This window comes from Bolinopsis microptera, chromosome 5 (genome assembly GCF_026151205.1).
Source record: "Bolinopsis microptera isolate Bmic1 chromosome 5, MBARI_Bmic_1.0, whole genome shotgun sequence".
Lineage (NCBI taxonomy): Eukaryota > Metazoa > Ctenophora > Tentaculata > Lobata > Bolinopsidae > Bolinopsis > Bolinopsis microptera.
In genome coordinates this window covers 3,288,806-3,865,521 of record NC_087076.1, presented here as the reverse complement: position 1 = coordinate 3,865,521, position 576,716 = coordinate 3,288,806, and the positions used below count along the sequence as shown (strand labels likewise).

At 40.1% G+C, this 576,716-nt stretch overlaps 24 protein-coding genes, 3 long non-coding RNA genes and 2 other non-coding genes across 48 annotated transcripts in view; 8 read left to right on the top strand and 21 right to left on the bottom strand.

Moving 5' to 3' along the window:
* Window positions 1-20, bottom strand: part of LOC134814639 (uncharacterized) — a 461-nt gene extending 441 nt beyond the window's left edge. Inside the window, exon 1 of the long non-coding RNA XR_010160187.1 lies at window positions 1-20. This exon is cut by the window's left edge and continues 71 nt beyond it. This is a non-coding gene — a long non-coding RNA (uncharacterized LOC134814639).
* Window positions 1-7,988, top strand: part of LOC134814638 (uncharacterized) — a 9,077-nt gene extending 1,089 nt beyond the window's left edge. The window contains exons 2-11 of the mRNA XM_063822793.1: window positions 611-705; window positions 2,010-2,133; window positions 2,325-2,398; window positions 2,515-2,611; window positions 2,795-2,893; window positions 3,603-3,709; window positions 5,885-6,016; window positions 6,176-6,303; window positions 7,437-7,503; window positions 7,756-7,988. Coding sequence (XP_063678863.1) covers window positions 611-705; window positions 2,010-2,133; window positions 2,325-2,398; window positions 2,515-2,611; window positions 2,795-2,893; window positions 3,603-3,709; window positions 5,885-6,016; window positions 6,176-6,303; window positions 7,437-7,503; window positions 7,756-7,897 — 1,065 coding nt within the window. The 3' untranslated portion in view covers window positions 7,898-7,988. The remainder of the gene's footprint in view (window positions 1-610; window positions 706-2,009; window positions 2,134-2,324; window positions 2,399-2,514; window positions 2,612-2,794; window positions 2,894-3,602; window positions 3,710-5,884; window positions 6,017-6,175; window positions 6,304-7,436; window positions 7,504-7,755) is intronic.
* A 30,726-nt stretch (window positions 7,989-38,714) lies between these two features.
* Window positions 38,715-44,099, top strand: LOC134814916 (uncharacterized). Of its 2 annotated transcripts, XM_063823253.1 has the most exons (7): window positions 38,715-39,130; window positions 39,678-40,024; window positions 40,154-40,343; window positions 40,495-40,673; window positions 40,822-40,948; window positions 42,558-42,624; window positions 43,342-44,099. In XM_063823253.1, exons 1-4 carry the CDS (start codon window positions 38,736-38,738, stop codon window positions 40,619-40,621), a joined length of 1,059 nt encoding a protein of 352 aa, XP_063679323.1. In that variant the 5' UTR covers window positions 38,715-38,735; the 3' UTR covers window positions 40,622-40,673; window positions 40,822-40,948; window positions 42,558-42,624; window positions 43,342-44,099. The 2 variants fall into 2 exon arrangements, with proteins under 2 accessions (XP_063679323.1, XP_063679324.1); XM_063823254.1 differs by lacking the exon at window positions 42,558-42,624.
* A 210,026-nt stretch (window positions 44,100-254,125) lies between these two features.
* LOC134814860 (squamous cell carcinoma antigen recognized by T-cells 3-like) lies at window positions 254,126-270,346 on the bottom strand. Its single transcript, XM_063823158.1, is given in 14 exon segments — window positions 254,126-255,099; window positions 255,102-255,317; window positions 255,421-255,497; window positions 255,654-255,797; window positions 255,956-256,033; window positions 256,162-256,380; window positions 256,925-257,063; window positions 257,242-257,397; window positions 257,621-257,754; window positions 257,923-258,097; window positions 258,347-258,465; window positions 261,945-262,095; window positions 266,658-266,744; window positions 270,257-270,346. Coding segments are annotated over 14 exon segments (2,658 nt in total). The 3' UTR covers window positions 254,126-254,226.
* LOC134816039 (uncharacterized) lies at window positions 262,640-263,064 on the top strand. Its single transcript, XR_010160343.1, has 2 exons — window positions 262,640-262,731; window positions 262,876-263,064. It is a non-coding gene; the product is annotated as an uncharacterized LOC134816039 (long non-coding RNA).
* Window positions 266,958-270,128, top strand: LOC134814674 (FMRFamide-activated amiloride-sensitive sodium channel-like). Its single transcript, XM_063822841.1, has 3 exons — window positions 266,958-267,086; window positions 267,235-269,082; window positions 269,276-270,128. The coding sequence occupies exons 1-2, from the start codon at window positions 266,958-266,960 to the stop codon at window positions 269,053-269,055; spliced, it is 1,950 nt and encodes a 649-aa protein (XP_063678911.1). The 3' UTR covers window positions 269,056-269,082; window positions 269,276-270,128.
* Window positions 270,347-278,717: 8,371 nt separating the features above from the next.
* LOC134815718 (uncharacterized) lies at window positions 278,718-297,797 on the bottom strand. The gene is made up of 13 exons (XM_063824294.1): window positions 297,633-297,797; window positions 297,211-297,276; window positions 296,783-296,837; window positions 296,058-296,106; window positions 295,759-295,799; window positions 294,402-294,430; window positions 294,032-294,063; window positions 293,260-293,353; window positions 292,873-292,906; window positions 281,804-281,970; window positions 281,329-281,463; window positions 281,075-281,209; window positions 278,718-280,929 (listed from the first exon to the last, which is right to left on the bottom strand). The coding sequence occupies exons 1-13, from the start codon at window positions 297,750-297,752 to the stop codon at window positions 280,741-280,743; spliced, it is 1,146 nt and encodes a 381-aa protein (XP_063680364.1). The 5' UTR covers window positions 297,753-297,797; the 3' UTR covers window positions 278,718-280,740.
* A 7,094-nt stretch (window positions 297,798-304,891) lies between these two features.
* On the bottom strand, window positions 304,892-311,005 carry LOC134815614 (NRAMP-like transporter smf-3). The gene is made up of 10 exons (XM_063824164.1): window positions 310,839-311,005; window positions 309,189-309,270; window positions 308,800-308,959; window positions 308,476-308,584; window positions 308,172-308,299; window positions 307,910-308,024; window positions 306,960-307,188; window positions 306,663-306,840; window positions 306,388-306,516; window positions 304,892-305,888 (listed from the first exon to the last, which is right to left on the bottom strand). Exons 1-10 carry the CDS (start codon window positions 310,916-310,918, stop codon window positions 305,329-305,331), a joined length of 1,770 nt encoding a protein of 589 aa, XP_063680234.1. The 5' UTR covers window positions 310,919-311,005; the 3' UTR covers window positions 304,892-305,328.
* Window positions 311,006-311,070: 65 nt separating this feature from the next.
* Window positions 311,071-323,536, bottom strand: LOC134815612 (UBX domain-containing protein 4-like). The gene is made up of 14 exons (XM_063824162.1): window positions 323,363-323,536; window positions 323,120-323,213; window positions 316,476-316,614; window positions 315,682-315,824; window positions 315,441-315,539; window positions 315,259-315,313; window positions 314,994-315,142; window positions 314,789-314,884; window positions 314,548-314,656; window positions 314,266-314,421; window positions 313,949-314,129; window positions 313,362-313,507; window positions 313,042-313,250; window positions 311,071-312,177 (listed from the first exon to the last, which is right to left on the bottom strand). The coding sequence occupies exons 1-14, from the start codon at window positions 323,442-323,444 to the stop codon at window positions 312,054-312,056; spliced, it is 1,782 nt and encodes a 593-aa protein (XP_063680232.1). The 5' UTR covers window positions 323,445-323,536; the 3' UTR covers window positions 311,071-312,053.
* A 69-nt stretch (window positions 323,537-323,605) lies between these two features.
* Window positions 323,606-326,751, bottom strand: LOC134815613 (E3 ubiquitin-protein ligase NRDP1-like). Its single transcript, XM_063824163.1, has 6 exons — window positions 326,697-326,751; window positions 325,695-326,033; window positions 325,239-325,495; window positions 324,896-324,995; window positions 324,647-324,742; window positions 323,606-324,379 (listed from the first exon to the last, which is right to left on the bottom strand). Exons 2-6 carry the CDS (start codon window positions 326,031-326,033, stop codon window positions 324,230-324,232), a joined length of 942 nt encoding a protein of 313 aa, XP_063680233.1. The 5' UTR covers window positions 326,697-326,751; the 3' UTR covers window positions 323,606-324,229.
* An 861-nt stretch (window positions 326,752-327,612) lies between these two features.
* Window positions 327,613-359,941, top strand: LOC134814631 (actin nucleation-promoting factor WASL-like). 8 transcript variants are annotated; one of them, XM_063822780.1, is made up of 13 exons: window positions 327,613-327,632; window positions 348,656-348,755; window positions 349,252-349,389; window positions 350,002-350,088; window positions 351,215-351,311; window positions 355,726-355,964; window positions 356,680-356,845; window positions 356,951-357,096; window positions 358,008-358,149; window positions 358,345-358,520; window positions 358,627-358,725; window positions 358,828-358,884; window positions 359,249-359,941. In XM_063822780.1, the coding sequence occupies exons 2-13, from the start codon at window positions 348,663-348,665 to the stop codon at window positions 359,402-359,404; spliced, it is 1,596 nt and encodes a 531-aa protein (XP_063678850.1). In that variant the 5' UTR covers window positions 327,613-327,632; window positions 348,656-348,662; the 3' UTR covers window positions 359,405-359,941. The 8 variants fall into 8 exon arrangements, with proteins under 8 accessions (XP_063678850.1, XP_063678849.1, XP_063678852.1 ...); XM_063822779.1 differs by having other exon boundaries at window positions 356,942-357,096; window positions 359,249-359,504; XM_063822782.1 differs by lacking the exon at window positions 358,828-358,884.
* LOC134815649 (cell adhesion molecule DSCAM-like) lies at window positions 345,438-348,310 on the bottom strand. The gene is made up of 10 exons (XM_063824203.1): window positions 348,042-348,310; window positions 347,829-347,928; window positions 347,600-347,720; window positions 347,360-347,463; window positions 347,156-347,222; window positions 346,816-346,986; window positions 346,451-346,560; window positions 346,077-346,204; window positions 345,844-345,955; window positions 345,438-345,721 (listed from the first exon to the last, which is right to left on the bottom strand). Exons 1-10 carry the CDS (start codon window positions 348,133-348,135, stop codon window positions 345,595-345,597), a joined length of 1,134 nt encoding a protein of 377 aa, XP_063680273.1. The 5' UTR covers window positions 348,136-348,310; the 3' UTR covers window positions 345,438-345,594.
* A 40-nt stretch (window positions 359,942-359,981) lies between the features above and the next one.
* On the bottom strand, window positions 359,982-364,353 carry LOC134814634 (eukaryotic translation initiation factor 3 subunit L-like). The gene is made up of 10 exons (XM_063822786.1): window positions 364,293-364,353; window positions 364,009-364,140; window positions 363,660-363,810; window positions 363,278-363,428; window positions 362,896-363,100; window positions 362,384-362,579; window positions 362,076-362,238; window positions 361,801-361,940; window positions 361,480-361,666; window positions 359,982-360,241 (listed from the first exon to the last, which is right to left on the bottom strand). The coding sequence occupies exons 1-10, from the start codon at window positions 364,348-364,350 to the stop codon at window positions 360,044-360,046; spliced, it is 1,581 nt and encodes a 526-aa protein (XP_063678856.1). The 5' UTR covers window positions 364,351-364,353; the 3' UTR covers window positions 359,982-360,043.
* Window positions 364,354-364,561: 208 nt separating this feature from the next.
* On the bottom strand, window positions 364,562-369,026 carry LOC134814764 (protein timeless homolog). Its single transcript, XM_063822972.1, has one exon. The coding sequence runs from the start codon at window positions 368,981-368,983 to the stop codon at window positions 364,886-364,888; it is 4,098 nt and encodes a 1,365-aa protein (XP_063679042.1). The 5' UTR covers window positions 368,984-369,026; the 3' UTR covers window positions 364,562-364,885.
* A 3,235-nt stretch (window positions 369,027-372,261) lies between these two features.
* LOC134814633 (epsin-2-like) lies at window positions 372,262-387,117 on the bottom strand. Of its 2 annotated transcripts, XM_063822783.1 has the most exons (10): window positions 387,034-387,117; window positions 386,658-386,777; window positions 386,382-386,460; window positions 386,196-386,243; window positions 385,201-385,339; window positions 374,718-374,880; window positions 374,412-374,591; window positions 373,743-374,304; window positions 373,500-373,630; window positions 372,262-373,386 (listed from the first exon to the last, which is right to left on the bottom strand). In XM_063822783.1, the coding sequence occupies exons 1-10, from the start codon at window positions 387,054-387,056 to the stop codon at window positions 373,215-373,217; spliced, it is 1,617 nt and encodes a 538-aa protein (XP_063678853.1). In that variant the 5' UTR covers window positions 387,057-387,117; the 3' UTR covers window positions 372,262-373,214. The 2 variants fall into 2 exon arrangements, with proteins under 2 accessions (XP_063678853.1, XP_063678855.1); XM_063822785.1 differs by lacking the exon at window positions 386,196-386,243.
* LOC134816193 (U1 spliceosomal RNA) lies at window positions 376,192-376,352 on the bottom strand. Its single transcript, XR_010160379.1, has one exon. It is a non-coding gene; the product is annotated as a U1 spliceosomal RNA (small nuclear RNA).
* LOC134816192 (U1 spliceosomal RNA) lies at window positions 379,483-379,643 on the bottom strand. Its single transcript, XR_010160378.1, has one exon. It is a non-coding gene; the product is annotated as a U1 spliceosomal RNA (small nuclear RNA).
* A 22,816-nt stretch (window positions 387,118-409,933) lies between the features above and the next one.
* Window positions 409,934-411,781, bottom strand: LOC134815700 (deleted in malignant brain tumors 1 protein-like). Its single transcript, XM_063824279.1, has one exon. It carries the CDS (start codon window positions 411,765-411,767, stop codon window positions 410,187-410,189), a length of 1,581 nt encoding a protein of 526 aa, XP_063680349.1. The 5' UTR covers window positions 411,768-411,781; the 3' UTR covers window positions 409,934-410,186.
* Window positions 411,782-416,173: 4,392 nt separating this feature from the next.
* Window positions 416,174-418,977, top strand: LOC134814636 (uncharacterized). The gene is made up of 4 exons (XM_063822788.1): window positions 416,174-417,114; window positions 417,300-417,468; window positions 417,660-417,828; window positions 417,965-418,977. Exons 1-4 carry the CDS (start codon window positions 416,310-416,312, stop codon window positions 418,109-418,111), a joined length of 1,290 nt encoding a protein of 429 aa, XP_063678858.1. The 5' UTR covers window positions 416,174-416,309; the 3' UTR covers window positions 418,112-418,977.
* Window positions 418,978-419,039: 62 nt separating this feature from the next.
* Window positions 419,040-431,667, bottom strand: LOC134814637 (uncharacterized). Of its 3 annotated transcripts, XM_063822789.1 has the most exons (8): window positions 431,511-431,667; window positions 431,290-431,341; window positions 430,109-430,178; window positions 421,030-421,173; window positions 420,553-420,698; window positions 420,380-420,425; window positions 420,179-420,247; window positions 419,040-419,989 (listed from the first exon to the last, which is right to left on the bottom strand). In XM_063822789.1, the coding sequence occupies exons 1-8, from the start codon at window positions 431,573-431,575 to the stop codon at window positions 419,949-419,951; spliced, it is 633 nt and encodes a 210-aa protein (XP_063678859.1). In that variant the 5' UTR covers window positions 431,576-431,667; the 3' UTR covers window positions 419,040-419,948. The 3 variants fall into 3 exon arrangements, with proteins under 3 accessions (XP_063678859.1, XP_063678860.1, XP_063678861.1); XM_063822790.1 differs by lacking the exons at window positions 430,109-430,178; window positions 431,290-431,341; window positions 431,511-431,667 and adding an exon at window positions 424,521-424,626; XM_063822791.1 differs by lacking the exons at window positions 430,109-430,178; window positions 431,290-431,341; window positions 431,511-431,667 and adding an exon at window positions 421,653-421,733.
* A 2,413-nt stretch (window positions 431,668-434,080) lies between these two features.
* Window positions 434,081-438,761, bottom strand: LOC134814635 (cation channel sperm-associated protein 1-like). The gene is made up of 4 exons (XM_063822787.1): window positions 437,998-438,761; window positions 437,674-437,857; window positions 434,898-434,993; window positions 434,081-434,374 (listed from the first exon to the last, which is right to left on the bottom strand). The coding sequence occupies exons 1-4, from the start codon at window positions 438,758-438,760 to the stop codon at window positions 434,179-434,181; spliced, it is 1,239 nt and encodes a 412-aa protein (XP_063678857.1). The 5' UTR covers window position 438,761; the 3' UTR covers window positions 434,081-434,178.
* Window positions 438,762-441,912: 3,151 nt separating this feature from the next.
* On the bottom strand, window positions 441,913-448,490 carry LOC134815352 (uncharacterized). 4 transcript variants are annotated; one of them, XR_010160245.1, is made up of 7 exons: window positions 447,252-448,490; window positions 446,958-447,032; window positions 444,447-444,590; window positions 444,172-444,235; window positions 443,419-443,628; window positions 443,008-443,224; window positions 441,913-442,900 (listed from the first exon to the last, which is right to left on the bottom strand). It is a non-coding gene; the product is annotated as an uncharacterized LOC134815352 (long non-coding RNA). The 4 variants fall into 4 exon arrangements; XR_010160246.1 differs by having other exon boundaries at window positions 443,008-443,628; window positions 447,252-447,441; window positions 447,789-448,490; XR_010160244.1 differs by having other exon boundaries at window positions 443,008-443,628.
* Window positions 448,491-450,025: 1,535 nt separating this feature from the next.
* Window positions 450,026-531,184, bottom strand: LOC134814629 (staphylococcal nuclease domain-containing protein 1-like). The gene is made up of 19 exons (XM_063822773.1): window positions 531,156-531,184; window positions 459,946-459,997; window positions 459,682-459,822; window positions 459,313-459,430; window positions 459,030-459,114; window positions 458,513-458,670; window positions 456,772-456,911; window positions 455,097-455,154; window positions 454,644-454,705; window positions 454,233-454,380; window positions 453,658-454,103; window positions 453,334-453,545; window positions 453,042-453,184; window positions 452,748-452,868; window positions 452,515-452,641; window positions 452,212-452,399; window positions 451,844-452,060; window positions 450,586-450,747; window positions 450,026-450,380 (listed from the first exon to the last, which is right to left on the bottom strand). The coding sequence occupies exons 2-19, from the start codon at window positions 459,991-459,993 to the stop codon at window positions 450,270-450,272; spliced, it is 2,685 nt and encodes an 894-aa protein (XP_063678843.1). The 5' UTR covers window positions 459,994-459,997; window positions 531,156-531,184; the 3' UTR covers window positions 450,026-450,269.
* LOC134815698 (EF-hand calcium-binding domain-containing protein 9-like) lies at window positions 461,250-462,139 on the top strand. Its single transcript, XM_063824277.1, has one exon. The coding sequence runs from the start codon at window positions 461,330-461,332 to the stop codon at window positions 461,966-461,968; it is 639 nt and encodes a 212-aa protein (XP_063680347.1). The 5' UTR covers window positions 461,250-461,329; the 3' UTR covers window positions 461,969-462,139.
* LOC134814628 (anoctamin-7-like) lies at window positions 462,327-504,845 on the top strand. 6 transcript variants are annotated; one of them, XM_063822772.1, is made up of 21 exons: window positions 462,327-462,468; window positions 462,768-462,815; window positions 481,343-481,391; window positions 481,660-481,775; window positions 482,075-482,173; window positions 482,364-482,494; window positions 484,427-484,496; window positions 497,351-497,466; window positions 498,883-499,017; window positions 499,251-499,385; window positions 499,986-500,137; window positions 500,370-500,590; window positions 500,744-500,945; window positions 501,152-501,318; window positions 501,636-501,733; window positions 501,861-501,988; window positions 502,137-502,289; window positions 502,431-502,483; window positions 502,674-502,858; window positions 502,943-503,026; window positions 503,478-504,845. In XM_063822772.1, the coding sequence occupies exons 2-21, from the start codon at window positions 462,780-462,782 to the stop codon at window positions 503,827-503,829; spliced, it is 2,682 nt and encodes an 893-aa protein (XP_063678842.1). In that variant the 5' UTR covers window positions 462,327-462,468; window positions 462,768-462,779; the 3' UTR covers window positions 503,830-504,845. The 6 variants fall into 6 exon arrangements, with proteins under 6 accessions (XP_063678842.1, XP_063678841.1, XP_063678838.1 ...); XM_063822771.1 differs by lacking the exons at window positions 462,327-462,468; window positions 462,768-462,815 and adding an exon at window positions 467,706-467,720; XM_063822768.1 differs by lacking the exons at window positions 462,327-462,468; window positions 462,768-462,815; window positions 502,943-503,026 and adding exons at window positions 474,203-474,313; window positions 474,457-475,682.
* LOC134814630 (uncharacterized) lies at window positions 484,499-491,698 on the bottom strand. Its single transcript, XM_063822774.1, has 16 exons — window positions 491,533-491,698; window positions 491,034-491,102; window positions 490,799-490,855; window positions 490,265-490,432; window positions 489,987-490,080; window positions 489,709-489,819; window positions 489,087-489,190; window positions 488,731-488,823; window positions 488,396-488,502; window positions 487,890-488,041; window positions 487,548-487,684; window positions 486,999-487,119; window positions 486,659-486,829; window positions 486,282-486,545; window positions 485,866-486,029; window positions 484,499-485,507 (listed from the first exon to the last, which is right to left on the bottom strand). The coding sequence occupies exons 1-16, from the start codon at window positions 491,644-491,646 to the stop codon at window positions 485,193-485,195; spliced, it is 2,241 nt and encodes a 746-aa protein (XP_063678844.1). The 5' UTR covers window positions 491,647-491,698; the 3' UTR covers window positions 484,499-485,192.
* Window positions 507,915-512,845, bottom strand: LOC134814858 (uncharacterized). The gene is made up of 5 exons (XM_063823156.1): window positions 512,771-512,845; window positions 512,508-512,638; window positions 511,439-511,696; window positions 511,017-511,088; window positions 507,915-508,047 (listed from the first exon to the last, which is right to left on the bottom strand). The coding sequence occupies exons 1-5, from the start codon at window positions 512,843-512,845 to the stop codon at window positions 507,915-507,917; spliced, it is 669 nt and encodes a 222-aa protein (XP_063679226.1).
* A 4,817-nt stretch (window positions 531,185-536,001) lies between the features above and the next one.
* LOC134815996 (zinc finger RNA-binding protein-like) lies at window positions 536,002-549,143 on the bottom strand. The gene is made up of 16 exons (XM_063824648.1): window positions 549,057-549,143; window positions 548,760-548,908; window positions 548,444-548,641; window positions 548,081-548,266; window positions 547,049-547,115; window positions 546,360-546,403; window positions 545,935-545,985; window positions 545,656-545,779; window positions 545,315-545,418; window positions 545,010-545,187; window positions 538,448-538,644; window positions 537,921-538,062; window positions 537,510-537,713; window positions 537,021-537,326; window positions 536,592-536,937; window positions 536,002-536,429 (listed from the first exon to the last, which is right to left on the bottom strand). Exons 1-16 carry the CDS (start codon window positions 549,133-549,135, stop codon window positions 536,294-536,296), a joined length of 2,511 nt encoding a protein of 836 aa, XP_063680718.1. The 5' UTR covers window positions 549,136-549,143; the 3' UTR covers window positions 536,002-536,293.
* Window positions 549,144-563,587: 14,444 nt separating this feature from the next.
* Window positions 563,588-571,007, bottom strand: LOC134814856 (zinc finger RNA-binding protein-like). The gene is made up of 12 exons (XM_063823155.1): window positions 570,921-571,007; window positions 570,597-570,745; window positions 570,281-570,478; window positions 569,918-570,103; window positions 569,539-569,605; window positions 568,847-568,890; window positions 568,416-568,466; window positions 568,127-568,250; window positions 567,925-568,028; window positions 567,620-567,797; window positions 567,240-567,436; window positions 563,588-563,650 (listed from the first exon to the last, which is right to left on the bottom strand). The coding sequence occupies exons 1-12, from the start codon at window positions 570,997-570,999 to the stop codon at window positions 563,588-563,590; spliced, it is 1,440 nt and encodes a 479-aa protein (XP_063679225.1). The 5' UTR covers window positions 571,000-571,007.
* Between the last annotated feature and the right edge of the window lie 5,709 nt (window positions 571,008-576,716).

Sequence of the window (576,716 nt, the reverse complement as noted above, 5' to 3'; positions counted from 1 at the left end):
TTCGGTTGTTTAAAAGCTGCCATTTGGGCACACACAGCGTCTCCTGCCTGATCGAGACAGTCTTCTGCCAAAGCAATGCCAACAATAACTGCAACTATCAGGAACTTCATTTTGGGTTCTGTAACAAAACATTGGTAATTAGTTTACTAACCAATTAGAAATAATCAGCAATTATGCCACGTATATTTGTGGGAGATATTCATCATTGATATTACAAAGTAGACCATAGTTGTGGGTAGAAAAAACTTTATTATATTGTTATGAAAAAGTTGTTAAGATCACTTATTAAAAATCCTTTTAAAGATTACTGTACTTGCAAATCTTAGAATCAATGGCCGACGTTTGCCAAAATAAATAACTGAGTTACAAGCTTTCAAATACCAGTAACAGACCTATTAAATCGTTGCACAAATGCTGTGTGGTGACTTTATTACTATTCAAAGTTTTGGTGTTGAATGAGGGGCAATGACCTGACTAATCCCCCACTACAGCTACTCGTGATTGTGCACGTGACAGAGGTAAGTCACAACTCACACCGACAAACTTATGTTCAAATGTTGGCACAAGGAAATGATATCTGATAATAATTATTGATATTTCCTTGTTTTAGGTTGCAGACTTGCACCCGAAACAGAACAGTATAGCTCTGTGTCAGTTCTACGAGGACTGTGGACACGAACCTATAATCTCTATTCTACCAGTCTTGTAAGATCTATTTTTATTTATTTTTTATAAAATACCTTTCAAATTTTACAGAGTACTGCAATAAATAATCATTAAATAGAACCGTTTGAAAGTATTACCCCCATCTGTATACTCAATGTTCAATTCTTCAAAAGTAATACATATTTTGACACTGCTCCTGGAATCTGACAATTTAAGCCTTATCTCCCCACCACTTTTCAAATCTAAGATTGGTTGCTATTTAATACTCATGAGATAAAACTAAATTCAATTTAAAACTACGCCTTTTAAGGGGGGGGGGGGGCCAATGGGTATTTTTTTGTGAAACTTGATTTCGAGATAGCAGGAGGGAAACAAAATGCAGTTTTAAAACATTTAATTAATCTTTTTAAAATACTAATACTGAGCTTGCTCCATATTTATTAATATGATATATAAATTATATCACGTACATTATGTATACTAGTAATGTAATATGAACGATAAATAACAACATAGAAAATACTCCATTTAAACTGCTCTCCCGAGAAACTACGAAAATGTACAAAATTACGTTAAAAGAACGTGGTCTAATGTTAGTTTTTTAGGATGATTCTATCAATTTTGTTATTTGGACCAATGATTAGTCACATAAGATTATGCGAATATAATTATTTTCACTCAATTACTATACGGAAAACATAAATTTTTAGATGATCTGAATAAGATATGATAATAAAATTAAAGACGAAGTATCACTCAACAAACCAAACCGGGTTAAGTGAAATGTGAATAAGGAGTAGGATTGTTCAAACTGTGCCAGGATTATTTACAAAATAACGCCGCAACTTATTTTCTATCCCGTTCCTTAGCAGTATCCCAGAGAGGTTTATAGCAGCCTACAAAAACTACAATCAGACAGTAAGCTCAGCTACAATCAGGGGTTCCTACACCCCTGGCTACAACAACAACAAAACATGCCTTACCCTTTAATCGAAAGTTATAAACTGCAGTACGCAGTGAGTAGCCGAGGCGCCGTGCAGCTCTATCCGCATTATCTTCAACGATTAAAGGAATGTAAAATATAACTTATTGCTTCATTGAATTGTGTCGCAATAGAGGTCAGCTGAGGACCAACTTGTAGTGATCAATTGTCCCAATCAGCTCCTGTTAAGAATAAATTGCTTATCAAATGAAACGAAATATCAACCTGCCATTTCGACTGATATACAACTATTCGGAAAAGTTATGCAATTCACGTCGGTTATTAAAAATCGTGAACAATCTGTCGTTTCCTAGTGATGACTGCTAAAATAAAAGTGAACTTACTCTTCCATTTCCTACAGATTAAACAACAAAGAATGCAACAAAGAGTTTTTTATCGCAACGATTCGGGCTCTGCGTAATGTAAACGGTCTAAGAAAGTTGAGGACGGATCACTGGCAATCCCTACCTTATCAAGAAACCATGGTAACCATGGAAACCATACCACAATATCATGATATCATAGACGATAGTATGATAACTTAGTTTTACTTTTTAAAATCTTTCAGTCAAATTAGAAAACCAGTCGTGCAAATAGTAACGTCTAAACTAAATTGTTTTTAAAGGCTTGTTATTCTAAATTAGGTCACGTAGTAACAATTTTGGGAATGTTTCAGTTGTTACTGCTAACAGAAGGGCTCAGGTCTGATGATGAGTTGAAACAACTTTACTCTGCTGCTACACTAGCCGGGTAAGAAACAACCAGCTTTCCCCTCCTTGTAGTTAATAAGTCATTACTTTACTTTTTTGTAGTCTTACACTTATAGATATTTAAAGTAGAATACAATCAATAGTTTATTTGTACAGAGTGACGATGCACTACTCGGAGTTTACAAAGAATGATATTCCTGACCTTCTTATGAAGATGTACAGCTCGGACGATATCCAGGAGAAAATACACATGGTTCGTTAATCGTTCATCTAGGTACAATGTACAACGGACAATATACAATGTACAATGTACATACTTCATTTATTAGGCAAGTACTCTGAAGTTAGAAGTATTATACACATTGAGTACAATTATATACAACTATAAGGGACTTCAGAGTTCACACCCCAGTTCCCTCACCCTGTTGTTGTCCAGGCGACAGCTGCGGATGCTGACTACCTCCACCCTACCACAACGCGCGCCTCAGCAGCCCACACCATCATGAAGTTCTACCAGAGTAAAGTGTTCTACGAGGTTAGTCCTCCGCAAGCAGTCTCTTCCTCCGCAAGCAGTCTCATTAACAATTAGTGTTCTTACTTTTAAAAGTGCTAATAATATATGATTAATATTTTGTCTAATGGTCCTTATTTTTCTGATGGTTTATCACATGACTTGGTCAAATGAATGATCTGCTAATAAAATCTGATGTGGGTGTAGTCTAGGGAGTAGCTAAGAATCCATTGGATCTATGCGATCTCCTCGGTCGACTCAGCCGAATGATAGCAAACTTGATTGAGGGTTAAATGAGAAGGGGTACCCCTTCAGTACATACTGTAAACATAGTACTATTACTATTAACTATTAGCAACAACTTAACACATCATTACCCACTTGGTGCAGAAATATTATTAATCTATTATAATATAAACAACACAGATTTTCAACATTTGCTGATGATCTGACTCCAGCATCATAATATGCATCACATAAGTCGTTTAGGTGCTTCTTTAACATTTAATGTTTGTAATAACTCATTAACCAGTATTAGCTAAGTTTAGTATGTTTCGATGATTTGTGAGGTTAATTAAAGATGTCTACTTAAAACCACGTACATTTCTGGGATTTTAACCCAAATTCCTAAATGTATGAGAAATAGTCGTTATCTTGAAAAAATAACGACATTTTCTTTCTAAGGTATGAATAATGAATTATTTTCAAACTAATTATCGAAATTTAATTTCAGAGGATAGTGGAGTTAGGGTTTATCAGAAGAACAATGGAGATAGTAGCAAAGTACGAGCAATACGAAACTGACCTTCTCTTCTGTCTGATCAGATATTTCCTTTTCAGGTATGGTGAAGTAGTCCCCTCCTGGCCCCAACCAGCCCCCCCCCCCCCTCAAACAGTCAGAATAAGAAATAAAAAACTCTACCTTGAAACTTATTACCGGATCAATTTAATTTTGTTAAAACCGTCAAAATTACCGGAATTTATAAGGTCCGAAAGATTAAAGGTTCAAAATTTAAGAAGCCGGAATATTCGTTTCGCAAATCACGTAAAATAGAACAATTTAAAACGTGTTAAACGTGGCAACTAAATTACTCCTAAAGTTTGATCGCAATCAAACAGATTGAAATTGAGTCACTTTAGTCACGATTAGATATTATAGTTTGTAGTTTGCAGACTCTCCCAATCTACATTATAAGAAATTCCATGTGTGTAAATCTAGAACTATAGATCTGGAATTTTCAGGAAACTCCGTGTAAGAAACTGACCTCGTACGACATACATCCTTTGTTGTCTTAAACTCAGCAATCTGATGTTACAGCAACCTTGTATATGGACACGTTCATTTGAGTTTGAGGACATTGGTAAACAAAAATAATAGTGTTTTCGACGATAGTGGCTTAATTTTGGCATCTATTAACCTAGCACTGTATCATGTTCAGAAGTTCTGAGCATTAGCCACGTGACCCATACTCCCATATATGCACTGCTCAGAAATAAAATGTTTTTTTGTTAGGCACTAAAATGTTTAAAATGTCACATTTTTGTGACTTAGTTGACTGTAGCTGCCCAATTAACATTCCTTGGTCTTAAATATAGTAGATTAGGTCAATATAACAATTGTGATTTAACATTGGTTAAAGGGCACAGATCAAGTGGTTATACGGCAAAATCTGAATAACTTTGTCACACTCATAATACGATATCTTTTTTTTACTGTGAGGTGTCCTCAAAACCCTTTTAACTTATTATTTGATGGTTCTTCTATCGATTGCAGCCCTAAAATATGCTGTTTTTAATGGTTGCCTAGTACACGCACTTGGTTATTGGGAAATGAGGTTAATTCTGTCACATTTTATAGAATTTTCAATTTTGGGTGCATAACCGAAATCATTTATATCTGATTTTGGTTTGAAAAGCGAGAAAACTCCATATAAGGAGTATGGACGATACAGTTGATTCAAGAGAGTGCAGTTGATGTTAACATTGTCACAAACATTATGTGACGAAATTAACATTGCTTGCCCTATTTTAAAGTTCACCATACCTCTATTAGAACTTTAGAATTCAATATTCTTTCAGAAATAATTGGTAGATTATTTTCCAGCACATCAGAGCTTAAGTTTAACAATGTTAAGTTAAATTTTGCTAAGTCACTAAAATTGACTTAGCATGCTTATAGTGTGACAAAGTAACATTTCCGTGCCGGCCGTATTTAGGCGATATCTTATCACCTGATTAGGATATCGTTACGTGAAAAAGTTTGCCTAAAGCTCTAAAGGATGAGACGATTATCCTAACCATCAAGGGTTTAAATAATTCCATAGTGTGACAAAGTCAACTACGCCGTGCCTTTTAATAGGGCCATTAATATTTACCAATATCCTCAAACTCAAATGAACGTGTCCATATAAGGTTGCTGTAACATCAAGACTTGGCAAAGCAAGACTTGGCAAAACGTAACAAATGAAAAACTCCGCACTATTTAATTTAGGTAAGTTTGACTGCCCACCTATATCTTGCCTCCGCTACGTATAATAGACATGGAACACAGTGCCAGACGATTTGGGTACTCACCGGGCTCCAATGAGTACCCAGACCAAACTGTACCGGCTAACTTGCTGAGCACCCAGACTCATTGTTACCGGCCAACTTGCTTCTTTGTTCTGACCAGACGTACGTGAGAGCTCATTCCATTGTTTCGGCTGGTTTCAGAACTTCTTTAGTCGCTTTTATTCAACTTGTACATTAAACCTTTAGTCTAAGTTTCACATTCTGGAAATGTGTATTGTAATTTGTAGATCGATATCCAATAGTTGATACAGAGCGGCGCGGCGCGGGGGGGGGGGGGGGGGGGGGGCCGGGGGACAATTAGAGCGACTGAGCGAGACCACCCTAGGATTCCCTAAAATTTGTTGTCATAGGCTTAAGGCTTTTTTTAGTCGGTCAAATGCTATCTCGAAATCAAGTTACACAACCCATAATTGGCTAAAATTGTAAAATATTGCAATTTTCAAGTTGTCTGATACATTCCCGACCGGAGATGAAGAAAACGGAAAAGCAGCTGGAAGTGGATTTCTTCTCGAAGGTTCTTCCTGACATCAGTGAAAGTTTCGAGTGTATGAACCCTACGATGCAAGAAATTGTTAGGTCTGTTGTTCAACATTTTAATTTTCAACAATAATGGGCGTCATTTGAATATTATGTTAGTCTCTCGAACCACCCAACCTGATACTCCACATTAAGTTACCACTATTCACCCCCCCCCCCCCCGGCCCCCTCACCACCTCACCACCTTAACTCCCCCAGGAGCTCATGTAAAGTTGTCTCCACTCAAGCGCTACAATACGGGCACATGTTAACACCGGAAGCGGGAGCTACACAATGGATGGAGGAACACGAGGAGGAGGCTTGTGGGCTACTCCGCAAACCTCTAGGTAAGAATCTCCGGACCACACTGCGGACTAATTAGACTCCCCCTTTTTTTTTCTTTTTTTTTAATCTAGACACTTATTTTACTTCGGTGTATTCCAACAGCCACAATGTTACACAAGTGCAACCAGCCAATTACAGGAAGCCGAAGGATCTTTTTGGCCAGTGACGGTTAAGGTAGTGTGTACCATACTTTCTTCGTCCGAGACTTTGCTGCAATGTGCAGCTCCTCATTTAACCCTCACACCCGATTTCTCGAGTATTCGGCTGAGTAGACCGGGGGGCTGCATAGACCACTCATGATCCTTAGCTGAACGTCGACGACGCTCACCCCACGACCAGGCAGTCAGTGGGTTTCGAACTCGCAACCTAACGATTGTAAGACAGGCGTTCTAACCAACTGCGCTACCTGGCCGCTCCAACTGCGCTACCTGGCCGCTAAGTTAAATTATAACTTAATAAGTTAAATTATACTCTTATAGAATTTGACCAACTCAATTTTGGTGTGCCTGGCGGGACAACAGAATTAGTAGTTTTAGTCCATGGTTAGAAGTTTTGCTGAACTGTAGTCTATATTTATTGATCACTAATTAGTCTATAATTATTGATCACTGATTAGTCTATAATTATTGATCACTGATTAGTCTATAATTATTGATCACTAATTAGTCTATAATTATTGATCACTGATAAGTCTATAATGATTGATCACTAATTAGTCTATATTTATTGATCACTAATCAGTCTATAATTATCGATCACTAATTAGTCTATAATTATTGAGCACTAATTAGTCTATAATTATTTATCACTAATTAGTCTATAATTATTTATCACTAATTAGTCTATAATTATTGATCACTAATTAGTCTATACTTATTGAGCACTAATTAGTCTATAATTATTGATCACTAATCAGTCTATAATTATTGATCAATAATCAGTCTATAATTATTGGTCACTAATTAGTCTATAATTATTGATCACTTAATCCGGGTTTTACAATTTAGGGATTGCTACATACTTACTACAAGAATTATATTGCTTTCCTTAAATTTATGTTTTATTAACTGTGCAGTAAAATTATACTTTACATATTCGCCGTTTTATCCAAGTCATTAAAAGATCGTGTATTTAGATATCAAGAGAAAGTGTAGTAAAACGGACTGCAAGAATATCGAAAACGAAGTTGGAGAATTCGACAGGTAATAATTTAGAATCTTCACTAATCTATAGATCTATATCGTAGGAGGTAATAAAACATTTTGGAACCGATTTCACATTTAATTTTGAATTGAACAAGTTTTTAATGGTGACCTCTTTTAGTAACCTCTTAGTAACCTTTTAGTAACCTCTTAGTAACCTTTTAGTAACCTCTTAGTAACCTTTTAATAACCTCTTAGTAACCTTTTAATAACCCCTTAGTAACCCCTTAGTAACCTCTTGAATCCGCACAGATGCAGTGCGTGTAAAGTTACTGTGTACTGTTCACCAACCTGTCAGAAAGAGCACTGGACTGAGAAACACAAGAAACTGTGCAAGAGACTCAGAAAATGTTATCAAGTTAAGGTCGTAGAAGAAGTTGACGATTTGGATTAATACAAACTATATAGTGATACGTTTAAATCTATATATCGAAATTTAGCGTAGTGTTTAGGTGTTAGATCAGTTTGTTATGCAGTATTTGAAGCGTTCAGTTTATTGTCAATTTTGTCTTAAAGTTAGGTTTATTATATTTTTTCTGGTTTTTCTATTTTATACTTTGAGTAATATTGAGTGCCAATATCTCGAACACAATGTTATTCTTTGTATTTTTGAACGGTACCATCGTCCATCACATTCTGGTTAAACTTACTTTATAGTGACTTTAGAGACTTGAAATTAGTCCTCAGTAATTAATTAAATTAAGTTTTGTTATTTGTGTGGCCTCACTGATCTGTGATTTAAATGATATAAGAAACTGTAAAACTATAACAAGTGGTAGGAAGTGGAGATATGGTTTTTGCGGTAACTTTTTACTTTTTGCAGTAACTTTTTACTGAAATTGCTGAAATGAAAGTGTTTCTCTGAAAACTATCGAAGATGCGATACTGTCTCACCAGGTCAGGTGATATGTGGGCTGCTTTCAATTTCTAAAATGTTGGTACCCAGTTTAGTTTTATACGACATATTTCATGGCGATATTATGTAAGGCACATTGAAAATAAAACACTGATGTGAGATTTTTGGAAAATTTTTTAGTTTTTATTGTCATTTAAGAATTTGTAATATTAACATAGTAAATAATAATATACAATAAAAATGTGTGATTAGAAAAATGAGATACGATAATCAATACTACTGATCAATAATAATTTGTGCCGAAAGATAACATTTTCAAAATCTATTTTAGGAAAGTTTGATATCGGGAGCAATAGTTACTAACCAGACCGTCAACTCTAGAAGTAGTAAAAGTGTTCCTCCTCCTCCAGATCTTGACACATAAATAGTCCCTGAACTGGGGTCTGAACAGTATTTCCCAACTCAAGGTCCACCCAGGTGCCAGAATACAGGGGATCTGTGCTGGCGTCACGTTTAAGGGCCAACATGGGACGTAGTACTGCACTGTAGAGAAGTCGTTGATGGAGCTCACTGTTTTGATGAGAATGTTCTTTGTACCGTCCCCAAGTTTCCGTATTTCGCTAGCAAGATCCCCAAGTCTTTTTACGAGGCCTGCAGTAGCCGACCCATTATGTTGATTAAGTTGCTCTAGTTTGATCTGAGTTAAATGCAAATTAGATTGAACAAAATGGAGTTTGCTAACAATGAAAAGAATCCCCGCAAGATTGATAACAATTAGAATAATAACTGATAAAAATACACAAATTATAAAGGTTTCCAGGCTATTGTCCTGTGCCATATCCTTCTCAGTGGCCCTGGTCCCATACGGACCCTACTAGGATGAACAACCATACCAAAGCGAAATAAGACATTACTTCGTTTACTAATTATAATAATAATAAAATTTGGTAGCTTAAACACAAACTCTAAGCCCAGTGGATAAACCACAAAACTTATGCTCGATTGTGTGAAACAAAGATACTAGATCAAGATAACTATCAAGGAGTGTATGCATAGGACATAAAAAGTTTTGGAACGAAGATGACATGCTTATGAAGCGAGCTAACAGTCTAATTGCTAATAAGTTCAAAAAGATCATGACATTAGGTTGCATCCTAAACAGTTTAAGAAAATAACATAAAGTTATACTGTCAATTAATCGCTCATGCCATAACTTTTCTTAAACAGGTGAGTTTTTAATTTTTTTTATTGAAATCTTTCAAATCAGTCAATTACATACAAGTTTACACAATGAATTAGTTAAATATAATATTGTCCTCTAAGCATGGATTGTCAAAGTATATGTTTATTTTCTGTTCAAAATAATGTTTTGAACAGATCAACATCAGAACAAGTCTTAATTTCAATTGGTAGTTGGTTCCAGATTTTCGGAGCAACAGTCTGACACGCTCTTGGGTGCGATCTTGTAGATCCAACAGGTAGGTGTAAGGAGGAAGTTCTTCTGCTACTCGAACTAACAAATGTTACTAGATCACACAGATATGCAGGAGCAACACCATTGGCTGCTTTGAAAATCAGTAAACATAACTTAAACTCAATCCTCTCCTTCACCTCGAGCCAATGAAGGGATTTGAGCTTCTCCTCGACTGAGTCTCTCTTCTTTAATCCAAAAACCAGACGACATGCTCGGTTTTGAATGTTCTGCAGCTGCGCACCTTGACAAACTATTATAAACGAAATAAAACAAATATGATTGGCAAATGAAGGCTGGCCACTATACTTCATCTGTGTTGACTGTTGCTATGGGAACTGAACTTAGGCCTGCTCCTTTATAAAGATTGACAATGTTTAGTAGTAATTTTCGCACGATTATTGTCCGGATTTCAGTATCTATTAGACGGCTATGGTAAGCCATATTATTTGGATTTAAACTATATTATTGAAGAGTTTGTATTAGCTTCAAGGTTAAGACTTAGCAGCTCGTATTTATAAGATGGTCAATTAGTAATTATATGAAGCTTGTAAAATAACGATTGTTTTCTCCTAGACTAATGCCCCTTTAACTGTCCGTTTGAGTTTTCTGCTTTTAAAGGCGTACCACGTTTAAAGGCTTTACCTGTGTCTGCTTGAGGCTGGAGGAAATATCGTTGGGTCTTCAGGAGAACGTTTTTGGAAGGCGTGTCGTAAATATTTAACTATTCATAGCGCAAACCACGTACGTACGTATATTAATTATATCGATCGCACGTACTTTAATTTGTATTAATTATACTGAACGTAACGCGCGTTGCCAGCCTACTAGCTACGGCCTTATCGGACCTTATTTGAACGGACATTATATTACTTAAACGCTGGAGCATGGAGGCCCTAGTGTTCATCTTAATGTCCGTTCAAATAAAGTCCGTTCAATTAATGTCCGTCCAAGTTAAAGTCCGTTGAAATTGTTTCAAAAATGTTTCCATTTCGAACTTTTTACCCAGAATATGACAACTATGAGAACTTTATTGTGCCGTTGACAATTGACATACGTTGCATGCCACTTTTCGCGCGCGAAGCGCGCGCCGCCGAAGGCGGAAATATTATCTCTGATATTGGGATACGAAACATGTATCAATTGTGCCGTAAGTTAACGACGGAAAGGTTCTCCTTGGTCTGCCGGAGGCACAGAAAACTTTACTAGTATATGATGTTTTCAAGGGTCACTTGGCGGAAAAAGTCTAGTCAACGAAATCATGGCACTCAACAACATAGTTCATGAGCTAGTCATGACAAACTTGTTCCAGCCTCTAGATATTACGGTAAATCGTGTTGCCAAGGACATTGTCCGACGTTGTTATAGTTCATATTACTGAGGGGAGGTAATGAAACAGTGCTAGGAAAGCTCCACGTGATGTTAAGGTTAACCTAAAGTTGTCTAAGATAAAACCACTTTAGTTTTACGCCGAATGGCTTGTAAAAGTTAACACTGAAATGCAGGACCGGGGTAGTTTGATAAAAAAAAGGTTTCCACAAAGCTAGAAATCACTGATGCTTGTTTAAGCATGGACTATTTCATGCACGAACACCCATTTAATGAATATGATATGTGATATAAGACACTGATCATGTACACATATTTTAACATTTTTACTGCTTAATGACTGCTTTTCTTACTTACTGTATAAAAATGGATTAAAAAATCATTTGCTGAAATTAAAAAAACGTCAAAAAATTGAAAAAATTCAAATTTTTGATGGTTTTGAATACCTTCGAGCGTTCATATTAATGTCCGTTCACAATTATGTCCGTTCATGTAATGTCCGTCCAAATAAGGTCCGATGACCGATAAGGTATACCGATACGTACGTACAATATAATAATTAAGATTTAATTTATTATTCAATCATACAATGCCGGAAATGAATGTGATTTAAACGTTCATTAACTTAACATTTTTGTAAAGCCATCGGCTAAAAGTAGGCTACATGTGATCATTGCTGATAAAGCTGGCCCAGGATTTAGGTACCCTTATTTAGGAAGTAGATTCAGCTACAGCCGATTATAAAGAGAATAATCGATTATAATCACTTTATAGATCTGGGTGTATTCGAATACAAACTAGTTACTGGTATCAATAATAAACTTTATTAGATTCATAGAAAATAGAAGGAGCAATCAAGATAAAACACAATGTAGAACAGGGTGGAATATACACCATACACAGATCGGTTTAAAATCGGTCAAAATGCAGAAATAACGCGGTTAAACACGAGATTTTTTAATTAATTATTAAATCGTTGCTTTGTCCGTGTCGTTAGTAATTTAACTTAATTAAATCTAGTGCTTCTAGTTTAGTCCTCGTTCACTTCTGAAATCAATCACAATGCTGGCAAGCATAACCGTTGCCCTTATATTCACAACACTATTTAGTATTTACCCCCTATACTATTATTACCTGAGGACCCCAGGCTATTATGTTCATTAATAAAGATTTGGCGGAATGACAGGCTGAGCGCGGCCCAGTAATACTATTATATCCCCTTTATTGTTTTCCAGGCATTAAGACTCATCGAAAGTAGTTCAGCAGGTATATTTAAGTTCAAAACATTCTAATTCAATGTAAAAAATGACAGGAATAAGAAATAGTTATGTGGAGGTTTTTAAGAAATTTGCGCAAAATACGCGCCAGCATGATATACGAAATTAGGTAAAAAACCCAAAATCGCCATATTCAGGTGCCTTAAAAACCATGTTAAAATTGAGTTAGAGATCTGAAACTTTGCAGGGCGTCTAGACCTTGTCCACATCGAATGTAAAAAAAATTTCGTGTTTCAGGAGTATCGGAAAATGGGTTTTCTGGAACCCCTGTTTTACAACAGATTGTCGTGAAGCATATAATATATGTATAGACGCTTTTGGCAGTCAATTGTAGCCTACATTTAAGTGTCCGTAGATTCAAAAGTATAAAAGATACAGTCATTTCGAACCACAGGTTTTAAAGGTAATTGTTTATACTTTAGTTTACATTATATCGAAAAATAATTTAACGTCATCATCATCACTTGATGACGTCATCAATTTAAGTGTTTTTAAAACTTGATTTTTGACAAAATAACAACTTTTCAAATCGATTTTTCACCATTAAAAAGTAATTTTATTCAAAATCTGAGGACATTTTCACCTTAGATAATTGTTTAAGCATTCTGAAAATCGACCGGAAAATTTTCCTACCTTGCTCCTTCATAAAGATATTTGCTATTGAAGTTAGTGCTTTTTTGAAGAATAATATTTTTTAAACACAAAAGTTGTGAATTAGTATTCTCTGGTGTCGGGCCATCTCTTGGGTTGTGGAGCTCAATTTTGCTTCCTGAAGATCTAAATTGTGTAATAGGCTAGTTTTAAAGTTGAAAATCGAAAAGTTGCACACGTGGGGACACGCCCAAATTCATTTAAAATTGCTAAAATCACTGAAAATTGTTATTTTCACGATTTTTATCAACTTTGGAGTCCCGTTGTGATTAAAGTTCTTTTTGAAATCTTCTGAAACTTTGCATGCTTATTAAACTATATATTAATTACCACTATGCAAAAATTTACGGTGATTCAATATTGTATGCGCACGCAACGTCCGCTCAAAGTTTGCACGTGCGGAAGGTGAGAATTTTGCTCATTCGTGATTTCGAATATATTCTGCTTTCCCACGATATTTAAATGGCATTATTTATGAATTAAATGCCAACTTGAATGAGTAAAAAGTGCCATATTCAGTCTGTTATCGACAGATATACCTACCTAAACACAAGGAAATGTTTTCAAAAGTAAAATTTCGAAATCGTTGAAATTACCTCCTTATTAATGAAGTTTCGATTGTGTAAATTATCTTGACATTATAATCAAAAAGAGATGATATTTGACCAAAACCCATAATCATGGGTAGAGTGAACCGCTGCCAGTGTCTCTCTTTTCCAAACAAAAGGAAATGATATTAATTTGAGGAACCGTCCGCAAATGCAAATTGATACCGAGAATGAAATCGGTCGCTCGCTTTTACGAATTGTAATAAAGCTTATTGAATGGGAAAAGCGAGCGACCGATTTCATTCTCGGTATCAATTTGCATTTGCGGACGGTTCCTCAAATTAATATCATTTACTTTTGTTTGGAAAAGAGAGACACTGGCAGCGGTTCACTCTACCCATGATTATGGGTTTTGGTCAAATCCATCATAATAAACTATTGTTTCACATACAGTCCCGCAGAGACGCTATATATATTTTTAAAATTTCTGATCAAACCTCCATTTTTCTTTAGTTGTGTTACGCCGTGTTTAGCTTGAGAAGTGGCCTGACTGAAGTTTTGGAACTGTTCTTACTCTAAGTCTATTATAATACTCAGACAGAAGTTGTTGGACTGTTTCAAACATTAACCGGGCTCTTCTTTTTTGTACCTGGACTATTGTACTCTATTGTACTCTATTGTACTCATTGTACTCTATTGTACTCTATTGTACGCTGCACTTGGACTCTTGTACGTTACACCTGGACTCTTGTACGCTGCACTTGGACTCTTGTACGCTACACCTGGACTCTTGTACGCTGCACCTGGACTCTTGTGCACCGCACCTGGACTCTTGTGCACTGCACCTGGGCTCTTGTGCACTGCACCCGGACTTTGATTCTTCCTTGATTCGCTCTGGACTCGACTACTTAGCGACATTTGTACTCCGCGAGCTGAACAGTTGTCAGTTAGTGATTATATTTTTAGATTAATAGCCTCCGGCCGGAGTGCACGGCCGGAGTGGACGCTTCGCGTGCACGAGAGAGGCTTGCAACATGTATCAAAGCTCTAGTGCTTTTGATTTTCAACACTTATGCTTTTCGTAACAAAAAAGACCTCGTCTGATTAGCACCTCTAGATAAATGCTTAAAGTAAAATAAGGTTTATCCTGGAAGCTCATTTCATCGGGGGTCATATAAGTATGGTCGAAAAAGGGAAGAGTAGGAAACAGTTGATTGACGATGTCAACCGGCAACCCATCAAGATCGTTGCTCTGCCATATTTCATTTATTCTATAACCCCATCTATCTACCATTGTCAACTTTATTTCGGAACTATGTATGTTTAGGTTCAAATTTTGTTGAGTGTGAATTTACACTTTACAGTCGAAACAATGTTTTTACATATTGCATTCCCTTGTTAATAAGACGTTAATCTGTAATCATAGCATTGATCAAGTTTTTTCCTATTTCATTCCTGTTTTAGCCCCTGAAAAGCGAAAGCTTTGACCGAAATTAAGATTTCTGATGAAGTCAGCTTTAACCCTCCTAGCTACCTCCTCCCTTCTTCCTTTCTCCTCCGTCAGCATTTCCAAACCCTCTTCCCCTGCGACATGATCCAACCAAATGTTTGCGTATGAAGTAGAAAAAACATACCTGAATTGAAAACTCGGTCCTTTTTGGTAGCTAGAAAGGTCCTTACGTTGCCCATTCTAATGGAATACAGCCAGGGATTGAACATCGGGCCAAGGAAAACCAACAATCTCGCTACCATTATATAATACTGCGGTGATATCAATTATTTGAATCGTCAATTATATTATGCTAACTAAGAAGTGATATTATAAGATAAAGACCAAAGAAGCTACAACCAATCGTTAAGTCCAACAGGTGGTCATGTAGTTGCAAAATGAGCATATTCCTTCAAAATATCACAAGCAACAAAGCAAGGGCAGACATAAAACATAAAAGGGCGAGTTAGCTTCAGTTTTGGGAGAAATACAATTGAAACCTTTCTGTTGGCGTGGCGGGTTAGCCCCCCCCCCCCCCCCCCCCCCCCCTACTTACCACACTAAATACAGCACAAGAAGTACAGAGTCTGTCTTTTATCTGGTAACATCGAAGTGGGAGGCTTGAGGCTAAGATCAGAACTCCTTGGACCATGGAAATGGTACATGTCTTTCTAATACTCTTTACTACCCTGTAATGTGAGGTGTTAACGATTGCAAGTTTAAGATTGTAATCATAGGATGGATCGAATGTTTTTACTTAAGTCACAGAATTGTTTCCTAACAACATTGAACAAAAGTGTAGTGGTTCAAAAATAGTTCATTTCCTAGAGCAGCATTTTATCGGTGGGATAACCTGGCAGAATTGCTTTGCTGAAATTGAGCACTCCGAAGCAGCATTCTGATTATAACAGCGCAACTTCCAATCAGAGCAGCTACCGCTAGAAGTAGAACGAGAGGGTTCGAAACGTTTTCCCAAGTTTGGTAGAACTCCGAGTGTTTCCAGGGATAGACTGTTCCCAGTGATAGAGTGCAGCCTGATTGATTGGTTTGTGTCACGTGGTATAAATACTTTGCTCTGATTGATTGGTTTGTGTCACGTGGTGTGTTTCCAGTTGTCAACCAGTTATAGAATTATACAGAGCAGCCTGATTTTAAGATTTTGAAGTTCTCTTTGATCTTTCTATATCTGTATATATAGAACGAACAAAAATAACTTCAAAATCTTTAAGTATATAATATATATACTTTCTACTTGAATAAAAATGACATGACATAACAAGTGCCATGATTCAAAGAGAGGACTGATAGATTAAATAACTCTAAGATTATAAAATCTTCAGATAATTTTCTTACCCATGAAGACTTTAATGTTGGCCACGTGTTTTCCCTCCTTGTCATAAATCTCTGCGAGTGAACAAAGATATACAGCTTTTCCAGATATACCTCTACTCTCACTCTCCTGCATGGTGACTCGGGCAGCGATGATATACGGTAAGGTCAGCGTTAGAAAAGGAAAAGCAGGACTGATCAGAAGAATCAGAACCATCATATAGGGTTTGAGATAGTATGTGATTGGTCGACAGATATGCACAGCTCTATCAATACACAGCGCTGTGACCAAGAGGAGTTGGGTCCATACTATCACATCAAGCAAGGGATCAACTACACCTCTGCAAAGTTATAATCGTTACACTATACATTTTACATTGCATACAATATATATATACATGGGCCAAAAGTCAGTGTGCAAACGTTGGGTCTTATACCTCCGCTGAGTTTTATATTTGAGAGCTGTTGCTTTGCAGATGGCCGGTAAAAATGTAACATGGATTATATATACCAATATCATAATATAGGCCCGGCCTGATACTTGACTAATTACATGGTTAACACGTGAATTATCTTCATACCAAATACCAATATTACAAATATCATAATTATTTCCCGGGAATTTTATCCCCGAAAAGTCGTGAACACTGAGCACTGATAATTTACTTCGAGTGTTGTGAAAGTATTATAAACACAGAATACCAGTCGCCTAGATGAGCAGTGCCAGCGCAGAAATTAATCAAAACAATACCAGTTGCGCACGATACCTATATTACACACTATATTGTATGATGCGCGGAAATAATTGTAACAATTGATACCTTGGTTTAGAATCGCGTCGGGCAATATCGCTCCTGTAGTACTCAACAGCCAAGGTATTATTGTATCATATATATATATATATATATATGTATATTACAACATCCACTCGAACACTCAACAATGAACAAGCACACGAAACTAAATCTCCCATTACGTGACAATGACATGGCCAATGGAGGAATTGGTTAAAAGCATGACCACAGCTTCACGGATCGGTGACGAAGAATGGACAGTCTATTAAAACTAAAGCACATTCTTCTTGCTTACGATGCTCTACCGAGCTTGGTATTCATTTTCAAGAAAGGCAACTTTTTAATTTCTATGTTCAGAACTAATATTTTGGGGATAAATAGAATTAAAGTATAAGATATAAGTTTAAATGTGTGGTGGTGGTCAATTATTAGCCTTTCTTTATCGTGTCAAGTATTTATGTTTTTGTTAGATGATAGAGCCCGTAAAATTGATGACATAAAAGATTTTTTCGCATTCATACGAATTTTTGGGATGTTTGTTTTAAGACTGTTTTTGTTTTATACCTAAAAATGAGCCTAAACTTGATTTTATTCAGGAGGTTCTCTCAAGATGTTTTTTATATCGAAGATTTCCAAGGAGCCTAAACTGGTATGAATCCGCCTCTTAAACAAATCTAAAGAAACTTTAATTTATTGGAACTTAATAAACTAATTTAAATATCAACATTACATTTACAAATCTATTACATTTATTAATTATTGATTAATGGGATGGAAGTGCTTTAACCAGGTGTTTAGCAGTCCACATCGTAGCTCTGATAATATGAAGAATTTGTTTTAATTCTAAATATAAAAGCTCGAATAACATTCAATAATATTAATACAGAAATGAACCAAAGTTGTATTTTGCTTCTGTCTACGTTTTCTGATGTTGTCTCATTAGAGATGGGCAGGGACAACAATTCACTGAATAAGACTAAGAGGACACGTAAAATAGTCATACTACAACATAATACTTATATTCAAATTATGGACTAAACGATGATTCAATACTAGTACTACAAACAAACAGAAGATGTCTCCAATTTTCTTTTAAAATGACTTTCAAGTATGGTAATATTATGGCGAATGACTTGATGGCTGACGCAAATAAAAGAACGGAAGTTAACTGCTCGAAAGAAATTTAAACGAAGATGATCAATTTTACGTCTGCTGAATTTTGATTGTATAAAGCTGAAATAAAGGAAGATAAAAATAAAGTTTGGTTATTGGAGGGGTAAATTTAATAAAACATAGGGTCACATGCATTGTTTAACTTTGAGTCTCATTTATCATTAAAAGTTACTTTGCTGTCGACAAAGGACATATTAATATTTTTCTTTTATTTGTAATAAAATAATAATGTAGTTTGATAGTTTGGGACGAAGTGAGAGTCTCTACCCAGTGTTTCAAAACAATCAGTTGTCGATGTTGTTGATAAAGTTAATTAGTTGTCATAAACAGGACGTTACAATACAATTACTTAATTGACGATGTCAACCCTTCCAGATCGTTGCTCTGCGAATTAACAAAGCAACAATCTCGATGCAAAGTAATAAGAATGATAGTTTGCGCGGTGCGTTGAAGCGGAAAAGTCTTCCAATACAATTACCCTAACCCACTCATAAGAGCGAAGAAAGATTATCAAAACAATTATTTATTCGTTTTGATACAGTAACCATGGTAACTTAATCCGGTACAATATTTTTCACTACTAATATGTCAATGAATATGATCACAGGCAAATGAAAGAAATGTTGTACAGCACTAAAGAATTTGTTTCAACTCTCAATCAAATCTACAGCCCATTTGCGGGTCTTTAACCAGTGATGGGACGAGCGTACGAAATCGGGGGGGGGGGGGGGGTGGGCCACTCACGTCGATCTTCGAGATTGTCTAAATGGCCCCCGACAATTGAAACCAACGTCAATCATGTATTTTTCGGACGCATGATTCCGAATCACCCCCCATGACATAGGGGTAAATGCTCCCTGGCAGATATCGGCGAAAAACTGATCATCACGTGATATGACGTATAGGAAGGGTTCCGTACTGTAGTGCGACGACGTAAGCTAGTGCGACACGTCCCTAGTGCGAAACCTCCAAGATCGAACACAGCGAGTAGTGTAGCTAACCTGGATCGTAGTGCGACACGTACCCTAGTGCGACAGAGAATTTTCAAGGCCGACACTGTCCGCCCACCCACAAAAAAACTACAAATGCCGCTACCTGGGCTGTAGTGCGACCCGAACTAAAGTGCGACAAAAACTTTACACATTCAATAAAAATTTTACTTTCATTTTTAATGACAAGAGTGTAGTCGTGTATGAAGTAATGGGGTTTTAAAAATAAAATCAAAGATTGGCGATCACACTATTCAATTCAAAATCATTGTTCCAACACACTTCAACTAATCCATTCTGTCATAATCATCGTAGCTATCAATCACAGCGTTCAAGCGACGTCGTAATCATCCACTTGCTTCAGTCGGCGAGGAGGTATTGTCTGAGCATCTTCATTCTTCCTGGTTGATCTTCCATTGGGTTAGATCCTGCTCTTCTTCAAGACGTCGATAAATCGCCAATATTGGGTTAGGTGGCAGCCATCAAGGGGGAGAAGGAGGTTTGTGTTCCGACCCAGGTTACGTTCGTAGTTGGCAGCAAAGGAATTCCATCACTAGCGCAAAGGAATCCAACTTCGAGGAAGGGTTGCTTACAGCTGCGTCAGGTCACGAGTAGTGTTTGTTCGTCAACTGAGACGTCCGAGCAGGTCTTCTCAGTGCATCGCCATAGGTCTGTCGTCGCGATTGTTTTATCCAGGCAGTACGGTCATCCGTCCGTGGATAACGTTTCTTGAACCAGTAGTGCGTCCAGGTATGAAGGTGATTGAGAAGAAGAACATGTTGAGGTTGTTTCGATGCTTTGGTAGAATCATCGTGACCTTATTTAATGGCCGAAGCATATGAACTTGTATCCAATCGAGATATACCTTCAACTATTCATGTGATAGAATGAGGATTCATATGCTGCTTAAGAGTTTTACCCCAGTGGATCACACACGCATACGTGGCTTGAACTGACCCGAAGGAATTATGATCAGTGGATAACTTCGAAACACGTGATGTTGAACCGACGATCGTATTCGCAAGATCACTTCGAAATAAGAGACGTGAACCGACCCGACGACTCACTTTAATGGTCATAAAAGGATAGGATGTGATCCTGAACTTGGAAAAAAGTCATGATATTTTGTCGCACTAAGTAAGCTACCTGGATCTATGCGACAACACGAACTGTGGTGCGACAGAGGTGTTTATTGTCCGGACTTCGCACAGAGTTACGTGTCGCACTAGAGTACGTGTCGCACTACAGTACGATTACCATAAGGAAGTTATTCTAATTTCTCGTTAGGGTTAGGGTTTCAGCTTATGCATTTGTTAAGGAGTGTGTTGGTTAGGTTAGGGATCAAATACGAGGGTTAGGGTTTCGAAAAGTCCGTTCAGGTACCACTAGAGAACGGTTGAAAAAGTCCCGTGACAGTCGAGTGTAGAGTGATTAATTATCATCCGTGATGGGACGGACCCGCACGCGAAAAGAGGTATACAAAAAGTATATTACAACGTGTGTCAAGACCCGTGAGACAATATCATCATCACCGCTAGGCTTTACACAAAAAGAAGTGCAAAGAAAGTACCGATAATTTTAATTATAAAGCAGTGACTTATATTACCTGGGGACCCAAGGCTATCATGTTCATAGACATAGAGATTCGGCGAAATGACAGGCTGAGCGCCGCCCATTAATGACTAATAGTGTGAGTATAGTCTATAGATAAACTGAAACATTTTAAAACACAAAATCCTCTGGTTCGTCTGTCACATTCTATCTCCTTTAATGAATCTAGTTTAAGTTAATACCTTCACATTCGAAAAACACTCATGACTTTCTTCGAAGGATTACAAACATCACACCAAACGATCTCAAGAATTTTACTTTCTTCACAGCCTAGACGTCGAAGCTCTGTACACCAACATCGTGAACGTACAAACAACTAGAAGATGTCCTGTAATTTGTCAAAGAAAATAGACAGTCAATCAGCACTTACGGTCTCCATCTCTTGATATTCAAGAACTACTAGAGATAACCCTTGGCAGAGTTTTGTCTACAACAATCAATCTACTTACAGCTTTCTTGGAATATTGTTCATGGACCCAACCCTGCACCTTTAATACTAGCTACAGTCAAAATGTGGAAGACTGGAGTAACACTCTGTCTACGTCGACCTGATGAAACAGCCCAACCTACAGTAGGTTTTTACGAGATCTAAACGGAGCCCCTACCAACAGACCGAAAAGCTCACACCCTCATTGAACAACAAGATCCTGACAGACTTATCAATCTAACTGTGGACTACCCTGACAATCGGAACGACTTTGTCCCCTTCCTCAACACGGAAATAAAGAATAAAGATCGACTCAGATGGCCATGGATTAGTGCATTCTAGACTATAGAAAACTACAAAAAAAACCTCTCACCCTCTACTACAACTCTCATCATACAACACTACAAGAGAATTACTAACTGTTTCAGGTACAGTACCAACACCCGAAAAGGTAGTCTCTAACACCAAAGAAAAGAGAAGCAATCTGAAAAGATGATCGATCAACTTCTCATTAACAACGGCTACAGCGATAGAGTCGTAGATACCATAATGATAAAGAGCAAGAGAAAACGTAGAAATAGATCCAGTCAGAATGTACAGAACCAAGACCAAGACGGAGCAATTCTCAAACTACCATATGTCAACTAAGTTACTAGTTGCAAATACAGAGATGCTGTCAGACATAGATTTATTTTTCTTAATAGTAATCTTATTCTTAATAGTAATCTGAGAAATGAATAATTTTATTTGATCCGCGTATTTCTCCACTTCCCACTTTCACGATTTACCCTTTTTTAGTGAAGGAGTAGGACTTTGTTAGCGCCTTGCGACAGCACTGAGCACCGGCCCTGCTAGAGCTTGTATTACTATTGAGACAGCACCCCTGCAAAAATTCAATTTGGGTTCCGAGGTTCCTTCTTGACTACAAGCCTATACTTATAGACAATTGTCTTACAACGTTAACAATATGTACTAAGCTAATAAAAGACGATGGTTGAGCAAATTTATAATTATTAAGCATTTTTATTGTATTATTAAAAAATGTCTATATTTTCATCACTTATATCAAAAATTAAGTGGAAATGTCATTTGTCAAAAAAATTAGAGCCATTTACATTCCACACACTATTTTCAACTCACCCTGTATATAATGCAACATGGTCTCCAATTCCATTTGTGGAGTGCGCGTCTTCGGTATGATTCGTGTGGACACTTCATGAATATTAGCATAAACCTATTGAGAGATTTAGAAGTGGGCATCTTCACGGCCATCTCGTAATCTGCGGACCACCTCCTTGACTGCACCGTATATTATCGAGTTAAAATTTTCTGCACTGTATCCAGTTCCACTTCCAGGAGTAGGAGGCTTGTCTGGAAGGGTGTCTAGGAAGTTTCCAAAAGATGTCTTGAAGCCTGCCAAAGTTTTTTGAGTATTGACAATTTTGGGGAGAACATTCCCATAGTCTTCCTCTCACTACGACTGAGTGGTCCCGTAGGTGGTAGCGTGCATTTAACGCGACACGGGTGATACTCGTAAAATATTTGTTCCATATATCATGGCCTCAAGACCGCGTTTGTAGGTTTACAACCTACCAGGACGCGCGCCGGAGTTGACACGTCGACGGTCCTGTAATAATGGAACAGATAGTTTACGAGTATCTCCCGTACGTTAAGACCACGTCGAACGAGTCCAACTCGGCGCGCGTCCTGGTAGGTTATAAATATAAACCTACAAGCGTGCAGCGGCTGATGCTTTTTTCTGAGAAAAGGGAGACTTAGGGTTTGCAACCGATATTATCGGCGATAAAATTATCGGCGATAATTTGTGAAAAATAAAAATGCATTATCGGTTATCGGCGATAATTTTTATCCAATAAACCGATAATATCAAAATCGTTTCTTCAAAAATTATTTCCAAAAAGTTCGAAATTCCGTAAAAATAAAATCATCGGTAAAATTTATTGTTATTGGATCTCCGGTCCAACGATGATGGCAATACTTTATCAGCTTCCCAACAGATTCCGCTAGCAAAAGAGTTATCTTCATTGTTAACAAAGTCATAGACTCGTCCCCATCACGAAATGGACACGTGGACTAAAGAGGTCGCTCTCTTCATGTGCTATTTTTTTTTTCTGCGGCAAGAAGAACTACTTCGATAAGCGAGCTGACCAGCTGCATATCAACCATACCACCTACTTCCGTGAGGCCGAGAGAAATTTACGCCAGCGGGCTTTTTTCTCTCAAAACTAAATATATGCTCCTCGGACAAGTCTCTAAATAGGATGATATTCCTAAAATTCTATAATTTCGACAATAAACTCTAAGTAAAGTTAACTTGTTTTTTCCTCTGAACATCTGTAAATTTTAATTTGCACGCACTTGAATTGATTTATCTGATTGGAACTTTGGATACATTGGGAGAGATTCGTAGATTTCTCTACTGGGTCAACGAATGTTCGACCGCCCTTGAAGCATCCGCTGCTGCCTTATTCAAACTCCAGACCAGCAAAAAAATTTCCATTATGGCAGATGTAATTGCTCACAGGTGAGTTTATCTGGAAACAGTTTAAGAAATCTGATAGCTTTGCTTTGAACAGCAGTGTGTCCTTCAAGAGGTGAAGATCTGATGGAATATAACGAGTGCCCCATTACTGCAAAAGAACCATCATACAATGACTTGTGCCCTTGAGTAACAGCTTTCTCAATAAATTTACGATGCCGTTGTGGAATTTCGAATGTGTTTAGAATTCGTGTAACAATAACTAATAAACTCGTGAATTCTGTAATCCTCATTCACAGGTGACGCGACGAAGGTGTAATTGATTATGTCAGTCATAAAAATCAACAGAAACTTACTCACTTGCACATTGTTTTATGATCAAATTTTATCGCCGATAATTATCGGTAACGCCGATAAATGCAAAATATGTTATCGGTTATCGGTGATAAAAATCATTGGACCGATAATGCAAACCCTAAAGGGACTATAACTTTAACTCCCAGTCTGGCATTCTCACTGAACTTTACATCTAGGTCATTTGGATATTGGGCATATACCAAGGAGAACTTTCCACAGATGTATGATGGTGTCTTTGCAGGATGTAAGTTTCAGTTCCTTCAATTCAGTCTATTCCAATAGTCGGTGTCTTTGAGCCCTAGTCGGTGTCTTTGAGCCCTAGAATCCGTCTTAATATCATATTTTGTATTATAATATTTTTTACTAAACCCAAAGTTTGGTAAAGTGGTCGTGGACCGTTGCCATGAGTGTCTCCTTTTCCCAATTAACAAAAGAAAATGATATCAATTTGAATTACTGGTTTCAAATGCAGAATGATACCCGCGAGAATGAAATCGGTCGCTCGCTTTTCCCATTCATTCAGTCAGTTTTATAGCACCACTCACACTGGTCACCTTTCTAGACTAGGATTTCCTAATTTAGCAACTTCCTCGCATTTCTCGTCACATTTTAGTGGTCAAACTCTATAAAACTGTGTATTTCATTAACACCTCATTCATTCGTTATCACTTCCTAGCTTGAAGAGATAACCTCTACTTCCATGTTCTAATCAGTTCAGTGTTTGGCACCTTTTCTGTTTCATATTCACACTTGTGTCCTTACGTCAACCCTGATCTCAGATCTCAGATGTAACCTTGCTATGGAGATATTATGGGATTTGCAAAGAATGTTCGAGTCTCCTAACGACTAACTAATGTATCAAGGTACGAGTAGAGCTCTATACTTAACTAACTTCTCAATCATTAATATCGGTTTTTTGTACAATAGTTAACCTAGATTCGTAATTAAGTTCCCATTTTCGTAGTCACTTTCGGAGAGTCACAAAGCTGAACACTAACAGGAGCCAGGCGATGACATATTACTAAGTGGCAAATTACCGGGATGCTGAAATAATCAGCTTTTCGAGTTCTTGCAATATGATACTCTGGTTATTTCGAGGTATTTTAGCACTTTTTTAACAATATAATAACGAATGTCGAGTATTTCTAACTTAAATGGAGATCTTAAGTCTTTTTGTTGTTCGTATTCTTTCTTGAAAATGAGTGTAAACCACTATCATGGGACTAAACGGATTTATTCATTTTAATTAACACTTAGTCACGATCCGCAACGTTTTATTGAGATTTGAGAAAGATATTGACGATAAAAATGTTGGCAGCTGGTACATTCGTTTAGTTAATGTAACAACCCACACAAAATGAATTACAAAACCCTTTCGTCTCAGTTGATACGATCAAATCTCTTTTGAGCAGATTATAAATGGTGTTATACTTATAAATTAGCTCCGTGCTATTTGGTGCACTTCAGGGCATAATTATCAGTAATTCGAGAACCATCATCAGTAAGGTAAGTAATGTCTGCAGTGTTTTGGTATTGTCTGCAGTGTTTTGGTTAAGAGAATATTGTAAGTCAGGTTGTTTCGAACTTGAAGCGGAATTTTCGTTTTTAAATTAAAATGGAAAACGTGATTCAGATTTCGACTATCAGTATTACGGTTTTCCGTTTTGGGAATCTGAATAGCAAACATACTGGTTTTTTAGTTTTTGTTTTCGAAAGTTTAAAACGCCTGATGGTAATTGGTATTCTCCGACTACTTAAAGTTAATCACAGTTGTTCGTTGTAACTTCTAAACTCGTTTCTACTGGTGAAGTTGAACATTTGGAGGCTGACAATTGATATTATCAACAATAAAGTTACCGGTGGTCGCTGACAGACTGACAGAGCGCTGCTTCCTTGAATCAGTGTGCAGTGTGGCCTCAGAACCAGCCTGTCAGCACTGCTGAATTCACAATTAACGAGCAGCTACTTTTCCACTGGTAAATACCTGTAATACAGGTCCTGTGTTCTAGTAGGGTTAAGTGTTCGGCAGTCGGCTGTAGTTTTGTATACTAGTCTGACATTATTAGCTGTGGTTGAGTCAGGTGAGATTAGAGGGGTTCCCACAGTACGTCACTCACACCATTGACCTCATCTTCAGTGCTAATGGAGCTGCGAGACTGAGTTCCTTGGGTGGTTACTTTCGATCTTACCTTGATCTGAAGTCGTAGTTTCATAGTTTTGGTAATTTCGTGTTTCCTGTATCAGGGCAGTTGCTATTTGTCGACCACGCTCATTTGGTGCTTTTCTTGGTGCCCCCCCTACACATTTTCTGATGAGCTAAACATAGAAAGGTCGGGTCTTTTTTGGCGCCCCCTCACCTTGGTAGTGGCAACGTTAATTTGTACCCTAAAGTTAAAACACTAAATATTTTTCTTCGCATCAGTAATTTGAACGGGATATTGGAAATTTTGCTGACGAATCGTACCGTTGTTCGTACAACAATGCCGGCCTAAAATTCAGATGGTACCCCAATCCCTACCAAGGGGGTCAGCTGGGCCCTTTATTGTTAAAACTCTGTACTGTTATCACAATCTCGTACCTTTGGTCGGGATTTGACAACATTTCAATATTGTATTTTTGAGTACTATACGGTTTCTAGAAACGAGACAGATCGTGTTCACAGCTAGAATATTTTGACACTGTGAGATGGCGAGGTTGTTTTGGTTAGTCCTCTTTCACTTCCAAAGCTTCTCAGTTCCCTTCATAACATTAAGAATGTTACTAATATTACCACTTTACCAATAACGGAGTACATCAGACATAGCTCCCCCCCCACCCAATTTTAGTCTCATAATTAACATCGGGAATTGGTGTTTTAACATTGTTGTTAAAATTAAAAGGAGACGTGTGTAAGTACGATGGTAACCTGATAAGTATTGCTCATCTCCGCAACTTCATATTGATACGTTTTGACCGTGCGATCAGTTTGCCATATACAGTCGATGTGGTTTGCCCAGGTTGTGGAGACTCGCTGGACCACATTCAGAATCTCAGATGGCGTCCTTTATTAGGTTCCTGATGATTTAATATGATCAATCTGCACTTTGATGCGTTTGTAAATTAGCACTTGAAGTTGTTATCCTGTGACTCTGTGACCACTTTGACTCTAGGCTAGGTAATATAATCAAATTAAGGTGGTCAGCTGTTATGCTAGTAAGTCAATAAAGACACCGCAGTTATTGTCAGGAAAATGTAAAATACAAGCTTTTAAATTATTTGTTATATTATAATATGGTAATGTTGTGGGTTTATAACTTACAACCCGCACGTCGCCGAGTTGCTTCGAAATTCATCGACGATGTTAATATTTCAAATAAATATTGCTATATTGGCATTGCTGGTAGTGGTACAAGTGTGGTGAAATAGTTGCCAGAATCTAGTTAACACCATCAATCACACCGCATCATTGAGAGTCCATCGTTTGATGCTACGCTATAAAATACACCTGTTCTTGGTCATCCAGCCGTGACAATAGCTCAGATTTAAACGAGCCAAAAATTGAAAGCCAACTCAGCAGCAGATTTTGGGGTTAAGTAACGTGCTTAGACCAATCAAACACTGCCTAGATGTTCATGTGACAAATTTGGTCTGAATATCGTAGTTGCTGACGCTACATTGTACATGGTTACCCAGGTTTAATAGATCAGGGGTAGTACGTACCACGACAGGTATTTACTTTGTGCTGACGAGTTTCACTGTACGTTCACTCAATTTCAAACCATCAATCCTCTCAAATTAAAACGATCACTAGTACTTATTTCATTTCAAATAAGTTGATATCAGCTGTGACCACTTTGACTCTAGGCTCGGTAATTATAAATCAGATTAAGGCAGTTAGCTGTTATGCTAGTAAGTCAATAAAGACACCGCAGTTATTGTCAGGAAAATGAATAATACATATTCAAACAAATATTGTATCACTCGTTATAGTTAGGGAATAATATTAATGCAAAATGTCTGGGAAAAAAATTGCGACAAGCTGATTTTTACAGGAATGTGTTGTCCATAGTGTCAGGAACCACCCCAAAGAGTTTTCAATCTGGATCTGTTGAGCAAAAAAAGTTACAGCCAATTTTCTTCAGTACTTGAAAAACTCGTAACTATCGTAATAAAGACCCCCAGGAGCACCATAGGGGGTGCAAAATGACCGCAATAGTGACATTATGCGGGGCGAATCAGTGTTTTAGGGTCGTCAGATCTTTACTTATTGAGATAATTTCATTTTTATAGGCTAACCTCTCAAAAATTTACTAAAATTTTGAAATTTTACTTAAATTTGGAAATTTAGCAAAATTGTTGTACAATTAAAACATTGTCTAGTTATCAGTATTCAAATTCTAAAATTTACTTTCAATTGTCAATTGATCCTTATATTAGTATAGTAAATAGTATACATATCACATCAAATTCTGTAAAAAAAGGTCCTCAATTATTAGCATGGTGTCTTTGATTGGCAACTTTTAGGTCACTTCTGGCTATCCCATTTCCTCAGAGTTTTTTATTCTCCTGAATCGTCCTGTCTTTCGGGTGCATTAGTGCAACTTAATCCATGACATTGGCCACATGCAGGTAGACATTTAAAGCCATACTTCCGGCAGGAACACCTTAAGTACTTACAAGGGTCCTCAACCTCCACCGAGCAATTGCAGCAAATGAGGTTGATCATCCCTGCCGGGTCAATCGCAGCTTTGATCGGGATTGGCCGGTAGTATCCTTCAGAACTCATCTCCCATCCATAATGTAGTGGATTTAGACTTGCAGTGTCGAGTGTCACCCAGTTATGGTACTGAAGATATGATCTTAATATATGCTCAGTTGCAGAGGATGTAGACGGTCATGGTAGCCTTGATGGGTTGAGTTTTTTCTTTGCTATCATTCTACTGTAGCTGAGAAATCTGAGAGTTTCAAGTGCCTTGGTTTTATCTCCATAGATATGTTGAAACAAGGAGAGGCCAGCTTCAATTACTTCATTTGTTGAAACTCTCACAGAGAGTAATGATGCTTATAAATGACCCTCCTCATGAAAAGAAACATGTATACTGCTGATCGTGTCACATCATGAGAAACTGTGAACAAACAGTAATATGCGTTTTATGTTGGCATCAAGAGCATTTACTATTTTACTGATCGAGTGTGAGCCGTTTCTGGTCGTCATCACAATTTCATTGTGATTCTCAGTAAAATGATGAATAAGGAGGCAAAGTATATCAGTATCCTCTGCTTTTACCTCAACATCTTCGTAGAAGGACAAGTTTAAAGCTTTACTAGCTACTATAGTATCAGCATCATCAGTAGCTACATGTACTTCAATTCCATGTTCTGTAAAAACGTTCGACAGAAGCTTTATAAGCTCATGCTCGTTCTTTGAGTTGCTGAACAGTTTTTTCATCGGAACTGTGCACACAGTAGTACTTTTAATAGCTATATCAGAGCAGTATGCCTTGATTCTTCGCTGATGCTCATGATCTTTTGTTGATCGGACATAGCCATCAAACACAACAATCACTTTCCGCTGTTCGGTATTTCGGAACTAGCTTAAGGTATTCATTAGCTATGTCGCCGTATGTTTCAAAGCCTGTGAACGAGGTAACTTGATAGAGTAGCCATCCACCATCAATTATTAATGGGGAGGATGGGTTGCTAAATGTCACAGTACAATCAACAACATTCTTGAGGTATTGCCCAAGGGCTGCCTTGTTTGCCTTTCTCATCATCTGCTCATTGTTAAAAAGACTCATCGGCATTGCTGTGAGCTCATATTGGAAGCTTTCCTCCAGTGTAGACTCTCGTTCAGATGCGAAGCAGGTCGAGGTCAGTACTCCTCCAAAGCTCTACGGCTGTATCTTGAGCAGATTACCGTACTTGAGATTCAGTATGGGGCACTAGTCAAAACGTTCAAGGTCTAAAACGTTCTAAAGAGGACAGTGAGGGTGAACGAAAAAGACATTGTTATAGACTCATTGACAATTTTTAATCGGCTTGTCTTCGCATCTGAACGAGAGTCTACACTGGAGGAAAGCTTCCAATATGAGCTCACAGCAATGCCGATGAGTCTTTTTAACAATGAGCAGATGATGAGAAAGGCAAACAAGGCAGCCCTTGGGCAATACCTCAAGAATGTTGTTGATTGTACTGTGACATTTAGCAACCCATCCTCCCCATTAATAATCGATGGTGGATGGCTACTCTATCAAGTTACCGCGTTCACAGGCTTTGAAACATACGGCGACATAGCTAATGAATACCTTAAGCTAGTTCCGAAATACCGAACAGCGGAAAGTGATTGTTGTGTTTGATGGCTATGTCCGATCAACAAAAGATCATGAGCATCAGCGAAGAATCAAGGCATACTGCTCTGATATAGCTATTAAAAGTACTACTGTGTGCACAGTTCCGATGAAAAAACTGTTCAGCAACTCAAAGAACGAGCATGAGCTTATAAAGCTTCTGTCGAACGTTTTTACAGAACATGGAATTGAAGTACATGTAGCTACTGATGATGCTGATCCCATAGTAGCTAGTAAAGCTTTAAACTTGTCCTTCTACGAAGATGTTGAGGTAAAAGCAGAGGATACTGATATACTTTGCCTCCTTATTCATCATTTTACTGAGAATCACAATGAAATTGTGATGACGACCAGAAACGGCTCACACTCGATCAGTAAAATAGTAAATGCTCTTGATGCCAACATAAAACGCATATTACTGTTTGTTCACAGTTTCTCAGGATGTGACACGGTCAGCAGTATACATGGCTTTGGTAAGGTGAAGATATTGAAAAAGGCAGTTTCTTTTCATGAGGAGGGTCATTTAGCATCATTACTCTCTGTGAGAGTTTCAACAAATTCAGTAATTGAAGCTGGCCTCTCCTTGTTTCAACATATCTATGGAGATAAAACCAAGGCACTTGAAACTCTCAGATTTCTCAGCTACAGTAGAATGATAGCAAAGAAAAAACTCAACCCATCAAGGCTACCACCGTCTACATCCTCTGCAACTGAGCATATATTAAGATCATATCTTCAGTACCATAACTGGGTGACACTCGACACTGCAAGTCTAAATCCACTACATTATGGATAGGAGATGAGTTCTGAAGGATACTACCGGCCAATCCCGACTAAAGCTGCGATTGCCCCGGCAGGGATGCTCAACCTCATTTGCTGCAATTGCTCAGTGGAGGTTGAGAACCCTTGTAAGTACTTAAGGTGTTCCTGCCGGAAGTATGGCTTTAAATGTAAAATGTCTACCTGCATGTGGCCAATGTCATGGATTAAGTTGCACTAATGCACCCGAAAGACAAGACGATTCAGGAGAATAAAAAACTCTGAGGAAATGGGATAGCCAGAAGTGACCTAATAGTTGCCAATCAAAGACACCATGCTAATAATTCAGGACCTTTTTTAAAGAATTTGATGTGATATGTATATTATTTACTATACTAATATAAGAATCAATTGACAATTGAAAGTAAATTTTAGAATTTGAATACTGATAACTAGACAATGTTTTAATTGTACAACAATTTTGCTAAATTTCCAAATTTAAGTAAAATTTCAAAATTTTAGTAAATTTTTGAGAGGTTAGCCTATAAAAATGAAATTATCTCAATAAGTAAAGATCTGACGACCCTAAAACACTGATTCGCCCCGCATAATGTCACTATTGCGGTCATTTTGCACCCCCTATGGTGCTCCTGGGGGTCTTTATTACGATAGTTACGAGTTTTTCAAGTGCGGTCCTCAGGCTGACATACGCGCCTGAAGAAAATTGGCTGTAACTTTTTTTGCTCAACAGATCCAGATTGAAAACTCTTTGGGGTGGTTCCTGACACTATGGACAACACATTCCTGTAAAAATCAGCTTGTCGCAAATTTTTTCCCAGACATTTTGCATTATTCCCTAACTATTAAAATATAGTGATGTTAAAATATGGTTATTTTGCCCAGTATATGCTGCCAGTGGTAACTTGGCAGTTGGCACAGTCGCAAAATGTAAAATAGAAATGGAGGCTGACGCTTGGTGAGCGTTTTGAGACCTGACGATATACACCCAACACACAACACACAACACAATACAAAGGGTTAGTTACACACGTCGCGTTGTCGTGACGTCACGCGAATACTATGTGGACACGTTCATTTGAGTTTGAGGATATTGGTAAATATAAGTGACCCTATTAAAAGGCACAGTGTAGTTGACTTTGTCACACTATGAAATTACTTAAACCCTTGATGGTTAGGATAATCGTCTCATCCTCTAGGCTAACTTTGTCACATAACGATATCTTAATCAGGTGATAAGATATCGCTTAAATACGGCCGGCACAGAAATGGTTACATTGTCACACTATAAACATGTGACGGAGTAAATATGGACCCCTTGCTGCCGTTTTTGACCAAATTTTTGAGTGTCCAGTTGATTGGATGGGTACATATGACCATTACCTACATATTTGACGACTTTTTACGTTAGATGGTGCATTCAGGTTTACTCTGTCACACATTAAAGAAAATATGTGATGAATGTTTAGGGCACCCTGATAAGCAATGCTGAGTAGTGTAAGTTTATTTGATGGCCTGGAAGTGTTGGGAATTGTTATTATATCATATAGTCATAAGGAATTAAAACACAGAAGGCACAACCAAGCTTACTTTGTCACATAATCTTGATAATATCTGAACATGTGTGAAATTGAACAAATAATGATATACCAGCGCAAACCCCTTATATTATACGTACTATGGATCAAACAACACTGCTAGTACCATGCACCAGTCACATAAATCATTATCAGATGGTAATATGTTAACAGTGTCACAATTAAACTACCGCTACATGGTCAAAAATAGGGTAATTTCGTCACACAAAATTATTATAACTCTGTTAGCTCCTTGCTGGCAAAATAACTAGTTTATCGAAATTTTTTTGATGATAAAGTTACAAAGTATTCTAATAGAGGTATAGTTCTTCAAAATAGGGGCAAGACATATTTACTTTGTCACATCAGTTATTATAAGAGTTAGGTAATCGTCATCAGATTAAAAGATATTTTTCGTAGTTTGGATCGATTAATACTTTAATATACCTGTAATAAATCCTATGCCAATTTTAACACACTATCTTGATACTGTTGGGGCAGGGAAAGTTAATTTTGTCACATTTTCAATGTCTTTGACAAATTAATCTAAATTTTAAAAATTGAGTTCCTATGTTCTGGACAATATTCTTCCAATCGTTTCTGAAAGAATGTTGAATTCTAATAGAGTTATAGATCTTCAAAATAGGGGCAAGACATGTTTACTTTGTCACATCAGTTATTATAAGTGTTAGGTAATCGTCATCACATAAACATATATTTTTTGTAGTTTGGATTGATTTATATAGGTAATAAAGCAGCCCATGCTAATTTTTACACACTATCTTGAAATTGTTGGGGCATGAAAAGTTAATTTTGTCACATTTTTAGTGACTTTGACAAATTTAACCTAAAATTGTTAAACTTAAGCTCTGATGTTCTGGACAATATTCTAATAGAGGTATAGAATATAGATCTTCAAAATAGGGGCAAGACATGTTTACTTTGTCACATCAGTTATTATAAGAGTTATTATAAGAGACTATTTCATTCTATAATCATTGTTTTTAATCTATTTACGATTTCGTATAATTTTTTGTGGCAATGTAAACATCAACTGATCTTAACTTGCATCAACTACATTGTCATCATATAAAATTTTCCCGCCTTTCAAACCAAAATCAGATATAAATTATTCGCCCAAAATTTTAAATTTCATATATTGTGACAGACTTAACCTCATTTCCCAATAACCAAGTGCCTGTATTAGCTAACTATTCAAAATAACATATTTTAGGGCTATGCTTGGTAGAGCAACCATAAAATAATGAGTTGAAAGGGTATTTAGGACACCTCACAGTAGAATAGAGGTATGGTATCATGAGTGTGACAAAGTTACCCAAATATTGCCTCTTAACCTTTCGATCCGTGCCCATTAACCAATGTTGTATCATAATTGTTAGATTGACCTAATTTACTATATTTCAGACCAAGGAATGATAATTAGACAACTGCAGTTAACTAAGTCACACAAAATGTGACATTTGAAACATTATAGTGCCTAACAACAATAGATTTTCTTTCTGAGCGGTGCATATGGGAGTATGGGTTTCGTGGCTAATGTTCAGAACTTCTGAACGTGCTAGGTTAATAGATGTCAAAATTAAGCCACTATCGTCAAAAACGCTATTATTTTTGTTTACCAATATCCTCAAACTCAAATGAACGTGTCCATGTACAATGTAGCGACGCGCACACGTGCGTATTTGTTAACTTTGCCTCGTTCATGAGTGTATTGTCTGTCGCTAGCGCTGAAACGCTCACGTCCACATCTTGTTGAACATGAGCATTCGAAATTGTAGACAATTCGTTGTTCTGACCTTGTCCTGAAATCGTTAAATTAGATTTAATATTAACGGTATCACTTACAAGTTGCAATGTCAGGGAAATAATTTGTAACCGACCGGTCATTTGTAAACCGTACTCGATTATTGATGCTGAATTTAGATTTACAGATACACTGTTCGAGTGTTAGATCCGACCTGATTCTTGTTTATAGCATATCAACCGCCAAGAGTTTTTATGCTTGGTACTGAAGTGAAAACCTGTTGTTTAACATATTTAGTGACGGTAGGCGACGGTAAGTGTTAGTGTTTAAAAACACTGGCTTGTTTATGACGTATTTAGTTATTGCATTACCCATTAAACAATTTTGTTAGTAAGACAATTACATAAAGGCACTTTATTTATGATGTTATATTGCTGTTCTTTGATCTTTCACTACACAGAACTTTATTGTTTGTGTTTGTATCCTTTGTTTCACGTTATACCCGACCTTTGAATCTCAATGTTATGGTTTTCACACAGAATGTATATCTCTCTTGTAGAAAAGTACAAACTCAGCCAGCCTTGTAAGTGCTTTTGAATTCTGTTAATATCCTCAGTCTGCCATAAAATGCGAAAATTGTCCTGATCGCTATTAACGACGTTAGGGGTCGTTCACATATTACGTAATCAGCTGAGGGGGGGGGGTTTCCCAATGATTACGCTAGTGTAATTTTGACACAATAGCTATGTGTAAAACTGATTACGGAGGGGGGGGGGGGGGTAAAAATGTTCCAAAACATTATTACATAGTATGTGAACGACCCCTTATAATATATTTTATCAGACTTTTACTTAAGTATACATTACTTTATCATATTTTATTGATCTAAGGTGTAGTATTGCCAGATCCCAATTCAATTTGTAACGGAGTTTTATATTAATAGGAAACGATGTAACAGAGTCAATATATTTACATGTTGCCATGGGGTCAGGGGTGGCGTAGTCCGATAGTTTCACTGCGTCATAATATAACATTATCAAAACTCTGTGTCAACACGCTTAAAGTTCTTGACTAAGAGGTTGTCGACTTACTCCTAATAGTATATTCTTTTTAATTGGTGTCGTGTTTTTATATTGCTCCCCATTGGGGCTCACTTCTCCGTCTGCTCTAAAATCCTAGCCACGTGGCTGACGTATATTATACATATATTATACGTATATTATACGTATATTATACGTATATTATAGACTATATATACCCTGACCAAATTTCAAGCGACTAAAAGCACATAATAAATTTAACAGGAATTCAGTGACAAAAACTCAAGCTATTCCTCACATAGATAAAACACATCGTACAATATAAATATAATAATAAGATATTGTAATTCATCACTAAATTTCGTTTTGTACATAGTTTTTGGTCTGTACTAATTGCTTAGTGCTGACACGTCTGATTCGTTCGGGAAGCCACTCACTAACCAACTGGACCTAGGGTTCCAGTGAATGTGACTTGCTTTAGTCTTTCGGCAATGTTTTCCAGAAACTCCGTTATTTTGTGAATGCAACAAACTTAAGTATGTTTTGCTGGATTATGTCGTGTTTTTCTCTTAACTTCCTTGCCCGCAAATCTTTCTACAGTTTTAAAATTACCCACATTGACGTTCTTCATTACAATTATAATAACATAAACCCGCCACGCAAAGGGTTTATATAACAGATCATCCCGCGCTAGCGGGATGATCTGATAAACACATACGAGTGCGCGCAGCGCACGAGTTTTGTGTTAATATGTAATCCCGAAGCGCCAGCTGAGGGATTATATTTATTTAGCCCTGAGCGTGAAGTGTTTATGGATTATAATTATCTCCGGCGATTTCGACAAGGGATTTATACTTTAGAAGAGAGTGATAAATGTCAAACCGATCTGTCATAGTGGAGCAATAGCTTGAACGTTAGCAGGAACAAGAGCTGGAAGGAGAGCAAGCAAAACAATACTATTTTTAGGGCACGGACAAGGGTAGCTGGCTAGTCGCCAACTTCTCACGCCACGCGTTGGAGAAATTCCAAGAATTTAAATTAGCTGCTTTGGCAACGTTCCCAGGAATTTGCGTGTAAAAGAAGTGGACGGTTACGATGTTTCATATCACGTGGTGCGCTTTCGTGTCACGTGGTATAGACTCGGCGTATGCTATTGGTGGCACGTGGTACGCACGTGACGCGCCCACGTGATCGCGCGTCTAACTGTTCTACTATTATCGAGTTCTAATCAGCAGTATCATTGATTATTGTAAGTCGGAGAATTGAATGATAAACATCAGTTACGACTAAAAAGCGGGCCGGGTTTATACAAATTTCCGGGGCGGGATGATATCACCTTGAGATGTTTATCTAACAGCGGGCCGGGCTGAGTGATAATATGATCCCGCGTCGAAATCCCGGAGATATTTATAAGCTAATAAAAGTGAAGTTGAGGACTGAGAGACTGGGGAATACAGTAGTAACAGTAATACTTTATTAAACTTACAAGTAACGAATACAAATTACATTTCAGTTGTTGTATCAGCGCATAATAAACATTACAGTCTAACAACGCTAATAAGCCATAGTCGTTTAATATTGCATGTTTAATGATAGGAGTTAGATTTGACAGCGTACACCTTTAAGCTCCTGAGGATTGTGGAGAGCTGACAGTGTTCTAAATTCAGATTTTGAATAGTAACGTTAGTTAGTATGGTCAGGAATTTGAGACGCGTACATACAAAATGTCGGCTTTATTATATATCGTAATTCGTTGCTTAGTATTTGCGGCCAAATATGATCATCCATTAAAAGTGATATTCATTCTCCTTGTTTTGTGAAATTTTTTAGCTTTTTACGAAGGTAACTGGTAACGTTAAATGTTACGACACCGCTCAACTGTATGATCTCATGTTAACAGAAGCGTCACGGTGAGGCACTACATTGTCGTGATTATATTTCTGGATCCTTACAGAGTGTCTAGATATGGAGTAGTAGAAGGAGTAGAAGTGTCGGAGAGCGTGCCAACCCATCTGAGATAAAGTTGTCACTACCAGTGCCGAGTTATGCCGGCGCTAACTACCTTATATGGATGCCCTAGCTCGTTCTGCCTGGTATTACCTCCCCTCTTCCCTTTACAACTACTGCATTCTCCGATAAACATTCCTTTATATATATTGTTTCTGGGCTGATATCTCATATTTTCCCTTAATTTCCATTGAAGTGTAACTTATTATGTGTGCAATTTATTATATATCCCCCTTTCACGGCTTTAACTCTAGATTTGGCGAAGTCTTATTTCCGCACGTTTTACTCCATCCTGTGCCTGTTTGTCTCGTTTGAGATGAGTTTATTTTTATTTCCGTCCAAGCTTGTGGAACTTCAATTTTTTATTTAGTTTTCGAGTTCTACCATCTTTATACGTTTGGCCAGTTTTAGTCCGGACTTTGCCAGTCGCCCTGCCATGGCTCTCTTGCTTGGGCAGGCCAGACTTATAGTTGTATACAATCTGTGTACAAATAAGGTAGGTATACATAATACAGGCTAACTGACAGTGGTTACATTCGTAAGTGTAGCATTTACGTCAACCCACTCTTAACAGCTTAACCAGCTCAGAATGTGAAAACTGAGCTGGTTACAAATAACATCTTCAGAAATAATCAGTCTTATTATTGAGGATTCATCACTTCGTCGTATTTTATAATTTGAGTCTTAACTCGGTACTTCGAAAAAGCCGTTTACATCTTAATGATTTAAGCGATTACTTGTACATTTATCATGTTATTAAAGCAATTTAACTTCCGTATTATCGTCTATTCTAATTTTAGTGCTCTGGTTGTCATCGTTTTCTTTCTTTAACTATCTCGAGATCCCTCGTTTAAAAACTGTCCACTTCAAACCCCAACATTTACTTTGTCACCTCACCTTATTAAAACTTACTAAATGCAGTTTATTGCGGTTAGCTCAATGTCAGAACCAACCACCTACGCTGCAGTGACCCACGGTGCGTTAACTCACGGCAGCACCACTTACTATGCACTTAACTCCACTGGAGGAACAGTTGCTACTGTAGAAAAAGAAGCAGTGGAAACACACGACAACATATGGTCGGCACGAGAGTTGAATATCCTGGGTGGTTTCCTGTGGTTAGCAGTTATTATAACACTGGTCGGTAACCTCTCCTGCTTCTACGCGGTCTGGAAGAACCTTAAGAAGATTCTAGAACACCCGTTTTTCCAGTCAAATGTATTTTGTGTGTTATTGTCAGTGGTGGATGTGTTGCTGGTGTTACTGGTTGGAATACCTGCTGCTGTCTTCTTTACTGCTGAGTCAGAGTGGCTTGGTAACTCTTTCTATAACTTGTGAGTTTACATACTGAAAGTAAAACTTGTTAAGTGTTCAAACAAGGGTCGACCCGAGGGCAGGATTTGCGGCCGAGGCCGAGGCCGAGGAAATTTTGCTTTGTAAAACGAGGCGAGGACAACCGAGGTTCCTTTTGTTGGCCGAGACGAGGCCGAGGAAAAATCGCTTTTCCTCGGTAAAACCAAGTCCGAGGCCGAGCGAGACTCGGTCGACCCTTGCAAATGTGACAATTTCGCGAGGCGAGGAGAATAGCAACTTATTGTTTCCCGAGGCACGAGGCAACCGAGGAATAGTCCTCCTGAACGAGGCCGAGGCCGAGGAAAAAATCGCTATTCCTCGGTAAAACCGAGGCCGAGGGATGAGGATCGGTCGACCCTTGTGTTCAATAACTGTTCATTCTCTAGTTTAAGTACTAAAAGTAAATCTTGTTAAGTGTTTCTTCTCTATTTCATGTTTGACTGCAGATCTGTATTAAAACTGATAATGGTCCACATTCAGTTCTCAGCTTAACTCCAAGCACCAAGTAATGAGGGTAATACATTTCAGAGCGATGGTGGAGGCTATTCTTGACTACCTAGTGTGGTTACAGCTCCTGCTAGTAGTTGCTATCTGTCTGGACAGGGCTGGACACATCTGCAGACCACTTACGTACACCTTCTCTATAAAAGCCAGGAAAACAACTGCTGCGTGTTTGTTCTGTGTTATCATCCCCTTCCTCCTACTCACTGTGCCGTATATCATTGTACTTAACAAGAGCATGGCTATCGCTGCAGAAACTGTTAGCTCCCTTGACGATAGAGAAATAGCAAGGTCTTTTATCGAGAGATCGACCTTCAAATGCAAATCTTATGCTTACAATAACGGGACTGATGCAGACATCAACATATTCATGAGTAAGTTAATTTGAAGGTTAACAAAACCCCATGTAACACATTACAAGTATGTACATTGTGCAATGCGCTACGTATGTTACGTATGTTTGTACAGTGCAATGTAATGCTGATCTGATAAGAATGTTCCAGGTTGCACAGTGATGACTCCACCTAAAGATAAGTGGGAGGGTGGTAAACACTTCCTGAAGTGGGAGAATGTGGCACATCCCATGGTCCTCCTGGCTGCTATCCTGAGTCTGCTGGTTTCCAATGGGCTCATCATCCGCAAGTTGGTCGAGAGCGCTGCTTTCCAGAAAGACAACGCTAAACGACAAGAAGAGTTAGTATTAACAATTGTCTGTGATGTGATGAACGCTATCTTCTTATTCTATAAAATAATGAAACATCGCCAACAAATTGATTCGATAAACTTATTATTTTTGACAATACTTAATCGCTTGAAAAGTAAAATATCATATCCCCCCTGTTAGGGTAGCTAAAAGTATCCGCATGAGCTCCATAGTCTCCACACTACAAGCAGTGACACTGTTAGTGTGTACCTTACCTATGAGAGTCGCTCAGATGGAGAAGAGATTTGAGATTTGGGAAAGAGTGTGACACTTCAATTAAAGATAACGAATGTGTCTTTAATGCTACTAAATATTCCCATGTATATTGATATCTTTTCTTATAATAAATAACGTACAATAAATAGCTTATAATAAATAACATAGCTTAAGTGCTTTTTATTTGATACGTGGATGAATAGTTTATTTTCTCGTAATAGTGTTAAAACCGCTTAAAGTGATACTCTGCAGCATTACATAATGATAACTAAAGTGCTAGTGTTTCTGGGACCAATGGTGAATCCCTGGCTCTACCCTATCAGGATGGCGAGTATAAGATCCTTCCTCGCAACCAAGAAACGTTCAGTTGTTTCATCAGGTCAGTAAATATACCGTAATTTGGCAGCATCTGAAGCAAGGTCAAAAGGAAATCACGGCACGTGCGGAATCGCGATTTTTTCCCATTCCCATGTTTGAAACTGTTCCGATGTATCGTGAACAGTGAACACCCGGTACATTGTGAAGTTATGTACGTATAACTAAACATTTAGTATTATTGGAAAGTGTTGCCCTAGTTTGGCTTGTCGCGGCGCCCCGCGATTTTTGGCCTTATAACGCGATTTTCTTTTGACCTTGATCTGAAGTAAAGAGAGGGGGATGGGGGTATAAAGGGGGGGGGGGGGGCACTGATTTAGCCCAACCTGTCAGGTGAATTGTGAAGAGTGTGATTTGTTTGATTGTGACCGAGCAGAACTATATTTAATATCGGTAGGGTATGTGTAAAATAAGAGTATGCAACTCTCTATAAGTAGCCTAAAGAATGTCAGACAGCGAGAAATAATGGGAGGCATGCTGAGTGAGGCTGGGTGAAACAATAGTAGTTGCTCTGGATCTCACTACTTCTAGTACTTGTATTAACACCGCTCAGAGAAGTGTGCGTGTCTGAAGAATGAGGCCGGTATTTGTAATCTACTGTTACTACTACTACTACTAGTAATAGTACTTCTATTACTACACAATGACTGACGGATAAGCTAGTACGGATAAGTTTATATTACGGATAAATGTACTGTGCTCACGTTGTGTAACCGCAAGTGTGAACTGCTTCAATTTGAAGATGCTGTGAGAAGTGCGTGTGAACTGCTACAATGTGAAGATGCTGTGAGAAGTGAGTGTGAACTGCTTCAATGTGAAGTGCTGTGGGAAATTGCGTTGTGAACTGCTACAATGTAGAAGATTGCTGTGAGAAGTGCGTGGATGAAATGCTCCCAATGTGGAAGATGCTGTGAGAAGTGCGTGTGAACTGCTAACAATGTGAAGAATGCTGTGGGAGAAACGTGCGTGTGACTGCTTCAATGTGAAGATGATGTGAAAAGTGCGTGTGAACTCTACAATGTGTAGTTGCCTGTGAGAAGTGCGTGTGACTGTTCAAGTGAAGATGCTGTGAGAAATGGTGTGGAAACTTGATACAATGTGAAGATGCTGGAAGTGCGTGTGTAACTGCTACACTAAGAAGATGCTGTGAGGAAGTGCGTTGTGAACTTGCTACAATGTGAAGATGCTGTGAGAAATGCGTGTGTATGCTACAAAGTGAAGATGCTGTGGAGAAGTGCGTGGTGATTGTGAACTGCTCAATGTGAAGATGCTTGTGAGAAGTGCGTGTGAACTGCTTCAATGTGAAGATGCTGTGAAAAGTGCGTGTGAACTGCTACAATGTGAAGATGCTGTGAGAAGTGCGTGTGAACTGCTACAATGTGAAGATGCTGTGAGAAGTGCGTGTGAACTGCTACAATGTGAAGATGCTGTGAGAAGTGCGTATGAACTATGAACTGCTACAATGTGAAGATGCTGTGAGATGTGCGTGTGAACTGCTATAATGTGAAGATGCTGTGAGAAGTGCGTGTGGTTGGTGGTGGAACAGTAATCCTAAATCCAGCTGGAGAGATATTCTTATTGAACTAACAGATCTACAAACATCTGCTTTTCAGCAGTGAGACGCTTTACAGTAACCAGTAGGACTAGGAGTTCTGAGTATCGTTCAAAACACCACAAAACGTTTGTATTGCTGCTGTGCTGTTAACCGCATGTTGAATGTTTTGCTGTTGTTGCCATGGATTAAATGCTAATCATTCTAATTATCATATTACGTAATTGTAATAAGGATTAAAGTTTTCTTTTCAGACCTGAGTGGGGTTGTTGTACATTGTATTTGTAACACAATAATATGATTGTGTTTCTCCAAATTTGTCTGTTGTTCGTATTTTGAACGACGTGAAAATTTGTAGTTGGTTTATATTTAATTCGTCAAATCCATTGTTATCTGTTAATGTGTTTGCAAGTGCATGGTTGTTTTAATATTTACTGCTTCTGTTTCGGATAATCATCAACGGCTTGTAGTAACCAAATACATGTCTGATTTTCCACGTTCTCTTCAGAAATCAATTGGAAAATTTTGAAGAGAAACTCATTTAATAAGACTAAATACCAGTTTGCGGCTGCATCAAATACTTTTTGTTTACGTTTTTCAGTGAACTCGGATATATTTATTTCAACCTTATTCCCCATTTTATTATCGAAATAATCGTAGAGATGCAGATATTGATGAAAACTCAGTTTATCATAATATGACAATGTTCTTAAAAACTCTGATTCTCAACAATTCAAATGTCGTTTTTTAATGTCCGCCATGGTCTGGATGGTGGGATGATATCGTTTAATTAGATCTTTGACGAAAAACACCATATTTATATCTAAGAGAAACCTGTATTTCAGTGAATACGTCACTCTTGAGACTGAGGACCGGAGGAACCATGGTGAACCTCAATCTGTCGATGGCAAGTCAAAAGAATACGGTCGTGTCTGAGAGTACTAATGCTTGAGAAGCTTTCTGAGAGCTCTACTTTTACGAAGACTAAATAAAAAAGTGAAACATAAAGTCGTAGGACTCATCAAAATTAAATAACGATCGTTTTTTAACGCCTTATTGAATGGAATTCACAAAGATAATTATCGTGCTGACGCTTTTGATTTCGAATTTTATAATTATAGACAGCATAATAGTAATATATTACTATTATAATTTTGATGTATGAAATGTAAAACTTTACAAACCTCAACACATTATTATTAATCAATCATTCATCTTTTAATTAGTAGTGGATCGAATTGAATATGGTAAATAGTTCTTTATCGCAGTTGAGAGTTATACTAGAAATTTACTTTTATCAAAGAAAATACTTTTATATTCCGTTAGTAATTTTCACTGAAATTCTTTTAGTTGATTTGAAAGTGTTATTTAAATTATGGGTGACCGAGTTTGTAATAGCTTCTGAAACAAAAAGTAACAATATGTCATGTGTCAGCAGTGGGAAGAATGTCTATTTACTAATTAATTATGATCATTCCGTGTCTAACTAATTACCTATAACATATTAAAGGTACCGTTAGTAGACAAAACATTTGTTAAATAACAATTATATTTAAAGAAATTTCTGAATTCTTATTATTTAATTCTAATTTTTTAATTTAAATGTCGAGTGTCACTTTTTATCTTGAGACGCACGTTTTAATTGTCTGGTAGTGGTTCACGGATGATACCTTCGCCATAAATATAGCAAGTAACGGCAGCCAATTAATATAAGGTTTATGGTTAACAAACACCCAAATAACTATATGGGGAAGGTACATAATCTGATAGTAATGTATTGTAGGTTCTGGTTAATATTAATAAGTGTAACCTACCAATGGCAATACGCGCACCGAGTTGGACTCGTAGACGGTGATCTTGGACATTGGAACAAATATTTTACGAATATCATATCATTATCACCCGCTAAGTAATGAACAACTCTTCACTTAACTGGGGACCCCAGGCTATTATATTTATGTTCATAATAGAGATTAGACGGAAACAGAATGACAGGCTGAGCGCCGCCCAGTAACTCTTCACCTGTAAAACTAAATGTAAGCCCTACTGGGGGGGGGAGGTACCAATGGCATAAAATGGCATAAAATTGCATCAAATGGCATACATTTTTATGGCATAAATGGAAATTTTCATTGGCCAATTCTCCATTTATGCCAATTTATGCCATGAATTTAGGTCTTCATATTTCACCTTTAGGATGACTTTAAAGTTTAAATTCGCAAATTATTATTAGTACTTGAATAAGAGACATGTTTCATGCTTTATAACGCTTGGAATGTTCGTAAAAGATTCATATGACAAATAAAGAAAATAGAAATATATTATATCAAACATTTGACTATTCAAGAAAAGCAAATTGTGAGATGTTCAAAATGTACAGAATACAAACATTGACAACACAACGATTTTGAATGTCATCAAATAACAATGCATCTGATGTATTTGTCTTCGACGAGTAGCCAAATATTATACATTTATCACATGCCTTCTCATGCGATATCAAAACTTTCGCCCACGAGGCTTGCCGAGTTAGCGAAAGTTTCGATATTTCCCGAGGCTTGCCGAGGGTTATATCGACATTTTCAATCACGAGGCTTGCCGAGTTTTGAAAATGTTGATATCGCATGAGAAGGCATGTGATTAATGTTTTATCACACTTTCTTTGGAGCCAAATTTGGCCGGGAAAGCAGAATTTGATCAAACGTTAGTTATAAATCTCACCAAAGCAAAACTAGACATGTCGAACGTTTATAATGTCCAAGCTATATGTATAGCTCTCGATGAGTTAGTATTTCAGATATCGAAGATACAATACGTAAAATTAGGATCTCACGTTTTCACATTTATGACACAGTGAATGCTGTACGACGCGCCCAATTTGCTTTCTTATACTGATACGTAGTGCATGTAATATTAAATATATTCACGCCTATGGGTCTCGTACTTATTGCAGTCTAGAATATTCCACCACAAGCGCGTCTTTGAATCATAAATTATATCCTAGATATCAATCAATGTGAGGTGATTCTTATACTTTATTTCTATTAGATATATTTTGAGTCATTAAAACTGAAGATGTATAATGTATAGAACATCTGTTTTAGTGTTGATTACATCCTAGTCCTTATCATGTAATACTAATCTGCGATAAGGTGATAGTATTTCCTGGTTGTTATATTTGAATTGGGCTGTGGCGCCATGATTGTCTATTCATAAGTCCACATTATACACTGCACACCCTAATTTACACCAACAATATTATCGTCCGTCTTGATTCTTGATTGTCTGTTATTTCAGAATGATTTAATCAATGCAACTTGTAATCGTTGACTTAGAATTTTATCAAATATTCTGCTTAGATCTTAGTCAGTATACATCTTTACTTGCCATTATTTGCCATTATTTGGAGCCAAATTTGGCCTGGAAAGCAGAATTTGATCAAACGTTAGTTATAAATCTCACCAAAGCAAAACTGGACATGTCGAACTTATTTATGTTTATAATGTCCAAGCTATATATAGCTCTCGATAAGTTAGTATTTCAGATATTAAAGATACAATACGTGAAATTAGAATCTCGCGTTTCACATTTATGACACAGTGAATGCTGTGTGCCGCGCTGAATTTGCTTTGTACTGATACCTAGTGCATGCAATATTAATGTGTTTTCCGCCTATTGGTCTTGTACTTATGAGTCTAGAATATTCCGCCGCGAGCGCGTTTGATACGTAATTACATCATGCAAATCAATTGATGTGAGGTGATTCTAATACTTTATTTCTATTAGATATTTTTAGAGTCATTAAAACTGTAGATGCAGTATAATGTATAGAACATCCGTTTAAGTGTTGATTATACATCACAGTTCTTATCGTATAATCTGTATCTACGATGAGGTGAAAGAATTTCCTAGTTCTTGTATTTGAATAGAGCTGTGGGGTCATAATTAGTGTCTATTTATCAGTCCACATTATACACTACACTCCCTAATTTACATCAACAATATTATCGTCCGTCTTGATTCTTGATTGTCTGTTATTTCAGAATGATTTAATCAATGCAACTTGTAATCGTTGACTTAGAATTTTATCAAGTATTCTGCTTAGTTCTTAGTCAGTATTCATCTTTACTTGCCATTATTTGCCATTATCTGCTTCGAGCTAGAAATTATCTGAACTGGAAATTATCAGAACATTTGTAATATTCAAATGTATCTCTTCAACATTTTAGAACGCAGTACTCCACCAGCCTATAACCACCCTGGTCATGGCCAGGTAGTTCACCCGTACTGTTACCAATATTGAATTGGTCTAATGAATGGCAGCACATTAATCATCGGACCTGTTTGCCCCAGTGCCCAGACTAATTTATAACCAGATTAGCTGATTAAGTTACGTCATTCGTCCCTTGATATATTTATATAAATAATATATTTTATAGGATGTTTTTATTGCACTTATTTGCACTAACTAAAATTCAGTTAAAACTAGTCCTGGGATAGAATTTCCGCTCTTTATTGTACAGAATCTACATATAAGTCTCTTTATCAGTCTGTTTATAGATCAGCCACGAATTTCGCAAGCTAATCTAGGCGAAACCGGTTTGGAAAAGCCAAGCATAATTTCTGCACAATTTCTATATGGAATATGGCTCAAAGAAGGGATCAGAGGGGGTTAAAATTGAGGTCTGAAATGGCTGAAATCTGGCTTTGTTTTGTGTGTTTTCTTCGTTCGAATTAATCAAACATCGTCTAGTGTTTACTATTTTTTGTGAGGGTGACTGTAGTTTGTTCTGACACTTCCTTTTTAATTTCAAGTAAGCGATTAAGGAAATTAATTATCCTGACTGATTGTATCGCTGACAAGTACCAAAACTTTGTTAAACTTTCAAGTCTGCTTGTAAACTTTGATCTCGTTTTCAATAACCTTAAGTCACTTAAAGCTCGTACAAGCCAGGGAGTTTTTACTTTGTTTCATCATCCGAAGCCTAATTAAGCTTTGAACTATAAAGTGCAATAAAAAGGGAACAGCTTGAAAAAGTTTTACAACAAAAAATTTTATTTTGCTTGACGCATCTCAAACACAGGGAAATATTTTCAAAACCAGTTATAAATATAAATTTTTCCTTATCCTGGAAAGTTCATCTGATCATTGCATTAACGGTCATAGACTACTTCGGGTTGTTGATTTAAATCTTTATTTAAATCAGTACCTCACAGTAGTAGAACAGTTGTTGAGAGTGGGCTCCTTGTTCCTATGGGAATATCGGGCTCTCTCTGAGCAACTGATTGATATTTCATGCCCCCGGGTGAGAGCCAGTGCTCCCCATCGGGGCATGTAATATCAATTCTGCTTTCCTGCCAAATTTGGCTCGAAAGTGTGATAATAAGAGATCCATTGATTAGGCTATGCTCCTGGCAGTAGTACTTCATCGGGCATGACTTATAAGAAATAAATCTAACCACTCCTGTTGCAAAGTCCTGCTGAGATTTGAAGACTTTAAGAGTTTCTGTACTGCCAGCTTTCAAAACTGTTGAACATCCGCATTCAGGTTGATTGTATATGTAATGCGAACATCAGAATACACTCCAAACGCTTTCCCCTTGAATCTTGAAAGACGAGATTTTGTTGATAAAGTGCTTCTTCCTCCATTGAGCGTGAGTGTCTCAAAAGACCTATAGAAAACTGAGTTCATTGGTATTTAGTGTATGCTAGTCAAGCTCTAGTCACGTAGCACGAACGGCAGGGCGTACCGTATGGTAGAAAGGAAACAAGTAACTAAAATGGCGAAATAAATAGATAATTAATACAAAGTGAACGTCAACAAACAAAAACTTCTAAGTGTTCGCTCCAAACGATTGACGTGATTTATAGATCACACGATGTGTCTAATCACAACTGATACTGATAGTGCTCAGTAAGACTGGCTACCGTCAATACGAATTACGAATCCCTTAAAATGATTAAGGGGCAACTAAGAAGTGAGCTCTCCACTTCCGGCTCTCCGGGTATACTCTCAAAACTCGTCACGCCATACTGCGTGACGGCACAACGCATTAGCTTGCACCACGTGACACGCCGTCTCGCCAATGAGCAATCCACTAGCAGTCACCCTGCGGCCGCAAGGACCAACCACAGGCTTGGCTGACAGTCAGGTGCAAAAGTGAGCGGACGGCTCATTTCAGACAGTAGGTCTGACAGTAGGTCTGCCAGCTAACCGACTTACACTAAAAATGTGTAACTCCCAAATACGAACATATAAAAACATTGGTTATTATATACCCGGAAACACATACTAAATTCTACGTCCCTTAAACGTTATACTAAAACTGAGATATCCTAAAAGATATCTCTAAATACCATATTACAACAGACCGGAAGGAAAGTGTTCCATATTTATCTGTTGATATCGTTTCTCCATCATCACAATCATCAACTCCAGGTTCTACCTCATAAGCTAAGTCGTCCTCATCCTCGAGGCATCCAGCTTCATCATCTACAGCTTCCCAAGAAAGTACTTGGCCATGGACGATTGGCTTCCCACTCTGTTCTTCAGGATCTGCGACTGCGGCGAACACAAGGAAATTGTGTCTTTTCCCTTCTCGAATGCAGTCGGGCAGTCCCTCGATGCCCTGACCAGCGTTTTTGCCAACTTGCCTAGGCTTATCATACCACCAGTCCATTTCACTCGTTCTGCTTTCTGGCCTGTAGATTTAACCTTTTTGAGGTGAACTGTAGGATGCAAAACTGTACTTCCACGTGCATGTGCAATTGCAGATGTGTCTTCATATAATGATAAAGCACTGTACACATTCTTTCTCTCCATTCCATGGGCCATAGTTATCGCATCCATATTTCTTGAGCGACCAGATGAAAAAGAAACCCGAATAAATGCAAACAACACTTCGGTCATTTCCCAACATCTTCGCGAACCACCACCTTACATCTGCCGCATTTCCACTTGTTGCATGAGTATGTCTTGACATGTTTATCCTACAATGACTATACTAGATTATCGCTGTTATAGAAAACTAATTAAGGAGTGCTATGTTGCTATGCAGCAGTGAATATGAAGATATTTAAGCAATATATTATGTCATCATCATTTTTTATAATAGAGAGCAAGTCTTTCAGGTCATTTGGTGATGGGTTATGTAATACTAATATACAGGTTCATCGAGATATGATCAATGAATATTATTTTTAAGAGGCTACCCATTCGAAACATGTTTACAGATCATTATCAATCTTATGAAAATGTTTAAATTTCAAAACCTTCAACATGAACACGGTCCCGACACGATACATCTGTACACATCATTAACAAATAATATTTTAATCGAGTTGGTAATGTTACAGTTTTCCACTGTTAATTTGGATATCCGATTGACTGGGAGCATTCAGTCGACTGTCCTCTCTGTTATACGGTGTGTAGCGTGTACTATGCCATACTGCCCGGTCACTTGTCCACTATCAACCAAATTCTCATATCATATTGATATACATTGAACGTCATTATAATCAATAATGCCCATTGGTAGGGATATTTTGAGGAAATTAATGGGTGAAATAGATGTTATAGTACAATAAATAGAGATAAAGGTGGACAGTACTAGTGGGGTGCAGACAATTCGTTATTAAATTCTCAGTTCAAAGTTTTAAAATTTCATATTTCGAATGGCATAAAATGGCATAAAATGGCATAAAATGGCATAAAATGGCATAAAATGGCATAAAATTTCATGGAATAAATGAAAATTTTTTTGGCCAATTATCAATTATGCCATTTATAAAATTGAAGAGTTATCTTGGAAAGCAACGAGCAGATTTCCTCCAAATTTCACCGCGCAGCCTCATTTGTCTATATCTACTACTACTAGTACTACTACTAAAGTACTTAAAGTTTCAACTTCAAGGATTCACGTCAATAACTTTGATTGTATTTATCCTTCATAAAATGCATTAGCAAATGACCATTTTTCCTGTCCCTTAACGAAAACAAGGCCCTTGTAGAATAAAATTACGCAGTAAATCAGACTTATGAGCTTTAAATTATTCAAAGGTATATGTACACATATATTCCTTCAATAGGTTCGGTACGAGAGTGTATTGTGTGATGTTATGTATTGTATGGTATGTGGTGCCGAAACTAGTATTATCTGTAATAAATATACCTATAGTAACTCTGGGGCGTAAACTTGGAACGTAAAATTGGGGCGTAAACTTGGAACGTAAACAATTGGGACGGAAACTTTATTTTTCTTTTTTCAACTATTGAAATGGCAGTAACAATGCTGTACACATCAACTCTTTCCATTCTTACCATAAACTCATTACAAACAGCTACAATTACCACAAACTCTCGTATCACTTACATGTTTTAAGACTTCCCGTGCATTTTGCAAGTTAGTATGCATAATTGAATTACATATATTCATATGCGGAGCTTGGCTTACATAATGCAGCGATTTCATTGGACGAGAGCAACTTTTGGCAACGTTTGACTACACATGGCAGCGTTTGATCGAAAACCTGGTTTCAGCTCCCCCTGTGCGTGTCTTGTTTTAGATTTTAGTCAGCATTTCATGTAAAACTTGTAAACTTGTAAACTTGTAAACTTGTAAACTTGTAACCACATTTTGTCTACATAGATCTGCATCCATTTACAATTACAGATGATATCCGTAAATATCCGTTTCCACACAGCTCAGTGCGCGGCTCGTTGATTGACGATGTCAACCCTTCCAGATCGTTGCTCTGCGAAGCAAGAATGCTAGTTTGCGCGGCGCGTCGAAGCGGCGAAGTCAATCCAACGCGGCTCGGTGCGTTATGAACCTACACCGCATCCACCACTAAACAAAATGTATAATTATCCTCATATTATGCTGAATATCTTGACCACAACTCGTTAAACAAGACGTCGAAGAGTCATTAGGCAGTCTCGCCACTGCTCCATATTTTTCATGTGGTCAAGTTATGTGTTGTACTGTGTATATAAGCCCCATTGTTACTTTGTTAGTATGGAATTTTTTGAATTTGTCTGATAGACATGACACGTGGAGGAATTAAACTTTAAAACAGGAATTAAACATAATTCTTTTTGCATTCCTCGTTTCGTAAAACATTAATATAGGCAGAGTGACAGTCAACAAGATTCTAGAAGCTTACGGCATTCCAGTCAAAATCGTACAGCTTATACGGCTCATTACATGTACGAGAAGACAATGGTCAAAGTCCTAACTCCAGACGGAGAAACGGAATTGTTCGAGATACTTGCAGTACAGGTGTGTTACAGGGTGATACCTTAGCACCTTATCTCTTTGCAATAGTTATCGACTTCTATACTTTATGAGGCAAGCCATAGGCGATGATGCGGAGCGACTTCAACTCACTCTCGAATGTAGAAAAAGCAGAAGAGTTGGGCCCAAGCTAAGATCATCACCGATGTGGACTTTTCAGATGATATAGCACTTATATCTGAGGACATGGACAAGGCTAACGAGTTCCTGCTCAGAGTAGAATCGGCGACAGCAAGCGTGGGACTACACATTGACATAAACGAAGGCAAGACCAAGGTCATGACACTGAATATGGAGGATCGATCTAGCGACCTACAAATTCGATCCGGGGAAGCCATAGAAAATGGGGATGATTTCATCTACTTAGGCTCCTGGATTGAGAGCACAGATAGGAAGATAAGGGTTAGACAGGGAAAAGCGTGGGGTGCCCTACATAGACTGAAGGATATTATATATCTGGAAATCCAAACTTTCAAAGAGCCTCAAGATTAGATTGCTCATACTGCTCTACGGATCAGAAACCTGGGTACACTGACAAAGGCTCAAGAGAAAAGTTTGGACAGGACATACACAAAGATGTTGCGTATGGTGCTGGGTATCTCATGGAAGGACAAGGTCAGCAATATGACTTTGTATGGTAGCCTACCAAGGCTGTCAAACAAGTTACGAAGCAGGAGATTAAAAATTGCGGGACACTGCATCCGACATCCTGAGCTACTTGCCAGTGATTTAGTTTTATGGGAACCTACGCAAGGTAGAGCACAGCAAGGCCGACCAAGACAAAGCTACTTGTCTATGTTACTGAAGGAAGTTGGGACAAACTTTAAAGAGGAACTGCGAACCCTAATGCGGGACAGGGATATATGGAGGGGTTATCTGGCGTAGCTCGGACTTAGCTCGGTCATAGTAGTAGTAGTAGTAGTAGTAGACAGTCAACATGAAATTGCTTAAATCTTAAATTGCAATAATCTTAATAATGTTTAAATATGTAGGTCCCAAAAATGATCTCTTGAGATAATTAACATAACAGTTCGATATGTCAGAGGAGTTGTATTAAGCATTAAACAACAACAGAGTGAGTTGTTCTGGGTTTAACATATTATTCCAATCAGTACACATTTACCAATAGTTTTTATATCTTCATACATCACTGATGTGGACTTTGGCGAAGCATATTTTTGACACGTGACAGTTCGGACGCAACATTTTAGGTGCGGTAATATTTTGCAAATAGTGCGAATCCGCATCTGTCTAAACTCTAAATGTTTTTATGTGCGGCAAATTTTGAGACAAAAACACCGCAATTGAGCAGACCAATTCGTCAAATTTGCAACCTTTAGGTCGACTAAGTGTAATTTTGGAATTTTTCAAAAGACCCACCCATCCCCTTTGCAGTACCAACTGTTTTTTCAGATAATAATTTAGACACCCACCCCCTTAACTAAGTGTTCAGAAATCACGGTACTAACTGTGTCTTGGTATATAAAATAAGATATCCCCTAAGTACCATGTACTAACTGTTTTTTTGGGAAATGAGCAGCAGACCCACCACTTAGTACAAAAGTACTAACTGTGTTTTGGAAGAAAATATGACCCACCACCCCAACGTCACGTCCAGTACTAAGTGCATGATCCCCCTGTAAAGTCGAACTTAAGGGTTTTTTACAATACGTGTTGAACTAGGGGTACATTTCTGAAAATTTTAGATTTATAATTTTAGATTTACGATTTTATTTAATTTAATATATTAATATTTAATTTAATTCTAGAATTACCATCACAGAAGGTTTTACATTTAGATGGATAAATGGGGCTAATTGACGAGCATAATTTATGCAGAGTATTCAATAGTGTAACACATTGTGTGTAGAAGCTAAAACTATCTCAGCGACTCAAAGTGTTGAGATTGCCAGGCTGAAGCTGAGGGAACTGTAGCATTAAGTACCACTCAGATGCTACAGAAGACAACGAATAGTGTTCAAGTGGGCAAACAGAAGCTAGGCCCGATGCTTATCATGCAGCCAATGAGCACCTGTGGAGGGGGCAGGTCCGGGAACTGAGGAAGCAAGTTGGAGGGAGACATGCTACAAAGCTGGACCATGATCAACATGATACAGGAAAGCTCCCTCATATACTTGGCTAATTCAAGGAAACTCACCAACGGAAAGGGTGCAGATTGGGATGGACTATTTTTGCTACTCTTCTTCGGCTCACCACGACGGTAGAGAACGCGGAAAGGGATATTGTATCCCGTCCACCCACCTTGAATATCGGAACAGAACCGTTTAGTTGGATGAGTTACAGAAAATGCAAAGGCTCCAGCATAAAGGAAGGGGAGAAAGCATGGGGTGACGGACATATAGCCCAGAAGTCTTAAAACGATTGCGACCTTGAATCAAATTGTCTTAGACTTCTGTAACAATGCTCATATTGAAAGGTGAGAACCTGACCAATGGTCAACTGCCAACATCATTTTTACCAATTCAAAGAAGGCGACCTTAGCGATCACCATATGAACTATCGGGAGAATAAGCTTGTCTCCCTAGTTGCAAGTCTCTAAACAGTATAGGTTCTATACCCGGTTGATGCCAGAAATCGAGACATTCTGCGTTAGAAACCAGGAATGGATTCAGACCCAGGAGGTCAACAATCTCAACAGATATTGGTACTGAGACGTCTTATAGAGGGTGTCAATGTCGGTAACTGCAGCTGTTCTGAAATTTATAGACTTAAGAGGCTTTCGACAGTGTACATCGTGGGAAAATGCTAAGATTTAGAAGCTTACGGCATTCCATCAAAATCGTGAGCGTATACGGCTATGTAGAGAAGACAATGGCCAAGTCCTAACTCAGACGAGAAACTGAATTGTTCGAGATACTTGGCAGGTGTGTTACTGGGTGATACTTTAAGCACCTTATTTCTTTGCAATAGTCATCGAACTTACTGTATGAGGCAAGCCATAGGCGTTGATGCGGAGCGGACTTGGACTCACCTCGGAACGTAGATAAAGCAGAAGACGTGGGTGCCCAGTCACACCGATTGTGGACTTTGCAGAGATATAGCACTTATATCTGAGGACATGGACAGCTAAGAGTTCCTGTCAGGAGTAGAATCGGCGGCCAGCAAGCGTGGGACTACACATAAACCGAAAGGCAAAGACCATGGTCATGACACTGAATATGGAGGGATCGATCTAGCGACCTTACAAAGTCGATCCGGGGAATCCATAGGATAATGTAGATGATTTCATCTACTTAGCACCTGGATTGAGAGCACAGTTAGGGAGATAAGGGTTTGAAAGGGAAAGCGTGGGGTTGCCCTACATTGACTGAAGATATTGGTAATTCCTAAAAACTCTCAAGAGCCTAAAGATTAGATTGTTCATAGCGGCTTGTGAATCAGCTTACTGCTCTACGGATCAGAAAACCTGGACCTGACAAAGGCTTCAAGAGAAAAGTTTGGACTGGACCTACACAAAGTGTTGCGTTGGTGCTGGGTATCTCATGGAAGGACATGTGTCAGCAATATAACTTTGTATGGTAGCACCAAGGCTGTCAACAGTTAGAAGCAGAGATTAAAAAAATGCGGGACACAGCATCGACAATCTTGAGCTACTTGCAGGTTGAATTTAGTCTTATGGGACCTAAGAACGGTTAGAGCACAGCAAGGCGACAAGACAAAGCTACTTGTCTATGTTACTGAAGAAGTTGGGACAAACTCTAATGAGGAATTGCGAAACCCTGATGCGGGACAGGGATATATGGAGGGGGTTTTCTGGCGTAGATCGGATTAGCTCCGAATAGTGTAGTAGTTGGTTAGTAGGCAGATAACCTGATAACTGGTTGTTCAGAGGTAGTGGCTGCATAACCGGATAAATGGTTGTTCAGTGGTAAGTGACAGCATAACCTGATAAATGGTTAGTTCTGTGGTAGTGTCGATAACTATAAAGGGTTAGTTCAGTGGTAGTGGCGCGTAACTGATAATGTTTGTTCAGTGGTAGTGCGCATAACCTGATAAATGTTAGTCGTGGTAGTGGCGTTACTGATTACATGGGTGCAGTGTAGTTGGCGCGTAACTCGATAAATGTTTGTTCATGTGGTAGTGGGAGCGTAACATGATAAATGTTTAGTTCAGTGGTAGTGGGCATAACTGATAAATGTTAGTCAGTGGTAGTGGCGCATAACCTGATAAAGTTAGTTCTGTGGTGTGTTGCGTAACGATAAATGTTTGTAGTTCAGTGGTAGTGGGGGGGAGGGCCGCGCATAACCTGATATAAATGTTAGTTCAGTGGTGAGTGGGCGGTTAACCTGATTAATGTTTGTTCACAGTGGTAGTTGGCGCAGTAACCTGATAAATGTGAGTGTCGGTGGTAGTGGCGAATAACTGATAAATGTTAGTTCAGTGGTAGTTGGCGCCATGACTGATAAATGTTAGTTCAGTGGTAGTGGCGCATAACTGATAAATGGTTCGTTCAGTGGTAGTGGCCTGTGGCCGCCGTAACTGATAAATGGTAGTTCAGTGGTAGTGGCGTTATATGATAAATGTTAGTTCAGTGGTAGTGGCGCATAACTGATAAATGTAAGTTCAGTGGTAGTGGCGGTATAGACACCCTCCCTGTAACTGAATAAATGGTAGTCAGTGGTCTAGTGCGTGTAACTGATAAATGGTAGTTCAGTGTAGTGGCGCGTAACCTTGCATTAAATGTTATTTTTTTTCCCTGTGTAGTGGCGCATAACCTGATAATGTTTAGTTTCAGTGGTAGTAGGGACACTTCTCGACTTTTACTACCTGAAAAGGAGAAAAGAAAAGGATGTAAAATCTCAGCGACTCAAGTGTAGAGATTGCCAAGGTGGGAAGCTGAGGGAATGTAGCATAAAATACATCTCAGATTGCTACAGAAGACAAACCAATTCCGATTAAGCTGTTAAAGAGGGCAACAGAAGCTAGGCGATGCTTATCAAGCAGTCCTAGAGCACTGCTGGAGGGGCCAGTGTCCGGGAACTGGAGGAAGCAAGTTGCAGGGTGCGAATGCTAAAGCTGGACCTTGATCAACAAGATCAAGGGTAATGCTCCATCAGATACTGGCAAATCAAGGGGAAATCTCCATACGGATAGGGTTCAGAAATGGAAGGACTATTTTGCTTACTCTTCTCGGCTCACAACCGACGGTAGTGGATACGCGGAAGAGGATATTGATCCAGTCACCCACTCTGAATATCGAACAGAACCGTTTACGTTGGATGGAGTACAGTGAAAGCATAGTCCAGCTAAAGGAAGGGAAAAAGCATGGGGTGGACGACAACATAGCCCCTAGAAGTCTAAAAAGATGCGACTTGATCAAATTGTCTTAGACTTCTGTAACAATGCTCTATTGAAAGGTGAGAAACCAGACCAATGGTAATGCCAACATTCATACAATTCTAAAGAAAGGCGACACCTTAGCGAACCAATGAATATCGGGAGAATTAGCTTGTCATCCCTAGTTGCCAAGTAAGGTCTCTATACAGACTGTTCTAACCGGTTGAAGCCAGAAATCGAGACCAATTCTGCGTAGAAACCAGAATGGATTCAGACCAGGAAGGTCAACAATCACTCAAACAGATATTGGTACTGAGAGTCTTATAGTGGGTTGTCAAGCGTCGGAAACTGCCAGCTTGTTTGAATTTATAGACTTGAGTAGGCTTTCGACCGTGTACATTCGATGGGAAAATGCTATAAGATTCTAGAAGCTTACGCAACTTCCAGTCGCAAAATCGTGCAGCTTTTACGGCTCATGTTACGAGTAGGACAATGGCCATAGTCCTAACTCAGGTCGGAGAAACTGAATTGTTCGAGATACTTGCAGGTGTGTTACAGGTGATACCTTGCACCTTACCTCTTTGCCAATAGTTCATCGACTACTGTCTGAGGCAAGCCATGGCGATGATGCGGGCGACTTGGACTACCTCGAACGTAGGAAAAAGCAGAAGGTGGGGCCCAAGATCATCACGATTGTGGGACTTTTGCAGTGCTATTGCACTTAAACTGAGGACATGACAGGCTAACGATTTCCTGTCAGAGTAGAATCGGCGGCAGCAAGCGTGGGACTACACATACAACGAAGGCAAGACCAAGGTCTGGACACTGAATATGGGGAGGATCGATCTAGCGACCTACAGTCTCGATCGGGAAGCTAGAAAGGTAGATGATTTACATCTACTTTCGGCTCTGGTTTGAGAGCACAGAATAGGGACGATAAGGGTTATAGAAAATGGGAATGCGTGGGTGCCCTACATAGAACTGATGGATATCTGGAAATCTCAACTTTCAAGAGCCTAAGATTAGATGTTGTTCATAGCGCTTTGTGAATCATGTACTGCTATACGGATCAGGAAACCTAGGACGCCAATGACAAAGGGCTCAAGAGAAAAAGTTTGGACGGGACATACACAAAGATGTTGCGTATGGTGCTGGGTATCTCATGAAGGTCACAAGGTCAGCTATATAACCTATGTATGGTAGCCTCCAAGGTGTCAAAACATGTTACGATGCAGGAGATTAACAAATGCGCGGGACATGCGTTCGACATCCTGAGCTACTTGCAGTGATTTAGTCTAATGGAATACCTACGCACGGTTGAGCACAGCAAGGCCGACCAAGACAAAGTACTTGTCTATGTGACTGAAGAGAGTTGGGACAACTCCTAAAGAGGATACTGGCGACCCTGATGCGGGACAGGGATATATGGAGGGGGTTTTCTGGCGTAGATCGGACTTAGCACTCGATCATAGTTAGTAGTAGTGGTAGTGGCAGATAACCTGATAAATGGTAGTTCAGAGGTAGTGGCGATAACCTGATAAATGGTAGTTCAGTGGTGTGACTCATAACTGATAAATGTTAGTTCAGTGTAGAGTGTCGCATAACATGATAAATGTTTAGTTCAGTGGTAGTGGCGCGTACCTGATAATGTTGTTAGTGGAGTGGCGCATACTGTAAATGTTAGTTCAGTGGTAGTGGCGGATTACCTGATTTAAATGTTAGTTAAGTGGTAGTGGCGCGTAAATGATAAATGTTAGTCAGTGGTAGTGGCGGCGTAAACCGATAAATGTTAGTTCAGTGGTAGTGGGCATAACCTGATAAATGTTAGTTCAGTGGTAGTGGCGCATAACCTGATAAATGTTAGTTCAGTGGTAGTGGTTGCGTAACCTGATAAATGTTAAGTTCAGTGGTAGTGGCGATAACACCTGATAAAATGTTTGTTCAGTGGTAGTGGCGCGTAACCTGATTAATGTTAGTTAGTGGGTAGTGGCGCGTAACCCTGATAAATGTTAGTTCAGTGGTAGTGGCGCATAACTGATAAATGTTGTTCAGTGGTAGTGGCGCATAACCTGAAAATGGATAGTTCTGTGGTTTAGTGGCGATAACCTGATAAATGTTAGTTCAGTGGTAGTGGCCTGTGGCCGCGTAACCTGATAAATGGTTGTTCAGTGGTAGTGGAGCATAACCTGATAATTGTTAGTTCAGTGGTAGTGGCGCATAACCTGATAAATGTTAGTTCAAGTGTTAGTGGCGTTGTAACCTGATAAAAGGATAGTTCCAGTGGTAGTGGCGTGTAACTGATAAATGGTAGTTCTCAGTGGTAGTGGCGCGTAACTGATAAATGTTAGTTCAGTGGTAGTGGTCGCATAACCTGATAAATGTTAGTTTAGTGGTAGTTCGGACAACTTCTCGAACTTTTACTACCTGGAAAAGGAGGGAAAAAGAGATGATGTAAAATCTCAGCGCCTCACAAGTGTTGAGATTGCCAGGCTGAAGCTCGAGGGAATGTTGTAGCATAAAAATACCCACTCAGATGCTACAGAAGACAACGTAAGAGCTGTTCAATGAGGGCATAACAGAAGTAGGCGATGCTTATCAAGCAGCCAAAGAAGCACTGCTGGAAGGGGCAGGTCGGGAACTGGAGGGAAGTCAAGTTGGCAGGGCAGACATGCTAAAAGTGGACAGATCACTAGATCTACCGGTAAAGCAATCAAATAGGTATGGAGAAATCAAGGGAAAATCCCGCCAACGGAAAGGGTTCAGAAATGGAAGGACTATTTTGCTACTCTTCTTTCGCTCATCAACCGACGGTAGAGAACCCCAACACGGAAAAGAGGATATTGTCCAGTCCACACAACCTTGAAATATCGGAACAGAACCGTGTACGTTGGATGAGTACGGAAAGCAATGTCCGCTAAAGGATAAGGGAGCATGGGTGACGACATCATAGCCCCAGAAGTTCTTTATAACGATGCGACTTGATCAAATTGTCTTAGAATTCTGTACGTTGCTCTATGGTAAAAGGTGAGGAACCAGACCAATGGTCAAACTGCCAAACATCATACAATTGTCCAAAGAAGGGGCGACTTAGCGAACCAATATGAACTATGGGGAATAAGCTTGTCATCCCTAGTAGCCAGTCTCTAAACAAGATTTGGTTCTATACGGTTGAGCCGAATCGAGACAATTCTGGTAGAAACCAGAATGGGGGGAATTCAGACAGGAAGGTCAAACAACTCAAACAGTTATTGTACTGAGACGTCTTATAGAGGGTGTCTAAGAGTCGGTAACTGGCCAAGCTGTTCTGACTTTATAGACTTTAAGAGGCTTTCGACAGTGTAATCGTGGGGAAAAAATTGCTAAAGATTCTAGAAGCTTACGGCATTCCAGTCAAAATCGTTGCGCTTATACGGCTCCATTACGAGGAAGTACAATGGCCAAAGTCCTAACTCAGACGGAGAAACTGAATTGTCGAGATACTTGCAGGTGTTGTACAGGGTGATACATTAGCAACCTTATCTTTTGCAATAGTCATCGAGCTTGTATGAGGCATGCCATAGGCGATGTGCCGGAGCGACTTGGACTCACTCGGATCGTAGAAAAAGCAAGAAGAGTGGGGCCAAGTTCATCCACCGATGTGGATTTGCAGATGATATTATATGAACTTTATCCTGAAGGGACATGGACAAGGCTAACGAGTTCTGGCTCAGAGTAGATCGGACGGCAGCAAGCGTGGGGGACTCACATAAACGAAGCAAGACCAAGGTCATGACATGAATTGGAGGATCGGATCTAGCGGACCTACAAAGTCGATCGGGGAAGCCATAGAAAATGTAGATGATTTCATCTTTTAGGCGCCTGGATTGAGAGCACAGCTAGGGAGATAAGAGGTTTGAAAGGGAAAAAGCGTGGGGTGCCTACATAGATGAAGGATATCTGGAAATCATACTATCAAAGAGCCTAAAGATTAGATTGTCATAGCGGCTTGTGAATCGTACTGCTCTCGGGATCAGAAACCTGGACATGACAACGGCTCAAGAGAAAAGATTGGCGGGACATAACAAAGATGTTGGCGTATGGTGCTGGGTATCTCATGGGAAAGGACAAGGTCAGCAATATTAACTTTGTATGGTTGCTTCCAAGCTGTCAAAAGTTACGAAGCAGGTGATTATAAAATGGCGGGACACTGCATCCGACATCCCATGAGCTACTTGCCAGTGAAATTTAGTCTATTATGGGAACTAGCACGGTAGAAGGCACAGCAAGGCCGACTCAGACATAGCTACTTGTCTATGTTACTGGAAGGAAGTTGGGACAAACTCTAAAGAGGAATTTACGCGAACCTGAGCGGGACAGGGATATATGGAGGGGGTTTTCTGGCGTAGATCGGATTAGCTCCCGACATAGTAGTAGTAGTGGTTAGTGGCAGATTACTGATAATTGGTAGTTCAGAGTAGTGGCGCATAACCTGATAATGGTAGTTCAGTGGTAGGTCGCATTACTGATAGAATGTTAGTTCAGTGGTTGGTGTCGATACCCTGATAAATGTGTTAGCATCAGTGGTAGTGGCGCGTAACCTGTAAATGTTAGTTCAGTGGGTAGTGGCGCATAACTCCTGAATAAATGTTAGTTCTCTTGTTGGTAGTGGCGCATAACCTGATAAATGTTAGTTCAGTGGTAGTGGCGCGTAACCTGTGATAATTGTTAAGTTCAGTGGTAGTGGAGCGTAACCTGATATAATGTTAGTTCAGTGGTAGTGGGCATAACCTGATAAATGTTAGTTCAGTGGTAGTGGCGCATAACCCTGATAAATGTTAGTTCAGTGGTAGTGGTGTGTAACCTGATAATGTTAGTTCAGTGGTAGTGGCGATTAAACCTGATAAATGTTGTTCAGGTGGTAGTGGCGCGTAACACTCGATTATTGTTGTTCCAGTGGTAGTGGCGACGTAACCTGATAAAGTGTAAAAAGTTAGTTCAGTGGGAGTGGAGCCATAACCTGATAATGTTAGTTCAGTGGTAGTGGCGCATAACCTGATAAATGTTAGTTCAGTGGTTTAAGTGGCGATAACCTGATAAAAGTTTGTTCAGTGGTATGGCTCGTTGTGGGCGCTCGTACCTGATAATGGTATAGTTCCGTGTGAGTGGGAGCATAACTGATAAATGTTAGTTCAGTGTAGTGGCGCAAAACTGATAAATGGTAGTTCAGTGGTAGTGGCGTGTTACCTGATAAATGGTAGTTTCAGTGGGAGTGGGTGTAACTGTTATATGGTAGTTTCAGTGGTAGTGGCGCGTACCTGATAAAATGTTAGTTCCAGTGGTAGTGCGCTAAACTGATAAATGTTAGTTCCAGTGGTATTTGGCTCAACTTCATCGACTTTTACTACCTTGAAATGGAGAAGAAAAAAGAAAAGATTGTAAATTCTTTCAGCGACTCCAAGTGTTGAGATGCCAGGCTGTGATGCTGAGGGAATGTAGCATAAATACATAGATGCTACAGTAGACAACCGAATAGCTGTTCAAGAGGGGCAACTGAAGTAGAGGCGAGGGCTTATCAAGCAGCCATAGTGCACCTGCTGGGAGGGGCAGTCAGGGAAATGGTGGATGCAGTTGCAGGGCAGACAGCTGAAAAGCTGGACCTGATCAACAAGTCACAGGTAAAGCTCATCATTTTATGGCAAAATCAAGGCGAAATCACCAACGGAAAGGGTCGAGAAATGGAAGGATATTTTGCTACTCTTCTCGGCTCCACCCACGACGGGTAAGAGGAACGGGCATGAGGAGATTGATCCAGTCCTACACCTCTGAAAATCGGAAACAGAACGTTTACGTTGGATGAGTACTGGAAAGCAAAGTCAGCATTAAGAAGGGAAGCATGGGGTGACGACAACATAGCCCCAGAAGGTCTTTAAACGATGCGACCTTGGATTCAAATTGTCTTAGAATTCTGTTAACAATAGACTCTATTGAAAGGTTGAGATGTAATCACCAGACAATGGTCAACTGCCAAAATCATTACCAATTCCATAAGAAAGGGCGAATAGGAACCAATGAATCTATCGGGGAATAAGCTTGTCAGCCCTAGTTGCCTAAGTCTCTAAACAAGATGGTTCTAATACCGGTTGAAGCCAGAATTCGAGACAATTCTGCGTAGAATTACCAGAATGGATTCAGCACTGGAAGGTCAACAGTCAACAGATATTGGTTACTGAGACGTCTTATAGAGGGTGTCAAGAGTCGGGAAAAACTGCCAGCTGTTCTGATATTTATAGACTTTAAGAAGGCTTTGACAGTGTACATCGTGCGAAATGTAAAGATTCTAGAAGCTTACGGCATTACCAGTCAAAAATCGTGCCGCTATACGGCTTCATGTACGAGAAGACCAATGGCCAAAGTCCTAACTCCAGGACGGAGAACTGAATTGTTCGAGATACATGCAGGTGTGTTACAGGGTTGTTACTTAGTCACCTTAACTCTTTGCATTAGTCATCGCGTCATACTGTATGAGGCAAGCCATAGGCGATGATGCGGAGCGACTTGGACTCACCTCGAAACGTAGAGAAAAAGCATAGAGTGGGGTCTCCTTAGTTCATCACCGATTTGGACTTTGCAGATGTTTATAGCACTTATATACTGAGGACATGACAAGGCTTAACGACGAGTTCCTCGCTCAGAGTAGATTCGGCGGCAGACAAGCGTGGGACTACACATAAACCGAAGGCAAGGACCTAGTCCTTGAACTGAATATGGAAGGATCGATCTAGCGACCTACAAAGTCGATCCGGGGGAAGCCATAGAAAATGTAGATGATTTAATTCTATTAGGCTCCTGGATTGAGAGCACAGATAGGGAGATAAGGGTTAGAAAGGGAAAAGCGTGGGGTGCCCTACATAGAATGAAGGATATCTGGAAATCCAAAACTCTCAAAGAGCTACAAATTAGATTTGTTCATAGCGGTTGTGAATCACGTACTGCTCTAGGCATCAGGATACCTGGACATGACAAAGGTCAGAGAAAAGTTTGGAGGACATACACATAGAGTTGCGTTGGTGCTGGGTATCTCATTGGAAGTACATGGTCAAGCTATTATACACTTTTGTATGGTAGCCTCCAAGGCTGTTCAAACAAGTTACGAAGCAGGAGATTAAACAAGGAGGGGACAACTCATCCTCGACATCCTGAGCTTACTTGCAGTGATTTAGGTCTTTTGGAACCTACGCCACGGTGAGTCAGAAGGCCGACAAGGACAAAGTACTTGTCTATGTTACTGAAGGTAGTTGGGAAAAAACTCTAAAGAGGAGGGACTGCGAACCCTGATGCGGGGATTCAGGATATATGGAGTGGTTTTCTGGGTAGATCGGACTTAGCTCGACATAGTAGTAGTAGTGGTTTTGTGGGCAGTATAACTGATAAATCGGAGTTCAGAGGTCGTGGCGCATACCTGTAAATGGTAGTTCAGTGGTCAGTGACGCATATACCTTGATAAATGTTAGTTCAGTGGTAGTGTCGCATATCCTGATAAATGTTAGTTCAGTGGTAGTGGCGCGTACCTGATAAATGTTAGTTCAGTGGTAGTGGGCATAACCGATAAATGTTAGTTCAGTCGGTAGTGGCGATAACCTGATTAAATTGTTAGTTCTGTGGGTGTGGCGCGTAACCTGTGAAAATGTTTAGTTCTGTGGTAGTGGCGCGAAACCTGGATAAATGTTAGTTCAGTGGTTGTGGCGCATAAACCATGTTAAATGTTAGTTCAGTGGTAGTTGGCGCATAACTGATAAATGTTAGTTCAGTGGTAGTGGTGCGTGACCTGATAAAATGTTAGTTCAGTGGTAGTGGCGCATAACCTGATAAATGTTAGTTCAGTGGTAGTGGCCGTACCTGATTAATTGTTAGTCTCAGTCGGTAGTGGCGCGTACCTGTTAAATGTTTGTTCAGTGGTAGTGGCAAAACCTGTTATAATGTTTGTTTCAGTGGTTGTGGCGCTATAACCTGATTAATGTTTGTTCAGTGGTAGTGGCGCATACTGAGTAATGTTTAGTTAGTGGAAGGGGCTTGTGGCGCGTAACCTGATAATGTAGTTAGTGGTAGTGCGCATAAAACCTGTAATGTTTAGTTTCAGTGGTAGTGGGCGCAATAACCTGATAACTGTTAGTTCAGTGGTCGTGGCGTGTTACTGATAAATGGTAGTTTCAGTGGTTGCGTGGCGTGTAACCTGATAAATGTAGTTTCAGTGGTAGTGGCTGCGTAACCTTGTGTGACATGTAGTTCAGTGGTAGTGGCGCATAACATGATAACATGTTAGTTCAGTGGTAGTAGGACAACTTCTCGACTTTTACTACCTGAAAAGGAGGAGAAAGAAAGAAATGATGTAAAAAATCTCAGCGACTCTCAAGTGTTGAGATTGCAGGCTGAAGCTGAGGGAATTGTAGCATAAAATACCACTCAGATGCTAACAAAGACACCGAATAGCTGTTCAAAGAGGGCAAACAGAAGCTAGGCGATGCTTATCAAGCAGCCAAAGAGCACCTGCGTGGAGGGGCAGGTCCGGGAACTGTGAGGAGCAAGTTGGCAGGGCAGGGGACATGCTAAATGCTGGACCATGATCAACAGTACAGGTTAAGCTCCATCATATACTGGCAAAATCAAGGGAAATCACCCAACGGAAAGGGTTCAGAAATGGAGGGACTATTTTGCTACTCTTCTCGGCTCACCACGACGGTTAGAGAAAGCGGAGTGGATATTGATCAGTCCACCCACCTCTGAATTCGGAAACAGAACCGTTTACGTTGGGATGAGTACAGGAAAGCAAAGTCCAGCATAACGGAAGGGAAAGCATGGGGTGACGACAAACATAGCCCCGAAGTCTTTAAAACACGATGCGACCTTGATCAAATTGTCTTAGAATTCGTATCAATGCTCTAGTGAAAGGTGAGAAACCAGACAAATGGTCAACTGCTCCGACACATCATACCAATCTCCAAGAGGGAGAAGGGCGACTTAGCACGTAAACCAATGCTGTCGCGGGGGAATAAGATTGTCATCCTAGTTGCAAAGTCTCTAAACAAGATGTTTCTAAACCGGTTGAAGCCAGAAATCGCGGACAATTACGCGTAGAAAACCAGAATGGATTCAGACCAGGAAGGTCAACAAACTCCACAGATATTGGTACTGTGTCGTCTTATAGAGGGTGTCAAGGTAAGTCGGAAACTGTCCCATCTGTTTGACATTTATAGACTTTAGAAGAGCTTTCGACAGTGTAAATCGTGGGGGAAAATGCTATAATGATTCTTAGAAGCTTCGGCATTCCAGTCAAAATCGTGCAGCTTATACGGCTCATGTAAGAGAACGACCAATGGCCAAAGTCCTAACTCCAGACGGAAGAAACTGAAATTGTTCGAGATAATTGCAGGTGTGTTTCAGGGTGATACCTTAGCACCTTAACTCTTTGCAATAGTCATCTGACTACTGTATTGAGGCCAAGCCATAGGCTCGATGATGCGGAGCGACTTGGACTCACCCTCGACGTAGAAAAAGCAGAAGAGTGGGGCCCAAGATCATCACCGTTTGTGGACTTTGCAGATGATATAGCACTTATATCTGAGGAATGGACAAGGTAACGAGTTGCTCAGTGTAGAAATCGGCGGCAGCAAGCGTGGGTTACACATATAACGAGGCAAGACCAAGGTACTGACACTGAATATGGAGTCGATCTAGCGTCTACAAAGTCGATCCGGGGAGGAAGCCATAGAAAACTGTAGTGATTTTCATCTACTTAGGCTCTGGTTTGAGAGCACGAGAGGAGATAGGGTTAGAAAGGGAAACGCGCTGGGGTGGCCTATAGTCTGAAGGATATCTGGAAATGCCAAAACGCTCGAAAAGACCTAAGTTTAGAATTGTTCATAGCGGCTTGGAATCAGTATATGCTCTACGGATCAGAAACTGGACACTGACACAAGGCTCAAGAGAAAAGTTTGGACGGGTACACAAAGATGTTGCGTATGTATGGGTGAGGTATTCATGGAGGACAGGTCAGCAATAATAACTTTGTATGGTAGCCTCCCAAGGCTGTCAAACAATTACGAAGCATGGAGATTAAAAATGACGGGACAACTGCATCGCATCATGAGCTACTTGCAAGTGATTTTAGTTTATGGGAACTACGCACGTTAGGAGACAGCAAGGCCGACAAGACAAAAAGCTCCTTGGTCTATGTTATGAAGGAAGTTGGGACAAATATAAAGAGGAAACTGCGAACCCTGTTTTTAATGCTGTGGACAGGGATTATATGGAGGGGGTTTTCTGGCGTAGATCGGACTTAAGCTACCGACAGAGTGTAGGTAGTTAGTGGTAGTGGCAGAGAACCTGATAAAGGGTTAGTTCAGAGGTAGTGGCGTGGTTTATGAGCCTCGACGGGGATATGTAGTAGAGGTTTGAGCATGGGTAGTCTCAGTGTATGAGCATAAACCTGATAAAATGTTAGTTCAGTGGTTAGTGTCGCATAACTGATAAATGTTAGTCAGTGGTAGTGGCGCTGTCAACCTGATAAATGTTTGAGTTCAGGTGGTAGTGGCGCATAACCTGATAAAATGTTAGTTCAGTGGTAGTGGGGCATAACTGATAAATGTTTGTGTCAGTGGTAGTGGCGCGTTATCCTGATAAATGTTAGTTTCAGTGGTAGTGGCGAGTCAACTGATAAATGTTAGTTCAGTGGTAGTGGCGCATAACCTGATAAATGATGTTCAGTGGTAGATGGCGCATAACCTGATAAATGTTAGTTCAGTGGTAGTGGTGCGTAACCTGCTAAGTTAGTTCGTGGTAGTGGGCGCATAACCTGATAAATGTTAGTTCAGTGGTAGTGGCGCGTAACCTGATTAATGTTTTGTTCAGTGGTAGTGGCGAGTAAAACTGATAAATGTTAGTTCAGTGTAGTGGCGCATAACTGATAATTGTTAGTTCGGGGTTAGTGGCGCATACCTGATAAATGTTAGTGCTGTGTAGTGGCGCATAACCTGATAATGTAGTTCAGTTGGAAGTGGCCTGTGGCGCGTAACCTGATAAATGGTAGTTCAGTGGTAGTGCGCATAACGCCTGGGGTGCGATATATGATAGTTCAGTGGTAGGGAGCAATAAGCTCTGATAATGGGTAGTTCGAGCTGGTAGTGGGTGTAACCTGAAAATGGTAGTTCAGTGGTGTGCGTGTAACCCTTGGAATAAATGGTAGTTCAGTGGTAGTGGGCTGTAACCTGATAAATGTAAGTTCAGTGGTAGTGGCGCATAACCTGATAAATGTTTTGTTCAGTGGTAGTTAGACACTCTCGACTTTAATACCTGAAAAAGGAGAAAAAGAAAAAGGATGTAAATATCAGCGACTCCAAGTGTTGAGATTGCCAGGCTGAAGTGGAGGGATGTAGACATAAAATACCACTCAGATGCTACAGAAGACAACCGAATAGCTGTTTCAAGAGGGAAACAGATGCTAGCGATGCTTATCGCAAGCGGCCAAGAAGCACCATGCTGGAGGGCCGGTCCGGAAATGAGGGACGCAAGTTGGCAGGGCAGACATGCTAAAAGCTGGACCATGAATAACGCAAGATCACAGTAAGCTCCATCATATATGGCAAAATCAAGGGAAAACTACACCAACGGGAATAGGGTTCAGAAGAAATGGAAAGGAAATATTTGCTACTCTTCTCGGCTCACCACGACGGTAGAGATCGAGGAACGGAAGAGGATATTGATCCAGTCACCCACCTCTGGAATATGGGAACAGAAACCGGTTTACGTTGGTATGAGTCAGAAGCAAAGTCCAGCATAAAGGAAGGGAAAGCATGGGTGACGACAAACATAGCCCAGGAAGTCTTAACGATGCGACCTTGATCAAATTGTCTTAGACTTCTGTAAACAATGCCTCTATTGAAAGGGAGAAACCAGGACCAATGGTCAACCTGCAACATCATACCAATTCCAAGAAGGGCGACCTTAGCGAACCAAGAAATATCGGGGAATAAGCTTGTCATCCCTAGTTGCCTAAGTACTCTAAACAAGATGGAGTTATAACCCGGTTGAAAGCCAGAAATCAGAGGAAATTCTGCGAGAAAATCCAGAATGGATTCAGACCTGGAAGGTCAACAATCAACAGATATTGGTATGAGACGTCTTATAGAGGGAGTGTCAGAGTCGGAAAACTGCCAAGCTGTTCTGACTTTTAATAGCTTTAGAGGCTTTCGACAGTGTACATGTGGGAAAATGCTAAAGATTCTAGTGAGATTACGGGCAGTCCAGTCAAAAATCGTGCAGCTTAATAGGCTCATGTACGAGAAGACTATGGCCAAAGTCCTAAACTCCAGACGGAGAAACTGATTGTTCGAGATACTGGAGGTGTGTTACAGGGTCGATACCTTAGCACCTTACCTCTTTGCAATAGTCATCGACTACTGTATGAGGCAAAGCCATAGGCGATGATGCGGAGCGACTTGGACCTCACTCGAAGTAGAAAAGCGAGAGATTGTGGGGCCCCATATTCATCACCGATGTGGATTTGGCAGATGATATCGACATTCTTCTGAGGACATGGACAAGGCTAACGAGTTCCTGTTCAGAGTAGTATCGCGGCAAGCAAGCGGGGGACTACACATAAACGAAGGGCGCAAGACCCAAGGTCATGACACTGAATTATGGAGGATCGATCTAGCGACCTACAAAGTCGATCGGAGGAAGCCATTAGAAAATGTAGATGATTTCATCTACTTAGGCTCCTGTTTGAGTGCACAGATAGGGTGATAAGGGTTAGAAAGGAAAAGCGTGGGGTGCCCTTACATAGATTGAAGGATTCTGGAAATCCAACTCTCAAGAGCTAAAGATTAGATTGTTCATAGCGGCTGTGAATCAGTACTGCTCTACGGATCAGAAACCTGGACACTTGACAAAGGTCAAGAGAACATGTTTGGACGGGGACATACCAAAGATGTTGCGTTGGTGCTGGGTATCTAAGGGTAAGGAAAGCGTCAGCATATACTGTGTATGTAGCCTCCCTAGGCTGTAAACAAGTTACGATGCAGGAGATTTAAAATTGGCGGGACAAAATGCATCGACATTCCCTGATCTACTTGCAGTGATTTAGTCTTCATGGACTTCACGCATCTCGGTAGAGCACAGTAAGGCCGACACAAGACAAAGCAAACTTGTCTTTGTTACTGAAGGAAGTTGGGGACAAACTCTAAAGAGGAACTGCGAACCTGATGCGGGACTGGGTTATATGGAGGGGGTTGTCTGGCGTTAGATTAGGAACTTAGCCTTCCGACATAGTAGTAGTAGTGTGTTAGGGCGATAAACTGATAAATGGAGTTCGAGGTAGTGGCGCATAAACCTGATAAATGGTAGTTCAGTGGTAGTGACGCATAACCTGATAAATGTTAGTTCAGTGGAGTGTGCCATTACCTGATAAATGTTAGTTCAGTGGTTGTGGCTGCGTAACTGATAAATGTTTAGTTCTGTGGTAAAGTGGCGCATAACCTGATAAATGTTAGTTCAGTAGGTAGTGGGCATAACTGATAAATGTTAGTTCAGTGGTAGTGGCAGCGTAACCTGATAATGTTAGTTCCAGTGCGTTTGTGGGCGTAACCCTGATAAATGTTAGTTAGTGGTTGTGGCGCAAACCTGATATAATTGTTAGTTCAGTGGTAGTGCGCATACTGATAAATGTTTGTTCAGTGGTAGTGGTGCGTAACCTGATAAATGTTAGGTTCGCAGTGGTAGTTGCGCATACCTGATAAATGTTAGTTAAGTCGGTAAGTGGCGCGTAAACCTGATTAATTTAGTTTCAGTGGTAGTGGCGCGTACACTGATAAATGTTAGTTCAGTGGATAGTGGCGCTTAACCTGATAATGTAGTTCAGTGGTGTGGGCCATAAACCTGATAAATGTTAGTTCAGTAGGTAGTGGCGGCATAACCTGATAAATGTTAGTTCACGGGTTGTGGCTGTGGCGCGTCACCTGATAATTTGGTAGTTCAGTGGTAGTGGCGCCATACCCTGTATAAATGTTAGTGTTCAGTGGTGTGGCGCATAACTGATTAAATGTTAGTTCGTGGTTATGGAGTTGTACCTGATATATGGTAGTTCCTGTGGTAGTGCGCGTGTACCCTGAGAAATGGTAGTTCAGTGGTAGTGGCGCGTACCTGATAAATGTAGTTCTGGGTAGTGGGCGCATTAACCTGATAAATGTTAGTTCAGAGGTAGTAGGCAACTTCTCGACTTTTACTACCTGAAAAAGGAGATAAAGAAAAGATGTAAAATCTCCAGCGACTCCAAAGTGTTGATTTGCTAGGCTGAGAGCTGAGGGGAATGTAGCATATAAATACCACCAAGAGCTTCAGAAGGACAAAACCGATAAGCTGTTCAAGAGGGCAAACAGAAGCTAGGCGAATGCTTATCAAAGCAGCCAAAAGGAGCACCTGCGGAGGGGCAGGTCGGGAAATGGAGGAAGCAAGTTGGCAGGGCAGACAATGCTAAGCTGGACCATGATCAACAAATCACAGGTAAAGCTCCATCATATACATGGCAAAATCAAGGGAAACTCACCAAGGAAAGGGTTCAGAAATGGAAGGGGACTATTTTGCTACTCTTCTCTTTTGCTCACCACCGGACGGTAGAGAACGCGAAAGAGGAGGATATCTGATCCAGTCACCCACCTCTGATATCGGAACTAGAACCGATTTTAGTTAGGATGAGTTACAGGAAAGAAGCAGCATAAAGGAAGGGAAAGCATGGGTGACGACAACATTAGCCCAGAAGTCTTAAAAACGATGCGTCTTGATCAAAATTGTCTTAGATTCTGTAAAAAGCTCTATTGAAGGTGAGAAACCAGGACCAATGGTCAACATGCCAACATCATACAATTACAAAGAAGGGTCGACTTAGCGAACCAATGAAACTTATCGGGGAATAAGCTTGTCATCCCTACGTTGCCAAGTCGCTTACTACGATGGTTCTAAACGGTGTGAAGCAGAATCGAGAACAATCTGCGTAGGAAAACCAGAATGGATTCCAGACCTGGAAGGTCTACAACTCAACAGTATTTGGTAATGAGACGTCTTATCGAGGGTGTCAAGAGTCGGAAACTGCCAGCTGTTTGTCATTTATAGACTTTAAGAAGGCTTTCGACAGTGTACATCGTGGGAAAATGCTTAAGATTCTAGAAGCTTACGGCATTCAGTCAAAATCGTGCAGACTTATACGGCTCATTGTTCGAGAGACAATGGCCAAAGTCTAACCAGCTCAGACGGAGAAACTGAATTGTTCGAGATTCTTGCAGGGGTGGTTACAGGGTGATACTTAGCACTTACCTCCTTTGCATAGTCATGACTACTGTATGAGGCAAGCATTGGCGATGATGCGGAGCGACTTGGAACTCACCTCGAAACGCCCCCCCCATAGGAAAGCAAGAAGAGTGGGGCCCAGATCATCACCGATGTGGACTCTTTGCTAGATGATATACACTTATATCTGAGGACATGGACTCAAAGGCTAACGAGTTCCTGCTCAGAGTAGAATCGGCGGCTGCAAGCGTGGGACTCACATAAACGAAGCAAGACCAAGGTATGACACTGAATATGGGAGGTCGATCTAGCGAATACAAGTCGATCTCGGGGATGCCATAGGAAAATGTAGATGATTTCATCTACTTAGGCTCCTGGATTGATGAGCACAGATAGGGAGGCTAAGGTTAGAAAGGGAATAAGCGTGGGGTAGCCCTATATAGACTCCCAGAAGGATATCTGGATATCCCAAACTCTTCAAAGAGCCTAAAGATTAGATTGTTCATAGCGGTTGTGATAAGTCTGCTTACGGATCAGCAAACCTGGGACACTGCAAAGGCTTCAAGAGAAAAGTTTGGACGGTAATACACAAAGATGTTGCGTATGGTGATGGGTATCTCATGGAGGACAAGGTCAGCAATATTATTTGCTATGGAGTCTCCCAAGGCTGTCAAACAGTTACGAAGCAGGAGATTAAAAATGGCGGGACACTGCATTCCGACATCCTGAGCTTATTGCAGTGATTTAGTCTTGGGAATACGCACGGTAGAGCACAGCTAGCCGACCAAGACAAAGCTACTTGTTTTGTTACTGAAGGAAGTTGGGACTAACTCTAAAAGAGGAACTTGCGAACCTGATGGGAGACAGGGTATATGGAGGGGGTTTTTGGCCGTAGATCGGACTTAAAGCTCCGGACCATAGTAGTAGTTGTTGTAGTGGCGATAACTGATAAAATGGTTAGTTCAGAGGTAGTGGCGCATATATCCTGATAAATAGTAGTTCAGTGGTAGTGACGCATACTGATAAAATGTTTGTTCAGTGGTTAGTGTGGCATAACATGGATAAATCTGTTAGTTCAGGTGGTAGTGGCGCGTACCTGATAAATGTTTAGTTCGTGGTTGTGCACGGCGCATACCTGAGAAATGGTTAGTTCAGTTGATAGTGCGCATAACCTGATAATGTTTGTTCAGTGGTCAGTGGGCGAGTAAACCTGATAAAATGTTAGTTCAGGTGGTAGTGGCGCGGTAAACCTGATAAATGTTAGGTTCAGTGGTAGTGGCGCATAACCCTGATAAATGTCTAGTTCTGTGGTTAGTGGCGCATAACCTGATAATATGTTAGGCAGTGGTAGTGGGCGTACCGATAAATGTTAGTTCTACAGTGGTTAGTGGCGCATAACCTGATAAAATGTTAGTTCCAGTGGTAGTGGCGCGAATCCTGATTTAATGTTAGTTCAGTGGTAGTGGCGCGTAACCTGATAAATGTTAGTTCACGTGGTAGTGGCGCATAACTGATAAAGTTGTGTTCAGTGGTAGTGGCGCATAACCTGATAAATGTTAGTTCTGTGTAGTGGCGCATAACCTGATAAATGTTAGTTTCAGTGGTAGTGCCTGTGGTGCGTATACCTGATATATGGTTGTAGTTTCAGTGGTAGATGGCGCATAACCTGATAAATGTTAGTTCAGTGGTAGTGGGATAACTGATAAATGTTAGTTCGTGGTAGTGGGGGTGTACCCGGATAGAGGTAGTTTTCAGTGGTAGTGGGTGTAACCTGATAATGGTAGTTCAGTGGTAGTGGGCGGCGTAATACTGTTAATTGTTAGTTCTGGGTAGTGGCGCTTAACCTGTTAAAATGTTAGTTCAGTGGTAGGTAGGACAAACTTCTCGATTTTATAGACTTAAAAGGTAGTAAAAGAAAGAGTAAAATTCAGCTCGACTCCATAGTTGTTGAGATTGCCAGGCTGAAGCTGAGGGAATGTAGCTTAATATTCCACTCAGATGCTACAGAAGACAAACCGAATAGTGTTCAGAGGGCAACAGAAGCTAGGCGTGCTTATCAAGCAGCCAAGAGCACTGCTGGAGGGCAGGTCGACCGGGAAAATGTGAGGAAGCAAGTTGGCAGGGCTGGAACATGCATTAAGTGTGGACTGATCAACAAGATCAAGGTTAAAGCTCCTTCATAATATACTGGCAAATCAAGGGAAACTCACCAAGGAAAAGGGTTCAGAAATGGAAGGATATTTTGTACTTACTTCTCGGCTAACCACGACGGTAGGAGAACGCGGAAGAGGATATTGCTCCAGTCCACCCAACTCTGATATAGGACAGATACCGTTTAGTTGGATGAGTACAGGAAAGCTAAAGTCCAGCATAAAGGGAAGGAAAGCATGGTGTGCGTACAACATAGCCCAGAAGTCTTAAAACGAAGCGACCTTGATCTCAAATGTCTTAGACTTCTTGTAACAATGCTTATGAAGGTGAGAAACCAGACAATGGTCAACTGCCAACTCATATCCTTTCCAAAGAAGGGGCGACCTTAGCGATCAATGAACTATAGGGGATAAGCTTGTCATCCCTAGTTGCCCAGTCTCCTTAAAAAAGATGGTTTCTAAACCGGTTGAAGCCAGAAATCGAGGGACATTTCTGCGTAGAAACCAGATGGATTCTGACAGGAGGAAGGTCAAAAAATCAACAGATATTGGTACTGAGGGTCGTCTTATAGAGGTGGTCAAGAGTCGGAAACTGCCAGCTGTTTGACATTATAGACTTTAAGAAGGCTTTCGACCAGTGTACATCGTGGGAAAATTGCTACGATTCTCGAAGCTTACGGCATTCAGTCAAATCGTTGCGCTTATACGGCTCATGTACGAGAGGACAATGGCCAAAGTCCATAACTCCAGACGGAGAAACTGAAATGTTCCGAGATACTTGCGGTGATTGTTAAGGGTGATAACTTAGCACCGTTACCTTTTTTTGCAATTGTTCATCGGACTACTTGTATGAGGCAGTAAGCCATAGGCGATGATGCGGAGCGACTTGGATCACCATCGAACGTAGAAAAAGCAGAAGAGTGGTGGCCAAGATCATCACGATGTGGACTTGCAGAAGATATTAGCACTTATAATCTGAGGACATGGACAAGGCTAAGATGTTCCACTGTCAGAGTAGAATCGGCGGCAGCAAGCGTGGGTACTACACATAACGAGGCAAAAGGACCTCAAGGTCATGACACTGAATAAGGATGGATCGATCTAGCGTCCTACAAAGTCGATACGGGGGAAAAGCCATAGAAAATGTAGATGATTTCATCTACTTAGGCTCCTGGATTGAGAGCACAGATAGGGAGATAAGGGTTAGAAAGGGGAGAAAGCGTGGGGTGCCTACATGACTTGAAGGATTCTGGAAATCCAAACTCTCAAAGAGCCTAAAGATTAGATTGTTTCATTGCGGCTTTATGAATCAAGTATGCTCTACGGATCAGAAACCTGGTCACTGGACAAAGGCTCAAGAGAAAAGTTGGACGGGACATACACAAAGATGTTGCGTATGTGCTGGGTATCTCCATGGAAGGACAAGTGTCAAGCATATTAGTTTGTATGGTAGCCTCCCAGGCGGTCAAACAAGTACGAAGCAGGAGATTAAACTGGCGGGACACTCATCCGAACATCCTGAGCTAATTGCCAGTGATTTATTCTTATGGGAACCTAGCACGGTAGAGCACAGCAAGGCCAGACTCAAGGACAAAGCATACTTGTCTATGATACTGGAAGGAAGTTGGACAAACTCTAAAAGAGGAACTGCGAACCACTGATGACGGGTCAGGGATATATGGTTGGGGGTTTTCTGGCGTTGATTCGGACTTAGCTCGACATAGTAGTAGTAGTGGTAGTGGCAGATACACATGATAATGGTAGTTCGATGGTAGTGGCGCATAACTGATAAATGGTAGTTCAGTGGTAGTGTCGCATAACCTGAATAAATGTTAGTTCAGTGGTATGTGTCGCATAACCTGATAATTGTTCGTCTCAGTGGTAGTGGCGCGTAACTGATAATTGTTTTGTTTCAGTGGTGGTGGCGCATAACCTGTTATATGTTGAGTTCAGTGGTTGTGGCGCAGTAACCTGATAAATGTTTGTTCAGTGGTAGTGGCGCGTACCCCCCCCCCTGATAATAATGTTAGTACAGTGGGATAGTGGCGCGTAACCTGATAATGTTAGTTCAGTGTAAGTGGCGCATAACCTGATTAAATGTTTGTTCAGTGGTAGTGGCGCATAAACTGATAAATGTAGTTCAGTGGTAGTGGTGCGTAACCTGATAAAATGTTTGTCGTGGTAGTGGCGCATAACTGATAAATGTTAGTTCAGTGGGGTTTTTAGTTGGGCGGTAACTGATTAATGTTAGTTCAGTGGTAGTGGCGCGTAACCTGATAAATGGTTAGTTCAGTGGTTTGTGGCGCAATAACTGATAATGTTAGTTCAGTGGTAGTGGCTGCATAACCTGGATAAAAGGTAGTTCAGTGTAGTGGGGCATAACCTGATAAATGTTAGTTCAGTTGGTAATGCTGTGGTTCCGTAACCTGGCATAAATGGTAGTTCAGTTGGTAGTGGCGCAATAACTGATAAATGTTAGGTCAGTGGTAGTGGCGCATAACCTGATAAATGTAGTTCGCAGTGGTAGTGGCGGTAGTAACCTGTTAAATGGTAGTTCTGTGGTAGTGGCGTTGTAACCTGATTTAATGGTAGTTCAGTGGTTGTGGCGCGTACATGATAAATGTTAAGTCAGTGGGTAGTGGCGCATCATAACCTGATAAATGTAAGTTCAGGGTTAGTAGGACCAATTCTCGACTTTTATACTGAAAAGGAAGAAAAGAAAAGATGTTACAATCTTCAGCGACTCAAGTGTTAGAGATTGCCAGGCTGAAGTGAGGGATCATGTATGCATAAAATACCACTCAGATGCTACAGAAGACAACCGATAGCTGTTCAAGAGGGCAAACAGAAGCTAGGCGATGGCTTATCAAGAGCCAAGGCACTGACTGGAGGGGCAGGTCGGAACTGAGGAAGCAAGTTGGCAGGGCCAGGACATGCTAAAGCTGGACATGATCAAACATGATTCACAGGTTAAAGCTCCATCATATACTGGCAAAATCAAGGGGAAACTCGACCACGGAAAGGGTTAGAAATGGAAGACTATTTTTTTGCTACTCTTCTCGGCTCACCACCGACGGTAGAGATATCGCGGATGTGGATATTGATCCAGTCCACCACCACCTCTGAATATCGGAACAGAACCGTTTACGTTGGATGAGTAAAAACAGGAAAGCAAAGAAGTAGCATAAGGAAGGGAAAGATGGGGTGAACGACAACTTAGCCCCAGTACGTTTAAAACCGATGCGACCTTGATCCCAATTGTACCTTAGACGTCCTGTTAACAATGCATCTATTGGAAGGTGAGATACAGACCAATGGTTCAACTTGCAAATCTTACCTCAATTCAAAGAAGGGCGACCTTAGCGAAAACAATGAACTATCGGGGAATTAAGTTGTTCATCCATAGTTGCCAAGTCTCTAAACAAGTGGTTCTAACGGTTGGTGATGCAGAATCGAGACAATTTTCTGCGTAGGAAAACAGAATGGATTCAGACAAGGAAGGTCATAAACAACTCAACAGTATTGGTTCTGAGACGTCTTATAGAGGAGTGTCAAGTGTCGGAAACGGCAGCTGTTCTGTATTTATTGACTTTAAGAAGGACTTTTCGTCTAGTCGTAATCGTGGGAATAAATGCTAAAGATTCTATAAGCTTACGGCTTTCAGTCAAAATCGTTGCTGCTTATTCGGCTTCTTGTCGAGGAAGTCCAAATGGCCAAGTCCTAACTCCAGACGGAGAACTGAATTGTTCGAGATTTCATTGCAGGTGGTGTTAAGGGTGATACCTTAGCACCTTACTCTTGAATAGTTCATCGTACTGTATGAGGCAAGCCATAGGCGATGATTGCGGAGCGACTTGGACTCACCCTCGAACGTAGAAAAAGCAGAAGAGTGGGGCCAAGATCATCACCCGATGTGGACTTTGCAGATGATATAGCCACTTATATCTGCAGGAACAATGGACAAGGCTAACGGACGTCTGCATCAGAGTAGATTAGAATCGGAGGCAGCAAGGTGGGACTACACATAAACGAAGCAAGACCAAGGTCATGCACTGAATATGGAGGTTCGATCTAGCGACCTTACAAAGTCGAATCCGAGGGATAGCCCATTAGATAATATGTAGTTGATTTCATCTACTTAGGCTCCTGGATTGAGGAGCACAGATAGGGAGATAAGGGTTAGAAACGGGAAAAAAGCGTGGGGTTGCCCTACATTAAGACTGATGGATATCTGGAAATCCAAACTCTCAAAGAGCCTAAAGATTTGGATTGTTTCATACGCGGCTTCGTGAATCAGTACTGCTTACGGATCAGAAACCTGGACACTGAAAAAGGCTCAAGAGAAAAGTTTGGACGGGTCATACACAAAGATGTTGCTTATGGTGCTGGGTATCTCATGGAAGGGACAAGGGTCAGTCAATATATTTTGTATGGTAGCCTCCCAAGGCTGTCAAAAAAGTTACGAAGCAGGAGTATTAAAATGGGGGACACTGCATCGACATCCTGAGCATATTGCCAGTGATTAGTTTATGGGAACCTACGCCTCGGTAGAGCACAGCAAGGCTCGACCAAGACAAAGCTACTTGTTTGATACTGAAGGAAGTTGGACAAACTCTAAGAGGATACTGCGAACCTGATGCGGGGACAGGGATATTTGGAGGGGGTTTTTGCGCGTAGATCGGACTTAGCTCCGGACATTGTAGTAGAATGGTAGTGGCAGCTAACCTGATAAATGGTTGTTAGAGGTAGTGGGCATAACCTGATAAATGGGTTCAGTGGGTGTGACGCATACCTGATATATGTTATAAGTTCTCTGTGGTAGTGTCGCAATTAACCTTGTATTAAATGTTAGTTCAGTGGTAGGTGGCGCGTAACCTGGATAAATGTTAGTTCAAGTGTAGTGGCGCTAACCTGATACCAAGTTAGTTCGTGGTTAGAGGCGCAAATGATATAATGTTAGTTCAGTGGTAGTGGCGCGTATCTGATAAATGTTAGTTCAGTGGTAGTGGGCGTAACCTGTTAAATGTTAGTCAGTGGTAGTGGGCATAACCTGATAAATGATAGTTCAGTGGTAGTGGCGCATACACCTGATAAAATGTTAGTTCGTGGTTAGTGGTGCGTAAAACTGTTTAAATGGTAAGTTCCTGGTAGTGGCAGAACCAGATTAATGTTAGATACAGTGGTCAGTGGCGGTAACCTGAATAATGTTAGTTACAGTGGTAGAGGCGCGAGTAACATGATAAATGTTAGTTCAGTGGTAAGTGAGCGATACTGATAATGTATAGTTCTGTGGTAGTGGGCATAACCTGATAAATGTTAGTTCAGTGGTTGTGGCGCCTTTCCTGATTAAATGTTAGGTCAGTGGTAGTTGGCTGTGGCGCGTAACCTGATAATGGTAGTTCAGTGGTCGTGGCGCATACTGTTAAATGTTAGTCATTCAGTGGTAGTGGCGCATAACCTGATAATTGTAGTTCAGTGGTAGTGGCGAGTGGTAACCTGATAAATGGTAGTAAGTGGTAGTGGCGTGTTACTGATAAATGGTAGTTCAGTGGTTAGTGGCGCGTAACCTGAAAAATGTTAGTTTCAGTGGTATTGGCCGCATAACATGTAACATGTTAGTTCAGTCGGTAGTAGGACAACTTTCGACTTTTAATACCTGACAAAGGAGAAAAAGAAAAAGATGTAATTCAGCGACTCCAAGTGTTGAGATTGCCTGGCTGGGAAGCTGAGGGATAATGTAGCATTAATTACCCCTCAGATGCTACAGAAGACACGAATCGCTGTTCAAGAGGGCAAAAAGAAGCTAGGCGATGCTTATCAATGCAGCCAAAGAGCACCTGCTGGAGGGGCAGGTGGGAACTGGAGGAAGCAATGTTGGCAGGCAGACATGCTGAAAGTGGACCGATCAACATGATCACAGCGTAAACGCTCCATCATATACTGGCAAAATCAAGGGAAAACTCACAACGGAAAGGGTTCAGAAATGGAAGGATCTATTTGCTACTTTTCGTCACACGACGGTAGAAGAACGCGGAAGAGGATATTGATCCAGTCCACCCACTTGAAATATCGGTACTGAACGTTACGTTGTTGAGTACAGGAAAAGCGTAAGTCCAGCATAAAGGGAAGGGAAAGATGGTGGTGACGACAACATAGCCCAGAAGTCTTAAACGATGCGACCTTGATCACTTGTCTTAGATTCTGTAACAAAGCTCTATGATAGGTGAGGAAACGTCCAATAGTCAACTTCTGCCAAAATCATACCAATTCCAAAGATGGGCGACGCTTTAGCGAACAATGAACTATCGGGAAATAGCTTGTCATCCCTAGTTGCCAAGTCTCCTAAACAAGTTGGTTCTAAACCGGTTGAAGCAGAAAATCGAGAAATTCTGCGAGAACGCAGATTGGATCAGAACCAGGAAGGTTCAACAACTCAAAGATTTGGTAACTGAGACGTCTTTATAGTGGGTTCGTCAAGAGTCGGAAACTGCCAGCTGTTCTGACATTTATAGACTTTAAGAAGGGCTTTCGACAGTGTACATCGATGGGAAAATGGCTAAAGATTCTAGAAGCGTACGGCATTCTCACGTCAAAATCGTGCAGCTTATACGGCTATGTACGAGAGACAATGGCCAAAGTCCTAACTCCGACGGAGAAATGATTGTTCCGAAGATATTGCAGGTGTGTTACGTGTGATTACCTTAGCACCTTACCTTTTGCAATATTCATCGGACTATGTATGAGGAAGCATAGGCAGATGTTGCGTGAGCGACTTGGACTCACCCTCGAACGTAGTAGTGAAAAAGCAGAGAGTGGGGCCCAAGATCATCACCGATGCTGGACTTTTGCAGATGATTATAGACGTATATCTGAGGACATGGACAAGGCTTACGTGTTCCTGCCTCAGGTGTAGAAAGGCGCAGCAAGCGTGGACTACACATTCAACCGAAGGCAAGACCAGGTTCTGCATGACCGAATTGGAGGGATCGCTCTAGAGACCTACAAAGTCGATCCGGGGAAGCATAGAAAAGGTAGGGATTTATCTACTTAGGCTACTGGTTTGAGAGCACAGTTAGGGAGATTAAGGGCTAGAAAGGGAAAAGCGTGGGTTGCCCTACATTAGACTGAAGGATATCTGGAAATCCAAACTCTCAAAGAGCTAAAGATTTTAGATTGTTCATAGCGGCTTGTGGAATCAGTACTGCTCTACGGATCAGAAACCTGGACAGTGACAAAGGCTCAAGAGAAAAAGTTTGGACGGGACTAACAAAAGATGTTGCGTATGGTTGCTGGGTATCTCGCATGGATGGACAAGGTCAGCAATATAACTTTGTATGGTAGCTCCAAGGTGTCAAACTCAAGTTACGGTTGCAGGAGATTAAATATGGCGGGACACTGCATCGATCATCCTGAGCTACTTGCAGTGATTTAGTCTTATGGGAACCTACGCACGGTAGATGAGCACGCAAGGCCGACCAGACAAAGTACTTGTCTATGTTAATGAAGGCAAGTTGGGACATAACTCTAAAAGAGGAATGCTGAACTCTGATGCGGGACAGGGATTATGGGAGGGGGGTTTCTGGCAGTAGATCGGACTTAGCTCGACATAGTAGTAGTAGTTAGGTAGTGGCAGATACTGATTAATATGGTAGTTCAGAGGTAGTGGCCGCCATACCTGATCAATGGTTGTTCAGTGGGTAGTGACGATAACCTGATAGTAATGTTAGTTCTGTGGTAGTGTGCATACTGATATATGTTAGTTCAGTGGTAGTGGGCGCGTAACCTGATAAATTGTTTGTTCAGAGTGGTAGTGGCGATTACTGATAAATGTTAGTTAGAATTGGTAGTGGGCATAACCCTGATAAATGTTAGTTCAGTGGTGTGGCGCGTACCTGATAAATGCTTAGTTCAGTGGTAGTGGCGCGTAACCTGTTAAATGTTAGTTCTGTGGTTAGTGGCGCTTAACCTGATAAATGTTCGTTCAGTGGTAGTGGGCATAACCTGATAAAATGTTAGTCAGTTGGTAGTAGGTGGCGTAAAACTGATAATGTTAGTTCAGTTGGTTAGTGGCGCATAACCTGCTAAATGTTTAGTTCAGTGGTAGTGGCGCGTAACCTGAGTAATGTTAGTTTCAGTGGTCAGTGGCGCACGTAACCTGATAAATGTTAGTTCAGTGGTAGTGGCGCCATTAACTGATAAATGTTAGTTCAGTGGTTAAGTGGCGCATAACTCTGATAAATGTTAGTTCAGTGTTAGTGCGCTTACTGATAAATGTTAGTTCAGTGGTGTGGCCTGTTGGCGCGAAACTGATAAATGGTAGTTCAGTGTAGTGGCGCATAAACCTGTTAAATGTTAGTTCATTGTAGTGGCGCATAAACCTGATAAATGTTAGTTCAGTGGTAGTGGCGTTGTATCTGATAAATGAGTAGTTCAGGGTAGTGCGTGTAACCTGATAAATGGGTAAGTTCAGTGGTGTGGCGGTAACTGATAAATGTTAGTTCAGTGGTAGTGGCGCTAACCTGATTAAATGTTGTTCAGTGGTAGTAGTTAGGGACAACTCTCGACTTTTACTACTGAAAAGGAGAAAAAGAAAAGATTAGTAAAATCTCCAGCGACTCCAAGTGTTGAGTTGCCAGGCTGAAGCTGAGGAATGTAGCATAAAATACCACTCAGATTGCTACAGAAGACAACCGATATAGCTGTTCAAGAGGGCAAACAGAAGTAGGCGATGCTTATCCAAGCAGCCAAGAGCACCTGCTGGAGGGGCAAGGTCGGGAACTGGACGGAAAGCATGTTGGCAGGGCCGGGACATTGACTATTAAGCTGGACCAATGATCACTAGATCAAAGGTTAAAGCTCCATCTATACTGGCAAAAAGGGAAAACTCACCAACGAAAAGGGTTCAGATAATGGAAGGAATATTTTGTACTATTCTCGGCCTCACACCGACGGTAGAGAACGCGGAGAGGATATGATCCAAGTCCACCCACTCTGAATATCGGAAATAGAACCGTTAACGTTGGATGAGTAACAGGAAAGCAAGTCCAGCATTAATGGAGGGAAAGCATGGGGTGACGACAACATAGCCACAGAAGTTTAAAACGTGCGGTACCTTGATCCAAATTGTCTTAGATAATTCTGGTATCAATGCTCTATTGAAAGGTGAGAAACCAGCAATGGTCAACCTGCCAAATCATATCAATTCCAAAGAAGGGCGTCCTTAAGCGAAACAATGAAATCACTATCGGTGGAATAAGTTGTCAATCCCTAGTTGCCAAGATCTCTAAACAAGATGGTCTCTAACCGGTTGAAGCCAGAAATCGAGACTATTCTGCGTAGAAATCCAGAATGATTCCGACCAGGAAGGTCACTAACTCAACAGATATATGGTACTGAGACGTTTATAGTGAGTTGTCAAGAGTCGGAAACTGCCAGCTGTTCTGAATTTTTAGATCTTTAAGAAGCTTCGACAGTGTAATCGATGGGAAAATGCTTTTAAAGATTCTAGAAGCTTACGGCCATCAGTAATATCGCTGCAGTTATACGGCTCCTGTACGAGAAGACAATGGGCCAAGTTCCTAACTCCAGACGGAGAAACTGAATTGTTCGAGATACTTGCAGGGTGGTACAGGGGTGATACCGTAGCACTTACCTCTTTGCATATACGTTCATCGACTACTGTATGAGGAAGCCATAGGCGATGATGCGGAGCGACTTGGACTCACCCTCGAACGTAGAATAAAAGGCAGATAAGAGTGGGGCCAAGATCATCAAACGATGTGGATTGCAGATGATATAGCACTTATATCTGAGGGCATGGACAAGGCTAACGAGTTCTGATCAGAGTAGAATCGGCGGCAGCAAGTGTGGGTACTACACATAGAAACGAGGCAAGACCAAGGTCATGACACTGATATATGGAGGATCGATCTTGTCTAGCGATACAAAAGTCGATTCCGGGGAAGCCAATAGAAAATGTAGATGATTTCATCTACTTAGGCTCCTGGATTGAGAGCCAGTTAGGGAGTATGGTTTAGAAAGGGATAAAGCGTTGGGGTTGCCCTACATAGACTGAAGGATATCTGGAAATCAAACTCTCAAAGAGCCTAAAGATTAGATTGTTCATAGCGGCTTGTGAATCAGTCTGCTCTAGGTCAGAAACCTGGACACTGAACAAAGCTCAAGAGAAAAGTTTGGACGGGACATACGCAAAGATGTTTGGTATGTTGCTGGGTATCTCATGGAAAGGACAGGTCAGCAATATACTTTGTATGGTAGGCCTCCCAAGGCTGTCAACCAGTTACGTAAGCAGGAGATTAAAAATGGCGGGAACTGCATCCGAATCCTGAGCTACTTGCCAGTGATTTAGTCGTATGGGAAACCTAGCACGGGTTGAAGCAACCAGCAGGCCCGACAGACAAGCTATTGTTCTATGGTACTGAAGGGAAGTTGGGGACAAACTCTAAAGAGGAACTGCGAACCCTGATAGCGGGACAGGGGATATTTGGAGGGGGTTTTCTGGCGTAGATCGGATTAGCTCCCGACATAGTAGTAGTTGTGGTTATGGCAGATAACATGTTTAAATGAGTGTTCAGAGGTAGTGGCGCATAACAGATAAATGGTAGTCAGTGGTAGTGACGCATACCTGCGTAATGTTTAGTTCTGTGGTAGGGCTATACTGATAAAATGTTTAGTTCAGTGGTAGTGGCGCGTATACTGATAAATGTTAGTCAGTGGTTGTGGCGCATAACCTGATATATGTTAGTTCAGTGGTAGGTTGGCGATACACCTGATTAAATGTTAGTTCAGTGGTAGTGGCGCGTACCTGATAAATGTTAGTTCAGTGGTAGTGGCGCTTAAACCTGATAAAATGTTAGTTTCGTGTAGTGGCGCATATCCTGATAAATGTTAGTTCAGTGGTAGTGGCGCATTAACCTGAATAATTGTTATGTTTCAGTCGGTAGTGGTGCGTACCTGATAAATGTTAGTTCAGTGGTAGTGGCGCATAACCTGATAAATTGTTAGTTCAGTGGTAGTTGGCGCGTAACTGTTTTAATGTTAGTTCAGTGGTAGTGGCGCGTAACTGATTAATGTTAGTTTCAGTTGGTTAGATGGGAATAACCTGATAAATGTTAGTTCAGTGGTAGTGGCGCATAACCTGATATAATGGTTGTTCAGTGGTAGTGGCGCATAACCTGATAAAATGTTGTTTCAGTGTGTGGCTGTGGCGCGGAACCTGTATAAATGAGTAGTTCTGTGGTATAGTGGCGAATAACCTGATAAATGTTAGTCAGTGGTAGTGGCGATAATGATAAATGTTTCGTTCAGTGGTAGTGGCGTGTAACATGGATAATTGGTGTTCTTGGTAGGTGCGTGTAACCTGAATTAAATGGTTGTGTGTCAGTGTAGTGGCGCGTAACCTGATAAATGTTGTTCAGTGTATGTGGCGCATAACTATAAACTGTTAGATCAGTGGTGTAGTAGGACAACTTCATCGGCTTTTACTACGCTGAAAGTAGAAAAGAAAAGTGTATAAAATTCAGCGACTCCAAGATGTTGAGATTGCCAGGCTGAAAGCTGAGGGAATGTAGCATAAAATACACCTCAGATGCTACAGAGAACGAATAGCTGTTAAGAGGGCAACAGAAGCTAGGCGATGCTTATCAAGCCAGCAAGAGCACTGTGGAGGGGCAGGTCGAACTGGAGGGAAAGCAAGTTGGCTGGGCAGGACATGCTAAAAAGATTGGTCCATGATCAAAAGATCACAGGTAAAGCTCCATATATACTGGCAAAATCAAGGGAAATCACCAACGGAAAGGGTTCAGAAAATGGAAGGACTTTTTTGCTACCTCTTCTCGGTCACACCGACGTTAGAGAACGCGGAAGAGGATATTGATCCAGTCCACCCACTTCTGTAATATCGGGAACAGAACCTGGAACGTTGGATGGTACAGGAAGCAAAAGTCCAGCATTAAGTACAGGGAAAGCTGGGGTGACGACAACTTAGCCCCAGATGTCTTAAAACGATGCGTCCTTATTCAAATTGTCTTAGACTTCTGTAACAATGCTCTATTGAAGGTGAGAAACCAGACCAATGGTTCAACTGCCAACATCATACCAATTCCAAAGAAGGGCGACCTTTAGCGAACCATATGAACTATCCGGGGAATAAGCTTGTCATCCCTAGTTGCCAAAGTCTCTAAACAAGATGGTTCTAAACCGGTTTGAAGCCAGAAATCGAGGGACAATTCTGCGTAGAAACCAGAATGGATTCAGCCGAGGAAGGTCAGCAACTCACAGATATTGGTACTGAGAGTCTTAGTAGAGGGTGTCAAGAGTCGGAAGACTGCAGACTGTTCTGACATTTTAGACTTTAAGAAGGCTTTCGACAGTGTACATCGTGGGGAAAATGCTAAAGATTCTAGAAGCTTTCGGCATTCAGTCAAAATCGTGCAGGCCTTATACGGATCAGGTCCGAGATGACAATGGCAAAGTCTAACTCCAGACGGAGAAATGAATTGTTCGATGATACTTTCAGTGTGGTTACAGGGTGATACCTTAGCACTTACCTCTTGCAATATAGTCATCGACTACTGTTCATGAGGCAAGCCATAGGCGATGATGCGGAGCGACTTGGACTCCCTCGAAACGTAGAAAAAGCAGCAGAGTAGGGGCACCAGTCATCACCGATGTGGACTTGCAGATGTATAGCACTTATATATGAGGACATGGAAAAGGCTAAACGAGTTCCTGCTCCAGAGTGAATCGGCGGCAGCAAGCAGTGGGGACTTCACATAAACGAAGGCAGACAAGGTCAATGACACTGACTATGGCGGATCCGATTAGCGACTACTAAGTCGATCGGGGGATGCCATAGAAAATGTAGATGATTTCATCTACTTAGGCTCCTGGATTGTGAGCACAGATAGGGGGATAGGGTTAGAAAGGGAAAAGCGTTGGGTTGCCTACCTAGACTGAAGGATATCTGAAACCAAACTTCAAAGAGCATAAAGATTAGATTGTTTCATAGGCGGCTTGTGATCAGTACTGCTCTTACGCGGATCAATGAACCTGGACTCTGACAACAGGCTCAAGAGAAAGTTTGGAGGAATACACAAAGATTTTCGTTGGTGCTGGGTATCTATTGGAAGGACAAGGTCAGCATATATAACTTTGTAGGGATAGCTCCAAGGCTGTCAAACCCAAGTTACGAAGAGGTGATTAAAACATGGGCGGGACACTGCATCCGACATCTGAGCTACTTGCCAGTGATTTAGTCTTATGGAACCTTACGCACGGTAGAGCACAGCAGGCGACCAAGTAAAGCTACTTGTCTATGTTACTGAAGGAAGTTGGGACAAACTCTAAAGAGGAACTGCGAACCCTGATGCGGGAAGGATTATGGAGGGGGTTTCTTATGGCGTAGATCGGGACTTAGCTCAGACATAAGTAGTAGTAGTGGTAGTGGACAGATACCTGATAATTGGTAGTTCGAGGTAGTGGCGCCATTACTGATAAATGGTAGTTCAGGTGTAGTGACGCATAACTGATAATGTTAGTTCAGTGGTGTGTCGCATAACCTGATAAATGTTAGTTTGTGAAGTGGCGCTTAACTGATAATTGTTAGTTCTGTGGGTAGTGGATAACTGATAAATGGTTAGTCTGTGGTAGTGGCGCAATACCTGATAAATGTTAGTTCAGTGGTAGTGGCGCGTTAACCTGATAAATGTTAGTTCAGTGATTAGTGGCGTCGTAACATGTAAATGTTAGTTCAGTGGTAGTGCGCATAACTGATAAATGTTAGTTCAGATGGTAGTGGCGCATAACCTGATAATTGTTTAGTTCAGTGGTAGGGTTTTTGGTTTTTTGGGCGGTAACCTGATAAATGTTAGTTCAGTGGTCGTGGCGATACACATGATTAATGTTAGTTCAGTGGTAGTGGCGCGTACTGATTAATGTTAGGTCTTGGTAGTGGCGCTTAACTCCTGATAATGTTAGTTCAGTGGTAGTGGGCGCATAACTGATAAATGTTAGTTCGTGGTAGTGGCGCATTAACCTGATAAATGTTAGATCGTGGTAGTGGCGCTTAACCTTGATAAAGGTTAGTTTCAGGTGGTAGTTGGCCTGTTGGCGGGTAACCTGTAATGGTATGTAGTTCAGTGGTAGGTAGTGGCGCATAACCGATAAATGTTAGTTTCAGTGGTAGTGGGCCATAACCTGATAAATGTTAGTTTTGTGGTAGTGGCGTGTTACCTGATAAATGGTTAGTTTCAGTGTAGTGGCCGTGTAACTGATAAAATGGTAGTTCAGTGGATAGTGGCGGAACCTGATAAATGTTAGTTCAGTGGTAGTGGCGCATACTGTTTAATGTTAGTTCGGTGGTAGTAGGACAACTTCTCGACTTTTTACTACCTGAAAAGGAGAAAAAGAAAAGTTGTAAAATCTAGCGACTCCAAGTGTTGAGATTGCAGGATGAAGCTGAGGAATGTAGATAATATACCACTCAGATGCTACAAGAAGACAACGATAATAGCTGTTCATGAGGCAAAGAAGCTAGCGATGCTTATCAAGCAGCAAACGTGCAACCTGCTTGGAGGGGCAAGGTCGGGAAACTTGGAGGAAGCAGTTGGCAGGCAGACATGCTAAAAGCTGGACCTTGATAACAAGATCACAGTTAAAGCTCATCATATTATGGCTCAAAAATCAGGAAAACTCACCCAACGGAAAAAGGGTTCAGAATGGAAGGACTATTTGCTACTCTTCTCGGTCACCACCGACGGTTTATGAGTACGCGGAAGAGGATATTGATCCAGTCCACCCACCTCTGAATATCGGAAACAGAACCTTTACTTGGATGAGTACAGAAAGCAAAGTCCAGCATAATGGAAGGGAAAGCATGGGGTGACGACAAATAAGCCCAGAAGTCTTAAAACGGATGCGACCTTTGATCAAATTGTCTAGACTTCTGTAAACAATGCTCTAGTGAAAGTGTGAGACAGAAACCTAGGAACCAATGGTCAACTGCCAACATCATACCAATTCCAAGAAGGGCGACCTTAGCGGAACCAATGAAACTTTCGGGAATAAGATTGTCATCCCTAGTTGCAAGTCTCTATACAAGATGGTTCTAACGGTTTGAAGCCCAGAAATCAGAGACAATTCTGCGTAGAACCGAATGGATTCAGACCAGGAAGGAAGGTCAAAACTCAACAGATATTGGTACTGAGACGTCTTATAGAGGGTGTCAAGAGTCGGAAACTGCCAAGCTGTCTGACTTTTATAGACTTTAAGAAGGCTTTCGACTGTGTACTTCGTGGGAAATGCCTTAAGGTTTCTAGAAGCTTACGGCATTCCAGTCAAAAATTCGTGCAGCTTATACGGCTCATGTACGAGAAGTCTCACTGGCTAAGTCTCCTAATCAGACGGAGAAACTGATTTGTTCGTGATATCTTGCAGGTGTGTTACAGGGGGTGATACCCTTAGCACCTTTCCTCTTTGCAATGTCATTCGACTATGTATGAGGCAAGCCATAGGGCGATGATGCGGTGGAACTTGGACTCACCCTCGTAACGTTAGCAAAAGCAGAAGAGTGGGGCCCACACTGATCATCACCGATGTGGACTTTGCAGATGATATAGCATTCATATCTGAGGCATGGACAAGGTAACGAGTTTCCTGCTCAGAGTTGAATCGCGGCAGAAGCGTTGGGACTCACATATCGAAGGCAAGACCAGGTATGACACTGATTATGGAGGATCGATCTAGCGACCTACAAGTCGATCCGGGATCCATAGAAAATGTAGATGATTTCATTTCTTTGGCTCCTGGATTGAGAAGCACAGATAGGGAGTAAGGGTTTAGAAGGAAAAGCGTGGGGTGCCTCCTACATAGACTGAAGGTTATCTGAATCCAAACTCTCAAAGAGCCTAAAGATTAGATTGTTCATAGCGGCTTGTGAATCAGTACTGCTCTAGGTGCAGAAACCTGACACGACAAAGGCTCAAGAGAAGTTGGACGGGACATTCACCAAAGATGTTGCGTATGGTGCTGGGATATTCATGGAAGGACAAGGTCAGCATATAATTTGTATGGTAGCCTCCAAAGGACTTGTCATACAAGATTACGAAGCAAGGAGTTAAAAATGGCGGGACACAGGCATCCGACATCCTGAGGCTACTTGCCAGTGATTTAGTCTTATGGGCATACATACGCACGGTTGGCACAGCAAGGCGACCAAGAAAAGCTACTTGTCTATGTTTACTGGAAGGAAGTTGGGACAAAACTCTAAAGAGGAACTGCGAACCTGATGCGGGACTGGGAGATATGGGAGGGGGAATTTTCTGGCGTTAGATCGGACTTTAGCTACCGGACATAGTAGTAGTAGTGGTTAGTGGCAGATAACCTGTTAAATGGTAGTTCAGAGGTAGTGGGCTAAACATGATAAATGGTTGTCAGTGGTAGTGACGCATAAAACCTGATAAATGTTGTTCAGTGGTAGTGGTCGCATAACATGATAACATGTTAGTTCAGTGGTAGTGGCGCGTACCTGATAAATGTTAGTTCGTGGTAGTGCGCATAACCTGATAATATGTTAGTTCAGTGGTAGTGGCGCAAAACCTGATAATGTTAGTTCAGTGGTAGTGGCGCCGTATCTGATAAATGTTTGTTCAGTGGTAGTGTGCGGTAACCTGATAATTGTTAGTTCAGTGTAGTGGGCATAACCTGATTAAATGTTGGTTCAGTGGTAGTGGGCGCATAACCTGATAAATGTTAGTTTCTGTGTAGTAGGTGCGTAATCTGAAAATGTTAGTTCTCAGTGGTAGTGGCGATAACCTGATTAAATGTTAGTTCAGTGAGTAGTGGCGCGTAACCTGATTAATGTTAGTTCAGTGGTAGTGGCGCGTAACTGGTATATGTATTGTTCTGTGGTAGTGGCGCGGAACTGATAAATGTTAGTTCACGTGGTAGTGGCGCATAACCTGATTAAATGTTAGTTCTCAGTGGTAGTGGCGCAAACCTGATAAATGTTAGTTCAGTGGTAGTGGCCTGTGGGGCCCGTAATGAATAAATGGTAGTTCTGTGGTAGTGGCGCATAACCTGATTAATTGTTAGTTCAGGGGTAGTGGCTGCATAAACCTGTATAATGTTAGTTCAGTGGTAGGTAGTGGGCGGTAACCTGATAACTGGTTGTTCAGTGGTAGTGGGGTGTAACTGTAAATGGTAGTTCAGTGGTAGTGGCGCGTAACCTCCGCTGATATATGTTAGTTCAGTGGTGTGGCGATAACCTAGATAAATGTAGTTCAGTGGTAGTAGGACAACTCTCGACTTTTACTACTGGAAAGGAGAAAAAGAAAATGATGTAAAATCTACAGCGACTCCAAGTGTTGAGTTGCCAGGCTGAAGCTGAGGGAAATGTAGCATGAAATACACTCAGATGTTCAGTAGTCAACCGAATAGCTGATTCGCAAGAGGCGCAAACAGAAGCTAGGCGATGTTATCAACAGCCAAAGAGCACCTTGTGGAGGGGCAGGTCCGGCAACTGGAGGAGCATAGTTGGCAGGGCAGACTATGCTAAAAGTAGGACCATGGATCAACAAGATACAGGGTAATGCTCCATCATATACTGGCAAAATCAAGGGAAACTCACCAACGGAAAAGGTTCAGATATGGACAGACTATTTTGCTACTCTACTACGGTCACCACCGACTGTCATGAGTAACGCCGCGGAAGAGGATATTGATCCAGTCCACCCACCTTGAATTCGGAACAGATTCGTTTACGTGGATGGAGTACAGGAAAGCCAAGTCCAGCATAAAGGAAGGGAAAGCAGGGGGTGGGACGATACAAAATAGACCAGAAGTCTTTAAAACGATGCGCCTTGTCAAATTGTCTTAGACTTCTGTAAAAATGCTACTTTGATAAAGGTGAGAAAACCAGACAATGGTCAATTGCCCAACATTCTACCAATTCCAAAGAAGGGCGACCTTAGCGAACATGAACTCTATTCGGGGATAGCTTGTAATCCCTATTTGCCAAGTCTCTAATACAAGTTGGTTCTAAACCGTTGAAGCAGAAATCGAGACAATTCTGCGTAGAAACAAGATGGCTTCAGACCATGGAAGGTCATTACAACTCAACAGATATTGGTACTGTGACGTCTTCATAAGGTGTCAAGAGTCGGCAACTGCCAGCTGTTCTGACATTTATTAGACTTTAGAAGGCTTTCGACTGTGTACATCGTGGGAAAATGCTATGAGTCTAGAAGATTACGGTTCCAGTCAAATAAATTCGATGCTGCTTATAGGCTACCATGTTCGAGAAGACAATGCCAAAAGTCCTAACTCAGACGGAGAAGAAAACTGAATTGTTCGAGATACTTGCAGGTGTGTTACAGGGTGATACTTAGCACCTTACCTCTTTGCAATAGTCATCGACTACTGTATGAGGCCAGCCTAGGCGATGATGCGGAGCGATTGGACTTCACCCTCGAACGTAGAAAATGAGAAGAGTGGGGCCCAAGATCATCATGATGTGGACTTCTGCAGTTGATATAGCATCTTATATTGAGGACATGACAAGGCTACCGAGTTCCTGCTCAGAGTGAAATCGACGGCAGCAAGCGTGGGGATACATTAAACGAAGGCAAGGCCAAGGTCATGACACTGATATGGAGGATCGATCTAGCGCACCTACAAAGTCGATCGGGGAAGCCCATAGAAATTGTAGATGATCTTCATTACTTAGGCTCCTGATTGAGGAGCAAACAGATAGGGACGATAAGGGTTTAGAAAGGAAAAAAAGCGTGGGGTGCCCTTCAGTAGACTGAAGGATATCTGGAAATCCAAAACTCTCAAAGAGCTAAAGATTAGATGTTCATAGCGCTTGTGTAGCAGTACTTGCACTTAAGATCTGAAGGAAAACCTGGGACACTGACAAAGGAGTCAGAGAAAGAGTTTGGACGGGACATCACAAGATAGGTTGCGTATGGTGCTGGTTTCTCATGGAAAGGACAAGGTCTGCATATATTATAATTTGTATGGTAGCTCCCAAGGGCTGTCAAACAAGTTACGATGCGGGTGATTAAAAATGGCGGGACACTGCAGCCGGGACATCCTGAGCTATTGCCAGTTGATTTAGTCTATGGGAACTACGCACGGTAGAGCACAGCAATGGCGACCAGACAAAGTATCTTGTCTAGTTACTGAGAAGTGGGGACAAACTCTAAAGAGGAACTGCGAAACCCTGATGCGGGACAGGGATTATGGAGGGGGTTTTCTGGCGTAGATCGGACTTAGCTCGACATAAGTAGTAGTTAGTGGTGTGGCTGATACACCTTGATAAATGGTAAGTTCCGAAGGTAGTGGCGCATATACCTGTTAAATGGTGTTCAGTGGTAGTGACGCATAACCTGATAAATGTTAGTATCAGTTTGGTAGTGTCGCATATCCTGATTTAAATGTTAGTTCTGTGGTTAGTGGCGGTAACCTGATAAATGTTTGTTCAGTGGTAGGTGGCGCATAAACTGATAATGTTAGTTCAGTGGTAGTGGCGATACATAACCTGATAAATGTTTGTCAGTGGTTAGTGGCGCGTAACCTGATTAAATGTTAGTTCAGTGGTAGTGGCGCGTAACCTGTTAAATGTTAGATCAAGTGGTAGTGGCGGCATAACTGATAAATGTTAGTTCAGTGGTAGGTGGCGCATAAACCTGATAAATGTTAGTCAGTGGTAGTGGTGCGTAACCTGATAATGTTAGTTCAGTGGTAGTGGGCATTACCTGATAAATGTTAGTCAGAAAAACAAAAACTGTAGTGGCGCGTAAATGATTAATGTTAGTTCAGTGGTTGTGGGCGTAACCTGATAAAGGTTTGTTCAGTGGTAGTGGCGCATAACCTGATAAATGTTAGTTCATGTAGTGGCGCATAACCTGATAGTGTTTAGTTCGTGTTAGTGGCGCATATCCTGATAAATGTTAGTTCAGTAGGTGGTGGCCTGTGGCGCGTTAACTGATAAATGGTTGTTCAGTGGTAGTGGCATAACTGGATAATGTAGTTCTGTGGTAGTGGCGCATAACCTGATTAATGTTAGTTCAGTGGTAGTGGCGTGTAACTGTTAAATGTGTAGTTCAGTGGGTAGTGGCGTTGTAAACTGATAAATGGTACGTTCAGTGGTAGTGGGCGTATACCTGGAATATATGTTAGATCGTGGAGTGGCGCATAACTGGATAAATGTTAGTTCAGTGGTAGTAGTGGACAACTTCTCGACTTTTACTACCTGAAAAGGAGAAAAAGAAAGAAGTAAAAAATCTCAGCGCTCCAAGTGTTGAGATTGCACAGGCTGAAGCTGATGGGATAGGAATGTAGCATAAAAATACCACTCAAGTTGCTAAGAAGACAACCGAATAGCTGTTCAAGGAGGCAATCTGGAAGCTATGCGATGTTATCACAAGCAGCCAAAGAGCACTGCGGAGGGGCAGGTCCGGGAACTGGAGGAAGAAAGTTGGCAGGCGACATGCTAAAAGTGGAGACCATGATCAACAAGATCACACTCTCGGGTAAAGCTCCATCATATACTGGCAAAATCAAGGGAAACTCACCAACGGAAAAGGTTCAGAAATGGAAGACTATTTTGCTACTCTTTCTCGGCTCACCACGAGGTAGAGAAGCGGAAGGATATTTCCAGTCCTCCCACCTCTGAATATCGGAAATACAGAACCGTTTTACGTGGTTGAGTACAGGAATACGCAAGTCCACAGCAATAAGGAAGGGAAAAGCATGGGGGCTGACGACAACCATAGCCCCAGAAGTCTTAAAACGATGCACATTGATCAATTTGTCTTATATCTGTAACAATGCTCTATTGATAAGGTGAGTAACCAGACCCAAATTGGTCATTGCTACATCATCCAATCCAAGAAGGGCGACCATTAGCGAAACAATGAACATGGGGAATTAGCTTGTCATCCTAGTTGCCAAGGTCTTAACAAGATGGTTCTAATCGGTTTGAAGCCAGATATCGAGACAATTCTGGTAGAAACCAGAATGGATTCAGACCAGGAGGTCAACAACTAAACAGTTATTGGTTTACGGAGACGTCTTTTAGAGGGTGTCAAGAGTAGTCGGAATCTGCCAGCTGTTCTGACATTTATAGACTTTAGAAGGCTTTCGTCAGTGATACTATCGTGGGAAAATGCTAAAGATTCTAGAAGCTTACGGCATTCCAGTCAATATCGTGCAGCTTATACGGCTCATGTACGACGAAGGTCATGGCCAAAGTCACTAATCCAGACGGGAGAAATCTGAATTGTTCGAGATACTTGCAGGTGGTTACAGGGTGATACCTTAGCACTACCCTCTTTGCAAATAGTCATCGACTTCTGTATGAGGCAAGCAATAGGCGATGATGCGGTGGACGTGGGATCACCTCTCTCGATAAGTAGAAAGAAAGCAGAAGAAGTGGGGCCCAAGAAATTTCATCACCGATGTGGACTTTGCAGATGCTTATAGCACTTATTATGATGAGGACATGGACAATAGGCTCAACGAGTTCATGCGCAGAGTAGATCGGCCGGCAGCAAGGTGGGACTCCACAATAAACGGAAGGCAAGACCAAGTCTTGACAGCTGAATATGGAGGATACGTCTAGCGACCTACAAAGTCGATTCCGGGGAAGCCATAGAAAATGTAGATTGATTCATCTACTTAGGCTCTGGCATGAGCGCACAGATAGGGTGATAAGGGTTAGAAAGGGAAAAGCGTGGGGTGCCCTACATATATGAAGGTATCTGGAAATCCAAATCTCTCAAAGAGCCTAAATGATTTAGATTGTTCATAGCGGCTTCGTGATCAGTACTGCTTCTCGGATCAGAAACCTGGTCATGACTAAGGCTCAAGAGAAAAGTTTGGACGGACATACACAAAGTGTTGCGATATGTTGCTGGGTATCTCATGGAAGGACTAGGTCAGCAATTAACCTTTTTTGTATGGTTAGCCTCCCAAGGCTGTCAAAAGTTTCGTAGCAGGAGATGAAAAAATGGCGGACACTGCATCGACATCCTGAGGCTACCTTGCCCAGTGATTTAGTCTTATGGGAACCTAGCACGGTTATAGAGCACAGCAAGGCCGACCTAGACGAAGTACTTGTACTATGTTACTGAAGAAGTTGGAAAACTCATTAAAGAGGGGAACTGCGAACCTGATGGGGACGGGTTATATGGAGGGGGTTTTTCTGGGCGTAGATCGGATTAGCTCCGACATCGTAGTAGTTTTGGATTAGTGGCAGATAACTGATTAATGGTAGTTCGAGGTTGTGGCGCATAACCTGATAATGGTAGTTCAGTGGTAGTGACGCATAACCTGATAAATGTTAGTTCGGGGTAGTGTGCCATAACCTGATAAAAATGTTTGTTCAGTGGTAGTGGCGCGTAAACCTGATAAATGTTAGTTCAGTGGTAGTGGCGCATAACCTGTTAAATGTTAGTTCAGTGGTAGTGGCGCAAACCTGATTAATGTTAGTTCAGTGGTAGTGGCGCGCGTAACTGATAACATGTTAGTTCGTGGTAAGTGGCGCGTAACCTGATAAATGTTAGTTCAGTGGTAGGTGGGCGCATAACTATAAATGTTTAGTTCAGTGGATATAGTGGCGCCATAACCTGATAAATGTTAGGTCAGTGTTATGGTGAGTAACCTGATAATTGTTAGTTCAGTGTAGTGGCGCAGAACCTGTAAAATGTTAGTTCAGTGGTAGTGGCGCGTATACCTGATTAATGTTAGTTCAGTGGTAGTGGCGCGTACTGGATAAATGTTAGTTCCAGTGGTGTAGGCGTAACCTGATAAAATGTTAGTTCAGTGGTAGTTGTGGCGCATAACCTGTTAAATGTTAGTTCAGTGGTAGTGGCGCATAACCTGATAAATGTTAGTTCAGTGGTAGTGGCCTGTGGCGCGTAACCTGATAAATGGTAGTTCAGTGGTAGTGGCGCATATACATGATAAATGTTAGTTCAGTTGGTTAGTGGCGCATAACCTGATATATGTTAGTTCAGTGGTCAGTAGTGGCGTGTAACCTGTAAATGGTTGTTAGTTCAGTGGTAGTGGCGTGTAACTGATAAATGGTAGTTCAGTGTAGTGGCGCGTAACTGATAAATGTTTAGTTCTAATGGTGAGGGCGCATACGGATAAATGTTAGTTCAGTGGTAGTAGGACGACTCTCGACTTTTATCTACCTGAAAGGAAGAAAAGAAAAGTTGTAAAATCTCAGCGACTCCAAGTTTTGAGATTGCCCAGAGTGAAAGATGAGGGGAATGTAGCATTAAATACACTCAGATGAGATGCTTCAGAAGACAACCGAAATAGCTGTTCAGAGGGGCAAAACAGAAGCTAGCCGATGCTGATCAAGCAAGCCAAAGAGCACCTGCTGGAGGGGCAGGTCCGGGAACTGAGGAAGAACTTTGGGGGACAAGGGGCAGACATGCTAAAGCTGGACCATGATCAACATGATCACAGGTTAAAGCTCCATCATATACTGGCAAATATCAAGGGAAACTCACCAACGGAAAGGGTTCAGAAATGGGAAAGACTATTTTGATACTCTTTCGGCTCACCACGACGGTAGCGAACGACGGAAAGAGTATGATCCAGTCAACCACCTTGATATCGGAACAGAACCGGTTACGTGTGGATGCGTACAGGGAAAGCAAATGTCCCAGCATAAAGGAGGAAAGCATGAGTGGTGACGACAAATAGCCAGAAGTCTAAAACGATGCGACCTTGATCAAAATTGTCTTTGACTTCTGTAACAATTGCTCTATTGAATAGGTGAGAAACCAGACCAATGGTCAACTGCCAAACTTTCATACCAATTCCAAAGAAGGGCGACCTTAGCGAACCATGAACTATCGGGAAAAGCTTGTCATCCCTAGTTGCCAAGTCTCTAAACAAGATGGTTCCTAAACGGTTTGAAGCAGAAATCGAGCAATTCTCCGTGAAAAACCAGAATGGATTCAGACAGGAAGGTCAACAATCAACAGATATTGGTAATTGAGACGTCTTATAGAGGGTGTTCATGAGTCGGAAACTGCAGCTGTTCTGAAATTTATAGACTTTAAGACGGCTTTCGACAGTGTACATCGTGGGAATATGTAAGTTCTAGAGCTTCGGCATTTCCAGTCAAAATCGTGAGCTCCCTTTTCCTATAGGCTCATGTACGAGAAGACAATGGCCAAAGTCCTAATCCAAGTCGGAGTAACTGAATTGTTCGAGATACTGCAGGTGTGTTTCAGGGTGATAACTTAGAACCCTTACTCTTGCCTTTAGTCATCGACTACAGTAGAGGCAAGCCTAGGCCGGGGTGATGCGGAGCGACTTGGACTCACCTCGAACGTAGAAAAAGCAGAATGTGGGCCCAAAGATCATCACCGATGTGGACTTGCAGATGGGATATAAGCACTTATAATTTCTGAGGGACTATGGACAAGGCTATCAGTTCTGTCAGAGTTGAAGGCGGCAGCAAGCGTGGGACTACATAAACGAGGCAAGACCATGGTCATGACACTGAATATGGAGGATCGATCTAGCGACCTACAAAGTCGATCCGGGGAAGCCATAGGACAATGTAGATGATTTCAATTACTTAGGCTCCTGGATTGAGAGCACAGTTAGGGAGATAAGGGTTAGAAAGGGAAAAGAAAAGCGGGGGTGCCCTACATTGACTGTAGGATATCTGGAAAATCCAACACTCTCAAAGAGACTAAAGATTAGTTTGTTCATAGCGGCTTGTGGCGATCCTTTACTGCTCTACGGATCAGAAACTGGACATGACAAGGCTCAAGTAGGAAAAGTTTGGCCGGGACATACACAAAGTGTTGCGTCTGGTGTGGGTATTCATGGAAGGAACAAGGTCAGCAATTAAACTTTGTATGGTAGCCTCCATGGCTGTCAAACAAGTTCGAAGCAGGAGATTAAATATGCGGGACGCTGTATCAGGACATCCTGAGCTACTTGAGTGAATTTAGTCTTATGGGAAACCTACGCACGGTTAGTGCTGCAAGGGCAAGCAAAGCTATTGTCTATGTTACTGAAGGAAGTTGGACCAAACTCTAAGAGGAACTGCGAACCCTGATGCGGGCAGGGATAGTGGAGGGGGGTTTTTGGCGTTAAGATCGGACTTAGCTGGGAATAGTAGTCTGTAGTGGTAGTGGCAGATAACCTGATAAATGGTAGTTCAGAGTAGTGGCGGGCATACCTGATAAATGGTAGTTCAGTGGTCGTGACGCTAACTGATAAATGTTAGTTCAGTGGTAGGTGTCGCACTAACCGATAATGTTAGTTCAGTGGTTCAGTGGCGCTAACTGATAAATTTAGTTCAGTGGTAGTGGCGCGTACCTGATAAATGTTTGTTCTGTGGTAGTGGCCGCATAACCTGATAAATGTTAGTTCAGTGGTTAGTGGCGGTAACCTGATAAATGTTAGTTCAGTGGTAGTGGCGGTAACTGATAAAAAATGCTTAGTTCAGTGGTCGGGGCCGCAAAACCTGATTAAATGTTAGTTCAGTGGTGAGTGGGCTAACCTGATAAATGTTAGTTTCAGTGGTAGTGGTTGCGTAAACTGATAAATGTTAGTTCAGTGGTTGAGGCGCATAACTGATAAACTGTTAGTTTCAGTCGGTAGTGGCGCGTAACACTGTTAATGTTAGTTCAGTGGTAGTGGCGCGTAACCTGGTAAATGTTAGTTCAGTGGTATGGGCATAACATGATAAAATGTTAGTTCAGTGGTAGTGGCGCATAACCTGATAAATGTTAGTTCTGTGGTAGTGGCGCATAACCTGATAAATGTTAGTTCATTGGTAGTGGCCTGTGGCGCGTTAAACTGTAAATGGTAGTCAGTAGGTAGTGCGCATAACCTGTTAAATGTTAGTCCGTGGTAGTGTGCGATAACCTGATAAATGTTAGTTCTGTGGTCAGTGGGTTGTAACCTGTATAAATGGTAGTTCAGTGGTAGTGGCGTGTAACCTGTAAATGGTTTGATTCAGTGGTAGTGGCCGCGTAACCTGATAAATGTAAGTTCAGTGTTAGTGGCATACATGATAATTGTTAGTTAGTGGTAGTAGGACAACTTCTCGACTTTTTACTACCTGAAAAGGAGAAAAAGAAAAGATTGTAAATCTTCAGCGACTCCACGTGTTGAGATAGCCTCCAGGCTGAACTGAGGACTGTAGCATAAAATACCACTCAGGATGCTACAGAAGTCAACCGAATAGTGTTCAAGAGGGCAAACAGAAGCTAGGCGAATGCTTATCAAGCAGCCTCTAAAAGAGCACCTGCTGGCGGGGTGTTCGGGGAAACTGGAGGAAGCAAGTTGGCAGGAGGACATGCTAAAGCTGGACCTTGATCAACACAAGATCACAGGTTAAAGCTCCATCATATATGGCAAAATCAAGGGGAAATCACCACGGAAAGGTTCAGAAATGGGAAGGACTATTTGCTACTCTTTCTCGGCGCACCACGACGGTAGAGAACGCGGATGTGGATATTGATCCAGTCACCACCTTGAATATCGGAACAGAGCCGTTTACGGTTGGATGTGTACAGGAAACAAAGTCAGATAAAGAAGGGAAAAGCATGGGGTGACGACACATTAGCCCAGAAGTCTTTAAAACGATGCGGTCTTGATCAATTGTCTTTGACTTCTGTAACAATGCTCTATTGAAAGTGAGAAACACCCAGACCAATGGGTAATGCCAACCATTACCAATTCCAGAAGAAGGGCGACCTTAGCGAACCAATGGAACTAATCGGGGAATACGCTTGTCATCCCTTAGTTGCCAAGTCTCTAAACAAAGATGGTTCTAAACGGTGAAGGCCCAGAAATCGAGACCATTCTGCGTAGAAACCAGAATGGATTCAGACAGAGGTCGAACAACTCACAGATATTGGTACTGAGATATCTTATAGAGGGTGTCAAGAGTCGGAAAACTGCAGCTGTTTGACATTTATAGACTTTTAAGAAGGCTTTCGACAGTTGTACATCGTGGGGGACATATGCTAAAGATTCTAGAAGCTTACGGCATTTCCAGTCAAATCGTTGCAGCTGTATACGCTCATGTACGAGAAGACAATGGCCAAAAGTCTAACTCTCCAGACGGAGAAACTGAAATTGTTCGAGATACTTGCAGGTGTGTTACAGGTGATTACCTTAGCACCTTACCTCTTTGCAATAGTCATGACTACTGTATGAGGCAAGCCATATGGCGATGATGCGGAGGCGAATTGGACCTCACCCTCGAACGTAGAAAAGCAGAAGGAGTGGGGCCAAGATCATCACCGAGTGGACTTTTGAGATGATATTGCCATTATATCTGAGAGAATGGACAAGGTAACGAGTTCCTGCTCAGAGTAGAATCGGCGGCAGCAAGCGTGGGATAACATAAACGAAGGCAAGACCAAGGTCATGACACTGAATATGGAGGATAGGATCTCTAGCGACCTCACAAAGTCGATCCGGGGAAGCCATAGAAAATGTAGATGATTTAATCTACTTAGGCTCCTGGATTGAGAGCACAGATAGGGAGTTAGGGTTAGAAAGGGAAAAGGTGGGGTTGCCATACATAGACTGAAGGATATATGGAAATCCAAACTCTCAAAGAGCCTAAAGTTTAGATTGTTCATAGCGGCTTGTGAATCAGTACTGTTCTACGGATCAGAAACCTGGACACTGACAAAGGCTCAAGAGAAAAGTTTGACGGGACATACACAAAGATGTTGGTATGGTGCCTGGGTATCTGCAATGGAAGGAGCAGCGTCAGCATTATAACTTTGTATGGTAGCCTCCAAGGCTAGTCAAACCAAGTTACGAAGCAGGGTGATTAAAAATGCGGGGACACTTGCAATCCGGACATCTGGAGCTACTTGCCAAGTGATTTAGTCTTATGGAACATACGCAACGGTATGAGCCACAGCAAAGGCGACAAGACAAAGTACTTGTTATGTTACTGAGGAAGTTTGACAATCTCTTAAAGAGGAACTGGAAACCCTCGATGGGGACAGGGATATATGGATGGGGGTTTTTCTGGCGTTAGATCGGACTTGCTCGACATAGTAGTAGTTAGTGGTAGGGCAGAGAACCTGATAAAATGGTAGTTCAGAGTAGTGGCGCATAACCTGATAAATGGTAGTTCAGTGGTAGTGAGCATAACTGTAAATGTTAGTTCAGTGGTCGTGTCGCATAACCTGATATAATGTTAGTTCAGTGGTAAAGTGGCGCGTAACCTGATAAATGTTAGTCAGTTGGTAGTGGCGCATAACTGATAAATGTTAGTTCAGTGGTAGTGGGCCCCTTAAACCTCGTGATAAATGTTAGTTCAGTGGTAGTGGGCGTTAACCTGATATATGTTTAGTTCAGTGGTAGTGGCGCGTACCTGATATATGTTGTTCAGTGGTAGTGGCGCATAACTGATAAATGTTAGTTCAGTGGTTAGTGGCGCATAAACCTGATAAATGTTAGTTCAGTGGGTAGTGGTGCGTAACCTGAGAAATGTTCGTTCAGTGGTAGTGGCGCATAACCTGATAAATGTTAGTTCGTGGTGTGGCGCGTAACCTGATTATGTTAAAGTTTCAGTGGTAGTGGCGCGTACCTGATTAATGTTAGTTCCGTGGTAGTGGCGCATAACTGATAAATGTTAGTTCAGTGTAGTGGCGGCATAACCTGATAAATGTTAGTTCAGTGGGTAGTAGTGGCGATAACCTGATAAATGTTTGTTCAGTGGTTACGTGGCCTGGTGGCGCGTAAACCTGATAAGGTAGTTCAGTGGTAGTGGGCATAACCTGTTTAAATGTTAGTTCAGTGGTAGGTGGCGCATAACCTGATAATGTTAGTTCAGTGGTGTGGCGTGTGTAACCTGTTAAATGGTTAGTTCTGTGGTAGTGGCGTGTAACCGGATAAAATGTAGTTCAGTGGTAGTGGCGCGTAACCTGATTAGTATGTGTAGTTCAGTGGTAGTGGCGCATAACCGCTAAATGTTAGTTCTCAGTGGTTTTGTAGCGGACAACTTCTCGACTTTTACTACCTGAAAAGGAGAAAAAGAAAGATGTAAAATCTCAGCGACTCCAAGTGTTGAGATTGCCAGGTGAAGTGAGGGAATGTGCAAAAAAATACCCTAGATGCTACAGAGACAACCGAATAGCTGTTCAAGAGGGCATAACAGAAGCTAGGCGATGCTTATCAGCAGCCAAAGAGCACTGTTGAGGGGCAGGTCGGAACTGGAGGAAGCAAGTTGGCAGGGCAAGCTATGCTAAAAGGCTGGATCCAATGTCAACAGATCACATGGTAAAGCTCCATTTCATTTCTGCAAAATCAAAGGGAAACTCACCAACGGAAGGGTTTCAGAAATGGAAGGAATATTTTGCTACTCTTCTCGGCTCACCACCGAACGGTAGAAGAACGCGGTAAGAGGATATTGATCCAGTCCACCCCACCTCTGAATATCGGAACACGGAACCGTTTACGTTGGATGAGTACAGGAAAGCTAAAGTCCAGCATAAAGAAGGAGCATGGGGGTTACGACAACATAGCCCCAGAAGTTTAAAAACGATGCGACTTGATCAAATTGTCTTAGACTTCTGTAACAATGCTCTATTGAAGAGTGCGAATACAGACAAGGGTCAATGCCAACTTCAATACTCAATTCCAAAGACAGGGCGACCTTAGCGAACAATGTACTATCGGGGAATAAGTTGTCATCCTAGTTCCAAGTCTCTAAACAAGATGGTTACTAACCGGTTCGCAAGCCAGAAATCGAGTCAATTCTGCGTGCGTCTCACCAGAATGGATTCAGACCAGGAAGGTCAACATCAACAAGATATTGGTATGAGGACTTCCTTATAGAGGGTGTCAAGAGTGGAAATGCCAGCTGTTCTGACATTTATAGACTTTAAGAAGGCTTTCGACAGTGTACATCGTGGGAAAAATGCTAAAGATTCTAGAAGCTTACGGGCATTCCAGTCAAAAATCGTTGCAGTTATACGGCTCATGTACGAGAAGACAATGGCCAAAGTCTAACTCCAGGACGGAGAACTTGAAATTGTTCGAGATACTGCAGGTGTGTTACAGGGTGGATACCTTAGCACTTACCTCTTTGCAATAGTCATCGGACTATGTATGAAGGCAAGCCATAGGCGATGATGCGGAGCGACTTGGACTCACCCACGAACGTAGAAAAGCAGAAGCGTGGGGCCAAGATCTCTCACATGTGGACTTTGCAGATGATATAGATTATAATCTGAGGACATGGACAAGGCTAACGAGTTCCTTGCTCAGAGTAGATCGCGGGATGGCAAGCGTGGGACTACACTTAATCGAAGGCAAGGACCAAGGTCATTGAACTGAATATGGAGGATCGATCTAGCGACCTACAAAGTCGATCCGGGGGAAGAAGAAAAAATGTAGATGTTTTCATTCTACTTAGGCTCCATGGATTGAGAAGCTCAGATAGGGAGATAAGGGTTTGAGAAAGGGAAAAGGCGTTGGGGTGCACTACATAGACTGAAGGATACTGGAAATCCAACTATCCAAGAGCCTAAAGATTAGGTTTGTTCATAGCGGCTTGTGAATCAGTAATGCTCCTACGGGGATTTCAGAAACCTGGACCTGACAAAGGCTCAAGAGACAAAGTTTTGGACGGGGACATACACAAAGATGTTGGTTTGTGTGGGTATCTCATGGAAGGACAAGGTCAGCAATATAACTTTGTTTGGTAGCCTCCCAAGGCTGTCAAACAAGTTACGAAGCAGGAGATTAAAAATGGCGGGACACTGCATTCCGACATCCTGAGCTACTTGCAGTGTTTTAGTCTTATGGGACCTACGCACGGTAAGGCACCAGCAAGGCCCGACCAAAGACAAAAAGCTACTTGTCTTTGTTACTGAAGGAAGTTGGGACAAACTCTAAAGAGGAACTGCGAACTGATTGCGGGGGACAGGGATATATGGAGGGGGTTTTCTGGCGTTTGATCGGACTTAGATCCGACATAGTAGTAGTAGGTAGTCGGCTGATAACCTGATTGATGTAGTTCTGAGGTAGTGGCGCATAACCTGATAAATGGTAGTTACAGTGGTTAGTGACGATAACTGATAAAATGTTAGTTCAGTGGTAGTGTCGCATAACTGTTAAAATGTTAGTTCAGTGGTAGTGGAGGTCAGTTCGTAACTGATAAAGTTAGTTACTTGGTCGTGGCCGCATACACCTGATAATTGTTAGTTCAGTGGGTAGTGGGCATAACCATGTAGATGTTAGTTCAGTGGTAGTGAGCGCGTAACCTGTACATGTTAGTTCAGTGGTAGTGGCGTACCTGATAATGATAGTCAGTGTAGTGGCGCTTAACCTGATAAATGTTAGTTCAGTGGTAGTGGTCGCATAAACATGATAAAATGTTGTTCAGTAGTTAGTGGTGGCGTAACCGATAAATGTTAGTTCAGTGGTAGTGGCGCTAACCTGATAAATGTTAGTTCAGTGGGTATGTGTGCGCGTAAACCGGATTACATGTTTGTCAGTGGTAGTGGCGCCGTAACCTGATAAATATTTGTTCAGTGGGTAGTGGCGCATAACCTGATATATGTTAGTTCAGTGGTAGTTGGCGCATAACTCTGATAAAATGTTAGTTCAGTGGTAGTGCGATAACTGTTAAATGTTTTAGTTCAGTGGTAGTGGCTGTGGCGGCGTAACCTGATAATGGTATAGTTCAGTGGTAGTGGCGCATAACCTGATAAATGTTAGTTCAGTGGTTAGGGCGCATAACCTGATTAAATGTTGTTAGTGGTAAGTGGCAGTGTACCTGTTATATGGTAGTCAGTGGTAGTGGCGTTGTAACCTGATTAATGGGCAGTTCAGTGGTAGTGGCGGTAACCTGATAAATGTTAGTTAGGTGGTAGTGGCGCATAACCGATAAATGTTAGTTCAGTGGTAGTTAGGACAACTTCTCGACTGTAATACTGAAAAGGAGAACAAGAAAAAGATGTTAAAATCTCAGCGACGCCAAGTGTTGAGGATTGCAGGCATGAAGATGAGGGATTGTAGCATAAAATACCACTCAGATGCTACTGAAGAAAACGAATAGCTGTTCAAGAGGGCAAACAGAAGTAAAGGCGATGCTTATCAAGCATCCAAAGAGCACCTGCTGGAGGGGAGGTCGGGAAATGGAGGGAAGCAGTTGGCAGGGCAGCATGCTAAAAGTGCGACCATTGATCATCAAGATCACAGGTAAGCTCCATCATATACTGGACAAAAATCAAGGGAAAACTCACAACGGAAAGGTTCAGATAATGGGTAGGTCTATTTTGTTACTCTTCTCGGTCTCACCACCGTACGGTAGAGAACGCGGAAGAGGCGGAAGAGGATATTGATCAGTCACCCACTCTGAATATCGGAACAGAACCGTTTACGTTTGGAGAGTACAGAAAGCAAAGTCCAAGATTAAAGGAAGTGGAAAGCATGGGGGTGACGACAACATAGCCAGAAGTATTAAAACGATGCGACCTTGATCAAAAGTGTACTTAGACTTCTGTGCTCGCAATTGCTATGGAAAGGTGAGAAAACCAGACCAATGGTCACAACTGCAACATCATACCCATTCCAAAGAAGGCGACCTATTAGCGATCCAATGACTATCCCGGGAATAAGATTGTCATCACTAGTTGCCAAGTCTCTAAACAAGATGGTTCTAAACCGGTTTGAAGCCAGAAATCGAGGACAATTCTGCGTAGAAACCCAGAATGGATTCTGACAGGAGGTCAACAAATCAACAGATATTGTACTGAGACGTCTTATGAGGGTGTCAAGAGTCGGAAACTGCCAGCTGTTCTGAATTTATTGACTTTGAGAAGGCTTTCGGACAGTGTACATCGTGGGAAATTTGCTCTATAGATTCTAGAAGCTTACGGCATTCCAGTCAAAATCGTGCTGCTTATATACGGCTCATGTAGAGAAGACACTGGCCAAAGTCTAACTCCAGACGGAGAAATGATTTGTTCGAGATACTTGCAGGTGTGTTACAGGGTGATACTTAGCACCCTTACCTCTTTGCATAGTCATCGTACTGTATGAGGCAAGCCATAGGCGATGATGCGGAGCGACTTGGACTCCCTCAGAACGTAGAAAAAGCAGAAGAGTGGGGCCCAAGTCATCACCGATGTGGACTTTGCCGATGATATAGCACTTTTATCTGAGGACATGGACAAGGCTATCGAGTTCCTGTCAGAGTAGAATCGGCGGGGCAGCAAGCGTGGGACTACACATAAGAACGAGGTCAAGACACAAGGTCATGACAATGAATGTGGGATCGATCTAGCGACCCGACAAAGTCGATCGGGGAAAGCCATAGAAAATGTAGATGATTTCATCTACTTAGGCTCCTGGATTGAGAGCACAATGGGAGATAAGGGTTAGAAAGGGAAAGCGTGGGGTGCCCTATTAGATGAATGATATCGGAAATCCAAACTTAAAAGAGCCTAAAGATTAGATTGGTCATAGCGGGCTCTTGTGATTCAGTAAATGATCTACGGATCTGAAAACTGGAATGACAAAGGATCATTGAGAAAAGTTTGGAGGGACATACACAAAGATGTTGCGTATGTGCGGGTATTCAATGGAAGGACAAGGTCAGCAATATTATCTATGTATGGTAGCCTCCCAAGGCTGTCAAAATGTACGTTGCAGCGAGATTAAAATGGCGGGACACTGCCTCCGACATCTGAGCTACCTGCCGAGAATTTTGTCAATAAAAATTTCTTATGGGAACTACGCACGGTAGAGCACAGCAAGGACGACCAAGGACAAAGCTACTTGTTATGTTAATGAAGGAAGTTGGGAAAAACTCTAAAGAGGAACGCGAACCCTGATGCGGGACGGGATATATGGTGGGGGATTTCTGGTAGATCGGATGAGCTCCGACATAGTAGTAGTAGTGGTAGTGGCAGATAACTGATAATTGGTAGTTCAGAGGTTGTGGCGATACCTGTTAAATGGTAGTTCAGTGGTAGTGAGCATAACCTGGATATATGTTAGTTAAGTGGTCAGTGTGCATAACTGATAAATGTTCTAGGTTCAGTGTAGTGGGCGTACCTGATAAATGTTAGTTTCAGTGGTAGTGGCGCATAACCTGAATAATGTTAGTTCTGTGGTAGTGGCCGCATAACTGATAAATGTTAGTTATCTGTGGTAGTGGCGCGTAACCTGTATAAAAGTTGAGTTCGTAGTAGTGGCGCGTATCCTGATATATGTTAGTTCAGTGGTAGTGGGCATACTGAAAATGTTAGTCAGTGGTAGTGGGGGCATAAACCTGATAATTGGTAGTCAGTGGTTGTGGTGGTAATGGATAACTAGTTAGTTCAGTGGTAGTGGCGCATACTCTGATAAATGTTAGTTCAGTGGTAGTGGCGCGTACCTGATTATTGTTAGTTCAGTGGGTAGTGGCGCGTAACCTGATATATGTTAGTTCAGTGGAAGTGGCGCTTAACTGTCTAAATGGTTTATAGGTTCAGTGGTAGTGGCGCATAACCTGTTAAATGTTAGTTCAGTGGTGTGGCGCATATCTGATAAAATGTTAGTTCAGTAGTAGTGGCCTGTGGAGCGTTATACTGATAAATGGTGTTCAGTGGTAGTGGCGCTAAACCTGATAAATGTTTAGTTCAGTGGTCGTGCGCATAACCTGATAAATGTTAGTTCAGTGGTAGCGCAGTGCGTGAAACATGATAATATGGTAGTTCAGTGGTAGGGCGTGTAACCTGATTATGGTAGTTCTGTGGTAGTGGCGCGTAACCTGATAAATGTTATAGTTCAGTGGTTGTGGCGCATAACCTGATAAATGTTAGTTCAGTGGTAGTAGGACAACTTCTCGAACTTTTAGCTACTGGAAAAGGAGAAAAAGAAAAGATGGTAAATCTCAGCGGACTCCAAGTGTTGAGATTGCCAGCTGATAGCTGAGGGAATGTAGCATGATAATACCACTAGATTGCTACAGAAGACACCCGAATAGTGTTCAAGCGAGGGGCAAACAGGAAGCTAGGTGATGCTTATCAGCAGAAAACCAAAGAGCACCTGCTGGGGGGCAGGTTCGGGAACTGGAGGAAGCAAGTTGGGCAGGGCAGACATTCTAAAAGCTGGACATGATCAACATAAGATTTCAGGTAAAGCTCCATCATTATGGCAAAAATCAAGGGAAACTCACCAACGGAAAGGGTCTTCAGAAATGATAGACTATTTTGCTATCTTCTCGGCTTCACCACCGACGGTATGAGAAGACGCGGAAGAGGATATTGATCCTAGTCACCCCTTGAATATCGGAAAGAACCGTTTGACGTTGGATGAGTACGGATAAGCAAAGTCGCAGCATAAAGGACGGGAAAGCATGGGGTGACGTCAAATTAGCCCAGAAGTCTTTAAAACGATGCGAGCCTTGATCCAAATTGTCTTAGACTTCTGTAACAATTGCTCTATTGAAAGGTGAGAAACCAGCCAAATGGTCAACTGCAACTCATACAATTCCAAAGAAGGGCGACCTAGCGAAACGATTAATATCGGGAATAAGCTTGTCTTCCGCCTATTGCCAGTCTTAAAAACAGATTGGTTCTAAACCGGTTGGCAAGCCAGATCGAGACAATTCTGCGTAGAAACCAGATTGGATTCAGACAGGAAGCGGTCAACAACTCAACAGATATTGGTACTAGAGACAGCGTTTTTAGAGGGTGTCAGTGTCGGAAACTGCCAGCTGGTTCTGACATTTATAGACTTTAAGAAGGCTTTCGACAGTGTACATCGTGGGAAAATGCTAAAGATTCTAGAAGCTTACGCATTCCCAGTCAAAATCGTGGCTATACGGCTCATTGTACGAGAAGACAATGGCCATAAGTCTAACTCCCAGACGGGAAGAAACTGGAATTGTTCGAGATCCTTGCAGGTGTGTTACAGGGTGATACCTTAGCACCTTACCTTTTGCAATAGTCATCGACAATGTAGGAGGCAAGCATAGGCATGATGCCGGAGCGACTTGGACTCACCTCGAACGTAGAAAAAGCAGAAGAGTGGGGCCCAAGATCATCACCGATGTGGACATTTGCAGATGATATAGCACTTATATCTGAGTACATGGGACAAAGGCTAACGAGTTCCTGATCACGGTAGACTCGGCGGAGCAAGCGTGGGATACACATAAACGAAGGCAAGACCAATGTCCATGACATGAATTTGGAGGGATTCGATCTGGTCCTACAAAGTCGATCCGGGTAGCCATAGAAAATGTATATGATTTCATTTCTTAGGCTATCCTGGATTGAGAGCAAGCTAGGGAGATAAGGGTTAGAAAGGAAAAAAAGGTGGGTGCCCTACATAGACTGAAGGATATCTGGGAAATCCAAACTCTCAAAGAGCCTAAAGATTAGAGTGTTCATAGCGGCTTGTGATCAGTACTGCTCTACGGACTAGAAACCTGGACACTGAACAAAGGCTCAAGAGAAAAGTTTGGATCGGGACATACACAATGATGTTGGGTATGGTGCTGGGTTTCTCATGGGAAGGGACAGGGCAGCATATAACTTTGTATGGTAGCCTCCCAAGGCTGTACAAACAAGTTTCGAAGCAGGAGATTAAAAATGGCGTGACACTGCATCGACATCCTGGAGTACTTGCCAGTGTTTGTCTTTGGGAAACTACGCCGGTAGAGCACAGCAAGGCCGACAAAGACAAAGCTACTTGTCTATGTTACTGAGGAAGTGGGGACAAACTCTAAACGAGGAACTGCGAACCCGGTTGCGGGACAGGGGATATATGGAGGGGGTTTTCTGGGTAGATCGGACTTAGCTCCGACAAGTAGTAGTAGTGGTAGTGGCAGATTAACCTGTTAAATGGTAGTTCGAAGGTTAGTGGCGCATAACCTGATAAATGTAGTTCAGTGGTAGGTGACGCATAATGATAAATGTTATTCAGTGGTTGTGTCGCTAACCTGATAAATGTTAGTTCAGTGGTAGTGGCGCTCGTAACCTGATAAATGTTAGTTCAGTGGTTAGTGGCGCATAACCTGATTAAATGTTAGTTCTGTGGTAGTGGCGCATAACCTGATAAATGTTAGTTCCCAGTGGTAGATAGAGTGGCGCGTAACCTGATAAATGTTAGTCAGTGGTAGTGGCGCGTAACCTTGATAATTGTTTGTTCAGTTGGTAGTGGCGCATAAACTGATAATTTAGTTCAGTGGTAGTGAGCATATAACCTGCATAAATGTTAGTTCAGTGGTAGTGGTGCGTAACCTGATAGATGTTAGTTCAGTAGGTAGTGGGCATAAACCTGTAATGTTAGTTCAGTGGTTGTGGCGCGTAACCTGGATTATGTTAGTTCAGTGGTTAGTGCGCCGTAACCTGATAAATGTTAGGTCAGTGGTAGTGGTGGCATAATCTGATAAATGTTAGTTAGTGGTAGTGGCGCATATACCTGATAATTGTTAGTTCATGCTGGTAGTGGGAGCATATACCTGATAAATGTTAGTTCAGTTGGTGAGTGGCCTGTGCCGTAACCTGATAATATGGGTATAGGTTCCAGTGGTGAGTGGCGCTAACCTGCTAAAGTTAGTTCAAATGGTAGTGGCGCATAACATGATAAATGTTAGTTCAGTGGTTGTGGGTGTTGTAACCTGATAAATGGTAGTTCAGTGGTAGTGGCGTGTACCTGATAATGGTAGTTCAGTGGTAGTGGCGCGTAACTGGATTAAAATGTTAGTTCAGTGGTAGTGGCGCCATAACCTGATAAATGTTAGTTCATGTGGTAGTTGGACTAAACTTCTTCGACTTTTATACCTGAAAAGGAGAAAAAGAAAGATGTAAAATCTCAGCAGACTCCACTATGTGTTGAGATTGCCAGGCTGAGTGAGGGAATGTAGCATAAAACATACTCACTCAGGATGATACTGAAGACACCGAATAGTTGTTTTCAAAGAGGCAATCAGAAGCTAGGGCGATGCTTATCAAGCAGCCATTAGCGCACCTGCTGGAGGGGCAGTCCGGGAAACTTGGAGGAAGCAAGTTGCAGGGCAGAATGCTAAAGCTGGACTGAGCAACTAGATCACAGGTAAAGCTCCCCATAAATTATACTGGCAAAATCAAGGGAACTCACCAACAGGAAAGGGTTCAGAAATGGAAGGACTATTTTGCTACTCTTTCTCGGCTCACCACCGACGGTAGAGAACGCGGAAGAGGATATTGATCCAGTACACACCTCTGATTATCGGACAGAACCGTTTTTTTCGTTGATGAGTACAGGAAAAAAAGTCCAGCATAAAGGAGGGAATGATGGGTGACGACAACATAGCCCCAGAAGTCTTTTTAAAACGATGCGACCTTGATCAAATTGTCTTAGGCCTTCTGTAACTATTGCTCTATTGAAAGGGGTGGAAACCAGACCAATGGTCTCAGAACATGCCAAATCAATCATCACAATTCCAAGAAAAGGGAGACCTTAGCGAACAATGAACTATCGGGGAATAAAGCCTTGTCATCCTTAGTTGCCAAGTCTCTAAACAAGATGGTTCTTAACGGTTGAAGCCAGAAATACGGAGACATTCTGCGTAGAGACCAGATGGATTTAGACAGGGAAGGTCACAACGCAACAGATTTGTTACTTGAACGTCTTATAGAGGGTGTCAAGAGTCGGAAACTGCCAGCTGTATCTGACATTTATAGACTTTAAGAAGCTTGTCGACAGTATGTACATCGTGGGAAATGCTAAAGATTCTAGAAGCTTACGGCATTCCATCTAAATCGTGCAGCTTATACGGCTCATGTACGGAGAAGGACATTGGCTCCAGTCCTAATCACAGACGAGAAATGAATTGTTCAGGATACTTGAGGTGTGTTACAGGGTGAGATACCTTGCACCTTACTTTTGCAATTAGTCATCGACTACTGTATGAGGATAAGCCATAGGCGATGTTGCGGAGCGACTTGGGACTCCCTGAACGTAGAAAAAGAGAAGAGGGGCCCAAGTTCATCTCCTCGATGTGACTTTGCAGCATGGATAGCCACTTATATCTGAGGAACATGGGAAAGGCTAACGAGTTCCGGCTCAGTAGTAGAATCGGCGCAGCAAGCGTGGGACTAACATAACGAAGCAAGACTTGGTCATGACACTGAATATGGAGGATCGATCATAGCGACTACAAAGTCGATCGGGGGAAGCATAGAAAATGTAGATGATTTCGTCTACTTTGGCTCTGGATGATGAGCACAGATAGGGAGATAGGTGTTAGAAAGGAAAGCGTGGGGTGACCTACATAGACTGAAGGTATCTGAATCCAAACTCCTCAAAGAGCCTTAAGATTAGATTGTTCTATGCGGCTTGTGATCAGTACTGCTCTAGGATCAGAAATGGACACTGACAAAGGCCTATAAGAGAAAAGTTTGGACGCCCCGGACATTAACAAAGATGTTGCGTATGTGCGGGTATCTCATGGAAGGAAAGGTCAGCAATAATAACTTTGTACTGGTAGCTCCCAAGGGCTGTAACATTGTTACGACTGTAAAGGCAGGAGATTAAAAATGGCGGGAAACTGCATCCGAATTCCTGAGCTACTTGCCAGTGATTTAGTCTTATGGGAACCTACGCACGTTTTAGAGCACGCAAGGCCCGACAAGGACAAAGCTACTGTATTTGTTCTGAACGGGAAGTTGGGAAAACTTAATGAGGGAACTGCGAACCCTGATGCGGGACAACCTCCTGGTTTATATGGAGGGGGTTTTTGGCGTAGATCGGACTTCAGCTCCGACATAGTAGTAGTAGTGGTATGGCAGATAACCCTGATATTTGGTAGTTCAGAGGTGTGGCAGCATAACTGATAAATGTAGTTCAGTGGTTGTGACGCATAAACCACTGATAAATGTTAGTTCAGTGGTTGTCTCGCATAACCTGATAAATGTTAGTTCTCAGTGGTAGTGGTCGCGTAACCTGAATAAATGTTGTTCAGTGGTAGTGGCGCATAACTGATATAATGTTAGTTCAGTGGTTAGATGGCGCATAAACCTGTAAATGTAGTTCAGTGGTAGTGGCGCGTAACATGATAAATGTTAGTTCAGTGGTAGTGGCGCGTAACTGACAAAGATGTTAGTTTCAGTGGTTAGTGGCGCATAACTGATAAATGTTAGTTCAGTGTTAGTGGCGCATAACTGATAAAATGTTAGTTCAGTGGGAGTGTGTGGCGTAACATGATAAATGTTAGGTTTCAGAGGGTAGTGGCGATTAATGATTAATGTTAGTCTGTGGTAGTGGCGCGTAACTGATTAATGTTAGTTGTCAGTGGTAGTGGGCGTAACCTGATAAATGTTAGTTCAGAGGTTGTGGCATAACCTGATAAATGGTAGTTCATTGTAGTGGCGGCCATAAACTGAAATTGTTTAGTTCTGTGGTTAGGGGCGCATAACTGAAAATGTTTAGTTTCAGTGGTAGTGGCCTGTGCGCGTAACCTGATAAATGGTAGTTCAGTCGGTAGGGGCGCTATAACCTGTTAAATGTTGTTCAGTGGTAGTGGGCATACCTGATAAATGTTAGTTCAGTGGTAGTGGGTGTAACTGATAAATGGTGAGTTTCAGTGAGTGGTAGTGGCGTTTGTAACCGATAAATGGTAGTTCAGTGGGTAGTGGCGCGTACCCTGAGTAACATGTTAGTTCAGTGGTAGTGGCGTCCATAACCTGATAAATGTTAGTTCAGTGGTTAGTAGGACAACTTCTCGACTTTTTCTACCTGAAAGGTGAAAAAGGAAAAGATGTAAAATCTCACTGATCCAAAGTGTTGAGATTGCCAAGGCTGAAGCTGAGGGGGGTAATGTAGCATAAAAAATACCCCTCAGATGTAAGAAGACAACGTAATAGTGTTTCAAGGGGGCTAAACTGAAAGCTAGGCGAGTGCTTATCATCGCAGCCAAAGAGCACACTGTGGAGGAGGAGGTCCGTGGGAACTCGGAGGAAAGCAAGTTGCAGGGCAGACATCTAAAAGCTGGACCAAATGATAACAAGATCACAGGTAAAAGCTCCATCATATAATGGCAAAATCAAGGGAAACTCACCAAACGGAAGGGTTCAGAATGGATAGGACTATTTTGCTACTCTTCTCGGCTCACCACCGACGGTGAGAAACGCGGAAGAGTGATATTGATCCAGTCACCATCCTCTGAATATCGGAAACAGATACCGTTTACGTTGGATGAGTTCAGGTAAAGCAAAGTCCAGATTAAAGGAGGGAAAGCATGGGTTGACGACACATAGCCCCAGAAGTCTTTAACGATGCGACCTTGATAAATTTGACTTAGACTTCCTGTAACATTGCTCTATTGAAAGGTGAGAAACCAGACCAATGGTCAACTGCCAACATCCATAACAATTCCAAAGAAAGGGCGATACTTAGCGAACCAATGAACTATCGGGGAATAAGCTTGTCATCCCTAGTTGCCAAGTCTCTAACAAGATGGTTCTAAACGGTTGAAGCCAGAATCGAGACCAATTCTGCGTAGAAACCAGAATGGATTTCTAGACTAGGGTAAGGTTCAACAACTCAACAGATATGGTACTGAGACGTCTTTTTAGAGGGTGTCAAAGAGTCGGAAACGGCCTAGCTGTTCTGACATTTATAAGACTTTATGAAGGCCTTTCGACAGTTGTATCATCGTGGGAAATGCTAAAGATTCTCTAGAAAGATTACGGCATTCCAGTCAATATTCGTTGCGGCTTATACGGCCTTCATGTACGAGAAGACATGGCACAAAGTTCCTAACTCCAGACGGAGAAACTGAATTGTTCGTGATATTGCAGGTGTGTTAGGGTGATAACTTAGCACCTTACTCTTTGCAATAGTCATAGACTACTGTATTGAGGAAAGCCATAGGCGATGATGCGGAGCCGACTTGGACTCACCCTCCGAACGTAGAAAAAGCAGGTGTGGGGCCCAAGATCATCACGATGTGGACTTTGCAGAATGATATAGACTTATATCTGAGGACATGGACAGGCTAACGAGTTCCTGTCGGAGTAGAACGGCGGACAGCCAGCGTGGGACTACACATAAACGAAGGCAAGACAAGGTCATGACATGTATATGGAGGATCGATCTAGCGACCTTCAAAGTCGATCCGGGAACGCATAGAAAAAATGTAGATGATTTATAGACTTAGCGCTCCTGGATTGAGAGCACAGATAGGGAGATAAGGGTTGAAATGGGATAAGCGTGGGGTGCCCTACAATAGACTAGATGGATTATCTGGAAAATCCAAAGTCTCAAAGAAGAGCCTAAAGATTAGATTGTTCATAGCGGCTTGTGAATCAGTACTGCTTACGGATCAGAAACAACACTGGAACTGGACAAAGGTCAAGAAGAAAATAAGTTTGGGAGGGACATTACACAATGATGTTGCGTATGGTGCGGGTATCTCATGATGGACAGGTCAGCTATATAATTTGATATGGTAGCCTACCAAGGCTGTCAAACAAGTTACGATGCTGGTGATTAAAAAATGGCGAGGACACTGCATCCGACACCTGAGCTACTTGCCAGTGATTTAGTTCTTATGGGAACCTACGCACGGTAGAGCACGAAAGGCCGACCAAGACAAAGGCTACTTGTCTAGTTATGAAGGAGTTGGGATCAAAACTCTAAGAGGAAACTGCGAACCCTGATGCGGGACCAGGGATATATGGAGGGGGTTTTTCTGGCGTAGACGGACTTAGCTCCGACAATAGTAGAATAGTAGTGGTTGTGGCAGATAGCACTGAGAAATTTTGGGGTTTTTTTGTTCAGAGGTAGTGGCGCAATAAACCTGTTAACTGGTAGTTCAGGGTAGTGACGCATAACCTGATAAATGTTCGTTCAGTGTAGTGTCGCATAACCTGATAAATGTAGTTCAGTGGTAGGTGGGCGCGTAAATGATAATGTTAGTTCTGTGGTAGTGGAGCATAACCTGATATTGTTAGTTCAGTGGTAGTGGCGCATACCTGATATATGTTAGTCAGGGTCGTGGCGCGTAACCTGATAATGTTAGTCTGTGGTAGTGGCGCGTAACCTGATAAAATGTTATGGTTCAGTAGGTAGTGGCCAGCCATATACTGATAAAGGTTAGTTCAGTGGTGTGGCGCATAACCTGATAAAAAGTTAGTTACTAGTGGTAGTGGTGGGTAACCTGATAATAATGTTAGTTCAGTGGTAGTGGCGCATAATCCTGATAAATGTTAGTTCAGTAGGTAGTGGCGCGTAACCTGATTAATGTTTAGTTCAGTGGTAGTGGCTGCGTAACCTTGATAATATGTTTAGTTCAGTGGTAAGTGGCGCATAACTGATAAATGTTGTCTCAGTGAGTTAGTGGGACATAACTGATAAATGTTAGTTCAGTGGTATTAGTGGGCATAACCTGATAATTGTTAGTTCAGTGGTAGTGGGCCTGTGGCGCGCGTTAACCTGATAATTGGAGTTCAGTGGTATGGCGCATAACTGATAAATGTTAGTTTGCAGGTGGTAGTGGCGTAACTGATAAATGTTAGTTCAGTGGTTGTGGCGTGTAACCTGATAAATGGTAGTTTCGTGGTAGTGGCGTGTAACTGATAAATGGATAGTTCTGGTATGTGGGTCGTAAACTGATAAAATGTTAGTTCAGTGGTAGTGGCGCATAACCTGCTAAATGTTAGTTCAAGTGGTAGTAGGAAACTTCTCGACTTTTACTACCTGAAAAGGAGAAAAGAAAGATGTAAAATCTCACGACTCCAAGTGTTGAAGTTGCAGGATGAAGCTGAGGGAATGTAGATAAAATACCACTCCAGATGCTACAGGATGACAACCGAATAGCTGTTCATGAGGGCAATACAGATAGTAGGCGAGTTATCAAGCAGCCACAAAGAGCACCGCTGGTGGAGGGGCAGGTACGGGAATGGAGAGCAAGTTGGCAGGGCTGACATGCTAAAAAGCTGGACATGATCCACAAGATCAAGGTAAAGCTCCATCATATACTGGCAAAATCAAGGGAAAAACTCACCAACGAAAGGGATCAGACATGGAAGCTATTTTGCTAATCTTCTGGCTCACCAACCGACGGTAGTGAACGCGGAAGAGGGATATTTGTCCAGTCCACCCAAATCTGAATTTCGGAACAGAACCGTTTACGTTTGGATGGTACAGGAAAGGCAAGTCTGCATAAGGAAGGGAAAGCATGGGGTGACGACAACATAGCCTCCAGAAGTCTTAAAAGATGCGACCTTGAGTCAAATTGTCTTAGACTTCTGTAACAATGCTCTATTGAAAGGTGAGAAACCAGACCAATGGTCAACTGCCAACATCATACCAATTCCAAAGAAGGGCGTCCTTAGCGAAAACATATGAACTATTCGGGAATAGCTTGTCATCCCTAGTTGCAAGTCTCTAAAACAAGATGGTTCTAAACCGGTTGAAGCCAGAATATCGAGACCAATTCTGCGTAGAAACAGAATGGATTCAGACCAGGAGGGTCAACAAATCAACAGGTTTTGGTACTGGACGTCTTATAGAGGGTGTAGAGTTCGGATAAATGGCCAGCTGGTTCCTGACATTTATAGACTTTAAGAAGGCTTTTCGACAGTGTAAATCGTGGGGGAAAATGCTAACGATTCTAGAAGCTAACGGCATTTCCAGTCAAAATCGTGCAGCTTATACGGTCATGTACGAGAAGACAATGCCTAAGTCCTAAACTCCAGACGGAGAGAAGTAAAGACTGAATTGTCGAGATACTGGCAGGTGTGTTACAGGGTGATTACCTTAGCACCTTAACCTTCTGTGCAATAGTCTCGACTACTGTTGAGGCACAGCCATAGGGGATGATGCGGGGCGACTTGGATCCATCCCTCGAAACGTAGAATAAGAGAAGAAGTGGGGCCCAGTCATCACCGTTGTGGACTTGCAGATGATATAGCACTTATATTGAGGACATGGACAGGCTAACGAGTTTCCTGCTCAGAGAAGATTCGGCGGCAGCAAAGCGTGGGACTACACATTAAAGAAAGGCAAGACAAGGTCCTGGGACACTGAATATGGGAGATCGATCTAGCGACCTACAAAGTCGATCGGGGAAGCCATAGAAAATGTAGATGATTTCATCTACTTAGGTTCCTGGATTGAGATGCACAGATAGGGTGATAAGGGTTAGAAAGGAAAAGCGTCGGGGTGCCCTACATAGACTGAAGGGATATCTGGGAAATCCAACTCTCCAAGAGCCTCTAATGATTTGTTTGTTCATAGCGGTTGTGAATCAGTTACTTGCTCTACGGATCAGAAACCTGGGACACTGGACAATGGCTCAAGTAGAAAATGTTGGACGGGACATACACAAAGTGTTGCGTATGGTTGGCTGGGTATCTCATGGAAGGACAAGGTCTGCAATATAATTTGTATGGGAGACTCCCAAGTGCTGTCAAACAAGTTTACGAAGCAGGAGATATTAAAAATGGCGGGACACTGGCATCGACATCCTGAGCTACTTGCCAGTGATTTAGTCTTAGGGACCTACGCACGGATAGAAGCACTGCAAGGCCGACCAAGACAATGCTACTGTCATTTTACTGAAGGATGTTGGGACAATCTCATAATGTGGAACTTCGAACCCTGATGCGGGACAGGATATATGGAGGGGGTTTTCTGGCGTAGATCGGACTTAGCTCCGACATAGTTGGAGTAGTGGTAGTGCAGATAACCTGGATATAATGGTAGTTCAGAGGTTGTGGCCGCATAACCTGGATAAATGGTAGTTCAGTGGTAGTGACGCATAACCTGATAACTGTTAGTTCAGTGGTAGGGTCGCATAACCTGATAACAATGTTAGTTCAAGTCGGTAGTGGCGCGTAACCTATGATAAATGTTAGTTTCAGTGGTAGAAATTGAGAAAAAAAAAACTGGCGCATACCTGATAAATGTTAGTTCAGTGGTAGTGGCGCATAACCTGGATAAATGTTAGTTCAGTGGTTAGTGGCGCGTAACCTGTGATAAATGTTAGTGCAGTGGTAGTGGCGCGTAACTGAATTAAATGTTAGTTGCAGTGGTCGTGGCGCATAAACTGATAATGTAGTCTCAGTGGTAGATGGTAGCATTACTGGATTAAAATGTTAGTTCAGTGGGTAGTGTTGCGTAACGTGATAAATGTTAGGTTCAGTGGTAGTGGCGCATAAACCTGATAAATGTTAGTTCATGTGGTAGTGGCGCGTAACATGCCCTTGGATTAATGTTAGTTCAGTGGTAGTGGCGCCTCGTAAAACCTGATAAATGTTAGTTCAGTGTAAGTGGCCGCATACCTGTTAAATGTTAGTTCAGTGGTAGTGGCGCATAACCTGATAAATGTTAGTTGAGTGGTGTGGCATAACCTGATAAATGTTAGTTCAGTGTTAGTGGCACTGTGGCGCGTAACTGATAAATGGTAGTTCAGTGGTAGTGGCGCATATACTTGTAAATGTTAGTTCAGTGAGTTAGTGGCGCATAACCTGATAAATGTTAGTTCAGTGGTAGTGGCGTGTAACCATGATAAAATGGTAGTTCAGTTGGTAGTGGCGTGTAAACCTGTAAATGGTAGGTCAGTGGTAGTGGCGCGTTTAACATGATAAATGTTAGTCAGTGGGTAGGTGGCGCATAACTTGATAAATGTTAGTTCAAGTGGGTAGTAGGGGACAATTCTCGACTGTTACTACCTGTAAAGGGAAAAAGAAAAAGATGTAAAATGCTCAGGACTCCAAGTTGTTGAGATTGAGAGGCTCGAAGCTGAGGGAATGTAGATAAAATACACCATCAGTGCTACAGAAGGACAACCGATTAGCTGTTCAAGAGGGGCAAAAGAAGTAGGCACGTATGCTTATCAATCAGCCGCAAAGAGCCACTGCTGGAGGGGCAGGTTCGGGAACTGGAGAAGCAAGCTTGGGGGCAGACATGCTAAAAGCTGGACCCATGATCAAACAGAATCACAGGTAAAGTCCCATCATATACTGGCAAAATCAAGGGAAATCACATCGGAAAGGGTTCAGAATGGAAGGACTATTTTGCTACTCTTCTTGGCTCACCACCTGACGGTTAGAGAACGCGGAAAGAGGTTATTGATCCAGGTTCCAACAATCTGAATATCGGAACAGACCGTTTACGTTGTGAGTACAGAAAGCAAAGTCCAGCTAAGGAGGGAAGCATGGGGTGACGGCACAACATAGCCCAGAAGTTTAAAACGATGCGGACCTGATCATAATTGTCTTAGGACTTCTGAAAACCAATGCTCTATTGAAAGGTGAGAAAACCAGCATCCAATGGTCAACTGCCACAATTCATACCAATTCAAATGAAGGGCGACCTTACGCGAACCAATGATAATATCGGGGGAATAAGCTTGTCTCAGTTGCCAAGTCTCTAAACAAGATGGTTCTAAATCGGTTGAAAGCCAGAAGCGAGATAGTCTGCGTAGAATCCAGAATGGATTCAGACAGGAAGGTTCATACAACTCAACAGATATTGGTACTGAGGACGTCTTATAGAGGGTGTCAATGAGTGGAAAACTGCCAGTGTTCTGACCTTTATAGGACTTTAAGAGGGCTTTAGACAGTGTTGTACATCGTAGGGAAAAATGCTAAAGATTCTAGAAGCTTTACGGATTCCAGTCAATATGTGAGCTTATACGGGTCCATGTACGAGAAGACAATGGCCAAAGTCCTACACTCCAGACGGAGAAATGAATTGTTCGAGATTACTTGCAGGTGTGTTTTCAGGGTGATACCTTTAGCACCTTACCTCTTTGCAATAGTCATCGACTATGTATGAGGCAGCCATAGGCGATGTATGCGGGGAGCGACTTGGGATCACCCTCGGAACGTAGAAAAAGCAGAAGGTGGGCCCAAGATCATCACCGATGTGGACTTTGGTGATATAGCACTTATATCTGAGGACATGGTACAAGGCATAAAAACGCGAGTTCCTGCTCAGAGTAGGACTCGCGGCAGCAAGCGTGGACTACACATAAAACGAAGGCAAGGACCAAGGTAATGACACGAATATGGAGGAGTCGATCTAGCGACTACAAAGTCGATCCGGGGAAGCCATAGAAAATGTTAGATGATTTCATTACTTAGGCTCCTGGATGAGAGCACGATAGGGAGGATAAGGTTAGAAGGGAAAAGGTGGGGGTTGCCCTACATAGACTGAGGATATCTGGAAATCAAACTCTCAAAGAGCCTAAAGATTAGATTGTTCATCGCGGCTTTTTGTGAATCAGTACTGTCTAGGATCAGAAACCTGGACACTGACAAGGCTCAGAGAAAAAGTTTGGGACGGGGACTTACACAAAAGATGTTGCGTATATGGGTGCTGGGTTATCTATGGTAAGGACAAGGTCAGCAATATAACTTTTTGGTAGCTCCCATGGCTGTCAATACAAGTTACGAAGCAGGAGATTAAAAATGGCGGGGACACTGCATCCGACATCGAGCTACTTGCCAGTGATTTAGTCTAATGGGAACCTACGCACGGTAGAGCACAGCAAAGGGACCGACGCAAGACAAAGCTTCTTGTACTATGTTACTGAAAGGAGCGTTGGACAAACTCTAAGTGAACTGCGAGATCCCTGATGCGGGACAGGGATATATGGAGGGGGTTTTCTGGCGTAGATAGGACTTAGCTCCGGTCATAGTCGTAGTAGTGGTTAGTGGCAGTATCACTGATACATGGTAGTCAGAGGTAGGGGCGAATAACCTGTTAAATGGTAGTTCAGTGGTTGTGACGCATAACCTGTTAAATGTTAGTTCAGTGTTGTGTCGCATAACCTGATAAATGTTAGTTCTGTGGTAGTGGCGCGTAACTGATAAATGTTAGTTCAGTGGTAGTGGCGCATAACCTGATAAATGTTAGATCAGTGGGTAGTGGCGCATAATCCTGATAAAGTTAGTTCAGTGGTATTGGCGCGTACCTGATAAATGTAGTTCTGTGGTAGTGCGGTAACATGTTAAATGTTAGTTTTAGTGGCAGTGGCGCTTAATGATAAATGTTAGTTCATGGTAGGTGGCGTTAACCTGATAAATGTTAGTTCAGTGGTAGCTGGTGCGTAACCTGAGAAATGTTAGTTCAGTGGTAGTGGCGCAATAACTGATAAATGTTAGTTCAGTGTAGTGGCGCGTAACCAGATTATGTTAGTTCAGGTGGTAGTGGGCGTAACCTGATAAAGGTTAGTTCCAGTGGTAGTGGGCATAACCTGATAAATGTTTAGTTCAGTGGTAGTGGCGCCATAACCTGATAAATGTTATGTTCAGTGGTTAGTGGCGCATAACTGATAAAATGTTAGTTCAGTGGTAAGGCCTGTGGGCGCGTAACCTGTTAAAATGGTAGTTCTGTGGTAGTGGCGCATAACCTCCCCCTGATAAATGTATAGTTCAGTGGTTAGTGGCGATTACATGATAATGTTAGTTCAGTGGTGTGGCGTGTAAACCTGATAAATGGTAGTTCAGTTGGTAGTGGCGTTGTAACCTGATAAATGGTTGTTCAGTTGGTAGTGGGCGTAACCTGAGTAAATGTTAGTTCAGTGGTAGTGGCGATAACCTGATAAATGTTAGTTCAGTGGTAGTAGGGACAACTTTCGACTTTTTTATACCTGAAATGGGATAAGATAGAAAGATGTAAAAATTCAGCGGACTCCAAGTGTTGAGGATTGCCAGGCTGAAGCTGAGGGGAATGTAGCATAAAATACACTCAGATGTACAAGAGACAACCGACGAATAGCTGTTCAAGAGGCAAACAGAAGCTAGGCGATGCTTATCAAGCAGCAAGTGCACAATGTGGAGGGGCAGGTCCTGGAATGGGAGGAAGCAAGTTGGCAGGGCCAGACATGCTAAAAAGCTGGCATGATACAAGATCACAGGTAACTCCATCATATACTGGCGAAATCAAGGGAAACTACCAACAGGAAAGGGTTCAGAAATGGAAGGACTATTTTGCTACTCTTCTCGGGCTCTCCACCGACGGTAGAGAACGCGGAAGAGGTATTGATCAGTCCACCCACCTCTGAATATCGGAACAGAACGTTTACGTTGGATGAGTACAGGAAGCAAAGTCTCTAGCATAAAGGAAGGGAAAGCATGGGGTGTCGACAAAATAGACCCAGAAGTCTTAAAAACGATGCGACCTTGATCAAATTGTCTTAGACTTACTGTAACAATGCTCTATTGTAAGGTGTGAAACCAGACCTAAATGGCAACTTCCAACTTCATACCAATTCCAAAGAAGGGCGACCTTAGCGAACCATATGAAACTATGGGAATAAGCTTGTCATCCCTAGTTGCCAAGGTCTCTAAACAAGATGGTTCTAAACCGGTTGAAGCGAAATCGAGACAATTCTGAGTTAGAATCAGAATGGATTCTAGACCAGGAAGTCAATACAACCTCAACAGATATGGTAATGAGGGGAAGTTTTAGCGGGTGTTCAGAGTCGGGAATACTGCCAAGCTGTCTGACATTTATAGACTTTTAGAAGCTTTCGACAGTGTGTACTCGTGGGAAAATGCTAAAGTTTAGAGCTTACGGCAAGCAGTCAAATCGTGCAGCTTATACGGTCATGTACGAGAAGGACAATGGCACAAAACGTCCTCCATAATCCAGACGGAGTAACTGAATTGTTCGAGATAAAATGCAGGTGTGTTACGGGTGATACCTATAGCACTTACCTCTTTGCAATAGTCATCGACTACTGTATGAGGCAAGCAAAGGCGATGGATGCGAGCGACTTGTTGACTCACCCTCGAAATCGTAGAAAAGCAGAAAGAGTGGGGCCCAAGATCATCACGATGGGGACTTTGCTAGTTGATTATGCACTTATATCTGGGACATGGACAAGGGCTAACGAGTCCCTGTTGAGTTGAGTTTCGCGGCAGCACGCGTGGGGACTACCATTAAACGAAGGCAAGACAAGTCATGGACACTGAATATGGGAGGATGATTCTAGCGACACATGTCGATCAGGGGAAGCCATAGAAAATGTAGATGATCTTCTCTACTTAGGCTCTGGATTGAGAGCACAGATAGGGAGATAAGGGTTAGAAGGAAAAGCGTGGGGTGCCCTACATAGACTGAAGGATATTGGAAATCCAAACTCTCAAAGAGCCTTAAAAGATTAGATGTTCATAGCGGCTTGTGAATCAGTACTGTTCTCGGATCAGAAACCTGGACACTGACAAAGGCTCAGAGAAAAGTTTGGACGGGACATACACAAAGTGTTGCGTATGGTTTTGGGTTATCTCATGGAAGGACAAGGTCAGCATATAACTTTGTATGGTAGCCTCCCAAGGCTGTCAAACAAGTTACGAGAGGAGATTAAAAATGGCGGGACACTGCATCGACATCCTAGAGCTACTTTCCAGTGTTTAGTCTTATGGGATAAACCTAGCACGGTAGGAGCACGCAAGCGGACCAAGACAAAGTTACGTGGCTATTGTATGAAGTGAAGTTTGGGTAAAAATTCTAAGAGGTACTGCGAACCCTGATGCGGAACAGGGATATATGGAGGGGGTTTTTTCTGGCGTAGATCGGACTTAGCTCCGACATAGTAGAGTAGTAGTGGTAGTGGCAGGATAACTGATAAATGGGAGTCAGAGTATGTGGCGATAACTGATATAATGGTTTAGTTCAGTGGGTTTGTGACGCATAACCAGATATAAAATGTTAGTTCAGTGGTAGTGTCGTAACCTGATAAAATGTTAGTTCAGGTGGTAGTGGCGCGTCAACCTGAGAAATTGTTAGTCAGTGGTAGTAGGCGCATAACCTGTTAAATGTTAGTTCAGGTTGGGTATAGTGGCGCATAACCTGCTAAATGTTAGTTCAGTGGTAGTGGCGCGTAAACCTGATAAATGTTAGTTTCAGTGGTAGTGGAGCTGTAAACCTTGATAAATGGTAGTTCAGTGGTAATGGCGCATAACTGATAAATGTTTTGTTCAGTAGGTGTGGCGCATAACCTGATAAATGTTAGTTCAGTGGTAGTGGTGAGTTAACCTGATAATTGTTTAGTTCAGTGGTAGTGGCGTAACCTGATAAATGTTAGTTCAGTGGTCAGTGGCGCGTAAAAACCTGATTAATGTTAGTTCTGTGGTAGTGGCGGTAACCTGATAAATGTTAGTTTCAGTGGTGGTGGCCGCATAACCTGATATCATGTTTGGGTTCAGTGGTAGTGGCGCAATAACCTGATAACAATGTTTAGTTCAGTGGTAGTGGCTCGATAACCTGATAAATGTTCGTTCAGTGGTGGTGGCTGTGGGGGTAACCTGATAAATTGTAGTTCAGTGGTAGTGGCGTCCATAACCTGATAAATGTCTAGAGTTCAGAGGTAGTGGCGCATAACCTGCTAAATGTTAGTTCAGTGGTAGTGGCGTGTAACCTACCCTGATAATGGTAGTAGTTCTAGTGGTAGTGGCGTGTACCTGATAAATGGTAGTTCAGTGGTAGTGGCGCCGTACCCTGATAAATGTAGTTCTCAGTGGTAGTGGCGTCATTATCCTGATAATGTTAGTTCAGTGGTAGTAGGACAACTTCTCGCCACTTATACTACCTGAAAGGAGAAAAAAAGAAAAGATGTAAAATCTCAGGATCAAGTGTTGAGTTTGCCAGGCTGAAGCTGAGGGATATGTAGCATAAAATACACCTCGTTGCTACAGAAGACCAACGAGAAAATAGCTGTTCAAGAGGCAATCAGGAACGCCAGGCTCGTTGCTTATTCAAGCAGCCAAAGAGCACCTGCTGGAGGGGCGGTCGGGATACTGGAGGAAGCAAGTTGGCAGGGCAGACATGCTAAAAGTGGACCATGATCAACAAGATCACAGGTAAAGTCCATATTATACTGGCTAAATCAAGGGAAACTCACCATCGGAGTAAAGGGTTCAGAAATGGAAGGACTATTTGCTACTTTCTCGCTCACCACCGGACGGTAGAGAACGCGTGATGAGGATATTGATCCAGTCCACCCACCTCTGAATATCGGAACAGACACCGTTTACGTTGGGGGGGCATGAGTCTAGGAATGCAAAGTCCTGCATAAGGAAGGGAAAGCAGATTGGCGGTGACGATAACATAGCCCCAGAAGTCTTATAACGATGCGACGTGATCAAATTGTCTTAGACTCTGTATCAAATGCTCTATTGAAAGGTGAGAATACCAGACCAATGGTCAACTAGCCAACATCTTACCAATTCCAAAGAAGGGCGACCTTAGCGAACCAATGAACATCGGGATTAAGTTTCTTCCCTTGTTGCCAAGTCTACTAAACATGATGGGCTTCTACACGGTTGAAGCCAGAAAATCGAGACAATCTGCGTTAGAAGAAAACAGATGGATTCAGACCAGTAGGTCAACAACTCAACAGATATTGGTACTGAGACGTCTTATAGAGGGGTGTCATGAGTCGGAAACTGCCAGCTGTTCTGTAATTATAGAACTTTAAGATGGCGTTCGACAGTGTAATGTGGAAAATGCTAATGTTCTAGAAGGCTTTACGCATTCAGTCAAAATCGTGCAGCTTTTACGGCTCTTGTACGAGATGACTATGGCCATAGTTAACTCCAGACGGAAGAAATCTGTATTGTCGAGTTCTTGCAGGTGAGTGAAGGGTGATACTTAGCACCTTTCCTCTTTGCAATAGTCAATCGACTACTGTATGAGGCAAGCCATAGGCGATGATGCGGAGCGACTTGGAACTCACCTCGAAGTAAGAAAAAAGCTGAGAGGGGTTGGGTCCCAAGATCATCACCGATGTGGGACTTTGCAGATGTTTTAGACATTTATTTTGATCCTTTGAGGACATGGACAAGGCTAACGAGTTCCTGCTCAGGTTGGGAATCGGCGGGCAGCATGCGTGGGGATACTACACATAATCGAAAGGCAAAGACCAAGGTCAGGACATGAATATGGAGGATCGATCTAGCGACCTACAAAGTCGATCCCGGGGAAGCCATAGAAAATGTAGATGATTTCATCTTCTTAGGCTCCTGGATGAGAGAACAGATAGGGAATAAGGGTTAGAAAGAAATGCGTGGGTTGCCCTACATAGACTGAAGGTGATCTGGAAAATCCAAACTCGCAAAAGAGCCTAAAGATTTAGATTGTTCATAGCGCTTGTGAACAGTACTGCTTACGGATCAGAAACCTGGACACTGACCAAAGGTCAAGAGAAAAGTTTGGAACGGGACATACACAAAGATGTTGCGTTTTATAGGGTGCTGGGTATATCTCATGGAAGGACAAGGTCAGCAAAATAATTTTTTTGGTACGCCTCCCATGCCTAGTCAATAAATTGGTCTACGAAGCAGGAGAGTAAAAATGGCGGGACACTGCATCCGACATCCTGGCTATTGCCAGTGATTTAGTACTTATGGGACCTACGCTCGGATTAGAGCACAGCAAAGGCGACAAGACAAAGTATTGTCTATGTTATGAAGAGTTGGGGAGACAAACTCTAAAGAGGAACTGCGAACCTGATGCGGGACAGGGATTTTATGGAGGGGGTTTTCTGGGTAGATCGGACTTAGCTCCGACATTAGTAGTAGTAGTGGTAGTGGCAGATAACTGATAAATGGTAGTTCTAGAGTTGTGGCGGCAGAACCTGATAAATGGTAGTTCAGATGGTAGGTGAGCATAACCTGATAAATGTTAGTCAGTGGTTGTGTCGCCATAACTCTGATATAAACTGTTAGTTCAGATGGTAGTGGCGGTTAACCTGATAATGTTAGTTTCAGTGGTAGTGGGCGTCATAACCTGATAAATGTATAGTTAGTGGTAGTGGCGCTAACCTGATAATATGTTCGTTCAGTAGGTAGTGGCGCGAAACCTGATAAACATGTTAGTTCAGTGTAGTGGCGCAGTAACCTGTGTAAATGGTTAGTTCAGTGGTAGATGGCGCATAACTCCTGATAAATGTTAGTCTAGTGGTATGTGGGCATAACCCTGATAATGTTAGTTCAGTGGTAGTGGTGCGTAAGCATGTAATTGTTTGTCAGTGGTAGTTGGCGCATACCTGATAAATTCGTTAGTTCAGTGGTAGGGCGCGTAACCTGATTAATGTTAGTTTCAGTGGTTGTGGCGCGTAACTGATAAAATGTTTGTTCAGTGGTAGTGGCGCTACCTGATAAATGTTAGTTCAGTGGTTGTGGCGCATAACCATGATAAATGTTTGTACGTGGTAGTGGCGCATAAACCTGATAAATGTTTAGTTCTGTGGTAGTGGCCTGTGGCGCAGTAACTGATAACTGGTAGTTCATGTGTTAGTGGTCGCATAACCTGATAACAAATGTTAGTTCAGTGGTGAAGTGGCGCAGAACATGATAAATGGTAGTTCAGTGGTAGTGGCGGGTAACCTGATAAATGGTAGTTCAGTGGTAGTGGCGTTTAACCTGATAAATGGTTAGTTCAGTGGTAGTGGCGCGAGTAACTGATATATGATAGATCAGTGGTAGTGGCGCATAAACCTGATAAATGTTAGTTCAGTGGTGTAGGACAACTTCTCGACTTTTACTACATGGGAAAAGGAGAAAAAGAAAAAGATGTAAAAACTTTTCAGCGACTCCAAGTGTTGAGATTGCCAGGTGAAGACTGAGGGAATGTAGCATAAAATCCACTCAGATTGCTACCGAAGAAACCGATTTGCTGTTCTAGTGGGCAAACAGAAGCTAGGCGATGCTTATCAAGCGCCAAAGAGCACCTGTGGAGGGGCAGTCCGGGAATGGAGGAAGACACGTTGGCAGGGCTGACATGCTAAAAGCTGACCATGATCAACAAGATCACAGGTAAGCTCCATCATATATGGCAAAATCAAGGGGAAAATCACCAACGGAAAAGGGTCAGAAATGGAAGGGATCCTATTTTTGCTTCTTCTCGGTCACCACCGACGGTAGGAGAACGCGGAGAGGATAGTTGATCCAGATCCACCACCTCTGAATTCGGATACAGAACCGTTACGTTGGATGAGTACAGGGAAATGCAACAGTCCAGCATAAAGGAGGGAAGCCTGGAGGTGGGACGACAATACATAGCCCAGAAGTCTTAAAACGATTGCTGCGACCTTGATCAATTTGTCTTAGACTTCTGTAACAATGCTTATTGAAGCGTGAGAAACCAGACCAATGGTCAACTGCTACATCTTACCAATTCCAAGAAGGGCGACCTTAGCGAACAATGAAACTATGGGGGAATAAGCTTTGTCATCCCTAGTTGCCAAGTCTCTAAAAAGATGGTTCCGAAACGGTTTGAAGCCAGAAATCGGAGACTATTCGCGTTGAAACCTGAATGATTCAGACCAGGAAGGTCAACAATCAAAACAGATATTGGTACTGAGACGTTTATAACGAGGGTGTCAAGAGTCGGAAAATGCCAGCTGTTCTGACATTTATAGACTTTAAGAAGGCTTTCGACAGTTGTACATCGTGGAAAATGCTAAAGATTTAGAAGCTTACGGCATTCAGTCAAAATGTTGCCGCTTATACGGTCATGTTACGAGAAGACAATGGCCAAAGTCCTAAACTCCAGACGGAGAAACTGAATTGTTCGAGATATCTTTGCAGGTGGGTATACAGGGGATACATTAGAACTTAACCTCTTTGCAATAGTCTTCGACTACTGTTTGAGGCATGCATAGGCGATGATGCGGAGCGACTTGATCACCCACGAACGTAAAAAAAGCAGATAGAGTGGCCCCAAGATTCAACACCGATGTGGCCTTTGCAGATGATATAGCACATATAATCTGAGAAATGGACAAGGCTAAATCGAGTTCCTGCTCAGAGTAGAATCGGCGGCAGCAAGCGTGGGACTACACATAACGAGGCAAGACCATAGGTCATGACACTGAATAGGAGGATCGATCTAGCGACCTACAAAGTCGATCCGGGAAGCCATAGAAATGTAGATGAATTTCATCTACTTAGCTCTGGATTGAGAGCGCCACAGATAGGAGTTAAGGGGTTTGAAAGGGAAAACGCGTGGGGTGCCCCTACATAGACTGAAGGATATCAGGAATCCAAAACTCTCAAAGTGCATAAGATTAGATTGTCTAGCGGCTTGTGAATCGTACTGCTTACGGATCAGAAACCTGGACATACAAAGGCTTTCAAGAGAAAGTTTGGACCGGGACATACACAAAGTTGTTGCGTTATGTGCTGGGTATCTCTATGGAAGGACAAGGTCAGCATATATAACTTTGTATGGTAGCCTCCAAGGCTGTCAAACAAGTTACGAGCAGGAGATTAAAAATGGCCGGGACACTGCAATCCGCATATGAAGTTCTTGCAGTGAATTGTCTTATGGGAACCCTCGACGGTAGAGCCACAGCAAGGCCGACAAGAAAAGCTTCTTGTCTATGTTACTGAAGACAGTTGGGACAACTCTAAAGAGGAACTCGAACCCTGATTGCGGGACTGGGATATTGGAGGGGGTTTTCTGGCGTAGATCGAGCTTAGCTCCGTCATAGTAGTAGTAGGGTTGTGTCAGATTACCTGATTAAATGGTAGTTCAGAGAGTATGGCGCATAACTGATAAATGGAGTAAGTTCAGTGGTTGTGAGAATAACATGATAAATGTAGTTCAGTGGTAGTGTCGGCATTAACTGTATAAATGTTAGTTCTGTGGTAGTGGCGCGTACTGGATAAATGTTAGTTTCAGTGTAAGTGGCGCATAACCTGATAAAATGTTAGATTCAGGGTAGATGGCGATAACTGATAAATGTTAGTGCTGTGGTAGTGGCGCGTAAACCTGATAAATGTTAGTTCAGTGGTAGTGGCGCGTAACCTGATAAATGTTAGTTCAGTGGTAGTGGCGCTAACCTGATAAATGTTGTTCAGTGGTAGTGGCGCTAACCTGTGATAAATGTTAGAGTTTCAGTGGTAAGTGGTGCTGTAACTGATAAATGTTAGTTCAGTGGATCGTGGCGCTATAACCTGATTAAAATGTTAGTTCAGTGGTTAGTGGCGAGTTAACTGATTATTTTTAGTTCAGTGGTAGTGGCGCGTAACCTGATAAATGTTAGTTCAGCTGGTAGTGGCGGGCGATTCCTGGAAAATGTTAGTTCAGTGGTCGTGGCGCTCATACCTGTATAACTGTTCAGTTTCAGGTAGTGGCGCATAACTGATAAATGTTTGTTCAGTGGTAGTGGCCTGTGTGGCGGATAAGCTGATAAATGGTAAGTTCAGTGGTAATGGCGCATACCTGATAATGTGTAGTTCGTGGTAGGGGCGCCATAACCTGATAAATGTTAGTTCAGTGGTAGTGGCGGTAACTGATAAATGGTAGTTCAGTGGTAGTGGCGTGTAACCTGATAAATGGTTGTTCAGTAGGTAGTGCGCGGTAACCTGATAAATGTTTGTTCAGTGGTAGTGGGCATAACCTGATAAATGTTGTTCAGTGGTAGTCGTCAACTCTCGAACTTTTACTACCTGAAAAGGAGGAATAAAGAAAAGATGTAAAATCTCGCGACTCAAGTGTCTGAGATTGCCAGGTGAACTGAGGAATGTAGCATAAAAATTACCACTCAGAAGATACAGAAGATCAACCGTGAATAGCTGTTCAAGTGGGCAAAAAAAGAAGCTAGGCGTCTTATTCAAGCAGCCCAAGAGCTCCCTGCTGGAGGGGCAGGTCCGGAACTGGAGGAAGCAAGTGGGCAAGTGGCATGACATGCTTAAAAGCTGGACCATGGTCAACAAGCTCAAGGTTAAAGCTCCATCTATACTGGCAAAATCACGGAAAATCACAAACGGAAAGGGTTCAGAAAATGGAAGGACTTTTTGCTACTCTTCTGGTCACCACCGACGGTAGTGTAACGCGGAAGAGGATATTGTCCAGTCACCCACCTCTGAATTATCGGAACAGAACGTTTAGTTGGTATGAGTACAGGAAGCAAAAGTCCAGCATAAAGGAAGGGAATGCATGGGGTTTGACGAACACATAGCCCAGAAGTCTTAAAAATCGGATGCGACCTTGATCGAAATTGTCTTAGATGTCTGTAACAATGCTCTATTTGAAAGGTGAGAAGCCAGCCAATGGTTCAACTGCCATAACCTCATACCAATTCCAAGAAGGGCGACCTTAGCGAACCAATGAAACTATCGGGGATTAAGTGTCATCCATAGTTGCCAAGTCTTAAACAAGTGGTTTATAAAGCTCGGTTTGATAGCCAGAGAAATCGAGGACATTCTGGTAGAAACCAGAATGGGATTCAGCCCAGGTAGTGTCAACACACAAGATATGGTACTGAGAGTCTTATAGAGGGTGTCAAAGTGTCGGGAATGCCAGCTGTTCGCATTTATAGATTTAAGAAGGCTTTCGACAGTGTACATCGTGGGAAATTCTAAAGATTCTAGAAGCTTACGGCATTCCAGTCAAAATCGGGCAGCGCTTATTGGCTCATGTACGAGGAATGAAGACTTTGGCCAAAGTCTAACTCCAGAGGAGAATGAAATGAATTGTTCGAGATTAATTGCAGGTGTGTGTTACAGGGTGATACCTTAGCACCTTACCTCTTTGCATATAGTTCATCGGACTCGTATGAGGCAGCCTAGGCGGATGGAGGCTTGTGGCGACTTGGACTCACCCTCGGAACGCTAGAAAAGAGAAGAGTGGGGCCAAGATAATCACCGATGGGGGACTTTGCAGATGATATAAGCAATATATATTGAGGACTATGGCAAGGTAACGAGAATCCTGCTGAGAGTAGAATCGGCGGGCAGCAAGCGTGGGACTTACACATAACGAAGGCAAAGCCAAGGTCTTGACATGAATATGGAGGATCGATCTAGCGGACTACAAAGTTCGATACGGGGAAGCCATAGTAAATGTAGATGATTTCATCTACTTAGGCTCTGGATTGAGTGCACAGATAGGAGCTAAGGGTTAGAAAAGGAAAAAGGTGGGCGTGCCCCTCATTAGACTGAAGGATATTTGTGAAATCCAAACTCTCAAAGAGCCTAAAGATTAGATTGTTCATAAGGGCTGTGAATCAGTACTGCTATCGGATCAGAAACTTGGACACTGACATAATGCTCAAGAGAAAAGTTTGGCGGACATACAACAAAGAATGTTGCGTTATGGTGCTGGGTATCTCATGGTAGGACAAGGTCAGCTAATATAACTTTGATATGTAGCCTCCAAGGCTGTCAAACAAGTTACGAAGCTGGAGATAAAAATGGCGGGAACTTGCATCCGAACATCTGAGCTATGCCAGTGATTTAGTTACTTTATGGAACCTTCGCACGGTTTTAGAGCACAGCAAGGCCGACCCAAGACAAAGATAGATACATTGTCTTATGTTACTGCAGCGAAGTTGGGACAAATCTAAAGAGGGAACTGCGAAACCCTGATGCGGGACAGGGATATATGGTGGGGGTTTTCTGGCGATAGATCGGACTTAGCTCCGACCATAGTAGTAGTTGTGGTAGTGGCAGATAACCTGATAAATTGGTAGTTCAGAAGGTAGTGGCGCATAAATAATAAACTGATAATTGGTAGTTCCAGTGTTGTGACGCATACTGATAAATGTTTAGTTCAGTGGTAGTGTCGCATAACCGGAATAAAATGTTAGTTCAGTGGTTAGTGGCGCGTTACTGATAAATGTTAGTTCAGTGGTTGTGGCGTATACTGATAAATGTTAGTTCAGTGGTTGTGGCGCAAAACCTGATAAATGTTTGTTCAGTGTAGTGGCGCCGTAACCTGATAATTGTTATGTTCAGTGGTCGTGGCGCTCGTAACGGATAAATGTATGAGTTCAGTGGTAGTGGCGCATAACTGATAATGTTAGTTCAGTGGTTCGTGGCGAATAACCTGATAATTGTTAGTTCAGTGGTAAGTGGTGCCGTAACCTGATAATATGTTAGTTCAGTGGTAGTGGCGCAGTAACCTGATAATGTTAGTTCGTGGTAGTGGCTGCGATAACCTGATTAATGGTTAGTTCAGTGTAGTGGCGCGTAACCTGGATAATTGTTAGTTCAGGTTAGTGGCGCCTATCCTGATAAAATGTTAGTTCAGTGGGTAGTGGCGCATTAACCTGATAAATGTTAGTTCAGTGGTAGTGGCGCATAACTGTTAAATGTTAGTTCAGTGGTAGGTGGCCTGTGGCGCGTAACCTGATTAAATGGTAGTTCAGTGGTAGTGGCGCATAACCTGATAAATGTTTAGTTAAGTGGTTAGTGGGCGCATAATCTGATTTAATGTTAGTTCTGTGGTAGTGGCGTCGTACCCTGATAAATGGTAGTTAGTTCAGTGGTTAGTGGCGTGTACCTGATAAATGGTAGGTCAGTGGTAGTGGCGCGTAACTGACTAAATGATTAGTTCAGTGTTGTGGGCGCAGAACCTGATAAATGTTAGTTTTCAAGTGGTAGTAGGACAATTCTCGACTTTTACTACCTGAAAAGGAGAAAAAGAAAAGATGTAAAATTCAGCGGACTCCAAGTGTTGAGATTGCCAGGCTGAAAGCTGAGGGAATGTAGCATAAAATACCACTCAGATGCTACAGAAGTCAACCGTATAGCTGTTCAATGAGGCAAACAGTAAGCTAGGCGATCGCTTATCAAGCAGCCAAAGAGCACCTGCTGGAGGGGCAGGCCCGGGAACTGGAGGAAGCAAGTTGGCAGGGGGGAGACATGCTAAAAGCTGGCCATGATCAACAAGATCCAGTTTAAAGCTCATCATATTACTGGCTAATTCAAGGGAAACTCACCCACGGAAAGGGTTCAGAAATGGAAGGACGCGATGATTTTGCTACTTTCTCGGCTCACCACGACGGTAGAGAACGGGAAGAGGATATTGATCTCAGTCCACCACATTGAATATCGGAAGACCGTTTACGTTGGAGAGTAAGGAAAAGCAAAGTCCAGACATAAGGAAGGGAAAAGCATGGTGGTGACGACAACATAGCCCAGTAGGTTAAAACGATGCGACCTTGATCAAATTGTTTAGATTACTGTAACATTGCTTATTGAAAGGTGAGGAAACCAGACAATGGTCATACTGCCAACATCATACCCAATTCCAAAGAAGGGGACCTTAGCGAACCAATGAAACTATCGGGGAATAAGCTTGTCATCCTTAGTTGCCAAGTCTCTAAACAAGATGGTTCTAAACCGGTTGAAGCCAGAAGATCGGACAAATTCTGCGTAGAAACCAGATTGGATTCTGACCTGGAAAGGTCAACAAACTCAACAGATATTGGTACTGAGACGTCTTATAGAAGGGTGTCAAGAGTCGGAAACTGCCAGCTGTTCTGACATTTATAGACTTTAAGAAGGCTTTCGAAGTGTACATCGTGGGAAAATGCTAAAGATTCTAGAAGCTTACGGCATTCCAGTCAAAATGTGCAGCTTATAGGTCATGTACGAGACGACCAAGGCCTCCAATGTCCTAACTTCCCCCCCCCCAGACGGAGAAATGAATGTTTCGAGTATACTTGCAGGTGTGTTACAGGGTGATTACCTTAGCACCTTACTCTTTTGCAATAGGTCATCGACTACTGTATGAGGCAAAGCCATAGCGATGCATGGGAGCGACTTGGGACTTCCCCCTCGAACGTAGAAAAGCAGCAGAGTGGGGCCCAATGATCATCACCGATGTGGACTTTGCAGATTGATATAGCACTTATATCTGAGGACTGGACAAGGCTAACAGAGTTCCTGCTCAGAGTAGGAATCGGCGCAGCAAGCGTGGGGACTTCACATAAATTCGAAGGCAAGACCAAGTTCTGACACAGTAATATGGGGATCGATCTAGCGACCTACAAAGTCGATCCGGGGTAAAGCCATAGAAAATGTAGATTGATTTATCTACTTAGGCTCCTGGATGAGAGCACAGATAGGGAGATAAGGGTTAGAAAGGGAAAAGCGTGGGGTTGCCCTACATAGACTGAGGAATCTGGAAATCCAAAACTTCAAAGATAGCCTAAGATTAGATTGTCATAGCGGCTTGTGAATCTGTAATGCTTACCGGGTTCAGAAACCTGTTCGCGGACACTGACAAAGGCTGTCAAGAGAGAAAAGGTTTGGACGGGGACATACTCACTAAAGATGTTGGTATGGTGCTGGGTATTCATGGAAGGACAGGTCAGCAATAGAACTTGGTATTGGTAGCTCCCAAGGCTGTTCAAACAAAGTTACGAAGATGGAGATTAAAAAATGGCGGGACTCTGGTCCGACATCCTGAGCTACTTGCCAGTGATTTAGTCTTATGGAACCTACGCACGGTAGAGCACAGCAAGGCCGACCAAGATCAAGCACTTGTCTATGTTATGAAGGAAGTTGGGACAAACTCTAAAGCTGGAAACTGCGAACCCTGAAGCGGGACAGGGATGGGATTATGGAGGGGGGTTTTCTGAGTATGATCGGACTTAGTCCGGACATAGTTGTAGTAGTGGTAGTGCAGATAACCTGTATAAATGGTAGTTAGAGGTGTGGGCATAACCTGATAATGGTAGTTCAGTGGTAGTGAAGAATACCTGATAAATGTTAAGTTAAGTGTTAGTGTCGCTAACCTGATAAATGTTAGTTCAGTGGTAGTGGCGCGTACCTTGATAAATGTTAGTTCAGTGTGTGGCGCATAACCTGATAAATGTTAGTTCAGTGGTATGGGCATAACCTGATATATGTTAGTTCAGTGGTAGTGGGCGTAACTGATAAATGTTTGTTCGTGGTATAGTGGGCGTCACCTGTTAAATGTTAGTTCAGGGGTAGTGGCGCCATACCTGATAAATGTTAGTGTTCAGTGGTAGTGGCGCATATCCTGATAAATGTTAGTTCAGTGGTATGGTGCGTAACCTGTTAAATGTTAGTTCAGTTGGTAGTGCGCATAACTGATAAATGTTAAGTTCAGTGGTTGTGGCTGCGTTCTACATGATTAATGTTTTGTTCCAGTGGTAGGTGGCGCGAACTGATAAATGTTAGTTCTGTGGTCGTGGCGCATAACCTGATAAATGTTAGTTCAGTGGAGTGGCGGCATAACCCTGATAAAGGTTAGTTCAGTGGTAGTGGCGCATAACCTGATAAATGTTAGTTCAGTGGTAGTGCCTGTGGCGGAAACCTGATAAATGGTAGTTCAGTGGTAGTGGCGCATAACCTGATATATGTTTGGTCACGTGTAGTGGGCATAACATGATAAATGTTAGTTCCAGTGGTAGTGGGTGTAACTGATAAATGGTAGTTCAGTGGTAGTGGCGTGTAACCTGAAATGTTAGTTCAGTGGTAGTGGCGCGTAACCTGATAAATGTTAGTTCAGTGGTAGTGGGCATGACCTGATAAAATGTTAGTTCAGTGGTAGTTAGGACATTCTCGACTTTTTATACTGAAAAGGTGAAAAAGAAAAGATGTAAAATCTCAGCGGACTCCAAACGGGTTGAGATTGCCAGCTGAGCTGAGGGAAATGTAGCATAAAATACCAGTCAGATGCCTACAGAAGACACCGAGTATATAGCTGTTCAAGAGGGCCAAACAGAAGTAGCGTTGCTAACAAGCAGCCAAATGAGCACCTGCTGGTGGGGAAGGTCCGGGACTGGAGGAAGCAATTGGCAGGGCGGAACATGCTAAAAGCCTGGACCATGATCAACAACGATCACAGGTAAAGCTCCATATATATGGAAAATCAGGGGAAACTCCCACGGAAGGGTTCAGAAATGGAAGGACTATTTTGCTGACTCTTCTCGCTCACCCACGACGGTAGGGAACGCGGAAGAGGATATTGATCCAGTCCACCCACCTCTGAATATCGGAACAGGAACGTTTAGTTGGATGAGTACAGGAAAGCAAAGTCCGCATAAAGGTAAGGGAAAGCATGGGGTGAGACAACATAGCCCAGAAGTCTTAAAAACGTATGCGACCGTGATAAATTGTCCTCTAGACTCTGTAACAATGCTCTATTGAAAAGGTGAGAAACCAGACCAATGGGTCAACTGCCAACATATACCAATTCCAAGAAGGGGCGACCATAGCGAAAAATGAACTATCGGGGAAATAAGGATCTGTATCCATGTTGCCAAGTACTCTAAACAAGATGGTTCTAACCGGTTGAGCCAGAAATCGAGAAATTCTGCGTAGAAACCAGAATGGATTCAGACCAGGAAGGTCAACAACTCCAACAGATAATTGGTTACTGAGAGTCTTATTAGAGGGTGTCAAGAGGTCGGAAACTGCAGCTGTTTGACATTTATAGATTTTAAGAAGCTTTCGACAGTGTACATCGTGGAAAATGCTAAAGATTCTAGAGGTTACGGCATCCAGTCAAAATCGTTGCAGGCTTATTCGGCTCATGTACGAGAAGACAATGGCCAAAGTACTAATCCAGACGGGTAGAAACTGAAAAGTTCGAGATACTTGAGGTGTGTTACAGGGTGATACTTAGCACCTTACTCTTTGCATCAGTCATCGACTACTGTAGGGCAACCATAGCGATGATGCGGAGCGACTTGGACCTCTCCCTCGAACGTAGAAAAAGCAGAAGAGTGGGGCCCAAGGTCATCACCGATGTGGACTTTGGATGATATAGCACTTATAATTGAGGCATGGACAAGGCTAACGAGTTCTGCATCAGAGTTAGAATGGCGGCAGCACGGTGGGATTACACATAAACGAAGGCAAGCCAAGGTCATGACCCTGAATTTGGAGGATCGATCTAGCGACCTACAAGTCGATCCGGGTGAAGCCATGAAATGTAGATGATTTCATCTACTGTAGGCTCCTTAGATTGGAGCACGATAGGGAGGACTACGGGGTTGAAAGGGAAAAGCGTGGGTGCCTACATAGGACTGAAGGATTTCTGGAAATCCAAACTCTCAAAGAGCCTAATAGATTTAGATTGTTCATAGCGGCTTGTGAATCCAGTAATGCTTTAACGGATCAGAATACTGGACACTGACTCAAAGGTCAAGAGAAAAGTTTGGACGGGACATACACAAAGGATGTTGCGTATGGTTGCTGGGTATCTCATGGAAGGACAAGGTAGCAATATAACTTTGTTGGTAGCCTCCCAAGGTGCAAACAAGTTACGAAGCAGGAGATTAAAATGGCGGAACTGCATCCGTCATCTGAAGATATTGCCAGTGATGTTGTCTTATGGGAAACTACGCACGGTAGAGCTAAGCAGGCCGACCAAGACAAAGCTACTTGTCATGTTACTGAAGGAAGTTGGGACAAACTCGAAGAGGAACTGCGAACCTGATGGGGACAGGGGATATATGGAGGGGTTATCGGGCGTAGATCGGACTTAGCTCGAGCATAGTAAGTGAGTAGTGGTAGTGGCTGATAACCTGATAAAATGGTAGTCAGAGGTAGTGGCAGGTACCTGATACAATGGTAGTTCAGTGGTTAGTGACGCATAACCTGATAAATGTTTAGTTCAGTGGTAGTGTGCCATAACATGATAAATGTTAGTTCAGTGGTAGTGGCAGCGTAACTGTAATTGTTAGTTCAGTGTAGTGGCGCATATCTGATAAATGTTAGTTCAGTGGTAGTAGGCGCGATAAACTGATAATGTTAGTTCAGCTGGTAGTGGCGCGTAACTGATAAAATGTTAGTTCAGTGGTAGTGGCGCGTAACCTGTTAATTGTTAGTTCAGTGGAAGTGGCGCAATAAAACCTGATAAATGTTAGTTCAGTTGGTAGTGGCAGCATTACATGATAAATGTTAGTTCAGTGGTAGTGGTGCGTAACTGATAATGTTGCTTCAGTGGTATAGTGGCGCATAACCTGATAAATGTTTAGTTCAGTGGTAGTGGCGCGTACTGATTAATGTTAGTTCAGTGGTAGTGTGGCGCGGTAACTGATAAATGGTTAGTTTCAGTGGTAGTGGCGATATACCTGATAAATGTATAGTTCAAGTGGTATTGTGGAGCATATCCTGATTAATGTTAGTTCGCAGTGGTAGGTGGCGCATAAACCTGATAAATGTTAGTTCGTGGTAGTGGCCTGTGGCGCGTAACCTGTAAATGGTAGTTCAGTGGGTAGTGCGGCATAACCGATAAAGTTAGTTCTAGTGGTAGTGGCGCATAACTGCAAATGTTAGTTCAGTGGTAGTGGCGTGGTAAACCTGATAAATGTTAGTTCAGTGGTAGTGGCGTGTAACCTGATCAATTGGTAGTTCCAGTGGTAGTGGCGCGTAACTGATAAATGTTAGTTCAGTGGTAGTTGCGCATAACTGATAAATGTTGGTTCAGTGGTAGTAGGACACACTTCTCGGACTTTTACTAACTGAAATGGAGGAAATAGAAATGATGTAAATCTCAGCCGACTCCAAGTGTTGAGTTTGCCAGGTGAAGTGAGGGGAATGTAGCATAAAAATACCATCAGTTGCTAAAGTAGACAACCGAATAGCTGTTCAATGAGGGCAATACAGAAGCTAGGCGAGCTTATCAAGCAGCCAAAAGAGCACCTGCTTGGAGGCGGCAGGTCCGGGAAAACTGGCAGGAAGCAAGTGGGGCAGGCAGAACATGTAAAAGATGGACATGATCAACTAGATCACAGGTAAGCTCCATATATACTGGCAAAATCAAGGGAAACTCACCAAGGAAAGGGTTCAGAAATGGAAGGACTATTTTGTACTCTTCTCGGCTTCACCCACCGCGGTGGAGAACGCGGAAGAGGATATGATCCAGTCCACCCACTCTTCGTATTTCGGAATCAGAACCGTTTACGTTGGATGAGTACAGGAGTGAAAGCAAAGTCCTGCATAAAGAAGGGAAAGATGGGGTGACGGACATCATAGCCCCTTGAAGTCTTAAAACGATGCGAACCTTGATCAAATAGTTCTTAGACTTCTGGAACAATGCTCTATTGAAAGGTGAGTAGAAACCAGACAATGGTCAACTTGCCAACATTCATACCAATTCAAAGAAGGCGACACTTAGCGAACCAATGAACTATCGGGAATAAGCTTGTCATCCCTAGTGCCAGTCTCTAAACATGATGGTTCTAACCGGTTGAGCCAGAATATCGAGACAATTCTGCGTAGATAACCAGAATGGTTTCAGACCAGGAAGGCACAACTCACAGTATGGTACTGGAGACGTCTTATAGTGGGTGTCTAGAGTCGGAAACTGCCAGTGTTCTGACATTTATAGACTTTAGAAGCTTTCGAACAGTGTAACATCGTGGGAAAAATGCTAATAGATTCTAGAAGCTTACGCGGCATTCCATGTCAAAAATCGTGCAGCTTTACGGTCTCATGTACGAGAAGACAATGGCCAAAGTCCCTAACTCCAGCCGGGAAACTGAATTGTTCGAGATACTTGCAGGTGTGTTACAGGGTGATACCTTAGCACATTACCTCTTTGCACATAGTACATGACTACTGTATGAGGCAAGCCATGGCGATGACTGCTGGTGCGACTTGGATCTCACCCTTCGAACGTGGAAAATGCAGAAGAAGTGGGGGGCCCACAGCTCATCACCGATGTGGACTTTGACAAATGATAATATGACTTTATATCTGAGGACATGGACAAGGCTACGAGTTCTGTCAGAGTGATCGGAGGCAGCAAGCGTGGGGACTACACATAAACGAAGGCAAGGACAGGTCATGACACTGATTAATGGAGGAGTTTGGATCTAGCGACCTACAAAGTCGTTCGGGGAAGCCATAGAAAATGTTAGATGATTTCATCTACTTATGGCATCTTGGTGAGAGCCACAGATAGGAGATAAGGTTAGAAAGGAAAGCGTTGGGGTGCCCTACTTAGCTGAAGGATATTGGAAATCCAAATCTCAAAGAGCTAAAGATTAGATTGTTCATAGCTGGCTTGTGAATCAGTACTGCCTCTCGGATCAGAAACCTGGAACTTGGGGAACCCCCCCCCCCCCAAAAATAAAATAAGCTCAGAGGAAAGTTTGTCGGGACATACACAAAGGTATTGCGTATGGTGCTGGGTATTCATGGGAAGGAATGGTCTGCAATATAAATTTGTATGTAGCTCCCAAGCTGTCAAACAAGTTACGAAGCAGGAGATTAAAAATGGCGGGGACACTGCATCGACATCCTGAGGCTACTTGCCAGTGATTTATCTTTTGGGAACCTTAGCACGGTAGAGAACAGCATGGCCGACCAAGACAAAGCTACTTGTCGCTATGTTATGAAGGAAGTTGGGGACAAACTTAAAAGAGGAACTGCGAAACCTGATGGCGGGACAGGGATATATGGAGGGGGTGTTCGGCGTAGATCGGACTTAGCTCCGACATAGTAGTAGGGTAGTGGTTGTGGCAGATAACCTTGATAAATGGTAGTTCAGAGGTTAGTGGTGTAACATGATAAATGTGTTCAGTGGTACGTGCGCATAACTCTGAATAAATGTTAGTTCAGGTGAAGTGTCGCATAAACTGATAAATTTAGTTCAGTGGGTAGTGGCGGCGTAACTGATAAAATGTTAGTTCGCAGTGGTAGTGGCGCTTAACCTGATAAATGTTGGTTTGTTTCAGTGGTAGTGGCGCATAACCTGATAATGTTAGTTCAGTGGTTGTGGCGCGTAACCTGATAATGTTTAGTTCTGTGGTAGTGGCGCGTAACTGATTAAATGTTGTTCAGTGGTAGTGTGCGCATATACCTGAAATGTTAGTTCAGTGGTAGTGGCGCATTAACTGATAAAGGTTAGTTCATTGGTAGTTGGTTGCGTAACCTGATATAACTGTTAGTTCAGTGGTAGTGGAGATAACCTTGATAAATGTTAGTTCAGTGGTAGTGGCGCGTAACCTGATTAATGTTACGTTCAGTGGTGTGGCGCGGAACCTGATAAATGTTAGTTCAGTGGTAGTGGCGCATAACATGATAAAATGTTAGTTCCAGTGGTAGTGGCGCATAACTTGAATAGAATGTTAGTGCAGTGGTAGTGGCGATAACTGATAAATGTTTGTTCCAGTGTATTGGCCTGTGACGGCGTTACCTGATAATGGTAGTTCTCAGTGGGTAGTGGCGCATAACCTGATAAATGTTAGTTCGTCGGTAGTGGCGCATAACCTGATAAATGTTAGTTCAGTGGTAGTGGCGTGTAACATGATATATTGGTAGTAGTTCAGTGGTATTGGGCGTGTTGTAACAGATAAAATGTAGTTCAGTGGTAGTGGCGCCGTCACCTGATTAAATGTTAGTTCAGTGGTAGTGCGCATAACTGATAAAATGTTGTTCAGTGGATTAGTAGGACAACTCTCGACTTTTTCTACCTGAAAAGGAGGAGAAAAAAGAAAAGATGTACAAATCTCAGCGAACTCCAGTGTGTTGAGATTGCCAGGCTGAAAGCTGAGGAATGTAGCATAAATACCACTTCAGATGCTACAGTTAGACAACGAAATTTGCTGTTCAAGAGGGCAAAACAGATGCTTAGGCGTGACGTCTATCAAGCAGCAAGAGCACCTGCTGGAGGGGCGGTCCGGGAACTGGAGGAAGCAAAGTTGGCAGGCGCAGACATGCTATAGCTGGACCATGATCAACAAGATCACAGGTAATGCTCCATCATTAATGGCATAATCAAGGAAACTCGACCAACGGAAAGGGTTCAGAAATGGAGAAGGGACTATTTGTTTCTTTCTCGGCTCACCACCGCGGTTTAGAGAAGCGGAAGAGGGATATTGATTCAGTCCACCCCCTCGAATATCGGAACAGAAACCGTTTACGTTGGATGAGTACGGAAAGCAAATTCCGCATAAAGAAGGGAAGCATGGGGTGAACGACAACATAGCACCAGAAGTCTTAAAATCGATGCGACCTTGATCAAATTGTCTTAGACCTTCTGTAACAATGCTCTATTGAAAGGTGAGAAACCTGACCAATGGTCAACTCCAACATCATACCAATTCCAAAGAAGGGGACCTTAGCGAAACCAAATGACTACGGAGGATAATGCTTTGGTCATCCCTAGGTGCCAAGTTCTCTAAACAAGTAGGTTTCTAAATACCGGTTGAAGTCAGAATTCGAGACAATTCTGCGTAGAAACCAGTATGGATTCAGACCAGGAGCGTCAAACAACTAACAGATATTGGTACTGGACGTCTTATAGAGGGTTGTCAAGAGGTCGGAATAACTGCCAGACTGTTCTGACATTTATAGACTTTAAGAAGGGTTTCGACAGTGTACATCGTGGGAAATTGCTTAAGATTCTAGAAGCTTACGGCATTCCAGTCTAATATCGTGCAAGTTATACGGCTCATGTTCGAGAAGACATTGGCCTAAAGTCCTAAACTCAGACGGAGGAGTGAAACTGATTTGTTCGATATACTTGCAGTGTGTGTTACAGGTGATACCTTTGCACCTTACCTATTTGAAATAGTAATCGAACTACTGTATGAGGCAAGCAATAGGCGATGATGCGAGGCGATTGGGACTCACTCGAAACGTAGAAAGCAGGAAGAGTGGGGCCCAAGATTTCACGATGTGGACTTTGCAGAAGATATAGCATTATATCTGAGGGACATGACAAGGTAACGTGTACTGCTCGAGTAGTATCGGCGGCTGGCATAGCCGTGGACTACAACATAAATCGAAGGCAAGACAAGGTCATGACAACTGAATAGGAGGATCGATCTAGCGATACAAAAGTCGATCCGGGGAAGCCATACAAAATGTAGATGATTTCATCTATTAGGCTCATGGATTGAGAGCACAGTTAGGGGATAAGGGTTAGAAAGGGGAAAAGCGTGGGGTGCCCCTACTAGACTGAAGGATATCTGGCAATCCAAACTCTTCAAAGAGCCTAAAGATTTGATTGTTTAGCGGCTTGTGGATCAGTACTCTTACGGATCAGAAACCTGGACAATGACAAAGGATCAGAGAAAAGTTTTGAGGGACATACACAAAGATGTTACGTTGCGTATGGTGCTGGGTTCTCATGGAAGGACATGGTCCAGCTATATAACTTTGTATGGTAGCCTCCCAAGGCTGTCAAACAAGTTACGAAGCTTAGGAGATTAAAAATGGGGGGACACTGCATCCGAATCTGTGTAATTGCCAGTGATTTAGTCTTATATCGGGAACTCTACGATCGGTAGAGCACAGCAAGGCCGACCAAGACAAAGACTTAGTCTATGTTACTGAAGGAAGTTGGGACAAACTCTAAAGAGGAATGCGAACCCTGATGCGGGGACAGGGACTATATGGAGTGGGTTTTCTGCGTAGATCGGACTTATGCTCGACATATGTAAGTTAGTTATTGTGTAGTGGGCCAGATAAACTGTTAAATGGTATGTTTCAGAGGTAGTGGCGCATACCTTGATAAATGGTAGTTCAGTGGTAGTGTCGCATAACTGATAAATGTTAGTTCAGTGGTAGTGTCGCATTAACCATGATAAATGTAGTCAGTGTAGTGGCGCGTGCAGCGTAACTGATAAATGTTTAGTTCAGTGGTAGTGGCGGCTTAAACCTGATAATTGTTATGTTCAGTGTAGTTGGTACGTTAACCTGATAATATGGTTAGTTCAGGGGTAGTGGCGCGTAACCTGATAAACTGTTAGTTCAGTGGTCGTGGCGCGCTTAACCAACGATAATGTTAGTTCCAGTGGTAGTCGGCGATGAACTGATAGAAGGGTTAGTTCAGTGGTAGTGGCGCTATAACCTGATTATGTTAGTTCAGTGGTAGTGGTGCTTCGAAACTGATAAATGTTGTTCAGTGGTTAGTTGGCGCATACTGATAAAATGTTAGTCAGTGTAGTGTGGCGTAAACCTGATTAATTTAGTTCAGTGGTAGTGGGCGTAACCTGTTAATGTTAGTCAGTGGTAGTGGCGCATAACCTGATAAATGTTAGTTTCAGTGGTAGTGGGATAACTGATAAATGTTAGTGTTCTGTGGTAGTTGGCGCATAACCTGTTAAATGTGTTTGTTCAGTGGTTAGTTGGACTTGTGGCGCGTAACTGATACTAATGGTAAGGCTCAGTTGGGTTGTGCGTTAATGATAAAAATGTTAGTTCAGTGGTAGTGGGCATACCTGATAAATGTTAGTTCAGTGTGTAGTGGCGATGTAACTGGATTAAATGGAGTTCTCAGTTGTGGTAGTGGAGTTGTCAACCTGTAAATGGTAGTTCAGTGGTTGTGGGCGCGTAACCTGTTAAATGTTAGTTCAGTGGTTGTGGCGCATAACTGATAAATGTTAGTTCAGTGGTAGTAGGACAACTTCTCGACTTTACTACTGAAAAGGAGTAAAAGAAAAGATGTAAAATCTCACGCGACTCCAAGTGTTGAGATGCCAGGCTGAAGCTGAGGAATTGTAGATAAATACCCACTAGTTGCTACAGAAGTACAACCGATTAGCTGTTCAGAGGGTCAAACAGACGAAGCTAAGGCGATGCTTGTTCAAGCAGCCAAAGAGCCCCTGCTGGAGGGGCAGGTCCGGGAACTGGAGGAAGCAGTTGGCAGGGCAGACATGCTAAAAGCTGGAAATGAATCTACTAGATCACAGGTAAGGCTCCATCATATACTGCATAAATAACTGGAAATCACCAACGGAAAGGGTTCAGGAAATGGAAGGACTATTTTGCTACTCTTCTCGGGCTCACCACCGGAGGTTAGAGAACGCGGAAAGAGGATATTGATTCCAGTCCACCCCACCTCTGAATATCGGACAGACGTTTTACGTTGGATGAGTACGGAATGCAAGTCCGCATTAAGGAAGGGAAAGCATCTGGAGGTGATCACGACAAACGTAGCCCCAGAAGTCTTAAAACGATGCGACCTTGATCAAATTGTCTTGAGCTTCTGTAACAATGCTCTATTGACAGGTGAGAAACCAGACCTATGGCACTGCCAACATTCTTACAATTCCAAAGAGGGCCGACCTTAGCGAAAACAAATGAAACTAAACGGGGAATAAGTTGTCATCATAGTTGCCAAGTCTCACTAAACAAGATGGTTCGGAACGGTTGAAGCGGAAATCGAGACAATTTGCGTAGAAATACCAGAATGGATTCAGACCAGGAAGGTCAACAACTCAAACTGTATTGGTACTGAGGCGTCTCTATGAGGGTGTCAAGAGTCGGAAACTGCCAGCTGTTCTGACATTTAGATAGACGTTTAAGAAGGCATTCGACAGTGTACATCGTGGGAAGATGCTAAACAGATTTCTAGATGGCTTACTGGCATTCCAGTCAAAATTCGGTGTGCAGGTTATACGGTCATGGTCGAGAAGACAATGGCCCAATAGTCCTAACTCCAGACGGGAGAAACTTGAATTGTTCGAAGATACTTGCAGGTGGTTAAGGGTGAACCTTAGCACTTACTCTTTGCATTAGTCATCGTCTACTGTTATGAGGCAAGCCATGGCGATGTTGCGGAGCGATTGACCACCCTCGAACGTAGATAAAATGTCTGAAGAGTGGGGCCCAGTTCATCACCGTTGTGGACTTTGCTGGATGATATAGCATTATATTGAGGACATGGAAGGCTAACGAGTTCCTGCTAGAGTGAATCGGCGGGCAGCAAGAGGTGTGGGACTACACATAAAACGAAGCAATGACCAAGGTCATGACACTGTATAATTGGAGGATCGATCTAGCGGTCTAAATGGCGACGGGGATAAGCGCATAGGAATATGTAGATGATTTCATTCTACTTAGGCTCCTGGATGAGAGCACCAGATAGGGAGTTAAGGGTTGAAAGGGAAAAAGCGTTGGGGTGCCCTAATAGATGAATGGTTATCTGGAATCAAAATCTCAAGGCTCAAAAGATTAGATTGTTCATAGCGGCATGTGAAATCTGTAATGCGCTACGGTCAGAAACCTGGACATGACAATGTCAGGAATGTTTGGACGGGACATAACACAAAGTTGTTGAGTTTATGGTGACTGGGTATCTTCATGAAGGATCAAGGTCAGAATTTAACTGTTGTATGGTAGCTCCCAAGCTGTCAAACAAGTTTACGAAGCAGGAGATTGAAAAATGGCGGGACACTGCATCCGACATCCTGAGCTACTGCCAGTGATTTAGTCTTATGGGAACTACGCACGGTAGAGCACAGCATGGCCGACCAAGACAAAGTACTTGTCTATGGTATGTAAGGAAGTTGGGATCAAACTCTAAGGAGGAACTGGGAACCCTGATGCGGGACAGGTGTTATATGGTGGGGGTTTTCTGCGTTGATCGGACTAGCTCCGACATAGTAGTAGTAGTGGTAGTGCAGACAGATAACCTGATAAATGGTAGTTCAGAGGTAGTGGCGCATACCTATAAATGGTAGGTTCACGTGGTAGTGACGATTACCTGATAATGTTAGTTCAGTGGTAGGTGCTTACACTGATATGTTAGATTCAGTGGTAGTGGCGCGTACGTAACCTGATAACTGTTAGTTCAGGGTAGTGGCGCATAACCTGATAAATGATTTAGTTCAGTGGTAGTGGCGCAACCTGATAAATGTTAGTTCAGTGGTGTGGCGGACGTAAACTGATATTGTTAGATCAGGGTAGTGGGCGTAACCTGATAAATGTTTGTTCAGTGGTAGTGGCGCATAACCTGATAAATGTTGTTCAGTGGTAGTGGCGCATAAACTGATAATGTTAGTTCTGTGGTAGTGGTTGCGTTAACTGATAATGTTAGTTCAGTGGTAGCTGGGCATAACTGATAAATGTTAGTTCAGTGGTAGTGCGCGTAACCTGATTAATGATTTAGTTTCAGTGGTAGTGGCGCGTAACCTGATAAATGTTAGTTCAGTGTTAGTGGTCGCATAACCTGATAAAATGTTAGCTTCTGTTGGTAGTGGCGCATAACCTGAGAAAGGGTAGTTCAGTGGTAGTGCGGCGCATACCTGAGAAATGTTAGTTCAGTGGTAGTGGGGGGGGGGGGGGGGGGGGCCTGTCGGCGCGTAACCTGATGAAGATATGGTTGGTTCAGTGGTAGTGCGCTTTAACTGATAAATTGTGTAGTTCTGTGGTAGTGGGCATAAACTGATAAAATAGTTAGTTCTGTGGTAGTGGCGTGGAACCTGAATAACTTGGTAGTTCAGTGGTAGTGGCGTGTAACCTGATAAATGGTGTTCAGTGGTAGTGGCGGTAACAGTATATTGTTAGTCCGTGGTAGTGTGCTGCATAACTGATTAAATGTTAGTTTCAGTGGTTAGGTAGGACGAACTTCTCGACTCTTTTTCATTAACCTGGAATAGGAGGAAAAAAGAAAGATGTAAAATTCTCAGCGATCCAAGGTGTTGAGATTGCCGAGGTGATAGATGAGGAATGTAGCTAAGAATACCACTCAGTGCTACGAAAGACTCAACGAAAGTGTTCTAGAGGGCAAAAGAAGCTAGGCGTTGCTTATCAAGAGCATAGAGCACTGCTGGAGGGGCAGGTCGGGAACTGGAGGGAAGCAAGTTGGCAGGGCACCAGACATGCTAACAGCTGGACATGATCACAAGGATCACAGGTAAAGCTCGATCATTTTATGCAAAATCAAGGGAAAATCCCAAACGGAATGGGTTCAGAAATGGAAAGGATATTTTGCTACTCTTCTCGGCCACAACGACGGTAGAGAACGCGGCAAGAAGAGGATATTGATCCAGTCCAACCACCTTGAATAATCGGAACAGAACAGTTTAGTTGGATGAGTACAGGAAAGCAAGAAGTCCAGATAAAGGAAGGGAAAGCATGGGGTTGACGACTACATAGCCAGAAGTCTTAGAATAACGATGCGACCTTGATCATATTGTCTTAGACTTCTGTAACATGCTCTATTGATAAGGTGTGAGAAACGCAGTCCAATGGTCAACTGCCATACATCATACCAATTCCAAACGAAGGGCGTCCTTAGCGAACCAATGAACTACGGGGAATAAGTTGTCATCCCTAGTTGCCAAGTCTCTGAACAGGGATGGGTCTAAAACCGGTTGAAGCCAGAAATCGAGGACCAATTCTGCGTAGAAACCAGAATGGATTCAGACCAGGAAGGTCAACAACTCAAACAGATATTGTACTGAGACGTCTTATGAGGGGTCAAGTACGGAAAACTGCAGTGTTTGACCATATATGACTTTAAGAGGCTTTCGAAGTGTACCATCGTGGAAAAGCTAACGATTCTAGAAGTTACGGCATTCCAGTCAAAATCGTGCAGTTATACGGTCTCATGTACGAGAAGACAATGGCCAAAAAGTCCTAACGCCAGACGGTGAAACTGAATTGTTCGAATATATCTTGCAGGTGCTGTTAAGGGTGATACTTAGCTACTACCTTTACCTTTCTTTGCAATTGTCATCGACTTCGTATTGTGGCAAAGCCATAGGCGAATTGATGCGAGCGACTTGGACTCACCCTCGAACGTAGAAAAAGCAGAAGGTGGGGCCAAGTAGTTTCATCACCGATGTGGACTTTGCAGATGATATAGCATTATATCTGAGGACAGGGGGACAAGGCTAACGGGGTGGGGAGTTCCTGCTCAGAGTAGAATCGGCGGCAGCAAGCGTGGGACTACACATAAAACGAAGGCAAGACCAAGGTCCTGACATGAAATATGGAGGATCGATCTGCGTCCTACAAGTCGATCCGGGGTAAGCCATAGTAATGTAGATGATTTCATCTATTAGGGCTCCGGAATTGAGAAGACATGATAGGGAGATAAGGGTTAGAAAGGGAGAAAAGGTGGGTGTGCCTCATAGACTGATGGATATCTGGAAATCCAAACTCTAAGAGCCTAAAGATTAGATTGTCATAGCGGCTTAGTGAATCAGTATGCTTACGGATCAGAAAACCTGGACATGACAAAGGTCACATGAAGAAAAAGTTTGGAGGGACATACATACAAAGATGTTGCGTATGCGTGTTGGGTATTCATGGAAGGACAATGGTTCCAGCAATATAAATCTTGTATGGTGACCCGTCCCAGGCTGTCAACAAGTTACGAGCAGGAGATTAAAAATGGGGGACACTGCATCCGACCTCTGAGTACTTGCCGTGATTTAGTTTATGGGAACCTACGCGTAGAGCAAGCAGGCCGACAAGACCAAGCTACTTGTCTATGTTATGAAGGATGTTGGGACAAACTCTAAAGTGGAACTGCGAACCCTGATGCGGGACAGGGATATCATGGAGGGGGTTTTCTGCGTTAGATCGGACTTGCTTCGACCATGGTAGTCAGTTGTGGTAGTGGCAGATAAACTGATAAATGGTAGTCAGAGGTAGTGGTCGCCATAACTTGATAAATGGTAGTTCTCAGTGGTGTGACGCTATAACTCTGGACATGATAATGTTAGCTTCCAGTAGAAGTGGTAGTGTTGGCATAACCTGATAAAATGTTAGTTCAGTGGTCTGTGGCGGCCGTAACCCTGATAATGTTAGTTCAGTGGTAGTGGACGCTCTAACTGATAAATGTTAGTTCGTGGTGTGGCGCATCAAACTGATAAATGTTCGTTCAGTGGTAGTGGCGGTAACCTGTAAATGTATGTTCAGTGGTAGTGGCGCGTAACCTGATAAATGTTAGTTCAGTGGTTGTGGCGCAGACCTGTAAATGTCTAGTTCAGTGGTTAGTGGCGCATAACTGATCAATGTTAGTTCAGTGGTAGTGGTGCGTAACCTGATAAATGTAAGTTCAGTGGTAGTTGCGCATAACCTGATAAATGTTTGTTCAGTGGTAGTGGCGCGTTAACCTGTTTAATGTTAGTTCAGTGTTAGTGCGCGTAACCTGATAAATAGTTAGTGCAGGGGTGAGTGGGCATATACCTGATAAATGTTAGTTCTGTTGTAGTGGCGAAAAACTGCATAAATGTTAGTGCAGTGGTAGTGGCGCATAACTGATAATGTTAGTTCCAGTGTAGTGGCCTGTGGCGCGTAACCTGATAATGGTAGTTCAGTGGTTGGTGGCGCATAACCTGATAAATGTTTAGTTCGTGGTACGTGGCCCGCTAAGCTGATAAATCGGTAGTTCGCAGTGGGTAGTGGCGTTGTAACTGGATATAATGTAGTCCAGTGGTAGTGGCGTGTAACCTGATAAATGGTAGTTCAGTGGTAGTGGCGCGCCCGGTAACCTGATAAAATGTTAGTTCAGTGGTAGTGGCGCATAACCTGATAATTGTTAGTTCATGTGGTTATAGGACAAACTTCTCGACTTTTACCTACCTGAAAAGGAGGAAAAGAAAAAGTTGGTAAAATCTCAGCGAACTCAAACAGTGTTTGAGATTGCAGGTTGAAGCTGAGGGAATGTAGCTTTAATATACCACTCAGATGCTACTGAAGACAACAGAATAGTGTTTCAGGAGGGACAAACAAGAAAAGCTAGGCGTTGCTTATCAATCAGCCAAAGAGACGGCTGGAGGGGCAGGTCCGGGGAACTGGAGGAAGCAGTTGGCAGGCAGACTTGCTAAAAAGCTGGACCAATGATCAACAAAGATACAGGTATAAAGCATCCATCATATACTGGCAACATCAGGGAAATCACACAACTCGGAAAGTCAGAAATGGAAGGACTATTTTGCTACTTTCCGGCTTCACAACCGACGTATGAGAACGCTCGGTAAGAGGATATGATCAGTCCCCACCTTGAATATCGGAACTGAAGTTTACGTTGGATGAGTACAGGAAAGCAAAGTCAGCATAAGGAGGGAAGCATGGGTGACGACTAAACATAGCCCAGAAGTCTTAATAACGATGCGGACCTTGATCAAATTGTCTTAGACTTCTTAACACAATTGCCTATTGAAAAGGTGGAGGAAATCCAGGACCAATGGTCAAACCTTTGGGCAAACATTCATTACTCCTCAATTCCCAAAGAGGGCGACTTAGCGAAACAATGAACTATCGGGGAAATAGAATTAGCTTGTCATCCTTAGTTGCCAAGTCTATAAACAAAGATGGTTTCTTAAACGGTTGAAGCACGAAATCGAGACGTTATGATGTTCTGCGTAGAAACAGATATGGTTTCAGACAGGAGGTCAACAACTCAACAGATATTGGTTTGAGGGACGTCTTATAGAGGGTGTCAAGAGTCTGGAAAACTGCAGCTGAATGTTCACTGACATTTTATAGACTTTAAGAAGGCTTTTCGACAGTGTACATCGTGGGAAAATGCTCAAAAGATTTCTAGAGCTTACGGCATTCAGTCAAATCGTGCAGCTTATACGATCTAATTTACGACGAAGGACAATGGCCAAAGTCCTAACTCCAGACGGAGAAAACTTGAAATGTTCGAGAACTTGAGGGTGTGTTACAGGGTGATACCTTAGCACATTACTTTTGCAATAGTCATTCGACTACTGTATGAGGAAGCATAGGCGATGATGGGAGCGATTGACTACCCTCGACGTAGAAAAAGCAGAAGAGTGGGGCAAGATCATCACGATGTGTCTTTGAAGACTGATATAAGCACTTATATCTGAGGACATGGACAAGGCTAACGAGATTCTGCTAGAGTAGAATCGGCGGCAGCAAGCGTTGGGACTAACATAAACGAAGGGCTCAAGACCAAGGTATGACACTGAATATGGAGGCTCGATCTAGCAGTCTACAAAGTCGTATCGGGGAAGCCATTAGAAAATGTAGATGATTGCATTCTATTAGGCTCAGGATTGAGAGCACAGATAGGGAGATAAGGTTAGAAGGGAAAAGCGTGGGGTGCCTACATTAGATGAGGATATCTGGAAATCAATCTCAAAGTGCGCTAAAGATTAGATTGTTCATAGCGGCTGTGAATCAAGTATGCTCTACGGATCAGGAAACTGAGGACACTGACATCGGCTCAAGAGAAAAGTTTGGATCGGGACTTACACAAGATGTTGGTATGGTGTGGGTATCTATGGAAGGGACAAGGTCAGCAATATAACTTTGTATGGTAGCTCCCAAGGCTGTCAAACAAGTTACGAAGCTAGGAGATTAAAAATGGCGGGCCACTGATCGGACATCCTTGAGTACTTGCCAGTGATTTAGTTTATGGGAACTAACGACGGTAGGACAGCATGGCCGACCAAGACAAAGATACTTTCTATGTTACATGAAGGAAGTTGGACAAAACTCTAAAGAGGAATGGGAAAAACCCTTGATGCGGGCAGGGATATATGGCGGGGGTTTTTCTGGCGTATAGATCGGACTTTGCTCGACTTAGTAGTAGTAGTGGTAGTCGGCAGATAACCTGATAAATGTAGTTCAGAGGTAGTGGCGCATAAACCTGATAAATGTAGTTCAGTGGTTAATGAAGAATAATGATAAATGTTAGTCAGTGGTGGGTGCCATAACTGTAAATGTTAGTTCAGTGGTAGTGGCTGAGTTACTGATAAAGGTTAGTTTCAGTGGTAGTGGGCATATACCTGGATAAATGTTAGTTAAGTGCGTAGTGGCGCATAACCTGATAAATGTAGTTATGTGGTAGTGGCGCGTAACCTGATAAATGTTGAGTTCAGTGGTAGTGGCGCGTACCCTGATAAATGTTTGTCAGTGGTAGTGGCGCATACCCTGATAAATGTTAGTTCGTGGTAGTGGAGCATAACCTGATAAATGTTAGTTCAGTGGTTAGTGGTGCGTACTGGATAAATGTTAGTTCAGTGGTAGTGGCGCATAATTATTATAAACTAATTTAAAAATAAAAAACAAAAAAAAAAAAAATAAAAAAAAAAAAAATAAAAAAAAAAAAAAAAAAAAAAAAAAAATAAAAAAAAAAAGAAAAAAAAATAAAAAAGAAAAAAAAAAAAAAAAAAAAAAAAAAAAAACAAAAAAAAAAAAAAAAAAAAAAAAAAAAAAAAAAAAAAAAAAAAAAAGAAAAAAAAAAAATATAAAAAAAAAAAAAAAAAAAAAAAAAAAAAAAAAAAAAAAAAAAAAAAAAAAAAAAAAAAAAAAAAAAAAAAAAAAAAAAAATAAAAAAAAAAAAAAAAAAAAACCTGATAAATGTTAGTTCAGTGGTGGAAGCGGCCCGTAACCTGATTAATGTTATGTATCAGTGGTAGTGGCGCTGTAACCTGATAAATGTTAGTTCAGTGGGTGTGGCGCCATTAACCTGATAAATGTTAGTTCAGTGGTTAGTGCGCTATTACTGATAAATGTTAGTCAGTGGTAGTGGCGCATAACCTGGATAAATGTTTGTTCAAGTGGTAGTGCCCTCGTGGACGCGTTACCTGATAAATGGTAGTTCTGTTGGTAGTGGCGCATAACCTGATAAATGTTGTTCAGTGGTAGTGGCGCTAACCTGATAAATGTTAGTTCCAGTTGGTAGTGGCGTGTAACCTGATAAATGGTAGTTCAGTGTAGTGGGTGTAACCTGATACATGGTAGGTCTCAGTGGTAGTGGCGCGTAACTGATAGATGTTAGTTCAGTGGTAGTGGCGCTAACCTGATAAATGTTAGTTCAGTGGTAGGTAGGGACAACTTATCGACTTTTACTACCTGAAAGGAGAAAAGAAAAGATGTAAAATCTCAGCGACTCCAAGTGTTGAGATTGCCAGGCTGAGCTGAGGGATGTGTAGCATAAAATACCACTCAGATTGCTACAGAGACAACCGAATAGGGCTGTTCAAGAGGGCAAACAGAGCTAGGCGAATGTTTATCAAGCAGCCAAGAGCACCTGCTGGTGGGGCAGGTCGGAATATGAGGAAGCAAGTTGGCAGAGGCAGACATGCTTAAAAGCTGGCCCATGACAACCAAGATCACAGGTAAAGCTCCATATTACTGGCAAAATCAAGGGAACTCACCAACGGAAGGGTTCAGAAATGGAAGGACTATTTTGTACTCTTGTGGGCTTCACCACCGCCGTAGAGAAGCGGAAGAGGATTATTGATCATGTCCACCCACGCTCTGAATATCGGAAAGAACCGATTTACGTTGGATGTGTACAGGAAAGCAAAGTCCAGCTTAAAGGAGGGAAAGCAGGGGGTGACGACAACATTGCCCAGATGTCTTTATATAAAACGATGCGACACTTGATCAAATTGTCTTAGATCTTCTGTAACAATGCTCTATTGAAAGGTGAAAGAACCAGAAGCGACCAATGGTCAACTGCCAACATCATACCAATTCCAAGAGGGCGGACCTTGCGAACGACCAATGCAACTATCGGGGAATAAGCTGTCATCCTGAGTGCCAAGTTCTAATCAAGATGGTTACTAAACCGTTTGAAGCTCCAGAAATCGAGGACAATTCTGCGTAGAAACCAGAATGGATTACAGACACTGGAAGGTCAACAACTCAAACAGTTATTGGTACTGTGACGTCTTATAGTAGGGTTGTTCATCAGGAGTCGGTAAAACTGCCAGCTGTTCTGAATTTATTGACTATATGAAGGCTTTCGGACTTGGCAGTGGTTACTTCGTGGGGGAAAATATTGCTATAAGATTCTAGATGGCATTACAGGCATTCAGGTCAAAATCGATGCAGATTATACGGGTCATGTACGAGAAGACAAGTGGCCAAAAGCTCCTATACTCCGGACAGGTGAAACATGAATTGTTCGAGATACTTGCAGGTGAGTTACAGGGTGATACCTTAGCACCTTACCTCTTGCTATTGTCATCGAATACTGTATGAGGCAAGCCATAGGCGATGATGCGGTGCGACTTGGACTCCCTCGAAGTAGAAAAGCATGGAGAGTGGGCCATGATCATCACCGTTGTGGACTTTGCAGATGGATCTAGCACTTCATATCTGAGGCATGGAAAGGCTAAACCGAGTTCCTGCTCCGAGTAGGAATCGGCGGCATGCAAGCGTGGGACTACACATAAAACGTAGCAAGACCAAGGGTCATGACTCTGATATGGAGGATCGATCTAGGAACCTACAAGTCGATCCGGGGAAGCCGTAGAAAATGTAGATGATTTCATCACTTAGGCTCCTGGATTGAGGCAGATAGGGAGATAAGGGTTAGAAAGGGAAAGGCGATAGGGGTGCCCTACATATGATGAAGGATATCTGGAAATCCAGACTCTTCAAAGAGCCTAAGATAGATTGTTCATAGCGGCTTTGTGAATCAGTACTGCTTACGGATCAGTAACCTGGACACTGACAAAGCTCAAGATGAAAAGTTTGGCGGGACATACACAAAGATGTTGGTATGGTGCTCGGGTATCTCATGGAAGGACAAGGTCATGCAATATAACTTTGTATGGTAGCCTCCAGGCTGTCAAACAAGTTACGAAAGAGGAGATTTAAATAATGGCGGGAACTGCAGTCCGGACCTCCATGTGCTACTTGCCAGTGAATTAGTCTTATGGGAACCTACGCACGGTAGTGCACAGCAAGGACCGACAGACAAAGACTACTTGTCTTATTGATACTGAAGGAAGTTGGGACATACTCTAAAGAGGAACTGCTGAACCCTGATGGGGACAGGGATATATGGATGGGGGTTTTCTGGCGTCGATCGGACTTAAGCTCGACATAGTATGTAGTAGTGTAGTGGCAGATAACTGATAAATGGTAGTTCAGAGGTAGTGGCGCATAAACCTCGATAAATGGTAGTTCAGTGTTTGTGAAAGCATTTACTGATAGAAATGTTCGTTACTGTGTAGTGTCGCATAACTGATAAATGTTAGTTCAGTGGTAGTGGCGGTAACCTGCTAAATGTTAGTTCAAGTTGGTAGTGGCGCATAACCTGATTAATGTAGTGTGGTAGTGGCGCAATAACCCTGCTAAATGTTAGTTCAGTGGTAGTGGCGTATTTCCTGATAAATGTTAGTTCAGTGGTAGTGGGGCGTAAACATGATATAATGTTAGTTCAGTGGTAGTGGCGCATAACCTGATCAAATGTTAGTTAGTGGTAGTGGCGCATAACCTGATGTAAATGTTAGTTTCAGTGGTTAGTGGTGCGTAAAAACTGTAATTGTTAGTTCAAGTGGGTAGTGGCGCATAACTGATAAATGTTCGTTCAGTGGTAGGTGGCGCGTAACCTGATTAAGGTTAGTTCAGTGGTTAGTGGCGCGATAAACCTGATAATGTTTGTTCAGATAGGTAGTGGCGCATAACTGGATAAATGTTAGTTCAGTGGTAGTGGCGCTTAACCTGATAAATGTTAGTTCAGTGGTAGTGGCGCTAAACCTGATAAATGTTAGTTCAGTGGTAGTGGCTGTGGGCGCGTAAACTGATAAATGGTAGTTCAGTGGTATAGTGGCGCATAAACTGATAATTGTTAGTTCAGTGGTAGTGAGCATAAAAACCCTTATAAAATGTTAGTTCAGTGGTTGTGGCGTGTAACTGATAATATGGTAGTTCTGTGGGTTGTGGCGTGTACCGATAAATGGGTAGTTCAGTGTTAGTGGTGGTAACTGATAAATGTTAGTACAGTGGTTGTGGGAGCTAACCTGATAAATGTTAGTTCGTGGTAGTAGGCCAACTTCTCGACTTTTACTACCTGAAAAGGAGAAAATAGAAAAGATGTAAATTCTCAGCGACTCAAGTGTTGAGATTTGCCAGGCTGAAGTGAGGGAATGTAGCATAAAATACCACTCAGATGCTACAGAGACTAACCGAATTGCTGCTTCTAAGAGAGGCCAAACAGAAGCTAGGCGATGTTTATCAAAGCAGCCAAAAAGTGCACCTGATGGAGGGGCAGGTCCGGGAAAATGGTAGGAAGCAGAAATGTTGGCAGGGCAGACATGCTACAAAGGCTGGACCATGATACACACAAGCTCTTAGGTAAAGCTCCATCATATACTGCAAAATCAGGGAAATCACTCAACGGAAAGGGTTCAGAAATGGAAGGACTATTTTGCTACCTCTTCTCGGCTCACCACCGACGGTTTAGAGAACGCGGAAGAGGATATTGATCCAGTCCCACCTACCTCTGAATATCGGAACTGAACCGTTTCGTTTGGATGAGTACACGGAAAGCAAAGTCAGCATAAAGGGAAGTGAAGCATGGGGTGACGACAATCATAGCCAGAAGTCTTAAAAACGATGCGACCTTGATCAAATTGTCTAAGACTTCTGTAGCAATGCTCTATTGAAAGGTGTGAAAACAGACCAATGGTCAACTGCAAATCATATACCAATCCATAGGAAGGGCGGACCTTAAGCGAACCAATGAACTATCGGGGAATAAGCTTGTCTTCCGTTGCAAAGTCTCTAAAAAAAGATGGTTCTAAACGGTTGAAAGCCAGAAAGCGAGACAATTCTGCGTAGAAACCAGAATGGATTAGACCGGAGGTCAAAAATCAACAGACTATGGTACTGAGACGTCTCTATAAGGGTGTCAAGGTCGGTAAAATGCAGCTGTCTCTGACATTTATAGACTTTAAGAAGGCTTTCGACCAGTGACATCGTGGGAAAATGCTAAAGATTCTAGATAGCTTAGGCCAATTCCAGTCAAAATCGTGCAGCTTATACGGCTCATGTACGAGAAGACATATGGCCAAGCTCCTAATCCAGACTGTTGAATATGAATTGTTCGAGATACTTGCAGGTGTGTTACAGGGTGATACCTTAGCAACCTTACCTCTTTGCATAGTCATCGACTACTGGTATGAGGCCAAGCGTAGGCGTTGATGCGGAGCGACTTGGGACTCACCTCGAACGTAGAAAAAATGCAAGAAGAGTGGGGCCAAGATCATCACCGATGTGGACTTTGCTGATGATATAGCACTTATGTCTGAGGACATGGACAAGGCTAACGAGTTCCTGCTCAGAGTAGAATCGGCGGCAGCAAGCGTGGGGACTACACATAAACGAAGCAGACAAGGTCATGACCATGATTATGAGCGATGCGATCTGCGACCTACAAGTCGATCCGGGGAAGCCATAGAAAATGTAGATGATTTCATCTATTAGGCTCTGGTTTGAGAGCATAGATAGGGGGATAAGGGTTAGAATGGGAAAAAGCGTGGGGTGCCCTACATAGATGAAGATATCTGGAAAATTCAAACTTCAAAGAGCCTAAAAGATTAGATTGTTATAGCGGCTTGTGTTTCAGTACTGCTCTAAGGTATCAGAAACCTGGACACTGACCAAAGGTCAAGAGAAATGTTTGGACGGGACATACACAAAGATGTTGCGTTATGGTGCTGGGTATCTCATGGATGGCAGGTCAGCAATATACTTTGTATGGTCCTCCAAGGCTCGTCAAACAAGTTCGAAGCAGGAGATTAAAAATGGCGGGACACTGCATACGACATCCTGAGCTACTTGCCAGTGATTTAGTATTATGATACTACGCACGTAGAGCACAGCAAGGCCGGACAAGGGGGGGGGGGACAAAGCTACTTGTCTATGTTACTGAGGAAGTGGGGACAAACCTTCGTAAAGAGGAATGCGAACCCTGACTGCGGGACAGGGAGATATATGGAGGGGGTTTTCTGGCCGTAGATCTGGACTTAGCTCCGACATAGTAGTAGTAGTGGTAGTGCAGATACCATGATAAATGAGTAGTTCAAGAGGTAGTGGCGCATAACTCGCTGATAAATGGTAGTCAGTGGTAGTTGGGACGCATTAACCTAGATAAACTGTTAGTCAGTGGTAGTGTCGCATAGCCTGATAAATGTTAGTTCGTGGTAGTGTGCGCTGTAACCTTGTTAAATGTTAGTTCAGTGGTAGAGGCGCTAACGCTGATAAATGGTAGTTCAGTAGGTAGTGGCGCATTAACCTGATAAATGTTGTTCAGTGGTAGTGGCGCGTATACATGATAAATGTTAGTTCAGTAGGTAGTGGCGGTAACTGATAAATGTTAGTTTCAGTGGTAGTGGGATTACCTGAAAAATGTTATGTTCGCTGTGGTAGTGTGTGACGCCATAACCATGTAATGTTAGTTCATGGTGTGGTGCGTAAATCCTGAATAAATGTTAGTTCAGTGGTAGTGGCATAACCTGATAAATGTTAGTTCAGTGTAGTGGCGCGTAACTGATTAATGTTAGTTCAGTGGTAGTGGCGCGTAACCTGTTAAATGTTGTTCAGTGGTAGTGGAGCAGTACCTGATAAATGTTAGTTCAGTGGTAGTGCGCATAACATGATAAATTAGTTCAGTTTAGTGGCGCATATCAATGATAAATGTTTAGTTCGTGGTAGGGCCTGTGGCGGTAACCTGATAAATGGTAGTTCAGTGGTAGTGGCGCTTAACTGATAAATGTTAGTTCAGTGGTAGTGGCGCATAACCTGATATATGTTAGTTCCGTGGTAGTGGCGTGTAACTGATAAAGGGTAGTTCTGTGGTAGTGGCGTTGTAACCTGATATAATGGTAGTTCAAGTGGTCGTGGCGCGTAAACGATAAATGTTATTCAGTGGTAGTGGCGGCCATAACTGTATAAATGTTAGTTCAGTGGTAGGTAGGACAAACTTTCGACTGTTACTACCTGAAAGGAGAAAAGAAAAGATGTAAAATCTCAGCGCTCCACAGTGTTGAGATTGCCAGGCTGAAGCTGAGGGAATGTAGCATAAAATACCACTCAGATCGCTAAGAAGCAACGAATAGATGTCAAGAGGGCAAACAGGAAGTAGGCGATGCTTATCAAGCAGCAAAGAGCACGCTGGAGGGGCAGGTCGGGAACTGGAGGAAGCAAGATTGGCAGGGGCAGACATGCTAAAGCTGGACATGATCAACAGGATCACAGGTAAAGCTCCATCATATACTGGCAATTCAAGGGAAATCACAACGGATAAGGGTTCAGTAATGGACAGACTATTTTGCTACTCTTCTCGGTCACCCACGACGGTGAGACGCGGAAGAAGGATATTGATTCCAGTCACACCTCTGTAATATCGAGAACAGAACCGTTTACGTTGGAATGAGTACAGGGAAAGCACGTCAGCATAAGGAAGGGAAAGATGGGGTGACGACAACATAGCCCAGAAGTCTTAAAACGATGCGACCTTGTCAGATTGTTCTAGACTTCTTTAACAATGCTTATTGAAAGGTGTAGGAAATCCAGACCAATGGTCAACTGCCAACATCATACCATTCCAAAGAAGGCGACCTTAGCGAACCTAATGAATATCGGGAATAGCTTGTCATCTAGTTGCCAGTCTCTAACAAGATGGTTCTAAAACGGTTGAAGCCAGAAATCGTGACAAATTACTGCGTAGAAACCAGATGGATTCAGACCAGGAAGGTCAACAAATCTCAAAGATTATTGGCTGAGACGTTTATAGAGGGGTTGTCAAGAGTCGGAAAATGCAGCTGTTCTGAATTTATAGGATTTAAGAGGCTTTCGACAGTGTATCATCGTGGATAAATGCTTAAAGATTTCTAGAAGCTTACGGCATTCCAGTCAAAAATCGTGCAGCTTTACGGCTCTGTTACGAGAAGACAATGGCCAAGGTCCTAACTCCGACGGAGAAAGAAACTGAATGTTCGAGATACTTGCAGTTGTGTTACGGAGTGTTACCTTAGCACCTTACCTTTTGCAATTGTCATCGACTACTGTATGAAGGCACCATAGGCGATGATGCGGAGCGACTTGGATCACCCTCGAACGTAGAAAAAGCAGAAGAGTGGGGCCAAGATCATCACCGATGTGGACTTTGAGATGCATATAGACTTATATCTGAGGACATGGAAAGGGTAACGAGTTCCTGCTCTGAGTAGATCGGCGGCAGCAAGAGCAAGCGTGGACTTTACACATAAAACGAAGGCAAGACAAGGGTGCGGACACTGAATATGGAGGATCGTTCTAGGAATACTAAAGTCGATCCGGGGAAGCATAGAAAATGTAGATGATTTCATTCTACTTAGGCTCACTGGATTGCGAGACAGATAGGAGATAAGGGTTAGAAAGGGAAAAGCGTGTGGGGTGCCTACATAGGACTGAAGGATATCTGGAAATCCAAAAACTCTCAAAGAGCCTAAAAGATAGATGTTCATAGGGTTGTGACTCAGTACTGCTTCTACGGATCTGATACCTGGACACTGACAAAGGCTCAAGAGAAAAAGTTTGGAGGGACATACACTCAAAGATGTTGCGTATGTGACGGGGTATCTCATGGAAGGACAAAGGTCAGCAATACGAACCTTTGTTATGGTAGCCTCCCAAGGCTTGTCAACAAGTTACGATGCAGGAGATTAAAAATGGCGGGTACACTGCTTCCGACATCCTCTGAGTACTTGCCAGTGATTTAGTCTTATGGGAACCTACGCACGTAGAGCATAGCCAAGGCCCGACCAGACAAAGCTACTTGTATATGTTACTGAAGGAAGTTGGACAAACTCTAAAGAGGGAACTGCGAAACCCGATGCGGGACATGGATATATGGAGGGGTTTTCTGGCGTAGATCGGACTTAGATCCGGACATAGTTGTAGTGTGGTAGTGGCAGATAAACTGATGAAATGGTATAGTTCAGAGGTAGTGGCGCATAAACTGATAAATGGTAGTTCAGTGGTAGTGACGCATAACCTGATAAAATGTTAGTTCAGATGGTAAGTGTCGCACTAAACTGATAAATGGTTAGCTTCAGTGGTAGTGGCGCGCGTAACCGATATACAAGTTAGTTCAGTGGTTGTGGCGCATAACCTGAAAATGTTTTGTTCGGGGTAGTGGCGGCATAACATGGATAATGTTAGTGTTCAAGTTGGTAGTGGCGCGTACTGATAAATGTTAGTGCAGTGTAGTGGCGGTAACCGATAAATGTTAGTTCAGGTGGTTGATGGGCAGTAACCTGATAAATGTTAGTTCAGTGGTAGTGGCGCCATAACCTGTATAATGTTAGTTCAGGGTAGTGGTGCGTAACCTGATAAATGTTAGTTCAGTGGTAGTGGCGCGATAACCTGATAATGTTAGTTCAGTGGTAGTGGCGGTAACCTGATTAATGTCAATGTTCAGTGGTGTGGCGCGTGGTAACCTGATAATGTTTGTTCAGTGTAGTGGCGCCATAACCTGATAAATGTTAGTTCAGTCGGTAGTGGCGCATAGACTGATAAATGGTTTAGTTCAGTGGTAGTGGCGCATAACCTGAATAAATGTTAGTTCCGTGGTAGTGGCCTGTTGGGCGTAACTGATAAATGGTTAGTTCAGTGGTAGTGGCGCATTAACCTGATAAATGTTTGTTACAGTGTTGTGGCGCTTACTGATAAATGTTAGTTCAGTGGTAGTCGGCGTGTACCTGATAAATGGTAGTTCAGTGTAGTGGCGTTGTAACCTGATAAATGGTCGTTCAGTGGTAGTGGCGACGTGTAACCTGATAAATGTTAGTTCAGTGGTAGTGGCGCATACCTGTAAATGTTAGTTCAGTGGTAGAGGTGACCAATTCTCGACTTTTACTACCTGAAAAGGAGGAAAGAAGATGTAAAATCTCAGCGACTCCAGTGTTGAGATTCAGTGAAGCTGAGGGAATGTAGATAAAATACACTCAGATGCTACAGAAGAAAACGAAATAGCTGTTCAAGAGGGCAAACAGAGTAGGCGATGATTATAAGCAGCCAAAGAGCACTTGACTGAGGGGCAGGTCGGGAACTGGAGGAGCAAGTTGGAGGGCAGACATGCTAAAAAGCTGGCCCATGATCAACAGTTCACAGTTAAAGCTCCTTACATATGACTGGCATAATCAAGGGAAAACTCACCAACGGAAAGGGTTCTGTAATGGAAGGACTATTTGCTACTCTTCTCGGCTCAACAACGACGGTAGTGAACGCGAAGAGGATTATGATCCAGTCCCACCCCACCTCTGAATATCGGAACAGAACCGTTTACGTTGGATGAGTAAAGAGAAAGCAAGTCCAGAATGAAGGAAGTGGAAAAGAATGGGGTGACGACAACCATAGCCACCGAAGTCTTAATATCGATGCGACCTTGATCAAATTGTCTTAGACTTCTGTACAATGCTCTATTGAAGGTGAGATAACCAGACCTATGTCAACTGCAACATCATACCAATTCCAAAGAAGGGGACCTTAGCAGAAACAATGAACTATCGGGATAAGCTTGTCCATCCCTAGTTGCCAAGTCTTCATAAAACAAGATGGTTCTAAACCGGTGAAGCCAGGAAACGAGACAATTCTGCGTAGATAGAGAAACCAGAATGGATTCAGACCAGAAGGTAAACAACTCAACAGTATTGGTACTGAGACGTCTTATAGAGGGTGTCTAAGAGTTCAGGAAACTGCCAGCTGTTCTGACATTTATAGACTTTAAGAAGCTTTCGACAGTGTACATCGTGGGAAAATGCTAAAGTTTCTAGAAGCTTGTACGGCATTCCAGTCAATATCGTGCAGCTTATACGGCTCATGTACGAGAAGACAATGGCCAAAAGTCTAACTCAACGGAGAAACTGAATTGTTCGAGATACTTGCAGGTGTGTTCAGGTGATACTTAGACCTTACCTCTTGAATAGTCATCGACTACTGTATGAGGCAAGCATCGGCGATTGATGCGTGAGCGAATTGGACTCACCCTCGAAGTGAAAAAGCAGAAGAGTGGGTCCCAAGGATCATCTCCGAATGGGGAATTTGCAGATGATTAGCACTTATATCTGGTGACATGGACAAGGCTAACGAGTTCTGCTCAGAGTAGATCGGCGGGCAGCGCATAAGCGTGGGACTACACATTAAAACGAGGCAAGACCAAGGTTCATGCACTGAATATGGAGGATGTTCTAGCGACCTACAAAGTCGATCCGGGGACGCCTAGAAAATGTAGATGATTTCATCTACTTAGGCTCCTGGATTGAGAGCAAGATAGGGAGATAAGGGTTAGAAAGGGAAAAGCGTGGGGTGCCTACATAGATCTGAGGATGATTATCTGCGGAAATCCAACTTCAAAAGAGCCCTTAAAAGATTAGATTGTTATAGCGGCTTGTGAATCAGTTTACTGCTTACGGGATCAGAAACCTGGACACTGACAAAGGCTCAAGAGAAAGTTTGGGACGGGACATACACAAAAAGTGTTGCGATGGTGCTGGGTATCTCATGAAGGGACAAGGTCAGCAATATAAAACTTTGTATGTAGCCTCCCAGTGTCCAAACAAGTTACGATAGCAGGAGATTAAAGGCGGGACACCTGCATTCCGCATCTGAGCTACTTGCCAGTGATTTAGTCTTATGGGTACCTTCGCACGGTAAGAAGCCCAGCAAGGCCGACCAAGACAAGCTACTTGTCTATGTTACTGATGGATAGTTGGGACAACTTAAGAGGGAACTAGGAACCTGATGCGGTCAGGGATATATGGAGGGGGTTTTCTGGTCGTTAGATCTGGACTTAAGCTCCGACATAGTAGTAGTTAGTGGTAGTGGCAGATAACCTGATAAATGGTAGTCTGAGGTAGTGGCGCATAACCTGATAAATGTAGTTCAGTGGTAGTGACGCATAACCTGATAAATGTTAGTTCAGTGGTAGTGTGCATACATGATAAAAATGTTATTCGTGGTAGTAGGCGGTAACTGATAAAATGTTTGTCTGTGGTAGTGGGCTTAACCTGATAATGTTAGTTCAGTGGTAGTGGCGCCATAACCTGATAATGTTAGTTCAGTGGTAGTGGCGCCGTAACCTGTTTAAATGTTAGTTTCATGGTAGTGGCGGTAACCTGATAAATGTTAGTTCAGTGGTAGGGGCGCATAACCTGATAATGTTAGGTTCAGTGGTAGTGGCGCATAACCTGATAAATGTTAGTTCAGTGGTAGTGGTGCGTAATCCTGATATATGATAGTTCAGTGGTAGTGGCGCCATTACATGAGTAGTTTAGTTCAGTGGTAGTGGCGCGTAACCTGATTATTGTTGTTCAGTGGTAGTGGCGAGTAACCTGATAAATGTTGGTCAGTGGTAGTGGCGCATACCTGAGAATTGTTAGTTCCAGTGGTAGTGGCGCATTAACCTTGATAAATGTTTGTTCTGTGGTAGTGGCGCATAACTGATAAAGTTAGTTCAGTTGTTTGTGGCCTGTGGCGCGTACCTGAAAATGGTAGTTCAGATGGGTAGTGGGCATAACCTGATAAATGTTGTTCAGTGGTAGTGGCGCATACCATAACCTGATAAATGTTTGTTCAGTGGTAGTGGCGTGTACCTGATAAAAGGTAGTTCTAGTGGTAGTGGCGTGTATCCTGATAAATGGTACGATAGTTCAGTGTTGTGGCGCGTAACTGTAAATGTTAGTGTGGGTAGGGCGCATACCTGATAGAATTGGTTAGGTCGTGGTAGTAGGACAACTTCTCGTACTTTTTACTCCATGAAAAGGAGAAAAGAAAAGATGTAAATATCAGCGACTCAAGTGTTGAGATTGCAGGTGAAGCTGAGGGAATGGTAGCATAAAATACCACTCAGATGCTACAGAAGACACGAATTGCTGTTCAAGAGGGCAAACAGAAAGCTAGGCTCGATGATTATGTATGCAGCAAGAGCACTGCTGGAGGGGCAGGTCCGGGAAACTGGTGAGGAGCAAGTTGGCAGGGCAGTCATGCTAAAAGCTGGACAATGATTCAACAAGATCACAGGTAATGCTCCATCATATACTGGCAAAATTCCACGGGAAACTCACCAACGGAAAGGGTTTCAGAATGGAAGGGCTCTATTTTCGCTACCTCTTCTCGCCTCACACCGACGGTAGAGAACGCGGAGAGGATATTGATCCAGTCCACCCACCTTGGAATATCGGAAACAGAACAGTTTACGTTGGATGAGTACAGGAATAGCAAAGTCCAGCTTAAAGGAAGGGAAAAGCTGGGGGTTGACGACAACTTAGCCCCAGAAGTCTTCAAACGATGGACCTTGGATCAAATTGTTCTTAGACTTCGCATGGTATACCAATGCTCTATTGAAAGTTGAGAAACAGACCAATGGTTCAACTGCCCAAATCATACCAATTCCAAAGAAGGGCCGCCTTAGGAACCAATGAGCTATCGGGAATAGAGCTTGTCATTCCCTAGTTGCCAGAAAGTCTTATACAAGATGGTTCACTAAAAAACCCAGTTGAAGCCGCATGAAAGAAATCGCGACTCCAATTCTGCGTAGAAACCAGAATGGATTCAGGGACAGGAAGGTCAAACAAATCTAACAGATATTGGTACTGAGACGTCTTATAGAGGGTGTCAAGAGTCGGAAACTGCCAGTGTTCTGACATTTATAGACTTTAAGAAGGCTTTGACGTGATACATCGTGGGAAAATGCTAAAGATTCTAGAAGCTTACGGCATATTCCAGTCAAAATGTCGCTGCTTATAGGCTAATGTACGAGAAGGACCAATGGCCCAAAGCCTAATCACAGACGGAGAAACTGAATTGTTCGAGTTCTTGAGGATGTGTTACTGGGTGAACCTTAGCACCTTACCTCTTTGCAATAGTCTTCGACTACTGTATCGAGGCAAGCCATAGGCCGATGATGCGGTGCGACTTGAACTCCCCTCGAACGTAGGAAAAGCGTAGAAGAGTGGGGCCCCAAGATCATCACCGATGTGGACTTTGCTGATGATATATCACTTATAGATTGAGGACATGGACAAGGTAACGAGTTCCTGCTCGCAGAGTAGAATCGGCGGCAGCAAGGTGGGACGTACAATTAACGAAGGCAAGACCAAAGGTCAAGACACTGTATATGGAGGATGATCTAGCGACCTACAAAGTCGATCGGGGGAAGCCATTAGAAAATGTAGATGTTATTACATGCGTTCGTAGGCTCTTGATTGAGAGCAACAGATAGGGAGATAGGGTTAGGATAGGGAAAAAAAAGTGGGGTTGCCCTACATAGATGAAGGATATTCTGGGAATCCAAACTCTCAAAGAGCCAAAAGATTTAGATTGTTCATAGCTGGCATGTGGAATCTGTACTGCTCTACGGATCAGAAACATGGACACTGACAAAGGCCTCAGATGAAAAGTTTGGACGGGACATACACAAAGATGTTGCGTATGGTTGCTGGGGTATCTCATGGAAGGACAAGGTCAGCAATATAACTTTGTATGGTAGCTCCATGCGCTGTCATAACAAGAGAGTTACGAAGCAGGGTTTAAAAATGGCGGGACACTGCATCGACATCCTGAGCTTACTTGCTCCAGGCGATAGCTTAGTCTTATGGGAACCTACGCAACGGTGGAGAACCAGCAAGGCCGACCAAGACAAAGCTACTTGTCTATGTTATGAAGAAGTTGGACAAAACTCTAAAGAGGTACTGCGAAAACTTGATGAGGGACAGGGATATATGGGGGGGTTTTCTGGCGTAGTTCGGACTTAGTCCGACATAGTAGTAGTAGTGGTCGTGGCAGATCAACTGGATAAGGTAGTCAGAGGTTGTGGCGCATAAACCTGATAAATGGTAGTTTCAAGTGGAGTGGACGCATAACCTGATAAAATGTTAGTTCAGTGGTATGTCGCATAACCTGATAAAATGTTAGTTCAGTGGTAGTGCCGTCGTACCTGATAAATGTTAGTCTGTGGTAGTTGGCGCATAACCTGATAAATGTTTGTTCTAGTGGTAAGTGGCGGCATAAACTGGAATGTTAGTTCAGTGGTAGTTGGCGCGTAACCTGATACTTGTTAGTTCAGTGGTAGTTGGCGCGTAACCATGATAAAATGTTTAGATTCAGTGGTGTGGCGCATACCTGACTAAATGTTTGTTCTGTGGTAGTGGGCATAACCTGATAAATGTTAGTTCTGTTTGGTAGTGGTGCGTAACCTGATAAATGGTTAGTTCAGTTGGTGTGGCGCATAACCTGATAATAGGTTAGTTAAGTGGTAGGGCGCGTAATGATTAATGGTAGTTCAGTGGTATTGGCCGCGTAAACTGATAAATGTTAGTTCGTGGTAGTGCGATAACCTGATAATGTTAGTCTGTGGTAGTGGCGCTAAACCTGATAAATGTTAGTTCAGAGTGGTAGAGGCGCATAACATGATAAATGTTAGTTCAGTGGTAGTGGCTGTGGCGCGTAATTGCATAAATGGTAGTTCATGTAGGTAGTGGCGCATAACCTGATATATGTTAGTTTCAGTGGTAGTGGGCATAACCTGATAAATGTTAGTCAGTGGTAGTGGCCGTTTGTACCTGATAAATGGGTTAGTTCAGTGGTAGTGGCGTGTATGATAATGGTAGTTCCAGTGGTAGTGGGGCGCGTCGTAACTGATAAATGTTAGTTCAGTAGGTAGTGGCGCATACCTGATAAATGTTAGTTCAGTTGCGTAGGTAGGCTCTACTTCTCGCATTTTACTACCTGGAAAAGGAGAAAAAGAAAAGATGTAAAAATCTCAGGGACTCCAAGTGTGAGATTGCCAGGCTGAAGCGAGGAATGTAGCTATAAAATACTCACTCAGAATGTACAGAAGGGAGACAACCGAATGGTGTTCACGAGGGCAAACAGAGCTAGGCGATGCTTAATCAAGACAGCAATGTGCACTCCTGCTGGAGGGGCATGGTCCGGGAACTGGAGGGAAGCAATGTTGGAGGGCTGACATGCTTAAAAGAGTGGACCATTGATCAACAAGATCAAGGTAAAGCTCCATCATATTCTGCAAAATCAAGGTACTACTCACAACGGAAAGGGTTCAGAAATGGAAGACTATTTTGCATACTCTTCTGGCTCAAAACGACGGTAGAGAACGCGTGAAGAGGATATTGATCCAGTCCACGCACTCTGAATATCGGAAACAGAACGTTTACGTTGGCATTGAGTACAGGAAAGCGTCAAAGTCGGCATTAAAGGAAGGGGAAAGCAATGGGTGACGACAAATAGCCCCGAAGTTCTTAAAACGATGCGACCTTGATCAAATTGTCTTAGGACTTCTGTACAATGCTCTATTGAATTGTGAGAAAACCTGACCATTGGTCAACTTGCCTACATCTACCACTTCAAAGAAGGGCGACTTTAGCGGAACCAATGACCTATCGGGAATTAGCTTGTCATCAACTAGTTGCCAAGTCTCTAAAAAAGATGGTTCTAAAACGTTGAAGCCAGAAATCGAGACAATTCTGCGTAGAACGAATGGTTCAGACCAGGAGGTAACAATCAACAGATATTGGTACTGAGACGTCTTATAGAGAGGTGTCAAGAGTCGGGAAACTGCCAGCTGTTCCTGACTTCTATAGACTTTAAGAAGGCTTTCGACAGTGTTATACATCGTGGGAAAATGCTAAGATTCTAGAAGCTTTCGGCATTCCAGTCAAATCGTTGCAGCTTTATACGGCTCATGTACGAGAGGACAATGGCAAAGTCCTAAACTCAGACGCGAGGTAAGGAAACTGAATTGTTCGAGATACTTGCAGGTGTTTACAGGGTGATACTTAGCACCCTTACCTCTTGCAATTGTCATCGATAATGTATGAGGCAAGCATAGGCGATGATGCGGAGCGTCTTGGACTTCACCCTCGGATTAGTAGAAAACTGGCTGAAGAGTGGGCCATGCTCTTCACCGATGTGGGACTTTTGCGGAGTGAATAGTAACTTATTCTGATGGACTTGACAAGGCTAACGAGTTACCTGCTCAGAGTGAATCGGCGGCAGCAAGCGTGACTACACATAACGAGGCAAGACCAAGGTTCTATGACACTGAATTTGGTGGATCGATTCTAGCGACCTACAAGTCGATCCGGGATGCCATAGAAAATGTAGATGATTTCATCTTCTTAGGCTCCTGGGATTGAGAGCACAGAATAGGGAGATAAGGGTTAGAATGGATAAAGCGAGGGGTGCCATAATAGACTGGAAGGTATCTGGAAATCCAAACTTCAAGAGCTAAAGATTAGATGTTCATAGCGGCTTGTGAATCGTATGCTTTCGGATCAGAAAACCGGACCACTGACAAAGGCTCAGAGGAGAAAGAAGTTGGACGGACATACACAAAAGATGTGGTTATGGTGCTGGGTATCTCATGGAGGACAAGGTCAGCAATATAACTTTGTATGGTAGCTCCCAAGGCTGGCTAAACAAGTTACGAAGAGGAGATTAAAACTGGCGGGACACTGCATCCGACATCCTGAGCTACTATGCCACGTGATTTAGTCTTAGGGAACCTCGCCACGGTTGAGCTCAGCAGGCCCGACCAAGACCAAAGATACTTTGTCTATGTTATGATGAAGTTGGACAAACTCTAAAGAGGGAATTGCGAACCCTGATGGCGGGACAGGGATATATGGAGGGGGTTTTCTGGCGTAGATCGGACTTAGCTCCGACATAGTAGTAGTAGTGGTCGTGGCAGATAACTGATAATGTAGTTCAGAAGGTAGTTGGCTGCATACTGATAAATGGTGTACAGTGGTAGTGACGCATAAATGATAAATGTTAGTCAGTGGTAGTGCGCATAACCTGATAAATGTTAGTTCAGTAGGTAGTGGCGCGTAAACTGATTAAATGTTAGTACAGTGTAGTGGCGCATACCTGATAAATGTTAGTTCAGTGGTAGGGGATAACCTGAGAAATGTTAGTTCAGTGGTAGTGGCGAGTATCTGATAAATGTTTGTTCAGTGGTTTAGTGGCGCGTAACCTGATTAAATGTTAGTTCTGTTGTAGTGGAGCATAAACCTGATAAATGTTAGTTCCCGTAGGGTAGTGGCCGCATAAACCTGATAATGTTAGTCAGTGGTTAGTGGTAAGCGTAACTGATAAATGTTAGTTCAGGTGGTAGTGGCGCATAACCTGATAATGTTAGTTCAGTGGTAGTGGCGCGTAACCTGATTAATGTTAGTTCAGTGGTGTGGCGGCGTAACCTGATTAATTGTGAGTTCTCAGTGGTAGTGGCGCATAACCTGATAAATGTTAGTTCAGTGGGATTCGTGGCGCATAACTGTTAAATGTTAGTTCAGTGGTAGTGGCGCATAACTGATAAATGTTAGTTCAGTGGTAGTGGCTGTGGCGCGTAACCTGATAAATGGTAGATCAGTGTAGTGGCGCAATAACTGATAAATGTTAGTCTGTGGTAGTGGCGCATAACCTGAAAATGTTAGTTCAAGTGGTTGTGGCGTGTAACCTGATACAATGGTAGTTCAGTGGTAGTGGACGTGTTGTAACCTGAATATTGGTGTCAGTGGTAGTGGCGCGTAACTGATAAATGTTAGTTCAGTGTAGTGGGCGCAACCCTGATAAATGTATAGTTTCAGTGGTAGTAGGACAACTTCTCGAACGTTTTTACTACTGAAAATGGAGAAAAGAAAGAGGTAAATCTCAGCGACTCCCAAGTGTTGAGATTGCCAGGCTGAAGCTGAGGGAATGTAGCATAAAATACCACTCAGGATGCTACAGAAGACAACGAAATAGCCGTCATGAGGGCAAACAGAAAGCTAGGGATGCTTTTCAAGCAGCCAAAAGAGCACCTGCTGGAGGGGCAGGTCCGGGACTGGAGGAAGCAAGTTGGCAGGGCAGACAATGTAAAAGGCTGGACCATGATCACAAGATACAGGTAAAGCTCCATCATATACTGGAAAATCCAGGGAAATCTACAAGGAAAGGGTTCAGAAATGGAAGGACTATTTTGCTACTCTTCTCGGCTCACCACCGACGGTAGGAACCGGAAGAGGATATTGATCCAGTCCACCACCTCATGAATATCGGAACAGAACGTTTTCGTTTTGGTAATGAGTCAAGAAAAGCAAAGTCCAGCATAAAGGAAGGGGAAAGCATGGGGGTGTCGACAACATAGCCCCCGAAGTCTTATACGATGCGACTTGATCCAAATTGTCTTAGACTTTCTGCTGTAAACAATGCTCTATAGAAAGGTGAGAAAACCAGACCAATGGTCAACTGCCAACATCCATACCAATTCAAAGAGGGTCGACTTAGCGAACCAATGAACTTCGGGGAATAAGCTTGTCATCCCTCTAGTTGCCAAGTCTCTAAACAAGGGCGTTCTAACCGGTTTGAAGCCAGAAATCGAGACAATTCTGGTAGAAACCAGAATCGATTCAGGTCAGGAAGGTCAAAAACTCAACAGATATTGTACTGAGACAGTCTTATGGAGGGTGTCATGAGTCGGATAACTCTGCAGTGTTCTGACATTTATAGACTTTAAGACGGCTTTTTCGACAGTGTACTCGGTGGGAAAATGGCTAAAGATTCTAGAAGCGTACGGCATTCCAGGTCAAAATCGTGCTAGCTTATTCGGCTCTGTAGAGTAGCAATGGCCAAAGTCCTAACTCCTGACGGAGAAATGTATTGTTCGAGATACTTGCAGGTGTGTACAGGGTGATACCTTTGCACCTTACCTCTTTGCAATTAGTCTCGACTACTGTATGAGGCAAGCCATAGGCGATGATGCGTGAGCAGACTTGGACTCACCTCGAAGTAGAAAAGCTGAAGAGTGGGGCCAAAGATTCATCAACTCGATGGGACTTTGCAGATGATTTAGGCACTTTATCTGAGGACTTGGTCAAGGTAACGAGTTCCTGCTCTGAGTAGAATCGCGCAGAAGCGCTCCCCCCCCCCCCTAAGGGACTACTCATAATCGAAGGCTAAGACAAGGTCATGACACTGAATATGGAGGATCGATCTAGCGACCTAAAAAGTCGATCAAGGGGAAGCCATAAGAAAATGTTGATTGATTTATCTACTTAGGCTCCCTGGAATTGAGAGCACAGATAGGGAGCTTGTAAGGATGTTAGTAAAGGAAATGGCGTGGGGTTTGCCCTCCTACTTAGACTGAAGGATATCTGGAAATCAAACTCTCAAAAGAGCCTTAAGATTAGCTTGTTCATTTTTTTTTTTTTTTTTTTTTTTTTTTTTGTTAGCGGCTTGTGAATCTGTCTGCTTACGGTTCAGAAACCTGGGGGACACCTGACAAAAGGCTTCTAGAGAATAAGTTTGGACGGGATTACACAAGATGTTGGTTTGGGTGATGGGTATCTCATGGAAGGACTAGGTCAGCAATATATACCTTATGGTATGGTTGCCTCCAAAGGTGTCAGAAAAAGTACGAAAGCAGGAGATTATAAAAAATGGCGGACACTGCATCGACATCTGAAGCTTACTTGCCAGTGATTTTAGTTTTTATGGGAACCTACGCACGGTAGAGCACGAGCAAGGCGACAAAGACAAGCTATTGTCTATGTTAACTGAGGAAGTTGGGAAACAAACTCCAAAGAGGAACTGCGAACCCGATGCGGGACGGGATATATGGAGGGGGTTTTCTGGCGTGATCGGGATTTGCTCCTACATAGTTGTAGTAGTGTTATGGCAGATATCCTGATAAATGGTCGTTCTGAGGTAGTGGCGCATATCCTGATAAATGGTAGTTCAGTGGTAGTAGTGGACGCATAACCTGATTAATTGTTAGTTCAGTGGTTAGTGTCGCTTACCTGGAAAAATGGTTAGTTCAGTGGTTGTGGCGCGTAACCTGATTAAATGTTAGTTCAGTTGTAGTGGCGCATAACCGGATAAATGTTAGATCAGTGGTAGTGGTGCATAAACTGATAAAAGTTAGTTTAGTGGTTGTGGCTGCGTAAACCTGATAAATGTTAGTTCAGTGGTAGTGGCGCGTAACCTGATAAATGTTAGTCTGTCGGTAGTGGCGCATAACATGATTAATTGTTATGATCAGTGGTCGTTAGTGGGCTTAACTTGATATGTTAGTTCAGTGGTAGTGTGTGGTAACCTGATAAATGTAAGATCGTGGTAGTGCGCATACCTGATTAAATGTTAGTAGTTCAGTGGTTAGTGGCGCGTACCTGATTAATGTTAGTTCAGTGGTAGTGGCGGTAACCTGATAAATGTTAGTTCTGTTGGTAGTGGCGATAACCTGATAAATGTTAGTTCATTGGTAGTGGTCGCATAACATGATAAATGTTAGTTCGATGGTAGTGGCGCAATAACGATAAATGTTAGTTCGTGGTAGTGGCTGTGGCCGCGAAACCTGAAAATTGGTAGTTCGTGGTAGTGCGCATAAACCTGATAAAGGTTAGTTCAGTGGTAGTGGCGCATAACCCTGATAAAATGTTAGTTGCAAGTGGTAGTGGCGTGTATCTGATAAATGGTTAGTTCAGTGGTAGTGGCGTGTAACTGATTAAATGGTTAGTTCAGTGGTTAGTGGCGCGTAACCTGATAAATGTTAGTTCAGTGGTAGTGGCGCATAACCTGATAAATGTTAGTTCAGTGGTAGTAGGACAATCTTCTTCGAACTTTTACTACCTGAAAAAGGAGAAAAAAGAAAAGATGATTAAAATATCAGCGACTCGCAAGTGTGAGATTGCCAGGTGTAATGTGAGGGAATTGTAGCATAAAATACCACTCAGATGCTACTGAAGACATAACCGAATAGCTGTTCAGAGTGGCAACAGAAGTAGGCGATGCTTATCAAGCAGCCAAAGAGCACCTGCTGGAGGGGCAGGTCGGGAACTGCGAGGGAAGCAAGTTGGCAGGGCAGACATGCTTAAATGTGGACCATGATCAACAAATCACAGGTAAAGCTCCATCATAATACTGGCAAATCAAAGGGAACTCACCACGGAAAGGGTCAGAAATGGAAGGGATATTTTGCTACTCTTCTCGGCTCACCACCGACGGTAGAGTACGCGGAAGAGGTTATGATCCAGTCCACCACCTCTGATTATCGGAACAGAACCGTTTACGTTGGATGAGTACAGGAAAGCAAGATGTCCAGCATAAGAGGGAAAGCATGGGGTGTCGACAAACATAGCCCCAGAAGTCTTAAACGATGCGACTTGGATCAAATTGTCCTTAGACTTCTTGTTAACAATGTTTATTGAAAGGTGAGAACCAGATCAATGGTCAAATGCCAACTTCATACCAATTCCCAAAGAAGGGCGACTTAGCGAACCAGTGAAACTATCGGCGGTATAAGCTTGTCATCCCTAGTTGCCCAGTTCTAAACATGTGGTTCTAAACCGGTTGAAGCCAGAATTCGAGGACAATTCTGGTAGTAGAAACCTCAGAATGGTTTCAGACCAGGAGGTAACAACTCAACAGATATAGGTACTGCGAGGTCTTATAGAGGATGTCACGAGTCGGAAACTGCCAGCTGTTTGAATTTTATAGTCTTTAAGAAGGCTTTCGACAGTGTACAATCGTGGGGAAATGCTAAAGATTTCTAGAAGCTTACGGCATTCCAGTCAAAATTCGTGCAGGCTTATACGGCTCATGTACGAGATAGACAATGGCCATAGTCTAAACTCAGCGGAAGAAACTGAATTGTTCGAGTATACTGCAGGTGTTGGTGTTACAGGGGTGATTACCTTAGGCACCTTACCATCTTTGCAATAGTCATTCGACTTTTGTATGAGGAAAGCCATAGGCGATGATGCGGAGGACTTGGACTCTCCCTCGAAAGTAGAAAAAGAAAGAAGAGTGGGGCCCAAGATCATCACCGATTGTGGGACTTTTGCAGATGATATAGACTTATATCTGTAGGACATGGACAGCTAACGAGTTCCTGCTCAGAGTATAGAATCGCGGCAGCAAGGTGGGACTACACATAACGAAGGCAAGTCCAAGGTCATGACAACTGAATATGGAGGATCTGATCTAGCGACTACCAAAGTCGATCGGGGAAGCCATTCAGAAATGTAGATGATTTCATCCTACACTAGGCTCTGGTTTTGAGAGCACAGATAGGGAGTAGCTAGGGGTAGAAAGGGAAATGGGCGTGGGGTGCCCTACCATAGACTGAAGGTATTCTGGGAGATCCAAACTCTCAAAGAGCTACTAAGTTTAGATAGTTCATAGCGGCTTTGTGTTCAGTACTGCTCTACGGATCAGAACTCCTGGACACTGACAAAGGTCAAGAAGAAAAGTTTGGACGGACTTACACAAAGTTGTTGCGCGTATGGTGCTGGGTATCTCATGAAAGATGAATTGGTCAGCAATTTAACTTTGGATGGTAGCCTCCAGGTGTCAAACAAGTTTCCGAAGCAGTGAGATTAAAAATGGCGGGACACTTGCATCCGACTCCTGAGCTATTGCAGTGATTTATGTCTTATGGGACCCTACGCACGGTAGAGGCACAGCTAGGCCGACAGACTAAGCGGGGGAGGGTACTTGTCATGTGACTGTAGGAAGTTGGGACAAACTCTAAAGAGAATGCGAACCTTGATGCGGGACAGGGTTATATGGAGGGGGTTTTCTGCGTAGATCGGGATTAGCTCCGACTTAGTAGTAGTTGTGGTAGTGGCCGATAACCTGATAAATGGTAGTTCAGAGTTGAGTGGTCGGCATAACTGATTAATGGAGTTCAGTGGTAGTGAGCATAACCTGTTAAATGTTAGTTCAGTGGGTAGTGTCGCATACCTGATAAATGTTAGTTCAGTGTAGTGGCGCGTACCTGATAAATGTTAGTTCAGTGGTAGTGGCGCATAACCTGATTAATGTTTAGTCTCAGTTGGTAGTGGCGCATAACCTGATTAATGTTAGTTCTCAGTGGTTGTGGCGGTAACCTGATAATGTTAGTTCAGGGGTAGTGGCGCGTAACCTGATAAATGTTAGTTCAGTGGTAGTGGGCGCATAACCTGATAAATGTTTGTTCAGTGGTTGTGGGCCGCATAACATGATAATTGTTAGTTCAGTGGTAGTGGTGCTTAACACTGATAATGTTTAGTTCTGTGGTAGTGGCGACTAACCTGATTAATGTTAGTTCAGTTGGAAGTGGACGCGTACCTGATTAATGTTAGTTCATTGTAGTGGGCGCGTAACTGATAAATGTTAGTTCCTGTGTAGTGGCATAACCTGATAAATGTTAGTTCGTGGTAGTGGCGATAACTGATAATTGTTAGTTCAGTGGTCAGTGGCGCTAACTGATGAATGGTAGTTCAGTGGTAGTGGCTGTGGCGCAGTAACCTGATAAATGGTAGTTCAGTGGTAGTGGCGATAACCTGATAAATGTTAGTTCAGTGGTTTATATTGGCGCAATAACTGAATAAATGATATAGTTCAAGTGGTAGTGGCGTTTGTAACTGATAAATGGTAGTCAGTGGTAGTGGGTGTACCTGATAAATGGTAGTTCAGTGGTAGTGGCGGTAACCTGATAAATGTTAGTCAGATGGTAGTGGCGCATAACTGCTAAATGTTAGGTTCAGTGGTAGTTAGGATCAACTTCTCGACTTTTACTACCTGAAAAGGAGAAAAGAAAAGATGTTAAAATATCTCAGCGAATCCAAGTGTTGAGATTGCCAGGCTGAAGCTCGAGGGATTGTAGCTTAAAATACCCCTCAGATGCTACAGAAGACAACCGAATAGACTGTTCAAGAGGGCAAACAGAAGTTGGCGATGATTATCAAGCAGCCCAAAGAGCACCTGCTGGAAGGGTCAGGTCGGGACTGGAGGCGAGCATGTTGGCAGGGCAGACATGTAAAGCTGGACTTGCTCAACAGATCACAGGGAAAGCTTCATCATATACGGGCAAAATCAAGGGAAAACTCACCAACGGAAGGGTTCAGAAATGGAAGGCTATTTTGTAATCTTCGGCTCCCATCGACGGTAGTGAACGCGGAAGAGGATATTGATCAGTACACACCCCAGCTCTGAATTATCGAAACGACCGTTTACGTTGGATGAGTACAGGGAAAGCAAAGTCCGCATAAAGGAGGGAAAGCATGGCGGTGACGACAACATAGCCCCAGAGTCTTAAACGATGCGATCTTGAGTCAAATTGTTCGGACTTCTGTAACAATGCTCTAGTTGAAGAAATGTGAGAAACCTGCCAGGGTGTCAACTGCCTAACATCTATCCAATTCAAAGAAGGCGACCTTTAGCGAACCAAATGAACTATCGTGGGAATAGCTTGTCATCCTAGTTGCCTCAAGTCTCTAAACAAGATGGTTCTAACCGGTTTTGAAGCCAAGAAAGCGAGACGATTCTGCGTAGATCGAAAACAGAATGGATTCAGACGGAAGGTCAACAACTCAACAGATATAGGTACTGGAGTCTTATAGAGGGTGTCAAGAGTCGGAGAAACTGCAGCTAGATTGACATGTTTATAGACTGTTAAGAAAGGCTTGCGACAGTGTAATCGTGGAAATTGCTAAAGATTTCTAGAAGCTTACGGAATCCAGTCAATATCGTGCAGCTTATACGGCTCTTGTAATAGGAAGACAATGGCCAAAGTCTAACTCCGGACGGAGAAACTGAATTGTTCGAGATACTTGCAGGTGTGTTACAGGGTGATACTTAGCACCTTACCTTTTGAATAGTCATCGACTACTGTATGAGGAAGCCATAGGCGATGAGCGGGAGCGACTTGGACTCTCGAACGTAGAAATAGCAGATGAGTGGGGGCCCATGATCATCACGATGTGGACTTTGCAGATGATATAGCACTTATATCTGAGGACATGGACAAGGCTAACGGGAGTCCTGCTCAGAGTAGGAATCGGCGGCTGCAAGCGTGGGACTACACATAAACGAGGCAAGACCAAGGTCATGACACATGATATGGAGGATCGATCTAGCGTCCAACAAAGTCGATCCGGGGAAGCCATAGAAAATGTAGATGATTCATTCTACTTAGGCTCATGATTGGAGAGCACGATAGGGAGTTAAGGGGTTTAGAAATGCGGAAAAAGCGTGGGGGTGCCCTACATAGACTGAAGGTTATCTGGAGAATCCAAACTCTCAAAGAGCTAAAAGATTAGATTGTTCATTAAGCGGCTTAGTGAATCAGTACTGCTCTACGGTTCAGAACTGGACACTGACCAAAGCTCAAGAGAAAAGTTTGGACGGGGACATACACATAGATGTTCTTGCGTATGTTGGGGTATCTCAGGAAGGACTAGGTCAGATATAACTTTGTTTGGTAGCCTCCAAGGCTGTCAAACAAGTTACGAAGCAGGAGATTAAAAATGGGGGGAACATGCATCCGCATCTGAGCTACTTGACCAGTGATTAGTTCTTATGGGAAACCTACGCACGTAGAGACAAGCAAAGGCGAACAAGACAGAGCTACTTGTCTATGTTACTGAAGAAGTTGGGGGACATACTCTAAAGAGAACTGCGAAACCCCGATGCGGGTCAGGGATTTATGGAGGGGGGTTTTCTGGTAGATCGGACTTAGCTCCGACTCGTAGTAGTAGTGGTAGTGGCTGATAACTGATAAATGGTGTCAGAGGTAGTGGCGCATAACCTGATAAAATGGTTAGTTCAGGTAGAGAAGCATAAACCTGATAGATGTTAGTTCAGTGGTAGTGTCGCATAACTGATAAAATGTTAGTTAGTGGTAGTGGCGCGTTAACCTGTATTTGTTAGTTTCGTGGAGTGGCGCAAAACCTGATAAATGTTTGTCAGTGTAGTGGCGAATAACCTGATAAATTGGGTTTAGTTCAGTGTAGTGGCTGCGTAACTTGATAAATGTTAGTTCAGTTGGTAGTGGCGCGTACCTGATAAATGTAGTTCAGTGGTGTGGCGCATAACTGATAAAGGTTGTTCAGTGGTAGTGGCGCAGAACCTGAGAAATGTTAGTTCAGTGGGAGTGGTGCGTAACCTAGATAAATGTTAGTTCAGTGGTAGTGCGCTTAACACTGTAAATGTTAGTTCAGTGGTAGTGGCGCGTAACATGATTAATTTAGTTCATTGGTAGTGGCGCGTCGTTACCTGATTACATGTTGAGTCAGTGGTAGTGGCGCATAACCTGTTAAATGTTAGTTCAGTGGTAGTGGCGCATCGCAAAACCTGATAAATGTTTGCTTTTCAGTGGTTGTGGCGCAAAAACTGATTAATGTTAGTCCAGTGCTAGTGGCTGTGGCGTAACCTGATATATGGTAGTTCAGTGGTAGTGGCGATAACCTGATAAATGTTAGTTCAGTGGTAGTGGCGCATAACCTGATAAAATGTTAGTCAGTGGTTAGTGGAGTGTACATAGATATATGGTTTTTGTTCAGTGGTAGTGGCCGTTTTGTTTATCAGATAAATGGTGTTCAGTGGTAGTGGCGCGTAACCTGATAACATGTTAGTTCTCAGTGGTAGTGCGCAAAACTGATAATTGTTGTTCAGTGGTAGTAGGACAACTTCTCGATTCGGTTTACTACCTGAAAAGGAGGAAAAAGAAAAGATTGTAAAATCTCAGCGACCTACAAGTGTTGAGATTGCCAGGACTGAAGCTGAGGGAAGTAGCATTAACATACCACTCAGATGCTACAGAAGACAGCCGAATAGCTGTTCAGAGGGCAATAAGAAGCTAGGCCGATGCTTATCAAGCGCCAAAGAGCACCAGCTGAGGGGCAGGTCCGGGACTGGAGGAAGCAAGTGCAGGAGACATGCTAAAAGCTGAGACAGTTCATCAAGATCACAGGTAAAGCTCCATCAATATACTGGCAAAATCAAGGGAAACTCACCAACGGAAAGGTTCAGAAATGGGAAGGACTATTTTGCTACTCCTTCTCGTCCACCACCGACGGTAGAGACGCGGTTAAGAGGATATTGGAATCCAGTCCACCCACCTCTGAATATCGGAACAGAACGTTTACGTTGGAGAGTACGGAAAGCAAAGACGGGGGGGGGCCTTTTTTGTTAAAAAAAAAAAAAAAAAGAAGGGTAAGCATGGGGGTGGACGTAACATAGCCCCAGAAGTCTTAAAACGATGCGACCTTGATCAAATTGTCTAGATTTGTAACAATGCTTATTGAAAAGGTGTGAAACCAGACCATTGGTCCAAACTGCCTACACTTACCATCTAAGAAGGGCGACTTGCGAACCAATGAATATCGGGGATTAGATCTTGTCTTCCCGCTTGTTGCCAAGTCTCTAAACAATAGATGGTTCTAAACCGGTTGAAGCCAGAAATCGAGACAATTTTGCGTAGAACCAGAATGGATTCAGACCAGGAAGTGTTCAACAATCGTGTCTATCAAAGTTATTGGTACTGAGGACGTCCTTATAGAGAGGTGTCATGAGTCGGAAACTGCCAGCTGTCTCTGACTTTTATAGACTTTAGAAGGCTTTCGACAGTGTACTTGGGGGGAAAATGCTAAAGATTCTAGAAGCTTACGGCATTCCAGTCAAAATCTCGTGCAGCTTTAGGTCATTGTAGAAGAAGAACAATGGCCAAAGTCCTAACTCCAGAGGAGGAAATGAATGGTTCGAGATACTTGCAGGTGTGTTCAGGGTGATACCTTAGCACGTACCTCTTCTGCAATAGTCCATCGAACTACTGTATGAGGCATCCATAGGCGTTGATGCGGAGCGACTTGGACTCACCTCGAACGTTGAAAAAGCAGAAGAAGTGGGGCCCAGATCATCACCGATGTGGCTTTGCAGATGATATGCACTTATATTCTGAGGACATGGACCAAGGCAACGAGTTCCTGATCAGAGTTGAATCGGCGCTAGCAAGCGTCGGATGACATAAACGAAGGCAAGACCCGGTTCATGGACAGGAATATGGAGGATCGATCTAGCGACCTACAAAGTCGATCGGAAGCCATAGAAAATGTAGATGGATTTTATCTACTTAGGCTCCTGGATTGAGAGCACAGATAGGGAGATAAGGGTTAGAAAGGAAAAAAGGTGGGGTGCCCTACATAGACTGAAGGATATCTGGATACAAACTCTCAACAGAGCCTAAAAGTTAGATTGTTTTAGCGGCTTCTTGTGAATCAGTATGCTCTACGGATCAGAAAACTGGTCTTGAACAAAGGCTCTCAAGAGAAAAGGTGGACGGGTCATACACAAGATGTTGCGTATGGTGCTGGGTATTCAGGAAAGGACAAGGGTCAGCAATTATAACTTTGTATGGTAGGCCTTCCAAGGCTGTTTCAAACACGTTACGAAGGCAGGAGAGTAAATATGGAGGGACACCTGCATCCGAATCCTGAGTACTTGCCAGTGATTTAGTTCTTATGGGGAACTACGCAGGTAGAGCACAGCAAGGCGACCAAGCAAGCTACTTGTCTATGTTACTGAGGTAAGTTGGGGACAAGCACTAAAGTAGGAACTAGCACGTATCTCCCTCTGTTAGCGATGGACAGGGATATATGGAGGGGGTGTTTCTGGTTACGTGATAGATTCGCGGGTTAGCTACAGCCATTAGGTAGTAGTTGTGTATGTGGCCGATACCTGATAAATGGTAGTCAGAGGAGTGGCGCATAAACCTGATAAATGGTAGTTCAGTGGTAGTGGACGCATAACATGATAATATGTTAGTTAAAGTGGTTGTGTCGCATAAACCTGTAATGTTAGTTCAGTGGTGAGTGGCCCGTAACCTGATAAATGTTAGTTCGTGTAGGTGGCGCATATGAATAAGATGTTAGTTCTGTGGTGGGCGCTCATAACTGATAAATGTTAGTTCAGTGGTAGTGGCGCGTTAAACCTGATAAATGTTAGTTCAGTGGTAGTGGCGCTGTAATCCTGATAAATGTTAGTTCAGTGGTTGTGGGCATAACCTGATAGAATGTTAGTTCTGGTTGTAGTGGCGCATAAAACCTGATAAATTAGTGAGTTCCGTGGTAGTGGTGCGTACGTAACTGATAATGGTAGTTCTCAGTGGTAGTGGCGCCATAACCTGATAAATGTTTGTTCAGTTGGAGTGGCTGCGTAACCTGATTAATGTTAGTTAGTGGGGTTTAGGGGCGAGTAACTGATATATGTTAGTTCAAGTGGTAGTGGCGCATAAACCTGAGATAAAGTTAGTTCAGTGTAGTGGCGCCATCGTAACCTGATAAATGTTAGTTCAGTGGTAGTGGCGCATAACCTGAATAAATGTTAGTTCTGTGGTAGTGGCCTGTGGTAGCGCGTAACTGATGAATGGTAGTTCAGTGGTAGTGGCGATAACCTGATAAATGTGTTAGTTCAGTGGTAGTGGCGCAATAAAACCTGATAAATGTTAGTTCTGTGGTCGTGGCGTGTAACCTGATAATTGGTAGTTCAGTGGTAGTGGGTGTAACTGGATAAAATGTGTTGTTCAGTGGTATAAAGTGGCGCGTAACCTGATTAATGTTAGTTCAGTGGTTTAGTGGCGCATACTGATATAAGTTAGTTCAGTGGTAGTAGGACAACTTCTTCGATTTTATACCTGAAAATGAGAAAAAGAAAAGATGTAAAATTCAGCGACCAAGTGTTGAGATTGCAGGCTGAAGTGAGGGAATGTAGATAAATACCACTCAGATGCTTAAGATGAACAACCGAAAATGTGTTAAGAGGGCAAACAGAAGTAGCGATGCTTAACATAGAGCCAAAGAGCCTGCTGGAGGGGAGGTCCGGGACTGAGGAAGCAAGGTGGCAGGGCAGACATGCTAAATGCTGGGACCATGATCAACAGATCACAGGTAAAGACTCATCATATACTGGAAAATCAAGGAACTCACCAACGGAAAGGGTTCAGAAATGGAAGGACTAATTTTGCTACTCTTCTCGGTCACCACGGGACGGTTAGAGAACGCGGAAGAGGATATTGATCCAGGTCCACCCACCTCTGTATATCGGAACAGACCGTTTATCGTTGGCTTGTGTTTCAGGAAAGACAAAGTCAGCATTAAAGGAAGGGGAAAGAATGGGGTGAGAACAACATCGACCAGAAGTCTTTAAACGATGCGCCCTGATAAAATTGTCTTAGACTTCTGTTACCAATGCTCTATTGAAAGGTGAGGAACAGACCAATGGTCAAACTGCCAACATCATACCAATTCCAAAGAAGGGGCGACCTTAGCGAACCATGAACTATGGGGAATAAGCTTGTCTTCCCTAGTTGCCAAGTCTCTAAACAAGATGGTTCTAAACGGTTGAAGCCAGAAATCGAGACAATTCTGCGTAGAAAACCAGATATGGATTCAGACCAGGAAGGTCAACAACTCAACAGGATATTGGTACTGAGACGTCTTAAGAAGGGTGTCAGGTCTGGAAACTGCACAGCTGGTACTGACATTTATAGACTTTAAGAAGCTTTCGACATTGTACATCGTGGGATATGCTAAAGATTCTAGAAGGCTTACGGCATTCCAGTCAAAATCGTGCTGCTTATACGGTCTTGTACGAGAAAGACTATGGCCAAAGTCACTAACTCAGACGGAGAAATGAATTGTTCGTAGATACTTGCAGGTGTGTTACAGGGTGATACATTAGCACTTACCTCTTGCAATAGTCATCGAACTACTGTATGAGGCAAGCCTAGGCGATGATGCGGAGCGACGATTGGACTCACCCTCGAAACGTAGAAAAAGCAGATGTGTGGGGCCAGATCATCACCGATGTGGACTTTGCAGATGATATAGCACTTTTATTGAGGACATGGAACAAGGCTAACAGTTCCTGCCTCAGCGTAGAATCGGCGGAGCAAGCTCTGGGGGATCTAACACAGAAACGATAGCAAGACAAGGTCATGACACTGAATTTTGGATTGGCAGGATCGATCTAGGCGAGACTTTCACATACAAAGGGGGGGGGGGGGGGGGAGGGGGGGGGAGTGGCCTGTCAAATCGATCTGGCGGGATAAGCCATGATAGAAGGTAGGATGATTTCATTACTTGAGGTCTTAGATTGAAAGAGCACAGCTAGGGAGATAAAGGGTCTTAGAGTAAGGGTATAAGCGTGGGGTGCCCTACATAGATGAAGGATATCTGGGAAATCCGCAAAACTCTCGCAAAGTGCCTAAAGATTAGAATGTTCATTAGCGGCGTGTGAAATGCTTGTAGCTCTACGATCAAGAAAAACCTGGGCACTGTCAAGTCAAGAGAAAAGTTTGGACGGGAATACACAAAGATGTTGCGTATGGTGGTGGGTATCTCATGGAAGGACAAGGTCCGAGCAATATAAGCTTGTATGTTAGCCTCCAAGGCTGTCAAACAGTTACGGAGCAGGAGATTTAAATGTCGGAGGGACACTGCATCCTGAGACATCGCTGCCAGTCACTTGCCAGGGGTTTTCAGTTCTTATGGAACTACGCACGTGTAGTGGCAAGCAAGGCGACCAAGACTAAGCTACTTGTCTTTGTTACTGAAGGAAGGGTGGGACAAAACTCTATAAACGAGGAAATGCGAACCCAGATGCGGGACAGGGATATATGGTGGGGGTTTTCTGGCGTAGATCGGACTTAGATCGACTTAGTTAGTAGTAGTGGTTAGTGGCAGATACCTGATAATTGGTAGTTAAGAGGTTGTGGCGAATAACTGATAAATGGTAGTTCAGTGGTAGTGATCGCCTATACCTGATATAATGTTAGTTAGTGGTTGTGTGCATGTAACTGATAAATGTTAGTTCAGTGAGTGGCGCGTAAACTGATAAATGTTAGTTCAGTGGTTGTGGCGCATTAACCTGATATAAATGTTAGTTCAGTGGTAGTGGCGCTAACTGATAAATGTTAGTTCAGTGGTAGTGGCTGCGTAAACCTGATAAATGATAGTTCGTGGTCAGTGGCGGCGTAACCTGATAAATGTTATGTTCAGTGGTAGTGGCGCTTAACCTGATAAATGTTAGTTCAGTCGGTAGGTGGGATAACGCCTGTTAAATGTTAAGTCAGTGGCTAGGGGTTGCGTAACCTGATAAAATGTTAGTTCAGTGGTAGTGGCGCTACCTGCTGAATGTTAGTTCAGTGGTCCAGTGGTAGTGGCGCGTAACTGATTAATGTTAGTTGTTGTGGTAGTGGCGCGTAAGACCTGAATAAATGTTAGTTCTGGTGGTAGGGCGCTAACTGATTAATGTTAGTTCAGTGGTAGTGGCGCATAACATGATAAATGTTAGTTCGTGGTAGTGGCGCTTAACTGATAAATGTTAGTTCAGTGGTAGTGGCTGTGGGCGTAACTGATAAATGGTGAGTTCGTGGTAGTGGCGCATAACCTGTATAAATGTTAGTTCAGTGGTAGTGGCGATAACCTGATAATGTGTAGTTTCAGCTGTTGGTAAGGGGCGTGTACCTATATATTGGTAGGTCAGTGGTAGTGGGTGTAACCTGATAAAATGGTAGTTCATAGGGGTAGTGGCGCGTAACCTGATAAATGTTAGTTCAGTGTAGTGGCGCTAACCTGATACATGTTAGTTCAGTGGTAGTTGGACAACTTCTCGGACTTTTACTACCTGAAAAGGAGAAAAGAAAAGATGTAAAATCTCAGCGACTCCAAGTGTTGAGATTGCCAGCTGAAGTGCGGGAATGTAGCATAAATACCACTCAGGATGCTACAGAAGAACAACCGTTATAGCTGTTCAAAGAGGGGCAAACAGAAGCTAGGCGATGCTTATCAAGCAGCCAAAGTGCACTTGCTGGAGGGCAGGTCGGGAACTGGAGAAGGCCAAGGAAGCAATGGTTGGCAGGCAAGACATGCTAAAAGCTGGACCTTGATCAACAAGATCACAGTAGAAGCCCATATTATTATGGCAAAATCAAGGGAAACTCACCAACGGAAGGTTTCAGAAATGGATGGACTATTTTGCTACCTCTTCTCGGCTCACCACGACGTTAGAGAACGCGTGAGAGGATATTGATCAGTACACCCACTCTGAATGTCGGAACAGAACCGTTTACGTTGGATGAGTACAGGAAAAAAAATGCAAAGTCCAGCAAAAGGAAGGGAAAGCATGGGGTGAGCAAATAGCCACAGAAGTCTTTAAAACGATGCGACCTTGATCAAATTGTCTTAGACTTTGTAACTATGCTAGATTGAAAGGTGAGAAACCGACCAATGGTCAACTGACCAACATCATACCAATTACATAGAAGGGCGACCTCGTAGCGAACCAAATGAAACTTTCGGTGAATAAGCTTGTTTCCCTAGTTAGCCAAGTCTCTAAACAAGATGGTTCTAAACCGTTTGAAGACAGGAATCGAAAAATTCTGCGAGAAACAGAATGGATTCAGACTGGATGGTCAACAACTCACAGTATTGGCTCTGAGACGTCTTATAGAGGGTGTCAAGAGTCGGAATCTGCCCTAGCGCGGTTCTGACATTTATAGACTTTAAGAGGCTTTCGACAGTGTACATCGTGGGAAATGCTAAAGATTCTAGAAGCTTACGGCATTCAGTCAAATCGTGCGCTTATCGGCTCATGTACGAGAGATGGGACAAGGCCATAGTCCTAACGCCAGGACGGAGAAACTGAATTGTTCGACGATACTTGCAGGTGGTGTTACCTGGAGATACCTTAGCATCCTTACCTCTTTGCAATTGTCTCGACTACTGTATGAGGCATAAGCCATAGGCGATGATGGGAGCGACTTGGACTCACCCTCGAAAGTAGAAAAAGAGAAGAGTGGGGCCCTAGATCATCACCGATGTGGTCTTTGAAGATGATATAGCTACTTATTTGAAGGTCATGGAAAGGCTATACGAGTTCCAGCTCAGAGTAGAATCGGCGGCAGCAAGGTGGGACTACACATAAAACGAAGCCTAGACAAGGTCATGGACACTGAATATTGGTGATCGATTAGCGACCTACAAAGTCGTTCCGGGGAAGCCATAGAAAATGTTAGATGATTTCAGCTACTTAGGCTCCTGGATTGAGAGCACAGATAGGGAGATAAGGGTTAGAAAGGGAAAAGCGTGGGTGCCTACATATAGACTGAACGGAATCTGGTAATCCCCTAACTCCAAAGGCCTAAAGATTAGTTTGTTCATAGCGGTTGTGAATAGTACTGCTTCACGATCAGAAAACTTGGACACTGACAAAGGCTCAAGAGAAAAGTTTGGAGGGCCATTACACAAAGATGTTGGTATGGTGCTGGGTATCTCTGGGAAGGACAGGTCAGCAATATAACTTTGGTATGTATGGTTTGCCTCCAAGGCTGTCAAACAAGTTAGAAGCAGGAGATAATATGGTCGGGGGACACTGCATCCGAATCTCTGAGCATATCTTTGCAGTGATTTTAGTCTTATGGGAACTACGCACTCGGGTAGAAGCGCAGCAAGGGCCGACTGACCAAAGCTACTTGTCTAGTGTTACTGAAGGAAGTTGGGACAAGCTTAAGAGGAACTGCGAACCTCTGATGCGGGACAGGGATATATGGGAGTGGGGTTTTCTGGCGTAGATCGGACTCAGCTCTCTCGACATAGTAGTTGTAGGTGTAGTGGCAGATAACCTGATAAATGGATTTCAGAGTTAGTGGCGCATAACCTGTTAATGGTGTGCAGTGTAGTGACGCATAACCTGATAATGGTTAGTTCAAGTAGGTAGTGTCGCGCTATAACTGATAAATGTTAGTTCAGTGGTAGTGGGCGTAACCTGATAATGTTAGTTCAGTTGGTAGTGGGCATAACTCTGTTAAATTGTTAGTTCCAGTGGTAGTGGCGCATAATGATAATGTTAGTTCAGTGGTAGTGGCGCGTACCTGAATAATGTTAGTTCAGTGGTAGTGGCCGGTAACATGATAAATGTTAGTTCAGTGGGTAGTGGCGCATAACCTGATAAATGTTTGTTCAGTGTGTAGTGGCGCATAACCTGATAAATGATAGTTCAGTGGTAGTGGTGCGTAACTGTAATTGTGAGTTCATGTGGATAGTGGCGCGCAATAACGGCTGATGAATAGGTTTAGTTCAAGTGAGATAGAGTGCGCGTAAACCTGATTAAGTGTGTTAGTTCTGCAGTGGTAGTGGGCGTAACCTGATAAATGTTAGTTCAGTTGGTGTGGCGCATAACTGATAAATGTTAGTTCAGTGGTGTGGAGCTACCTAATAAATGTTAGTTCAGTGGTAGTGGAGCATACCTGATAAAATGTTAGTTCAGTGGTGTGGCCTGTGGCGCGTACCTGATAAATGGTAGTTCAGTGGTAGTGGCGCATTCCTGATAAATGATAGTTCAGTGGTAGTGCGCATACACTGATAAATGTTAAGTTCATTGGTTAGTGGCGTGTAACTGATATATCGGTAGTTCAGTGGTAGTGGCGTGTAACTGATAAAAAGGTAGTTCAGTGGTAGTGGCGGTAACCTGTTAATGTTAGGTAGTGGTAGTGGCGCCATAAACCTGATAAATGTTAGTTCAGTGGTAGTAGGGACAATTCTCGACTTTTACTACTGAAAAGGAGGAGAAAAAGAAAGATGTTAAATTCAGCGACTCAAGTGTGAAGATTGCCAGGCTGAAGCTGAGGGAATGTAGCATAAATACCACTCAGATGTACAGAAGACAACGAATAGTGTTCAAGAGGGCAAACAGAAGCTAGGCGTTGATTATCATAGCAGCAGAAGAGCACATGCTGGAGGGGCAGGTTCCGGGAACTGGAGGAAGCAAGTTGGCAGGGCAGAATGCTAAAAGCTGACCATGGGATCAACAAGATCACAGCGTAAAGATCTCATCATATACTGCAAAATCAAGGGAAATCACCAAACGGGAAAGGGTTTCAGAAATGGAAGGACAATTTTGTATCTTCTCGGGCTCACCACCTGACGGGAGAGAAACGCGGAAGAGGATGTTGTTCCAGTCCACCACTCTGGAATATCGGAACAGTAACCGTTTACGTTGGATGAAGTTACAGGGAAAAGCAAAGTCCAGCTATAAAAGGAAGGGGAAAGGCAATGGGGTTGTCGACGACATAGCCCCAGTAGTCTAAAACGAGTGCGACCTTGATTCAAAAAAATATTTGTCTTTAGACTTTCTGTAACAATGCTCTATGTAAGGTGAGAAACAGACCAATGGTCATGCCAAACATCATACCAATTCCATGAAGGGCGACCTTAGCGAACCAATGAACTATCGGGGAATAAGCTTGTCATCCTAGTTGCCAAGTCTCTAAACAAGATGGTTCTAAACGGTTGACTGCCGGCAATCGAGACAATTCTGCGTAGAATCCAGAATGGATTCTGACCAAGGAAGGTCAAAACAAACCTCAACAGATATTGTACTGTGAGTCTTATTAGAGGGTGTCATGAGTCGGAAAACTGCCAGCAGTTTGACAATTATAGACTTTAGAAGCTGTCGCAGTGACATCGGGGAAATGGCTACAAGATTCTAGAAGCTTACGGCATTCAGTCAAAATCGTGCAGCTTTTACGGCTCTATGTACGAGAAGTACAATGGCCAAAAGTCCTAATCCAGGACGGAGAAACTGAATTGTTTCGATGATACTTGCTGGTGTTTTACTGGGTGATACCTTAGCCTCTTACTCTTGACAATAGTCATCGATTACTTGTATGAGGCAAGACTATAGGCGATGATGCGGAAGCGACTTGGACTCACCCTCGAACGTAGAAAAGCAGAAGAGTGGGGCTGATCATCACGATGTGGACCTTTGCAGATGATATAGCACTTATTCTGTGGACAGGGACAAAGGTCTAACGACGTTCTGTAAGTGTAGAATCGGCTCGGCAGCAGCGTGGGGACTACACATAACGAACGGCAAGAACAAAGGTCATGACACTGAATATGGAGATCGAATCTAGCGACTACAAAGTCGATCGGGAAAGCATAGAAAATGTAGATGATTTCATTAAATTAGGCTCCCTGGATTGAGAGCAACAGATTGGGAGTGATTAAGGTTAGAGGTTTAGAAAGGAAAAGCGGTGGGGTGCCTACATAGATGAGGATATCTGGAAATCCAAACTCTCAAAGAGCCTAAAGATAGATTGTTCATAGCGGTTGTGAATCAGTACTGCTTACGGATCAGAAACCTGGACACTGACAAAGGCTCAGAGGGAAAAGATTGGACGGGAATACATCAAAGATGTTGGCGTATGGTGCTGGTTATCTCAGGAAGGACAAGGTCAGCAATATAACTTTGTATGGTAGCTCCCATGGCTGTCAAAAAAGTGTACGAAGAGGAGATTAAAAATGCGGGACACTGCATCCGACATCTGAGCTAATTGCCAGTGATTTAGTCTTATGGGAACCTATCGCACGGTAGAGCTCAGCAAGGCCTACCAAGACAAAGCTACTTGTCTATGTTTACTGATAGGAAGTTGGACAAAATCTAAAGAGGAAATGCGAAACCTGATGCGGGAAGGTATATGGAGGGGGTTTTCTGGAGTAGATCGGACTTAGGAGCTCCGGACGTCTCTAGTAGTAGTAGTGGTGTGGCAGATAAAAACTGAAAATGGTTGTTCAGAGGTTGTGGCGCATAACTGTAAATGGTTAGTTCAGTGGTAGTGGACGCATAACCTGATAAATGTTAGTTCAGTTTAGTCAGTGTAGCATTACCTGATTTACATGTTAGTTCAGTGGTAGTGGCGCGTAACCTGATAATTGTTAGTTCAGTGGTAGTGGCGCATAAACCTATAAATGTTTAGTTCAGTGTAGTGGCGCATAACTGATAAATGTTTTTCAGTGGTAGTGATGCGTAACTGATTAATGTTAGTTCAGTGGTAGTGGCGCGGTAACCTGATAAATGTTAGTTCAGTGGTTAGTAGTGCGCACTCCATAACTGATAAATGTTAGTTCAGTGGTAGTGGCGCATAACCTGACAAATGTTAGTTCATGTGGTAGTGGTTGCGTAACTCTTGATAAATGTTAGGTTCAGTGGTAGTGGCGTAACCTGAATTAAATTTAGTTCAGTGGTTTAGTGGCGCGTAACTGATTAATGTTAGTTCAGTGGTAGTGGCGCGTAACCTGATAAACTGTTTAGTTCAGTGGTGTGGGCGCATAACCTGTAAATGTTAGTTCTAAGTGGTAGTGGCTAGCATAACCTGAATAAATGTTAGTACAGTGGTAGTGGGCATAACTGATAAATGTTTGTATTCAGTGGTAGTGGCTGTGGCGCGTAATGATAATTGGTAGTTCAGTGGTCGTGGCGCATAACCTGATAGAAATGTTTGTCTGTGGTGTGGGCATAACCTGAAAAAGTTAGATCAGTGGTGTGGCGTGTAACCTGATAAATGGTAGTTTCCAGTGGTAGTGGCGTTTGTAACCTGAAATGGTAGTCAGGGTAGTGGCGCGTAACCTGTAAATGTTAGTTCTGTTGTGTGGCGCATAACCTGATAAATGTTAGTTCAGTGGTAGTTGGACAACTTCTTCGACTTTTACTACCTGAAAAGGAGAAAAGAAAAGATGTAAAATCCTGCGGGACTCCAAGTTTGAGATGTCCAGGCTGAAGCTCTGAGGGAATGTAGCATAAAATACCATCAGATTTGCATACAGAGACAACGAATAGCTGTTCAAGAGGGCGATTCAGAAGCTAGGCGATGTTATCAAGCAGCAAAAGATGCTCTGCTGGAGGGGCAGGTCCGGGAACTGGAGGAAGCAAAGTTGGCAGGGCAGACATGCTAAAGCTGGACCAGGATCACATTGATCCACAGGTAAAAGCTTCCCTATTACTGGCAAATCAAGGAAACTCAACCAACGAAAGGGTTTCAGAATGAAGGACTATTTTGCTACTCTGCTCGTCTCACCTCCGTCGGTCAGAGTACACGCGAAGAGGATATCTGATCCAGTCCCCCCACCTCTGAATATCGGAACAGAACGTTTACGTGGGATGTAGTAACAGGACAGAAAGCAGATAAAGGAATGGGAAAGCAGGGAGACGACAACATTAGCCCCAGGAAGTTCTTAAAACGATGCGGACCTTTGAATCAAAAATTGTCTTAGACTTCTGTAACCAATGCTCTCTATTGGAAAGGTGGAAAACCAGAAATGGGTCAACTGCAACATCATACAATTCCAAAGTAGGGCGACTTAGCGAACAATGAATATCGGGGAATAAGCTTGTCATCCTAGTTGACAAGTCTCTAAACAAGTTGTTCTAAACGGTTGAAGCCTGAAATCGAGACAATCTTTGCGTTAGAAAACCAGAAATGGATTCAGGACCTGGAAGGTCAACAATCAACAGATTATTGGGTACTGATACGTCTTTTAGAGGGTGTCAAGAGTCGGAACTGCCAGCTGTTCTGACCATGTATAGACTTTAAGAAGGCTTCGACTGTGTACATCGTGGGAAAATGCTAAAGATTATAGAAGCTTACCAGGCATTCCAGAGTCAAAATCGTTTCGCAGAGCTTTATACGGCTCTTGTTCGAGAAGACAAGGCCAAAGTCCTACTCCCAGACGGTAGAGAAACTGGAATTGTTCGAGATACTTGCAGGTGTGTTACAGGGTGATACCTTAGCTCCTTACCCTTTGCAATAGTCATTCGACTACTGTATGAGGCAAGCCATAGGCGATGATGCGGAGCGACTGGACTCCACCCTCGAACGTAGAAAAAAAAATCAGAAAGAGTGGGGCCAAGATCATCACGATGTGGATTTGCAGATGATGTAGCACTTATATCTGGGGACATGGACAAGGATATCGAGTTCCTGCTAGAGTAGAATCGCGGCGCAGCAAGAGTGGGACTACACATAAACGAAGGCAAGAACCAAGGTCAGGACACTGATTATGGAGGGTCGATCTAGCGACCTACAAAGTCGATCCGGGGATGGACATAGTAAATGTAGATGATTTCATCTTCTTAGGCTCCTGGATTGAGAGCACAGATAGGAGATAAGGGTTAGAAAGGGAAAAAGCGTGGGTGCCCAAATATGATGAAGGATATCTGGCATCCAAACTCTCAAAGAGCTTAAGATTTGATTGTTCATAGCGGTTGTGAATCGAGTATGCATTACGGCATCAGAAACCCTGGACCATGACAAAGGTCAAGAGATAAGTTTGGAGGGACATACACAAAGATGTTGCGTATGTGCTGGGGTATCTCATGGAAGACAAGGTCAGCAATAAAACTTTGTATGGTTAGCCTCCACGGCTGTCAAACCATGTTACGAAGCAGGGGAGATTAAAAAATGGCGGCCATGCATCCGACTATCCTGAGACTACTTGCCAGTGATTAGTCATTTTGGAACCTACGCACGGTAGATAGAGCCAGCATAGCCGTCCAGACAAAGACTTGTCTTATGTTACTGAAGAAGTTGGACAAACTCCTAAAAGAGGAATTGCGAACCCTGAGTCGGGACAGGAATTATATACGGGGGGGTTTCTGCGTAGATCGGACTTGCTACGACATAGTAGTAGTAGTGGTTAGTGGCAGGATACCTGATAAATGGAGTTCAGTGGTAAGTGGCGATAATACCTGATAAATGGTAGTTCAGTGGTAGTGACGCATTAACCTGATTAATGGTATAGTCAGTGGTAGTGTGCATAACCTGATAAGGTTAGTTCAGTGGTAGTGGCGCGTAAACCAGCTGATATATGTTAGTACAGTGGGTATTGGCGCATAACTGATAAATGTTAGAGTTCTGTGGTAGTGGCTGCATAACTGATAAATGTTAGTCAGTGTGAGTGGCGCGTAACCTGGATATAATGGTAGTTCAGTGGTTAGTGGCGTCGTAACCTGATAAAATGTTAGTTCTAGTGGTAGGGCGCTTAACTGATATATGTTAGTTCAGTAGGTAGTTGGCGCATAATGATTAAATGTTTGTTCAGTGGTAGTGGGGTCGTATACTGGATAAATGTTAGTTCAGTGGTTTGTGCGCATACCTGATAATTGTTAGATTCAGGTGGTAGTTGGCTGCGTAACCTGATTAATGTTTGTTGTAGGTAGTGGCGCGTAAAACCTGATACATGTTAGTTCAGGGTAGTGGCGCATAACCTCTGAAAATGTTAGTTCAGTGAGTAGTGGCGCCATAACCTGATAAATGTTAGTTCAGTGGTAGTGGCGCATAACCTGATAAATGCTTAGTTCAGTGGTAGTGCTGTGGCGCGTAAACTGTATAGGTTGTTCGTGGTAGTGGCGCACTATCCTGATAAATGTTAGTTCAGTGTAGTGGCGCATAACCTGATATATGTTAGTTCAGATGGTAGTGGCGTGTTGTAAACCTGATAAATGGTAGTATTCAGTGTAGTGGCGTGTAACTTGATAAAATGGTAGTTCAGTGGAGTGGTGGCGCGTAACTGATAAATGTGAGATCAGTGGTAGCTGGCGCATAACTGATAATGTTAGTTAGTGGTGTAGGACAAATCTCGTCTTTTACTACTGAAAGGAGGAAAAAGAAAGATGTAAAATTCAGCGACTCCATGGTTGAGATTGCCAGGCTGAAGTGAGGGGAATGTAGCATAAATATACCTCTAGATGCTACAGAAGACAACCCGAAAATAGCTGTTCAAGAGGGCAAACAGAAGCTAGGCGATGTCTTATCTAAAAGTCAGCAAAGTGCACATGCTGAGGGGCAGGTCCGGGAACTGGAGGAAGCCGATTGGCAGGGCAGACTTGCTAAAAGCTTGACCAGGATCAACAGATAAGGTAAAGCTCCTAATATACTGCACAAATAGGGAAAAACTTCACCAACGGAAAGGGTTCAGAAATGGAAGGACTATTTTTGCTACTCTTTCGGTCACCACGGACGGTAGAGAACGCGAGAGGATATTGATTCCAGTCTCCCACCTTAGAATATCGGTAACAGAACAGTTTACGTTGGATGAGTACAGGAAAGCAAAGTCCAGCATTAAAGGAAGGGAAAGCAAATGGGGTGACGACAACATAGCCCTAGAAGTGGCCTTTTAAACACGATTGCGACCTTGATCAAATTGTCTGAGACTTCTGTAACAATGTCTATTGAAAGGTGAGAAACCAGGACACAATGGGTCAACTGCCAACATCCATACCAATTCCAAGAAGGGCGACCTTAGCGAACCAATGAACTATGGGGGGGGAAAAGCTTGTATCCCTAGTTGCCATCGTCTCTAAACTAAACAAGATGGTTCTAACACGGTTGACTGCCAGAAATCGAGACAATTCTGCGTAGAATCCAGAATGGATTCAGACCAGGAAGGTCAAACACTCAACAGTTATTTGGTACTGAGACGTATTATAGAGGAGTGTCAAGAGTCGGAATAGGCCAGCTTTTCTGACATTTATAGTCTTAAGACGGGTTTCGACAGTGTACATCGTGGGAAAATGCTATAAAGATTCTAGAGCTTACGGCATTCCAGTCAAAATGTGCAGTGATACGGCTCATGTACGGGAAGGTCATGGCCAAAGTCCTAACTCCAGACGGAGAAAATGAATTGTTCGAGATACTTGCGGTGATGTTACAGAGGTGATACCTTAGCACCTTACCTCTATGCAATTAGTCATCGACTACTGTAGGAGGCTAGCCATAGGCGATGATGCAGGAGCGGAATTGGACTCACCCTCGAAGTAGAAAAAGCAGAAGAGTGGGGCCAAGATCATCACCGATGTGGACTTTGCTGAGGATATTAGCCACTTATTATCTGTGGACATGGACAAGGACTATGAGTTCCTGCTCAGAGTTTAGAATCTGGCGGCAGCAAGCGTGGGCTACTCATAACGAAGGCAAGACCAAGGTCATGACACTTGAAGATGGAGGAGGATCGATCATAGCGACTACAAAGTCGATCGGGGATTATAGAATTGTAGTTGATTTTCTCACTTAGGCTCTGGATTTGAGAGCACAGATAGGGAGATAAGGGTTAGAAAGGGAGAAAGCGTGGGGAGCCCTACATAGTTACTGAAGGATATTGGAAATCCTAACTCTAAATGAGCCTAAAGATTAGATTGTCATTAGCTGCTTGTGGATCTGTACTGTCTACTGGGCTCAGAAACCTGGACATGACAAAGGTCAAGAGATAAAGTTTGGACGGGACATAACACAAAGATGGTTGTTATGGTGGTGGGTATCTCATGGAAGGACAAGGTCAGCAATATAAATTTTGTTATGGTAGCCTCCCAGGCTGTTTCAAACAAGTTACGATGCGGAGATTAAAAATGGAGGGACCTGCATCCGACATCTGAGATTGCATGATTTGTCTTATGGGAAACTACGCACGGTAGTGCACAGCAAGGCCCGACCAACCAATGACAAAGCTATTGTCTATCGTTACTGAAAGGATGTTGGACAAACTCTAAGAGGAACTGCGAAACTGATGCGGGACAGGGCTATATATGGAGGGGGGTTCTGCACGTTGAGTATCGGAACTTAGCTCCGACATTTGTAGTAGTAAGTGCGTAGTGGCAGATGACTGATAAATGTAGTTCAGAGGGTAGTTGGCGCATAACCTGAATAAATGGTAGTCAAGTGGTTGTGACGACATAACTGATAAATGTTAGTTCAGTGGTAGTGTAGCATTAACCTGATAAATGTTAGTTCAGTGGTAGTGGCGCGTAATCCTGATAAATGTTGTTCAGTGGTAAGTGGCGATAACCTGATAAATGTTAGTTCATTTGTTAAATAGTGGCGCATTAACCTGTTAAATGTTAGTTCAGTGGTTGTGCGCGGTAACTGATAAATGTTAGTTCAGTGGTAGTGGCGCGTAAACTGATAAATGTTTGTTCAGTGGTAGTGGCGCATCATACCTGATAAATGTTAGTTTCGTGGTAGTGGCGAATAACCTGATATATGTTAGTCAGTGGTTAGTAGGTTGAGTTACTGATAAATGTTAGTTCAGTGGTAGTGGGTCATAACCGGATAAATGTTTGTCAGTGCGTAGTGGCGCGTAACCTGATTAATGTTAGTTCAGTGTAGTGCGCCGTAACTGATAAATGTTAGTTCAGTGGTAGTGGCGCATAACCTGATAAATGTTAGTTCAGTGGTTAGTGGAGATAACCTGATAAATGTTTGTTCAGTGGTAAGTGGCATACCTGATAATGTTAGTTTTAGTGGTAGTGGCCTTGGGCGCGTAATGACTATTTGGTTAGTTCAGTGGTAGTGGCGCATAAACCTGATAAATGTTAGTTCAGTCGGTTTAGGGGCATAAATGATAAATGTAGTTCAGGGTAGTGGCGTGTAAACTGATAATAGGTAGTTCAGTGGTAGTGGCGTGTATCCTGTTAAAGGGTAGTTCAGTGGTAGTGGGCGTACCCTGATACTGTTAGTCCAAGGGTAGGTGGCGCATAACCTGTAAATGTTAGTTCAGTGGTAGTAGGGACAACTTTCTCGACTTTTACTACTGAAATGAGAGAAAAGAAAAGTTGTAAAATCTCAGCGACTCCAAGTGTTGGAGATTGCAGGCTGAAGCTGAGCGGAATGTTTCATAAAATACACTCAGATGTACCAGAGACAACCGAATAAGCTGTCCAAGGAGGCAAAACAGAAGTTGGCGATGCTTATCAAGCAGGCCAATAGAGCACCTGCTGGGAGGGGCAGGACCGGGAACTGGAGAGAAGCAAGTTGGCTGGGCAGCAGACATGCATTAAAGCTGGGTCCATGATCAACAAGATCACAGTCAAGTCCATCATATACTGGCAAAATATCAAGGGGAAACTCACCAACGGAAAGGGTTCAGAATGAAGGACTATTTTGCTACTCTTCTCGGCTACTCACCCACCGACGGTAGGAACGCCCGAGATGAGGATATTGATCCAGTTCCACCTCCACCTCTAATATCGGAATCAGAACCGTTTACGTTGGTTGAGTACAGGAAATGGCCAAAGTCAGCATAAAGAAGGGAAAGCATGGGGTGGACGACAACATAGCCCCAGAAGTCTTAAAAAACGATGCGACATTGATAATATTGGTACTTAGACTTCTGTATCAATGCTTATTGAAAGGTGGAAACCAGTCCAATGGTCAACTGCCCAGCATCATACCAATTCCAAAGAAGGGGGCGACCTTAGCGAACTCAATGAACTATCGGGGAAGTAGAAGCTTGTCTTCCCTAGTGTGCCGAAGTCTCCTAAAACAAGAGGTTCGAATTTACAATCGTGGGTTGCTAGGAAGCAGAATCGAGACAATTCTGCGTGAAACCAGCGGAAATGATCAGACCTAGGAGGTCAACAACTCAACAGGCATATTGGTACTGGACGTCTTATAGAGGGTGTCAGAGTCGGAAACTGCCAGCTTGTTCTGACATTTATAGACTTAAGATGGCTTTCGGACAGTTGACATCGTGGAAATGCTAATCGATTTTAGTAGCTTACTCGGCGTGGATTCGCGCTCAGTCAAGAAATCGTGCAGCTTATACGGCTCATGTACGAGATGAAATGGCCAAGTCCTAACTCCAGACGGAGAGATAAAACTGAATTGTTCGATGATACTTGCAGGTGTGTTAAGGGTGGATACCTTAGCACACTTACCTCTTTCAATAGTCATCAGACTTACTGTATGAGCCAAGCCATAGGCGATGATGCGGAGCGATCTTGGACTCACCTTCCGAACGTGTAGAAAAAAGCAGAAGAGAGGGGCCCAAGATCATCACCGATTGTGGACTTTGCTGATGATATTAGCACTTTTATCTGAAGGGACATGGACAAGGCTATCGGAGTTCCTGACTACAGAGCTAGAATCGCGGCTGAAAGCGTGGGTGGGACTACACATTATCGAAGCAAGTCCATGTCATGACACTGAATATGAGGATCGATCTGGCGACCTACAAAGTCGATCCGGGAAGCCATAGAATAAGATGTAGATGATTTCATTGTATTAGGCTCCTGGATTGGAGCCAGATAGGGAGATAAGGTTAGAAAAGGGAAACGTGGGGTGCCCTACATAGAATGAAGGAGACTGTGAAATTCCATCTCGCAAAAGAGTAAAGATTAGATTGTTTTCATAGCGGCTTGTGATAATCAGTACTGCTCTATCGACGGCGATCAGAAACCTGGACACTGGACAACTAAGGGTCAAGAGGAAAAGTTTTGGATGGAGGAACATACAAATGATGTTGCGTATGGTGCTGGGGTATCTTATGGATGGCAAGGTCACAGCAATATATCTTTGTCTGGTAGCCTACTCGCATGGTTGTCAAACAAGTTACGAAGCAGGAGAGTAAAAATGGCGGGACACTGCATCCGACATCCTGAAGCTACATTGCAGTGATTTGTCTTAATGGGAAACTACGCCGGTAGTGCACAGCGAAGCAGTCAAGACCAATATTGCTTCTTGTCTATGTTACGAAGGAAGTTGGGACTCAAACTCTAAAGGAGGACTGCGAACCCTGATGGCGGACTGGGAATATATGGGAGGCGGGTTTTCTGGCGTAGATCGGACTTGGCTCGACATAGTTGTGTAGTGGTAGTGGCAGAAACATGATAAATGGTAGTTCAGAGGTAGTGGCGGTCATAACCTGATAAATGGTAGTTCAGTGGTGGTGACGCATAAAGCTGATAAATGTTTGGTTCAGTGGTTCGTGTGCATATCCTGATGTAAATTGTTGGTCAGTGGTAGTTGGCGCGTCATGTACTGATAAATGTTAGTTCAGTCGTTCGTGTGTAGTGGCGCATAACCTGTAAATGTAGTTCAGTGGTTAGTGGCGCAGTAACTGTTACTGTTAGTTCAGTATGGTAGTGGCGGTAACCTGTAAAGGTTAGTTTCAGGGGAGGAGGCGCGTAACCTGATATAATGTTAGTTCTAAAAGGGTGTTGGTAGTGGCGCATTAACCTGATAAATGTTGTTCAGTGGTTAATGGCGCATACCTGAAAGGTTAGTTCCAGTGGTAGTGGTGCGTAACCTGATAAATGTTAGTTCAGTGGTAGTGGCGCATAACCTGTTAATGTTAGTTCAGTGTTAGTGAGCGCGTATACCTGATTAATGTTAGTTCAGTGGTTTAGTGGCGCGTAACCTGATAATGTTAGTTCAGTGGTAGGTGGCGATAACCTGATAAATGTTAGTTTTTCACAGTGGTTAGTGGCGAATAACAGATAATATGTTAGTTCAGTGCGTAGTGGCGCATATAACCTGATAAATGTTAGTTATTGGTAGTGGCCTGTGGCGCGTAACTGATAAATGGTTAGTTTAGTTCAGTGGTAGTGGGCCATAAACCTGGATAAATGTTAGTTCCCAGTGTAGTGGGATAAACTGATAATGTTAGTTCAGTGTAGTGGAGTGTAACTGATAATTGGTAGTTCAGTGGTGATTGGCAGTGTAACCTGGATAATTTGGTAGTTCAGTGGTAGGGCGCGTACATGATATTAAATGTTAGTTTCAGTGGGTAGTGGCGCATAACCTGAGAAATGTTGTTCAGTGGTTAGTAGGGACAACTTCTCGACTTTTATACCTGAAAAGGAGAAAGAAAGATAAAAGATGTAAAATCTCTCAGCGCATCCAAGTGTTGAGATTGCCAGGCTGAAAGCTGGGGGGAATGTAGCATAAAAAATACCACTCAGATGTACAGAAGACAAAACGCGACGAATAGCTGTTCAAGGAGGGCAAACTAGAAGACTAGGCGATGCTTATCAAGCAGCCAAAGAGCACTGCTGGAGGGGCAGGTCGGGTATGGGGAAGCAAGTTGGCAGGGGCAGAATGCTAAAAGTGGACCATGATCCAACATGATCACAGTAAAAGCTCCATCATATACCTGGCAAATAAAGGGAAACTCACAACGGGAAAGGGTTCAGAAATGGAAGGACTATTTGCTACTCTTCTCGGTCACCACCGTCGGTAGAGAAGGGAGAGGATAATTGATACAGTCCACCCACCTTGAATATCGGAAAACAGAATACGTTTACGTTGGATGAGCACAGGAAAGCACGTCCAGCATAAGGATAGAGGAAAGCATGGGGTGTCGACAAACATAGCCCAGATGTTTTAAAACGATGCGACCTTGATCAAATTGTCTAAGACTGTTGTAACAATGCTCTATTGAAACGTGAGAAACCAGACCAATGGGCAATGAAACATCCATACAATTCCATAAGAAGGGGCGACCTTAGCGATCCTATGAACTATCGGGAATTAAGTCTTGTCATCCCTAGGTTGCCAAGTCTTAACCAAAATGGTTCTATACGGTTTGAAGCCAGAATTCGAGAACAATTTGCGTTAGGTAACCAGAATGGATTCAGACCAGGAAGGTACAACAACTCAACTAGATTATTGTTACTGAGACTTTTTATAGAGGGTGTCAAGAGTCGGAAAACGCAGCTGTTCTTGCATTTATAGACTTTTTATGATGGTTTCGACACGTGTAATCGTGGGAATATGCATAAAGATTCTAGAAGCTTACTGGCTATATCCAGTCAAAAATCGTGCAGCTTATACGGCTCTTGTACGAGAAGGGGGGGGAGGGGGAAAAATAAACATGGCAAACTAGTCCCTAACTCCAGACGGAGAAACTGAATTGTTCGAGATACTTGCAGGACTTTGTGTTACAGGGTGATACATTAGCCTCCTTACCTACTTTGCATTAGTCATGTTAATGTTGAGGCAAGCCATAGGCGATGATGCGGCGTGCGACTTGGACTACCTCGAAGTAGAAAAGCAGACGAGTGGGGCCCAAGATCATCACCGAGGTGGACTTTGCAGTAGATTATAGCACTTATTTCTGAGGGACATGGACTTAGGCTAAACGAGTTCCTGCTCAGAGTAGAAATCGGCGGCGTGCAGCGGTGGACTACACATAAGAAGGCAAGGAACAAGGTCATGACACTGAATATGGAAGGATCGATTCTAGCGACCTACAAAAGTCGCATCCGGGGAAGCCATAGAAAATGTAGATGATTTTCCATTTATTTAGCTCCTGTTTGAGGCCACAATAGGGAGTAGGTTAGAAAGGGTAAGGTTGGGTTGCCCCTACAAAGGATGAAGGATAATCTGGAAATCCAAAACTCTCATAGAGCCCTAATGATTAGATTGTTCTATAGCGGGCTTGTGATCAGTACTGCCTCTACGGATCCAGAAAAGCTGGATGACACTGACAATGCTCAAGAGAAAAGTTTGAACGGGACATACACATAAAGTGGTTGCGTATGTGCTGGGTATCTCATGAAGGAGCAAGGTCAGTCAATATATACTTTGTAGAATATGTAGCCCTCCCAAGGCTGTCAAACAAAGTTACGAGAGCAGGTGTATTAAAAATGGGGGGACCACTGCATCCTCGACATCCTGAGCTATTGCCAGTGAGTTCTTAGTTTATGGGAACCTACGCACGGAGAGCACAGCACTGGCGACCAAGACATATAGCTAACTTGTCTATGTTTACTGAAGGAAGTGGGGACAAACTCTAAAAGAGGAACTGCGAACCTGTTGCGGGGACGGGATAATGGAGGGGGTTTCTGTGTTCTGGCGTAGATTCGCGGACTTTTCTCCTAGCTCCGAAATAGTAGTTGTAGCGGTAGGGCAGATAACCTGATATTGTAGTTCAGTGGTAGTGGCGCATAACCTGATAAATATGGTTAGTTCCAGTGGTGAGTGGCATAAACTGATAATGTTAGTTCAGTGGGTAGTGTCGCATAACTGATAAATGTGTAGTGCAGTGGTAGTGGCGCCGTAACCTGATTAAGTTAGTTCAGTGGTAGTGGCGATAACCTGTAAATGTTAGTTCATGGAAGTGGCATACCTGATAATTGTTGTTCAGCGGTAGTGGCGAGTAACCTGATAAATGTTCAGTTCAGTGGTAGTGGCGCTGTACTGAATAAATGTTTTGTTCAGTGGAGTGGCGCATATCCTGATAAATGTTGTTCAGTGGTAGTGGCGCATATATCTGATAAATGTTAGTTTCAGTGGTTAGTGGTGCGTAACTGTAAATGTTAGTACAGTGGTAGTGGCGCCATAAACCTGATAAATGTTTGTTCATGTGGGTAGAAAAAATGGCGCGTAACTGATTAATGTTAGTTCAGTGGTAGTGAGCGCGTAACCTGATAATTGTTAGTTCAGTGGTAGTGGCGCATAACCTGATAATGTTTGAGTTTCCGTGGTTAGTGGCGCATAAACCTGTTAAATGTTAGTTCAGTGGTAGGTGGCGCCATAAACTGATAAATGTTAGTTTCAGGTGGTAGAGGCCTGTGGCGCCGTAACCTTTAAATGGTAGTTCAGTGGCTAGTGGCGCCGCAATAACCTGTAAATGTTAGTTCAGTGGAGTGGCGGAATAACCTGATAATGTTAGTTCAGTGGGGTAGTGGCGTGTAACCTGATAATGGTAGTTCAGTGGTAGTGGCGTGTAACCTGAAAATGTAGTTCAGTGGTGTGGGCGTAACCTGTTAAAAGGTTAGTTCAGTGGTAGTGGCGCATAACCTGATAAATGGTAGTTCGTGGTGTAGGACAACTTTCTCGACTTTACTACCTGAATAGGAGAAAACAGAAAAGATGTTAAAAATCTCAGCGACTCCAAGTTGTTGACATTGCCAGGCTGAAGTGAGGGAATTGTTAGCATAAAATACCACTCAGTGCTACGAAGACAACCGAATCAGTGTTCAGAGGGAAACAGAAAAGCTAGGCGATGCTTTTCAAGCAGCAAAGAGCAAACCTGCTTGGAGGGGCAGGTCGGGAACTGGATGGTAGCTAGTTGGCAGGTCAGGGCCATGATAAATGCTGGACATGATCAACAGATCACTGGTAATAGCTCCATCATATATGGGCAAAATCAAGGGAAACTCACAACGGAAAGGGTTCAGAAATGGATGGATATTTGCTACTTTCGTCGGCTCTCACGACTGGTTTAGAGAACGCGGTAAGAGGATATTGTCAGTCAGTCACCCACCTTGAATATCGGAACTGAACCGTTTACGTTGGATGGAGTTCAGGAAAGCAAAGTCCAGTATAGGAAGGAAAGCATGGGAGTGACGACAAACATAGACCAGATGTCTTAAACACGATGTCGACCTTGATCAAAATTGTTTAGACTTCTGTAAACTATGCTCTATTGAAAGGTGAGAAACCAGACAATGGTCTTCTGCAAATCATACCATTTCCAAGAAGGGACGACTTAGCGAACAATTAAAACTATCGGGAAAAGCTTGTCATCCTAGTTGCAAGTCTCCTAAACAAGATGGTTCTAACGGTTTTTGAGCAGAAATCGAGACAATTCTTGGTAGATATCCAGCAAGGATTCAGACCAGGAAGGTCAACAACCCTCAACAGATATTGGTACTGAGTCGTATTATAGAGGGTGTCAAGAGTCGGAAACTGCAGCTGTTCTGGACATTTATAGACTTTAAGGAAGGCTTTCGACAGTGTACATCGTGGATAAATGCTATAGATTCTAGATAGCTTACGGTCATTCCATGTCAAAATCGTGCAGCTTAACGGTCATTGTACGAGATGGACAATGGCCAAAGTCCTAACTCTCAGACGGGAGATACGGAAGTGTTCGAGATTACTTGCAGGTGTGTTACAGGGTGATACCTTAGCACTTACTCTTTGCAATAGTCATGACTACTGTTATGAGGCATGCAATTAGGCGATGATGCGGGCGTCTGTGGACTCACCCTTCGAACGTTGAAAAAGCAGAAGAGTGGGGCCAAGATCATCACGATGTGGCTTTGCAGATGATATAGCACTTATATTGATGGACATGGACCAAGGCTAACGAGTCCTGCTCAGTGTATGAATCGGCGGCAGCAAGACGTGGGACTACTCATAAACGAAGGAAGAGACCAAGGTCTTGACACTGAAATGGAGGTCGATCTAGCGACCTACAAAGTCGATCCGGGAAAGCCATAGAACATGTAGGATGATTTCATCTACTTGGGCTCCTGGATTGAGTGCACAAGATAGGGAGAAAGGTTAGAAAGGAAAAGCGCTGGGGTGGCCCCTACATAGACTGAAGGATATCTGGAATTCCAAATCTCAAAAGAGCCTAAAGATTAGATTGTTCATAGCGGCTTGTGAATCGTACTGCTCTACGGATCAGGAAACTGGACACTGACAAAGGCGCAAGAGAAAAGTTTGGACGGAAATACACAAAGTGTTGCGTATGTGCTAGGGAAATCTCATGGAGGACAAGGTCCGCAATATAACTTTGTTGGTGCTCCCAAGGCTGTCAAACAAGTTTCTCGAAGCAGGAGATTAAAAATGGCGGGACACTGCATCCGACATCTGAGCTACTTGCCAGTGATTTAGTCTTATGGGAACCTACGCACGGTAGAGACACAGCAAGGCCGACCAGACAAAGCTTCTTGCTTATGTTACTGAAAGGAGTTGGGACAAACTCTAAAAGAGGAACTGCGAACCGATGCGGGACGGGATTATGGAGGGGGTTTTCTGGGTAGATCGGACTTAGCTCGATAGTTTGTAGTAGTGGTAGTGCAGATAACTGATAAATGGTAGTTCGAGTTAGTGGCGCATATACCTGATAAATGGTGTAGTTCAGTGGTAGTGACGGCATAACCCTGATAAATGTTTAGTTCAGTGTAAGTGTCGACATAACCTGATTAATGTTGTTCAGTGTTAGTGGCGCGTAACATGTAAATGTTAGTTCAGGGTAGTGGCGCATACCTGATAAATGTTAGTTCTGTGTAGTGGCGCATAACCTGATAAATGTTAGTTCAGTGATAGTGGCGCGTAACTGATTTAATGTTAGTTCATTGGTTAGTGGCGCGTAACTGGCTATATAACTGTCTTGTTCAGTGGTAGTGGCGGCATAAATGATAAATGTTTGTTCAGGGGTAGTGGCGATAACCTGATAAATGTTAGTTCAGTGGTAGTGGTGCGTAACCTGATAAATGTTTGTTCAGTGGGTAGTGGCGCATAACCTGTTAAAATGTTAGTTCAGTGGTAGTGGCGCGGTTACCTGATTAATTTGTCTAGATCAGTGGTGAAGTTGTGCAGCGTAAACCTGATATAATGTTAGTTCTAGGGGTTAGTGGGCATTACTTGGATTATAACTGTTGTTTCTCGTGGTTGTGGCGCATAACTGATAAATGTTAGTTCAGTGGTAGTGCGCTTAGACTGATAATTGTTTAGTTCTTTGTGGGTAGTGGCCTGAGTGGCGTCGTTAACCTGATAAATGGTAGTTCAGTGGTTGTGGCGCATAAACCTGATAAATGTTTAGTTCAGTGTAGTGGCGCATAACCTGATAAATGTTTGGTTCAGTGGGTAGTGGCGTGTAAACCTGATAAAGGGTAGTTCAGTGGTAGTGGGTTAACCTGATAATGGTAGTTCAGTGGTAGTGGCGCGTAACCTGATAAATGTTTCGTTCAGTGGTAGTTGGTGCATAACCTGATAAATGTTTGTTCAGTGGTAGTAGGAAAACTTCTCGACTTTTACTACGCTGAAAAAGGAGAAAAGAAGAAGATGTAAAATCTCAGCGACTCCAAGTGTGAGATTGCCAGGCTGAAGTGAGGGAATGTGCATAAAATTACACTCAGATAGCTACAGAACGACAACCGAATAGCTTGTTCCATGAGGGCCTAACTGAATGTAGGCGATGCTTATCAAGCAGCCAAAGGAGCACCTGCTGGGAGGGGCAGGTCCGGGAAACTGGGAGGAAGCAAGTTGGCAGGGCCCTGAACATGCTAATTGCTGGGACCATGATCAACAAGATCACAGGTAAAGTCCATCTATATACTGGCAAACTCAAGGGAAAATCTCACCAACGGAAAGGGTTCAGATATGGAGAAACGGACATTTTGTTTAATCTTCTCGGCTCACCACCGCGACGGTAGAGAACGCGGGGAAGTGGATATTGATCGTCCCACCACCTTGAATATTCGATCAGAACGGTTTTACGTTGTGTAGAGTAGAGGGAAAGCAAAGTCCAGCATAAAGAAGGGGAAAGAGTGGGGGTGACGACAACATATAGCCCAGAAGTTCTTAACAACTCGATGCGACTTGACTCAAATTCGTCTTAGTCTTATGTAACAATGCTCTATTGATAAGGTGTGAATCCAGGGACCAATGGTCACTGCCAACCATCATACTCCATTCCAAAGAAGGGCGGGACCGTGGATCCAATGAACTATCGGGGATAAGCTTGTATCCCTAGTTGCCAAGTCTCTAACAAAGTGGTTCTAAACCGGTGAGCAGGAAATGAGACATTATGACGTAGAAGAAACAGAATGGGAGTTCAGGACAGAGGCAACAAACTCAACAGATATTGGTACTGAGACGTCTTATAGAGGGTGTCAGAGTCGTGAAATGCCAGCTGTTCTGACTTTATAGACTTTAGAAGGCTTTCGACGGTGTAACATGTGGGGAAAATGCTAAGATGTCTAGAAGCTTACGGTTTCCAGATCAATTCGTGCAGCTTATACGGCTCCTGTACGAGAAAGACAATGGCCAAAGTCCTAACTAGAGGAGAAACTGATTGTTCGGAGATAGCTTGCGGTGTGTTAAGGGTGATACTTAGCACCTTCACCTCTTTGCAATAGTCTTCGGACTACTGTATGAGGCAAAGCCATAGCGTATGATGCGGAGCGACTTGGACTCACCTCGAAGTTAGAAAAAGCAGAAAGAGTGGGGTCCCAAGATCTATCCCTCGATGTGGACTTTGCAGGATGATATAGCACTTTTTCTGAGGACATGGACAAGCTACGAGTTCCTGCTCAGTGTAAGAATCGGCACGGCAGCAGCGTGGGATACCATATAAACGAAGGCAAGACCAAGGTCATGACACTGAATCTGGGAGGAATCGATCTAAGCGACCCTACAAAGTCGCTTCCGGGGAGAAGCCATAGAAAATGTAGATGATTTCATTCTACTTAGGCTCTGGATTGAGAGAACAGATAGGGAGATAAGGGTTAGAAAGGAAAAGCGTGGGGGCTACATAGACTGAAGGATATCTGGAAAGATCCAAACTCTCAAGAGCCTAAGATTAGATTGTCTTGCGGCTTGTGAATCAGTACTGCTCTACGGATCAGAAATCCTGGACATGACAAAGGCTCAATGAGAAAAGGTTGGAACGGGAATACACAAGAATGTTGCGTATGGTGCTGGGTAAAAAATTCCCTCATGGGAGGGGGAAGGACAAGGTCAGCAATATAAACTGTATGGTAGCCTCCCAAGGCTGTCAAACAAGTTACGAAGCAGGAGCTTAAAAATGGGGGACATGCATCCGAACATCTGAAGTACTTGCCGTGATTTAGTCTTGATGGGAACTACGCACGGTGAGCACAGCAAGGCCGACAAGACAAAGCTATGTATATGTTACTGAAGGAGTTGGGACAATTCTAAAGAAGGAATGCAGAACCTGATGCGGGACAGGGATATATGGAGGGGGTTTTCTTGGCGTACGATCGGACTTAGCTCACGACTTAGTAGTAGTAGTGGTCTTAGTGGCAGATACCGATAAATGGTAGTTCATAGAGGTAGTGGCGCATACTGATATAGGGTAGTACAGTGGTAGTGAACATTAACCATGATAAATGGATAGTTCAGTGGTAGTGTCGCATTAACTGTTAAAATGTTAGTAGTTCAGTGGTAGTGGCGCGTAACCTGATAAATGTGTGTTCAGTGGTAGTGGCGCATAACCATTGATAAATGTTTGTTCAGTGGTAGCTGGCGCGATAACCTGATAAATGTTAGTTCAGTGGTATGTGGCGCGTAACCTGATAATGTTAGTTTCAGTGGTAGTGGCGAGTAACTGTTAAATGTTAGTCAGTGGTGTGGGCGCCATAATGATAAATGTTAGTTCAGTGTGGTAGTGGGCATAACCTGATAAATGTTTGCTTCAGTGGTAGTGGTGGCGTAAGACCTGATAAATGTTAGTTCAGTGGTAGTGGCGCATACCTGTTTAAATGTTAGTTTCAGTGGGTAGTGGCGCGTAGAACTGATTAGTGTTAGTTCAGTGGTTAGTGGGGCGGTTACATGTAAAGGTTAGTTCAGTGGTAGTGGAGCAGTAACTGATTAAATGTAGTTCAGTGGTTGTGGCGCATAACCTGATAATGTAGTTCAGTGGTAGTGGCGCATAACCTGATTAAATGTTCGTTCAGTGGGTAGTGCTGTGGCGCGTAAACCGATAAATGGTAGTTCATTGGTAGTGGCGCATAACCTGATAAATGTTAGGTTCAGTGGTTAGTGGGCATTAACTGATAAATGTTAGTTTCAGTGGTAGTGGCGTGTAACTGATAAATGGAAGTTCAGTGTAGTGGCGTGTACCTGATAATGGTTGTTCAGTTGGTAGTGGAGCTTAACCTGATAAAATGTTAGTTCAGTGGTAGGGGGCATAACTTGATATAATGTTTGTTCAGTGGTAGTAGGACAAACTTCTCGGACTTTTACTATCCTGAAAGGAGAAAAAGAATAGATGTAAATATAGTCGACTCCAAAGTGTGAGATTGCCAGGCTGAAGCTGAGGGAAGTAGTAAAATACCACTCAGATGCTACAAGAAGACAACTCGAATAGCTGTTCAAGAGGGCAAACTGAAGCTAGGCCACGATGCTTATCAAGCAGCCAAAGAGCACCTGTGGAGGGGCAGAGTCCGGGACTGGAAGGTAGCAAGTTGCAGGGCAGACATGCTAAAAGCTGGGAACATGAAAATCAACAGATCACTAGTAAAGCTCCATCAATATATGGCAAAAGTCAAGGGGAAACTCACCAACGGAAAGGGTTCAGAAATGGAAAGGGCTATTTTGCTACTCTTCTCGGCTCACCACGCGGTAGAGAACGCGGGAGAGGATATTGATCCAGTCCACCACCTCTGAATATCGGACAGAACCGTTTACGTGGATGAGTACGGGTAAGCAAAGTCCAGCATAAAGGAAGGGAAAGCATGGGGTGACGATCAAACATAGCCCAGAAGTCTTTATACGATGACGACCTTGATCATATGTCTTAGACTTCTGTAACAATGACTCTATTGAAAGGTGAGAAACCAGCCCAAAGGTCAACTGCCAAACAGCATAGCCATTCCAAAAGAAGGCGACCTTAAGCGAACCAATGAACTTTCGGGGGAATTTAGCTTGTCATCCTAGTTGCCAAGTCTCTAAACAAGATGGTTCTAAAACCGGTTGAAGCCAGAATATCGAGACAAATTTGCGTAGAGAAACCAGAATGGATTCAGACCAAGGAAGGTTCATCAACTCAAACAGATTTTGGTAATGGACGTCTTATAGTGGGTGTCAAAGAGTATCGGAAACTGCCAGCTGTCTGACATTTATAGACTTTAAGATAGGCTTTCGACTGTGTACTTCGTGGGAAAAATGCTTAAGATTCTAGTAGCTTACGGCATTCCTAGTCTATAATCGTGAGCTTATACGGCTTCAGTACGAGAGACAATGGCCAAATGTCCCGAACTCCAGAACTGAGAAAACTGAATTGTTCGAGATACTTGCAGGGGGTTACAGGTGTGATACCTTACACCTTACCTCTTTGACAATAGTCATCGGCTACTGTATGAGGCAAAGCATAGCGATGATGCGGAGACGACTTGGACTCACCCTGAAGTAGAAAAAGCAGAGAGAGTGGGGCCCAAGTCACACGATGGGGACTTTGCAGCTGATATAGACTTTATATCTGAGGCATGGACAAGGCGAACGAGTTCCTGCTCAGAGTTGAATCGGCTGGCAGCAAAGCGTGGACTACACATAACGAAGGCTAAGACCATGGTCATGACACTGAAATATGGTGGATCGATCTAGCGACCTACAAGTCGTCCGGGAAGCCTTAGAAAATGTAGATGATTTCATCTACTTAGGGACTCCTGGATTGAGGGCTTGATAGGGAGATAAGGGGTTTGTTAGAGAGGGAAAAAGCGTGGGGTGCCTCTACATAGACTGAAGGGATATCTGGAATTACAAACTCTCAAAGAGCCTCTGAAGATTTGATTGTTAATAGCGCTTAGTGGAATCAAGTATGCTCTCAGGATCAGAACTGGACACTGACAAAGGTAAGAGATAAGTTTGACGGGACATACACAAGATGTTGCGTTTGGTGCGGGTATCTCATGGAAGGACATGGGTCAGCAATTATAACTTTGTATGGTAGCTCTACCCAAGGCTGTTCAAACAGAAGTTACGAAGCAGGAGATTAAAATGGCGGGGGACAGACTGCATCGACTTCCTGAGCTACTTGCAGTGATTTAGTCTTATCGGGAACCTTACGCAGCGGTAGAGCACAGCACAAGGCCCGACCAAGACAAAGCTTCTTGTCTATGTTACTGAAGGACAGTAGTTGGGACAAATCTAAAGAGGAAACTGCGAACCCTGATGCGGGTCAGGGATTTATGGAGGGGTTTTTCTGGCGTTTAGATCGGACTTTCGCTACGACATAGTTGTAGTAGTGGTATAGTGCAGATTTCCTGATAAATGGTTAGGTCTGAGGTAGGTGGCGCATAACTGATCATAATTGGTAGTTCAGTGGTAGTGACGCATAACTCTCGATGATTTGTTAGTTCAGTGGTAGTGTCGCATAAACATGATAATTGTTAGTTCAGTGGTTGTGGCGCGTAACCTGATAAAATGTTAGTTCTGTGGTAGTGGCGGCCATAAACCTGATAAATGTTAGTTCAGTGGTAGTGGCGCATAACCTGATAAATGTTAGTAGTGTAGTGGCGCGTTACCTGATAAATGTTAGTTCAGTGGTAGTGGCGCCCGTAACCTGATAATTTGTTAGTCAGTGGTAGTGGCGCTTAACCTGATATTGTTAGTTCAGTGGTAGTGGCGATAACCTGATAAATGGGTTAGTTCAGTGGTAGTGGTGGTTACCTGTAAATTGTTAGTTCAGTGGTAGTGGCGCTCATAACTGATTAAATGTTAGTTCAGTGGTAGTGGCGCGTAACCTGATTAAGTTTGTTCGTGGTTATGTGGCGCGTAACCTGATAAATGTTAGTTCAAGTGGTAGTGCGAATACCTGATAAATGTTAGTTCTTGGTAGTGGCGCATAACCTGATAAATGTTGTTCAGTGTAGTGGCGCATAAACCTGATAAATTGTTAGTTCAGTGGTAGTGGCCTGGTGGCGCGTTAACCTGATAAATGGTAGTTCAGTTGGTAGTGGGCATAACCTGAATAAATGTTAGGTTCAGTGGTAGTGGCGCTATAACCTGATAATGTTAGTTTCGGTGGTAGTGGCGTGTAACCTGATAAATAGTTGTTCAGTGGTAGTGGCGTGTAACCTGATAAATGGTAGTTCACGTGTAGTGGCGCGTCGTAAAACATGATAAATGTTTGTTCAGTGGTAGTGGCGAAATAGTCTGATAAAATGTTTGTTCAGTGGTAGTAGGACAACTTCTCGACTTTTACTACTGGAAAGGAGATAAGAAAAGATTGTAAAATTCAGCGACTCCAAGTGTTGAGATTGCCAGGCTGAAGTGAGGGAATGTAGCATAAATACCACTCAGATGTACAGAAGACAACCGAATAGCTGTCCAGAGGCAAAACAGAAGATAGGCGATGCTTATCATGTGCCAAAGAGCCACTGCTGGAGGGGCAGGTCCGCGGAAACTGGAGGAAGCATGTTGCAGGAGCAGGACATGCTAAAAGCTGGACTGATCAACAAGATCCAGGTAAAGCTCCATCAATATACTGCAAATCAAGGGAAAACTCACCAACGGAAGGGTTCAGAAATGGAGGATATTTTGCTACTCTTCTCGGCTCACCCCGACGGTAGGAGACGCGGAAGAGGTATGATCCTGTCCACCCAACTCTGAATTATCGGTACAAGAACGTTTTACGTTGGATGAGTTACAGGAAAGCAAGTCCAGCATAGGAAGATGAAAGCATGGTGGTGAGGTGACGTAACATAGCCCAGGTAGTATTAAAACGAATGCGACCTTGTTCAAATTGTCTTAGGACTTCTGTAACAATGCTCTATTTGAAGGTGGAAACCAGACAATGGTCAACTCAAACTATCATACATTCCAAAGAAGGGCGACCTTAGCGAAACAATGAAACTATCGGGGGAAATAAGCTTGTCATCCCTAGTGCCAAGTCTCTAAAACAGGATTGTTCTAAACGGTTGAGCAGAAATCGAGAAATTCTGAGTTTAGAAACCAGAATTGGATTAAGAAGGAAGGTCAACAACTCAACAGAAATTGGTACTGATGCGTCTTTTAGAGGGTTGCAAGAGTCGGATAAACTGCAGCAGTTCTGACATTTATAGACTTTAAGATGGCTTTCGACAAGTGTACATCGTGGGAAAATTTGCTAAAGATTCTAGATGCTTACGCATTCAGTCAAAATCGTGCAGCTTTATACGGCTCATGTACGAGAAGACAATGGCCAAAGTCACTAACTCCAGACGGAGAAACTGAATTTGTTCGAGATTCTTGCAGGTGTGTCTACAGGTGATACCTTTAGCACCCTTTCCTCTTGCAATAGTCATCGACTCACTGTATGAGGCAAGCATAGGCGGTGATGCGAGCGACTTGGACGTCACTCGATCGTAGAAAAAGCAGAGAGTGGGGCAATGATCATCACGATGTGGAACTGTGCAGATGATATAGCATTATATCTCTGAGGACATGGACAAGGCTAACGAGTCCTGATAAGAGTAGAATCTCTCGCGGCAGCAAGCGTGGGACTACACATAAAACGAAGCAGACCAATGTCATGACACAGAATATGGAGGATCGATCTAGGACTACAAAGTCGGATCCGGGGAGCCATAGGAAAATGTAGATGATTTCATCTACTAGGCTCCTGGATTGAGAGCACAGATAGGGAGATAAGGGTTAAGAAATGGGAAAAGCGTGGGTGGCCCTCTTAGATGAAGGATATTCTGGAAATCAAAACTCTTCAAAGAGCCTAAAGATTTGATTGTCATAGCGGCTTGTGAATCAGTACTGCTCTCCGGAATCAGAAACCTGGACACTGACAAAAGGTCAAGAGAAAAGTTTGGGACGGGACATACACAAGATGTTGCGTATGGTGTGGGTATCTCATGGAAGGACAAGGTCGCAATTTTACTTTGTATGGTTAGCCTCCCAAGGCTGTCAAACAAGTTACGAAGGCTGGAGATTATAAATGGCGGGAAGGCATCCGACATTCCTGAGTACTGCCAAGTTGATTTAGTTCTTATGGGTACCTACGCACGGTAGAGTACAGCAAGGCCGACCATAGACAAGCTAATTGTCTATGTTATGAAGGAAGTTGGGGGACAAACTTCTAAAGAGGAATGCGAAACACTGATTGCGGGACCGGGATATATGGAGGGGTTTTATGGCACGTTAGATCGGACTTTAGCTCCGACATTGTAGTTGTAGTGGTAGTGGCAGATAAACCTGATAAATGGTAGTTCAGAGGTACGTGGCGCTACCTGATAAAATGTAGTTCAGTGGTTATTGACGCATATCATGATAATGTTAGTACAGTGGTAGTGTTCGCATAACACTGATAATGTTAGTTCAGTGGTAGTGGCGCGTAACTGTATAATGTTGTTTCAGTGGTAGTGGCGCTTAACCTGATAAAAGTTCGTTCTTGCGTAGTGGCGCATAAACTCCTGATAATGTTAGTTCTGTGGTAGTGGCGCGTAACTGTATAAATGTAGTTCAGTGTAGTGGCGCGTATACCTTGATAAATGTTAGTCAGTGGTAGTGGCGCATAACACTGATAAATGTTAGTTCAGCTGGTTAGTGGGCATAACCCTGATAAATGTTAGTTCTAGGTAGTGGTAGTGGGGAGTAACCTGATAAATGTTAGTTCAGGGTAGTGGCGCGTAACCTGATAAATGTTAGTTCCATTGGTAGTGGCGCGTAACCTGATTATTGTTAGTTCAGTGGTAGTGGCGCGTTAAACCTGTAAATGTTAGTTCAGTGGTAGTTGTGGCGCATTACTGATAAATAGTTTAGTTCTCAGTGGTAGTGGCGAATAACCTGATAAAATGTTAGTTCAGTGGTAGTGGTCGCCATAACCTGATAAATGTTAGTTCAGTGTAGTGGCCTGTGGCGCGTAACTGATAATATGGTAGTTCAGATGGTAGTGGCGATAACTGATACATGTTTAGTTTCAGTGGTTACGTGGGCAAACCTGTAAATGTTAGTTCAGTGGTTGTGGCGTGTACCTGATAAATGGTAGTTCAGTGGTAGTGGCGTGTAACCTGATAAATGGTAGTAGTTCAGTGGTAGTGGCGCGTAAACTGATAATGTTAGTTCAGTGGTAGTGTGCGCATAAACCTGATAAATGTTAGTTCAGTGGCTAGTTAGGGACAACTTCTCGACTTTTATTACTGAAAAAAGGAGGGAAAAAGAAAAGATTGCAAAATTAGCGCCTCAAAGTGTTTGAGATTGCCAGGATGAAGATGAGGGAATGTAGCATATAATACCACTCAGATGCTACAGAAGAACAACCGAAGAGCTGTTCAAAGAGGGCAAAACAGATGTAGGCGATGCTTATCAAGAGACAAGAGCACGCTGGAGGGGCAGGTCCGGGAACTGGAGGAAGCAAGTTGGGCAGGCAGACATGCTAAAAGCTGGACCATGATAAACATGATCACAGGGTACGCTCCATCATATACTGGCAAAATCAAGGTAATCACAACGGAAAGGGTTCAGAATGGAAGGCGACTATTTTGCTACTCTTCTCGGTCACCACGCGGTAGAGAACGCTGGAAGAGGATATTGATTCAGTCTCCACCGCCACCTCTGAATATTCGGAACAGAAACGTTTACGTTGGAGGGTTCAGGAAAGCAAAGTCCAGCATAAAGGAAGGGAAAGCATGGGGAGGGTGGACGACAACATAGACCCAGAATGTCTTAATAACGATGCGACACCCTTGATCAAATTGTCTTAAGACTTCTGTAACAATGCTCTATGAAAGGTGAGAAACCAGACCAAATGGTCGAATGCAACATCTTACCAATTCCAAGAAGGGCGACCTTTAGCGAACAATGAAACTATCGGGGAATAAGCTTGTATCCCTAGTTTGCCAAGTCTCTAAACAAGATGGTTCTAACCGGTTTTGAAGCCAGAAATCGTGACAATTCTGCGTAGGAAACCAGAATGGATTCAGACCAGGAAGTTCAACAACTCAACAGATATTGGTAATGAGACGTTTATAGAGGGTTGTCTAGTGTATCGGGGAATCTGCCAGCTGTTCTGGACATTTATAGACTGTAAGAAGCTTTCGACAGTTGTATCATCGTGGGAAAATGCTTATGATTCTGAGAAGGCTTACGGCTTCCAGTCAAAATCGTGCAGCTTATACGGCTCATGTACGGAGAAAGACTATGGCCAAAGTCCTAACTCCAGACGGAGATAACTGAAATTGTTCGAGAAGTCTGCAGGTGTGTTACAGGGTGATACCCTTACACCTTACTTCTTGCAAATAGTCATCGACTACATGTATGAGCATAAGCCATAGGCGATGATGCGGAGCGACTTGGACTCACCCTCGAACGTAGAAAAAGCAGAAGAGTGGGGCTCCACAAGATCATCACCGAGGTGGACTTGCAGGATGATATAGCACTTATTTCTGAGGACTAATGGAAAGGTTACGTGTTCATGCTCAGAGTAGAATCGGCGGCAGGCAAGCGTGGGACTACACATTAAGCGAAGGCAAGAACCAAGGTCATGACACTGAATAAGGAGGATCGATCTAGCGGACCTACAAAGTCGATCCGGGGAAGCCATAGAAAATGTAGATGATTTCATCTACTTAGGTCCTTGGATTGAGAGCACAGATAGGGAGATAAGGGTGAAAGGGAAAAAGCGTGGGGTGCCTACATCAGACTGTAAGGAATTTTGGAAAATCCAAACTCTCAAAGGTGCCATAAAAGATTAGATTGTTCAAAGCGGTTGTGAATCAGTACTGCTCTTCGGATCTGAAACTGGGACACTGACAAAGGACTCAAGATAAAACGTTTGGACGGGACATTCACAAAAGATGTTGAGTTATGGGTGGGTATCTCATTGGATGGACAAGGTCGCAATATAAATTTGTATAGTATAGCTCCCAGGCTGTCTAACAAGTTACGAAGCAGGAGATTAAAATGGCGGGACACTTGCAATCCGTCATCCTGAGTACTTGCAGTGAATTTAGTCTTATGGGAACTACGCACGGTGAGCACAGCTAACGGCAGACCTAAGACAATAGCTACTTGTTTGTTACTGAAGGAAGTTGGGACAAACTCTTAAAGAGGAACTGCGAAACATGATGCGGGGACAGGGTATATGGAGGGGGTTTTATGGCGTAGATGGACCTAGCTCCGTCAGAGTGTAGTAGTGGTATGTGGCAGATAACTGTAATGGTTGTTCGAGTAGTGGCGCATAACCTGGATAAATGGTAGTCAGTGTAGTGCGCATAAATATGTAAATGTTAGTTCAGTGGTAGTGTCGCATAAACCTGATAAATGTTTTGTTTCAGTGGTAGTGGCGCGTACCTGATAAAATGTTAGTTCAGTGGTAGTGGCCGATAAATGATAAATGTTAGTAGTGGTAGTGGCGCATAACCAGATAAAATGTTAGTTCAGTGGTAGTGGCGCGTAACTGATTAAATGTTAGTTCAGTGGGTAGTGGCGCGTAACCTGATATATGTTAGTCAGTGGTAGTGGCGCATAAACTGATGAGATGTTAGTTCAGTGGTAAAGTGGCGCATACACTGATATATGTTAGTCAGTGTAGGGTGCGTAACCTGATAAATGTCTGTTCATTGGTATGGCGATAACTGATAAATAATGTTAGTTCAGTGGCACTTAGTGGCGCCGAGCCATCGTACCTGATTAATGTTAGTTAGTGGTAGTGGCGCGTAACCTGATAAAATGTTAGTTCAGTGGTAGTGGCGCATAACCTGATAATTGTTAGTTCAGTGGTAGTGCGCATAACCCCCTGATAAAGTTAGTTCAGTGGTGTAGTGGCGCATAACCTGATAAAGTTAGTTCAGTGTAGTGGCCTGTGGCGGCGTAACCTGATAAATGGTAGTTCAGTGGTAGTGCGCATAACCTGATAAATGTTAGTTCAGTGGTTGTGGCGCATAACATGATCAATGTTACGTTCAGTGTAGTGGCCGTGTAAACCTGATTAATGGTCTTAGTTCAGTGGTAGTGGCGTGTAACCTTGATAAATGGGGGGTTCAGTGGTAGTGGCGCGTAACCTGAATAAATGTTAGTCAGTCGGTAGTGGCGCATAACTGATAAATGATTAGTTCAGTGGTAGTAGGACAACTTCCTCGACTTTTACTACCTGAAAGGAGAAAATAGAAAGATGTAAAATTCAGCGACTCAAGTGTTGAGGATTGCCAGGCTGAAGCTGAGGGAATGTAGCATTAAAATACACTCAGATGGCTACAGAAGACATCACCGAATAGCTGTTCAACCAGAGGGCAAACCAGAAGCTAGGCGATGCTTATCAAGCAGCCAAAGAGCACCTGCTGGAGGGGCAGGTCCGGGAATGGAGAAGCAAGTTGGCAGGGCAGAACATTGCACTAAAAGTGGGACCAGGATCAACAGGAATTCACAGTAAAGCTCCATCATATACTGGCAAAATCAAGGGAAACTCACACAATCGGAAAGGGTTCAGAAAATGGAAGGACTATTTTGTACTCATCTCGGCTCTCACCACCGACGTAGAGAACGCGGAATGAGATATTGATCCAGTCACCCACCTTGAATATCGGATCAGAACGTTTTCGTTGGATGAGTACTGGAAAGCTAAAGTCCAGCATAAAGGAAGGGAAAGCATGGGGTGACTCGAACTACATAGCCCCAGGAAGTCTTAAAAACGATTGCGACCTTGATCAAAATGTCTTAGCTTCTGTAACAATGCTCGATGAAAGGTGAGAACCAGACCTAATGGTCAACTGCCAACATCATACCAATTCTCAAGAAGGGCGCCTTAGCGAACAATGAACTATCGGGGAATAAGCTTGTCATCCCTAGTTGCCAAGTCTCTAAACAAGATGGTTCTAAGCCGGTTGAGTGATAGCCAGAAAATCGAGACATTTCTGCGTAGGAATCCAGAATGGATTCAGACCAGGTAGTCTCAACAACTCACGATATTGGTACTGAGACGTCTCTATAGCAGGGTGTCAACAAGAGTCGGAATCTGCTGCTGTTTGACATTTATAGACTTTAAGAAGGCTTTCGACAGTGTACATAGTTGGGAAAATGCCATAAGATTCTAGGAAGTTACGGCATTCCAGTCAAAAATTTGCAGCTTTTACGGCTCTTGTACAGAGAAGACAATGGCCAAAGTCCTAACTCCAGACGGAGAAACGGAATTGTTCGAGATATTGCTCTGGTGTGTTACAGGGTGATACTAGCACATACCTCTTTGTTTTTTTTTTTTTCAATAGTCAATCGATACTGTATGAGGGCAAGCCACTAGGCGATGATGCGGAGCGTACTTGGACTCACCCTCGAACGTAGATAAAGCAGAAGATGTGGGGCCCAAGATCTATCAACGATGTGACTTTGCAGATGATATAGCACTTATATCTGAGGACATGGACAAGGCTAACGTGTCATGCTCAGAGAATGTTGAATCGGGCAAGCCAGCAAGCGTGGGACTACCATAAACGAAGGCAAGACCAAGGTCTTGAACTGAATATTGGAGGATCGATTCTAGCGACCTACAAAGTCGATTGAGAGAGAGAGAGATATGATAGAAAATGTAGATGATTTCATCGACTTTAGGCTCCTGGATGAGAGCACAGTTAGGGAGATAGGGTTAGATAGAAGGGAAAAGCGTGGGGTGCCCTACATACGATGAAGGATATCTGAATCCAACTCTAAAGGAGCCTAAAGATCTAGATTGTTCATAGCGCTTGTGAATCAGTACTGCTTATGGATCAGAAACATGGACATGACAAGGCTCAAGAGAAAAGTTTGGACGGGACCATACACAAAGATGTTTCTGCAGTTATGGTGCTGGGTATCTCATGGAAGGACATAGGTAGCAATATAACTTGTATGGTAGCCTCCAAGGCTGTCAAACAAGTTACGGATGCAGGAGATTAAAAAGGCGGGGACACTGGCATCCGACATCCTGAGCTAATTTCAGTGATTTAGTCTTATGGGAACCTAGCACGTTTAGAGCACAGCAGGCCGACCAAGACAAAGCTACTTGTTAATGTTACTGAAGGAAATGTTGGGGACAAACTCTAAGAGGAAACTGCGAACACCTGATGCGGGTCAGGGATATATGAGAGGGGTTTTATGGCGTAGATCGGACTTAGCTCCGACATAGTAGTAGTAGTGGTAGTGGCAGATAACCTGATAAATGGTAGTTCAGTGGTAGTGCGCATATACCTGATAAATGGTAGTTTCAGTGGTTAGTGAGCATAACCTGAAAAATGTAGTTCAGTTTGTAGTGTCGCTTAACCTGATTAATGTTAGTTCAGTGGTAGTGGGCGCGAAACCTTGATTAAATGTTCGGTCAGGGGTAGTGGGCATAACCTGATAAATGTTAGTTCAGTGGTGGTGGGCATAACACTGATAAATGTTAGTTACAGTTGGTAGTGGCGCGTAACATGATAAATGTAGTTCAGTGGTAGTGGCGCGAAACGGATAAATGTTAGTTCAGTGGTAGTGGCGCATAACCTGATAAATGTAGTTCAGTGTAGTGGCGCATAACCATGATAATTGTTAGTTCTAGTGGTAGTGGTGCGTCCGTAAACACATGATAATGTTAGTTCAGTGTGGGAAAGGTGCGCATAACTGATAAATGTTAGTTCAGTGGTAGTGGCGAGTACCTGATTAAGGTTAGTAAGTGGTAGTGTGCCGCGTAACTGATTAAATGTTAGTTCAGATGGTAGTGGTTGGGGACGCATAACCTTGTAAATGTTAGTTCAGTGGTAGTGGCGAATAACCTGATAATTGGTAGCTTCTAGTGGTAGTGGGACATAACTGATAAATGTTAGTTCAGTGTAGTGGCCTGTGGCGGTAACACTGAAAAGGTAGTTTCAGTGGTAGTGGCGCATAACTGATAACATGCTTAGTTCAGTGGTAGTGGCGCATATCCTGTTAAATGTTAGTTCAGTGTAGTGGCGTGTAAACCTGATAAATGGTAGACAGTGGTAGTGGCGGTACCTGATAAATGGTAGTTCAGTTGGTAGTGGCGCGTAACCTGATTAAAAATGTTAGTTCAGTGGTTGTGGCGCATAACCTGATAAATGTTAGTTCGTGGTAGTAGTAGGAAACTTCTCGACTTTTTCTACCTGAAAAGGAGAAAAGAAAGATGTAAAATCTTCTGCGTCTCAAACGTGTTGAGATGCATGGCTGAAGTGAAGGGAATGTTGCATAAAATATACCACTCAGATGCTACAGAAGACAACACGAATAGCTGTTCAAGAGGGCAAACAGAAAAGCTAGGCGATGATTATCAAGCAGCCACATGAGCACACTGCTGGAGGGGCAGGTCCGGGAGAACTGAGGGAAGCAAGTTGCAGGCAGACATGCTAAAGCTGGACATGATCAAAAGATCACAGGTAAAGCTCATCATATACTGGCAAAATTCAAGGGAACTCCCAACGGGAAAGGGGTTCAGAAATGGAGAGACTATTTTGCATTCTCTTATCGCTCACCACCGACGGTATAGAGAAACGGGATGAGGATATTGATCCAGTCCACCCACCTTTGAATCTCGGAACAGACCGTTTTACGTTGGACTGAGTACAGGGAATGACAAGTCCAGCATAAGGAAGGGAAAGCATGGGTGACGACAACCATAGCCCAGAGGTCTAAAAACCGAGCGACCTTGATTCAAATTGTACTTAGACTTCTTGTAACAATGCTCTATTGAAAGGTGAGAAACCCAGACAATGGGCAACTAGCCAACTATACCAATTCCAAAGAAGGGCCGACTTAGCGAACCATGAAATATGGGAATAAGCTTGTCATCCCTAGTTGCAAAGTCACAAACAGATGGTTCCTACTAAAACGGTTGAAGCCAGAAACGAGACAATTTGCGTAGAACCAGTAGGATTAGAACAGAAGGTCAAACATCTCACAGATATGGTATCGAAGACGTCTTAGTGGAGGGTGTCATATAGAGTCGGATACTGCCAGCTGTTTGACCATTTATAGACTTTAAGAAGGCTTTCGTCATGTGTACATCGTGGGATAAATGCTAAAGATTCTAGAAAGCTTTCCGGCTTTCCTGTCAAAATCGTGCAGCTTATACGGCTCATGTACGAGAAGAAGACAATGCAAAGTCCTAACTCCCAGACGGAGATAGAATCTGAATTGTTCGAGTACTTGCAGGTGTGTACAGGGTGATACTTAGACCTTACCTCTTTGCCATAGTCATCGGACCTATGTTAGAGGCAAGCCATAGGCGTTTGATGCGGAGCGACTTGGATCACCCTCGAACGTAGAAAAAAGGCAGAAGAGTGGGCGCCCAAAGATCATCACCGATGGTGGACTTTGCAGATGATATAGGCTTTTATCTGAGGACATGGGACAAGGCTACGAGTTCCTGTCATGAGTAGAATCGGCGGCAGCAAGCGTGGACTACACATAAACCGAAGGCTAAGGACCCAAGGTCTTGACCAAATGTATAGGAGGAGCGTCTAGCGTCCTAACAATGTCGATCCGGGGAAGCCATAGAAAAATGTTGATGATTCTTCTACTTAGGCTCACGGATGAGAGCACAGATAGGAGATTAAGGGTTAGAAGGGAAAGGTGGGGTGACCCTACATAGACTGAAGGATATCTTGGAAATCCAAACTCTCAAAGAGCTAAAGATTAGATTGTTCATAGCGCGCTTTGAATCAGTACTGCTCTAGGATCAGAAACCTGGACACTGACAAAGGCTCAAGAGAAAAGTTGGAAGGGACATTACACAAAAGATTTGCCGTATGGTGTGGGTTCTCATGAAGACCAGTCAGCTCAATATAACTTTGTTTGGTTAGCTCCCAAGCCTGTCATAAAAGTTACGAAGCCGGAGATTAAAATGGCGGCCACTGCATCCGACATCCTGAGCTACATTGCAGTGTTTATAGTCTTATCGGGAACCTAGCACGGTTAGAGCACAGCAAGGCCGACCAAGACCAAAGTACTTGTCTATGTTACTGAGGAAGTTGGGCAACTCTATAGAGGAAGCTGCGATCCCTGATGCGGGACCAGGAATATATTGGAGGGGGTTTTTCTGGCGTAGATCGGACTTAGCTCGGACATAGTAGTAGTAGTGGTACGTGGCAGATAACCTGATAAATGGTTTCAGAGGTAGTCGGACGCATAACCTGATTAATGGTAGTTCTGTGGTAGTGAGCATAACCCTGATAAATGTTAGTTCTGTGGTAGTGTCGATAACCTGATGAAATGTTAGTTCAGTGGTAGTGGGCGCGTAACCTGATAAATTGTTAGTTCTGTGGTTAGTGGCGCATATCCTGATAATTGTAGTTCTAGTGGTAGTGGCGCATAACCTGATATATGTTAGTTCTGTGGTTAAGTGGCGGCGTAACCGGATACTGGTTTTGTTCAGTGTAGGTGGCGCGTAACCTGATAAATGTTGTTCAGTGGGTAGTGGCGCATAACCTGATAAATGTTAGTTCAGTGGTCGTGGAGAATAACTGTATAAATGTAGTTCAGTGGTAGTGGTGCGTACCTGTATTAAATGTTAGTTCAGTGGTAGTGGCGATAACCTGATAAGTTGTAAGTTCAGTGGTAGTGGCGCGTAACCTGATTAATGTTAGTTTCATGGTAGTGGCGCGTTTCCTGATAGATGTTAGTTCAGTGGTAATGTGGCGCATTACCTGATTTAATTGTTAGTTCAGTGTTAGGTGGCGCATAACCTGATAAATGTTAGTTCAGTGGTTAGTGGCGCATTACCTGTTTATGCTTAGTTCAGTGTAGTGGCCTGTGGGCGTAACCTGATAAATGGTAGTCAGTGGTAGTGGGCCATAAAACTGTTAAATGTTAGTTCTGTGGTTGTGGAGCATAACATGATAATTGTTAGTTCAGTGGTAGTGGGCGTGTAACCTGATAATGGTAGTTCATTGGTCGTGGCGTGGTAACCTGATTTATGGTAGTTCGTGGGTAGATGGCGCGTTACCTGTTAAATGTTAGTTCAGTGGTAGTGGCGCATAACCTGATAAATGTTCGTTCAGTGGTAGTAGGAAAATTTCGACTTTTACTACCTGAAAATGAGAAAATAGAAAAGATGTAAAATCTCAGCGACTCCAATGTGTTGGAGATTGCCAGTGAAGATGAGGGAATGTTGCATTAAAATCACTCAGATGCTACAGAAGAATACCGAAAATAGCTGTTCAAGAGGGCAAACAGAAGATAGGCAATGTTATCAAGCAGCCAAAGAGCAATGCTGGAGGGCAGGTCCGGGAAAATGGAGGAAGCAAGTTGGCAGGGCAGACATGCTAAAAGCTGGACATGATTCAACAAGATCACAGTAAAGCTCCATCATATACTGGCAAAATCAAGGGAAACTCACCAACGGAAAGGGTTCAGAAATGGAAGGACTATTTTGCTACTCTTCTCGGCTCACCACCGACGGTTAGAGAAAGCGGAAGAGGAAGTGATCCAGTCCACACACCTCTGAAAATCTGGGACCGTTTCGTTGGATGAGTACAGGAAAGCAAAAGTCCAGGCATAAAGGAAGGGAAAATGCCATGGGTGACGACAACATAGACCCCAGAAGCGCTTAAAACGATGCGACCTTGATCAATTGTCTTAGACTCTGTAAAATGCTCTATTGATAGGTGTGAATACCAGACCATTGGTAAACTGCCAACATCTTACCATTTCCAAAGAAGGGCGACCTTAGCGAACCAATGAAACTATCGGGGAATAAGCTTGTCATCCCTAGTTGCCAAGTTCTCTAAACAAGAATGGTTCTAAACAGGTTGATAGCACGAATTCGAGACAATTGCGTAGATTACAGAATGGATTCAGACCAGGTAGGTCACAACTCAACAGATATTGGTACTGAGACGTCTTATAGAGGGGTGTCAAGCGTCGGAAACTGCCAGCTGTTTGACATTTTATAGTCTTTAAGAAGGCTTTCGACAGTGTACATCGTGGGAAATTATGCTAAAGATTCTAGAAGATTACGGCATTACCAGTCAAAATCGTGCAGCTTATAGGTCATGTCGAGTAGACAATGCCAAAGTCCTAACTCCCGGACGGCGAACTGAATTGTTCGTGATCTTGCAGGTGTGTAACAGGGTGATACCTTAGCACCTTTCCTATTTTGCAATAGTCATCGACTACATGTATGAGGCATGCTTAGGCGATGATGCGGAGCGACTTGGACTCACCTCGAACGTAGAAAAAGAGGAGAGTGGGCCCAAGCTATCACGATGTGGACTTTGCGTGTATTCGCACTTATATCTGAGGACCATGGACAAGGCTAACGAGTTCTGCTCAGAGTAGATCGGCTGGAAGCAAGCGTGGGACTACACATAAAACGAAGGCAAGACCAAGGTCATGACACTGATATATGGAGGATACGATCTAGCGACCTACAAAGTCGATCCGGGGGAAAGCCATATGAAAATGTAGATGATTTCATCTACTTTAGGGCTCCTGGTTGAGAGCACAGATAGGGAGATAAGGGATAGAAAGGAAAGCGTGGGTGCCTACATAGGACTGAAGGATACTGGAAATCCAAAACTCTCAAAGAGCCTAAAGATTATGATTGTTCATAGCGCTTGTGAATCAGTACTGTCTTCGGTTCAGAAACCTGGGACTACTGACAAAGGGCTCAAGAGAAAAGTTTGGACGGTACCATACACAAAGATGTTGGTATGTTGCTGGGTATTTCATGGAAGGACAGAGCAGCAATATAACTTTGTGATGGTAGCTCCCATGCTGTCAAAACAGTTACGAAGCAGGAGATTAAATGGCGGGACACTGCATCGAATCCTGGAAGCTACTTGCCAGTGATTTAGTCTTATGGGAACCTAGCACGGTAGAGCACCAGCAAGGCCGACCAAGACCAAGGCTACTGTTAGTTACTGAAGGAAGTTGGGACAAACTCTAATGTGGAACTGCGAACCTGATGCGGACAGGGATATATGGGAGGGGGTTTTCTGGGCGTTAGTTCGGGATTAGCTCCGTCATTAGTAGTTGAGTAGTGTAGTGGCAGATAACTGATAAATGGTAGTTCGAGGTAGTGGCGCATAACCTGATAATGGTTCGCTCAGTGTAGTGACGCATAACCTGTTAAATGTTAGTTCAGTAGGTAGTGTCGCATAACCTCGATAATGTTAGTTTCAGTGGTAGTGGCGCGTACCTCGATAAATGATTAGATTCAGTGTAGTGGCGCATAAACCTGATAAATGTATAGTTCAGGTGGTACGTGGCGCCATATAACATGATAAATGTTAGTTCAGTGGTAGTGGCGCGTAACCTATAAATGGTTTTTTAGTTCGCAGTGGTAGGCGCGTTAAACTCCTGATAAATGGTTTAGTTCAGTGGTAGTGGCGAGAACCTTGTTAAATGTTGGTTCAGTGGTAGTGGCTCATAAACCTTGATAATAGTTAGGTTCAGTGGTAGTGGTGCGTAACCTGATAAAGGTTATTCAGTGGTAGTTAGTGGCGCATAACTGATAAATGTTTGTCAGTGGTAGTGGCGCGTAAACCTGATTAATGTTAGTTCAGTGGGAGTGGCGGTAACTGATAAATGTTAGTTCTGTGGTAGTGGCGCTTAACGAACCTGATAAATGTTAGTTCAGTGGTCGTGGCGCATAACCTGATAAATGTTAAGTTCAGTGGTAGTGGCGATAACCTGATAAATGGTTAGTTCAGGTGGTAGTGGCCAGTGTGGCGCCGTACCTGATATATGGTGTTCAGTGGTTGTGGCGCATAACCTGATAAATGTTAGTTCAGTGGTAGCGGGCTTAACCTGATAATTTGAATTCTCAGTGGTAGTGGCGTGTAACCCTGATAAATGGTAGTTCGGTGGTAGTGGAGTGTGTAACCTGATGAATGGTAGTTCAGTGGTTGTGGGCGCGTTAACCTGATAAATGTTAGTTCAGTGGTAGTGGCGCATAACTGATAATGTTAAATGTTTAGTTCGTGGTCTAGTTGGACAACTTCTCGACTTTTTATCTACCTGAAAAGGAGAAAAAGAAATGATGTAAAATTCAGCTGACTCAAGTGTTGAGATTGCCGGCTTGAAGCGAGGGAATGTTAGCATAAAATACCACTCAGATGCTACAGAAGACAACCGAATAGCTGTTCAAGAGGGCAACAGAAGCTAGGCGATGCTTATCATAGCATGCAATGAGCACCTGATGGAGGGGAGGTCCGGAAACTGGTGGAAGCAAGTTGGAGGGCGACATCTAAAAGCTGACCATCATCAACAGTCCACAGTAAAGCTCCATACTATATACTGGCAAAATCAAGGAAACTACCACGGAAAGGGTCAGTAATGGAAGCTATTTGCACTCTTCTCGGCTCACCACCGACGGCTAGGAGAAACGCGAGAGGATATTGATCCGTCCACCCACATCTGTATATCGGAACAGAAACCGTTTACGCTGGATGACGTACAGGAAAAGAAAGTGCAGCATAAAGGAAGGGAAAGCACTGGGGTGACGACTAATAAGCCCCAGAAGTCTTTAAAAAACGATGCGACTTGATCAAATTGTCTTAGACTTCTGTAACCAATGCTGCTATTGAAAGGTGAGAAACAGACAATGGTCAACTGCCAACTCATTACCAATTCCAAAGAAGGGCGGACCTTAGCGACCATTGAACTAGTCGGGGAATTAAGCTTGTCATCCTAGTTGCAAGTCTCTAACAAGATGTTCTAAACGGGTTGAAGCCAGAAAGCGAGACAAATTTGCTTAGAAACAGAATGGAGTCAGGACCAGGAAGGTCAACAACTCATTCAGATATGGTACTGAGACGTTCTTATAGAGGGTGTCAAGAGTCGGAAATCTGCCAGCTGTTCTGTCATTATGGACTTTAGAAGCTTTTCGACAGTGTAAATCGTGGGAAAATGTTATAGATTCTAGAAGCTTACGGCATTCCAAGTCAAAATCGTGCTGCTTTTACGTCATGTACGAGAAGACGAATGGCTCAAAGTCCTAACTCCAGACGGAAGAACTGAATTGTTCGAGATACGTGCCAGGTGTGTTACAGGGTGATACCTTAGCACCTTATCTTTGCAATATGTCATCGACTACTGTATGAGGCATGCCATAGGCGATGAAGCGCGGAGCGAACTTGGACTCACCTCGAAACGTAGAGAAAAGCAGAAGAGTGTGGGCCAAGATATCACCGATGTGGACTTTGCAGATGATATCAGACACTTATGATTGAGGACATGGACAAGGCTATCGAGTTCTGATCGAGTAGATTCGGCGGCAGCAAGCGTGGGGACTACACATTAACGAAGGCAAGACCAAGGTCATGACACTGTTATGTGAGGATCGTACTAGCGGACTACAAAGTCTGATCCCGGGGAAGCCATAGAAATTGTTAGATGATTTCATCTCTTAGGCTCCTGGATGAGAGCCACAGCAGATTAGGGAGATAAGGGTTAGAAAGGGAAATGCGTGGGGTGCCTACATAGCTGAAGGATATCTGGAAATCCAAATCTCAAAGAGCCTAAAGATTAGATTGTTAATAGCGGCTTGTGAATCAGTATGCTCTCGGATCTGAAACCTGGACACATGTCCAAAGGCTCAAGAGAAAAAGTTTGGAGGGACATACACATAGATGTTGCGTATGGTGCTGGGTACTCATGGCTAGGACAGGTCAGCAATATAACTTTGTTATGGTAGCCTCCCAAGGTGTCAAACAAGTACGAAGCAGGAGATTAAAAAGGGCGGGACACTGCATCCGACATCTGAGCTACTTGCCAGTGTTTTTAGTCTTAAGGGAAACCTACGCACGGAGTGCACAGCAAGGCCGACCAAGCCAAGCTACTTGTCATGTTATGAAGAAGTTGGGGATCAAACTCTATAGAGGGAACTGCGACCCTGAGCGGGACAGGGATAGGAGGTGGGTTTTTTCGGGCGTAGTTCGGAATAGCTCCGACATAGTAGTAGTTGTGGTAGTGCAGATATCCTGATAATTGGTAGTTCAGAGGTAGTGGGCATAACCTGATAAAATGGTAGTTCAGTGGAGTGACGCTTAAAACCTGATAAATGTTAGTTCAGTGGTAGTGTCGCATAACTGTATAAATGGTTAGTTCAGTGGTAGTGGCGCTGTAAATGATAAATTTAGTTTCTGTGGTTAGTGGCGTCTAACCTGATATATGTTAGTTCAGGGTAGTGGCGCATACCTGATAATGTTAGTTCAGTGGGTAGTGGCGCCGTTAACCTGATAAATGTTTGTTCAGTGGGTAGTGGCGGTAACCTGATAATTGTTAGTTCAGTGTAGTGGCATTACCTGATAAATGTTAGTTCTGTGGTAGTGGCGCTACACCTGATAAATGTTAGTTCAGTGGTAGTGGTGGACTGATAAATGTTAGTTCAGTGGTTTGTGGGGACGCATAAAACCTGATAAATGTTAGTTCAGTGGTGAGTGGCGCGTACCTGATTAATGTAGTTCAGTGGTATGGCGCCGTAACCTGATAAATGTTTAGTTCCAGTGGTAGTGGGCATAACCTGATTATGTTTGTTCAGTGGTAGTGGAGCATTACTGATAAAATGTTAGTTCAGTGGTAGTGGGCGCATAACCGGATAAATGTTTAGTTCAGTGGTTAGATGGGCCTGGTGTGGCGCGAATACCTGATAATGTTGTCTGTGGTAGTGGCGCAATAACCTGATTAAATGTGTAGTTCAGTGTAGTGGCGCATAACCTGATAAATGTTAGTTCAGTGGTTTTGGCGTTTGTAACCTGATAAATGGTAGTTCAGTGTAGTGGCGTGTAACTGATAACATTGGTAGTTCAGTGGTAGGGCGCGTAGATAACATGATAAAAGTTAGTTCGTGGTAGTGGCGCATAACCTGATAAAATGTTAGTTTCAGTAGGGTGTAGGACAACTTCTCGTCTTTTACTACCTGAAAAGGAGAAAAAGAACAGATGTAAAATCTCGCGACTCCAAGTGTTGAGATTGCCAGGCTGAAGCTGAGGGAAATGTAGCATAAAAATACCACTCAGTTGCAGAAGACAACGAATAGCTGATCACAAGAGGGCAATCAGAAGCTTGGCGATGCTTATCAAGCAGACCAAAGAGTCTACCTGCTGGTGGGGCAAGGTCCGGGAACTGGAGGGAAGCAAGTTGGCCTGGGCAGACTGCTAAAAGATGCGACCATGGATAACAAGATCACAGTAAAGGCTACTTCATTACTGGCAATAATTCTAGGGAAAACTCACCATCGGAAAGGGTTCTGAAAATGGAAGGATATTTTGCCTACTCTTCTCGGTCACCACGACGGTTAGAGAAGCGGAAGAGATATTGATCCTGTCCTCCAAACATCTGGAATATCGGAACAGAACCGTTTACGTTGGATGAGTACGAAAGGCAAAGACCAGCAAAAGGAAGGGAAAGCATGGGGTGACGACAACATAGCCTCCAGAAGTCTTTAAACGATGCGACCTTGATCAAATGTCTTTGAATTCTGTAACAATGCTCTATTGAAGGTGAGAAACCAAGACCAATGGTCAACTGCCACATCATTCCAATTGCCAAAAGAAGGGGCGTCCTTAGCGATACCAATGACTATCGGGGATAAGCTTGTCATCCACCTAGTTGCAAGTCCTCTAAACAAGATGGTTCCTAAACCGGTTGAAGCCAGAAATCGAGACATTTCTGCGTTAGTAACAGAATGGTTTCAGACCAGGAAGGTCAACAACTCAACAGATTATTGGTACTGAGACGTCTATAGTGGGTGTCACAAGAGTCGGAAACTGCCAGCTGTTCTGACATTTATAGATTAGAAGGCGTTCGGACAGTGTACATCGTGGGAAAATGCTAAAGATTCTAAGAAGATTACGGCATTCCAGTCAAAATCGTCAGCTTATACGGATCATGTACGAGAAGACAATGGCCTAAGTTCCTAACTCAGACGGGAGAAACTGATTGTTCGAGATTACTTGCAGGGGTGTTACAGGGTGGATTCCTTAGCACCTTACCTCTTTGCAATAGTCATTCGACTACTGTATGAGGCAGCCATAGGGCGATGATGCGGAGGCGACTTGGACTCACCCTCGTCGAACGTAGAAAAAGCAGAGAGTGGGCCCAAGTTCATCACCGATGTGGACTTTGAGATGATTTAGCACTTATATCTGAGGGACATGGTCAAGGCTACGAGTTCCTGCTCAGAGTAGAATCCGGCGGGGGGGGGGGTCAAGCAAGCGTGGGACTACACATAAATCGAAGGCAAGACAAGGTCATGACACAGGAATATGGAGGATCGATCTCAGCGACTACAAAGTCGATCGGGGAGCCAAGAAAAGTAGATGATTTCATCTACTAGGCTCTGGATTGAGAGCAAGATTAGGGAGATAAGGGTTAGAAAGGGACATGCGTTTGGGGTGCCCTACATAGGACTGCAAGGATATCTGGAAATCCAATTCTTCAAAGAGCATAAGTTTAGATTGTCATAGCGGCTGGGAATCAGTAGCTTCTCAGGATCAGAAACCTGGACTCACTGACAAAGTCAGAGAAAGGTTGGACGGGTCATACACAAGATGTTGCGTATTGGTGCTGGGTATTCATGGAAGGACAAGGGTCTGCCATATAACTATTGTTATGGTAGCCTCCCAAGGCTGTCAATAGACAAGTTACGAAGCAGGAGATTAAAAAATGGGGGACACTGCATCAGGACATCTGAGTACTTGCCTAGTGATTTAGTCTTTATGATGGGAACCTACGCACGGTAGTGCACCAGCAGGCCGACACAAGTCAAAGCTACTTGTCTATGATACTGAAGGAAGTATGGGAAAAAATCTAAAGAGGAACTCGCGAACCCTGATGCGGGACAGGGTTTATGGAGGGGGTTTTCTGGCGTAGATCGGTCTTAGCTCGACATGTAGTAGTTATTGGTAGTGGCAGATAACCTGATAAATGGTAGTCAGAGGTAGTGGCGGCTTGAAGAGTACTACAATGTACCTTGAAGTTAACTTGAAGAGTACTACAAGGTACCCTGAAGTTAACTTGAAGATTACCTCAATGTACCCTGAAGTTAACTTGAAGAGTACTACAATGTACCCTGAAGTTAACTTTAAGAGTACTACAATCAACAATGTAAGTTAACTTTAAGAGTACTACAAGGTATCATGAAGTTAACTCTTAAAGAGAACTACAAGTTATCATGTATCTACTTAATTTAACCCAAACAACCTCCATGTTGTTGTTGTTGTTGTAGCCTGCAGGCAACCGTGGATCAACTTGAGATAAAGCCATGATCTGATCCTGAAGTTAACTGACAGAAAGCATGAAGTTCCAACCTACAGTAAGATATGTGTCGTCTTCCAATTATATCGGTCCTGATATTTGAAATTGTATCGCCTCTCGGATTTGCTCTCGGATCCTTTAGGATTTGAGTATCTTATCGGGTCCGAGAGCAAATCCTATCGCCTCTCGGAACTTACACATCCTATCGCTGAGCGATAGGAATTCATCGGAGGTATTCTAGGGGAACCGGATTGGGGTAAGGATTGATAAAATCCAAGATATCTCGGAGGCGCTAGGATAAATCATAGACCCTAGGGTAATCCTATCTGATTAAAATCGCAGAAATCACCCTTCTGAACATGAACAGCCGTGTGACAATCTCTGTTGTGATCGTGATGGCAAGATTCCTCTCTCGGTGGTGATTTTGTAAGTAAGATTTGTTCGTTACTTTAAACAATTGATTTTGGTTCTTATAACAATCGAATATTCTGGTGCATTTCGCTTCTCGTCTGTTTAGCAAATGCGCGGAAATCCATCATTCTAGGCGGGAAATTTTCATTCTTTAGGCGGGAAATTTTATCACCTCGAGATAAATAAAATTCCTCGTGGACATGTTTTGTACGCGTAGGGCGCGAGGTGTTTTAAGTGTACGTTAACAAATCCACGGTGCGGCGCGTAGGTAGGTATTTGGAGGTTGTGTGAGCTTGCAGCGAGATCATAAGAGCTGGTCACCAGCTCATATGAGCTTGCAGCAAGATCTGGCTGCAAGATGATATTTTTGACAGGGAACACTGGAACTTCGATATATTCATAAGTTCGTCCCGTGAATTTTCAAGTACAGGCGGTAAAGTGAACTGTTTTTCGGTGGTTATTTCGCCGAAAATTTAATAAACACGAATGAAGGATGTTTACCGTTTAGAACACTTCGAATGTAGTATTAATAGTTTTAAGAGATCATATTATATATACAAATGACACGTGACATGGATCAATCAATATAGCCATACACTTGTATTGGTACAATCGCTAGATTGTAATCGGGGGGGGGGGGGGGGGGGAGGGGGATCATACACTTAGTACCGTAGGTGACATTGGGGTGGGTCATATTTTCTTCCAAAACACAGTTATTACATGGCACATTTCCTAGAAAAACAGGCACATGGTACTAAGCCCAAAAAACCCATTTCACCTCTAATTTCAATTTTGAGTATTTTTGGGATTTTGAGTTTATTCCTGTTTTTGTAACTTTTTATTTCATCTAATAAAATTAATTTTCCCACTGTTTAATGAGCTGTTTAAAGCTGTTTATATACTAAGACACAGTTAGTACCGTGATTTCTCAACATTTAATACCACAGAAGGGTCGGTGGGTGGGTTTTTGACTAAATTCCAAAATTACACTTAGTCGATGTCACGTACAGAACTTAGTACCTGATCTAATCGATGTTTTTACGCTAAACATATTATATAAACTAATAAAGAATGGCTATGCCATAAGACCAAACGTATGGGGTAATTTTTTACATCTCTTAAATATAGATTATATTTTTAGGAGGGGATCTACAATTTGCAAAGACGATTTATTTTCGGCCAGAAATTTACGGAGTTCATTCGTCTTCAGTCTTGGTGCAGTTGTTTCTCTCACTATCAGGTATTACTATTCACTATTCAACCATGCTGCCTGGCTTGAACCCTGTTTGTTAAAACCTTCATGTATATTGCATGTTCATTATTTATTGAAAAATAAATCAGATTTGTGAACATTTCTTTCCCTCAGTGACGGTTCGAGGAGACACTGCATCGCAATGCTCGGTGAAGATACGGGGATATGAGGCTGTTATCTCTCTCTCAAAGTCCACTGCACGTCGTCACAGAGCCTCAATCCGATCAGAGCAAGCAGCAAAGATCAAAAGAGACTTAACGTCCAATGTCAGACAGAAAAATTTCGACGGAAAACTCCTGGCAGACCTCGGAGGATTTAGGAAAGTAAACAGACTGGCTGTGGTCCTAGTACAAGATGAGGAGAACAAGATACTCGCAATCTGTAAGACGAGTGACTCTACAAGGACTATGACGAAGCAGACAAAGTGAAGAAGACTCTCGACGACCGGAGCCTAGCAGATAAAATGATAGCCGTTGGATTTGATACGACATCATCCAATACTGGCGGAGTTCACAAAAGGGCATGTACTATTCTTCAGCAGCTCCTCAATCGACAATCGACAGATACTCAGGATGGCCTACCCGCCTGGAGACATCACGTCCTGGAGGCGGAGCTTGTAAGAGGATCTGCCTCCAAGCAACTGTTCGGTGACACAACATCACTCGAAATAACCCTTTTCAAGATCAAGAAGACCTCCTGGGAAGATCTCGATCTGCAGAACATCGTCCTTCCCGATATCCTTACTTGCTACAGGAACGACGTAGGATTAGGAGACCTTCTATCCTTCATTAATCACATCCGCCAACTCAACAACCAGCCCAGGAGATTACAATGAATTCCTAGAGCTTGCTAAACTAATCGAGTGAGAAAGCATAGAGATGAAGAAAGGATTCCTCCAGATACAATGACCTGGAGCTGACCACCATCCACCATGCCATATACATTATGAAGACGGCTCTTCTTCATTAGCTACCATTTCACTGGACGAAGAAGAGAAACGTGTTCACTTTGTTGTCTTCGTTTACTTGAGAGCTTGGTTCAGCGCTTCTTTCCTTGAATCTGCAGCCTCCGACGACATCCGTTTGTTACATAGTCTTCAGAAGTACAAGAGTGTAGACAGAGTATCAGCCATCACCACGACAGTCCTCAACAGGCACACATGGTACCTAACTGAAGAGCAAATCCCACTATCCTTGTTTGATAAAGACCTACCTCTAGAGCTAAGAAGTCTCCTTGCAGCAAGAATAGGCCAAAAAACTCTTGGAGCAATTCAAGTTGAAACTTGAAAATTTGTTTGATTGTTATTGAGCGTTATGAACGTCAATTAAGTCTAATTGATCAAAAATTATTTAGATATGTTTTGGTTTTATGAACCTCTTTATAATGACCAGGTGGTATGACCAAATAGGGATGTTGGTATAATTTCTCGTACGGATTAGGGTTTTCAACATATGCTCTGCGCTCTAGTTTGGGTTTGGATTTTAAATAGTCAATAAGGACTACTTGAAGTACGTGTTAACTGTTAAAGTATATTATGCGTTAGTCGAGTGTTGAGTGATTAATCATCTTCGCATGTTCAGTATATAATAGACCTTGTTGTAGAAACTTACTCTTAGTACGGTGCTCCGCAGTTAATGTCATTCTGTATTATACGAAAAATGCATAGCTAGCAGTAGCATGAGGTATGATAACCTCTCGTATCGAAATCTTTGAAATATCTAATCTAGTATTATTACCTGGGGACCCTGTTTTTTAGGTTTTCATACACGTATCAATCAAGAATATTATTAAAATTAACTTAAGTCTCATATTAATATAACGACTGTTTGAGAACACAAAGCCCGGGGTTCCCGGGTAAATTCAAAGCTAGGAATCATGATTAGTGATTTGTGTATTTGGTACTGGCCATAGCACTCTCGTAAATCTATTTGTCAATAGTTTACGAATGTCTCCATCATTGATCATGTTCTGGACCCTGGTCATTAGGAAAGTTCGCACGAGATGGACCACGTTTTTTCCAATTTAACTTTAGAAGATTGTCACAGCAACAACTTTTAAGATAGGCATATGATATTTCACAAGTCTATATTTCAACTAATTGAGCTTCGATTAATAAAATTTGTGAAGCATTTAGTCGAGGGCAAATTGAGGCTAACGAGTTATTTTACATTTTGTATTCTAATGACAGCTTTCAAGTATGTAATAAAAGTTTAAACGTGTTCAATCGATTCGTCAGATCGAACTCTTTCAGAATCCGAAGTGAAGAGGGAAATTTTTCGCTAATTGAGAGGAAAATGAGGCTAACAAGTCATTACTAAGTTATGAATTATATTTGAATTATAACGTCTATCAGAGTATCCTCTGAACTAAAATTCATGAGATGGATGCTCTAGGTCGAAGGCTGGCCCAGCCGACCCCTTTTTTCCTTCTAGTTCTAATGGAGGGTAAAGTGAGGCTGACAAATCTTTTCTAATTTTTGAATTATGTTTGAGCAATAACGTCCTTTAAACTATCCTTTGCCCTGGTATACATTATATGGATACTTTAGGTCGATGGTAGACTCCACCTACCCTTTCTGTCTTTTGATGGAGGGTAAAATAAGGCTAACTATCAAGGTTTTGTTCATTTCTTGTTCTACTGCTTCTTCGGACTAGCCCTTCAAATTGTTTCTGTCTAACCTGTATTCATGATTAGTTGATAATCATATACTTACCTGACATGAGTTTTGAGAGGTGAGATTGAGGCTAACTCATGACACTCTTATTATAATATTTAATTTCTGAAATGTTGAGCTTGAAGAGGATGAATCAATCTTTATTGTTGACATATTAGATAGTCACAATACCGAACCTACTCAAAAATATACACAAAAATATGAAATGTTGAGCTTGAAGAGGATGAATCAATCTTTATTGTTGACATATTAGATAGTCACAATACCGAACCTACTCAAAAATATACACAAAAATATACTTGTTAGCCTCATTTCACCCTCTCAAAAGGTGGTTAAAGCCTCATTTTCACCTCGAATATTTGAAGCTTAGATACCGATTAAGTATAATCCCAAGGAATTTCATGTGCAACCTTGATATCAAGTAACTTGTGAGCTGTTAACCTGTTTCCGTAATTAAAGTTAAAATGCGGTCGAATTCTTTATTAGCCTCATTTCGGCATCCTACAAGTAGACTCTGCGATTTCTGAAATGTTGAGCTTGAAGAGGATAAATCAATCTTTGTTGTTGACATATTTAAGATAGTCACAATACCGAACCTACTCGAAAATATACACAAAAGTATACTTGTTAGCCTCATTTCACCCTCTCAAAAGGTGGTTAGCCTCATTTTCACCTCGAATAGATCTCGATCAAGTATAATCACAATGGATTATACTTGCAACTTGGATATCATGGACGTTACACGAGAAAATTATTTTTTGAAAGTGATGAGGCTAATTCGGGGGGGGGGGGGGTCCAAGGGGAACTTTGGGGAACTTTGGGAAAGTCCCCCAAGATTTCTGAAGTTCCCCTAAAAAAAGTTCCCCAAAACTCCCCAAAATTATTCAAAATTATTCAAAATTATTCAAAATTTCTCTAATATACATTAATACCCATTAATGTTAACATGTATGTTATTATAAGGTATAATCTTAACTTACTTGTTGATACTTGCAGCATGATCATTTTTTTGGCATGATAATTTTTTTGGGGAACTTTGGGGAACTTTGGGGAATTTTGGGGAACTTTCTGAAGTTCCCCAAAAAAAAGTTCCCCAAAATTCCCCAAAATTATTTGTTTCATTGATAATTTTTTGGGGAACTTTGGGAAAGTCCCCCAGGTTTCCTGAAGTTCCCCAAAAAAAAGTTCCCCAAAACTCCCCAAAGTTCCCCTTGGACCCCCCCCCCCCCCCCCTAATTCGTTAGCCTCAATTGTCCCTCGCAGTTAAATCACTCTTACTGAGTCTAGTGAGTAAGCTAAGAGGTCGCCGGACATCTCATTTTAAAGCCGTATCGATTTTCTATACGCATACCAAAAATCAAATGCGTAACTAAAACAGAAATGAAATTACAGAAGTTTTAAATTTTTTGTCAAAAAACGAACTTTTAGGGGTGTTTCTAATGACCAGGGTTACTGTTCTCTTTAAAGTATGTAATCAAATTATTCCCAATTATTAGAATATCTAAGTTAACATAGATTTTGTGATATGTCTACAACCTTTTTCCACTTGATTATATTTACCGGTGGACCTCGGGCTTTTGTAATCATTAACACGATTGATAGATATGGTGGAATTACATTGAATTGCATTGGTCACGTTTTTGCTGGGGAGTGCTCGGCTATAGTTTTACCTAATTCATCATGTTGTAATGGTAAAACCATGCAAGGACAGTCTGTTCTGTCAGGGTGCGCTAGATCGGAGAGTGAACAATTAACATCGTGATTCTTTTGCTTTTATTCCTTGCATTGCCGCATGAATACTGATACTTGCCGCACAATAATAGTAAATACTCTGTTAAGACACATGACACAGTATAATTAAGTTGGCCTAAGCTACCACTTGTATAAAGGAAACCTTTAACATGACAATGAACACTGATAACAAGTAAAGTTGCCATTCTGTCAAAAACTGCCTTCATGAACGTTTAAAAAGTTACCGAGATGAGATTAATAATTTGTTATTATTATAATGTATTGTACAAACTTGCGCAAGGTTAATGGTCCTGTTGTCTTAAGTGTACACCCTTGCTGAGGAAAAAGCATATCATGGGTCTGAACGAATCTATTATATTAGTTGTTTCTTTCGGTCGAATGTGATTACCGTCTTGAAAGTTTGCACGAAGTCGATCCTGTAAATGTATACTCCTTGTCTAGTAATTAAGTAATTTCTACAATCTCCATGTGTTTTTCCTTTTCAGACTATTATATATATATCACAGGTTACGCCAAATTATAATGACATCGGTGTGCTCAAAGAAATCATTGACATCACTGCACGAAGTCAATCCTGTGAAAGTATACTTCTTGCTTAGTAATTTCTACTATTACACGTGTGTCACGCCAAATTATAGTGATATCAGTGTGTAAAGTAATCGTTGACATCACTCCGCAACTGCGCGTCTTTTGGCGCGTATTTTGCTGGAATTCATCAATTCCTGGCTAGATCGGCGAGATGCGCTACTGTGCCGCGCCGAGCTGCCATGAATTGACATCGTCAATTAACTGAACGAGCACAGCCCCGATAGGAACCAGCACCATCGCAGCAAGGCTGTGAAGCCTGCGCAAGTGTGCCAATCCCACACGAGGCCAGCTCAGTCCAGCCTCCTCCACAGTGCGTGTTTTGTTTTAGATTTTAGTCAGCATTTCATGTAAAACTTTTAAACTTGTAACTTGTAAACTTGTAAACTTGTAAACTTGTAACCACATTTTGTCTCCATAGATCTGCATCCATTTACAATTACAGATGATATCCGTAAATATCCGTTTCCACACAGCTCAGTGCGCGGCTCGTTGATTGACGATGTCAACCCTTCCAGATCGTTGCTCTGCGAAGCAAGAATGCTATTTTGCGCGGCGCGTCGAAGCGGCGAAGTCTATCCAACGCGGCTCGGTGCGTTATAAACCTACACCGCATCCACCACTAAACAAAATGTATAATTATCCTCATATTATGCTGAATATCTTGACCACAACTCGTTAAACGAGACGTCGAAGAGTCATTAGGCAGTCTCGCCACTGCTCCATATTTCTCATGTGGTCAAGTTATGTGTTGTACTGTGTATATAAGCCCCATTGTTACTTTGTTAGTATGGAATTTTTTGAATTTGTCTGATAGACATGACACGTGGAGGAATTAAACTTTAAAACAGGAATTAAACATAATTCTTTTTGCATTCCTCGTTTCGTAAAACATTAATATAGGCAGAGTGACAGTCAACAAGATTCTAGAAGCTTACGGCATTCCAGTCAAAATCGTACAGCTTATACGGCTCATGTACGAGAAGACAATGGCCAAAGTCCTATAACTCCAGACGGAGAAACGGAATTGTTCGAGATACTTGCAGGTGTGTTACAGGGTGATACCTTAGCACCTTATCTCTTTGCAATAGTTATCGACTACTGTATGAGCTGGCAAGCCATAGGCGATGATGCGGAGCGACTTGAACTCACTCTCGAATGTAGAAAAAGCAGAAGAGTTGGGCCCAAGATCATCACCGATGTGGACTTTGCAGATGATATAGCACTTTTATCTGAGGACATGGACAAGGCTAACGAGTTCCTGCTCAGAGTAGAATCGGCGGCAGCAAGCGTGGGACTACACATAAACGAAGGCAAGACCAAGGTCATGACACTGAATATGGAGGATCGATCTAGCGACCTACAAAGTCGATCCGGGGAAGCCATAGAAAATGGGGATGATTTCATCTACTTAGGCTCCTGGATTGAGAGCACAGATAGGGAGATAAGGGTTAGACAGGGAAAAGCGTGGGGTGCCCTACATAGACTGAAGGATATCTGGAAATCCAAACTTTCAAAGAGCCTCAAGATTAGATTGCTCATACTGCTCTACGGAACAGAAACCTGGACACTGACAAAGGCTCAAGAGAAAAGTTTGGACAGGACATACACAAAGATGTTCCGTATGGTGCTGGGTATCTCATGGAAGGACAAGGTCAGCAATATAACTTTGTATGGTAGCCTACCAAGGCTGTCAAACAAGTTACGAAGCAGGAGATTAAAAATTGCGGGACACTGCATCCGACATCCTGAGCTACTTGCCAGTGATTTAGTTTTATGGGAACCTACGAAAGGTAGAGCACAGCAAGGCCGACCAAGACAAAGCTACTTGTCTATGTTACTGAAGGAAGTTGGGACAAACTCTAAAGAGGAACTACGAACCCTAATGCGGGACAGGGATATATGGAGGGGGTTATCTGGCGTAGCTCGGACTTAGCTCGGACACAATAGTAGTAGTAGTAGTACTAGTAGTAGACAGTCAACATGAAATTGCTTAAATCTTAAATTGCAATAATCTTAATAATGTTTAAATATTGAATATGTAGGTCCCAAAAATGATCTCTTGAGATAATTAACATAACAGTTCGATATGTCAGAGGAGTTGTATTAAGCATTTAACAACAACAGAGTGAGTTGATAATACTGTTCTGGGTTTAACTTACTGGGCCGCGCTCAGCCTGTCATTCCGCCTAATCTCTATTCTATTATGTTAATGAACATAATAGCCTGGTGTCCCCAGGTAAGGTTTAACATATTATTCCAATCAGTACACATTTACCAATAGTTTTTATATCTTCATATTTTACCAAAACCCATAATCATGGGTAGAGTGGACCGCTGCCAGTGTCTCTCTTTCCCAAACAAAAGGAAATGATATTAATTTGATTGACCGTTCTCAAATGCAAAATGATACCGAGAATGAAATCGGTCGCTCGCTTTTCCCCCACAGATGCCTTTGGGTAGTTCTTCTTAATCTATTACAATTGTAAATGAATGGGAAAAGCGAGGGACCGATTTCATTCTCGGTATCATTTTGCATTTGAGAACGGTCAATCAAATTAATATCATTTCCTTTTGTTTGGGAAAGAGAGACACTGGCAGCGGTCCACTCTACCCATGATTATGGGTTTTGGTAAAATATCATCTCTTTTTGATTATAATGTCAGGGTACTTTATAACGTCGAAATATAAACTGATATCTTCATTAATATTAATAAGGAGGAAGTTTCCACGATTTAGAAATTTTTCCTTTAAAAACATTTCCTTGTGTTTAGGTAAGCATATCGGTCGATCACTGACTGAATATGCCACTTTATACTCATTCAAGTTGGCATTAAATTCATATATAATGACATTAAAAAGCAGAATTTGTTGGAAATCACGAATGAGCAAAATTCTCACTTTTCGCACGTGCAAACTTTGAGCGGACGTTGCGTGCGCATCCAATATTGAATCGCCGTAAATTTTTGCGTGTAATTGTTTTATATATAGCTTGATAAGCATGCAAAGTTTCAAAGTATTTCAAGAAGAACAGTAATCACAACGGCACTCTAAAGTTGACAGAAAATGACGAAAACAGCAATTTTCAGTGATTTTAGCAATTTTCCATCAATTTGGGCGTGTCCCCACGTGTGCAACTTTTCGATTTTCAACTTTAAAACTAGCCTAATGCACAATTTATACCTATAGGAAGCAGAACTGAGCTCCACAACCCAAGGCATGGCCCAACATCAGAGAATACTAAATCGCAAAATTGACGTTTTTATAAAATAATTCTTCAAAAAAGCACAAACTTCAATCACGAATATCTTTATGAAGGAGCAAGCTAGAAAAACTTTCCGGTAGATTTTCAGAATGCTTGAACAATTATCTAAGATGAAAAATTCCTCAGATTTTGAATTCAATTACTTTTTAATGGTGTAAAATCATTTTTAAAAGTTATTACTTTGTCAAAAATCAAGTTTTAAAAACGGTTAACTTGATGACGTCATCAAGGGGTGTTCATGACGTCAAATAATTTGTTTATACAATGTAAACTAAAGTGTAAACAATTATTTTCAAGACCTGTGGTCGGAAATTGCTGTATCTTTTATACTTTTGAATCTATGGACAATTAAAAACAGGCTACATTTGACTGGCAAAGCGTCTATCCCTGAATATATGTATGTATGTATGTATCACGACAATCTATCGTAAAACAGGGGTTCTAGAAAACCCATTTCCCGATGATCCTGAGACCTGAAACTTTTTTTGCAGTCGATTTGGTCAACGTCTAGACGCTCTGAAAAATTTCAGATCTCTAACTCGATTTTAACATGGTTATTAAGGCTCCTGAATATGGCGATTTTGGGTTTTTTACCGAATTTCGTATAACAGTGCTGGCGAGTATTTTATGCAAATTTCTTAAAAATCTCAACATAACTATTTTTTATTCCTGTCATCTTTGACATCAAATTAGAATGTTTTGAACTAAAATTAAATCTGCTGAACGACTTCCGATGAGTCTTAATGCCTGAAAAACTCCTGCCGGAGGCGGCGGCCTTCGGCCGCCTCCTCCGGCCGGAGTGCACGCTTCGCGTGCACGAAAGAGGCTTGTAACGTGTACCAAAGGGGGTATAATAGTAAAGGGGGTATAATAGTAAAGGGGGTACATAGTATACCCACAATAAATGCACCGGTCGTGCTTGCCAGCACTGTGATTACATCACTGATGTGGACTTTGGCGAAGCATATTTTTGACACGTGACAGTTCGGACGCAACATTTTAGGTGCGGTAATATTTTGCAAATAGTGCGAATCCGCATCTGTCTAAACTCTAAATGTTTTTATGTGCGGCAAATTTTGAGACAAAAACACCGCAATTGAGCAGACCAATTCGTCAAATTTGCAACCTTTAGGTCGACTATCACTAAGTGTAATTTTAGAATTTTTCAAAAGACCCACCCATCCCCTTTGCAGTACCAACTGTATTTTTCAGATAATAATTTAGACACCCACCCCCTTAACTAAGTGTTCAGAAATCACGGTACTAACTGTGTCTTGGTATATAAAATAAGATATCCCCTAAGTACCATGTACTAACTGTTTTTCTGGGAAATGAGCAGCAGACCCACCACTTAGTACAAACGTACTAACTGTGTTGGAAGAAAATATGACCCACCACCCCAACGTCACGTCCAGTACTAAGTGCATGATCCCCCTGTAAAGTCGAACTTAAGGGTTTTTTACAATACGTGTTGAACTAGGGGTACATTTCTGAAAATTTAAGATTTATAATTTTAGATTTACGATTTTATTTAATTTAATATATTAATATTTAATTTAATTCTAGAATTACCATCACAGAAGGTTTTACATTTAGATGGATAAATGGGGCTAATTGACGAGCATAATTTATGCAGAGTATTCAATAGTGTAACACATTGTGTGTAGAAGCTAAAACTAAGTCCGGAAAACTATAATATTTTCTAACTACAAATATAATTAAATTATTATATAAGATCATTCGCCCTCTTTGCATTCTTTCCTCTTTTTGTTTCTTTATCAAATATCGATAATATTAAAAGTTGCATTAATTACGGTGGCTGCGGAATCCAACATTTATTATTAACTTGTCATCTGATTTGTAAAAGTAATCCTTATTTCCGATGTTACGTCATGAAAATCGTTTGACCCTAACCATAGTTGTAGGCATTTCGATCTTATCACATTGACATTATAAACAACGGTACCAATTACACAAACATAATGGAACGAATATCGGCCGATGGTGCGAAAAAGTGCGGTCAAATGTCAATAGTGCGATTCCGTATCCACCGCACATGTTTAATGTTGCTCAACAATATAGTCTATTTTTTATAGCCTTCATGTCTTAGAGGTCACATTCCACTCGTTATTTAGAAAACAAGCTTTGGAAAACATATCATTTACCCTCATTTTCTTCACTGACAAGTCTGTCTAAAACAATTTAAAAATTCCTCGCCAAGTTCTTTAGTATTTTAACATTTATCATAATTCAATCACTTTCAACATAGCTTCCGTTAAAACTTTAAAATGAGGTTAACTTGGTTAGCAGTGCCAACTTGGTAAGCAGTGCCAACTTGGTAAACAGTGCCAACTTGGTAAACAGTGCCAACTTGGTAAGCAGTGCCAACTTGGTTAGCAGTGACAACTTGGTTAGCAGTGACAACTTGGTAAGCAGTGCCAACTTGGTAAGCAGTGCCAACTTGGTAAACAGTGCCAACTTGGTAAACAGTGCCAACTTGGTAAGCAGTGCCAACTTGGTTAGCAGTGACAACTTGGTTAGCAGTGACAACTTGGTAAGCAGTGCCAACTTGGTAAGCAGTGCCAACTTGGTAAACAGTGCCAACTTGGTAAACAGTGCCAACTTGGTTAGCAGTGCCAACTTGGTTAGCAGTGCCAACTTGGTAAGCAGTGCCAACTTGGTAAGCAGTGCCAACTTGGTAAACAGTGCCAACTTGGTTAGCAGTGCCAACTTGGTTAGCAGTGCCAACTTGGTTAGCAGTGCCAACTTGGTTAGCAGTGCCAACTTGGTTAGCAGTGCCAACTTGGTTAGCAGTGCCAAGCAACTATACTTAGTACAGTTGCAGTAGATACCAGATAAGATGTGGAATGCTGATAGCCAGGTTTGCATGCTCGCTGTGGTGCATTTAGAAAACTAAAAATTCTTAAGAATTTCTTCAAGATCTTAATTTTGTGACCCATTGGCATCTATTTATGACTTAACCTATCATGTATCATGATTATGTAATAGTAATAGTATTGAGAATTTTCTCCATAAACCAATAAGTATTAGTATTACTAATACTTATTGGTTTATGGAGAAAATTCTCAATTTGTCGACATATTATAATTTTAAGTGTAAGACGCACAGATCTTTCTATGGAAAAAACCCTAACCATAGTTCTATTTAATTTCATAATTATGGAATGCTGGAATGCTAGATTTCTGCAGGAGACGTACAAAATACCGCCTTATCATTGGGCCTACGCCATACTTTACTCTTTCCATAAACCCGTCCCCAAACTCGTATTGAAAATGACTCAACTTAATACTGAGTGTAAATACGGGAGGAATTTACTTTCTCTACTTGCCCGTTTTCATTTTTTCTAATTTGATTTTTCGCATGTTGTTGGTTGGTTTAACGACCCTAAGATAGTGATATTTCATATTAATCTAGTCTCTAATATGTTTATGTTTTTTACATGAATTCCAATGATTATCTAACTCGAGTTGAGCTGCTTGTTAAAAATACTTTCGTGATAGCTACAATTTTGTTTGTTTACCAACGAGAACGGATTAAGTACCTATAATCTATATTAGTGCACGTGACAGTAGTAAGGAAATCAGCGGCTGATTATAGGGGGTATAATAAAACTCCTTAATCGCTGACACGTGTCAACATGTGCAGTGTGCACGTGTTAATTAGTTCCACCTCCGCACTGCACCCAATAAAGTTAATTTCACATTTTGATTTATTAAAGGTGGTCGAACATCATGAGGGGCATCAGTCATCCAACTTTGGAAGGCGCATTAACGATATTAACCCCAAAATCAATATAGAAACGTAAGATGGCTGAAAAAAGCGTGCCCGGATTGATTTTATCAGTTGTTGCGACTATCCTTCTCCTTATCCCTCTATGTCTGTGGAATGTTAAAGAATCTGTCGTCCTTGTGAGTTATTAAAAAAAGCAAAAATCAAATTGAGTTTTGAATTTCCTCCACGTCACATTGTACTAAACCATTTTTTGATGCCCTAAGAAGAGCGTGTTCATTGTTAAAAGATAATGAATTTCCTAATTTCTAAGGTCCTTTTAGCATTCCTGGCTGTTGGGCTGTGTTCTATCATTAGGCTTCTCGTCGTACTCAACGCAAATGGCAAGTACTCTTTTATAACATCAAGTATAAGATAGATTTAGACATGTCTTTCTATATTTAAAGTATAGCTTTAAGTTTACATACTAATTACGAACTGTTAGTGTTAACCTAATAAATTAACAACTTTTAACTAAGTAAATTGCAATGCTTATTTCCTGTCAGGAACGGAGATAGGACTAGGAGTCATCAATGACAGTGAGAACTTTTATAATATTATAATGATTAGAACTAAAATATAGCTCAGCCAGGAGTGGAACCGTTCTAGTCATACTAATTCCAATAGACTACAGCTCACGTTGTTCAAATATACGATGAATGAAAATAAATTAATAAATTATTGTTATTAATATTAATAATAATACATATTTGTTGCATGTTTGTTATTTCAGATAAGAAGATGGTTAACATGCTCGTCGTTGCAATCGCGGCAATTTCTGGTAAGTTAACCTGACTAAACAGTGTAAAAGTTTAAGGTAAAAATGAAAAAACAAGAATTGAAGTTTAACCAACTACTTGATCAGACCGATTCACCTAGCTACATGTGCATACGTCATCTGGTTGTAGGTTTACAACCTACCAGGACGCGCGCCGAGTTGGACTCGTCAATGACAATATATGGAACAGATATTTTACGAGTATCACCCGTTAAGTCATCTGGGAGCCGTCAGTTGAGCTTGCTCTCTGACTCGTGGGTTGAAAACATCGTGTAAAGTACTTCGTGAGTAGTACAGTACTTCACAACGATAATCCGCCTCCCCAACCAAATATCTTAGAATTGAACCACATACCTTCTGTTTTCTTTTTCACAATTACTAATTATTAGTATTTAAATTACTAATTATCAATTACTAATTACTAATACTAATTTCTGCTCATTCAATAGACATTGTAATTTTTAAGGAGTATCATTTCAGGTTTGTGTGCCTTTGTTGCCTTCATCTGGTTGACTGTTGAAATAGCGAAATACAATAGCCGCAAAAGCAACCCCAGCATCAGTGCGACATTCTATTTCGGATACGCGTGTGTAGTTGCCTCTGTTGTTGCAAGCATTGGTAACATTGGGCTAGGATTTCTTGATAATGATACGCGTGAATAGTACAATGCTTCTTGCGATTCCTGGAACACGTGATGGAACACGTGCTGGAAAACGTGCTGTGGAATCCTGTTCTATGCTCAATTTAACTTGTAATGATAGCATGGACAAACTCTTTACTTTTAGTTAGGATAGCATAGCCATAACTACTATGTAAATGTTATAATTCTATCACTAGTATCGTATTAAAATTACGTAGTGGGGAAGTGAAACATTACGTGGGGTTCTGTTTATATGTTTAATTGGGTAATAACAATAGAATTTTTAAACAGCATGTGTTTTTTAGGTTCAATGCTTTACTGAGTTTGTGTGGCAAAAGGATAATACATTTTGAATATATCTTGAATTTCTTAAATACATCTCTGTCGTGAATTCATAAATATTTGATTAAATATTGTGTGTTTATGTTTAGTATTAGAAGTATATTTACTGTTGAATTGTCCAGCCTTCGAGGACAATTCATATGTGCTATCATTGGGGTGGCAGGGGGTACCATTGGCATAAAATTGCATCAAATGGCATACATTTTTATGGCATAAATGGAAATTTTTATTGGCCAATTCTCCATTATGCCAATTTATGCCATGAATTTAGGTCTTCATATTTGACCTTTAGGATGACTTTAAATTCGCAAATTATTATTAGTACTTGAATAAGAGACATGTTTCATGCTTTATAACGCTTGGAATGATCGTTAAAGATTCATATGACAAATAAAGAAAATAGAAATGTATTATAATTATATCAAACATATACCAAACATTTGACTATTCAAGAAAAGCAAATTGTGAGATGTTCAAAATGTACAGAATACAAACATTGACAACACAACGATTTTGAATGTCATCAAAGAACAATGCATCTGATGTATTTGTCTTCGACGAATAGCCAAACATTAGGAGATCCATTAATTAGGCTATGCTCCTGGCAGTAGTACTTCATCGGGCATGACTTATAAGAAATAAATCTAACCACTCCTGTTGCAAAGTCCTGCTGAGATTTGAAGACTTTAAGAGTTTCTGTACTGCCAGCTTTCAAAACTGTTGAACATCCGCATTCAGGTTGATTGTATATGCGAACATCAGAAGACACTCCAAACGCGTCCCCCTTGAAGATTTTGTTGATAAAGTGCTTCTTCCTCCATTGAGCGTGAGTGTCTCAAAAGACCGGAAGGAAAGTGTTCCATATTTATCTGTTGATATCGTTTCTCCATCATCACAATCATCAACTCCAGGTTCGTCCTCATCCTCGAGGCATCCAGCTTCATCATCTACAGCTTCCCAAGGAAGTACTTGGCCATGGACGATTGGCTTCCCACTCTGTTCTTCAGGATCAGCGACTGCGGCGAACACAGGGAAATTGTTTCTTAATCTTTTCCCTTCTCGAATGCAGTCCCTCGATGCCCTGACCAGCGTTTTTGCCAACTTGCCTAGGCTTATCATACCACCAGTCCATTTCACTCGTTCTGCTTTCTGGCCTGTAGATTTAACCTTTTTGAGGTGAACTGTAGGATGCAAAACTGTACTTCCACGTGCATGTGCAATTGCAGATGTGTCTTCATGTAATGATAATCATAAAGCACTGTACACATTCTTTCTCTCCATTCTATGGGCCATAGTTATCGCATCCATATTTCTTGAGCAACCAGATGAAAAAGAAACCCGAATAAATGCAAACAACACTTCGGTCATTTCCCAACATCTTCGCGAACCACCACCTTACATCTGCCGCATTTCCACTTGTTGCATGAGTATGTCTTGACATGTTTATCCTACAATGATTATACTAGATTATCGTTAACTAATTAAGGAGTGCTATGTTGCTATGCAGCAGTGAATATGAAGATATTTAAGCAATATATTATGTCATCATCATTTTTTTATAATAGGAAGCAAGTCTTTCAGGTCATTTGGTGATGGGTTATGTAATACTAATATACAGGTTCATCGAGATATGATCAATGAATATTATTTTTAAGAGGCTACCCATTCGAAACATGTTTACAGATCATTATCAATCTTATGAAAATGTTCAAATTTCAAAACCTTCAACATGAACACGGTCCCGACACGATACATCTGTACACATCATTAACAAATAATATTTTAATCGAGTTGGTAATGTTACAGTTGTCCACTGTTAATTTGGATATCCGATTGACTGGGAGCATTCAGTCGACTGTCCTCTCTGTTATACGGTGTATAGCGTGTACTATGCCATACTGCCCGGTCACTTGTCCACTATCAACCAAATTCTCATATCATATTGATATATACATTGAACGTCATTATAATCAATAATGCCCATTGCTAGGGTATTTTGAGGAAATTAATGGGTGAAAATAGATGTTGTGGTACAATAAATAAAGATAAAGGTGGACAGTACTAGTGGGGTGCAGACAATTCGTTATTAAATTCTCAGTTCAAAGTTTTAAAATTTCATATTTCGAATGGCATAAGATGGCATAAAATTTCATGGCATTAATGGAAATTTTTTTGGCCAATTCTCCATTATGCCATTTATACCATTGGTACCCCCCGCCCTACTATAATTGAGTCAAGTAAAGAAGGGGAACAGTTTTGACAGACAACAGAGATGCTGGAATGGAGACATGAAAGTAGGAAAAAATTGGTACACAATTACAACGTGTAGCAATTAAGTTGTGTTTGAGATGATTGAATGGGTACTACCCTACTGGGTAGCAGGGTAGTGTTGCTCTAAGCATACTCTTCTCCGCATGATCCACATATTCTCATGATGCTCATTAGCTTAATTATTGATTGTGTTACAGCAAATTGAAATACATTATCTTTCGCCGCGATTTTGCCTATAATTTTTGACTTGTCGCATAGTAAAACTAAAATGTTCATTGTCCATTTTTTCAAAAATAAAACCCGAAATTTAGGAAGATGAATTATTCATCAACAACAATAAAAATATTATGTATTATTATTAAGATGTCACAAGTCACCGGTCGTATTTAGTAAAACAATTAACCGTTGACGTGAGACGTAATATTCAATAGAAACTAAAAATCTGTAACTCTGCAAGTTCAAAGTCTGCAAGTTTAAGCTTAAGAAAGAATTTCACTTCTCAGTCATGAAGCAGTTAATTTTGGCTTACCTTATCGTTATTAATAAGTTAAAAGACCCCGCTAACTGATAAATATATTGCAAAATCAATCGATGAGTGTCAATGACAATAAGTCTTCAGACTTAAATCGGAAATATCGCCTTTATTGGGAACATTACTAATTTTCCAATGCAGTAATCATTAGCCAGGTAATATTAATATTATTATAAATTACTTGTAAAAGAGTTTACTGAACTGAGAGTTCGATAACATTTGTTTAGGTGCTTCATCACGACTTATAGCTTTAGACCTGCTTTCTGAGAGGTTACCGAGTGTGCTATTACTATCAGTCAGGGAATTAGAAGCAGCCGCTTTATTTTCGGTCTTTACTTCGTCTGATTGTTTAGTCTTAGGTTTGCTGATAGCTCGCGGAATCATGAAGTTCATCTTCATTTTCCTCTTAGTGCCGTCTTCAGCTTTCTCAGAAATCAAAGAGGAATCAGAGTGTTTTGGTGCAGCTGATTTTCCCGGAGGGTTTGAAATAGCAACGCTCATTTTCCTATCTCCTATCATATTATCGTTTAGTTCAAGAATTGCTTTCTTAGCGGATTCGCTGTCCGAGTACTCAACGTAAGCAAATCCCTTGAACTTTCCACTCTTGGTAGTTACCATTCTAAGACTTTTGATATCGGAGATTTTACCGAACATGTCTCTCAACTGAGATTCAGTTGTTTCGTAGGGAAGGTTATTGATAAACAGTTTGTGACTTTCCATACCCATCTTATACTTGAACTCCGTTTTATCGTCAGCAGTCTTTTCTTTGCACTCGTTAACGTAACAAGGTCTGTTCAGCACAGGCACTCGGTCCATCTCCAGAGCAGCCATCACCTCTTCTCTTCTGTGGAACTCAACGTATCCGAACCCTCTAGACTTGTTGTTGACGCTCTTCACCAGTCTGATGTCCACGATACTGCCCACGTGCTTAAACGTGTTGTTCAGATCATCCTCTGTCGCATCGTACGACAAGTTACTGACGAATATAGTCAGAGGGTATTTGCTCTTGTCAATTTCTGTTGAGTCTGTGGCGGGCTTTTTAGGGAAAGACGTTTTCTCTGACTTTTGGTGTTTTGTTTCATAACTTTAGTGTCCTTCTGATTCTCGGGTTCTGATGAGATTTTTCTTTTCTTTGACGAGGCTGGTTTATTGTCGTGTTTGTTCTTTTGATCGTTTTTACTTTTACCAAAACCTTCTTTAGCGTTCGGCCTGCTCTTTCCTTTGTTTTCCGATGATCTCTTGTTTTGAAGAGCCAACTTTTCGGCTTCCTGAAAGTTATCTAAATTGACGATTATGGTCGAAAGTGTACACTGTACAAACGACACCTTTAAAGAACTGACTATATTCACTAAAATAGTGAAATAAACCAACCTTCGCTGATTTTTCGTCAATTTTCTTCTGCTGTCTCCGACACTTCACTGCTGTGTTATCGAACGTTTCTAGCGTACCTGTCAAAAATACTACATAAAACGGAAAGAAGTTGAGGAACAGGTTAATGAACTTGCTTTTTCTATAACGCTAATAAAAATATTATATTTATATTGTGTGAACCAAAAACAACTTGCGACAAAATAACAGATTTTATGGTTAAGTTGGACCCATACCATGAACACTCTCAAAGTTCAGGAATCTCTGAATAATCATCTGAGGATTGTCTGTGTTACATTGAACTGCTTTCTGGTATATCCTCCTAGCCTCTGTGATATCACCAAACCGTAGCTCCAGTGCGATATACTTCAGCCACAAACCTGACAAGCATAGGATGTAACCTTGAAAGCAATCGAGTAGAGTCGATAAAAAAATGCACGAATTTGCTTGTTCGTATTTTTTGTATTATTTTGTGAGAGAAATGTAAAATTGTAAGGTAATAAACTTGTAATTTTGTGATGTACAATTATCAACTCACTGGTTTGTTCTTTGTAAATCTTGGATTCAAAAAGTCCCGACATCAAAACTCGAAAGCTTTGTACGTCATCTCTCAATCCTCGCATTCAGCCATGAAGAACGTTAACTCACCTAAATTCACGTCGTTATAAAATCAACCCAAGAAAACATCAAACCCATAGTTTAAAAGAGCGAAGTATTTACATTTGAGACAATTACTGAACATACCTTGAGGGTCTCCTTCTTCTCCAAAGGTCTGGTTGATGAAATTAATACCCCGCTGAAAAGCTGCGTTCAGAGGGTTGTTATCTAGATGCTTCTCGGATCCGTTTGTATTGAGAGGCTGGAACCGTTCCTGTCTCCAGTGACACGACAGATAACACCTCCAGAGGGATAAGTGGCTGGCTGAGTCCTGGAAACCGTTCTTCAGTGCTTCTTCCAACGTCTCTGGGTATAAAGAGTATCATTGCTTTCATAGTTTTAGCTATTCTATTTTCATTATTTGACTTTTTGCTGATTGTGGTACATTCTATTTGTCATACAAAGGTCTTAAAATCGCATAAATACACATTGTTGCCACGATGGAACTCTAGACCGTTATATTTGAGGAACAAACAATTCTGAAAATCAGTTGATAATTATTACATTAATAATAATATGAAATCAATAAAATCAAATCAAATCATCAAAACTTCCAGCGATTTCTATAAAACTGAAGAAAGGTTGGATTTGTTGAAGAATAAATAAAAGGATTAATAACGACGTTTAACATCTCAAATATCTCCTCAAAAAGTGCCAATTTTGGGTGCAAACAAACACCAAGATACTAAAAAAGATGAACTAGAAATACCGGAACAATACTAATTATGAAAACAACGGCAACTGAAACTACAGTCACAGTGCTTTTGTTCCTCCGGATGAAGTTCCAGAATCTTCTTTTTCCAGGAGCACTTAAACCACTGAGACTATGAGATTATTTAATTGTACTAACCGTCAATGTGGGAGAAGTGAAGCTGGTAGCGTTGCTGAGCTAGCATGTATTGAGTCCACACTTCTACTATCCAGGGAACATTCCTTACTGCTCTACTGTACGCTAATAACACCACACTTTTCACTTTTAGGATTTGGTCCTGAAACATTTAAAGGGATCAGTTTTATGATCTCTTTGCTTGTTTTTATTATTTTCGTCCGTCAAAGATTTTGAATTGTTCCAAGCTTTCAAAATATCAAGTAAAACCAAAAATAAAACAATGAATTGTAATGGCTGTTCCGATCCCTGGAGGTAGGGCCCAGCGTCCCCAAACTCACCAAGTATCTGAGGTAGTCGACCCATCTGTTGGAGTTGAGAGGATTGTCTGTAATAGCTCTCTCCATTAAACAGATGACTCTAGCAGGGTCACCGTGTTTTCTCTCATGCTCGATATAGTAGAAATACTCCTCCTCGTGTGGAGGCGCAGTGTTATCCTGAGAAGAAGACACTGTAACACTGTGCAACACTGTACAACACTGTTACACAATTGTAACACTGTAGCACGAGTATAACACTGAATATAGGCAAACAATCAACGCAACGGTCCTTGAAGATGCAAAGTGCAATAGTAAATGTCAACAATGAAAACTTAGCTAAGTTGCAGATAAGTTTATACATTTCTTGATTGTAATTCTATAAACAAATGAAAGATCTTACCAGCGCTTGTTCGTAAGAGGTGACAGCTTGAAGTTTCTTGAGGGCTGTTTCGTATCTGTTTTGAAGGGCAATAGGAATGTCAGCATGAGCCCCTCCTAACCAAGTCTTATACTCTGACATTGCATACTCCAAACCTGAAGAGTAGAGAACACTAGTTTCTATCAGTTGTAATTGCTAACACGTCCTTACACAAAGTAGCCCAGTAGTAGATTAAAATATGAGGCCTGCACTTGTAACACCTATCATCATTCGGTCAACACACACCTTTAACTGCTACAACAGACAATGTATTTGAAACGAACCGTTGAGAGGAACAGCAAGTTGTCTTTGAAATAAGTTGTCCACCCTGCTTCTCTGTTTGTTATATAGGTCCTGTAGGAACTCCTTCTCAGTACAGTTGTCCTCCGCAAGCTTCTCTTTTATAGTTTGTAGGAGTGTGTCCTCATACTGCCTGTACTGATCCCACAGCTCGCTACCCTGGTAACACCAGTAAGTAGGTTATGTTTCTTTATGTATTAGCTAAATAAATCATCTATCCAAGACAATATGTAGTAGGAGGCCAGGGGTAGGAGGGGGTTAAGAGGGAAGGGGGGGGTTAAGAGGGGAGGAGGGGGTTAAGAGGGGGGTAGGGGGCCAGGGGTAGGAGGGGGTTAAGAGGGAAGAGGGGGTAAAGAGGGGAGGAGGGGGTTAAGAGGGAAGAGGACTGTATAATGATTCCACACAAACCTTTGTCACGTGAAGCCCAATGGCAGATAGAGCTTGCTCAAATATCTCTCTAATCCTGGTCTCTTCATAGTCCAGGACACTAGTTGCATCAGAACAGTACTGACACCACAACCTCACCGCTGGGAGAGAGGAGAGGTCAGAAAACATTAACAAACCCCTTTAGCTTTATTTTGCTCGCGTATTTTGGTATATTTGGATAGATCGTAAACTTTGGTTGCTTTCTAGCTAAAATTATCCGATAAGAATTCATTTCTCTGATACTAATTTGACCGATGGTTTGACATCCCATATTTTACTGATCATGATTTGCTGACCAGTCACAGCATGATTACAAACCAAGAAATAAGCCGATCAAATTAGTTTGTATCCGGGGCGAATAATTGAACACTTACTTTAGTAACTAGTGAGATAATTAGGGTGTGTAAATGGTGAGCAGGAGATCGCCCTATTTGCAGTTTCTACTTTGCACTCAAGTTAGTAGCGGATAGTATCTCTTTAAATATATTGTTTAAGCTTCTTTATACGGATATCAGGGGATATGAGGTTAGCTTCTTTATCTGATGACAAAGGAAATACAAAACAGTTTTCTTTTAATTTAACATGTTAATTTATAGAATCTTCATACCGTATAACAGTATGAATAAAGTGTAGATAACCGAGTACAGTTTAAATCTTCTTCCTTATTCATTTCACGTGCAATTATAAACTAACTCTGCATTATTCTGCAGGTCGAAATCTGGAAATAATGATAGAAATAACAACCTATCTGATAAAACTGCGCCCCTTTCAACGGAATTAGAGAATAATCTTAGTATTAGAGGTAAACTTAATTATCACATGGACACCATAATCCATATACATTATACATAATTAAACGTATCCAAATTTATTGACATTCGATTATCTGATACTAATAATAGACGACAATTGTTGAGATCAATAATCAATATTCATTTCTAGTTCATCCAATGCTTATATAAACTGTCAAAACGGATGTCGATCTAAAAATTCACACTCTTAATTTGCAATTACGGCTTTGGTGGCACATTAATTTAGTCACTAGATTATTTTTGACGCTTCCTTTGGCAATTGGCATGAGTGTTGTTTGTTGCCTGTTTGTTGAAATGATACCCTACGTAAATTCTTTTGTAGATGTCCTGCGTAAGCGGTCAAGTAAGACAGGATCCTACTCTAGCAACAGTTTGAGTATCACATCACAGAGCTCATATGATATCTTGACACCATCCAGTGGAAATACTTCACCCCCATCAACTGTTGTAAGTATTATGAAATAAGCTCTAAGTAGAGCCCCGAGATTCTTATTTCTTATCCTGACTTTCTGTTTCTTTATCCACGAGGAACTTTTCAATAAACTCTTTTTTAATTCCAGGACAGCGGGACACCTATTTTCAACACGCTCAGAAAAGATGACAGTTCGAGATCCGGGAGTTTATCAGGAGAATACCTTCTGTCTAACAAAATACCCAAATTTACTGCAGCTGAGCTGAACGAAACGAGGAAAGAATCTGTGGAATCCAAGGCCTCAGAAAAACATTCCAAGTCCCGTAATAAACCCCAGAAGTCATTGAACACAGAACACATTCCTGAGTATATTTCAATTGATGAACCAAAATCTAACGGGTCCCTATTATGTCGGACTGTTTCAATGTCCACCGTTAAAAGTTGCCCTTCCACTAAAAAGAGACCTCTAAGAATCTCCGAACTCTTAACCGACTATAATTCAGAACTATTGGAAGAGGTACCACTATCAGAGAAGAAGATAACAGTTCACTCAAAAAGCTACAAATCATTTAGACAGTCTTACAAAAACATAACGGAGCCTAAGATTTGTCAGAAACACGTGACAGGTGCTACCGGGGTTCGTGGAACAACTTCGTTCCAGTCGTCCTATGAGAAGTGGAAATCAACTACTTCTCATCGGCCATTCGGGAATGGTTTTGAGAGGAAACCGTTGAGTTTGTCTGGTGATTCGAGCGATAGCGGTGATGAGAACGGTTGTCAAAATTTTAATAAGGATATTAGGGACAATTATTTTGTAGCGAAGATCTCCTATAATGAATCAGAGACTGAATCAGAATCCGGTTTCAACAGTGAGGAGAGAAATAGTAAGGACTATTCCCTACAATCATTCGTTGCAGTGATCAATGCAGGTTCAGATAGTGAGGAAGATTCGTCAACCAGCGAGGACATCTCCCCTTCAAATCAGAGACACACTTCTTTAAACAGCCCCAAATCTCATGGTCTATTTATCAACTCTGGGATAAACTCAACTTTGTGTGCTCAAGTTGTACCAGCCAAGAAACTTTTCCACAACGTCAGAGAGCGACAGTTAAAACAGAACTCGCTGCTCAAGGAGAAAGTATTGGATCGGAGAAACAGTCAGATCAAAACACCACCAGCTAATTTAATTATAGATCAACCAAAGGAAGAGATGTCTCCTTCTGACCCGCATGTTGAAAAAGATGAAGAAAGTAAAAAGGGGTTCACCACACCACCAGTCAAGAGAACTTCAAATATTCCAAAACCTTGCAGTTCTACTCCTAGTCCGGCTACTCCTAGTCCGGCTACTCCTAGTCCGAATACACAAAAGAGGTTGAAGTTGAAACTTTATAAGCCCATTACAATAAAACCCTGTCCCATAGACAGTAACTCACCAGAGAGAAACAAGCCTCGGAAACATAGTAAATCAAGCAGAGAAAACACTCCTCAGACTTCAAGAAAAGAATCAAGCGGAGAGAACAATCCTCAGACTTCTAGAAAAGAATCAAGCGGAGAGAGCAATCCAAAAAAAGGGCGAGAGAAAACTCCTCAGACTTCTAAAAAAGAAAGAGACAGCACTCCTCAGACTTCTAAAAAAGGAGGAGATAACACTCCTCAAACTTCTAGAAAACAAGGTAAGACAGCTCCCCAGACTGGAAAAGAATGTCAGAGTTCTAAATCTTGTGGTCGTACAAAAACTGGGTCAATTCAGGAAAGAATAAGATCGATAGAAGAATCTCTGAAAACTCGGGGTAGAAAAGAAGTGCCGATTGGTGGAGCTGCAACCGACAAGAGAAGCTCGCTCGGATTACCTCCTAAAACACCAAACTCAGTCCGATTACCTCCTAAAACACCAAAATGTCGGCGAGTAAGGCATTCAGTGGACACCACAGGGACAGTTGACAAGGTTTTGCAGGGCACCGTCTTGTTCAATGATTGATCAAATGTGGGAACAAGTTCAAACTTGCTAGAAGGATAACTTGGTGCACAGACAGTCATGTTACACTAAGCCAAGTTGCACCCAAAAAGGACGATATTATTTGAAAATACTGATTTTAAAGTGCAGTTGGTAATATTGAACCTTTTTTTACGTGGCCCTTTGCCCGTGTCAGATAGATATTTATGTTTTGAATTCTAAATTTATATTTTTGTTTTGATCAAATTAGTGGTAGTGAATTATTTCTAAATGTCTATAAATTCTTCATAAGTTAATCTGTTTGGGAATTGTCGATTTGGTATCACTAAATAACTTCAATTTTGTTCATAATCATCACAAAGAAACTGTAAATTGAAAGTAAAAGAAACTAAAAAGACTCACATGAGTAGTCGTTGACAGCCCTGGAGTAGAGGTTCCTGAGGGTGTCCCTGACTCGGGTCGGATCCAGAGGGAGAAAGAGGCGTTCCTGCTTGATCCAGGCTAGCCACATCTCCGGAGTGAGGGGGAAAATACCACTCATCCGCTCTCGGACCTGAGAAATGAGATTATCAGTGATTTGTATTGCACAGAAACGTTTTTCCAGGGTCTCTGAATTTGATTTTATATCCGATATTTACAACACTTTACTTCTAAAACAGAGAGAGAGAGAGCGAGAGAGAGCGGTTTGAACAGTAATTGTCCCTCTTGCGCAACTTAGTACTTTGAACGGGATCGATAATTTGTTGTAACTAAACGTTTTAAAAATTAGTTAGAACCAAATTTTCCTAAATTTATTGAGAACGAATTTTGACCATCTGTTTTTGCTGGTTATACGCCAAGTTATACGATCAGACACAAAGGCCCCTAGCAGTCTAATCAACATCAGGCCAGGAGTTAGAAAGGTTATTGTTTTGAAAAAGAGAGACAGATGTGGAATTAATTTTAAAATAATTACCAGCACCACCTGCACCTGTCATAAAAACCAAGTTTCGCGACAAATCATTTATTTTCTAACTTTCTCAATTTTGAGCTAAGCTCCAGAGTTCCAGAATGATGCGAGGTTTGCTAGTAGTATGTTCTCTATTGGTGGCGTTGTCCCTGCAGCTACCCATGACTAAACGGGATGTTATCCTGATAGAGCGAGATCTGGGCTACTTCTGGGATATTATCTCTAAGTTCTACGAGTTAGGTAAGAGGTTCTCAGTATTACAAACTAGCGCTGCAATCATCCTGTAGCGTTTTCAAAGAATAGTAAACATACAATTTAAAATTCATTTGCGAGACAAATTCACTATGAGATGAATATAGCTCTATTCTAATTTCCAACAACCAGGAAAGGACACGGTCTGTCACAAGAGTCTGATTGAGATTTTGGAAATGCTCAGTTTGCCAGGTGCCATGCTACATGTAGTGAACGTTGCAAGACAGACATTCTGCGGAGGATACTACGACTGAAGCTAATCATGAAATTGTTAAATGTAATTAATTAATTAATTATTTTAATTGTAATTAATTATATTAATTACTTTGTAATTAATTACTTTGCATCACAATGTTAATACAAAGGCGACAAAATATTAAATACTCTTACAGGACCTGTCTGGTGTATCATATTTCACACTTGTGTCAATAAACGGAACAAATTTTCGAACAAAATTGGCATAGATTAGGCACCAGTGGTTTCGTAAAAGTTTGGCAAAGTGCCATAATTTGTTGGTTATTTCCCATCTTGTCATGAAGTTTTACAAAATATTCTTAATGATACGGAAGCCATTACCTCATGAACTAGATTTACTGTACCTATACCTATCTCAAGAAGTGTTCTGCAAGCCATAACAACAGCTCACACTTTTCCAACAATAAATCAAAGATATTAAATCAATATGATTATCAGGGTGCAATTGGATAGAGATATAAATCGGGTGCTAACTGTTTTCCAATTAACAATCACCTGGTATGACGTGATGATAACTGGCAGTGCTAATTACTATTGTTTTATTCAGTAGCAGACTTGGGGGAACCAAACTAATCCGGCCCCCAGAGAGATCGGATCATGTCATCCAATCAGTGACGATTAATTTTATTTGAAATTATTTTATTTTGTGCCTGGTCACCTGCTAGAGCTTGATCGGATATAAACCCGCCATTATTTGGTTCCAGTTTGAATAGTCATGGAAATTTTGTAAAATCGTCAACCAATGAAATGGTTGAACATTGAATTGATAGTATCAAATAGTTCTCAATTAGTCTTGTGTGGCTTCATGCAATGTGTCTAAATCAATTTGAAGCAGAATAGCTCCACCTCGGTAATCCGATAAAATCTTTTTTCAGATGTATTTTCAACAGATATCCGGCCAAATTTACAGCATTTTTGTATGCTGTCTTCTTCTGGTCACGTGTGCTCCAACATGAATCAGAAGTTACTGGTCATATAGTAGGTACTGTCAATTTCTGTTTACTTGTGCCAGCCCTTAAACCAGTCTCAGCATTTTCCCAGCTTAAACATTCTTTGTTGCCATTGTTTGATTTAATTTTATCCCTGTATCATTCTGTATTATTTAATAGAAGATTCAAATCAAATCACGTAGTGGGTCACTTATTTATATAGTTGCACTGTACTGTGTAGTATGGTAAGTTGTTTTTCCCTCAAATATCATCTTCTGTTTCAAGTAAACAGTTTCTCGTCATTACCCAGTTACAGTCGGGGAACCAGACACAAATTGGGGCCTACAAAGCCGCGCCCAGTTCAATAGTTATTTGCCGGTTTATATTTGATAGATACCAGATCTAGCTCATCTTGTGGTGCCCTCCATTAGTCTTTACAACCCAAGTCTACAGTGCCTAATCGTTAGAGATAACGGTCAAATCGGTACCTTGCTATGAAGTTGTAGAACAATAGGGGGTCTACAGGAATACAGCATCCACCAAATATAAACAATGACCATGTAGGTGCTTAGTACAACTCTATTTAAAAGGGTCACGCGACAACCGTGGCGACGTGGAATGTTGACAACATCAATGTTTCTACCCTTGTTGGCCAGGGTTGTTTAGATGGCTTGCTGTTGATTCCAGTATAGACACTTTAAGCAGTAAAGCTATCACTCTCACCACGAAGTTATCAAGGCATAACCACTGTGGTCATTATAACTTTCTACTCTATACTACTGTTTATGATATTAGCACGCACTAAGGGCTGCTCATCAGTCAACCAGCTACAATTTCTTTTGTAAATACCGCCTGTTTCAAAGCATGTTATCTATTCTATTTCACTTATTTATTTATTACAAATGTATAAATAAAAATATATACTTTGCTTACCTTCACAGGTCACAGCAATGGCTCCACTCATAGTTGCACCTATGGCCCGATGTAATGACCAGTTTACTCGTCATCAGCTAGTGTCCCTTATTTTGATTACACTTGGTCACTTCACACTTGTCAAGGCATTTTTATGGGTCTTCCGGAGAAATTTTTATTTTATTTCTGATAAAATGTTGTAAATTTGTGTAACAATTTGAAAGTTGATTAATTAACAAGAAATGCGGCCGCTTTTCTTTTGTGGATGGCCGCTCAATTTCCCGATCTGTGATGGCGTATTTATCATATTCCATACAACCTGGGGACGGCCCAGTCTTTACTGTTTATATAAACATGCAAATATGGCGAAGTGACATGCCGACTGCCGCCCAGTTAATATAATTCTATATTGAATTTGAAAATCGTGTATACTTCTATGTAACCATATGTTTATTGTTTATGCAACCTGTACCTGACACGGATCTGTGCAAAATAGTAATACTAACTCAAAATAATAATAATATGCTATTAATTAGTGCCTAGTGGGATACGTACATGATAAAATTAATAATGTACTTGGTTGGTTCAGCGCCGCGCGCCAACAATTATATAATTCAGATTGTCACGCAAAATAACTTTGCGCAGGTAGTCACGTGGGCGATAACAGTGCTCGCAGGCACGTACGGTCGCACACACGGTCGCAAAGCTACCATATTAAAAAAAACCTCGATCGCTAACCCTTGTCCTTGACTCTTTTGTGCCTTCGGCACTTTGAGTCATGGATCGGGAAAAAATAGCCCAAACGTTATAGTGAAGTACTTGTAACAAGGACTCAGGAATGTGGAAATTGACAATACTCCCTTCGCTCACAAAAAAGCATCAGCTGCTGCACGCAACTCATTTTCAGAGAGCTGGAAGACTCTGGAATGTTCTCCCAAAAATTTTCAATACTCTGGCAAGCATCAAGACATTTCTCCAAAACTTCCTGGACACCCTTCCAGACAAGCCCCCTATCTGTGCACAGATAATTAATCGCTTTGATCTGTGATCGTTGGTGTCTAATCGTTTTCTTTGAATATGGCTGGAGCCTTGCATACAACTGAGAATACAAAAACCACTAATTAAATCGTATATTATAACGTTTGCGTCCTCTTATTCTTACTCAAGCATTCCCTCTCACATTTCTTATTATCACCAATAATCTAACATATTGGTCTAACAAGAGCTTTATTTTGCCAGTATCATTGCAAGATTCCGTTGTCATCGCTTACAATTATAAGCCAACATTTCACATAACTGCGGTATTAGTGGGGATCAGCCTTTGACTCCCATAAAGTTGTTTCATGAATCTAAGCCTGGTAACCAGGCTTTTAGCAACCATCTTGCCAAATCTACAATCAAGAGAGGATCTGCACGTTCTGACAAGGGAACCCGCAAACTTCCTATCTATGCGAACTAAGCTGATTGTTTGTCAAGGCACTCATCAGATCTTTTGACCGTCCAAGAGCAAGGCTGCTTCTCGATTGTTATGTTGCTGCTCGTGGAATTGTCAAATTGCACAAATGCGCGCAAAAGACCGTACGTTACTTCTATAAATCTGTTTGGAGTTCGCGGTTAAGATTTTGCCTCTCGGACTGTGCCAGTTTGTGAATGGGGAATATATTTTCAGTAACCTTGTTGCCACTCTTTGGACATGTTCAATGCAGATTAAGTATGAATTCTAACATAACAAAATTGTAACTCAAATGTACTCCCTCATTTGTAGAGCATTTTGAAGAGCAATATTTTATTAAACTTAAGACTAAGAAAGTGTCTAACCTCTCTACATCGGTCCACATCGCCACCCTTATTGAGAAGGTTCAGTAGTTCAACATGTGTTCCATAGTCGTACGGGTTTGCTACAATCTGAAATAAATATCATATCATAATCTCATATAGAATTGTTATCAAAACTTTCAGAATATGAAATGTATTTGAAACTTAAATTAAAACGTGCTCCAGTTAAAACAGAGGACCAGTAATTCTTAGAGATAAAATCTGTAATACATTTAATTTATTCAACGAATATGAATTTTTGAGGCCGAGAATTAAACCACAATTAACTCGTGTAGGTGATATATGGTAGTGTTAACTGTTGAACCCTGGGAGCTGGAGGGGGAGAAGAATGTTGACACTGTCTCCGTCACCGCATCTCAACCTGCTCAGCTACTTTTTGGGTTCCAAGATCTCGCCAGCGACTATTTTCAGGTATGAGATTAATTCTAAATTTTAGGTGAGGTATGGTCCAATTTTATTGCTTATCAAAATTAAAGATATTTAACTGTCTGACCGTACCATAGATTTCTTTATTTTTAATTTCTTATTATTATTGATAATCTAATGCATCTCCCGGCAGGTACTACAACAGAAAAGCAGACCAAGATTTTGCCGAATCATATGGGCCATCCTGATTTTTACACTAGCTGGTTTCACCTGCTATCTATCCTACCGTCTCCTGACCAACTACTTCAAGTACGACTCTTTTAACAAGAGTGTAATTGAGTGGAGGTCTGGTGTAGTGCTACCAGCTATCTCAGTGTGTGGAACCAACTACCTCAACTACTCCAAACTCAAGACAGCATTGGCAGCTGACAATGAATCAGAGGAGCACAGAGAAGGGGAGACTCTTCAAGAGGAGTTTGATGCTCTCGTAACTGATTTCAGAAAGTATGAGAGTTACGGTGTCAACTTGACTGCAGAGGATTTGGAAAGAGCTGAAGATTTGAAGCATTGGGAGGATAAGAAGGGCTCCATTGCGGTTAGGTTTAGAAACGATATTCTAGACATGGTTGTAGGGCACTTTGAGTTTCTGTTCAGAGGAGTAGGCTACCACATCACAGAAGAAAACAGAGCGGAGATGACAAACCCAACCGAGCTAGGTATGTGTCTGGAGATTAATGATAAAGGCGAGCTGGTACAGGACGTGTTGGGAAAGAACGGCAGGTTAACTATCGATGTAGATGCCAAGGTTAATGACTATCTCTTCACGACATCCAGCAAAGGTTTCGTGGTGTTTATTAGAGACTACGACGAGACAGTTATGCTTAACCAGGGTGGGTACCTCGTAGCACCGGGTACAGAGACCTTTCTCAAACTCTCTGCTAAAAACGTAACCCGGCTGGGAAAACCGCATGGTACATGCCAGAATAAGTTGAGCAAGTATTCCAAGTATGGGAAGCGGTTTGAGGGAGTAAGAGAATGTCAGGAACGACAGCAGATAGAAGCTATGATTAATCACTGTCATTGTATCCCCTGGTATTTTGCAGAAAGAATGTACACCGAAAAAAGGTTAAATGTACTAGATGATGCAGTTGCGGAGGTTAAGAAGGCCCAGTCTGGTAAAAAACGTAGTACTTCAAGTGAAGCCGAGCACGAAACTCATACTGAAACTGGTACTGAAACTGAAACTGAAAATGAAACTGAAACTGATACTGAAACTGATAATCACGATAAAACTGAGAACAACATTCCACACAGTCCACACATCAACCATCGTGTTGTAGGTAAAGCTAAAGACTCCCCAGTATTTCACTCTAACTACACAGAGTATATCTGCACCTTTGTACAACAAAATCTGTGCAACGGTCTGATAAGTAACGAGATAAAGGAAGGAATTCTGCAAATGGAAGAATGTCATGAGCCATGCACGTACAACGAGTGGGATGTTGAGATGGACACAACTGTTTTCCCACCGACCAAGGAATATTTTGAGCATTTTGTCAAATTCGATGCTCATCTCAGAGATGAAGCTGATTTCAGCTATGCCCGAGAAAATATGGCAAGAATCCACATTTTCTACAAAGATCTAAAAGTGGACAAACTGTCACAGATGAAGGCTTATGATGAATCTAGTTTCATAGCAGAATTTGGGGGAACAGTTGATATCTTCATAGGATTCTCTTTCTTCACAGTAGCCCAGCTCATAGAGATTGCTATTGCAGGATTGATACGGAGGATCCAAGCAAGAAGAAATATAGCTCATCAAGAAAAAGCGACGAGCGGAACAGTGAATACTGAGATAGAAGCACAGACGCCAGAGAATGATGCAGATAAGAAAGATTTCAAGACTTACGGAAACCGCAGTGCACTTGAAGAAGGTAACGCTGTGAAGGAGCCAACAGTGGCAGCTGAAAGTACCATAAGTGAAGTGTTCGGGAGACTGGTTGGTGGTACATGACCCTGCTTTCTAATACCCTCCTTGGAAGTGAGTACAATAAAATAGTGAACATAGCATAGTTCTCTAAATAGTTCTCCTATTGTGACTCAATGAGACCTCGTGAAATGTAATATTTCTTACAGTTACAGTGTTAATTGTTGAAAAGTAACTGCTCTCAGGGTTATAAAAAGTGCAATTTGTTTTCTATGTTAGTTATCTTAAGATAATCACACTATTTCAGTGATCAACAATACAAGGGAAATTTATTCAGTAGCTGTAGGAACGGAAAAGCTCCCCAGCTAGACTCCACGTTATCGATTACGAGATGGAGTCTTCTGACATCTAGCTAAACGGCAGGTGCTGCGGACAGACTGCAGTACGTGATCCGGTCTGAGATCCTAGCTAGACGGCATAGCACGTAACGCGTTACGTGATATTAAACATTACTGAACATACATGTTCAGTAATGTTCTTGCAAAAACTCTTTTATGTTGATTCATTGTTGTTGCGAGGTAGATACTGTAATTGAACTCGATGATTTATTTGGCAATTGTTCAGTATTTATAGTTAGGCCTTGTCTTGCCGCTGACAAATCATCCGATCTCATTAATGCTGGCCCTGTTACTTACAACACTTGTAAATTTGAACAATCTTCTAGACACCTATATGCCCGGTTTATTTTAATGAGAAAGTTATTTTACCGTTCATCAACGTTAGTAGCTGCTTTCTCAGATATTTAGAAACTATGATTGCATACTTAGGAATATTAAAACTCAGATTAGTTTTTAGCCACATTTATTTATTAATGTGGAAATATAGAGGTTAAACTTTTATTTTTTTCCACTGTATTTAGTAAAAAGTTTCGTCGCGTTTATGAAACTTGGAATTGAGTATATTTCCAGTGTTCACTATGTCAGTCACACTGGATCAAAGAGTCCTCCTAGTTGGAAAGACCACTTTGGACACTATCTGAATACGATTTTAATGATCTTTACAGATAGCTGTATTGTTATTCATAACAGTAATCATAACCAGACTTTTAGCATTTCCGACTTGTAAATAATGTAGACAGCTGAATTATATTAGAAATTATCAAGGATTGTTTTACTGCCTTTTAAAACATAAATTAAAAATTATAATAACAGGTATCTCAATCATTTATACCACAAAACAATCATACAATCACATAGGCACTATAATGAAGACTATAAAACTTAATTACCTTGTTTTCCAATTCTTGTACTTTGGTTTCGTCTACAGATACCTCTTCATCTTCACTTGAGGAGCAACTGTCATCTTCACTTCGTGACATGGCTACATTCAAAGAGAGATAAATGATGGAGGATAAATCTTAAATGCCTCCTATTTGGCGCTAATGAGTAATGACCACCATTAAAAATGGCTGTAAATGGTATTTTTTGGCAATTTCTTCGTAAGATCTAAATTTGCTCATGCACTTATTTGTCCGGAAGTCTGATATTTTCCTAGCAAACATTTTTAAGATCTGCCCATTGTGCTAGCTGAACAATTGTTTTAGACGATTTTTGAATAGCAGAAGATGTAAGCTAGTTTTTAGCTTATTTAATTGACAAAATATCCGCAAATAAACAAAATATGAAACCTATACTTTTTATTTTGACACATTATTACTATCTATTCTGAAATATCTAATAATTCTGGAAATCTCGTCTAGATGAATTAATCACAAACTAGATTAAAACAACAGTTTGGATGCATTTGATCAAGTGGATCCTAAAAACAATGTTCTTCTGTCTTTGATGCAGCAAATAAATTAGGAAGTTATAAATGTACAAAACACAAAATCACGATAATATATTGTAGTACCTTACTAGAACTACATCGAATTTTCATATACTAAGGTCTTTCGTAAATAAACATTTGAGGTGTAAGATAGATAGATATCGTTTTAAAGGTCACAGGACATCTACAGTCACCAAATCAAAACTGTCATTACATTGATAAACTTCAAAAGTGTTTCACTAGTTTCAATTTTAATACCTAGCTAACAATATCACAGAGTGAAGTAAAATTACCTTACTTACTAGCTTATTATTCTCAATTTATTTCAAATATTCAGAAAATCATAACACTCCTGTACATATATCTGCGGCCACAGGTCATGTTTTGTATCAGTCAATTTTAACACTAAATGAGACCCCACAAGAACAACCTTCTTCTGCTTGGGGATTATCAACAACTCTAAATGCAGCCCTGATCAGCTCTTCATGATACTCAATAGTTGATCCTGTAAATTATGGAAGTTAAAAAACTGTAAATTTAAAATTATCTCTTTGGAATGGTCTCTGCTTCTTTTTAGTTTAGTGTGGTTTAAAATAAAAGATGTTTTAATTTTGTCTTAGCCTTATATTGAGTTATACTCTTGTTCATTTTTACACATTTGCTCACATCACTCACAGTCAGCCGCTCTGACATGGTTAACCACCTTCCTTGTGTTGTTGGTTAATCATATGAGCGGGATATAAATACCTCATTTCATTTCATTTCAATACAAAAATCACATATCATCTAGTTCAAATACATAAAATAGGTAAGCTAAATGGAACCTGTCATAAAGTCGAGGGAAATCTTGTCGGTTATTATCCGAATACCATCCTTTTCGAGTACAACATCCTCATCCCCTACAGCGTCATTTATTTCAAACTTGTACTGAAACCCGCTACATCCTCCTCCATCAACTGTTACTCGTAGACTCCTCTCCTCTGAGATATTCACTTGTTTTGGTGACCTTCATAGTATGATGGAATAGAATTAAAAAGTATCCCATAACAGCCAGTGCAGTAGAGTACAACCTTAATGAATAGCTCAGACATGTAAACTTTAGAGACAAAAACTTGTATGTATGATGTGTATTATACATGCAGTTGCTTTAAAAAGCTTTCTATATATAATGCTGTTTAGAATATCATAATACTTTATAAAGCATTCTGTTAAAGTTGGTTCTCATGGCTAGGCACATTGGCAACAGTTCTCTGTGTTATCGGTAATAATCACATTATTACGATAAAAATAAATAATAGTATGTCTTGCATGTAATACTTACCAATACTTTTAAGTTGCTGAACTGTAGATGGGTCGATGACGAGTTGGCTTAATTTTCGAAAGTGAGCATTAAATGCCTTCACAGCAAGTCTTCCAATGAGGGACATATCATCACAATGGCTAAACAGGAGTAAAAAATTCACATTTGCAACTAGTTAAATAACAGCAAAGTATATCATTCTAAATTGTAATTATTCAATATCTTACTTCTTTTTTTTTTTTTTTTTTTTTTTTTTTTTTTTTTTTTTTTTTTTTTTTTTAAATAAAATGCAACCTACTAAAACCAATGGGGCCCTCCCCGGGGTCATTACTCTCGCATTTGCGAGAGTCGTCCCTAAGGTGTGAAAGTAGGTCAAGATTTGTTCACACCAAGCCCTAGCATCGCTATTTGCTGACCATCTGCCTTCACTGAAGGTATGTTTTTAGAGAGTGGAGGCCGACCGTCAGCTTGGGATGCAGGGCCAAGTGGTCAACAACGTCAAGGCCCCCTTCCACATGGGCCATGTTGGTTTTAGCAGATACTGTGGTAATAAGATATGAAGTGAATGAGTGAAATGAAGTGATTGAAAAGGGTGTAAAAGAGGAAGAGCTTGTAAGGTAGTTTAGGAATGGAAGGAAGCAGGGCATGTACTACAAAAAAACAGTTAGTAGTACTGTAGGATAGTAACAATAACCATTGATAATAAATATCAAAGACAGCAATATAAATGGGGTGGACAATTTGCCCTAATCGGCCAAGATCGACACAATAGAACTTTTGTGGCCTATTTTGTCACCAGTAAGTGAAAGTTTAAGAAGTTTGATATATCCCTTACTATATCTTACTTCTTACTACTATCTTACTACTAGGTGACATTTATTATGATGTTTAAAAATAAAAGGCCATCCCTGTATAACCTCAAAATATCATCAAGGAGCTTTTTTCCCTCCTTCAAGATGCTGAATTTGTAGTCAACTTGGCTAAATTGCAGATTTACAGCCCTACTTGTCATGAAGCTTATACAAACTGTTGATTGAGATCATGCGTAATTACTGATAATATTATTGTTCCATTGTTGACAAATTTACATTTAACACAGTATGTTATTGCACTATTATTGATATTGTTGTAATCTCATGGCAATAGCTTTTCTATTTGAGCTGTTTAGTTCACAGAGAAGCAAATATAGTAGGCTGATTTAAATAGATATTTTGGAAACAGTTTGTTTCAGTAAACATTGAGAACCAGTACTCTTTGGTAACTGCATCTTCAACCTCAGTTTCATTTTGAAACATCAAGTGATCGACTGGTAAAGTCAAATATTATGTTCTATTCAAGTATTTTGAAGTGTAGTAGTTGTTAAGATCTTTAATTTTATACTAAATTATTGAGGTTTTATAACGTTTAATAGCGGGTATAATTTGTTATGTGGGTATTTAAAATTAGTCTGTGGGAATTTAAAGTTTTTGATCTCTTCTATTTATTGTTAATAAAATGCTCATTGTAGTGAATGATAATTAATCACTCTACAGTCGACTGTCACGTGACGAAAACGCTGCGATTTCATTGGTTAACCTGATATCGCGCCGCAGATCTCTTTAAACACAAATTATTCATCGCGCGTGCAGTAAACTCAAATTAAGTCTTAATTTATTACCGGAATTTGGCAACTATCAAACATCAGACGAGCTTTGAGGTCTCCTAGATTTGTTTATGTAAATTTCAAGATATTTGTACTATTCTATGTTGTATGTGCCCCAACGTTAATGTGGCTCTTGCTATGTGTTGGTTCAGCCGAATTAATTATTATGTAATCAAGTTTATTTTTCTCTTTTAGTTAGTTGTCATCCGGCCAAACATTAAGCAACTTATATTGCAGTTCCATTTATCAATTAGTATATCAAAATATGTCATTGTAATTTTGCATGGCTGAAATGTAACGCTTGATTTATATATATATAATAATTAATTGAATTTTCAAATAAAAAAAAATATAATTTTACGGACGAAATGATCCCAGGGGGGACTCCCAACCCACTGCTTCGGCGGGTAGTTGACGCACCTTTCACAAGCAAGAGCCACTTTGGTCTACTTGCTGTGAGGTGTCTCAGCTACATGGGTTGGGGTCCCCCCTTTTTTCTTTCTTTTTTTTTCTTATAGAGTCTACGGTACATGAATTCATGAAAGAATGTATGCAATAAGATTAAGAAATTACGGAAAATTGGTAGAACAACATCGTAAATGCTAATTAGTATTAACAGTGGTAAGTGTTTTTAAATAGATGACGTAAAAGAATGACGTAAAATGACGTAAATGAGTTTTTCACTTTTGGCAAATATTTTTGTGCATATTACGTTAACCTAGGCCTTGTATACTCTAATATGATCAAAGAACGGAATTTCTAGCTTACACATAAATAGAGATATCACGCACACTAAATTTCTCGCTGCACGCAAAATGTTCCTAGTTTGGGATGTTGTTCCCTCTCATATCAGTACAGTGTCTATGTGATATTTGTCTTCTTTTTTCCGTTCGTTAGAAGGCTCAATATTTCATTTTTGTAATTTTTGGATCGTTAAATTATTTGACCATTAACGGGTGATACTCGTAAAATATTTGTTCCGAATATTTTGTTCCCGGACCTGGGACCGTCGACGAGTCAAACTCGGCGCGCATCCTGGTAGGTTATAAACCTACAATAACGGCTTAGCTTTTTTGTTCACCGCACCCATTTCATCATCATCCGTGTTACCTGAGGACCCCAGGCTTTAATGTTGGTAAACAACGAATAGAGATTAGGCGGAATGACAGGCTGAGCGCGGCCCAGTAACATCGGCCGTGTCATATTCGTTGAAACCTACGATGCTTAGCCAGTTTGCAGTTATTTTAATATTTTCATCGTCATCATGTTATTGCACAAAACTGCATGAATTCAAAAGCAATCTAAGCATTTTAAATTGTCCAGCTATAAATAGTCTTTACAGCATCATGTGCATCATTGACGGAACCAATAACAATTGGTGCTCGATTTCTATCGTGGAATCAATTTTCATGCGGCCGGAGGACGACGCGCGAGTGCGCGGCGTTAAATTAACGATTCTGATAAAAGCTGAGTTAACAGTGCTGCACAGTGAATAATAATTATTTGATTGACGATGTCACCCTTCCAGATCGTTGCTCTGCGAATTAACAGATGCGAAGTAAGAATAAAAGTTTAATTGCGCGTTAACGGTTAATTGTAGCGCATAGCGTGATGATATGCGTTACTGGGCCGCGCACTCAATTGTGCTTCTCGCAACCACATTGTATCACGTCGTAACCCCCACGGTCGTTTCACAATACAGGGGGAGCCGCACACTTGACACTCGTGCGCGGCGGGTTGACAACAACCATATAGATCGGTGAAATGCGCTACTGTCATGTACCATGTATTGCTCTATCCAGAGCCCTAGCGCTTGCAGTAGCGCGCGCCCGCCTATTGGACCAGGTGAGCTTGCATGCTTGTGAATGTAGGTGTAAGTACAGCTGTACTGTCATGTAGTTTATACCTAATTAACCCCTATACACTGTCACTATCTACTGGGCCGCGCTCAGCCTGTCATTCCGCCAAATCTTTATGAACATAATAGCCTGGGGTCCCCAGGTAATGTCACTATGCACTATAGAAACCTGAAAAGTGGTTACTGCATATACTGGAGGGAGAAGTACCAAGACTACCTGCGCTACATAGACGCTGTTGTCAGCACTGCGCGCGCGCACGAACCTTCCAATCGGGGTTCGTGGATAGGTGCTTTTCTGTTTTCTGTTTTCTTGACTTGTGAATCAAGCGCGCGCGAAAGCACATGGTTAGGTGAATATACCATGTACTGTGTACTGGGCCTCGCCGAGCTGCGAAGAATTGACATCGTCAATTAAGTTAACGGGTGATACTCGTCAAATATTTGTTTCAAATATCAGGCCGATCATCGACGATCAGTCCAACTTTGAACTCAGCGCCCGTCTTGGTAGGTTATAAACTTACATGAAATTTGTTAACATCAAAAAATTTCTTTGCTCCCTATTTAATTTTACATTTTACCTGGCACGCCAATCCTTAAATGTGTAATGCGCAGCGCTGATCAGGCGCTTTTTTCAATATTCAAGCAATTCTCGTATAGCGAGCAATAGACTAGCAAGTAAAGTAATGCTAGTGGCTAGGTAAGCACCTCTTTACATATTAACATACACTTAATTATATATTACACATTGCCAATTGCATTCACATAGCCATGTGCCTACGCGTACTGCGTGACGCGCTTGTTTCACAAGTAGGATCGCGCGCTACTGCAAGCGAGAGGGCTCTGGTTAGAGCAACCAATTGCATGACACGACCATGCGACTATTACATATTGATATTACATATTAGGGCCTTTTCACATAAGAATTTTCTTAAAACTTGGCCTGGGCGAGCAATTTAGGGTCGCGAACCTAGTATTTCGGAATAAGGGTGGTAGTTAGTGTCCAATTAGCCGATGTTTATTGAATCTTTATTGCCGAGTACACTTACAGCTGCCTTCGGGTACTGGTAGTTCTTCTTAATATAATCTATTCACTATTACAATTGTAATGATTTAAATTTTAAGTGGGTTTTTGTCATATTTAACGTAATCACTAATAAATATGTTAGCAATTTTTACCCCCTTCGTAATCAACCATAATCAAGACCCCCCTCCCTCTCCTGACAGCAAAATTACGTAATCATGGCCTGACCCCCCCCCCTTAACGGGTGATACTCGTAAAATATCTGTTCCATATATTGGACCGTCGACGAGTCCAACTCGGCGCGCGTCCTGGTAGTTTGTAAACCTACAGGGTTTGTAGCGCGATGCACTACTGGGTCGCGCGCGCGCATCCAATAATGCTTCTCGCAACCACATGCAACCGTATGCAGATCGGCGAGATGCGAAGGATTGACATCGTGAATCAACTACAGGGTGTACCGTATAAAGTGTGACTTTTTTCCACTTTGATAGTTTTTGACAGAATTAAACTTCACGGTTATTTTTAACTAAATTTTGTCAGAAATATAGTTGAATTAATAACAATAATAAAAAATATGGTTAATAGTGAAGCACCTTCCAAAAAAAGCCACCCTTCCCAAAAATTAAATATTTGAGTCTGAAATTGACATTATTCATGGCTGAGGTCCAAGATTTTCAAAATATAATAAAAACGTTTTAAAGACCTTCCTCAAAATTCTGCCTGGACAATCTCTTCTAAATGATCCCTAACACATATTTTGAAAGTTTCAGGGTGATTAATCAAAAACAGTCGGAGAAAAAATATTTGATACATGTTTCTTAACGGGTGATACTTGTAAAATATCTGTTCCATATATACAGGACCGTCGACGAGTCCAACTCGGCGCGCGTCGGCCTGGTAGGTTGTAAACCTACAACATGTTTCGCGCGCGAAAAGTGGCATGCAACGTATGTAAAAAAAATATTTTTAGACTCGATTTTCACTACGCCAGATAAACTCGATTTTCACTACGCGTGATAGAAAATCGCTCGCACAATACAATTACTTATGAGCGCTGACCTTTGACCAGCGATAACTTCGGCTAGGAACAAAATTTTTTGATAGGAACAAAAGCAAATGATAGACATTACCCTTTTGCCTTTACTGTCAAAAATAGCTAAAATATTGATTTCGAACATTTTTTTCTTGAGACCCCTAAATTACAGCAAGCTTAAGTTCCTAAATTAGCATCATAACAAAATAGCAATTTGTGAGAAATCAAAAATTGATGGGGACTTGAAATTTGGAATGCATAAATTCGACACCTAGTGACACAATGTGATGAAGAGTTTTTAGCAACTGCTCCTTCATAATATTTTGTATCATTTCTCAAATAAGTCACACTTTCTATGGTACACCCTGTATTACCCCCCCCCCCCCTCCGACTTTTTTCCCTGTCTCTACGTTTCATGCTACATACTTATACCCTGATCATTACGAGCCAAAATCATTGTTATGATATCGGCCGGCCAAGCACCTTCCCAACTACTTACTTTTGACTTTACCACATAGTTTATTTGTAGCGCGATGCACTACTAACTGGGCCGCGCCGCGCATCTACTCGCAACCACTTCGGTAGATCGGAGAGATGCACCACTGGGCCTCGCCGAGCTACGAATGGTTGACATCGTGGATCAAATAGTTTATAGCAGCCGCATACCCGACCCGTTCCTTGTTCCTAAATGCTAAATTTTATCAATATCAGAGTTAAATTGAGTGGAATTTGAATTAAAATATTGTCAAATTGTTATAATTCTAGAGGGTAAAAAAGAAAATGTTGATTACGTAATCAATTGACGGATGTTACTCGTCTAAATTTCTTCGAAGTTTTTTCCTCGATGGCACGTGCTACGAAGTAGCGCGCGCCGGGCCAGATCATTAACAATGGTCACGTAATCAACAGCCAGTGCGTGCACCGTATTCAGGATTTTTTACCTGGAACGCCAGTCCCTGTGCGCGGCGCTCTTTTCAAGCTTCCTGAACAGAGAGAAGCGAGCAATAAACTAACAAGCTAGGTAATATTTTCTTGTTTTTTCTCGATTTCAGCAGAAATAACGCATGATAAGGGTAAAAGAATTGTATTATAAGAAAATAAACATTTAGTTACACATTCCTCCACTACTACAGGATAAATACCGGATTTAATCAAAGTCGGTCCAACCAACTTGCTACTGATATATTTTAATAACATTAAAATGTGTAACAAGCAAAGATTTGATCATTGATATGGTCAATGTTATATTTAATCAGCAATCTACGGATCAACACTCAACAGTCAATGAGCTGAGATGGAAACACCGTTTAAATTATATTACTGTTTTTTAATATACGAAGATACGGTGAGAGTTTTTGTAGATTTTTGTGGTACAATGATCAAACAATTGCATACCCACAATGATCAACCATTATAAAGGGGTCGGAGTTAGAAGTTGGTACAAAATAGTTGATAAGTTGGCTGGACTCTTTGAGGCTACAATAATTTAACTTAATTTTAAGTATTCATACGCTAAATTACGGAAAAACGTTTATCTTTTCAGCCGACATAATTATCGAAAATGCAGTAATTTGTGACCGTGATTTAACCAAAAATAGCTATTTTAATTAAATCGTGTCATGGAAGCGTCTAAAATTTTTAAAGCGCCGCCAAGAATAAACTTGTTGATGTTTTAATCAATTTTCAAACACTGTACGGCAGGCGATTTGGATTGATAAATTTGACAAAGGAGCCCAACCGAATAGTAGGGCAAATCTGATCGCCCAACAAAGAAAATTGAAGGGGGTCACAAAGTGAGCTTATTTTGGCAGAATATCACGGGTCACAACACGGTCAATAGCCTTGATAACAAATCTGGCTAATATCCGAGCCACGTATTTAACACGTGTGAGCTTTCCTTCGCCATATGCAGCACTATACAGTCAATATTATAAAACTCGGCCTAAAAACTTGTTCATTCGACCAACTTGCGTACATCCTACGATAGTTAAAACATGCGGTAGAAGTTGCTTACAGTACAAAAATATTACGAGTTAGTCCACTAAAAGATAGGTTCAAGTCGATAATTAATTTTACTAATTAATAAAACTAATTTTATTAATTGGTGCGATTTACTGTAAATCTTTGAACCTATCGAACATACTTTTAATGTTTGATACCTTGCCGGACCTTACTTTGGTCGGGATTTGCTTCAAATTCTATCGATAGAAAACAGAATAACTAAATTGTCCGGCAGCTCACAAGAATATGAAATCTCAAATAGAGCAAATTCTCATTTGGTAAGTAACACACTTCAAAATCAACCTTTTGACATCAAAATATTAAAGGCTTCGCAAAACCAAGCTTCACAACGTATGCATATGCAAAATTAAAATTTCCCTGCTAATTCTTGCAAATGCGTTTAGTGGAGGGTACCCACCGGTTTCTTAAAATCAATCTTCTTTAGAAAAATTAAGAATTCCTTTGAAGCATCAAAGGACGACTATCACATAGCTTTCAGGATATCCAGACAAGCGGTAAAAAAACCGCGAAATATCTGTCATATTCTTGACAGACCTCAGCTTCACAAACTACCCAACAAAAATGCGTGTATGTACAATTATAATACGCGTGGAATGTCATTACATACTGCTAACACATCTGATCTCATAAGTTAAACCTTTTATTAGCTCCCTCACTTTTAGATAAACGAACATAATAAGGCAGAGTATATGAATATTTTGAATCGTAAGTTATAAAACATCAAATCAGGGGAATGAAGGGTTTATGCGTGGGTTTCAAAATAGCAGCCCCGAGCAGGCGTGTAATCGGCCAATCAGAAGCCCCGAATCAAACCAATTGTCCAATCAAAAAGCATTTTAAAATTTTCATCGTGACTTCTATTTTGAACCCGTGTTTAAGGTAGTATATATATATAATTAATATATACATATCACGGAGACCCTGACCCTGAACCAATACTGTTTCACGGGATGTTTCTATATGATATGATATCTATATCTATCCTACCTACACACATTGACCATATTAACGCATATATTTTATATATATGTAGGGAGTGGACCTGCCCGAGTAGACCGAGGACCGATTATCAGGAGTAGGGATAGTTTTGGTAGCTAGTGCTAGGATACATGTCCAGAGAGCCCTGGACGTCCTCCCCCTGGAGAATTGAGTCGTGCTCGAAGTTCACGAAGTACTCGTTGAGGTCCATGCCCGCACCGCTCATCTCGTCGTCTGGAGGGTAGTACTGCGGCGACATGGCTTCCTCTGGTGCTTGTACCTGTGGGAGCACAGTCAGCTTCTACATTATATTCATCTCATTCTTAACATATATTCTCAAAATCAACTGCCATACTGGAGTTCATTAAGTTGCAATCATAATAAAACAGCTGTCCTAATAAAAGAATGAAGTGGCATATTATTACCTGTATCTTAGGTATGGAGGGGGGATTGCTGTAACTCTGCTGCTCATGAGGAGTGGGAGGCTGGCTCGGGTAATAGTTTATGTATTGTTGGTGTGCTGCTACCGAGTCGTCGATACTGGGCTTAATGTCGTACACCTGTCACCATATTCATCAGCACTAACTTTAATACACTAGCTAGAATATTTATTGGCTATCGACACACCATTAGAGTAAAAAACGCACCAGATATCTGCAAAAAAGGAATAGCGACTCACATCAGGGGAGGCTTGGCCGCTCCGACTGTGTGGCGAACAGTTTCCACTGTGCAGTATTTGACCGGTAGGCGAGTGAAGGTTGAATTCTTGCATCTGAGCTGTCATTCGCTGGTAATTGGTGTTCGGGGAACCAAACTGAGGGGAAATTAGCCGTTAGGTGGATGGAATGAAATAGTGTCTGTCTGGTTAGGAAATATTTGGTGGACCACAGGTCCTACGCCCACGCTGAAACAGTGTAGGACGAAGGAAGGATATAGAAAAGAATCTGAACTGTGGGAAACGGAGATATTCGCTGACACTTACTTCATCAGATGGTCGCTGTTGGAAGAATTAATTGTTCGCAACATAGCGATGTCGGATAGATGAAAGGAAGGCGAATATTTTACAACACTTCTAACTACAGTTAGCCCAGTCTGTCACACAATGTGATAGATCACATAGTACAACATAGTACAACACATCGCTCACTACTTACATTGTAAGACATGCTCTGAGGAGTGGCGGGAGGGGAGGGAGTGGGGCTGTACTGCCTCACTCGGTGCTTTAAATCTGTCCCTGTAGCTTCGTCTATTGACATGAAGTAACCACCCCCTTGATGGGGCGGAACTTGGTACTGGTGTTGTCCTCCCATCCGCAAGTTGTCTGAAAAGTTAATTGTCAAACTAACGTTTCCTAGAAGTCAGAAGACAGTTACTTTCGGGCTGAACGAATAAAACTGGTTACTGGATCGCCATTTCTTTGAAGCCTATAAAGTGACGTTGTGCATTAGATATGCACAAGATTTGGAGTATAAGTACATTGCAATGTTCTCCGTATATCATGCATTGGTTAGTGGGTCCAGGGACTGGTTCATATTCAAATCTGGCTATAAAATGGGGGGAGGGGCAAATCAAGATTACTTGGATTTGTATTTATTTATGGGAAATTTTCCAAAAATAACAAGAGATTGCTAACTACGGTATACCCTGTTATGACAAAGTATTTTCGCGCGCTGCGTAAGTTGCGCGCTACATAGTGTCTGCCGTAAATTCAAAATCATAGCCCGTACATAAAATCATAGTCCCGTACAGAACTACTGCCTACTTCTGCTTCCAGCCGACTTGTAAATTAATAACGTGGACACTTATCTAACTGTGTAAACACTGGCATCAAGCTGTCGTATACTGCATAATCTCTATTCCGAAAATGGTATGGTACAAAAGTATTGTGTTCTTTCGGCAAATCGGGAAAAAATTATTTCACCGAGGTCTAGAGTTTATTCTTAATCTAGACTTCAAACAGCACCCTGGACGTTTTTTGTGTCTAAAAAGCGAATAAATAAAAGCTAGCGCATGTGAAACATCTGACATGTGCTGTAAGATTGACTTTTCAAGTCAAAGTTAACTTTAAATATCAGCCAAATCGGGCAGCCACTCCCTCTTCTATATTTGATTCCACACCGAATCACAGACACACAACATTTCAAACCCAGTGTGAAAAGGCAATTAAAAAAAGAACAATTTTATTTTTCTGATTACGCCACGTTAACCTTAATATTTGATCCACACAACAGTTTAAGTAAATGATGTGAATAGAATATTATTGGTTATAAACAACAAGTAAATTCATAACTTATAGTATTGTGTCTTGAATTTAACTAGAGATAGAGGTCAACTGATTATTTGTTCACGAACTCCACGGATTAAAAATGGAACTTCTTCCTTACTTCATCATTTAGCACCTCTACACTGTTTTAACAGTACGCAGTTTGAATCGTCCAAGTTAATCTTCACTAACTTTGTAGTATTTTTATAACGTCAATATTTCTCTCCTTTCGAGTTTCGACGTGACTTTACAAAATACCAAGATCAAAATTCCAAAATGATAATGATCTATTTACATTATTGTTTTACAATCTCGCTAAACATCCTTTGAACTCTGTTTTCGAGCTCAATTGGTGAGATTTAAGCGGGTGGCGGGTGTTTTCACTCCACGCTAATTTCCTACAGTTAGGAATAAATAACAGAAGAACCGAAACGTTTACTCAACCATGTTATTTCACATCATAAAGCGTGTATTTAAGAGGTTGTGACATGCAACCTTAAAGTGGCACTCTCAGCCGTCGCAACGTTTAAAATGGCACTCAGCCCGCAGCCGTCTCGAGCACAATAATTAAACTACTACGCTAGTAGTAGGGAGACGACGCACTTTCAATCAAGCCACATTCTCACCCCCTCTTTAAAATGATTTCAGTTGTAATGCACTAGAGCTACATTGGTCACGTGACTATGAGGTATTTAAATACTGTCTAAAATGTGAGAAGGTTATTACATTAGAGTAAGTGGAAGCCTAGTATTTAATAGTCTACTAGAGCTCTAGTGTAACACACTGCTTACCTCTCCTAACTACTCTAACCCTGGTATGTCTGTAATTCCTGCCAAACTACAGACTGCAACACACTGTGTAGCGCGTGTGTTCTGTAGACTGTGGGGTATAATGTACTGTAAACTGTGCGGTGGACTATAAAGTATATTATACAATGGAATATATGGTGGACTATAGAGTAGGTCAGTATAGAGACTATAAAGTGGGCTGTAAAGTAGGTCAGTATAGAGACTATAAAGTGGGCTGTAAAGACTGAACAGGGCCGGGAATACAGGAGACTATTTTAAAGTGCTGTATGTGATGGGGATTGTACGTGACCATTAACATGACGATAATTTGGAACCGTAAAACTTCAATATCTATGATAATGGAGTGTTTCAATACAGGCTCCCAATTTTAACAGACTTCCAAAAAGCGAACTGGAATTTGGAGTAAATGTGTCGTGATTTTTAAAAGCTTGTGGTTACGGTTCGGGGAAAGCAAATTGGCATTAAATAGCATCGGAATTCTTGACCACAATTGGCCTAATAAGGTTTTTGACAAATTGTAAGTTCTCTACTTTTAACTTCTCTGTACATCTCAAACATTATAATCCCACTTAGATCTTGTGGGGCGTATTTTGTGGGATTTGTGAATCTGATATAATAAAAATAGAACACTACTTGTTCAGGACAGAAACAAGTTGCAACATTACTCTCTTGCCCTGAATGAGTTGAAGTAAATACCAACCATTGCATTATACACTTGTAAATGTTTATGACCGACTACATGATGTTATTGCACAATCCCACGTCTGATTGTAACATTTTCAGAACATAGAGCGTGTCCTGTACATATAGACCCAATAACAGGCATACTGACAAGCTCATTATCTGCTGATTATCTAAAGTGACTAATATTCACTTTCTACTTAACCTGGGTCTTCTCCTTCCCAATAGCCCTGCACTTTGGGTAAACCGTTTGACATGTCATGTGTGTGTGTAGTGTTTAAAAGTAGGTATAATTGCTGGCCAGCCAATCAGAGACCAGTCCTGTACATATTAGTGAAATATCAGCTGTATTTGTAGTCTCTTCTCCAACTGTGTGAGTTGAGTAGAGCCTGTGTGCTCCTTCATAATATAATTTATACACGAACTTATACAACAAATATAATCACACATCATTGTGTGCAACAAATTATTAAGAAATGTCATATTCACCACATAAATATGGCATATATTATTCCATCTCTTTTGTTGTCTATATTCTCCGTCAAACGCATGTTACACTGTATCGTTGTAACGCATGTTAGCACTGTATCGTTGTAACGCATGTAAGCACTGTATCGTTGTAACGCATGTTAGCACTGTATCGTTGTAACGCATGTAAGCACTGTATCGTTGTAACGCATGTTAGCACTGTATCGTTGTAACGCATGTTAGCACTGTATCGTTGTAACGCATGTTAGCACTGTATCGTTGTAACGCATGTTAGCACTGTATCGTTGTAACGCATATTAGCACTGTATCGTTGTAACGCATATTAGCACTGTATCGTTGTAACGCATGTTAGCACTGTATCGTTGTAACGCATGTAAGCACTATATCGTTGTAACGCATGTTAGCACTGTATCGTTGTAACGCATGTAAGCACTGTATCGTTGTAACGCATGTTAGCACTGTATCGTTGTAACGCATGTTAGCACTGTATCGTTGTAACGCATATTAGCACTGTATCGTTGTAACGCATATTAGCACTGTATCGTTGTAACGCATGTAAGCACTGTATCGTTGTAACGCATGTTAGCACTGTATCGTTGTAACGCAAGTAAGCACTGCACTGTATCGTTGTAACGCATATTAGCACTGTATCGTTGTAACGCATATTAGCACTGTATCGTTGTAACGCATATTAGCACTGTATCGTTGTAACGCATGTAAGCACTGTATCGTTGTAACGCATATTAGCACTGTATCGTTGTAACGCATGTTAGCACTGTATCGTTGTAACGCATGTTAGCACTGTATCGTTGTAACGCATGTTAGCACTGTATCGTTGTAACGCATGTTAGCACTGTATCGTTGTAACGCATGTTAGCACTGTATCGTTGTAACGCATGTTAGCACTGTATCGTTGTAACGCATGTTAGCACTGTATCGTTGTAACGCATGTTAGCACTGTATCGTTGTAACGCATGTTAGCACTGTATCGTTGTAACGCATGTTAGCACTGTATCGTTGTAACGCATGTTAGCACTGTATCGTTGTAACGCATGTTAGCACTGTATCGTTGTAACGCATGTTAGCACTGTATCGTTGTAACGCATGTTAGCACTGTATCGTTGTAACGCATGTTAGCACTGTATCGTTGTAACGCATGTTAGCACTGTATCGTTGTAACGCATGTTAGCACTGTATCGTTGTAACGCATGTTAGCACTGTATCGTTGTAACGCATGTTAGCACTGTATCGTTGTAACGCATGTTAGCACTGTATCGTTGTAACGCATGTTAGCACTGTATCGTTGTAACGCATGTTAGCACTGTATCGTTGTAACGCATGTTAGCACTGTATCGTTGTAACGCATGTTAGCACTGTATTGTTGTAACGCATGTTAGCACTGTATTGTTGTAACGCATGTTAGCACTGTATCGTTGTAACGCATATTAGCACTGTATCGTTGTAACGCATATTAGCACTGTATCGTTGGCGGCGATAGTGAATATTGTAAACCCAGGCCTGTAAGTGGTTACTGACTATTTATATGTAATTTAGAGAAATCCTCCTATTTATCATGTACAGTGCGCGGTGCCACAAGAGGTACATTTAACTGTAGATTCTGTAGTACTAAAATAGATACTGCTACTTCGATCCTACCTGCTTATTATACAATAACCGTTCAATAAAAGCTAATGTATTATAAACTAAATACGGTAATAATTGGATGTAGCGTAGGGGATGTTGTGTAGGGGAGGTTGTGTAGGGGAGGTTGTGTAGGGGAGGTTGTGTAGGGGAGGTTGTGTAGGGGAGGTTGTGTAGGGGAGGTTGTGTAGGGGAGGTTGTGTAGGGGAGGTTGTGTAGGGGAGGTTGTGTAGGGGACGTTGTGTAGGGGAGGTTGTGTAGGGGACGTTGTTTAGGGGAGGTTGTGTAGGGGACGTTGTGTAGGGGAGGTTGTGTAGGGGACGTTGTGTAGGGGAGGTTGTGTAGGGGAGGTTGTGTAGGGAGGCTGTGTAGGGGAGGTTGTGTAGGGGAGGTTGTGTAGGGGAGGTTGTGTAGGGGAGGCTGTGTAGGGGAGGTTGTGTAGGGGAGGCTGTGTAGTGTGTAGGGGAGGTTGTGTAGGGGACGTTGTGTTGGGGACGTTGTGTAGGGGAGGTTGTGTAGGGGAGGTTGTGTAGGGGAGGTTGTGTAGGGAAGGCTGTGTAGGGGAGGTTGTGTAGGGGAGGTTGTGTAGGGGAGGTTGTGTAGGGGAGGCTGTGTAGTGTGTAGGGGAGGTTGTGTGGAATAATATAGTAAGGGAGGCGGTCCACTTTGAGAGCAGGATAATATAAAGATCAGCATTGCTTCACAGTGTATGGTAGTGTAGTCATATTCACAACAAAATAGGGCATTATATAGTGTAGTCTGTAAATTATCTAACAATTAAAACATAAAAGTAGAAGTAATAAACAGCTGTATAGGAACATTGTCTACATTAACGGAGTGTTGTGAACTACAATAATATAACATGGTACTCTTGTTGTACACAGCAATGTGGGGAATTAGAAATAGAAATAGAAGGGACGCTGTTCTAGCCTCCTTTTCGATATCAAACTGTAATTAATAATGTACCACTACGCTACTAGTATTGTTACTTCTACTACTACTACAGAGGTATTAAAGAAAATGTATAGTTATTACAGGAGACTCATGTCATATATATTTATTAAATAAAATTAATTTCTAAATTCAATTCGAAGGGTTTTAAATAAAATCCGCGGATGAGTGCTCAAAATGATTTGTCGTTTCTCTCGAATGTGAGAAGATTATTTGATTTCCGGGAGATATGACACCTCTAATTTAACACTTTCAACACTACAAATATTATATAACATATTCATAACAAATAATTTGAGTAAGGGATGTAAGGTTACAAGAATGGGTCCCAATCCCCATTCTCCGTCTTTTGTAAAGCGTCTTTACAATAACCACAGTTTAGAATTAACTATTAGTAGAGATAATAAATACATTTTAAGTTGCATAAATTAAACTTAGTGGTCTCATCTGATGTTTAATTTACAGACGTTTCATGAACTGCATATTGTTGAAGAATCATACCATATCTAATGTAGGCGGTGGCGATAAACTAATGAGTTCCAACCATTCAGCATGGTATTAACTAATCAAAAATCTAATCATGATCAGTGTCAAACAAACATGGTACACTTTCCAACCAGTATTCAAATCTATTGATCTCTTAACCCAAGATAGCTCCAGTTGAAGGTAGATTGTCAATGGATAGAAGAAGAGACGCGAGTCGCAACTGAATGTGATGTTCAGGTCCCATTACATAATATATAATATGACATATTATATAGCTATTACTTACTTTGATTATGCATATCTATATATTATATATGGCTAACTTAACCATATAATATAATATATAATACATAATATACACATTAGATAGTTCAAATATTGGCTAATTCGTAACGTAGACTTGAGCTTGAAAACATATTTAGACAATGATTACTCCGTCATTCATTGAGCTTCAATAATTAAAGCTTAACAATACACCAACGTGTGTAATAGCATGCTGTTTTTAAAAACTCCGCACATTTTCACAGGAGCAGTATAAAAAGGATTGTGAGTTGGAGGGGAAATAATGTACAATTAATATGTACACCAGACATTAGGTATTGCAGGGAGGTCCTTATCACCAGATAACAGTGTATAATGAGCAACATATAAATATTATGTTACATAATCCCAGTACACAGGATACGTAATCTTGCATGTGTGACTTTTAAACTTTAGTTAAAATCCTCTGCCACACCGACCCGAATCGTTCAAATTCCATTTAGCTTATCGACCACAATTTTTTAGACTTGTTTAAATTCCACCGAATCTGCATGTAAACAAACAAAGATCAGCACGGTGGGTAGTCACGTGACCAATACGAGCATGGCACGTGACCTGTCCGGAGTACGCCCTGTGCACGTCGCCGTTACGTAACATGAGGTTTTACAGGTCATGTAAAATACTTGAGCACATTTTTTACCGGCTACTGATAGCTACTACATTGGTTACAATTATTACGTGATCTGTTCTAGACGATTGTGCGCTATTTTGCAACAACGAGGGCTGTGCAGTGAGGCTAGTACTTGTTATCGTCTACCGAGACGAAATGAGACTATTACTGCAGGTTAGGCTGAATAAATATTCATTGAGAATTCAGTTACTAAATCTTGGAAATGATCACAATGATCAATCAGTGAATACAAGTTTTCCTTTTGGTAAGGGTTTGTTGCCAGCAGCCAGATGCACCAGGTCCAGACTTGGTGAAGCATAGTATTGGAATTAGTGCGTACAAAGTTACAATAAGTAACAGTTATTATTGTCAACAGCTCAGTTTACTTAGCAACTCTGAACTAATAATCAAGTATACAGGATTATAATATACCAGATTAGCAAATATAGTACAGTCAAATCCGTCTTTTTGTCGGACAAAATTCGCAACAAAGCGATTTTAACGGGATATGGTCGGGACAGGTCCCAGGAATCATTCCAGAAAAGTCCCAAAAAATCTGACTTGAGCAAAATCCACAATTACCACTTTTTTACCACCTTTTTACCACTTTGGTTTTCCGCAAATAAGTCATGTTCTGAATATCTTAGAAGATTCTAGTTTAAAGCAGTGTGTTTAGGAAACAAAGGAGAACAACTTTTTCTTTAACAACTTTTTCAAAAATAAATTATTTAATTAATTAATTAAACAATTAATAAATTTTCAAATATTTAAAAAATATATTTTCATAAAAAATGTTCACAATTACATTACACGTACAATGAACTAATTTTCATAAAACTTTTGAAAATTTTCACTTTCAATATTTTGGACTTATAAAATTTTCGAAATTTGTAAAGAATAACCACTTTTTACCACATTGGATGTCCGCTAATAAAACGACTTCTGACTGTCGTAGAAGGTTGTAGATTGAACCGATGTGTTAATAACATAAGAGAGAACAACTTTTATTCGTCAACCTTTGGATTAGATAATTAATTAATCAGTTAATCAATTATTTAACAAATATTCAAAAATTATTTTCGATCAAAATATTTTAAAATTGCATAACACGAATAATTAACAATTAATAATAAACATACGTTGAGTCTTGTAATCAACATAATCGTGTTTGCGAACATGCTGTTAACTGCACATTGCAATAGGCCATTACATTCGGAATATGATCTGAATTCTGAAAAGATATTGGCGCGAAACAGACTGAAAATGACGAAGTCATCAAGCAATTCGTTTATCTCGTTAGCGAAATTGATTGGGTAATCAATGATTACCTAATCGCTAATCATGCGACAGGGTGCTACGATACCGTAATTGGGCTTTGTGCACGATCCCTATAGTGGGAATCTAGTGCACTAAGCTACGGAGAAACAATACCCTAGCGTATGCACTCCTTCTAAAGGCCCTTTATTATTACTTACTTACTTTGGTTGGGTTCCGAGCTAAAGTGCTACCAGGCCAAGAATGTCTTGCATATCCACCGCCAAGTAGTAGCGCGTCAGAGACACGTGCCACCGGCCCACTCCAGCATTGAGTTCCTCTTCTGTCCAGTGTACCCAGGTGTTGAATGGTGGAGTGTCAGGGAATTCATTGATGAAAGCATCAAGAGCAGGTTTGAAATCGGTCAAGGTTAGGAGGGACTTGATGCTAGGAGGGACCACGTTGTACAGTGCAGACTGCAGAGGCTCTAGAGGCAAAGGAGTTGAACCTCAGGTTATTGACACTAGTGTACTTGGAGGACCCTAGTGGTCGTATACACGTAGTTCCGTATCGTGAGGTCTCGCGGAAGTTGATGTTCATACTGTTTGGAGTAAGATTGTTATAGATCTTCCAAACTAGGATGATAGTGTATCTCTCACGACGCCTTTGAAGGGAGTACATAGACAGGCGACGGAGGCGTTCCCAGTAGTTGAGATTTCCAAGACCCTGGATTTTAGCAGTGAAGGATCGTTGAACTGCTTCGAGTTTAATAATTTCGCACTGCATGTGAGGAGACCACAGAGGACAGCAGTATTCCAGATGAGATCGTACGTAGGACTTGTACAGGAGCATCATGGTCGCTACATCTTGCTTGGGTCAGTGATAGAAGCCCAGTCTACTTCTACCAGTTCTGCATTAATGGCATCCCAGTCTGCTGTGTTGAAGTTAATGTCATCAAGGAGGCAGGAGGGGGTGAAGACTGGCCGTTCCGGAGTCTGCGAGGGGAGGAGGAGTTCAGGATTGAGGAGAGTGCAGCTCACAATGTCATGATCTGATAACTCTGTCTTGGTAACAGAGATACTATGGATAGAGTCAGAGTCGTTTGAGAAAACGAGATCTAAGATGTTGTTCTTGCGAGTTGGCTCGAGGACTTCTTGTTGGAGCAGGCATTCTTCATTGAAGTTCAGAAGTGCTAGGGCTGATTGTCGGTCTGAAAGGGAAATACTGCATCCTGAGTCGATAGAAGAATTCGTCCAGTTGATAAAGGGTAGGTTGAAGTCTCCTGTAATGTGCAGTACAGGGGTGTGTTGAATTCCGTTGATGAACTGTTGGAGGGTAGAGAGGCATTCATCAAACTTGTCAAAAGGAGCTGAAGGGGGCCGGTAAATGCCCGCTATCACGATGTTACTGTTAGCTTCTTTACTGTAGATGGCGACAAGTTCACAGTAGGAGTTTGAGAAGGACTTTGTTTCTTCTGCTGTGATGGAGTTGTGGAGATAGGTAGCGGCTCCGCTACAAGCTCGACTGGTACGCTCCGCTCAGTAGCCGGTATAACCTGGGATGTGAACCTCTGCATCTAAGTGATACGACTTGAGGTGGGTTTCCGTCAAGGTGAAGAAAGGAGTGTGGATCGGGTTGGAGCTGATAGACTCTTGGAGGGCTTTCACTTTCCATCGCTGGTTGGTGATGCCAGGATTCATTCCTTAAATTAAATATTGAAGCTTACGCTTCCAAACGAACCAGTTTAACAATCTAGTTTAAAAGCACAACACTAAGTCGAGAGATGATGTGTAAATAGTTATTATCTATAATATAATAGTATCGTACAAATTTGGATATTTTACCGTTTATTCCATTTATCTGCATCTCTTTTTATCTGTTATCTAATCTATGTGACGGTGTTTGTTCTATTATTCAAGTAAATTCATTTTACGTTTTACGTCACGGCAAAGATTTTTGGTAAAAATTATGAAATTTTTAAAAATTTACTTATCATCTAATTAATTAATCGATTAATTATCTAATCCAAAGGTTGGCGAATAAAAGTTGTTCTCTTTTATATTTTGAACACATCGGTTCAATCTAAAACCTTCTACGACATTCAGAAGTCGTTTTATTAGCGGAGATCCAATGTGGTAAAAAGTGGTAAATAGTGGTTTAGTTATTCTTTACAAATTTTACAAGTCCAAAATATTGAAAGTGAAAATTTTCAAATTTTTTATAAGAATTAGTTCAATATACGTGGAATTTGATTGTGAACATTTTTTATGAAAATATATTTTTTAAATATTTGAAAATTTATTAATTATTTAATTAATTAATTAAATAATTTATTTTTGAAAAAGTTGTTGAAGAAAAAGTTGTTCTCCTTTGTTTCCTAAACACACTGCTTTAAACTAGAATCTTCTAAGATATTCAGAACGTGACTTATTTGCGGAAAACCAAAGTGGTAAAAAGGTGGTAAAAAAGTGGTAATTGTGGATTTTGCTCAAGTCAGATTTTTTGGGACTTTTCTGGAATGATTCCTGGGACCTGTCCCGACCATATCCCGTTAAAATCGCTTTGTTGCGAATTTTGTCCGACAAAGGCTCAAATAAGGACGGATTTGACTGTACTAATAAGAAAGCTCTTTAGTAAACACTACTATACACTACTAGTAGTTACTTATATACTACTAGGTTAGTGTACTAGTGTACTAGGTTACTTATCTAAACTCACCCGGAATTCCGTCCAGATAATGCTGATGTAGGATCTGAAAATGAGAGTTGTAAAGTTGTTATATTTCTATAAATACATTAAATAACTGGTCAAGTTACTTGACAATTGTTTTATTATTAACCACAGTCAAGCTTATATGTTATGAACAACTTTACATGTATATTATACATACTATATTGTAATATTATTGTAATATTATATATGATATAATCTATTGAGCGTGTTGTTAAGCAATAAAACGAGCCTAACTGTATAGACTTAGTGGAGCTGTCATAAACAAATGATAATCCATCTAGTGAAGTTTAGAAAGGCGCCTCAAGACCAATACACTCAGTATTAATAAAATATAACGCATATAAGTATAAATCTATAAAAGTTTACACTAACATTTTGACTATAGCTCTCGTCCTGAACAGGAATGTAATTCTGCGACAGATCTGGCAAGGAACTAGTCTTGGTAGATATGCTGTTCTCATACGACCTGGAAACAAAAGACAATACATTAACAAAAAACATACATTAATTCCACACTAAACAGCTGTAGTTACAATTTAGCTGCGTTGTAGCAATATATAGCAATATATATTATATACTAGAAATATATAGAGGCTCGCTGTACAGTGTATAACATAGGCTCTATATATTGCTATATCAGAGAAGCTTGCTGTAACATATGTTAACTCCCTCCACAAATATAGTAATATACAGCAGCAGGCTTCTCTAGAAACAGAAGTCTGTCTGCGCCAGCTCAATTTGATGCAGTCTCATTTTAATAGTATCGGTAGAGTTTGATACTTGATATGGCATGATTTGATCAAGTCGGTGGCAGTTTACGTGATACTACACAGTGCAGCTGTGGTCAGTAAACATTTATAAAAATAATTGTAATGCCAATGAAGAGAAAATTGTGAAGAAGCGTTCTGACAATGATTAGCTCTGGTCTCTACATTGGATTCTACAGAAATGCTGCCATCCTTTTTGTGCTTTAAATAGAGCGGAATCAAGAAAAGTTGCAAGCATCGAATGAGAGATTGGTTTCAACTGGTTTCATTAGGGTGAGGGAAGGATTGTGTGGTTTGAACCAATATTAATCACTCACTCGTATTTAATTAATTATTTAAATTTACGATTAAATTAGTAAATACCTCTAAATACTTACTTGACGCTTAACGCTGACTTGGGCCTCGGTAACTGAAACACAACAGCTTTATTTCCTTGAAATTCTATCAAGTACTATACATTGTAACACGAGAGAAGCCCAAATATTGATTAAATATCTCGAGAAAAGCCCTACTTTACCATTTTATTTTACAATTTTACCGCCAACGAAATAAAGAAGGTCTTATTAGTTTCAATTCAAACATGACATTATCTAAAAAATGCGAACACGATTATAATAGTCTTTTTAATATAACCATATCCATATATAATGTCGTTTCATTTAATTAATCGTTCCATTAAACACTGGAGGTAGATGTGATTAAGGTGTCAAGTAAAACGCACGTTTACACGGTAAATTAAACACTTACCGAGTGGTTGTTCCATCCTTCTGATTCTCCTGTAAGAAAAAACATTGTCAATTTAAAAGGTGAACTCTCTGGGAACTACAGCGCCGGGTATATTAGAGCTAACTTTATCTAGCACCATATAAGGCAACACTGGACTCGTACATATTCAACTGATCCCGAATTGTCTTCTTGCGACTGAGGTTTTATATATAATGCTACATTTGCCTGCACATTCCAATATTATTATATAATAGTTGCAGTATGAGGTGGTCGATATTGCAGTGATGAGACATGTGTAAATATCATGACAAGTTTTACACAGTTTGAAGAGAATTTAGGGTTTGCCTTATTACTCTTCAAAAAGGGAGGGGTGGGGGCTGCGGATTTGGATACTGGTGAAAAGGTGAACTGATTACTGATTAGGGACTGTCCACAACCAACCAGCTTCCCGCAACCCCTGTCACGTGTATAAACGTGTGGTTTATTTCCCCACCAGTTTTCAGGTTTATGTACGCTAAATTAATTTTTAATATTCATTCAGGGCCGCCCTCCCAATTTGTGTTTCATCATTTGTAGAAAATAATAGTCATTAATTAATGTTCCTCAACTAATTGAGGTTAGGAATGAACAATGAACATACTGAATATCCTGGGGAACATATTCTTAATTTCATGCCTGCATGGCCATTCCTCTATTTTGAACGTGCACGATTAAATTATCGTTTTGAATTTTATTTAATAATCGAATCACTGCCTCAATATTGTTATCGATAAAACAGTGCTACAATTCTGCGTCAAACTTTGCAACGTCAATTTTAGGTGGTTACTCTTGGAGTTCATCGCGGAAATAAAGTTACTAAAACGACAAGTAGTTCTATAATGATAAAGGTATACGGGATATTTTAATGGCTGGTTGGCACAAGTAGTGAATGTCCTTGCTGTACGGCAAGTTAAACAAGGAACTGAAACTACTAGGTTCCGTACAGACTACAGGCTCAACTCTACACCCATGTCAATATGTTCATATGCAAGCCTCTTGATTATATAATGCTACTTCTGCAAAACACCAAGTTTTGCCCTTGTAATGTAGAGAAACATACTTGACGCAGTATTATGCGGTATCGTTCCTACCACAACAACATTCCAACAACAGATTATTTCCTTGATTACTTAAAGTCTATGGTTGGTTTATTTAAATAAGCATGTGTAAAGGAATGTACTATTATATGCAAACTAAAAAGTAAATATTTTACACATACATTTTCTTGTTTTACACTGGAAAACCTAAGCACTTAATCACACGCCTAAAAATGTATACATCAATACAAATTACAAAGTGTAATAAATTGGCAATATGCTGTAAGAAATACAAATATTACCTTTAACTCCTGTTTTATGAAGTTGAGAATCTGACAGCACCCTGAGAAAGATTGTTTGTTTTAAATGATCTGAATGTTCAGTAAGTAAGTAAGTAAAATGCTTAATTAGTGAGTATAATTACCAAGTCATGAGAAGTTGGTTTAGGGGATTAAATCGTGAGTTTCTATTTAATTCGAAAGAATTACGATGTAATATTACTTAGATTTGTTAAAATTATGATGTAATATTACTTAAATTTATTAATTAATACCATTCACATGTTCCGTGAATTGAGTGCAAAAATGATTCGCATAAAAACCTCCTTTGATGCGATTCAGGTAGTTGAAGGTTCAATCCGTGATGAATATCTGAAAATTAGATTATGAATACCTCAAATATTACAAGGGTGACCTCATGGGTTAACGACAAGGCCTGAACTTGACTAGAGACGATTTACTTAACGAAATAAGCTCACGAAATACACCCGAACTAGTACTAGTGAGAGGGTAATCTTAAAAATGCAAAACATATCAGTGACGTGAGAGGTTATGACGTTATGTTTTGCAATACCTCAGTATACTGAAATAGAAGGGGGGATCTTAAAGCACCTGTCAATTTATCAATTCGAAGCTCCGGATACCGGAAGTTAATATCAAAATGTGTATGATAGCACTTGTGTTATCAGGATTAAAGTAAGCCACGTGTTTTGGCGGCTTGTTGGTGTCGGTAATCTGCTAACTTTGTGTGACCTTTTGAACTTAGTCTGTATTGAAGCTTCAGTAATTAACTGTCAGCCAGACTATTACTCATTACTAATTAACTAACATCCGGGACAAACACCACGGCAACATGATCACAAACAATATCTGAGTACTTGAGTACTAGTATTTAAACAATAGACACGGATATGTAGACATAAAATAAGAGATAAATAAGAAATGAACTACAAGCCGACAGTAGAAACTAGTAACATACTCAGTAGTTCATACACTATCTCCAGTTTGACAACTGGTTATGAAGTTTAAATACATTTAGTTTAATTACCTGCGTTCCAGAACCCGTCTTGGTGGTTTACAGGAGCATTGAAGGCGGCCATGTTCTGAAGAAGAGTACATGTTAAAGCATGTTACAGCATGTCCTGCATGATAAAGCAGGACTGAGCAGGGCGGCTGGTTACCAAGCAGGAGGTATGCATGTTAATGAGAAATATATTCAATGCAATGATCAGTTAGTTAGTCAGGGTCTACATTCTACCCATTCTAGTTGCAGAATGTGACTTACATAGTGATGATAGCCTTGGTTTTAAAATCGGGAATTCAGATTATTATGGACAATTCTACACGATCAAATTCTCTAAATTACAGCTTTGTACATGTGCAGTTCTCAATACAGAACATACAGCACTCGCTTGCTCTAAAGTGACTTCTAAAGTAGACTAGAATGGATATGACGTGAGGAGATTGTATACTTACATACTGGTACATCCCGGGAGGAGGTCCATGAATGTTGGGCAGTGAACGGAACTGATTAGAGATGCACTGAAGAAATATATTGTTACATCACGAAATACCTTACTGTTCATGCCCATTTAAAGTATGACAATTATTTCCAAATTTGACAAAAACAATCCAAGTTAAGTAGAGCACTCCAGAATTAGAACTCAATAGTGATGCAAAACGTGATAGCCACTTTCATATTATGTATATATTTTAGATATATTTGTAGCAAAAATATGCTCTAAAATCCCAAGTTAAGGAGGTATTAGTTTTGTTGTGGAATTAAAGATGACCACCTCCTTGCCACTAGTAAGGAGGTGGAAGAGTTTATGTTTATTGTTTATAATATGTACACATGTATATTGTATTTATTGTATACTGTGTATAAATATTCCAACCTCATTGTCCCGGATGTTGCTGACATCTCGAATGATATCCTCAAACTGTTTGTCTTGTTCCGCTTGTTTCTGCTTGTTTAGTGCGATCTTCTCCTCGAACTTCCTTGGGTTGTGATTCATCCTGGTGACGTTGTCCTCGCATCTTTTAATGTCATTCCTATAAGCTGCAAAGTGTTTAATAATTCTGTGACAAAAAGTTTGAGGTACCAGTGCAGGCTGGAAAGGAATAAACTAGAAATGCCTGTCATTACACCAAGGGTTCTATCAATCTCCTTAAGGCCAGAGGGGGGGTAAGGGGTCAAAAAATTCTACCAAAATATTATTTTCTAAATCGATTTAATTTTTGATGACAAAAACATTGCTGCTATTCACATATTTGTAGCTGATTAACTTTATTTTATAATTGAGGTTAACCGATTTTCACAAAATTGACTATACAACATTGAGGTTAATAAAATTGAGGTTCATATTTTATTACACGCCATAATTTTTTGTTATTTCGGTCAGCAAATGTAAACTCTAAATTTTAGGTTCATAATTATCAGAAAAAGTAATATCCAAACGTGATTAAATGAGGTTAACCTCTTCTTTTAGATATAGCGAGAATAGATCAAATGATAGAGTTATTATTTTCGTGGTAAGTTTACGGTATACAAATTTCTAAATAGATGACGTGTTGATTGACTTTACTTTTATCTTGAGAAAATGAAAAAAATGAGGTTAACCATCACATTTTGGTACCGTAGGGAATATACATACGATTCTTACTTATGTAATGTACCACAATATCGAAGTGAGGTATCTATTGGTATCACAATGCCTACAACTATAATCACGTGACAAAGGTGATTTGAACTGACCATATTTTAGTAGAAGATTTTACCCGTAAATGGCTAAAAAATGAGGTTAACCTCTCATTTTTTGAATATCTGACCAGTTAATTACATGTTAACCTCAAAACCTTAATCGTTATACTGTGCAAATGTTTTACTACATATATAATAACATATTGATAAACCAATCCCAGTGTTATATGGTCTAAAGCGAGGTTAACAACCAAATTTTAAGCAGTTAGTGTTTACAGGAAGTCTTGGTTAACCTCATTTTTTACAATACAAGGACATTAACTACTGAAAGTGGCTAAAATCATTTAGGGGACGGCCAGGTCTGATCAAGCAAACGTTATTAAGTGTATAAAAAGTCCTAACTAACGAACTGTGATACATTCCAGTGAATATTCAAAATTTTGAAAACACTAAATTGCATCTACCTCAAAACACATTTTTTGACCTTTCGATTCCTTAGTTGAGAAAACCGGCCACTCCCTGATCTTGAGGTTTGGTACAGTGGTTCCTTAGACAATTGTCCTCATTTATTATGTGAGCGATTTTTTAAATTTGACTCGGTTCTCGAATTATGAGGTTAACCAGCTAAATTTTCCGAATTTTTGACATGGTTAACCTCATAATTCGAGAACCGAGTCAAATAAAAAAAATCGCTCACATAATAAATGAGGATAATTGTCTACGGAACCACTGTACCAAACCTCAAGATCAGGGAGTGGCCGGTTTTCTCAACTAAGGAATCGAAAGGTCAAAAAAGTTACAGCCGTTTAAAGATCCAGTTTAACATGTAATTACAGGTAAACCTCAAAATTTAGCGCGCGATATCTCAGGAACGCAAGGTCAGATTTTGATCCGGTTTTTTTCTTCTTGTTCGTCTCCAGCAGCTATTATCAAATATGTGAAAACTAGAAAAGTGCCATTTACCCCCCCCTCTGGCCTTAACTCAAAACAGCCAGATTATCCAAGCTGGGTGTCATACCAACAGTCATACTATGATTCACAATATAGAAGGAGATTAAACACAGTGAAATAGGAATCCATCATGGACTTCTTTGACAGCTTTTCCCCTGACCTCTTGAACAGGGGGGGATGCAACGACCATTAATGACCATTAATGACCATTAATGACCATTAATGACCATTAATGACCATTAATGACCATTAATGACAATGTCAGTTTTGTCAAAATTTCATCTACTGACATTAATGGTCATGTTTTTTCCGGCACTTCTTAGAGCGAAAAGGACGGACGCCTGCATCACTTAGACCCTACCTTAAGTTAACTAACTACAAGTATATGTTATTATTTTACATTTACAATTAGAGATTCGAAAGAGAAAACTTAGAATAGAATCTTCCGTGGTTAGGCAGACCTTCCAGAATATCACTTGAGTGGATTCCAGAGTGAGTTAGGGATTACATTTATTAAGTTCGAATGTAATGAAGAACAAATTTTGCGGCCACGGGATTTAAACCAGATAACAGTTGGTGACTTATAGTTATCAATAATAATAATTCAAAGGGCAATTTAGGAGTATCAGATCGTATCAATAGTAAAATAACAATCAATAATAAAATAATAATAACACGGGTATTAAAATTAAATACTTCGTTCCCGTTCTTATATCATATCAAGATTTATATTTTAGCCAAATCATTATGCTTGTCGATTATATAGTAATTACACAGTAGATGAACTTATTCAACTTTAGCACTTCATGAAATACATCGTCATCAGTCTGAATCGGACAACAAAAAAGCTGATCTTTTCCTAGGATTAGATAGAACAATTCGTTTACAGTTCAATACTCTGCCTTCGGCAGTTTTGACCCAAAATCGAGCACTGTCATCATGATAGGGACAAATTGATGCGGCAGGAATTCGTCTAGATCTGCAGTTGCCCTTTTTTGAAGCAGAGACACTCATTGATAAGATGGTACCGAGGCAACGAAGGGGACGTTTAGCCTTTTTTGGAACAAAGGTAGCACTTAATGAGTCGCCCTTTCGAATTGTTCGACGTCGACGTATACAAATAAGTAAAAGAAACTGATTCAGCATTCGCTTAAAATATTCTAATTACTATTAAAGTAAATCGTAACATCAAACCATTAGATTAAAAGCAGCCCTATACCAGAGTTGAGAAATACTTGCCATGGCAATGTTCGACGATGGCATAGAAGGTACTGTGAGGAGGTATTGAAAATCCAAATTATCAAAAGCAATCAACACAAATAAATCAATACAATTCAAATCCACGCAAACTGCAAACAAGCATGTATACTAAGTCAACTGCAAACAAGCATTTATACTAAGTCAACTGTAAACAAGCATTTAAATACTAAGTCAACTGCAAACAAGCATTTATACTAAGTCAAATGCAAACAAGCAAACAGACAAGACAAGTTACCAACGTATAACAGAATGGTGCTTGGCACTCATTCCGAAACCGAGGTCCGAGCCTCTATTAGGCGAATATTAATTCGTTTTCTCAAACGAGACTCTGGCAATCTATGTAGGGGGCTGTGAGAAACTTTATAGAAGTGATACAAAGTGATCATAATTGTAAATTTCTTGGACATGTTGCTTCCAAGATAGTTCAGAATTTCAATTATTTAATGACCATTAATGACCATTAATGACCATTAATGACCATTAATGACCATTAATGACCATTAATGACAATGTCAGTTTTGACAAAATTCCATCTACTGACATTAATGGTCGTTGCATCCCCCCCCCCCCCCCCCCCTTGAACAGCTGTGAGGACGCTCTGGAGTAGAGAGAAGCGAAGTCTCATTCTTATGAAACCTATCACGTGAGCATATTCCTCACCTCTTTAATCTGATATTTTGGTTGCTACCTATTTATGATCTTGGTGCAGCAACTTCTAAATTGTATCCTTTATTTAAAATCAAATAAAAAAATACAAATTATAAGCCCCCATCTTGCAATAGTTGTTTTTAAAGAAAAATTATCAAAATTTAATTCCTATTTCATAATTCTTGTTATATTACACCATTTGCGACTTGAACCGCACCTTTTAAAAAATTATCATTAACGAATGGTTTATGGATTATCTTTTTAAATGCTACAACAAATCTATGTTCTATCAGGTGGATTGTAAATATCTAAATTTGAGCAGGCATATGTTTAAATCATTTATCATTACTACGGGTATATGCCTCACAGAATGGCCAAAAAAGGAAGGTCTCTCAAAATCACAAAACACACTTTATTCCAGTTTTTATCTCATAAGAAGCTAAGTTGACACTCATATTTTTCTTCCCGGGGGTTGATTTAATCTCATAATCATTTTTTCTTTGAGAAAAATTGGCCGGAAAATCTTCCTCCAAAAAAACATGCCCCACAGAATGGCCAAATCTGAATTTCTAATATAATTTTTTGATGGAGATACTTTTTAAATTTCTATCACCACACGTTGTAAGAAAACCTATTAAGGAATGGGGTAATAACCTAAAACTCACGAAAAAACTGAGCTGTGAAAAATTATTTCACAAATTTAAAAAAATGGCCAAAAAAAATGAAAACGAGAAAATTTTATTTTTCTAAAACCTTTGGCTCTTGTTTCAGGCATTCTGCTGGTATAAATATGCCTCATTAACACCCCCATATAGGTGAAATTTCTTAGAACTGAATAAAAAGGGCATAATTTCCTACACCAAAAATGGCCATTTTGTGAGGAGTTGTTCATATTCCCTGATTTCATGATTTATAACCTTCATCTGGGGTGTTATTGTATGATAAATAGCTTGTGAATACTTTAGACTATCAAAACTAACATGTCTACATCAATAAAAGGAGTTTTAAATTTTGGCCATTATGTGAGGCATATTTTGGCCATTTTGTGAGGCTAGGCGTGTAGCCATTTTAGCATTTTTTTATGAGGCGTTGTTCATATTCCCTGATTTCATGATTTATAACCTTCATTCGGCTAGATTGGGGTGTTATTGTATGATAAATAGCTTGTGAATACTTTAGACCATCAAAACTAACATGTCTACATCAATAAAAGGAGTTTTAAATTTTTGCCATTTTGTGAGGCATATTTTGGCCATTTTGTGAGGCGTGTAACCATTTTAGCATTTTTTTCTTCCTATATTGAACAATGTTCGTTTTGTTTGATGAATACTATTCTTTAAACATCTTCTGTCATACTGGTGCCAGAAGTTCTCACCAAAATGCAAACTTAGTTCAAAAATTTCTACATAAACAGTCATATTTATGCCAGAAAATGTGGTCCTAGTTAATGATTTCACCACAGGAAGTGTTGCCAGAAGACTTTTGTTTCATATGGTATCCACAAAACCTACCAGTCTTATATAAAAAATTAGTTACAAAAACATTTACAAATTTGGCCATTCTGTGAGGCTAGCCATTCTGTGAGGCATATACTCGTATATATTTTCAATATACAATTTAATTCAGCACACACCACTCCCTCTGCAGTAATTTTGGTTTTGCGGCACAGCTTCACTCACATGCACACATGTATATGTGTATGCCTAGCTGGGAAGTCTAGTTCCTAAACTATGCAGTTAATGCTCATTGGTATATGTGGCCTTAGCCAAGCAATGAAGAGTCCCTCTTATCTTAGGACGACCAGTGCTTGACACTGGTTACTATTGGCTAATGGAAATCTACTTTACTCCTTAAATTAATGGAACCTTTCACATTACAAAACATGAACTACATCAGAGCTAGTTTGATGCGGACCTAAATGATATTAGTGCTAACTCTTACGCTGATTGTGTGAATCACATCCCAACCATTGTTTGGGCTTCGATCAAATCTAATTAGTTTTATCCATCAAAGTCCATTTCCATTGATATTTACGTAACTTGGAGAACATTTTTCTGTCAGATGTCTTTAATATATAAATTATTCAAACAATATACACATAATATAGCAATGACCCTATATAAAATCAACCCTTTAAGAATTCAAAAAATTCCCGTAACAATCAAAAATTTTTTACCCTTGGCCTTGTGGCTCCAAGTTAAGATCTAGACTGTTAATATCAACAATGTTTTTTCTCGCACCTCTGTCTCCACGGAGAGAAATCACTGATGTCTTTAATTGGATGTAAACTAATCTCATTCTTAATTGGGAATCTTTTTTATCAGTGTGGGGAAATTTTTACTCCATATAAGGACGTCATCGTAATGACTAAATTGACTGATCAAACGCCTTAATAGATTGCGTTTTTGATAAGTGTGCTTTGAGTAATGAACCAACTCTGCAACCTGGTACTGTGGCTGCTATGACTTTAAAATGAATTTGGGCCTGGCTTTTGCATAACCCTGAATCGCCTGAACTACAATAAAATCCGACTAGAGACTCAACAGTCAACATATGTGTTTTAAATAGTTAAGGGACACCAAAAAGCATTATACTAAGTTGATTGATGATACCATCCCTTCCATTATAGCAACGAAGCTCTGCATACATAGTAACGAATTACTGGGCAGCGCTCAGTCTGTCATTCCACCTAATCTCTATTCGGTGTCTACATGTTTATGAACATTATAGCCTGGGGTCCCCAGGTAAGCATAACTGATAACGATGCGGAATAAACAATTATGTTCATTGCCCTGCTATGTGCTACGAAACCTGAACATTAAGGTGGCTGACTTATCCACAACTATGAACTATAAACTAGGTCCAATCAAATGTTTACCTGGGGACCCCAGGCTATAATGTTCATAAACATTCACAGAAATTTCAGAGATTATAGATATTGATCAAACTTAGATTTCCTGAAAGTTTCATCAAATTTAATTGATTACAGTCACCCAATCATTGACCATTGTTAATGATCTGGCCCGGCGCGCGCTACTTCGTAGCTCATGCCGTCGGGCCATTTCGAGAAGAAAGCGGCGCGCGCTACTTCGAAGAAATTTAGACGAGTAACATCCGTCAAGTTGTGACAGGAACGAGTAATTTTGCAGTACAGAATTCAATTTATGCCATCATATTATTACTATATACTAGAAAGCCCGTGGTAACACTTAACAGGGAAGAAGCTAGTGGTATTCTTTGAAATAAAGTGTTAATCGCATACAAAGATATCCATCCCAACCGCGAACCGAAGATAGCCCATTGAAATGTAGCTCGCACTGATTAACACATCGTAATAAAAACCGATAACAATGCCCCTCGCAAATCCTTGATAACAAAATAAAATGCTTAATTTCTAAACTGGGAGTGGGACAGGTCACGACGAATTTGTCAATATAATTGAAAAGAAAAAATATTACTTTTCACACTACATCAGTCATGAGTCATCTGACCCTATCAACAATCAAAATTGGGTGAGATGACCCAGTTGTTGTATCACCAATCACGGATATTTTATTGATAGACAATTCTTTTGTATCATATTATATATATCATATATTATATGCGATCATGTGTGAGTTTAGAGTTCGACTTCAAACATACAATTTTACCAAAAATCAGGGGTTAACGTTGCTTCATTACATTTTATAACTCAAATTTACAGAAGATTAAATAATATAAAATTAAAACATAAAAGTAAAAATGGGACGGAAATTGCAGCTTAAAAGCACTGGCAAGCAGAGCACTTCCCTGTGAGCAAACTGATCATAATCAAAAAATAATCTGAGTTTAGTAAAAAATTCACTAAAATCATAACCGACAGAAAAATGAATCGTTTTTTAAATAATTTCAGCGGTATTACAGGCATCATTTTAATTTAAAACAGTCAAAATAAAGATCGTTGTTCAACCGAAACATAACCTCATCGATGTATGCTAGAGCCAAATCAGTAAATCGTGTTCAAATAAACCTAAATATTTTCAATTCTCTTTCTACCCTCCAAACACTTCATTCTCAATAATTCTATCACTCTCAGAAAACTGATGAGGTCCTGCATCGGCCACATTTCTCTTATTATCAGCCCTATTAGCGGGTGACGGGAACCACTTTTCTAGCAGAGGAACCCTTATCTTCAGTGCTTGCAGGAGAAAGTAGGCCACAATTACACTGTAGATAACATAGATCAGCACCACTAGGGCTATGTAGCCATGACTCAGCTTGAATCCTATCACAGAAGCAACAACCAGGTAAACGTTGATACCAAATATCAGGAAAGCTAGAATCCAGATGACAGCCAGAATGCTCTTTGGTGACTTGCACCAGCCCATGATGGCCTTGTCGCTGGAGAACTGGAGGATGGGGAGCAGAGCAAAAGGGAGCATCATGCTCTGGAGAATGTTCAGGATGTCGTTCAAGTTGGAGAGCTCGCCGATGTTGTTGTTGGAGACAACTGCTAGGATGACTGTCGGACAGATAGCAATACTCCGAGTGATCAGAACCCTTTTCCAGCGAGGGAGTTTCAGTTTTATGAAACCTTCCATCACAAACTGACCTGAAATAAGTAATATAAGTCACGCTCCTTTCACCAATAACACAAAGAATGCTGGAGAGAAACTACGATCAGGTTCTAATTTAAGCTCCATAAATTGTCGTTAGCCAGATTACGCTGACGACAAGAAATGCAGTTCTTTTGAGGGCGGCCGCTCAATGTCCCGATCTACATCCTTTCATATAACTTATTCCAACTCATTTAAATCACTCAGTCCTGTATGCAAGTTCTAATTATCGATTTTTGGTTCTGTTTAGCGCCGCGCATCTACGACAGTGCTTCATCCCGGAAGTTACGTAATATAAAATAACTTTGCGAATATTACCATAGCATCTTCAGAGATGGCGCATGCACTAGCTATAATAGTCGAGCGGACGGATGCGAATTCGGTCGTTATATAATATCATGAAATAATCTCGATTTCTAACCCTCGATAATGATTTTTTGAAGCGTTGCCTCAAAAGCCATAGATCGGGAAAATGGATAAAGAAACCGCCATTACCTGAGTAAGTGCCAGTCATAGTAGAACTCTGGCCAGCAGCCAAGATACCAATAGCCCAGATGTATTTTAGAGCAGATCCAAACTTACATTCTAGATACTCTCCGGCGCTATAGAGGTCCACTGAATCATCTGCACAGTTATGGTGATATTAGTGCTATTTACTAGTAGTCAATAGTCAATACCTTCTGGTGGTTAGTTTAAAATTAATGATTGGTGTAATACAATGAAGAAGACGGGATGTTCACTATGTTGGAAGGATGGGCGGGGATTGTTACCTGTGAGATTGAGAGTAGTTTTACAGTCCATATTAGGACCGTTGTTGAAGTACCACGCGTTAGCAAACACGCACACCACAAAGAAGTTTATTACAAATGAGCTGACAAGGGCCAGTCCTGACTCAATAGAGTTATATTTGTTAGCTTCTCTAACTGCTCCCTTGTTCGTTCTGTCGATCTGAAGATATGCCAAGTAAGGTAACTAGAACGGAGAACCCTTCCATCAAATACATTAAATGAAGTATTATTGAGTGAGATTATTGTATTAACAATTGACATGTGATGAAAATGACAAACCTCACGAGATCGCACGAGGGCAGAGTGAAGGTAGAAGTTATGTGGCATGATAACAGCGCCGATCATTCCCACAGCTTGAATAGTAACTGTGGTGTCCCAATGTCCTGAACCCCAGCCCGGGACGAACCCTTTAACGATCTCCACCTGGTCGGGGAGGTGCCAGAAGTACTCCATACCAAACATAACCGCCATTACTCCAATCAGGAAACAGAAGAACGCTTCCAACTTCCTGCCAGGCGAGATATGTTAGTACTTAGTACATTAATTACACAGTACATTAAGTATACATTATATTACATTAAGTACACAGTACATTAAGTACACAGTACATTAATTACACAGTACAGAAAAATTGGGATTTTTGCCTACCACCAAAGTTGTACATTTTACCACTCGCCCAGGTCATCAGATATCGCTTCAAAACTTCTTGTGAGTGTAGTTGATGATCATGGAAAGCTTTTTGGAACAGGATTTCTCTCAATTTTGAGTTTTAAGCTATGAAATGTGGCCTAAACGACTTAGTAAAATTCATCGTAAAAAAGGGCCAAACATGGCAGATTAAAATGCTTATTACTCAAAAAGTATCAGTTTTTTTGAAATAATTTTTACAGGATCGTAATCAGCTTGATCAGACGAATCTTTTAGTACCAAATAGGTGATTTTAGAAGACAAATTGTCTTAAATAATTTTCTAGCTCGAACACAAGGGTCCCCCCTTGTATAAATTTTGTACAAATTGTACACATTTTTTTACAAATTTTGTGTCTTTAACTATTATAAATTTGGTACTAAAAGATTCGTCTTACCAAGCTGATTACGATTCTGTAAAAATTATGTAACTTGGTCATAAGTACATAGTACACAGTATCAAATATAATTGAAAACAGGATTTAAATGTAACTGAGAAAAAAACTAGAGGAATGATATTCCATATAAGTGTATTTAACGAACCGTAGTCCATATTTGTCGAGGAAAAGGAAAGTGAAAGTGTCTATGATGGTGAGCAGAACCCCACCCCAGATAGGGATCTTCTTACTGGATATGATATACAGTGCTATTGCAGTACCTGTACACAGTCAGTCAGTATCAAATTAAACAACTTAATAACTTAAATAACTGAACATTAATCACTCTTTTATAAGAAAACAACAGAGTTTCAATTTTATCGTATATTTGTACGCAGCTAATGTTAAGGGTTAGTCATCATCTTTACCTATTACTTCCTGCATATCACTGCCAATAATTGCAATCTCTACCATGATCCAGAGAATGACACGTGGTACCACGTGGTACTGAGCGTGAGCCACCTCCGCCAAGTGGTTCCCAGTAACCACCCCCAACCTGGTGGAATAGCAGTCAGATACTTGGGAGGGGTGTGAATCTGATGGAGCAGCTTGATAGCAATAATAATTGGTATATTAAGAGTGTCTCTAAATGAACTCATTTATTAAATACATTATTATCAGTTTAAAAAACATAACTTCTAGAAAAATATATAAAATAATTAAAAAACGAACCTGATAGCAAGGCACTGGAGAAGGAACCCCATTACGTGAGCTAATAATAATAACCATAACAGATCAAACCCAGAAACAACACCGGCCTGAAGGTCTGACTCTATGTTGCCTGAAGAGAGAAGTAAACTTTAAACCTAGCTTTATTTTGAATCTGACAACCATTGAGCTGGTTCTATTGGAAAGACAGGCTTACACACCTCACAATGGCCGAGTGGTCTGTCTTTCTGTCTGAGCATTTAGTTTCAGAGTTAGTTAAAGATTTCAACGATAAATGAAACATATCCCATGGTGCTGGTAAAGATACAATAATACCCAAATTCCTACCTGGATCAAGATAAGCGATGCTCATGAGAAATCCCGGACCCATAAAAACGGCAAGTTTCTTCCAGCTGAAGTTCGTAGACTCATTTTCGTCGAAATGAACGAGGATTTTCTGATCTTCCTCCTCCACTCTCATTGAGGAGTTGTATAATTTATTGTTATCCTGTATCAATAAGTCGGAATTAGGTATATTATATACTAGTTTTAAAAAAACTTGCGCTGTTAAAAAGGTGCACAGGTATGAACCCGCTCAGTGAAAACCCGCAACAAAATTGTCAACTGTCTGGTAATCTCACGATAAAGAGATCACCGACTCGACCAAATTATTTTTGAGTCTTGGTAATCAGATTAAGATAAATCGTAACTAAAAGGTTAAGAAGATAGGGACTAACGTATAGCAGTTGATCATCTTCTTCAAGTCTTTCTGATCCCTCAGAATTCCCTTCTTCGGGGCTTTGAGACATGTCTCCTTCACTGAGATTTACAGAGTTACTTGAGAAAGTTGAGATATGTCAAAAGGGTCGTGGAATCAGCAATACTCGTAGTTCGTACACACAACAAGACAAAGAAATCATCATGATTCTGATAGGCGATCATTAAAAAACAGGAGTTAATCCTGCTATACCGATAATACCGATATTCTGAAGAAAAAAGAAAGACCCGGAAGGTAACAATGAGAATTGTATCAAATGTACTCAAGAAACTTATTTGTAATAGGATGCCAGACAGTCAACTATTTGACACTTGAAACTCAAGAATCTATTAACTTAGTAACAATTTCATGATTCACTAGAGGTAAGGGGGAAATACGAAATACGATCGCCAGAATTTGTTGAACGGTTTTTGCCTAGAAACTACTTCCAAGAATGGAGCTTATAAGCTAAAATGCCGGATATAATGGCAGCATTTGAGGAAGTAATGGACGCAAACTGTTAACTAAATTAGCTGACAAGCAAAAAAGTATTGGATTACAAGTCTTCATGTTGATAAGATAATGCTTGATACACCAGCAGGGGTATCAGCTGACATCGGCAAAATGAGGCCATGCAAATGGAACAAGAAGTGAGATAACGAGGAGAAGTGGTATCAAGATACTGGTTTAAAGTATATGATAAAACTTATCAGCAGGGAGTAAGAGAACATACAATATTCAGTGTTACTGAGTGTGGGGGGAGGGGAGGCTGACCATATTAAAGTATATTAAAATGCGGTTCTACAGTGTTACTGAGTGTTACAGTGTTACAGAGTGTTTCAGCACATTTAGAAAGACTGGACACGTAACGAAGGTCTATAATAAGAGGCTTAGGGGACACTGTGCAAAATATCTATGACAATGTACACAATTCTAAAGTTATAAGATAAACATGATTAGAGCATACACAACATAATATAAGATAAACATAATTAGATCATACATAACATAATATAAAACAAAGTAAAATATTTAATTTAAATCTACGGTGACTTTTTTTACAACAAATATGACCTAAATAGAAATGATATTAATGAGAAATTCAAATCAAATTAAGATGAGAACAGAAGAACGGGAAGGCACAAGTGAGAGAATGGCTGAGTTGGGGAACGAGATGGTAGCCTATGACGCAAGGCGAGGGGGTAGCCAAGAACAGATGACGCAACAGAGAGAGAATAGCTGAGTTTAGGATGCATGGTGAGGGGTAACCTAGGACGCATGACGCAACTGCCAAGTGCCATCTGGTGTCTAATCTGGTTACGGTCTCGCTGTGAAAGTTTCACATCGTTTCTCTGATAAGCAGAGGACAGACAGTGACGCTCGTGAAAACAATTAGCTCAGAATACAGATAACCAAACATGATAACATTGAATAGGATAGAGTTTCTGTTTATCATCATGTCATAAGTAGTCCGTGGGCTGGTGCACGAGCTGGTGCACGAACTGGTGCCAGGTGCACAAACTGGTCCGCGCTTCTCGGATAATGCCCAGATCACATTGAAGTCACAAACGATTTAGCATCAGACCAATTTTTAAAACAATTAAGTAAATTGTAAGTATTAATAAAGTACCTGGGATTATCAAACCGAACTGATAACGGTAGTTTTACAATCTGAACAGACACGCCCTCAGCTCCTGTCTCATCGAGCATAAATACCTCACACTACCCGGTCATCTTTAGTCATCTATGTCCTAATTTGGACATTTTCTTAGAAATGTTAGAATAGATACATTTTCTTGTTGAAAAGTTCAATTAAACATATTTTATTATCAATTTGTTTTCTATAACATGAAACTATGGGATGATTACATTAAACGTGATTCGAAGTCTAGAATATTCCATTTTTATAAATCAAATCGAATATGCCAGCAAGATTTGCAGTTTCGAATATGATTTGTTACAAAGATGAATTCTCTCTGGAAAACTCGGAGTGAGACGCTAAACAATTTGGATTAATAAATCAAGTCTGAAGTTCATTAAATAGATTAATTACAAATGCACGGACTCAAGTAAACTACACGGAATATCTAACCACTCCTTACCAAAGTTTATTTGAGATGGGAAAAACACGAAATTTTAATTTTAACAACTTCACAAAACTTCGCCACTTTTGCTGATTGCAATGAAAACTCTACAGATAAACCATAAATGCTTTCTGCTTGCTCATAAACCTGATAAAACCTACTTTAACTTCAAGATGGGTAATGTAGGTGATCAAATTACGAACCCCCTTGAAATTACATTTTACACCAATCTGAGCCGAAAATATACTGACAGTCATTACTTTGCAAAATCTCTTTGGATACAGCTAACAAATTAGAATTCATTTATTATGGAAATTTATATTTTTGTGGACAAATAGTCTTCATAACAAAGTGTTCAAAGTTGAGTTCTTAATACTAAACGAAAACTGTATAACTGAAATATCAGCAACTTAAAATTGACTGACTGTAATTGAAACTGAAATCTGATAAACATTAACAGTACTATGAAAATAAAGTTACTTTATTTTTTAAGAAGGCTAAACTAAAACGTGACTTTTAATTCTGAAACAAAGACCCAAAAGATATCAAGTCCCAAGTAAATTTATTTCAAGAACATTTCACATAAGTATGTTATATAATTATTTAATATTAATTATGCGATAGTATACCCTTATCTACACATTTTTAAACCACGTTTACATTCCAGTCACTACATAGGTACTAGGTAGTAAACACATCTGGAGTTGCGTACTGTTGCCATAGTTACGTTACTGGAGCTGCGTACTGTTTCCGTAGTTACGTTATTGGAGCTGCGTACTGTTGCCATTCCACGTGTTGGTATCGTCCTCACCGTTTGCACTATTATTACTTAGTCTGGTCACATTTCCGTCAAGTTTAGTTCGCTTTCTTAGTCCATCAGAATTACTGTGGAAAATATTGATATAATTAATAGTTCGTATCTTATCGGAAATAACTCAAACATGTTAATTATAATCTACATCTGGGTTTCAAATAAACCAACTTCAATTTTGTAATACCTAATAATATTTTACTTAATATTACCTAATAATATTATTTTATACAGGGTGGGCCAAAAGTCAGTGTGCAAACGTTGGCCTTAATAGCTCAGTCACTGAGTAATGAGTATCCAATTGAAATAATTCTTTCCGGTATGACCACTGGTTCGAGGAACTTGTCAAATCGAAAAATATTCGCGTTCATTTTTTTCAAATGAAGGTTCATTTTTGCATAGTTTGGATAGTCGGATCGAGCTAAATTTTATTGAATTGTATTTGGCCATTGGAATTACGTTTGTCCTGAAAAAATTAGAGTTGTAGCTTCTCAGGCGACCGGATACGAAGCATTAACGAGTTTATTCATTACGTGTGATCAGGTGATTGGTTTACCTAATCACGTGATTAGGTGACCCCGTTAACCACCCCGTTAAACATTACGGGAATCGTTAAGGCTGCCCAATTAAGGTGTTGTGTCACGGTGTCACATAATCAGTAGTCATCCAATCAATTTTGTTAACGAGATACACAAAATGCTTGATAACTTCGTCATTTCTAATTCGTTTTGCCTCATTTTTTCAGATCAGATGCAACATTTAATAATCTACCGTCTCTAAAAAATTAGGCGTCCAGCATGTTCAGAGAGAACAATTTACCCCATATAGGTGTTTTAATAATAATATTAGTTATCGCCGATATGTCATAAGATACGAACCCTTAGAAAATGTGGACCTTGAATAAAATTACACCATTACGATTCGTTTTCTAAACGCACCTGTCTGGCAAAGAATTAGTGTCGAGAGGGGTGGAGCCCCCGGAGCCCCCGTCAGTCTCTGACGGTGTGGGGGTGAGGGGAGGGGGCCGGGGCCGTGCTGAGGGTCTGGCTGGAAACAGGATGTTCTTTAAATACTGCAGAATGTTGATCGGCAGCTGTATCAGGGTCAAAAGTAGCTCGTAGAACATTCCGGTACTACCTGTCCCCACCTGATCATGAAGTTATGAGAGGAGGGAGGGAGGTGGGAGGGGGTCGTCATCTATTTGAATAGGTTGAGGTTAGTTTAAATATCTAAGGTGGGGAAGAGAAGACTCAGTAACCTGGTTAGTAGATGTTTGGTTGCTAGGTGGTAGCACGAATATCACTGCAGAAGGGCACATGTTGAGTTGCGCGAGGGTTTGCTGCACGTGGTCGTGTGTTATCTCGTATCTAGGATACAAGCTCCACAATACACTATCACCCAAATCTAAGGAGTTATTGTCATATTATTTGAATTCCACAGTATTATTTAACAGTTGCACCCAATGGAATCACGTGTGATTTGAATCTTTAGTTGAGTTAATATTTTCAAATATCGAACAATCTTACTTATAATTCAGAGAATTATTTTTGTACGTACACTGTACGACCGCCCACGTGCAAATAGATAAGAAATAGGTAGTTGCATAATAACCATAGTAACGAGGATTGTTTTAACGTCATTTTGATCGGTTTTGTGGTAATTACGTTGTGTTCAGTGCGAGCTACATTTTATTTGGCTGTATCTTCGGTGGGAATGAATACTTTTTGACACGATTAAAACTGACTTCCAAAGAATACTATTAGGTTCCTCCCTGTGACCACGGGTTTTCTAGTATCTGTATAAAATAGTTTCTAAAATGCGTACAAATCTCTACTAATTTTATACCTTCGCATTCATTCTGAAAGTGTTTGACAACATCAACAAGTAGAGTATCTTTATCAAATATATGTAACAGAGAAGTTCCGTCAGATTTCTTAAACTGTATTCTTGTTTGGGACAAGGGTTTGTCATTGGAGTTGCTAGAAAAGTTTCCAGCAGTGGAAGAGCAGGGTTGTTCCTCTGGTACCTGGATGAAATGCGAGGTTACTAAGACGCACAAACTCTTGTCTGTTCTCCTTTAGAGTTTAGAGTGGTACATTGTTTACCTACCCATCTGTAACTAATTACGTTTTCCACCCCTTAAAATATATTCCCTAACTTACTGGAGTGGGGGCGGGAGTGTATCCCTTGCCGCTCATTCCCAATAGAGAAACGCTCCCTTTCAGTCCCAGACTCTCTAGACTTTGGTTGAGGTCTGCTGATTTGAACTGTTTCCGTGGGAAGGTGTTCCAGAGAGTAAAGTTGTCCTTTTTAAGTTGCTGAAATTTATAATATGAGATTTGGGGATTATAAAACAAGTTCAACCAGGGAGATAACTCCTGTCTCCTGATTTCAAATAATAACCTATCAATCTGAATAACTACGGGTGTTTGATGATAATATACCTCTTTTGCATATTCAACAACAGTTACGAGAGAATCAGTTTCATCAAATGTCTTTGCCAAAGTGCTGTCAGTTGCTGGGAATTTGATCTGTACCCTGACCTTACCTTCCCTGGAATAATGTACAAATAATTACGTCAGTTTAAAACCTTTTCTGTTTTAAGCTAGGGATCTTTCGCATATTACGTAAGCCAAACAATATGGAAAGGAAATGGACAAATGTGGAAAAGAGGCGAGTACTAACGGGAGGGAGGGAGTTGAAGGAGCAGTTGAGGGCGCTGCAACAGGAGGCGTGTACTTCTCTCCCCTCCTCTCGGCTTTGTCACGTGCAATTTGTGCTCTGTAATAACAACCAGTTACAATTCTGCTATTTAAACTATTACCAATAAATCAAGTACTGACCTCAATCTAGGAGACCTAAAGCACAATCATATAAGAAGACAATTTACCGAATCTCCTCCATTTCAGCTTTTTGCGAAGCCTTATCTCGTCTGATAGACTCGGAATGTCGCTTCATTTCTTCGGATTCCTTTCTTTTCTTCTGTTCGGCGATCGCCTGACCCTCCAATCTTCGTTTTCGTTCTTTTTCCTTCAACTCCTGTGAAATGATACATTCCTCTCAAAATTTAATTTTTGTGGATTTTAGAAAAAATATGGTTTTACGTAATGAAATGTGTACGTGGTTCCGGAAACAAAATAATTCCTTTTACTAACTTCTGCAGCAGCAGCTTGGTCCTTCATTTGCTTCTCTTCTAATATCTGACGAGCCCTGAATCGGAAAAAGACTTCGTGTTATGACGTGCTCTTTATCATGCTTAACAGTCGATATTATGAAAAAATAAATCTTCAGAGAAATCATACCGCCAACTCTTGAATCAAAGGAAGATTGTCAGTACCTCTCTTTTTGTTCTTCGAGAGACTTCTGAGCATCAGTGATCCCGCTGGAGGTACTAGGAACACTACCATTAACCACAGTGGGGACATTACCACTACTCCTGCGAAATATTCAGGATAAAACGGAACACATAATTTTGGTTGTCAAGAAATGAAGCAATTCAGGGTTTGGTTTAATAATGGTACAAATTTTGCGACATGAGATTGTTGCATCAAACAAGTCTCATAATTTAACTTCCTAACCTATCGATCAAAGCTCCGATAGATTCAGGAGTAACAGTGGTGGAGATGTCGTGATCGGCTGGGGAGGTCTGTGGTGTTGTTGTAGGTACCACTGAGGGGGCGGCTTGTGGGGCGACTGCTGGAGCTGGTTGAAGAGATCTGCTCTGAAACGAAATGAAATGTATAACTTTCCAATAGGCGATAATTATTTAACATTAATTAAGGAAGATATGGTGAGCTTGTGAAGGACAGTGTAGCAAGCCTAAACTGAAACCCAGACTATGAAGCCGCCTTATTATTAAGGCATTAAGTCATCATTAAGGAATTAGTGCAGTGTTTGGTGACGTGACTAGGTACACGTTTTTTATCGACACAGTTTACTGAAAATATGCGCGCAGCAGCTAGCTAGCTAGATACGCCGCGCAATTACAACCATGAGGGCTTCATCCCTCTCAATAAAATTGTCGCTGCGCGTTACAAACACTACCCCGAAAACGGGGGCACATTTTCATATTTTCATGTGATCTATTTAAGGAAGCTCATTCGTTTTATAGTATTAGTCCGCAATAAGTGACTCACCAAAGAATAGCCTTGAAAGAAATTGAAGTGGTCCAATTTTAGATCACTAAAACGCATAATTATCAATACCCAAAATGATTTGTGAAATACGCTTACATGTTCAACTTCCAACTACAAGCCTAATGCCTATTGTATATTTGCCTCTTGTTCTTGTAACATTGCTCGCATGTTTTACTCTACATTTATTATGTAGGACTGTTAAATCAGCTTATTGGCAGCTGTAAATTAATTCTTACTTGAGTAACTTCACTAAGGATGTTGACAATCTTGTTCTTGTCAGCGATAACTGCAAGGTTGACTCCACTGCCGTCCACAATATAAATTGAGGGAACTATTAAGATAGGATAGTACACCGAGAACTGCTTGCACGTTGCCCTGAAAATAAAACACCGGATTAACATGGATATTCTCTCAGAGCTCCTCAAATTTTAGTAGCATAAAGCTGACATATCTTTATATAATCAGAAATATAAATTATTGCCACCCTTCCAACAGCGTGTTATGTCAGGATGTATTGGGCGGCTGTGGGGCCATCTGACGAGGGTCCGAAAACCTACATTCCTAAGTTATGATAGGCCAGTGTTTGAGCAGGTGTATGAATTCCTGGATTGTTGTAGTTGGGGGACTGGTATCATGATGGGAGCGGGAGTCTTCATGTACCTCCCTATCATCATCAAGTATATTATAGATGTGGATACTGGTGGGGAGGTGAAACACATTTGTTTACTTTAATAGTAAGCACATGTTCAGCGGGTTGAGGAGGTGAAACACATTTGTTTACATTTTTAGGGTAAGCACATGTTCAGCGGGTTGAAGAGATGATACACATTTTGTATTATAGAAGGCTTGTAACACTTGTAACGCTTTCTTGTTACCCCCCTTTGAAGGCCCCGAATTATTTTCTGAACGAAAGCTCAAAAATAACCGAGAAATCGACCTTCTTATTAACTCATTTTGATGACTGTTTCTGACCTAAAATTGCACGAAAAATCGATTTAGCTAGGTTTCAGAACCTATAAACACTTCCTTATCCCTCAAAATTGATGTTTTATAGTTGATACGAGCAACAAGCAACATATGTTTTGATCCTTTGGTTCTACTCATGACCTAGGCAGTTAAGCTGAACCCGACAGATCGAGGGCCGAGGTAATCCTCACCTTAACTGATCAAACTGGTACTAACACAATTTTCAGATATAAATGTTCTTTGCGATACGTTTATTGCAGCTTTGCAACTTGAGTGAAGACCAGAGTACGAAAACACACAGCAGGTAAGCAACTCACTTTTGGTGACTGTTCCTCACGAACATTCTGATCCTGTAACAATTTAGTATACGGTAGCTTAGAAGTGAAACCCACTTATTGTAGTACCAACTATGGTCATACGAGACTAAGGAATAATATACATAAATAAGTTACATAATAATTTACCATATATAACAAACATATGAACAGGGAGATCGTCTCCTTAACAAATCGAACAGGTACTATCACAATTTCCAGAGCAGGTACTATCACAATTTCCAGAGCGTAATTTTCACAATTTCCAGAGCATAAAAAATTTCTTGTTTCATTGTTTATTGCAGCTTTGCAACTTGAGTGAAGACCAGAGTTCGAAAACACACAGCAGGTAAGCAACTCACTTTTGGTGACTGTTCCTCACGAACATTCTGATCCTGCAACATATGAACAGCTAGGGAGATCGTCTCCTTAACAAATCGGACAGGTACTATCACAATTTCCAGAGCACAGCATGATAACAAAGTCAAAAGAAACACAACGAAGGTAGGTTACCAACACCACAATATAACAATTATACTAACAACTGAATTAAATTTATTCTGACGACGGGCAGCCCTGATGTGCTCCGTCATCCTCAACGAGCGACCACTTGTAATAGAGGTGTTATGTCATGTGACACCGATCCGTCCAATCACAAACAGGACGAGTCAGCAGATCGATACCGTGTGTTTACTTTCCTTATCTTTATTTGACCCTCTGTTCACATTGTTATCTCTACCACATCTCGGCTCGGCAAGGTCCACGTGCAATATCTGCACCGCAGGTAAACACGCCATGATTACGTCATGAACTTGAAATAGTGTGATTGTTGTACTTATATAACCGTGCCCATTGCCCACGTACAATACAAACTGTTGGGGGGGGATTGTAGGAACTTATCGTCCAGTCATGAACAGAATATTAACATAATTTTTTAGTTTTTTAAGCAGACCTGGTCATTTAAAAAAATCACTGTCCACTTCCCTCAAAAAAACAGGGTTCAAATTAACAAGTTGGGCACACACGAATGCGATGTCGCTCAGATAAGGCAACATCTTCGCCACAACTTTGTTTCCCAAAATCTTGTACCGCTTCAGATAGCCAATTGAGCGTTCCACGTGGATGCGGGCGATGCTGACTTTTCTGCTGGCTGCTACTTCTTCCGGCGTGAACTGAGTCTTGCCCCACATCCCCGCTGACTAACCGGACGTTGATTCATCACTCTACACTCAACTGTTACGTGACGTTTCAACACGTAATATGCTGAATACGCAATTGGACAACTAAACCGAAACATGCTATAACTAAACAATGTTATTGTTCCGTTCCTGATTGAACAGTTAGCATCACAATCAGTTGGAGGAGCGACCAACACACTATCAAGATCGGTTGTTTATCTTAGTCTAAACCCCCCCCCCCAACAGTTTGTATTGTACGTGGGCAATGGGCACGGTTATATAAGTACAACAATCACACTATTTTAAGTTCATGACGTAATCATGGCGTGTTTACCGCGGTGCAGATATTGCACGCGGACCTTGCCGAGCCAAGATGTGGTAGAGATAACAATGTGAACAGAGGGTCAAATAAAGATAAGGAAAGTAAACACACGATATCGATCTGCTGACTCGTTCTGTTTGTGATTGGACGGATCGGTGTCACATGACATAACACCTCTATTACAAGTGGTCGCTCGTTGAGGATGACGGAGCACATCAGGGCTGCCCGTCGTCAGAATGAATTTAATTCAGTTGTTAGTATAATTGTATTTGTTATATTGTGGTGTTGGTAACCTACCTTCGTTGTGTTTCTTTTGACTTTGTTATCATGCTGTGCTCTGGAAATTGTGATAGTACCTGTCCGATTTGTTAAGGAGACGATCTCCCTAGCTGTTCATATGTTGCAGGATCAGAATGTTCGTGAGGAACAGTCACCAAAAGTGAGTTGCTTACCTGCTGTGTGTTTTCGTACTCTGGTCTTCACTCAAGTTGCAAAGCTGCAATAAACGTATCGCAAAGAACATTTATATCTGAAAATTGTGTTAGTACCAGTTTGATCAGTTAAGGTGAGGATTGCCTCGGCCCTCGATCTGTCGGGTTCAGCTTAACTGCCTAGGTCATGAGTAGAACCGAAGGATCAAAACATATGTTGCTTGTTGCTCGTATCAACTATAAAACATCAATTTTGAGGGATAAGGAAGTGTTTATAGGTTCTGAAACCTAGCTAAATCGATTTTTCGTGCAATTTTAGGTCAGAAACAGTCATCAAAATGAGTTAATAAGAAGGTCGATTTCTCGGTTATTTTTGAGCTTTCGTTCAGAAAATAATTCGGGGCCTTCAAAGGGGGGTAACAAGAAAGCGTTACAAGTGTTACAAGCCTTCTATAATACAAAATGTGTATCATCTCTTCAACCCGCTGAACATGTGCTTACCCTAAAAATGTAAACAAATGTGTTTCACCTCCTCAACCCGCTGAACATGTGCTTACTATTAAAGTAAACAAATGTGTTTCACCTCCCCACCAGTATCCACATCTATTATCTTCCTACTTAATTTCTGTTTTATCTTATAATCCCAACAGTTCTTATCTGAATATATCTTACAATCTCCTCAGATCTTTTTCTGAACAATTAAACAACTTTACATTTCCCACCTTAAATTTCTACCAAGATTCTAACATCTCTAACCCCCACAGGTACATAGCCGGTCCCAGCACAGTGCTATCCTACATAGTAGGGGGTGCCATTGTATACACTTGCGTATTCAGCTTTGCAGAACTCTCCTCACGATACCCATACTGTGGTGGGACGTACGTTTACAACTACGCCATATTCGGGGAGTTTGTGGCGAGTGTTATGGGGATCAGTCTGCTGTTCCATCATCTTATTATTGCAGCTGATATGTGCATTTCTCTATCTGAACATATCGACTATTTCATATTTAAGAGGTATGTGCTCAGAGCCGTGTTATTAATATTATATAGGATTAATAAATTAAATAAGAAAATGATTACTTTTCATTGGATCCATTGGACCTGATAAAAACACAACTGGAAACTGTTCCTACGATGATGGCAATTAATTTTCCTAATTTATACTGTAATTTCAGGAGTTTAGAAGATTTTGAGGAGCGGGAGTTTGCGTACTCAGAGGACAGCTCAGTGGTGTTTGCTGCGTACCCGCGCTTCTTCGCCTCACTTATTATCGTACTGATATCAGCAATACTGACAACAAAATCAAAATACAACAACTTGATAGGAAGTTGTGCAAACTACGTGTCCTTCTTCATGGTCCTGCTAATTGTGTTTGTAGGGGCCTTCTACATTGACTTTGATAATTGGTTCAGTGTGGAGGGAGGGTTTGTACCGTACGGTTACACTTCAATCTTTAGAGGAGCTACTGTCATCCTCTCTACTTACCTAGGTAACACTTTCACATTTAACCAAATGAGCAAATAGGCAAATAGGCCACATAAACAATAGATGACCCCAACAGTTTACAGTATTATAATTTTATTAATGTTTCTCCACTGTATCCCCCAGGATTTGTTGAATTACCCTGCGTATCAGACGAGGCTATAAACCCAGTACAGGATGTAGGTAAAGCTGCTCACTCCAGTTTCTTTTTCGTTCTGTGTATCTACATCTCTGTGAGCACTGTGGTCAGCTTACTGGTCCCCTACGACTCTGTTAAAACCAACTTTGCTATGGCTAATGTCTTCATCGACATCGGTGTTGATTGGATGAAGTACTCAGTTGAAATAGGTAGGATAACACAGATAGGATAGGTGGGATAGGTAGGATAACACAGCTCTCTTTTATTGTGTCCAATATTTTCAATCCAAATATTATTTTCCAAGTAAGGATTCCTTAAATTTATTCTTCAGTTAAGATAACATTGAAACATCTGCAGGCTCAATAGCAGCTCTATTCTCAACAGCTATGTGTGTATTGCAAGCTGCCTCCCGGCTAGCGTTCTGTATGGGTAAAGATGGAGTCATATTACCTTGTTTTGGTCTTCTTCAACAGAGGAGCAAGGTAAATGACATAAACCCAAAACCAAAAGTGTTTTCTATCCATAGTGTTAGCTCATTTTCTAATTAGAAGATTATTCCTTACAATAACGTCTCACTTCGAACAGATTCCCTTCAACTCGGTGATGTGGTGTGGCTTTGCTGGAGCAATCATCCCTCTCTTTTTCGACCCGACCTACCTGATCAGACTAGCAGAGACTGGGTACATGTTCAACTGTATAATGGCCAATCTCGGCATTCTCATTCTCAGATACAGCTTCAAACCAGAACTTGAATCACCTACAGCTTCACTTCAACCAGAGACTACTACGGGGAGTCAAGAAGAGGGGCAAGAAGACGGGCAAGAAGGAGATGAGGCAAAGCCGAGAGAGTGTTGTGTCAAATACCCAGTGTCACTTCAGTCGGAGATAAAAGCAAAGTGGTGTATTGGCTTGTCATTAGTGTGGTTATCAGGCCTGATATTGAGTGTTAACTATGTTGAAAAGCTAATACACTCGTGGCTGGGAGAGACAGGGTATGTGTGTCTCTGTCTATCTTTTATCATTCTCATGCTCCTTCAGGTATTTGCTTTGTCTCTCCTCCCTCAGAACCCTAAAGACTGCGAGTACTTAACACCTTGGGTCAGTTAGAGACACTCTTTTATTTGTTAATCTAGGTCAACTCAGTAATACTAAATAATGATAAAATACAAAAATATAGGATTACGATAGACAAAGTTTATATTTCTAATCTCGTAAGATTTGCAATCTACTAAATTGTAAATTACCCCTAACCGTTACAGGTACCTTGGCTACCTATGGTATCTATCTATCTAACAGCTTTTGTTATCTTCCAGGAATCGCCTGCTTTCTTTTGGGAGGTAAAGTACATTTATTTACCTAAAATGGCAAATTAACATAAATTAAGCTGACCATGTACTTTATTGTAATAATTTGACAAATGATCTCTGTGAGTCACATGATCTCTCGGCAGACTGAAGCGGTGTTTTTGGGGATATCTCTGATGGTTTACACGTCCTACTCAATGTGGCACACGGTATACGAGGAAGAGAGTACTGACGAGGAGAAGGAAGTGCTCACTATTACACCTCACTCTCAGTACCATAGTAACCAGTCTACTTCTGGCATGTTGCCAACCAACTCAAATAGTTCAGGACATCAGCCTGGAAGCAATCATCAGATTCCTGGCCACGTGCAGGGAAATAACCACGCAAATTCCGAACATCATTCAGGTTTTGAGAATTCGTCGAACCAATCAAGTTCAGGGCAACAACCGAGCAACAATCAGCAATGGAATGCTAGGATGTATTGGGGAAAGTACCAGTCACATTCCGGACAAGTTTCAAGAGTGGCTGACTTGAGAGAAGAGAGAAATGATGCTGACCATTCGGACAGGACGGAGAATAAGGACTAAATGTAGGATAGCCCCCCCCCCCCCGGCCCCCCCCTCCCCCTCCTCATGGCATCCTAGGTTAGCAACTATTTATTACAGAGCTAACTAATCCCCGCATTAATTATCCCTTAGTGCCTGACACACTGGCACTCATAATCATAATAAGATTTACTCACGTGTCATACACTAGCTGTATAGAAGTGTGACCTTGGAACACGTGGGAGACTGCTGAGATAGCATCCGTCATCTCAGTACTGGCTTCTTTATCATCTGTTGAAATTTTGTACAATTCATGTAAATTTATAAGTTGAAATGTAAATTGGTAAATTGCTAATTTAACTCGAATCCATGATATTTATTGGTCAACTGATCGATATGTAATTAATAATTATTCATATTTATCAAATATTAGTAAGTACCTTTGATAAAAACGCACAAGAGAGAACTTGCTTCCCTGACTTGCTTTATAGCCTGTTCTATGGAGCCCTGAAACCATTCCATCCTGTGTGATCAAAAATAAATGTTAACAAATTCTTTAAACTTATCAACTATCTAGAATTTAAAATATTATACAATGGAGAGATCAATTAAAATTATTGGTTGGTTAATGTATTTAAACCAATTCATTGAATACTATTTATTCAGACATAAATAATTTGGGACTTGAGAGCAATGTTATGTATACTAAAAATTAGTACAATATGGGCTATTTTACTGATCAATAATTTCCGTTTTGAATTTGTAATAAACAAACAAGTTTCTAAAGTACCTAGCTAATATACCAGTCCAAAATCTTTTGAACAAGTCGGCTGAGACAAGATTGAGAAATAAGTAAGTACACAGCTGGACTTGTACAGTTCCAAACAGACAATGTGGTCAAAAGTAAATTGTTATATTTTATGATGGCAACAGTATACAGATTGTATTACTTGAATACGATGTCCCAATGGTTTCCCAATTGTCGCCAACATTACAAACATTTCATGTGGAGGTTACTTCAGTCAATTTCAATCAATCATATGCATATTTTTCACCACCACATTTTCAATAAACAAGCTCAAGAACACCCGGACATCACCTTTTTTTTCTTCATAGAACTGTTCCAAGACATACAACTATACATAAAGCACACAGTCACTTTTCTTTAAAGAAGATAAACATAAGATCTTATCTCCACTGAAATCCAACCGACTGTATTAACCAGACGAACTCTGATAAAATTACAGCAACATTTATAGTAAACTTGTCTCACAGTGCTAAATAATTTGTCATGAAAAGAGGAGAGTTTAGTCGATGCCGTGAGCGAAGATGAGGACCATGCCTGGATTGCGTATGAAGGGGGAGTCCATGTGCTGATTCTCCAGATACAATACTACTACTGCTTGTCTTCCGGGGACTCGCCTTGTTACGTACTGCTCGTAGCAAACTCTGTTCACCTGAACAAACAACAGGTTACATTGACAAAGCATTGCTATTTCTCACAGGTCTTGAGAAAAGAATGACTTGATAGTTAGTGTGGTCAGTTATGGACAATATGAGCTAATTCCCTGCATCTCATAATTGAGGGCTGAACATTGCTCCTAAAATTCTTGCTTGGATTCAAACCCTGAACCTTCTGCTCATAAGACAGATGCTCTAACCACCTAGCCCCTTGGCAAAAACTTATTACGTTCAATTCAATGTTCCTGTTAATGAAATATTACCTGTCTCATCTCGAGACTATTGAGACCTCCGGGCCACTTCCTTTCGTGGGAATAATTCATCAGCTCATTGAGTAATCTAGCAGGGCAGCCTGAGTCCTGGAGATTGTTTCTTATCGATTTTAAGAAAAGGAAATATTTATAGACTTGCACTTTAATGAATTATATTGAGTGCTGTGGTTGCCCACAGAATGAATGACCATTCAATCAACAACTGGTCTGCTTAAAAAGCCTATTGAAAGTAAGAAGTACCTGAAGTGATCTGCGAATGTGACCCTGCAATACGTTATCAGGAGTACTTATCATACCTCCCCATCTCCTAACTCTCCCTTCGTCTAGACTCTGACACCATCTAACACGTGATCAGATCAATGACAGATACAAAGTTAATCAGACCACGACAAAGAATCATGTCGGTTTGTCTGACACAAATAGCAATTCTAGTTGCATTGGGCGTCAAAAAATTAGTTCTTATCTTTATGTACTAGCTCATGTGATGGGTGTTAATTAACTTCTTAAATAGTATGAATATAACTTAATTGTTAATGAAACTAACGGTTTAAGGGTTTACCAAAAAATGCAGCTTCAAGCTGACCTGATCTCCTCATCGCTGAGATTGTGAGGTTTAGCACCACTCTCCCGCGCACTACTCGGTCCAGCCTGACTGTCCCCAGTTATTGGTGTCTGATTTCTAGCTTCTCTCAGACGCTCTATCTCCGCCTCACAAGCACTCAGCTTACTTTCCAAAGTGTATATGTGGGCCATCAAAGTGTTACGAAGCTGCTGAATACAATTGTGGTTTTGCATTTCATCTAACGGAACTTCCATTCCACATCCTTGACTGCAGGCTACCTGGAGGTCACATTATTCTCATCAAATCAAAACCATGCTTGCTTTAAATTATATTATGTTGGGTATGTTGCTAATTAATGGGGCGCAGGGCTGTCTTGGCATGGTGAATCACAGAAATTTGTTTCATAAAACCTCCTCTACTTTCTTGACTAACTAGAATCAAACTAGAGTAAGTGCAATTTTACAATTCTAAACCTACCGGTCGTTTTGGGTTATATGGACAATCATTCAAATGGTTGTGGAGTAATTCTAGTTTTATGGAAGTAGAGCAGCCAAAATCCACATTGTCACATTTGATGATGAGCTTCTTGTGTATGTTTCTTAATATCCGAGATGGTGGTTTGAGGTCAGACTGAGTAAGAGCTGTTCTATCAACCGGACAGGTTTGGTGCTCGTTCAGCCATCCCTGAATGCACTCAATACAAAAGGCATGCTCACATTCAGCTGCCTGTACTGGATCTCTTAACACTTCCCGACAGATGCAGCAGATCAGCTCCTCATCAATATCACCCTCAAATCTGCCCAAGTCGTATCCCATCTGTTGGTTCAATTGTGTTAACTCTTTGCTATTAAAAACAATCTTGGAGAATGTAAGTTAATTTTTCATTTCTAATGATAATGTTTGTTGTAATTGCAAGTTTCAACTGAATATCTTATTTTTTTAGTAAAAACAAAATTTTTATTTACCACAAAACAATCAATACATATTTAATATTATTATACATTTATAAATAAATTTAAATTTAAATTCAGCTATATACACAATACACAGACCGCCGCGCAGACAGCCATACATTGCTGAGAGATTCTCAGGTGCATATGTAAGCGCCGCGCGCGCGAGGTTTGTTATCTTACAATTACATGTCACGATATATTATTATTATTAATTATCAGAGAATTTTAGAAGCAAAATAATTATTGCATATTGGGAAATTTCGGTCGTTAACGCAGTACAGGGCGTGGACACTGCAATGCTAATAACGGAAAATTCTGAGGCACGAGTTTCATTCAGCTACCCAATTTATATGTGTCATGTACTTGTATTAAATTCAGATAAATGTTAGTAATAATCGACGTTAACATTTTGCAATTTACAATTGCACTTAAATCACATCTAGCAAGTTACTAATTCTTTGCATTATATATGTTACGTCACTATAGCATATTTCAAAACATATCTTGTAGATAACATATGACTTACGCTTTTTTTGTACTGATGTCAGCCCACCATTGTCTCACAGTCATACAAAGTACCTTGGAAATTTGACAAATTATAAAATATCACTGCTGGGCATTTCTTCGACATGATCAAAAAATCAAAGAAAGAAATGCATGGTACCATGTAAAAATAACTAATTTTGTGTTCTAAAGAATCTAAATTCTCAGTCTCGAGTTTTATTCCGGTTTATAATCTTTTGTCATAAAGATATGTTCATATTAGAAAGAGATAATTTTGAAATATCTAAAAAGAAATACATCTTTAAAAATAAAATGGTTATATCTCTGGTGTGTCATCTGAAGACATTATTGGCATGAATGACTAAACTTTTGAGAAACCAAGAGCTTAAAATCATGTCCCAATCCAATTTCTCTTAAAAAATAAGGGAGATAGATTCACTTCCTGCTAGAATGGGCGGTCCAAGCATTCCATACTTGATACTACAGCAGAGATGGAGAACTTCAACTCTGTCAATATTATTAAAATAACAGTTGACAGCAGAGGCAGTATTTTATCGGTATACTATTTTCCAACTTAAAGAAGAACAGCAGCAAAATATCATCAGTGATGTGAAACATTGTAAGGAAGAGCTCTTTATCATGTACAATGATTGTACACCAACACAGTACAATCATGATCTTGGATAGTGTGTCTTCATCTACAAAGAGACAATTATTAAGCGCCTTAGTAAAAAAATTAGCACCTGTCAGTGGCGTAACGAAGGGCCCCGCTGACCCTGCTGTGCGGGGGGGGGGGGGGGGGGGTGCATCTTAGGGGGGCGCAAAATCGTCGTTTGAATGTGGGACAATTTTGAAAAACTTAACGGAGGTACTAGCAAAATTGCACGTTTTACTCTAGAAACATGCTTTTTTAGAGATTTTAATACTTTCAACACTACTATATAACAAATAATTTGAGGTATGTGTAATGTTGAACGATAACGTGACAAGTGACATAGTGACATAGCACAGACCCGAGAAGTCCTGCTTCTCCTCTCCAGACCCGAGAAGTCCTGCTTCTCCTTCCCCTCTTCACAAATCTATTAAGGGAGTCAGACCCACAAGTTCTGAACCTTTCCGGTTGGTGATTAAGTTTGATTTTTTGATAGAAACAAACCTGTTCCAGACGTGTTCCAGCCTTCGTTTTTGGTACTACATACCTAAATAACTTCATCATGGTTGAAACAATCCCAAAACAAAACGTCAATAATGCTAACACTTCCTCTACCCCCCAGAAAAAAGCTAAGACCCCAACAATAGTTGCTGCTGGAATGCTACGACAACTAGACACCAACCTGCTGAAAGCTGTCCAAAGTTACTTTGCAATGGAGGCAGATAGTACTGGAAGTGGTGCATCTTGTACTGAAAGTGTCACAGGTATTTTAGGAGCTGCTAAAAATCTTAGTGGCTCTGGTTCTTCGGATTCTGAAATAACCTCTGACACTATCTGCTGCTTTAATGCCAGTGGGCAAATGTTATGTACCCTTTTATCTTTCGATGAGAATACCTATAAATTGTTACTACCAGCAGAACTGAAGTCTGATGCAACATATCTCTCTCCTGCTGAAAGGGTCAAACTACTTTCTCAGCTAACTTACTTCAAAGACCCTCAAAGCAACGAAATTGCTGAACTGGAGTGGATAGAACTGATCAGACCACAGATGTTAAGTGTCCTTTCTGACCATGGTATCACTCCTAATAATCAAGATACTGATCAGGATCTAAGACGCAGATTATATGGAAAGCAATCCTTTCGTAGCAGTCACGGTGCTGAGGATAAGGTGGCACTATTTGGTTTTACCTTTAGAGAACCTTTGATCTGTTTGTCCACTAGCTCCTTCCCAAAGGAGGACTACACCTACAAAACTAAACTTACAACTAGCTTCGTCACTGAAAAAGTTGAATCTGCTAAGACTCAAAGCTTAACACCTAAGCATGATATGCTAGAGTCTGGCAAAAATAACTCTGTTGAACCAGAATCGAAAGAACCTCCACAAAGATACAGGATGGAATCAAGTGAAAGGGGCACTCTATCATCAACATCATCTAGCTCACTTGTACTTGAAGGCAGTACACCTGACATCAACGAGACGGATCAAGAAGATGGGGATGCATTCACACCTCCCAACATAACATTTAACAACAATTTTGACTACAGAATTGAATCTAGAGCTGAGGAGGGTATCAATGATACTGGTGGCTCATGTACAATCTGTAACCAAGATGTTAGCGCTGATCAGCTTCTTACATGCTATCTATGCAAACTTTCAGTTCATTACACCTGTTACAAGGTGAAACAAGTAACAGCTCACAAACAAAAGATGCGTACCCTGAGCCACACAAATTTCACAGCACTTGGAATCTCCCAGAACAACAAATGGTTTTGCAATGGCTGCAACTCTATTTCCTTTGATGATATCCTGGAAAAGATATCTCTACATACTCAGGAGAAATTCATAGATGCTGCTGAGAAAAAAGTTAAACTGGTGAATGATACTACCTCAAGTTCCCTTGAAGGAGATTTTGATATCTCCCAATTTTCACTCCCTGACTACCAAGATACGAAGTCACAGCAATCAGAACATGAGATTACCAATATTCAGCAACTCAAAGACTCCATCACAATGGAACTAAGAGCTGCACTAAAAGAAGAAGTAAAAACGTTAATCTCCGCCATAACACTATCCCATAATCCAGCTCAGAGCAAGCCCTTTACAATGTCTGCAGAAAATGTATACAAACCACCTGCATCATATTCTGAAAAGGCAAGACCACCTCACTCTCATTTGAGCACCAACACTTTCATAGAACCCCCAGTGGTCAAAGAGTCTACAAAAAAATCAGCTAGTGCAGTGAGAACCGACTATTTAGTTGATCCCAAGATGTCTGTTATCATAAAGCAAGTCACAAACAAAAAGGTGGTGTCAAATGATACCTCACTTAAATCAGAGTTTAACAAACTGTTTAAGCAAATGAAGATAAAGTACATTAAAAAGACAAGATATGGCAACATCATTCTTCAACTAAACTCTGAGGATGATATCAAACAAGTACTAAATGGATGGCAATCCCACTATTTTAAAGACACCAGCGCAAAAATGGGCACAGCGATATTCAGAATGACTGACCAGCATCTGACAAAGCATGTAGGCATCATAAGGCATGTCCCCATAAACATTGATATGGGCTCTATCTCTGATGGACTTAATAATGCCAATTTGAATAGCACTCACGTAACTCGCTTGGGCAAATCATCAAACTCTGTTAAAGTCATCTTTAAGTCACATGAGGATCTTACACAAGCAATAAGCAAGGGATTCGGTCTTGAACACTTATGGCTAGAAGTTGCTCAATTCAAGTTCACCAAAAAACCAATGCAATGTCATGGCTGCAAAAGATTTGGACACCCTGTGAAATGGTGCCGCAGCAAAGCAGCATGTGGATTCTGTTCCTCAGAAAACCACACTGATAAAGAATGCCCGGAGAGAACCCATCCATCAAATTACTGCTGCCGCAACTGCAGAGGAAATCATACAGCCTTCTCAAACCAATGCCCACATTTCATAGAAAAAATGAATCTGATTAAACAAAGTAACCACCATGATTACTAAAAACAAAGGAAGTCTTCATATCTGTCAAATAAATGTCAGTGGGCTATCAAACAGGTCTATTACAGCAATTGATAGATTCAACTTTAAGTTCAAAAATGACATTGTGGCTCTACAAGAAACTCTACTGGATAACTCCAGACCCCACTTAAATACCTTTCATAATCTGGATACATTTTCGGTAAACAATAGCAGAGGAGTGTCCACCAGTGTTTCCCCCAGGCTTGTCCCACAACAAATCAGTGAACTTCAAGATACAACCACTGATGCACTCTGGGTCACTGTTAGGTACAATTCAACGGTAGTAATGATTGGTAATGTATATGTAAACCACTCCCTAACTTCTACAAACAACCTGAGCTCAGCACTTACCAACATCACGAAAGCTCTCCAATACTGCTCCAAGTTCAAAATCAAAGATGTAATAATAATTGGTGACTTCAACAGTAGGCACATCTCCTGGGGAGATATCATCACAACCGACCGTGGAAGACAGCTGGATTCATTCATCGCTCAGCATAATCTGACATGCATCACTCCGAACACCAATACATTCGTCTCCCATAATGGTGGGAGTATCATTGACCTTGCTTTGTTGAAGGGTAAAGTATGTAGGCTATACCAATCGTCCAGCATTGACAGTGAAAGTGAACTCTTCACAGGTGCTCCAAATAGAGGTCACTTACCAATCATCCACCAATTCTGTCACGCACAAACTGCTCAATCTGCATCTCCTCTTCTCTACTGGGACATTGATAAAACAGACTGGAATGCTTGGTGTGGATCACTTAACAGGGCCCTTCTCCTTGGCATAACTGGCAGGATCAACTCTTACATAGACCCTCTAAAGCTGTGGCAAGACTTTAAAAACATTTTATCTGCGATTGGTAATGAATGGATTCCTCTCAAGAAAGTCAGTACCCACTCAAAACCTTTCTGGAACTCTCTCCTTACAGACCTTTCACGAACTCTTCAAGCTGCGCAGGAAACCATGAAAACCAGCTACACACCGTATAACATCTCCCTCCACAAACAAGCAAAGGAGGAGTTTTCTAATACCTTGATATCCGAAAAAAACAAATGGATTCATCAGCAACTGGAAAATCTCAATGTTGCTCAGTCTCAAATATTCTGGAAAAATTATAAGAAGACATTGACCAATAAGCCTAACGAGTACATGGGAAATCTTATGGATGGTGGTATCCTCCACTCTGACAGAACTCAGAAAGAAAACATCTTGTACAAATCATTCTTCTCGGGTGAACACATGAATGGATGCAGTTTTGATCATGTCTTCGAACAAGAAATCAATAGCTGCTATGACAACATTATATCAACTCAGTTCCCTACCGACCAATTAGATCCAATCATTAATGATCATCTGAATGGGAAAATAGGTCTAGAGGAAGTTACTTTAGCACTGAAGGCTCAAAATAGCAATGCCAAAAGTTTTGACACTGATAATCTTCACCCAAAAATCCTGAAACATCTGCCTGTGTCAGCTCTTCAGATTCTAACAAAACTATATGACCTTGTCCTTGAGACTGGTGTATGGGTCTGGGAGGTATCCAATGTCACTTTCATCAAAAAGGATGGGAAGGATAACTACATGAACCCCTCTGCTTATAGACCAATATCGATATCATCATATGTTGGAAAGCTGCTAGAAAAGATCTTGGAACGAAGAATAAAGCTCCATTGCGAACTAGAGGGCTTACTCGACGAAGAGCAAGAAGGCTTTAGACCTCAAAGAAATACTGCAAGGTATCTTTATAAATTAGTAGCTACTCTAGATGAACGCAAGAGGAAAAAACTCACTACTTTCCTACTATGCATCGATTTTAGCAAAGCATTTGATAGTGTATGGGTGAAAGGCCTGATTTTCAAGCTCAGCAAATACCAAATACAAGGGAACATTTTGCGGATAATAAATAACTTCCTGTTATCCCGCAAAGTACGGCTGAGGGTTAACAACAGTCTCGGATTTCAACGCTCATGTGGATGGTTTGGGCTTCCCTAAGGCTCTGTCCTTGCACCCCTGCTATTTATCCTCTACATCTCGGATATGTTATGCAAGGACCAGCTCCCACTGGAATGTAGCTCTAACTCAAGCCTCTTCAAATATGCTGATGATGGAAGCATAGCAGTCTCTCACATAGATCCTATATGTGCTCATCGAATTATGCAGTTGATGTGCAAGTACCTTCATGTCTGGTGCAGTAAGTGGAAACTTATCCCAAACTGCGACAAAAACAAGACCGAGTGTATTATGATCACACCAACATCCTCATCTGCACCTGATGTCACAGCCTTTGGACCACTCATTATCGGCAGTAGACCCATAACATATACATGTCAATCAACTGTTCTTGGACTGAGGATAGACGACAAACTTACGTTCAAGAGTCACGCAAAATTTAAATTGAAACAATGCTGGTTTGCCTGGTACAGGATCACTCAAAACTCCACCCGCCACAGAGGCCTGAATGCAAGCTCACTCAAAATGCTCTTCAAAACAGTAGTACTCACAAAACTTCTATATGCTGCTCCAATATGGCTAAAAGATAACCTAGACACTTTCAAAGACTTCTATGCCAGGGTCCTCTTGAAAATAAGTGGATCCACTCACCATCCTCCCAAAGATTTGACATCTGTCGCGCTTGGAATTCCACCCCTTGAGATATCCTACAAGATGATCACTATAAAATTCATAATAAAAGCACTTACAAGTGATCAGGGTGAGAATCCTTGTCACGTTTTTGGTCAGTTTCGCCGGGGCTCATGTCTTCCCTCGAGGGAGCATTAGTGTCTACAGAAAAACTGACAAATCCTAGCGAAGTCCAATCCGAACCACATCTTCCATCAGAGGTGGTGCTGGGTCAGCTGGTTACTGAACGGATTGGCCTGGAGAATGGCATTGTCCTGTTACTCTCAAGTTAACCATAGAGGGGGACAGGCGCTGTTCGCTCACGGCTGGTTCTTGGAGCCAACACCCTCAGCCCCACAGTAGTGGGAGCACTGTCGGTGGTGGCTCACCCAGATAACGGACAGTGTCTCTCCTTCTTTCTTCTTGGACTTGTATTGTTGCTGGCGAGTCAGCCAGTACCAATGCAGCATCTCACTCACTCAATCACCTCAGCAGCTCGGTCCCTTTTTCACTTGCATTACTTTCGCTCATTCTCTGCTATCATATTGCCTTTCTTACCACGGTGTAACGCATGTTACACCTTGCGTCTCTCTCTAACACCATCACCATTTCAGCAACCTTGGAATTTGAACCCTACACAGGTACACAGCACTATGGATATCCACTCTCCACTCTACAGCGAACAAAAAGCTAGAGATCTAATTAGGATTCGAGTACCCCGGCTACCCTTGTGACATACATACGTGGAAACAAGTTTAAGCAGCAGTACATCAACATTTACAGGATGTTAACATCCTTCGTCACTTTCCGAACCCAGTAATGGATCTATATCACCACATTTCCTCGACACAAGAAAGAGTCTACTCACGACCAGATCGACACTATGAAATCTGATATCTGCATCATACTACTCCGATCCAGAAATCTTCGCTTACCATCACATGAGATGATTAACTACAAATTGCCGACTTGACACAGATCTTCAGCAGACAACCCAAACAAGGGACTCCCACTCTCCAAACCAGTAGTGATCCAACCACTGCCTCCACGGTACCCCTTCATCCGGAACTAGCAGTTCCTCCACCACCACCAGGTTAGAACACTCTCACTAATCACCCCTTTTAAAAAAAACAAAACGAACCTATCGCCTTGCTCCACCGAACACAACCACAATCAAATCCACTTTATCAAACCGGTCTAATCCATCCTTCAAATTTCCCGCATTAAACGTAACGCGCGAACGCCATACAATTCAAGGGCGTAGTGTCCCAACTGTAGTCATCTTTCTCATAGAAAATTTACCGCGCGCGCCGCGCGCTTGAGATTGCGCTTAACTTAACGTCGACTAATCCACATAACTAAACGTTCCATCACTCCAGGTTAATCAAGATTAGAAAACTCAAGGAAGATGATACCAGATCAGTCCCGAACTTCGCCTCAGCATCATACTCTGCCTAGTGTCGAAAAAGAGGATTCACAAACAATCGAGATTCCTTACAAATATTTACTATGATATCACTTTCTGCAATTGCAGCTCTCTCGTTGTTTTAATTATCTCCATCAAACTTGAATTTATCACTGCCTACGCTACATTCCCAAAATTATCCTAGCGTTCTTTTATTGTCAGTCCCCACAAGTTCACTTATACATACGCTAACCTATAAACCTCAATTAGGATGGTTAACACTAGTTCCAAACGGAGACTCAGTGTCTCTGCCAAAAAATCCGGACTGACCCCGTCACCGAAAACTGTGAAAGCAAGGAGACCGAAATCCCCGGCAAATCTGCTTGACCACTTCGGTTAGTACTCTACACCCCTTACCTTACTCTTTTTATCCACCACTACTAAAACTTGATTCCTAACTATATTATTCAAGCTAAAATAATCTCCCTCAATTCAGATCCAACTAAACTGCCACGCTTTAAACACAAGTCACACGAGTCTAAAGGTCCGCCAGATGTCGAGGTAGTTGAAACTTTTCACGCGACTGAGACACATACCCAAGCAGAAATTATCCCCGAACCAGGTATGTCCACTAAGTCATTAACTTCACACGCCAGTGACCTTCTCTCTTAAAATTACAACTCATGTTATTCTTTTTTCTTATAATTTTTAATCTCAAGCCGACCAAAACACAGCCGAAAATGTTGTAATCAAGGCAGCCTAACCTCCCATACAAATCAAAATTAGTCCTGATGGTTAAACACACACCAACGCATTTTTATCCTCAGAAACCAAGGGATCTGAACAAGTAACTCCTGCAGACATTCCTGCATCCCCCTGCGTTCAGGAAGACAACCTAGAACAAGCACCCACCACCTCGACGACTGCAGATCTCATGGGGGCTGCCCCACTCACGGAAACACCTCCTGATGCGGGACCTTCAACCACGAATCATCCGAACGAGATAGAGCTCTCAGACCAGCTGATACAAGACATGCTTGCTGAATCTATACCTCAACAACAGCAAGAACTAGAGAAATTGGAAAGTAATACTGACAAGAAACTATATCCTATATGGATCCACAAATCGGATTACCGCCCAATCTCTCAGAATGAAAGCGACGCCTTGAAATCTGACATGATGAAGAACTTTCTGACTCTTGCGAGAAATGGCGACCTCACAATTGATTTTCGATTCACCTCGAAATTCTCGGACCTTAAGTCCGGTAAGATGAAACTAACATCAGAAGTGCCTGAGGCTGCAGAGGCCATTAAGCGGGTCTTATCTAACATGCCTTTTTGGAAGGTCTTGACCACGGAGGACCTGAACACACAGGAAGGCAAAACTTTCTGGGTGTTTGTTCCCTCGGTGTGCCACGAATTCGTTGAAGACAACTCACTGAACGAGTTGATTCGTGCGCACACCGGGTGGTTCTTAGAACCAAACGATGTCCGAACTGCGTTACCCCCGAAGAAAATTAAGGAAACTAGGAATCACCTTTGCTACATATTCTTATCCTATAAAGCCCAGTGCTATTTCTTATACTTTGGATGGAACATATCCCTTCTGGGATGCACCCTGAAGTTACAGGAATACGGCGAACGAAGGGACACCACACCAACACTTACTACAGACAACTCTCCTCAAGATCTTGTAAATTCACTATCAACATCATCCCTGCAATAATTACTCGCCCTCAAACTGGAATGAATGAAACTTATTTATGTGTGCATCCCCCCATCAAGTGATGGATATATTTCACTGTTACTTGTTTTTACATAAAAATATAATAAACTGTTATGTGATAATTGGACTTTTTACAAGTTCTCTTGTAAAATTTTCGTTACAATTCAATCTTAACTTATCGACTTTATCGATCAACAAGTTGTATTATTCTCTGTCTCCTCTTCACTCCTTACCTCAATTCAGTTCAGTCTCCATCAATGCATTTATACATATTTAAACTAGCACAATCTATTTACATCTCCCGTATAACACTTATTCTCAACCTACCTTGCTTAGTTAAGGTAGTGATGGTGGTACACAGCCAGCTTCAGGTTAGTGGTCCTAATTCTTTAAATCCCAAAAAACGAACAAACACTAACCGAATCCCCGAATCAACCGTGAACTATATACCATGCTCACAGATCAACCTTCACCACTCCGCGATCCCTACGGCTCATTTTTATCAAAGCATAGAACAGAATGACGATCTTCCCTTCATCACGTTTGTGCAGGAACCATACTGCTATAAAGGTAAACCAAAACACACCCCTGGAAACGGCGTTACATTCTACCACTCAGCCCCTGATCTTGCAAATCCCAGAGCAACGCTGACAATTTCTAACAACCTTGCAAATCAATTTTTCTTCCAAAAACAATTCTCCGGGCGGGACATATCAACATGTTCTATTGAACTTCCCACATCAAAATTATATCTATCCAGCGTCTACATGGAGACCAACTCATCTAGTGAACCCCCCGAGAAATTTATCAAACTAGCTGAGCACTGTCTCACACACAAACATGGCCTTATAATCGGTACGGACAGCAATGCGCACCACACATTGTGGGGCAACAAAACCACCAACACGCGCGGTATTAAACTCCTTGATTGTCTGGCCCAAACCGGACTACTTTGGCTCAACAACGGCAAATTCACTTTCAAGCGAAACAACCAAGAAACAGCCATTGATCTCACGCTCCGAAACGACTTCGCCCCACCAGTCGAATTCTGGGATACCAACCCAAACTTTTCCGTATCTGACCACGTGCTCATTGAATTCGTCATAAACCTAGACAAAAACAATATTAAGACGCGCCCTATCCGTACTCTAAATAAAAAGAAATGCGACTGGTCTCAATTCAGATCGACCCTAAAAAGTGAAACAGATTCTGACCCTGTATTAGCAAGACTGAAAGCTCAACCATACAATTCAATTTACAACAAAGACTACCATTATCTCAACACCATAGTATACCGCCTCAACGATATACTTAATTCGTGCTTCAGAAAATCCTGCCCACCAACGTTCATTCGCAACCAGAAAAAGTTATCATGGTGGTCGAACGAACTTACTGAGGCCGAACAAAACCTTGTTCTAGCCAGAAACAACCACGAAAATGACCCCCTGAACACGGATCTTCATTCTTCATACAAAGAAGCACACAAAGCACTGGACTCGCTCATAACCAAAGAATCCAACGCTCACTGGCAAACCTTCTGCTCTGGTCTACAGAAAAACAAAAACGTCGCGAAAATATGCAAATCACTTATGGGAAATAAAACGACAAATCTCAGCTCTCTCCGCAAATACGACGGCTCTTACACTGAAAGCCCGAAAGAAACCTTAGAACTTCTTTCTTCAACTCTCTTCACTAACACGGCTCCTGACCGCTCCAAACTGAACCCTTGTAAGGACTACCTATCACCGGATGAACTGAACTCAATTATCTCGCTCTCACGCATGAACGATGCTATCAAAGAACTAAAAAACAACAAAGCTCCAGGCCATGACAGTATTACCAACGAAATCCTTAGCGAAGCATACGAGATTATCAGGGTACACCTTCTATATATCTTTAGACTCTCGCTATTTTGCGGGCGCCTACCCGAGGCCTGGCAAACCTCAAACTCTGCAATTTTATCTAAACCAGGTAAAGATGATTACTTCTCAGCAAAATCTTTCCGCGTCATCACACTCTCATCTTGCACTCTTAAACTAATGGAACGTCTCATTCTCTGGCACCTGCAAAGGGACCTCAAACTCGAAGTATCACTCTCCCCCAAACAATTCGGCTTCCGCAAAGGCTGCAGCACTGAATCAGCAATTCTGAAACTAGTATCACTGGTAGAAACCTCGTTAAAAGTAGGGAACTACTCACTGGGTATCTTTCTCGACATCCAAGGGGCTTTCGACAATATTCCATTCTCTGCCATCAAAGAAGCATTAGAAAAAACGAAAGCAAAGGGCAACGTGAGTAACTGGATTCTTCACTTCATAACTACTAGGAAAATGAAACTTAACCTCAAAGGGGTTGCCCTCATCATATGGATCCTTGCTGGTACACCCCAAGGAGGAGTTCTATCACCTCTTCTTTGGAACATAGTTCTCAACTCTCTAATCATTCTTCTAGACACCTTGAAGAACCTCTTAGCCTTCGCAGATGACCTAGCCATTATTCTCTCAGGGTTCTGTCTAAACACACTTAGAGACCTTGGCCAGCACTACATCACAACATGTAATAAGTGGTGCGAAAATAATGGACTCAAATTAAACGCAATAAAAACACAAGTTATTATCTTCAGCAGAAAATACAAAATCACCCTCCCACCCAAGATAAGATTAAAAGGCCTAGATATTGAATTCTGCAATACAGTAAAATACCTCGGTATTCACTTAGACAGTCGCTTAAACTGGCACGAACACGTCCACCAAACTGCCAGGAAATGCACTAACATCCTCTTTGCTACACGCAAAATGATCGGCGAACAGTGGGGGTTGAGCCCGGACAAGATTTGCTGGGTATTTAACTCTATCATCAAACCAATCATGACATATGCCTGCGTTACATGGGCTCCCAGATTACTAGATAACAAATCTCTGATGAAACGACTTGACCGTACAGGGAACCTAACACTACTAATGGCAACAGGTGCCAGGCGCACGTCGTCCAAGAATGTTCTACACACATTATTTTCACAACTCCCAGCCTCTCTCGAACTTGAGAAAACATCTCTTCTCCAAGCGATCCGCCTCAAAAGTCTTGATCACTGGCCGAACCTTCAAGTGGATAACACCGTGCGGAAATCTCTCGAGCCATGCTATATCATAATTGACCGCATTCTTAACACGATCTTCACAAACTACGACCACCAAAAAAATGACCTAACCAAACCAACAGACATCAGCCAGAAGAACTACACACTAGAAATAAATGGACATGACATGATTCCTCTCGAGCCACTAAACTACATAATCACAACTTACACAGATGGATCGAAACACGCAGATGAAACCACAGGTTACGGGGTAGCCATTTTTATGGATTCAGAAACATGGATGACCGAAAATTACACCATGGAACGGTATCACACTGTCTTCCAATGCGAAGCTCACGCTCTCCTAAGGGCAAGCTTCCTACTAAATGACATCTTGTCATCTCCCTCTCTCTCAGATCACAGAGTCATAATCTACTCAGACTCACAAGCACTTATCAAAGCACTCTCGAACCCATACTCGATCAATAAGACCATAATCGATCTTCACCATAGCTTAAACGACACAGCATCAACTCACCATATAATGATAGAGTGGGTCCCAGGACACAAAGACCACTACGGAAACGAACTAGCAGACAAGCTAGCAAACATTAGAGTTGTTGAACCTAACCCAACTCTCTCAACAAAACAGCCGCACATTCCTCACACTTTCTTCAAAAACAAGATACATAAACACATCAGAGACAAGACGAACAAGAACTGGCATAACTGCAACATAAGTAAAAACACTAAAGAGCTGGTCTCAGCAATCGTGAACCATAATCTCCAAGGTCAACATCTCTTCAAGTTAGGTTTTGACGTCCTCAGACCTTTTACTAGACTCATAACAGGTCACAACAACCTCAACCATTTTCAAAACAAAATTGATTATACAACTGCACCACAATGTAGTTTCTGCGAAGAAGACATACATGAAACAGCTATGCACCTCATATGCGACTGTGTATACTTCGCCAGGGTTCGCATGGAAAAATTCGGAGAAGACCCAATAACAATCGACCAACTAATGCGCTTCATTTCGCGTACCAAGAAAAAGGACCTAACGGTGCTACTAAATTTCATCGGCGATTATGAATTGTAAATCAATCCAAACTATGACTCACTGACTTCATCACCATGGAAACCAGTATCGTACGCGCGCGAGCGGGCATTACAAAACATGACATCCAAATGGACGCTTACATAATGAAAATAACGCGCGGCGAATGATCATAGGAAAGTCCCCCGCGATGCGGAGCAGGTAAGCTACCTGGATCGGAAACTTCCTAAACTCATTACCGACAAAACTGCTATTGCTATTCAAGATGCGTCACCCTCGTAGACAGATTTAGCACCGTATACGCTCGAATTTTGGTACAGCCCCCCGCGACGCGGAGCAGGTGGTTCCCTGGAACGGGCTGCCCAAAATTCGCAGCAACCAAAAAACGCCGCAAAAATCACTTAATTCGCATCTAAAACACAATCTCATAAATTTCCACACATACACAGGGCCGACTGTCTACTCCCTGCAAAAACACGAAGACACAAAACTCGAGGGGTCTATTACCCATCCGAGTTCTATTGTTACGCGCGCGTGTCAATTGTACAGTGCACCGGCCAGCGCTGTCCTCTTGGCATTGTTGTCGCCTTTATGACCCTCAAATCTAAAAGTAGGTTGAGGGCACTACATGGGGTCTAGCGCTGCCCCGTGTCAAAATACATACATACATACATACACTTACAAGTGACCCATTTATGCAAGGACTCATCTTACAGCTAGAGGAGGCAAAGGCCCATCGATATCAGCACCATATTGATGAGATACGTAAGTTCCTAACGTGGACAAGGGGGTCCAACGAGCTCAACAGAAGCAGAATAGACCTTCTGACTAGTGTCCACAACGGTGTTGTCAGCTATTCAAAAGACGAAATAACCCGCTTTATGGACTTCACTTGGAATAAACATCTCCTACTGAACCCTAGAATAAATCCGGGTGAGATACTGGATAACATCGATGAGAGGAGCAAAAAGTTGTTTCCTCGCTACTCAAGCAGGAGCACAGACACTAAAGTAATGTCTCTCTTGCATGGCCATGACATCACCTTCACAGCGTTCAAGGCAAGGGTTGCCAACAACTGCGACCCTCAGTGTCCGAATTGTCAGATGTTGGACAACAATTACCATCGAATCTTCTCTTGTCCACTGTACCGCTGTTCCTACAGAGAAACCATTCAAGAGCACTCCACTAGTGACCAACCATGCTGGTCTATCTTAAGAGATGGTAGTGATGGCAGCATCACTGCCTTCCGATCTTTAGCACAGATCGCCATCGATGAACTATCATAGAATTGATACTTATACTTATTAGTGCTCCTTCACCTCCATCCCCCTTCATGTCCTACATCTCCTTATGACATCACTCCCCCTTCAGCCTCTACTACTCCTTTACTACTCCATCTACTGCCTCATCTTCTGGACATCATTATCTTCTAGTTAAGTTGAGAATTCTCAACACCCACTTCCAAGTCGAGTACTCTCGACCCACTTAGTCCACATACCTTGCAAACTTACAGCAGGGTATTTGTAATGGTCTAAGTCCCTAATACACGCCAAAGATGGTTCCTCTATACTCAACCGTAGGAGAAGAGAATTAGGTGACTGTATTTTGTTCTAATGTTGATATTAATATAAGTATGTTCTAGTTGTTACTCCTTTTGTTTTAACGTTTTTATGGTACTCTCCTTAAATTATTTCAATGCAGTCACTCAGATGATTTTTAAATCAGGACACTTAAATAAAGACACATACTCTGCCCACAATAAGGGGCCATAATTTTTAAATTATGTAACAGTATAGAATTATTATTATTATTATAGAGATTTTACCGGCATATCCTCTAAAATCACCTAATTTGTTCAATTTTAGGGAGTGGCGCCAAAAGGGGAGGGGGCGCCAACAGGGGGGCGCGTTTCCGGCAGGGGGGGCACCAACAGGCAACGTTGCGCCACTGGCACCTGTATGGTTGTCCACACTCCCCCTAAAATTATATGGCTATGTCCTCAAGAAACAGAAGTTATTTGATCCTCTATCACTCAGATATAACTTAACTTTGTCGACTGAGAACAGAAGTCTTATATGTGTCTGTGGTAAACCAATCAATATCAACCATACCTTAACTTGCAAAAGTGGAGGTTGTGTTTTGATTAAACACAACTCACTCAGTTGCAGTTGCAGAACTCTCAAGCACTGTGTGAAAATATGTAAAAACAGAGCTGCAGTTACTCTGTGTACCACCAATACAACACTTCAGTTACCAAAGTTAATATGAGACATTTCTGGTCTCTGTTAGACAGGGGACAGATTACCTAGCACACAAAAACAACAACAAAAAAACTTAGAAAAATAAAGCGTGAATACAATCAAAGAGTACTCAATATTGAAAAAGCAATCTTCATCCAACTAGTTTTCAGTATAATGCAGGCCATAAAAATAACCATTTTCTGCGGCAGGTTCTAGACAATTTGGGTAAGTTTCTAAAAACTTATATATTTTTATTTTAAAATTGTATATAATGCATGCTGCATATATCTAATTTATTATAAATAATTGTATTTCCTGTAAAATAAGAAATTCAGTTTGCAGTAAAAAATTTTAAAAGAAAAATATAAATTAGCATGTTTTAGTTTATGTTTTTGTTTTCATTTCTACACGTTTCAGCAGTTACTCTTATGATCATAGTTCCAAAGTTATATATATGCTCACTTGTTAACTATATTGGTTCTTTCTGGCAAGCTTTAACTTAATTGACGATATCAATTCTTCACAGCTCGGCGAGGCCCAGTAGCGCATTTCGCCGATCTAGCGAGAAGTATAATTGAGTGCGCGGCGCAGCCCAGTAACGCATTGCGCTACATGACAAGCTTTATTAACGTATTCGTAATCTTTGACATCAAATTTAAAATCTGCAAAAGTTCGTCATTTTAGAAACAAAAATTATTGATTTTCCTTAAATTTCGATTTTAAACATTTGATTGTATACAATAAAATAATTTTCGAATACATTCTATTTTAAAATTTATATTAATCAAAAATAATTTAATTTTGATTTGAACGAAGTTTAAATTTTATCCGCGCCGCGCATATTTCCCTGATTTACACCGTAACGTTAAAATCGAGCGCTATAATATAATCGTGACAGAATGCTTTATTAGAACATCTTTTAACTGCTTTTAAGTGCTATCTTGCACGTAACGGCGTTGCATATACTTCCCCCAACGTCCATCCTTTTTTAATCGATAAGATGATGGGTCAAGCAGCGTTATTTTAGTTATTGACTGCATGACATGTTACTTGGCAATCAAGTAAAAGCACGTTTTTACCATGTCATCCTCCAACAAAATCATTCTTCCGGACGAATTGTCATTGTTGATTACTTCTCCATCCTTTTGCCATCCTTTTTTAATCGATAAGATGATGGGTCGGACAGCGTTATTTTTTGTTTGAGCTAACTTCTTATGTTGTTTCATCACAATCACATACCTCGATTGATTAAATGACCTTTTTTGGGTGACAGGACCTTTATAGTTCCCGCTACACATTTCCTCGTTTTGTGGGTTTTATGTAAACCCTGAGATAGTCAAAATTGCTTATGGAATATGTTAGGTTGCACAAATGAAAAAGAACTTTTAAATTTCTTGTCTGACATTTCCCCGAACTGGCCACTAAGGTTTTAGGTTGTGAACATTTTAAGTATTGTTGAGCGGAAATTTGATAATATGTCTATGTACCGTTTGGGTGCGGTTGGGGCACCAACTAAGTCTCAGTTTGGTCACAGTTTGGAACATTCTTTGATGTCTGTGTTACCCACTTTAACTCACCCACATATGACAAAAAAGATATGGAACAGATCTAGAAAGCTCATGAAATGAGGAAAATGAAAATGTACAACAACAGAATCATCCAGGTGGAAAAAGGCACCTTTACCCCACTTATATACTCAACAAATGGCGGATGGGGTCCACAAGCCACAAGATACCACAAGAGACTCGCTGAAAAACTATCCCAGAAGAGAGGAGAAGACTATGTGGCTATTATGTGTTACATGCGCACCAGGATTAGATTCTCAATCCTCAGGAGCACCCTGATAGCGGTCAGGGGTGAGAGAGGGAGACGGCAATCGTATACATTGCCAGTCAGTGTAACTTCGTTTAACTTGATACCTGCCACCATGGACTATGAATGTTTCTAGACACTATCCTTTTGATATTGAGATATTGGTATCTCAGATCACGTGTACATCGTTCCTTTTTTATGACACAGTAATTTATTGACACTCACAGCTTTAATTTTAATCATTGAATCAGTATTTTTATCTGTGCTCTGCGTAATGCATCACATGAATCAGTTTTTAATCTATTAACTTATTACACATTTGTGCTCTGCTTTAGCATCACTTGACTATTTTAAAAAATTGTTTGTTCAGGCCATGACCTTATAGTCAGCCAATTGGCCATTGCTGAAATTGAATGTAATTTATTCATTCTTTTTGTTGTTAGGTCACATGTCTGATGATGTGATGTCATAAATTTTAATTTACTTTACTTCACTTTACTGTCCTGGCCAAAGGCACAGTTCGGACAGAATTAGTTTGTACACATTTCAGGCACATTTTAATGTACAGTTGGTACATGGTTGGGTAGTTGGCAGAGTCGGGGTACTAATCAAGTATCAGTTGGGGCACAGTTCATGCAAATGAGAATAGTTAGGGTAGACTCCTTAACATTAAAGCAGAGCAAGTTAATCTACTCCAGGATTTGTAAAATAGTTATCTATTAATATATGGTTGATTACTAGCATAATCGTAAAAGGATAATGACTTTTTATTCTGTACAGCATCTGCACGCAAAAAGCCTCTTTATATCATTGTGCAGTAAAACCCTGATTTACTGCACCCAGATTTACTGCACCCTGATTTACCATAAACTCAGATTTACCATGGTTATTTCATTCTAGCAAATGAGGCTCAACATTCATATTTACTTATTGTGTACAACTTGGTTCTATTCATTTACCTAAATATTCATAGGGATGATAAATAATATTCTTTATTTCAGTATTCACAATTCAAATTTTTATTATAATACACTGAGATTAGGTTTAAAAGTCATTAATATTTCTTAATAATATTGAATCTGCATTCTACATTGTAAGTTAACTTGTATACGACTCAAGCTTAGCAAGCTATACATCAGCCATTAACCAACTACTCTCTTTCTATCCAATAGAATCTTCATCACAGATTATCAATCTTATACAAAAAGTATTAAAATATTTCCTCTAAAAGTGATTTAATTGAGTTTGTGTAGAGTTATTCAAAACATTGTCTCTTTCATTAGTATTCTTGACATTATTCTCCCAACTTATTCCATCTCATCATCTTCATCACAATAACCAGTTTGTACTTCATAGACAAAACCGTAGAGGTCAGAGCAACCATCAGCGATGCAAGTTCGGAATCTGTATTTCTTTCCAGCATTGTCACAGGAACTGAAAATAAAATTTATACTGAAATCTGACTGAAGCTATAAAACTTAAATTTGAAAACTTGTAATGGCTTGTTAAAGGCTCAGCTAATTTTACTTTTTGAAAAATAAAAAATATAATAATACCTCCACTGAGACCAGGGAGCAAAGTCACGTTCTTTTGTGGACTCTTCGACCACAAAGTTGAATGTCAATCCAGTTTCATAGTATTGCAGCTCAGCAACACAACGGTAAGCACCTGATGGTTGTTAATCGTTATCGTTTGGTAAGTTCTAAAGTTATTGACTGTACATGTGACTTGGCAATCAAGTAGTTCTTACAAAAATAAGCAAACTTAGTTTAATACTGAAAATTCTTGCCTGAATGTTCCTCAGAGTTAAGGTCATCAAATTCCAACGTTTTTACCATGTCATCCTCCAACAAAATCATTTTTCCGGACGAATCAGTTTCATTGTTGATTACTTCTCCATCCTTTTCCCAGCGGTAGCTACAGAAGGTTACAAAAATATCAATAATTTTAATGATGCTAAGTTTTGTCCTTACCATTCTGCCAAGGCCAAAAGTTCAGTAAGGAATAAGTAATTGTGTTCAGAATTCAAATTTACTAGCTAATATTTGACTTACTCACCTTCTGCCAAATTGACCTTAGGTAGAAAAAACCTGTTAAATAATTCGCTAAATGGAAGCGAGGCCAGGACCATGATATTCTGATGAAAATTCCTCAATGCCTTACCTTAGAACATTGGTAAGAGAACTGAGATCGCAAATAAGAGACTGTGTGTAGCGGTCTTCGTTCACAGTAACATTCCTTATTTGATCTGCAGGTCCCGTGAGGTCTTTTACCTGGTGTATTAAATTGTAATTAATTAATTAATAAATTAATTAATTGATTAATTAATTAGTGCATTTAATTGTACTCACTAAAAATTAATGTCTTTAACACATCAGCATCTAGTTTACAAATATATAACATTGTTTGAGTCTTGAACCTATTTTGAATCAAACTAAACTAAAAAACTAATTATGATGAAGTAGAATAATAGAACGAAGGATGAGCTTTAAAGAATAGTTAAAACTTTAAAAAAACTTAAAACCTACCAAAACATTGAACTTCATAGAAAAGATTTGTTTGTCCGGGTATTTGTAGTTGCACTTGTAGGCACCAGCAGCCTCGAGATCCAAGTTAGACAGAGCCAACCAATCTCTACCCTCTTCGTCGGTGTAGGCTCGGTAGTTAGCATTGGTCCCACTGTGTACAACATCACCCTCCTGCAGGAACATTGGAATGCTGGTTATTCGATTAAAATTACTATTTGAATTAGGGTTAAAAGTTTCTGTAGAATAATCCGACGAATAATTTGAAATGAGGTTAGAGGAGTTGTTATGAAATATTCAATATTTTGCGAGATTTTGAGACATAATTTCAAGATGAACTTACCGCGATCTTCTCGCCGTTATAAGTCCAGAAAAGCTTCAAGCCATATCGTTCCTTAGCTTGATGGTAGCTGAAAATATAATATGTCTCAGTTACTCAGTGACTGGTAGCTTTATTATTTCCAAAGAATTGATTTTTGCCATCAGGTTTTTCTTGGTTTCAATTTTCGTGGGATTTTAGAATTAGGAATAATAAATGTTCTCTTACTTGCAGTTGAGGTTTCCAGTTCCTCCCTCTGTCATTCTCACGTCCCTTGGTTCAGGCATTTCAGGGAGTCGTGCCTTGTCAACACTCACTACAAACTTTCCGTCCTGATAAATAATTTAAATTCGTCATGTGAGCCTATGAAATAATTAATAATTAGCTGTCGAATTCTTTACTCTCTAAAATTACATTCGCGTTCTAAACGGGGGAGGGGGGGAGGGGGGGGGCCGGGGGTCTACTTACACCGAGTAGTTGGTCAGTTCTCATTTTGGGGGAGCAGATGTAAGAGCCCTTGTCTTTCTTCTGGATATTCTTTATCAGAAGATTGTGAGTGTTTCCTTCGCTGCTGTATTGGTATCTCTTTCTGAAGTGTCATGCGTCAGTAAAACAAACTATTGTCAGTATTTGTTTGCAACCGTCAGTTTTATATAGTGAGCTACCGTCAGTTTATGTAAGTTTGAGAGGTACTCACCCTTCACGAAGACGTCGCCCTTTGAAAGTCCATTTTACCACTTGGATGTCTTCTGGGTTTTCTAGATCGTTCCATGTGCACTCAAGACTGGCATCAGTACCTGCGACAATGATATATTTTCATAAGTCTGATCTCAGATTAGTGTCACCCAAACAAACGTGCCCATTTTCTGTACAGATTAAAGATTGGAAATTATTTAACCCTGAAACTTACCGATGGCGAAGAACTTTGACTGAGTTTGTGCCTCTGAGGGCAGGATCAGAAGAGCAGTAAGCACTGCTAAGGTGAGCAAACAAAACTTCTCCATGTCGCAAAACAAAGTATGGGTGCAGAAAGAATAACGAGATTTGTAGAGGACGCAAGGTCCTTGCCTTAGTCACCCGTATTTGATTACCGCTTTGATAATCGCATTTCTTGCAAACGGTCTTCTGTTCACGATTAGGTTCTAATTAGACAAATCCTTTGTCTCAGGCTTTTATCACACTATATTTGCGTTTTCACCAGTCTTCTGATAATACTCTCTAGTGTTACCTTTCATCACGGCAAGCGAGCAGTCCCTTTCCAGATGATGAAATATTTTAATCTTGTTTAGCAATCAGGACTTCAGGAATTCCTCTGCGATTCCTGGAATGATAAGATTAAGCGTTATTTTCCTGCAAATAATGAATGTTTCCGTACCTGACTTCAGACTTACCTGCCACGTATCTGACTTTCATTCTTCTCTTTACCTGACTTACCTCCTTTTTACAATTATAATAACAATAAAACCGTATTAAACTCAACCTAAGAAGTTATCAGCCATTCTAACTTCTAAACCACTGTTCTAGCTGCAACATGGCAAAGCCGGAAGGAACGTATGCCAGATCGGAGCTCCTTTCGCCGGACGAGAACAGGATTGTAGAGCAGATGTACGCCCCAAAGAGAGAGGTTTGTAGATCTAGATATTGTTAAGGGTGGGAAGGTAGGGCACGCTCGATTTGGTGAAAAGTAAAGTAATGATTCCCAATCTTTAAGCAATTTTACGCCATTGAGAGCTGATTGGCTGAGAGCTTATGAGCTGGAAGCTGGTTGGTTGAGACCTGGAAGCTGATTGTATCCACCTAATTAGTCCCATATTCGTCGGATCCCTTTGTCTGACAGATTCTTATTCTAAATATTTTGAATTACTTTTCTGGAATGAAGATAGAAAATGTTTAGCAATGCTCATGATCGATTATTTATAATAACGGAATATTTATAATCTTGAATTTCACTACCGTCTGCTCGAACAGTTGTGAGCGTTCCGCAGAATAGCGCACTCCTTCATTGAAATAGCTCAAATTTCGAGCTAAGAAGAAAAAATAAACGTACTGATTTGTCATTCTTAGGCTACTTCTTTAATTATCCGCAATGAAAATGAAAGTGAAACTGAAACTGTTTGCAGGTGTTGGCTTGTTCGGTTGCTCAGTTATTTCACGCTGCCCCAAATCCCAGAGCGTGGGCTAAGCAGCAGACTGGTGTGATCGTTCTTATCAAGGACCACAATCAGAGATCGTACTTTCTTCAATTCGTTAACATCGATGTGAGTAACAGTGTAGAAAAATCTAAAATAGTGGTAGGAACAACATTAACAGCAGTAAACGTATTTATTGATGTTTCTAACGGATTTTTTATTGTTTGTTTCTAACAACGGATTTTTAACTATCTTTTTATTTCACCACCCCTCACTAACGTCTCACTAACCCCTCACTAACTCCGCACTAACGTCTCACTAACCCCTCACTAACCCCTCACTAACCCATCAGACTCACTTACCCCTCACTAACGTCTCACTAACGTCTCACTAACCCCTCACTAACTCCGCACTAACCCCTCAGACTGACTTACCCCTCACGAACGTCTCAGACTCACTAACCCCTTACTAACTCCGCACTAACCCCTCACTAACGTCTCACTAACCCCTCACTAACCCCTCACTAACGTCTCACTAACCCCTCACTAACTCCGCACTAACCCCTCACTAACTCCGCACTAACGTCTCACTAACCCCTCTCTAACTCCGCACTAACCCCTCACTAACGTCTCACTAACCCCTCACTAACCCCTCAGTCCTCACTAACCCCTCACTAACCCCTCAGACTCACTTACCCTTCAGACTCACTAACCCCTCACTAACGTCTCACTAACCCCTCAGACTCACACTGCAACATACTCGGAAGAACTATATTTGGAGATGGACTATAAAACTCCTTACCCTTACTTTCATACCTTTGCTGGGGAGGTAAGTTTAAACACACATACACGTACCGTCACAATAGTGACTTTAACATACATATCTCTTGTTCTGAAAGAATTCTGATTAAATTTTAGATCAGATCAGTTTTCACTATCAGCAAAGAATCTTCAGTCACGAAGTTCATGCAAGGCAATTATATCATGATTTTGATCAAATCTGAAGACTGCAATTTTATTATTTGTCGTATGAGTCTCCTCCAGAGCTCAGCTCAGTATTCTACTCACATTCTCTCACGTGCTGTAAGATTAGCCAGTGAAATGAGAAGAGGAATGTGGCTTGTAAAGTGTAAACCACTGACCAGTATTAGATTACACACTATTACACTATGCAGTACTGAGCTGCTACTAGGTATTTATAGCCCGCACAGTACTTCAAGCCTTCAAAACTCCGGCAAATCGATATTTTATTAGAATAATAAACTTAATACCACTAATTTGACATCAACCGAGACATTAACCACATGATGTAATAGTGATGGTAGTAGTGACACAATAACTAGTTACCGCAATGTATGAACTGAATTAATTAAATATCACTATTACGATTTTGGGGTTATCTAAAGATCGTTTCATTTATTCATTTATATTGAGATACACGCCACTTTTTACATAAAATAGTTAAATAGAGTATAATAAATGACAGTGCACAGTGCACAGCCATGACAACAGTACATTATTATACAATACTTACACTGTTTATAATGTATTATAGTGTAACACTATTATTAGGTTAGTTTTGTTAGTTTAAATAAGATCACATGATCGGGCATTTCCTTAACATTCCTGACAATTATAAACAGCCCAAATGTAGTGTTTAGTTGCAAGTAAAAATAAATAACATTAACAGTTAGCAAAACAGAACTATTAAGTTGGATGTAAGGTATCTGAAACTGTTAGTCAGAATATTGAAACCCGTTCAAATTCAGAATCATAGCTAAATCAGTAGGTAATATTGGCCGCAGGCCGCAGCCACGATTAGTTTTGAGCTAGCATTGAGCTGATTATACGATAGTTCCAAGTGTACTGTGGAATGTACACCATATTTATTGTTATGATCGCCTGTAAATGTAACCCTCGTATCAGCTTACAACCGTTTATAACCGTCATTTCAGAGATGTATAGTTGGACTGAACTACTGTAACGACGGAGAAGCTCAGAGATTCGGAGATGCTGTCAAGCAAATCATTCTTCGGAACAGGAAGCGAAAAGGTGCGTTATTTTACTTTGTTGGTTGCACGTGTCCTGGGTTACACGTAAGTTGCACGTGTCCTGGGTTACACGTAAGTTGCACGTGTCCTGGGTTACACGTGAGTAGCACGTGAGTTGCACGTCGCGTGTCGTGTATTACACGTCGGTTACACGTGGGGGCTAACTACTCATGTGTCCTACTCGTTTTTAACGTCACAATATTACCAATACCATGATTTTACACCCTGTCCAGAGTGACGGTTCTGATTATAGAGAATTATGGATGACAATTCATATTGTAATGTGAAGTAATCTCAAGTAACTAGGAGATGAGTAGGATCGAGGCGACAAACAGATATTTTGACAGGCATTTTACACATTTCGACTTCACAGTAGTTTTAATAGTAGTTATAGTAATAGTAATTATAGTAATAGTAATATTAGAAGTTGTTGTACTAGTCTCAAAAAGCAGCTGATTATTATTTTAAATATTTCCCTGTCACTGCTGTTAAAGTCGTCATCCACTTCTACGTGAGCCACTTCTAATTCCGAACACTTGACAAATTGTTAGATCTGTAGTAGCTCAGCTACTACAGCTCTTACCCTCACTCCAACTAAATTACTCTAGTAGCGTGGTTATATTAATTTAAAGATCTCGGTAAAATATCCTTTATCTTGACCCCCTTCCTCCCAATCCATTACAATCTTGATCGAACTTGACCCCACCATTTTGTCAGCTCTTGTCACTCTTCTAAATATATTTCCTACCTTGTATAATATCCTACAGTGTTATAATATATTGCTCCAATACATATTTTACAACATTTTACTCTGCACCGCGTGTGACGCTCTCTAAGTTCGACAGAGAGCTCTCTCAGTGCATTATAGAGGGCCATTATCCGCCGTTAACATGCTCAAGTGGCGGCGTGTGTATATTAGATACGTCACTGCTACCTTAACCCATTAAACTTAGCTCTCTATATTATAGCTTGCTGTTCTGTTATGTCTCTCACATCTTTCTGGCGGAGCAGTATTATATTGCAATAGTTTAGTCGTCCATTGGTTAACCGTTATTCAACTACTGTTAATTATAGTGGTTATCTATTGTGGAACCACATTGCTGAATCACATTATTGATGAGCGGCTGTTTACTGAATATTTCTAATTTTATAGATTGTGGCTCTCAGACAAGAGACGTGATGTAGGATCTATCTTAGTCACATTATTTCCAACGGATAATTAAAGTTTCCCTGAACTGGGGTTGTGCGATGAATAATGAGCATCTAATTAAATGATGAAATATCTGAAAACACAGAACAGTATCTTGATATAATCTGATGAGCGTCAGAAAGCAGAGCAAGAAGAAAGAAGAACCAACAATCCCTCCTCTCTCGAGCCGCTCAATCTGCATATCTGGTCAGATCCCTCCCACAGATAACACTCTTATAGATGTGCGACAGAGAACCTCCTCCTCTTCCTCCTCCTTCGACAGACTCTGGTGCACTCCCTACTCTTCACTAGAACAGATCTACGCTTCTTCACAATCCTCCCTTCTCAGCATCCCTTCCCTGGAGCGACTATCCCAGAACTCGCTAGATAGAGTTGAGAAGTTTGAGGATGCAGTAACTTTCCCCCGACCTCAACCTCGAGTTATAGCCCCAATAAGAACAGTGTCTCTGTGTAACAAAGTACCTTCGGAACGTTTAGTGTCTGGGCTGCAGCTGGGAGATTTACATTCTAATTTCCAAAGTCTGGATTCAGATGCTGGTGCTACTGTAACCCCTGCCGTTACCCCTGTTGCTCCTGTTGCTCCTGTTGCCCCAATCCGAACAACATCGAATAATCCCCTAAATCGAGGGAGTAGTTTCCAACCTGCCTCAAGTCGAATAAGCAGTTTCCAACCTCCTCTCAGTCGAATAAGTAGTTTCCACTCTTTGGATGATGATGTGTCCAGCCCAATTTCTACCACGACATTCTCTCACTTTACACTGGACCAATCTTGTGACACCACCCAGCTTCGCGTTCAACCTCAAGCTCCTCCAAGGAACGCGTCTCTCCATCCCAACTCAAAGTGGAGTAATGATAGAGAAGACAGGATAAGAGAAGATAGAGAAGTGATTGCTAATTTACTCTCTTTGCGAGGGGAGCCGACTCACAGTAAATGTAATCAGATGAGAGCTAGAGGGAGGAGGTCACCTGAAACGGACTCTCGAACAACTCTCCATTTAGGAGAGTGTACTATTCAGATCAATGTCACCAAGCCACCTTCCCGCTCTAGCTCTGGTAAGATATATGGTTCAACTGAGAAGATTGATACTATCAGTAACTAGTAACTAGTTACTAATTTAGTAATTATAAATTATGTAAATAAATAAAAAAGATACATCAGATACTTTTAATTTAGTACGTGTTAATCCTCCCTCACCGGTTCATTTATGCTGTCTGAAAAAACTAATGTCCTTTATTATTATATACACTTACGTGTAAACAGCTGAAATCTTAAACAACAATTCCATGTGGCCCGAAGAAATAGGACAGTTTTCAAAAATATATTTAAAGCGCATGCAGTGCATGCGCTTATATATTTTTGAAAACATGCAGGCCATGCACGTTATTTGTTTAGATTCTTAGGCAGAACAAATGCCATCACCCCCTCCCCTCCCATTCCCCATCAACCAAACCCTCCCCCCCCCCCACTCCCCAGCCCCCATCATATTCTGGTTCTAAATAGAATCCAGTTGAAAATGTGTCCAGATAAAGAACCATGATACAATACCATAAATGGGTTAATAACTTAAAGTTATTGCTTGTTTTTTTTGTTTGGGCCCGGACGGTGCCGGTGGTTCTAATGACCATTTACTAAAATACATAAATACAAAATACAATATAGTATAAATATTATAATCAGAAGTTTTATAAATCCTATCCGTCCAAGTTAAACTTGAAGGGCGCTACACGCACGACGAAAACTCCCTTTAATGTGAGCTGAAGTAGACTACTAGTAGTAGAGCTAGTAGCGCTTGAAATTGACAGAACTGAAAACGAAATCTGACAATTGTCGCGAAAACTGACAGTTTTGTGTGCTCGAAGTGTCGAGAAATACTGACAGTGCAAAACTGGGCACACAGGAGTGAGTTAAAACATCCTCCACACAACAAAAACTTGAATACACTAATAATAATCAATTATTAAAAACACTCAAGCTCATTCTGCAGTCTTAGTAGTCTTATCAGTACTCTTTATAGCACCGTTTCTGATAAAGTGTAGCTTATCAGGCTGCTCAGTTACCAGTCTTTTCATGTCACTGACGAGTTCTCTTTGCTTGGCTCTCTGTTCTGGAGATCGATCTGGGCTGATAAAAACAGTTTTAAACTTTTCCGTTGCTCGCAGGTTTCTCGATTTAGCGAGAATCTGATTAACAATTGTTGCACTTGCCGCAGTCACTTTAACTGGTCTCACAGCCTTGCCAGGGTTGAGCTTTCCGACTCTACTAGCTTCGATTCTGGGTTTCTCTCCGATTGCTGAGAACACTTCACTGACCACGGTGCTGAGCTCCTCATTGTCCTGCTCCGATAAACCAAAAATCATCAGATTTTTGTTTCGGTCTTCCTCCTGTACCACAGTTTTCACAGCTTTCTTGATCATTTCAGAACTGACAGGCTTCTGAGATTCTGGACAATTCGCCTGTAATACCGAGCTGAAGGATTGGAATTCAGCCTTGACAGACTCTCCGACTGACGATTTAACTGACGTCTGCAACGATTCCAACTGTTCATTTTTGCAGGCTAGTAGTTCTGACTGCAACTTAATGATGGTCTCCTGTGTCTCGAACATATGATGTTTAACTGAATTTGAGGCTATCTTGTAGTCCGTGGATACGACACCAGTGAACTCCTCCAAATATATTAATGCATCGTACAACAAGTCACACGCAGTGTCCTTGTTCATCTTCTTCACGCGCGAAGGGGATAGTTGCCCAATTGCTGTGATCTCCATCTCGTTCATAGCCTTGTTGAGAAGTTCAACTGAGTCACCCCTTAACATGTTGATCTCCTTTTCACCATACTCGCTGGGCGGGATGGTCATGGTCGTGTAACACGGTGATACACAAACCACTGTAGCTGCACGTTACAATCAACAGAGATAAGCACTAAGATAAGAGAGTAAGAAAAGAGCAACGTATGCAATTAGTGTAATACTGAGATGAACACTTATATCAATGCCCAAATATGAGTTACCCGGTATCTATATAGAACATGACATTTCATTAATTATATGATCAGACAAGCAGTAGGTAGGTCAGAAGTTCACCTGAATTATGGGGGAGTAACTGCGTGTTCTAGTGTGGTGTGGCTTAGCAGAGTGTAACTAGTTACATCAACGATGAGATTAGTTGTTGTCGTTTAGTAGGGTACTGACTCATCTTTACTTTCAGAGAAGATGGATGCCGCCTCACGGCCCCGTCCGTCGCCTCAAAGTCTGGCGCCGCCAATGCCGGCTCCTGCTCCAGTGCCGTCGCCGGAACCCGGCAAAAAGGACAAGAAGGATAAAAAGAAGGATAAGAAAGACAAGAAGGGAAAGAAGAAAGGTATCTCCAAGGCTGATATCTCTGGTCCTTCCAACTTTCAACACTTGTCTCATTTGGGTTGGGACAAGGACAAAAACCAATTCGATGTAAGTTAATGAGTTTAGAATTATGTTAAATTTATGAGTTTATTTGCATAATAAAGTGGTTTTAGAATAAAGGTTGTTTTTCCAGGTAAAAGTTGCTAAACGCTTTTATATTCCATGTTTTGTCGTCAAATTTTATCCTTATCTAAATTAGGATAAATCAAGAATTTTCATCGCAAAATATTTTTCAGAAAAATGAAATCATACACGTATACTATACATGGTAACCTTTCTAGTGACCCTATAAACTACATAATTGTGTCTTCAACGCTACATTTCGCACGTATCGAACTTTATATTCATGTACGGACTTTGCTTGGTAATGACTAAATACAACAACGCTAATTTTGACAAATATGATTTGATCTGAAGTTACATCAATACATCTATTCATACAGAATCTTGCACTCTTATTTAATACGTTGGTTGCCCCGTTGTCTGTACTATGAGTTGTAAGGTTGAGCAGCATTTGTCGAGGAGAATTAGTAAAACTCCTACCTGGCACAAGACATGTCATCATCTTTACAAGATGGGGTTCATGACTAAAGTAATTAATTAATTAAGTGATTAATTAATTAAGTGATTTTAAGTGATTTGTCCGCTTGTTAACATCGTATCGTGTGGTTCCCTGCACTGTTCTTGTGCAACATTTACAAGAAATGTACATAGTACATTAGTGTGTGGTGCATGTTCATTGTTCATGTCATGTCTTTCCCAGGAATCTCAAATTCACCCCGCGTTAAAAGACTTGTTAGAGACGGCCGGCATTAAAGCGACTGCACTGAAAGATGAGGGAACGGCTGAGTTTATCAAGACATTCGTAGAGAGTCATGGTGGTATGGACACCTTGGTGAAAGAGAAACAAAGACGAGCTACTATTAGAGGTAGGTTTCACTACGTAGTTTTAAGTACATTTTGAACTAATTTCGTATCAAATTATCAATATCAACCACAGATACGCACTCTAAAATTTAAATAAGATGTTTCAGCCCAAAGTCATGGTAGAGGACCGCCGCCAGCCCCTCCTTCAATGGGAGGACATAACGCGCCGCCCCCACCGCCCCCCTCAGGGGGTCACACCAGAGCCCCTCACGCCCCCTCACGAGGGGGCCCCCCTCCTCCTCCTGGCAGACAGGTACACACTTTGTTAAAATTTTAATAGTGATTGCTCATTTTATAATTACATACACAAAATTGATTTTGTGAAATGTTATCGACTTTTGATAGAAACTTCTGAGTTGCTGTTTTGAATATAACAAATCTCTTTATCGACCTGAAACGTCTCTCATCGCGAGTATTTTCGTACAAAAGCTTTAGAGTTTATATTATAATTTAGTTATATTCGAGTTTATGTTATATACAAAAGGGGGGATAAAGAAATATTTGAGATCTGTCTCCTAGAAAGTAAATGGGTGATCTGCCTGGAATGTGTGTTGATCTAGTAACACTCTAAACACAAGCCCCCTGAACCAATCGGTCACATCACATACTACATAAAATATGTAATAGTCCCGAGCATCGACATAAAACATTTCTTCAAAATGAGTACATTAATCAAAGTATTTTTAAACCCTCCTCAGTTTAAATACCAATATTTTGATAACACGAGGTTACTTACAGGCGCGTCTGTCGCAGCCCCCACCTGCTCCCCCAGTATCAAGAAAAAAAGTAAATGTGTCTTAGCCCTGGAAATGTCTACTGATAGACACTTTGCAAATTAACACTGATCAGCTGTGATTGACCTAAAATTTGATTAGAAACTCGGCATTTGATTTTATTCAAATTAGTTATTTTCGAGTGATATATTTATATTCAATAACATACAGTAAAGCTGAACACATTTCGAAGCCCCCTGAACCCCCTGAACTCCTGAACCAATCGAGTCTTTGATGGGTTTCCAATTGGTAACATCACAGGCTACATAAAATATAGCCACAAGCATCGACATAAAACCTTCCTTCAAAAGGGGAAGACCATTTGCCCCAGGATTTTTAAACCATCCTAAGTTCAAATATGAATATTTTGATAACACAAGTTTACTTACAGGCGCAGCCCCCACCCCCAGTATCAAGACAAGGACGGGGACCACCCCCTCCACCCTCGTCTCGAGGGGCTCCACCCCCACCATCACGAGTAGGAGGGGGACCACCCCCGCCCCCTCCTGCTGTTAGAGCTCCTCCTGCTCCAGGTAACAAATGGAACTTTCTTACTTGAAATATTGCCAGGGTAATATTGTACTAGAAGATTATTCTTATCTTGCAATAATTTTATTAGTTTCCGTGGAACGAAAACAATTTGGTTTATTAAATTTTAAATTAGTCTGGGTAAGTAACTCCGTCCCTGTGATTGGTGGACTCAAATTAAGCGATTATGTTATTTTCAGCTGCTCCGCCAGCACCCAGAGCACCCCCAGCACCCAGAGCCCCTGCTGCACCGAGAGCTCCTGCTGCACCGCAGGCTCCCTCTGTCAGAGCTGTGGCTCCTGGTGCACCGCCGCCCCAGTCTGGCAGAGGAGGGCTACTGGCCGAAATTCAATCGGGAAAAGCTCTTAAATCAGTGGTACGTTATATGAGTACAGTGAGTATCTCTCTGTTTATAAAGTCCTGTTGTATAATGTCAAAATCACCTCTATTGTGAATGATTTTTACCCAAAATGTGTTGTCAGGACTTGGTGTCTACTAAAAGTAGTGATGATGGTGGTGGTGGAAATGATCTGCTGTCAGCAATCAGGAACTTTGGTGGTGCTGCTGGTGGTCTTAAGTCGGTGAGTGATGTTAATATGTTTGCTATCCTTAATTTAGCTTTGATTCATATCGCTTAAATTTGTGATTCATCTCCAAAACAACCAAATAATGCCCTGTTAAAGGTCGGTGATTCAGCGGATTCTTCTAAGTCTAGCACTCCGAAAAGTGGTAGAAGCCGGGTAAGTTAGTGTGAAGACTGAATGGTGTGGGTTTGAGTTTACAAAGCCATTTTGGTCGTAAGACCACGATCATCTGACGATCATTATCATGCTATAATTAGCTTACACTTTGTTATAATAACAGATGTAAAGCTTGACCGGAAGAGCTTGAACTATTACAGCACGTAACGCGCGGTCTCCGAATTGAAAATTTGTAGGTTAAGTTACGCACATCATGTACGTACGTACGTACGTACGTACGTACAGTTATCTCAGCGCGCAGAAGTGGAATGCACGCATGCTGTTAAACTATATGTTCTCTCTAGTCTGCGAGCAATATACCCGGCTGCTATTAACTAGTATAATTAATAAAGCTTAACTACAGGCACAAAATGCGAGACCAGAGGCCGAGCCCGAACAAAATGACGAGTTAGAAGGAATGGCAGGAGCTTTGGCTAGAGCCCTGGCAGGGAGAAACAAAGCACTGGCCCAAGATTCTGACCAGGACAGCGAGGAAAGTGATGACGATTGGTCTGACTAAAGACGGACTGTTCCCGGCATGGACTAGACACAGTTCGTGTGTCCACAATTCTGTTTTATATTGGATGTGTATTATACAAGACGATTTTTGTCAGTGGGTCTAAAATTAAACATTTTGATAAAAAGATATTTTGTGATGGACAGTCCATGACAATTTTAGTCCATGCTCTATTCTATGTAAATATGTATCTTATCATTATTAAGCGATTTAAAAGTGAACTTTACTCACGAAAGCATGTTCCTACGGAGATGAATTTGAAGGGACCTGTGTCTATAAGGACAGTTCAAGGATTTAATTATCTAGATAGTAGATAACATTTTGATTCGTGAAGATCTTCACTAAATAAAAAGTAGACTCAGGTCTCTATTAATCGATATTCAGTAGAACAGTTTCTACAAAGGAGAGTTCTGACGTTTCATTTTTAAACCGACTGACTTCTTGCAATACAAGGAATAATGGACTGTAAATGTATTATTTTGAAGAGTATTTCTTGTCATGTAATGTAAACTTCCTGTTATGTATCATTTTGCTATTAAATCCGCGTTTCCTTCCTAATCATGACAAAATAAACACAAAATTCCACCAATAAATATCACATTTCTATAAGATAAAAGCAGTCAGAGTGGAGCTAAAAAAGAGTTAGGCAGTGTTTGCCGGGACTACTGGCGTCAACGCGGCACCCAGGATCAGTTTGTTGGATTCTTTCAATTTCAAGACTTGCTGAACGTAGTAATCTCCGTAATGACGAGCAATCTTGGTATCCGAGATATGTACCATGTTCTTATCAACGTAGAAATCTATATCCATCGTTGTTTGATCGGTACTATCGCCCTTCGCCTGAAATGTGGAACTGTGAGCCCGCTGCTCAGTGTATAATCTGATCAGTTAACTCGAAGAGTACTACAAGGTATCCTGAAGTTAACTAGAAGAGTACTACAAGGTATCCTGAAGTTAACTTGAAGAGTACTACAAGGTATCCTGAAGTTAACTTGAAGAGTACTACAAGGTATCCTGAAGTTAACTTGAAGAGTACTACAATGTATCCTGAAGTTAACTTGAAGAGTACTGCAAGGTATCCTGAAGTTAACTTGAAGAGTACTGCAAGGTATCCTGAAGTTAACTCTTAAAGAGAACTTCAAGTTATTCTTTATCTACTTCATTAAACCTAGAACAACCTCCATGTTGTTGTAGCCTGCAGGCAACCTTGGATCAACTTAAGATAAAGCTGATCTGATCCTGAAGTTAACTGACAGAAAGCATGAAGTTTACCTAACGTTAGATATGCGTCGACTTCCAATTATATCGGTCCCGATATTTGAAATTGTATCGCCTCTCAGATTTGCTCTCAGATCCTATAGGGTTTGAGTATCCTATAGGGTCCAAGAGCAAATCTTACCGGCACTCAGAATTGTTAAATCCTATATCAGCTAGGATTAGCGCTCGGATCCGATAGGTTTTTAATTTCCTATCGGGTCCGAGAGCGAATCCTATCGACTCTCGGAATTGACATATCCTATCGCCGCTCGGCGATAGGAATTCATCAGAGGTATCCTAGGCCCGATCGGCGTAAGGATTGACAAAATCAGAGATATCTTGGACCCGCTAGGATAAATCTTAGGGTAATCCTATCTGATTAAAATCGCAGAAATCGCCCTTCTGATTGAGCAGCCGTACGTGCAGCCTAGCCGGCCGCGCGTGCTGATATATCGATCTTAACTTTTCATATCGCAATACGAACTCACGTGGCACATATTTGAATGATAAAAACTAGTCGCGCGCTACAAATATACAAATTCTCAGGGTGACTGGCCGAATATAAGACCGCCGAGAGCTAAAATTGTCGCCTCATATGACGCTAACGGCTAAGCATCCTGAAAACTTCCTTAAACGATGGACGGTATGCTGGAATCACACGATTCCTTCATTAGAATGGAACTAGAAAAGGTATTAGTGAGTCATATGAATCCGCCGTACTGTCCACCTTTCTAGAAAAGTTTCGCCTTCCTGTCTAACGTCGCTGTAGAGATCAACCCCAAAGAAAAAGTTATTGATACATTCTTTTTAAAAGTACTTACGACTTCTTTTTTGTGTTTGAAGGCCATCAGGCAACACCTGACTTCATTTTCGTGCATGTCCAAGAACTTGGCAAGTTTTGAGATTGGAATTGAGGTATACAGCTTCAAGAAACTTCTCAATGTAGGAATGAGTCTCTGTTGCTCAACTTCAGCCTTGAATACTTGCAATTGCAACCCTCTTGGTCCACTGAAACATTTGTTACCAATTTGTTGATAATTTAACCCAGAAAGGCGAAAGCTAATAGAAGAATTGTGATCGCTAAATTACGATACATTTAAAATCTGTCATATGAATTAAATAGTCCCAGCACTGATCATTACCTGCTACCGAAAGGTGATGTGGGATTTTCAGAAACAACAGGTGAGAGGAATTTGGGGCATCCACTGAAAAAGAGATCATCATATACGGCCATATCACCGTGCTGAATTCGTGCCACCTTATCTCCTTGCTTCTCTTTTATCTGAAAAAGATAAGAGATTTAGTTGCACTGTACCATCTTGGTAGGCATCGAGCCATTTTATCATTATACTCTATTCTAGACTCAAATTGATCATACACTCTAACTTAATTTAATAAATAATGTGAGATTGCTAACCTGAATATTAACACTCTCATCTAATCTGAGTGGACAGAAAGTGCTAGCAATAGCGAGAAGAGCCAACATTTGCTCGTTCTTTTTGTTAATATCATCTGCTTGGAAAGATCGGTTCTGGAAGAATTGTTTGGTTCTCTGCATGTACCCCAGTATGTGTTGGTACCTGTACAAATACATATTTGTTGGAACATTCTAGAGGATCTATGTTCTAAATCTATTATAAAACGGAAAGAAATGTTAGAGATTAACTTGAAATCATAAGCTTAACACAATAGTTTTCATTGCTCAAATCTAAATACTAAACTTACAGCTGAATAGTGTTTCCGTATTTCCTGATCATGAGATAAGCGAACCCAGCATAATAATTAGCTGTTATCTGACAAGCAGGAACCAGAGCCATCATGTCCTTATCTTTAAACTGCACGTGTTCAATACATGAGAGTGCCATGTGGTAGTCACCCAGCAGGACGTACAGACGTAATAATCCTACCAAGCTGAAGAAACCTAGACAAAATATTTGTAGTTTTACAGAAAATATTTGTAGTTTTACAGTAAATGGTGACCCTCTTTTATGGTGACCCTCTTTTATTTTTATATGTGAGATTAACATCTGCATCATGCATTTGAATAACTATATATACTGTTTCCGTTAACCTCTAAGTAGCTGTTTAAAAAAGGTGGTTAATGTTTCACAGTTTCAAGGTTAAGAATATCATAGAAGAGTCATTCACTTTCTCTGTGATAACAAAATTAAAGTCAACAACTTCGAAAATAATATCAGTTTGTTTATGGGCATTCCCAAGTTTCACAATTCACATACCAGTCATAGTATAGATTGGTTTCATTCCAAACTCTCCAACTATTTCCTCGGTGATAGCTTCACCTTTCTCCATAGCAATAAGCTGTTGGTTAATATTACACTTCTCGGTGAGCTGCAGTAGGATGTTCAGGACTGCTGTAACTTTCCAGACATTATCCTCGTCATCTCTCAGCATACTCTTCTCTTCATCATTTATCTTACCTGCCTAAAGGGAGTAATTAATTATTTAATTAATTAAGTAATTAATTACTTCTTTACTTAATTAATTAATTGATCCCATATTGAAAGATATATTCGTATTTTGAGGTGTACTTCTAACCGACTTTTAGTTTAATAAAATTATAACTTATAAACTTATCAGCTACAATATTGGTCTCCTAACCTTGCTTTTAAATTGCTGGAAGTTCTGGAACTGGTAAACAAACTCTTCAATGATATCCCACAGCCATTTGTTAGGGAGCTCTATCTTTACGGGCTCTTCAGCTGTTAGCAGATAAGAGAACAGTTCACAGTAGTTTGCGTACGAGTCAAACCTGGGGCCGGTCAAACGTTAAACGCATTATTATATTATGTAAACATGTAAATATTACATGTTTATATATTAGTAAATGTTATCTAAGAATAGGTAGTAGTAGGTAAATAAGATGTTTTAATATTCACTGTTAAAAACATTTGATATTCAATTAATGAATTTAGCGACTCAAAATAAAATACAAGATTTTTTTAAATTTTCTAACAGTTAAAAGTTAGAAACGTTTGGAAACCTGTGTTCGAGAGTGGGCTTGAGGCGAGCGTAAATGTGCCTGTAGTAAAGCTCTCTGTAAAGAATCATGAATATTGAGGCTTCGTCCTTTTCCTCGACAATTCCCTGCACAACGTCTGGAGCAGGCCATGTCTTGTCTTTGAAGTAGAAATCTGAAAATAGGCATGTTTTAATTGTAGACTTCTACCTGAGGTAAAACAAACATGATGAAGTAAAATGGTACTGTTAATGAGAACTTAAACATACTGATATTTACCAATTCTTCATAAAACTTGAATTGGCATAAAAGTAGAACCATGATACAATACTATAAATTTAAATGTGCAAACTGTGGAGCTATTTGTGTAAACCTGATATTTTGTAGTAACCGTCCTCGTACATATTCTCCACATGGTAGATCTCTCTCTTCTCAATAAAATGGTAGAACCACTTCAGAAAGTTAACCACAGGTTCAGCTACTTCGCCTTGTTGAGATGAAGGTCCTAAAATAGAAAAGTCTCAATTATAAGCAAAGTTGATAAGATTGATATAGATTCAAAATAACTGGTATGGAAAGTAATGACACATGTAAAATGTACATCATGCAAGATATATGTAATTTTCGATAAATTTTAATAACTAAAATGTCTGTAACCTGTGTAATACATCTGCATCTGTACTGGCATAGCAGCCACATTTCCTTGCCACGCCATAACTGGAATAACGTTACAAGGGTGATTATTGGGTAAAATATAAGGGTTATTGTAATTATTACCGGGATTAAATTAAATCAGTAACTAACAATTTCCTTCGACACCCCTTTCCATTGAATGCATGACCAATTGTAATCAATATACAATTATATATCATTTTTATAAAATTTAAGGAATATGATAATTTAGTGGCACAAATAATGAGAAGATATTAGATTTGGTAAATAAACATAAATTGATAATAATTACAAGCAATTCATACAATAAATTGAAATAAATAAAGTATAAACATCATGTCTTTAAAATGGCACCTTGTCTTGAAGGTTGTCCTTGATTAAGTGTATTTTGGTAAATCTGAGCGAGTCTGGGTTGATCGAGTTCTCAGCTAAGTGGGTCTCATATCATTTAATGATAGGAATGATATTATACCGTAACTACACATTGTCAAGGAGATGGAATTGTTAAATAGTCAAATCACGCTTAACAAAAATTTAAAAGGGAGTTAAAAAGATTCTGAATACCACAAGTATATTATTCAATCATCTGAGTCACTAAAATTAATAACAGCACTCTTCTTCTTCTTAGCCGAAACCAGCCCCTGAGCATCTGAATCGGAACCAGAGTCACTGATCAGACCCTGCTTACGTTTAGCTGAAGAATTTGCAGACTTGGGGCTGTTTTCCTTGTCACTCGTGTCATTATCTTCATTATCATCAAACTTTGGAAGCTCATCATCTGAACCACTCAATTTCCTGGACGTGTTAGTGGATTTCGGAGCAGAGCTTGACATTTCATCACCAGAAGACGACCTTTTTTTAGATTTTGAAGGTTGGTTTTGACTCCTCATCTTATTAAAGAATGCATCCATATCATCTTCATCAGAACTATCATCTTTGTGAGAGAAGTTCAACTGTGACTTGTTTTGTGGCTTGATTTCATGAAGGCTATCATTGGATTGGTCACTGTCAGAATAGTCAACATCTCCCTGTAACAAAGACACTGCCCTTCTCAATATATTGTCACTGACATCACTGGTTATCTTCCAGTATGTTTCATAGGAGCTCAGTGGAGGTACAGCCCCCAAACATTTCAACATGTCTTGGAAGGAATTGTTCTTCATTGCCTCATGATGATCTTCCTCTCTTGGGATTATGAAAACAGTATCGTAATCCAACAAGTCTTCTCGGTTATCCATAACACTTTGACAAATACCAGCTATCCACTTTAATGGCATTTCAGGTTGTAGATTCTTTACATATCTGGGAAATTCGAAGAAGTCAAACTCCTCTTCTATTTCTTCTTCAGACTCTTCGCCCTCCTCATCTGAGTACATGTCGTCGATCTCAATGTAAAGATCAGCACCCTCCACAGTCCCTATTTTCTTCATTCTTACTAGTTGTTGAATTATAGAACTTGTATCTATGTGTGGCAATTCTGATTTGATTTTCAGAATCATATCCTTTTTAGAACTCAGAGAATCATGTTTGGTTAGAACATTAATCTCAGCTTTAGTCCAGAAATGATCAGAACTGTTTTCATCTCTTCGTAATCTCAATCTGACAAGCGCATCCTTGATTTCTTTTATTGTCCTATGCTTTGGGATGTTATCTTGGATAACTTCCAAAAGTGCATCTCCAGTATGACCTTCACTTTTGTGCTCATACAAGATCTTCAACTCTTCATCATCATCCTTTGTCCAGATGCTGCGATTGACATCGAGGCTAGATTTCTTGATGCCTAATAAGGATTCTAGTTCTTTAATGATCTTTTTCCTAGATTTTGTGTCCAGCTTTTCTTGAATCAAAGCTACAGGATCTCTTTCATATTTATATTCTTCGTATAACTTTGTCAATGCTTCTTTTTCGTCAGGCAACCATTCTACCTTATTCTTTGGCTTCTTCTTTAATATGTCAGAATTTTCTTCACCTACCAACCCTAATTCGATGATTTTCTTTTTAACATCCATCCTCTGTTTGTCTGTACTGGTAGTCATGTCTTGAGCAATCATATCACAAAGATCAATAGCTCTGGCCTTATCAAGCCACTTCTCAAATAATGATTTCACTTCTTCCTCTTCCTGTGCGCTCCATACAACTTTTTGTTGTGGCATAAGTTTCTCTGGGTTGTAGCCGCTGTCAATGGCAAGTACATCATCTGGTGTTTTCCAAAATACTGCATCCAGACAGATCAATGGAGACTCCTTCAAAGCTTGCACATATTTCCGAATTAGAAAAGTTGCAAACTTCTGAAGATCTTTGTAGCTGTCGATCTTGGGTGCAGATAAGATTTTTTTCAGGGTAACGAAAAACGAAATCTGATACATTAGAGAGCCCATAGCAATTTTGCTGGCCATACGATAGAGCATTTTTACAGTGGCATGATTAGCTGACGGTGGGTTGGTTTCAAAGAACTGGAGCAAATAACAGTAACACTTCACTATCTGAGGACGTGCATACAGCATCAAATAATCATTATTCTGAAATTTGTGTTCACTCACATGATGTAACTCAGTAGCATGCATTTCAGTTTCCTTAGGATCATCATTATCTTTAGAAAATGTGTCTGCAGACATCATTTCAGGTATTTCCTCTTTAGACAAAAAGATAGATTTTACAACATTAACCTCATCAATGATGGCCATATCTGGCATCCCAAAGGAAGGAGAACTTGGCCAAACTTCTTGAGCTGCTTTATAGAGGGCAACTGCTTCATCAAATGAACCTGACTTCAGGAGGTCCTGAATGTTGTGTTTACACAACACTCTTTGCTGCTCCATAGAGTGATCAGAAGACGCATCAAATGGTCGGACATTGCTGGTAGAGATGCTGGCTGACGACATGATTTTAAGAACCTCATTTTCAATGTCTCCATCCCACATTTCTTGCATTTCCCTGTCGGAAAGTAAATTCTTCTTCTTCTTTGCTGGTTTCTTTTTCTTTTTGGCAGCTTTTTTGGTTTGTTGCACAATCAGTGTATTGCTTTTAGTGTATGCATCAAGCATTCTGATATAGAGATGGGTGCATTCAATAAGATCAGTGAGATATGATTTAGTAAAAAAGGACCTCTGAAATTGCTTTAATAGCATTGTTGGCAATTCCCTATATTCTTGCTGATAGAATATTATGTTTTGAATCACACCTGAGATGTTCTTGATTTTTGAGTCTTTAGACACTTGCATGAGACTCAAATTTTCAAGCATTTCCCTGTATGCCTTAACGGCAAAATGAAGTCGCTTTGCCCAAAGTTTCATTTTATGAGCCATTCTAGAGCTGTAACCTTTTATTTCTTCATGAAACTTAAAAATGATTTGCAAAATATAGGAAAAGGTGTCTGAACTCAAAGTTTCTGCCACCAGTTCCAACTTGAAACCCACAATTCTGTTGAACTCCATAAAGAAACAACAGGCCCAAAGGTAAAACGATTCATCACAATCTGCAGTGCTCTGGCCTCTACAGAGGAATGATTTTGCTTTCTTCATCAGAGGATTATAGCAGACATCCAAGAATTTTTTGGCAAGTTCCTTCAAACAGTTTCTAGTTTGAGCAGTTGAAAGTCTTTTACTTACAGTATCTTCAGCTATAGCATCAAGTCGAGTGTGTCTTCTAATAGTTTTCTCATCATCAAATGATAAATCTTTGATCTTCTTTATATTCTTGTGGTAGATCAAGTCCTTTTCAGTTATCGATTTCTTACCTTGAACCACAAATGTACCACCAAAACGAGAATGCCGAGAGTTTTTCATAGTCAGTTTTTTCTGCTTTTGTAGGTCTTCCTTCATTTTTAGTTGTTCCAATTCTTTGTCAATCTTGAAACTATCAAAATTGGTATTTTGGCTAGCTAAAGTGGCTGCATCAAAATCACGGAAGATTAGTGATATTATCTCCATGGAGAGAAGGCAGTGTTGCTCCTCATCCCTGTTTCCACAGAGATAAAATAGAAGGTCTGCTACACCATACTCAACAATAGACAAAACAAGCTTGTCGTGAACTGACAGTGAATTTTGAAGTTGCTCATCCTCGTATGAATCTGCAGGAACATGAAGAATGTTCCTGATAATAATCAAAAGTCTTTCCAACATCAAATCGTCATCATCTGTTCTGTTGGCTTTTCCGAGTTCTAACAAATTACCTAACTGGCTGCTAAAAACCTTCATAGCATTGGACATAACAAACTGAGCTTTATAAGATCTCAGATAGTTGTTGACTTCTAAATGAAGTTTTTCAATAAGCTTGTCCTTTTTAGGTTTGTCTTCTTTTTCAAAACAGAGTAATACAGGCATTGTTAAGTTGACTAATAGACGCATCATGACCTCAACAATATCCTGATCCTCAAAATACGTTGTCAATATAGGTAGGAGGTCTTTCTCCATAACCATTGTTTGAGCAAGCTGACGTCTTACATCACAGGTTTTTCTATCCTCAATCCTTAGAAACTTAATGAGGTCACTGATACAAATAGCACATTCTTCTCCTTTGATATACTGTTTGCCCTCATATGAACCTAAAGCAGCTATTGTTGCAATTATGTCAGGATCAATGAATTCACTGTGAGATGATTCAAAGGGAATGTCATCAGGCTCTTCAGTTGCATCACCAGGGTCATTCAGTGCTTCTTCATAACCTTCTTCATCCATTTCGACAGATCATTAATCCTGAAACATGTCTTTGTTGAGATTCTTTTTCCAGAATAAATGTTAATGTATAAGTTATTGAGTTACATCAAAAAAGGGCATAAAAGTTGCATCCAAAAAAGGGGATTGGATGGAGAAATCACAGTATTGTAAGAGCATTATTTGGAATTAACACAACATTAACACACAAATATTTACCAATAAAATGCTGTATACAAAATTGACTTAATTAAGAATTATTTATTATCTGTTATTTCTTTTAACAGAAGGAACGGCTTCCAGGTGAATTGAGATCCATAGACTTTTAGAAGAATCCTCTACTTTCGAATCAAATTTACACAGCGATACAAAAATGTATTGAATAATTTAAAGAAGCGTCAATCTGCTCCACAAGACATTCAAATCAATCCAAAAACGCTTGATAGAATGTCCTACTCAGGACAGTAGCGTAACGAAGGGCCCCGCTGACCCCACTGTGCAGGGGGCATCATCTTAGGGGGCACAAAATCGTCGTTTGAATGTGGGACAATTTACAAAAACTTACCTGGGGACCCCAGCTCAGGCTATAATGTTCATAAACATATTTCGCCGAATCTCTAATAACAGGCTGAGCGCCACCCAGTAAAAAAAACTTAACTGAGGTACTAGCAAAACTGCGTTTTGCTCTAGAAACACACTTTTTTAGAGATTTCACCAGCATATCCTCTAAAATCACCTAATTTGTTCAATTTTAGGGAGGGGCGCTAAAAGGGGAAGGGGCGCCAACATGGGGGCTCATTTTCAGCGGAGGGGGCACCAACAGGCAACGTTACACCACTGACTCAGCTGACATAAACTCAAAACATATCTCACATACACATACAAGAATACTTGATTATAAAAGTTATAAGGGGTCGTTCACACATTACATAATCAGCCGAGGGGGAGGAGGGTTTCTAAATGATTAAGCTAGTGTTATTTTGACACAATAGCTATGTATAAAACTGAGTACGGAGGCAGAGGGGGTTAAAGATGGGCCAAAAAGTGATTACGTAATATAATGTGAACGACCCCTATAATGTATAAGTAATACGTTAATGAATATGGTAAAGTGGGTGATAACGTAAAACGGTGGATATAAAGGTAACTATTACACTGTTACGAAAATTATATAAATGCTTTCTTTGACATCTCAGATATAAACATTTATTTACAAAGTCATCATGATCAATGTTAGTCTCTAGATCCATAAGCAAATTTACTTATGATGAAGGTACACACTCATAAATAATTTTATTGTTTATACATATAGAAGTTGTTCACATATTATGTAATCACTTTTCGACGCGGTCTCTAATGTATAATATTTGGAACAAATATTTTACGAGTATTACCCGATTAAACATGCAATCAATATTTTTGTCAGAATTCGGAATTTCGAAATTAAAATTTATACTTTTTACAACATTTTTTGTAACTACCAACTTTTTATTATTTAGCTGGTTTGGATGATCAGACGTAGCTGCTTCGACGCGCCGCGCGCATTGTCGTATTTGATTTGCTTGGATATTCCATGTTTCGCGTTATTATGGAATTCGGAAATAAATAGACGCGCACAAATATGAATAGCTGCGAGCGTGGTAAGCCATTAAGATTGTAGGTTAATTTACAACCTACCGGGACGCGCGCCGAGTTGGACTCGTCGACGGTCTGTCAATATGTGGAACAGATATTTTACGAGTATCACCCGTTAACATTAATGATTAAGATTTTTAAAATTAAAGAGGGCCCTGGCCCTTGACGGATATCAACAAAAAAAGGGCCCCCGACAACTTTAAACCAACTTTATTCGTTGTATTTTCGGACGCTGATTCCGAATCACCCCCATGACATTGGGTTGAAATGCTCCCCTGACGAGAAATTGTTGTCATACGTTTTGATTGACGATGTCAATCCATCGAGAACGTTGCTCTGCGAACACAGGGGGAGCTGAAACCAGGTTTTCGATCAAACGCTGCCATGTGTAGTCAAACGTCGCCAAAAGTTGCTCTCGTCCAATGAAATCGCTGCATTATGTAAGCCAAGCTCCGCATATGAATATATGTAATTCAATTATGCATACTAACTTGCAAAATGTAGCGATTTCATTGGACGAGAGCAACTGTTGGCGACGTTTGACTACAAATGGCAGCATTTGATCGAAAACCTGGTTTCAGACCCCCCTGTGCGAAGCAGAGCAACGATCGACGAGCTTCTATTTCGTTGTAGCGCGATGCACTACTGGGTCGCGCGCGCGCATCCAATAATGCTTCTCGCAACCACATGCAGATCGGTGAGATGCGAAGGATTGACATCGTGAATCAAGGCTAGGGTGGGATCAGTGCAGAATAGAGCCAGAGAGCCTAGAGGGTTAAAGTTTCGAATAGTCGTTCAGGACCAGCTAGAGAACGGCCGGTTGAAAAAGTTACGTGACTGTCGAGTGTTAATGTAGAGTGATTAATTTATAATCATCATCCGCGAAGGTCTACGTCTAGCTAGGTACCTGTTGATCAGAAGGCCAGGATGGTTTATATTAGGGGTCGTTTATGCATAATATTGACCATTGTTAATGATCTGGCCCGGCGCGCGCTAACATTTCGAGAAGAAAGCGGCGCGCGCTACTTCGAAGAAATTTAGACGAGTAACATCCGTCAATTTGGTCACGTGACAGGCTAGTAAAACGTGAATTCGATTATTTAGGGCTCGGGTTAGGGTTGTGGTTAAGATTATGGATAGCTTCGGGGTTATGGTTAGGGTTGGGATTAGGGTTTATGTAAAACCGTTTTGTACGGCTGCAAAACCAAAAAAACCAAAGTCACGTGAAATTTTTGGGCGAGCGATTTAGTAAGAGTCTTTACAGATAGCTCATAGCTATTGCATCAAAATGACACTATATGAACAACAAACAAGTGTAATCATTTGTGATTTGGAAACCTCCCTCCCCTCGGCTGGTTACGTAATAATATTAATAATATGTCATGTGAATGACCCTTAAGAGGGACAGGGGTGGAGATAGTTGGGGACATGGCAATGTGATGATATCATGTTGATTGACGCGCGCTGTCATGAATCCTTCACAGCTCGGTGCGGCCCAGTTGTCAGTGGTGCATCGCCAACCCCAGTTCAGTTATAGGTTTATAACCTACCAAGACGCGCGCCGAGTTGGACTCGACGATGGTCTGATATTTGAAACAAATATTTTACGAGTTAACAACTCCAGTAAATGGTTTAAATGACCCTCACATTGACAATATACAAAGATATTTGTAGTACGCAAAAAGATTCGGTTTAACAAATTCATACAATAATTTGTAAGAATTGAAATGGTAAAGAACAGTTCTCTCATCATTGACTGACAGACTTGCTATTTTGGGTAGACAAAAAAAGTCACATCTCTAAGCATATCAAATTCAAAGAGGCCATTTTAACCTTGTACACCTATTAACTATCCACTAAATTGGAACATAAAACTTCTTCATCAAGATTCTATATATTTACAATAATATGGCTTAGAAAATTGTGCATTGCTCTCTGAGATTGAAGGCAATTTTGTATTTATATGTACTATGCATCAATATTACAATGATTAGATATATATATATATATATATATATATATATATATACAGATCAGGGCTAACATATTGACTCTAATAAATTCATAATTTTGCAGAATAAATACCACGGCCGACGATTCAATAGATCCTAATCTCGAATCCTTAACAACTACTAGTAAAATCAGAAAATTAAATTTGTATTTTAACTCTAAATTTTCATTTCTCATAGCGTAATGCTAACCTCTATTTAAATTCAATAAATCTATGTACTATGCATAAACATAACAATAGATCAATAGTTATAAAATTTAACCCGAATAGAATAAACTAATCCACAGTTAAACAAAATATTATACAATTATTTTCGTATAAAATCTAGTTTAATAAGGAACACATGACGAAAGTAATACAAAGCCGGAAAAAGGGGCGGATCGATACAAAAGGCTGAGAAATCCCAGGAGGAGGACATTAAGCTCACAAACCGGCGTCAAACTCAAATTAGAGCTTTGATAAAAACACTGCAGAGAGTCAAACGACAAACAGTTCCACACCAAGTGTCCCAACTTTTGGGTTGACAAAAGTCGAAGAATCAGGTTTCACATTCACTCTCAGAATGGCAAAACTTTTAGTATTAGGAGAGAGGATAAGATAGGAAAAAGTTCAGGCAAAAGGGTTGGTATTGGCAGTTGTTCCCGTAGGAGGCGGACTTCTAAGCTCATTGAGCGACAAGTTGGGCGAGTTGTTCACGTTTGCTAGGAAGGGGTTGGTACTCTCTCCACTGAACACAGATCCAGGTGACGGTCGAGGAGTCCCGAACGGGTTGGTTTGTCCACTGCGGGATACCCAGATAAGTCAGATCTCTTAGAATCTCGAACAATTAATTTGAAATGGATTACGATAATTAACATTTCATTCAAAAGTCAATCAATAAAACAGTAGTATTACCTATTAGGTGTTTGCGTCGAGATGAGGTTATCAATATTAACGAGATGTTTGGTTCGATTGTCTAGTATAGTGCCCATCTTGGAACTGGGCTGCAAAGTTGTTGAGCTACTCATTGGAACGTGGGGTGGGATCTGAAGATTGTTTGAAAAGTCAAGATTTGGGAGATCTGTAAATCTTTAAAATAAATAATTTGGGTAAAAATAATAAGAAAAGGTTCTTTTAACCATTTATAGTTAATCTCACCTGAGGGGTAGACATGGGAGGAGTGGAGGACAACATACTGGATCCGAAAGGATCAAGGTCGCCCAGCAAGTTAGTGGTGGCAGGTTGCATGGTAGAAGAATGGGGTTGGAGTATGCCACTACTAGTCGGCTGCAGAGTGTTGAAATTGCTTACTGCTACCGGTCCGCCCCAGGGGTCTATAAGGTGAGACGGCGAAGGCTCAGGAGCCTTGACGGAAGTGTTTATTATCGCATAGTTACTTGGCTGAGAAAATTGAGCGTCCAGCGAAGTGTCGAGCAATGATTGCCCACTAGATTGAGGTGCTGGAGCCCAAGGATCGTTAGCAGGAAGGGATGAAGCCTGTATTTGAGGGGAGGATTCTCCTGTTGGAGAACCAGGCATCAGTGGCAAACCCCAGGGGTCGAGAGGGGTAGAGGGGGGTCTTGGGGGCGGTTGTTTGGAGATTGAGAGGAGTGTTTGTCTCGGGGGTTCAGGACTGGCAGCAGCTGCTGTGTACTCTATACGTGTCTCTGTCTTACTGCGTTCTAAAGTAGCTTTCAAAGCATCATCCGCTTCCTTATCCCTGGACAATATAATTTATTACACACAAAAAAGTGAACAAAGCCTACTTTGCAATACTGGAGAACAGGGTCAATAATAACGTTTAGATTTAAAAACGAGCTTGCTTACTTCTCCGCTTCCTCCTTTGAAATGGCCAGGGCCAGTTCAAGCTGCAAGTCTTCTTCGTCCCTGTCACTTGGCCTGGCCTGCTCTAATGCGGAGCTGATCGAGGGATCAGTTACAGCTGCAGCTCCAGCTGGTGGAGGGTTGGAGGATCGAGAGCTGTCGCCTCCTCCACGACTCATAAACCTGCAAATTTAATAATCACCATCAGGATCATAATTTATACGTTAGGTAGTCCTAACTGAGCAATGGAAACATCGGGAAGTAATGAGCTCACTGGGCAGATTCACATCCAGGGAATAGAAAACTTACCCTCCCAAAGTGCCTGAAGTTTTAGGAATCTTGCTGTTAGTTGACCCGATTCCCGTACTGTTTTGAGCGAATCTTTCCTTTGCTTGTAAGGCCTTCTTCCTCTCTGATTTGAGCCTGTCATCGTCCTTAAGAAGAGTTACAAGCTGTCTCGCTTTCTCACGCACTGAAAAATGTTGTCATAAATATCACATACCACTACTACTACACTCTGCTAGTAGAGTAATTACTGTGAAACTATACGTTGTATAGTTTACACATCGCCCAAACATCAAGCTTGTGAGGTTACCGGGATATATTTAAAACTAATACACTTCTGTAAGAAATGATGGATCAATCCACCAAATGATAGATCTCAGTCGATGCTGCAGGCAGCTGCATGCACTGCAGAAGTTGCATGAGTATATCCAATTTGATCGATCGAAATATATGATAAATTAAATTATTGTGGCGACTAACAGTTGAGTAGTTTTTACCGATAGCGGGAAAATTTCTATAAAGGACACCGATGTTACTGTATTGAATTGACGCGCGCATATATATGCGCGTTCAGGGCAATAGTCTCGCGGTTGTCGCACTTGTGTGGCAAGGAGATAATTGTATTATTCGGTCAATTATTTTGACATTAGTCATACCACCGCCTTGATCCAGAAAGTTACTTTTAGCAACCGGTGTGAATTTGACACACAGCAATAAGTGAACTCAGATTAACTTAATTCACAATCAGTTCGATGCCACAAACCGACCAAGAACCATCTTTTCACCTCTTTTATTGGAAATTGTAAGCTCTTCAGTTCCAAAGAATCCTTTACATGTTAAATAACATAAACTGAACCGAGCTTATTGCTTCACATAATAGAAATAACGTCAATACTTTTAAGTGACAACTTTATTAGTAATTGTAATTGATAGTGAAGGCAGACAGAGGGTGGCAAGGAGAGTAAAAGTGGTAAAACTACAAGTTGCTGTCACTTAAAAATGCCCTCATAAAAAAGCGCTCATAATTACTGTAAGCGCTGAGTTACCTGCCAGAATCATTAATCACTGATGGTAAAATTTTGCACAAAATTTTAAAAACAATAGTCCAAGCTGTTCAGTGCAAGTCTAAACTTCTTAACCTATAGGATCGATATTATGGATGTGTAACATCATGTGTAGCGTGAAGCGTCGTGTTTTTAAATCTGTAGTTCATAGTACTTCATGATCACAGTGTACTTTTTGATAACAGTGTGCAGTGCCCTTTCCAGAGGGTTTGTTTTTAAAAGAATTCTTTAACATTACTATTTTCTATCTATTACTGTTTGTATTATAATTTTGAGTAAACATTAATCGAGTAAACCGCTCGATTCCCAATCAAAATCCCTAATTAATTGTAATAATTGGTTGCGAGTGATGCATCGTTAGTAGTCGAGTTCTATATGTATATATAAGAACCGAGGGAGGTGGTTACCCGTTTTGTCTTATTCATTTCGAAAGAAGGGTGCCGCGTTTCCGCAGCACCCGCTACCACAAATTATATGCCCAGAGTAGGACGATTTGTCCTAACTGCAGATTTCATCTAACCGCTGTGCAATGGAAAGACTCCGCCCGGAGGAAAACCCAAGAAGATCGGTTTTAACCTCGACATCAGGTAAGTATGATTATAAGAGTGCGATGTGGTGGTATATATTCGATTCAAAATATTTCCTTGTGTTTGAAGTTTTGTATCTATATGGCCATGTTTTTTCGCCGTAAAACCGCTAAACCGTTCTCACAGGAAATGAGAAGTTATGTTAACATTTGACTGATCACACGGTTACATTTTTTTAAATCACGTTTTCCCCATGCGTGCATCATGACGATTACGTTTCATTAGAAACAAGGTCATATGAGTCAATAACGTGGTGACTTGTTGTACGAACTTGGCTTCACTTCACATGTTTATATCCAATATTGTACATTGTACAATGTACGAATATAACAACTGGTTTAAACCCCTTATACGGAGCAGGACTGTCAAAGTGTACATTATTAACATGTTAAGTAGTACTAACGTCCCCCAGAAATATGGCTTGTAGGGTGTTTTCTAGTTTCTGCAACATTCTTTCAGACATATCACAAGTGCTCTTTAAAATTTAAAATCTTAATCGTCTTACTAATCCACAGCGCGATCATTAAATACTTGGACTAGAGTCAATAAAGAAGGTTCTAGTTTAAGGGGGCAGGGGGTCTTTATGAAATTTCTCTCGAAATTGATTTTATAGTTGTTTATGATAAAGGGGAGTGATATCTATCTGCTGCTTTTGGTCCCATGGAAAAAATATTGTTCCTAGCCGAAGTTATTGCCGGTCAAAGGTCAGCACTCATGTGTAATTGTATTGCACGAGCGATTTTCAATCGCGCGCCCTGAAAATCGAGTCTAAAAATCTATCTTCTCCTACATTTTTTGAGCAATCACCTTGAAACTTTCAGGATATATGTTTCAATAATATGTTCTAAGGACCATTTAAAAGATTCCACTCTATCAGAATTTTAAGATAGGCCTTAGAATTTTTTAAATTCCATTCGAAGTTTTAGCTGTTTTTAAGGCTTTGCCCATCTTTGCTCATTTGACGAAAAGTTGGGGAATAAATTTTCACGGGGTTGCCCCCTCCTCCATATTTCCCTTTCGTAAGCGTCAATTATCTTCGAACATGTAAATTTTTTGAATTAATTAAGAGACAACTCCATAATATCGTAGCCTAGGGATGCTATTATTATATACGCTAATCTAACTGCGTACAATTCGATTACACTATTAATTGCACGAGGCGCAGCCGAGTGAAAATTGATACAGTTTAATCGCACGAGGCGAAGCCGAGTTCGATCATTGCCGCTATTTCACGAGGCGCAGCTAAGTGAAATAACTGGTGTAATCGTATTATACATGCAGTCAGATAAGCGTATAACTCCACGCTTTTGGTGTTATGAACAGTGCAATTAGTTTATAATCGCACCGACTATTCGAGCTTTTCGTTTAGAATTAAGTCCTTCATATTATGGAGCCAGAGTGTGAACTATTCACACTGTTTTGAGATCAACTGAAAAAAACAGTGCGATTAGTTTATAATTAGTTTATAATCGCACTACCTGTCAACTGTCAAGTCACAAGTTTCAAAACTTACTGAAAACTGTCGCATGATTTACACCCCTAAAACAGTATTAATATTCTTGACACCAATTATGGTATCATAGTCACAACCTATAATTATATTTACGTCTTTGACATAGACAACTTCAACTTCAAGTTACAGATCAAATAAACTTAATCGTAATATTTTGTATGAGTATTACGGCATTGTCTTATCTTATCTTTAAAAATACAGAAATACTATTAGTATGTATTATCTCTTATCAATTGCTGTGAAACGCTCAGTCGTCCATTATCAGGTCGATTTGATTCTTGGGACGATATTTCCATTCAACACAACATGGCAAAAAACAATCAACTGCCATACCGGCCCTGTAACAAAAGCAAAAGCGGTTGGTCACACTAAGCCTCATGGCTCATAGGATCTCAGAGCAGTGAATACGTTGGCACGTCAAGATGATTCGTTCTTCTATTGTGACTCGCACGCGGTGGTCACGCGAACTAACATTTCAACATTTCAACGGATAACAGCCCTCGTAGCCTCAGCGTGTGGCTCTTTATTTACATTACACTATTCAGCTATATTATTAACATATTATTCAGCTATATTATTAACATATGATTACGCTAATGCAACTAATATAATGTAAATTTATGTTAGCGTATGGACAGGAAATTGCGGAACACGATATTACAGTATCTTTCAGAAAATCAGTGCGATTAGTTTTGTTATCGCACTGAATATGTTTTCGATCTTTCTCAAAACAGTGCGATAAGTTTTGCAATCGCACTCCCTGAAAAAAAAACCGGTGCGATTATGAAAAAAAAGTGGCCGTCAAATAGGTCAAAAGTGGAGTTATATCCTTAAACGATGTGGAATGTAAATACAAGATCTCATCATCATAGAGATTGGTTGATACAATTTGTTCAATGTACGAACACCGTGCACTTTAACAGCGATAAAGTAATTTTGATTACGTAATTTAAGCCCGCAAATGGGTTAAATGTGTATACATTTCTAGATTTGATTAATTAATTCATACGAAAAATAACCTTGAGTAGGGAACTGTAAAGTGTAAATCCATGTGTAAGGGTCTAAAGGAAACACAGTATCTTTCTTTGTATTATTTAGAGTCCTAAAATGAGAATAAATTATCTTTCTTACATTGGAATTTTACCATGTATCCAGGTTCAGAGCGGGGCATTGTTCAGCTAAAGAAACATAATAAGGGTAACTACTACCTGACTAGTGACTACCATGCCACTCAAAAAAGAGTCGCTCAAAGCTAAATGACATATTATAATATATATTATCATATTAGAAAAGTATTAATTGTTTGTGGTGGCCGAAATATTTTGACCACTTTTGAAATTGATTATTAGAAATCCCGAGTGAAGTATTTTACATACAACAAGGAGATTTTTACAAGAAATAATTTAATTTACCTCAAATAGTGTTGCAATTAGAAAAATCCTCGCATACTAATTACTGCAATCAAGCATTAACATATCCAACTACAGCATGTGATCGTTCCAAATGCCACCAGTTTAATGATGCTCAGTATTTTTATAGAGCTACCGAATATTATACTGATACTCAAGGACAACAGTCTGATAAAGTTAGGATACCCATGTTCTATTACCAAGTTTAGGAAATGAAGGGTGCCGCGTTTCCGCAGCACCCGCTACCACAAATTATATGCCCAGAGTAGGACGATTTGTCCTAACTGCAGATTTCATCTAACCGCTGTGCAATGGAAAGACTCCGCCCGGAGGAAAACCCAAGAAGATCGGTTTTAACCTCGACATCAGGTAAGTATGATTGTAGGCCTGCAAAGTGAGGGTATGTTTTCGGCACAAAATATTTCCTTGTGTCTGAAATGTGTTATTAAGATGACAAAATATTTTTGTGGTTCAATCACGGTAACTGTCTACACGTAAAATGGGAACTTCCTTTAAAAACCAATAGCTGATGCGTCAAATAAATTCTAATGTTTTCGACATGAATGACCATGTATTCATTATACATTATAACAAGATTACGTATTAGAATACATGTTGCAGTGTACACGTCTTGATTACGTTTACATACTCAAATGATCACATTTCTCACCAACACTGCCAAATTAAATGAGCTTTATTCTGAGAATATTTTGAAAAGTTTAGCATGATTAACTTATACCATGAAAATGGACAAAGTGCCAACATAGGGCCTTGTTAGCATCACAAATAACACACGATGCTATCATTATTCATGATTAGAGGCAATCCTATCACACTGACATACAATACAATTGCCATTGTTGACTTTATCATCAAGGAAATAGGCATTAATTGTGTTGTAGAGAGATCAGTACTTGTTGTACACTGTACACTGTACACTGTACATACAGTATAATACAATTCGTATACATTCAGCCGGGTGTGAATGGTGAACTTTCTGCCAAGCTTTCATTATCTATAACTCACCCTTGTATCACTGTTGAAAGTGTGTGGCGGTTCCTCCGCCCTGCCGGATGCGCCAAGTGATAGCTTGTTATTATATGATTTACGTCCTTAGTTTTTGCTAGTTGGCCCTTTTTATGATATTATTACCCCCTTTTACACAGTTCTTCAGGAGTGTTTCCCTTCATGTTTTCTGTTCCTTAGACCAAACAGGGGCGTGAGCTGCCCGCCCTAGCTACGGTACGAGAAGCAGCGGCAGTGTGTGATCCGGTTATAAAGAGTGTTCTTGGAACAACAGCACTCTGCTTGGCTGCACTGTGACAGTGGGAGAACATTAGTTCATGTCACCTAACGCCCGCTTAACCTTGGCAGCCCCAAGGCATCTGGTTGGTGATGGTTCCCAGGGCTTTTTCAGTTGGAGTCGGCTGTTAAGTTTGTCCTGTAAATTCTTGACTTAAGAAAGGAAATAAAATATATAACATCACATCCAACACTTGGATTCATCCCAACAGTATTATTTCCCCTGATATAACACCGTGTAATAAGTCAAGATGTCTCACCTGTAAACCATTCAGGTCAAGTAATATTTTCACCAGTTACGTTACTAATAATTCTTTCATGTTAACTCACTCTGAATCCTTTTCTTGTAAATCTTCTTCTATTATCTATCTCCTCACTTGTTCTTGTGGTATTCAATATGTTGGGCTCACAGAACAGCGCCTTAATGAACGCATGAATGGACACCGTGCTTCGGTTAAAGCCGGCAAATCCTCCTTTGTCCATGACCACTTTAATACTCCCGGTCATAATTTTCATGACGCCTCCATTCAAATTATTGATTTTATTGACCCTTCCTCTACTGAAGACCCTCGTCTGGCCTTAGCTGACAGGGAACTTCTTTGGATTAATCTCCTGAGCACTGCTCACCCTCTAGGTCTCAATGACAACATAAAAGGTTCTGGTAATATTTCTAAAAGCAACTTTAACGATATTTATTTTAAAAGTAAAATAAAAAGATATAAAAGAGGACATGGCAGAAAAAAGAAAAACAAAAGCCATGAAGATAGAATATACAAAAGGACTCTCACTTTAAGAGAGATTGACAATAAATATGAAAGTTTAAAAAGAAAAATGCCTGAAAGCAAATACAGCTTTTATAAAGATATAAGTAGCCTTCAAAAAGGCGAGCTCAAGCAACTTAGCTCTCATTCCCTCTGCAAATCTGGAGCCATTTTCCTTGTTATACAATCTTTTGCTGGCCAAGACAGCACTTCTTCTCCTAATATCACCTCTGTTAATAGCGAGTTTATCACTTTTCACTATTGTTCTAAAATATTTGATAAACTCCGAATAGAATCAGTCATTCGTGACTCTAGGATCTTGACTCTTCTCCCTCCAAACCTTACGCCTTTCCTTCCCTTAAAAGTTTACTATAAGTACGATATTCCTGTCGGGCGTAAGCTTTTTAATTATAATAGATTCCTTAAATCACTTGATAATACTACTATTTCCTCCATCCTGGAAGGTGATTGCCCCTGTTCCAGTAACCCTTATTGCTATCAGCCTCGAGGCCACATCATCACCGGTGACCTTGCTTTCATTGAGCACGAGGATTTAAGAGGCATCATGAGTTACGGTACCAAATTTAGGGAACCTGTGTCTGTTCCTCCTGAGCAAATCTTGGAGAGCCTCAACGAGTGTTCAGCCAACTTCGCCACCCGTATGGCTAGGAAACATGGACTTTCATGTTTGGAATTCCAGGATTGGAAAGATGAGGTCTCCCGGATCTTCACCAATCGCCTTAACTTCCTCTCCTCCTCCCCTAATAACTTCACTCCCTACAATTCCATTCTACAAAGGGATGATGTTAAATCTTATCTCGACAGTCTTTCTTCTTCTTTTATTATTTGCTCCGTAGATAAAGCTTCAAATAATTATGTTTTTGTCTGCAAGAAGTTTTATCTTTTAACCCTTCTCAACGAACTTGGCTACGATCTCACTTCTCTAGAGTGTCGTGGCAATTCTACTTATCATCCGGTTAACTCTGTAGAGGATGATATTATTCAGGAACATGTGAACTTCATTAAAGATAACTTTAATATTCGTGTTTCTGAGGACAACCTTTGTCTACCGAGAATCTTTTGGATTCCTAAACTTCACAAGAATCCTTATAAGTCTAGATTTATAGCTGGGGCCAGTAAATGTACCACTAAGCAGATATCAGTTGTAGTCAACAAAGCTTTAAAAGTTTTAAAAGAATACTTTTCCAAATACTGCAACTCTATCTACAACAATACTGGAATTAACTGCGACTGGAGCATTAACAGCTCTAAACAGTTCCTGGAAAGGCTGCCTAGACTAGAGATTTTTAATATGCAGGTATACGACTTTACCACTCTGTATACCAATCTAGACCTTCAGGTTGTACAGTCACTGCTTTTCGAGCTAATAGATCTCCTCTTTAGTAATACGAATAAATTTATTTGTGTTTCTCTGTATAAGAACAACAATTTTTTCTCTAAAAAGGAATATAACGGATACTTATGTTTTTCTGCTGATAAACTCAAAACAGCTATTACATTTATTCTGTTTAACACTTTTGTTTGTTTTGGGGATCAGATTTTAAGACAAACGAAAGGCATTCCCATGGGAGGGAATTCTAGTAGCCAGTTCGCTGATCTTTCGCTAGGGAAGTGTGAATTCAACTACATGACACGCCTAATCAAAGAAAAGAAGTTCGGTCTCGCTAAGCTCCTCTCAAGAAACTGCAGATATGTCGACGACCTCAACACCATGAACTATTTGCATTTCTCTAACCTAATCAGGTCCATTTATCCACCTGACCTGCTTATGGAGAGGAGTGGTGACGACAATAAGTCCGTAAACTATCTCGACATCAACATCTCGATGAATAACTCCGGACACGTCGCCACCAAGCTTTACAACAAACTTGATGACTTCAACTTTCCTGTGGTCATGTACACCTTTCCTAACAGTAATATTTCCTCTTCTGTTGGTTATAATGTTTTTTACGGTCAGGTCCTTCGTTACTCTTCCATTATCTCTGACCTTGATTCTTTTCTGTGTTCTACCAACACCCTTTATAGGACACTTCTTTCAAGATGTTATAATGACAGACTCCTGAAGAGTAAATTCAGAAAGCTTCTGAAAGACCGACCTAGTATTCTGTACAAATACAGTATACTTGATGTCAGCGACATCCTTGACATCACATTTAACGTGAACAGGTGATCACTGACGAGTGATTGCTAGGGGGTCTTGGCACATTAAACCGGTACAGGTATTAAACCCCCGAAACCGGTGTGCCAAGTCATCTGCTGATGATGTTCACATAACATTATTTCCTCTCTCCTTTATTCCTTCCGTCTTTTCTTAAACTTACAGTTCAGTTACTTTATTTCACCAGGTCTACCTAAGGATCAATTATTCTTTGGTGGGGTTTCACTTCTGGTATTGGCTTCATTCCCGTTCCTTTTCCTTATTCTTTATACTTATTTTTTATATAGTTTAATGAGACTAGCCTTTGGCCGAGTTTTAATTTACACTCTCATAAATGTTGGGTTTATTATTATATACAAATACTTCTACTTGATTGACCGAGTAAAGAATCCAGGCTCATTTACCAAGACCCTAGATTTACCATGTAATTTTGTTTTCAAGCAGATGCAGGATGCAATGCTGAAATTGTTTTGCATTTGTGTGGTCCGCTCGATACGCTATAGTATTTTGAAAAGCCAGATAAATTCCAACGAACCCAGTCAATAAGTTTATACTATCCAAGTTACTCATGATCACGGGTTGAGAGCCAACATTGTGCTGCATAATAGATTTCACGTGAGTAGAATTGGACAATGTTCAAAATGAACAGTTCAAGTAAGACTAGGAGGTGTGTTGTGATGACAATACAGAACTATTGTCCCTGCATTAATGGATGCCATACTCCTCCACTCCCATACGAGGCATATTGCATTGTCTCCTCTTTCTTTGATTAAGATACTGACATTAACAAACACGATCTTCAAGAATTGATCTTTCGTAAGAAAATATAAGCTGAGTCACGAGCCATGCCAGACACCAGTCTAATAATTTCGCGATTCTAATCATATTGTGATCGTTTAGGTAGTACAGAAAATTCTAGAAGGTCCGGCAATTCGGTAATCTGTCGATGAACATATAACGCACGGTTAAGGCACAGCTTGTTTTACTTTTGTTGAAATTTACACATTTGCTCACATCACTCACAGTCAGCCGCCCTCACATGGTGAACCAGGGACCACCCTTCTTGTTTTGGTTGGTTAATCATATGAGCAGGATATAAATACCTCATTTCTGATTTCGTTACATTTCATTTCAAATAGGCACTAGGCAGAAACACATGAAATTTAGGCGAGTTCAAATGGTACTGCAGAGACCGTGTACATTCCACACATTCCATACATACATAATAATATGTACATAATATGTAACATGACAATATTATGTACTCTGTGCAGTAGCCAGTAGGTATGATCAAATATCTCGTCCCTAAACGAAGTGACAGTGTACCGCTCATTAATGACGCAAATGAGAAGTGACACATTATTAATGACGCACTGTGTATTTAACACTAGAACAGGTGGTCCTCCTAGATATTGTACCTCATCATACTTAGCATATGTGTTGGAATATAAGAGTTTAACAAAAGAAAGGCAAGTTAAGCTTTGTATAATAATATATGACTTAGTTTCGGTTCAGTTAGGGTTAAATGGAAATTTGTAGTGACTTGTAGTGTGTAGTTCTTTGTGTTTCATCATGTACGTAATTAAGGTTAACACATAACTTGATTAAAACTGTTTTGTAATACGTCCAATTAAAAAACCGACGACGAACGTTGAAAATTGCAAAACAAAAACAGACGTTATATGAACGTACCACTAGCTCCTTGATCTTTACCATCCTTATCGACAAATCTAAAGTCCTGCAAAGTCAGTAGAGAGTAAATCTGTTCTTTACACTGTTGGGCAACTCTCTCCGACCCACGCTTTATTATGTAGTCCAGAACTAGTAGTGCCTGGAACAAAATTATATAATTAGATAATTAACCAAACATATATTTATTAAATTAGTTCATTGTTCTCGGATCTTATATGTGTAGTTGTAATGTAGGCTGGAATATGGGACATTTTCCACTCAAAATCAGGAAATTACTTATTGTAACTCAGTCTATTAATACGATCATGTTATATTGTAGAATTGTTATACATATATCAAGTTTCCTGTATTGATGTTACAGGGCACCATATAATAAACAGGAGTAAAGTATGTACTGACCTACTGTCAAGTTTCAGGTTCTTATTACATACTCTCAGACTAAGCAAACAGAAAAGAAGGCTCAGTATTTGAAATTTAAGAAGTGCTTTAGTTCAGAGATGAAACCATATAATACACACGTGAGAAAAAACTGAACGGAGCTCAGATAACTCACATACCTCTTCAAACTAGCACGCATTACCATTCTTACCAAAATGCAGATTTTTTTCCAAAGTTTATATGTGAGATTTTCAAGACGGCCACGAATAGGCCAGGATAGTTAATAATTATCTCAATCAGATTTAGAGGCTGCCACATTTATTTAATACATATTAAATTGTACAAATCTCCGGACTGTGTATAATCCAAGAAGAACTTTTTCAAATCTAAAGACTATAAACAACGGACACTATCTTGAGGTTGTACATAACTTGCACACTTGTTTAATAGATGAGATGATTTAAGAAAATAATTAAAGGTCACGTCAAAAGTAAACTCGAGAGGATGTTATCAGGAATGATTTAGTAAATTGGTAGAACTAAATGATTTTCCGAGAAAGGAAAGTAGAATAGGCACTCTGAAGGGTGGAAAGTCTGAGATGTTGATACTAATGTTACCTTGAAGGAGTGGTGGAACTCGGAGCGTCTTATCAACGGTTTACCGGGCTAGTAATTTATTTGTATAGGTGTGATAATTAATCTACTACTAGTAATAATATTCCGATGATCAATTCAATCCGATCATTCTCAGATAGTTTTCTAAATATTTAAATACGAGGGAAGATATTCAATATAATTACTAACCTTGTAAACATGCCGCCAATTTTTGCCGTGATCGTTTAATCTCTTCCATAAAATGGTCATAATCTCAGCAAACTCAACTCTGAAGGGTAAAACGAGAATAGACAATGGTGATACACAACAAACACAAAGCCAATGAAATTAAAATCACGCCTCCTAGTATGAACCAGTCCATATTCTATGATTGACTAAAAACTAAACACACAGTTTTTCAACTTAAAGAACCATTGCAATAATATCTAAATACATTGTAAAACAGTTTGAAAATAAATCACTTACACTGAGTAGGTAGCATCAGCAATCTCGGTCATAACGGTTGTGGCAGGACCCCATGGTTCATTACAGGTTGCCTCTCTGACCTTACATTGTATGTCAGTATAGTTGTTTACTGTGTTTTTTCTGAAATAAGTTCCATAGAAAGATCACATTCATCTGACTCAACTGTATAGCAAAACAAAATACATACAATTCATGTTATCATATGAACAACACAATTATCACTATCGAAAAACTTATACTTTTAGATGGAGTGTTACATCGCTTGAACAGCCCATGTAAGAATCTATTACTTCAGTCCCCTCTGCCATTAAGGTATATTCTAGTAGATATAAGTAAGTTAATTCACGTTGATTCATGTGAAATTATTATTACTCACAGATTTCTGCGTAAAGTGGTCATGTCTGGGCGTGGTTTTGTTCATTACCTCACATCGTCCAATTCATCCATGTTAACTTAATAATTTTTCTATTATTAGAAGATGAGGAAGATGAAAAAATCTGATCTCAAATAATCCTAATGGATCAAACATGAACATAACAAATTGATACTAGACTGTAATCTTAACATAAGAAATCTTGTGATCAGACAAACAATGAAACATATTGATGAGGCACGCCAAACACCTTTCATCCTGTACAACAATGAGTGTATTTCAATAAGTTAATTATAAAGCGATTTCTGTTTAACTAATAAACAATTATATTTCAACCTTATTGTTGAATAACTTCAATATCTTTAATCCTACCCATCTCATTTAACCTTTGAATAATTGCATCATGTTTAAGAGCATCTCTAGTGAGCTTCTTATCATACTTTAAGGTTTTGAGAGTCTTGAAATCATTAATCAATTCCAGGCCTTGAATACTAATTGAAGTTCCTGCAATATCAAGGTGCTGTAATGAATGCCAACAATTCCTACAGATGACTCTGAAACCACTATCATCAATATTGACACAATTACGTAGATTAAGGTATTTCAGATGTTTAATTTCGTCAAAGTGCTTGCAGCCTCCTGATGTAATGTCAATATCAACTGCCTCAATGTCGGTAAGCTTGAAACGACCCCCGTAGCAAGACGAGAGACCATTATAATCTTTAACCCAAGCAGTTTGCCCTGCACCTCTAACCCAACCTTCATTCTTAACAATCCACTCAGCAGCAGCAGTGTCAGGGCCAACTGATTTCACCCGCGTATTGTCGTACTGATTAAAAGCTAGGTTGATAAACCCATAGAACAGTCTGGAGCGTTTGAAGAATTTAGAAATCGACATCAAGTTCACATACTACATGGTGAGAAAGTGATTTTCAGATGTTCAACTTGTCATGTAGAGTGCAGACATTTATTTATATCTTGATAAAATAGATAGCACTCAACATCAAAGCACAAATAAATTTTACTTAAAAATCTTACTGGTTTGCTCTGTAAAACCAATGACGAATAAAACGATTAACTTAACATTATACCTACAACACTATTGACTATAACAACTATACTAATGCCCATATAATATAATAAATGAGAAGAGGATTCTTATAGGAAGAATCCTGCAACACAATACAAATACCATTGTAACTATATCTTTATTATTGAATTTTTAACCGTGTTGCAGCACTATATAATTGAATTGAACATTGCAATAAGTACATACTATTGTAGATCATACTGTAACAGGTCTTAATTTAGCACACTTAAAGAAAACAACAATTTGAAGAAAACAACAAAATAATACGAGGACCAAAACTTCCCAATATTAGTACACAAAATTTGTTTCCAATATGTTGTAAAACTATGATATGATAGCAACAACAAACACAATCAGACGAGGTTGAGAATGTAGAGGAAGAGGTTGCAGAAGAGTGAGCTGAAAAGAAGACTAGATTCTATTCTAATTTATTGATTATCATATTTATTGAAATAAACATATAATATCCATTACTCCAGGAGTGATGCGGGATAACACAATCAGACATATCATAAAGATTTCAATTCTAAATACCACAAATACACTTCCATAATATATATATAAGATGTACCTTCACGATCTGCTTTTAACCATTTAAATGTAAAGCTGGTGATGTAGTTAAACCTGATCAGTCAGGATAGACAAATCTGGAGAGCAGTAACCTGGTTTCCATATCGTGGCGTAGCTTTTTAAAAATGCCAAGAGTTTTCATGAGAATATTATAAAAATCACGTCATGTACCTTAACATATGCTAAAGCAAGTACGTACATACACTCTACTGAAAGTACATTATTGATTATGAGAGGAATGTTCAATGTTGGAAAGTACTGTCCAGTCTCAATGAAAATGGCGATCAGTTATTTTATTTCGATCAACTATTTGATGTTGATTTCTATGCCAATTTCGAACAAAAATTAAGTATTGCGACGTAAAAACAATGTAATAGCCTTATAATATCAATATACTTATCAAATTCAATTTACTAACTAGCTGGACCTTGTCAGACATTTAATAATTTTAAAAAATTCCTTCAAAGATACGGTTTGTCTTCAAATAATTTTAATTATTCTGTTTCTGAAATGTTGGCTTTAGTAATTAATTGTAGCGCGATGCACTACTGGGTCGCGCCGCGCATCAAATAATTCTTCTCGCAACCACACTTCGGTTCACATAGCCATGTGTATACGCGTACTGCGTGACGCGCTTGTTTCACAAGTTCGGCGGTCGCGCGCTACTGCAAGTGAGAGGGCTCTGGTTAGAGCAAACACTTCGGTAGATCGGCAAGATGCACCACTGTGCCTTTACCGAGCTGCGAAGGATTGACATCGTGAATCAAATAATTAATAAATGTGACATGTAATTGTAAAATAAAATTGAATAGGTCCTGCGGCGCTTACAGCCGCACCCAAGGATTTCTCAACAATGTGTGGCTGTGTGCGCGGCGGGCTATATATATATATATATATATCTATATGGTTGAAATTCAAATTTGAATTTATTTATGAACATAACATTATGTATTGATTGTTTTGTGGTAATTACAATTTTTGTATTTCTTTTCTTATAAGGTGCAATAATTCTGTCATACGTTGTATGACCCGCCGCGCACGGGTGCGCGGCTCCCCTGTATCGTTGAAACTCTACACTATAGTAAAGCGACAGTGGGGGTCATCACGTGATACAACAATTATTGCAATAATTAGTTTTTGAGCTCCTTGTGAGAGAAGCGAGCAATAAACTTATCAAACTTTACCTGAGGACCCCAGGCTATTATGTTCATTAACATATAAAGATTTGGCGGAATGACAGGCTGAGCGGGGCCCAGTAAATCAAACTTGTCAAACATTGTAGACCTGCTGCGCGCACGTGTGAGTGGCTGTATCGTGGCTTTCACTACGATACTACTTAGTGAAACGATAATGAAGGTCACAATTTCAAGAGTAGTGGTCCACAGGGGTCCGAAAAAGCCGTACAGGCACTTGGGTCATTATCCTTGTCACTAATCTCAATTGGATTCGGTTTACACAAAACATGAACATTTTATTTAGACGTACACATTGACACGATATTTATTAGAAAGCAAAAAGTATAAAATAATACTTACTGGGCGGCGCTCAGCCTGTCATTCCGCCGAATCTCTATTCTATTATGTTAATGAACATGATAGCCTGAGGTCCCCAGGTAAAATAAAACGTGCGTGCGCGGCTTGGGCCGCGCCGCATAAAAACGGATGCGTGCAGGGGCTGGAGTACGCTTGTATGTAGATTAATGAAATGTTGCATTGTAAATATTGAGAATTGACGATATATTATGATCTAATAGTAAATTTTACAAAGCTGGCTTTGGATTTAGGTAAAATTATAATTTATTAAAAAAAAAACCACGGATAGTTTAAATTTATTTCTATTTGTCGTATAATCATAATAAACAATTTAATCCTGTTTTCAAGAATGCGCGGCTTTGGCGGCCAGTTATTGACTTATACATTAAATTGAATTTTAAATAGAAATGTGAATATATTAAAATTTAAAACTTTCAAAACGAAGGCTTATAAATATTATTATATTATGATTGTAAAATAAAGGATAAAATTTTAAATTTGTTTCACTAAAAATTTGTTTCACTAATATGGTACAATAAACTTATAGGTTACCAAGCTAAGAAGCGCGCCTCGCCGTCAACTGTCTCAGTGCAATAATTGGAATAATTATTCAATACGAGTAACACCCGTTACGCGATACACTAACAAAAAAGTACTGCAAAATAACGCGCGCCAGGTCATGGGTAAGTTCATTAAAAAAATCAACTTTTTAAAGACTATATGTTTTTAATCAAAACATTGACGAAAGATTGATAATTTTAAAACTTTGTAGCACTTGCTTCGGCCATAATATTTTGAAAAGAAAGCGGTGTCGTCCGTCAAATTTTTACTGGGCGTCACTCAGCCTGTCATTCCGCCGAATCTCTATATGTTTATGAACACATGCCTTGGAATAACTTACCTGAGGACCCCAGGCTTTAATGTTGGTAAACAACATAATAGAGATTAGGCGGAATGACAGGCTGAGCGCGGCCCAGTAACGAAAAATACTGCTATCTTGGCATTATATTCCACAGAAATGGATCTTTCACAGCAGCAAATACTGAACTGAGGGCCAAGGCTCTCCGTGCTCTCTATGGCCTCAAAGGCAATATCGTCAAAGATGCCCTCTCTCACCGTTCCCTAAACATTCTATTTGACTCTCTAATAAAACCGATACTGCTCTATGGCTGCCAAATCTTATGTCCTCACTCAAAAACCATGAGATACCTCTCCAAAACAGATAGCAAAGCCAACCCCCAGCATACTCTCAGGTACATCTCACAAGACCACTATGAAAGATTCCACCTGAAGTTTATCAAGTGGTCCTTGTCTGTCCATTCAAAAGCATCAAATATAGGCTGCTGGGGTGAAAGTGGGCGCCACCCCCTCTTCTTTGAAGCCTGCAAACTTGCAATAGATTTCTATAGTCGCCTTGAAAGCACTGAAAATGATCTTCTCTCCGCTGCATTTCACGAGCAGATTATGCTGGGCCTTCCTTGGTACACCAACATCTCTAATATTCTCACCAAATATAACTTCCCCCACTCATCCTCTTCAAAATCCAAGCTCTCTACCCAAATCAGTCACAACATGAGGGAAGAATTTGTGGATACCTGGAAATCTGCCAAGGCATCCTCACCTAAATTAGAATTCTACAATCAAATTAAACATGATTTTGAACCAGAAACATACTTAGGAGTGGTTAAGATCCCCGATGCTCGGAAAAGCTTAACAAGGTTTCGTATTAGCTGCCACAATCTTTACATTGAGAGGGGCCGTTACGAAACCCCCCTAGTACCAAGAGAACATCGATGGTGCACTTTTTGCTTCTTCAGCAAGGGGCTTAAGCCTATTGAGGACGAAATTCATGTTCTAACAAAAAAAAAAAAAAAAAAAAAAAGGAAGCAACTCACGGTATCACTCTCATAAGAGACATGTTTCATCATTTACCGGAGTTGCAACCAAATATACACAATAAGGTTTGGTACTTTATCTGTACCTCCCCTTTCATAGAAATAATAGCAAAAATATACACCTATCTTTAAGAAATCAACATCTGTATAAAACATTCGCTCAACCAAAATTAAAACAATTTTCCTGTTAATAATTTAACGGCACTCATAAGAGGTCATACTAGGTATAAGTCCAAATGCTGTGTCAGCAACCGTTTTTGTTACTTTCTTTTCTTCTTGACTCCTCACACCATGAACTGATACCACTATGCTTTTAAGCATAGCAAAGCATATCTTGGTCCTGATGTAGTTGATAACATCTGTGTAGCTCTCCTTTCTCTTCTTTGATATCAATCTAGCAAGACGTTTGTGAAATCTGTCACATTCTGGTGCTGTAGTCCCTGCTGTAGAAAATACTAGAGGAATGAAAGACGCTCTTTCAGTGTTGATGACTCGTGAGTTATACTTAGTTTTTTTTTCTTCCTCATTTCTCTTGTACAACTTGTCCAGGGGAACATTAAGGTTTGATGGTGCATTTGGGTGTGTTATTCTTACATCCATGAAAGTCCTGGCATTCCTGCCATATAATCCAGTTGCAACAATATCTAGCCTTGCTCTGCTGTCAGTAGTAGTTCCTTTGGGATGAAGTTCTGGAGACGTTGGTAAGAGAGCTGGCTCAGTATAAACGTTTCTACATTTAGCCTCACGTAGTAGATCTGCTTCGGTTTCTACAAGCACTGTATGTCTAAAGGAAACATACCCTCCTTTTTTACAAGAAAGGGCATGATCGACGGAGTTTCTTTCTCCACACGCACAGTGTTTAGCAATATCTTGTATAGGCCAGCCATATCGTAAACATATACCATCTCTAAAGTCCTTCTTTTTTTTGATTGAAATAAATTTTCGTGCACATACAGAATGAATGGTTAATAATTTAATATATATGTAGACCAAGGTCTGTGCACGGGATGCTTCCTGGAAGAATCCAGTTCTTTTAGCGGGGCACCCTACCTAAAGCCAAATTGAGATATAATAATCATATTCCTAAGAAATAATCAGAAATCGAATACCAATCAAATAATATGATATACGTATAGGAGTAGTAACCATATTTACTATGCAAAATGCCCCAACCACATAGTGTAAATTTATATAGAATTCAAATTCCATATCATCATTAAACCTCAATAGTCAATATAATAGCCCAAGCAAAATTAAATAACTTCTTATATACCTTACTGTCATACTACAAATTGATTAAACATTTGAAATCTGTTAACCAGAGAATAAATTTCTAAACCTAATGCAAGTGAAATAATTTAGATGCAATAATGAATGCCTAATGTGAGTATCATCTGTCAATGTCCTTGTAAAACAGTCTGTACAAGACTTGTTCAAGCAGTAACCATAAGACTGCATTGGGAGGGCTGACAGCCAAGATGAACTGCCTTTTTGTGTAGCCAGTGAAAACGATCTTTTCTTTGCTGGAGAACTTATTGCGTTTTCTATTCTGAGTCTCTCTGCTGCAAAATCTTTTTCTTTTTCAGCTTTCAGTGCTGCTTTGGTGTTTGCAATAGCTGTGAGGTCAAGTTTGCCTAGATCATGATCTTGGTTATAGATAAGATTAGCCAGAGGTTTTGTGATTTTCTGTGACGCTTCATATTCTCTGTCTGCTGTATGAACAGGATTTTGAATTCCTAAGCCACCGTGTCTAAGAGGTAGTGCGACCATGTCTCTCTCTAGGTCTGTTACTGGGCGATTGAATATAGAAGGAAGAAGTATTGTTCTAATTGATTCTTCAAGGGGTCTAAACAGCTCTGATATCCCTCCAATTGTTCTTTGAACAAAAGACCATCTATGACTCAACCCTTTAGTGTAAGCAGAATATGCTATTTGAGGTTCTTCTTTGGCAATCTCAGCCAGTTGTTTAACATCTTCAATCCAGGATGAAACTTTATTTTTCATATAAAGGTCTCTGTAGTTTTCTGATCCAATAACAGCCCCAAGGTGTCTCTCTCCGTCCCTCTTTATGTGAACCCCTGAATCTTTGAAGATAGCATTAGCTGCAGGAAGATTTACTAGGTCCTTGACTATTAACACAGTCTTTGTAGCATTTGGGAAATAACCATACTTTGGTCCTAACTGTTGTAAGGTGTCCCAGAGCTTCTTAAGCTGAAGAAGTTTTCCCCCTGCTGTTCCATCATCTGCAAACCAGGCTTGTTTTGCTAAGGGTAACACATGGTCTTGGTTTCTGGTGATGTCATCCATTAATGGTCTTATTGATATTGCATATTTAGCCATGGCTGCTGGGTCGCCTTGGGTTGAACCATCTTCTCATGTTCTAACTGACTGTTTACTCTACTCCTCAGTTAGAGAAAAATTTAACTTCCATCCCAAAAATATTACTGACCTAGCCGGTTTGCTATCCGATAAAACACTAGACCCTACAAAATTTACTGCCACAGCAAGAGCAATCCATTCAATTCTCTCTGTGAACGAAAATTTTACAGCCTACTATAAGAGCCCAGATTTCCACTCAAATACTGGCCAATGCATAATGCTATAGGACCTCAAAAATAGTATTATAAAACATTTCTATTTTATCCCTACACATTTGTAAATAACTAGAATTGTGTAACCTTAAATTATTTCAGAATTATAACTATTGTGAATTCAATAAAATAATTATCACTTTTGTATCCTTGTATCCTTGTATCCTTGTATCCTTGTATCCTTGTATCCTAATAGCCTGAGGTCCCCAGGTAATCAAATTTTTGCTCTAACCAGAGTCCTCTCGCTTGCAGTAGCGCGTGTCACGCAGTACGCGTAGACACATGGCTATGTGAAGTCAAATTTGATAACAGGAGACTAAATTTAAATTGTATATCCATTATATATATTATTTAAATTTGTTAAGTCAGTTGCCACACATGTTGATGGTTTAGTTATCGTTTTACTGTATATAAGATTGGTCTAACCAGAGCCTTCTTACTTGCAGTGAAACAAGCGTGTCACGCAGTACGCGTAGACTCATGGCTATGTGAATATAAAACGATATGTTGATATTATCATAAACTCCTTAGTTCTAATGATAAAGTAAAAAAGTAAATTTTTAATTGTTCTAGCATTTCGAGCTTTCATGTTTCATTTTCAACTTTGTTACAATTTTTTGACGTTTTTCACTTTAGAATTTGATCAGGTGTCAAAAATATTCATCTTCTCTACTTTTTTAAAAATCCTCTGAGCTTGGAAAACACTTTTTTGAAATAACGATAACTGTGAACGTGTCCTATAAAGGTTTAACCTACCTGTTTCTTTTGCTACTAAGTTTACTGAATTTACTCCTGGCTTCTACCTTATACCTTATATTACAGCTGCCTTATTCTTTTTCAATTCTTTATCATTCTGTCTTTCTAGATAATCGTAATTTTTACGAAACGATCCCTGGGGGGACTCCCAACCCACCGCTTCTGTGGGTAGTTGATTCACCTTCCACAAGCAAGAGCTTCATTGGTCTATTTGCTGTTAGTTGTCTCAGTTCAGTGGTGTAACGTTGCATGTTGCCCTCTCCCCAAAAGAACTCCCCCTCAGCTTCCCTGTTATGTCAGCAACCCTCACTAAAATTAGACAAATTAGGTGATTTTAGAGGATATGCTGGCAAAATCTTTTTAAAAATGTGTTTTTAGATTAAAAAGTGCAGTTTTGCTAGTAAAATCTAATCGAATGGCACCCCTCCCGCACAGCAAGGTCAGTGGGGCCATTCGTTAAGAAAAACAAAATTTAAATACTGGTGTGAATACTGGTTGCATGATGCTAGTAAAAGCACCGTTAGTATAGTTTAGTATGGTGCTATTATGGTCCCAGTGGAATAAATTTTAAATATGACTAGGAATCCATTTTGGGAAGAAAAAAAGGCTATATATTTTTCGGCCGCTTTGCGGCCGACTTGTCACTGGTCAGCTCTTCTCCCAGGTCAAGATTAGTTTGAAATGCTTAGCGTATCCATTAGAATAATTACCGGATGAATATGCAATTGCAAATTTTGAAATTAAATAAAAAATTTCTGAGAATTCTTTAATTTATTTGAAACGCAAGGAAATATTTTTTAAAAGAACTCTACAGGCTAGCCCACAGACATTTTCATACTATTCTTCATACTAATTCGGAAGATTGAATTCTAAGATTGGACTATCATCAGCATGATGAATGATTCGCTACTCTGAAAATGGCTTCGACCTTGTGTCGATATTTATGGCCTGACTTTGGATCTGAAGCTTGCTTCTGCCAGGTTAGATACAATATTGGATAATAAACAATGATAAACTTCGGACTTAAAGCGGGATAGGGATGTATAATGGAGGGGGTTGCACTGTACTCTAGATGATCTAGGATGTGAAACTTGCTTAAGCCTAGAACACACGAGTTCCCCTGATATAGTAGCAATGGCTAGATTCACTTCCTTCCCACTTGCACTGTTGTTGACTTGTAGCTACAATATTAAATTGATTCGTGGAAATCGGTCTCGGATGTGAAGCTTCCTTAAGCGCCAAACCCTGAGAATACTGTATTACTCGAACTTCGAGAATTTTCTAAATGAATCTAGACTAAAGGAGCCAACTTGAATCCATAAAATTTAGAATGCTACATTTTAAAATACCGCTCTATATTTACACCGTTCACCAGTTAATATGGCTGGGAGGATTGGGAGGATTCATATTAGATTGTCGATTGTTTAAGATTAACTTGATATTTTAGCGTATCAGAGCTGAAATTTTGCATGACTATTTCAAATGACTATTTTACATGACTATTTTTTCATATTCCGGGTTGTTGAGGAAGGAGGAATGGATAGCTCGCGTTTTCTGCGCGTTTTTTGGTGTCTGAATGCGCAAAAAATAGTCAAGCAATCTTATAGGTAAGAAATAGTCATGGAATCTAGGAATGCGCTCGATTCGAACTTCGAGTCGATAAAATGATGTAACATCGCGTTAGCCCTGAGAGCGACCAATTTTGATTTAATTTTAAATTAATGTGAATATTTTTTCCACAAGAATCTTTTTTTACCGGTTATCAACAAATTTTGACTAGGTGTTAAATTCCTGGACGCCTGACTATTTGCCACTGGGATTATGGTTTACAGCAACACATAACACCCACCGTTTGTTACATCTAAAGTATTGAATATCCATTCCGTCATGTGTCTGATGAAGAACTAGTAAGCATCATAAAGAATATGTCTAACAAATTCTGTGATCTTGACCCCATACCTACAAAGATTCTCATCAAGTGTCTCCCAGAACTCCTTCCTCTGATCTCATTTATAGTCAATGAATCATTAGTTAAAGGTGAGTTTCCTATAAAACTTAAGGAGGCTCTCATTCGTCCAAGTTTGAAGAAACGTGGCCTTGACGGTGAATCTCTATCTAACTATAGGCCTATTAGCAATCTCTCATTCTCGTCAAAAATCATTGAGAAGTGTGTATCTATACAGCTCACCAGTTATCTTGAGGATAACAACTTGCTTTCTAAAGTTCAGTCCCGCTATAGGAAGTTTCATAGCTGTGAAACTGCAACAACCAGAATCCATAACGACATCTTGATAACTATTGACAAGAAAACTAAAGTTGTTCTTTTACTTCTAGATTTGAGTGCTGCCTTTGATACTGTCAATCACCCAAGATTAATCAAGAAGCTAAGATCTGCTTATGGCATTACAGGCATTGCTCTTACATGGATCAGGTCCTACTTGGCTAACCGTTCATTTTGTGTCAAAGTCAAGGATTCGTCTTCCTCAGCAACTGTTCTTGAGATAGGTGTGCCACAAGGTTCAATCCTTGGCCCCTGCTATTCATATTGTACACCAAAGATCTTGAGAACATTGCAAGTATGCATGGGTGCTGTATTCATTTGTATGCTGATGACACCCAGCTGTATTTCACTCTTGATTCTGATGACCCATCACAGCTAGAGCACAATATGGAACACTGTATGTCTGATATAAAGAAATGGATGACAAACAATTTCCTTCAACTGAATTCTTCTAAGACTGAAGTCATCGTTATATCCTCTAAATTTGACTCAACAAATATTCCAGCCTCTCTACAGATTGTTAAGGATCAAGAGCCACATGTTGTTAGTGGAACTGTGAAGAGTCTTGGGCTGTATTTGGACAGTTATCTTTCAATGAGTGATCAGATTACGTCAGTGGTTCAAGCATGTAATATTCAGATCAGAAATTTGTGGTTTATTGCATCAAAACTGTCTTTTAACCTTAAGATTCAGCTTGTTCATGCTCTAGTACTCTCTAGAATTGATTATTGCAATAGCGTATATTTTGGACTGAGCTCTTATGATTTAAGTCGTTTACAGAAGGTGCAAAATTCTGCTGTAAGATTTATTTTCGGGAGAGGAAGAAAGGCACACTACTCCACTACTTAAGAAAGTTCATTTTCTACCAGTTAGATTTAGAATAGATTTTAAGATTGCCCTACTTGCCTACAAGTGTTTAAATAATATAGCTCCTCCTTACTTAAAAGAGTTGATATCTCCTAGGCAGCAAAGTTTTAAAAATGTACGTCTTGATAATGATTATTTTTACCTTAGTTTTCCGCCCTCTCCTAACTATGTAAACACAGAGAAAGCTTTTAGTCACTGTGCAGTTAAAGTATTTAATTCCTTGCCATACGACATAAGATCAGCTGAGTCAGTTACATCTTTCAAGACCAAACTTAAAACATACTTCTTTTCTCTAGCATTTGATTGATTTTGCATTTACATAGGTAAAATGAACTTGTCATGTCTAATTTTCAATTAAACTAAGCTCAGTTAATGTAAGAGCCGCTTTAGAAAGCACTGGAGTTTATCTCCAGGATTAAATTATATCGAGTTATATGATTTAGCTATAAGGCGGTTTATAAATGTTGTATTTATTTTATTATTATTTGTGTTGTGAAATTTTATAATTCGATCCAATTCAAACAGTACATTACTATGTAGATGTACTAATGCAACAGAGGTGGCTGTTGAGGGTGTATTATCAGGAAATAGTATTCGAAATAGTATTCAGAAATATCGCGTTATAACTATATAAGGCTTATTATTTTGCTCAACCAGCAGATGTGGGAACTCCCACAAAAGACCAAAACAGATCTAAAGAGACAATTAAGTAAAACAAAATTTTTTAAGTAAAACAAAATTTAAATTTTATTGCCATTACAATGAATTATGATATCATAATAAATATAAGTAGACATCCGATAATAAACTTGTTACATCCAGTACAACCCAAGATGTCAGCCGACGCGACTTACAAAAATAAAGAAAGCTAGCATGTTATGTTCATTGATCATAGTTTTTCTAACGAGCATGCTTAGCACTTAGGCTGTACGGAAATAGCTTTAATTCTACGTCATATTAAAAACTTTACATCATTTTTGAGATACAAAAATAAATTTTAAAATAAATAACTCTTTTGCTGTTTAGGCGCGGCACCGCGCTTGACCCACATGCTATACAGTGTGTAGCAACACAGCGCTGAAAACAGAAGCTGAATGAGCTTAACATATAAGCGGTGCGTGCGCCGCGCCTAAACCTAAAACCATAAACTTTAAATATTGTCAAGATATTAAACGAGTTTTGCAAAATAATATAGCATGCTGACTTCGTAGGATATTACAATTATACCAGTGCCATTTCCAAATGTGAGTCAGCGCTTAAACCAAAAGCAGCTGGCAAAAGGAGCCAGTTGCCTGCAAGAGCTTTACTAGCACCCGATTTACCACTTTTGGAGCACAAACTCAAACCTAAAACCGGCCAAGCACAAAAATATGTTATCGCCACGATTGGGTGGATTGATTCCCAGAATATTTATCAGCACGCGGCACTAATAATATATGAAGTTCATTATCGAATTTTAGATATGCCCTGGATCGTTTAACACATATATAAAAGGTTATTAAAGAATAATTAATGTTTGGTTCGTATATAAATCGATATTAATCAATTATTTAAAATAGTATTTGTGTTTGTTATTATTAACTATTGAGTTGCTTTCGATTTAAATATTAAAACACTACTACAATACATTTCACAAAACAAAACGACGGGGACACAGAAAGGAGAAGGACAACACATCACACGTAAGGAAACTGCTGCTGTTGACAAGTATCTGATTATATTAATTATGGGTCTTTTGTTCATTAAAATAAGTGTGATCATACTTCTAGAGTATATTGGGCTGACACAGTTGCTGCAAGGTTAACATTGGGGTCCAAAACCGGGAGTGTGATACCGGGAGTGTGATTAGCAAACTCGGAAAAATATACTCAAATTTGTTTATATAATTCAAAGCGTATGTTATTGCCCACGTTAAGGGGCCTGTTAATAATTAATTAAATTAATAACTATTTTAGATTTAATAATAATAATAATATAAGACTCTTTAGCGACAGTCAGTTCAAAGTTCTCAACAAAGAAAAGGTTAAAAAGGTTGTTTTACTAACTGGTACTAACTGTGTTGATCCAATTGACCTCAACACAATGAACTTCAACAGTGCCACCAATGACATGGAAGAATTTGTTCAAAAATTGTGGGCAGAATTTAATCGTGCAAAAATATATATCTTAAATATTCTGCCTAGAGCTGTCACTAGTAAGAACATCATAGTGCAGGGACTTAATCGATACTTAGAGAATATGTGTTATAAGCATGGGCACAGTGGGCTACCATGCTAGCATAGGCCTAAAATCGACTTTCTTAAATTTCTTTGAAAATAAGCTTTCCTTATTGTAAAACGCTAGCCCGATTTCATGCAAGAAACCGGAATTAAAAACTTTGCAAGATGCCAAAATGGCGTCGCGTGAAAAAATAGCATTTTTCACTGTCAAGAAATTTTGCCTTTTTTAGCCAAAAATTGCCTAATATTTATTATTTCGGGCTAAAATGCCTGATCAAGGCAGTTTTTAATAATTGAAATATAGTATAGTACTTAAGAATACTCAGCCATCTAAAAAAAACTGTGTGACTTTAACATTTTCACCTGATTTTTGACCGCGCCTTTTTTATGGCGTGTATTTTAGGCAATTTTTGGGGTATTTAACGACAGAAATCGTTGTTGGTTTGCAATAGTTCGGTATAATGCATGGTATCATCAGAAAGCTTAGACAATTCCCTATCAGATGCAATAAGAATCACTTTGGGCACTTTTGGGCAACTCTGTTTACAAAATTAAGAAACTCAAAAATTGGGTAAAATTTGCTGCATTTTTAGATAATTTATGAGCTCAATTTTGCTATTAAATTGACATATTTTAGTTATTCTCCATGTTTGTGGCATTTTTTGCATCCTAGACCAGATGCATATGGATGAAAAATCAAAATATCACAATTGTTATAGTTAAAATTGATAAAAATCCAAAAAATCGTGATTTTAAACGAAATTTTTGAAAATAACAGGAACAATTTTGGTGTTTCAGAAAATTTTGGTCATATAAATGGGCACAACTTTTGTTCTGATCAATATTTTTTCATAATTCAAAAAGATTCGAGTTCCTAAGATAGCTGTCCTTCGTTTACAGTTCATAAAAGAGCTTTAAAATTGATTAAACCTCTTAAAAAAAACTTTTCCTGGGATCAGCCTCCTATTTTTGGACTACAAGATTGCTCAAAATCGGCCCAAAAATTTTTTCTGAGACATTTTCGGCCCTGTAAATGATTGGAATCGTATTTTTGTACCCAAATTACCTTAAAAACAAAGTTAGGGGCATGTGTGGTGGTCTAAAATACCCTATGCTAGCATGACCCCCACTCACAGCCCACTGTGATGGGCTAATATACATTAACACAGAACATGAAAATAATCTCTTTACTTTAAATTATAATAGAAAGGACAAGTATTTTGGCAGGGGCCATGACAATGAGGATGTTTTAAGAAGGGCATCAATAACTGCCCTTGCTGACATAATAACAACAAAACGGCTGCGTTGGTTTGGACATGTCAGTAGAATGCCTGAAGATCGGTTGCCCAACTATTTACTTGAATGGAAACCCAAGCATGGGAAGAGATCAAGAGGCAGGCCTAGGAAGAGCTTAAATGATGTATTCATTGAGGATACTGAGCAGAGATTGGATTGTAATGGACTCACGATTGATTGTATGAGAAGATTAGCTGCAGACCGAAAGGGATGGAGAAATGTTACCCGCCGAAGTTGTATAATACAAAGTAATGACGCAGTCAACGCAGACTAATCCTTTTGGATGGAGATCTCGCCATGTAACATGTATGTAACATTTTTTTTTTTTTTTTTGGTCGAGGGCGCTCACTCTACCTCCCCGGATTAGCAAGGAGGCTACGTCCGCCTTGTGGCTAACGTCTGATGGAGCTCCTTTGGACTGCAGGCTTTGTACCTTTTGCTCTGCTTGGCTTTGGGTTCGCAGAGCCCGGTACGTCCAAAAGACATAACATAGTTATGACCCGGTGGATCGGCGATGACCCTAAGGTTATCTGCCATAATGATCCGTCATCGAGAGACTCCATAGAACCCGTCTGGAGTCAGGTGTCGAAACACCCTCCCGGAAAAGGTAGTGCGTTACTTCGAGGAACTACCACCGCATTATGCTAGCGGGCCTGCCCTGGTGATCCTCGAGGTTGTGTCGTGCTTTTAGTATTTAGGAGGATCGAGTTGAGATGATATTAAACTCGAACCCTGGTGTGATGTTCCTTTGGTTTATCTTTGGTTTCACGTATTTAACTTTTGACGTCCCCTTGTTTCAGATTGTTTTGTTATGCTGCGCGCGGCTGTCTCGCGCTCTCGTGGAGTGCTGATTTTGGTCCTTTCTATACTGGTTTGCCTTGGCGCTTTCCAGATTCTTCCTGTTGTAGAGAGCTCGCTTTGGAGTTTTAGTGATATTCCGTGGTTTAACATGGTTTTGCGGCTGGTTCAATAATGTCATTTTTCCATGACTGGATGGGTTATTTTTGTCAACTTTCCGTGGCGGAGTAGAGAGTGCCAGTCTCTGTGTTTGAACTGCTTCAATGTGATTGAGTGAGTGAGATGCTGCATTGCTAATGGCTGACTCACCAGCAGCAATGCAGGTCCAAGAAGAAAGAAGGAGAGACACTGTCCGTTTTCTGGGTGTGCCACCACCGACAGTGCTCCCACTTCTATGGGGCTGAGGGTGTTGGCTCCAAGAACCAGCCGTGAGCGTACAGTGCCTGACCCCCTCTATGGTTAACTTGAGAATAATAGGACTATGCCATTCTCCAGGCCAATCCGTTCAGTAACCAGCTGACCCAGCACCACCTCTGATGGAAGATGTGGTTCGGATTGGACTTCGCTAGGATTTGTCAGTTTTTCTGTAGACACTAATGCTCCCTCGAGGAAGGACATGAGCTCCGGCGAAATTGACCAAAAACGTGACAAGGATTCTCACCCTATCATGTATGTAACATGACAATGTGCACCTTAATAAGTTAGGAATTGCCAGGCTTGGTAAGCATCTCAAATATGTAACTCACTTGTGTTAAACTTCATTAAAATTCTATAATCCAAGGGTATCAACATGAATAATAACAGGATTACTGTTTTATCTGGTTTAAAATGTTAGATCAGCACAAATTTCTAATAACTTAACGTTTTTATATCTCTCAAGCTATATTTATCACAAACAGAAGTGAGTTACTATTTTATGCTGTTAAATTTTATGATTTAAACTGCAGTATGATTGCTGATCCGAAATCCAATTTAAATCATATGTATGACATGATTTGAAACTTAGTCTACTTGAGGAGACTGCATGTGGATTTGTTCCCCATTAGCTTTGGTTTAACCTTATTCGTACCTCAATAAACGATAATCTCTCTCTTGGTCTATGTAATATACAGGGTGGCCTTCGACTAATCTGGCAAAAACTCTCGAACTACAGGAGCTAATATTTCGCGAAAAGCTTGACATAATTGGAATTAATGAGACAAACCTTAAATCTGATATAATAGACACTAGTACACTTAACTTCCCCTGGGGGTGATGCAACGTCAATTAATGTCAGTATTCCATAAAAACCCCAAACTGACATTGACATCAATTGACATTAATTGACATTAATTGACATTAATTGACATTACTTGACATTAATTGACATTAATTGACATTAATTTGTCTTGAAATTTGAGATTATCATTATTCGATAAATATTCAAGATATTCACGTCTATGTAAGTTAGACCGGTTCAAAAAACAAAATGTCCTTGAATAATTATGAGTATGTTCTTATCTGTTGATCCTTATATTAGGTTCAAAGACCACCAAAAAAAATTTCAGCTTCCAACTCTTCCATCTTCGGTCTCCACCGGCCACGCCCATATTTTATTGGTTTCTTATACAGGTAAAATATCTAGAATCGGATTTTTTAGTATGAAGGAGTAATGTAAGCTGTTTAAGATTCGTTATTCAAATATAAATGTCATGAAGGCATTTCGTTTAATGTGGGTTTTAAGTTCTGATGATGTTGAGAACCACGCCTTTGGATGGCCACGCCCATTTAAGAAAATTAAATTTCGGAAAACCGCATTATTTTAGTTTTATTGTTTAATGATCTGAATTTTTTCACATTTCACATTTCCATATGTGATAGTAGTGAATAAATTGATGATATAAACGTTCTAAAGTGCTAAAAATATGGTAGAACTACATAATCTCTGGTCGAAAAATATCGTGTCAATTAATGTCAGTATTCCAAAATTTTGCAAAACTGACATTGACATTAATTGACATTAATTGACATTAATTGACATTAATTGACATTAATAGACATTAATTGACGTTGCATCACCCCCCTTCCCCTTAAACTTGGATTTTATAAGGTGTGATTGACCTAACGATAGAGGAAGAGGAGGGTGTGGTATATTGATCAACCAAAATGTTAACCACAAATTACTCAATTTAGATATAACCTACTCTGATATTTCTAAAATTGAAGCTATATGGATACAACTCAAGGACGCCAATCTTTACATTTGCTGCTTCTACAGATCACAAAACTTTTGTCATCTAGATACTTTCCTTGATTATATGACTGAATGTATGATGAAACTTCAAGGTAAGAAAGTAATATGGATTGGCGATGTTAATGTTAACCAAAACTCTTTATCTGATCTAGATTATAAAAAGTTAGATATAACAATGAAGCTCTTTGGAATGATACAGACTGTTACAGGAATTACTAGAGTTGCAAACTTAGATGGTAGAATAACGCAGAGCACAATAGATGTTGTAATGACTAACTGTTACTCTAATTTCATAGAGTGTAAAGTACTTGATGATAGAATAGGAGATCACCAAGCTCTTAAATGTGTTCTCGACTTTAAAGTAAATAAAGCTAGTAAGTTCCAGAAGGTCCTTATCAGAGACCACTCCTTAAACAATCTAAAAGCCTTAAGCTATTTTCTGGGATCCTGCAGTAACTACAGTAATATTCTAAGCTGTACTAATGTAGACCATGCGCTAGATGGACTTAATCATCACATCCAGGAATCGTATGATAATTACTGTCCACCTAAACAGATTAAATGTAATAGTAACTTTCTTTGTAATCCCTCTAAAGTACTGTTGGCAGAAATACGGAAGAAGAAGATGCTTTTCAGAAAGTATAAAAAGTGTTTAGGACAATTAAACAAATTCAAGTGTAAGTGTATTAATGGAATATGTAACTGCAGAAAAAGTGAACTACATAAGAAATGCTCTACTTCGTGGGATAACTATCGTCCCCAAAGAAACTATGTGACAAAATTATCCAAAGAAAACAGACGTACAAATATTGTTCAGGACCTTACTGTGAAAAGTGCAAAAAACGATTTGAAAGGTATTTGGAAAACTATCAAACATGCTTCAAACTTACCTGGAAAAATAAGTAGTTCTTCCCCAAGCAACTTAAATGTTAACGGAGTTAACCTGCATTTTGCCAAAGTTGGTACAATATTACAAGAATCAATTAAGGAAAAGGATTCAGACGACTTTCTAGAATATATGCCGCCTCCACCAGAGTGTAAACTCTCTGTATTCGAAGAGGTGACTGTTGAACAAGTAAAAGAATATATACTCAGTATACCATCAGATAAATCTATTAACGATATCATGCCTATTAAAGTATATAAGTATATTATTCCCCAAATCATCGATCCAGTAGCTCATATTATAAACCTTAGTATGAAAAGTGGAACAATGCCGTTGGCATGTAAAATTGCATCAGTCACTCCAATTCTTAAAACTGGTGACCCTAATGATCCAAATAACTACCGGCCAATATCCATACTCCCCCTACTTGGAAAATGCATAGAATATTTTGTTAACCAACAGCTCACAGAGTATGTTGAAACAAATAAACTACTTACCAACAATCAGTATGGATTTAGAAAAGATCATTCCACCACTTTTCTAATGCTTAATCTATTTGATAAAATATTTACGTCTAAGGAATCACAGAAGAAACCTGCAATTGTATTCTTAGATATTAAAAAGGCCTTTGACACAGTAAGCCATAATATTTTATTGAAAAAACTTAAGTATTATGGAGTTGATGGCTTTGTCATAAAGTGGTTCAAAAGCTACCTTGGGGACAGAAAGCAGCACACCAAAATACGTGGTAATGTAAGCACATCACTCCCTGTTAAAACAGGTGTGCCACAGGGTAGCATATTAGGACCAATTCTATTTAGTTTATTCATAAATGATCTCAGTAGAAATTGCACACAATCTACTGTTTACTTATTTGCAGATGACAGAGCACTATATTTTGATAACATTTCCCGAAGCATATATGAAAATGTAATTAAGGATATAAAAATTGTGTATGAATGGCTTAGAAACAACAAGCTGAGACTAAATGCTGCAAAATCTTCATTCATTGTATTTGATAGATATCCTAATCTGGACACGTTGTCAATCCCTCTGGATTTGGAAAAAGAATGCCTTTTTATAGAAGAAACTAAATCTCAAAAATATTTAGGTCTCATGATAGACAATTTATTGAACTTTCAAGACCATATTGATTATATGAAATCAAAAATTGCTAAAAGAATAGGGGCATTATACAGGTCGAAAAATCTTCTTCCACTGAAATATAGAAAAATGTTTGTAAATGCTCTTATGCTCCCCCAATTTGACTACCTGGATATAATATGGTCTAGGGCTGCCAAAACCAGACTTAATTCTCTTGATATATTATACAAGAAAGTAGCAAAAATTGCACTGGATGTTCATTGGCAGGAACCATCAGTAAATGTATATCGAAATATGAAGTGGTTACCCTTACACTTAAGACGACAACTCCATCTATCAACGTATATGTATAAAATTCTTAATGAGGCTGCACCATCATCATTCACCGGTAAATTTTCTTATGTATCCGGAGGATCACGTGATGCTGAGAGGTGCAACCTTTATATTCACAAATCCAGAACACACAAAACCTTTACATATTTAGGTGCAAAATGTTGGAATACAATTCCAGAGAACATAAGGACTATAGAATGTAGTGTAAATTTCTCACAATGTATGAAATCTAAATTTATGTCAGATGTAATTCAAGGAGTCTCATCCTATGAAATAAACAATAGTTTCGACTATTTCTACACTCTAGCTATGTGACAACTGAAACAATTTTTAAGGTGCTGGAGTTTTTGTCGGGTGGAAAGGCCCCCTGCGTTATATGACCTATTTTCAGAAGTATAGAACTTTAAACATCTCCTTTATTCGTTCCCATTTGTTATCATTGCCATTCTAATGTTGTTCTATACTTCTCTGTGTATAACTGTAAATAATATTACTTACGAAATTCCAAAGTGGGCATCTATGTAATTTTCAACATTAATTGTTACCTTCATGCCCACAGTTCACTGTTAAATCATATCTTATTTTACCACTCATTAATTTATTACTTATTTTGTTTTACAATTTACTTGCTATATCCTTATGTCCCTAGAAGGGTGTTCTGCTAACAGTTTTTGACTGACTTGAATGTCCTGCACAGCAGATTGAAGCTTCTTAAATTATTTTTTATTCTTATTGTATTGCTGTGTAAATTTGATTCTAATTCTAATTCTAATTCTAATTTTGCTCAAACGTATGAATGTAAGCGCACGCATGATCTTTGTGAAATCATGTTGTGAGGCATCCAATCCTTGTCTGGACGCCTCAGCCGCGCAGTATCAACACAGTTACTTGCAAATGCTACAAAGCACATCATTGTATCAACATACTGGAAATTTAAACGATCAGGACCCTTGGGCAACCACCACCTCGGCTGAGATCATACACGTGTGGTGTCCTATTTCAGTCATTTTAAAAGTTTTTGTTTGTTTTCGGCTTTCGCCTGTTACACATTACATACAGGCCCTGGCCCTGTGTGTAATGTGTAAAACATGTGGGCGTGTGTTAGTATATGCATGGTAAGTTCTAGCTTCAATGTAATATTTGAAATCCTGCCTTTATTACGTTACAATAATTTAATTAAATTAATTAGCTTTCTGCTGTGATATTGTATGCAGTCATCGGCGAATAGCCTCTATTACAGTAATAGACTAGTATAAGGCACACCTCAAAGTATTCAATTTAAGTTTTAATCATTATTATTAAAAGCCTAGAATTATTTTGTTATTGTAAGAACTGATTTTTTGATGAAAATAATCTTTCATAGATGATGATGCGATTTAAAGAGAAGGAGAACATTGACCCATCAATGGTAAGTATTTTTGTAATCCATGTGTCTTGAACAATAAACCCCAATTTAACTCAAAGTTTGGGAAAAGGAAGAGTGTGGTTTGCAATCAATCAATCAGGATTTTGTTTTAACAAATTAAGCATGTTAAATCCCATTAGAGGGATAGGAAATAGATAAATTAGGAAATCAATTTCTTGAGTAATCCTGTAAAATTTGAACATGCAATTTGAAAATTTCTGAGATTTACTGCATAGATTATAAGTACTGAGCTCAGAGCTGGTATATCAATTTAGTGATACTTATTTATATTTATTTTCAGTGCTCTACTCCAATCATAAACAAGAAGACAATGAAAAAATCTTTTTCAAGGTCAGTAGAGCTAAATGATAACCACAGAAATGGAGGATACATTTTCACTGCTGGACGCTTACTCTATTTTGTTCGATTAGTAGTTAATTATTGGCAACTAAATTCCATTCCCGTTTTATTCAGCTCATAGCAATGAATGCTAACTGATCGAATTTATTCAATAATAAGTCCATTATTTTAGGGCGCCTTTAACACCCTTGGACATCAACATAAAAGTACGACGTTCAAAGCCAGCGGAAGTGGAAGTGTTGAAAACTTTCATCAAGGACATGCACACCTCCTACAATGCCCAACTGTAAGTAAAATATTTACATTTAACCAAATTATGCTTTTTGCAGAATTTATACTGCCAGGCAACAATGATGTACCTACTCATACTTGTTGAAACAATTTTACCAGCTGCTGATTCAATGTGGTCAACCATTGACACTCTTAAAACCGGGGAAAGTTAAAAAAGCGATAGGTTTTAAAAAACAACTTGTAATTACTTTCCGAGAAATACAAATATGATGCAGCGTTTCTTCATCTAATCTGCTATCAAGTATCAATCATAAACTTTTTTTCATTAACTTCAATCTACATGTCCCTAATGAACTGTGAGATTAGGTTTTCACTTAAAATTTTACGTCTGCAACGAAAATTGTATTTTTTGTATATATTCTAATACCTCACCAAACACAAAAATACACTTAGATTGATATTATTAATTATATAATGGAGGGTTGATAGGATTTAATCAATTAACTACAAATATTCAATAGATACTCATTTCCCATTCGAAAATTCAAAACGTTAGATAAAGTACAAATTAGGGCACATACTTTTCATAAAATAACTTTTTTTCTAACACAATAATTCAAATAACTTTTGGATGAAATAATAATGATAGTCCGTAGTCCAGATAATATGTCTGTTTGGTTACATGGTGTCCGTGTTCTTGTACCCCAGTCTAAGCATGGCATGTGAGCAGGATGTCCTCTCCGTGATTGCAGTTGTGTGTGGTAGAGTAATGACATCGGCTCCAGGTTCTGGAAGTACATCTCACGTTATCCATCCTGATCGTCTTCCTTGTCTGCATAGCCCCGTACGCAAGCCCGTTCCTGTACCTGGTGGCGGACCTGAATCCCAGGGTTCTGCAGATTGCATGAGCTGCGTTCATATTGAAGTAGTCATCGCAGACAGTGCCGCCATTCCATAGCAATAGACCCTCACATCCACGTGCAGCAGTTGCTCCTCTCCAGTCCACAAGTCTGAAGCCGTGAGCATGTGAGGTGCCAGGTCTGCAGGTCAGGAAGATGTCCTCACTGTGTACACAGTTGTGGGCAGATCTGTAGGAGCAGTAGTTCCAGTAACTGGATCGGCACCTCACATCATCCATGGTAATGGCCCTGTGGCTCTGCTGGGTTCCGTATCTCAGACCGTGTCTATAACGGGCGGCAGAGGAGTAACCCATGACCCTGCAGATGGCGTGAGCAGAATTCCAGTTGAAGTAATCATCGCAGACAGTGCCGTGCTGGTAGGTGAGGAGACCTTCTCTTTGTCCAGTCACAACATGTCCTGCTCTGTTGAGCAACTTGAAGCCGGTTCCGTGGCAGGTCAGCAAGATGTCCTCACTGTGTACACAGTTGTGTCTAGTAGTCGACCTGCATGAAGCCCAGTGGTGAGAAGAACAGATCACATCGTCTAGACCAATTCTTTTGCGGCTCTGAAAGGTTCCATAGACGAGGCCATGTCTGAAACGAGTTGCACTCCTGTAGCCCATTGTCCTGCAGACCGCATTTGCAGAGTTGGTTGAGAAGCCGTCGTCACAAACAGTTCCACCATTGAACAGCAGGAGACCCTCCCTCTCGCCATTAATCCTTCGACCTCTGCGATCCACGAGAGTGAAACGAGCCTGAACTGTTCTTGCCTCAAGATCTTCTACATCAGAAACCTCACTATCAGAAGCCGGTGTGTCCTCACGTTTTTCTTCGACTGTCTTTTCTGTCTGAACATCTTCAGTTTCACGCTTTTCTTCCTTTTCCTCCTCTTCTTGGTATTCCGGATCACGCTTTTCCATTTCTTCTTCCTCTTCTTCTTGATTTTCTGGATCACGCTTTTCCATTTCTTCTTCCTCTTCTTGGTTTTCCGGATCACGCTTTTCCATTTCTTCTTCCTCTTCTTGATTTTCTGGATCACGCTCTTCCATTTCTTCTTGATTTTCTGGTTCCCGCTTTTCCATTTCTTCTTCTTCTTCGTCTTGATTGTCTGGATCGCGCTTTTCCATCTCTTCTTCCTCTTCTTCCTCTTCTTCTTGATTTTCTGGATCACGCTTTTCCATTTCTTCTTCCTCTTCTTCTTGATTTTCTGGTTCCCGTTTTGTCACGACTTCCTCTTCTTCATCGTTTGCCTCTTGAGCAACGTTAACAGCCTCATCTCGTTTTTCTATCGTCAACACTTCATTGTCTGCTTCAAATGCTTTGGCATCAGCGAGATTCCACGATAGGACTGCTAGGACAGCAAGGAGCTGAAGAAACACTGATTTCTGCATCTTTAGTCGAAGGAACTGGTAGTTGTAGAGTATTCTTCAGCTGCTTATAAAGGATGCTGTTCAATCGTAGTTACTGACCCCGATATTTCATGAGGCGATTGTAACTTTCATCATCTCGCGAGAACAAACGTTGGGCAGAATTCAAAAGCCCGTAAATTCTGCTGAAAGTGTAGTGATTTTTTTTCAAGAAAACTCACAAGAATTAAGGTATGTTATAGTATTTCAGAATGAAATCATCTCACATTTACAGTCGCAGGTTGCGAGGTTGAGTCACAGTCAAATGGTAACACGGAGCATAACTATTAATAATTAGCGTGTCTCTTGCAAATAATGCCATTCGTATATACGATACTTTGTTACGAATATATCTTAGAAAAACTTGAAAACATAAGAATTGAGATAATGTCACAGCATCTAAATCTGGAAAAATTGTCCACTGAAACATTAGAGTTTTTGACAAATCATCTCTCGTATTAATCCTATTACTCTATTACTAGAATATAATCGTAATATAGAGGCTCGGAGCGTCGTCTCTGGTCATAGATGTGATATATAATTATACTGGACACATATTATTATCATTTTAAAATGGAGACATTTCAGTGGCGTTAGTATTTTGTACGGCCAAGTCTCAAATAAACTCTAATTAAGTGATACAAATTGAACGCATATCAACTTGTGTTTCATAGCAAGGATCTGGGTATCACCAAATTAATCTTATAATGATGGCCGACAACTGATAATTATTTCAATATGGCACACTCGCCATCTCAATAATATTAATACAAAGAACTGTGCTATTTTTCTGCACAGAAAAATAAATTTAATAGAATAGAACCCAGATCACAGATGCTGTGGTTCAACTAATTGAACGTGCACAATCTCCAACTCCCGGATTTTGTTGTTCGTCAGTTGGAGCCGGGTACAAGCCAGACGGTTGTCCGCTCTCATGGCCCCCACCAAGATGATGACCAGGCCCAGCACTTCCTAGCATGAGGATGAATATCACAATGATCAGGAGGGTCGAGCCTTCCATTCTTCAAGATATGGATTTCGTTGAACTGTCTAGTTTGCTGCGGGCTAATGGCCACCCTCATCGACTCAATCCTGTATGGTTTTTGGGGTAATTTTATACTGAAATTTCTGAAATGAAAGTGTGGCCAGTTTCTCAAACTCTTGACGATGCAACACTTCCTCACCAGATTGAATCGAGTAACTTGTAGCGTGCTTTCAATTTCTAAAATTTTGATACCCAGTTGAGTTTTATACGACATAGTTCATTGCGATATGGCACATTGAAAATAAAACACTGAAGTGAGATTTTTGGAAAATTTTTTAGTTTTTTTAGAATTTTTCATAATAACATAATAAATAACAATATACAATGTATAATATACTAATGTATGATTAGAAAAATAAGATACGATAATCAATGCTACTGCAAAAGCACAGTTAAACAACAACACACGTGATAATATTAATATTGATGATGCAATAGTCCTTGACATTTAAAATAATTGTCCACAATAAAACAGCTGATCTGATAAGTGTATTCTATTATTCAGTTTATATCATCTGTTCTCCTCTACAGTCTACATGTTCGCTCAAGGTTATCTGAAATCAATTCCTGCAGTATCAAAAGATCTCAATAATCGAAAGTTATTACAAATTTGGTCAACTGTTTTGCCTTGAAAAATAGTAAGTTGTTAGGAAAATTTAGATGTCAATTTAGCCTGGAGCAGTGGTAACCAACCATTCAGATATTTTGTTTGGGTAAATAATTGGGCTGGACATAAATTTGAGGTTTGTTCAAGCTCCTAGCCAGTGATGACCAATCAATCATAATTTATCTCGAAAAGTAGAAAGTTGTTAGGAAAATTTAGATGTCAATTTAGCCTGGAGCAGTGGTAACCAACCATTCAGATATTTTGTTTGGGTAAATAATTGGGCTGGACATAAATTTGAGGTTTGTTCAAGCTCCTAGCCAGTGATGACCAATCAATCATAATTTATCTCGAAAAGTAGAAAGTTGTTAGGAAAATTTAGATGTCAATTTAGCCTGGAGCAGTGGTAACCAACCATTCAGATATTTTGTTTGGGTAAATAATTGGGCTGGACATAAATTTGAGGTTTGTTCAAGCTCCTAGCCAGTGATGACCAATCAATCATAATTTATCTCGAAAAGTAGAAAGTTGTTAGGAAAAATAAATAATTGGGCTGGACATAAATTTGAGGTTTGTTCAAGCTCCTAGCCAGTGATGACCAATCAATCATAATTTATCTCGAAAAGTAGAAAGTTGTTAAGAAAATTTAGATGTCAATTTAGCCTGGAGCAGTGGTAACCAACCATTCAGATATTTTGTTTGGGTAAATAATTGGGCTGGACATAAATTTGAGGTTTGTTCAAGCTCCTAGCCAGTGATGACCAATCAATCATAATTTATCTCGAAAAGTAGAAAGTTGTTAGGAAAAATAAATAATTGGGCTGGACATAAATTTGAGGTTTGTTCAAGCTCCTAGCCAGTGATGACCAATCAATCATAATTTATCTCGAAAAGTAGAAAGTTGTTAAGAAAATTTAGATGTCAATTTAGCCTGGAGCAGTGGTAACCAACCATTCAGATATTTTGTTTGGGTAAATAATTGGGCTGGACATAAATTTGGGGTTTGTTTAAGCTCTTAGCCAGTGATGACCAATCAATCATAATTTATCTCGAAAAGTAGAAAGTTGTTAGGAAAAATAAATAATTGGGCTGGACATAAATTTGAGGTTTGTTCAAGCTCCTAGCCAGTGATGACCAATCAATCATAATTTATCTCGAAAAGTAGAAAGTTGTTAGGAAAATTTAGATGTCAATTTAGCCTGGAGCAGTGGTAACCAACCATTCAGATATTTTGTTTGGGTAAATAATTGGGCTGAATATAAATTTGAGGTTTGTTCAAGCTCTTAGCCAGTGATGACCAATCAATCATAATTTATCTCGAAAAGTAGAAAGTTGTTAGGAAAATTTAGATGTCAATTTAGCCTTGAGCAGTGGTAACCAACCATTCATATATTTTGTTTGGGTAAATAACTGGGCTGAATATAAATTTGAGGTTTGTTCAAGCTCCTAGCCAGTGATGACCAGTCAATCATAATTTGTGCCGAAAAATAAAGTTTTCAAAATCTATTTTTGGAAAGTTTGATATTGGGAGCAATTGTTACTAACCAGACCGTCAACCCTAGAAGTAGTAAAAGTGTTCCTCCTCCTCCAGATCCTGACACATAAATTGTCCCTGAACTGGGGTCTGAACAGAACTTCCCAACTCAAGGTCCACCCAGGTGTCAGAATACAGGGGATCTGTGCTGGCGTCACGTTTAAGGGCCAAGATAGGACGTAGAACTGTAGAGAACTCGTTGATGGAGCTCACTGTTTTGATGAGAATGTTCTTTGTACCGTCCACAAGTTTCCTTATTTCGTTGGCAAAATCCCCAAGTCTTTTTGCGAGGCCTTCAAACGCCGACCCATGATGGTGATTAAGTTGCTCTAATTTGATCTGAGTTAAATACAAATTAGATTGAACAAAATGAAGTTTGCTCACAATAAAAAGGATCCCCGCAAGATTGATAACAATTAGAATAATAACTGATAAAAAGACAAAAATTATAAAGGTTTCCTGGCTCTTGTCCTGTGCCATATCCTCGTCAGTGGCCGATACGGACCCTACTAGGATGAACAACCATACCAAAGCGAAATAAGACATTACTACGTTTACTAATACACCTTGACAAACTATTATAAACGAAACAAAGTAAAGATGAGTGGCAAATGAAGGCTGGCCACTGTATACTTCATCTGTGTTGCTATGGGAACTAAAATTTGGCCTACTCCTTTATAAAGATTGACAATGTTTAGTAGCAATTTTCGCACGATTATTGTTCGGATTTCAGTATATATTTGACGGCTCGTATTTATAAGGTGGTGAATTAATGATTACATAGCTTGTAAGATAAATATTGTTTTAGAGGGTGAGTCCTTTTAGAAATAAGATCTAAAACGGCGAGCTGATGAGTGTAAATATGCGAGAATGAGCATTAAAGTAGAATCCTGGTAGAATTATAATGCGAGGAGAATAAAAGTAGTAATTGAATAAATTGAATTTATTCAAAACAATGTTCAGAAGGGCCGAATTGACGGTCATGTCTGTCCTAGTGTCATGTGTTCAATAAATATTATCGATATAGCTCAATAACAACAAGTTGTGCGGGCGCGAACTCCGAACGTTTTGAAAATGAGCAAACGAAAGCTATTTTCGCGCAAGCTTCTTTCAAATTTTACCGCCAAATAATTCCTGTAAATAAATGTCAGGAATGCACTAAATTACGTCTTCCATAATTAAATCAAACTGATACGAATACTGATCTGTATACATTTCAGGAAAGAACAAAAAGATGAACTGGAAGAATCATTCCGGTCCAAGGTGTCGTCTGACCAGGAAAATCAAATTGAACTGGACGGCCTCAGCGAGAAGACTCAAGTTCAAATTCTTAGGAAAAAGTTAATGAGATCCAATATCGACCGGGACAAACACGAATGTTCGGCTCGAAATTTAAAGAAAGCTCTTGATCTGCTGGCCGCTGAGAGAGAGACATTTCAAGTAGAGAACGAAGAGCTGAAGGAAGAGCTGACTGTGTCTAGAGAATCTAAAGTTTGTACTGGAGAAAACTGCACTTCCCGCGAGCATCTGCTGTCGGAAAAACAAAACTACGACATTTTATCGAACTCACACAAGGAATTGGAGATGCAAATATGTCACTTGTCCACAGCCCTCGACCGAAAGAACAACAAAATGACTGAACAAACCGAACAGAGAATACAATTAGAAGATCGGCTGGACGATGCCAACAAAAGATGCTCCATGTACGAAACTAAAATCTCCAGACTTGAAGAAGAACTCTCAAAACTCAGTTCGAGTACTACCGATCTAGAGACACTAAAAAAAGACTTCGAAGAGCTGAGGCACAATAAAAGCAAAATTCGAACGGAAATGGAATTTCTGATCGACGAACGGGACAGCCGAGAAGTTACCCTTGACGAAATCTACAAGCAACTGACTGAAACAAGAAAAGAGTTTGCTGCGTTGAGAGAAGCAGATGAGGAGCTCCAAGAGAAGTACTCCTCCCTGCTGGAGAAGAGTGAGACTATAGCCAAACAGTACAACACCTGTAACGAACTGATTCAGGATACCTCCGAGATGTGCGATTTTCTCCGCAAGAAATTGGTGCCTTTACTGCCGTCGTTATGTAACAAACACAATGTGGACTACACGGAGTATCAAATACAGCCTTCTTGTCCTCCCCTTATTGGTGAGACAACACGTTATTTTAATGGGATAATTCTCCGTAAACTAATAGACCTTTCGCTATTTTTAATTGGAAGGGCCCCCTCCATTAAAACCTTACATGGATGCCACTGACAATGTCTATGTGTGTGTATGGTATTTACAAATGACTTATTCAATTCTGAGTTTATTGACCGCCTAACCTTTCAGGAAATGTGCTTTACATAATTACTGCAGTGGAGATTCTCGAGGATCTGGCTGGTTCAGTTTCCATCAACAGGGAAACGAGGAAACAAATATCCTCTCTTAGGGATGACAAGGCTATGTTGGAGCGAACTATCACTGAGTTAAAAGCATCCTTGGTAGATCAAAATGAGAGGTGAGAAACTCACTAAGAACGTAAAATGGGCTAAATTTATGTTTGGTTCCATATGCAAGAATTTTTGGTGTTAGATCCGAAAGATAAGATAGGCAGTCAAATTGTTAAAAAAAATGCGATTTCTAATGACGAAAACACCGTACCCGGTACCGCTATTGGTACAGCTTTTTCATGAAGAATTTTCCATTTAGAGCAAAAAGCAGAGACAGACAAGCCAAGTTGCTGACAAACACGATAGTTGAGTACACGCAGCAGTTAGAGTCAAATGAGTACTGTCTGGGGGAGCTGACCGAGCAACTGAGAGAGGGAAAGAAAAATTACGAAAAACTGGAGATCGACAGCGAGCGAAACCTCCTCCAGGTAAGCATATTTTCCCTCTTTTTTAGAAGATCCTCTCTCGACTCTCTGTGATGTACACATTTGACAGGAATGCTGATAATTTCCAGCCAGCTTGTTGGAAATACTTTTATGTACGCTAATATAATGTTCCCGTCAGTTGAATCGACAAAAAGAGGACCTAGCAGAGTGCCGAGAGCAACTCCAACTTTATGATGAAGTTCTGCACACAGTAAAGACGAAGATGATGTCGCTGGGTAGCTCCCTTCCTTCTACTCTCAAGATAGTTCTTAAGCAGCTTGTCTGATTATGCTTCAGCTTTCTTAACGGAAACATGATGATATTCTTGACATCAACGACATTTTTGTTTGACATTTAATCTGACGTCTGAAGAAAATCAGTATCTATCAGTGCAGTGGCGAACCTGCGTCCGTGGCTGACTAAAGATCTACGTTTTTGCCATGTGTAATCATAATGTGTTTATGATTACACATTATTAATCTATCTGAATTTATTCCGTTAATAAGTTATTTTTACCGAAATACCAAAAACTCAGAGACACAAATAATCAGAATTTCGATGTGATCAGTATTCAGTTATTGTTATTTTTCTGAAGTTTAATTTTCCGAAAACAGATTTGTTTACGTTTATCATTCTATTCCTATTTGATAGCATAATTAGCTTAGCTTTAGCAACTAGTTAGTAGACACAGATATAACGAATTTTGTGAATTTTCATAAACATTCTTCTTGTCCGAAGTTTTCAAGTAGGGGATCATAGTTTTTATATTTGATGTAAATACGTTCTAACTTATATCGAATGGGTCAAACCTGAGCTTCGAGACTATTTATGCGGTATTATTTTGGTATTTCAGGCTTGTTGTAAAGTAATTACTAGGTGAAGGTCAGGGTTATAACCTGGATATCGCTAAATAGTCCAGAGCCTTTATACTGTAAAGGGTGAAACCTTGATAAGGGCCGCTAGATAAGCTAGCAATGACAGACGAGTAAATTAAATTGTTGATGTCAATACTTAAAATAAGTAATTAGTTTCCTGAATTCAAGGGATATAATATTGCCAGAGCTGATTGATTGCTTAAGTGCATGATGATTATTAATTGTATTTCGTTACTTCCTTAATAAAATTATCAATTTCCTCACAAATGTAACATTATATGGTTGTTTTTCTTGGTGCTTTATTTTCCACTTAAGAGAAATTAAAATGCTCGCTTCATTAGTTTAGAAAACAAATTGGTTCTACATAAATATGTAAACAAACTAAATACAAGCAAAGGTCAATTTATTATAATATAATAATAATTTAAATTCTCATATTATAAATGAATGTTATCATCACGACTAAAGTCAAACTGAAACACGGCCTACGCTATAAAATAGTAAAATATGGATATGGTGTGCTTCCCTCGAAACATCTATAGAACAAACATCAAATTTAAAGAGAAACATTATGTACATTTATAGCACTGATACAAATTGAGCAACGGGTCGATAAATTCAAGTTATTTGGGCGGCATCGAGTGCAGACATTATTTTGGGTGGATGCAAACATTTCTCTGCACGTACATGGTTGCCGGACTTTAATTTGGTCGGACATTATGCTATGCAAACGCAGAGGTCTCCAGCGCTCACGTAATGTCCGACCAAATAATGTTCGGTAAGCAAATTTTTGATAAAAACAGCAAATTAATAAAATCATTTAAATTAGTTTGCGAGTCAAATGTGGTATAGCATTTTTAAAGGTTTCTTCGGATATTTTAATTGTCAAGCTATCCGTGAATATTTTAACATGTTAACAGAACGGTCTCAAGATTCTTAAATAACGTCCTCACTCTCAGTGGTCCAGTATATAATAATTATCTAATCACAAGCATCTTGCTGAAATTTACATTACTATAATATCTTGTTTTAAGTTAAACTCGTCAGTTGTAGCGCGATGCACTACTACAGTTGTAGCGCGATGCACTACTGGCCGCACCGCACATGAAATAAAGCTTCTCGCACGACGAAATTGTATTAGTAGCATTGCATCGTCAATCGACTCGTCAGTGGTAAAATCGGATCCATGTTCAAATATACTTAAAGCTACTTGACGTCTGGTTTAGTCACATATTCGTTGACTCAGTCTCAAGCAGTGAAGCCAACATCTTCGAGTAACAGTTGGAAATCTGATAAAATTAAATGTATAAACTAATTAATGATTATTTATTATTTGTTATTCAAATTGTTCCCGACGATGGTAAAAACGTATCAAATTTTTCAACCGTAAATCTGGATTTGTCGGGATGAACCTCCACCCAATAAAGAATTAAGAATCACAGTAGTTCAGATGGTAATGAAATTGAACAATAACGCACCTCTAAAAGATATCATAGCGTCTTTTGATTTGCGTGCCTTCTTGCAAGCTAGCTTCATCATCGTTTCAACTGAAGAAACATAAGTAGTTACAATAGTAGAAATACCAATGCCTTGCGAGCTGCGCATGCAACATTGCATTCGCGATTCTACAATCAGTAAAGTCTAACTTAAAAAGCAAAAATACAACAAAAATTACAAACTTTCATTCGCTGAGATAGAGTCTTGTAACACTTCTTTTATCGCAAACTGAAAAATTAAAATTAACACTTGTTAATAGTAATACTATGTCTACAGTCCAGTCTCCAAGTGCTTTACACTGGCGAGTACTCAAATAGCACAAAAATATTGATGTTAAAAGTAGGGAAAGTAGCACCTGTAGCTCCTGTTGGGAAATAAAACCATCTTTATCTGAGTCAAAGAAGTCAAATAGATCTCTAACGTCGAGGGTCTCTTCTTTTTCTGAGTCCAAATAATCGGACATTACTTTCATGAAATCGTCCTCTTCGATCTTCCCGCTGCCTGTTTATTTCGTGGGAGTAATTGATTAACGATTTTGCTATTTTGTAAGGTTTATGACTGTGCAGTGTGCCTATAAATCATTGCTCCCCAAAATCAAGCAATTGACGATCACTGTTTGCGGATATATTATTATACTTATACTTGGCACATGCATAAAATAAGGTTACCTAGCCTGGCCTCAGAAATTCATCGTTTATATAAAAATATAAACGCTTAATTTACGTTGACGGACTAATCAGTTATGCACTGCAATCCTAATTCCTAAACTATAAAGTTGGAAATGGAAATCCTTTAATTTATAGTATTAAGGGTTAACAGGGGTGCACATTACCGTTAATATCGGCATGCTGCATCATTAACGATATCTCTTCATCGCTGTGTTTCATCCCCAGGTTCTTCATGACCATCTTCAGCTCTTCGGCGTCTATAAACCCATCTTTGTTGAGATCCACTATCCTAAATTGTTCCTCTAACTCTGAAATTATAAATGGAATTGCGCAATCTTGTAGATTATTTCTCATGTGGTTGTAACTAACATGAACAGTGAACACACGGAAACATTCTTCATTGAAGAACGAGGCAAAATCTCGATGTATCCAAATTTATATTTCCTCAAGAAAAAGTCCCGTTAAAAATTAAATATAAATAATTAATGACACTGTCATTGACAGTAACCGATATCAGAAGAATCCATCATTTATAGATACTGATTACTGACGTTGGTACCACACGAAATACGAATGTCACAAAATGTCTAAAAATATGACCGAATAAAATTTGATGCGAGAAATTGTCATGTTAATATACCGATACGTGTAATATCAATTAAAGGAGTCGGCCTGCTATGTTATAAAAAACTACTAAGTACACAATTAGACAATTCATATCAACGTCACGGGCTATCTTAAGATTCTTAACGTTGATAAAGATAACATCTCCACCGATTTAACCCACCTGTCACTGTCATGCCCATATATGGTAACAACAAAGCAGTCTCGGAGTTGGGATATTTTGACAAGCTATGGAAGTAGAAAATAAGATACTAACTATAGAAAGTCAAAGTAAGGACTAAAGGTTCGTGACTGTGCGGCTAAATTTTATTTAATGTTACAGCACTGAGGGGCTTCATTCTCTAATGGCATTATTTCTCATGTCAGCGAAGCAAACCGAAGTATTTTCAAATCGTTTTCACGCTATTTGTAGCATGACCTGAGAAATTTTGCGCATTAAATATTTCGGAACATCAAGCGGTCAACATTATACATCAGTACTTAATTAAAGATAAATATTGAATATGTATTATGCAGATCTTGATTTCAAATTCACTTACATTAGATCAAAATCAAGATATTAGCATGTAGCTATGAATAACACGATATAATCAAAATGTGAAAGTAATCTAACACGTGAGAATTATGGTTGGATTGATCAAAATATCACTTTATACTTATATTTATTCGTTATAAAAATTTGATAATTATTTCTCTAACTGACAATATATACTATGCAACGTGTTCGAAAGCTCTCTTAAATTCATGTACTAACTTACTACTGTAGGAGTACATACTAACGACCAGATGACAACTTCAGGATCCCAACACCACTAGGAAGCCATGAGCAAAAGTAGGCTCTATACTCTATAGTATGTTGGAATTAAGATTACAAATAAACCATCCGAACTCACCATATTCAGTAGATGGTGGTGACATGATGGAACGTATGAAGTGAATTCCAAAGAGTACAAAAAGAACATTCACAATTCAGTTAGTTAAGAGGAAAACTTGCAAACAAAGCGTGAGAAATACGTTGTCACCGTTCTGCCCAGTTAAAATTGCTAATTTTCTACAAAGATAATTACTATTAATTTGTAAACTTGGAAACGGTGAGAAATACAGGCTAAGTAAGCCCATCTGAAGAGCCTGATTATGAATATAGAACCAGTCACGAAGTATATTTACTACTACGAATCAGAATAGTGCCAAGTTTGTCCCACAAGGATTTACAGGTCCAAGTCACGGTAGCAGCTGTCCAACCAGCAGCCACCACGCGAAACGAGAGCCTATCAGGAAAGAGAAAATAGCCACGTGATGAGCAGTTTCCAGATTTAGATATAATCACACAGAGGAGGAGGCAGGCGGGACCGGGGAAAGTATTTATAGAACGCCCTGCTGCAGTAGACAGTACAATCATATGTTGTGGAGGCAGTGGGCACGTGACTTCGCGCGTCAGTGTCATTAGGGTATTACTTCAGCTCCAAGTATCTTAACTATATACCAGGGTCACATTTGATCAGTTGGGCTGACCGTAAACATTGAAACCTGCTTTGTTATATAAAGCAGCCATAAAAATTGAAGCTCGAGCCGGTCAATTGCAGCGGAACAAAGAGTTTCCGTAATGACATATATACTATAGTACTATAAGTATACAGTGATATAGTGATCTGTTAAATGTAATATTTTAAAAGAGTAATGAGGGAGTTTTGTACGTCATACCCAAAAGTACTTATTCTGAGGAAAACGTGACCAACAACTCAATCAGAGTAGTCGGACCATATTTCTAACACTATACTGCCACCACAACGTATTGCGTAAATAAGAAAACTGCTGCACTGGCTCAAGAAAATCATTACTCTTATTGTGTATTGACTTGAGCATGGTTTAATTTCGAAGATTGGCCCTTATGTGATTACTATTATATGGCCTGTATGTAATTACTATGGCCATGACTAGAATTAGATGCTTATAAATGGTAGCGAAATTTATGAAGGATGAATATATCCTGTCATTATGCATGTAATACAAAAAATATTACGATTGCGTGCGGAGGAATTCAACAGAGTCAGAGTGCCAATCGAAAAGTATATTAAAAATCCACAGTGGTCGAGAAAAAGAAGTGGAGATAATAGCCTGGTGTGATGTAGCTTTGTCTGGAAATTATATCCAGGAAACAAGGCAATCTGAGTTCACATCTTGTTAATAATTGCATCTTCGAGCGCAATTATGTATCTAAATTACTAGAACAAAGACAGCTCAATTAAGTCGAGACAAGCCCACAAGTAATTGCTGGAGAATTGTGACGTATATGATATCACGGTTCACTGTTAGATCTAAATCTGTCTAGCTGACTAGCTGACTAGTGAATCAAGCAAACATAATTTACCATTTATCATTATTCATTATGGGATTTCGATTAGACAAGGATTAATGTTCACAAAGCCAATGACAAGCATTCATTTACACTTTTAATGAAAAGAAGTTTCTGCAGGAGCCAACCATGCTGATCACGCGACGGGTGTCACAACACTACTAAATAGTGAAATCCAAATGACCTTACAATTTTGAAATACTTTCTATTGTAATTTACAATAGAAAGTATTTCAAAATATTTGGGACCGTTGGAATTTTTGAGCAAGTTGTGATAGTAGCGATCTGATTATCCTTAATACAACAGCCAAATGAATGAGGATCTTGGTACTGAAGCTCAACAGAGCGTTAGCTGTGATAAAGCAATTGATCTACCCAATAATATTCGATATTAGTAATACAGAGCATCACGCTACCGTAACGCTACTGAATATGACAAATCAGCCCTAGATTCAAGCTAATTAACTATAAATTAACTCCAGGACACCGTGAAGATTAATTAACTATTGATATGGTTATTAAGATGTGTCAAACTTCTAACCAATCGTGACGACCACGTGGTATTTGATGATTTATCTTTGTAGCGAGTTCTTGAACGGCAAGAATCAATAAATCTTAACAAGTTACTAATGATGCCTTGTAAAACTTAAGGTGCGATCATAAAAATATGCAAGAATACCTTGATGAATATAAGTGTCGGCACAATCTTTCTCCATTAAACTCTCCCGATCTTCAAGTACAATCATGATCCGAATTCTAGGATTTTAGAAAAAAAAGGTATAAAATTCTATATTCCAAGTTGGAGACGTTACGAAACTGCTATTGGACAATATTAGACTCGGTGAAATGGTTCCTGGCAAAAAAACATGACGTCGCGTTACATTTTAATATTAGGAAATTGACTCGTCCGTTATTCGCGGAGAATGACGTAGTTTATTGTGCAGGGCTCTTATTCGTCCAATATAAGGGGACCCTAGCCAAATATCGTATATAATAATCTCTGCTAATTGGCGATGTTGTCAATGATACCCTTGTCAAGAATGATATTTATAGATAACTATTACACAGAGTACACGAGAGCGTACACATTCAGGACAATGAACTGTCGACCTAACAAATTATGTTCCTACACTATTCTCCCTGGTCAACGTGTTTGATTTGATGTTCATACCACGTGATCTAATGTTCATACCATGTAAACTTCTCATCTGAAGAGTTTCATTAATAAGCACACGAAACAGCGAACTTTTTGAGTGGTACAGATAAATGAACATGTTATTTCTGGGAGAGAAGGAAACCTTGTATTGGGACAGATATGAGATAACAAGTAAATTAATTGCTAGCAAAGGTGTCGATTAATGTTGGGATATGATATCTAACAAGACGTGTTCTTCTCAATGAAAAAATGAATACCATTGACTATCATGAAAACTCCAGTTCAGAGAACTGTAGTATCTTATTGCAAATGATTGAAGCAGCCTTGTACAATACGTCATTCGGATCATGATTTAAACACGTTGAGAGGCCAAACATCGTGCTGTTTTTTTTGCGATTTTGAAGTTTAAACCAAATAGCAAAGATCTTGAAAACCGATCTGGTGGATAAATTGTTTTCATTTACAAAGAAACTTTCAGAGTATACAAGGTTTGTAAGGTTTACTCGCATATAGTCAATATTTACATTCGCAGACAATTTATTGATTAATCTAAATGATCCTGTAGCTGCAACTGTCAGAATATTGCATTGGATTGCACTCCAAAATCATTTTATTCGAGTAAATCGTCAGAAAAAGGCGTCACTAAAGCACTAAGTCTGGAGAGTTCTCTCAGTTTTCACAACCTCAATATTGAATAATAATAAGAAGGAGACGCACCGTACAAGCGCCACATAACTCATGAGAAGTTTCACCATGCACACGTCAAACCATGAAATGAAGCGGCACAACTCTGACTAAGAACACCACAAAACAAGTGACAGACAATCTAATCAGACATTAGCAGCCACCCCACATTAGCAGCCAGTAATCATATAATCCCCCGTATTAGTTCACTGCAAACTAATGCCTCTCCGTAATGCCCTTTAAATTACTTCCGCAGCAGTTCGGAGCACGTCCCGAGCCCTTGTGTAACGTGTAATGTCATGATCCGCTGCATGATCCGTCAACATATTAATCATCTTTATATATTAGTATTACTATTAGCTCACTGCGTACTTCATCACCAGATCACGGTTAGCGGGTTAAATATAGACTGCAGCTTACCTTTGCTTATGTCACAAGATCTTAGCCACGTTGTGAAAGCAGAACTGGTATAGCAACAGAACAGATCGTACAGCAAACTAAAACAGCCCATAATCTCGCGTGAAAAGTGAAGTACAATGCAAACAGTTGTGTAACCGGAGGACTTGGCGAGGATTTACGTATAAGATTAAGAACTACATGTTAAAATAGCTTGATTTAGCACAGTCGTCCTAATGTTCATCCGATTGGGTCAATGGTGCTAAAATGTTTTGCAGTCCACATGGGTAGGGGGACCGGGGGGGGGGGGGGGGGGGGGGGGGGGGGGCATTGTAGTCCAGCAATTTGGGAGAATGCGATTTTAAACAAAATTATCTATTCTGATTAAGGCACAAATGTACGAGAATAAGTAATGACTTGTGGAAATAAATGTCATCTATTAGTAGTTTAATACTTGAAAACTGTTTTGACTTTTTCCATGTTGAATACCAAAGAAAGTTTTGATAAACAGAAAATTATCAAAATAAAAAAAGATATTTTGGATTATCTTTGAAGAGAAGCTTTTCTGCCGTTTCCTTGATATGACCGAAATTTCGCTGTTTGAATCAAACAGCGAAATTTCGGTCATATCGAGGAAACGGCAGAAAAGCTTCTCTTTGATTCAATTGTTTTTTTGGCTGTTATAGTTGTTATATTACAATTGTTAAAAAATTATTAAATTAGATTAAATCTGACTCAATGTTTCATTTTAGAAAATCAAATTCAATTAATGATAATAGCTACATTGTTATGTCATTTTCTAACTATATAATGATGATGTTACAATGTAACGTAGAGTATAATATATAGGAGCAAAATTCAAGTATGCAGAGTGCATACAAAAATATTACTTCAATTATATTGCCAAATTCATGGCCGATAACCGATATTATCGCGATAATTTTGAAAAAATTATCGATCATCGCGATACAAAATTTTGTACCGATAATGGCAACCCTAGTATAATAGTATAAAATGTATAAAAGCCACGGTCGTGCTTGCCAGCACTGTGATTAAGAGTCAATTTTTTAAAGCACAATACTTTTACTGGTTCTAAATAAAAACGAGAGGCTAGGGGGGAGGGGCTCTTACCTTCAGAAGACATGTTCCTAGTTCTCGGCATCAGTCTAGCGTTGTAACAGGGACTTAAAATTGATCTTAAATTTCTTTAAAAAGTGATGCAAGATTGAGGAATCTAATAAAAGCAAAATACTTTTACTGGTTCCAGATAAAAACGAGGTATAGGTTTAAAACGATCACAATGTACACGACACTCATAAACTTGTTGATGACAATCTCAACTGTCAAATACAATCTCTACTAATGATCCCAAAAAATCTGTGGGTCTGTTTCGGTATAGTGCCGAAAAAACTCTGATGAAGCTAAATGAATAAGGTTTTTCAAATCGGTCGGTGGTAAATGGTTTAAATTTAGTTGATAATTTTGTGACACAAATGTGATACTAAAGTGTCTCACTTAATCTCCCTCTCTCCCACTCTCGCTCTCTCTCCCCTTATAACAGATTTGCTATATAATTAGGTAATTTGGCAGGGGACCTCAAGATTGCCTATCAAGTATTATCATTAGATACGTGACGGGCATTCAGAATTAAATTGCGGTGTGTTTGGACTGAGTGAGTTCATACTTTCGCATCGTTTTAACTACGAAAATGTAAAGCGTTTTTTAGAATATAATAGGCGGGTTTATACTTTTGCATTTCAACTGCGATAGTAAAGTCCCGGCCGTAGGCACGGGTTACACTAGTAGGTCTATACACTAATTTAGAATTGGCGGTTTTTTAGTAGTAGGTCAGACAATAGAAATACGCATAGAAATTAATCCAATCTCTACCGGATCACTTTTTAATCGATTCTAAGGTCAAAAATACATTTAGTGAAGTTAAGTATGATCTAAGTTCCTAGCGTTTCGAGTAAAATAACCGTAATAAGGCCTTCTAGTTCTATTATTATTATCAGAGATCTCTACCGCCAATTCTAAATGGTTGTACTGTAAGTGTAAGCGATAGGTAGTTTATGAATAAACAACAATACTGTCTAGTATAACTAAAAAACAGAATAAATCTTACAGCAAAACATTATAAAACAAGATCTTCCTGAACTTATATTAAGGGTGTTTACGAGGATGGAAATCTAAAACTCCGAAACTATTGTGGAGTTTTGATCGATAAAGTTTATAAACATAACAACTTTTACAAGAAAAAAAGGAAAATATTGGACAACATAAAACATATTTTCCAAGCTTAAACCTTCAGAGCTACACATACAACATTTAGAAGGGAGAAGACTTAACGATCTAGTAAAAGCCTGCGACGAAATTCTTTGTCATACGAATGACACCCATATGTCTGCTTCTAGTACTCGACATGGACATACCATTAGACTAAATAGTTTTACGCCGGCTAGTGCTAAAATACACACCCGTTCAGTGTTGGCCACCACTTCGCTAAAATTAGGTTTTGCGTTCAGAGGAATATGACAAATCAAATAAAGGGACAAAAGCAGATTTACAAATCACTACAATATACTTCATAAGATGCTTTAAATTTGCTAAGAAAAGAACTATTTATTCAGGCATCATAATCATATAAAACAAACCATAGACAACCAAGTTTTGAACTAACAAGTGATAGTGATTGTATTAAGATATTTTGATTAGTCTTATCGCAGCGGACAAAAAGCTTTGATAAAATATCGAGTGAATTATTTGATTAAAATAAATGAGCCACTTTAAATTGCAGAAGGAGTAGTCCAGCGGTAAAGTTGACATTTTGATTTACAGTTTGAGGTCTTGTTTTGAATAGCTTGAAGAAATTGTGAGTGTGGACAGTCTTTGACATTTTTCAAAGGACCGCAGCTCAGATTGATCGAACTAATATTTTTTTATAAATTAGTGTGACCATGGAAACACTGTAGTTCAGAATGTTCACTGCATTTCAACTGAAACTTGAAGTTAGAAATATGACTTTTATTGGGTGCAATTCTGCAATCAGCAATACTGCCATTCATTTATGAAACGCAGTATTGCACACAATGTAAAATTATAATCAATCATACACCGTTTTGCCGTTTTCAAAGACGAGATGATCTCTCAAGAAAAGACTAAAACATGGAAGTTTTTATTAATATGCACGATCCGAAGTACCTGACCACAAATCAATATAAATATTTCATGTACGAGTGTGGTCTTAAGGGAGGTCTCAAGAAACTGTACAGTAATCAGACCAAGAACGAGAGGGTCTCCGTCTATAGCTTATAAGTGTATCGATAATACTGTGGTTATATTTATCTTAAATACTTGAACCGTTTCACTGTCACCATTTATAAATTATTACGTACGCTCCAAATGACTGAAAATACAAACTTTTGATTCTGGTCAATTTCGGGCCGCGTGAACCAGCATAATTAGGATTAAATAACAGAACTGCATTTTGATGTAGAATGGACGCAAGCTATTTAACTGAATGATGGTTGAATCGATTATAAATCCAATGAGTAATGATATCAGGCATGACAGCTTAATTAATTGCTTTTCTCTCGCTATTGTACCATTCGTAGAATTTACACCAAATATTTTGGCCTGACGTAAACATACGTAAACAGACGTTTATCAATCTGAACTAAGAAGGCACACGGATGTGACAGAAACTTCTTTAGAACACCGATTAACTGAATCGCCAACCGGAACTTTCGATAGTAAATTATGAAATAGCACAAAAAATGGTGACCATAGCAAACTAGTGGACGAGGTGTCGATCTCCGTGTCTTGTGGCGGTAGGATCCTTTTGGTACAATGGTACACACTCCCCGGCAGCATAATGGCAACCGTAAGCAATTAAGCATATGCAAATTATGCATGCATGTGCACTCGTGTCATTTTCGCAGCTCTAATTAAAGACACTGCCATTCACAGTCACACCATGGTTTGCAATTGCACAGGACGTTAACAAAATCGATTAAAAGTCAAAGACTTACCAGATTTTTCCATTTTAAGAGCAGCCTCATTTTGGTAAACTTTGAGGACAGTGGTTCCATTAACATTGTGCTGAAAAATTGTTGACTTCAAATCAAGTTTTTATTTAAAATTGTCAATAATTTGCCGGATTGTTGATTACTATTTTATATTTTTTGTTTTTTGGAGAAGATCTTCAGGCAAGTTTTCATAAACGATATTTTATGATCGGCGCCGATAATCGCTTATTGAGCGCTTTCTCGGCGCTTTTTTTTTAAAAACCGTTTATAATCGATTTTTTTACGATTATAAACGGTTCAAAAAAAATCGCTTATAATCGACTATAATTGATGTCATAATTCAAAAAAGCGCTTTTTTTAATTTAAAAGCGCTTATAAGCGCTTTTAAGCGCTTATAAGCGTCGCTGAGCGATTTGAAAGCGGTTTTCCAGTAGGATTGGCGCCAAAAACAGGTGGATAAGCGGTTGGCCGGATAAGCGATTCGTAGGCGCTTTTTTGAACCATTTATAAGCGATTATAAGCGCTTATAATTGGGGTGCAATTTAGCTGTTTGTAAAGCGCAAATAAAGCGCTTATAAGCGCTTTTTAATTCCTGCTCACCTGGCCATGGATGATAGGAAAAGCGGTAAAAGCGGTAAAATAGCGATGAATTAGCCGTTATAAGCGATTTCTAAAAAGCGATTATAATCGATTATAAGCGGTTATAAGATGTAATATAGCGTTTTCCTGACTCAATTTTAAAAGCGCTTATAAGCGCTTTATTTGCGCTTTACAAACAGCTAAATTGCACCCCAATTATAAGCGCTTATAATCGCTTATAAATGGTTCAAAAAAGCGCCTACGAATCGCTTATCCGGCCAACCGCTTATCCACCCGTTTTTGGCGCCAATCCTACTGGAAAACCGCTTTCAAATCGCTCAGCGACGCTTATAAGCGCTTAAAAGCGCTTATAAGCGCTTTTAAATTCAAAAAAGCGCTTTTTTGAATTATGACATCAATTATAGTCGATTATAAGCGATTTTTTTTGAACCGTTTATAATCGTAAAAAAATCGATTATAAACGGTTTTTTAAAAAAAACGCCGAGAAAGCGCTCAATAAGCGATTATCGGCGCCGATCATAAAATATCGTTTATGGAAACTTGCCGATCTTCAAACTACTGACATTCTAAATTGACTTATTTACCTTATCTGAGGTATCAGTTTCGTAAGGCTTTATACTATTTCGTCGCACTAATCTGAAATGTTTATCAAGTTGCCGGGATTCGAAATGTTAATGGAGCAGATTCTACATCTTCAGTTACTTAGTCGTATGTTAAACTTAAAGTTAAACAGAAAACTTGTCTTAAACAATAGAGCAGCATGAAAACCGGGTAAATTTGAAAACGAAACAGCAACAAAACGAACCTTGAAAGAGTATTTGTGAAGCGAGTGCAGGAGAAGCAACTCGTGGGAGGATTGTCTTGAGACATGAGGACGGCAACAGCTTCAGTCTGCTCTCATAACTCAACATCAGCGTCCTGACCAGCTCTCTATCCAGTTCTACTTCGAGCGATCAGATAAAATCTGTTTTATTCCATAAAATCTATATAAAGACGAAAGTAGATTAAACAAACGATAACATCAATAAACCATATAACAATTAAATTATGATCGGAAAAGTGGATTACATGACTGTCGAGCCCCTTACTAGCAACATGAACAATGCGAAGCCTTGACCATGACCAAAAGGCGGCGTTTAAACCTAATAAGTACATAAGTTATAACTTTGAGTCGCTGAAAGTTGTTAAGAACTCCTCTATAGTATAGAGTCTATGACTGTATATGTCAAAGTAATTGGATTTTATTAAGCACTATATGCACGAAATTTTCACGAAATGACACAGCTTCTTCATATTATATATATCAGAAAACTTCGAATACAAGCAGATAAACTATACAACCAACACAATTGATATCAAAGATATGTATCTTCACTCTATCTTAACATATAGAAATTGATATATATGCACAGCGGGTGGGCAAAACTTTTCAAGAAGTCAGCCAAGAATTCATTACACGGTCATCTCTACACGGAGCAACATATTTGCTCCTTCATCAATATAATATAGGTTTGTCAAGATATTAATTATGTTTAAACAACAGAGATCGCTGTAGCTTGATAGCGTTAATAGTGATTGCTAATTAAGTATAAATATCACAGTTTAATTTTATCACATATTGACAATTCTTCGTTGTGGGCGTGGCTAAAATTAACGAGCCCATTTGTTGACGGTACAAAATATAAAATTGTCAGCCTAAACAACATACGTCACCCATGAAGAAATTCAAAAACGAGATTTACAGTGAGCAGAGCATTTGTCCATGCTGTTACGTCAATTTGAATCCGTTGAAAAAAGTGATGACAGAATACAATATCGGATAATTCGGATTAATTATAAAAGATCAGAGAAGAGAGCCACTCATTCATTCCGGATATTTCTCATAACATTCAATACAAATTCTTCAAGCAAAGTGGTTGAAAGTTGAATACAAATTCACAAAATAAAGCTGCTAACTTCTCAAATGTTAAAATGAGCACGGTAACTCTGCCAGTCAATTCCAAAGAGAATAATTCGAATGATAATATTATATTACTGGTCACGTACTGTCAATCCCAATTAGCCTGCCACATACACTCAAGTCTCAACACAGATAAATGGATATGGTTGACTGAATAATGCTCTGCAAAACACAAGAGGCAACAATATAAAGTTATGGAATTATAAAAATATGAAATAAGATATTATTTATTTTATTTATATGATCATGAAAAAAACCTCGATTAACATGTAATGTGCTTTTATTGTCTCTATCAGGTGAGAGGAAATTAGAAAAGTGGGAAGAACCAGGACCTTACATAATTTAGGTGAGCAATGATATTCATATTGAATGTATTGGATGATCGTAAAATACATAACCATTGACCACTGCATTGTTACTTAAATATAGATTCAGTTTAGGAGTATTAAACGGTGATTTTCATTGTCTCATACTCTTTTGATATTACACAGCTCAGTATAGCCTGAATAATAATTTGCTAGCTACTAAGCAATATACGACTACGTTCAATGTAAGGAGCAGATATCGAACATGACTAAAACAAATGTAGAAATACATATCACAAATAATATCTTATGATTGTAAGAATTATATCTGGCTGCTGATGACAACATTTACAGTTCAGTATTGTAGCTTCGATCAAACGTAACTCTTGTTATAAGCAGAACAGTGAATTCGTACAAGTGAACTGACTCATGTGAAGAACGCTAAAAGTTGATATGTGTTGAAACTCTTATAAAACTACCATACTACATGCTACATTCTGGATCAAGCAACATGAACACTGACAAAAAGTAATATTATTCTCTAAAAAGTGTGACTGATATAAATATCTAAGATATTCATTGTGAAGAAGTCCGAGTTATAATAATGAGGGACTGAAGCAAAGAGAAATCAGAGGTATTTATTTACGATAGCCAACTTTGGGGAATATCAAATCTGTCTAACAATGACTCATTTTCAGCAGCTGCATAACATATGTATTGTTAATGTCATTATTATTTCTTCCGAGGTGAATCGTGTGCCAAATAAACAAAATGAGAAATTCACACACAATTTTGACCATGTTTTGACAAAAAAGTAGGGAAAATTTAAAACATCGCAATGTCATCATGTATATGACAAACATATAAATTTGTGACCTAACACCATGGAATTGTAAGTTATCATGAGGGCGATCATTTCAAAAACGTTACGAACTCCATAAAACTCCATCCGAACTTTTAAGGGATTTAAGTTGAATAAGATCGGCAAACAGGCGCTAACCTTGACACGGTAACTTGAATCTAACACTTGTGCAATAGAATACGATATAGTCCGTCCTATGAACCTAGAAATGTGTGTGAACAGTAGGAGTAATAACATGATAACATAAATTACACAATGACCGCACTGTGTCACACTGTGTCGCACTTTGTCGCACTGTGTCGCACTGTGTCGCATTGTGTCGCACAGATCTTTATATTATAGAGTGTCAATGACTTGACCGTTTAGCTAGTTCGAGGAGTTTGTTAAGGTTTCTGGTGTGACTCTGACTGCGCTCTATGTAGAATTCGAGGGTTGCCATGAGTTCAGTGTAACGGGCGATATGTTTGGTAACGTTGTCTCTCCGGCCCTCGTAGTAGAATTCCACTGTACCCGAGGGGGGCACTTCGTCGAATATCTTATCTCTAAAAGTTTCGTGTGATTTGGTGTGAAATGTAAGTTTGCGTGAAAAAAAGTTTGCTGAGAAAAAACAGAATGTTCCTGAAATAAAATGAAGGTTGAAATTGTGGCGTTTGATCTGCTCGTGCACGTGACAGTTGGACGGACTACCCGTCCATCAAATAGTCCGATAAAATGTTTAGTCAACGGACACACAACCGATCCGAATAAGTGAAATGCGAGATTGTATTTCAAAACATTGGTTCAAATTGAAATTGGAATCATCGAGAAAGTTATTGATTCGATTCACTCATCCAGATCCTGCATGAATTGTACCAAAAACATGAAACCAATCTTTCGATCAATAAGACGTGAAATAAACGTGCAATATTTGACTGAAAGAGAGATTCTGGTGTACTTTAGAAAACATTATATGCTGAGCAGCTGAATATTTCTAACAGTGAAGCAACAACCTACCTACCTAACAAGCTGCAAATCAAATCAAGTTAATTGAGTCGGTTGTTCAACAGAAATATATCTTAAACTTACTCATCGAGAGCCATGGCTGTGACCACCTCGTTCGAGTCCATCGACTCTACACTAGCCGACACCTGCAACGATTCTTCTCTGGCAGCAGCGTGAGCTCTGAAATGTGGTGTGGTGCAGTGGGGTTAAGTGTGACGTGTTGTGTTGTGTTGTGTTGTGTTGTGTTGTGTTGTGTTGTGTTGTGTTGTGTTGTGTTGTGTTGTGTTGTGTGGTGTGGTGTGGTGTGGTGTGGTGTGGTGTGGTGTGGTGTGGTGTGGTGTGGTGTGGTGTGGTGTGGTGTGGTGTGGTGTGGTGTGGTGTGGTGTGGTGTGGTGTGGTGTGGTGTGGTGTGGTGTGGTGTGGTGTGGTGTGGTGTGGTGTGGTGTGGTGTGGTGTGGTGTGGTGTGGTGTGGTGTGGTGTGGTGTGGTGTGGTGTGGTGTGGTGTGGTGTGGTGTGGTGTGGTGTGGTGTGGTGTGGTGTGGTGTGGTGTGGTGTGGTGTGGTGTGGTGTGGTGTGGTGTGGTGTGGTGTGGTGTGGTGGAAATTAGAAACAGAAAAGATGACTAACTTTACAACGCTTCAATGAAGTGTAAATTCTGATTGCAGTTTAACCGCAAGTTTAAATCAGACTATTTTGTCAAAGTCAAGAGAGAAGTAGGGAGGAAATAGAGACAGCTCATTAACCTTCTAGAATCTGGAGACAACAATTACAAACACAAATCAATTTCTAACTCATTAAACCGTAATGATATGTTACAATATCTCATTAAAGGTTACTATTAAAAAAATGTCTTTGATCATAGACCATCAAAGAGAACTTCAACAACGATAGTTAGAGGTTAAGTGCTACAGTCGACTGTGGCACACCATGAAGAAGTTTAGAGTATGAATACTCCCTGCGATGAAATGATTAGGTGAATATTGGATTTTGGAACGAAGTAGAAAGCTGGCAGGTATGGGATAGAACCAGGCGAAAATTGAATAATAATTAATGTGTGAAGGAGGTGGTGGTTTCCACCAGGTACCAACAAACACTAAAACACCGAGCACAAACCACACGTTAAACCGGACAAGGTGTTAGAAGCTCAGAGCTGGACACTGTGTGGAACCATAGTGGTAATATAGTGGTGTATATCCCACTTATCACACGTATAGCTACACGTACGGGGAAGGAGCTCCTGACATGATATCGGGCTGATAGTACGGGAGGGAGTACCAGGGAGTAGGGGTAGTTTTAGCAATCTTCTGGTTTTATTCCGTGTTTCCAGGACCACAGATTCAATTTAGATTCGAGAAATTAAATAATTGAAGGGCATGTAGATGCGTTAAGGTAACGAGTAGGAATGCTTAATTAAGTGGTAGATAATGTGCCGATGATTTAATTATCGCCATCCGTTCATTCATAAATGTGGCTCAATTAAGGTGAAATTCACACAATTTCGAAACACGAGTCGAAACATGGTGGTGTTTCTATTGATAATGGATAATGCTTTTCGAGAATAAAAAGTCGACAGAAATATTTTACAGCGAGTACTGAAGCAGTAGTATGAGTAAACACAACGGGGCCTTTTTGTTAAGCATGGGCGAGAGAAATGAGAATTCCTTAATCTACCGGCCCTCAGACATGATCAACATTAAATCTAAACAAAGTAACAAGACATTATGTCAAATTGTGGACAGTGTGAAGAATGCTGTGAATGATAACAAGCATTGAGGCATTTTCATTAATGAGACTTGCAACTATTGCAAAGTTTTAAGAACACATGATCGATCTTTATAACATGAAGCTGGAACAGCCAGAGCTAGATGTTCAGTTATCCTGAATAGAAATAAAATTACGATGCTATCGAAACGGTTACATTTTAATCGTACTTTATAATCGAAATAGTTTTAAGGAAAGCAAATAATGCATATAATGATCGTTACAAAGCAAAGTGAGTTGCCATTATGCCAAGATACTACTTCACAGTGCAGCTGCCTTGGTTTTATGTCTGTATGTGACTAAAAGATGTTGTACTATAGTACTATAGCTTAGTAATAGAGTCTCAATTACAAAACAAGCTGGTCCTAAAGTTTGTACATATGTACCTAGATCTCCTACTCCTACTCCTAATTATAAATATGCAACAAACAGCTTGCCTCGAGCAATCAATTAATCAATTGAAAAGAATCAGGCTAATTTCAAGTGAACTATTCAGCAGAAGGCCAAGTACAATCCCACGTACAAGCTTGCAATAAGTCAGCTGGCAACATGTGAATACGTCCTTTTCACGACGGAGGGAAATTAAAGGCAGTCTGTAGATATTAGAGAAATTAGAGAAACACACACATTATTTACAGATATGTATGATGTAGCTCGATGGTCCAACTCTTGCCTCCTGATTTTAAAAAGTGATCCGTTCCAGTATTTTTAACCATGCAACACGATTGACGTCACATGGCTCTGTATAAGACATATTGATGTATCTACTGTGTGAAGGAACATTGGGTGAACATTTAACAACAGTAGTTTGGTGATAGTTTCTGGGCACAGCAGATCAGGAGAAGTTTCATTTGTGTAACCTCCCCTACAGTTTTCAAGTCCAGAAAGTCCACAGAAAGCTTAAAATATTTTAAAAGCTCAGGTAGTCCCGTAAGGGGTCGCGGCTCCGCTCAAAGTAAAGTCACACTATTAGTTTTGACACATGTCAGTTGTAAACTGTTGCGGTACATATGATTATTCCTCTCTACTCCATCTTTTCTGGTTTTACAAAACTATCCAAATAAGAATGGCAAATGTAAAAAACGGTGTTCTGCAAACCTTTCCAGGTTATCAACGATAACGGCGATGAAGAGGTTGATGAAGATAAAGTTCTCCAAGACAATGAAAGTAACAAGATAGATGAGGATGTGCCAGTAGTCAGGGTGCTTCTGTTGAACTTCCGAGTACATCAGGAACCAGTCGTCTAGTGTAATCAGTTGGAACAGACTAAACGCAGCAAACCCTGCAGATTTTAGGTCGTTGTGAAACCTTTTTAAAGTTCACAATCTTCAGATTTTAATTGATTATTACTATAAAATTATTTACATAATCGTAAAATGATTGTTTTATTATACAATTTTAGTAATCTATAATTTCTCTAACCTATATTTCCAAAACGTATGGGATCGACGTCTTTATACAGTCCTTTCCCGATAATAGCGAATATGTACAGAACCAGTCCAATAAGCATAATGATGCTTCCCAGAGCAGGAATGGATTGGATTATCGCGTTCACCGTGATCTGAAGATTTTTCAGGAACTGAATTGTGCGGATTACCCGCAATGCTCGCAGTGCCCTGAAACTTTTCAGGAGTCTGAAAATCTTGAAAAGGTCGGTGTCGAGAGATAAGTTTTGGTCCTCCATGATCATGGGCCATACGAAATCAATTAGCGAGGTTATAACGATGAAGAAATCAAACACGTTCCATCTGTCTTTAAAATAACTGAAATGGATAGCACCAAGCTTGAGGATACACTCGACAAAATACACTGCAAGGTAAAACACATCCAGTTGATTGAGATACCACCCAATCTTGTTATGAACTGAAGGGACGGTCTGAAGACCAATCAAGGCGGTGTTAGTCAGGATAATAAACAACATGGAGGAATGGAACCGCTTATCCTCCACAACGTCATATAGAAACTGTCGTATTTTCCCCTTGTTGAAGAGTGGGTGTATTGGAATGAGAGTGTCGCCCCGAGATCGACCCCGAGGTCGAATGCTGCCTTGAATGCGACTCTCCCTCATTGCTCCCCCATTGCTTATACGTTGGCTTCCAGCTGGAATGACTGGACTGTAGTAGGTTCCAGTCGCTTCTACTCTTAGAGTACTCCGCCGGCGTCGGTCATTCTTGTCATCGCCCATCTTTTCTATGAAAATTGTCTCATTAGTTTGGTTTTATGATATAGTATATACGTCATGATGAAAATGTGGAAATATTGCATACTTAATTTTTTTAAATAATAACCGGTTATTGGCATTGCGCCAAAAACGAAATCCTGGAATCGATGACGATATATGGAATCGATATGACTTCAGTGAAAGAGCTGGTGATCTAGTGAAAGTGCTGGTCATGGTGACGATGAGATTCGAGAAAGACCATAAACGAAACCAGGGATTCCTTCGGGAGCATGTAAGATTATATCCAAAGTTTGTTCGCCGATAGGGTGTGTCTGGGTGTCAAGGATCTTCATTCGTTAAGGTGGTTGCTACTTGTGATGAACTCTAGAAGGCTGGGATGAGAAGCCTCCTTAAAGTTTATTTGGGTTAGAAACGACATCTGGGTCCCTACCCTCGCACAAGATTATTTTCAATTTTCTTGTTGTATGTTCCACAACTGACAACTAAATCAGAAACTGGCGATCTTGTTGTAAATAAACTATAATTTTTTGCTGTTGTCTTGTTACAAACCATAACTCAGTTTATTTCAAGGCTTAACTTGTTTATGATGGCTATCCTAGATGCGACCATTATACCTTTCTTAAAGCTGAATATTCACACAGTTCGCAAATGTTCGTGGCCAGGCTCCCCTGCAAAATAAAATTAAAACGACAGATGATCGATAAAATTGTTTGTTTGTGATGCTCTTAGTCTTAAGGAGAATAAAGCTTAAAAGTTCCAACGAATCCCGTTGCATAAGCATAATTTTGCTCTCGGTTTTCAGAAATTTGGCTGTTTCCAAATTTACGACCTTTACTTAATGCAGCTTGATTCTGAACCTCATGTGTTCAAGAAAACAAAATGTTCAACTCCAAGAGTATCGAAAATAAATAAATCAAAAACCGACGCAAGCAGCAACAAGCAAGCCGTAGCCTATAAATCGAAACAAAAGCTGGATCATGTGCATGGATGAACAATGTAGCAATTTTCATGCGCACGTGTGAATGTATAGATTGCGCGCAAATCTTGATAGCGCTTGCCTCAGCACTCAAATTGACCATTGTTAATGGTCTGGCCCGGCGCGCGCTACTTCGTAGCACGTGCCATCGGGCCTTGTAGCGCGATGCGTTATTACTGGGCCGCGCTCAGCCTGTCATTCCGCCAAATCTTTATTCTTAATGTTAATTTGACCAAAACCCATAATCATGGGTAGAGTGGACCGCTGCCAGTGTCTCTCTTTCCCAAACAAAAGGAAATGATATTAATTTGATTGACCGTTTTCAAATGCAAAATGATACCGAGAATGAAATCGGTCGCTCGCTTTTCCCATTCATTCACGGCTTATACGAATTGCAATAGGTTTCGATAAATTACATCGATCACATGCTGTAATAATCTCTTTGGGTTGCGTTCGGGTCGATACCTAGTATTTCGGGATAAGGGTGGTAGTTAGTGAATTAGCTGAAGTTTATTGAATCTTTATTGCCGAGTACAGCTGTCTTCGGGTATGGTAGTTCTTCTTAATCTATTACATTTGTAAATGACTGGGAAAAGCGAGCGACCGATTTCATTCTCGGTATCATTTTGCATTTGAAAACGGTCAATCAAATTAATATCATTTCCTTTTGTTTGGGAAAGAGAGACACTGGCAGCGGTCCACTCTACCCATGATTATGGGTTTTGGTCAAATATCATCGCTTTTTGATTAATGTCAGGGTACTTTATAAAGTCGAAATATAAACTGATATCTTCATTAATAAGGAGGAAGTTTCAACGATTTCAAAATTTTTCCTTTGAAAACATTTCCTTGTGTTTGGGTAAGCATATCGGTCGATCACTGACTGAATTTGCCACTTTATACTCATTCAAGTTGGCATTAAATTTATATATAATGACATTGAACTGTCGTGGTAAAGCAGAATTTGTTCGAAATCACGAATGAGCAAAATTATCACCTTTCGCACGTGCAAACTATGAGCGGACGTTGCGTCCAATCACAACGGCACACCGACGTTTACAGAAAATGGTAAAAACAGCAATTTTCAGTGATTTTAGCAATTTTTAATCAAGTTGGGCGTGTCCCCACGTGTGCAACTTTTAGATTTTTAACTTTAAAACTAGCCTAATACACAATTTATACCTATAGAAAGCAGAACTGAGCTCCACAACCCAAGGGATAGCCCAACACCAGAGAATACTAAATCGCAAAATTGACGTTTTTATAAAATAATTTTTCAAAAAAGCACTAACTTCAATGGCAAATATCTTTATGAAGGAGCAAGGTAGGGAAACTTTCCGGTAGATTTTCAGAATGCTTGAACAATTATCTAAGGTAAAAATGTCCTCAGATTTTGAATAAAATTACTCCTTAATGGTGTAAAATCAGTTTGAAAAGTTGTTATTTTGTCAAAAATCAAGTTTTAAAAACACTTAATTTGATGACGTCATCAAGTGGTGATGATTACGTTAAATTATTTTTTGATATAATTGAAACTGAAGTGTAAACAATTATCTTTAAGACCTGTGGTCGGAAATTGCTGTATCTTTTATACTTTTGAATCTCCGGACACTTAAATTCAGGCTACAATTGACTACATTTGACTGGCAAAGAGTCTATCCCTGAATATATGTATCACGACAAATACAATCTATCGTAAAACAGGGGTACCAGAAAACCCATTTCCCGATACTCCTGAAACACGAAATTTTTTTTACAGTTGATTTGGTCAACGTCTAGACGCCCTGCAAAGTTTCAGATCTCTAACTCAATTTTAACATGGTTTTTAAGGCACCTGAATATGGCAATTTTGGGTTTTTTACCGAATTTCGTATAATAGTAGAGGCTCTTACGGGCAAATATCGCACTTCTCTGCTCGAGCTCTGGGACTTCTTTTAGGGTTCTTATATGATAGAATGGAGTGTACTGAACACTCTGACGGTATCGGGAACCTTCTAGAGCCTTCAGAAGCTGTGTTGTGAGCACTTTACTGCCAAAACTTCGGACATCTACAGACACCGGAATATCGACTAAAAATTTTTTCTGAGTTGTTCCCCTAATTTCTCTTAGGTTGCTTAAGCCCCAGAAAGTGTCAGATCGTCTAAATATTGCTCTATTCCGGAGTTAGAGACCTCGAAAATTTCGACCTCGTAGAACGTGTTGCGCGTCGTATGTAGTGTTTACAATGAAAAAAGTGCACTTAAATCTGATTCGGTTGCGGCGCGTGACGTATATTGCTCAAAAGCGCATTACTGCGCCAGAAACCTCGTGGTACCGTAACACTGTAGAAATAGATAATCACAAGAGACACAATAAAAGTATCATCACTATGCAAAGTTAATGTTAAAATGATACAATAGCCCTGCTTTAACAGATTAATCCACATAAACACTATATTTCTACAGATGCCACCGATCAGTAAATCGAACATAGCTGATAGAATTCGTTTCTACATTGAAAGATTTCTTTTCTGATCTCCTTTATATTATGAGTGCTGTCTTTGTTAAAGTGTTATCATCTCTATCCGCATCTATTGTTGCGGCAAGATTAGATACGATTCTGCTGTCGAAACAAACTCGTCTTACCGACATTGTCTTTCTGAAAACTGATGTGATCAGATTAAACATTGCTGGAGTTTGCAGCGTTCTCAGATAAATTAGACGTCACATAGTCATTGTACTTAAGCTTCGGGTCAGACACGAGGTACAGTTCTGGTAAAACATTCTCCTGCTCCAGTTAAAAGGTCCGTACAGCGTCAATACCTGCACTCATTAATGCAGCATTGGTGTTGTCGTGCGTGGACACGTGTCTTTCCATTTTAAAACCTGCCTTAGAGACAGGTTTTAAACTTACAGCTTCAGATAATTTACCCTTCAATTGTTTCACCCTCGAGTTGCTGTACCTCAAACGACATGTTTTGTGATATCTACCTAGCTTGCTATAGAGATATTTTCCGAGACTCTCAGGGTTAAGAACAGGGCACTTGTTCATGTGCGAATCAGGATTAAGATCGATGTTGCACAGATCCTGACGATTTCTGTAGATGTCCACAGATAGTATGTTGCGAAATCGACGAAGAAACTTTTATCTTTTCCTTGAATCATACTATCCTTTTTCGTTTCTAACGTCTAGGGAAATTCGTATTGTTAAAGAAGAATAACCTCTCATACTCTTAAAATTAAATCGAGATAATATGTATAATAATTATATTTGCGAGCAAAATTTTCACACAAACCTGTTCAACCTGGCATATGAAACACAAGTCTCAGTCCATTTCAAACAAATCAACATCTGGTCCACTTGATTGGGAACTAAATGAAGATAGTCTCCACATTTTCTTAGTTCTATTCGAGGAGGGTGACAAAGGCGGGACTTTTTCCACTTGGATGGCAATAGCTTCTTCAATCTTCATCACAAGAGGATTCGTCAATTTCAGAAACAGCACTGTACACCTGCAAATACTTTATTACTTCCCACATTTATATCAACAGTATCATATCACATAAGTTTGAGATCGTACAAGTGTTATATCATTTTAAAAGTTTGCAAATCCGATAGAAATGGATTAAAAATTACTACTCGCTGTCTATTTACCTTTGAATAATAATGTTTTTAAATGTTAGTAAAACAGGAGGAAACCACTCACCCTGTTATAGTTGTCTTTTACATAGTTAAGACACTGAATACACAAAAAAGAGGTTTGCTTTGGTGAGCACAACCCAGGATTGATCTTCTACAGCAGGGCGAGGAATTCTCTAGACTGTTTTGTCATTCGTTCACTTTCAGAGCGGAAGAAAACTGTTTCATTAAAATTTTTATTTTATCTTTATTTCTATTCGGGTACAGATACAGCACTCTGAAAATTGATGAATGGTCACATTTTTGTATACCCTACGGCAAAGTCTTATGTCTGTGGTAAAAGAATGATATTCTTTAAATAGTTTTTCATTAAAGCCTAAACTTAACTTCTACCAATTCAAAATTGTTTACGTCGGTCTCCCCTCCTTGAGCCACTTTTCACATAGCTATTGAGTATAAATCACTCTAGCACAAGCGATTTCAAACCCCCTCCCCTAGGGTGGATTAGGTTATATGTGAACTGTGCTCTAGTGCATGACTGAGTTTACATTATGCAGAGCATGCAAAGTTTTGATGTTTCATAAACTTATGAATAAAGTTTTAAAAATCGTGACATAAAAGGCAGTGGTCGACCGGTGCCCCGGCCAAAATCACAACCCTTAGCCCTTCCCGGCCCCGGCCAAAAATTGGCAATTCGCCGGGGGTAAACCCCGGCCCCGGCCAATTCTCAGTGGTCAGCCCCGGCCCCGGCTATATTGGGGCTCCCCGGCCCCGGTCAGAATCCTGCCCCCGGTCGACCACTGATAAAAAGTTAACTCACTGGATTTGTCCAAAAGCGAGAGAAAGAACTGAGAAAGCACTTATATACGTCACCACCAGAGGGCCTAGAGAGGTTATCTTTGTCTGTTTAATTGAATATTGAGTATATAATATATGAGATTTAAGATGAACATGATAGATATAACGTCCAAATTCTAAAGTTCCACCAAAATTGAGTCACATTAAACTTGGTTAACACAACAATTTTAGTTCTTCATTATAGTAGGTGATTTGACATAATGAAGTGTAGACTAAATTATTATTTATAATAATTACCTGTCGGAGGGATTTAAGTGTTCCTTTGAAAAGTACTTTTCTGGAAGGTTGAGAGCTTTCCATACATCCAGAAAGCCAAATTGGATTTGTCCTTCTTTCGGGCATATGCAATCTTTGATATGATGCCTTGTACATTTTGAAACCCTGCAGTTATCATTATTCAATGCTTATAGAGCCTATAAGGGGTTAGGGGTCGTTCACATAATATTGTGTAATTGCAATATAGTAAGGTTACTGTACATTTCCAACCCTTTGTCATGTATATCACAACAGATGATGTTAAAAGCATCATAATATTATGATACAGTTTTACAGTTTTTGTTACGTGTTGATAATCTAGCTCTTATCTCTATTTTATCGCTACATAACAACTGCCATTTTGCTGGTACTGTGTTTTTACTTTATACAAGTACAAGTAAACGATGGAGGAAATGGATACTCTTCAAAGATTGTCAGTTTATTCTACCTACATTACTGAAGAGTATGAGGTCTATAACGGTTGGATCACTGAACTCGCGGAAGCTACGAACTGTTAGTGACAATAAATCTGAGTTTTCAGTGAAGTCAGTTTCAGTAAAACATTTGTAATTTGTATTCTGCGTATCAGACTACCGATAATCATGTAAGTACGTTTCTTGATAACAAGAAAGATATGGAGGAGTTGAAGAGCGATCTTATCCGATCGCAAAGTACTGTTATCAAGCTGCAGGCTGAACTTCTGGAAACTAAATCGAAGCAGTTGGAATCCGTGCACTCCACCGTCAAGACCGCCGTTCAAGACACTGTCCAAGCTGAGATGAAGTCATACAGTCAAGCTGTGACTAAAAATGCACCTGTGCTTGCAGAAGAGAGTTTAAAAAAGGTTGTACAGAATGCTGTATCGGAAGAGGATCGCAGTAGGAATGTGCTCATATTTGGTTTGAAGGAGACTGATGAAGAGGAACTGTGCAATAAAGTTACCGTGATTTTTCAGCAGATTGAAGAAAAACCACGTTTTGAAGCTATCTGGGTTGGGAGAAAATCAGCCAACAAGACGAGACCAGTCAAAGTTTCGCTAGGTAATTCTAACTTACCGTTCATCAGATATTAGTAAATGCCAAAAAGCTGAGACTGTGTGAAGATCATAAGACTGTTTTCATCTCTCCAGATCGATCACCTGAAGATCGAGCTATCCATCAGCGGTTGGTCTTGGAAATGAAACAGATAGCCAAAGCAGGCATGGCTCCACCGTGTAGGTTCGGGTCACAGGAGGGGCTAAGTGCAAAGAAACTGCTGCTCACTGCTGCTCACTGCTGCTCAGTGCAAAGAAACTGCTGCTCACTGCTGCTCACTGCTGCTCACTGCTGCTCACTGCTACTAACTGCTACTAACTGCTGCTCACTGCTGCTCACTGCTGCTGTCAGTGAGCAGCAGTGAGCAGCAGTGAGCAGCAGTTAGTAGCAGTGAGCAGCAGTGAGCAGCAGTGAGCAGCAGTTAGCAGCAGTTATATGCGTGTCTTTACTGCACAACGCACGCCGCGCGCAACTGCTACTCACTGCTGCTCACTGCTGTTGTGAGCAGCAGTTAGTAGCAGTGAGCAGCAGTGAGCAGCAGTGAGCAGCAGTTAGCAGCAGTTATATGCGTGTCTTTACTGCACAACGCACGCCGCGCGCAACTGCTACTCACTGCTGCTCACTGCTGCTCACTGCTGCTCACTGCTGCTATGGGAACGCGCGCGACATCAGCAGTGAGCAGCAGTGAGCAGCCGTGAGCAGCAGTGAGCAGCAGTGAGCAGCAGTTAGTAGCAGTGAGCAGCAGTGAGCAGCAGTTAGCAGCAGTTTCTTTGCACTTAGCCCCTCCTGTTGCACCCACCCAAACGATTTGAAAATCTTCACACAAAAATTGTCAAATTTTGTATAAACTAAGGGTCAATTGACTTCTGTAATCAATTGAGACTGTTTTGGAGATATTAAAATACCGTTAGGAGAGTAAAATTCCAAAATTAGGGCCCCCCCCCCCCCCCCCCCCCCCGTGCGCCAAGCTGCACCCACCCAAAGATTTTGAGCTGGAGCCATGCCTGAGCCAAAGAAGACACAAAAAAACATTATTATATCAGAAGTGGTAATATTTGTAGTGAGGACAAGATGTTAGAGAGTGATACATAATAATGAGTGACATACGTCCATAAGTATCTCATGGAAGGACAAAGTCAGCAATATAACTTTGTATGGTAGTCTACCAAGGCTGTCAAACAAGTTACGAAGCAGGAGACTAAAAATGGCAGGACACTGCATCAGACATCCTGAGCTACTTGCCAGTGATTTAGTCTTATGGAAACCTATGCATGGTAGAGCACAGCAAGGCCGACCAAGACAAAGCTACTTGTCTATGTTACTGAAGCAAATTGGGACAAACTCAAAAGAGGAACTGTGAACCCTGATGCGGGACAGGGATATATGGAGGGGGTTATCTGGCGTAGATCGGACTTAGTTCCGACAAAGTAGTAGTATTTCATTTCATTTCATTAATAACCTGCATAGTTTAAAAGTTGATTGATGAAGTTTCAATAAACAGGGCGTCGTTCAACTCCACTCATTTCGTTCCAAGCTGGAATGTAGTATTGTTTAGTGTAGGTTTGTTCATGTACCTCTCATCATCAAAAGGTTTCAACTTATACAGCATCGATAACATCATCTAAAAAAGCTGTTTGAACAGCTTAAGATTCAGTTAAAATTACATTATTCAGATACAGTTTGCGAAATGAAACATTGTCAGCCTGTATTTAATTAATTATAATAATTATGGTAATTTAGCTAAAAATCAAACCATTTGAGTTTTCATTGTTATCAAAATAATGTCGATCTAAATTCTTCTTAATCTGCATGGCTGTGAGCGGATCGAAGTCTTTTAACAAACCACGCAAGCTTCTTTCATCAGGAAGATTCTTGAAGTGATCCGCATGTACACAGAGAACTGTCTTAGCTAGTTCTGGGTCCATAAACATGTCACCTTCTTTCTAATGGTGATTGTCAAGTTTGTTCAGCAACATAATTCAGAATTACAGAAATTATTTGAATCTACTAGAGATGAAATGGCTTAAATAACTTGGCAATAGATGTAACTAAACAATACATATTGTAGTATGACTACTTCTTTGAAACAATCAAAGAACGGGGGAGCTAAGGGAATGATTGCTCAAAACGAATGATATCTTCATGAATTCAATGCAGCATCTATACATTTATTCGAAATTAGTGATGGCTGAGGGGGTTTAAGTCAGGCATTCCTGCCATTTACTCTACTACTATTTATAAATTCAAAATCATGTTAAGAAGATAGCAGCAACTAATCTATATTATTTACCGTGCTCTATTTTATGTGTACTGAAGAGTGCCTTTACAATATTCCACTTTGTGGTGTAGATTTCCTCCATATCCAACAGGCAACACTGAATGAGTGATGGATGAGGGGGTTTAAGTCAGGTGTTCCTGACATGTATTCAAAATTGCATTGAGAAGATAGCAGTAACTAATCTATATTATTTACAGTGCTCTATTTATGTACTGAAGGGTACCTTTACAATATTTCAGTTTGTGGTAGGGGTCCTCCACATCCAACAGGTAACACGGAATGAGTGATGGATGATGGGGTTTAAGTCAGGCATTCTTGTCAAAAGATCTTCAATTAATCTTGTAAGGGTACCACACAGTAGACATTATATTGTTGATTGTGAACCAAAAGTTTATTCATACCCACAATCGATAAATTATAAATCCAAATAGTCATATAAGCAATGCAATACTAAATTTGTGAAATTGTATTAACAAAAGGTAATCAGTCAAGTAAAGGTATCTCAACAATGTAACATTGAAGTATTAGAAATGGCACTCTACTATTATAAAACACTTTACTGTACTGTATTAAACAATATTAAATGAAATTAAGCCAGAGAAGGCATGAACTTCAGAAAAGGACAAAACACTAACGGTACAAAAACTTAAATGAGTTTCAGGGAAGGGTTACTAAAATTTTACGGTAGCGCTCGATTTTATTCAAAAATTTTCAAAGTGCTCAGCGCCACGAAAAATATAATTTTTTCTTCCGTTTTCAAAACTTGTTTTGACGCTGAAAAACTATCAAATACTATTATTGAACAGTATTAAAACACTTTGTGGGCAAAAATATTTCATTGTGGATGTATAAAGAGCCGAAAAAATTTAGCGCGCAAAAAAACATTTTTTTGGGAGGTTTTTTAAAATTTTGACCGGGTAAACTCTTAGGTGTGCTTATTATATTGGTATTAGCTAGTGCGGCAAATAAAAATGTACAAGAAACCAAAATATCTAAGCTTTTTCATTGAATTAACCTGTCGAAATTTCTAAAAAACCTCAAAAAATGGCCATTTTTGGGGCCAAAAAACGGTTTTTTCAAAATAAAACCAGGTAACCCCCATTTTAAACACTTCTAACCACTTTTAATCGATTCTACGGTCAAAAATACGTCTTTTAAGATGGGTCTGGTGATTTTAGTGTATCGAGCAGACAAAGCCCGTAAGAGCCTCTACTATAAGTATAACATGCTGGCGCGTATTTTGCGCAAATTTCTTAAAAACCTCCACATAACTATTTTTTGTTCCTGTCATCTTTAACATTGAATTAGAATGATTTGAACTTAAATATACCTGCTGAACTACTTTCGATGAGTCTTAATGCCCGAAAAACAATAAAGGGTTATAAAAGTAAAGGGGGTAAATAGTAAAGAAGGTAAATAGTATTGTGAATATAAGAGGCACGGTCATGCTTGCCAGCATTGTGATGAACATAATAGCCTGGGGTCCTCAGGTAAGATGCGTTACTGTGCCGCGCCACGCACTCAATGAGGCGTTTCACAGTCACAGCGACATCGGCAATCGGCAAGCTAAGATCTCGCTAGATCGGCGAAATGCGCTACTGTGCCTCGCCGAGCTGCGATGAATTGACATCGTCAATTAACATCGGGCCATCATTTCGAGAAGAAAGCGGCGCGCGCTACTTCTAAAACATTTAAAAAAATTTAGATGAGTAACATCCGTCAACACGCAACACTAAAATTATAACACGTAACGTATATTTTGTATTTTACGTACTTTTATGTTTTAGCTTTTTGCGCGCCACCCCGCCACACGATAAAATTTCAATTTAACTACCATTAAAAATTGACAACATAAACTTTGCTTCTGTCGTTGACGGATGTTATTGTTACTCCAAACTCGTCTAAATTTCTTCGAACATTCGAAGTTGCGCGCGCCGGGCCAGACCATTAACAATGGTCAAATTCTGTCGTAGCTTATGGTTGTGACATTGCATAAATAAAAAGTCAGGTCAGCTGTTTTAATTGAGAAATGTGATTGTGACCAGTTAGTCACTTGTCTCAAGTCGCAATTTCATTTCATTTACTACTTGATCATTGATACACGTTTTTCGTAAAATAAACCAACAATTCGGAAACTAAGTGTGACAAGGACAATTGTTAGTTTTCGAGCTAAGTTGTTGTTAACTAGTTTTTCATTGCCTCCAGTCCTGACATTCGTTCTATACCGCTCAAACAAAGTGAAAATCGAATTTTGGAAATATCTAAATCTTAAATTTTAACAAATCAATACTATATACCTCAAGTCAAATTTGTATCATACAGAAAACATCATGTCATCAACAGGACAGAAAGGGGCCATCATCAAATTGGTGTTTGGCTGGATAAATTTAAAAAGGTCGCCAGTAAAAATCAAAATTACCCACAATTAAATAAATATGTATGTCCGTAAAACTGATGAATTTTAAAACAAGTTTGTTCCTGATGTAAGTTAACTTATTTAGCGTATCCAAATTCTTTGGCGTCATCTTGGGTAAAGTCACCGTACTGGAAACGGTTTCTTCGGTTTTTCCTGGCTTCTGCCATTGCAGTTTCGTACGTGGACATCTGAAATGAAAAGTCTTATAAATGTCGATGCACAAATAGACTCAAAACAACGATTAGAATCAATTTATTTGTTTGGGAATGGATCCAGTGCAGTGGAGTAGAATTAAATAAATCATATAGTACACACTACATACAGTATAGAATGTAACAGGATTCAGTAAATATCACGTGATCAGAGTAGCATGAAAGATTGAGCTGAACTCACCAGAGTTCCATATTTGTTTCTGTTTCTCTGTTTCTCGTACTCTACAAGACCATTAGAAAGAAGATGAGTAGCTATGTCAGTTCCATTGGATGTTAGACTGACTAGATCCGCACTTCCGTTCTTACCGACTACTGTCATTACCAGCTTAGTTTGGGTCAGCATCTGAAAATGAGGAAAGTAATGATATGATAAAATATTTAAATTCAACCTAGTATAGAACGTGAGAGGATTTAAAATAACGTCAAAAGTTGAGCAAATTGATCACAACGATTAAACTGCAATCAAGATTAAACGACAAAATAGTGGATGACCTTGCTGTACGGCAAGTTAAACAAGGATCTGAAACTACTAGGTTCCGTACAGACTCAACTCTGCACCCGTGTCAATATGTTCATTATATGCAAGCCTCTTGATTTATAAGGAAGTGATGACGTCAATCTATAAATCGGCTTGAAATCCTTTTATAACTGGTCGGGGAAGTTGCACCGATGACATTTACAAACAATTCGCTTTCATAATTCCGCAACTCATTTTCATAATTCCAATTCTTTGTAAGGTACAACTCCATAGTTGATAAAACAGATAATATACATGAATGATTTCATAATATAAGGGGTCGTTCACATATTACGTAATCAACCGAGGGGGAGGGGGGGGGGGTTTCCAAATGCTTACGCGTACGGTTGATTACGGGGGGGGGGGGGGGGGGGGGGGGGTGGGGGGGGATGGGTTTGATGGTTGATTACGTAATAAACATTTTCTTTTTTATCCTCTAGAATAATAACAATTTACAATATGTTAATTCAAATTCCACTCAATTTCATTATGATAGTGATAAAATTTAGAAATTGATCGGATATCCATTATAGCAAGTAGTTTGAAAGGTGCTTGGCCGGATATCATAACAATGATTTCGGCTCATCATGATCAGGGTAGCATGAAACGTAAAGAAGAATGATTTCCAGGGAAAAAAGTCAATGGGGGGGGGGGGGGGGGGGGGGGGTCAGGCCATGATTCGTAATATTGCTGTCAGGGGGGGGGGGGGTTGGGTCTTGATTACGGTTGATTACGGAGGGGGGAGGGGGGTAAAAATTGATATATTGATTACGTAATATGTGAACGACCCCTAACTATCTGAACGCCCCAGTCCCCCAGACCACCCTACCCCATTCTCTCACTGACCTGAACTTCTCTCACTGACCTGAACTTCTCTCACTGACCTGAACTTCTCTCACTGACCTGAACTACTCTCACTGACCTGAACTTCTCTGAGACTCTCTTCTTTCCAATCCTCGTCCTCAGGAGGGACTATGAAAGCCAGCTGACACTCGGCCGCGGCTCCGGGAACACTGGAGAACTGTGGAGTGAGCTGCGCTGCACCAGTTGAGGACACTGTAGCTTGGTTACCGTAGTCAATAAATAAAACATCTATTAAGTCTGAATCTTTGTGAACTTTCAGTACTTTAGCTCTATACCTGAGGTGTGGTTGAGTTTGTTACACTTTGAATGAAAATGGAGGTAAAATACACAATTTTATTGAGCAATGTGCATACAGACTCCAGGAAAACAGTCTCGCAGGTCTAGATACCATTACCCAGACTCCAGAGGAAAAGGTATATAACTTACCAGTTACTGTCTTCACTAAAGATAGCAGCGCACAACATTCCGTTGCGAGGAGTAAAACTGCCAGCTAGTGGAGGATCGCTGATCAGATCTGCTCTCATTTGGTTCATTAGTGATATTAAACCGGGTCCGTCCGCGCACTTCTGTACCCAAAGTTTGCTGCAATCTTCTAAATGCGTTACAACTACCTCCTGTAAATATAGATCTGTGAGGAATAACACATGTTAAAGTGTCTATTTAAAAATGAAAGGTAATTTCAGTAAATTTTCGCCACTCTCCGAAGACCACATTGTCAAGCAAACTAACCTTTAATGCTGGAGTAGATTCTGCTTTATTGCTGTCTGAGATTTCTGTTAATTCTTCTTTCTCTACGACTGTCTCAACGTAGTCTTTCCACATTCTCTTTCCGTCTGCTTTAGCGTCTGCTTCAGCTCTGTAGGGTTGACATGATTAAGTAAGGAATGAAGAAATATTAACGAACAATTAAAAGGCATTGATTGACTTTGAAAATTGAGCGAAATGACAAAATGACCTCCCACCTGGAAAGATGATCGAAGTATTTTCCGCGTTCTGCTGTGAAGTGCATTTTGGCCAAGCCTTCTTTCACAAGTTCAACAGACATGTTCTTATCTTCCGCAAACAGATAACCGATGAAATTACCTGCAAATAATCAGCTCAAAGTCACAAAAATATTTTGTGCAAAAAAAAACAATTTCTTTTTGTTTTTATTAGACTCAGTTATAATAAAGGGAGGTAGACGGTCCTATTCAGTATTCATGATAAGAAACTGTACCAATTTAATTCAAACAACCAAGATCAAATCTACTGCAAACCTGCTTTGTCGCAGCTCTCAACTTCAATTTCGACTTCTCTCTGCATAATTTGATCTTTGATAAACTCAAGAGCTTCATCGCCGAAGGGTTCGGCAGGTGTAGCCGGCTGTCCTTTGATAGATGGTCGGCCTGCTCTCGGACAACTAAGAAGTAAACATTCAAAACTCTTTGTATTGAGAGTTCAGACATGAATTGGACAAATTGTGGACGCACTGATAAACATCTTAGCGTGATAGTTGGTGAGACATTAATGCTCTCAAAATCATCATCTCTAGAGAGAAACTACACAGACCTGATGCCACTGAGAAGGAATGTAGCTAGACACGTGTCACGAGGAATGTAAACACGGATGCGACTGCCACTGGCGACGAACTCCACATTGGCGTGAAGTCGACCGATTCTCTGTAAGAAAGGCAGAAACTGTTTGCTCTTGGCAGCGTTTCCAGCGAGGTCAGCTACTTTGTGAATAGGTGGCTCTCCGCCGTAGTGGACGCCAACTTTGTTCTAAAAATTATAGGTTGAAAGATCTGAAGAAAAATGTCTGTAGATTCAAATCGGAAAAAATTTGATGGTCAGAAGAAAATTTCAATACAAAATTATATCGACAATCTAATACCTTCTTAGCCTTTTCTTGTGCAAGTAAAAGAGCATCGTAGTTAGCAGCTCTCTCATCGTCGTCTTGTTTGTGCCACGCAACTGTAGCAAGACCTTTGCTAACGGTTGCTTCTTGAATGTTCTGATTACCAAGGAAGATAGAAGCACACACTCGCTCAGGATACCCATTAGCAGCTGGCCTCACGTAATCAACTGTGGCATTCACTTTCTTTCCTACCAGTCGTTTTCTGAGAAATTCTCTAGCTTCAAAAAGATATGGTACTTCGTAGAGAGCCCTGCTCGGGGGACCAGCGTCAGTGCCTTCAGCTGGACGAGGTTGTCTGATGGACGACATTGTCACTCTTTTGTAGACACTTCCTACCTTGATCACTAATACTTCACCATTCACAATCTCAGTTACTCTACCAGAGAATTCTTTCTGATCTTTCGGCACAGTGCATACAGGTCCTGAAAATAACAAACACATTACACATGGATAAATAAGTTCAGTAAATCATGACACAACGAAATTATTTACTCGACCTACACAGTACTGAGTAAAACTTCAGAAATTGGAAATCTGCACAAATTGTGTACCTTCATAGTTCTTCCACAGTCTTTTCTTATCCGCCTTAGCTTGTTTAGTTGCAGCACGATATGACTCTGGATCAGCTGTGAGTAGTTTCATGCTCCAATCCACACATTTGGCAAGACCCTCCTTAAGCAGGAACAAAGAAATGTTTCCCTGAAAGAAGCATGGTATAAAAGTGTACGCCGTACATGGCTGATAGCAATACTATCCATGCTGGAGAATGTACGTCATGTATGATAATTCAGAATCTTAAGGCATTACGCGCGCGAAATTTTCGTCACGACTTTGGCTGACTGTAAGGTCTGTTACTTACGAGGAACGATTCGCGCGCGACGTCTACCACACCTACAGGGCGCTACTTTGTGACTGTTGTTGCTCTGTGGCACTAATTTGATAGGACGGAAATGGGAACTTACTGGTGTGACAACACTTCCGACAAAGTTCTGATTCCTGGCGTTACCCATACCTCCAGATGTACCTGCAATGGTTTGTTGTCATAAATCAGTTTTAAGTGATTGTTTATAACACAAATATTTTTACAGGGCCATGTGGTTGCAGTTTTTGCACGTTTTTGTGTTTTGGAATCCCATTTAAGATATTAACAACACGTTTTTGTGTTTTGGAATCCCATTTAAGATATTAACAATACTTTTAACAGAATTGACATAAAACTATATTTTAATTCGATTGTCTAATCCTGTATGTACTGTTGGGAAAGATTTTCGATTAAAAAGTCTCGTCTTAAGATGGACTAGTACACGTGCCGTATCTACCAAATCTATTTGATAGTCGCTATGGACAAGTATAGAAGGATTCTGAATGAAATTGCCAACGATAATAAATTTAACATATTGTAATAACATTGTTACCTTCCAGTAAAATCTCGATGTCTTTGTTAAGTAATCGAGTTTCAACAGCGTATCGTGCCTGAAATTTAGGAAAATTGAGATACTTCTTTAACATGCAACATCAATAAGAGGTAAACTATAACATGAAGACTTTGTTGTAACTTTGTATGAAAAGCATTAATACAAATTCTTAAAATAGTTACAAATTTAAATCGCATTTACTTTGCTTCAGTTAAGTTGTTCTAGCATTCCAACAGAACTAAAGAGCATTCCTGCATACCCCGCCCATATACACTGTACATTAGCAACCACAAGGTGACAGGTGCTTTAAATTCGGGGACCCAAGCCCAATAACCTATAGCTCGAGGTCAATTAAAACCCAGAGAGCTCTCAAACAACAACTCTTGGCCTTCCTGTGGGATTAGTAAAATATGCACAGCGGCAAGAATATCTGGTGGGTCTACATAATGTACAAATGTTACGCAATCAGTGAACCACTGCTGATGATGACTATTTCGCAATCTCGCAGCTCAGTAGCTACAACTATCTTGTGAATGATGCACAGCTGTAAGGCGTAAGCTCTCAATATGGTCAAATCTGAATTTGGGCTCTATATTTCACAGGACAAACCTTACACCTTTACTTCTTGACGATCAAAATTTTCTATAACTACAGTCATCAAAGGCTGGCATCCTATATTTTGATTATCAATAGAAAATATCGAATATAAATATCATTCTATTCATTTAAGTTTTACCACTTGTAAGTAAGAACCACTTGTGAGACTCTTTCCATTAAACAACCCTAAGGACGGTGTGTAATGTGTTGCAACCGTGTCAAAGCAAGCTTACAACGTTGATTTATTCAGGATGAAAACAGCGAGTTAACAACCTCAAACTGAGCTCGATCACCACTATGGAAGCATGATAAAGTTTTGTCGGCTTTGTTATCGCTCTGTTCCCAGATAAACTACAAGTTAAACCATCTCAATATCACTAACTCACTGCTCAACTGGGATGCTATAGGGGGTGTGTTAGACGCAAATCCAATTTCAGTTCCTACTAACAAGCCAGAAGTGAACTGTTTTATAACGTTATCTTGCTACCATTCAGTTCTGTTAGCCTGTAACCTGTTAACCATTACCCAAAGCGAGAGCCGAAAATGTTCAATAAAATTTGCACTAATATGGTTTAACCTGTAGTCATCCTTTTTATTTGTATGGGAAGATTGGGAAACATCTAAATAGTAAGAGCACAGTCTCGCTGATGTAAATTATATTTGGAGTTAACGAATAATCATCAATCATCTTGTAACATATTCAGTATTCATGATGCAGTTTTAAATTTTATCAAGATAACGACAAATCTTGGCTCCATGTGGTCCAAATAATAAAACTAATGATCACACAACCACTCCATGTAGGCCGCAAAATCAAAAGTACTTTAGCCTAACTATCGGGAGAAATCTGTTCTTAGGAAAAAGTAAAATCATTCCTGCTTCAGAAATTATGTTGTAGTTTTAAACTAATTACAACACTACAAATCTATTACATTTATTGAGGACGTTACAGAAGGAAATAATTTAATGTAGTTTGAGGAGTCCTCACTCTCCTCACGTCTCCAACAATGGCGTTTCTCTTGTCGCTAATATAAAAAAGCAGTTTCTTAATTTCTAAATGTAAAAATGTTAATCTCACCTCGTCAGCATGGTCCTCAGAACCACCATCAGGTTTAAAAGAAGGACATCTGATTCCAGTCAACATGAGGGTGATGTAGTTCATGGTGGGTACCAGCATCAGACGCAGGGTTCCTCCGTCCCTTACTGACTCGACAACAGCTGTAAACCAATATCAGTCAGTCAGTAATATATATTACGATAAACAAGCATTTTCAGAGTAACATAAGTAAGAGATGATCAAATTTCGTAGTATTCTTCCACGAATGATATTATTCTAGATTATATATGCGGCTCTAAGAAGTTTCGTGAAACTTGTAAAGAAAGTAGACCTTCTCATTTGTGATACGCTCATCTATTTTACAAACCTTAAGATGTCCTCTAAAGAAATTTGTGTTTGTCTAAACTATGTTTATATAAGATTGTGTAGCTGTCCTTTGTACTTTTTGTAACAAAGGGAATTTAACATTAACGGAAGTACAATGTTTGTGTTGTGTAATATCGCTAACTGTGAGAAGAGGCCCAATGTATATTGTATAAACAGCTGTTAAAACTGGGTCGTGTTTTTCATTTATATGAAACTTTAGAGGAATTAGAAATCAGATACTGCCCCACCTTGTTCATATTCAGAGAATCGCCAATAAAGTTTGTTAATATGTAGCTATGAAGTACCCATAAAAATATTCAGAGAAGTACACGACACATACGTTATGTTCCAGTAGTAACAATAAGCTGTAATTTGAGCCTCTAACGAGGCTTTGTACTAACAGCGTTGCCTCAGTCTATTATATTCAGAGTGGAATCTATTCGACACGTGGAAGCTTGAGGGCTAAACTTTCAAAGAAGCGTTCTCTCAGATAACCGGGCAGAGTGTTATCTTTATCATAACAATTTCAGTGTAATACGAGAGGAGAGGGTAACATACCCAACATTATAGGGGCCCTCCTGTATGAACAATACACGTGTACCCTACCCAATTATCTACATGTAACATATGCAAATTTCATACATAATATGTGAAATATGCGGCCCAGGTGACACACGATAGTCTACCGTGGCAGTGTGCACGTTCTGACAGATCAGCAGCGCATTTTAACACACATACCACGTCACAGTCGCAGTATATTTACTGTATAATATTAGCCGTGCAAAACAAAGCTGTTTAATGCGGTGGCGGTGTAGTGGTCGCTATTGAAGCATATTATGGCATTGAAAAAGTAAAATTACACTTATTGTTTTATTGCAGCTACCACGGTGTCACTATCGCGCATGTAAAACGTATTCAAGTTACACTGTGCCATGTAGAGAATGAGAACCCAATCTTGCATAGCACAGATACATATTTAGAGAGAGAAGAGTTTTAACTCTTCTCTCTCTAAAAACAAGTTTAAAAACAAGTTTTGTAAGGAAGAGGAAGAGAGCTGTATTTACAGTTCGGGCGAGGGGTTTATGTATACATGAGTACACTCTGTTGCCTGTTGGTGCGGTTCAATCTGTGTAGTTCCTGCCATGCTGATGTATAACGTTGAGTGGAAATGCGCCAATTACGACGAAGCAAGATATTATATTCCATACATTTGTACGTGAAGTTAAAATGGTGTACCACTGTAACACTCGGTGTCAATTAAATTTCCGCTGGATAACTGTTTGCATGAATTTGTTCTAAACTTAATGTCAACTTGTTATTACTTCTCTCACAATATAAGTATGCAGAACCACACAATTTAATTACAAATCAATGATAATCAGTTGTAGAAACAAACCTTTGAGTGGTTTCCCCTTGAGCTCGTCGAATAACATCCTGGGGTCCTCAATAACCCATTTAACATCCCTGATGGCGGCAGATTTACCATCCTCGTTGTGAACTCCGATCCCAGAGGTCTGAGCTTCTATCATCCACATCGAGTACTTTGCTACCTCTCTGATGAATTAATTAATTAATTAATCAATGTACCTACTAGTTTGACAAAAGAGCGAAAAAAAAAGAAAGCCTGTGCTATAAAACGTAAGTTATCTTTCTTCTCATAGAAATGTCTTAACGTACGTACGCGTAGGCGGGGCACAAAGTTAATTGTAAACTGTAAATATTGACAACTAGCGACCAGTTCTAATCTAGGTAAGTCTAGGTAAGAGAGGCCAAATAACCAGTTAACTGTAAATTAGGGTTAGTTATCATAACTTAAATCATGGTTTCTGAGGATAGGACGTTATTTAAAGCGCATGAGTAGATCGTACTTTTCGAAATATATTCAAAGTCTAAATAGGAATAAGAAATATTACTCGTTTTGTTTGTTGTTGTTTCTAGTGATAGCCCAGCCGTCTTTAACCATAAGTTCATTGACACATTCTGAGTTCTCTCCAGTTCCTGGAATTCAATGCGTCAAGACAAAAATACCACAGATTTCAGTGGAATTTAATGTAACTTACAAAATAATAGAATCTACCATAACTTAAACTTCTTCTGTGTTACAGGATGCTTCCTAAACTGAGCAACCTTACAACATAAATTTGTCAGAATCAGTTCTAATCAGTCAACTGCTACTACAAACACTAAAATACATACCGATGTAAACAAGGGCACACTCTCTGCCGCTGATGGGAATGGTATGCTCCACCATGAAGCTTACTTCCTTGCCAACCAACAGTTTCCTCAGATACTCCCGAGCTTCCCAAGCATACGGCTGAAAAGCAGAGAATTTAGTTTTAGGTTGTGAGTCTATTACAAAATAATGTAGGTAATTGGTAGGCTATGTTAGACTGCCAAACTGCGAAATTTAACTTGGTCTGCCGTAAATAACAGAATGAAATAACTCTTGCAGGTACCACCCGTATTCACACTCAGAACTGAGTTAAGTCATTTTCCGATACGAGATTGGGGACGGGTTCTATAAACTAACAAACAATAACAGAATGAAAGTTTTCCAATTCTCACCTCATCAATAGTAGCTTCTTCATTACCGATGGGTCTGCGTCCGAGTTTGGGTGCGCTAATGTACGCCAGACTGACGTTTCTCTCGGGAGGGGGTCCGCCTCTTGGCCGCCCCTTCAACACTATTGTGTCTCCAGAGTTGACCTGTGATTATACCGATATAAATAGATCCAAGTCTCATACAATTTTACACCTAATCTTAGTTAAACTTATGGAAAACTAAAAGAATATCAGGGATTTGACGAAACAAGTTGTTATGCTAGTTACCTGTTTGACAACCCATCCTCTGTGAAGAGTCTTAGGAGCTGTGTCCATGGCTAGATAAAGTCAATTTAGTTGGGGGAAATCAAGCAACTAAATGGGCTACTTTAACAGGTTATAAATAACTCCAATGTACATATGAAAGCGGGGAAAAGGACAAAACAAGTTATTTCAAAATTTTCAACGTAAATAACGATGAATGAAGTGTGATCGTTGACTGCAGGTTACTTACTAAAGATACTGGCATGATTCACCACTTGTGATACATGGCAGCCTCCATGGAAAGTCAGGTTATGGCACATTATGAGAATGGGAAAATGTGTAAAGTATTGCAAAATATGGGCACGATGTCTACAGTTTTGGATGCTGTTGTTTAGCTCAGAAGAAAGGACAAATGAAGCAGGCTATGTTCAGCATGACTGGACCGTCAACTGAACGCAATGACAGCACCTGGAATGTCTAGTAGCAGAAAATGTGTCAAGTTATTCTGTGAAACTGACACGACAGCAAGAGCCGAACAGATGGTATCAAGATGAGTGCGCGCGTGGCGTACAAATCATTATTTAGCCAAACGTTTGCGGAGTAAAATCTGCTCGGTGAGTTGTCATGTCCCATTGCGCGGCTCAAATATTTAATTTAGCCCTTTAAATTTGATGGTTTTCAACGATTTAATGAGCGAAAGTTGCCTTGGACAAACCCATCATGTGTAACAGTATAACTCATTTGTGAACTAATTCCAGTATAAATATTAAAATTACTAAAATCCATTCGGTATATACCAATGCTTGCTCCTAGCTTTGCTCCACACTTCACGCTCTACGCTCGTTGCAAAATCATTTCACGTGCATTTAATTTGTACGTGACACAATACAATACAAGTTTTGCGCCACTCACGTGCAACATTCTTTTCATTTCGCAGCTCAGCTTACTTGGGCTTTTGTGTCTCGCTTCCCCATTGCTAGTTGGGTTTTCAAATTTCAATTAATTGTTGTAAATGATACATTTAACCAGGTTAATTTATAGTGTCTGTTTTCAAAAACAGTCTTACGGTTCATTAGTTATTGTTTTATTATTATTGGTTACGGTTTTCTAAATATGAATTATGACCAGAGCCACAGTTAAAATACGCCTAATCCTGGTTTAAGATAAAGTTATGTCATGAATTGACCGATACTATGCAATGATCGCGGTTTGTACTTGTATGTGCTCTATTAGATTTTTGAATATTTTTCTGATTTTATACGAATTCAAATTTCAATCATCGCAGTGATCTGATCGTCATGGTCAATTAGTAGTACTGTTAGTGTTACTATCATACAAAATGAAAATGAATAAATTGAATATTATAGTACTGTATACTTTGTACTTGAAGATGATTCATTATTTCTAGATGAAGGTCAAGTCAAAGATACTAAACTTTATGCACCTTGATCGTGAGTACAGTCTGCTCAGTGGTAGAAATGCTTGCATTGTTTACACATATTTCAGCCTCCTTGATATACACAGAACAGGGGCCCTCAACGACGTTCAGTTTTACGTTTTCATGAAAAAAGCCACAGACTTAAACCGAAAAGAGATATACCGTGTGTTTGATATGTTGGATGTTGACGGTTCGTCCTCCATCGAGTACAATGAGTTTTATCTGATGGTTTGCATCCTAGTTTCAATCCAGGACCACGAGGAAAAGAAGTTTATCTACCACCACTCCCGCACTGTCTTCGATCTGATGGACAAGGACGGCTCAGCCACCATTGATGTCGAGGAGTTTGAAATATTTGGCCTCCTTTTCAACTTAGGACTTAAAGCGATTCGAGATATCTTCAATGATTTCGACGTGAGTGGTGATCAACAGCTTGATTACGGAGAGTTTAAATTGTTTGCGATGGCCTGTATCGATAGAGGGAAAACCCTGTTAAAGAAAGACAAATCAAACGCTGGTAAAGGGGACATAGCTGGACCTAGTTTGAAAAACGCGACTTCAGATTGTTCAACTTCTTCGCAAGACCAAGATAGTTGTGTCATCATGTAAACCATAAACTTATTGGGAAGTTTCCGATAACTTTATATTTTCGGAATCAATTTGACAATTAATGTTAATGATTCGAATAGAAATATGTTGTTAATTCTATTGTAGCCAATTTATACACGCTATGTCATGTATACGTTATGTTCAATTTCAACTTAAATGCTTCAACTTAAACCTTGTGTCAGTTGTCTTTTAGATAACTGGTCATATTCAATCTAATTTCATTTTCAAATTTCAATGATTTGTTAACTAACTCATTTTTGTTATACCAGCTAAAAGTATCACTACTTCTAAAGTTAATTTGAATAACCGACAATAATATTTAGAATGTCTGATAAATGAGTGAGCAGCAACTGTCCAGTCCGCCCGCTCCGGCGGCAAAGCTAAAGATCCATGCCTTTGCGCATGCTCATGTTGTCGCGGCAAAGCTAAATAAAAAGAAGAAGCTAAATAAAAAATCCTGGAAGAAACGTCTTTCTCTGGTATTTTTGAAAAAAGAAGAGGTGAGATTTTTCATGATAATTTGAAAAATTTGAACAGCATTTCTATTAATGTAATAAATTGGATAGGCAGTAAAACACCACAGTTCGGATGAAATATTCGTTGTTCTTCTACATCTTATGTCCTATGAAAGTTACATGTGTATAATGGTGTAAATATGTCAGTTAAACAGCTTTTTAAAAATATAAAAAAATATGTTTTTTCTATTAATTTCGATAGTTTCAGATTCTTTTTAGAACAGGAATTTTTTACAGAACATATTATACTAATATAACTGAAAACTGCACGGATTTTGTTTCAGTTCCAAATTGACATGGCAAAATACCCTGCGCCGACGTTTTGCTCTGACGTAAGTTGATTTTATTGAGATTAGATATGAAGATTGAAGATATATTGCTTTGTTTACGTGGTAGTAATCGGTCCGGTAAAAATGCGTTGCATGTATGTGTATGATTACAATGATTACAATAGTTATAATGATTACAATGATTACAATGATTACCATTATTACAGTTGTTACAAATTATTGATATACTGCCAGGGTAATTTATACTTTGGATCCTTGAGTTAAGGATTTTTCAACTCGAATATATACGGATATGGGTTAAGGCTTAACCCATATCCGTATATTTTCGAGTTGAAAATAAGCTGTGGTTGTCATAGCAACTACTGCAACTGGTCCCTTGAGATGAGATATGAAACCTCGGGTATAATTGTAAAAAGTTTATTTCATCCTCTACTCCTATTTTGATAAATAGGAGATTAACTAGAAATTTCAATTCCATCATTCCCTGTTTCGACATATCTCTCGTTACGATCAGTCCGTTTTTATCAAAAAGTTTAGAAACATTTTTCTATCTAGTCTGGCAGACTGAAGATGTTCTCATGTTCTAGAAAAGGGGAGAAGAGTTAACAGGCAGCTTGCCAAACAGCAGAGTTGTTAGTCAATTTGCCAACCCCCTTACTCTCTAGTCCGTTTCAGGAGGTGAAATCTTTCGATGAGGTCGGTTGTGAAGTCTGTTAAGTTGAACATGGAATTAATGAGGTTTTCACCCAAGCTTGCCATGTTTTCTTCCAAAGAGCGCACATCCATGTAATATAAGTAAAACGTGATAATTAATTAGCGTACAAGAGTTTTTATCGACAGTTAAGTATAACTCGATGGAAAGCATTTCTACAACATTTCGACGGAGACTGTATTCGATGGAGACTGCGTACCGATAGTAGGAATAGTTTCAGCTTGTGAATCATGAATATTGAATTGCAAATTCTTTTTCTAATCCAATATCATTACTCATAATCTTACTACATAATAATCATGACGAACTACGACTGCACAAACCATAACATAATGTCTGGAAAATCGAGAAATGGAAGTCTGGAAAATCAATTCTAAGTTATACTCCTCAAATGAACTCAATCTTAGTTCTGCACAATAACTAGCCCTGACGTTTAAGTATAATCTATGGAAATGGTCGTAATGTGTGCCATAAGATCGGCACATCCGGTAAAGGCTATATTTGCATGTATTTTAGCATCGTACTGTGCGACCTATAATTGACCCTTGTAGCGCAAACCGGTTTCTTGAATCGCTAGAACTAAGCTATGACGTTTTAGCTAACGGTCCTTGGAATTTGTAGGAAACTTGTCTTCAACTTTGCAAATCGGTTGGACATCCTTGTTCCTTAGTGCTACAGCCCACTAGCCAGGGAATAATGATATACAAGAGAGCTGTTCAATCGTTGTGGGTTAATGTCTATTAGGGACGTCTTTCTTTTTTAATATGGCTCTTACATCTGGTTTTAGAAGACTCGTAATTTAGTTAGAATTATTAAATGATATCCATCCTTATTATTTTTTTTCTCTTCATTATCGCTTTCTCTGACCACAGTAAAATCCTTATTTGCCGGCAACCTTTATTTGCCAGACTTTTTCGTTTCCCTCAATTGTTTCCCTCAAACAAGTGTTTAGTGTGAATGGAAATCCCGATTTATCGAGATTTACTGTTTACGGAGAAATTTAAATATGATTTCCGTCGAGACTAAATCTGGGTTATACCATGTCTGTTGGTGGGCATTCCCCGCTGTACGTCTAACTTCCAATTAAAGTGGTCTTACAATAAAGAGAATCTATCCGGGTATCTAATTATTTAAACAGTTTCATGCAGTCTGTACTCTCGTATAGCGAGTATCTCTGTAGACTTAACCATTATAATTTAGATGTGTCGATACTCGACCAGAGCTTTTGTTTGCTCTACAGTTATCCGTCTTGTTGAAACTGATTACCAGTCACATGTGCAGAAGAGTTTCGATGGCGGAGTATATTAAGTAATAAGAAACCTAGCAATTCTCTTTACAAAGCGTCTACGTAACCGCAGAATGGTGTTTCCTAATTCCTTTATTTTGTTTTAAATCGATCCCTTTTTATATGACTATGAGGGGTTACGTGTGCTCGTTTAGGTTTTGTTGCATTGACCCCTAGGTATGTTATATCACAATGATGGGGTAACCTGTTAGTGTTACAGGAACGTATGTGACATTAATACCACTGTAATTTTGAAGGTTAAACCCTCGCCCCTCTTTTATGCAACAAGTCTCCTCAATTTATGCTAAACCAGATCCTCCTGGATATTACCCTCTGTGATTCTAGTCGTGAACCCTGCAGATCCATTGTTATCCCGGTTACTAGAAGACAGATTAAGCCATTTGCTCTCGAACATAGTACCGAGTGTCAAGTAAAAACAATGCCTGTGTAGCGAATGTACCTCTGCTCCAGTAGCAGGCACTGAGTGCTCCACGATTCCAAGGGTAATCGTCGAATGTTTGTTAAATGACCCTGGTATTATTAGTGTAGCAATGATACACAACATCCTGGGGCCATGACTGGGGCCTCAAACGGAAAATTAGGCCGGCAGCGGGCAACCGCTTAAATAAAAATCTATAAATATAATGAAGTACTGTTACACAAGGGTACAATATAAAGAAATTATACCATAACAAATCAGACCTCTTATTTCTCTTCTCTGTTATTCTTAAATCTTAGCACAAACTCGTGAACCTGTTTTCAAATCTCCTGTGTCTCTGTGTCTCTGTATCTCTGTGTCTCTGTATCTCTGTGTATTTGTGTCTCTGTGTCTCTGTGTCTCTGTGTCTCTTTGTCTCTGTGTCTCTGTGTCTCTGTGTCTCTGTGTCTCTGTGTCTCTGTGTCTCTGTGTCTCTGTGTCTCTGTATCTCTGTGTCTCTGTGTCTCTGTGTCTCTGTATCTCTGTGTCTCTGTATCTCTGTGTCTCTGTGCTTGTTTCAGCGGCTACGTTTCGTACCCGTCTTCACATTGCGCCTCTCAAAATAATCGTTACTCTCGGAAACAGTTTACGTAGGAGCTTACCCTCCACTCCTGGTACGTGAGGTTACTAAAAGCCCGTAACACACTGTGTTATATATTAATATATATACCTGGTTATAGTAAAATAATATTCCAGCATCGAACTCGGTGCCGAATTATACGAATAGGTTAATTCTGGCCAATTTTCTGCGAGTGGACTTGTAACCGGCCTATTTTTGGTCCACAGCATCTTGTTTTGAAGGCTACGTTAATTTGAACTTGGTAGCCATACATCAATTTAAAGTCTGTCATCCAACAGGTTATACGTCATGTTCATTAAAATATGTCATATGATATGCCCTAGTTTTTACAACTGATCGCAGATCTTTTAAAAGCGATTTCAAGCATAACAGAATACAATATTTTTTGTTAGATGGTGAGTAGCTTTGCAGTTTGAATTTATCGTTATTCGTTACGGACAGCCGCTTTTTGCATATGTTAATTGTTAGTGGGCATCCGAATCGAAACATTTGACATTGCATCAGTACAGCTACTTGAACGTAACGATTGTACACGGTACCAGTTCAAATTGGTGACCAGTTTTTGTTTTTACTTTCCGAAAACTAACTCTCTATCTGCTGCATTGCATTGAAGAAGATTTGTTTCTAGAATTGAGAAGTTAAAGGAACAATAATATCACTTTTTCAAAACGCAGATTAACGAATAATGTCAAGAAGCTCAATTTACCACTTCACTGTTGAACATGAAAGGTTACTGGCCAATGATTATAAAAATGTAAATAATATATTCATTTATTTTAATGTCATTTGCTTCAGAATATGTATACAAAAATGGGGTAATCTGGTCTGTGCTTTCGTTCACTCCTTTACTATTATGTTATACAATTTGAAACTTCAGTTGGAAATTTACGGCTCCAATTTATTTAATGAGTGTGTCAGTCATGTCTTTGTAAATGTATCTTAATTATAAAATTGTTCATAGTAAACTCCCTACTTTCATTTAGACACAGTGCTACTAACAGGGTGAAGGAAGATTACATTATCCCTCTGGCTCATAGTAGGACATAGTGCTAAACATTCGGAAGCTTCTTTGAATAATGTAACTACTTCACAATGTGTTGTGTATGATTTATTCTTATGCTAATTTTAATTCTACTCTGCAAAACCGTTCTCTTGACGGTTCGTCTCAGGACCCTAGCACTCCAAAAAGTCTGCAACCCCTCTAAGCAAGTAATGGTACTGTTCAATGAATGTATCGTTTAAAGCTTTGTCGGCATATAGCGCTCGCATACCTGTATTTCATAGTACAGATTTCTTTGTCTCAACTCTAAAGTTCAACCTTTTGTGATTCTTTGTATTGAACCGCTTTCATAGTCGAAGATGACATGTAGCAGTTGCATTTTCTTTCGAGTATTCGTACCCGTCTTATTTTAGCTTTAACAAATAAAAAGCTTAACGTCAGCGCAATACGAGGAATGTCTTTGAAAAAAAGATTGGTCGTATTGGATGTTCAGCTTTAAATTCGAATTGTAACCTGGAAAGTGGAATTACAAGGACCTGCCACTTAACGTTCCGCCGTACTTCCTAGTCCTGTTTCATTCTCATTAGTACTCTGTATCTTATTACTTCTATAGAGCTCAAGATTACTTTGGAGAGCTCAAGATTTTGTAATCAAGTCCTTTTAATGTATATTTGTTCTGTTTGATTTTACCACAGTAACTAATTATTCCCTTTATTCTAGCTGCCACATTATGAAGATAATACCCTCGAGCACGGTGCAGGACTCTCGTTTTCTGCTCATCTGATAAATGTCGACAGACAGTTTCTTCGACGAGCTAGTACACAGGTTCAAGCAGAAACGATACTGGAGGAAACTTAACGCTGCTAACAACGCCAACAAGAAAAAAAGCGGGGTGAGTCTTCAGGCATTCAACAAATTGTACTCTCAACTTATTCAAATTAGCAAGTTCAACACTCAACTCACTAAGTTCAACACTCAACTCACTAAGTTCAACACTCAACTCACTAAGTTCAACACTCAACTCACTAAGTTCAACACTCAACTCACTAAGTTCAACACTCAACTCACTAAGTTCAACACTCAACTCACTAAGTTCAACACTCAACTCACCTCGTATCGACTTCTCGCCTCAAAATCTATCACTCAAAACAGCGACATCTGTTTGTATACGCTACGTTGAGCGTGTAGTGTGTACCTGTACCGTTATAACCATTTCATTGAGTTGCATCGAGTTGTGGTGAGCTAGCTGGTGAGCTAGCTGGTGAGCTAGCTGGTGTTTTGTCTCTTTTTAAATCTGGTACCGTTGAACCTCGCCTACCAGAAGATTCGAGTAATGTAGCGCTCACAAGGCTTGATTACCAAATAACCTAATTAGCGAAACAAAATTTTCACGAAATTGGCCAATTTGCGTGGAGTAGTAATCTCATGCTGGGTTGATTGGTGGACTATTATATTTGAACTGATTCCCACACAGTTTCACTGCGTTTTTTTTTTGCGATATGACGGTAAATTTTGCAATATGACGGTAAATTAAAGATTAATTTGTCGCTGAGTTTGTGAAATTTATCTCTGGAAGTCTTTCAATGACACGCCCTGATTCAAGCGTCGCAAATTCATCGGAGCAAACCGCTATTACATTTTACTCAGATACCGCTTCTCCATTTCATGTGTTTTTGCCTATTCCGAATGCATGGTCGTCACTCGAAAGCATTGTACTTAACTCAGGGTTTTGCTGAATCGCTCACTGATTTAATAATAGCAAGATTTGCTTGAGTTTGTCTTCTTTCTTCCCGTCCCGGTGAGGCAGACAACATGCAATTTAATTATATCCCAATTTTAGACGAATTTGTACCTTAAACTGAATCTTAACCCTCACAATAATCCATATCCTAACCTGCAGTTTAAAATGCAATTTTGAGCAATCGTTACGTAAAATGTGGAGGGTTGAGATAATGATTAGGGATAACAAAAGCAAAGATAAGGTGAGATAAAGTGATAGTGATACGGTTAACTCGGTCGACGCTTATTAGCTGTCCAGAGGTCACGCACGATTTCCTTGCTCTTCGTTGGCGACAGATATAGGCAGTCACTTGTTATCTTTCTCGATGCTGATTGGCTGATAGAGATCACGTGTCCGAGCTGCGAACCAATCAGAGAGTCCCGGGTGATTCGAGCGGACTAATCAGAGCTGAGAGCGATCTGCGTTAAACTTCCCGCCTTAACTTAATGTGTCTTGTTACTTCATGATCTTGTTGATTTCTCTTTCTCTGATTTTGAGATAAGAACTCGTTTCCAATAGCACTTACAGTCTAGCTAAGGAATACTGGTAGGAAGGGGCCACTTTGGATTCAGTTATCAGCCTTGATTTTTAACTCTGACAATTTCAAGACAATGACGTTAAATTATACTCCTCAAAGATGGAGGAGTCATAAATTTACCATTGCCCAACCTAAACATAGGCACAAATATTTTTCAGTCCTTTTACTTAAAACAAATCGTATAAGACGAGGTTATTGATAGTAGACGGATGAAGTTCTACCATAGAATTTTAAAATGGAAGCTGATTCGTTTGGCTTACTAGATGATTGTTTGTATGATTCGTTGTTATCTGCAATTCATCATTGAGCAATTAACTCATATACCAGTTGCAGTCCTATACAACACCATATATCCGGATCCCCTCTTCCTCTCCCTCTCCTTCTCTAATTTTGTTGTTCCGTTAAATATATACCGAGTTTATAGGCTATGTGCTTAGTTCCCATTTGCGCCAATTCGTTGAAATCTCGGTTGCTTTGGTTCTAAGGCGACTTTCAAAACCTACCATGTCAGTAGGAAAGCTAAAAAAACTTGAAATGAAATGAATTGAAACAGTGCTTATATTCCACTTACATCGACATAAAGGGAAAATAACTGGCCGATGTCAGAGCGGCACTCAACCCAACATTTTTAACAGAGAAAATACCTCGGTTCTGTTTTAAAACAGCAAAGTTTCAATTTGTATTAATTAGTAAATGGCAAACATCTTTGAGCAGGAGACTAACATTCATTTAATTTCGATATCAAACGGAAAATTTGCAACAATCCCATTGTTTAGAGTCATGAGTAGTTGCTCTTATCATAAGTCCTGACGATATACCATTGTGACTACTAGTATTCCTCTTATCATCTTCTTGTTTTGTCCTGACTAAGTAAAACAATCTAACCGTTTAAACCCTGATAATAGCTGAAGTAACGCCACTATTAGTCTAACCTATAATACATGTTGATCTGTTAAAATGTTAATGTAACAAAAGACGGTGCTCTCTCCACTACTCGTACTGGTAAGTGTAAGGACTTGGCTCCTTGGATCATTCCCGGTTTAGTAGGGTAAACTAACCTTGGTCTCTTATATAGCTGGCTCTTGTTTGACTACCATTCATTTTTCTATTGTTCAATCCTGCACCAGAGGTCCCGCGGCATGTGCCCCTGATTATGATAATGCATAAATCCCTCTAGATTTGCATGTAGATTGTAGCTATTGTAGTGGTAAGGGAGAGTGGGGCGAATGCTCCAAGGTGGTTAGGTAAGCAATGTGATGTGTTTGTGGTTAGGCAAATCACCCGGCTTCATCTGCAAGGCAATGACACCATATGTCTTGCTTTTGTTCTCTTGCTCCGCGGCTAGCTGTTCTAAACCAAGTGATTATGTATTTTCAATCAATCTGCTGGTGTGTGTCTATTAACCGCTTGGCTCTTGTGTAGGGGTATAACTTTATGTGTCTCCGTTTATCTGACCTGATTGATTTGATATTTGTGCGGAGTTTAATTGGTAAATGTTGGCGACTAACGTACGGGAGTATGTGTGAAGTGACCGTGTTTCGCTTTACGATTAACGTGACCGCAACTGTCAATTAACTCTTAAATTAACAGACAGCTCAACCCGACGGAGAGAGGTGGTCACTCTCTGGTCATATGAATAATCAGTCAGTGATATGGCCGGTCGGCTCATGAGTTGGATCTAACCTGAGTATGCAATTAGTTTAGGCCCCTACATTCGATATAATTTGCTGGCCCTGCGGCTACTATGACAACTTGACAGCTTAGATCTTCTCTGAACTGTTTGAGACAAGTCACTACCAAGTCTTTATTTTCTGAAAAATAACATTTTCTTTTTGGGTCGAGCTCATTGTTTTTTTTCGAGAACACAATTACAAAGCTGTAAAGTGTGCTGGGCGTTACACACGAAGGTGGGGGTTACACACGGAGGTGGGCGTTACACACGAAGGTGGGCGTTACACACGAAGGTGGGCGTTACACACGGAGGTGGGCGTTACACACGAAGGTGGGCGTTACACACGAAACCATGATCTCCTAATTATGTACTGAATATCAGAGTGTTATGTATAACGAGCTCATTAAGCCATTGAAGCCTAATCAGAAAGCGCCTAATGAGGCACAAGGTCTTCTGTGGAAGTTCTAATCCCTCACTGATGATTCTTGCTTAGGATGAATGTTGATTCTAGATTTCTCTCACGATCTTGTCAGAGATTTGTAAGCTTGTGACCGACTTTCCTTTTGTCTGCATCTTAGTTATTAGTAGTAATTTAGTTCATCGAGTTTTCAAGTAGAATTTATACCAAAAGAAAATAATGTCATGATCTGAAAAGGCTTACTTTACAGATCATGACAGACTTAAGTTTTAGCTTTCGGATCGGAACTGGGACCATTCTAATATTAATCTATCTGTCATCTACTCACGTTAATTGATAAATAGTTTTCTAATCTTTATTATTTACCTGCACTTATTTTGGACCTCCTACCGAGGAATACCTTTGACAATTATCGAACTTGTGCATTTCTTAAACATTTCAAGTTCTCTCTCAAATACATTTTAATATTGATCATTACAGGACTGTCAATATGCAAATTGCCGATATTATCAAAATTTTCTTTGATGTATGTTCTTCGGCTATGATTAGGTCGGCTAAAACTGCGATAAGTTACAATTTTTGCTCGGCTACAAGTATTGGTACAAAAGGCCTGCCGGATCCATCATTTTTATGCGATATTTTTTGACAAATTTTTTGACCTTTAATTTGCATTCAATCTAATTGAAGAAGAGAAAACACGGAGAAGGGAAATTAATTCATTGAAAAGGTGATGCGTTGAAATAATGGCATTTAATATTAAAATCTGAATTAAATTTGTATAACATTAATTCAGCGAGATGAATTACCTTTGACTTATAATCAAAAGATAGTGCTATTTTGGGCATCTCCATTGATTTCTATGAGTATAAGTATAGATTGATTATGATTAAACCATAAACCATGAATAACATTCCCATCTCCTTGTGTTCCATCTCCTTGCACATTCCTTTCGTTTCACTAAAAAGCTTTTATCAATGTTTGCAGTGAGCATTTTGAGAGTAATCTGGTGGATTCGTGTAGTGTTATAGAGTCTCATGATTTGATAGATCTTTCATTCAAATTTCTGATTGTTTCTGTATAGACTCAGTGAAGACAGATTCTAATGGAAATAAATAGCTGAATAACGTATCGACATTTCTACGTCATACTCATATTCTGAAATAGTATTAATTAATTCAATTATAACGATCAATATTTACATTACAAATTTGACGACGAAATTTATTTCAAACAAAATATATAACTGTAAAATAGTTATCCACTGTAAAATAGTTTTTACGGTGAATAACTCGGCAGGGAATCTTTTGCTGCATTAACAATCTACGATTTAAGGTAATTTTCTTTAACCCTCAAAATTATCTTTGAACTCAACAAACTCGTTTGATCATATCGTGACTCTCAAAATTGAACAAGATCAAAAATAATTCCTGATCATGACAATTTCCGTCGATGCAAGTGGCTGGCAAGGTAGTCATCATTCCGTAGGAACAGCCATTCCTAGACATGCCTTTGTCATATGTCTAGTTTCACGAGCAAGATAATACCCCATTAATGATTAATTTATGCTAATTATCAGAATACTCCAGGACATCACGACAATCTCCTGCCAATTATCATTGAGTCGTGTACTGACTATACCACATCTTGCCACGTCACTATCTAATGTCGGGTACATATACTATACCTTGTATTCGTGATTACCAAGGTACATACTCTGGGCCTTTACATTTACTCATTTACTTGTACTTAGCTAGTCTGATCACGTTGTTGCTAATACACCAAGTTAGGGCTCAACACCGTTTTGAATAATTCACATGCAGCGTGTAGTACATCCCATCAGTGCACGTGTGCGCGCAATTACACGTGTACAGTGAGCAATAACCAGGCAACTGATTACCGGACACGTGATTACAAGATCGTGTCAACTGTCACCCAAAGTGTCCATCAGGTCCAATACTCGAGCACGCTCAGTAGATGTTAGTGTAACCGCTCTCTCTCTCTCTCTCTCTCTCTCCCTCTCTTTACACCCTATTCATTGTACACAGGCCAGGGTCGGTCCACCCTGCCTAATGGCCCAAGTTTTGCAGGTCCTGCGCAGAATACTAGTACAAGTACACACTTATACTATAACGTTTTATATTAGTACAGTGCACTGCCTCGCCTGCCGCCAAGTGCTAGATCAGATGTGTTTCCCTGGTGCTTAACTGTCGTCTTCCTGGATCAGATCCCCGACTAATATCAGTACTCAAGAATCAAGACAATCTCCAGCCATTCTCCTGCTCTCCCGTACAGATCCACTTCTCGGAGGTTACTCCGGCTATCTAGCACACATACCTTATCATATATGCTGCCTCTCTTTTGGTATCTCGCGTTTAATCGTCACCTCGTTAAGATATCGACCCCAGTAAGATTCACTTTGCTTGAAGTTATATAGCATAGTTTGTACATAATATTTATTTTAATTTTTATTAAGTATGATCATATCATTAGTGATCCCAGCACGTTTTACTTACTTGAACTTAATTAAGATTAAATTACTCAAGGTAATGATCTAAGATTATTCTACCAGCGTTTCTTATTCTTTAATTGGCGTTCGAGGACTTAACTTCCCGGACTTTCACTGAATTAAAATAATTATGATTAATCGTAAATTCAATGCTTGCTTGTACTTGATGCTATCTACATAATTATAGGCACTAGGCACATCAGTAATGATTTTCGGGATTTTATATCGCATTATAAGATTATATCTCGTCGTGACGTATCTGATTTTTCCAGGATGCTAATGATTTTCCTCGTACATGCTAATGAGGGCTGATCAATGATTATTGTATTATCTTGTACTTGTTATCCGTGTGACCACCTTGAGTCACAAAACCACGAGGGTGATTATAAGAATTACAAAATTGTTCAAGAGCCTGCTAGAGATTAAGTTTAACCCAACGCATTTATCCCAATTTATGCGTAGGTTCAACCCTGAGTAGACAGGAGATCATGGTCGTGTTACACTGACAGCCATCTGAGCGCTCCGTCACAGGATTTAGGATAATCGCTACAGCACGCACAATCTAGTCATCGTACGTCTTTACCAACTTTGTTACCGGCTTACAAGATTACTTTTTGTGTTTTGCTCTGTGTGTGTAATGTTGCCAATTCTTGCACTGCACCTGTCGTGCACTGCACAGGGACAGTTTCCCGAATTCTAACGCTAGATTTGCAGGCTAGGTAGACGGAAGTGAGGATAATGACCGATTACATGGCTAGGTTCTGTTTAGTACTGTAGAGCTGCCACATGTGTACTGCCGTGCGAGATACCCAGAGTCGGGAGCCCTTACTCTCGACCTCTCTCAGTCCCGGCCACCACCGGAGGAAGTTGGAGCAGGAGGAGGATGACGAGGACATCGTGTCTCCAGCTCAGGACAGCATCATCTCCTGCACTACCCGGTCACAGTCAGAATTCACCTCCTACACAGACTCCTACACACAGAACACAAGCGACAGAGCTACCTCCGCCCCCAGTTACACAGACGACACGGAATATGAGAAGGACTCTGTTGCAAACAACCACCACAATGACCATGATGACGACTATGACCTCTCTCAGACCCCCGCACCTTTAGATCCCAACTGGACGATGAGTAGCGGCTCCAGTTTCTCCGACTACACAGACAGTTCCGTGACCCTGCCCAGTCTTCATGAGAACGGGGATATGGAGGAGAGGGATGCCAGCAACAAGCTCCTTCCTGCCAATACCGTCAGTAAACTCTCAAGTGCTAATATCGGATCTGCTCCTCCATCCAGTGGCGGGTTCATGGGTAAACTCAAGGGTTTCGCTGTGACATTCGTTGACAAGATCCTAGTTGATGATAGGAACGGAGTCTCTACTACAGATACCGAGGCTGGATCTCAGACTGCTGCATCGACCAATCCACCAACATCTTTTAAACAGGGCATAGGAAGTATGTTCAGTAGGAAATCCTCGGCAAGTTCAATTCCGAGGCCACCCCCACGAGAACCTGTCCACGCCACAAAGTTCCCCCGAAACCAATAGACACAAGCACTCTTCTGGGCATGGTGAAACAGTATGAGGTGGACAAGAAGAACGACGGCGGCTTACAGCCGGAACAGAACATCCCTCAGCTGATCCGTGTGGAAGAGGGAGCTATATTATTTAGACGTGACTCCCCCGGGGCACGCTCAGCACGCAGCGGAAAGATTGGTCACGGTTTTCGGCGGCAGAAGGTCAACGCAGACGACAGTTCGGCCTTTAGTGCGTACTCTCAGATCTCACACGTCAGCAGCATGGGCATTGTGAGCCTGGAGGAGGAAATGGAACTTGATTCGAAACCCAGCGGCACCCGACCTTCTCCCCTCGGGGGAAGAGATAAAGATGAGTCTGATGTCACCACTCGGCCAGCTGGAGAGAACCTCTCTGATACCCTAGACGTGAGTGTTTGTGTGTTTGTTTGTCTGTTAGCGTCTTTGTTTGGGTGATCGCTGAGTGGTCTATTTTTAGAGACTTCAATTACATGATCATTGGCTATTATTTGCATGATCTTAGTAAAATTATAAGCGTAAAAACATCATCTGAAATGATTTCATGATTTCGTGAGTAACACAAAATGTATTATAAGCCGAAACATTCCTTTAATCGTCGTTCTTGTAGGCTGTTATAAGTGGCGAGGGTCATCTTCAATTGGCAATTATCGTATTAAACCGATTACTGACCGGACTCGCCCTAAGACAATAAAACAAGCCTAAGCGAGAAACAATATCTCTGCTTGGTTAATTTTGTCGGTAAACTTTTTATAGCGATCTATCTCTCCTGCACCAGATATCAATCTCATTGATAGAGGGATGCCAAACACTTATATTTGATGTTTTAGTAAGCATCTAGTAAATCCAATTCAGAAAATGTTAACTTTAAAATCATAGACATAACCTGTCTTTATTTCGCGATGTAGATAGTTAAGGGGACATACACCAAAACCTTTTTTGCCGGGATTCGGGATTTGACTTCATATTATGAAAGTATAGATAACATCAATAAGATTTGATACATTGAAACATTTTTTTGAGAGTACGCACTTTCGAAAAAAAATGTTTTTCTTTTTGGAAATATTTTTCAATTTTGAGAAGTCTGTCACTGTAATGCCGATATTTCAGTCATTTTAAAAGCTTTTTGGCTGATTGTTTCATTGAACATTATTGACAATCCGTACAAGAAGCTCTCCAAAGGATTTTATAATTCACCAATAAATGACGAAGTTACAGACCAAACAAGGTCGAGAGAAGCAAAATTGAAATTTTTGCCTACTAACAAAGTTGTATATTTTACCAATCACCCAGCTCATAAGATATCGCTTCAAAAATTCTTGTGAGTGTAGCTGATAATCATATCCAACTTTTTGGAACAGTATTCCTCTCAATTTTGAGTTTTAAGGTATGAAATCTGGCCTCGAAGGTCTTAGAAGAATTCATACATAGAAAAGGGCCAAAAATGGCAAATTTATGGCTTAAAATGCCTATAACTCAAAAACTTTAAAATTGAACATTAACCAGTACTACCAGTTGAAAAATTTATTTCAGCCCATCATTTTCCTGATTCTGGATAATTATCGAATAAACTATAAAATATTCTGTACTTAAGTCCTCTTTCACTGTGAAGTTAATTTAATTAACTAATGACAAAATAGAATAAACGCAATGTACAAAACAATGAACCATATGTTACACTCAAGACTAATCACGATGTACAAGGTGTTTGCTAACAACAGCAATAAAAGCATATTACGAGATTGAACACTCGTGCAGTTCGTTGATAAGTTTTTTTTTCAGCTGATCGCAAAATTATAATGAGAAAACGTAGTTGCAATCGCAACTCATCGCATGTTACAGAATCTACAGCTTGAGTCATCACCTGTATCTACTTGTCGTACAGATCCTTACTTTTCAAACCGATTCGTACTTCATATTGAATTATGCATAACACGACCTTACGTTCGGTCCAGCTATAGTTCAATAGTCGATATCAACTCTAATGATTGCCAATATCATGATTATCAAAATAGCAAATAGGTCACGTGACTATTCTTCTAACCTGGGTGCAAATGAAAGTGCTCATCTTATAAAGGAACAAGGTGTGAAGATGGAGGTGTTGCACAGGGGTACGTGCTGTACCCGCTAAAATGCAATTATCACCACCTGATCTACCGACCTATAAAACAAATTAATTGCGACGTTATCAGCTCGTTGCTACTAGGCGCTACTACTCGTTGCATTAGATTTGTAGCTTATAGCTCGGAGAGGCATTGTTCTGAGGAACACGTCCCTGCACTCACCTTCACCTCATTTAGGTTATTAAAGGGAGTACTGGTGCAGTGTACATTTGTATGCCAGTCACCGTCCACCGATACAATTTGTAGTAGACTTACAGTATCTGACATAAATGTGGGTTTTCTATTTACTCCTGTCAGGATATTATCCCGTGCTCTTTGTATGCTAGTTTTTGGTTTGCTTGTTTGGATGATGAAGAGCCAGCAGCGGAGATACACCGAGTCAGTGGTTATTGTTTCCAACGTGGCAGAACCTGCAGATGAGCTCCAATCAGAAGCTGAGGTATCTTTTGTTGTCGAGTGCTGGCCCTGACTGTACAAATTTGATGTTATATAAATACCGTTAAACCGTCTTTTGTTGGCACAGAGTCACATCATCTCGCACCACCTGCCCCCTCACTCCATGATCTGTGTTTTCTCTTGCTGTGTGCGTGTCTGAGCTTACTTCCTCTAGCTCATGTCTATTGAGCCTGTTCCCGCATCTTGTACCGAAATAGTAAGTCATTTAATCGTTTCACCAATGAAAGTATTATCATATTACTGTTTCGCCAAATGTAATAGTTAACATATATAATACAAACTATACATCAATCGTACCCTAATTACTAATTATGTCGTTTATTCGCGGAAGTAAGGAGCCTTTACCGTCCAATTTACTAATTTATTGTAGACTGAGGAAATATAAAATCGATAATTGTTCAAACTGTTAAACTTCGGTTTTTTTTCTAACCGAAAATCACAATATCAGATAAAATAGGAAACATGGTGTACTACTACTAGGGAGATGCTGGTTAACAGTAGGTTTCACATTTATCAAAACACCCTTATTTCTATGAGGCTATAGAACAGGTGTGTATAAGGTGTAGGAGTATTTCCAGGAGAAATGAGCGAACAGACTTTATAAAGAGTTTCTCTCTGCTCGTAACATGGATTAGGAGACTAAGAATCAATTCCCCATGCAAATAGTGCGGTCAAGCTTGAGCTCGTCACATAACACTGCTCCAAACGACTGCTCCATATCTTCACTGTCCATATGACACACGCAAAACTGGTGATCAGGTAAAGAAATATGACGTTATGACTCTTTGCTCTACCCACAAATTTTCATGTTGCTAAGCACGAGTGTAGTGGCTAGGTGATGAATTAGTTCGAGTCGCACGATACTTGATACGTAACCTGGGTATATCAAGATTCATATCTTGGTGTTTTTACAGTTGAAAAGCAACGTGTGTGTTACAGCTCAGTCTGTGAAATTATTCGTGTCGTCAAGATTTTGTAGTTGAGTGCGTGAATGAAATATATCTGGTGGGTCACATTGTGATCTTTTCCGCTCTTTTTGTTCTCTTGTGTATTGATAAACTAACCTCTTCAAATATAGAAATAACTGTGTACACTTTGTTACCGTCAATGTCCACCTTCATGGGTCACCACATGTGGCGCGTTATCGACACTTCACTTCATTTTGTTGATTTTTGTTCTATTTTGGAAAACTTGCGCGATTTTCTTAAGCAAAGAAATCTCCAATCGATTAGTCCCCAAACGGCGGTACTTTAACTTCATGAACGCCCATATTTCTCGAGGTCCTTAGCTCTTTAGTAGCCTATATATATATAGAACTATAATAAATATTAGAGTTGGTGTTGTTATTATTTGGCGCCATTTCTGTAATTAAAACACTGCGGTGTTAGATAAACTCATAATCTTTCTCCCTCTTAAACATATCCTTTTCTAGTGTTTCAAAGCACTGATATTCGAGCTTGTGCTTAGCCCGCCCTCTACCCCGTCTTGATCCACAGCTGCTCGTACAGACACTGGACCGTCTTTAGTTGTACAGTGTACTATACAGTTTGACTACATGTGAGTCTCAGCGTGGGCTTATAGGTTTATCAATGACTAGATAATAGCTTCGTGCGTGACCTTGATAACTTCATAACCAGTGCAGTGGTTATTGCATAATCGAAGGATTTTCCTGTTGCGGTTTGTGAGCGTTTTGAGTGGAGCATGAGCAGTAATTTCACTTTCGGTTTGCAATATATCACAGCGTACAAGTGGCCAGTTCTGCTGGTTTGCAATATATCACAGCGTACAAGTGGCCAGTTCTGCTGGTTTGCAATATATCACAGCGTACAAGTGGCCAGTTCTGCTGGTTATTAGACTTCAATTGCTTCGAAAAAGCGACACTTTGTTTCGATCAGCAACTTTATATCCTTATGCTGTTTTGTTAGTTTTTCCGGTGTCGCAGATGTTAGTCTAGATCATTATGGGAAAAAAGGTTATAGATGTGTTGGAGTTCCATCAGACGCCCTATTATAGAATCAGAAAGATTGGCACTGCAAAGGTTCCACTCAGTTCTCTTAACATTTTTGCTCTCCCGGCTGTCTTGCAATAAAGTATTGTAATCTGTCGAAGCCTACTTATTGTTTCGCTGAAATTGAGATACTGTCCATGTCATGAGAAATCATCTTGAGATCGTTGACTTTGAGATGTTTTACTTGTCTTTCAAGTCAAAAATGTATGAATATTTTATCTTTCCCCCTCCACCAGTCACCACTATCAGACCGTTTATTGAGGAAGTACTTTACAGTCAGTAAGAATAAAGATGCTCGATCAGTCAATCTGTTGAAAATGTCTGAGTAATTCCCAAGTCAGGTAGAATACAGACTATGAGAGATAAAGATGGGCAGGGTATTGAGCAGACAGAATATTACAGAATAAAAATTGTCAGACCTGAGGCACGTTTGAAGCTGTCATGCATGGCATGTCAACTAAAAACATTCACGCATGATCTTTTATTGCATGTTTTTTAATACTTTTAAAGTATTTCCGCCAATTTCAGTGTCTTATACGTGGCGGTATTATCAACAATATTTCGATGTTCACCGTTTTTCAATTTTAAACGTGACTAAATCAATGTAATATTATACTGTTTATTGTTTAAGTACTGTGTAAGTACTGTGTAAGTGTATAATAATAATAATAATAATGACCATACACGCAGATCGGTACGGAGAACGTGTAATTTTGAATTTTTGCATATGAAAAATGTAAGTTCCAGAGGTTAGGGTTAGGATTAAAGTAAAAAAATATGGGACGAGGTGAACCATTTAATATAGCGAGGGTTGAAGTCAGATATGTGGTCTTCGTTATCATTGTTACATGTTTGCACCATTTCCATTTATAGAAGTCCCTTAACACCTTATAAATATCTCACCTTATAACATCTTATAAATATCTCACAATTTAAAATATCCCCGAAGATGTCACACTTTTGTGTTTAGTAATTTTGTTGCCACGTTTACAATCCCGCTTAACGTATATTGTGCTACATTTCTAGCCCATATCTACAAGAATGTAGATACGGGCTAGAAAACCTGTAAAGTAGAACAAGCAGCTGAGTGTCCAGGTTTAGTGGAACTAGTGAGTGTTACTATAAATGATGGGAGAGTAGAGCACGAGCATTGTCCGCTCGGTAGAGGTGAACAATGAGCGAGGGGGGTTCATTGTTCTCTACCTCTGTGAAATTAAATGTGGAGAATTTGGAAAATGGAGATTAGAATAGGAGGGTTATAGTTATATATATTTTATACTATATACCTTAATATAGAAAAGGTAGAGAGGAGTAGAACTAGACTCTCGACTCTCTAGCTTATGAATACTGTCTAACTTGCAGGACGCAGGTGTGTAATTTGGAATGCGGCTGCTTGGCTTGGTAGAATAGAAATGTTACTGCTCATTTACCTGGTGATGTTTTTAACGACCATCCCATTTCAGAAAGCACCTCTTAATAGCTGCTACTTTCGAGATGGACAGCGACAAATTGGTGGGTAAAATTTCTTGACATTCTCTTTTTTATTCTCCTAGTCTAGAATGACCATGTTTTGTTTTCTGGCTTTAAGAGTAAGTTATGTTTAATAAGGCACGCTAAATTTAAATAAGACTGACGGCTCACATTTCACGCAAACTGCATTTACAACAGTAAATACTATGACGAAAATGCATTCTTCAATAATTATTTTGCATTTATAATCGTTCCATAAACCATTTATTAGAATCAAAATTAGCCTTTCTTAACAATATATTTTCCGCAGATTTTATACTGGCGTACAGACTAGATTGCAGCGGTGGTCAAGCGGAGTCTAAGAGGCGGATATACGAGTCAAACCTCCGGGATAGAGGTCTCGAGCTGGAACATGAGTCTGCTGAGGTAATATGTTTGACTATAAGCACTTACCAGTTTCAGTGTCACCATACTGTATGGTAGGGTAGAATTACCATCCTACCATACTACCAAAGGGCAAAGGCTCCGATCTATGTTATAATATATGTATTATATAAGCATGTTTTTGACCATGTGGTTAGCAATGAGCATCAGCAATTCATCTACAATGATGCTGCTGAAGTTTGTGACCAGTACTTTAGCTGTGCTTGATAAGATGTATATTGAGATCATGTCTTACAAAGAGTAGGGGGTAATATGAAAGAGTAATTTCACATTTATTTCAGCATTCATCTGACAACAACACTTACTTCGTCAAAGTGCACTGCCCATTTGATGTTCTGTGCGACGGAGCCGAGTTTATGAACCTCAAAATGCCCTTCAAGGTAAACGGCAATAACACAAAAAATGATCAAGAAAGCGACCGATTTGTTTTCATTTTTTAAATTTAATTTCTAAAATCAAAAAAAATAATTGTTGGATAATTAAAGTAATAATTAAAGTAATAATTCGTGATAATTAGTGATAATTAGTGATAATTAGTGATAATTAGTGATAATTAATGATAATTAACAGGAAGAAGAGCGAACACACTCCAGCTGGTTAGACCACTTGGTACCGACCTGCGTCAGAAACAGTTTCGCTTCACCTCTAGATCCCCTTCCGCAAGTCTACACTACTACTTTCGACAAAAACAAACTCCACAAGTGAGCATTTCCGTCCCCTCGACATGTAATGTGTAAGCACGTACGCTCAGATTGATTTAAGTATCGTGACAGTGATTGAGTATAGAGATATGTAAGATTAGGTAGTTGTTGCCCTCGTATGACTATGAATGTTGAAATACTTTGTTGCCAAATTAATCCTACTGTTCCTTACATAGCCCCACTCCATTAATTCATTTCGCTCTGTTTTTAAATTCAGTTTATGTCAAGAATTCATTTCATCTGTGATCATTATTTTCTTCCACTCATTCATACCACTGCAGGATCAAATTTATGAAAATCAAAACCTACCTCGATTTGCGCGGGTAAGTTCAAAAATATCTTCATTCATTCATTTTGTGGTTCACTTTAAAATTCACTTTAGTTACCGCTAGTTTTAAACATAATTTTCATGAAAATGGTTGGAAGTGGCTCCATATACCATATTATAAACTACGTGGGTGCTATTTATTTGTACATGGAATTATTGACATAATTATTCAATATCTACATAATTATTATTATTTAACTAACACCTGTCACCACTTGATTAAGCCTATGATTTAGCTCTATCCTTTTTAGGGCTCTCAGCTTCTTTCACCTGCATTAACAGTGATTCTGGGGCCGTTAAACAGTTTCAGCACCCTGAAACCCTACAGTCAGTTTCAATTGCTTTGCGATACCAACTGCAAACTATAATCTCGCTTTATTTTTGGCCCTCCGAAAATTTCACGTTTAACGTCAAAAATGTCTGCTTATAGTGTGGTGTTAACTGAATAAGTAGGACAAGTAACGAACAGCAGTCTATACAGGAACCACCTAACAAACCCCTAATTAATTATATCTCTAGTGTTGACTAAGGAGCTCTAACTCTGGGAAGCGGCATGGCTTTTGTGAACCGACTATCGAAACTAAGATTGGATTAGGCTCAATATCTACGATTTATTCGGCATAACTGTGTCTAGTTGTTGATGATATCCCCCCATTCATCACGAATATCACTAAGATTTAAGATCATTATCACAAAAGCAGACCATGCCTTAACTGCATCTATTTACCCTATTATATTTCGCTTGGCTGCCAGAAAAGACTTTATAAGTTTATGTGCGTTAGACCTCACATAATTGAAAATGCATACAAATATGTTTTTTTAGCTCAAATGTTTGAGTGAATCGAAAAGAGAGAGCCAAAAATTCGGGAAAATTTTATTTGAGTAAAGATTTGAGTGAAAATTTGGCCATGGAACTAGAGGGTAATCCAGACGCGTTCGCTACCTCTAGACTGATAGTGATATGACTTATTGTTAACCCGTACCACCCCTCTCTTTATAGGGCTGATACTGTGATATACAGAATGTTGTGGTAGCAGATAAGTGATACATCACCTATTATCTTGTGTTTAACCTATTATCTTGTGTTTATTAGGTGTACCATCCTAGCTACAGTTTATCGTGACTATATAGTATATACTTATATATAGATCATTATTCATCACATAAGTGCCATTAAAATGTGACAGTATCAATTCTGTAAGTATTGCTGATCAAGCACTAGATTGCACTGGAAGCACTATATTGCAGCTCACTGCAGAACAAGCAGATCACTATACACATCTGTGTAGCTAGCTATCATTTAATCTGTAGCGTGTTGGTAGCGTTGTAAGGGGTGCTCAGCGGTGCGGTGTTCGTTAATCTATTAATAAAGCGTCCAACCAAAGTCCAGGTCCGGAAGGATAAAATTAGGTTTCAGGGTTTGGGTTTGGGCCAGAAATAGGGTTAGGGCAAGGTATGGCACCTACCTGAAATTGCCGTTTGCTTGAAACCATGAAATAGACATTAGACAATTACGATCTAAGATATTTACACACATTACTGCAACCATTCCGATTACGGCAAGGAATTCAAGTTTTACTGAAATCTTAAACTCTTCCTTTCAGGATGGAACACTATTACGTAGGAGGCTCCAATCATGAAACCCTCTTCAATTCTTCGCAGAGAATACAAATCGTAAGTTTCTTTTAAATAAAATTCAAATAAAAGATTCACAATCATTATTTAAACTTCTTCACGAGAATATATTTAATGCTGTCGATATGTCAAAACATATGGCAATCGTTTTATCAACCACCATTCACGAAATTGTTAAGTTCAAAATCACTGCAAATATAAGTGTTCTAAACATAAATTATCATTTCTTTACGTCCTAAGTCCTATTAATTGCAAAATAACGTATTTTTAAGATTCTGAGCACATACAAGAATCTTCCTAATTAAAAAATGTGTCTTGCATTGATAACACAATCATTACATTTAACGACCAATCTCGAAATCTAATGAATTAGTTTCAAAATAATACTATATTTATTAGACGGGAATCCTATGGTTCTGAGTTCTGACTCAATCTCATCGACGCAAAATTAAATTTTCATAATTGTCGTAAAAAACAGGAAATCATTCAATCTCTAGATTTGGCAAAATAACTTTTCTTACTTTCTTACGCACCATTTTATCACGTGACACAGCCGGATTCGCTTTTTTGTCACCAATACGATTAGAGGATCAAACTCTGTGGCAAAACGTTTCACTTAATACTGGATATCCGGGTGTTAGCCTGGTTGTTAGAGCTGGATGATGAGGTTTCTTTTGTCTTGATATTCATTGCCGGCAACAAATAATCTTTCTGTGGGGCAGAGTGGGCGCAGCTTCATTGCTCGCTTAACCGCACTATTTTGACTTCACCCGGCCCGGGTATGTTTGCAATTGTAATGTCTCGGGAAATAGCGTCGGAGTGGACGAGCGATCCACCTCCTCCTCCGCCCTTGTGGGCCGTTCCTTTTCCAGTCCTTGAACATTTTCCGGCGCCGCCTGAATAGCCGCCACCGCCGCCTGGACACCAGGTTCCGCGACCTCCGCCGCCAAACCCTCCAAACGCTGATCGTCCGTGGTTGTGAATGTTTGCTGCATCTGTGCCTTCACCGCCACGCAAATCTGGCCACGAGCGTCCTCCAGTTCCTTGTATCTGAGATTAGTTGGAGAATGATTATAATATGTTGTTAATGTTATGCTCGATAGTAAGAGAGACTGCAGATGTAGACTGTCATGTTGACGGTCTACACATTCTAGACCGTTCGGTAGTCTACAGCCATAGCCACTTGGTCTAAGAACACTTCCTATAACGCGACTAAGATTGCCTGGTGGAAGGGATGACATAGCTCTTTTTCTAAACGCTATTAGAGCTACTTCTGACACTGCATCTAAACAGCGTTTATTGTATTAATTACTACTATCTAAGTACGGCAACAGATTGAAGAAGGGGCTAAAGAAGGTAAAACTCTTATCAAATAAAGTAATCAAGATATTCAGCTTTAAGCTCTCACCTGTTGACCACTGCTGAATCCATCTTCTCCGTTTGTCACAAAGCCAGCTCCTCCGGCTCCTCCAAAATTAGGACAAGACTTTCCTCCGTCTCCAAGTCGTCCTCCAAATACGTTGCTGTTCGGCATGTGATACGTACCTTCTATCGTCTTGCTGGCATTGATACCTGGGAGTCAACATCACAAAACGTGTACCCATTTGTTTTTATTTGTTTGAACTCACCGGCTATAAGCTATGTACGATGTTATCAGTTGTAAATATTCCTTAGCAGATAAGAATTAAACAGATATGATCATAAGATTGAATGGACAATGAGCTTATAAGCGTTCTGCAACACGTATGCTACACCACGCAGGACGTGTTCTACACCACGTGTTCTACACCACGTGTTCTACACCACGTGTTCTGCACCACTAACCGGGTCCGTTGTCTCCGGCACCGCCGCCACCTCCCGCTATGAGCAGGGGCTCATTGTCGCTCACAACAAACGTCCCGCCGCCTCCTCCGCAAACAACACTTTTACTCTTCTTCCCGTTCAGATCGTTAAACTTATAACATTCTCCTTGCTGGCCTACTGCTACCTTAATAAAGCCGGGTCCTAGTCGGAAGTTTCCCCTGATAATGGCAGGATAGCCCCCGAGTTGATTGAATCCCCAGCTGCTCCCCCCGCTCGCTCCTCTGGCTGAAACAATGCACCATTAAATAAATAGAGTGACCTACAATATCTTCCTATGGATTTACTTTTGACAAAGTTCTTTGAGAATGCGACTTCTTATAATGACTTGTTAAAAGTACCTGTTATCTGGTAGACGCCACTCTCAGCGATGAACACACTCTGGATCCCAGACACCACGTTGACTTGCAGCTGTTGTGAGAGTGTGATGCCGTAGTGAGAGGAGCAGGCCTCGTCGTCAGGACCTGTCGGACCCTGTACTCCGCAAGTTGTTAGCTCGTATAATATCTGGTCTGAAATGGTACAGTTTTATCTCAGGAAATAGTTCGAAATATGAGAACCATGGTAGTTTTATTGCCAGCATCGTGTCACTTTAATCAACGTTTTTTTAGATTCGTTTCTAAACCCCAGTCCTTTTAAAACTTATGAACCTGAGTTAACAACACCGTTTTTGTTTCTTACCTTCACAAAACTGGCCCTCGAAACTCTCCATACACTTGCATCTGTAGCCTTGTTCGTTATTTGTGGGGAGGCAGTCTGCTCCATTCTGGCACACGTGACCCTCACATGCCTCTGCTAAACCCTGGTCGTTTTGAAATTATTAAAATTTCCTGGTTTTTATTTATTGAATCCGTGAGCTCAGATAACTCTGCATACAAGTAGTAATTGAATAAAGAGCAGGGCATGCAACTTTTAAATGTTCGGGCTCGTTACTATAAATAGCATCACTAGTAATTATTTTAATTTTCATATTTAAGAATTAAAGTTTGGCCAGAGACTTGTTAATAAAACTAGCGAGTTTCTAATTACTTACTTTAGGTACTTTAATTGAATAAAGGCTTAAACCCAGACCCTAGGCCTGGTGCTTTCAGAATAAATTTATAAATCGCAGTAAAAGTTACTATAAATAGGCCTACTATAAATCTATTTTAGCACTCTGATTGAGAATTTGACATATCAATCAAGCTGAGACTAGCTGCTAATGGTGTAACGTCAGTCAATAAACCGTACCTCGCAATGAGTGCCAGCAAAACCGTCTCTACATTGGCAAGTGTAGGTCCTCCCATCACCCGAATCACAAGTTCCTCCGTTGAGGCAGGTCACTCTGTCACACACTGCTTCCTCTTCACAGTACTGTCCTTTGAAACCTACCAGGGTGGCATTGTTAGTCGAGAGGTTTGAAATGATATGCAAAAATCATAACTACAAATCATAGAAGTACAAATCATTGAAAAACAAATCATGCGGGTCGACCCGTCATTTTCCGGTGTACGTAAGGAACTGAAATTTAATTAATGAGATAATGATTCAGTCTATCCTCACAAACTACTTTTCGTGACCTCTAAAAGTTACCTGGCATGCAGTGACATCTGTAGGGGCCTGTAGATAGTCCCTGGTGTTCCTCACAACGAGCCCCGTTTCTGCAGGGTTGTTTCGAGCACCAGCCCGTGGCTCGGGTTCCACATGTTGGACCGGTCCAGCCCTCCTCACACTCACAAGTGTACCTGCCAGGCAAAATTCCAGATTGGCAGAATATTTGGTAGATACAATACTATTTATAGCTATTTATATGAGCTGTCTATAAGATCTGATTAAGAAATGCTGTACTTTCTGTACCTCTGACTCAACACAATGTCGAATAAAGGATTATGTCATTATCGGAGATGTATCATTGCAAATGCCGACTACATGCCGACTACGGCAGTGCAATGCAACATGCCGACTACCTTTTCAAAAGGGCGCCTGGAGGCGTATTTTCAGGTGTCTGTTGCGGCATGTATCTATATTGAATCGATATAAAACAATAAACAATAGATGAACGAGCTCTGATTACATTTTGGTGAGTTATGATGACGTACCCGATATTAAGGTCCACACACTGGCCGTTATAACAAGGATCAGAGGAGCAGTCTGCTATCTCTATACAACCTCCTTCTCTCATCTTACCAGACCCGAAATATCCTGACTGAAAAGTGGACTAGTTCATTTCTTATATCGAAAACATTGTAAGTAATAATACCCTAAAAAAGTACGCCTTACACAGGGACAGCTCCAAATTAACTGTACGTTTTCTTGTTTCGTGTCGGATATGGAATCCTAAATAATGATACAGATATCTGACCCGGAAGTCAGGTGATTGTTCGTATCACCTGACCCGGAAGTGATAAGAACTTTACGCAAAGATAGTACGCACCGGACACGTGCATTCGTACGAGCCCTGAGTGTTATCACAGTCCGTCGCCATCTCGTCACAATACAGGTGGATCTCTTCGCATTCGTTTATGTCCTGTAAAAATCCGGAATAATTTTTCTTGTCGACTTGCATTATGTTTGGAGGCTAATGAGTTGGATGTTGGGTTTATTGTCGCGATGGACCAAGGCATCGTCACATACTAGAATATTGACTTGAAAAGGCTGTCACATACAATTTGAAACAGCCTTTCCGCTCATTATTCTGGTGATCCAACCCTGAAATCAGTTACAGAGAGGAGCAATTATAAGTTAAGATAAGATAAGGATAGATAACAGGTATAAGAAAGGGAAGGTAACCTTGGAGCAAGAGTAGTCGTCTTCAGGGAACTCCCAACCTGCGTTGCAGATGCACTGGAAGTGGGGCACTCCTTCTGCTCTCCGACCTGGTGAAAAACACAGACCTGCCGGAATGGTTGAGGTCAACATGGCGTTGAATCCGGTTAACTTTGTGCTCAATTCTGGTGAACTTGGTGCTCAATTCTGGTGACCTTGGTGCTCAATTCTGGTGAACTTGATGCTCAATTCTGGTCAAGATGTTGTTACACGTCGAACAACTTAGTATTGAATGTGTAACTTGGTTTGTAACAATTGCCTTCGGTTAAAATATGTGCTGAATGTTATATCCTTGTGATCTGGACAATATGACATAAACCAATATGGAACACTTGGTGGCAGATCCTGACAACTGATGTTAACCTGAGCTGGAGCTGGAAGTGGTAGCTCCGTGGCGAGATGTGTTTCGGCTAAAGAACTACATTTAAATCTGGTTTATGCAGCATCGAAAAACGGTGGACCAGGTCGTTGTTTACTAAAAATCCTCAATGAACCTAAATTTGGTTTTACAGCCAGTTTAAGAAAACTGGAGAGATAAGGTGGAATGAATGGAGTTGAGGAGCGTGGTGTCGACCCAGGTACCTACCATTTCCACACGGATTGGGACTACAGTCGTCGTGAAGTTGCTCACATCTCGCTCCGTAGTAGTCTATCGGGCAGTTACACTTGTAGGACCCATATGTGTTCTTACAACGCCCTGACAATATTTCACGTTACCTTGCTGGTGATACTTCATGTTATTCTTCAACGAGTTTACTCTGACTAGTGACTTTTGTCAGGATTCCTTTTGCTAAATTACCCAACTCCTTTTTATATCCTGACAAACATGCTCTAGTGCAGGATTCAGACTGACTTGAAACTTACCACCGTTTAAGCAGGGGCTGCTACTTTCACACTCGTTAACATCTGTTTCACAGTGATCACCCGTGAAGCCTTGCCGGCACAGGCACTCTCCTTCCTGGGTGAAGAACGTCGTTTAATCTTAGTCACGAAATGAACTTACATGCCTTAAATAACTTAAAATAGTCAGGTAAAGAGACTCTAGGTAAATAGTTAGGTAGAAAAGAGACGCCGTTCTTTTCTAGACTGTGCCTCTAGCCGTGGACTAGCCTATCAAGTAAGAAATGTCTGCTAGAACTCACTGATATGAGGGAACCCCCATTCATACATGTGGAAGGGCTGCAACTCTCTCTTCGGCCCATGACGCAGTCCATCTCCGCTTCCAACGAGCTTACTTTGCTCTCTAACGATTCTTTGGCGCTTTGAAGGTCGTTTACCTTTATTGTAAGGGATCTTACTTCACTGTTCATCTGAGACGGGAAGTGGTTCAGATTTAGAATTCTACTCCATATAAATTCTGTGAAAGCTGCAAACTCTGATTGTTCTGCTGAGGGGTGATTTAATTCCCGGGCCTCGCAAACAGTTTAGGAGTAAATGCTTTGAACTTCCCATTTTGAGATTAAGTTTTGCTACTGTTGAGGATTTTGGGGCGGGACTTACGTGAAAAAATGTGGATTTAGTGACGACTGATAACGTGTCTATTAACTCCTGCTACGTGAAGAGATTCGTGCAAAGAATTGTAAGAAGTCCCAGTGAAAAAGAAATGAATAATTTGAAGTTATAATCAACAATGAACGATAGAAAATTAAGAGAAGATTATGAGAAGTCTAGTCTACCTGATTAATAATGGTGGAGTGGTCGCTGTTTTTTATTTCGTAGAGGGTACTTTGCATCTGAAATGTCTGGTTTCTTATCAACGTTTATGTAATCCATGCTTTTTCATTGAAAAATAAATAAAGGTTCGGTCTTAATGCATTGTCGTTTCTAGTTTGGATATATATAATAGGGGTAAACAAATTGAAGGTTTAAAAAATTATGTTATAGGATGGAGAATGGGGATACCATTGTTACCTCTGATAGGGTTTCACTAAGGCTTCTGTGTAGGTCTTCAAGGTCGGAATACTCGTCTCCTAGGTCTATCTAAAAATATCATTATCAGTGAGATTATTTAATTATTAATTGTTTAAGGTTCAGAGCCGATTATATGTTGCTGGCCAGTATCTAGTAAATTGAGTGCCGTTTCTGTTTCAGCCCTGTGTCAAGCACAGCTCCTAATCAATGGTTATTGTCACAGCGAGTGGCATGTTGACGACTCATCAGCATATTGATCTCATGAAATAGCACGAACATTCTCCACCTCAAATGTAATTGTACAAAACGTACGTGTATCCTAAACGTTGACCTACATTTTCCATATTGCTATTTTGGTCAGGAATTGAAATTATTTGCTTGGCGGCAATACAATGGCATTACAGATAATGTTATTTTGCGGGTCGCAATAATCGGATGAGTAAGACTCTGTTCATTATATATGTACAAGAAAGGAATTAGTATACGTAGAATAATGTACCTGATGTGATCGGGTGCTACACCTTGCTGCTTTGAATAGAATTGTCGTCAAAAATATCGTCCTAAGGATCATCGTCGTCGTGGATATGGTCGTGGGTGTGGTCCTGATTATCATGCCCTGCTTCACGTGTCCTATGTTATTTTCATCTTCATCTAGTGCCTAACCTGTAGGTATACACACTCAATAATGACACTCGTCTTTAGTGCTTTATTGGGCAATATCGGAAAGAATATGACTCATAAACATCACACTCCTTGATATTTGAACTATGCATACGGGAAATAGTTTGCAAGATATCAAACCAGCGAATAGTCTCACTACACGGGCAGTTGGCAAAAACGACACAAAATTCTATTATCGAAGCTACACGCAGTTTTGGTATGCAACAGACAGGCAAAACGGAAAATCTAAATTAGAAAGCAGTTTTTTCGAGTAAAAATTAAGAGAATGTAGATTAGCCCAAACGCAGATGTAATCTGGCCTGAACTGTACAAAACAAAGATTGAAGCACTCCCCTCCGGCACCACAAGCTTATTGTGAATTAATTTTGTGGGGCAGCGTTGCATATTTTTGAATTAGTGAATTAAAAGCAAATTTAGGCACACAGAAAGGCAGGAAAGATGCGAAGTACAGCTGAAAACCGCTGTCTTGACTACAGTACTGTTACCATTGGTAGTCACATGAGTCACCTGACCTTGTTAATTCATGTTGTAATCCAAATGTATATTTGCTGCAGACGGCTCCGGACCTGATGCACGGTTTGATTGTAGCTAGCTGCCCTGCTAATTGCCGCTGTATGGGCATTGGTAATTAGCAGTGGTAATTAGCAGTAATTAGTGGTAATTGGGACGTGTTATCGGGAAACTGACTGACAATTAGCTGGAGATGTATAGTGACATAATGGAGCAGATTGTGACAATTTAGGGCATGCTGGAGTAGAGTTACTGATGGATTTAGACACCGCAATGTGACAAGTCCGTGACTTAAACATTGGGTAACCGTAAGTCAATTCAAACCAAGACGAGTCTGCAAATGTGGACAATGAAAATTTGTTGTTTGCTTTGTGATCATTATCGGCACGCACACTCGCCAAAATATTTCACCAAATGATTGCAGAGTCTGAGGATCATTTCGATTTCTCTGTACCGACTGCGTAGGTAACATAAATATAATTCAAATCAAATTAGAAGGGGGCCCGTTCTACGTCAAACATTTTGGAAATGGAAGGGTTGGGATGGTCAGCTGGTAGCAAGTGTCTTTCTAGTACCGAGCTTACTATTAGACTGCATTACAGTGTAACACAGTTAGTGTTGCAGTCTCAATAACTTACTAACCAGGGTTATGTTCATCGTCAATATCCGCACTAAATTAGTGTACCAACAAATTATGTTGTCAATTTTCGTGGCGAGTCGATTTTCGTACAATCTATTATTCAGGATTTTGCCGACTAGACAAGAGTTACCAGCTCTGTCAAAGTAACGAATTTAGGAGGGTCCTAAGACGTTTTCCACGAATTTCGAAGAAACTTTAAGTCTAATAGAAGCCGATTATCAAAAGAAAGTCATCGTTTTCACCACAAGTGCTCTCTATATGCGGAGTATCAGATATATATATTTACAGGAAAAGTCTGTGCCCAGAAAGGGTCTATGCCCTGCAGTGAGAGAGGAATCTAATAGTCTCTGTAACTTCAGCGGCTGGGCTGGGTCGTGGTAACCAAACAACAACAAGCACAAACAACCAGCAAAGTGTGTATACGCAAGAAATATCCAAGATACGTGCCTTTCCCAATTCGATTGAAACAAGCAAAAAATCCACCTAAAATATCCCGCCTCTAGTAGATCGTTTGCAACTCATGATTCGGACTCTCCGTTCTGAGCTGGCTAAAAGTTGTATTTCGAAAAGCAGCTGTTACTGTACAGAATCAAGACAAAAGAGAATGAAAAGGAGGAATAATAGCAGCCAATTAGTAAGCACGATTCCAGAGTACGCAACATTATTTCTTTTTAAGCAGTTACGAGAGTACACAAGTTGTTGGCAATCATTCCCGCTACATTCTTCAAACTACTGTCTTAAACTTATTAGATCTAAGTGAGTAAGAGTGTCCTAAAAACTTAAACAAGTAAAGTGGGCTTACTAGCACTAACACGCACGGTGTACTCAGATTAAAGTTAATTAAGTTGGGAAGAACAAGTGCGCCACAAGGCAAGCAAACACAGCATTAGAGCAAGGTGGCTGTTTGTGTCACGTGACACACAGCCCCAATGACACCGGGACAGCAATTAATTTTAATAACAGGGACAAAACTGCTGGTTAAGCTGCACACTTTCACGGTAAACCCCGCTACACGGGCACGGGTATGGCTTGTAGCCCACAGTTAATTGCCAAGTGACGGACGATATGCGAGTCTGAAGACCGTGACAGCCCTGTATCATTAGTGACACCAGCAGGTCATCACTCGGATGCCGGTTTCTTTACCAGAACCTCTTCCCAAAAAGTAGAGTAACGGAAGATAAGAGGTGAGGGCGTGACTCGAGGTCCCGGACTGGCCGAACAAGTGTTAGGTTATTGAGGAGTGAACCCTTAACGATTAACACTTACGAAGTGAGGCGGATTAGCGAGATAGAAACAGTTAAAGGCAGGCAGGCCAGGCTCGCTGTAAAGATCCTACAACTCCTTGTTCACAAGACTTACACTGCCTTTCACGGACTCATTCTACTAACAGAATTTTAAGTATTGTTTGGGATATCGGGCTTTATGTTCTCTTGGTGATGTGGCTGGGGTAGCCAGCAGTTGGCGAGCTTTGCAAAACTCAGTTCAGGGCTCCGTCCGTCCGCACGGTCCGGGCTCCGCTTCCTGTGGGGAGCAAGTACACATGATGCCTTCTTACCAGATGATATCACTTTGTTTCCCTATATTTCCGATCGTTGAGAAGGACTAATGACCGAGATAAGGAGGCAGAACAATGACCTCCCCGCATATTGGGCATATCTTCCTGAGAATTACCGTGACAAAATGTGCAGGTCAACTATCCGCCACCTCTTGTTCCGATCCGTCTACTCCCTGTCCCTGAGCCCCGCCTGCTGTCTACCTCTCCTCCTACAACCAGAGCCCTGCCCGCCCTATTTTCGTATGTGACGTCTCAGTGCAGCTCCACATAGCGAGATGATGATGAAACAAGACGATCACAGCATACTGAGATGGATAATTAAAAAGGGGCAGTGGACTAGTATTGTTAGGTATCGGTGAGGTGATGTGCCTGGATCCGTGGGACCGTGGCACTTAGCGCTGAGTGGTGCTCACTTCCCTCCAGACTCCATCATAACCACAAGCTAAACCCAGCACAATGACGAAATGTTGTGTAATTTGAACCAAGCTCTACGACCAGGGCTATGAAAAAGAAACAATCAAGGGAGACGGAGAATGAAATAATTCAGCATCCATACAGCTGCAGTTATACCGGGGCGATAAATTAAAACATGTTTACGGGGTGAAGGATTATTTATACCAAACTGTCCGTCCAGTTGAACTGGAGTCCTGACAAGGCAATTTAGCTTGGCCACACTGTCGCGGTGTGGTACCAGCTGGCGACCAGTGTCACGTTGGGGCTCACTGATCAGCCGATCGAAAGGGAACAACACACCGCACAAAACACGTGGCAGGTGCCCAAATTGTGTCTGTTTGGGCCTGACTTTCTGATCTGACTGACGGGTTAGAGGGATTCGGCTAGCAGCTTAACAACTCCAACAAATTGAGTTCTCGTGACCACGGTGCTAGCTTGAGCTACCTTCAACTTGACAAGACACCCAGGTGACCGGGACAATCGTCTCACTCTTCGAACAAATTCCACTGACATACTACGACGGCGTGTTTAAACATGGTGAATTCATAATGGTGCCCTGCAAAAGTTGCACAAATGAGGAAAGTAACAAAATATGCGACTGTCTTCAGGAAAGCAAACAACGAGCGTAATTTCTTTATGCCGTATTAAAAATACGAATGAAATTGGTAATTAGGTTTGCCCTAAATATCAGGGGATCAATTCCTTCAGGATTTGGGAACGTGTTCAAAGCTGTATAAAAGTAACGAGTATAAAGTAGGGTATAATTCCTGGTGCGGCAAATACAACGCGTGGTAACAATATTTAATATACCAACACCGTCCTATGCTTCTGCAGATAACTCCCCACACGTAGAAATGCTTGCGGTTAACAGAAATCGTTATCCAATCAGGCTGGCGGACAGAACTCCGCAGCCAGTGAAAGGGCTGTGTTATCATCACGTGATCTATTTAGATACTATCAGAAGCCGCCTAACAGTAGAACGGAAGCGGAGTTAATGCAGACTTTTCGACGATGCAGACTCTAAGTAGACTCGTGGTGAAAACCACTCAAAACTAGAGAAAACTGCACCCTTATAAGCAGAACAGTTAATTGTTTTATATGACAGTGCCGTGTCCACTGTCCTTCATCCAGATCTCCTCACAAACTTTTAAAAAGTCATTCAACCGCAGCCATGACATAACAAAGTGTAAGTTAAGCAGAAGAGCATGCAGGCTAACTAAAGGGCTCGCTTCTAATCTAATAGCAGGATAATAACAGGCCCACCAACTGGAGGGGATATATGTCATTGTCCAAGTAATTCTGTTATTTTCAAGGCACCCAGCTGTCAATAAAGGCCGGCATTCCCTGCAACCATGTGATACATTCCATCATTAAATTATTACGTTTCGTACTCAGCAGTGCGAAACGAGGGCCGCGGAATGATAACTGACCTAGTTATCACCTCCTTCTACAGCCCCGGCCCTTCTCCGGGACCTTGGATTAACCTGAAAGTATGGCGAAAGTAGAACCGGATCCGTTTAAAGAACTTTCAAGAAGAACCTGTACTTTTCCAGGGTAACAGGGACTCGCAGCTGAAGCGTCAGTAACTTAAAACATAGATATATACCTACTATATAGCCTGCCGTATCTCAAACTTAAGATTAACTTCTAGCTGAATATGGTCTTTACCTGAGTTAAGTTTCCTCTACTAATTGTTTTCAACTTCTTTTAATCTAACCTTAATACACACGACTCTTACTAGAGACCAACACATTGCTCTCTGGGGAGATATGGGAGCACAATATTTTCAGAGTTCTCCGCTCTTGCTATTATTACCTCCTCTATAATTACTGTTAACCTTTAAACAAAATTTAACATCACAGCGACAAAGGTTGTCTTACTGAAGATTCTGTGAGACAGACAACGGTGATCTAATATCCTGCAAATAAACTTCCACTTTTTACTAAGTGGCGTTGATTTACTAGGGTTTCTTCAGATTCGGATTTAGAACTAGAAGCTCTTTCAAAAAATGGTTAAGTAGTTAAGCATCAGAAAACTCAGTCTGGTCACTGCAGAAAAGCTTAAAGCACAATAACTGTTAAGATCGACTACTCTCAACTTTTAAATTGTCGATCGGTAAATGTTTTTTATTTCTCAATGGCATCAAATTGCTTCTTTATTATAACAGAAAGCTTTTTTCGGCAGAAAGTGATATTTTTAGTCACTAAAAGCCGCACTCTATTTACATATAACGGCTAAAGTAAAAGTCCTCAAAATATTTTAAAATGAATCTCGTTGCCCATAAAATCCTTCATATTCTATTAGTACACTACTCTTACGCTCACGCCCCTCGCTATGTTATTGTTAATGCAATAAAGTTCACTACACATCCATAAATTTTCCTACGATCGCACAAAAATATTCTACATTGGTTAATCATTTAATGAATGAATTGATTTAAAACTGATGATCAATTTACTTAATAATTATTAATTTCAGGTGAGCGGGATCCTGTTGAGAACGCCACACACTCCCCCTGACGAACGTGTTAAAATAGGAATACAGCGACTCCTGGACACGGACGTTTACATCAGCGCCTTTCCGCTTCACGATAGGTGACTGCTTATTGTGTAATCAATTATTTTACTGCGGGATCTGCCACAAAACGGGAAATATTGTCACATTTCTATATTAGTCTGTGAGATACTTGAATATTTTAACAGTTACACGATGTGTGAGATGTCATCCGCTAATAATTATAATTCCGTAATAAGTAATTGCAAACTTTCCAGAGCAAAATTCTGTAATACTAAAATGCACACTCATGACATAGTTAAACGTTGAGCATGAGGTCCTCATTCAAGTGTCTAAACACTCCTTTGACTTCTGTCATTGACAGCAAAGGGGAAATACGATTACTTTCTAAACTCGATATATTTTACGACTGTAAATTTGAGAACTAAATTGTTTATCAGAATATCAAAAATAAGTGTAATTATACTTTTAAATCTGTTTTAAACAAAAGATTTAAAATACAGTTAGTCTCTACAATACAAAGAAATCACCAATAATAAGTATGAAAATTTGTATAACTATAATTTATGTTAAATTCGTAAATCCCGTAGATCCGATTTTCTAGATTTGTAAGTTAAGGTACGGGCACCAAGACTTCCACATTCTTGCTGGCCAAATGAAATAGGGCAAATAACGAGTAAGAACGAGTAAATAAAATAGTACAACTGACGTTTCCGCACTTTTTGTAGTATTAGTAAGGCAATTAACCTTAGTAAAAAGCCAACAAGTGGCATTTTGTCTGCTTTAACAAGAATTATCGAGAGCCGTGATGCCCCATCCTATAAGTATAACTTACAATGTTTAAATTTTTGGCAAGTATCCAGACTTAACTTTTGTGACAAAACGGCTGTTATTTTTGTCAGCACGTTTATTATAATTCCCTAGGGTCGTCTTAAAATAAAGATGTTTGGGTCCAGTTTCCGAGCAGTTCGTGATCCTGTATCATATACGTGACTCTAGGCCGACAATTACAAAAATGCACCCTGAAATATCCTGCGAGAAGGAGCAACCCTCGTCAACACTAATTTCTCAAATATTTTGACCCGATAAGGGCCGACTAAGCGAGGAATTTATATCAAGCCTATTACACTACCAGTAATTGGGCGTGTTCAGATAGAGATATTCGGTCGCAATTACGCAATTAAGGAAGTTTTTTTCCTCCGTTTATTTAACGTCACTCGGGATAGTCCCCACATTACGGACCACCTCGATGACAGTTAAAATGATAGCAATTGTTTGTCCGTAACCCAGGTATTGCTCGAAACAATTATTTTGAAAAATCCCTCAACCAACTGCTCAATTTGTGCGTCAAACATTTTCTACAAAACAAACTATTATACGGCGTAGTTTAATGCTAAGAATTGGCAAACCCTCTGAAAAGTAGCAATCGTCGCGTGATACTAATCATCGGGGAATTAGCTAGGTTTTCACTCATGATTAACGGTTAATTATTTCAGCACCCTGGTGGAGCCCGAGGAGGAAGAGGATGATCTGGACCCCGAACCCAGACCAGAGAGTGACCGTCAGAAGCTGTACCGAGGCTGGGGCCGATTTGCTATGTGGAAAAACGCTCAACCTCTCGACCATATCAGGTTCTTAAAATGTCTCCGCAAACCAAGCGCACTTAAAGTATATTAACATGAATTACATGTGTTAAAGATTTTCTAGACGTTTGTTAAAAATTTGTCCGATCGAATGTCAGCGTTTTTGTCATTCGCTGTCAACTTCAAAACTTGCATACTTTTAGTTTATTTTTCATCTAAACTCATAACACCCTTGATACTCCCTCGTACGCCCGCACTTTTTGTATACTGCTTCTTTTCAGACGGTATTTTGGCGAAAAGGTGAGCTTGTATTTCTGCTGGTTAGGATTCTACACCGCTTGGCTCATTGTTCCGAGTATTGTTGGGGTCGTGTGTTTTTTGTACGGGATTATCACCTACAATCAGAACGAGATCGCGTGAGTATTACTTCCTTCTACGGGTTCACCAACTTCAATTTGCGGAGGTTTGTGACGCGATCATGCAGTTGTGTGCGTCAAATTTACGTGATAGTTTACGAAGATTATTGTCCGATAAAAAAATGAATTCTTGATAGTGATTGGATGAAATCTTTCCGAAACATCACGTGATAACGTCTCGAAGTTTCCTCGCCGACCCTTTAAATCTTCACGATTTTTAAGGATTTTTATTTTGAGGACCGGTTCATTCGGGGTCCATTAGCTCGTGAAGTTTTATTTTTCAATGCTTTGCAAATGCCATTAGCTTTTCACTTTTCATTATGCGCAGTAATCAGCATGTGAAACTGCACTTCTGAAGTGTTGGTATCGGATGTTTGCACATATCTATTCTTATACTAAATCTGCTGCCTGGTCCAATACTTGAAATGTGGAGGGAGGGGCAAAATTTGCGTCACACTTTGGAATCGGCCTGTAGTGGAAAATCTGTGCTGGGTTGTACTGAATGTTTCCGCCCAAATATGGAATTCTATTAGAATGTTTGGGCGGACACATCTTAATTTGAAAATAGCATCTGAATTTTTAGATATAATAATCCCGCAGGGACGGAATTTGCGCAAACAAAAAAGATTTCCTGATGTGTCCGCGGTGCGACTCGTGCCACTTTGAGATTCTGGACTGTAAGGGAGTGAGAGTGTCCCACTTGTTCGATAATAACTTCACAGTAGCTTTCTCTGTCTTCATGTCAATTTGGGGTATGTATTTGTAGTTATACAAATATACAACTTGAACACATTTAAACGATCCAAAAGGTTTACATCCTGTAAAACAGCCTTCACTCTAAGGTTGCAGCTGGGTATAAAAAACTCAGATAATATTCTTACAACAATAATCATTGTCACTAGGGTATTATTTCAAGACTACCCCGGGTTTAAGTGAGCTTCAAATCGTGATATTCAAAGCCCTAATAAACATTTTAATCTTCAGCTCGTCTTTTCCTTGAATTCTGGAAGCGAGAGCAGTCGAGCAAAGCGTTCGAATGGGACACCCTGGGTTTTGAGGGCCAGGACGAACCACCAAGGCCTCAATACGAACAGAAGGCAACAGAAACAGAAGTCAACCCTGTGACTATGAAGACAGAACCAAGTATTCCCAACACTGCGAGATACCCCCGACTTGCCTCTGCTTTCATGGTCTCACTATTCATGGTGAGTTGAAATTACTATTTAACAATTAACATACACGGAACACATAGACGTTACGTTAATTCCACCATGTATTTAATTGAATTCTTTAAAAGCCCGTTTAACTAATTGAACGAACGCTCAAATTCTCCCATAACACCAACTTTACTTCTCCAGATATCCCTAGTGATCGCCGCTGTGATCGGAGTTATCGTGTATCGTCTTGCTATTAGAGGTATCCTGGCCAAGACCTCACTCTCAGATGACATAGCTGTCAGCAGCATCATCGTCAGTGGGGCTGGTGCTCTTGCTAACTTCCTCTTCATACTGTTCATGTCAACTGTCTATTACAAACTGGCTCATTTTCTTACTGATTGGGGTAAGTCGGAGTATTTTCTTATGTTTGTTATCCTAATTGTCTCGTTATTTTGTTATTTTCCAACTTTAAAGAGTTAATTTGTGTTCATCTTTAATCATTTAGAATTGTCACTAGGGAAAATTTTCTTGGAGCGCAATCGCGGATTGTGGATGTGTCAGTGTATACCGTGAATTAATGATATCCACTAAAGGTTACCCTCCTTTCAGAGATGCACCGAACACAAACTGAATACGAAGATGCACTCTCCTTCAAGATGTACATGTTCCAGTTCGTCAACTTCTACAGCTCCATATTCTACATCGCTTTTGTGCAGGGCCGTTTCAACGGTACCCCTCCCAACTACAACCGGCTCTTGGGATACCGACAGGAGGAGGTAATTTTGTAATCTTCATTCTTCTAGCATTTAGCTCCTTTTTGTTTCAAGGTAGAGTTGTACCCATAACTATGTGTTGACAGTAAGAAGAAGCGGAAATAGTTCAAAACATGGTAAAAGCGCAGAAACAGTTGCTGAGTTCATTTTACTACGAAGCAATATTAATTATTAAAGCCTTGCTCCATTTATATACTTAAAATATACAAAATTTAATAAAATATAAATCTGGATGAGTATACAGGTGGGAGGTAAACTGTATTTTAAAACTCCCACCACTTCCAGTCCACTTTCCATTTTTAACTGGTGCCTGTTCTCAGTGTGGCTCGTACGGATGTTTGCTGGATTTGTGTATTCAACTGTTCGTCATCATGGTTGGTAAACAGACCATTGGCAACTTCCTCGAGCTAGGAGTACCGTAAGTTCTAACATTTACCGTACTAATTCATCGTTTCTATTTCGCTATTTTTAATTGTGAACAAATTCTGAACACGCTACGTAATTGATTAATATTTAGCAATATCATTTTTAATATGTACATTCAGGAGGTTGAAAGTGTGGCTGAAGAGTAAATCTGGTGATGATGATATGAATAATTTTCCTAACTGGGATCAGGAATTTCAACTTGAACCATGGCCAGAGGATGGGTTATTTGACGAGTACCTGGAAATGGGTAAATTTCTCATTACAACTATTTTCCTAATTATACACATATTTTACTAGTTTTACTGAACGTATCTGTGTTAACGAATTTACAAAGAAACTGTATTTTATTTTGAAAAAGATTTTTCCAATTATTTCTCACTCCCCTCCCTCCACAGTAATCCAGTACGGTTTTATCACGATATTCGTTGCTTGTTTTCCCCTCGCTCCAGTGTTTGCTCTCGTGAACAACATCATTGAAATCAGACTCGATGGTAACAAGATTCTCTGTTCCACTCGACGATGTGTCCCTGACAGGGCTGAAGATATAGGTTCTTATTCTTTTAGCAGAATATTTGTTATTATTTTACGTTCTGAGAAAAAAAATTAAATTTGTATCTATTTTTGAGTGATAAACAAGATTTTAACGTTCATATTTCAAGATGATCTGATTTTGAATACTATTTTTTCAGGTATCTGGTACGATATTCTAGAAAGGGTCTCAACTCTTGCCGTTATATGTAACGTAAGTATGTCGCGCATGTTTTATTAAAATGTTCACAGTCCACAGTGCACGTTAGTAACCCTTACCGGATCTTGTTGAATTTGACGAGTTTATTGACCAATTACTTTTCATAACTGAAGTTTGGTGTGGAAAGGGCCACCTTGACTCTCTGAATTATTGTAATCTCCAACTGTTAAACAATACCCCTCAGGCGTGTATCATTGCCTTCACCTCGGAGTTCATACCTCGGCTGGTCTACATGTACACCATAAACTCAGACCTTACCAACTACGCTAACTACACTCTAGGAACCTGTGATATAGATCTTCTGAACTTAACAAAGACGGTCCTAGACTCTCGTACTGCTATAGAGATGGGTAATGCGACACATTGCAGGTAAGCAACTGTCTCCTCTCCTCCCCTCAACAAGCTATTCTTTGTCTTCTTTTTGTCTTCAGATTTTATGATATCGTGCCTCAGGATTCCACGAAACACTTATATGATGTGGGTAGATTCCCCGATGGACGGGTCTTGTAGGAATACTACATGGGACACATGGGACGGGTAATTTTAGCCACTCGGCTAACTATTGGTTAAATCTGGCACCCAGCTTTCTGACGCTAATTTGCAAATCATGGGGGTTAGGATAGGAACCGACTGTCACTATCAGACCGGTCAGATACTGGACTGGGGCGAATCGCCGGTCGGTTCCTTCAGGGTTGTTGCCAGTTTATGCTCGCTGATATTTAATGCGATATGTAGCAAACAGTTATGAAATTGCAAATGAATAAAAGGAAAATGCATTTTACATTTAAAAGAAATTTTCGCATCCTATAATGCACTTTATTTCGTATATATATATAGATATCGCATGCAATCTTTTAGACTCTAAGTTGCATAATGCATATCCAATATCGGGAAAGATAATGTTAATATTAGTCAGTCAGAGTAGGAATTGTCAGAGTTTCTCCGAATTCCTATTTTTCTAAAATACCCAAACAAATGTTTTGTTCAGGTACCGGATGCACTTCAGTACAGACCCCGCCAACCCTGCTATCTGGATGCAAGTTACTGCCGCTCGACTTGGATTCATCATCGTGTTCGAGCACTTTGTTTTCTTCATCACTGGCTTGGTTGACTTTATGATTCCCGATATTCCTGATCATGTACAAACTGCAATAGAAAGAGAGAAATATCTTGGTAAAGAAGCACTAAGGGCTCGTGAAGCCAGTCCACTACCCTTCCGAGAAGAAACAATAGACTGGGCAAATACTCAGCTTCAGTTCTCTACCGGAAGAGTTTACATCGGTGACAGATTGTTCCAGCTCATTAAGTTATTCCGTCGTTCCACCGGGAAGAAAGAGTAGACTACGCCTCTCCAAAACACTCAGCTTCAGATTCTGATTAATTTTCCCAGATAAATAGTCTCCCCCTCACACTTGCCATTTTTTATAATCTTCCGAAAATAATCTCCAGCCGCCAGAGCCAGTTCAGTTACACTCTCGGCAGGCTACCAAAATTTCCGCTTCACTCGCGAACCAGTGCCAGTCCGACTACACAAACATCGCTGGTAACATCAGATAATATTTCAGCTGTGGTGCCGGGACAGCACAGGAACTGGATTCAACAGAATTTCATCTGATAGGAACAGTAGGGACAACTTTGAATTGTCAGAGATTTCTCGAAATTCCAGACCTAGTGGCAACCATAATGTGTAGATAAAAAAGAAATTCCAATATCACTATCAGCTGTTTATCATTTTCTTTAAAAATTATCGCTGCACAATTCTTGTATCATTGTCATTAGTGTAGGAAAGGTTTAAATATTTTCCTGAATTTGGATATTTTGTTACGTAAATTGTTAAATTATTTATGAATGTTTGATCACTTGCCAGTTATATACACCTCGACATTTTAAATTAGTTTTTTAGTTCTAGGTTAGTTACCGGAAAAGTAATAGTTTTTGGTTAGGCAATCGAATAGGATTGGTTTACATTTTACTCATACTGTCGAGCAGTGGAAAGGCATGAGATCAAATGTCGAGGAGTAATTAAGTACACCAACGTGAGATTTCTCAAATTCTCAACTTTGACGTTCGCTTTAATAGCTATCATTTTTTATCAGCTTCTCCGTTACAATATACTTACACGTGACCCCAGCTTTTCTTTATGGACATGTGAATTTGGGATCCTCAGCTTTAACCTTTTCCAAAAACTGAAGTAGCTCCGATATCATCATAATGTGAACATAATATAAGGTCAAGTAGTGCCGAGTGCCGACGTTTTACCAATAACAATAAGATGATCGATTAATTGATAATATTTGTCAAGTATTTCGAACATGAAATTGAATTTATAAATTAATTTGTTGGGACACCAGATACAGATATATTGTTTCCTTGTTCCCTTGTTATACTCACAGGTTAATGTGATGTGATTACCTAGCTTTCTAGTCTCTCGCTCGGTTCCCTTCACAATACAATTAGCTGTATCGGCATAGGGACAGCACTTGGTAAGAAATTACGCAGATTAATTTAAGCGGAAATTCTATCTTTCAATTCTCCCATTCCCAATAAATATCTTGGTATAATTTCAAAAGGGATTCACTTTATTATTAATATTCGCATGACTCTTTTTATTTGGCCTCGAGAGTGTCTAAATCTATATATAGTTATACACTCGTAAATATATATATACAGTCGTAAATGTAATATTGGGGTCACGTATTCATTATTTGAAGTGTTTTTGGTTGCCCTAACCAGAGCGGCAGCTTATGGTAGCGGCAGCTCATGGTAGTCGGGTGCCGTGCAATACATTCGATAGTAAATTTTTTTTTTTAGTTGGTTTAAATTGTCGGGGGCCCTTTTAGAAAAATCTCGAGGATCGATTGTACTTGTAGAGACAAAGCACGCTCGAATCATTCCAAAAAAGGATGACAAAGGTATTGTGAAGAATCTCTCATTCTCAATAAGAAACAATGGTACAAAAATTGGATGATGTTTCTTCTTCTCCGTAGGCAGTAGGGGGCTGTGGTCATTATCAGTATCTCTACAGGATAATGATTGTAGGTTATAACCTACCAGGACGCGCGCCGAAGTTGGACTCGTCGACGGTCAATATATGGAAACATATATTGTACGGAATCACCCTTAGATAATTGTAATGATCATGACCACTGTTGCTCTAATAATAACTCCAGAGGCATACCTCTCCGCTTCACGCTTGCAGTGAAACAAGGTGTCACCGCAGTACGCGTAGACACATGGCTATGTGAAATGACACTGTATGTGTCGAGCGTGATGTGCCAATGGACGTACATTATTGTGTTGATGCGATGCACTATTGGGTTCGCGCCGCGCATCAAATAATTCTTCTCGCAACCTTCGGTAGAATCGGCGGATCACCACGTGCCTCACCGAGCTTGCAAAGGAATTGAACGTGAATCCAATGGAGCCATGTACAAATATTTATTTATGGAAAAAAAGTTATAGTTTGTTTAACTCGTAATACATCCATTCAAGTTGGTTTCACATTTCAACTGTCCGGGGCTCTTTAACAAAATTTTTGAAGATCGAGCGTAGAGTGGTTTAGCTTACTGGGCCGCGCTCAGCCTGTCATTCTTTATTAAATTTAATGAACACGATAGCCTGAGGTCCCCAGGTAAGGTTTAGCGCGCTCGTAACCTCTATTCGATTGATTCGATTGATTATGAGCACAAATATAATAGCCTGGGTTCCCCATATGTTATAAATTATGCATTATGGTACGGCACCAGTTTGTCGTGGTCACCGAGTCACGAGGTACAGTCAGTTGATAAATAACGTGACCAATATTAGCCAGCGAGAAGTACTGGATTTTATGCTTAAACAAAATTAGTTTCACTGCAGACTGGTTTTATTTTTTAATATGCAGCGCAATTGTTACAGGTTGTAGGCTGATATTGATATATGCTTCAATCGTATTTGAGCTCCCGTCTCTTAGTCTTACGTTGGGAAACTGGAGAGAGCTGCCTGCGAGCCTGTACGTGAGTGCCTTGTAACATCACGTGATCTCATCTCTCTCTTCTGTTTTGGTCAACGGTTTCTGGCCTCCTAGTGAAGAGGGAGGCCTTCTCGCCGTGCCCACAGATCAGTGTGACTCCTGCTAGCCACACTCCAGGACTCCCTAAGTTAAGCAAGGTTGTTAAATATGTATTAGGAGGGACGGCGTTAATCACGGCATTAAAAACACGTGATAGCGCGCTGGCGAGTGAATTAGTAAAATCCATAGGATTTTACTAATTCACTCGCCAGCGCGCTATCACGTGTTTTTAATGCCGTGATTTCATTGGTCACCTCTATAACGCGCATTGTTTGTGACAGGACAGTTTTTTCACATAATTTGTCAACCGCGCGTGCAATAAACTCAATTTAAGCTCCGCTTTGTGACCGAAATGGGCCCTAATATGGAATTTATGCAACGCATGGCCGGTAATTAGCTAATTGAATTTTCGGCACAAGGACCAGGTTGCATATTACATATACTTAAATACAGTGTAACATATTTTATTATTTTATTATGTCAATTAATTATATTAATTACGTCGCAAGAATGTTATCTGGTTCTTGTACCAGCTACCTGCATGTTTGAAGAATTAAAACAACATTTTATGACGACTCGTCAATGAGCTGTTAGAATTATAATAACAACATGTAAAGATGTAAAGATGTAAAGATCGGTAATCTTTAATATAAACGCTACAGTTGATAAAATAAATGAAGGCAAAAAAATCATTGCATTAACAAAATATATCGCTGATCGCCTTATAAAAGTGATAAAATAACTGCAGTTGTTAAATAGAACTCAAAGAGTCTGAATGAAATTAACAATATCGGGAGCAATTAACAGTAACTGACCAATACCACTAATCAATCATTATATTTTGATACTTCAGATTCTGTAATTATACGATTTTCCTCAAACCTATATAATACCGACCATGATCGATATTTAAGTATAAGATAGCTTTATTAAAACTTTTAATCTGTGCAAGTGTGGGTAAACTCCTATGTGACAACTTTAATATCACTGATATCTAAAAATCTCAAAATTACTCTAAATGAAATTATCCATCGCATCATATTATTATTATATTAGTGCAACTATAAGTGCCTAATTCAGTGAGGATTTCTCTATTGCAGTTGGATTGCAAAATAAAACACGTGGCAGAAGCATGAACTCGCTCATCAAAACCGGCCGAATTATATAGTCAATTTAATTCTGAGCGCCAAACACGTATCCGATAGTAAACAACAAATTAATTCTCTGTCTTCTCTGTTCTCTTTACCAAATCAAACGAGGAAAAAGCGGAATCGCAAATCTTAAAGTTTCAAAATTATAGATATTTTTTGTGCTCAATATAACAGTGCATCATGGATATAATATTAATTATAAAGGCAGAATGGTCATAAATTTTTACTCGAAATCACTGTCGCTGTGTTGACCAGTGTATTTCGGAAATAGTTTCCGCTTTTTCTTCGTTGGCTTTGGTAAAGTGGCTGCAAAATCGTCTCGGCGGATTTGGGCATTTTCTCCTAGCTTCCGAACCCTGAAAGAAATTGATATCTTTAAATTTATTCAATAGATTGATTTAAAATCTTTGGATATGCCGGTTTCGTTTATACCAGTTTATTAGTATAATTGTGTGCTGTGACTAGTGAGTGACTACATGCGTTGGTAATATTGTTACTATTTGTTACTATATTCTCACTCATTCGCTTGCCTTAACATTATCACGTGAATTTGGTTTTAATGGTTTTGCAGTCGAACAAAACGGTTTCAAAATTTACATTAACCCTAATCCAAATCCTAACCATAACCCTGAAGCTATATCCGTGACCCTAACTATAGACCTAAACCTATAACCCGAGCCCTAAACATTCGAATTCGTGTTTAACTATAATGGGGGTGGGGGGGGGGGGGGGTGACATGTCTCCAATGTCTCCCGCACCTTATCTTTTCGAAAAAGACAAAGACATTGGAGACATTGGGGACATTGGAGACACAGCTTTTGGAGACATTGGAGACATTAGGGACATTGGGGACATTGGAGACACAGCTTTTGGAGACATTGGAGACATTGGGGACATTGAAGACATTGGAGACATTGGGGACATTAGGGACATAAAATGGATATTAGGGGCATTGGAGACATTAGAGACACAGCTCCTCCTCCTCCTCCTCCTCCTCCTCCTCCTCCTCCTCCTCCTCCTCCTCCTCCTCCTCCTCCTCCTCCTCCTCCTCCTCCTCCTCCTCCTCCTCCTCCTCCTCCTCCTCCTCCTCCTCCTCCTCCTCCTCCTCCTCCTCCTCCTCCTCCTCCTCCTCCTCCTCCTCCTCCTCCTCCTCCTCCTCCTCCTCCTCCTCCTCCTCCTCCTCCTCCTCCTCCTCCTCCTCCTCCTCCTCCTCCTCCTCCTCCTCCTCCTCCTCCTCCTCCTCCTCCTCCTCCTCCTCCTCCTCCTCCTCCTCCTCCTCCTCCTCCTCCTCCTCCTCCTCCTCCTCCTCCTCCTCCTCCTCCTCCTCCTCCTCCTCCTCCTCCTCCTCCTCCTCCTCCTCCTCCTCCTCCTCCTCCTCCTCTTCCACCTCCTCCTCCTCTTCCACCTCCTCCTCAGTCCTCCTCAGTCGTTCTCCTCCTCCTGGGTCCTCCTCCTGGGTCCTCCTCCTCCTGGGTCCTCCTCCTCCTCTTCATCCTCCTCCTCTTCCTCCTCAATCATCAGTCCTCCTCTTCAGTCCTCCTCCTCATCCTTCTCGTCAGTCCTCCTCCTCCTCAGTCCTCCCCAAGTCCCCCTCCTCCTCAGTCCTCCCCCAGTCCCCCTCCTCCTCCTATTCAGTCCTCCTCCTCCTCCTCCTCAGTTCTCCTCAGTCCTCCTCCTTCTCAGTCCTCCTCCTGAGTTCTCTTCCTGAGTCCTCCTCCTGAGTCCTCCTCCTCCTCCTCCTCCTCCTCATCAGCCCTTCTCCTCCTCCTCCTCCTCCTCCTCCCTCTCAGTCATCCTCCTCAGTCATCCTCCTCAGCCATCCTCCTCAGCCATCCTCCTCAGTACTCCTCAGTCCTCCTCCTCAGTCCTCATCCTCCTCCTCAGTCCTCCTCCTCATCCTCCTCCTTAGTCCTCCTCCTCCTCCTGAGTCTTCCTCCTGGGTCCTCCTCCTCCTAGGTCCTCCTCCTTCTCCTCCTTCTCCTCAGTCCTCCTCCTCAGTCCTCCTCCTCCTCCTCAGTCCTCATCCTCATCCTCCTCTTCAGTCCTCCTCCTCCTGGGTCCTCTTCATCCTCCTCCTCTTCCTCCTCAGTCCTCCTCCTCATCCTTCTCGTCAGTCCTCCTCCTCCTCAGTCCTCCCCCAGTCCCCCTCCTCCTCCTCCTATTCAGTCCTCCTCCTCCTCCTCCTCAGTTCTCCTCAGTCCTCCTCCTTCTCATTCCTCCTAAGTCCTCCTCCTGAGTCCTCCTCCTCTTCCTCCTGAGTCCTCCTCCTGGGTCCTCCTCCTCCTAGTTCCTACACCTTCTCCTTCTCCTCCTCAGTCCTTCTCCTCCTCCTCCTCCTCCTCCTCAGTCATCCTCCTCAGTCATCCTCCTCAGTCATCCTCCTCAGCCATCCTCCTCAGTACTCCTCAGTCCTCCTCCTTCTCAGTCCTCCTCAGTCCTCTTCCTGAGTTCTCCTCCTCCTCCTCCTGAGTCCTCCTCCTGGGTCCTCCTCCTCCTAGGTCCTCATCCTTCTCCTCCTCAGTCCTACTCCTCCTCCTCAGTCCTCTTCCTCCTCCTCCTCCTCCTCCTCCTCCTCCTCCTCCCTCTCAGTCATCCTCCTCAGCCATCCTCCTCAGCCATCCTCCTCAGTTCTCCTCAGTCCTCATCCTCCTCCTCAGTCCTCCTCCTCCTGGGTCTTCCTCCTCTTCATCCTCCTCAGTCATCAGTCCTCCTCCTGAGTCCTCCTCCTCATCCTTCTCGTCAGTCTTCTTCATCCTCAGTCCTCCCCCAGTCCCCCTCCTCCTCCTCCTATTCAGTCCTCCTCCTCCTCAGTTCTCCTCAGTCCTCTTCCTTTTCAGTCCTCCTGAGTCCTCCTCCTCCTCCTCCTCCTGAGTCCTCCTCCTGGGTCATCCTCCTCCTAGATCCTCCTCCTTCTCCAATCATACATCTACGTCTCCAGTGTCTCCAATGTCTCCAATGTCTCCAAAAGCTTTGTCTCCAATGTCTCCAATGTCTCCAAAAGCTTTGTCTCCAATGTCTCCAATGTCTCCAGGACATGTCTCTGCACCCTATCTTTTCAAAAAAGACAAGAGACATTGGAGACATTGGAGACATGTCACCCCCCCCCCCCTATAATGTCACGTGACCAAAACAGGTTTTTGCCTATCAATTTCCAGGGAAGCGTTTTTACCCTACGGGAAGTGATTCGAAATCAGCGTCCAAAAATATACCGATTTAGGTTACTTTCACACCTTAGGGCCTTTTCTCAAGATTTTTTAAGAGTATTATTAATGCTAGAATATGACATCTGAATTCAGAAGGAAGTAGTTAAATTTTAAAGACTTACGAGGGTATAAGCTGGTCTCTAACAGTGTCTTCCATAAGTTTGAGGAGTTCTCCCCTTTTAGATGCAGGAATCCTGTAGATATATTTTGAAAGGTGTTGCGTATCTGATTATTGTGGTTTTGATCCATTCGGTTGATTATCAAATGATTGGTTCGATTGATTGATAACCATTTGTTGCAATGATTGTGAGCACAATGATTGAAATCGAGTTCAATTCATGAGGCTATGTCTGAGACATTGATCTTTATAGAAGCAAATTACGTTAAAATAAGGATTCTTTGTAGTGATACTATGTTAATGACTCATTAATTCAATCAAATTACATTTTTGTTAAGTGAACCAATATTTTGAATGATCGAGGAGGAATCAGGAATAAAATTCTTCCCTTAGAGAGCTTCTGCTAATTATAATATATAATATTACCTGAACATTTGAGTCTTGAGGTCACTTAAGATGCTAAATGACTTGTTAAAGTCAAGATCCTTATCTGCAGTACTGGGGCCTGGTACCTCCTCACTAGAACACGATTGATCGATTACTTCGATTGGTTCATTAGTGCATGATCCCTCATCTTCATCCGGCAGCTGATGGTCACGGTCGGGGCCAAAATAAACTTGCTGAGGTAACTCAGTAGAAACGTTTCTACCTAGAGTGCTGTCGACGCTGAGATGAGGACTTAGTCTGAAAAAATCTTGGTCAACTTTTAACAATAATTTGTATTTATAGGATGACAGCTGATAGCCAAAACTTTAAGTTACAAATTGCTAGTGAGCTAGTGAGAAGAAACAGTTTTAAAAATAGTTTTATATTTTCTGTTAACAATTTTTAGCAAATTAAAGTTCAATAATATTGACGTCTGATGAAATTAATTCACTAAGATTGATGCATGATCAGCAGCCGTTTCAGCAAGCAACCAACAATATTGAATATATCCGGAAATTTTTACATTCGCTGTTCCGAATCAAGTTCTAAAACTTCGGTTTAAAGCTTTGGTTCATTACAAATTAGGGTTTAAATACGAGGCTAAGTTTTACTACAGTTCAGAGATACAACAATGAAGTAAACGGATGCGGGCACACTTGTTATAACCATCACATTTTGATCTCGATTGAATTCGAGAGCAATGTCCCAGGGCCAGACTATTTACTTATGAAGTCAGGGAGGTGGGGTGGTTTTGGTCCGTATTTCAGGATTCGGATAAATCCTGAAATACGGACACGGGGGGGGGGGGGGGGGGGGGTTGATTTCTGAAAATCCAGAACAGTGTGTCCCCTGTTCGGACACACCCGGACAGGGGAGGGGGTGATCTGAAAATCTGCGATTTTTGGCGGACGTCCTCAGTCAATATTTCACCCTGATCATGGAACCTTGATCATGATAGCTTCAATTTAAATTCAAGGCCAAACTTTGAACTCGACAAGGGTTCGCCGACAGGAAATAACCTATTGACTTTATCGTGAGGCAATCATGTTAAACAAAAAAAAAGTTTTACCTGAATGTGGTCGGGAGTTGCGTCCAGTCAATTTCATATATCCTCAAAATCGCTAGCACATGTTTGCACGGTAACGTCGGTGTGCCACGGAATCTTATGCAGTCACACCTGACTTCTTCCGATAGAGATACCTAAGATTTTTGCAAGTTTAGAAAGGAATTTAGAAAGGATTCTAGTATCTGATCATGATGTTAGCTCATGGTAAATTACTTCTATAAACTGTGGTCTGCAATAGTTATTGGTCAGCTAATGGTGAAACTAACATTCAGTAATTTCTGGATGTTCTTCAGAATAGGCTCAATATTACAGTTTCTGTTACTTTTATCAGAAACTGTCATCAATAATTCTATTCAGAAAAAAGTAGAAATTGCTTGAAAGATAATCAAAGTGCGAGACTCAATAACGACTAAATCAGATTTTTGGAGACAAGTTGCAACAAATCCTAGTCTATTAAGTATTAATTCCCTTGTACGCGAAGGGATTTTCCCTTCAGAATCATTTGTCCTGACAAACATATTGGTCACCCAGTTTCCTGATGTCGTCTTTAGTTTTTTCGAAGGATCGAAAATAACTTTCCTGAAAATTACTAAGTTCATATCCTGAACAATAACTTTGTAGTGACATACATTTGGGTTTAAAAAATGTCAAATATCCGAAAACAAAGAAGCTGTACATTTATAAATATAAACCTTCACCAAGATGAGATTCTTAGACGGGATACCATTAAAGAATGATGGTAACACATGGTTCTGTGAAACCGATCCTCTTATAACTCACGGAGTCTGATATCATCTGATGAATAAATTTATTTTATAATTTTGTAACTTGATATCTATATGACTATTGTCTATGGGCTTAATTGGGCTAACTTTGCGCTCATGGTTTATGCATGCGAACTGATTCTATAAAACAACTAGCGAAGAAATAAAAACCGAAAATCAAATATGTTTATATTCGACGATCGTTATTGTTTGCTCATATTCTCATTGGTAAGCATTATGTTTTTAAAAACTTTTACCTTGTGACTATACGTCTGCAGCCTGTTTGGGATAAAGTCAAAAACCAGAGAGGCTAGCAGCTGAGGAAGGAACGATGTGGGCGGATACGCCATTAAACACTCTGTGTTTCAAAACATTGTTAAGCGACTCTATTCCATTGTTTGTTCTGACCCCCAGCAAGAGCTTCCAGGATTTCTGTACGGCACTAGCCCAATACTGAAAAAGATTATTTATAAAGAGATATTTTAAGGTAATTGAACATCTGCTTGTCAACATTCAAGCCTCTTTTTTGTTCTGGGTACCCGGTACAGCCGTCATCATTTCGTCATTCAATTCGAGTTTTAACAAACTCAAAATGTATGATGCCAACGAAAGAATTAAGAATTTCACAAAAAATCTTACTTCTCTTCGATCTGCGTAATAGAGGACATAGCTACTAAATGTGGGATTACGTAGACAGAGGTCACTGGTCATCACCTTCCATAATCTTTCCTCGAAATATTGGTCGATTCGAGCGTCGGAAGGTGGATGTTGGGGTCTCTGCGTACATTAAATACAGCATGCATTCGAACGCTTCAACTTTTGCTGAAAATAAAACTTAAGTTAGATATAGCCGTGGATCTGTCCAAATGCCTCTAATATATATGATCCAGGTTTTGAAGGAAACAATGTAATTTAGCTGAAATCATTAAAACTAGTGCAACACTATGGGCAGGTTTCCTCAAATGAAATTTTGTTATCAGCGCTGATAATCGCTTATTTAGCGCTTTATAATCAGCTAAATTGCAACCAACTTATAGCTTTAACCTATAAGCGCTTAAATGCTTATAAATGGTTCAAAAAAACGACTACGAATCGCTTATCTGGCCGACCGCTTTTCCACCACTTGTAATAGCCAATCCTACTGGAAACAAAAGCGCTTTTTTAATTTACTACATCAATTATAGTCGACTATAAGCGATTTTTTTGAACCGCTTATAATCGATTAAAAACGGCTTTTTTTAAAAAGCGCTAACTAAGCGATCGTGAGCGCTGATGGAAACCTGCCCACGTATGCTAACAAAATCAAAACTATACCTCTGTCATTGTCGTATCTCTGTGCAGGGGAACGTCTGCAGAAAGTATGACAATTAACTTGAATAACAATTCTATGTACCAAAACACACAATAAACACTTAAATGCAATATCAAATATCATGTTATAAATCGTATAAATTGCAAATTTTCCAATCGAGTGATCACTGATCCTGATCATTCCAAAACTTCCTAAATGAAAATCAATGTGGCAGGAAACTAACTCTTTTACGAGGTCTTTTAGCTTGAAGATGCACTTAATTCTTTTATCCCAAGCCTGTTAACATGGAAGTCGCACCAAAAGGGACGAATTCCTTGAAAGATTGCCCTCATGGCGTTGATCTCCGCTATGTCCTGGTCGGTCATACAGTATGTAGGGGCCATTCCCGGATTCCACCCCTTTATGACCGACAGGGCTTCTGCTATGATCTCCTCGCCGTTCGGTGTTAGAACACGATATGAAAAAAGCGACACCTGAGGCCAGGGTAAAATTAATCATGATAATTATAACCTATATATATTACATATATAGAGTAATACTTCAGGCTGGCCCAAAATTAGCAACCCACCTTAAATAACTCACATAATTGGCATTAGAAGTGCTTGCAAATTTCAGAGAGTTTAGATATGGGTCAACTTAGATTTCCTGAAATATTCGTAAAATTTTCATCAATTACAGAGGGAGTGGCGTACCACTCCCTCTTTTTTCTCTTTTGTCACCACAAAGTGAGAACGTTTTGAGTTAGGAACTCCAGACACATGTGGTTTGATAATTGAAGTGCTTCCCCAAAATAATAGTTGGTTGTTTACAACTAAACCGGGTTTATGACCATTTTAAGATCTGGCGGATACATGATCTCGACACTTAATCTGTGATTTCTTCACCTCAATCAATGGTCTAATTGGTTAGAATCTGCTCATAGGACAGGAACCGTGTGGGTAGGTATTTTGGGCCACCTTCATATATTACGTTTAAATTGATAATTAACTTTTATCATTGATCATTCTATTTCTAACCGAAACAAAAAAGACATATACTGTGAATCAGACTCTTGCCTTATAAAAACCAACTAAAAAAGTCACCAATTATAACCTGGTATCCTTGGGGTGTTCTACAGGCGAGCAAAAACAGTGGCAAGTTGTAATGATTTGTCCTGTGCGTACTGTCCATAAACAAGACGGTACCAAAACTGTTTAAGTATATATCCTTTTGCGTCTGGTTCTGGTAGACCAAAAGCATCTTCGAATTCCGAGGATTTTCCTTAAAGAATGTTTAGCAAATTAAAAAACAATCACTACCAAAATTGAAAACCATCCTAAAATATTAAAGTATTTTATATTTATTTTAAACTGAATACAATACATGGCAACAATTTCAAGGAGACTTCATTCAAAAATTTAAATAACCTTGTCCGGCTCATCGACGTAGTGGACCGAGTTTCCTTCATGACGTAGTTCTTCGATAATGGCCTCGAGCTCTATCTTTTTCTAGACCTTTTACCGTTACGATATTTCTTATGTCGGTTACTGCTTGGGAACCACAGACGGTTGTCCATGTTCACAGGGTATCGCATAGACTCTGAAATATTTGTATATATTCACAACCAGTAACTGAAGTTAAACCAATACACAATTGCGTGTTTCGCAGAATAAAATGGGAATACGGGAGTGTAACCTAATTCGCAAAAAAATTTTTTAGAAAGTTTTTTAAACCTAATTTCCCCAAAAAGGGGTTTTTTAAAAACTTTTTTTAAAGGGGTTAAAATTACTGATCGAGTAGGAAAGAAATTCCAATTTTAAAAGTTTGGCTTCCCCAAGTATGTTGTGATCTCTTTAAACCAAATATTGCCCTTTAAAAAGCCAAAAGTTGCCATTTGTTGACTTTTCGTTTTTGTATGTCCACAACTTTCGGATTGAATGTCGGTCTTGAAGATGGCCACTAAAATTAGTTTTATTTTTGAGGGAGGGGGGGGGAAAGGAAAGGGAGGGAGGGAGGAGGGGGAAAGAAGGGAGGAGTGGGGGAAAGGGAGGATGGGGAGGGGAGGTTAAAAAGGGGGGAGGGAGGGGGAGGGGGGGGGGAGGGAGGGAGGGGGGAGGGAGGGAGGGAGGGGGGGGAGGGGGGGGGAGGGAGGGAGGGAAAAGGGGGAGGGAGGGAGGGGGGAGGGGGGGAGTGAAAGGGAGGGAGGGGGGAGGATGAAAGGGGGGGAAAGGGTTGAAAGGGAGGGAGGGAGGGAGGGAGGGAGGGGGGGGGGGGGGGAAAAAAATAAAAATTTTTTTTTAAAAAAGGGGGGGAAAAAAAAAAGGGGGAGGGAGAGGAGGGAGGGAGGGCGGGATGGAGGGAGGGAGGGAGGGAGGGAGGGAAGGGAGGATGAGAGGGACGGATGAAAGGGAGGGAGGGAGGGAGGATGAAAGGGAGGGAGGGATGGAGGGAGGGGAGGGAGGGAGGGAGGGAGGGAGGGAGGGAGGATGAGAGGGAGGATGAAAGGGAGGGAGGGAGGGAGGATGAAAGGGAGGGAGGGAGGGAGGGAGGGAGGATGAAAGGGACGGAGGGAGGGAGGGAGGGAGGGAGGGAGGGAGGGAGGGAGGGAGGGAGGGAGGGAGGGAGGGAGGGAGGGAGGGAGGGAGGGAGGGAGGGAGGATGAAAGGGAGGGAGGGAGGGAGGGAGGGAGGGAGGATGAAAGGGAGGGAGGGAGGGAGGGAGGATGAAAGGGAGGGAGGGAGGGAGGGAGGGAGGGAGGGAGGGAGGGAGGGAGGGAGGGGGGAGGGAGGAGGGAGGGAGGGAGGGAGGGAGGGAGGGAGGGAGGAGGGAGGGAGGGAGGGAGGGAGGGAGGGAGGGAGGGAGGGAGGGAGGGAGGGAGGATGAAAGGGAGGGAGGGAGGGAGGGAGGGAGGGAGGGAGGGAGGGAGGGAGGGAGGGAGGGAGGGAGGGAGGGAGGGAGGGAGGGAGGGAGGGAGGATGAAAGGGAGGGAGGGAGGGAGGGAGGGAGGATGAAAGGGAGGGAGGGAGGGAGGGAGGGAGGGAGGGAGGGAGGGAGGGAGGGAGGGAGGGAGGAGGGAGGGAGGGAGGGAGTGAGGGAGGGAGGGAGGGAGGGAGGGAGGGAGGGAGGGAGGGAGGGAGGGAGGGAGGGAGGGAGGGAGGGAGGGAGGGAGGGAGGGAGGGAGGGAGGAAGTGATGATGTGAGGGAGGATGAAAGGGAGGATGAAAGGGAGGGAGGGAGGGAGGGAGGAAGTGATGATGTGAGGGAGGATGAAAGGGAGGATGAAAGGGAGGGAGGGAGGGAGGGAGGGAGGGAGGGAGGGAGGGAGGGAGGGAGGGAGGGAGGGAGGGAGGGAGGGAGGGAGGGAGGATGAGAGGGAGGATGAAAGGGAGGGAGGATGAAAGGGAGGGAGGGAGGGAGGGAGGGAGGGAGGGAGGGAGGGAGGGAGGGAGGGTGTGAGGGAGGATGAAAGGGAGGAGGGAGGGAGGGGGAAGGGAGGGGGCTTACCAATTTTCGTGGGTTTCGTGGTGGAAGCTGAAAAAGATTCCAAACATTTCATCGGCATTTAGAGCCAAACAGTCAAGTCCCACATCTTTCAACTCCGATTGGGTGTAAGAGTTGTACTTCACATCAAGAACATCGAACACATAGCACTGGGAAGAGTTTATTCTAAGTATACGCATTTCATGTATTAAACTTTATATACATTTAAGGACGTGCTTGATTATTCAAGAATAAGTAGAAATATTTAGAAAACATAGACCAGACAAACTAGGTCCTGGGAGTTAGTTTTGCAGTCTCCAAAAGAACAATATACAGCATGACAAATGAAAATCAGCAGATCTAAAAATCAAAACATATCACTGGCTATCTGGTTTTCAACAAGATACTTGGACACGGTTTTGGAAAAACTCACTTGGATGTATGCTTGACAACCAGTCTTTATGGTCTTGTTGGGTAAATCCGACCCCCGACACACTTTAACACGGGGCTGTCTTGTTATTCTTTCATCAGCCCGGCAATTGAACCTATTTATTGGAAAATAGAAATATGAATATCTTGATTCTTGACCTAAAAAAGTTGCAATGTATCAGTATACATACATATCAATTTGATGAAGTGAAGTATTTGATAGACGGCTTTAAGTCTGTATTAAAAACCAGCAATATTTAAATCTATGTTGTTGAACAGACAAAACTAAAAACAATTTATTGTTTCAACTATCATTTATTGTTTTAACTACATAGCGTAATCGTTAATGTTTGAACAATAGTTGCTTACCTCTTTCGTTCTCTGATCCGAAAATACCGACCTTTGTGCTCCCATGTGGCAGCTGTAACTCCCGACCTTTTTATACATTTTGTATAAGTTTTTGGTTTGGAGGTTCTGGCCTGAAAAAAGCCACAGTTTAGTACGTAATCGAAATCAATTATGTTGTCATGTATTATGTAATTATGTTTTTATGTTTTCATGTAGATTGTAGCAGTGTGAATAAATCTTACTCCCTGGCTTCGAGTTACTTATATAAATATACAGATACAGTCCATAAGTTTTGAAATCAGTATCATGTTCCATTTCATGAATAGATAGTACTGAAAAAAGGTGAACCATACAAAACTGTCCATTCCATAAGAATATAAACATATATTTTATTGTAGAAGATACAACTTGTTCGAGATAAAATAGAAAACATACCCCACTTCCTTTGACATAAAAAGCGGTTTCAGTGAACGTTTCTATTTTCTGCTTAATGTATGTGAACATTCTTTCCTTCTGGTCATGTTTCTTTATCTGATACTGTAGTGCACCATCTTTCACTTCTCGAAAGCCCTCATCGAGTAGCCACCTCAAGCTGAGAAAAATGTTAGCATAAGTAATAAGTATGTTAAATCGCAAGGACACAGCTACTATGTCTATACTACAAGATTAATTATATTCAGCATTTCGGTCCAAGCTTTTACCTTCCAGCAGCTATAATAACTATATTGGCTTAATCAGCAAATAGCAGGAACCACATTCATTTTTGTTTCTTGACACCATTTAATAGATAGACGTGTTACTGACAATGGTCATAAATTATGACTCATAATGTAAATATATACTGTTAACCTTCAACAGTACTGATATAAATACTGATACCAATACATTTGTCTGAACTATTAAAGAAACACACGCCAAAGAAAATTAATATTAATTTATAAGATTCAATGTTGAGAATGTATAATGGTATCCCATATTACACATTCATAAAAGTATACACCAAACATATGGAACGTATGAGAGATGGACACAGTTTAGAAGTGAAATTTAATTGGGTTTAAAGGCTAGCTTTTTTCTATTGATAAAGGCTAGCTTTTTGTTGTTGTTGATACATTAGTAGTAAGTACAAAGTGGATTAAATCACATTAAAATAGAAGTATTAACTGGCTCACATAAATATTAGGTTCGCTTATAACAGCTGAAATAAAACAAACTCAGAAACGGAACTCCAAAATCGTATACTAAATTATAAGGTGACTCAACTCAACTGATGTTATAACATCAGTTGAGTCGCTCTATTATAATAGAGCGATACTGAATTAATCGACCTAAATATCATACAATATATATTCTGAAAAACAGGAATACACTGTACAATGTACATTGTACAACACATACAATAAGTAACTAATACAGATCATACTGCAATACAAATTTTACAATATCAAATTGTTAAATAGAAGGAACTAGATGTACTGATTACTTAATCTATAACTGCCCCTATATATAATAATCTACAAGAAATTATTCAATTTTTAAATAGAAGCAACTCTGAATCGAATTGTCCCCATCTACTGGAAATCATTAAATTATTAAATAGAAAGAACTTGATGTAGTGATTACTTAATGATCTTTAAATCTAATTGTCCCTATCTACTGGAAATTATTAGATAGAAGGAACTAGATGTACTGATTACTTAATGATCTTTAAATCTAATTGTCCCTATCTACTGGAAATTATTAAATTATTAAATAGAAAGAACTAGATGTACTGATTAGTGATTACTTATACTCAATGATCTCTAAATCTAATTGTCCCCATCTACTGGAAATCATTAAACTATTAAAAAGTGATTACAATTGATGATCTTTAAATCTAATTGTCCCTATCTACTGGAAATTATTAAATTATTAAATAGAAGGAACTAAATGTACTGATTACTTAATGATCTTTAAATCTTATTGTCCCCATCTACTGGAAATTATTGAATTGTTAAATAGAAGGAACTAGATGTACTGATTACTTAATGATCTTTAAATCTAATTGTCCCCATCTACTGGAAATTATTAAACTATTAAATAGAAGGAACTAGATGTACTGATTACTAAATGATCTTTAAATCTTTTTTTCCCCATCTACTGGAAATTATTGAATTGTTAAATAGAAGGAACTAGATGTACTGATTACTTATAATGATCTCTAAATCTAATTGTCCCCATCTACTGGAAATCATTAAACCATTAAAAAGTGATTAATTAATGATCTTTAAATCTAATTGTCCCTATCTACTGGAAATTATTAAAAAGAAGGAACTAGATGTACTGATTACTTAATGATCTTTAAATCTAATTGTCCCTATCTACTGGAAATTATTAAATTATTAAATAGAAAGAACTAGATGTACTGATTACTTAATGATCTTTAAATCTTATTTTCCCCATCTATTGGAAATTATTGAATTGTTAAATAGAAGGAACTAGATGTACTGATTGCTTAATGATCTTTAAATCTTATTGTCCCCATCTACTGGAAATTATTGAATTGTTAAATAGAAGGAACTAGATGTACTGATTACTTAATGATCTTTAAATCTTATTGTCCCCATCTACTGGAAATTATTGAATTATTAAATAGAAAGAACTAGATGTACTGATTAGTGATTACTTATACTCAATGATCTTTAAATATAATTGTCCCCATCTACTGGAAATCATTAAACCATTAAAAAGTGATTACTTGATGATCTTTAAATCTAATTGTCCCTATCTACTGGAAATTATTAAATTATTAAATAGAAGGAACTAAATGTACTGATTACTTAATGATCTTTAAATCTTATTGTCCCCATCTACTGGAAATTATTGAATTGTTAAATAGAAGGAACTAGATGTACTGATAACTTAATGATCTTTAAATCTAATTGTTCCCATCTACTGGAAATTATTAAACTATTACATAGAAGGAACTAGATGTACTGATTACTTATAATGATCTTTAAATCTGATTGTCCCTATCTATACTGGAAATCATTAAACTATTTAAAAGTGATTACTAAATGATCTTTAAATCTAATTGTCCCTATCTACTGGAAATTATTAAATAGAAGGAACTAGATGTACTGATTACTTGATGATCTTTAAATCTAATTGTCCCTATCTACTGGAAATTATTAAATTATTAAATAGAAGGAACTAAAAGTACTGATTACTTAATGATCTTTTAATCTTATTGTCCCCATCTACTGGAAATCATTAAACTATTAAATAGAAGGAACTAGATGTACTGATAACTTAATGGTCTCTAAATCTAATTGTCCCCATCTACAAGAAATTATTAAATTATTAGATAGAAGGAACTAGATGTACTGATTACTTATAGTTTATACTCAATGATCTTTAAATCTAATTGTCCCTATCTACTGGAAATTATTAAATTATTAAATAGAAGGAACTAAAAGTACTGATTACTTAATGATCTTTTAATCTTATTGTCCCCATCTACTGGAAATCATTAAACTATTAAATAGAAGGAACTAGATGTACTGATAACTTAATAATCTCTAAATCTAATTGTTCCTATCTACTGGAAATTATTAAATTATTAGATAGAAGGAACTAGATGTACTGATTACTTATACTCAATGATCTTTAAATCTAATTGTCCCCATCTACTGGAAATCATCAAACAATTAAATAGAAGGAACTAGATGTACTTATTACTTAATGATCTTTAAATCGAATTGTCCCTATCTACTGGAAATGAGAAATCATTAAACTATTAAATAGAAAGAACTAGAAGTACTGATAACTTAATGATCTCTAAATCTAATTGTCCCCATCTACTGGTAATTATTAAATTATTAAATAGAAGGAACTAGATGTACTTATTACTTAATGATCTTTAAATCCAATTGTCCCTATCTACTGGAAATTATTAAATTATTAAATAGAAGGAACTAGATGTAGTGATTACTTAATGATCTTTAAATCTTATTGTCCCCATCTACTGGAAATCATTAAATTATTAAATAGAAGGAACTAGATGTACTGATCTCTAAATCTAGTTGTCCCCATTCACTGGAAATCATTAAACTATTAAATAGAAGGAACTAGATGTACTGATTACTTAATGATCTCTAAATGGAATTGTCCCCATCTACTGGAAATTATTTAATTATTAAATAGAAGGAACTAGATGTACTGATTACTTAATGATCTTTAAATCTAATTGTCCCCTGCATCTATAACTGGAAATTATTGAATTGTTAACTAAAAGGAACTAGAATACTAGATGAACTTGTCCCTATCTAGTAGAAATCATTAAACTATTAAATAGAAGGAACTAGATGTACTGATCTCTAAATCTAGTTGTCCCCATCTACTGGAAATCATTAAACTATTAAATAGAAGGAACTAGATGTACTGATTACTTAATGATCTCTAAATCTAATTGTCCCCATCTACTGGAAATTATTGAATTGTTGAATAGAAGGAACTAGATGTACTGATTACTCAATGATCTCTAAAATATATAATTGTCCCCATCTACTGGAAGTTATTGACTTTTAAAATAAAAGGAACTAGATGTATAACTGATTACTTATAATGATCTCTAAATCTAATTGTCCCTATCTAGTAGAAATCATTAAACTATTAAATAGAAGGAACTAGATGTACTGATCTCTAAATCTAATTGTCCCCATCTACTGGAAATCATTAAATTGTTAAATAGAAAGAACTAGATGTACTGATTACTTAATGATCTTTTAATCTAATTGTCCCTATCTACTGGAAATTATTGAATTGTTTAATAAAAGGAACTAGAATACTAGATGTACTGATTACTTAATGATATTTAAATCTAATTGTCCCCATTTAAGGGGCCAATTAATTAAATAGTAGCCTCCAAAATGAAAAATGAATAATCTTGCTTGCTTCAAGCTTTCAAGGTTAATATATGTGTTCTTCTGACATTAAAACCACTACAAACATACACATAGAATACTTGCAAACGAGATGAACAGTACCATGCAAGTGCCACAAAGAAAAGTTTATAAATCATTAATTTTGCTTGCTTGGATATATGTATTACAGCTGGCATTGAAACTATAGATAAAGTGAAAGAAGCGTATGACTTAATGAAAAATCAAATGACAGATGACATATGACAATTGTAATCAAGCTGGCATCAAACCATGCAAAAAGGAAAAGAAGCGTATGACTTTATGACATGACAAATCAAATGACAGGTGATCAGCAATTAGCACTGACCTGTTTTCCCACACCGAATAAATTTAACTCCTTGAACAATTGGAGTTCTTTTGGACACCAGACTATCCGGAAATCGGACCTGAAAGAGTTTTAACCTTACAAATTGAACAAAAAAATTAACAAAGGATTGAAAGCTTAACTCAACCTTTCGGGAACAGAAGCAACAGTCATAGATGTTCGTGGAGTATCAGAAAATCACTAGTTAAAATTTGTATCGAATAAGAGAAGATATCGATTTGACAAGAAAAGATTTATCGCAGACACGCGCCACGCGGTTTACTTAGACGCTTATCCAATGCGAAATTCAAATATGGCTCTTTTCGTGAAATTGATGGCGAGTGAATTAGTAGCGCCGAATACGTATTGGAATACGAATACGTATTAATCCTCGAAAATTGACGTATTACGACGTATTCTTTATTCAAAAAATTTAAAAATTCAAATATGTTGAGCATTGTATTGAGGGGACTGAACTTTAGAAAATGGTTTTAAACTTTGATAATTGCGAGATCGTTTTAGGAAACGAAATCATTAAATATGTATTAATATGTATAATTGATAATTTCGCAAAAAATGTTATGTGTTAGCTTATTATCCATGAAATTTGATTACAAATTTAAGTTATCATGTATAACTGCACTCCTTTAATGCATGATCAATGATGAGGGTGGCGCGCAGCTTTAATGTTTAATTTTGACAAATCAGCGTATTACGGCGTATTATGGCGTATTCGTGGACGTATTTAACAATCCATAGAAATTACCGTATTACGGCGTATTACGACGTATTCTTTATTAGAACCGAATACGTCGTATTCTTTCACGAAAATTTGACGTATTTAACAACCTTGCCTAAGTATATACAAAAACATAGAATTAGAATAATAGATATCAACGCAACAGACCTCTGGAGTCTCAAAGCTGTTACTACCTTGCTCAGAGCAAACCCGCTTCAGATGTTTTGGCGGGCAGGCGGGGGACTTCCGAGCATGGTCACACCTGAATATGTGTCACTATCTGAGATAGTCATGTGTGGGTCTAAAATATGATTGTTTAACTTTATGAACCTTGGTGTATGTCTCATATCGCATCACGTGATTACGCGGGCCAACATCGCCCCTGTTGATACTTTCGTGCGAGCAGCTAGACTCCGATGGTTTGGCCATGTGGTGAGCATGCCAGAAGAAAGAATACCCAACTATCTTTTGCACTGGATCCCAAAGCATGGCAAAAGGTCAAGAGGTAGACCTCGAAAAAAACTGGTTGTCATGTGTCCGGGAGGATGGAGCAATCTTCACAGGTGTCGATAACATCACGATAGAAGATGCAGAACAACAAGCAACAAACAGGGTACATTGGAGAGGCCTAATACATCGGAGAAAGGAGTTACTATGTGGTGCAGGCCACTCCAACGACTAGGAGTAGGAGGAGACCTTTTCAAGTACAAGTAAGTAGATTCCGTGGCGTTACTTGACACGCGCAGCGTAGTCCTCCTCTGGGGTAAAAGAAAGGAGAGGCTATAATAGAGGCTTATTGTTCTCGAGTTTTTTAAGTCCCTATTTGATCAGTTCTTAGAAATAGATCAGTTGTATTCCTTGTTCTCTGCACCGGGAGGCCGACAAAGGGGGGCCCTCCATTATTAGAGGTCAGATCATATGACGTATAATTAGTGATGTGACGTATAATTAGTGATGTGATCCATCCATGTGATCCATCAGTAGACCCAGAAATGAGCTAGATATAGGGTAGAGTTCACATGTCAATTCTGTAAATCATAGCTGTACATTAAGAAGTAAACATGATCTGACTACTCGACTCATAGATCACATAAGGGACGGGAGCTCTTGCTAAAGGGGGTTCTCGTATCAAGGGATGTGAGACGTACGTGCCAAAGGCATGCAAGGAGAGTGAGCCGATCAAGTGTTCTTAGGTATATATACTGAAAGATGAAAGACAATAGTATCGCATTCTTACATTCTATCAACATGCCTACCTTCTCCAAATTCATCTCTGGTCAGACAGGATCTCAACAGCTACTTGACTCTGATGGATTCATCTACTGTCGGAAGAAGAACAAGGATTCAGCCCTCACATCTTCCTGGCGGTGCTGCAAGCACAAACTCCCTACGAAGTGTCCGTGTCTCTGCTATCTATCCCTCTCAGACGATTCTCTCCGATTCTCTTTGATGGTTCTACAGATCGGGGAGTCAGAGTCATCGTATTCTCCACGAGCAGGAACATGAAGACACTGTCGACAGGTTGAGTGTTCAGTATTCAGTATTCAGTATTCAGTATTCAGTATTCAGTATTCAGTATTCAGTATTCAGTATTCAGTATTCAGTATTCAGTATTCAGTATTCAGTATTCAGTATTCAGTATTCAGTATTCAGTATTCAGTATTCAGTATTCAGTATTCAGTATTCAGTATTCAGTATTCAGTATTCAGTATTCAGTATTCAGTATTCAGTATTCAGTATTCAGTAAATTTGATTAATTATCCTACGAAAAAATGTCTATTGACTTGTTAATTTAAATCAAAAGTACGGGGTTAAACTGGGCTAGATATAGGGTAGAGTTCACATGTTCTGTAAATCATAGCTGGTGGATCACATCACTAATTATACGTCACATCACTAATTATACGTCATATGATCTGACCCCTAATAATGGAGGGCCCCCCTTTGTCGTGCAGCCCTCTGCACCTGCTTAATAAAGTACGTACGGTACGACTACGAGGTTTTTTATTAGTACGTACCGTACAACCACTTTAAAGGACCAGTTAACTGAAAAATTTGTAGTCTCCAATTTGGCTAAGATTTAAATCAGCTGTGACAAACTGGTAAAGAATCGTATCGCCGAAAGAACCAACTCTCTATCGTACGTGTAACGCGTGTTATTGCAATAATAAGCTGTGGCCTCGTGACGTCATAAAGTCCCTCAGTGCGCGCTTGCATAGCGTAATTTACATTACAAATGTTTATCATCGTCAATAAAACACATGTAACTCACTCAAATTTTAGAATTATGACTTTTACCCTAGTTCTCCAAAATCCTTATAGTTTTGGCTATCATTCTAAGTAAAGGAATAGCTGATTGGATGTACAGTGCTCACGTCATGATTTTAAACAGTGATATAGGTTCTTGAACAGTGGCGGGTGAATGTACGGTTAGAAAGTTTCTGCTATTACAACTTATGTCATATCACATATGTGATAATTTTGGATTGCTTTCGTTGCTTAATTACACAAGCAGCTAGGGAGACTGTACCGATTATTTTTGTCCATGAAACTCTAACGAATTTAGAAAGGATCTAGATAAGTAGGAGTTTGTTCAATTCCTAGAGCAATTATATTTATAGCATATAGCGAAATTTATAACTTTAATCCGCATGTGTCAGCCAGTACAGGAGACAAGAAGTCTGGCTACTTTACGGCCGTTCCTCTGGGACCATTAGTAGAAGTAGCTTCTATCAGAACAGTGCCGTGGGAACATAATTCCCGCCAAAATACCCGGTCTCGGGTCTACCAAACAGTAATACTGTTCGGAGTGTACGGTGTGCAGTGTGTTTTGAATTAGACTTACGGCTTACCTAGTTGTTATCCTAATTGCATTATCATCGGTACATAACATAAATAAACTACTGGTAAGTTTAAATACCAAGTGCAAACGTGTTCAGTCAATCGACCCACTGAACAATTATAGAATTTCCAAGACCCTATTATTCTCTGGCCATATATTACGGCACGATCGATTGTTAGATGGCTAAACGACCAACGTTATAATCTATACAATTCTAAAACTATGAGCTAGCACTTTAATCTAAAAATACACTTTTTATATTACTCCTGATTTTTACATTTCACGTAAAACATTGTCGCCACAGGTTGATCATGGACACTAACAGCTTAATTTGAGATAAATGACTTATGAGTTTCTCTAAAGTTAACTCTTAAGTTGTGTACTCCAGTCATTTATGGACATTTATGGAAATGAACCTGCAAATGTTCAAATACTCTCGAAACTTTGCACAGACCTTCCTGAAGGTATGAATAAACGATTTTCGTTTGGAGACATTTTTTTGACCGTGGAGAAAACCCAGGAGGGCCACGCCCATATTGACCCAATAACGTAACCGACCCCTTGCTTCTGAAGGTCGTAGAGGCTTCAAAATAGGCTTAAACGAAGCCGCATATGCATGTTTATATAGGATTTATTGAGCAACACATGGCCTAAAATCCTTACTTTTCGAGAAATTCGCCAAAAACCATTTTGGGCGTGGTACTGGTGCTGAGCCCATTTTCGATAGGATCGTGATAGAGTCTTTGGACAGGGTGCAAAAGAACCGCAATTAGCATATTAATATATGACTTACGAACAAACATATGCCTTAAAGTGCTTACTTTTTCAGTTATTGGCGAAAAACTGATTTTCGGTTCCAGAAATCATACAAAACTATGGGTATCTGGTAACTTGGGCTATGAAGGCCCTAAAGGTTTTTGAATGTGTGCAAATTGTGCAGAATGGCCATGTTTATATACAACTTATGAAGCAACATGTACCCTAAATTACTTACTTTTCGAGTTATTTGGGGGAAAAGATTGTATTATGTCCATTTTCTACCTGTAAAATACAGTCTCACGAGCTCTTCTGCGCGCGGGAGGGACTTTATGACGTCATCGCCAAAATAATACAAACGCTATTTACACGCGTTAGAGAGCAGTTAGAGATTTAGGAATTTCGACTCGTTGCTTAGTTTGCTATTTGTCACAATCTGTCAAAATATGAGGATAACTTTTTTTTCAGTTAACTGGTCCTTTAAAGAACGAAATTTTTCTGAAAAAACTGTGACCGTTTTTACCTTATTTTTTATTGTTGTGAAATTGGCAGGTATGTATGGAATTTTCAAACCACGATTTTAGTGCCAGTGAATGCTAAAGTCAAATAAAACAATTTTCAAGACAATAGATTAATTTGAATAACTGCAATTATACTCAATAGGAGTACGTACACTGTACAGTCATACTATTCTAATGATGGAAATAAGAATACAGCGGCATAAGTTTAGGTGCCCGTAGCGCCATTTCAAGTGTTCCTGTTTGCTGTTATTATTGTGTCACGAAAGTCGGACTTCCATCGAAAACCCATCTATTTTACTTTATAACCAATTTTACTAGTACGCAAGGTACAGCCATTTTAAAAGTACGTACCGTACGAACTTCTCATCATAGGATAAAAAGAGTAATTTTAATTCATTCTTGTTCACAATGAAACATCTGCCTCATGAAATTTAACTTTACAGAAAGCTTATTGATATGAGATTGGCGACGAGAAATTGGTATCTATTTGCTATTGCTTATCCAGATCTTTTCATTTCAAAACTTGGATAATGCACTGACTACAGGTTTTGATACGGTACTTTATCAACAATTTTAGTCGCAAAATGAAAAACTTGTTTTATTTCACATGGTAATTTTTAACAGATTAACAAATCAAAATAATGTTAATTTGTTTGCCCTGGACCAAAACGTTGTAAAGATTTCGACTGACTTTATGTCAGTACATATCTAATGATCCACTCATAATTTTCAGTCAGCTCACCAGTAAAGACAAAGTTGGGGAAGAGGTGTGCTCACCAGTATGAACTGGAAGGTAGCCCAGAAGAGTGCGATCCAAACGGAGCTTATCCTTGTTGTCATGAGAGAAATACTGATAAGAAGGTAAGTTTTTGTCAGGCAACTGATTGTAATCGTGAGAATAAGATTACCGGATTGTGAGGGACTTGAGGGATTCAGAGACAAATTGTGCCACAACCAGGGTAAGAGACTTCTTGAAGACTGTATGTTCTGATGAAGCAAGCAAGTCTAATAGCGGTCTAACTTAGTCTTCGTCCTTCTGACGGTATGGCCCTTTAGCGGGCTGTCTAGCTTATACTTTGTCCCTCTGACGGCATCGTTAACGGTATAATTACTTCGCTCTTACTCTAATTTTGGCGGCATCGTTGACGGTATAACTTATTCCTCGTTCATCTGACGGCGTTGCTCTATAATAGCGATTTAACTTATGCTCAATAATCGACAGCGTTCATTTATAACATGTTCTAAGATTTAAATAACACGGTGCAGTTAGTTTGCAGATCAACGGTTACAAGTGTTTGGTTTATCGGTGGGGTGAGTAGGTGCAAGTACTCGCCAATCACGTACGGTGGTTATACAATGGCATAAGGGGAAGCAATGCGAAAGAAACATTCTGTTATATTGTTTTTTTTAAGGTTTAAAATTAACGTAGGTCACTCTTCGTAATTATTTCGATAGTTGTTTTACCACTAGTGTTTTGTATCTATTATTGCTCAATTGTGCTGTAGGCTAGATTAAGGTGTGATTCCGATGGTCTCATTAACAATGATTCCGCCTAGTGTTTTGTGTATCAGGGACGGGTTGGGTTTCAAGTCGGTTTCCCGTTTCACCTTTTTTTGAGCAGCCGATTAATGCAATCCGGCCTGTCAGCCGATCCCTCTTTGCGTAATACTATCATGGAGAGCCCAATTGTAATTGTGTGTATATAGGGGCTCATATTTTGATATAGCTTGTGTTATTCATTTCTTACCTGTTTGATTGAATAGAATTTGTTGCTTTTTCAACTACATAATATGGATGTTGATATGGAGTCCATGGGGCCAATGAAGACGCTGACACTATTGGTCGATAACTATGTTGTCGATTTCTTAAAGTTGAGATCTGACGTTGTGATGGATGATCCCTACAGTGGCTTAAGCATTGTGGGACGAATGGAGAGGCGAGGGGTATCAATCTCGTATGCACCGGTCGGGGATATTGAAAGCAATATTAGGCTATGCGGGTATACTGAGGACATTCACGCAGGACTGAAGGTCCTATTTCAGACGTATCGGCACAGTGCGTTGCTATGCGATTAGTCAATAAAGACACCGTGATTGTTAGAAAAAGGAGATGATGAAGCAAGTACACATGATACAAAGAAGAATGGTCGGTGGGGATTGGGACCCACTTAAATCACCTTAACACAGTGCCCCTCAGTAATCCATCCTGTCACTCAAATTATTTGTTATATAGTAGTGTTGAAAGTATTACAACTATATGCTGATCTGGTGATTGTGATGATGCTGACCGGATCATTTCGGTGTGACGACCACGACTTGATAGTACCGAATTGGGGACATACGTTGGGGTGGTGAATCACCACCGAAGGGACTTAACTCTGGAGGAGGTGCGTTGGCTGGTGAGCGAGTAGCCTACTGTGGCTGCCAGTTATGGCGGGTGAAGTGACTTCCTGCGACGTCCTACCAGAATTTGAAGTCAGGATTTTAAAGCAGATAAGACAACTGACTTATTCGGTAATAAATATATATGATCATAGCAAAACCACATGATCCTGCTTGTGCCTTAATGGTTGTAAACCATAACCACAAAATTCCCTAGAAACATGACTTTCCAACCATTAGCACTCCAAACCAACCTTGCTCCCAACCAACTAACCTACGCAGAACCATTATCCGATGTCACGCTCGTCCCCTCCACAGACATGCTCACCCTCCAGGAAACAATCCAACTAAAGCAAACGTCATGGTTACTCTTCGGCCCCCTCGGCGAAGCCCTGCGATTGACCATTGGACACAATATGGGATCAGTGGGCAACCAAGCCAAGGTGGCAATGGTGAATGGGACACTTGAAAACAGAATTGTTCAACCGTGTCAATCCAGGCAACATCGAGGCCCAAAAGTGGGAAAAAGCTTTCACCTACAGGGTCCAGATCATTTCGGTGTGACGACCACGACTTGATAGTACCGAATTGGGGACATACGTTGGGGTGGTGAATCACCACCGAAGGGACTTAACTCTGGAGGAGGTGCGTTGGCTGGTGAGCGAGTAGCCTACTGTGGCTGCCAGTTATGGCGGGTGAAGTGACTTCCTGCGACGTCCTACCAGAATTTGAAGTCAGGATTTTAAAGCAGATAAGACAACTGACTTATTCGGTAATAAATATATATGATCATAGCAAAACCACATGATCCTGCTTGTGCCTTAATGGTTGTAAACCATAACCACAAAATTCCCTAGAAACATGACTTTCCAACCATTAGCACTCCAAACCAACCTTGCTCCCAACCAACTAACCTTCGCAGAACCATTATCCGATGTCACGCTCGTCCCCTCCACAGACATGCTCACCCTCCAGGAAACAATCCAACTAAAGCAAACGTCATGGTTACTCTTCGGCCCCCTCGGCGAAGCCCTGCGATTGACCATTGGACACAATATGGGACCAGTGGGCAACCAAGCCAAGGTGGCAATGGTGAATGGGACACTTGAAAACAGAATTGTTCAACCGTGTCAATCCAGGCAACATCGAGGCCCAAAAGTGGGAAAAAGCTTTCACCTACAGGGTCCGGATCATTTCGGTGTGACGACCACGACTTGATAGTACCGAATTGGGGACATACGTTGGGGTGGTGAATCACCACCGAAGGGACTTAACTCTGGAGGAGGTGCGTTGGCTGGTGAGCGAGTAGCCTACTGTGGCTGCCAGTTATGGCGGGTGAAGTGACTTCCTGCGACGTCCTACCAGAATTTGAAGTCAGGATTTTAAAGCAGATAAGACAACTGACTTATTCGGTAATAAATATATATGATCATAGCAAAACCACATGATCCTGCTTGTGCCTTAATGGTTGTAAACCATAACCACAAAATTCCCTAGAAACATGACTTTCCAACCATTAGCACTCCAAACCAACCTTGCTCCCAACCAACTAACCTACGCAGAACCATTATCCGATGTCACGCTCGTCCCCTCCACAGACATGCTCACCCTCCAGGAAACAATCCAACTAAAGCAAACGTCATGGTTACTCTTCGGCCCCCTCGGCGAAGCCCTGCGATTGACCATTGGACACAATATGGGATCAGTGGGCAACCAAGCCAAGGTGGCAATGGTGAATGGGACACTTGAAAACAGAATTGTTCAACCGTGTCAATCCAGGCAACATCGAGGCCCAAAAGTGGGAAAAAGCTTTCACCTACAGGGTAAGGGCCTTCTATGTAGACTGTCACTTCAGGCAAGGCAATGCAGTATACTCTCTAGCATCGCTTTTCGACCTCATGGACAAGATAACAGTCATCAATGTTACCTCTCACAGTTAAAATGCCTAATATTGATACTGTTACATTTTGTTTTGTAGTAACCATTTCCTGATATATTTACCATTTATGTTGGTAGTTTTACCCCAACATCCCCTAGATTACCGTCTCTCAATCGTCCTATTACATTAGCTGGAATGATAACTATCAATCCAGCTTGCGATCTAAATCAACTCAAGTAAATCCGTGTTTGATGCACGATGACTCCAAAGTACAAAGTATTCTAAATAAGACCGAATCCGGTCATTACAACTAAACTATGAACTAAATTATGAATGAAATTATGAATGAAACTATGAACTAAATTATGGATGAAATTTTTGATTATGAATGAAATTATGAATGAAATTATGAATGAAATTATGAATGAAATTATGAATGAAATTATGAATTAAATTATGAATGAAATTATGAATGAAATTATGAACGAAATTATGAATGAAATTATGAATGAAATTATTGATTATGAATGAAATTATGAATGAAATTATGAATGAAATTATGAATGAAATTATGAACGAAATTATGAATGAAATTATGAATGAAATTATTGATTATGAATGAAATTATGAATGAAATTATGAATGAAATTATGAATGAAATTATGAATGAAATTATGAATGAAATTATGAATGAAATTGTGAATTAAACTATCATTGAAATTAAAGGTCATTAACCCAAGCCCTCATATTATATCGACTGCCTCGTCCTAAAACCCATCGGTCTGTCGTCAGGCCATTGGCCCAGAGCACAGCCACAAGGCCCCGTGAACCCTCGTGTCGTAACCGGTCTACCGGAATCAGGCCCTGTAGATGTTTAGCCAATCGTCTAGCTAGACGAATGGCTAGACATCAATTTTGATAATCCCGGCTCCCGCTGTTAGTGTTAGTTTTTTCTTACTGGGCGGCGCTCAGCCTGACATTCCGCCGAATTTTTATGTTTATGAACATAATAGCCTGGGGTCCCTAGGTAAGTTTTTTGGCTCTTACTAAATCGCTCGCCCAAAAATTTCACGTGACTTTGGTTTTTTTGGTTTTGCAGCCGTACAAAACGGTTTTACATAAACCCTAATCCCAACCCTAACCCTAATTATAACCCCGAAGCTATCCATAATCTTAACCACAACCCTAACCCTAACCCGAGCCATAAATAATCGAATTCACGTTTTATTAGCCTGTCACGTGACCAAAACGGTTTTTTGCCCATAACTCTCCAGGGAAACATTTTAACCCTAAGTCATGGGGGGTGATTCGGAATCAGCGTCCAAAAATACACCGATCTAGATCACTTTCATGCCTAAAGGGCCTTTTCACAAGAATTTTCTTAAATTTGGGCGAGCGATTTAGCCGGAGCGAAGTTTTTTCCCGCTTAATAAATAAAATTTTACTTGTACGTTGTAAACCCATGCCGCGCACGAGTGCGCAACTAGGCTGTATCTGGTACAGTATCGTAGCGACCATGTAGCTAACGCGGAGTATAAAGGTATTTTGGTTCAAACTTGATTCACGATGTCAATCCTTCGAAGCTCGGTGAGGCACAGTGGTGCATCTCGCCGATCTACCAAAGATTGCGAGAAGAATTATTTGATGCGCGGCGCGACCCATGAGTAGTGCATCGCGCTACAAGTTCATAAATAGAGATTAGGCGGAATGACAGGCTGAGCGCGTCCCAGTAACTCATCATGATTGGATCGTAATTCAAAAAATAATTTGACAAGAAGTGGGGCCGGGCTCACCGGATCACTTAATGATCGAACCGTATACGAAATATTCTTGATACATGTTTCGTATCCATGCAACGTATGTCAAAAATATTCTTACTGGGCGGTGCTCAGCCTGTCATTCCGCCGAATCTTAATTCGAGAAATTTTTGGCTAAGGAGCCCGGAGCATTTTTACCCTATGTCATAACTGGGGCCGGGGGTGGTTCGGAATCAGCGTCTAGGTCTGAAAATACATCGATCCTCAATACTCAATCTTGGTTAGTTTAAACTGCTGGGGGCCCTTTTAGAAAAATTTAAAAGATCGAGTGTAGAGCACGAGCATTAAGTGATTTAGCACGAGCTACCGGACAACCGAATCACCCTACAGTCGATCTTCGAGATTGTTCTAAAAGGGCCCCTGACAGTCGAAACCAACTTGCAGAATCGAGATATTTTCGGACGCTGATTCCGAATCACCCCCATACCATGACATAGGGTTAAAATGCTCCCCTGGCGAAAAACTGTCTCGATCACCAATCACGTGATATGACCGTATAAGGAAGTTAGTCTAATTTTTCGTTTAGTTAGGGTTAGAGCATATGCTTTTGTTAAAGATTGGGCTAGGGTTAGGATCAGATTAGAGGGTTTTGAATAGTCGTTCAGGGCCAGGCGCTAGAGAACGGGTTGATTGTCGCCCACCCAGACAAGCATGACATAGGGTTAAACTTAAATTTCCTCCCAGATCACCAGTTGTCGGCGAAAAATTGTTTTTATCACGTGACATGGTCGTTACAGGGAAGTTAGTCAAATTTCTCGTAACTAGGGTTCCGGTTACGGTATTAAGCAGATGCTTGAGTTAGGGATTGGGTTAGGGTTAGCCTTAAGGTCACAGTAGTATATAGGGCCATAGGATTAGGGGGTTAGGGGTTTGAATTGTTTGTCCAAACCATCTAAAGAACGTGTTGGTCACTTGATAGTCCACTGTAGAGTGATTTATCATCATCCCTATTTGATCGAGTTATTGCAAAATGAAAAATAGGTTTCGAAAAATTGATGCAATAGTGAATAGAGTACATAGATTAAATCGTTGATATTTTAACCGTTCACATAGAACCGTAATTTTCATAGTTTAAATAAAAATTAAACGAACACGCGAAACAATTATACTGTAAAACATTTTCAAGTTTAAAGCGATTACAATGACCAAGAACTCGAACAGTTCGACACCAATTAAGTTCTGAATACTGGCAAAAATGAGATTATTCAAAGGATTAAGTAAGAGCTGGTATTTATAAGTAAGACTATCAAAAGTTCGAAATATTGATAGATGTTTTAAGCTGCCTCTGTGTCCATGGTGTCAGGCGTTTCAACTTTCACATCCCCTTCAGTGCCTTCTTCACCTTCTGTCTTTTCTACACATTCCTTTTTAACATCCTCTTTCGTGTCTTCCTCTTCTGGTTTTCGTTTTCTGGTTGGAGTGAAATGAGGTTAGACATATTTTTGTTCGATAATTCACATCTAAAGTGCACTTTATCTTTAAGACAATAGTGCTTTTTTACAAAATCGGCGGCTAGTTGTCTTTGAATTAGAATTCAAGTCTAAAGAGGACAAGTTTAAATTTAGATCTAACCTATTTTTGTTGTTTGGCCTAGGTCCTCTCATTCGGTAACCACCTCGACCCCTGGGTCCAAAAGGTGGCGGTCCTCCACGTCGCATGTGTGGAGGGGGGCCTCTCCAAGGCCCACGCGGTCCAAGATGGGTTGGGAATGGCGGGGGGCCGTGACCATATGGTCCAGGTCCGTAAGGGGGTTGTCTGTGATGATGTCCACCTCCATACCCTGGGGGTCCGTAGGGTCTGGCTCCGGGATGAGGGGGTCTTCTCATTCTCATTCCTCGCATTCTTACAGGGTGAGAGGAACTGGGGTAGTTGTGACCTGCTGCTCCGTCGTATCCCTCAAAGTCTTGAGAGTCCATGCCTGAAGGATTTAACATCGAATTTCAGTTGCACCAAATTAAATGAAGAAATGAGCACGCCTGTTTTGAAAGAGTGGAAACTAACCTGAACCAGGCTCTTGCTCCACATCCTCCTCAGCAGCAGCTTCTTTTTCTGACAGTACTGCAACTCCCAGAAACTCGTGAATCTTGTTGAAAGCAAGTGCGCGCAGTCCTGCTTGCGCATCCATTGTTACTTTCTCTACTGCCTCCCTGTCTAGAGACTGTGTCAGGTCGACAGATGGCTCCGTGCAGGGATCTGGGATAGAGCTGTTGCTGCAAAACAGAACTCCAGCGGAGATAGCCTCAAGTATTCGTCGTATGATGTCTCCCGGTGAGAATCTTCGGCCTTGATTTGCTTGCAACAGTTGACCTGCAGTTTATATTCAATTAAGGTTCTACTGTGAGATAAAAAGATCAAAATAAACAAAAAGGAAACCCTGTACTGTGACTGGTTCAATACTGGTAGACTTAATTATATTTAAAATAAAAGTGGTGGAGTCTAAATTGGGAAGGGCGATGATTCACAATAATTAAAAAAATCAAATTCACAAACCAACTAAGACGTCTAAAATCCAAGGTTTTGCTGCATCCCTCCAATGTTGCTTATCTTCTTGTCTCATGATGTGATGCAAAACCCTCAGAGCGATAACAGAAGAGGGTACAGGGCTAACGTTAGCCTGGAACCAGTTGGCGTGCTTCAACTCCTCCAAAACTCGCAGACAATTTTTCCTGTCTAGAACTTTTGCTGCTACATCGGCTGGGTGGATTGGTGATCAATATTTCTCGACAGCTCGATAATTTGTTTTATGTACGCTTAAACTTACATTGCTTTCAGATGACTCTAAAGGCGGAGAAGTCAATTCTTTTAAATTATTATTTTGTCGAATAATAAAATTTGGGCCGTGATGAGAACGAGTTAACAACAATATTACAGCCCTGAAAATGAATAAAATGTCGAGAATACCTGTAATACTGGCGGCGGTTGCGTCAGCCTCCATAGCTTTAGAGGTCATGGTAATTTTGACGCTGAAATCTTTGGGGTCCGTCACTATGAATGCGCCTTTGCTTGGTTCGACAGTTACTTTCAGAGCTTTCTTTTGGGCTTCCTGGAGGATTTCATGTGTTATGAAGATAATATCTTCTTCATTTCTTTTTTCTCCTTCCAATTTGCAGCTAATTTACAGCTAAAAACAGATAGGCGCCTATATTAGGCCGGCCGATCACATTTCGATCGATCGATCGAAATGCGCGGCTTTTAAGCGCGAAATCTAGTCAACTTTGTATATCTGTTTATCGAGGCGCGTGACAACTACGTATGTTTTTAAATGCGACCACAACATCTGGTCCCACTTAATTGACTGCCAGTGGTGCTGTGATACGCTGGTTTTTAACATTCGTGGAGCTGATCATAACCAAGTTTTATTGGATATTTTTGTATTTGGTCAATACTCCGTTAAATCTCCGTTTTCAGATGTAAATTAAAACACTAACCGTCAACAATTCTTCGAACTTCTCCTTGACGTTTTGAAGGAGGTAAACAGTTGGTTTGTCAGTACAGAAGACAAGCATCTCGAGAGTCTTGTCTCCCTTTAGGAGGAGACCGTTAGCCAAGTCTCCAACTCTGACACAACCTTTTAACACCCTAGTCTCTACTACCTCCTCTCCCTCGACTGGCTCTTTCAACAGTCCTGCAGGATATCAAGAATTCAACTTCAACCGAAAACGTAATTTTAGGGACATTGTATTAGTTGTAGGGACATCGTCAAGCTACGTGTAGTTCGCTAGAAATGTTATACAGAAACAGTAGATCTATAGATGTGGATACTGGCGGGGAGGTGATAATTGTTTGTTTACATTAATAGTGAGCACATGTTAAGCAGGCTGAGGAGGTGATAATTGTTTGTTTACATTTTAGGTCGAGCACATGTTAAGCAGGCTGATGAGGTGATACATATTTTGTATTATAGAAGGCTTGTAACACTTGTAACGCCTTCTTGTTACCCCCCTTTGAGGGCCCCGAATTATTTTCTGAACGAAAGCTCAAAAATAACCGAGAAATCGACCTTCTTATTAACTCATTTTGATGACCGTTTCTAACCTAAAATTGCACGAAAAATCGATTTAGCTAGGTTTCAGAACCTATAAACACTTCCTTATCCCTCAAAATCGATTTTTTATAGTTTAGAATGCGAGCAACAAGCAATATATATTTTGATCCTTCGGTTCTACAGCTTTGACCTAGGGCTGAAACCGAAAGATCGAGGCAATCCTCACTTTAACTGATCGAACTTGAGCGAAGAGCAGAGTACGAAAAAACACAGCAGGTAAGCAACTCATTTTGGTGACTGTTCTTCACCTGTACAAAGTTGCACGAGAAATCGATTTAAAGGACCAGTTAACTGAAAAATTTGTAGTCTCCAATTTGGCTAAGATTTAAATCAGCTGTGACAAACTGGTAAAGAATCGTATCGCCGAAAGAACCAACTCTCTATCGTACGTGTAACGCGTGTTATTGCAATAATAAGCTGTGGCCTCGTGACGTCATAAAGTCCCTCAGTGCGCGCTTGCATAGCGTAATTTACATTACAAATGTTTATCATCGTCAATAAAACACATGTAACTCACTCAAATTTTAGAATTATGACTTTTACCCTAGTTCTCCAAAATCCTTATAGTTTTGGCTATCATTCTAAGTAAAGGAATGGCTGATTGGATGTACAGTGCTCACGTCATGATTTTAAACAGTGATATAGGTTCTTGAACAGTGGCGGGTGAATGTACGGTTAGAAAGTTTCTGCTATTACAACTTATGTCATATCACATATGTGATAATTTTGGATTGCTTTCATTGCTTAATTACACAAGCAGCTAGGGAGACTGTACCGATTATTTTTGTCCATGAAACTCTAACGAATTTAGAAAGGATCTAGATAAGTAGGAGTTTGTTCAATTCCTAGAGCAATTATATTTATAGCATATAGCGAAATTTATAACTTTAATCCGCATGTGTCAGCCAGTACAGGAGACAAGAAGTCTGGCTACTTTACGGCCGTTCCTCTGGGACCATTAGTAGAAGTAGCTTCTATCAGAACAGTGCCGTGGGAACATAATTCCCGCCAAAATACCCGGTCTCGGGTCTACCAAACAGTAATACTGTTCGGAGTGTACGGTGTGCAGTGTGTTTTGAATTAGACTTACGGCTTACCTAGTTGTTATCCTAATTGCATTATCATCGGTACATAACATAAATAAACTACTGGTAAGTTTAAATACCAAGTGCAAACGTGTTCAGTCAATCGACCCACTGAACAATTATAGAATTTCCAAGACCCTATTATTCTCTGGCCATATATTACGGCACGATCGATTGTTAGATGGCTAAACGACCAACGTTATAATCTATACAATTCTAAAACTATGAGCTAGCACTTTAATCTAAAAATACACTTTTTATATTACTCCTGATTTTTACATTTCACGTAAAACATTGTCGCCACAGGTTGATCATGGACACTAACAGCTTAATTTGAGATAAATGACTTATGAGTTTCTCTAAAGTTAACTCTTAAGTTGTGTACTCATTTATGGACATTTATGGAAATGAACCTGCAAATGTTCAAATACTCTCGAAACTTTGCACAGACCTTCCTGAAGGTATGAATAAACGATTTTCGTTTGGAGACATTTTTTTGACCGTGGAGAAAACCCAGGAGGGCCACGCCCATATTGACCCAATAACGTAACCGACCCCTTGCTTCTGAAGGTCGTAGAGGCTTCAAAATAGGCTTAAACGAAGCCGCATATGCATGTTTATATAGGATTTATTGAGCAACACATGGCCTAAAATCCTTACTTTTCGAGAAATTCGCCAAAAACCATTTTGGGCGTGGTACTGGTGCTGAGCCCATTTTCGATAGGATCGTGATAGAGTCTTTGGACAGGGTGCAAAAGAACCGCAATTAGCATATTAATATATGACTTACGAACAAACATATGCCTTAAAGTGCTTACTTTTTCAGTTATTGGCGAAAAACTGATTTTCGGTTCCAGAAATCATACAAAACTATGGGTATCTGGTAACTTGGGCTATGAAGGCCCTAAAGGTTTTTGAATGTGTGCAAATTGTGCAGAATGGCCATGTTTATATACAACTTATGAAGCAACATGTACCCTAAATTACTTACTTTTCGAGTTATTTGGGGGAAAAGATTGTATTATGTCCATTTTCTACCTGTAAAATACAGTCTCACGAGCTCTTCTGCGCGCGGGAGGGACTTTATGACGTCATCGCCAAAATAATACAAACGCTATTTACACGCGTTAGAGAGCAGTTAGAGATTTAGGAATTTCGACTCGTTGCTTAGTTTGCTATTTGTCACAATCTGTCAAAATATGAGGATAACTTTTTTTTCAGTTAACTGGTCCTTTAAGTTGGTTTTACAGCCCAATAACGCTTCCCTATTCCTAAAATTTTTTTTGTTACTCAAACAAAGAAGTTTTAATACTTTCAACACTACTATATAACAAATAATTTGAGGTATGACACGAGGAGAAACGGCACGAAAACGAAATGTCAAGAAAAGTCCAGAGAAAACTGGTGCTACAGCAGAAACGGATGTAACTGAAGATGAAGGAGACCGTAGTTGTGAATGCAGAAGGTATATCGCAGAGGAGTTTTCATTAGCTTGTGCAACCTGTGATATGTACTGGCATTATTGCTGTGTTGGACTGACAGGTCTGACACAAGAAGAAGGCGACCATCTGTCTAACTGGCGTTGTCAGAATTGTTTTATATCACCTTACATAAAAAGCAGAAGGACTCAGACCTCGAACCCTGATAATGAAGAAACAAAAATACTACGGAATGTTATTAGGCAGGAACTTGAGGCTCTTACACCTTGTATCAGAGGGGTTGTTGAAAACGCAGTGAACGAGAACATTCCAACTAACTTTGAGTCTGAAAAACCTAAAGAAATATCAAAGATAGTGAACCAGGCTTTCCAGTCCTTCGCTGATGTTACTGCAAATAGTCAGAAGAAAGTTATGGAAGAAATGAGCCTACAGCAAGCTTCACAAAGTGTTGTCAGTAAAGTTCAGACAAAGATGCACACTGATGCATATGAGCGAAATTTAAGGAAGCTCAATCTGTGTGTTTTGAATGTACCAGAGAGCAAGAAAGCTAACTCCAAGTTACGCCAGGAAGAGGACTCGAAGTTCTGCAAGGAGACACTAAAGATTGAAAAAAGTGACTTTATCAGTTGCCATCGTGCAGGTAAAGTGGATCCAGGTAAGCCAGACTCCTGTCGGCCATTGATCATCCAGACAGCTGGATGATGAACTGTGCTTTAAGTTTACACCAACTGGAACCAAAGGAATATACCCGTGAGTGCTCCCTAGCTTAACTTGGACGGTAAGTGTTTGACAAAAAAAACTAGGACACGAATTCTCTGACAAGAAATGTATGTTACAGGAGCAGGCACTTGCGGTGTACACAAGGACGAGCATGGTTGTACCCATAATTGAAGTACCAGTTCAACATGGTGCAGTTCATTTTCAACAGGTTAGACAAATAACTCAAAATATCAATTTGTGTGGTGTAATTAGTTATTGACGTTTTAAATGTAAACTTGGAATCAGTCTTAGAATTGTAATAAGAGTTTGTGTAACTTTAAATGTTGCACTTGCCCTCAAATGCAATTGCGTTTATTTTGTGTGTGTGGGGTGTTTATTTTAGATGAGATAACACGGAAGTATTGGTAAAATTGATAACGGGTAATGGGTGCGCTGTTGCTATGGTTCGAGTTCAATGGACCTCTCTTTAGTTCGTTAACCAGCTACATTTTATTTCGGTTCATGGGTTAGAGCTTTGCTGTACGCTATTAAAATTTCTATTTAAAATCTACTTGTATTGAATGAAACTGGCAAATATTTTAGCTAGTACCGTACACATTCGTGTCGTTTTTTCCTCCTCAGTCCTCCTCATCCTCCTCCTCCCCCTCCTCCTCTCCTCCTTCCCCTCTTCCTCAGTCCTCCTCATCCTCCTCCTCTTCCTCCTCCTTCCCCTCCTCCTCAGTCCTCCTCCCCCTCCTCCTTCCCCTCTTCCTCAGTCCTCCTCATCCTCCTCATCCTCCTCATCCTCCTCATCCTCCTCACCCTCCTCATCCTCCTACTCTTCCTCCTCCTCCTCCTTCTCCTCCTCCTCCTCCCCCTTCTTCATCCTCCTCATCCTCCTCCTCTTCCTCCTCCTCCTCCTCTTCCTCCTCCTCCTCCCCCTCCTCCCCCTCCTCCCCTCCTCCCCTCCTCCTCCTCCTCCTCCTCCTCCTCCTCCTCCTCCTCCTCCTCCTCCTCCTCCTCCTCCTCCTCCTCCTCCTCCTCCTCCTCCTCCTCCTCCTCCTCCTCCTCCTCCTCCTCCTCCTCCTCCTCCTCCTCCTCCTCCTCCTCCTCCTCCTCCTCCTCCTCCTCCTCCTCCTCTGTTTGTCTGTTCGTATCTTCAGTCATCCTCCTCCCCAGTCATCCTCCTCCTCCTCCTCCTCCTCAGTCCTCCTCAGTGGAACGCTCCATTTGCTATCTGAAGCGGTACAAGATTTTGGGAAACAAAGTTGTGGCGAAGATGTTGCCTTATCTGAGCGACATCGCATTCGTGTGTGCCCAACTTGTCAATTTGAACCCTGTTTTTTTAAGGGAGGTGGACAGTGATTTTTTAAAAATGACCAGGTCTACTTAAATAACTAAAAATTATGTTAATGTTCTGTTCCTGACTGGACGATAAGCACCACAGTCAGTTGGGGGAGAGACCAACACACTATCAAGATTGTTTGACTATCGTAAACAACCCCCGCCCCCCCCCCCCCCCCCCAACAGTTTGCATTGTAGTTTGTACATGGGCAGTGGGCACGGTTACATTATAACGATCACGGATCACACAATTTCTAGTTCTGCATGACGTAATCATGGCGTGTGTACCGAGGTGCAGAATATAGGAGCACCTTGAAATTGCCAAGCTGTGGCGGAGATAACAATGTGAACAAAGGGTCAAATACAGATAAGAAAGGTAAACATACGATATAATGTCCCTCTGCTCACTCTTCCTGTTTGTGATTGGACGGATCAGCGTCACGTGACAGAACACCTCTATTACAATTGGTCGGGATCACGGAGCACATCAGGGCTGCCCGTCGTCCGAATAAATTTAATTCAGTTGTTATTATGATTGTTATATCATGGTGTTGGTTACCTACCTTTATTTTGTTTCTTTTGACTTTGCTATCGTGCTCTGCTCTGAAAATTGTGATAGAACCTGTTCGAGTTGTTAACGAGATGATCTCCTTGTTCTTTCGTTGCAGAATCATCATGTTCTTTGTTTGAGTAACAAAAAAAAATTAAGGAATAGGGAAGCGTTATTGGGCTGTAAAACCAACTTAAATCGATTTCTCGTGCAACGTTGTACAAGTGAGGAACAGTCACCAAAATGAGTTGCTTACCTGCTGTGTTTTGTCGTACTCTGCTCTTCGCTCAAGTTCGATCAGTTAAGGTGAGGATTGCCTCGATCTTTCGGTTTCAGCCCTAGGTCAAGAGCTGCAGTAGAAGCGAAGGATCAAAATATATGTTGCTTGTTGCTCGCATTCTAAACTATAAAAGATCGATTTTGAGGGATAAGGAAGTGTTTATAGGTTCTGAAACCTAGCTAAATCGATTTGTCCTGCAATTTTAGGTTAGAAACGGTCATCAAAATGAGTTAGTAAGAAGGTCGATTTCTCGGTTATTTTTGAGCTTTCGTTCAGAAAATAATTCGGGGCCCTCAAAGGGGGGTAACAAGAAGGCGTTACAAGTGTTACAAGCCTTCTATAATACAAAATATGTATCACCTCATCAGCCTGCTTAACATGTGCTCGACCTAAAATGTAAACAAACAATTATCACCTCCTCAGCCTGCTTAACATGTGCTCACTATTAATGTAAACAAACAATTATCACCTCCCCGCCAGTATCCACATCTATTGATCTTCGTATTAGAACTTATCAAAATATACAGCACAGTGACTGAAATAATAACCTTTGTCCTTGAGTTCAGCTTCAGTTTCGTCTCTCATTGTATCGGAGATGGTTTTCAGATTATCCTCCGTCACTTTCACCAGGTTTTTAATGTTAGTCAGCTCAGTAGGGTCGGGGTATATCTCATCATGCAGCTTCATTATCAACTTGTTGTCGTTGTTATCTCCCTCGCGAGACGCCTGTGGTAATTGTGTCGAGCAAATTGTAATTCAAATATTTAAAATCATACATGGTATATATGTCAGCTGGTGTTAAAATAAAATAAAATAAGAGTACAAGTAGATAATTGGCTGAATGACTACTCACGAAGCCAGCTGATTGTTGAACTTGACCGGGTGTTATTTCACTCTGCTCTGTCTCCTGCCACTGCTTCCACTCCTCTTCTCTCTGCTCTTGCATGTTTCTCCACTCTGTCGACACAATCAGTCAATTAATATCCAATTAAAATGCAATTAAAATCTAATTACAATCCGATTAAAATCGCGGAAACTTATATTCACATCACGCATGATATTGTAAGCTCTGAAAATAAATCGGTGTTTTTTCACCGCCTACACGATTACTTTCTCGTAATAATAAATTAAAAATAGCTCAAAAATACAATAGGTCAGACATTTCTTAAAACTAGATTAAGTTCCTTTTCTCACCCTCTTCTCGCTTCCATCTCTCTTCCTCCCACTTGCTACGTCTTTCGTCCATCATCTTCCTCCGTGCCTCAATCTCCTCCAGACGCTTCTTAGCTCGCTCTTCTGCTTGTTGATTACGCTTGTTCTGAAAATTATTGTCATTATCACAATTCTGTTATCAACCTCAAAGTTATTTCAGTGAAATCTATATTCTACAACTGAGGTACTTAATATTTCATTGAAAAGTGCTGAAAACTATGGATCCACTCAATTTCTTGAAGTAATTTATCAAATTCTTACCCTTTTCTCAGTTCTGTCAGCTTCCTCTTTGGCGATGCGTTCGGCTTTTTTCTAAATGGATGATAGTTATATTAAACCGCAACTAAAATTAGATATTATTCAATACGTAAAATTCTTTGAAATTTGCTATCAATGAAGGAGGAAAACATAATTAGTCATTATCAAGGCATCAATCTTTCAGATTTTGGCGAAAATTGAGGACATGGTAATTACCGTTAAACTACCTTTATTTTCAGGATAGAAAAGTTAATCTTGATAGGAACATATTCTATATGTTTAACATTCGCAAGAAAAAAGATAAAACATACTGGAATAAGAAGTGCCCCATTGAATGTAGCTACATGAAATCAGCAAAATGGAACACTTCTTAAAAACGATGCGCGTCTGTCACACTGTAACAGTATGTGTAAACAAATATTATTTACCGCAAGTTCCTCTTTGACCTTCTCAAGATCAACTTCTTCTTTTTCTGAAGAATAACCAGGTCTTCGCATTGGTTACAATTATCTCTTATCTTCAGTACATGAACCCAAATGTCCGAGTCTGTACAGAATTTACCCGAAACAGAGTTGCATGGTTACCATGGTTACATGGTTCCTGTAAGTAGCTCTACAGGATGCAAGACTGAGTGAGAGCATTTTGCGCAGGCTGGATCAAATGGGCATGCACTGGGTAAAAATAGCTTCCAAATTATATAACGAATTAATATGATTTATAAATTCATTTTCTCTTGATATGAGGTATCATTGGGGTCACATAAACTTTAATAAAATTTATCAGTATTGAAGGTTAAACAGACTGATCCCTTCTTTTTTACACAATTCAAGGTTTAAGAAGACACTGGCCATTCCTTTAGTAGAAGAGCTCTTAGATATTACTCTTTTGTTAGTTTCAAGTTGTGAAGCTAACGGGGCAAAATAAATCAGACTTTTAAAGATATTCATAAATTCACGATCAAAGAGATGGAATCTTTAAAATTTCAACAAAACATTTCATAGTGATACCAAGTACACATCGCAATAGGTGTAAGTGAATGTAATCAATGCGGCAATGCAAAATTTAAGTAATTTTGAAAAAATTTTGGAGCTAAAAAGCTTTATTGAATATGCTATACCTCCTTTGTTGTTAGTTACAGTTGGGTTAGGAATAACTTTCCCAAGTTTCCTAAACAGCAGAACAGTCTGAAAAATGTGATAGTTGTTATTACCTACTAAACATTGCCTATGATTTATCATTTCTTCAAATTCTTTTTATTACCAAAACTATGAAAAGTCTAATAGGAAATGTATTGATAGTTGGTGGGTACGTTTCCTGCTAAATTTCTTAAAAATAACTAGGAGCTAACCTTACGAGGTAAAAAATTAAATCTTACGGTAGTTTCTCAACTCGAAGTTTGAAACTATGACTACCTCTACCTCATAAGAGAAGATAAAAAAGTAGTGATCAGACACGATATACCCGTTGTACTGTGTAAAGTATACTCAGTGTACTGTGTAAAGTATACTCTGTGTACTGTGTAAAGTATACTCTGTGTACTGTGTAAAGTATACTCTCTGTACTGTGTAAAGTATAGTCAGTGTAAAGTGTAAAGTATACTCTGTGTACTGTGTAAAGTATACTCTGTGTACTGTGTACTGTGTAAAGTATACTCTGTGTACTGTGTAAAGTATAGTCAGTGTACTGTGTAAAGTATACTCTGTGTACTGTGTAAAGTATAGTCAGTGTACTGTGTAAAGTATACTCAGTGTACTGTGTAAAGTATACTCTGTGTACTGTGTAAAGTATGTACTCAGTGTACTGTGTAAAGTATACTCTGTGTACTGTGTAAAGTATAGTCAGTGTACTGTGTAAAGTATACTCAGTGTACTGTGTAAAGTATACTCAGTGTACTGTGTAAAGTATACTCAGTGTACTGTGTAAAGTATACTCAGTGTACTGTGTAAAGTATACTCTGTGTACTGTGTAAAGTATACTCTGTGTACTGTGTAAAGTATACTCTGTGTACTGTGTAAAGTATAGTCAGTGTAAAGTGTAAAGTATACTCTGTGTACTGTGTAAAGTATACTCTGTGTACTGTGTAAAGTATACTCTGTGTACTGTGTAAAGTATACTCAGTGTACTGTGTAAAGTATACTCTGTGTACTACCTTGTTATGCTTGCTGCCTGTCATATGAGCAGAGAACGCTTGTTCGCCAGTACAGCTAATGTCACACAGTTCACATCTGTAAAGTTTACCGAAGGAATGGTAACCACGTGCTGGCTTGTTATCACCTCCTTCCTTCTCCTTCTCTTTCTTCTTGTGCTTCTGTCCATTACAATGCTCTTTGTAAGTCTGAGCAAAGTTAGAGTAAAAGTTAGGCGGGTGTGACATGTCTGTAAGATTAGGTGATACAACTGGTTCAGTAAGAACGAAAATTTGGTTCTAGTAATATAAATTTAAATTCAAACTAAAGCTGAAGTAAATTAGAAAGTTAAAGTAATTAACAAGCAGTCCATAAATATAACTTACCAAAGCACCCATACAGCTAACTTTGCAGATTTCACAGTAATATGTTCGAGGAGGTTCTTTTCCAGCAGCAGCATTTGCTTTAGTCCGGTTGTACCAGTTTTGTTTGGTTAGTTTTGTTTTGGAGCCTTCGTGAGAACCACGGTTAGCAGTTGCAGCAGATGAAATAGCTGCAGCTGTTGCTGCAGAAGCCCAATCAACCTGAGAAATGTATTATTCCATTAACGTTAGCCATCAGAATAAATATATTTTTGGGTATGTTTATCATGTCAAAGCATGTTATCAAAATCATCTTATAATTTGTTAATTAACAATTTACATAGTTGTAAGTGGTGGAGGCGGTACTCTGAGTGGTAGCGGTTGGGTTGAGAGTATAGGAAGTGTACGTAGTTCCAGGAGTTGTGGCTGCATAAGCGGTTGATACACTTGCCCCCGGGGCAGGATACGTATTGTAGGTAGTTTCTGCACCTGATTATGAAAGTAGTGGATATCAGACTATTCAGGTACTTTTGTACTAATATGTGTCCTGTATAGTGACAAAAGTAAATTATTTAACTTGATCATGTGATAATTGAGATACTACTGTTTAAATTTAGTAATTTAAGGAAAGAATTACCGGTGATAGTAGAATAGGTGTTAGCATATGGAGACGAATATGTTGTTGAGTTACCAAAGTAACTACTGTAGTCACCCATAATTTGAACTACCTATCGGTATATTGTGAGTAAATTAATGTTAAACATATACATTATACATACACTCGATGCAGTTTTAGGGAAGGGAATTACTCAGTGTTCTTTAATCCACTTTATGTGATAACTTGTAAGTTTAAAATTTAAAACTACTGTTCAAAGTGCACAGGAGTGGGGATCATGTTTTTTTTGCCTTTTTTGTCCGTGGGCTGTTTTCAGAAAATAGGGTACCGCACGGACAAAAGCGGACAAAAACGGACAAACATTGTAACTTTTGATTTAAATTGTCTCCACAATTTGTAACGGGCTATCTGCAGAAACTCAGAAATGGGTAGCATGGGTAATGACCATGGTCCTTTCTCAAACTTTCAATCCCTAATTAGGTACAAAGAATAGTCTACACATTTTTTAATAACATATAAAGGGATGAAAATCACTTTATTTATGAAAAATATCGTGTAACAACTTTTCCATAGTACTGGAGAATAAAACTCTGTTAAACAAAAAAATTCTTTATTAAAGCTGGTCTTCGACTTGGACGGGAGTTTTACCAACAGGCTCTATTACGTGGCCAGCAAAACGTAATAGAGCCTGCTTCTTGCAGGCTCGGATGGAGGGAAGTCGGAAGAAAGACGGTTGTCTTGTAGAGAGTCTCTTTGGACATCTCGTCCAAAGCTTGGCCTCTCACTCTGCTGCTGTAACAATACAGGTTTCTGCTGAGTTGTAGTTTGAAACTCTCCTCTGTACCACAGAGTTTCGCCTGCACACTAGCAGATAGTAATACCCCTTCCCAGTTCTTCTCTAGGAGTTGTAGATGTCTGTGAAGACTTGAGAGTGCCGTTGTCATGGCTGTGAGGTCGATTTCCACAGTCTGGAGAAGGTTTCAGACCTGAAGGATGCAATGTCTGAGGAAGAAGGGTTGATTTATTCTAATAAGTTCGTTAAAACGAATAGTTGGAATTTGGAAAACTTTTAACTGTATCGTGACTCTTCAGCATAAATAATGGAATGATACATTGATAAAGTAATGAAATTAACTCACCCTGTTCGCTTTTGTCAGGATCTGCTCGCACAATATCAGAGTTATTGTGAACTCAAAGCTCACAGGAGTAATCCAGTTGCTCTGGGAGTAATCCAGTTGCTCACAGGAGTAATCCAGTTGCTCTGGAAGCTCTGTCTGGAAGCTCTGTCTCCAGTGAGCAAGACTTTAGTCAATACTCTGATAATTGCCTCCTACTGGCATTTGATGGCTCTCACACTTTCGTGTCTGGAGCCTAGCTCCATCTAGTTGGACAGAGCCGTTTCAGATCCAACCCGTAGTTGTTCATCTTTAGCTCCTGCCATCTCAAATAGCTGGACTCGATGCATTATGTTTCAGCTGAAATTTGAAACATAATGTATGTGTACTGTATACTTAAGTGAGCCTGTTCTCGTCATTCGTGTTTAGTATCTTACAGAGATGGGAATTAAACTGCTGATAAATAAATTCAAGAATGAACTGGCCATGATAGGCATTGGACTATTACATATAACTATTCAATTCCAATTTACCTGTCCCGAGCAATCAAACAAATCCTTCACATTGATAATCGACCCAACAGAATCTTGAAGGACCAGGTTTAGGTTGTGTGACGAGCAGTGTACAAATGGCACAGGGTTTAAAATCTTCTGTTTGATCAAGGCTTGAACCTTGTTGTGTATGCCGGACATTACACTTGCCCCATCGCGTCGTAGCCCTAAGCAAAAACGTGTTATTATTCCTATGATATTAGATGCTAAGAGCTCTAAAATTTTGTTGATTCATAAGTTGTCCATTGTTGCAAAAACTCCATCCATTTACATAATCTTTTCAATTTACTAATTACTAATTACTTATTGCTCATTGCTACTTACTTATTGCTAATTACTTATTGCTAATTACTTATTGCTAATTACTTATTGCTAATTATTCATTGCCAAGGCGTAATATTGATAGCTATCTGTGCGACCTCTTTTGTTTACGTACCTGTGCCCTTAGTTGATCGATACTTAAGCCTAGATCTGCTATCTTCTCTATAGCAGCGGTGGATACTGCCTCAGCTCTGCAGAACTGGACTTCATAGGAACAAAGCCTAATAAGCTATCTTCTATCGTAAAGGCGTCTCCTTTCACTGATACGTATCTCACAACGATACTCAGTTGATCAATCTGAAATAAAGATAACTTTAAGCTAATCTATGATTACCTACTCATATTTCATGGACCATTGTCGAATGTAGTTTAGAACACAGTACAAACGCGTAGATGTCTAATCATCACATAACAGAAGTTTTGTAATGTTTGTGCTCACCTTGCTGATGTCAGTTGTCGAATCCAGGATTAGAGCGAAGAATGGGGACCGCAGCAAAGAGTTTACGATAACTTTGATGGTCTCCACACCTGTAAGAACAATAACCTCGTTCTGGATGGTTGGGCTGAGGTACCAGGTTTTCCTTTTTCAGTGGAGATGACTGTCGAATTTGGCAACCAGGTTTACTAACTCTTGAAAATTCCCTCCAGAGCATTTGGTTTCTCAGATTATCTCTCGATATACCCCGAGAGCGATGTTCATGCTCGCCGCACTCATAATTCAGTAGTAAAACACTATACAAAAGATGTTATGTCGGAATGCTGTCTAAGCGTATTGAATATCAGCGTTGGAAGATGTTTGGTCATATACTCAGCCCTAAGGAGCCAGGGAACACTTCCAGCTCAAGTGGCATTATCACTCGCTATTGAATCTGACAATCTGTTTGTTGATAGATTAGCAAGACCGAGAATGAAATTTTTTTCTATTTTAAGAAATGATTTAGTTGCAAGAAATATGTTTATCAATAACTTTAATAATGAACTGAAATATATGGCAGCTTGCAATTTAAATGTTGAAACAATTTTGTTTTACTAAAATATTTATATGACCGTCGACGAATTCAACTCGGCGCGCGTTTTTTAGGTTTTAAACTTACAATTTTGTTGGTACGATTCTGTTTAATATTAATTATAAATCAAAAATATTTCATTTTCATTGACATTCATGGTTGACGGATGTTACTCGTTTAAATTTCTTTGAAGTAGCGCACGCCGCTTTCTTCTCGAAATGGCATGTGCTACGAAGTAGCGCGCGCAGGGCCAAATCATTAACAATTAACAATGGTCAATATTCATGGATGATACTAAGAGACACGTTTTCGATCTAAAAATAGTTGCGTTTATAATTATTTGCTGCGCGGCGCAACCCAGTTGTGCATTGCGCTACAAGTTTAACCCATGTATCCAAAAGATGTCCGATGCTTTGGAAAACTGTAGATCCTATACAATTAAGGACTTTAACACACATATCAAACCGTGTTTTGCAAGCAACTGCTCCACGATTTTCCAGAACATAGATGGTAATAAAACAAATTTTGATGCCTTTAGCATGGAACTAAACCGATTAGCCGAAAAATTTAAAATTATTGGACTTGCTGAAACCAATATTGGAATAGAGGAAAGCACTGTTTACCATCTAGAGGGGTACAATTGTTTCTATCAGGACAAACATATCAATAAAGCAAAGGGAAGTGGAGTAGCATTGTACTTAAAGGACGAATTTAACGGAGTTGTAAACGAAGAATTATCATGGGTAACCAAAAATCTTGAAACCCTATTTATTACTATTCAACATGATGAACCTGTACATGTAGGAGTACTGTACCGTCCTCCTAGTGGGGACTCCTCAGAGGCACTAAATGAACTTAGAAAAATTATTGAATCATGCCCAAAAAAGAATGTTTACATACTAGGTGACTTTAACATTAATCTCCATGATGAAAACAGTAAACTTGTTCAAGACTTTGAAAACCTTATTCTAGGTCTAGGTTTATCACCACTTATTTCTACTTCCACGCATCATAAACCAGGATGTAACGAATCATGCATTGACAACATACTCACCAACAACATAGAGAACTCTATCTGCTCTGGAACAATTAGTACCTGCATCAGTCACCACCATGCTGTATTTAACATATTCAACTCACCCCTAGTCAGTACTGAGGTTCATGAACAAAACTATTTCCAGTACTATGACTACTGTGCAAAAAATGTGGACAAATTTGTGGAAGTACTAAACAATGAATTAACTAGTGATCCACCAGAAGACTTCAGTAATTTTTTCACTGTATTTAATCATCAACTAGACAGTGCATGTAAACTAAACCAGCCTAAGTGTTCTAAACGTACTGCTAAGAATAATCCATGGATTACATCAGGCCTGATTGCCTCTATAAATAGAAAACATGAGCTTTATGACCTGTGGAAAAAGGCAGTTAAGAAGAAATGCCTCAACGCCTATTCAACCAACCATGCAGACTGTCTTACCCTTTGTTTTAATTGTACAAATAAAGTAGCACGTCATGAAGAATTTAAGGCACACCGGAAGTTATTAAACCACCTTATTAATTCTGCAAAATGTAAGTATCATGGTGTTAAGATTACAGAATGCGCTGGAGATAGTAAGAAAACTTGGCAGATAATTAATGAACTACGTGGTAAGAAAAGACGTGAGATTAAACCTAACTTTGTGATAAATAATGAGCGTGTGATTAATCGTCGTGTAATTGCAAATGAGTTCAATAAATACTTTAGGTTATGCTATTTCTGTCTGGGGAGGTATTCCCAATAATCAGTTAAAACCGCTATTTATTACTCAAAAGAAGTGTATCAGGATTCTATTTGGAGACTATGAAGCTTATGTAGACAAGTTCAAGACATGTGCTAGAGTAAGACCAATTAATTCTCAACGTCTAGGATCTGAATTCTATGTTAAAGAGTCCACTAAGCCTCTATTCACAAAACATGAATTACTTGTTACAGAGAACCTGTACAGATACCGTTGTTTAATGGAACTTTTTAAGATCATTAAGTCAAGAGTACTAATTTCGTTATACTATTTATTCAACATATCAAATGTATCTTAAACTTTTCAAACAATACATAATTATACAGAATTGAATGCTTCTAAATAAACCCAGTTATAAAAGGAAAAAACCGATATAGCCCTAATTTTCACTATCCCAGAATATCGAAACCCAAATTATGTATTGAGAGAGGGGTAACCAAAACACGGTAGTGTGCAGTGAATACCACACCCGCAATAACATTGGGCCCTAGCAACAATTAATTAATCAATGAATCAAAACATATAATATTGTACTTATAGAAAATATAAAACTCTCAAGGCTCCTTCTCCGAGCTAATGACTCTAAAGTTCCTGATTACGTGAACTTTGTCCGGCTCTGCTGTCCTTTTATTGAGTAGCTGGACGACAACTTTCTTGTAGGCTATTCTGTCTGCAGCTGATCTATCAGGAGTTATGTAAACAGAAGTAAACCCGTCTACATGTCTTAATAACTTAGTCTTGCTCAAGATGGTACGAGCTTGATCTGAGCTTGACAAAGTGAATTTAACTGGTCTGACTCGTTCACTTGTGTCCTTTCCAACTCTATTACATCTCAAAATTTTTGGTTTTTCGTTGAGATGGTCCAACAAAATACCAGATACCTTAGCATCCAGGTTCTCCTCAGTCTCTGGAATCCCAAAGATAATCAGACTTTTACTTCGATCTTCTTCTAGGGCAACCCTTTTCACTGCAGCTTGGATTTTCTTCGGTGCAAAGGCGTTTTTGCACGTGTTTTTCAACAGAGACGAAAAGGTCTTAATCTCTTTCTGAGCTGCACTTTTCACAGTTCCAATCTCGTCATCCTTCTTCAAAGCTAACTTCTCCTGCAGATCACTGATTTTTGTCATATCTTCTTCTTGTTTAGAGAGTAACTTCTCTTGCAGTTCTATGATCTTATTCGCATCTTCTATTTTTTCTTTCCTGAACACCCTGTTGTCGATAGCTGTTTCTGTGGCAGATTGTAACAATGGACCACAATAATCGTTCAGCAAACAGCACACTGTCTCTAGCCATTCTGATAACCTCTCTCTAGGCACACTTCTCTGGTTCAGTTTGTCAAATTGCACATCATCGTTGTGTTCGGCACCGATTTTACTTCTAATCTCCTTGAAAATACTGTTAGTTGCCATGTGTATCTGATTCACATACTCCGTAAGGAACTGGCCATTCATAACCATAGCATCATCTAGCATATCCAAGTGTTCATTCTGTAGCGGCAAAGGCATCGTACACGTTGTACAGAAAATGTACAAACAATGTATACAAATCTACAAAGCCAGAGAGATAATTCAACGCGCACACAAAACTGCTGATAAGAGAGCTAGGAAAGATAATCTGTTCATTACGCCCTCTCCAACTAATCAATTTGTTTATAAATCTGCATGGCTGTGGAATGAATTCCGTAAAGTTGGCCCGTTAAATTTCACCTCCACATGCAGATCTATCAAGAATTTACTTAAACAGTCACTTCTAAGAGCTCAAAACCGGTATGGAACTGAGTGGTGTGACAAAAATTTCACTGAATTCTGATTAAGAAGTGATATTTATTTGCCTGTTATTCCCACTAAAGCACTTACTGACTGACAAGCTTATCTATGATTACCATGCTTGAATTTAGGTAAACAACATACAACTCATTTCCAAGTTACGCTGAGCGCAACCGCCGAATGACTCAGCAATATGGAAACGCGCGCACATAGCATTGCGCGCCGATGCTGTGCGCGTGCGTTGTCGGCCGAAACTTGGGAAGTTCCCGCTCTAATATTCAGACGACAGTGATGACTCATTAAGAGCACTAATTTCGACCACTTTCCCGGTCGAACCATACCAAATCAAACTAATTGACCCACGTGTATAGCCAATGTCCTGGCGGTGCTGAGCCGATGTAAAACTCTTCTGTAAACTCTTTTGTCTCTTGTAACTTGTTTATATTTTATATTTTAGTTATACTGTGTACTGTGTACAATAGTTATAGCGTATAGTGTGTAGTGTGTAGTGGTTATTTTGTTGTAACGTGTCACTTTATTATTTGCTACCAACGTCAGCCTTGACTTACCATTTATTGTAATTGGTACAGCATATATCAAAATTAAAACACTGTTTTCGATCTGACGGGTGATGGGCTCTCTCTGATGGGACATATAGTTCTAGGGGGTACCCGGGGTACGAGTTAACGAATAGTGTTCGTGTCCTTCCACAATCCCCTCTCATTGTGTTTTTGACGGAGGAGGAGCCTAGTTCATCCGTCTGCATCGCTTAATCGAGTTAAAAATTTAGCCAATAACAAACTAAATTACATGTTATACTGATATCAGATGTAGAGTTTATAACATACAAATTCTAAATTTTTGACGGCTGACGATGGTAAGTCGCTACGTTTAACTCGGGACTTTTATAGTCTTAAGTCTTGGAGCTCAAAATGTCTCGTGCTGTGGGCCGTATAAACGGCGCACACCACCGCCCCGCCTTACTGCTTACATTACTTCATGGTTGCAGGGCGGAGCCGGTGCCGTTTGTCTCGGCCTCGAGTGGCGAGTGCTTGCCCATCGAATACACGATTGAAACACTAATTATTTACTGGCATTCTACAGTTTCCAAAACGAAGTACGAAGGTATATTAACTTTGAGCTTTGTTTTGGCGACTGCTTCATCGATGGGCGAGTAGGTATTTGTTGTTTAGCAGTGTTGAATATTGGAGCAATTATATAATGTATATCTCCATCATAATATAGGCTAGTGTAAACATATATAATCAATAATACAAACAAATAGTATTATATTATTGGTAACTCGCTAGATTATAAATGTTATTTAAACACATATGTTTACGTCAATTATTACTAAAATTAATATTCTTTTTGCTTTAATATAATTACATGTCACATAATTGATTAGTTGAATGAAACGTGTGCTACAAATGTCTACGCCTCACGCAGAACTGCGTACCTTCACCTAACCATGTGCTTTCGCGCCACTGCGGGCGCGCTTGTTTCACAAGGCGGGCGCGCGCTACTGCAAGCGCAAGAGCTCTGGATAGAGCAACTGCGTACCGCTTAGTACTTCATGCTTGAGCGGTACTGCTGTTCACAGAGGCGCGCATATAATAGCACTCAATTTAATCACAAATAACGAGCGCGCGGTTTTTGGAATTTCTCCATTAATATTTTTCGATCTATTAATTATATCGCAGTGCTCACGGCCTGTACTGCGGGAACGACAGAAATATGTTTTAAATTATTTTGCTTCTGAAATTTTGGCTCTAGTAATTAAGAAATGCGACATGTAATTGTAAGATAACAATCAAATAGATCCTGTGCGCGGCGCCTACAGCTGACCTACGAATTTCTGAACAATTGAAAATTGTGGCTGTGTGCGCGGCGTACTGTATATGTGTTTGAAATTAAAATTTGAATTTATTTATGAATATAACATTATGTATTGATTGTTTTGTGGTAAATTTTCTTTCCTATAAAAAAAATTTTTCTTTCCTTAATTTATAAAACGATGTCGTTATTTGTCATACGTTGTATGACCCTCCGCGCACGAGTGCGCGGCTCTCTTTGTAGCTGTATCGTAGAAACTCTACAGGGGTCCGCTATAGTGAAGCGACAGTGGGGGTCACCACGTGATACAAATTGTTATGATATTTGATCAAGCCTAAAAATATAAAATATTTATTGTTATAATTTGAAAGTTTCTGTCTGTCAGACCATTGACCGCGCACGTGCAAATTAAATGAATAGTAGATTGTTAAATGATGTTATTTCGAATTTAACATCATTTAGAAATTGTTGAATTTATAATTAAATTTTTGTTGGAGGACTTCGCCTCTTCAACGCGCCGCGCGAACTAGCATTCTTGCTTCGTCGATCGACCGATCGTTACTGGGCCGCGCTCAGCCTGTCATTCCGCCTAATCTCTATTCGTATCTCTATTCATATGTTTATGAACATAATAGCCTGAGGTCCCCAGGTAACGTCGATCGTTGCTCTGCAAAGCAGAGCAACGATCTCGATGGGTTGAAATCGTCAACCAAAATTTTTGGAGCCGCGCGCACCCTCTAAAAATGTGTGAAGGAAATTGAGCGCTAGCTATTAATATTCTGTGGAACGATAGTGGATAGACTATTTACGTCTGTTTTCGTTAGTTTCGCGAGATTCGACTAACACCGTTTAATTTAATATAACAACTTGTTACATAATCAGATTACAGTTCCGATTCTCTGTTATGTGTGGTGCGTTTACCAACCTATAGTAAAACGATACCAACTTTTGTCATAAATTATATTCATAAATTATATTCATAACTGGACATTTTTTAATAGACGTTAATAAAGGTCGACTTTTCGGAGCCAATGAGATTGCTTTATTGGAGAGACAATGACACTTTGTCATGGCATCAGCAGCAGTTTTATAACACTTGCCACAACTCTGGGGAAAATACTGGAAATTCAAATATTGGATACACTGCATTACAAAATATCAATAATGTCAATTTTAAGAATTGTAATTTGTTATTGAAAATATTTTCTATCTAGCTCACAGTTCAGATAATGAGGAAATCAGAAAAAATGTTTAAAACTAGTGATGATGTTTATAAAGAATAATGACATAAATGTCATTATTCTTAATCTAATCTAATCTATCTAGCTCTTAACACAATTCATCAAATGGACGAATCGTAAAGTACCAAGACATTTAAAAGTGGCCGGATCATATAATAAAAATGACAATTTATAATTAATGTGGTTATCGCTATTGTCATCCTTTTATTTGGCATCATAATTTTGGGAAAAGTTTTTCAAACAATTTATATACATTCAATTAAATCAAGTGATGCAATTGGCAGAGCACAATACACAGGAAATTGTCCACTGCTATCAATATTATATATGAAATATTAACAATCAAATATATACACATCTACTCCATCATAGTGGCAGGGATGAGGTTGTAAGAGACTTCTGATAAAGAGGTCTCACATTTTTTGTCCATTTTCTTGCCTCTGTAACCTCGTAGAGCAATGAGCGTTGTTCTTAACATTGTAAATCTTATTCTTTTCTTCACATGCCTTACCACATCGCAATATCTCTCTTTCCTTTTCCTGGCTATGAGGTCTGCCAATCTGTTTACAAACCGCTTACATCAAATATTTACACTATTAACAACTATTACACACTGATTTATAGAAAATTATATAATATATAACGGCCTGCCATTATACGGTACAAATATAATTACTAAGTGCTTGAGATAGAACTAACAGCCCAGATTTTTGATCGTTCTGCCCAATGCCAAACATTGAGTGAACTCGTAAACTGGAATTAGATTGTTATCAGGATTTCAGTAACCACTGATGGAGACCTAGCAACTGTGTCAGGCTGTAAGTCCACAAGGCTCCCCTCTGGCGGCCCACACTTGGATCAAATCTCATGTAACCAGTGCCATGAACAGAACCCTGTTAACCCACCCATAGCATCATACGGTACATCCCCTGCCCCACTGGCTTTCCCCAGCAAGTCGCTCCTCTTTAGTTTCAAGACAAGTAATAGTGAAGATACGACATGAACTCCCACAGGGACATGACACAGGTGATATGCATGGCGGTGCACCGTGCACTTATTAAACTCTTTCTTCAGAATCATATCAGTGAATATGCTTACATTTGCACCGGCTGCTGGGAGCCCATTCGTGTTAACGAACTCATACTTCTTACATCGCGATCTTACACATAGTGTATTTCCTCTGGGGGTTATCCTGTGTGGTGCTGCCCGGTACCGGTGCTGACAGTGACACATACACTCCGTCCTACCACTCCCAAACTATCCCTCCCTGCATACTCTCCAGCTCACGTATAGTCCAGTTTCTTCCTTCGTTCTGGAACTACTTCTTCTTCTGTAATACCTCAATTGTTGGGTGTGAGCGCGGTGTCACCCAACTTCCATCACCACTGATCCTTGTGTACTCCCATATGCGTCAGTGGTCGTTTGCCATACTCGAAATCATACCTACAATATTTATTATGTACCCGTGATAATTTAAATTTCAAGTCCGTATTATTGAAATTTTGATCCGAACTTTTGAAGAAAACACCTTTACATATTACTTTATAAAGGGGATATTATAGAATAACGATTTTAAAATATAATTGATAATTAAAAAGCGAGTTACCATATTGTAATAAAACTTAATAGAGAGATCATGATTAAAACAATATATGACAAAATAAAATTAAAACAACACTAATTTTTAAATGATAAAATCTCAATAAAAATTCAATAACAATCCATAGAAGATCCGTCTGGAGTTGCCTTCAACGCAAAGTAAGGACAGACATCAAATATTGATTCTAATGGGGTCTCCCAGTTTATGGAAACACCTCTAGCACCCTCCAACACACAGCTGAATTCCCTATTGTTTATCAAGACAGGACTGTTAAAGCTCTCTACCATCTCATAATAACCCGTGCTCTAAATTAAGGAAATGCATTTTCTCAACTCATGTAACTCCTAACAATGACCGTCCATGAGCTCGAAAAGCCTTCATACGCTCTACATCACATCTATCTGAGACCCAGCAATCTAAAGATACCGATACCAGCTGCTCATTCAGGCAGAGAAAGAGCTGGATTACAGCTTCTTTCTCATGTATATGCTGCAATCCAAGTAACCGTAGCACAGTCACCAGAATCACATACCTCGTGGTAATTACTTATCAAACATCAAGTTCCCTGTTTCTGATCATTATCTTGGTCCAGTTTTGAGCCCTTTGTTTTCAATTTACACTCGTTCGCTATGACATCAACATTTTTTCTGGATAAGTTCACTTACAGGTATAGTGCTTTTTTCTAAAAATTGGAAGAATTGATATCGTCAAAAACAAAATAAAAAAAAAAATCAAAAAAAACAAAAAAAAAAAAAAAAACCCCCCAAAAAAAAAAAAAACAATCAAACCCCCCCACCCCACCCCACCATTGAATTATCATGTTCAATGCATGTTATGATCTTATTCACATGTGTAAAGCGTTGGGGGTAGATCAAGACCATTAGAAAGCATAACGCTATGGAACACTTGACAAAACCAAAAATCAGATGGATTTTATATAGTATCTATCGGTGTAGGAAGCGGCCAGAATGTTTATGTACAACTGACGAATCCACTAGGGAATGGACAAGATTTCCCAACAATATCTAACGCAAGATCTCGGACACGAGAATCCACCAATTATAAGCTATGTGAAGCAACAATTTAGTGAGCGCGTTCTGGAGAAAGCAGATCACAGGAGTTTTTGCACATTCTTAGAGATTGCTCAATTTTAGGAGTCAAATCGAAAGCAAGGCAAACGAATTCCACCGGCAGTCCTTGAGATAAGTAAAGAATGTAGACATGAACCATGTGTATGACCTCATCACATATAGAGTATGATGGCAGACTCTGAAGGAGGCATGATACTGACGAGATTCGCTCTTTGTCGATAATATCACTGATAAATTGATAGAGCTCAACGCTGTTCCCACATGTTGGCACAAGTCATTGTAGATAATGTCCATGTTTCTCTGGCATAATTTTGTGAAGCAAAATTGATTCTGCAGCATTTCGCCCCAAAAAAAATCGGCTTGTTCGGGACAATTCTTTTCAGACAAAACAGAGTTTGATACAACAGATGAAGATCACTAATGTTTTGAGCTTTAACAATGTTGGCTACAATCTTCTCTCCGTTGCCTTTAATTTCTGAGAGGATACTGGATAAATCGAAAAGTTTCGATACAACTGAACTGGTTGTAAACAGATCCGTTTCATCGTAATTTCGTTTTTGGCATATTCAATATCTTGAGAATCGTTAGAAGATTCCGGGCATCACACAGACATTGAAAGACCATATTAGCCTCGTATACTTGTTCAAAATTTATTAAATCCTCACGAACAGGAGAAATCAAACGAGGGAAATATTTTGTTTACAATTTTGAACTGCGAAATTCTGACAATCATATATCAGTATTCGTAAAAGCAATCAAAACATCGCACATAAACCTATCGTCCAATTCATACCTTCATAAGTCCCATGAACAAAACTCATGATCCTCCTGGAAGAAGACAAAAAGTTACAGTATCTAGCTAACAGGAACACAATCGCCTTTTTTCTGAGATAATTGTTCAAACTACTTTACAGCAGATTCCTCTTATTGTCTTTAAACATCGTATTAAATTTTACAACAAGACGCCATCAGAACCGTCAAATCATGAGATACTTCATGAGTCCCAATGTACAGATATCTAATGTTTCTGCCTGGAACTGATCAAGATGCACCAGAACATCTATGTTTCTGTCAAGCTGAATCCAAAGCGTGCAATACAATTTAGAGCGATCGTAGCTTTAACTTAACGTTGTAGATATTAGTGTGGATAATATCTCGTAGGAAGTAAGAACTTCTGATTCGGAAGATTGCATTGTTGGGAGGAGTCCAGTACAGACCGAATTTTGACGGAGATTGTTGTCACCCACATATCCAGGGTTCTAGCTGCCCTTTTCAGTTGTTAGAACAAGGTTAAGACATTTGTTATTAGCGCTTCTACTATTGACTAATTATTGATAGAATTAATAGAGATCATACTTTACCGTTTGCCTGAACTAATGATATGTTATTGCTTTATAAATGTAAAATATAACAAGGTAATGTTTTGATATAATATATAATATATAAAATAATATAAGTATTCCGATGCTTTTAAAAAATGATGATAACTAGATGCTCTATTGATTGAACTGATTCTAAAAATCTGAAGCTCGATAAAATAAGCGCTATAGTTATGGCCGTAGTAGTAAATTTCAAAAGTTACAAATTATATAAAAAATTAAATAAAACAGGAATTTATCGATCAGCATTAAAACTACTCTGATTTGTGGATATTAAATAGAATAATTGTATCTAGGGTAATATTAATAACACAAAATTAAATCCCGAAAAATTGTTTCAACGAAAATCAACTATCACTAAATATTATGGTCGAAAATATAAGTTTATATTAAATAAGTAAAAAGGACATGAAAATATTTTAAAACGTTAAAAAACATAATAATTATTACGTCAAATATTCGCCCACTAGATTTCTCGGGCGCAAGGATAAAAATGAAATGAAATTGATTCCTGAATCTAATTTAAAAGATAAGAACCAATCAAAACTATTCGCTTTTCAAACACAAATTCGGATTATAAGTTAAGAAATCAAGAACACAACAATATAAAGGTCAGGAAAATACAATAGCTGTACAGTCGGAACACACAGTACACATAATTCGGGCAACATAATATTCACACGATAATCAATCTGATATATGAAACAGATAAAAACTAATATATATTAATTAAAATGGATAAGAAATCTAATGTTACAAAAGCTATAGAACAGAGGATTTGTTCAACGTAACAGAGTCCTTATAGAGTCTAAACTTCTGAAGAAATTGATGGTTCTCAAGACTCCTAGACTGTACCCCATACTCTCAGAGATAGCATCGCAAATAGTAATCTTTCCCGTTTCCGTGCAGCTTTATAAACTCGTAACCCTGAGATGATATGGATTACTTAAAAAGTCTTACAATATAATAAATCAGTGCGGGCACAGTCTTAGCTTATATTGAGTCCCAACAAGCCCTCGGTCCGGTAGATTAACCAAAATACAAGAAGCTAAGTTAACTGTTTTAATAATGGTATTTACCTGAAAGAATGCAAGTGTCAGCCTCAGCGAGTGCAAACAATCTGCGGAATGGTGTTCAGATCCTCGTTCGCTGCTATCGTTATAGTCTTCCTCTAGCATTTTGGCCGCACTACATACGCATCAACTCAGATTCGATCATTGAGGCCCCTTTTCTGAAATTATTATATTAATTACATTATTACATTATTGAAATTATTATATTATTATTATATTATTAAATAATATGGACACGATCATAAAAAGGAGGCACAAAGAATGATTTTCCACTGCAAAATTGTGTGAAGCATTTTAAAATACTGTATCCAAGGAGTATGCTATGAAAGTTAACCAAATTTTTAATATGTGGTCCAAAAAGATTCAAATTATCACATAAGTAAGTCATCATCCTCTTTAATAACTTTAATTGTGCAGATGCAGATATGGCCCCGAAATCACAAAATATTCATTTTACTTGCACCACTAAGAAGAATTTACATTCTGTGAGGTGTGTCCTGCGATCTCAATGTATTATTGAACCTTTTTGGAGATAGTTTGAGTGTTAAAAGTGCAAAGTAATACCGGTTAAATAAATGTGGAGTTACGATGCAATTATCACACACAGGTAACTTCTTGCAAAGTTGTTTTAGAATATGGAATGTGATATGAATATCAACGGAATCGATTGAAACAATGAACTCCTATCAACAAATTATATCATGCTAACTAATATTTAGATAATTTAGATGGTTAAAAGTGCCATAATGAGTCAAAAATACACATAAATGAGCAAGTATGAAATTATGCTGTTATCAGGGGAATTTATTCACTTTTTGGCTCTAATCAGGTTGCATTCAGAGGTAAATCTGCAGTAATTTGTTGTGACACTTGTTTTTTATGGTCATGGAGAAGTTCGTTATTAAGAGTAATAGATGGAATCACATAATCTACAAAAAACGATTTTAAAAAAAACTGAGTAAACAAGGCAAGAAACTTTACCAGCACAAGCCATATACATTTGGGGTCCGCCATTTAAAAAAACTGTGACAAATGTGGAATCATAACAGTAACATATAATACTTAATCGGATTTTGAAATGTGATTACGATTCATTACCTTTACTTTCAAAATGTCATTAAACTTGAACTTATGTATGATTCAATTTATCTCACATTAAAGAAGTTACATATTGGTAGCACAGATTTGTGTGCTTTTTTTGAATCAGTTTAAGCACCGAGTCAAAAATTACGCTCAAAGGCCCTTCAATATGTATAATCTTAGACATGGATTCAAAAATCCACATAATAAGAATCATAGAATGGATATAATTTCTATCGTGGCACTTAATTTAAGGCTACTAAAATGTGGACTTAATAGCGCACGCTTTAACGAACATGTGATTTTTGAATTCATCTTAACTGGTTTTTAATATATTTACTACTATTTTGTCCCTAAAAAAATATAGCAAGCCAATAAAAACGTAAGATGATTCAATACTCACTGCTCAAAATAGGCTCATTTCCAACGTTTTTGTTAAGTTGTGATTTTTAATCAGTTTGGAACCAATAACAATTTCAGATAAAAGACATTCCATTCCTTACATGCAATATAATCACCATAATCAATTTTTGGCGATCCCCTTTGTGAATAGTACTTTTCAGATTATCCTAGTGTTGCTTTCAATCTTGCATTTCTAACTGTGTTGATAATTGAATCATTGGAACACAAAAAACGATAACTCCAGGTGATATAAAGCACTAGAGACACCTGAATTCAAGGATCATGAAATTTTAATCGAATTTCTAAAGGTATAGATTAGATATATCAACTCAACAAAGACAATGACTATTTTTAAAACGCATTTAAAAAAATTCAATCTCTCTATGCCCACCTTTTTTGAACGTGTACCCCATATGGTTGGGAAAGTTCAACGACAAATATCAATGATAAAGGGGTGATGGATGTATGGAATAAGTTGCCCAGATGATTTATGATTACAGATAATCCAAGTAATGTAACAAATGATATTTGTAACCTAACCGTACCCCTCCCTCGGGAATTTGTGAGATCAAATTTCATCATTAAAACACACGTTAAACACACGTTAAACAGTTAAACTACTACGATAAGTTAAGTAAAAAAAGTCACAGCAAGATGACTGTTGAAAACACACGTCACGAGCAAACTTGTTAATTCGTAGTTCACTATTTTGTTATCAAACTCATATCATTACAGAGTTTCCCTCGGCATTTTGTACACGGCTCAAATACCACTTCTGTGTTGTACATTAGTTCCTGGTATGATTAAATAATGAAAGTAATTCAACGATAAAAACCCCTTTCAGCTTTCGGTGTTATTTATACATACGATCCAAGATAACGATTGAAAGCAATTACTATGGAATGATCAAATCTATAATAACTATAATAACGGCACACATTCAAGTTGAAAGATTCAACGTACCTTGAGACTGCAGGATGAAATTAAACAGATGAGTGTCCCTGACGATCTGACTGTTTTGGATTGCAGGCCAGAATCATCGATATAATTCCTCGCAAAAGCTATGTACAGCAGGGGAGACAGAGTCATTTTGTCAAGTAATCACCACTCTTAAGACTATTAGCTCATACATATTTGAACTGCCTGAAAAATTTTTTAAATGGACGTAAAGTACAACATTTGAAGACATCCATTTAAGATTACAATATAAATTTCATTTGAGGCCCCTGGATTCAAGGAAAATAGCATGTATCAAACAATTATGATTCATGTTTAGACACAGTTGCGTTAAAGTTAATGATAAGGTTCTTCGCCCACCAATCCGTAGGAGATAAGATTTTCAGGGTCAGCAAGATGTCCACCAAAGTATCAGTGTACTTGTCCCAGCACATTGTAAAAGGGAGAAAGGAGGGCTGTAACCAACACATATAACACACACGCTATAGACTGAGATTGTCTCATCCTAAACGCTTCTGAGTAAAGTTCGATTGAGATACCAAACCATCTTGGTTATAGAGGCCTGTAATTAGCCTCGATGTCAGGTTCCAGATTTGATACGTTCCTTCCTTATAGAACAACACATATAATATATGTGTATGACTAAAATCTAAAGATTCTAAACAGTAGTTAACAGATTAGATTTGATAATTTACAGCTAAAAACAGATAGGCGCCTATATTAGGCCGGCCGATCACATTTCGATCGATCGATCGAAATGCGCGGCTTTTAAGCGCGAAATCTAGTCAACTTTGTATATCTGTTTATCGAGGCGCGTGACAACTACGTATGTTTTTAAATGCGACCACAACATCTGGTCCCACTTAATTGACTGCCAGTGGTGCTGTGATACGCTGGTTTTTAACATTCGTGGAGCTGATCATAACCAAGTTTTATTGGATATTTTTGTATTTGGTCAATACTCCGTTAAATCTCCGTTTTCAGATGTAAATTAAAACACTAACCGTCAACAACTCTTCGAACTTCTCCTTGACGTTTTGAAGGAGGTAAACAGTTGGTTTGTCAGTACAGAAGACAAGCATCTCGAGAGTCTTGTCTCCCTTTAGGAGGAGACCGTTAGCCAAGTCTCCAACTCTGACACAACCTTTTAACACCCTAGTCTCTACTACCTCCTCTCCCTCGACTGGCTCTTTCAACAGTCCTGCAGGATATCAAGAATTAAACTTCAACCGCAAACGTAATTTTAGGGACATTGTATTAGTTGTAGGGACATCGTCAAGCTACGTGTAGTTCGCTAGAAATGTTATACAAATACTGCAGTAGATCTATTGATCTTCGTATTAGAACTTATCAAAATATACAGCACAGTGACTGAAATAATAACCTTTGTCTTTGAGTTCAGCTTCAGTTTCATCTCTCATTGTATCGGAGATGGTTTTCAGATTATCCTCAGTCACTTTCACAAGGTTTTTAATGTTAGTCAGCTCAGTAGGGTCGGGGTATATCTCATCATGCAGCTTCATTATCAACTTGTTGTCGTTGTTATCTCCCTCGCGAGACGCCTGTGGTAATTGTGTCGAACAAATTGTAATTCAAATATTTAAAATCATACATGGTATATATGTCAGCTGGTGTTAAAATAAAATAAAATAAGAGAACAAGTAGATAACTCGTTGAATGACTACTCACGAAGCCAGCTGATTGTTGAACTTGACCGGGTGTTATCTCACTCTGCTCTGTCTCCTGCCACTGCTTCCACTCCTCTTCTCTTTGCTCTTGCATGTTTCTCCACTCTGTCGACACAATAAGTCAATTAATATCCAATTAAAATTCAAATAAAATCCAATTAAACAGACATTTCTTAAAACTAGATTAAGTTCCTTTTTCTCACCCTCTTCTCGCTTCCATCTCTCTTCCTCCCACTTGCTACGTCTTTCGTCCATCATCTTCCTCCTTGCTTCTATCTCCTCCAGACGCTTCTTAGCTCGCTCTTCTGCTTGTTGATTACGCTTGTTCTGCAAATTATTGTCATTACCACAATTCTGTTATCATCAATCTCAAAGTTATTTCAGTGAAATCTATATTCTACAACAGAGGTACTTAATATTTCATTGAAAAGTGCTGAAAACTATGGAATAATGATCCACTCAATTTCTTGAAGTAATTTATCAAATTCTTACCCTTTTCTCAGTTCTGTCAGCTTCCTCTTTGGCGATGCGTTCGGCTTTTTTCTAAATGGAGGATAGTTATATTAAACCGCAACTAAAATTTAAATTGGATATTATTCAATACGTAAAATTCTTTGAAATTTGCTATCAATGAAGGAGGAAAACATCATTAGTCATTATCAAGGCATCAATCTTTCAGATTTTGGCGAAAATTGAGGACATGGTAATTACCGTTAAACTACCTTTATTTTCAGGATAGAAAAGTTAATCTTGATAGGAACATATTCTATATGTTTAACATTCGCAAGAAAAAAGATAAAACATACTGGAATAAGAAGTGCCCCATTGAATGTAGCTACATAAAATCAGCAAAATGGAACACTTCTTAAAAACGATGCGCGTCTGTCACACTGTAACAGTATGTGTAAACAAATATTATTTACCGCAAGTTCCTCTTTGACCTTCTCAAGATCAACTTCTTCTTTTTCTGAAGAATAACCAGGTCTTCGCATTGGTTACAATTATCTCTTCAGTACATGAACCCAAATGTCCGAGTCTGTACAGAATTTACCCGAAACAGAGTTGCATGGTTACCATGGTTACATGGTTCCTGTAAGTAGCTCTACAGGATGCAAGACTGAGTGAGAGCATTTTGCGCAGGCTGGATCAAATGGGCATGCACTGGGTAAAAATAGCTTCCAAATTATATAAGGAATTAATATGATTTATAAATTCATTTTCTCGTGATATGAGAGAGATATCATTGGGGTCACATAAACTTTAATAAAATTTATCAGTATTGAAGGTTAAACAGACTGATCCCTTCTTTTTTAAACAATTCAAGGTTTAAGAAGACACTGGCCATTCCTTTAGTAGAAGAGCTCTTAGATAATACTCTTTTGTTAGTTTCAAGTTGTGAAGCTAACGGGGCAAAATAAATCAGACTTTTAAAAATATTCATAAATTCACGATCAAAGAGATGGAATCTTTAAAATTTCAACAAAACATTTCATAGTGATACCAAGTACACATCGCAATAGATGCAAGTGAATGTTATCAATGCGGCAATGCAAAATTTATTTAAGTAATTTTGAGAAAATTTTGGTGCTAAAAAGTTTTATTGAATATGCTATACCTCCTTTGTTGTTAGTTACAGTTGGGTTAGGAATAACTTTCCCAAGTTTCCTAAACAGCAGAACAGTCTGAAAAATGTGATAGTTGTTATTACCTACTAAACATTGCCTATGATTTATCATTTCTTCAATTTCTTTTTATTACCAAAACTATGAAAAGTCTAATAGGAAATGTATTGATAGTTGGTGGGTACGTTTCCTGCTAAATTTCTTAAAAATAACTAGGAGCTAACCTTACGAGGTAAAAAATTTAATCTTACGGTAGTTTCTCAACTCGAAGTTTGAAACTGTGACTACCTCTACCTCATAAGAGAAGATAAAAAAGTAGTGATCAGACACGATATAACCGTTGTACTGTGTAAAGTATACTCTGTGTACTACCTTGTTATGCTTGCTGCCTGTCATATGAGCAGAGAAAGCTTGTTCGCCTGTACAGCTTATGTCACACAGTTCACATCTGTAAAGTTTACCGAAGGAATGGTAACCACGTGCTGGCTTGTTATCACCTCCTTCCTTCTCCTTTTCTTTCTTCTTGTGCTTCTGTCCATTACAATGCTCTTTGTAAGTCTGAGCAAAGTTAGAGTAAAAGTTAGGCAGGTGTGACATGTCTGTAAGATTAGGTGATACAACTGGTTCAGTAAGAACGAAAATTTGGTTCTAGTAATATAAATTTAAATTCAAACTAAAGCTAAAGTAAATTAGAAAGTTAAAGTAATTAACAAGCAGTCCATAAATATAACTTACCAAAGCACCCATACAGCTAACTTTGCAGATTTCACAGTAATATGTTCGAGGAGGTTCTTTTCCAGCAGCAGCATTTGCTTTAGTCCGGTTGTACCAGTTTTGCTTGGTTAGTTTTGTTTTGGAGCCTTCATGAGAACCACGGTTAGCAGTTGCAGCAGATGAAATAGCTGCAGCTGTTGCTGCAGAAGCCCAATCAACCTGAGAAATGTATTATTCCATTAATGTTAGCCATCAGAATAAATATGTTTTTGGGTATGTTTATCATTTCAAAGCATGTTTCCAAAAGCACCTTATAATTTGTTAATTAACAATTTACATAGTTGTAAGTGGTGGAGGCGGTACTCTGAGTGGTAGCGGTGGGGTTGAGAGTATAGGAAGTGTACGTAGTTCCAGGAGTTGTGGCTGCATAAGCGGTTGATACACTTGCCCCCGGGGCAGGATATGTATTGTAGGTAGTTTCTGCACCTGATTATGAAAGTACTGGTTATCAGACTATTCTGATAGGTACTTTTGTACTAATATGTGTACTGTGTAGTGACAAAAGTAATTTATTTAACTTGAAATCAATTAAAGCAATCTGAGGATCATGTGATAATTGAGATACTACTGTTTAAATTTAGTAATTTAAGGAAAGAATTACCGGTGATAGTAGAATAGGTGTTAGCATAGGGAGACGAATATGTTGTTGAGTTACCAAAGTAACTACTGTAGTCACCCATAATTTGAACTACCTATTGGTATATTGTGAGTAAATTAAGTTTAAAGTAAATTAACTTGTAAGTTTAAAATTTAAAGCTACTGTTCAAAGTGCACAGGAGTGGGGGATCGTGTTTTTTTTGTCCGTTTTTGTCCGTGTTTTCAGAAAATAGGGTACCGCACGGACAAAAACGGACAAAAATTGTAACTTTTGATTTAAATTGTCTCCACAATTTGTAACAGGCTATCTGCAGAAACTCAGAAATGGGTAGCACGGTTAATGACCATGGTCCTTTCTCAAACTTTCAATCCTCAGTTAGGTACAAAGAATAATCTACACATTTTTTAATAATATAAAAAGTGATGAAAATCACTGAATGTCTTCACCGAATGTCTTCTAATTACTGCACTATAGGACCAATTCAGACTTATAAGACCATCAGAGCATTCTTATAACTCCACTTGTAGAGAGTAGTATGACAGAACTACTCAGAGTCAACTTTCGAGTTGCTTTGTCTAAAAAAGGTAAGAGCTTTCCCGGTAAGGTCAATCTATCGTCATTTTGACTGATATCTTCCTCCTCTTTTACAACGTCACTTATTGCCACAAATTCAGATTCCATTATCTCGACTTCATTGTCTGAGATTAGAGGTGAAGCAGTTTTGGACTGGTCTTTATGGTGTTGTTCTAAAAACTGCTTCATCCTTCTTTTTTTAAAGCCTTTTCAGTGATCCAGCAGAAGTTGTAGGGGGTGATTGAACAGAAGTCTCTGGGGATGATTGACCAGATTTGGTCTTATGAAGTCTCTTATTAATAATGATATTTTTGCTATTTATAATCTTTACAGATCCAGCTGTACAAATGATTAAGTTAGAAATAAAATGGCAATGAATACTTCATTTTTCTATAATTTTTCATCGCAGCCCCCATATTATTATGTGAAGTAATGAAATTGTGCTTCTCTGTCATACACCAAGCAACCTTGTTAATTAAGTTTTCTGCACTATCTGTACAAGGTGGAGGCCCCATAAGCTTTATCTTTAACTCATTTTGTATTCTGTTGTAATTTGCATCTGTGTTGCAATATCTTAACTTTAACTCATCGATTAATGAAGGCATCATGTAGCCTCCAGGCTCGACAAACCCCGACAAACCCCGACATATCCCGACAAACCCCGACATATCCCGACAAACCCCGACAAACGGGGTTTGTCGAGGGGTTTTGCCTCGGGCCCACCGGCTACATGAGGCCTTCTTGTATAGTGTTTTTTCCACGTAAAGCTTGATGACTCCGTCTCGGCTTTTTGTTGGGAGACTCAAAAAAAAAGAAAAAAAAAAAAAAAAAGAAAAAAAAAGCCTCCAGGCTCGACAAACCGGAAACCCCGTCAAACCCCGTCAAACCCTGACAAACCCCGACAAACCCCGACAAACCCTGACAAATCCCGACAAACCCCGACATGTCAAAATATGTCGTATCATGTCGGGCCCACCGGCTACATGATGCCTTAATGAACCGTGAGTTTCAGCTATTGCTTCTGATACAGCGATTACTAAGATGTCAATAAGCCCAGATATGCTCTTATGAGGGAAGTCTCTATATGAAGAAGCATTAACAAGGATACATCGGAGAGCTTTATAAAAGCTGGTCTTCGACTTGGACGGGAGTTTTACCAACAGGCTCTATTACGTGGCCAACAGGCTCGGATGGAGGGAAGAAAGACGGTTGTCTTGTAGAGAGTCTCTTTGGAGTTTGGACATCTCGTCCAAAGCTTGGCCTCTCACTCTGCTGCTGTAACAATACAGGTTTCTGCTGAGTTGTAGTTTGAAACTCTCCTCTGTACCACAAAGTTTCGCCTGCACACTAGCAGCTAGTAATACCCTTTCACAGTTCTTCTCTATGAGTTGTAGATGTCTGTGAAGACTTGAGAGTGCCGTTGTCATGGCTGTGAGGTCGATTTCCACAGTCTGGAGAAGGTTTCAGACCTGAAGGATGCAATGTCTGAGGAAGAAGGGTTGATTTATTCTAATAAGTTCGTTAAAACGAATAGTTGGAATTTGGAAAACTTTTAACTGTATTGTGACTCTTCAGCATAAATTATGGAATGATACATTGATAAAGTAATGAAATTAACTCACCCTGTTCGCTTTTGTCAGGATCTGCTCGCACAATATCAGAGTTATTGTGAACTCAAAGCTTCTTACTTGCAGGAGTAATCCAGTTGCTCTGGAAGCTCTGTCTCCGGTGAACAAGACTTTAGTCAATACTGAGCTGATAATTGCCTCCTACTGGCATTTGATGGCTCTCACACTTTCGTGTCTGAAGCTCCATCTAGTTGGACAGAGCCGTTTCAGTTCCAACCTGTAGTTGTTCATCTTTAGCTCCTGCCATCTCAAATAGCTGGACTCAATGCGTTATGTTTCAGCTGAAATTTGAAACATAATGTATGTATACTGTATACTTAAGTGGGCCTGTTCTCGTCATTCGTGTTTAGTATCTTACAGAAATGGGAATTAAACTGCTGATAAATAAATTCAAGAATGAACTGGCCACGATATGCATTGGACTATTAGATATAACTATTCAATTCCAATTTACCTGTCCCAAGCAATCAGAAAAATCCTTCACATTGATAATCGACCCAACAGAATCTTGGAGGACCAGGTTTAGGTTGTGTGACAAGCAGTGTACGAATGGCACAGGGTTCCAAATCTTCTGTTTGATCAAAGCTTGAACCTTGTTGTGTATTCCGGACATAACACTTGCCCCATCGTAGCCCTAAGCAAAAACGTGTTATCATTCCTAAGATATTAGATGCTAAGAGCTCTAAAATTTTGTTGATTCATAAGTTGTCCATTGTTGCAAAAAACTCCATCCATTTACATAATCTATCAATCAACTAAATAATAATTAATTATTGCTCATTGCTACTTACCTATTGCTAATAACTTATTGCTAATTACTTATTGCTAATTACTTATTGCTAATTATTCATTGCCAAAGCGTAATATTGATAGCTATCTGTGCAACCTTTTTTCTTTACGTACCTGTGCCCTTAGTTGATCGATACTTAAGCCTAGCTCTGCTATATTCTCTATAGCAGCAGTGGATACTGCCTCTGCGGAACTGGACTTCATAGGAACAAAGCCTAAAAAGCTTTCATCTATCTATATCGTAAAGGCGTCTCCTTTCACTGATACGTATTACGTATCTCACAACAATACTCAGTTGATCAATCTGAAATAAAGATAACTTTAAGCTAATCTATGATTACCTGTAGTGATTAGTGTATAATCAAGGGCTTCGATAAGTAATTATATTTTCACTGAATACCGATTCATATTTCATGGACCATTGTCGAATGTAGTTTAGAACACAGTACAAACGCATAGATGTCTAATCATCACGTAACTGAAGTTTTGTAATGTTTGTGCTCACCTTGCTGATGTCAGTTGTCGAATCCAGGATTAGAGCGAAGAATGGGGTCCGCAGCAAAGAGTTTACGATAACTTTGGTGGTCTCTGCACCTTTAAGAACTATAACCTCGTTCTGGATGGTTGGGCTGAGGTACCGGGTTTTCCCTTTTCAGTGGAGATGACTGTCGAATTCGGCAACCAGGTTTACTAACTCTAGAAAATTCCCTCCAGAGGATTCAGTTTCTCCGATTATCTCTCGATATACCCGAGAGCGATGTTCATGCTCGCCGCACTCATAATTCAGCAATAAAACACTATACAAAAGATGTAATGTCGGAATGCTGTCTAAGCGTATTGAATATCAGCGTTGGAAGATGTTTGGTCATATACTCAGCCCTCAGAAGCCAGGGAACACTTCCAGCTCAAGTGGAATTATCACTCGCTATTGATTCTGACAATCTGTTTGTTGATAGATTAGGAAGACCGAGAATGAAATTGTTATCTATTTTAAGAAATGATTTAGTTGCACGAAATATGTTTATCAATAACTTTAACAATGAACTGAAATATATGGAAGCTTGCAATTTAAATGTTTTATGAAACAAAATTATTCAAACAATATACACATAATATAGCAATGACCCTATATAAAATCAACCCTTTAAGAATTCAAAAACTTCCCTTAACAATCAAAAATCTTTTACCCTTGACCTTGTGGCTCCAAGTTAAGATCTAGACTGTTTATATCAACAATGTTTTTTCTCGCACCTCTGTCTGCAATTTAAATGTTGAAACAATTTGTTTTAAGGTCACAGATTAGCACATTAAGCTAAGATATGTGATTTTTTAAATCATTTTGTTGTTAACTGGTGATACTCGTAAAATATTTGTTTCTATAATATTTATAAGACCGTCGACGAGTTCATTAACGGGTGACACTCGTAAAATATTTGTTCCATATATTCGACCGTCGACAAGTCCAACTCGGCGCGCGTCCTGGTAGGTTATAAACCTACAACAAATTCAATTCGGCACGCGTTTTGTTAGGTTATAAACCTACAATTTTGTTGATACTATTCTATTTAATATTAATAATAAATCCACAAAATTTAAATTTCATTGACATTCATGGACGATACTTGGAGAAACGTTTTCGATTTCAACAGTGTGTGTGTAGTCAGTGTAGCTTACGTTGCAATTATCGAGCTCTCTTATCTTTTGTAAATTGCGATAAGTTCAGTTTGCTGCTACCGCGTAGTTAGCCTTTGCGTGTGTACTTGTACATTCCTATACAAGTACATTATGGAGGATGATCGTAAGGTGACCCAATCTCTGGACCAAATTCAAGGATTCGAGTATGATGAACAGACAAAATTGAAGGACAGTGTTACTAAGTGGTTCATTACGCTGGGAAAAGAACTGAAAATCGACGACAGAGATATTTGTGGAGATATGGACAGAGAAATATTTATGGCTCCAACTGTCTATAAAAAGCATCTGGCACTTCGGCTTGTGGAAGCAATAGACCTCGTTCAACGGCATGAATGCCAGATGAGTAAAATGGAGGAGATCATATATTTCTTGAAGACGGAAGCGTTTGAAGACAAGGATAAGTTGATCAGGCTGCAGGGCCAGCTGCTTGTGCAGAAGGACAAAGAACTAGAGTTGTTTAAGACGTCGGTTAAGAAGACAGTGCAAACAACGGTGGAGTCAGGGATTAAGAGCTACAGTGCAGCTGTACAACAGAACAGTGCAAGTGATACGGTCTGCAACAGTAACATCCTGAAGAAGGTGATGAAGAGTGTGGCTGCAGAGGAGGACAGGAGCAAGAACCTGATCGTGTTTGGGTTGAAAGAAGAAGAGGGAGAACAGCTTCCAGCGCTAGTAACCGCAGTTCTGGAGGAGATTGGGGAGAAACCTCACTTCGAAGCGACTAGAGTCGGCAGGAAGAGGCCAGGTAGTACGACTATCCGACCAGTAAAGATCACTGTCCCAAGCTCTACAGCGGTTCAACAGATTCTGACGAAAACAGGAAGACTGAGGCTAGTTGAGACCCACAAAAATGTATGGATCTGTCCAGATAGATCTAGCGAAGAACGAGCAACGAGGAAACATCTGGTTACGGACCTGAAGAAGAAGAGGGTTGAACAGACTCATCTCGACCACTATATCCGGTACGGGAAAGTCTGTAGCCGTGATAAGAAACCACCGTGAAGCAATTCATATCTCTCGGACACTGATCAGTATTTGAATGAGTATTGTGTATCTTAATAGTTTTCGGACGTTATCTGTATTTGAGAGACAATTTTATAATTTATATACGAGC

Excerpts from the sequence above, each read along its gene's own strand:
- LOC134815649 (XM_063824203.1), bottom strand. The coding sequence starts at position 348,135 with ATGGAGAAGTTTTGTTTGCTCACCTTAGCAGTGCTTACTGCTCTTCTG. Across the intron at positions 346,987-347,155 it reads ATAACGGCGAGAAGATCGCG|GAGGGTGATGTTGTACACAG; the intron begins GTAAGTTCATCT and ends ATGTTCCTGCAG. Across the intron at positions 345,956-346,076 it reads TAACTCTGAGGAACATTCAG|GTGCTTACCGTTGTGTTGCT; the intron begins GCAAGAATTTTC and ends AACAACCATCAG.
- LOC134815698 (XM_063824277.1), top strand. The coding sequence starts at position 461,330 with ATGAAGGTCAAGTCAAAGATACTAAACTTTATGCACCTTGATCGTGAG.
- LOC134814634 (XM_063822786.1), bottom strand. The coding sequence starts at position 364,350 with ATGGCGTGGCAAGGAAATGTGGCTGCTATGCCAGTACAGATGCAGATG. Across the intron at positions 363,101-363,277 it reads TCCAGCAATTTAAAAGCAAG|GCAGGTAAGATAAATGATGA; the intron begins GTTAGGAGACCA and ends TACTCCCTTTAG. Across the intron at positions 361,941-362,075 it reads ATGAGAGTGTTAATATTCAG|ATAAAAGAGAAGCAAGGAGA; the intron begins GTTAGCAATCTC and ends TATCTTTTTCAG.
- LOC134814629 (XM_063822773.1), bottom strand. The coding sequence starts at position 459,993 with ATGGACACAGCTCCTAAGACTCTTCACAGAGGATGGGTTGTCAAACAG. Across the intron at positions 452,400-452,514 it reads AATCTACTCCAGCATTAAAG|GAGGTAGTTGTAACGCATTT; the intron begins GTTAGTTTGCTT and ends CTATATTTACAG. Across the intron at positions 450,381-450,585 it reads GAAACAAATATGGAACTCTG|ATGTCCACGTACGAAACTGC; the intron begins GTGAGTTCAGCT and ends TTTTCATTTCAG.
- LOC134815718 (XM_063824294.1), bottom strand. The coding sequence starts at position 297,752 with ATGAATCACAACCCAAGGAAGTTCGAGGAGAAGATCGCACTAAACAAG. Across the intron at positions 294,064-294,401 it reads AAGGATGGAACAACCACTCG|TTACCGAGGCCCAAGTCAGC; the intron begins GTAAGTGTTTAA and ends GTTGTGTTTCAG. Across the intron at positions 281,464-281,803 it reads CTCAGAGCATGTCTTACAAT|TTTGGTTCCCCGAACACCAA; the intron begins GTAAGTAGTGAG and ends ATTTCCCCTCAG.
- LOC134814858 (XM_063823156.1), bottom strand. The coding sequence starts at position 512,845 with ATGACAGTTTCTGATAAAAGTAACAGAAACTGTAATATTGAGCCTATT. Across the intron at positions 511,089-511,438 it reads CTCAAGACTCAAATGTTCAG|GATTCCTGCATCTAAAAGGG; the intron begins GTAATATTATAT and ends ATATATCTACAG. Across the intron at positions 508,048-511,016 it reads AGAGACCAGCTTATACCCTC|GGTTCGGAAGCTAGGAGAAA; the intron begins GTAAGTCTTTAA and ends AATTTCTTTCAG.
- LOC134814674 (XM_063822841.1), top strand. The coding sequence starts at position 266,958 with ATGGTAGTGTTAACTGTTGAACCCTGGGAGCTGGAGGGGGAGAAGAAT. Across the intron at positions 267,087-267,234 it reads TCGCCAGCGACTATTTTCAG|GTACTACAACAGAAAAGCAG; the intron begins GTATGAGATTAA and ends ATCTCCCGGCAG.
- LOC134814856 (XM_063823155.1), bottom strand. The coding sequence starts at position 570,999 with ATGGGTGACTACAGTAGTTACTTTGGTAACTCAACAACATATTCGTCT. Across the intron at positions 568,251-568,415 it reads CTGACAGAACTGAGAAAAGG|AACAAGCGTAATCAACAAGC; the intron begins GTAAGAATTTGA and ends AATAATTTGCAG. Across the intron at positions 567,798-567,924 it reads TTCAACAATCAGCTGGCTTC|GCGTCTCGCGAGGGAGATAA; the intron begins GTGAGTAGTCAT and ends CAATTACCACAG.
- LOC134815614 (XM_063824164.1), bottom strand. The coding sequence starts at position 310,918 with ATGCTCGATGAGACAGGAGCTGAGGGCGTGTCTGTTCAGATTGTAAAA. Across the intron at positions 308,300-308,475 it reads CTCCAGTGCCTTGCTATCAG|GTTGGGGGTGGTTACTGGGA; the intron begins GTTCGTTTTTTA and ends CTATTCCACCAG. Across the intron at positions 306,517-306,662 it reads AACTACTCTCAATCTCACAG|ATGATTCAGTGGACCTCTAT; the intron begins GTAACAATCCCC and ends ATAACTGTGCAG.
- LOC134815700 (XM_063824279.1), bottom strand. The coding sequence starts at position 411,767 with ATGCAGAAATCAGTGTTTCTTCAGCTCCTTGCTGTCCTAGCAGTCCTA.
- LOC134814630 (XM_063822774.1), bottom strand. The coding sequence starts at position 491,646 with ATGATAATCAGGACCACACCCACGACCATATCCACGACGACGATGATC. Across the intron at positions 490,856-491,033 it reads TTAGTGAAACCCTATCAGAG|ATGCAAAGTACCCTCTACGA; the intron begins GTAACAATGGTA and ends CAGACATTTCAG. Across the intron at positions 488,503-488,730 it reads CGTACGAATGCACGTGTCCG|TCAGGATATTTCGGGTCTGG; the intron begins GTGCGTACTATC and ends TCCACTTTTCAG.
- LOC134814631 (XM_063822775.1), top strand. The coding sequence starts at position 352,628 with ATGAGCGTCAGAAAGCAGAGCAAGAAGAAAGAAGAACCAACAATCCCT. Across the intron at positions 356,846-356,941 it reads AAGACGAGCTACTATTAGAG|ATGTTTCAGCCCAAAGTCAT; the intron begins GTAGGTTTCACT and ends AATTTAAATAAG. Across the intron at positions 358,521-358,626 it reads GAAAAGCTCTTAAATCAGTG|GACTTGGTGTCTACTAAAAG; the intron begins GTACGTTATATG and ends ATGTGTTGTCAG.
- LOC134814635 (XM_063822787.1), bottom strand. The coding sequence starts at position 438,760 with ATGGGCGATGACAAGAATGACCGACGCCGGCGGAGTACTCTAAGAGTA. Across the intron at positions 434,994-437,673 it reads ATCGTTGATAACCTGGAAAG|AGCTCACGCTGCTGCCAGAG; the intron begins GTTTGCAGAACA and ends ACCACATTTCAG. Across the intron at positions 434,375-434,897 it reads ACAGCCATGGCTCTCGATGA|AGATAAGATATTCGACGAAG; the intron begins GTAAGTTTAAGA and ends CGAAACTTTTAG.
- LOC134814764 (XM_063822972.1), bottom strand. The coding sequence starts at position 368,983 with ATGGATGAAGAAGGTTATGAAGAAGCACTGAATGACCCTGGTGATGCA.
- LOC134814628 (XM_063822766.1), top strand. The coding sequence starts at position 475,308 with ATGGTGAAACAGTATGAGGTGGACAAGAAGAACGACGGCGGCTTACAG. Across the intron at positions 481,392-481,659 it reads AGATGGACAGCGACAAATTG|ATTTTATACTGGCGTACAGA; the intron begins GTGGGTAAAATT and ends TATTTTCCGCAG. Across the intron at positions 500,946-501,151 it reads TCATTTTCTTACTGATTGGG|AGATGCACCGAACACAAACT; the intron begins GTAAGTCGGAGT and ends CCCTCCTTTCAG.
- LOC134814916 (XM_063823254.1), top strand. The coding sequence starts at position 38,736 with ATGTCAGAACCAACCACCTACGCTGCAGTGACCCACGGTGCGTTAACT. Across the intron at positions 39,131-39,677 it reads GGTAACTCTTTCTATAACTT|AGCGATGGTGGAGGCTATTC; the intron begins GTGAGTTTACAT and ends AATACATTTCAG. Across the intron at positions 40,344-40,494 it reads AACGCTAAACGACAAGAAGA|GGTAGCTAAAAGTATCCGCA; the intron begins GTTAGTATTAAC and ends CCCCCCTGTTAG.
- LOC134815613 (XM_063824163.1), bottom strand. The coding sequence starts at position 326,033 with ATGGGATACGACTTGGGCAGATTTGAGGGTGATATTGATGAGGAGCTG. Across the intron at positions 324,996-325,238 it reads CTCAGCGATGAGGAGATCAG|ATGGTGTCAGAGTCTAGACG; the intron begins GTCAGCTTGAAG and ends ATCACGTGTTAG. Across the intron at positions 324,743-324,895 it reads ACATTCGCAGATCACTTCAG|GACTCAGGCTGCCCTGCTAG; the intron begins GTACTTCTTACT and ends AACAATCTCCAG.
- LOC134814633 (XM_063822783.1), bottom strand. The coding sequence starts at position 387,056 with ATGACCACTTTACGCAGAAATCT. Across the intron at positions 386,244-386,381 it reads ATTGGCGGCATGTTTACAAG|CCCGGTAAACCGTTGATAAG; the intron begins GTTAGTAATTAT and ends ATAAATTACTAG. Across the intron at positions 373,387-373,499 it reads TCGACGCAAACACCTAATAG|TGGACAAACCAACCCGTTCG; the intron begins GTAATACTACTG and ends GGTATCCCGCAG.
- LOC134815996 (XM_063824648.1), bottom strand. The coding sequence starts at position 549,135 with ATGGGTGACTACAGTAGTTACTTTGGTAACTCAACAACATATTCGTCT. Across the intron at positions 545,188-545,314 it reads TTCAACAATCAGCTGGCTTC|GCGTCTCGCGAGGGAGATAA; the intron begins GTGAGTAGTCAT and ends CAATTACCACAG. Across the intron at positions 538,063-538,447 it reads AGTTCGAAGAATTGTTGACG|GAAGCCCAAAAGAAAGCTCT; the intron begins GTTAGTGTTTTA and ends GAAATCCTCCAG.
- LOC134815612 (XM_063824162.1), bottom strand. The coding sequence starts at position 323,444 with ATGGAATGGTTTCAGGGCTCCATAGAACAGGCTATAAAGCAAGTCAGG. Across the intron at positions 315,314-315,440 it reads CTCGAAGAACAAAAAGAGAG|GGCTCGTCAGATATTAGAAG; the intron begins GTACTGACAATC and ends TTTCCGATTCAG. Across the intron at positions 314,130-314,265 it reads ACACTCCCGCCCCCACTCCA|GTACCAGAGGAACAACCCTG; the intron begins GTAAGTTAGGGA and ends CATTTCATCCAG.
- LOC134814637 (XM_063822789.1), bottom strand. The coding sequence starts at position 431,575 with ATGTCTCAAGACAATCCTCCCACGAGTTGCTTCTCCTGCACTCGCTTC. Across the intron at positions 420,248-420,379 it reads CTCTATCTCAGCGAATGAAA|TTGAAACGATGATGAAGCTA; the intron begins GTTTGTAATTTT and ends ATGTTTCTTCAG. Across the intron at positions 419,990-420,178 it reads CGCTATGATATCTTTTAGAG|ATTTCCAACTGTTACTCGAA; the intron begins GTGCGTTATTGT and ends TAATTTTATCAG.
- LOC134814636 (XM_063822788.1), top strand. The coding sequence starts at position 416,310 with ATGAGATCCAATATCGACCGGGACAAACACGAATGTTCGGCTCGAAAT. Across the intron at positions 417,115-417,299 it reads TTCTTGTCCTCCCCTTATTG|GAAATGTGCTTTACATAATT; the intron begins GTGAGACAACAC and ends CTAACCTTTCAG. Across the intron at positions 417,829-417,964 it reads GCGAGCGAAACCTCCTCCAG|TTGAATCGACAAAAAGAGGA; the intron begins GTAAGCATATTT and ends TGTTCCCGTCAG.